Here is a 576,716-nt window from a genome sequence, read left to right as displayed (position 1 = left end):
TGGTACGAACTGAACAGGGGGGTGTTCGGCTCATCCCTAGTGCTCACCTGAAGCTGAGGAGGGTATTGAAGGGCTGTTCGGAGGGTTGCTCTGCCCAGGGGGTTTGGTGATCCTTTTCTCTGAGGGTGGCTTCTCCTCTCTGGATGCCGGCGTCCCTCGTGTTGTATAGCGGGTCGCCATCTTGGATTCCCTGCTTGTAGCCCGGGAAGAGTAGCGGGGGCCGCCCTGGGGCTTATTCCGTGGCTGGTGTGGCATCCTTTGTGCTCCCTGTCCTCACCCCAGGAGGATCGGGTGGTTGGTTAGATGCAGCGGGTGAGGTGTGGGGCCGCTGATTAAAGCTGTATCTGCAGGGGGTGTGTGGAGCAGCTCAGAAACACCGCTGCTCCGGTCGGCCGCGCATGCGCTCTCTAAAACGGTCTCCGTACACTTTTTATGGCAATAAATTGCATATAAGCCTTTAAAATGGCTTATGGATTTTTCATGTTCGTGTCTCATAGACTCTTAACGGTGTTTGCATGTTCACACACATTTTTGCCTGTTCGCATGTTCTGGTGCGAACCGAACCGGGGGTGTTCGGCTCATCCCTAATAAACATACAGGAAGAGCCCTCTAGGCTACATTTTGATCATCAGAAATGTAGCGGCTAAGAGTTTTGTGAAGCTCCAATCTGACCTCTGAATATTCCATCATTGCTGGTATGCTGACCAAAGTCAGTATCACATATTCATTGCTATGTGTCACTATATCCATTCATGTAGATATTATGTGCATAAGTTAAACTAGGTCTTAAAGAGGAGCTCCAGTCGCCCCCCAAAAAAATAAAAGTCAGCAGCTACAAATACTATAGCTGCTGACTTTTAATGTAAGGACACTTACCTGTCCAGAGATCCAGCGATGTTGGCACCCGAGCCGATTCTTCAAAAGGCTTTAGCTGCAGATGTTAGGCATCTTAGGTAAGGGGAACCAGCAGTGAAGCAGCAGCTTTACAGCCTGTTTCCTACTGCGCATGCACGAGTCGCATGCTTTGACCTGTGTCCCAGAAGGTTGTGGGGGGGGAGGAGTGGCTGAACATCATTGACAGACTTACCTAGAATTGGGAATGAGTACCTGTTAAAACCAGGTACCTGTTCCCCTCCAAAAAGTTCCAAATGTGAAGGGTGCAAACAAGCATGGCTTACCCTTTTGGGTGGAGCTCTGCTTTAAGCCAAAATGTAAAGATTTATAGGTGAAAGGGAACACCAGGAAATGTTAAGAATGCCTAAGCAGTATCCTGAAAATGTACCTTTTTATCTGGTATTCCTTCTCCCCCCTCAGGATTAAAGCACCTGTCAGACATGAAACAGACGGAGACAGAAAATGCAGTAAAAATCACACCTTTTAATAAAATGGTAAAAATGATACAACTGGTAAACATAGTCAAAACATAGCCAGGGTTCAGTAGCCAAATCGGATAGTCAGAACAAGCCAGGAAATCAGGAAGCCAGAGATCAGCCTAGTCAGAGGCAGCAGACAGGATCAGGAACCAGAAGGAACATCAGCTAGGCAAGTCTTCAACAAGAACACAGCAGAGAGTCTCTAGATATGTTGGCCAAGGTGAAGGCATTGAAAAAAATGAACCAGGCAGTTTAAATAGCCAGATAGGACTGGCTGTGGGCTTGACTGACGGGCAGGAGATGATCAACAAGTGAGCCACCGTGGAATGATGAGTAATGGCAATTAACGGACAGTTAGGCAACCTGAGCACAGCCCAGCCCTGACAGTACCCTCTCCTCAACGACCCCTTCCCCTTGGAGGACCATCAGGTTTGAGGGAAAAATGTCTATGGAAAGCATGGAGGAGGTAAGGCGCATGTACATCTGAGGATGAGACCCAAGGGCATCCCTCCGGACCATACCCTTTCCAATGAACCAGGTACTGTATGCGCCTACGGAACCTTTGGGAGTCAATGATCGATTGTATCTCATACTCCTCATGGTTCTCGACCTGCACCAGGCGAGGACATGGTACTGAAGTGTTGAAACAGTTGCACACCAAAGGTTTTAATATTTAAAATATGCATGTTAGAAGGAGGGTCTAATGCGTAAGCCAAGGGGTTGATCCTACGGAGAATACGGAAAGGCCCAATAAATCGTGGTGCCAGTTTCAGTGAGGGAACAAGGAGTCGGAGGTTACAAGATGACAGCCAGACCCTCTCCCCAAACTGGTAGGAAAGCGCAGGTAGGCGTTGGAAGTCAGCATTGAGTCTGTACCTCTCACTGGCACGTTGCAAGGACTCTTGGACCTGCACCCAAGTGAAATGAAGATCGCGGAGATGCTCCTCTAACACAGGAATTCTTTGAGGAATAAATGAGTCAGGCAACATGGATGGTTGGAAACCATAATTCACCATAAACTGAGACAATCGGGAAGCGGTATTGACAGCACTATTGTAAGCAAACTCCACCCAACGTAGGAGATCTGACCAGTTGTTATGAAATATAGCAGCGTAAAAACTGCTCCAAGGCTTGTTTGGCTCGTTCTGTGGCCCCATAGAACTATGGATGATATGCAGAGGAGAAGGAAAGTTGAATTCCTAACTGTGCACAAAAGACTCACCAAAAGCTGGAGACAAACTGGGTACACCTGTCAGAGATGATAACCTTGGGTAGCCCATGTAACCGAAAAATCTTCTGAGCAAAAATGGATGCCAGTTCTTTGGATGTGGGCAACTTCTTTAATGGAATACAATGTGACATTTTCGAGAACCGGTCAATCACCATAAGAAAAATTGTGTTGCCGTGGGAGTTGGGAAACTCCACAATAAAATCCATAGACAGGTGGGTCCAAGGCCTCTCTCCATTGGGTATGGGTTGTAGGAGGCCCACGGGAAGGTGTCGTGGTGTCTTCCTCTGTGCACACGCGGAACAAGCGGCTACAACAGGGGTTACATCGGCGCAGAGACTAGGCCACCAGAATTGTTGAGAAATAGCCCAAATGAGTTGGTTCTTCCCTGGGTGGCCAGCCGCCTTGGGAGAATGGTAAGTCTGGAGCAAAGCAGTGGGGAGATTCTCAAGGACAAAGCAGTGGTTGTAATGGTCATGCATACTGGGCTAACGCATAGCTGTGTGGTTAGCAGCCATTGTGCAGCTCATCCCAGCCATTTTGTCCAGTGAAGGGCACACCACCATGACCTTGCCCCCACCTTTTTTCTTTCAGTTATCCAATACACAAACTGTCGACTGAGGCCAGAACCTTATCAGTCCACTAATCAGATTACACAGATTTTTCCACTACCTAATCCACAATTTAAGGCTGGAAACCATAATAAAACTGTCACCCTCTCATTCCAGAGAACCAACACCTGTCATAAATACCTCAAACCACAGGGTGCAGACAGTTTAGTATAGTTCTGAAACTTCAGCATGTTTTATATCTTACAAAATAATAGCACAGCCCTAATATGGACATATTTAGTTTCCTCAGATAATTTGTAGCGTTTCAAGTCCAGACACCCCTATGTCAGAATATATGGAAAACTACTGGTACCCCTTATTCCGCCTAGGTAAACTAGACATTGGAAACCTGCCATGTTTATATTTGTTTTGAAGCAAATGTCACGCTGGACAATAATATGGATGTTTGCACTCTGTAAACAGGAGAGATCCAGAGATATGAATATGTATCACAAAGTGTACCTGGGACATGGTCATGAATGTAGAGACCTCCCAGCAACCAACCCCTAGACAAGATGACCAGATGATTGGTCATTGGTAGCTCTCAACACCCTTTTGATCCCACAGAAAAGAGGAGATGCCAGGACAGTGGTGAGTTCAAAACAGGAACATCTGCCAAGTTTGAGAACCGATTACCCAGCTCATCGATCGAACTCTGATCAACCCTCGGATATTAATTGCAAGTATTCTTCCTCCTCAATTCTACCTTATTTCTTTGTGGCTGTATATTGTCTTTATCACTTTGAAACATATTTTTCTGTAAATATTTTATTTGCACTAATTTTGACCTTTTCATTATTAAAACCTTATTTTGAAAAGTGTTAACCTTGTCTATAAAGCTCTTAACGCAAGCTATAAAAAAACCTGCCTCTTGAAGAGTGCTACTGTATAGGATAAAGCCTCTGAGCTGACCTGTCTGTAGTGACAGTGTGTGTTACAGACGATTATTCTGAAATCCTAATTGGTATTGCTCAAAAAATTACGAGTCTCCCCCTGCTCGGTCTAAAAGAGGGGGTGGTGGCAGTTAAAGGGTTAATTGTGTAATTAGTCCAGTGACAATCACTTTCAGGCTGCTGGCACCTAGATTATGGTCCTGCAAGCTGGGAAATTTTTGTGCCGGGCGCAGCTGAGAGTGGTATTGTTATGTAAGTGGCAGCGTGGTGTGAGATTGACCGGTCCTCCGTATGCAGGGCAGGGGTCTGATATCAGCGTTCATTACAGAGGTCACCAGGTTTCTCGGGAGGAGACTGGATCTGAGCGACAAGAATTCTGTCAAAGGTGAGGTGAGACTGGTGTGTACAGTGGTCAGAATGCGATTGGTAGGTAATAAGGAACAGGCACTGACTCAATCATGGAAGCGGAGCGGAATGCGTCAACCCTTACATTCTTATTACTGGGTAAGAATGAGACTATGTAATTGAAGCTCGACAGAAAAGAGCCCACCGCGCTTTTCTGGGAGATAAGCGTTTAGCCTCAGACAAGAATGTGAGATTCTTATGGTCAGTCAAAATAAGGACCGACACAGCGGTACCTTCAGGGAGATGCCTCCATTCTTTATTTTTTTTTTTTCTTTCCTTTTCCCCCTTTTTTTTTCTACATCAGCAAGCGCTTTTGAGAGACTTAACTCATCCGAGCCATTCATTTTTGTCCCCTCTCGTTTTTGCATCATTGTGGTTCAGATTATTTAATTTTTACACTTTTGTTTCTTCTTATTAATTAAACTTTAATTTTTTTGTCTGCAACACATATAAATATATATTAATCTCCCCACCCCACCCACAAAAAAAAATAAAAAAAGGGGGGAAAACACCCACCCCATTCCCCCTCAGTCCCCCCTCTCTCTCTCCCCCCTCTAAATATCCATAATTATCATACATCTCTCCGTATTCCTGAATTCCAGCCATTTCGCCCAGGTCCTACAGTATTTCTCCCGTAAATCCTCCTTCAAGTGAATTGACTCTTCCATTTCTCTTACCCATTCCACCCTTGTTATCCACTCCCTTAACCTTGGGGCTTGCAGACCTTTCCAGTGGCACGGGATCAGCGCTTTAGCCGCATTTAGAAGGTGTGGGACTAGAGACTTACTATATTGGAGTGCCTCTTTTTCCGTATCATGGAACAGACACATCCATGGATTTTTATTAACCTGCTCCCCCGTTATTTGCCTGATTTCTCCCAAGATTCCCTCCCAGTACAACTGTATTTTAGGGCACTCCCACCAAAGGTGCGCCAAGATTCCCACTGCCCCACACCCCCTCCAACAAGTTGGGGAAGTCTCAGACCCATACTCGTGTAACTGCTGGGGCATCCTGTACCACCTTACTATCACCTTATAGGCCATTTCATACGTCCGAGTGTCCCTTGCCGTTAAATGTACCATTTTTAATATCTTGCACCTGTGTTCCTCGTCTCTCAAATATCCTATTTCTTTTTGCCACTTCTCCAGGAAAGTAGGGAGCCCCTTACTCGCTTCCCCCTTAGTACTCTATAGAGTTTAGATATACTACCTTTCACACTAGTGGGGGTGCTTAATAATTTTTCTATTGCTCTTAGTTGGTCTCTTCCCCTCAGTGGTTGTGGGAGTGATTGTGTAAAATGCTGTATCTGAGCATACCTCCATTTATCCAGTGGTTTATTCCCCCATACCCATGTGATTTCTGTGTAAGTGTATAATCTATTTCCCCTCATCACATCCTGTAATTGTACCACATCTTTTTTCGCCCACCTTGTGAAATATAAGTGCTCCTCCTTCCCAGGCAAAAAATAATTAGTATTCAATAGTGATATCGATGGCGAATTATATTCCCAATGGAATCTCTTACTTAACCCATCCCAAATCTTAAATGTGTTCCTAGTCAAAAAATTAGTACCGTGTCCTAGCTCCCGAAATTGTGGTGGGATACATATTATTTTTTCTATATCAGCTCCACTTTGTGCAATTTCTATATTCACCCAAGTTTTCTCTTGTTTACTATATAACCAATCAGTAACCCTAGAGATAGCAATCGCTTGATATTACTTTTTAAAGTCCGGGGCTCCCAACCCTCCCTGTTTTTTTTCCTTCACTAGAGTATCATAAGGTATCCTAGGACGCCTACATGCCCAAATAAATCTCAGAGTTATAGACTGTAGCTTATTAAAAAAAGTAGGAGGGAGAGCTATTGGGATCATTTGGAAGGTATAGATTAGCATAGGCAGGACAAACATTTTTACCGCATTTATCCTGCCGATCCATGATAGAGCTCTGTACCTCATCCTGCCTAGTAGGTCCTTGATCTTATTGAGTAAGGGAATATAGTTAGCAGCAAACAAGTCCTTCGGAGTCGGTGTCAATTTTATACCCAGGTACACTAACTCCCTCCCACACCAAGTAAAGGGGAACCTAGGTTGGATTGCCTTCTGCTCTCGCATAGGAGTCGATATGTTTAAGAGCTCTGACTTACCCGTATTTATTTTGAAGTTTGTTAATCCTCCATAGTGCTCCAACTCCTTAAGCACCATGGGGATTGTTGTTCTAGGATAAGTGATATAACAGAGTAAGTCATCGGCGAATACCGCCACTTTATACTCCCTTCTTTCCACCTGGATTCCCTTAATATCTACATTCTTATGGATCACAGCTAACAATGGCTCCAGAGGTATTATGAACAGGATCGGGGACAGGGGGCAGCCAAATAACTCAAGGGGAGAAGACAGGGCTCCATTTACTCTAATTCTAGCCTTTGGATATCTGTATAGGGACATAATCCATCTCATAATCCTCTCCCCGATACCTAGGTGCTTCAACATTTCAACCATACATCCCCATTCCACTCTATCGAAGGCCTTTTCAGCATCGATTTTGTATAGGAGACTTCTATTTGTATTTTGTAAATCTCTTAGTTGCTTACTGATACCCTCTAATCTTCGCTCGTGGTCTTCTAATCTATCCTCTGTCTCCTCCACCCTTCTGAGCATTTGTCCAATGTCTGTTCTTACAGCCACAATATCTGCTTTTAGTGAGGTCTCCATTTTTAACAGCATCTCAGTGAGCATTTCTTTAATTTGTGGAGCTTCCTCCTGTGCTGTCTGCTGTGTTGATCTTTTCCCTACTGATTCCTCTTCGCCACCATTCTTCCTCTGTGATCCCTCTTGGGCCTCAGAGCAACTCTGCTGGAGGCTCCCGCTACTTTTTGGCCTTACAATTTTACCCTCCTCTAGTTTCCCTCCTTTGTTCTCCTCTGCTGTCCCCTTCTGTCTGCTAGTTCCTGGCCGTGTTGGGGCCCCTAATCTAGGGCTTCCCTGCGCTTCTTCCAGTATACTGGATTCCGCGGCCATGTAGCATTGAATCCTACCAGGGCTTGTCACAGCCATGGCACCTTTATTAGTTTGAGTTGATTTCCCCCTCATTTCTCCGGTTTATGCCCCACCTAACCTGGCGCGGGCTATTAATTTGGTCCCACGGAGATGTCCAGCTACAGTGCGGTTTTTATTCAAGTTAGTCACTCGTGCATTTCCTAAATACAATTGTTCACAGGGGGACACAGTCCGACACCTACGGGACCACCTCCTTGAGATCGTGTACACTTAATTTATCAGTTCAATTCAGCTTGCACGTGAACCTGCGTAGATGTGCCACACACTCTCCTTCAATCCTGGGATGGTCTGAGGGAAGAAAAAAGCACACCTAAGAGTTTACCCAGTATCAGTCCCTGTGTGTGCAAGTTAATATGAGGGGGGTATCTTGAGTGTTGCATATTTGAGTATATCAGTGGGTGAGCTCTTATATACCAAATGTTACCAGTTCATAGGCACCAGCAAAAAGAGTGGTGCAAACAGTCTCCTCTAGACCAATATTGACAGGATATTCATCATCTACTATCCCCCGCTTTGTCATCTTCACAGCTTTTATATTTCCACCTGTGGTATGTATACAAGGGGGATTTTCTCACCAATAGTCTTTCTTTAACAGGTACATGGAGGTATCACCATCCAAACCCCTTTCTATACTGAACCCGTTTCAGGGGCGCGTACAGGGATACACAGACTCTCTCACCTCCTTCTTTGTCATCCGTCCCAGCTGTCCTATGACGGGGCACCCCCTTCCTGCTGCCGCTTCACTCCAACCAGCTCCACTAACCTGCTCATAAAGGGTCAGCGTTACTTCTCACGCTCCCGCTCCAGCGGTTCCTCGCTCCGGCTGACAACACGATTCGACATGGCCAACCACTCTCCGGGGCCCCGCGGATGCAGAGGGGATGGGGGGTGGACACAGCCACCCGATGCCAACGAGGGAAGAGCGACAGCTTGCCGGGTAGAACAGGCTCTATCACTCACCGCTGCGTTCCCGGCATCTCTTCATTCCAGCAACGAGCCAAACGAGTGTACGGCGAGGCTGAGGCTCCAGGGCACACCCGAAGCACACCTACATGATGACGCTCCGCCCCATCCCGGACCGTTGATGCCTCCATTCTTTAAGAGATAAAATGATAGCTAACAATTCTATGTCCTCAATCTCATAATCTCATTGCATTCTGCAGGAGACAATTTCTTAGAAAAGTAGCCACAAGGATGCATAGCGCTCTTAGAGGTAGGGCGTTGAGACAGAAGGGCGCCCACTCCAATCTCAGCTGCATCAACCTCAGGAATGAAGGGTAGCATAGGATCAGGATGTCCCAGCACAGGAACTGAAACAAAGGCAGTCTTGAGACACTCAAAGACTTTAATGGAATCTGGAGACCAATTCTGTGGGTTACCATCCTTTCTGGTCCTATCAGTCAGGGGTTTGACCAGAGAAGATAAGTTCAGAATAATTTTCCGATAATAATTGGCAAAGCCAAGAGAACATCTGTGTGATAGCTCTCTAGGGATTTAGAATATATGAGAATATTGTCGAGATAAACCACCAAACATTGCTGCAACATATCTCGGAGGGTATCGTTGTTCACTTTTGCACTACTATTCATATGGACTTTATTTAGATTGTTTTGCACATATATTGTTTGATTTATTTATTCATTGCATTTTTTTTTAATTCAGTTTTATCGAGACTCACTGTATACACTACCCTGGGCACATCACTTTTTAGCGCTACACTTTGAGGTTTTTATGTTTATATACCATTTATTTAATGTGGTGTGTTAGCTGCTAACTTTGCGAGCAGCGCAGAATTATTTGGTTATATCTTAAGAGATGCACAAGACCTTACCCACTTTCCAAATACATGTCTTACTGCAGTGTGGTGACCAGGAAAGAACCTCAGCATGAAGCCAATAAAAAGAGGGATCGTGCCTCTGTAACCAAGGATAGCCAATAACCACTGGATAATGAGGAGAGAAAATTACTTGAAATTAGATTATCTTATGTGAAGAGCCCCTAGGGCATTGGTCAATGGAACAGTCTCATGAGTCACATGGGCAGGCTGTAGAGGTCTCCCATCAATAGCCTCAATGGCAAGTAGAGTGGCACAAAGCTGCAGTGGAATTGAGTGCCTAGACCAGGGGTCTTCAAACTACAGCCCTCCAGTTGTTCAGGAACTACAATTCCCATCATGCTCAGTGATGTCTGTGAATGTCAGAGTTTTATAATGCCTAATGGGATGTGTAGTTCTGCAACAGCTGGAGAGCCATAGTTTGAAGATTCCTGGCTTAGACACAAAGGCACTGTCTATGAACAGGCTTGCAGCTCCAGAGTCGATTACAGCCTGTGTATCGATGAACAACTCAGACCATTAATAGGGTAACCGGAACTAGGCTTATCCTTCAAGGTAACTGAGGACGTAACAACACCACCTAAGGTCTGTCCCCTACAGGACCTTAGGTGCAAGCTTTTCTGGACAGGTAGGACAAGACTTCAAGAAGTGACCTGCCTGGCCACAATAAAGGCACAATCTCTCCCTCCTCCTAAAGGCCCTCTCATCTGCAGAGAGACGTGAGAAGCCCAACTGCATGGGTTCTACTGCATTGGCAGACTCGGTACCATGAGTCATGGGAGGTGAGGGAGGCAAGGGTGGGACTGCAAAGCTTGGAGCCAAATGTACAGGAGGCTTCTGCAAGCGCTCCTTAAAGGAAGGTCTCTCTCGGAGTACGGAGTCAATGACAATGGCAATTGTGATCACCTCCAGATCTGTAGGTATGACTCTGGCTGCTATCTCACCCTTGATGTTATCTGAGACAGCATTAGAAAAATCAGCCACAAGGGAATCATTGTTCAAAGAGACCTCTGCTGCCAGAGTACGGAGTTCAATTGCGTAATAGGCAACAGTTCTCGTACTCTGTTTGATGGACTTGAGGCTCTTGGCAGCAGAAGTGGAGCATGCGGAAACATCAAATACCGTTTTAAAGGAACGCCTGGGGCAGTATCTCAAATTATATCCCAACCTGATTGAGAAACCCTCTGCATTGAACTGGATCACCCCCAAATCGCTGGGGAAGTGGAACGGAACCAGACATACCTCTTACAGAGGTAATATTTGAGGTGGGTGCCTGCACAGAGACTGGAGCAGCAGCAGGGATGGCCTGCAGCACAGGTTGTACCGGAACAGCCACAGTGGGAGGATCCAGGCGAGCAGCATGAATTAGGAGCGTATGTAACACTATGGCAAACTGATCCATGCGGTCATCGTGCTCATTCAACCTGAAAAATATATTACCACTAGGTGGATTGCCTGCATCTTCTGAATTCATGGCCTTCGCCTACTGTCAGGAACCATGAAACAGAGGGAGACAGAAAATGCAGTTAAAATCACACCTTTTAATAAAATGGTAAAAATGGTACAACTCGTAAAATTATTAAAAACATAGCCAGGGTTCGGTAGCCAAATCGTGTAGTCAGAACAAGCCAGGAAATCAGGAAGCCAGAGATCAGCCTAGTCAGAGGCAGCAGACAGGATCAGGAACCAGAAGGGAAGTCAGCCAGGCAAGTCTTCAACAGAAAAGAGCAGAGAGTCTCTAGATATGTTGACCAAGGCAAAGGCATTGAAGAAATGAACCAGTTTAAATAGACAGAAGGAACTGGCTGTGGGCTTGACTGATAAGCAGGGGATGATCAACAGGTGAGCCACTGTGGAACAATGAGTACTGGAAATTAACTGACAGCTGAGCAACCTGAGCACAGAGAACGGAGGGCTGAGAGCCCAGCCCTGACAGCACCTTGTTCCCTGGCCAGTGGTTGTGGGGGTCTGTGAGCACAGGGCTCTCTTGAGAAAAAAAAGGGGGCATCCAGAAACCACCTCCCTCTATGTAAGGGGTACATGTTACTACAAAAATTATTTTTAACAAATGAGGAGAAATAGCAAAAAGGCTGTGCACCGACTTTGCTAAAACATGCGTTGTCCAGGTGATCAAACAAAGAACCATATATACAAAGATAAGGGCATAGACACCCCAAAAAAAGTAGTCACCATATACTGGACCATGCAGTATTCAACCAGCCAAACATGGTACCCCTATTCATTCACCAAACAAATGTAGAAATAAAGACACCCAAACATTTGATGTGCCAATAACAGCAATGGTTGCTAGAGACACATGGGGTGCCAGCACCTGAAGCTTCCTTGAGAATTATTGACAGTAGGAAGCTGCATATATAGAATGTGATGAAGTCTATATATGATGGTAAGCTCATACCAGAGAGTAGGCTGAATGGGCAAAAGTTCAGGCATTTGTTTGAAGGCTGTAATAGCCAAAGTTTGGTCCAAACTGTCGGCTTATCCCTACACATGCAGAATGATGCTAGCTAAGCAGGGACAATGGCACAGGGTCACTGTCAACCAAATGTATTTACAATATTCCATCTGTTTTTCAAAGAACAACTACTCAAGAATACGCTGACTGTAAATAGTTACAGATAGCTGTGGCCACTATCAACCACTATCAACCTGTCATTGCATTGTACGGGCTCAGAGGCTGCAGCTCTTCACACACACCTGTCATTCCAGCTGCAGGAATCCACAGACTCTTGCCACTGGAATGTGCAGACTGTACTAATCATCCATGCGAATGCAGAATATGAAAATGAATACACCAAGTTCATTTTCCGTGTTATTTATTTGAGAATATCACCTTTGTCTGTATACACTGTTTAAATGTAGATACTTTCCTCTTCAAATATGTTCAAAAATGAAACAATTTCCATGGAGTGTACCTAATTGTTCACATGGCTGTTTATATTTCTCATGAAGTATTCTCTTTTTTATATCCACATGTCTCTAATTATTATCAAAGCGTTTCAAACATTGCTCATTCTACACCATCTATCTACGTTCATTGGGAATAAAGCACTGTTATTCAAACATCACCATCCCAAATTTGTATATGTCATTACAGCCTAAAAAAGGAATAATATTTTCATATTTGCACCGATGCTAACAAACACAGTGAGCTATTTTAATTATACCTGGCTGATTCACACCAGCCCCTGTGGCAGATAGTCTATCATTAATTTATAGCACATTTCTAATGACTTAACAAAGTTATATAATTAAATAACCTTGCTGTATGGCATTGAGCGTTACATTTCAATGGTATGTTTCTTAGCCATTGCGTTTGCACTGGATGTTACAAAGAGAAACCCACATGCTGCTTAGAAATCACAGACCTTACATTAAGGTGTTGGGATCAGCATCCGTGAGCGCAAACATTGGTCTGAAACAGACCAGATATGATATAACAGTCAATACAAGGTTAAAGCAGAGGAACAATCAAATCAAATTCAATGCATAGTTTAACACACAAACACCCATACACAGAGCAAGGCAGGATGGTAGTTCATAATATAATTAATTTTCAATAATTTTCAATAAGGAAAGAACAAGCAATTGCCAGAAAACTCTGCGGCAGTGAAAACAAGCTAGGGGCTAAATTCATTATCTATTCCTTACAATTAGTTTAGGAGTGTATTAAAATAGAACCAAAGGTGAAGTCCCTCTCTGCTACCAGCATCTTCACTCTTCCACTCCACCCCTGTTGGTGTTCGGCCTATTTTATTGGACAGCGCAAGATTACATCACCCGCAGGTGAGCAGTCATCGTGGCACACTGAGAATGTTCCAGAATTAAAGGGGTTGTAAAGGTAAAAGTTTTTTCACCTTAATGCATTCTATGCATTAAGGTGAAAAAACATCTGACAATCTGGGCCCCCCCGTTTTACTTACCTGACCCCTCAAAAGTCCCACGCTCGCCCCCGACATCCTCTTCGCCACTCAGCCTGGCCGTTGATTGGCTACAGTGGATTGATTGATGTGGTGTGCCGGAGCGGCTATGGCCAGCGGCTTTATCACGGGAGTGCACCCGCAAGCACTCAACAACATGTGAGGGCGCTCGCATGAAGGTGTTGAGTCCTTGTGGGGGGGAGCCGAGACAGCTGCCGAGGGACCCCAGAAGACCAGATTCAGGGCCACTCTGTGCAAAACGAACTGCACAGTGGAGGTAAGTATAAAATGTTTGTTATTTAAAAAAAAAATAAAATATATATATATATATATATATATATATATATATATATATATATATATATATATATATATATATATATATATATATATATATATATATATATATATATATATATATATATATATATATATATATATATATATATATCTACCCGCACTGCTGTGCCGATCACATGTGATGTCTGTGTAATGCGAGTTCAGCCATACAGTTGTCTGTTGGGTACGCTGGGTGCGCTGGGCGCATAATCTCTTACTGTAGCAGGGTATTGAAATCATGCGCTGGAAATGTCTTGTATACAGCAATACGCTTTACTTTCGTGGAGAAATATCAGAACATGTCTTTTCATGGAACAGGAACAAGGAGCATACAACTACACACAGTTAGGAACAAAGGTACTTCCTCTCATTACATTACCATAGAAAACACAAACTATACATTATAATACTACAGAGCCACCTGCTGCATAGATAGGTATAATGCATACAGTATTATCAGTTTATAGGCAACCATGCTGTTGTTCTTTCCAACATCTAGATCAGCTGTAAGTCTGTATTTGAATCCCAAATATTGTTGCCTCATGTGACTGGCTGCCTTAGTTCTCTTGTGTGCTCCTCTTATTCCCCCTGCTCATAGCCAAACTATTTTCTTTTTTGGATGGAGTAGGGAAGAGTTAAAGACTAAGATCACCTTTCAAAAGATCAAAAATAAATAAATGCACATATTTTTGCAGGTAAGAAATGTGAATTTATTATTATTTTTTTTTTTTACTGGAGCCTGCAGAGAGTTGCCACAGTGATCAGGCAATGTCAGGCTCCCTGTATGGGCTTTCTGTTACAAAGTTATTCCAAACTACAAATACATCTGCCACGGTGGAAGACGGTACTTGTATTTTTTTTTTTTATTCCCACAGCCACACTGTTTTCAAAAAGTGACAGTGGGTGCGTGGAGAAGATCTCTTGCCTGCAGTCACAGAGAGGGGAGCTCTGGCTGAAGAAGGCAGATAGGAGCATGCTACATGTTACACCTTAAATATATGTGTAACATGCAACATGCTCCTAAAGGTGAACTTATCATTTAAGTCTTCTTTTTATTACTTCCTGTGTTCTATTGAGAAGACTTCTGTGCTGGAAAAGCAATAGGGAGTGAGTAGAAATATCTACAAAGAAAATGGAACCCCCCACCTACTTTGAACAGAGCTAAAAAAATGGCTTTGGTTGCACACCCTTTTCAAAAGAATTGCATTTATTTATCTTAATGGATGGGTCAGGCAACCAATGCAGTGACCTTTGGATGGCTAAACAAGTCATACAACCTGTCAGTCTCTCTGGCTTTAGAATGAATACATTTTTTCATAATGCTGTCTTTACTGGGATAGAGGATCATAAACACGGAAGTGTGCACACATTCATAATAGGAGCACAGGCACATAATTATCAGAATCTTTTTTTTTTTCTTCTTTATAAAAGTGTTATAGATGAATGTAGATGAACAGCTTTAGGTGGAGGGGTCCATGGCTAGGTGCTTCATTATTAATACATGTCATTTTGTCTGACCACCATTTCATATCCTTCCAACTATCTTCCCACTCCCTTCCTTTTACTTGGTGTTAATGGAGACAGGCAGGAGTTTAAGGTATTTTAGCCCTCTTTTTTTGGGGGGGGGGGGGGTATGATGAGAAATGACCATCCCCAAACAGTATAGTGCGCTAAACTTATAGTGGTAATAGGCCTTGGTGTTAGGGGCCGGTGATACAGGTAATCAATTCCTGCATGTTTCGCCAAGGCATTGGCTTCCTCAGTGAAATGATATAGGCCTGTGCCAGATTTGGAAAGTTCTAAATAGAGAAACAAATAAAGTAAATAAGATAAATAGTACAAAATATACATTAAATACATTTAGGTGAGTTTAATGCTTATGAATGTGTGACATGGTAATACACCCCAAATGGGAGACCCAACCTGGCAACCCGAGTACATACCTCCCAGCTCCCAAAGGGGACCAAAGCAGGAGAAGACACCCCAAATGGAGGTCACAGAAACTGTACCGCATCTATGGCTGTAGGGGGCAGACAAAGACCTAGCAATCAGAAGTAAAAAACATAGATATTAATACAGTGTTTGGTCACAAGACAGTGTTGGGATAGACATTATCCCAAACCAAGAGGATAGGGCTAACATAGCCTCAATAACTTACAATTAAAAAATAAAATCAATATGACCACAGAGGCGCCTGATAAATGTTGAACAACATGGTTTAGTTGAAGGATCGTTTGAAATAGAAATCGTTCCAATGTGTTTGGCTATGAGAAAAGGGGGGGGAGGAAAGACAGAGGACAATTGAATACCCGGTATAAATAACTGATTATCAATGATAGTGAGCATTATTGAAGCATATCTGACCAGAGTGAAAACATGGGGCTTACCTAGATGATTTAAGGAAAAACAAAAAACTAAAAGACCGTCAGATACCCCAAAAGGGGTGTAGGAATCACCGAGGATTGAATAAAAGCGGAGACACTCTGCAACAGGATTCAAAAGCCTGTATTCAGCAAAAGTATAAGGGCAAGGGTAAGTGTCATATCAAGCAATAATTGGCTCACAGAAAGGAAACCAAGCAAGTAGTAAACGAACAAACCTGGAGCATACACAGGAAGAATGACAGGCGCCTCTGATGTCCAACAGAGAAGTGTGTGGATGGGCTGGCTAATATATGCCCGCAAAAACACCTATGGAGCCTACAAGGCCCATAGTGCAATGGAGAGGTTCCAAGTCACGTGACTGGGTGTCACAAAGCTCGGATGGGTTCAATGGCGAGGCTGTAAATCAACACAATGGTGGAAAAGACAGCGAACCAGAACCCGGGCACCTGGTGGTGGAGGGTGGGTGATAGGTTGAAAATACACTGCAGGGGCGAGAGCAGGGGGCGGGCTAGCACTGAAGTGATATGCTGCCCTTGGGTGTCCATACAGCCAATAGCAGCACAGAAAAAGTGACCAAGATGGGGGATCACTGTCCCACCCAGCAACCAAGGGGAGAAGGGAACATGGCAAGGGAATGCGGGGGGGGGCCCACAGAGGGAGGATTAGCGGTGACGCGTGGCAGGACACAGGGGTCCCCCAACACAAACCCAACAAGTGGGAGGGATGAGGGGTGGGTCCCAAGCACGTCCCACCGCCGGTGACCATGACACGCATTCATAGACAAAAATAGCATCAAGAATACACAGGAATAAACGTAAAAAGAAGAGCAAAAAGGATTAATCAACATTATGAATTATACAGCATATTTTTAGTACAATGTAAGTTTTATAGAATACAAAGACAATAAACATAATAATGGCTTATGAACGAAGTTAAAGATGATTGATACAGTGATTTGAAAAAACAGAATCAAGGTCCATGGCATAATAGAGGAAAGGGAATGGAGGGGGGGAGTATATTGTCAATTTTAGTACTAATTGTTAATCCATTGGCAAGGTTATAATCCCCCTCCACCCCTACCTACCATTTTTTACTTATTGGGATGAGGTGCCGTGTCCCTTGAGGCTTTTCCAGCCATACCCCACTTTGCCCCCACAGAAAGCAGCTTGCTATAGGGGCACCCGAGCCGAGCTGCTGCTCTGTCTGTCTATTCAGACATGGAGCCGCTACTTAGTCTCTTACCTCTCACTCATCATTGGCTCACTGACTTTGATTGGCAGCAGTGGGAGCCAATTGCGCCTGCTGTTTTTCTCAGTCAATCAGGGGCAGAGTCCCGGACAGCAGAGTCTCTCGTGCAGCATCGCTGGATTGAGATGAGGCTCAGGTAGATAATGGGGGGGGGGCTGAGGGGGTCTGCTGCACACAGAAGGTTTTTTTTATCTAAGATAAAAAAACCTTCTGCCTTTAGAATGACTAAAATATTACAGAGCTCTAATGTATATTACAGAGCTCTAATGTTATTTTTCACAATAAGTAAGTAGACTTTTGGTTAACACCTGTCTCAATTTAATTGGGAAATCAAGACCACCATCTAAGTTGGGTAAGTAATAAGTAATATAAGTAATGGTGTGCTGACTCTCGAGCATTCCACACAAAACTTGCCATGGTTGTGGTCAGATTGTGTCTGCATTAATGACCTCTTAGATCTATGGGCAGCTTTTGTTCCTTATAGATGCATTCAGTGTTTCTCTTATTTCAGTCTAAATATAAGGAACAATAGGATATTACTAGAAGTGTTTTCAGGGTAGCTTGTTTTTTATGTGGAGCTACATCTCATTCCATCTAGATGTTAAGTTTACACAGCTTTTTCACACTACATTGGCTTGTTAAGCAGGGGGAAAATCTGTTTCAATAACTCAGTTCAATAACGCTTACAGCTCCTTCACCCTACACCTACCCTGTCACAGAACAGTGAAGGGAGAGTGAGAAGTGAGGAGAGATCATCTTCTGTGTTACCCTGCAATCTCCTCCTATCAGCATGTCCATTGTACTAAAGCACAACTAAATGACTCTTTGAAACAAACAAAAAGAAAAGGATGCAAAGACCTTATGTGTTATGTTAGATATATGTGGAATGATAGAAAAAAGCCAATTTTGCATGAGGGTCTAAGTGTCCACCAATAAGGATCCCTCTACCAATTTTTTTTGTTTTCAAAAAGTTTTTATTTTAGAACAAAAATAAAACAAGTATAAGTCAAAGATAGACAGAGCCATAAGTGCAGGGATCAAAAATTATATGCCAAGACTAGATACATACATTTGCTCCTGAGAAAACACATCTATTATAATAGTCGATATAGACTGATAGTCCAGACTAAGTCAAATGGAAAAATATGGCTAGAAATTAAATCGAGAAGAAAATAAAACATCTAAATAAGGAAAAAACATATATATAAAAACAAAAAAACATACAAAGGTAAAATAAAAGGAGAAAAGAAATATAAGAACCGTCAAGTTTGGAGCCTAAATAGAAACCAAGGGTTCCAAATAGCATTATATTGAGGGATAGTGTCGTGCAAGGTGTGATAAATCTTGTCAGCCAACATCATACGATCTATTCTAGCAATAACTTGTGCATAAGGAACAGAAGATGACTTCCAATGCAGAGCAATCACCCATTGCATAGCTACACAGATAGAATGGATCAGTTTTACCAACGGTTTCGGGGAATCTGGAGGAGATTGAAACAACAGGCAATGTTGAAAGGAAATGTTAAGGGGTTTGCCTGCCAGCTTGTCTATCACTTTCAGGATCTCTGTCCATGTGGGGCGTAATATCTCGCATTCCCAAAAGGTATGGAGAAAAGAGCCTTGTTGTGCACAGCCCCTAAAACAGAGATGGGAGGATTGTGGGAAGATCTTGTGAATCCGCACTGGGATGTAGTACCAGCGTGTCAAGAGTTTGATAGAAGTTTCACGCACCATAATGGATTTGGTACACTTGCGTAAATTTTGCCAGCCTTTCACCCAGTCTATATCAATGTCCTCCAGATCTATCTCCGATTCCCATTGCGATCTATATTTTAGGGTTGGTGTCTCAGTGTTAGCCTCCAGATTGATGTAGATTAGCGAAATGAGGCCTTTTTGGCGAGGTGAATCATGGCAAATGTCCTCAAACAAGGTCGTGGAGGGTAAAGAGGGGCCAGCGTAATGCCTTTAAAAGAAGTGACGTATTTGTAGGAAATGATAAAATTCGCTGTTTGGAATGTGGTAATTGGTTTGCAGCTGGGAAAATGAAATAAATTTTGAGTTTAGGTAAAATTTAGTCAATTTTAAATCCATCCAGAGTTGGAAGGAAGAGGGTCTATCATAGGCTAAGGGGAATCTAGAATCTCCTAGAAATGAGGCACCTAGAGGAACAGCAGAAACTAGATTATATTTATTTTTATACGTGTCCCAGAGTTGAAGGCCTGCCTGGGTGATCAAATTTTTAGAACCCACTTCTGATCTAGCTGGATTATTGGACCACATAAGGCCTGGGAGAAACAAAGGGGCGATGGATTCACTTTCAAATTGCACCCAAGGGACCCTAGAGTTATATATGTTCCATTGCGCTTGTTGAGTGTATCTACTGGCTAAGTAGTAAAACCATACCTGAGGGACCCCCAGGCCTCCCCTTTTAGAGGAACGGTACAAGACCTCCCTGGTGAAGCGTGGAGGCTTGTCCTTCCAAATAAATCTATTAAACATCACCTGAATAGTGTGTAGGTAGGTTTTAGAAATTTTAAGTGGAAGGGATCTAAAAAGGTAGAGGAGTTTGGGGAGAATTGTCATCTTAAGTGCCATGATTCTACCAAGAAATGAAATGTGCAGGTGTGACCACTGTTTGAGGATACCTTTAAGTTTAGACACCATGGGAGGGAGGTTAGCTTCAAAGAGTCTGGAAAAATCTTTAGTTAGGTTGATTCCTAGGTAGGGGAGGTGGGAGTCAGCCCAGGTAAAAGCATAGACTGATTTAAGATGGAGTAATTCTGCTGGTGTGTAGCCTATCGGGAGTGCATTTGATTTTGACATGTTTATGGAGAGGCCCGAAACCTCTGCAAACTTTGATAAAGTCTGAAATAGGTTCGGTAGGGATACAAGAGGATTGGTGAGAAACATCAAGACATCATCTGCATACATCCCAAATTTGTATGTCGAGTGGCCCTTCAGATAACCAGAGATATTGGGGTTTTGGAGAATGGCTATGGCCAGGGGTTCGAGGGCTAACGCAAAAATTAAGGGTGACAACGGGCATCCTTGTCTTGTACCTTTGCCTAGGCTAAAAAACATAGAGTTACATCCAGGGAGTCTAATTCTAGTTTTTGGGTTCCGATAGAGGGCCAAGAAGGCTTGTAGGAATTCTCCCTGGAAGCCCATACGTTGTAGGAGTGTAGTGATGTATGTCCAGGAGACACTATCAAATGCCTTCTGTATGTCAAGGTTGAGCATGAGGAGTTTCCGTGAAAACAGGTTGGCATCTTGTATTATATTTGTCGCAAGGCGAATGTTATCGGTAACGAGTCTATGGGGTATAAAGCCGGACTGATAAGGAGAGATAAGAGAGGGGATAACTACTGCTAATCTGTCAGCCATGATCCTGCTAAAGATTTTCAAGTCATTATTAATGACCGAGATAGGTCTATAATTTTGGGGAAGGGTATCGTTCTTTTGGGGTTTCGGAATCAGAGACATGTTGGCTAATAACATCTCTTCGGGGAAACTACCGCCTTGTAATACCCAATTGAATATATGGGCCAATCTAGAAGTAAGGATGGGGGAGAATTTCTTGTAATATAGAGAGGAGAATCCGTTGGGTCCTGGGGCTGAGCCTGATTTTAAAGATTTAATTACATTCAAAACCTCAGTAGGTGTGATAGGGGCGTTCAGATTATCTAATTGGGTGGGGGTGAGATGTGGTAGAGGGATATTCTGAAACCATGTTACATCGGATGGAGAGGGTTTTACTTGGGAGGGAGCTAGCAGAGAGGAGTAGAATTGTTCAAAGATGTGAAGGACCTCTTGGGGATGGGAGGTGACGTGTCCAGAGGGGGTCACTAATCTATAGACATGGGGCAGGCGGGAGGAGCGATTAAGTTTTCTGGCGAAAAGGGTGGAAGCAGAACTCTCGTGAAGGAGACATTTGGCTTTAGACCAACGTAGAGTTCTTTCCACTCTCTTCGACAAGATTCCATCTAATTCTAGTCGCTTTTGGTCTATTAGTTTTCTGGTGGATTCTAAGTGTAGGAGATTAGTATTCTTATAAAGACTATCTAGTTCCTTATTGAAGGTTACAATGTTTTGTTTATCAATTTTATTCTGGGCAGCAGCTAGACTAATCAATTTACCCCTCAAAACTGCCTTATGCACCGACCAAACAGTGGAGGGAGGGGTTTCAGGGATGGCATTGAGATTGAAATATTCTTCAATAGCTTGTGCTATCTCTCCTTCCATGACTGCGTCCGATAGTAAGAAGTGGGTGCAAGCCTAATGTATGTAGTGGTGAAGGCCGTGGCATGATGGTCCGACCAGGAGCAGGGATGGATGCTAGCATCTGTGGTGTTAGCAAGGATAATGGGGGTAGTGTAGATGTAGTCTAATCTCGCATAACTTTTATGGGGATGGGAGTAGAAAGTGTATTCCTTAGCACCAATGTTATGTACTCTCCAGGTGTCTACCAGCTGATGATCCAGCAGACCACTGGAGAGCGAACGGGGAAAAGATTTGGTTGAGGGGGACACCGAGGATCTGTCAAGGGTAGGGTTAGCAACCATATTAAAGTCCCCTCCTATTATCATATGTGGCGATTGAAATTGGGAGAGGCAATCAAAGAAGGAATGAAAAAAAGATGCAGGGGAGTCATTAGGGGCATAAATACTGGCAATAGTAATTTCTCTGGAATGAATCAGACCTTTGATAATAACATATCTACTATCTTTGTCTTTAAAAACTTGTTTGACTTCCATTGGGAAAGAGCTGTGCAAGAGTATGGCGGCACCCCTGCTTTTCATCTGGTGCAATGAGCAAAAAGTCTGAGGATAGTGTCTATGGAGAAACTTGGGATGTGAGGAGTGTGCAAAATGTGTCTCCTGCAAGAGGAGAATTTGCGCTCCAAGCTGTTTATAGAAGGCGAATGCCTTCTTCCTTTTAAGAGGGGAATTAAATCCCTTGACATTGTGTGATATACACTTAATTACCATGATAGTGGTGATAATGATCTATAGTCAGAGGGCAAATAGACCCAAAAAGGGGGTCCAAAGCAAGCCCATTGCATTGCAAGTACCAGAAAGAGGGCCGACATACTCGAGCACTGGAGGGTAGAAAAGTGAAATTTATCCAACATGTAAGCTATACAGGTCAACAGCAGTATGTAGACTACAGAATATTTCAGCCTGAGAGGTTTGATGCAAAAGTAGTGCGACGGCTGACCAAAACTTGAAAAAAAAAAAAAAAAGAAGATGGAAAAAAAAAAAAAAAAAACAACAACAAAAAAAAATCACATAAGTCTGAAGATAATGTGAATGTCTTCATAACTAGAAACTGGATCAGGTAACAATAAAAAACCTGAAAAAAAGAAATCACAACTCTCGAGACTACTAGGTCTCAAACCCAGCCTGGGAAGATTTCTGTGCTATGTTGAGCTAGTAGAAAAAAAAAAAAAAAAAGAAGTCAACAAGAGAACATGCCTGCAGTGAAGACAAAACCAAAAATAAAAGTGACGTCAAAACCTGCTAGGCTGCGGCTGGGTGGGGAAAACATGTCGCGGCTCCAAAGGACTGACATCCGGGTGGTTGTAAATTGGAGTTGGGTGCACGTTGCTGGGAAGCCATGTGGGTTTCATCAGTGGAGAGGAGATCAACGAAAAGGGTCCTCCGGTCTGTCTCCAACGTCGTATCTGATTCTGCGTCTGTTTCTTCTGGTTGGAGGTGTCTGCCAAATAGGTGAAAGTCTTGGTGTAGATGGAGGTCGACGGATGACATCAGGTTCCAGAAGGCCCAGTTTAACCAAAACTTCTTGACCTTCCAGGATCGATGTGGCAGTATAAGTGGTACCATTGTGGGGGATCACAAGCTTGAAAGGAAAGCCCCACCTATAGCGAATGTGAGCAGCTTGAAGGGCAGAAGTAATTTCTTTCATGCCACGTCTCCTGTCTAGAGTGGCAGGGGAGATATCAGGATATATTTGAATGGTACGGTCATCAAGTGTGATGCGTTGTTGATTGCGAGCAGCTCTAAGGATCTCCTCTTTAATTAAGAAGTCCTTCATGCAAAGGACAATGTCCCTGGGAGGTTTATCATCAGGTGGTTTTGGTCTGAGGGCTCTATGTATACGGTCACAGGTGAACGAACCTGCATCTGTGTCTGGGAGTAAAGATTTAAACAGGCGGATCATTGTGGGGATGAGATCCGTAACCGATTCTGGGATACCTCTTATACGCAAATTGTTGCGTCTATTGCGGTTGTCGCGGTCTTCTATTTGGGACTGCATCAAGGAGAAGGCCGTGGCTAGAGATTCATGTTCTCTGGAGAGGTCACTGTAGGCGAGAGCCAGTTCGTCATGTTTAGTTTCCAGTCTTTCCGTCCTGGAGCCTAAGGCCGCAATCTCCCGAGAGAGAGTGTGAGAGGTTTTGTGCAGCTCAGTCTGGAACTTGGTTGCCAGCCTGGTGTACATGGCCTCCAGGCTGCTTTCTAGGTCTGTCTTAGTAAGGGAGGCTGTGTACTCACGGCTGGGATCGGTGACCGGTGTTTGGTCGGGGAGGAATCCCGGGGATGATGCCGGAGACGGAGGCTTGCTTCTTCCTGCCGCGCCATTTTGAGACATGCTGCCGGGCTCACAGGTGCGGAGAAGATAGTGGGTTAGAGTGTGTTGAGATGCTCCTCTGGGTTTCTTCTTTCTCCCAGGCATGCACCACGCTTAAGGGGCTCGAGGGGTGATAGAATCGCCGAGATAAAGCGCTGTTAATAGCCCTACGGCAGCCGTTATCTTCCGGGGCTGGACGGAGCTACACTCTCAGACGTCCATCACGCTCGGCGCCGCGCATGCGCCCCCCCTCTACCAATTTAAAGAAATTGGGGGCAGGTGTGTCATATATGTTTCCCAGAGCCACAAATACCGGAGACAGAAAATATGTGTATGTGCAAGGCCCCAGGATATATTAGTGATGTCACATTAGGTGATGCCAAGTATTCACTAGTGGTAACATGTTGCCTCAAAATAAGTCCAAATGACCAGAAGTGCCTTTCTGGTTAATTATTCTTAGAAAGTGGACATATAGCCACCCTGTATTTTAGTGGGTTCTTTTGGCTTCTGTCCTGCTTTAGAATTGTTATGGTACCCTACTGTCACCACTAGGTGTCACTGACACTTAAGTTTATAGGAATGAGACAAAGCAAATCTTTTGCTATTGAGCCTTTATTTCCCATCTGACTCCCACTAGTAGTCTTATGCCCCGTACACACGGTCAGATTTTCTGATGGAAAATGTCCGATCGGAGCGTGTTGTCGGAAATTCCGACCGTGTGTGGGCTCCATCAGACATTTTCCATCGGATTTTCCGACACAAAGTTGGAGAGCAGGAGATAAAATTTTCCGACAACAAAATCCGATCGTGTCAATTCCGACCGTGTGTGGCCTGTTCCGACGCACAAAGTGCCACGCATGCTCAGAAGAAATTTCGACACGGAACAGCTCGGTCAGGTAAAATTAGTGCTCGCAATGGATACAGCACTTTCGTCACTCTGTAATGTTAAAAATGGTTTAATACAGCGCACTCTTCTTCTTTATAATGTGACAAGAATTAAGTAGTTTTGCTGCTCATAGTCACACACACTTCTCACAAACTTATTTTTGTGTTTTTTTCTTGGGATTCCAGGAATATATTGTTATTTGTCACATCTGACAGAATTTTTTTTTTTTTTTTTTTGTGATTTCAAGCCATTTTTGGTTTAGATTTTATGTTTGTATTTTTTCCAAGGCTGATCTTTGTTTAATGTTATTTTTAGTTTTACTCCAGACTATTTTTGTGTGTGTTTTGTGTGTCAAGTTCCCACAACACCATTGATATCTTTTATTATTTAATCTCAAGGAGATTGTTTGGTGTTGGTGTCCCTTGTTAATTTCACATTGTAGTTTTGAAATGTACCTGCCTCCTCACAAACAAACTGTCCTTTTTGAAGTCAAACACACATAGGCAAGTATAATTCAAACCAAAATTCCTTTATTAAGGGCTCAGAACCAAACAAAGAGGGAGGCAACACTGGATAAACAGGAGAAATTAGCGAAGTCTGGGACCCCCAGGGCAGACATCAATTCTTGAACATCAAAATTGGTGGCCTGAGGAGTCCATATGTAAGGGAGGGCAGTCTGGTCCAGAAGTCGCAGAGATCCGGAAAGCAGCAGATGACATCTGTGTCCCCAGGCTGTGGTACCACAAGAGGCTGCATCTTTTGGCCAACCAGACTGGATCCAGGGTCCTCACTTTTTGGTCTTCCTTCCATGCTTCATTCCGGGCTGTGGCTGTGCTGTTGGAGATGTGGCAGGAGGAGGAGTAGGACCTGGAGGAGGAGGAGGACTGGGAGGACCTGGAGGAGAAGGAGGAGGAGGACCTGCAGGAGGAGGAGGAGGACCATCTGTGAGTTCGCAAAGGTGTGTCTGAGATGTAATTTGGCCCCTCATACTTTTATTAAGAGCCTCCAATATGAGAGACTCACACATGAGTTGTTGTCCCTCCTCCATCCTCTGCATTTTAGAGGCAATGATGGCAGCGAAGTCCTCCTCCATGGTGTGTGGTGCTCCCAGGACCTCTGTAGCCCTCCAAAAGAGTCCTATGGCAGCCTCCTCTAGGGCACTCCTCCTCCTGCCACTTTCTCTTTCCAGGGGGAGTAGAGGGACCGGCATATCAGGCAGGCGGCTCGGTCCGGCCACCTCCTGGCTGTGACTTCTCTGTGTATGAAAAAGGGACATGGTTTTAGTTTTTGCATCATCAATCACAATCATAAATTAGTGCTCCAAACTAACATCTAGTTAACATCATTGATTGGACAACCAGCAATATTTAGAGGAATGCTATACCTGGCTCAAGCTGGGCTCCTCCACATGTTGCTGTCTGGAAGGCCCAGGTTGGGCGTCAGAAGCCTCAGCTGGAGGGCAAGGAAGCGTGGAAGGAAGACTGGAGAGGGATGACCTGGGTTCAGTCTGGCCTGCCAGAAAATGCAGCCTGTCATAGTACCACATCCTGGGGACATAGATGTCATCTGCTGCTCGGGATCTCTGTGAATCCTGGACTTTCTTGTGCTCCCTTACATATGTGCTCCTCAGGCCACCAATTAGGATCTTCAAATATGTGATGTCTGCCGTGGGGATCACCTGCTTCACTATTTCCAACAAATGATCCAGCGCTGCCTTCCTCTTTGTTTGGTTCTTGTAATGTGGGTGGTTGATCTCCCACAGACATGGCAGCTCCCTTAACATATCAATGAATATTGACATGAAGTCATTATCTTTTAATAAGATATCCATGTTCACTGCAAGACACAACACAAGACAAAGCCTAATGTCAGACAAAACTCTCCTAATCTGGTTACAATATAGGCCTCAATATAGAAGCAGTATAGGCACAAGTTTGTCTCTTACCTTCGTTCTTACGATCGGCGCGTCCAATGCTCCTTCGTCCGCTCACAGATCGTACGTACTACGCACGCGTGTTACGTTTTATACACACTGCGCATGCGTGTAACTCCACCCGCCCCTGACATTCTTTCTAGTCTATTCCCCGCCCCTTTTCGTTCGGCGCAGTGGGTGAAGAGCACATGGCGGAGTTAGAGCAGGTGCGTGCTAATTCTAGCAACGAGGAAGAGGAAAGCCCGGATCCGGAAACGTCCCGATCCAGAAGGAGATGATTTAAGGCGACAAATATGTCCTTTGGGGAGATGTTGGAGATGGTGGACATCATGAAGAAGGCCGACTATGACGGCAAGTATGGGCCTTACCCCCACCCCAACATCAGAAAGGCCAAAATCATTGCTAAAGTGATCAAAAGTCTGCACAGAAACTTCGGGGTACGACGATCGAAAGATCAGCTCAGGAAGCGGTGGTCGGACCTAAAATTAAGAGAGCCCGAGCAGTACCGAAAGATCCGGAGAGTGCTGCAAAAAAGAAAGTAGTTGTGCTGTGTTCCTATTATTTTTGTCTTTATTACGTTCGTGCTGCTCCATATGCTTATCTTAATTATACAGTTTAAACTGTCAATTTTAATGTTCATGGGCCCATTATTCGTTCACCTACAAAATTTTTTTTTCACCCTCTAAAACAACATTGTTTCTGCCATATGCATTTGCCCACATTTTTTAGGGCCTACTTGGATGAAAAATATTTTGTGTAGATGGGTTTGTTACTAGAATGAAATGCTAACTAGATTCTGTGTAAGGAGAGGACACTCAGCAGCTGTTTTCACATCTGGACACTGGAGCACTAGTGTGGGACACAAGAACACCCTTTTTATTAGGGGGCCCACACAGGTGCTCCAGTGTATCCTATAGGGGGGTCTCCATCTGTGAAGCTTGTACTAAACAGGTAAAGTATTGCAGGTTGGCAAAGGACAATAAAAAAGCGACATCTTGGAACTCTGCTAAAATAGACAATTGTACCCCACTTCCAAGCAATATTTCCGATTTATAGTTCTGCCATCAAATCACTGTGTTCTAATTATACCATTTTTGTTTTACATAGGGGAGAGAAGACTCGGAGGACACCCCTCATCCGAGGAGAACAGAGACCCTCCACCTCGGGAAGAAGGGGAAATACCCCCAACCCAAGTGGAGCAGGAGGAGGAAGAAGATGTGGTTGAAATTGCCACCACAACAGGTGAGTGTCTGCGACTACAGGCTCAGGTAAGAGATGGATGCTGGCAGATTTTTGATACCTGTTTTTGTTTGGTTTCTCTCTTTTTAGGTGATCGAGATCCTTTCACATCCGAAAGTGCCCAGATGCTGATCGGGGAGATCATGGGGTGTAATTTGGAATTGGAGAACCTAAAGACAAAAATCAATGATGTGATTAAAAGAAATAATAACATCATTGATGTTTTGGGGCGAATTTAATACCCCACAAAATCACTTTTGGTTTTGTGTGGTACAATGTTCTAATTTTTTTGGTAATGTTTAGAAAAGCCAAATTTGGAGGATGCACACAGTGTGCCAACATGTGCTTTCTGCCATCACAGGAGATCAATGGACGCGTTTTGGGGGTGCAACCCCTTTCTCAAAAATAAAGTAGCGGTGAGGAAGGGCTTGCTCCCCCAAAACATGTCCCTTGATCCCCCGTGATGGCAGGTTGCACATGTTGACATTCGTAAATTGGTGTGCATCTTCCAAATTTGGCTTTTCAAGGGGTGATTTGACCCCATCTGAACGCAATATCAAACACAGTTCCTAAATACTCATGTCTGATATTGCCTTCAGGTTTTACCATATGTAAGTTCAAGTTTTTGGTCTTTCTTGTTGGTTTTACACAGGCCTGTTTTATCGTAAATGGACATTTCTATTTTTGATAATGCCACCCCAAAAATTGTTATACAACAAACATGTTGGTTTGTTCTAAAAACCGTTTCTAAATGCACATGTGATTGTGCAGGTATTAAAAAGTTTGTTAATCAAGAATGTGTGGATTATTGTCTCAACGCGACAATATTTTGTGGTGATGTAATTGCTGTTTTCGTAAAAAATGGTGGTTATTTCCTAAGGCCAAATCCTCTTTGCACTACAACAGCATTTTCATTGCAGTTTCAAGAGCACTTGTAGTATAAAAAGTGTATACGCCTTTAGTAAATAACAGCCAACAGTGCTTTGTATAAGGTTACACAATCATGCCATTTTCAGGACTCCACACATTGCTGTCAGGGTCAGCTAAAACAAACACAAGCAGTAAATGTCCACAAAGAATTTCTTTTTTTTTTTATTGGAAAAAGGCTTCACAAATTTGAAGGCATATTGATGGCCCCCCTACCCGCAAAGAACTCCAGGTATCGTAACCGGACATCACGGGCACTCAGGGAGGGCAAGCCAGGACGGCCGCTTTCAAGCGCCTTCAGTGTTTCAGGTATCACTCCGGCCTCAGGCCCAACTGAGCCAGCATAGTTGGCCGAATGTTTCCTTAAAAAGTTATGGAGAATACAGCACGCCAGTATAATATGGTTCAGTTTATACTCCGCCATATGGATAGGTGTCAGAAATAGGTGGAACCGGCTGGCCAGGATTCCAAATGTGTTCTCCACCACTCTTCGGGCTCTGGCCAGCCGGTAATTAAAAACCCTCTGTTCCGGGATGAGGGTCCTCATCGGGAATGGCCACATCAGGTGGTCCCCCAGTGCAAACGCTTCATCAGCAACGAACACGAATGGGAGTCCTTCCACATTGTCCTCTGGAGCTGGCAAGTCCAAGCTGCCATTCTGGAGACGCCTGTAGAACTCCGTCTGGGCAATGACTCCACCATCGGACATCCGGCCATTCTTCCCCACGTCCACATACAAGAAGTCGTAATTAGCCGACACCACCGCCAGCATCACAATACTATTGAACCCCTTATAGTTGAAATAGTATGACCCCGAGTTGGGTGGTGGGATGATGTGGACATGTTTCCCATCAATTGCCCCTCCGCAGTTAGGAAAGTCCCACCGCTGGGCAAAGTGGGAGGCCACAGTCTGCCATTCCTGTGGCGTGGAAGGAAACTGTTGAGGAAAACAAAAATAAATTAATATTTTTGCACAGAAACATGGCAAGCAGATTAGGCACAAACATTCTGGGGCAACCTCCAGATAGCATTTATTAAGGGGAATTTAACAACACCAAAGTCTAAGGTACACCTATCATATTCCCCCCCCCCTCTCAGGGGCCATTTCGAACATTATGGGGGGTGTGGAAATCTTGGACAGGTAACCCTCTTAACTTCATTGAGAGATGAATGCCTAAATACAGGGTATTACTTGGAACAGCCCCTCAGTTACACTATTGGCAGCCCACTGGACAGGTAAGAAGTGTCATAATACAAAGATATAAATACACACTGTACACATTTGAGCACATTTGAACATTCTGCTATTACCTGACTCAAGATAATAATAGTATCTTAAAAATTCAAACAGTACCATTGGAAAGTATACAGGCAGGCCCTTGCACTACATGCTTTGGGGAATTCATCCATAAATCAGAGCACAAAAGAGATGGGTATAGTGTGTATGCGTTTGGCAAAGTCAGCAGATAGATGATTGAGGATAGATAGAGAATTGGGATCAGCTGACTTAGCAGTTGGGGGAGGGAGGGTTACTAAAAATGATTTGGGGACACCACAAAAAATAAGCCTCTGCCACTCTGCCAGAATTTAAAGCTAAAATAACATTTATAAACATTTTAGGGGGTGTTTGGGGTAAAGCACTACTATGGAGCTGAAAAAATACATTGTTAAGTGACTACATGAGGTGAATATAGGGCCAGGAGAGACCATGCTGGGGAGGTTATTGAAGGCCAATCTGTATGAAGGACCTAAAAAAATAATGACATAAAAATCCAGCATGCATGTGGACAAAGGGGACATTCACAGCAGATTCCAATCATGGTAATTAGGGAATGAGGAAAGAAATACAATATATTATCAAACATTAAATACAAAAAAAATGTGATATAAAAGGATAAAAATCTTACCTTCATATACTCCCTCTGCAGGACCTGGATGATGGCAGAACAGGTCTCTGGGATAATGATACCCAGAGCCTGGGCGGAGATGCCTGTCGAGAACTTCAAGTCCTGCAGGCTTCTCCCTGTTGCCAAGTACCGCAGGGTAGCGACTAGCCTCTGCTCCGCAGTGATGGCTTGCCTCATGCAGGTATCCTGCCTGCTAATATAAGGGGTCAGCGAAGCCAACAGACGGTGAACACGGGGTCCGTCATCCTGAGAAAGTTCCTGAAATCATCAGGATTATTCTCACAGATCTCACGGAGCAAAGGCATATGAGAGAACTGGTCACGCTGAAGCAACCAATTCTTGGTCCATGAACTCCTCCCCACCCTGTTCATGGACTGGACTTGTGTCAAGGTCAGGACCCCAACACCAAGCCCCCGCACAGCACGAACTCTACGAGGAGTACGCATACGCAACATGGCTAGAAAACGGTCGGCTGCTCAGAACGAAGTAACAGAACGCACTGAAGAACAGCAAGGCCTGTCAAGAGCGACCTGAAAAACAGCAACGAGTGGACAAGATCGCACAGAGAACTCCAATACGAACTGACTGCACGCACTGAAGAGCAGATACAAACCCACAAGCACAAACTGAACGGCAGAAAACGATCTGAAAGCCACGAGTCTGAAAAAGCACGAATCGTCTCTCAAACTTTTACTAACACGAGATTAGCAAAAGGAGCCCAAAGGGTGCCGCGCTTGGTTCTGAACTGGCCTTTTCTAGTCTCGTCGTATGTGCTTGATGTCACCGCGTTGTTGGCGATCGGAAATTCCGACAACTTTGTGCGACCGTGTGTGCGCAAAACAAGTTTGAGCCAACATCCGTCAGAAAAAATCCTAGGATTTTGTTGTCGGAATGTCCGAACAAAGTCCGACCGTGTGTATGGGGCATTACTGTGTGCTGGGAGAGGCTATAAATGTTTGGGGAGTAGCCTGGTGAATGCAGACTGTTGTGATACGTAGACCAGAGTCCTACAGTGCCTTGAAAAAGTTTTCACACCCCTTGAAATTTTCCATATTTTGTCATGTTACAACCAAAAATGTAAATGTATTTCATTGGGATTTATGTGATAGACCAACACAAAGTGGCACATAATTGTGAAGTGGAAAGAAAATGATTTATTGTTTTCAATTTTTTTTTTACAAACAAATATTTGAAAAGTGTGGCGTGCATTTGTATTCAGCCCCCCTGAGTCAATAATTTTGCAATTACAGCTGCATGTCTTTTTGGTTATGACTCTACCAGCTTTGCACATCTAAAGAGTGACATTTTTGCCCATTTTTTTTACAAAATAGCTCAAGCTCTCTCAAATTGGATGTAGAGCGTCTGTGAACAACAATTTTCAAGTCTTGCCACAGATTCAAAATTTGATTTAGGTCTGGACTTTGACTGGGCCATTCTAACACATGAATATGCTTTGATCTAAACCATTCCATTGTAGCTCTAGCTGTATGTTTAGGGTCATTGTCCTGCTGGAAGGTAAACCTCCACCCCAGTTTCAAGTCTTTAGCAGACTCTAACAGGTTTTCTTCCAAGATTGCCCCGGTTTTGATTTCAACCATTTTCCCATCAACTCTGACCAGCTTCCCTGTCCCTGCTGAAGAAAAGCATCCCCACAACATGATGCTACCACCACCATGGGGATGGTGTGTTCAGGGAGATGTGCGGTGTTAGTTTTACGCCACACATAGCATTTTGCTTTTAGGCCAAAACATTCAATTTTGGTCTCATCTGACCAAAGCACCTTCTTCCACGTGTTGTGTGCCCTACATGGCTTCTCTCAAACTGCAAATAATACTTCTTATTGCTTTCTTTCAACATTGGCTTTCTTCTTGCCACTCTTCCATAAAGACCAGATTTGTGGCGTGCGCAACTAATAGTTGTCCTGTGGACAGATTCTCCCACCTAAGATGTGGATCTCTGCAGCTCCTCCAGAGTTACCATGGGCCTCTTGGCTGCTTCTCTGATTAATGCTCTCCTTGTCTGACCTGTCAGTTTAGGTGGACCACCATGTCTTGGTAGGTTTGCAGTTGTGCCATACTCTTTCCATTTTTGGATGATGGATTGAACAGTGCTCCATGAGATGTTCAAAGCTTGGGATAATTTTTATAACCTAACCCTGCTTTAACTTCTCCACAAATGTATCTCTGACCTGTCTGGTTTGTTCCTTGGCCTTCATGATGCTGTTTGTCCAATAAGGCTGTTTAACACACATCTGAGGACTTAACAGAACAGCTTTATTTATACTGAGATTAAATTACACACAGATGGACTCTATTTACTAATTAGTTAATTATTTTATAATAATTAATTATTAATTAGGTGTCTTCTGAAGGCACTATATCAACAACAGAAAGAGGAGACAAGGGAGTCCCCAGAAAGCAAAAAAGGGGAATGGTCAACTACGGCTTATGGTACAAAAATGCAAAAAGGCTTTATTAAGGGTAGGGGGGGTGGGGGTATTTACATATACAAAAAATTCCAAATATATGTAAGATAAACAATGTATCTAAATAACACAGTCCGTCTCACTACACTAAACCAAAATTAAAAACCATGCTGCAACATTGATGAATAAAACTGCAGAGCGTGCCTGCAGGCCAAAAATGCATGCAGTGTCCATTTGAATCCAAAGAAAAAAGTATTGCACCAAACATTACATGGAGTAAGCTACTGATGGGATATCAAGTCTTATGTGGTCTAGTATTAACTGTGCATCAGATTGAGCAGTATTGAGAAAAAAAAAAAAAAAAAACCAACATATATCCACATAGACAGGACCTTACATAGCTGAATTAGGTGGGGTTTTTTAAAAAAAACCTCTGTTAGAAGGAAATCCTCCACAAGCAGCTTCCAACCTCAGTGCACTAAATGTGTGTTTACACCAGTTGTTTTGGAAATGGAAAGACCAGCGTTCCTGTTACTAGGTATGTCCAGTGCACAAACACTATTTCCTCAATGCAGCATAAAAGGAGCAAAGGACAAACCACTCCAAAGAAAGGGCTTAGTCTCTTTTCCAATCTAGACCAGGATGATATTTTCACAGTTCATCAGTTTCAAGTGTGTCAATCCATGCAGGAGGGTGAATGGCAAACAGATGCAAAGACTATTGATAAGCAGGTAAGGAGGGAAAGAGAAACTGCCCATTGGGCTCTCACCTCTTTCAAGTACTGGGGATGTCCTCAGACTCTGCTGTCTTGCGGTTTGGCATGGAGCGGCTCACAGTCAGTTCAGAGCAACATTCAGTGTGTAGTCACAGCACACCATTCTCCTCAATAGTAGACACTGCAGACTGTGTAATCACATGACCGGTCACATGGTTAGGAAGAGACCAGGAACCAGGAACTTTGCATTCAATTGCTGATGCGGAATTAGCTTGTGAAGTATGGTGCTGTATGCAAATCACAGGGAAACCCTTTTACATTGCTGGAAAAGGAAGCATGTTGAAGGCCTGCTGACAAGCCCTGCAGGGGCTGCGTTGACGTTTCGTACGCCTCCGCGTACTTCTTCAGAACAATTTGGCATTGAATTAGGGTTGATTTAAATAGGGAACACTGTCCAATCAGATCAAACCATGCCAAATAGCTATTTTCTGCCATCTTGTGGTCACATCAGGTAATGCAGTGGAAAAAAGGTGCCAATCAGTTGCTCAAACGAAAAAGTACTTATTTGCAAGGGGGGAGAAAGAAATACAATCTCACATATCACCAGGCATCAAGTAAAGAGCGCAATAGACATTGTAATAAATTTCCTCATAAGGGTGGTAGGTTGATTACTAGTACTTTCCGAAAGGAAACAGCCGCAAATACATTACTACAGGCGGATAGCCACCACCCCAAGTCTCTGATACGTGGGATCCCGGTTGGACAGTTCATGAGAATCCGCAGAAATTGCTCTACTGAGGAGGACTACTTTTCCGAATCTAAACAACTCTACCAGAGATTCAGGGAAAGGGGATACCCCCACCGTACCCTCAAGCGAGCAATGAGCATCGCAGGACATAAGAGGAGAGCTGACCTCCTCTTACCCCAGAAAAAGACACAACAGGAGACTGAGGGACTGGTGAGATTTATCACCCCCTATGGGTCCCAGTGGCACCAGGTTAATACAATCCTCTCAAAACATTGGTACATACTGTTGCGGGCTGTTGGGTCGAGGCAAATTATCGGTGAGAGACCGTCAATGGTTGCTAAACGAGCCCAAAACCTCAATGACATGCTGGTGCAATCTGAGTTTGTACGGCCCTCAAATAGAAGTTGGCTCACTGATATGCCTCGGGTCAACGGCATGTTTCCGTGTGGCCACTGTGGCACATGTAAGTATGTGGACCGCTCAAAAACCTTTAGAAATTCGGATGGTAGTCAACAATTTGAGATTCGGTCTTTCATTAACTGTGCCACAACTAGAATACTCTATGTTCTCGAATGCCCATGTCATAAATTGTATGTAGGCAAAACTAAGAGACAGCTGCGTGTTAGATTCGGGGAACACCTGAAGAGTATCAGGCTAAAGGAAGAAACTTCAGTGGCTCAACACTTTTTGGATTTTCATCAGGGCAAAACCACAGGTCCGCGGGTAAAGGGCTTTTATGCCCTTTCTCTGACAGACCGTAGGGGTGACTTTGACAGGGTACTCCTACGCAAAGAGAAAAAATGGATATTCAGGCTTGGTACTCTTCAACCTAATGGCTTGAACCACGAACTAAGCCTGAGTGTCTTTCTTGAACCATAAACATTAGGTTTGAAGTGTTTTATAAAGGCTCCCCGGCTGATCTCTTGTTTTGGTTGTTTTTGATAGAATTTATTTCTGACCATGAGGGCCATTCCACCTTATGAGGAAATTTATTACAATGTCTATTGCGCTCTTTACTTGATGCCTGGTGATATGTGAGATTGTATTTCTTTCTCCCCCCTTGCAAATAAGTACTTTTTCGTTTGAGCAACTGATTGGCACCTTTTTTCCACTGCATTACCTGATGTGACCACAAGATGGCAGAAAATAGCTATTTGGCATGGTTTGATCTGATTGGACAGTGTTCCCTATTTAAATCAACCCTAATTCAATGCCAAATTGTTCTGAAGAAGTACGCGGAGGCGTACGAAACGTCAACGCAGCCCCTGCAGGGCTTGTCAGCAGGCCTTCAACATGCTTCCTTTTCCAGCAATGTAAAAGGGTTTCCCTGTGATTTGCATACAGCACCATACTTCACAAGCTAATTCCGCATCAGCAATTGAATGCAAAGTTCCTGGTTCCTGGTCTCTTCCTAACCATGTGACCGGTCATGTGATTACACAGTCTGCAGTGTCTACTATTGAGGAGAATGGTGTGCTGTGACTACACACTGAATGTTGCTCTGAACTGACTGTGAGCCGCTCCATGCCAAACAGCAAGACAGCAGAGTCTGAGGACATCCCCAGTACTTGAAAGAGGTGAGAGCCCAATGGGCAGTTTCTCTTTCCCTCCTTACCTGCTTATCAATAGTCTTTGCATCTGTTTGCCATTCACCCTCCTGCATGGATTGACACACTTGAAACTGATGAACTGTGAAAATATCATCCTGGTCTAGATTGGAAAAGAGACTAAGCCCTTTCTTTGGAGTGGTTTGTCCTTTGCTCCTTTTATGCTGCATTGAGGAAATAGTGTTTGTGCACTGGACATACCTAGTAACAGGAACGCTGGTCTTTCCATTTCCAAAACAACTGGTGTAAACACACATTTAGTGCACTGAGGTTGGAAGCTGCTTGTGGAGGATTTCCTTCTAACAGAGGTTTTTTTTAAAAAACCCCACCTAATTCAGCTATGTAAGATCCTGTCTATGTTGATATATGTGGGTTTTTTTTTTTTTTTCTCAGTACTGCTCAATCTGATGCACAGTTAATACTAGACCACATAAGACTTGATATCCCATCAGTAGCTTACTCCATGTAATGTTTGGTGCAATACTTTTTTCTTTGGATTCAAATGGACACTGCATGCATTTTTGGCCTGCAGGCACGCTCTGCAGTTTTATTCATCAATGTTGCAGCATGGTTTTTAATTTTGGTTTAGTGTAGTGAGACGGACTGTGTTATTTAGATACATTGTTTATCTTACATATATTTGGAATTTTTTGTATATGTAAATACCCCCACCCCCCCTACCCTTAATAAAGCCTTTTTGCATTTTTGTACCATAAGCCGTAGTTGACCATTCCCCTTTTTTGCTTTCTGGGGACTCCCTTGTCTCCTCTTTCTGTTGTTGATATAGTGCCATTGCTTTTAGGGCAGGTATCCCGTCACATATTGACGAATCGGCTGGTACTCTATTTGCTGTTTGCTACTTTGGTGAGTGTGGATTCAAGGACCTTTTACCCCCCCATTTTTTGTCTTCTGAAGGCAATTGGTTCCACTAGATTTTAGTTAGGGGTATCAGAGTAAAGGGGGCTGAATACAAATGCACGTCACACTTTTCAGATATTTATTTGTAAAAATTGTTGAAAACCAGTTATCATTTTCCTTCCACTTCACAAATATGTGCCACTTTGTGTTGGTCTATCACATCAAATCCCAATAAAATACATTTATGTTTTTGGTTGTAACATGACAAAATGTGGAAAATATTATCATTTTTCAAGGCACTGCATGTGGCCTAGTACAGGATGAACCAAACGACCCCGTCTGGTCATTGTGGGATAAACTCCTGAGACAGAAGAGCCTGTATCGACTGACTGGCACCCTTCCTTGTCTTGTGATACTCTCCACTGTGGCCATGGATCCACCCTGAGGTAAATGCTAGCCTTCTCCCCGCTGGAGGTGGGCCCACTTTTGTCTTATAAGAAAGCACAAAATTCCCTAGTTCCAGCTGGGAAAGAGAATCCCAGAGAACTTACTAAATTATCCTGTCTGCAAAGATCTTGACCATAGGGTTGTGGCAGTATCCTCATGTGCCGGGTCACTTTTATGAAAGATTGAGGCAAGGAGAGAAGAGTAGTATTCTGAAGTCATCTGGAATTTTCTGGGGGTATCTAAACCTTGCAGGAAACTGGGACTGTCCGCATGTATTGATCATGAGTTCAAGGGATGCATGGTCACTTGGAGTTATGAAAGGCACATTTATGCAGATTGCGTGGTATTTAAGTGTCCTGAAAGTGAAAATGTTTCATACACTGTGAAGACACTGTGAATACACTCTTCCAGATCCCAGATTCTATTTTTGAAGATGGCTGCTGTTGTCATAAGTGTGCACAAGTTGAAAGTTACTGGACTGTAGAAACTGTTTAAGTGAAGACCCTCATTAAATCTTGAGAGACTTTGTATGTTAGTTAGAGACAGTTTAAATTTAGTGATCATCAGCGATCGGCGTAAGCAAGCTTCAGCCACTGCAGCTGCAACGGTGGTATCCACACACCTCAGCTACATTTGGAGCTCTTTTACAGTAGTCATAGGTCTAACAGGGATGTACTCAAGGGTTAAGTCTTATCAGGGATTATGTCCTAAGGGGAACAAAGTGTTACCCCCCCCAGGGAGTAGGGCTTTGGTCACTACCCAAATGTGATGCTCAATTGTGTTTGAATTGTGTTGCTGCACATTTGTTGTTCTTTCTCTGCTGCTGGTGAAATCAAAGGAGAACTTTAATCAAGACCTTTACTAGTAGTCTTTCTGCAGTGGTGCATGCTGGGAGATTCTATAAAATCTCAGAGAGTAGCCTGGTGAGCTCTCTCTTCCCCAGGCTGTGACCTGGGGAAAATGTGCACAGAGTGTTCCGCCATGTGTGCCTGAGTCCTATGGAGCCTAGTACAGGATGGACCAAGCTGCGCTGCCTGGTCAATGGGGGTAAACTTCTGAGACAGAAGAGCCTGTATATGTCAGAGAAATAATCAACCCGGCTGTATGGGCCGAATGGTGTTCTGGAACGAAAGCATGCGCAGTGGAATGATGCAGCGCTTGCGCGCTTGTGGCCCAATGGAGCGACACGCGCGCAATCGTATTAGCGCACGCTCACCATGACGCTCTGGCTGCCTATTTAAAGATACTCAGTTGCTCAGACGGGTTGCTGGTTTGTCTTCAGCTTCCTGTTTGAGTTGTTTCCTGCCTGCTGAATCACTTTCTTGACCCAGATCGTCCCTGACTACTCTGCTCTTCTCCTGGACCCGACCAATGGCTTGTTTAAACAGATTCTGCCTTATCTCCAGTGTTTGACCCCCTTGCTTGTGACCCGGATCTGCCTGCTATCTCCTGTGCCTGAACCTTTGCTTGTGACCCAGATTTGTCCTGCTTTCTCCTGTGCCTGAACTTCTGCTTGTGACCTGGACTTACCAGCTGTCTCCTGTGCTTGACCCTCTGCCTGTGACCAGATCTGCTTGCTAACCTTGTGTTTTATCCTCAGCCTGTTCCAGACCTTCTGAGTTGCCAGTCTCTGCACAACTACCTAGTCCCTTCAAGGAGTACTACACAAGTTCCATCCTACCTGCTGGTAGCCTGTGCCTCTTCGTGCCATCCACTCCCTGTTCCACCTCCAGGGGACGAACTGCACTTAGTCGCAAGGGCGAATCGCTCTCGACATTTTGGCCTTGGTGAGTACATACCTGACAGTATAGATGTCTGCTGGCCCTTCTTTAGCCTGATGGATGTTGACTTGAGGGAGACTGGTGTGTCTGATTTTAGAGAATCCTGGCACTACTTTGGAATATGGAGTCTGGAAACTTGGTTGCTACTGGAGACCTAACCCTAACCCTCTCTTCCTTTAAGAACTAAAACTACAAAATGCTAAAGTGACTAGTGTCCTTCCATGTAATGTAATGCTTTCCACTCTGGCCATGGATCTACCTTGAGATAAATACTAGCCTTCTTGCTGCTTGAGGTGGGCCCACGCTCTCTCCCCCACACAGGAGGGTTGCTAAATACATACAAAGACTAAAAACCATGAGCCCTGTGTGGGTGCTGAAACATTGTCTCTATAGTCCATGCCCGCTTCTTGATTTGTCATATTCCATGGTTAATCCCAAGCAAATTGGACTTATACAAAAAAATACTGTTGCTTTTATGCCTTTGATTTTTACTAACAATACAAAAGAGGAAGAATACTCACTTTCTTCACTGCAATGGACGATTTTTCCTCTTAAGTGGGATTTTAAAGGGTGGAAGTCTCAAAAAAAGGTATAACAAAAAGTATAAAAAATTATCAGAATTTTATTGTATCAAAATTTAAAAGAAAAACATGTGCTAGAATAGAAACAATGGATAAAAGCAACAATGGATGCCAGAATTAACAAATGATGAAAAACACAACCAGGATATATATGACAGGTCGACAGAGCTACACAAAACCCCACAAAGGCTATATCAGCAAGGAGCCAATTGACAGTGCAGGCCCAACGCGTTTCGAGGCTTTATATAAGGATTACGACCTCTTCTTCAGGGGCTAGAGGTAAGGTGTATATCTGTCTGCGAAACATTGTTACAAAAAAAGAGACAAAAAGACACACAATGAAAAACATATTAATGTCAGAAAATCATACATATATACAACTATTTACATAATCAGATTGTGATGTAATTACAAAAAATGTATCCTAACCATGCTATTGCAGGGTCAATACTGTATGGCATCCACCCCAGGCAAGGGGGAAGGGGAGAACGGTAAGCCACCGGGGCCCAGATCCGAATATCAGCGCCGCCGCCACACAACCAGGACCGCCAGCAGATCAGGACCAGACACAGAGGGCGTCACGTCCCTCAGCTGTATTTTAAATTCTCTTTATCAAAATCTCTTTGTCAGCTAAAAACCAAGAAGACAAGGGGAGGGTTTATAAGTGTGGGATACACAGGTCCCAGGACAAGATTTTACTATTTTGCTGTATGGGAAGCTCCCCCTAATGGGTTCAAGACGGGGGACTCTAGTAAGTGTAAAGTTGTACCTACCTATTGACGCAGGCTAGGATTATCTAAGCCTTGACTCCTCGGGCGGGTAAACAGCAACTGACAGCACCACCAGTGTGTAGGATATACTAAGAATCAGCATCAGAAAAAAAAAAAAAAGGGGGGTTACTCAAATAAATATTTTTCTTGTAAACACACATCCACAGGAGTCCTGTGAACATACCTATTGGTGCATAATGAAGGGTTGATCCCTGTGCTGAACAGTGTTGTCTATAGTGGCTGATAGATTTTAGATACCTCGCTCCGGGGGAAACGATGGCAGAAGAGCGTCTATATTCAGCGGCTAGAGTGATATAAACAGGGAAAGTATGTGTCTCAATGGTAAATGAATAAAGGCTCTTAAATGTATCAAAGAGCATAGGTTGTAAAAATATCTTACAACTCCATAAGCCCTATTGGTGCTCAGTGTGTATATGCACACTGCAGCTCCATAATTAGTTTCAAGTAAGCCTTAATTATGGATATAACAAAAAGAGTTAAGTTCTTTACCTTGAGCATATCATAGCAGCTGCACTTTCAGTTCTGTGTCCTCCCAGGGTATGAGCTGACAGTCTTAGTGTGGTTTTAAATAGTGTTCCTAATTAGGAGCATATGTGAGACAGCTGACTCCACAGGGAGCAGCGTCATTGCTGACAGGAGGAGCCGCCCCCCGAGTCCCCGGCGCGCAGACCAGCCCCCCCGCCCCACGCACGAGTCCAATCCAAGAGCGGATTGTATCACACCCTGGAAGGAAAGCATGACCCGTGCTGGGAGGGGACTGACGTCCGCGTCAGGCACCCGCGGCGCACAGATTGCCATGACAAAGGGATAAGCAAATCCCGGTCATGAGCGATCGTCTATACGGAGGCGGAGCATTGCCAGCTAAAAGTGGCAGCTTCGGCCCCTGTGCGCCGAGTGTCAGATCCGAATGCTGACAGGCGAGACCGCACACACATCGGCGCCCCCAGACCCGCATCCCCGACGGCACATACGCCCCCCCAGGCCCCAGGGCAGAGTGGAATAACACAACATTGACCCATGAATAGCCACACATGAAGGACAATAACAGCAAGATGTCAATGCAGACATAACTAGTGGTTGAGAGCATGTATTGCAAAAGGAGGGGAGGAAAAAAAAAAAAAGATTTTCCAGCATGAGTGTGAAAAAAAAAAAAAAAAGGGGGAGAAGGAAAAAATTAATTGAACGCTAATAGTGACATACAAAAAGGATGATGGCTCTTTTCTAACACAGTCCCCATCCGATTGCAAATTATTATTGGCTCACCTTTATCCAATTCCCACTGATTCTAAAGGAAAAGGGGGGTATTTACATCGGGGGGTTCCCACTCAGACCCCCCCAAAGTAAAACCCTCTAGAAAGGGTCTAAAGGACGTGGTATCGTTAAGGCCTGGTGCCCTAGTGGCCTGAAGGCGAAAAATCCACTTTTGTTCGTTTTGCAGAAGGATTTTGTTCCAATCCCCCCCACGTAACCCTGGATGGACGCGGTCAAGAATCAGAAAAGACAGTTTGGGAAATACCCCAGAATGAAAATTACACTTTCTTCACTGTGTTCCATTATTACCTCCAATATGATGTTGAAATTTTGCTAGGAGATACATTGTTCTGTTCTGTTTTTGTACTTAGGTATTTGTGTCTTTAGAAGAGTACTTCAACAGTGTGGCATATATTAGATAACAAAAGTCTTTTCAAATGTGGGTTTGGTTTCAGTTTTTTAGCATAACTTAAGATATTTATTTACATTTTAGCTTATGTTTAGACACGCGTGTTCGCGATTGTTCTATTCGTATTTTCAGTTCTGAATAAAGGCCTGTCTAAACTTTTCCAGAGCCTCCTGGCATTATAAATAAAGGAATAAAATATAAATATTTATTTAAAAAATGCTATTAATGCCAATGTATTAAACGTGCTAACAATTTTACATTTAGTGCTAGTTTACACCAGATGCAGTCCAGTGTGTTTCTGCATTAAAGGGGTTGTAAAGGTAAAAATTTTTTCACCTTAATGCATTCTATGCATTAAGGTGAAAAAAACTTTTGACAATACCGCCGCCCCCAGCCCCCCCGTTTTACTTACCTGACGCCTCGAATCTTCGCTGCTCGTTCTCGTCATCTTCATTGCAGCTCAGCCTGGTCGCTGATTGGCTGCAGTGGATGGATTGAAAGCAGCGCAGCCATTGGCTCGCGCTGCTGTCAATCACATCCGATGACGCGGCGCGCCGGGGGGGCGGGGCCGAGTGATACAGCGAGCGGCTATAGCCGCCGGCTGTATCACGGGAGCGCGCCCGCAAGCACTCACCACCATGCGAGGGAGCTCGCATTAAGGTGGTGAATGCATGCGGGGAGGAGCTGAAACAGCCGCCGAGGGACCCCAGAAGACCAGGTTCGGGGCCACTCTGTGCAGAACGAGCTGCACAGTGAAGGTAAGTATAACATGTTTGTTATTTTTTTTTTTTTTTTAAATTTAACTTTACAACCCCTTTAAAAATGCATGCACGTTGTTTTCCATGTATTCCAATGGCCCTAGTTCACACTGGTGCAGTCAGTTCCAGTCAGTTTCCGGTTCTGAAAAAAAAGTAGAACATGCTGCATTTTTTCTGCACAGAACTGTACTGGAACACAACAAAACGTATCAAAAATGCACTGCAACTGCGTGTGGTGTGAACTGTAAGCAAAAACTCATCCAGAACGTATCTGGAGTGCATTTGCATTGACTACATAAACCTTTGATAAAATATTTTAAGGTAACCAATATTAACCTTGCAATAGAGTAATAACTTTAAGTACAACTGAGCCCATGTTGTTGATTGGAGTGCTGTGCACGTAGCTTGTAGGACCACTGGAAATCTGCACTGTCATGCTCTATGTAGGAGTAATAGTAGCAGTCCAGTTTTCCAGCTAAAAGCAATAAAGCATAAACAAAGTTTGACATATGCTTGACTTTTTTAGGCAGCTTGACAACATTACATTTAAAAAAAAAAAAAAACAATGGTTTAAGTGGGCTTTAAAGTTAAACACACAGCTAAAATATGTGTGACTTATCTAATCTGCCTGCTGTTCAGGCAGTCTTATAATCCAGATGTCACCATGGAGGCGATGGGTAGAGAAATTTAGAGCAGGCACCTTTTACCTGTTTTACAATGGTGTATTTTGCTTAATATTATCTGTGTTATTTGCTTAATATGACCTGGAGTACTTTAAAGTGACAATTTAAAGCAACAGCCTTCTATAAAGGAAGCAGAGACTCAAATCTTCATTGGGCAATATGTTGGAACTCCTCTTTTTGAAGAGCTCCAAGTATCGCTGCAATCCAACACTTCCAGATGTGTTAGATAGCATGTCCCCCACTAGAGATAAAGCGATCGGATGCTTGGTCCCTAACCAAGCCTCCTTAGAGAACAGGGGCAATTGAACTATCTCGGTACAGTATAGGAGGGTAAATTCAGATATATAGACAATTATTTGAAAAAATAATTGATATAAAAGTTTATTAATACAACATTAATACCACATAATGAATAATCAGATACAAATTAAAAGCATGGTAACAATCCATGTGTATCACCAAGATAATGATTCCCAAACGGGGAAGATCACAGTGGGATAGTTGATCACGTATAGTTTTGCGGTCTAATGACGCTTCGTCAGGAGGATATCTGTAATTTGATTGACAAGTGATCAAAAACAATACGCTTGACCAAAATGGTAGCAACATTAAATACAGTAGTATCAATGACAATGTTATATTAACAGGGGGGGGAGAGCAGAGCTGCTTACCCAGAACACTGGCATGCACAAGGCGCAGGATGTCACCAGAAAGGTCCCCTGCGGGCGACTAGGGGGGATTTACAAGACACTGGACTGGTATCTAGAAAGATGGGGTAAAGCAGATGGTATGGGTAAACTGTGTATTAGGGAAAAAGACTAGGGGTGAAAGGTTGTGACTGTAATGGGTGTGTTAGGGAGGGGATAGATTAGTGAGGAGATGTGAGTGAAAAAGTGTGGGCGGGGGGTTGGTGTGGAAGGAGGCGGTGGGCAGAGGGGAAGTGTGTGTAGAGGGGGGTGTGGTTGTGAATAGGTATGGGATGATGAAGGAAGGGAAAGGGAGGGGAAGGAGAAGAAAGGGAAGGAGGGAAAGTAAAAGGGGGAGGGGGGGTTGGCAGCCAGGAGAGGGAAAAAGAAGGGAGAGAAAGGAGGGGGAAAGGAAAATGAGGAAGAAGTAAGGGGGTGGAGATTAAGAGTAAGAAGGAAGGAAAGGAGAAGAGAGGGAAAGGAAGAGGAGGGGGAAAGAGAGGAGGGGAAAAAAAGGGAAAAGAAAAGGGGGAGGGAGAAGGGAAAGGGGAATAGGAACCAGTGAGGGGGAGGGGAGATTGTGGGGGGAAATGAGGAACATAGTATATACCCGAAAAATGGATACAGTAGATATGAGGTTCCCGGGAAGAAGAATCCCACTATGGATAGGAGTATCAATATTCACTAGAGATTTTTGTACCACTTAAGGAAAAAGGTAGGGAGTGGGGATGCGAGAAAACCCACACAATCCTGCCCAATATGAGTGACCTGAAGGAGGAAACAAATAGTGGCCATAGATAAATAAATACCGGCCTCAATGAGGTCAATTCCTTCAAATCATTTCTCTAACCTTGCTCCCTGAAGGCACCTCTCAGGTCTCTTTGATGTCTGGTCCATATATAGACACACAGCTATTCAGCTGTGTATCTACACGTACATCACCTTTTTTCTATGGATATGTAGTGAATTTGGCACGTCCAGCCTTTGCCTGGTCTTGTCCCCCTGTATATCGCTTCATGCCTTAATTTCTCTTTTTGGTACTTACTTCCCTTGCCTTATTATTATTGTGCTTATTTCTTTTTCTTCCAGCCTTAGGCTGCATATTCCCATGAGCCTCCAATATGAATTATTGAGGGCTGCTTTGGCATGGAAGGGTATTTATTCAATCCCTGTATATAATTGTATTTACATTATTTTGTATTGTACTATATTGCTCTATAAAAAACTTTTTTTCACTGTTTATTAACCATTATATATGCCTTTTTGTATATATTGCTGTATCCTCAGAGCGTTGTTGCTTGCTCCCCCCAGTGGCATGCGCTGAATTGCTGGTTTCCCGCCATTTGTCTCTATGCGGTGGTTAGGTGATCTCCCTGGTGGATAGACGACTCTCAGTTATTGGGATCACCTTCTCCTCTTGCGCACATCCTGGCATGGGCTTCCGCCCTTTGGCCTGAGGACAAGCGCACATGCATGCTTGCGATTCCCTCGCGCGTTCGCACTGCGGGAGCACTGGCCCAGTGATGTTGCATGCTGGTGACGACCGTTGCTTGTGTAACACCGCTGGGTAGGGGATTACATAAAGCAGGCTGTTGCCTGCTTGAGAGTGCTCTGGACGCTGGGCCCGGGAACTGTTCCAGTTAACAATTTCAGTGAGTATACCTTACCGATATACTGTCCATTTGCAGCCACTCCGCAGCCTTCTTCAATGGAGCTGGCTGGCAGGCTATTTATTTATCTATAGAAAAGAAACCCACTATTCACAGAAAGCAGCTGTTAACAGTCACCACATCCCGGTTATGTAGAAAGAAGAAAAAAACCCCCTTGGGAATGGGATTTTAAAAGTGACTGGAAACAGTAGAGTATAGAAAAAATATAAAGCTTATTTTGTATAATACAAACATTCATAATGTCAAGTGGAATATACAAATCCATTTTTTTTTAAATTATTTATTTAAATTTTCAAATACAAAAAAATAAATAGATCTCCTCCAACAGAGAGTCTACATAAACACTTCTTACAAAATCATTTCTTTACATACCCACTTTCATTCCCCCCCCTCCGCCCCTACCCCTCCCCAGCCCCCCGTCTGCAGATGGTGATCATAATGCTAATAAGGTACTCCTGTTCTAACTGGACTATCAAAAACCCCCTCCCCATCAGTCCCGCCTTATGATCTCCTCCAGATAGCTCCAAGAGCTTTTATAATTCCGCCATACTGCCCATTTGTCTGCCCGAACCTCCCCCACATCTGGCTCAACTCCCTCACTATCCAAACACTCCATGTTGTATATTTCATTTATACAGAAGAGCCAATCTCGGATGGTTTGGCGCTCTGAATTCAGCCAATTCCTCGCAATCTGCTTCTTGGCCACATCCAGCAAAATGGGTACAATAGATTTTTGATATTGCTTGATGGGCTCTTCCGTGCCGTGAAACAAACAAACCCAAGGATCTTCTACCAATGTTTTGCCCGTAATAACTTTACTTAGTTTTATAATTTTTTCCCAGAAAGTTTTAATGACGGCACACTCCCACCAGATATGTGCCATCGTTCCCACAGCACCACACCCCCTCCAACATTCCTCCGATTTTGCTGGGTCAAACTTTCTTATTTTGTCTGGGGTGGCATACCACCTTGCTAGGCATTTGAAATTTATCTCTGTCCTCTTACTATCTACTGCTGATTTATGTAGCATCTTCAAAATCTTTCCTAATGTGAAATTACTACACCGTGACCCTAACTCCCTTTCCCATATCTTGATATACGGGGGCACCTCCAGCCCCCACCTCTAGCTCAGAATCTTATAGATTTGAGAGACTAGGCCCCTTGGTTGCTCCCTCTCACAGAGCTGCTCAAGGGGTCTGTACTCTTCCTCACTTCTGAGTGGTTTCAGCAATTTCCCGATGAAAAAAGACAGCTGGAGGTACCTCCATGGATCAATAGAGAAATTCTCCGACCTATCTTTTAAATCAGAATACGTGCATATTTTCCCTTCTCTAATTACATCTTTTAATTGTGTACTATCCTTTTTAATCCAATTCACTCCCACCTCCCTCCTCCCTGGTTCAAAAAAATATTCTCTTTCAAATATATCAAAGGTGAATTATAAGTCCACTTATTCTGGGTGTGGATCTGGTCCCAAAACTTTAAAGAATTATGTGTTAGTGCCGCAGTCTCTGTGCTCAGTGCTCTAAACTTGGGAGGGTTCCAAATAATGTGACTTAAATCTGTACTACTCAAACTGTTTTCTATAGTTACCCACCTCCTATCCATGATCCCCTTTGACCACTCTATTACTCATGCAAGTACCACCGATTTATAGTATTTATTAAAGTCTGGAAGTGCGAGCCCCCCTTTTTCTTTCCTCCTACTCAGGACTGATCGAGCAATTCGTGTTTTTTTGCCACCCCAGACAAACCTCGATATCAGGCCCCTTAAGGCCCTAAAATATGACTGGGGGAGCGGGATAGAGAGCATCTGGAACTTGTACAGTATTTTAGGCGTTATAACCATTTTCACTGCATTGATACGACCGATCCATGAAAGGGGAGGTGAGACCAGACCTCTTACTTCTCGTCTGATTTCATCCAACAGTGGGATGTAGTTCTTTAAATACATTTCCTTCAGGTTATTTGATAACTTAATCCCCAAATAGTTGATCGCTTTTCTCCATGGGAAGGGAAACGCCCCTGCGAGGCTCTTTTCCTCTTGTATACCCACATTCACATTGAGCACCTCGGACTTGTCAAGGTTGATTTTGAAATTTGACAACTCCCCAAACCTTTTAAGAACCTGAAGTATATTCGGGATTGTAATCTTGGGGTTTGTGATGAAAAACATCACATCGTCGGCGAAGGCCGCTAGTTTGTGTTCCTCTGATCCTATCCTCACCCCGCTACAGTCTGGATTATTACGAATGGTAGATAGTAAGGGTTCCAATGTAAGGACGAATAGGAGGGGGGGCAATGGGCACCCCTGCCTAGTGCCATTCTCCATCCGGAAAGGATCAGAGGAAACTCCATTCACCTTTACAAATGCCGAGGGACTGGTGTAGAGTATTTTAACCCAAGAGATAAATCTTGGGCCTATCCCCATTGTTTCTAGAGTTTTGATCATACACCCCCAGTCCACCCTGTCAAACGCTTTCTCTGCTTCCATTGACAGGAATAGAACTGGGGGCCCCCCTCGTTTGGTGGACTCCACCAGGAGTACTGATCGCACACCATTGTCCCTACTCTGCCTTCCCGGAACAAAGCCCATCTGATCTGGGTGCACCAGAGTGGTCATTATGTCCCTTAGTCTACCTGCCAGAACTTTGGCATATAGCTTCATGTCAGCATTCAATAATGAAATGGGTCTATAGCTAGAGCAAAGCTCCCTATTTTTGTCTTCTTTAAAGATTAACGTAATGGACGCTGCCAGAGCCTCTCCCTCCATTAAGCAATTAGGACCCAGTTCATTCCAGTAAGGGCTTAATCTGGGTACCAGAGTGTGTTTATATTTTTCCAGATATAACGAAGTAAATCCATCGGGGCCAGGACTTATCCCCTTGGGGACATTCTTTAGAGCAGAAAAAATTTCCTCCTCTTCTATAGGTCTGTCAAGGAGATCTCTCTCCTCTTCAGACAACACGGCCACCCCCGCCTCCTTTAGAAATTCTTCCACCTTCCCCCCCTTTGAGCTTTCTCCTATTCCTTTTTGTCTAATAGAGTATAGGGCTTCAAAATACTTTCTAAACTCTTCCGATATTCCTTTGCTTGTACCTACTGCTTCACCTTTTTTATTTTGTATTTTCTCGATGTAATTCCTGTCCCTTTTCTTCCTCAATATCCTCGCCAGATGTTTGCTAGATTTATTTCCCCACGTATATCTCTCTTTTGTTAATTTATTGAGGGCCCTTTTAGACTCTTGCTCCATACTGTCTCTTAAATCTTCCCTTTTTGCAACTAATTGACGGAAGCTGTCCTGGCTCTGGCCTTTTGATTTTTTGTGATCCTGTTCTAATACAAAAATTTCCACAATGAGCCTTTCCCTCTCCTCTCTTCTCTTTTTTTTACCCCTGCCCCTATAGATATCAGTACTCCTCTTATATACGCTTTGTGTGCCTCCCATAACACCAATGGGGAGATTCCTCCTGTATCGTTGACTCTGAAAAAAAATTCAATTTCCTCTTGAATCCTTTCTAAGACTTTTTATCCTTAAGTAGGTTTTCGTTCAACTTCCACGAATAGGGATGTCTTTGGGGTTCCAAAATCCTGATCCTCAATGTAACGGGCGCATGGTCTGATAAGGAGGTAACCTCAATTCTAGACTCCTGGACAAGATCCAGTAAACTATGCTCTATCAGTATATAATCCAGTCTTGAATACGTCCCGTGCACAGGGGAGAAGAAGGTATAGTCGATAGATTTTACATGTTGCATCCTCCACACATCTATCAGATGGCATTGATGCAGCCGTCGCTTAATCATGCTTAATTGAGCCTTGCTTGTCCTCTGTGCCCAGGACGTACTATCCTGGGCAGGGTCCAGGCAAAAGTTGAAGTCCCCTGCCAACACCACCTCTCCTTCCCTGAACTCCACCAGTTTAGACAACACCCCTTTTAGAAACCCGATCAGGTTTTTATTGGGACAATAGACGTTCACTAAGGTGAGCTTTTTCCTCCCCAGGGTACCCTTAAGAAATAAGAATCGGCCTTTTGGATCTGTCAGCCTTTCCACTACTGAGAATTTAACAGAATTGGAAAACCCGATTGCCACTCCCTTAGACCTCCTAATTGGAGTATCGCTGTAGTACCAGAGGGGCAACCGTGGGGAATATAATCTTATATTTGATTCCAGGGTCAGGTGTGTCTCCTAGAGAAATACCACATCCGCTCTGTAGTGTTGGAGTTCCTTGAGAATGTTATGTCTTTTTGCTGGGGAGTTCAGTCCCTTAACGTTGTAAGACACAAAATTTAGCTCATTCATAAATGTAGATTGACCTTATCTCCCTTTTTCTGACGTCCTCTGAGTACTAATTTCCCTCTCTGCAGATAGGGGCCCTCCTCCCTCCCCCTCCTCCCGGCCTTGCCAGCCTTAACCCCGCACATAAGAATCCAGCTAGATCCCATATCACAAGCCTCTTTTCCAGGGGTGACGCCGCTCCTCTGGTGGCCACCGGTGCCCCCCCCCTGTAACCCAAGATGACAAGGTAGGGGGCTAGAGGGACCAAGGCGAGCAGGCCAGCCAGACATAACCTCTCCTCAAAAACCCTCCCAACCCAGAACCATTTTATATTTCTTATATCACTTATTCCCTTAACCCCCCCCCAACCCAATCCCACGGAACCTTTATTATAAGTCTCAGTCTTCAAACTCCACTTTCCTCGATTAGCAGAAGGCCGACGGAGGGATACTAGAAGGAGGAGAAAAAAAAAAGTCCCCATTCCTTCTCTTCTTCTCCGTTTATCTTATATTTGTCATCCTTATCTTCTCATCTTTCTTTTTCACTGGTGGCTTCTGGTATAGGGATCCCCAGGTTTTCACAAAAGTCCTGCATCTCCTCCGGAAACCTCATCTTATGCGTTCTGCCTTCTTTTGTTACCAGCAGGGATGCTGGAAACCCCCAACTATATTTTAGATTGGCCTTCCTCAATTGGTCTAGCAAGGGTTTTAGTTGCCTTCTTCGTGCCAAGGTTCCCGCTGATAAGTCGGAGAAAATTTTTAAATCTTTGTTATCAAAACTTAATGGGGAGCCCCTCTAAGGTTGATCCAGATCTTCTCCTTGTCTTCATACGAATGGAATTTGACTATTACATCTCTCGGGATATCTTGTCTTATATTTGGGGGTTTTCTAATCCTGTGCACCCTCTCAATCCTCAGGACCTCATCTTCTCTTCTTCCCAGGATTGGATTAAAGATTTTCTGCAGCTTGTTCCTTAAATCCTCATTCTGTTGTTCAGGAAGGGCTCGTATCCGCAGGTTTTGGCGACGGCTTTGGTTTTCTTGTTCTTCCAGTTTGTAAGCCAGCATGCGATTATCATTCTGCATTTTCTTCATTTGCGCTTTTAGGTCTTGTATCTCTTTCGCCTGGGAATCTGAAGCTTCTTCTATTTCTTCCACTCTGCGTAGCAGATGACTCATATCCGTCCGTACGTTTAGTATTTCTGATTTAATAACATTTTCCAATTTAGTGAACATTTCTGTAATTTCTATTTTATTTATGAAAAATGCGGAATTTCTTGACTCCTCCAAATCACTCATGGCACCCGCGCCCTCTTGCTCCATATCTTCTCTGGGCTTCTCCCCCTGTCCCCCCTTTTGTTTCAGCTGGGTTTTTTTATCTTTCGTTCCTGCTTGTTTCATATCAGCACCCGGGCTTTTGGCACTCACTTCTTTGAGGTACTTCTGGATTGTACTAGAGTTGAGCCTCTCCCTGGGAGTCTTGGGTTCCGCTGTTTTGTGATTCCGTCCTTTCATGCTTCGCCTGGCTTACTTCCCGCTTTCCCCTCTTGCCAATATCAGTTGCTTAGATTCCGTCTACCGAATGTCACGTACCCCCCTTCAGCCCGGCCTCCAACCCGTGCTGCCAGTATAGGACTCACTGCTGACACTGTTTGCTGCCAATGGCTTCCGCCTGTCCGGTAGCAGGGTGCTCTGTAGCGCCTCTATGCCTTCTCAGTTCCAAACCCCTTTCTGCTGCCTCCCCACCTCCCAACAATTTGGGGGTTTCTTACAATCAAACAATCAGACCCGGACTCTACGGGCCAACTCTTATGTTGATCTTTCTTTCCTTCCTTTCTTTTCCTCCTCTCTCCTCCTCCTTTAAAATTTATCCAGCCTCTCCAGTCCTTATCACTTGATATTTATCAAATCAAAGTCTTAAGTAATCATACCTGAGGAGTAGGTCTTCTTCAGTGCTGCAAACTCACCCTTCCCTTGTTATGTGTGCTGCACTGATGATCCGGATTGTGCTGATGACCGATTCCAGGGTGGGATGAAGGGGGAGAAGTCCCGCTATAGGGGTTTCCTTGCTGCCTGTGCCATTTGCTTCACTGCTTTACAGGCTCTGGTGGGGACCGCTGCCATCCAGGGTTTCCTGTCCCCGCTGCCTCCGTACTCCCCTGTCACTCCGCCAACTCCGGAGCACCGATTGCGTGACCCTCCCCCCACTGCGTATTCTGTGGGGAGGCGATCTCTCCCGCTGGTACTGGAGTGACAGAGTGGCTCGCCGCATCCTCCGGGTTTCTCCGTGCACGAGGCGGCCGCAGTCTCTCACCCCGCTCCACGCCTCGTACATGGCATCCAGCTCCGTCCTGCCCGCCTCCGCACTACCTTCAGGCCCCTCCCCCGTCGGGCGTCTCACGTCAGCATCACGTCCTCAAACAAATCCAATTTGAATGTAGATTAAATACATATAAAAAACGGCTCTTTGTAAGACCCAACGATCGTTTCTGATTTGATGCCCTTCTTCAGGGATTTACAAATGTATGGAGCCAAAATGTCTAATGAAAGAACATATTGCATTAGAGTACCAAATAAAACAAGAAACAAGAAAAATAACAAACAAAATTGATATAAAGACACACCCTAAAGAGCTAAACTACAAATATTTATTTGCTGAAAAAGAGCAAAGACTATACAAAAAGACACCAACCATAATATCCCTTAATCCCTAAAAAAAAGATCAAAGAGAGGGTCCCAATACTAGGGAAAAATCTCCAATGGTCAAACAATTCCCCAAAAGCTATATGACAGGTGATTCAAAATACTCCTCTCAACATGGTGAAGGGGAGATAGATCATGCAGTGGGTAAATCCCTCCCTCTCCCAATATAGTACACCCCCCTTCAAGCACCTATTAATTCCCCAAGCCCCTTGGGGCGAGATCTAAACTGGATAGTTCCTGAAGGGAACAGTGTGATTCTGTAAAACACAGAGATAATTCACACTATTTCACTTCTGAAACGATACAGTCACAGTGACTATTCATAGGATACACACGTCATTCCCACAGTAGGTCAAACAGTCAGTCAGGAACATGTATAATATCATGAGAAGAGGTCACACTGAAATAATAAATAGTCCAAAAAATGAAAAAAAGGGAGAAAAGAAAAAAAAATTTCCTCACAATGATAAAGTATGTCCTCAGATATACAAACAGTCCTGTTGTGTTATCCTGGTAAATGGCATGTATGTGGTAAGACAATGGCAGACACTGGATTGAACTGGGTGGATCACTGAGCACTCCAATCCCGAACTGGTTAGGTATGTAACACAAATTAAAGCGATCTCACAGACACCGTCAGTGTAACCTTATGCCGGGGTTCCCACAAACATGCAAGTATATCCTCCAAGCGATTTGAAATAATAAAATAGTGGTTACTTACTGATAGTCGATCACACAGAGATCTCTCCAATGTGGGATGAGATTCAATCTGTCCGTCTGTATTCAATTGCCATAAATCTCCAGCTAACGATCGCTCATCTGTGGTTCTTATAATTTCCACATCCAATGTGGGATGTCGATATATGTCAGGCTGTTAGTGATCCATAGCGTAATACAGTCCATGATTTCAGTGTCTGTTCTCCGTGGTTAGTTATCCATTAAAATCCATCTTGGGGTCACTCGTGGTGATCATTTCAAAGTTTGTATATCTTTAGGTCCGTCAGGTTCCAGTTCAGTTTCTCAAGCCTATCATAAGGTGTAGGCTAGGGTAAGGGAACAAAAACGGGTGTGTCTATCCCAGCATAAAGAGCTAAAAGCTTACATGATTCATTCCTTGATATAATAAGAGCCATGTCATGTGTGTATCCATTCCATTGGAACAACATACACACATAACAATGCCGTCCTGAGTGTAGCCAAACAATCATTTATAAGAATATAGGGTTAAGGTATTAGACTAGGTTAGATCGGCAGTTAAATACATCTGTTAATCATTCTCCCAGAGGCTGATTCAACCATATCACAATGACATGTGTTAAATTAATTCCATAGAGCATGAGAAGACATGATTAACCCATATACACATATCAATCGCTACACAATCAGTTATAATATTTCAATCAGAAATGTATCTAAGTCAGCAAGTGTATCTATTTGTTCTAGTGGATTAACATACACCTAGCATATATATCCAAGATATATTTCAATGTAGGAAGTTCTCCTCCGCTAATTCGATAGATTCAGAGGAGAGGGCAGTGCCAGAGGTAGCTGCTCATACATATCTATGTATCCCTTGATACAGAATTCCATACTGCTATCCCAGATAAATGTACTGTAAATACTCATGGGATAATAACTTAGTTTGATACAGTACATGACAGCCCGCCCGCATAATAACATCACAACCAATTTAGATGACTAACAAATTAAATTCATTAAATATGTGACATCACTCATTGCCCACACATAGATGCCGATCCCATCTAGATCGGTTATAATATGTCAAAGCAAAAAAGTTATCCCAACGACTATAGCCATCTCAAAGTCAGCATAAAAATGCAATTAGGATAGTATGGGCTGTCTCGCGCTAGTTATAGCGCGGACGTTGGTATCTCACGTCGATTTTGAGGAAAGTACGCATGTGGATTATACTTAGATTACCGTAATAGACAATTGTCTATTTTGGCAAAAAATAGCCCAAAGGAGGTCAATATAAGTATATACTAGATTGGTAATGTCCAATGAATAGTGTTCCTCCCCTGTGTCAGTATAGAAAAATAGTGAGAGTAGCTATCATGCTGGGTCTGCCAGGTATTTTGACAGCCCACACTATCCTACTTATCTCTTTTGTATGCTCATATTTGGTCCATGATGTGGGTTCTGCTGTGTCTCATATGACATTGTTTTATATTGTAATTCTCTTTATTTTCAGTTTTCAGTGTCTCCCACCCGGCACACCCAGGGATGTGCCTGCCACCTGTTTGGCGGTGGCATCCCGGTTTACTCAAGGCATTGCTGTGGATTTGCGTCCGTGCACGCTTAACGCAGGGCGTCACTCCACCTTTGGGGTAGTGCCATGCGCTTCTCGTGCAGGGGACCCCTGCCTTCTCCGGGATATTAATTTGCCATCTTTTGGATGCCAGTATTCGTGAATTGTTCCGTTATAATGTCGTGCACGCAAGATCTGCTATTTCTGTGTCCCAGATGCTCTAGTGCATTGCTTCATCGTGATTGCTTCACAATGTTTTTATGCTAATGTTGTAGTCTGGGCAACACTACGCCATTACACATTCGTGCGCATCATCCACCTGCGACACCTGCTACTCATCGTTGCGATTATGCCACTCCACCCTTCAGCATCACTGTGCATGCTTGGGCGTCCCGGTCTCCTATTTAAACCATCTTGCAGCAAGTGTATATTAGCTGTGATGGCCCGTACTGCGGAAGTATATCCACATATTCCTGGCTATATAAATAATCAGGTAAATAAGTTGCTTTGCCACCCACCTTCCCCTATGTTGTCACTCTAGTATTTTCTTTTGGGCATTCATGTTAGCTATTTATTTGCATCCATAGGCATACCCCTTGGACTATAGGACGACTTGGATCCTCCTTCCATATTGGGATGCATGTTGTTATATGGCTGGCCTTTTTGGGTTACTAATTATCTTTTTTGATCCCTAAATCTGGGTAGGTTTGTGTTTACTTCAATTAATCCTGAAAGGCACTTTTTTAACATGTTTTTTCGAAAATACATAATTTATTTGCCACTATTTTTAGATCTTTAGTCTGTTCCCTCCTTGGGCGGGGACCATCACTGGGGCTCACTGGCTTTTTGGATCTGGAGAGAACTTTTTTTTTTTAACACTAGCCATACACTTTTTTCTTGTCATGTGGGATACCATGCAGAATCTTCATTGATGTAAGATCTTTTGTCCTCATTTAATTGCCTCTGTGCACTGCATTTGTTGAACAGGATATATGTATGTTTAATTTGGTACACTAATGCAATATGTTCTTTCATTAGACATTTTGGCTATATATTTGTAAACACCCTGAAGAAGGGCATCAAGCCAGAAACAATCATTGGGTCTTACAAAGGGACGTTTTTTATATGTATTTAATCTAATCTCGTAGTAGTCATTCAAAATGACTACTACAAAAGATAACAATAACATGAGTAAATTATATCAAGCCTCAATTATAAAGCATATGGCATTGGCACTCAGAAACAAATCTTTCAAAAAGTGGCCATTTTTTATTAAAGGAACTTGCAATCAGTTCATATAAAGTTATGTAACAGCTGTTGCATAGCAAGCAATGTAAAGCTATACCTTACCTCCAATGCCAACTGCTTTCTTGCCCTAGAAATAATCGAACTTTAGACTATGAAGCACACATGCATGTACCCCTCTACAAATAACAACATTAAGAAAGTTAGTGTTTACATAGAACTTTGGGGTGGCTCTAGGAGTAAATGGGAGAGGTGAGTAAAACTGGGAAAGTGGGTACATGTAATATAGCATATGTGCTGCTTAATACGATCTGGTTACAGGTTAACAGTAATAGCCATTTTTCACATATATTTTGTAATGATTCTTCACTTTGATCTTATTGATCTTGTAATTTCTGCAGTAAAAAGCAATTCCTTGTAGAGTATGTGGACCTAAATGGCCGTACTACTGAATTTCCTTACTATGTTCTGAAGAGATGAGCCCTATATATCTTATAGTTCCAATGACACTGAGATCCAGGATTACAGAAAGTGAATTTCTTTGCAAATGGATAGTTACACTGTATGAGTTCCGATCAAAACATTTGAGGAGTGTAATAGAGCCATCATTGAGGTTTCTCTTTCTTTTACACTGTAATTTCCATCTCCACTTGATGGCTTCTCTTCCATTCCTTAAGAGAAGAAGAAAATAATAATAATTGCATCTTTGATGCTCTGTATATTAATGTTCATTTCAAGTCGTAGCTATAAGCTGCCAAAATACATCTTCGTCTCTTTCTTCTTTATTACAAATATAACCGTATCGTAATAACGAATGCCTGGATAAAAAACCTGAGAAAAATTCAAGTCAGGCTTTGGTGTTGACACTTGGATAAAGTGTTGGTACTAATTTTCAGCTCCAAGTTGGTTATTAACATGCGTGCAGCACCAAGCTAAGTTAAAAGGAAAAGTTTTGAATTTTTTTTTTCAGGAATGATAATCCTTATGGTTTTGGTATAGGAAACTAGACCAACCATTTAGTAACTCATATTTTTATCTCAAACCATAAAGTAAATGTAAATCCTAACTAGATGACCTTTAGTTTGCTGAAGCACTGTGTCTCTCAAACAACTGCCATTTTATGTTTTAAGCCCAACTCCAGCAAATTCATTGCCCTCCACAAATAAAAAAGCAGCTCTTTCTGTATTACTCGCCTTATTTTTAAAGCTGTCCTACACAGAATCACCACTCTGTGACTTACATTTAATATTGTTCTGAGTTGGATGACACCCAGCATAATTTAACGAATTTCCTGTAATTCCATGTGTTATGGATCTACTGAAAGGAAGCCCACTTTGCAAGGGAATTAGCCCTAGAGCTTAGTGAATGAGGAAAAGCTATACTTACCCCCATTATCCAATCGTGCACAAGCAAAAATTCTGTTTCTTTATTTGTGTAGTGCTTCCCCGCAGCTGTGCTACACAGAGTGGACAATACTCGCAAGGGTTAAGGAGTGGATCCAGCCACATGGAACTGTGGGAAATTCAGTCTCTCAGGGAGACTTTGGCCATGAGAGAGATTGAGGCTGTGAATGAAAGGGCCCATAAAACACCATGTAAGAGGAAGAGAGAGAAGCAGATTTTTGGGTTTTTGAGCGAGAGAAAGCTCTCTTGCTGCTGGGGACTGGAGCAGTGCACACCTCTGTACCTTTGTGTGTGCATACAGACTCCAGTAACAGCCTGAGAACCAGAGTGTGGGACTGAGCTACTGAACACTGGAGAACTGGAATGCTGAGTATTGATGTGCCCTGAGAGCAGAGTCAGAGGGAAGGCAGACAGACATGCACTAAAAACAAGGCTCACTGTGTTGCCAGGACTGGTGAGCCACTACTGTGTGTGATTATTACCATTGCTTACAGATCAGGAAAGGGGACTTATCTCTATTAGAAGCCTTAACTACTGCATGCAGAACCATAAGAGAACAGTAATTAACTGCACCACTGTACAGACTGGGCCCCATAATTTAGCTGGCTAAAGTTTGCAGCTTAGGCAGCGGATTCTCTTTTCAAATATTCTTTATTAAACATTTATTTTTTATTATTTATTTTTTACACAACACATACATACAAGTCATTAAACAATAACTAACTGCCTCCCAAGGGTTCCCCTCTCAGAATATATAAAATCTAAATTCATAGGGAAATAAACATAGAGTGCACTCTGGGACAACCATTGATCATTGACTGCGGAGGAGCTACTGTGGATTCTCTTTATTACTGTTGATCTTATTCACTGTATATCCTGCTCCTTGTTTATACCATTTATTATTGATGCTGTTATTGCTAGGTTAATGCTGCCTTATTAGCACAGTGATTTAAACTAAATTACTAGGCTATCACCTAGTCATAAGTCAGTCAGTTTACTGCATGCGGTTTATCTCTTCTCTTTTACCAACTCACTGATATTGATGTATTGCCTTTACTTTGCCTTGTGACAATATACTTGCTTTACTTAAATTTAGGAAGCCTGGTGTTTGTTTCTTGATACACTAACATAGCTGTGACTAGGATACTAATATTTGCACTCACCTACAGTAGAAGTTTGAGGCATTCCATTATCAAATCAGGTGCGTCGAAAGGGGACAAAGAAGTTCACAGAGTCGTGGCAGAGGACAGAGAACTGGCCCCTACATTTTCCTTGTATTTGATTGAGTATTCTTTGCAACATTGTAAAACTTCATCACACTCATTAAAGTGACACTAAAGGATCGTCCATAGAGATTAAATGAAGGACTCGGCCCCGCCCCCGGCGCCTACCTCATTGGATTTGATTGACAGCAGCGGGAGCCAATGGCTGCACTGCTTTCAATCTATCCAGTCAAGAGCCAGGATCCCGTGGAGATAGGGATGGCGGGGACGTGCTGACGGAAATTCGGGGCTCAGGTAAGTAAAACGGGGGGCTAGGGGGCCGGTGACTGCAAGATGTTTTTTCACCTTAATGCATCAGATGCATTAAGGTGAAAAAACACGAGCCTTTACAACCCCTTTAAGCTCTGGGGCAAACTCCCTTGCAAAGTGCAGTTTCTTTTGCAAAGTGTATACTCAATTTTCCTTTAGTAAACCAACCCTGATGGGTGTTAAAACAGACACTCGTTTGACCAAATGACAACACTAGATACACTACTATGAGACGGTGTTGTAACTCTACAGTATAACTGTAAGTGCCTGCCGAAGGACCTTCATGGCAAGGTTACCAGGTACTATTTTAATGAATGCTGCAGATGTAAAAACATTTCAAATGAATTTGATAATTGCAAGAAATTAAACTTCATAAAGTTTACTGTACATGACATTTTAGAAATTGCTTTACATGTACTTTAAGTGGTTAAAAACCTGTCATTTTATTTATGAGCTTATCATTTCTATGTTATCCAGGTGTGAACAATCTTTATTTTTTTATGTTTTCAATTTAGCACTTGCTGTGTGTAATAACTTTACGTCAAAGTGATAGATGGCATTTTGCAATGTTGCTATGCAGTTAACTGTTCGCTCATGCAGTGACCATTGTGAAGGCACATATATGTATTCAAACCCCCCAGAATAGTGAAAGGCTTGTATTACAAGACTATGGGGGTTATTTCCGAAAGGCAAATCCACTTTGCACTACAAGTGCACTGCAAGTGCACTTGAAAGTGCACTTGGAAGTGCAGTCACTGTAAATCTAAGGGGTAGACCTGAAATGAGGGGAAGCTCTGCTGATTTTATCATCCAATCATGTGAAGGCTAAAATGCTGTTTTTTTATTGTCCTTGCATGTCCCCCTCGGATCTACAGTGACTGCACTTTCAAGTGCACTTGCAGTGCACTTGTAGTGCAAAGTGGATTTGCCTTTCGGAAATAACCCCCTATGCTCAAACACTCTGAAATAATGTGTTTTGTGTTTCTTTGCAAAGCTTTTTTCCAATCATTCAGTCCAAACCCCATCTATTCAAAAAAGTTATGTAAGATTTGTTGTCAGAAGAAAGAAGAAATGAAGCCCACATTCTCCTCCCATCCCTCTAAAATATATGTACGGTATTTATTTAAGCCTATGATTTTTAAATATTATATAGAATTCTGTATAGTGGTCAAAGAAGTGATTCGTTTTGTGAATCTGATAATAATATATATGCAGTAGTTATGTATGTTTAAGAAAAAAAGGTGTGTATACTTTGATTTTTTTCCTTTAAAATTAATAAAGATTCAACTGAATCAAAGAATAAGGAAAATATATCCATGCAAAGTGCAACTTACAAGAATCATAAATGACACAATACACCAGTAGCATGATCCCCAGAGAATAATTAAAGTTATCTTTGGAGGGGCGTGGCCAAGACCAGCATGTGAGAGGACACATCTCCCACAGCTCTCACCAGCGATCTGTCAGTGATCCTCCCCCAGCTAACCTGCCATTTCAAAGTCTACTGTGGAACCGCCTTTGGCCCTCTGCACCAGAGGAATGACTCCCAAAGAGCAAACTGATGCACCGGGCCTGGACATCCAAGATGGCGCCACGGTATGCTTGCTGAAGGGGACTCCACAAGGCGCAGATAAAATGAAGGATACAGGACCCAATGCGCTCAAGTTTAGCGCAATCAGGGTAAGGACACCCCAAGAGACATGTTATATTATGCCCAGAAGCTATCAGGGCCACCAGGGACAGAGCAGCTGGACACCTCTGAGAGCTCTCATTACCAGAAATCAGCAGATACAGGCAGCCATCTCATTAGCTCAACGTGGGGCAGAGGAGGCAGAGCACACAGATCAACTAACCTCAATGCAACATGACCCTGAGGCAACTGACCAGGAATAGCCCATGCCTGCTGATATCCTCAGGGCAGTAAATAACCGCGCTGCCTCTGTTAACATATTGCAAGATCAATTTGGGGGTCTGCGGGAGGATGTATCCTTGTTGCGCCAGGATCTACAGAAGATCTATGAGAGAACCACGGCGGTAGAAAACAGAGTCAGTGACATTGAGGACATATAGCCTGGGACACCAAATCAGCATACCAGATAGTGAAAGAAGCAAATGATAGGGCTGAGGACATTGAGAATCATCTCGGATGAAATAACATTCGTATAGTGGGCCACCCCAAATGGGCTGAGGATAGAGACCCCCACAAGCTTTGTGGAGGACTGGCTTTTGGAAACGTTTGGCAAGAACTCGCCCTTCTTTGCCGTGGAGCTGGCCCACAGGATGCCACCTCGCCCACCCCCATCGGGGGGCCCACCTAGATCAGTACTAGCGAGACTACTCCACTATCGAGACAGAGAAGCTGTGCTGCGATAAGCGTGGGAACGCACCAACATTCAATATAATGGCACCCGAGTATCCTTATACCTGGACTTCTCGGTGGAGGTACAGAGACGCAGGGCCAAATTCAATGATGTTAAACGCTGGCTGTGACTTCTACAGCTGCCATATGTCATGCTATACCCGGCAAAACTCCTGATCACTGCGAGAGGCCAAACGGGCTGGGGGACATAATAATACAGATCAAGATGTGAGCTGTTCAACTCTAACAGCGGATTTATCTTTTCAAAGATGATTGTGTTCTGGCGATGTTGCTGTAGTTACTTGGATTGCTCTGTTGGCGGTTCATATAAAACTAGTTTGTTTTGTTTGCAGTTTATGTTCAACCTTTCTTCTTTAGCTGGTGTACTACAAGGGACATTTTATTTGGAGATAATACCATGTTATATGGTTCCCTAGCATTGCCTGCTGCACGCTGCATCCACCAGTGTATCTGTCTGCATGTTGTTGACAGCCTCCCATGCAGCTTAATTGTTGAGCCACAACCCTGGTGGCATGTGAGCCACTTACCTCTATTTACCTTGGTGCTCATGTTCACATTATGGACACTTATTCCTCAATGGCGAAGATCCCAGTAGTGTCCTGGTATGTCAGAGGTATCCACTGCCCTCTTAAACGCACTATGATTTTTATGTGCCCTAACAAATTTAACCCAGCTATTTTTTGTTTTCAAGAGACTCACTTGACTATAGATATTTTGGGTTGTTTGAGATACCCCTGGGTGGGGAAGGCCTGTCAATCAACGGATACTCCCTACTCCCACGGGGTTAGTGTTCTGGTACATAGCGCTCTGGACATCCAGGAATATGATAGCAGAATGCACTCTGAAGACCACTTTATTTTTATCCATTGTCATTTGGGCACCTTGCAATGCATACTGCTTTGTGTATATATACCTCCAACATTTACAGCCGCAGTGCTAAGGCTTTTAATTTCTTACCTGAATGGAAATCCAGATGTACCGTTCTTCATAATCAGTGATTTCAACTGTTTCTTCAATCCTGCCTTGGATAGACATCCAGCTCCTCAGTCCTCTGCCCTTTCCAGGGGTACTCCTTTGGCAAGGTTGTTGCAAGAGGTGGGCTGGGTGGATATCTGGCGACTCCATAATCCAAATGTTAAACAATTTTCATGTTTTTCTAAATTTTTATGGTACTTTATCTAGAATTGACCTTGGGCTGGGAAACTCGTGCATGCTTCTGTTTGTCTCTGATTTGACGAATAGACCACTCGGTCTGTCTTGCCACTCCATTAGTGGTGCACCTCATGGTATCACCGCCAGGTACACTACCTAAAGCCCTCTGGAAGTTTAATGCATTCTAATTAAAGTTATTTTGCTCCTACGATGGGATTGAGTGGGACATGCGCAAGTTTTTTTACATTCCAAGACCCCTCTGCCTTATGTGGGGGGTTTTTAAGGCTTATCTGAGGGGACTGTTGATACCGGAAATGAATAAAGGTAAGCATGCCTCCGCTGGCCTGAAGGATGAGGTGGAATCTCAAGTCCAAGTACTGGAGAAACAGTATATTGTTGATCCTTCTGCCTCTGCTAAGGAGGCTTGGCAGTCTGCCCAATCTGCCTATGGGCCTTTGCTCTCCTCCTCAGCAGAGAAGAGACCTTTCTCCAAGCAGGAGTTCTCTTGAGGAGGAGGAGAAAACCGGTCACCTTTTGGCGAGGATTGCAATCTCTCAGCAATGATCCCCTGCCATAGGAGCAATTAAATCTTGGGCAGGCCCCTTAGTGCGCTTGCCAGATTTGATCATGTGGGAACTAGCCAGTTTCTATGAAACACTTTATCTCCCTTGTACCTCCTATACCCCCAAGGAACTTGAAGCTTACTTACAAGGAATATCCTTTCCTGAACTCACGGCACCCCAGATGCATGGGCTGGATGCTCCACTTAACATAGAGGAACTCCAAGAGGCAGTTAGCTCGTTTTCAAACTGTAAGGCACCTGGGGAGGACGGGATTCCCATGGAAATATACAAACAATATTCTGAAGTATTGCTGCCACTTTTGCTGAGAGTTTTCAATGTGTCCCTGGAACAGGGTGCTATCCCCCCTTCCATGTCTAAAGCAAATATTATCCTACTCCTAAAACCGGGCAAAGACCCAGTTGATTCCCAGATCATATCGGCCGATCTCATTGCTACAGTGAATGGGGTTATTACGTCTATTGTGCATTCCGGCCAAGCTGGCTTTATGCCAAATAAACCTACTGCCATCAACCTAAGACGGCTGTTCCTAAATATACAGTCTCCAGTTGATAATGTAGGATGCTGGACGTTGCTATCATTAGATGTCACAAAGGCTTTTGATAGCATAGACTGGATATATTTAGGGGCAGTATTGGAGAAATTTGGGTTTGGACCAAACTATATAGCTTGGGTACACCTTTACTATAGTCACCTGCAGACTGCTGTTAGGGATTTTGGTAAACTATCACACACTTTTGCGTTAAGGAGGGTACTAGGCAAAGATGTCCATTATCTCCCCTTCTGTTCACTTTGGCGATTGAGCCCCTGGCAATCAAGATTAGGTCCAGTCCAAACATTGTTGGTTTTTGCTATGGTAACATACAGGGGAAGGTGATGTTGTACGCTGACAACACCCTGCTTATGTTGGGAGACACAGATGCCTTCTTAAGGCAAGCTATGACTACTATCACTGACTTCGGTGGATTTTCTGGCCTTCACATAAATTGGTCAAAATCCGCCCTATTGCTGTTGAATGGAAAACCACACAAACCGTTGCCTCTGCGTGGCCTATACCTATTTTACCACCTTTTTTAAATATTTGGGGGTCCAGGTTACCTCCTGTCCTCTGGACTTTTGTCACTTGAACATTTCTCTCCTTCTCCAATGGTTCAGGGATAGGAGTAAAATATGGAATGCCCTCCGTTTATCTGCAGGGAAGGTCAACCTAATCAAGATGATACTTATGCCACAACTCCTTTACTGTTTTCTTAATGCCCCTATGGTAATTCTATTAAAGATTTTCAGAATAGTTAATTCCCTCTTCTGTACCCTAATTTGGAAGACTGAACCCCCTAGAATTAAATTAGAACACCTACTAAGGCCTCAAGACTATGGTGGGCTGGCTCTGCCCAACCCATGTTTGAATTAACTGGCGGCTCAGCTGTAACATCTTATTGGCACTATGCGCACAGAAAGAGAGTCAGATAGCATGGGATGCAGTTCTTTCAAGGCAGTGATGTTACGTACTACTCGTAGGGGTCCTATACCACATGCTCTGGAGGCTCAGGCTTTTGGAAAACCACACAAACGTTATTCCAATGTATAACCTCATTCAGAAGGTGTGGAACAAAACTAAATACCTTCAGAAGGTATTACCGATTTTAGTCTCATTTGGCTCAAAAACACCTATTTGGAGTTAGCTAAATTACAGTCTGGAGCTAAGTGGAAGGAATACGGGGTGATGTATCTTAGGAAATAGTGCATAACGGGGTACTCCTGATGTTTGCTGCCCTACAGAATAAGTACAATTTACCATCATCTATGTATTTTAATTATCTGCAACTCCACCATGCACAGAGTAAATCCTCGGAATGGCATTTGTCCCCTACTCCAATATTCAGTCTCATTAGAGATGCTGACTCATCTAAGGGCTTTATATCACAAAGTTATGCCATGCTCTTACAGTCCTATTTGAAGCAGCATCCCTTGAAAGTGAGGGACAAGTGGGAGCAGGATGTTGGCCACCTAGGAGGGGAACAATGGGAGGACGGCTTTCAAGCAGTGGGTACGTATTCATTTAATGTGACACAAATATTGACTGTACATACTTCCACTGGTATATTATACTCCCCACAGAATGCAGTTGATGAATCTGCAATCAGGGTCTACGTACACACGTTGTAAATGTGATCATGGAGACCTCATTCACTGTTTGTGGAGATGCCCAAAATTGCACACTTATTGGGCGGGGGTGGTGGCTAAAATCAACTCTGTATTTAAATTATATCTTTCTCTGGACCCAAGTGCTTGTCTGTTGGGTGTATTGGAGGAACGTGACTGGGAAGTACAAACTAGAGAGACCATCCATAGAATTTTATTCCAGGCACGGAAATTGATTATGGCTCATTGGAAATAGGAAGACCCCCACGATAGGGGAATGTGTTAAAATGTGGGTGAGGTGCTAAGAACGGAAAAGCCTATTTACCAACATAGAGGTAGTACGCTTAAATATGAGAGACTATGGACACCGTGGTTGGATGTCTCAGGGCTTGCCCCGGCGGATCCGATCATGGATAGACTACTTGGGCTCAATGTTGGATCACGTGATAATTGCAAGGGTTCTTGTACGTACATGGTTAATGTGTTTTGATTTCATGGGTGAATTTATTTTTACTCTGCTTTGCAATATGCTGTAAAACTGGCAATGTATGATGATAATTCTTTAATAAAAAATCTTTTATGGATAAAAAAATATATATATATCTTTGGGCAAAGACTTTTTTTTACTTGTGGATGGAGTGGGGAAAGGTAAGACTCTCTGTGACTACTGTCACTGAGAAAGAAAATGAGAGTGAATCCAAAAGTTTAGAGTTGTCCTTGTAACAAGAGATGAGGGGAAATCATATAAGTGGACACCTTGGGACTTCCACTGGTATATTATACTCCCCATAGAATGCAATTGATGAATCTACAATCAGGGTCTACGTACACACGTTGTAAATGTGATCATGGAGACCTCATTCACTGTTTGTGGAGATGCCCAAATTTGCACACTTATTGGGCGGGGGTGGTGGCTAAAATCAACTCTGTATTTAAAGTATATCTTTCTCTGGACCCAAGTGCTTGTCTGTTGGGTGTATTGGAGGAACGTGACTAGGAAGTACAAACCGGCCTTAGATTATCACCTGAGCGTTTTCCTGGGAGATCTCCCAGGAAAACGCCCAGGTGATAATCTAAGGCTGGCAGGCTAATGCAACATGCTCATCTGATCTCACTAACCTGAGATCCATCTGATCCGATTGATGACAATCTGTGAATATCCACCTAACACTTCCGAACAGGACCTATCCACCTAAGGGACAACATCCAAAGTGGAGGTCGTTTTCATGCCTTTCTTTAAGGGCTGTCTGGTAAGCCTTTAATCTCTCTGTGGTGACAGGTTTAACAGCGGTGGAAGTTATATATATATCCAACAGCGATTCTCACACATGTCTCTATGGACACTATTTTAAATGAATAAGCACGTTTTATTCACATTTCAGTTTGTCTTCACTATATTGGGAATACTCATGGACAATATTTATTTCAAGTGAATCATTGTGCACAGTTCTTTTAATTTTATATATTTTCAGCGTTTGTTTGTATTTAGCACAGTACTTCTTTAATGTTTATTTATATCCAGCGCTGCACTTTTTGTATACATGCTTAGTGGTGCCCCCTATCAGGGTTATAGTGCTCAGCCGCAGGATACCTTTTCACAGGTTTATATTCATAATTTTATTTTATTCACAATTTTATTCACAATATCTGTACACCTAGCGCAAATTTTTCTTTTAAAATGCATTTTAATAGCTGGTCACTGGCCCACTAGTTCAATATCTGGCAGCAATATTATTTTTCCTGTGTCACTAGCAAAGAAAAGTATATAACCTTCTCAGGATGCATCTTGCCACAAACAGCAGAGCCAATATGGCTACCCTGTGCAGCCACTCCTGGTCAGGATGTGCCTTGGTGTTATGTCAGGAACAGGTGTGACCAGAAATGTGTGGACTGCTGCAGGGAATATCAGGCTCAAGTAAAGTGTAGAATAATATAATTTATTTAAAAATAAGTGAACAACATAAATGTAAACGCATCTCCAATATACCAAACTGTGTAAAACAAACCAGAGAACCAAACAAACAGTGACACAACTGCCTAAACCAAATATATACAGCATGCAGGCAATGCAAAGTGTAGTCATAATAGAGCCAGGGTCATAGATGGGAGATCAAGCAGAGGGAACTGGGAGCAAGACAGGACAGGAAGAGGATAACAGGAGGTGGAGAGAGCAAGTGGGAAGGGATCAGGCTGTAGGGTTGGGATCAGGGTCCAGGAACAGGAAACCGGATACAGGATGCAGGTATGTAGGAACACAGCAACACCAGAACGCAGGTCAGGGGCACATGGAAACAGAACTCCAAGCCAGGAATGAGCATAAGCAGGACTTAAATACATAGCAACTTCTCGTTCAGCTATAAGACACTTGCTGGTGGACACCCAAACTGCAGCCAATGGATCTGCGAGCCACAGTGCCACCATCAGGTGAGCCCTTTCCTGACACAGCTTATGATATCCAAAAGGAAGGTACTCAGGAAAAACTTCTACACCGTAGACTCCTTCAGCCCATCGGAAATCACAGAAGGGCTAATAAAAGATGTTCTGAAGAACCTGTCCAAGTTCATGAGCTAAAAATATTGCAACCACTGGAGGTTCAATGGTCCCCTTTGGGACCATCCCCTTCCTTTAAAAGCCTGATTATCCCTTAGATAAAAAATTTTACTTGGGTGTAATGTTTTGCATAAGGAACATCATCTCATCAACACTCTCTTGGTCGGTATGCCTAATATGGTATTGTAGCTTAACAGGCAAGACACTGATGTAATGGTCACAAAACATTCACTCCACTATCTGAACAGCTTTGAGCATTTTCAGTTGCAACCTATTATTTATAGGATAGAGCAAGCCATACTTCTTGGACATTGCAGGCTTCCCAGGGTCATATTCTCATGTAAACACATGCTGTTCTCAGAAAGCCATCACAGCCAATTATAGCCTGGCTAGGATTTGTCCTTTGAGTCTGGGATTCTTTTTGATATACTAAGGTTATAAGTCAAAATAGGCTCCCCATCCCATTAAAAAGTGGAGGTAGAGCATCAGCCTACTGCTCCTCAGGTAGATTCTCAAATTCAGTGACTTTCTCAAAGATGCCAAGGCAGACTTAAACATTCTCTCCTAGGGACAATTTTCTTAAATCACTCTGCATCAGTTGCTAAAGTGTAGATGGCAGCTTATCTACCATCATCTGCCTCTCTAACAGGGCCTGTATGTGCTGCAGAACAAAAGACGTTGGATCTTCCATTCTATGAATAGTGTAGGACCCACTGAAAATGGGGTACTTTGACACAGTAGTGGGCTTAAAGCACAGTATGGCCATATGGTGTGACCAAATCCCCATTTTTTTGCTTATTTGCTTAATATGTTCAGGTGTTTTAAATAGTTTTGCAGGATTTAAATGTCATTTTTGTATGTGTGAACTATAATCTTTTGTTCTGTTTGCATGGTCTTATAGCAGCACCATCTTTAATGTAATGCATTGTTAGGGTGTGCCCCCAAGTATTTGTTTGTCTGCATCTGCTGCAGTTCACTTCTTGCAGTTGTTGATCAGTCTCCCACAGTATAGAATTCCCCTCCAGTTGCAGGGTTTTGGTGTGTGTGGTCCTGTGTTCCTCGTTGGGTCCCCTTCTCAGCTCCCGGGCCGGGCTCCACAGCTGACCCCTGGCTTTTCTTGTCGCACAGTCCCAGTTTTGGCTATCATGTGAGTAACTCTTTGGCATGGCCAATTATGTCCAGTAAATATTCCTCTTTTGTTTTTTTTGTTTTCTCCCTCCCCCCATTTTTTGTTGATATAGTCACCCAATGAAACTACATTGTCCTTTATACATTTTTTATAGAATTCAGATGCATCTGGCTCCTGAAGAGTGGACCAAAGTCCATGAAACGCGTCAGTCCTACTTTGATGCACCAAACATATATTTATCAATTTCCTGATGTTTCTTATTTTACCTGACATTTATCTTGCCTGGGGGACTGTGATGCATAATTTTATCTGCCTATGCCATGTTGTTTTATATACATATATTTATTGTTTATACATCATTATTTCTTATGTCATATGTATGCAGTACCCTTTTTATGCCATGTTGTTCATTGGTCCCCAATAAACATACATATGTTTGTACCTCTGTGAATGTGACTGGGTTCCATCATGTGTGCCTCATTCAAAGTCCCAACCCCCCCCCCTCTTTCTCATGTTATAGGGATGGGGGCGCGAACCTTCCCTCGCGTCCCATTCAAAGTCCCAAGTTCGCTTTCCCCCACCGTTTGCATTGTCTAGGGATGGAGGTGCTCATGATTGTAACCCATCACCTTCTTATGGCAGATTCCTACCGGGTCTGGCCGTAATTCAGCATGCCATGTACATGATGTCATTGCATTATAGACATTATTTGTTTTCCATTTTTATACACCTTTTGCTCTATGAGGCTAGACTGGGTCAGTGTGATGACTTCTGTTGGTGGATCGGCAGGCGTTACGTTTTCCGGGAGCTGCGATACGCGCTGGTGCCCGCCCTCTCACCTCCTCTCCACAGCTGTTGGGGTGAGGGACTGAGCAGACTTCCCCACCGTGAATTGTCGCCACGCCTCCGGCGCTGTGCGTGTGATGTCCTGAGTGGGCGTTGCTCTGCGCAGACGTCCGGCATATCAGCTGGGCTGACATGCGGTGAGCTTCTCTGGCATCTGCCGAGATGTCTCTCCTTTGTTGCCATGTCTGCGTGATGCTGAGGGGGAGCTGACGTTCTGTCCCAGACCTGCATCCCACTCCCCACCTGTTGGCATTCAGTGATTATGCTGTTACTACCCATGCACGCCCTGATTTCCCCTTACCAGTGTGGCTTTCATCGTTTATGCATATTCACTAAGGTAAACTTCTGGTGTTCTAACTGATTATCATGACCTGATGTTCAATTCACAACATTCCGCTCTCCCTTTACTTGTATCATCATAGATACATTTTATATATCTCCCACAGTGTAGAATTCCCCTCCAGTTGCGGGGTTTGGGTGTGTGCGGTCCTGTGTTCCTCGATGGGTCCCCTTCTAAGCTCCTGGGTCGGGCTCCACAGCTGACCCCTGGCCTTTCTTGTCACACGGTCCCAGTTTTGGCTATCATGTGAGTAACTCTTTGGCATGGCCAATTATGTCCAGTAAAAATTCCTCTTTTGTTTTTTTGTTTTAGGGATGGGGGCGCGAACCTTTCCTCGCGTCCCATTCAAAGTCTCAAGTTTGCTTTCCCCCACCATTTGATCAGTCTGTTTTTGGGCAACACTGCACTGTTGCTGGTCACCGATTGCCAATTTAAGCTGTTTTACAAGCTCCTATATTTTGTTCCACAACTGGTGTCTCCTTAAGCTGCTGGCCTACATTTGAGCACCAATTTTAAGGGGCACTTGCTCAATTGGTATTTGCAGTGGTAAACAATGCAAAAGGCAGGCACACACAAGCACAGTCTAAGCAAGTACTGTATGTCCTGCACTTTTATTCAGCAAGGCAGCTGAAAACACACAATTTCAATGCAGAAGGGCCTTGTACAGCAAGTCACAGCATAAAACAAAATATCTGTTCATCTAAGCCATTATCTAAATTCAGGTCAGGTCTTTACTAACTGGGTGCCCCCTAATGGGTTCTCCAGCATAAACAGGCAGCAGCACCTATACTTTTTTAATGTTCTGTCAGCACTCAGCAATTTCAACCAGCAGCAGCCTCCCACAATTGAGAGAGTGGGAGATGGAGTCCTGAGCATCAGTCATATAAAAGCCTGTGGAAAGCTAAGACTGTGGTTACCAGGTAAAATGTGGACCTAGGAATAGACTTCACAAAGCTTCTAGGCTTGAGGGCCCAGATCAGAACTTATCAAAATTCTGAGACAACACAGTCATGTGTATGGATCCCCTCACCAAGTGTATCAAGGCCTACTGGCTATGGTTCAAAGGCCTTGCAGTGTATTATGTTTTTTAACTACTTGCTGCCCGCCCACTGTCAAATGACGGTGGGGCGGTGCAGCTCCCCGGGGGCATGTGAGAGTGGCCGTTCTGGGACTCCGCCATATGACAGCGTCCCAGAACGGCCGCTCTCAAGTGCCCGCGGGGGCATGCGGCGCGGCTATCGCGGCCGCGCTGTGTTTCTAGGCCATTGCGTGACCGCAATCTCTGTAAAGAGCTGTGTCTGCTGACAGAGTGTGAGGAGAGGAGAGCTGATCAGTGGCATCTCCTCACAGGGGGACAATTAGGGATGTAATCAGGGCACTGATCATTAGTGCCCTGATTGCAATAAATAAATACAGTGTCACAAAATAGTGCCCACCATTGCCCACCAATGCCAGCACACAGTGCCCACCACTTCCCCACCAAGTGCCACCAATCAGTGCCCATTAGCGATGCCAGTCAGTGCTGGCAATCAGTGCCGCTTATCAGTGCTGCCCATCAATGCCCATTACTGCTGTTTATCAATGCCCATCAGTGTCGCCCATCAGTGCCACCCATCAATGCCCATCAGTGCAAATCTGTGCCACCTATCCGTGCCGCCTATCTGTGCCCGCCAGTGCCACCTATCAGTGCCCACTAGTGCCACCTATTAGTGCCCATCAGTGCCACCCAACAGTGCCCATCAGTGCTCATCAGTGCCACATATCAGTGCCACATATCCGTGCCCATAAGGGCGGCATATTATTGCCTCCTCATCAGTGCCACCTCCTCAGTGCCCATAAGTGACACCTTATCAATGCCAACCAGTTCAGCCTATCAGTGCCCATCAGTGCCGCCTCATCAGCGCACATCAGTGAAGGTGAAAAATTAATTAGTTAGAAAATTTACTGACAGAAAAAAAGTAAAAAACGTTTTTTTTTCAAAATTTTTGGTCTTTTTTTTGTAAAAAATAAAAAACCAGCAGTAAATAAATACCACCAAAAGAAAGCTCTATTTGTGTGAAGAAAATTATAAAAAAAAATTGTTAGGGTACAGTGTTGCATGACAGCGCAATTGTCATTCAAATTGCAACAGCACTGGAAGCTGAAAAATGGCTTGGGCAGGAAGGGGGTGTAAGTGCCTGGTAGGCAAGTGGTTAAAAAGGTTCAACCCGGTAAAATTGCACTTAAATTTGTCAAATCTGGATCTGGCAGATTCACTGGTAAACTATGGTTGGTGTGAATCCAAGACTCATCCCCAGTTTTGAGAACACAGACAGCAATAAAAAAAGAATAAAGGACCTAATCCTTTCCCATGCTATCCAAACCTGGAAAAAGTATTTTGCCTGGAGCTGTACTTCAAGTGCTATCAAGTATCAGAAGTGGTTGCAAGGTAAATATTTGTTTATAAAATATAACAGCCAATCAAACCCCCTCGCTTTTGATTTTTCTTGCACTGCTTGGAAAATGAATTAAGGAATCTGATTATTATTGTCAGCGACTAAATCATCCTTTCAGACACTGCTACTTGATACATTAAGCTTGTTTTCTAATGGGTAATTACAGGCAACACATTCATATACTGCATCATTATTTCCAATTTTTATAATGCAACCCCAGTATTTCCACCAGCTGAGAAATTCAGAAGTACTCACTTCCCACTTCATCTCCTATAATACGTTTCTGTCCTTTGCTCTAACTGCTCCTGAAGGCTTCACTGCTAACCAGTGTTAGTTAATTGACACAGCCAGGAAAGTGTGCGCCATTCCAAACTTGGCTCACCTTCTTGACACTAATAAAAGAAAAATAAATGGTATAAGGAAAACTCAATAATACATCAAATTATAAGTACATAAAGTACCTGTGTTTGGGTGGTACCCTGTCAGAAACAATATGGGAAGGAACCTCATGGAAGCGGGGGATTTCTCGAACAAAAATATGAACCAAAGGAGGAGCAGAGGGGAGACCCGGAAGAGGAACAAAATGAGCCATCTTGGAGAACCAATAGATGTGGTAATCTAAGGAGCCCTGGTCTCACATTGCCATGGAACTTTATCATTGATCTTCCACCGTCTGGGTGGTACCAAGTGACCTCATTATTTTCAGATGGTGGAAGATCAGTGATGAAGTCCATGGCAATGTGAGACCAGGGCTCCTTAGGAATGGCCAAGGGCATGAGAAGACTAGCAGGACCTTTGGTGGAGGATTTGGGCACAAACATGACAAGCCTTAACGTAGTCTTTGACATCCGAACAGAGATGTCAGAAACCATGAATCAGACTGAGACAGAAGTACAGTTAAATCACAATTGTTTAATAATAAAAAAAGGTAAACAGAGTAAACGTAGTCAAAACATAGACAGGAATCAGAATGTATAGTCAGACAAGGCAAAATGCCAGGGAGCCAGAGAACAGCGTAGTAGAACAGCAAGTAGGATCTGGAGCCAGAAGGAATGTCAGCCAAGCAAGTCTTTAACAGGAACACAGGGGAGCGTCTCTCGAGATGTGACCAAGGCGAAGGCAGAGATCATTTGGACTGGACGGCTTAAGTAGGCAGGACTGACGGGCAGGATCATCAATAGGTGAGTCACTGTGGAGAGATAAGAGCTGGCAATTAGCTAGCAGCTGAGCAGCCAGCTCACAGAAGGAAGGCCTGGGCCCAGCCCTGACAGTACCCCCTCCTCAATGACCCCTCCCTCTCAGAGGACTACCAGGCTTGAGGGGAAAATGTCTATGGAAAACACGGAGGAGGACAAGGGCATGTACATACGAGGATGGGACCCAAGAGCGTTCCTCCGGACCGTACCCTTTCCAATGCACCAGGTACAGTATACGCCCACAGAACCTACAGGAGTCAACAATGGACTGTACTTCATACTCCTCATTGTTCTCAACCTGAACAGGGTGAGGACATGGCACTGAGGTGGTAAAGCGGTTGCAGACCAAAGGTTTTAATAAGGAGACGTGAAATACATTTGAGATATGCATATTAGAAGGAAGGTCTAATGCGTAAGCCACTGGGTTAATCCTGTGAAAAATACAGAAAGGCCTTATAAACTGAAGTGCGAACTTCAGAGAGGGAACATGAAGTCAGAGGTTGCGAGATGACAGCCAGACCCTGTCCCCAACCTGGTAGGAAGGCGCAGGCAGGCGTCTGCGGTCAGCATGAAGTCTGTACCTATCATTAGCATGTCACAAAGCCTCCTGGACTTGTGCCCAAGTGGAACGAAGTCCACGGAGATGCTCCTCTAATGCAGGAATACTCTGCGAAACAAAGGAGTCAGGCAACATGGAAGGTTGGAAACCATAGTTCGCCATAAACGGGGACAATCGGGAAGCAGAATTTAAGGCACTATTGTGAGCAAACTCTGCCCATGGTAAGAGGTCTGACCAGTTGTTATTATGGTCAGAAATATAGCAACATAGGAAATGCTCCATGGGCTGATTGGCTCGTTCTGTGGCCACATTAGACTGCGGGTGATATGCAGAGGACAAAGCAAGCTGAATTCCCAACTGTGCACAAAATGCTCGCCAGAACCGGGACACAAACTGACTACCCCTGTCCGAGACAATCACCTTGGGTAGCCCATGTAAGCAATAGATCTCCCAAGCAAAAATGGAAGCCAGTCCCTTAAAAGTGGGCTTAAGTGGAATACAATGAGACATTTTCGAGAACCGGTCAACCACCATAAGGATAACTGTGTTGCTCTGGGAGTTAGTAACTTCACAATGAAATCCATAGATAGGTGGGTCTAGGGCCTCTCTCTATTGGGTATGGGTTGTAGGAGACCGACTGGAAGGTGTCATGGAGTCTTACTCTAAGCACACACGGACAGGCAGCTGCAAAGACGGTTACATCAGCACCTAGACTAGGCCGCCAGAATTGTTGGGAAATGGCCCAAAAGAGTTGATTATTCCCAGGGTGGCCATCGGCCTTGGGAGAATGGTAAGCCTGGAGCACGACAGTACAGAGACTCTCTGGGACAAAGCAGTGGTCACAAGGTTTCTCAGGAGGAGCATGGACCTGAACAGCAAGAATTTTGTCACACAAAGGAGAAGTGAGACTGGTGCGAACCGTAGCCAGAATACAATCAGGAGGAATAACAGGAACCGGAACCGACTCCATCTTGGAAGTGGAGGAAAATTGTTGTGACAAAGTGTCAGCCCTTACATTATTAGTACCGGGTAAGAATGAGACAATGTAATTAAAACTTGACAAGAAAAAAGCCCATCGCGCCCTTCTGGGAGAGAGGTGTTTAGCCTCAGACAAGAATGCGAGATTCTTATGGTCAGTAAGTATGAGAACTGGCACAGTGGTACCTTCGAGGAGATGTCTCCATTCTTTCAGGGCTAAAATGATTGCTAACAGCTCTCTGTCACCAATCTCGTATTTGCACTCCGCAGGTAACAATTTCTTGGAAAAGTAGCCACAAAGGATGCATAGCGCTATCAGAGGTAGGACATTGAGACAGAAGGGCGCCAACTCCAGTCTCAGAACCATCAACCTCAAGGATTAAAGGTAACATAGGATAAGGATGTGCCAACACAGGAGCAGAAACAAAGGCATCCTTGAGACTGTCAAAGGCCTTAATGGACTCCGGAGACCAACTCTGTGCGTTACCGTCCTTTCTGGTCATATCAGTCAGGGGCTTGACCAGAGACGAGAAGTTACAAATAAACTTCCGATATTAGTTGGTAAAGCCAAGAAAATGCTGCAGAGGACATAAACCCATGGGTCGGGGCCACTGTAGGACTACTGAAAGTTTCTCTGGGTGCATCGAAAAACCAGCAGTGGAAATGATATAACCCAGGAATTTAACCTGTTCGCGATGGAATTTGCACTTTCCCCAATTTACAATAGAGATTGTTCTCTCTTAGTTTCTGAAGCACACAACAGACATCTGTGTGGTGGCTCTCCAGGGACTTGGAAAATATGAGGATATCGTTGAGATAAACCACCACACATAACTGCAACAAATCTTGGAGGACATCGTTAATTCCTGGAAAACTGCCTTGGCGTTACAAAAGCCAAAAGGCATTACGAGGTACTCATAATGGCCTGTCCTGGTATTAAACACAGTTTTCCACTCGTCGCCCTCCTAAATCCTCACGAGATTATATGCCCCTCTCAAATCAAGCTTCATGAAAACCGTTACTCCCTTGAGGCAGTCAAATAACTCCGTAATCAACGGGATAGGATAGGCATTCTTAATCGTGAAACGATAGAGATCCCTATAATCAATACACGGTTTCAGTTCACCACTCTTCTTCACAAAGAAGAAACCAGCACCAGCAGGAGACAAGGATTTGCAGATGAAACCTCGAGAAAGTGTCTCTGCAACATACTCCTCCATGGACTTATCCTCCAAGACCGACAAAGGGTAAACCCGGCCACGAGGTGGTATGACACCAGGTTGAAGGTCAATTGTGCAATCATATGACCGGTGTGGAGGCAAACTAGCGGCTTGACCTTTGTCAAAGATGTTGATAAAATCGCGGTACTCCTCCGGCAGGGAGGAGAGTGAAGAGGTGCACAGGACCTTGGCTACCTTTTGGAAGTATATCTTACTGCATTGTGGCGACCAGGAGAGAACCTTGGCACGGAGCCAATCAAAAGAGGGGTTGTGCCTCTGTAACCAAGGGTATATCTCGGGCTGCTATCTCATTCTTAATGGTATCCGAGAGACCACAAGGGCCTCATTGTTCCAAGCAACCTCTGCTGCCAGAGTACAGAATTCAATGGCGTAATCGGCAACAGTTCTCATACTTTGTTTGATGGACATGAGGCACTTGGCAGCAGAAGTGGAGCATGCAGGAACGCCAAATACCCTTTTAAAAGAAGCCACAAACTCAGGGTAACTCAAGAAAACAGGTTTTTGCATCTCCCATAGAGGGTTTGCCCAGGCCAAAGCTCTCTCAGAAAGCAAAGATACCACAAAACCTACTTTGCTTCTCTCTGTGGGAAACGCCTGGGGCAGCACCTCAAAGTATATCTCAACCCGGTTGAGAAACCCTCTGCATTGGACTGGATGGCCACTGGGGAAGTTGAGTGGAACCAGACATACCTCTTATAGAGGTAATACTCGAGGCGGGAGTCTGCAAAGAGACTGGAGCAGCAGCAATAACGGTCTGCAACACAGGTTGTACCTGAGCAGCCACAGTGGGCGATTCCAGATGAGTTTTGCAACTCAGGAGCGTTTGTAATGCCATGGCAAACTGATCCATGTGGCGATCCTGCTCATCCAATATGGAAAAAATATTACCAAGAAGTGGATTGACTGCATCTTCTGAATTCATGGCCTTCGCCTACTGTCAGAAACCATGAATCAGAAGTCAGACAGAAGTACAGTTAAATCACACTTGTTTAATAATAATAAAAAAGGTAAACCAAATAAACTTAGTCAAAACATAGCCAGAGTTCAGGAACCGGAATGGATAGTTAGACAAGCCAAAATGTCAGGGAGCCAGAGAACAGCATAGTGGAACAGCAAGCAGGATCTGGAGCCAGAAGGAGCTTCTGGAGTTCAATGTCCGCCTGGCAGACGTGGAGCTACAGTTTTTAAGCACAAGCAGAGAGCACTATATATGTTCCACTGATTTTGCATGAACCACGACGATATCTAATGAGGTAGGAATGATCGGCTCAGGTTCAGAGGTGGGCTCCTCATCCAGAGTTTCAAATGACCTAGAGAGTGTATCAGATCAAACTGTTGTAGGAATCAGGTTTGTACTTAATAATGAAATTAAAACGGGAAAAGAAAAGACTCCACCTGGCCTGTCTGGGATTCAGTCATTTGGCATTCTGTACTGCAGATTTTTATGATCAGGGAAAATTGTTATGGAGTGAGAGGAACCCTCCAGGAGATGACAACACTCCTCTAATGCCAATTTAATTACAAAAAGTTTCTGATCGCCAATAGCATAATTTTTCTCTGCCTGAGAAATTTTTTTGGAGAAAAAAGCACATGGTTGACATTTTTTCTCAAAGGATTGAAGAAGCACAGCTCCCATTCCAGTCAAAGAAGCGTCCACTTCAATAAAAAATTGATCCCCCGGATTAAGTCTCCTCCAGAGAGGTCCAGAAACAAAGGCCTGTTTTAACTCCTGAAATGCAGAGACAGCTTCTGAAGGCCACTCTTAGGCATTCGCACCCTTCTTGGTCAAGGTGATAATAGGCACAGCAATGGCAGAGTAATTCCTAATAAACTGCCTGTAGTAATTTGTGAACCCAAGAAAGCGTTGTGTCGCCTTGAGGCTGGCAGGGAGAGGCCAGTTAGTAATGGCTGAGACCTTTCTGGGATCCATACGAAGACCCAAACTAGGGATAAAACAGTCTAAAAACAGGACCTCAGAACATTTAAAAGAACACTTTTTTCCAACTTGGCATACAGATTATTCTCTCTAAGGTGCTGGAGTACAATCCGGATATGGTTTCTGTGAACCACCAGGTCCAGATCCAGATCCAGATAGATGACAACAAATTGAAATAACAGATCACTGAAGATTTTGTTGACAAAGTTTTGGAACACAGCTGGGGCATTACACAGACCAAAGGGCATAACCAAGTATTCATAATGCCCATCTCTAGTATGGATGGGCACACCCCCCAGTTCGGTTCACACCAGAACATACCGAACATTCAAAAAATTCGGCGGGAACACACGAACACCGTTAAAGTTTATGGGACACGAACATGAATAATCAAACGTGCTAATTTTAAAGGCTTATATGCATGGTATTGTTATAAAAAGTGTTTGGGGACCTAGGTCCTGCCCCAGGAGACATGTATCAATGCAAAAAAAAGTTTCAAAAACTGCCCTTTTTTGTCGGGAGCAGTGATTTTAATAATCACTGCTCCCTGTCCCTGTGCGTCAGAGGGGGGCGGGGTCACCCAGGTACGTCACCGTGTGGCCTCGCCCTCAGTTATATAAGAACTGTCACCTGCAAAGATGCATCAGACAGTGGAGCCTCCCATAGAGGCAGATTGGTGGTGGCCTGCGGGTTTTTTTTTTATATTTCGGTCCATCCTGGGAGCGAGAGAAGATGAATGGACTTTGTGGGACATTTTTATTTTTTAATTTTTTAATAAAGGACTTGTCCCAAAGTGTGTCTTGCATTTTTTTTTAACATTTTGACATTTTTTGTGAAATGATACGGGTAGAATGTACCTGTTACCATTTCAAACAGGGGGGGCTGGGATCTGGGGATCCCCTTGTTAAAGGGGGCTTCCAGATTCCGATAAGCCCCCCATTCGCAGACCCCCACAACCACCGGGCAAGGGTTGTGGGGATGAGGCCTTTGTCCCCATCAACATGGGGACAAGGTGCTTTGGGGGGCTACCCCAAAGCACCCTCCCCATGTTGAGGGCATGTGGCCTGGTACGGTTCAGGAGGGGGGGCACTCTCTTGTCCCCCCTTTTTCCCTACGGCCTGCCAGGATGTGTGCTAGGATAAGGGTCTGGTATGGATTTTTGGGGGGACCCCTATGCCATATTTTTTTATTTTGGCATGGGGTTCCCCTTAAAATCCATACCAGACCTCAAGGGTCTGGTATGGATTTTGAGGAGGACCCCTATGCCATTTTTAAAAAAAAATTGGAGCAGGGTTCCCCTTAATATCCATACCAGACCTAAAGAGCCTGGTATGGAATTTGGGGGGACCCCCACACAATTTTTTTTTACATTTTGGTTTGGGGTTCCCCTTAATATTCATACCAGACCCAAAGGGTTTTTTTCAATGACTTTTTTCTGTATTGCAGGGACCGACAATTCATTATAGCCGCAAGTACTTTTAAATTACTTTTTTTCCTTTAGAAATGTCATTTTGTGCAGGGACTGTTCTAAACGAGGGAAAAATGCACCACTTTACAGGCATACTATAGACACCCCCTCAAGTATGAAATTTAAAGGAATATTTCACTTTTATTGTTTCACTTTAAGCATTATTAAAATCACTGCTCCCAAAAAACGTCAGTCTTTAAAACTTTTTTTTGCATTGATACATGTCTCCTGGGGCAGGACCTAGGTCCCCAAACACTTTTTATGACAATACCATTCATATAAGCCTTTAAAATGAACACTTCTGATTTTTCATGTCAATGTCCCATAGACTTTAACGGTGTTCCGGCGGCTTTCGAATTTGCCCCGAACACCACATATTGTTCGGTGTTCGCCCATCCCTAATCTCTACTGTTAAATGCAGTTTTCCATTCATCGCCTTCCCGTATTTGGATCAAATTGTATGCACCCCTGAGATACAATTTAGTAAAAAATAAAGGCACCTTTTAATCTGTCGAACAGTTCAGATATTAAGGGTAAGGGGTATCAATTTTTGATTGTCACCAAGTTTAAGCCTTGATAGACAATGCAGGGTCTTAAAGTACCATCTTTCTTGGTGACAAAAAAGAACCCTGCTCCTGCAGGCGATGAGAATTTCCAGATGGATCCTTTTTCTAGATTTTCAGCAACATATTCTGACATGGCCTGGGTCTCTGGGATGGACAGGGGGGAGGTATGACCCCTGAGAAGAGTTACTCTGGGAACAAGGTTAATAGCACAGTCAAAGGACCTGTGAGGAGGAAGCACTTCAGCTGATTTTTTGCAGGACACATCCTAGAAATCGCTATATGCAGTGGGAAGAGCAGAAGATACTGATGTGGTGACAACAGGAAGTCTCTCCTTTGGGGCAACCTTGATTAGGCAGGACAAGAAACAAGAGGAACCCCAAGCCAGGATCTGCCCAGAAGTCCAGTCAACATGTGGAGAATGGAGCTGTAACCAAGGAAGGCCCAATATGATAGTGGTTGAGGCCTTAGGTAGGATAAGGAAGGATATCCACTCCTGGTGGAGTACCCTTACCTACATCTTAACAGGGAGGGTCTGGAAGCAGATAGGGCCCTTTTGAAGAACAGTGCCATCAATCGCCGAGACCACCAGCGGAGTGGTGAGGGGCAAAAGGGAAAGTTTCATGGAAGATGCAGTTCCCCAGTCCATAAAATTGCCAGTGACTCCGGAACCCAGATAAGCTGAGACTGGATGAAAGGAAGCATCAACATGGAGGGACACAGAAAGAAGGAGACAAGAAGGCGAAGGTGATATTTCTGGGTTAAATACTCCACCTTCTAGATGTATTAGATCCGTGCGTTTCCTGGACAAAGTGAGCAGGTGTCACAAAAATGACCTTTGCCCCACAATAGAGACACAGGCCCAAAGTTCTGCACCTAGCACGTTCCTCGGGAGATAGCCTGGTCCGGCCCAGCTACATAGGTTCCTCAGCTGGCAGCAGATGCTGCATGGGTCGAAGAGAGGGGAGCTCAGGCTGACTATGGACCAAAGGGTGCTGGCGTCTTTTTTTCTAAGGTCCTCTCCTGAAAGCAAATATCTATCTGGTTACACAAGGAGATGACATTGTCATCTCCTTGGTTCTTCCCGCTAATTCATCCTTTACTCTGTCAGAGAGGCCTTGTAAAAAAGTTACTAAGCAACTAAGGCCTCATTATTTCAGTTCAGCAGTTAGTATACGAAAAAGAAAGCATGCTGTCCCACTGAAGCAGACTCTAGGTGGACACGCAGTTCCTGAAAGATATTCTGAAAGAGTTTCAAAAAATGACACAGGCAAGAAACCACTGGATTATTCTTCTCTCACAGAAGGGCAGCCCCGGCTAAAGCCTCACCGGACAGGAGGGAAATAATATACCCTAACTTTGCCCGATCAGACGGGAAGTTTTGGGGCTGGAGTTCAAAATGAATAATGCACTGGCTAATGAAAACCCCTGCAGGCCTTGGAGTCCTGGGAGTAATGGGACGGTGCTGGTAAATGCAAATAATTTGTGGCTGCAGCTCTGACTGGAATAGGTATGGCAGCAGATTGCAATTGAGGTTGTTGAACTGGGGGTCCTAAGGAGGCCTGAAGCTGTTCAAAGTGGGAGGCCAAATCCTGAAGCAATCACCTGGGACTGATTAGATTCCTGGGTCTCTAATCTGCAGGCTATGCCCTGCAGCTGATCATCGGAGGGTAGAGGTACATCAGCAGGGTCCATGGCTGAGCAAACTGTCAGGTCATCTGCGGGACCAAGTGACTGGGAGCAACTGTGGAGGTTGTGGACCCAATGGCTGACTGCTGAGGGTCGATGGTTCTGAGAAGCAGCTACACAGGGTCACAGCAATGGTCCTGGAGCATAAGATTCCCCAGGGTGTGGAGTCTTATGCTGCGTCCACACGATCAAAAATGCCTCCAGCAAAACTCAGATGAGAGCTTTTTGTCGGAAAATGTGGCCGTGTGTATGATCCATCTGTCTTTTGCTGGCAGATTTCCAGCCAGCAAAAGATTGAGAGCATGTTCTCTATTTTTCGGTCGGGAAAAGTTCCTTTCCTAAAATGTGTTCATCTGTATGCCATTCAGACGCGCAAAAAATCACACATGCTCAAACAATTCGAAGCATGCTCGGAAGCATTGAACTTCATTTTCTCGGCTCGTCGTAGTGTTGTACATCACCGCGTTCTTGGCTGTCGAAAGTTCAGAGAACTTTTGTGTGACCGTGTGTATGCAAGGCAAGCTTGAGCGGAATTCCATCGGAAAAACCATCCAAGTTTTTTCTGACGGAAATTCCGATCATGTGTACGTGGCATAAGAGGAAACAGCAGTCCAGGACAACAAGGAATAATCAGGACATGCCAATAGTCGGGGCACAAGCAGACAGGGATGGTCAGAGGAATGAGCTGAAGGTCTGGGCAACAAGCAGACAGGGATGGTCAAGAGAACAAGCCAAAGCCAGTACACTGGAATCAAACATAAAGCACACAGCAAGAAACACCCAGAAGAGCCTTCACACAATTGTTGCTAGGCAAGGCTGACTTGAAGTGCGCGGGGTGAAATAGTGTTTCCTGTTAGAGGCTGGGGTGGAGCCATGCTGAGAGAACATTACTTAAACACACAGGTGTGAGAGCATGGTCCCTCAAGCTGATACACAGACCAGAGAGGTAAGCAGACAGTCAGGACATGAAACATTACTGTAGATTTATGACACACCTATTAGCTATATTATGACCTGGATAAATGAGAATCTTTGCAGATATATGTTGAAATATATGGTCAACAATAGGGATGAGCCGAACACCCCCCTGTTCGGTTCGCACCAGAACATGCGAACAGGAAAAAAGTTCGTTCGAACACACGAACACCGTTAAAGTCTATGGGACACGAACATGAATAATCAAAAGTGCTAATTTTAAAGGCTTATATGCAAGTTATTGTCATAAAAAGTGTTTGGGGACCTGGGTCCTGCCCCAGGGGACATGGATCAATGCAAAAAAAAGTTTTAAAAATGGCCGTTTTTTCAGGAGCAGTGATTTTAATAATGCTTAAAGTCAAACAATAAAAGTGTAATATCCCTTTAAATTTCGTAGCTGGGGGGTGTCTATAGTATGCCTGTAAAGGGGCGCATGTTTCCTGTGTTTAGAACAGTCTGACAACTGTTTTCAGCCGGCGATTCCCTGCATCATAAGAATGAAAGAATGATCATAGCGGCTATTCCGCCGCTTGATTGTTCTTACGGGCGGTGGGAGGGGACGTCCCCCCTCCTGCCACCCTCTGGTGCTTCTACTGACTCACCGCTTCCATCGGTGAGTCAGAGAACAGATCTGCCAGCCCTGGATGGAGACCATAGATATTTCCGGCAGACCAGATGGTCGCTGGAGTCTCTATGATCGGACGTCATAACATCACGCCCGGCCTCTGCAATAAAAAAAACTAAGCCGCCACGGCTGGGAAGCCGTGATTGTTTTTTTTTTAATTATTTTAGGCTTCCCAACCTAGAGGAGAGATGTGGGGTCTTACTGACCCCTTATCTCACTGTAAAAAGAACAGATTGTGCCATATTCCTATTACAAGGGGTGTTTACATTCCTTGTAATAGGAATAAAAATGATCAATTTTTTTTTAACATGTCAAACTAAAAAAAAAAGTAAAATTAACAATAATAAAAAAAAAATTTAAATTGCCCTTGTCCCCTTGAGCTCGAACGCAGAAGCGAATGCATACATAAGTCCCGCCCACATATTAAAACTGTGATCAAACCACACATGTGAGGTATCGCCGCGAACCTTAGAGCGAGAAAAATAATTCTAGCCCTAGACCTCCTCTGTAACTCAAAACATGTAACCAGTAGGGATGAGCCGAACACCCCCCTGTTCGGTTCGCACCAGAACATGCGAACAGGAAAAAAGTTTGTTCGAACACGCGAACACCGTTAAAGTCTATGGGACACGAACATGAATAATCAAAAGTGCTAATTTTAAAGACTTATATGCAAGTTATTGTCATAAAAAGTGTTTGGGGACCTCGGTCCTGCCCCAGGGGACATGGATCAATGCAAAAAAAAGTTTTAAAAATGGCCGTTTTTTCAGGAGCAGTGATTTTAATAATGCTTAAAGTCAAACAATAAAAGTGTAATATTCCTTTAAATTTCGTAGCTGGGGGGTGTCTATAGTATGCCTGTAAAGGGGCACATGTTTCCTGTGTTTAGAACAGTCTGACAGCAAAATAACATTTCGAAGGAAAAAACCCATTTAAAACTACTCGCGGCTATTGCATTGCCGGTCCGACAATACACATAGAAGTTCATTGATAAAAATGGCATGGGACTTCCCCACAGGGGAACCCCGAACCAAAATTAAAAAAAAAAAAAATGACGTGGGGGTCCCCCTAAATTCCATACCAGGCCCTTCAGGTCTGGTATGGGTATTAAGGGGAACCCCGGCCAAAATTTAAAACAAAATGACGTGGGGGTCCCCCTAAATTCCATACCAGACCCTTCAGGTCTGGTATGGATTTTAAGGGGAACCCCGTGCCAAAAAAAAAACAAAACGGTGTGGGGTCCCCCCAAAAATCCATACCAGACCCTTATCCGAGCACACAACCTGGCAGGCTGCAGGAAAAGAGGAGGGGACGAGAGTGCGGCCCCCCCCTCCTGAACCATACCAGGCCACATGCCCTCAACATTGGGAGGGTGCTTTGGGGTAGCCCCCAAAACACCTTGTCCTCATGTTGATGAGGACAAGGGCCTCATCCCCACAACCCTGGCCGGTGGTTGTGGGGGTCTGCGGGCGGGGGGCTTATCGGAATCTGGAAGCCCCCTTTAACAAGGGGACCCCCAGATCCCGCCCCCCCTGTGTGAAATGGTAAGGGGGTACTTACCCCTACCATTTCACTAAAAAACTGTCAAAAATGTTAAAAATGACAAGAGACAGTTTTTGACAATTCCTTTATTTAAATGCTTCTTCTTTCTTCTACTTTCCTTCATCTTCTTCTTCTGGTTCTTCTGGCTCTTCTGGTTCTTACTCCGGCGTTCTCGTCCAGCATCTCCTCCGCGGCATCTTCTATCTTCTTCTCCTCGGGCCGCTCCGCACCCATGGCATGGTTGGATTCTCCCGCTCTTCTCTTCATCTTCTTCATCTTCTTCTCTTCTTCATTTTCTTCTCCAGGCCGCTCCGCATCCATGCTGGCATGGAGGGAGGCTCCCGCTGTGTGACAGCATCTCCTCGTCTGACGGTTCTTAAATAATGGGGGGCAGGGCCACCCGGTGACCCCGCCCCCTCTGACGCACGGTGACTTGACGGGACTTCCCTGTGACGTCACGGGGAATGCCACAGGGAAGTCCCGTCATGTCCTGTGCGTCAGAGGGGGCGGGGTCACCGGGTGGCCCCACCCCCCGTTATTTAAGAACCGTCAGACAAGAAGACGCCATCACACAGCGGGAGCCTCCCTCCATGCCAACATGGATGCGGAGCGGCCCAGAGAAGAAAATGAAGAAGAGAAGAAAAGAAGGGAAGAAGAGAAGAAGGGAAGAAGAGAAGAAGGGAAGAAGAGAAGAAGGGAAGAAGGGAAGAAGGGAAGAAGGGAAGAAGAGAAGAAGGGAAGAAGAGAAGAAGGGAAGAAGGGAAGAAGGGAAGAAGAGAAGAAGGGAAGAAGAGAAGAAGAGAAGAAGGGAAGAAGAGAAGAAGGGAAGAAGAGAAGAAGGGAAGAAGGGAAGAAGAGAAGAAGGGAAGAAGAGAAGAAGGGAAGAAGGGAAGAAGAGAAGAAGGGAAGAAGGGAAGAAGAGAAGAAGATGAAGAAGATGAAGAGAAGAGCGGGAGCCTCCCCCCATGCCATGGGTGTGGAGCGGCCCGAGGAGAAGAAGATAGAAGACGCCGCGGAGGAGATGCTGAACGAGAACGCCGGAGAAAGAACCAGAAGAACCAGAAGAAGAAAAAGATGAAGGAAGATAGAAGAAAGAAGAAGCATTTAAATAAAGGAATTGTCAAAAACTGTCTCTTGTCATTTTTAACATTTTTGACACTTCTTTAGTGAAATGGTAGGGGTAAGTACCCCCTTACCATTTCACACAGGGTGGGGCCGGGATCTGGGGGTCCCCTTGTTAAAGGGGGCTTCCAGATTCCAATAAGCCCCCCACCCGCAGACCCCCACAACCACCGGCCAGGGTTGTGGGGATGAGGCCCTTGTCCTCATCAACATGGGGACAAGGTGTTTTGGGGGGCTACCCCAAAGCACCCTCCCAATGTTGAGGGCATGTGGCCTGGTATGGTTCAGGAGGGGGGGCCGCACTCTCGTCCCCCCCTCTTTTCCTGCAGCCTGCCAGGTTGTGTGCTCGGATAAGGGTCTGGTGTGGATTTTTGGGGGGACCCCACGCCACTTTTTTTTTTTTTGGCGCGGGGTTCCCCTTAAAATCCATACCAGACCTGAAGGGTCTGGTATGGATTTTAAGGGGAAATTTAAAGGGATATTACACTTTTATTGTTTGACTTTAAGCATTATTAAAATCACTGCTCCTGAAAAAACGTCCGTTTTTAAATTTTTTTTGCATTGATCCATGTCCCCTGGGGCAGGACCCAGGTCCCCAAACACTTTTTATGACAATAACTTGCATATAAGCCTTTAAAATTAGCACTTTTGATTTCTCCCATAGACTTTTAAAGGGTGTTCCGCGGCATTCGAATTTGCCGCGAACACCCCATTGTTCGCCGTTTGGCGAACTTGCGAACAGCCAATGTTCGAGTCGAACATGAGTTCGACTTGAACTCGAAGCTCATCCCTAGTAGCCAGTAAAAAAAATTAAAATGTCACTTATGGGGATTTTTAAGTACCAAAGTTTGGCGCCATTGCACGAGCGTGTCCAATTTTGAAGCTTGACATGTTAGGTATCTATTTACTTGGCGTAACTTCATCTTTCACATTATGGAAAAAAAATGGGCTAACTTTAATGTTTTGGGTTTTTTTAAAGCATGAAACTGTTTTTTTCCAAAAAAAAGTGTTTGAAAAATTGCTGCGCAAATACCGTGCGAGATGAAAAGTTGCAATGACTGCCATTGTATTCTCTAGGGTCTTTGCTTAAAAAACATTTATAATATTTGGGGGTTTTATGTAATTTTTGAGTAAAAAAATTATGAATTTTGCATGTAGGAGAGAAATGTCAGAATTGAACTGTGAAGTGGTTAAATAGAGAGAGACTAAAATCCAGCTAAAAATCCATTAACCCCTTATGTTCTGCATAGGAGATACTGATGTCTCCAATATTTCCACCTGGAATCATTAAAAAATGAAAATATGGTTGTATCTACCCAGATAGCAATTATAACTTGTCACAAATTTGTGGCAGTTTTGAATTGTAATGTCACGTACACACGAGCGGACTTTACGGTAGACTTGGTCCGGCGTACTGGATTTTGTCGGACAATTCGATCGTGTGTGGGCTCCAGCGGACTTTGTTTGCTCAAAAGTTGGACGGACTTAGTTTTGAAACATGTTTTAAATCTATCCGACGGACTCTTCTTTCTAGCGGACAAACCGGTCGTCTGTGTGCTAGTCTGACGAACTCAAACTGACACATGCTCTGAAGCAATTACACAACGTCTGTTTTTTTTTTCTTTATAATGCGAGAGGAATGAAGTTGTTTTGGTGCTTTATATTCACACAGAGTTCTCACAAACTACTTTCTTCATGATTTATCCTCATGCCATGACTAATATGATATTTTTAAAAAGCCAGATCTCCATAAATAAAGTATTAAATTAGATTTTGGACTCTTTTTTTTTTTTTTAGATTTAAACACTATCTATTTTACAATGTGTGCTAAACTATACAAACTTTTTTTTTATTTTTTTATTTTTGTAGTTTCAAGTTACCACAATAACCTTAATATTTTGTGTTGTTTTAATGAACCTTAATGAGGTTGGTGTCCCTTGTTAATTAGACATAGGGGGGTTTATTTTCCAAAGGCAAATTCATTTTTCACTACAAGTTCAAATTCTACTTGGAATTGCACAGAAAGAGCATTTTGAAGTGCCTTCGCTGTGGATCTGAGGGGCACATGCAAGGAACCCCAAAAAAAAAACCTTTTTCTTGCACATAATTGTATGATAAAATCAGCAGAGCTTCCCCTCATTTCAGCTCTTCCCCTCAGATTTTCAGCGACTGCACTTCCAACAAGTGCACTTGCAGTGCAATTTCTAAAGTGCACTTTTCCCTAGTACTTTGCACTTGATTTTAGAAATGATTTAGCCTTTTGGAAAAAACACACATAGGGGTTGATTTACTAAAGGGAAAAAGACTGTGCACTTTGCAAAGTGCAGTTGCCCTCTGCAAGAGCAGTTGCTCCAGAGCTTAGTAAATGAGCAGAAGCTCTGCTGACTTCCATCATCCAATCATGTGCAAGCCAAAATGCTGATTTTTGAATTTTCCTTGCACAGGATTGGGTACTCTTTGCAAAGTCAAGCCTTACCTCATTTCCTAAGCTCTGGAGCAATTGCACTTGCAGAGGGCAACTGCCCTCTGCAAAGTGCACAGTCTATTTGCTTTTATTAAATCAACCCCATAGTCTTTTTGACCTGTACCTGCCTACTCCCAAACAAAATGTCGTTTTGGAATCAAAACACATAGTCAATAATGTAAGGTAACTAAAAAATCCATTGATTTGGGTTACCCAAAAATTAGGAAGGCAACACTGGAGACACTTTTAGAATCTGTAAAGCCTTTCATTCCCCAGGACACACATCAAGTTTTAGGACAAGAAAATTGGTATCTTGCGACTAGGGAGCACAGGGAGCACAGTCAGACCAGACAGAAGCCAGGCAATCACTTTCGAGTCTTCCGTGGAGCCTTCCCTGCACGCTTCTCTGCAGCCTTCCCTCCACGCTTCTCTGCAGCCTTCCTCGGAGGCTGGGCCTCTGGTGGTGTACTTGGAGGAGGAGGAAGAGGAGGAGTGGCTTCATCTGCTAGATAGGTTGTAGCAGTAAGCTCTCCTATCAAGCCCTTCTGATAGGCCTGAAAAATCAAACCCGTTGCCCCTTTTCCAATTCCAGCAATCTGGTGGCCATATATGTCCCATACGCCTCCTCTGCATTGGGTGGTGTGCTGAGGATTTGGCTGGCTTCATGAATGAGGGCTAGGGATTCCTCCTCAGTTTGGGTCATTCTTCTGGGCCTTTTGGTGAGAATGCGGAGGGGAGGCACCTGACACTCCCTTCGGCTTCTACTCGGCCCATCCACAGCCTCCTCCTCTCTCCCACTGGGCAAGGCCTCCTCCTCTCTCCCACTGGTCAAGGCCTCCTCTTGGCTGAGGTCATCCTGTGTCAAAAAAAGGGACATAGTTGTAATTTTGTGTTACGCAATCACACACAATTTTCAGCTCATGACTTGCAAATATAATTCTCAAAAAATATTAAAGGCTATCTATTTGACCCCACCATTATTCCAGCTGATCAACAATATCTGAAGTACATAGGCGTGTGCACAGGGTGTGCCCTAATCGCCTTGTGTGGTGCATATTCCCCCCTGTTTAGACCACTGATATTTCATCCACAAAAAAAATGTTACAAAATACAATAATTTATTTAAAAATAAAATAAAAATAATGACACTGTCCACTGCCCTACTGACACCATCAGTACATATACACATGCATATGTATTTGAGCTTTGGGGTGCACACCCTAATGCAAGAGGCTGCACACACCTATGCAGAAGTATATTTTTGGCCACTACTGTCTAGTGATATGTCTACATATTAATATTTGTGATGAAGTCATTTTTTAGGAAGCACTTACAAATTTGACACGTTAACATCATTAATAACATTTACACAATCACAAATTCCACAAAAAAGGATACCCGGCTGAAGCTGGGCGTATCCACTTCATCAAGGATGAAAAGGCCCAGTTCTTCCTGGGACTCCTCAGCTGGAGTGGAGGTGGATGGAAGGCTGGAGGGAAGAGTGGGGGGAGGGCTGGAGGGAAGGGTGGGGGGAAGGGTCAAAAGTGATTGCCTGGCTTCTGTCTGGTCATCCAGGAATTGCATTTTGTGGTAGTACCACAACTTGGGTACATAAACTTGGTCGGCTGCTGCTCCTGATCTGAGCGACTCCTGGATTTTATTGTGTTCCCGCTTATACATGTTTCACAAGATACCAATTTTCTTGTCCACAAACTTGAGGTCTGCCTGGGGGACTCGAGTCTTCACAAATTCTAAAAGTGTGCCCAGTGTTGCCTTCCTTACAGCTCGATTGAAATATAGTGGGTGTTTGACCTCCCACAGGTTTTTGTTTTCCTGATATAAATCGATAAATCTCGACAAAAAATAAGCCTCTTTAAAGGGATTCATTGTTGCTGAAAGACAAGACACAAGATCAAAACTGTAATGTCAGACAGAACTCCCAGGATTATTTTGTGAAGAATCTAGGGGACACATATACACACACACACACCCCCCACGTTTAATCTTACCTTCGTTTCTGACGCTCGCTACTTCCGCACGGACTTACGTAGGCCATCGTAATAGCTTTATATACACTGCGCATGTGTCATGCTCCGCCTGCGTCGCCCACCCCTGACGTTCTTTAGTACAATTTGTCCCTGCCCCTTCACTCTTCATTGCGCAGTGGGAGTAGATAGAGAAAGATGGAGGAGAGAATCAGTGGAAGTAGCGCAGAGGAAAGCCCGGAGCCACAACCATCCACATCCCGGAGGAGATATAAGGCCACCAACATGGCTTATGAAGAGATGGTGGAGATGGTGTCCATATTGAGAAGGGAGGACTACGATGGCAAAAAAGGACCGTACACACGACTGAATATGCGTAAGGACAAAATAATGTCCTCAGTTGTCACCGCTCTAGAAGCTAAATTTGGCACTAAACGTTCGAAAGAACAATTGAGGAAGCGGTGGTCTGACATCAAAAGTAGGGAGCCAGAACAATATTGGCGAATAAAGAAGCTGCTTAAAAAAGTAAGTACTTGTTGTGTTTTCCTATTGAGATACTTAACTTGCATGCTGATCCATATTTTTTTTTTTATATACAGCATCGTTCGTAAAGACCGTTCTTTGTAAAAGACATATGATACCAAAGAAAATGATGGGTTTTTTTTCGCCAAATACGATGGTACAGGGTTGGTATTCCCAAAATTTGTTGATGTGGTGTAGATGTGTTGGAAAATATAATGCTTCTTCAAAAATGATTCAGTGTAACGTAAGGACAGGACACAGCAGCTGGTTCCACATCTGGACTCACGAGCACTAGTGTACTATGTGACCATAATAACATTTTTGAGGGGTAATACACATAGGAGATCAATGAGGTGTCTGCATCTGTGAAACTTGCATGAAAATGTGTATTGTTTATAATTGTTGTTCATAGGTAATGTTCATCCTGTCTTCTAAATTTTTGAGGACAAAAAAAGGCAATTGTCCACAACTCATAACCAACGTTTCAGATTAATTTTAAAAATATAAAATATCACTGTGTTTTAACTATACCTTTTGTTGAATTATCATAGGGGAGAAAAGACTCAGACAACAGTCCAAGGATCCCAGGACCCCCCCAAGTCACCAGCCTGAGGCTGAAGATAGCCCAAGCCCAAGACCACGCCCACCCGACGAGCTGAAGGAAGGAGAGGTGGAGGAAGTGTGCGAGCTTTCAACCCCACCAAGTGAGTGACTGACACCCCAGCTTAAAGTAATGTATTTAGGCATGCATATTTTAACCCATTTTTTTTACACACATTTTAGGTGAGCTTCTGGTTGTGGAAGGCCAAGCGGCAGAGCCATTCAGCACAGACAGTGCCAAAAGACTGATTGGCCAGATAATGTTGTGGAATGGCCAAATTGATCAAATGCGTGACCAAATTAACAGCATGAAACTTCGCCTGGACTCCATGCAACAGAAAATGAAGAACATGATTGATGTTTTGGGCAGAATATAATAAAGTTTTGCCTAAAAACATCAATCATGTTCTTCATTTCCTTGTCAAGTTTGTTTATTCTTCAAATTTCGTTTTATAGTTTTTTCCTTCAAAAATATTTTTTATGATGCACACGATGTGTCATCATGTGCTATCTTCCATCATGGGATATCAATGTACTTGTTTTGTGTTTGCAACCCCTTCATCCTCAAAATTTTTTTGTGGTGAGAGGAACAAAGGGATTGCACACACAAAACACGTAAATTGCTCCCCCATGATGGGAGATAGCACATGTTGACTTGACCCCTTTTTAATGCTCAATTTTGAGCATCTTAAAAATTAACGATTTACAAGGGTGACATCACCAGCACCGTTATTAAAATGTTGAACTTTGTAAGTTCTTTTATTTTTTTGTATGTTTTTCAAAATACTGTTGTGAATTTTAATATTTGAAACAAGGTCTATTTTTGTTTAAATATGCCTTTAATAACCTTAAAAAAAAAAAAAAAATATTTAAAAAAAAAAACCCCAAAAAAACAAAAACAAAAAAAACAAAAAATGTTTCAAAAAATGCACCTTTCAATGTGCACACAGTAAAATGTTTTTACTACTACAATGTGTGTGGCTGATTATTTCTCAATCATATGTTTTGCAAATTTTTGTGTGGTTACAGTGACAAAGGGCCTTATTAACTAAAGGTAAATGCACTTGCCACTACTACAAGTGCACTAGGAGACCGACCAAACTAAATGCAAACAAGAAGAAAAACAAGATATTTTATCCAAAATTTATTTTTTTTATTTTTTGTAAAAATGAAAGCTCTTGTTGAATAGCAATGGCCCCCTGGCCATTAAAATAATTCACATATCGCTCACGCACTTGACGTGCGGTTTGGGGGGCCAAGCCAATACGGCCAATTTCCAGGCCTGTTAGTGTTTGATCTTGTACAAGTCCGGCCTCAGGCCCAACAGAGGTAATATATGTAGCCGAATGTCTTCGTAAAAAGTTATGGAGTATGCAGCAAGCCAGTATGACATGATTAATTTTATAGTCCGCCAGATTTATGGCTGAAAGGAACAAATGGAACCGGCTGGCCAGAATCCCAAAGGCATTCTCCACAACTCTTCTTGCTCTGGCCAGCCGGTAATTAAATACCCTCCTCTTAGGGGTGAGTGTCCTTTGGGGGAACGGCCTCATTAAGTGCTCACCAAGAGCAAATGCTTCATCAGTGATTAAAACTGAGGGGAGTCCATCCACATTCTGGTCATCAGGTGGCAATCCCAGGCCACCAGTCTGGAGACGCTGGCACAGCTCGGTCTGTGCAAACACTCCTCCGTCAGACATCCGGCCGTCCTTCCCCACATCCACAAACAGAAAGTCCAAATGTGCCGAGACCACCGCCATCAAAACTACACTATGGAACCCCTTGTAGTTATAGAAATAAGACCCCAAATGCGGTGGCACAATGCAGACATGCTTCCCGTCAATCGCCCCGACACAGTTGGGAAAGTCCCAACGGTCAGCGAACTGGGAGGCCACAGTCTGCCATTCCTGTGTACTGGAAGGAAACTGTGGAGTGAAAAAATTAAAACATTAAGATAAGTACTTTTAAACATAACTTGGATATCAGATTACACAAAAACATTATTGAACAACAGCAGTCAAACATTATTAATATGTGTGTTTGTAATTTTAATTATAAAAAACATAAGGCCCACTTATAAGATTAATCACTCCTTCTGATGGCCCATTGATCAATTTGAATGTGAGGGGAGGGGTACCACCTGCCAGTTTCAAACATTTGAGGGGGTGGGGGAGGGGTACTAATTAGGTTAATAAACACACCTGACAGTTTCAAACATTTGAGAGGGTGGGGGAGGGGTACTAATTAGGTTAATAAACACACCTGACAGTTTCAAACATTTGAGGGGGTGGGGGAGGGGTTCTAATTAGGTTAATAAACACACCTGACAGTTTCAAACATTTGAGGGGGTGGGGAATGGTACTAATTAGGTTAATAAACACACCTGACAGTTTCAAACATTTGAGGGGGTGGGGGAGGGTCAAACAGTACAATGGAGCTGACAATACACATTGTTCAAGGGACTATAGGCTAGAGATATAAATGGACCCAGAATAGCATGGTGGGAGGTTATTGAAGGTAAATATGCATGTAGGGCAAAAAAATGATTAATGTAAAAAAACAGGCATGCATGAAGATAAAGGGGACATTCACAGCATATTCCAAGCATGGTAATTAGGTAAGGAGGACATTTAGACAATACATTAGCAAACATTTAATACATATCATGTAATGTTAAAGGATAAAACTTACCTTCATATAGTCCTTCTGCAGGACTTGAATGATGGCAGAACAAGGCTCTGGGATTATTATCCCCATAGCCTGGGGGGAGATGCCTGTCGAGAACTTCAAGTCCTGAAGACTTCTCCCAGTCGCCAAGTAACGTAAAGTGGCAACTAGCCTCTGCTCCGCACTGATGGTTTGCCTCATTCAGGTATCCTGCCTGCTAATATAGGGGGTCAGCATAGCCAGCAGGCGCTCAAAAACGGGATCTGTCATCCGGAGATAATTTCGTGATTATTCTCACGGAGCTCACGGAGCAAAGGCATATGCGAGAATTGGTCAGGCTGGCGCAGCCAATTCTTCATCCATGAACTCCTCCTCGCCCTGTTCATGGACTGGACTCGGGTCAAAGTATTAACCCCAACATCAAGTCTCCACACAGCATGAACTCGAGAACGAGTACGTCCACGCGACATGGCTTCAAAACGGTCGGCTGGTCAAACAAACAAACTTATAACAAATGCACTGAAGAACAGCAAGGCCTATGAAGAACAACCTGAAAATCAGGAACGAGCGGACCAGAACGGCCTGCTAGGCAGGTTACGAACTGACCAACACGCACTGAAAAGCAGATACAAACCTCACAAGCACAAACTGAACCACAGAAAATGATCGAAATAAGCTGAAGTGTGAAAAGCGTGAATCGTCTCTAACCAAACTTCTACTAACATGAGATAAACACGAGATTAGCAGAAGGAGCCCAAAGGGGCTTGAACTTCCTTTTTATAGTCCCATCGCACGTGCTGTACGTCACCACGTTCCAAACCAGCGGACTTTTGTAGTGATCGTGTGTGTCCAAGTCCGTCCCTTTTTAAGTCCGGCGCAAGGAGCCGACAAAGTCCGGCGTAAAGTCTGCCGAGCAAAGTCTTCCGTAAAGTCCGCTCGTGTGTACGCGGCATTAATCTGTTAACTTGCTGCACATTTTCACTGGCAAGTTGTACACTTGCCAAGCATGTGAAGCACAAGTTCTAGTTGACAATTTACAATTTGTAGCAAATTTGTGTGGAAAGTAGGGATGAGCCGAACACCCCCCTGGTTCGGTTCGCACCAGAACCTGCGAATGGACCGAAAATTTGCACGAACATTAGAACCCCATTAAAGTCTATGGGACTCGAACGTTCAAAATCAAAAGTTCTAATTTTAAAGGCTAATTTGCATGGTATTGTCCTAAAAAGGGTTTGGGGACCCGGGTCCTGCCCCAGGGGACATGTATCAATGCAAAAAAAAAGTTTTAAAAACGGCCGTTTTTTCGGGAGCAGTGATTTTAATAATGCTTAAAGTGAAAACAAAAAGTGAAATATTCCTTTAAATATTGTACCTGGGGGGTTTCTATAGTACACCTTTAAAGTGGTGCGTGTTTCCCTTGCTTAGAACAGTCCCTGCACAAAATGACATTTTTAAAGTAATAAAAGTCATTTAAAACTGCTTACGGCTTTAATGTAATGTCCGGTCCCGGTAATGGATGGATGAAAATCAGTGAGACAAACGGCATGGGTACCCCCAGTCCATTACCAGGCCCTTTTGGGTCTTTTATGGATATTAATGTTAATTAATGGGAACACCACACCCAAATTAAAAAAGGAAAGGCGTGGGGGCCCCGACCCTCTGAACAGCAGTATACAGGCGGTGCAAACAAGACAGGGACTGTAGGTTTGTTGTTAAGTAGAATCTGTTTGTAATTTTGAACTGGTACATTTTTAAAGTGTAGCTCCAGCCAAAAATCTATTTTTAAGCTTTTTGGAAAACATAGGGAAGCCCTGTGACATTTGTTTTGCTGTCTGTGCACCTCTTCAGAAGATTTTACCTCACTTTCTGTCCCAATGACAAATATTTTTTGACAATTTTTAGTGAAACGAGGATTGGTGATAAAGCATCAGTGGAAAGGAGACACGTTTTTCCCATATTAACTCTTACAGGAGAGAGTTTCCCTTCCTAGGGGTAGATTTCATCTCACTTCCTGTTGTCTCCTTACGTTTGCAAGTAGGAGTCGTTTGTAAGTTGGATGTTTGAAAGTAGGGGCCTGCCCTATATACTCTGCAGAAATTTGGGCCTTAGGTGTTGGTGTTGCCACAACACTGTAAGCACTCACAGTTACTCTTGGTGGGCGCAGGAACGGGCTCTGCTGTGAAATATTAGATCAAGAATTTTAATTACACGCCCCTGTTAAACAGAGGCTGAAAAATTGGGCCTTTGGTGGTGGTGGTGCTGTGACACAACATTGTAAGTCGCTGGACGCTGGCGATGGTTACTGGAACCGATCATACCTTGGGGCTGCGGACTAAAAAAAATTGTCTGAACGCATTGGTCAGACGGCCACCTTCTCCACCGCTCCTTCTTTGACTGACCAAAGCCTCAGCAACACGTTGTCCAGGAACAGGAGTTTGTAACCTCCCAGTCTCTGGGAACGCGTCGCACAGACCTTTCTGCCAGGCCTCCCGAAGATGTTTCATCCTCTGCTCCCTCTGTGATGGCAAGATAAGGTCCACAATAGGGATAATCTTCGAGTTCGAGTCGAACATCGGCTGTTCGCAAGTTCGCCGAACAGCGAACAATTTGGGGTGTTCGCGGCAAATTCGTATGCCGTGGAATACCCTTTAAAAGTCTATGGGAGAAATCAAAAGTGCTAATTTTAAAGGCTTATATGCATGGTACTGTCATAAAAAGTGTATGGGGACCTGGGTCCTGCCCCAGAGGACATGGATCAATGCAAAAATAGTTTTAAAAACAGACGTTTTTTCGGGAGCAGTGATTTTAATAATGCTTAAAGTGAAACAATAAAAGTGTAATATCCTTTTATATTTTGTACCTGGGGGTGTCTATAGTATGCCTGTAAAGGGGCGCATGTTTCCCGTGTTTAGAACAGTCTGACAGCAAAATGACATTTCAAAGGAAAAAAAGTCATTTAAAACTACTCGCGGCTATTAATGCTTAGCCGGTCCGACAATACACATAGAAGTTCATTGATAAAAACAGCATGGGAATTCCCCACAGGGGAACCCCGAACCAAAATAAAAAAAAAAAAATAAAAATGACATGGGGGGTCCCCCTAAATTCCATACCAGGCCCTTCAGGTCCGGTATGGATATTAAGGAGAACCCCGGCCAAAATTTAAAAAAAAAATGGCGTGGGGTCCCCCTCAAAATCTATACCAGACACTTCAGGTCTGGTATGGACTTTAAGGGGAACCCCGCGCCAAAAAAAAAAAAAAAAAAACGCGTGGGGTCCCTCCAAAAATACATACCAGACCCTTATTCAAGCACGCAACCTGGCAGGCCGCAGGAAAAGAGGGGGGACAAGAGAGTGCCCCCCCTCCTGAACCGTACCAGGCCACATGCCCTCAACATTGGGAGGGTGCTTTGAGGTAGCCCCCAAAACACCTTGTCCCCATGTTGATGAGGACAAGGGCCTGGAAACAACAGGGACTTGCTGTAAGGTTCGTACAGGGGCGCGCCGGCACATAGGCGCATGCAAGCGCCCAGGTCTGGCGCCGGTGGTACCCTGACATTACCGCTGACGCCCTGTTCAACGAGGCCAAGACATTGCCTTCCACATGCCGGTATAGAGCTGGAATCGCCTTCTGTGAGAAAAAGTGGTGTTTGGGAACCTGCCACTGAGGAATCGCACATTCCACAAACTCACAGAAGGGGTCAGAGTCTACCAACTGGAAAGGCAGAAGTTGAAGTGCTAGCAATTTAGCCAAGCTAGCATTCTCTGGGCACGTGGATGGCTGGGAGCGAACTTCTTTCGGCGGTTTAGCAACTGGGGCAGGGAAATTTGCCTGGTACAATCTGACACCGATATCAGATCGCCCCCAAGTACTTGGCTGTGATACACCTAATTCTATACCTTCATTCCTCTCAGTGCAGGTCTCAGAGAGGACTGAAGGTACATGTATAGTGGGGTTGGAGATCCCAACTGATTAGGAGCAAGGAGAGGTCCTCTTTGTTATTTGGTGTGGGTCTTTTAGGTACGCTTGCCAATGAACTGCATGGCAGGTAAACATATGTCTGGTCAAGCATATGGTGCCCAAGCGGGAGATGTTTTGGCTGCGAAAGATACGCTTGAGACATATGTTGCAAATAGTAGTGGTGGGATCTGATGCACTCGTCTCAAAAAAGGCCCACACCAAAGAGCTTTTGGAATAACGCGCAGAGACAGTAGCACCCTGCACATGCAGAGCTCTGCGGTGTGATGCAGTCGGTGTGCTGCCCTTAATCTGACCCCTGGAGGGCATCCTGCCTCATTGGTGATGTGCCTCTTCCTCCTCCTCTCTCCTATCAGGCACCCACGTGGAGTCAGTGACCTCATCGTCCCCTCCCTCCTCATCACTGGAGCAAAGCTGGCAGCATCCTGCAGCTGGGGGAACATGACTGCCAGATTGCTGTCCTTCTTGGGCACCCCCTCTCTCTGGGCTCACGTTACTGCCTTCCTCTAGCTGGGTACCATCATCGGAGCCTTCAAAACGCTGGGCATCCTCCTGGAGCATGTACCCAACACTGTGGTCAAACAGTTCGGGGGACTCCTCAGGAGGACATGGTGGGGCTAGGGAAGGAGTGACTGATGCCATTGAGCCAAGGGAAGAGGCCGAATTGGCAGCTGCTTTTGAGCCTGGGTGAGAGAGGATGAGGAGGATGAGTACAGCTTGGTCATCCACTCTACCAAGTCTTCCGCATGTTGCGGCTCAACACCGCCAGCTGCTGAAAAAAAAGACAAGCGTGTCCCACGGCCCTGTGCTGATGAGGATGCACCGTCTCCATGACCAGCACTGTTTTTTTTTTTTTTTTTGGGAAAATGATCTTTATTGAAATTAGGCAGAAATTTATACAGCACGTTTGATGTCTATGTATAGAAACATAAAATATAGTCACATGTGGTACGTTTACATACATTAGCGCCTTGCGAGGCTGGCATTGCATAACAAAGGTATACCAATTGTTAGTGATTCGGTGAGGTTCTGACAGACTGAATTGGGTTACTTATTATATGGTTGTGTGTTTTAGTTGCTAGGTATTGATAAACTTGTTTTCACGCATTACTATACACATGTCTCCCCGTCTCCCAGCCATCCGTCCCAAATCCTTGAGTATTTGTGGCTGTTTCCCCTGTGTTTGTAAATCAGCTGCTTGTATGGGAGGGAATTGTTAACATCTCTCTTCCAGCTTGTTATGGTGGGGGTTACGTTCTGCATCCAAGTCTTAGCAATTACTTTTCTGGCCAAAAACAGGACTTCAGATATAAATATGGCTTGGTATTTATCAATGTCCACGTCTGGAAGAAGACCCAGTATACAAAGTTTTGGATCTAATACTACAGGGGAACCCATTTGGTCGTGTAAGAACTTAATCACTTGACTCCAGTATGTTTGAAGGGTAGTGCATTCCCAGATTAAGTGAAAGAAGCTACCCATCTCTGCCTGACAGTGAGGACACAATATAATACGTGTAGGTTGAAACTTCCTTATTATGTTAGGTGTCAGGTACGCTTGATGAATGATGTATATCTGTGTTAACCTATCAGACAGTTTTGGAGATGTTGCTTTTACATTTTCTAGAATTTCCTCCCAATCTGAGTCACTAACGGCTCCTACATCTCTTTCCCATCTTGTTTTGGCTTTTTGTATCAATTCTCTGATTCTGGGTAACCTTATGGAGTAATAGAGATTAGATATCAATTTTTGCGATTCGGCTCCCATTATTATGTCCAAGATTTGGGGATATTCCAGGGTGCAACTTTCGTTCCTGAATTGAGAACGCAAGGCATGTCTGAGTTGTATGTATTTGAACAATAATTGTTGCGGAATAGAGTATTCTACCTTAAGAGTTTGAAATGTTTTAGGCCTAGCATTCGCCATTACCTGATGCAGGTATATAATTCCATATCTGGCCCATAGGGTAGGGTCTGGTATTTTTTTAAGCTCCGCTAGCTGGTTGTTAGCCCATAAAGGAGTGTGAGAGTGAATGTACCCTATTTTAAGTTTTTTCTGGGCTAATCCCCATATTTGTTGGTGATGATTGAGTATCCCGTCATTAAATTTTGGACCTTTCCTATTCAACTGGCCCCCTCGTAGTATAATTTGAAGTGGGGTAGATAAGGGACTGTCTGGGCTACTAGATACAAGCGTACTATACCGCTGTCTTTCATTATTATGGTAGTGATGCATGTGTGACAGCTGTGCCGCTATGTAATATTCCTGCAGATCTGGCAGAGATGTTCCCCCCATATCTGTAGGGTTTTTAAGGACATGCCAAGCTACCTTATGTCTTTGATGTCCCCACACAAAGGTGTTCAAAATAGATTCCATTTTTTTGAAAATCCCGATAGGTATATATAGTGGGGCGTGCCATACCATGTATAGGATCTTGGGTAAGATAATAATTTTTATGATATTTATCCTCCCCATTACTCCCAGTGGTAGCCTGGACCAGGCTTGCGTTTTGGTTTTTATCATGGCAAACAATGGTTCTATGTTGTTTGTTGTGTATTCGCGTAGGTCTCTTGTAACCAGTACCCCTAAATATTTAATAGTGTTTACCCTTACTAATGGTAGTTCTGGGTGTATATTGGTTGGGGGAAACTGGTCTATGGGGAGTATCTGTGATTTTTCCCAATTTATCCGTAGGCCTGAGAATTTTCCCATTTTCTCTATAGTGTCCAAAGCTGCTTGTAGTGATGGGCCCTGATCGGCTAGATAGAGTATCGTGTCGTCTGCGTATAGTCCGATCTTCTCTATGTAGTTGCCTATTTTAAGTCCCAATATGTCCATGTCAGCTCTTATAGCTATGGCCAATGGCTCGGCTGCCAGGGCATATAGCAGTGGGGAAAGGGGACATCCCTGGCGTGTGCCTCTTTCTAGAGGAAATTGCCCCGACATACACCCATTAACGAAGACCCGTGCTTTTGGTGACTGATAGAGTATTTGTATGAAATTGGGACCAAATCCATATTCTCCTAGACACTCCCATAGAAAAGACCATTCCACTGAATCAAAAGCCTTTGCTGTGTCCAGGGCCACCACTACTCTGGTACCCTGATTGTCGTGCTGTGCTTGAATATTTAAAAAAAGTCTTCTTATATTCATGGCCGTATTTTTTCCGGGCATAAAGCCGGTCTGGTCTGGGTGAATTAATGAAAGAATAACTTTGTTTAGGCGGGATGCTAGGATTTTGGCCAGTATCTTAATATCTACTTGAAGTAGTGAGATTGGACGGTAGGACTCGGGATATCTAGGGTCTTTTCCTGGTTTAGGTAAAACTATTATCTGTGCTTCTTGCATTGATGGAGGGAGTGTTTTATGTTTAAATATTTGTTGATATAATTCTTGCAATTTCGGGACTAGTATATCAGGGAATGCAGTGTAGAATTCTAGTGGCAGGCCGTCTAGTCCGGGGGCCTTAGATTTAGCTAGCTGGGACAGTGCTTCAGATATATCCTCTTGGCTAATGGGGGCGTCCAATAGCTTAACCTGTTCTAATGTGAGTCTAGGGAACTGAATTCTGTGTAAGTGATTTTTAATTTCTTGTGTGGAGTATGTTGTCTGAGTTTTGTATAAATTCCTATAGAAGTTTAGGAAAATGTCTGCAACTTGGTGTGGGTCGGTCACCTCGTCTCCCTGTGGGGTAGCTAGGGTCACCACTACTGGAGGTTTTTCATTTAAATTAGCTAAATATGCCAGTAATTTACCTGCTTGCTCTCCGTGTTCAAAGATTCTTTGTTTTTTGAAAAAAAACTGTTGTTTGGCTTTCTCTATATGCATTTGGGTTACTGCTCTGGATTGCATTTGTACTTTATGGAGATTGTCAGTACTGGGTTCTTGTGTGTATACCTGTTCCAATTCCTGTAGTTTGTCAGTGGTCATCTGTAATAGCAGTTTAGAGGAATTTTTAAATCTGTTTATTCTTAATGAAAGTAGTCTACTAGCTTGATTTTTAAAAGTGTCCCAGACTGCAGTATCTGAATCTGTAATTCTTAAGTTGTTTAGGATATATTTGTAGTTCTTGCCCTATGCTCTCGAGATCAGGCAGGACCGACAACCAGAATGGATTCAGCCTCCAATTAGAAGTTGGCATTGCTTTTAATAGAACTGCTGTTATCCAACAGGGTGAGTGGTCCGATAGAGCTCGTGGAGCCATACCCGACCCTGTAATTTTGGGCAGCAATGCATTTGAGACCAGTATAAAATCAATCCTGGACATCGTGTCACAGCCTACCGAGTGACATGTGTATGCTTTTTTAGTCGGGTTTTGCCATCTCCATACGTCTGTTAGCGCAAATTCTGTGAATAGTCTGCAGAGTCTGGTTTGGTGAGGCACAGTCCTGGATGCATCTCCCAGGCCTGGTCTGTCCAAATTTGGATTCATGGTTTGGTTAAAGTCACCCATCCAAATAGCTGGAACTGATGGGTTCTGTGCCATGAATGCCAATCCCTTCAACACTACCTCAATCGAAAAAGGGGGGGGGGACATAACACGCCAGAATCAATAGAGAGTTGCCTCCTATGTTGGCATGCAGGAAGATATATCTTCCTAATCTATCTGATTCTAGTGCGATTAGTTCAAAGGGCACTCTTTTGGCGATTAATATCGATACCCCCCTTGATTGATTGGTATGCGTGCTGTGGTATAACCATTCTATCCACGTTTTTTTTTAAGGCTACCTGCATCTGGCCTGTGATATGTGTTTCTGTTAAAGCTATGATGTCTGCTTTTTGTGATTTTAGAAATGTTAGTGCTGCGGTTCGCTTTACCTTATTCCGCATACCGCGTACGTTCCACGTCAAAAACTTTACACTGGCCATGTTAGTCTCTGAATATAACTAGTGTAGCTGCCATCTAGTAAGATCACAAGATAGTGAAACCCCTTCAGTCTGCCTTTTCCACAGTGCCAGTCTGCTAATCCATATCTTATTGTTGACTGCATGTTGCCTATCTAGCCGTATTAAGATCACATCAATACTTATATTCCCAAAATAAAGCACAAAACTTATCCTTTTAACTGTTCCCCTCCCTCCCAGCTGCACATCTCCCCAACCTGATGTGAGCATATATACCCAAACTGTCAGCATATAACATATCATCCAGCGGTTACACTCCGCTGGAGGCACAATTCTTAATAGCAATGGATGTGTTTTTCTTTTATGCTGAACCAACTTTGCTAAGGGGGCGACTGTTCCCCTGTCAATCGTGGAGCGATTGTAATCAGGACTACCACACATTTCAGTCAATGAGTTCCTTTTGCACTTTTCCTCCTTGCATCTGGTCAAATTATGTCCCATATTCCAGGATATTGTGGTACAGTTTATCCCTGTCATTTAGGAGTCTTGCAAAGCAGATCACTGTAGTCTGTCCCCACTCTTCTCAAAATGTAAAGGCGCAACCGGTAACCTGCGCAACTTTATTTTATGATCCCGCATGTTCCATATCAAAGTTATACAGGTGCTAGCTCTCTTATCCATATCCACTTCACTTGTACACAAGCTGTGTATGCCCCCATTCTTTATATCCCTAAACTGGATTCTAGTTCCCCACTGAGAGGTCTCTGTGACATTTGTATTGTAGGATTTTGTTCAAAGTCAGAAAGTACTCACTGTGGTTGTGTGAACATAGACAGATTAAGCAGGTCTGTCTCTGCGATCCAGCCATGCTGTCGCTGCCGCCGGGTCATCAAAGAACTGTACTCTTCCGTCTTCTTCCACCTGCAGCCTGGCGGGAAATAGCATCGCATACTTGAGATGGAGGGTCCTCAGTCGGCGCTTCACTTCCTGATATTGTGCTCTTCTCCTTTGCACCTCGCTGGAAAAATCCGGGAATACTGCAATCTGGCTGTTCCCGATCTGTATATTTCCTCTCTCCCGGGTGAGTTTAAGGATTTTGTCTCGGTCCCGAAAATTTAGGAATTTGGCGATGAATGTGCGGGGAGGCGCTCCGGGTGGCGGTGGCCGCGCAGGGATGCGGTGCGCTCTCTCCACCACAACCATTACTGAAAAGGCTTCGCGGCCGTATGTTTTGAGTAGGAGCGTTTCTAGGTAGGTTGCTGGGTCTGCGCCTTCCTCTTTCTCTGGCAGTCCTATGAAGCGGAGATTACAGCGTCTGAGGCGGTTCTCCATGTCATCTTGATGGGCATGGAGTTGCTGTATCTGTCTCTGCATCTCCTCTGTAGTATGTCTCATGGGGTGCAGGGCATCCTCCGCGTTGCTGATTCTGGTTTCTGCCTCTGTGACCCTGTCTTTCAGTTTTGAGAAGTCTTGTCTTATCAGGGATATATCGATTTTCACTTTGTCTATCTTTGCAGTCAGGGTACCTTGTAGGGCGGCTATAGCGTCGAGCACTTTGGTGGTGTCTGACGTCTGAGGAGCGGGGCCCGCACCCGTGTCGGCACCATCTCCCTTCTCCATGTCTTTCTCCTGGTGGCGATATTGAGCGAGCTTATCTGCCGTCCCAGTGTTCCGTTTTGGCGGAGACATAGTCCGCTATGATCCCGGGATAAAATGGAAGCCCGTGGGATGAATTACACCGGTGTATCGTTCCGCAGGATCTCTTTCAGGAGTTTGTGTGCAGGGAGCTCTCTCTTTCTACGTCTCACTCCATTACCTGCCAGGCCATGCCCCAGGTGCTGCACTTTTAGAGGTGATCCGGAGGCCCAGGCACGTGAAGATCAGTCTTTTGGGGAGCCAGGCAGGCCAGGAGGACTAATAGGGTCGTTGCTGGGTGTAGCAAGATGGCCGCCGCTCCGAGGACCAGGCCGGAGCCGGTGCAGCACAAGCTGGTGCAGGGTGCTGAGGCTCAGCGCTGGGGGCCACAGGCAATCCGGGGGCCGTGGCAGGCAAAGATCCGTCTCGGGGGAGCTTGGTGTGTCCGGGAGATGAATAGGAGCCGCCGCCGGGTGGAGCAAAATGGTCGCCGCTCCAAGCACTAGGCCGAAGCTGGGGACTATCCTACAGGCAAGCCCCAGGGCGGAACGATCTGGTCCTTGCGGTCTCGGGCAGCGCTCCAGGCGGCTAGGCAACACCAAGGGCCATGCAGGTGACGGGATAAGCCTGTTGGGGTGTAGTTTTCTGGCAGGATTGGTAAGATTAGGGCAGGATGGTTATTGCAGGAGTTTGGGCAAGCGGAGCTCTCACTACAAGCGTCCTACTCCATAGCTCCTCAGGCCACGCCCCATGACCAGCACTGTTGCCTCTAGACACAGAGCCTGCTTACCCTCTTTTATTGGCTTGTGACTGTCTGCCTCTCCTTGTTGGCCTTCCAGACATACTAATGGCCTGCAGTGAGATGTAACTGCACAAAGCTGGGATGTATATATTTACTGATACTGCAGCTAGCAGAATCAACTGCCTGCCTGTAGTATTATTAGTATGAGAACACCAGCAATTGTCTTCAGGTAGCTTTAGGTGCACACTGTGCAGAGGACGCAGTACACTAACTGTAAATACTGTAGTTGCCTGCCTGTGGTATTAATAGGAGCAGAACAACAGCAATTGTCTCCAGGTAGCTTTAGGTGCACACTGTGCAGAGGACACAGTGCACTAACTGTAAATACTGTAGCTGTCTGCCTGTGGTATTAATAGGAGCAGAACAACAGCAATTGTCTCCAAGTAGCTTTAGGTGCACACTGTGCAGAGGATGCAGTACACTAACTGTAAAAGCTGTAGCTGCCCGCCTGTGGTATTAATAGGATCAGAAGAACACCACTAATTTTCTTCAGGTAGCTTTAGGTGCACACTGTGCAGAGGACACAGTGCACTAACTGTAAATACTGTAGCTGCCTGCCTGTGGTATTAATAGGAGCACAACGACAGTAATTGTCTCCAGGTAGCTTTAGGTGCACACTGTGCAGAGGGCACACTACACTAACTGTAAATGCTGTAGCTGCCTGCTTGTGATATTAATAGGATCAGAAGAACACCACTAATTTTCTTCAGGTAGCTTTAGGTGCACACTGTGCAGAGGACACGGTACACTAACTGTAAATACTGTAGCTGCCTGCCTGTGGCATTAATAGGAGCAAAACAACAGCAATTGTCTCCAGGTAGCTTTAGGTGCACACTGTGCAGAGGACGCAAAACACTAACTGTAAATACTGTAGCTGCCTGCCTGTGGTATTAATAGGATCAGAAGAACACCACAAATTTTCTTCAGGTAGCTTTAGGTGCACACTATGCAGGGGATGCACTACACTAAATTGAAAATACTGCAGCTGCCTGCTGTACTGTGCTAATAGGATCAGAAGAACACCGCTAATTTTCTTCAGGTAGCTTTAGGTGCACACTGTGCAGAGGACACACTACACTAACTTGTAAATACTGCAGCTGCCTGTGGTACTGTACTAATAGGATCAGAAGAACACCGCTAATTTTCTTCAGGTAGCTGTAAATACTGTAAAAACACCTGCCTGCCTGTCAGTAGTAGGAAGAGAATAACAGGAACGGATCTAGCTAAACTGAATACAGTGTATATATATATATATATATATATATATATATATATATATATATATATATATATATATATATACCACACCTAGGATGTATATATATATATATATATATATATATATATATATATATATATATATATATATATATATATATATATATATATATATATACACACATAATACACTGTACGTGCAGCTAACTGACTCGCCTGCCTACTCTATCTAATTTAAATCAAATGACACTGTCTCTCTGTCTATCTATTTCTCTCTCAACGCCAGCACACACTACACAGGGCCGCCGTGCAGGCAGCCTTGTATAGTGTGGGGCGTGTACTAAACACCACCCTGACTTTGGCCAATTATGGCTCTCTGTACAGACGGCACTGTGATTGGCCAAGCATGCGGGTCATAGTGCATGCTTGGCCAATCATCAGCCAGTAATGCATTGCGATGCTGCAGTGAATTATGGGCCGTGACGCGCCACTTGAATTTGGCGCGAACGACCAATATCGTTCGTAATTAGGCGAATGACCGAACAGGCGATGTTCGAGTCGAACATGCGTTCGATTCGAACACAAAGCTCATCTCTAGTGGCAAGTCTCCAGCAAGAACAAAGTTGCAGTAGTGAGTCTACAGCAAGAGCTCTGCAAGTCTACAGCATGAAAATTGAGCCACAGTGACTCCTGTGGTGCGATGACTATTGCACAACATAACTGAACCAAAACTTTCAGCAGACTTGCAGAATGTTTGCAAAGAAAGTTGATCTGGAGTCATGCAATGCAGACCTACTGCAATTGTGCATTAAACTTGTGAAGTCTGACAAGTCTAGCAATAGTTTAATAAGTCATTTTCAAATATGTAGCACAATTGCTTGCTACCTGGGGATACAGCTACTGTATGTAGGTAAGATGTCAATCTGCCTCTTGTTTAGTTAAGCTAAAAACATGTTTTTTTCTCTGCAGATTTAGTTACATTACTTACCTGTAATTAAGTATGCCCCCTTGGCTCAGTTGCTCAGGATCCAAATGGGCCATGCCCCCCCCCCCCCCCGCCTTCTCCTCCTCTGATTTTTTTTTTTTTAACAGATTACAGTACCTGTAACACGATTGCCGAATAGGGGCAAAAATCCTGTCACCGATCAGACTCTCACCCATTCATAACAGCCAGCAAGGGGAGTGATGCATTGAGTTCCTGATACTTGCAAAAATGAAAGAACACAGCCATGGCCACAATTTAGATATGAATTTTCCATGGGAGGGAGCATAGTGTAGACTTTAGCTATGCAGTCTGACCATCAGTTGCATAATTACAGTCTCAAACCTGATTCTGGAACAGTAACTATTCAGCACATCACAGCTCAAGTCCATACCATCCAGTGGTCAATAGGGAGGAATATGCTTCTCTAAAGTGTTGCCAGTAATGTGCTGCTTCAATCAGGCTCATCATTCATCATCACATACACTCTTTGTGCATCTGAATGTGTGATTACAAATGGAGATATTGAAAGAATAAAATGAATTGTAGACACAGGCATAAAGGAATTTCAGATGGGAATCTTAAATATTCTCAGGTATGTATGGATAATAAATACATACAGAATTAAAAAAAATAACAGGGTGAAACAACTGAAAAATGAAACTTGAAGCATGTTTGTAATTTTTGTTTATTTGACTTTAGTTATGTTTTAATTGTACTGTAATGTTTCATATCCAATAAGGTGAAAACTGCAGAAGTATGTTTGATATATGGAAGTTTTCTTCAAATGACATGATATGACTTTCCTGTTGCGCAGTTCATCTATCTTATTTTCCAATTATATACACGATGTGTCAATTGAACTTTTTTACCCGTGCCATATTCTATCATGCTTGCCATCAATATCGGCCAAGCACTTTTTGAATCTGTAATAGTTTCCATCAAGATATCTGACTTATTCAGAGCTGTAGAGGTTTGTCTGAAGAACTCAGCAATACATTCTTCACAAATTGTTTGGCGGTACAATATTTTTCATACTGTTCCTGCTTCTTGTCTTTGTTCCTTGTAAATGGCAAACACAAAATACACTTGTCTCCATGATCACAGCAATAATTGCAGCACTATGACAGAAAGCACTCACAAGTGCAAGTGATGAGCATCCATGGTAATTATCTGAGACAGGGTAACCTACAAAATTAGTAATTAACAGAGAATGAGAAAGGTGTTACAGTGCCATTTATTAGATGGTTGGAAAAGTTCTACTTAAACATTAACTTTGAGCTGTTTTTCTTTTCAATTTACACTGCAAAGTGAACAATAAGGTGCTGTTAGTTATTTATACCTGTACAAATATATAGAGAAATTGATTTCAATTGTTATGAGACAGACTGAGCAAAGACAAACACCCTATGATATATTTTAAAATACTCCTTCAGATTATTTTCTAAGTGTTTTTTTTAGTATTGAATGGTTCAAGGGGATTCTACAAGTGTAGAAGGAAAGGCATTTTAGGTGCATGCCATTTCTCTGTCCATTATGTTATTTACTTTTTTATAAAAAAAAAAAAAAAACGATGGTGAAAATGTATCTGCCAAGCAAGCCAAAATCAGCTTTCTATTACTAATAGTAATACAGAGATGACTTCTGATTCACTTTCATAGGCTCCCAAACTTGTCTTATTCTTTACACAACATATGTACAATACATATAAGCATGTCAGCCCTTTTGCTGTCTGACCAGCTTGTCAACCCTTTTGCTCTTTGGACAATTTAATTCACATTATGGACATGAAAGCTCACTAAAAGCATCCCCAAAGCATTCAATATCTGAAAACGCATGGTCTGGAAATACAAATAAAATATAATGTTTAAAATGTTGGCTTACTTGAAAAAAACCCCACATATTAATAAACTCAAAATCAAGATCCTTTGCAAAATGGTGAAAAACAAAGACATCCAAACCATGCCTGGGCCACCTAAGGGGGCTTCAGGTGGCTTGTAACCCTAAAAACAGAAAGTGGCTGGTAATTACCAAAACACTTAGAGCTGTTTGGAAATGTAAAATTTATGGAAACTTTGAAGCCATGGAAAAAAAAAAAGTCCCTGTATTTTTTCCAGGAAAAAGTGGAAATTTGAGTTTGTCATCTTGGCATCTAACTTGTGAGTTGGAAGGAGCTCTCCTAGCTCTCCTCCTGGCTGTAGAGGGAATGCTGGTGCATTTGGCTGCTGCTCCTCACACCAATTACAATTTTACAAATCTGCAATCTTTTTTTTCTCTATTTTCTGACTACTAGGATTGATTTATCGGATTTGCTGACTACTAAGATTGAGTTATCAGATTTAGATTCCGTGGATTGATTTATCTGATCTCTTGGTTCTCTGGGTTTGTTACTCTATAAGTGACTGCTCCCTATTCTCACAACCTGGCCCAGCTTACTGCTGACTAGGGATGAGCCAAACACCCCCGGTTCGGTTCACAGCAGAACATGCAAACAGGCAAAAAAATTAGTTTGAATGCGCGAACACCATTAAAGTCTATGGGACACGAGCGTGAAAAATCAAAAGTGCTAATTTTAAAGGCTTATATGCAAGTTATTGCCATAAAAAGTGTTTGGGTACCTGGTTCCTGCTCTAGGGGACATGTATCAATGCATAAAAAAAGTTTGAAAAATGGCCATTTTTTCGGGAGCAGTGATTTTAATAATGCTTAAATTGAAACAATAAAAATGAAATATTCCTTTAAATATCGTGCCTGGGGTTGTCCTTATTATGCCTGTAAAGTAGCATATCTTTCCCATGTTTATAACAGTGCCACAGTAAAATTACATTTCTAAAGGAAAAAATGTCATGTAAAACTGCTCGCGGCTGTAATGTATTGTCAGATCCCAGTAATATAGATAAAAATACAAAAAATACCAAAAAAAATGGCGTAGATGTCACCCCTAAAATCCATACCAGGCTCTTCAGGTCTGGTATGGATTTTAACCACTTCAGCCCCGGAAGGATTTACCCCCTTCCTGACCAGAGCACTTTTTACAATTTGGCACTGCGTCGCTTTAACTGCTAATTGCGCGGTCATGCAATGCTGTAACCAAACGAAATTTGCGTCCTTTTCTTCCCACAAATAGAGCTTTCTTTTGATGGTATTTGATCACCTCTGCCGTTTTTATTTTTTGCGCTATACACGGAAAAAGACCGAAAATTTTGAAAAAAAATGATATTTTCTACTTTTTGTTCTAAAAAAAACCCAATAAACTCAATTTTAGTCGTACATTTAGGCCAAAATGTATTTGGCCACATGTCTTTGGTAAAAAAAATGTCAATAAGTGTATATTTATTGGTTTGCGCAAAAGTTATAGCGCCTACAATCTAGGGTACATTTTCTGGAATTTACACAGCCTTTAATTTATGACTGCCTATGTCGTTTCTTGAGGTGCTAAAATGGCAGGGCAGTACAAAACCCCCACAAATGACCCCATTTTGGAAAGTAGACACCCCAAGGAAATTGCTGAGAGGCATGTTGAGCCCATTGAATATTCATTTTTTTTGTCCCAAGTGATTTGAATAATGACAAAAAAAAAAAAAAATTACAAAAAGTTGTCACTAAATGATATATTGCTCACACAGGCCATGGGCATATGTGGAATTGCACCCCAAAATACATTTAGCTGCTTCTCCTGAGTATGGGGATACCACATGTGTGGGACTTTTTGGGAGCCTAGCCGCATACGGGGCCCCGAAAACCAATCACTGCCTTCAGGATTTCTAAGGGCGTACATTTTTGATTTTACTTCTCACTACCTATCACAGTTTTGAAGGCCATAAAATGCCCAGATGGCACAAACCCCCCCCAAATGACCCCATTTTGGAAAGTAGACACCCCAAGCTATTTGCTGAGAGGCATGTTGAGTCCATGGAATATTTTATATTTTGACACAAGTTGCGGGAAAGTGACAATTTATTATTTTTTTTTTTATTTTTTTGCACAAAGTTGTCACTAAATGATATATTGCTCACACAGGTCATGGGCATATGTGGAATTGCACCCCAAAATACATTCTGCTGCTTCTCTTGAGTACGGGGATACCACATGTGTGGGACTTTTTAGGAGCCTAGCCGCGTACGGGACCCCGAAAACCAATCACCGCCTTCAGGATTTCTAAGGGTGTACATTTTTGATTTCACTCTTCACTGCCTATCACAGTTTCGGAGGTCATGGAATGCCCAGGTGGCACAAACCCCCCCCAAATGACCCCATTTTGGAAAGTAGACACCCCAAGCTATTTGCTGAGAGGCATGGTGAGTATTTGCAGCTCTCATTTGTTTTTGAAAATGAAGAAAGACAAAAAAAAAAATTTTTTTTTTCTTTTTTTAATTTTCAAAACTTTGTGACAAAAAGTGAGGTCTGCAAAATACTCACTATACCGCTCAGCAAATAGCTTTGGGTGTCTACTTTCCAAAATGGGGTCATTTGGGGGGGGTTTGTGCCACCTGGGCATTCCATGGCCTCCGAGACTGTGATAGGCAGTGAAGAGTGAAATCAAAAATTTACGCCCTTAGAAAGCCTGAAGGCGGTGATTGGTTTTCGGGGTCCCATACGCGGCTAGGCTCCCAAAAAGTCTCACACATGTGGTATCCCCGTACTCAGGAGAAGCAACAGAATGTATTTTGGGGTGTAATTTCACATATTCCCATGGCATGTTTGAGCAATATATAATTTAGTGACAACTTTGTGCAAAAAAAAAAAAAAAAAAATTTGTCTCTTTCCCGCAACTTGTGTCACAATATAAAATATTCCATGGACTCGACATGCCTCTCAGCAAATAGCTTGGGGTGTCTACTTTCCAAAATGGGGTCATTTGGGGGGGTTTGAACTGTCCTGGCATTTTATGCACAACATTTAGAAGCTTATGTCACACATCACCCACTCTTCTAACCACTTGAAGACAAAGCCCTTTCTGACACTTTTTGATTACATGAAAAAATTATTTTTTTTGCAAGAAAATTACTTTGAACCCCCACACATTATATATTTTTTTAAAGCAAATGCCCTACAGATTAAAATGGTGGGTGTTTAATTTTTTTTTTCACACAGTATTTGCGCAGCGATTTTTCAAACGCATTTTTTGGGGAAAAAACACACTTTTTTACATTTTAATGCACTAAAACACACTATATTGCCCAAATGTTTGATGAAATAAAAAAGATGATCTTAGGCCAAGTACATGGATACCAAACATGACATGCTTTACAATTGCGCACAAACGTGCAGTGGCAACAAAATAAATACATTTTTAAAAGCCTTTAAAAGCCTTTACAGGTTACCACTTTAGATTTACAGAGGAGGTCTACTGCTAAAATTACTGCCCTCGATCTGACCGTCGCGGTGATACCTCACATGTATGGTGCAATTGCTGTTTACATTTGACGCCAGACCGACGCTTGCGTTCGCCTTAGCGCGAGAGCAGGGGGGACAGGGGTGCTTTTTTTTTTTTTTTTTTTTTTTTTTTATTCTTTATTATTTTTTTGCTTTTTTATCTTATTTTAAAACTGTTCCTTTCATTTTTTTTTTTTTTAATCATTTTTACTGTTATCTCAGGGAATGTAAATATCCCCTATGATAGCAATAGGTAGTGACAGGTACTCTTTTTTGAAAAAATTGGGGTCTATTAGACCCTAGATTTCTCCTCTGCCCTCAAAGCATCTGACCACACCAAGATCGGTGTGATAAAATGCTTCCCCAATTTCCCAATGGCGCTATTTACATCCGGCGAAATCTAAGTCATAAAATGCTCGTAGCTTCCGGTTTCTTAGGCCATAGAGATGTTTGGAGCCACTCTGGTCTCTGATCAGCTCTATGGTCAGCTGGCTGAATCACCGGCTGCATTCTCAGGTTCCCTGTTGAGACAGGAGAGCCAGAGAAAAACACGGAAGACGATGGGGGGGGGGCATTCTCTCCCACTGCTTGTAAAAGCAGTCTAGAGGCTAATTAGCCACTAGGATTGCTTTTACATGAAAGCCGACCGCTGGCTGAAAAGAATGATACCAAGATGATACCTAAACCTGCAAGCATCATTCTGGTATAACCACTCAAAGTCGTGAATGCTGTACCTGAAGACAAAAAAATGGTTAACAATAAAGCACAGTAAACGGTAAAGTATAAAAAATTGCATACCTGAAAAGCAAACATGATAAAACATAATAACAATAAAACATTGCAGAATAGAATACAATAAAAAAGAGCAGAACAATAGAGAGAATAGAGAGAGAGAGAATAGAGAGAGAACAATAAAACGACAACTATTATTTTTTATTTTATATTTTTGTTTGTGTTTTTTTTTTTTTTTTTACACTTTTTTTGTAACTGTAACTTTTATAATTGTAACCGGTTCCAGGTTCGGGTCTCTCAAAATGCGATGGCATCTTGGGAGACCCTGTGAAAGTGTGTCCTAGTCTGTGCAATGCTGTACCCTACGCTAACACTCAGCTAGTGAATGGTAGCGTTCAAAACATTCACCAATGCAAAGACCAGGATTGTCAGGACAGGAGGGACAATAATAGCGGGTGTCACGCCTATATCCGCGCTTGCTGCAGACACAACATCTTTTTTGGGGGGTTCGTTGGGTAGGGGTACTCGGGAGGACATAAAGAAAATGCCTCTCATGCAGCCGACTGCATTTGGTTGGGGATGTGAATGGGGGAAGTACGGGCGCTGCAGAAGTGGTGGGTTCCCAATTAGGATTGGCGAATGCAGCAGGAAGGGCATTATGGGCACGACGGGCCTGTGTTTGTCTTCTTGGTGGCAGCGGGACACTATTTGTGCTTGCCACCTCACCAGCTTGAACTGCACTTATGGGACTCGCCACGTCACCAAGTGTTACTGCAGTGCTGGTTTGACTACGACCGGGGTGTACTAGGCCGCTGGCGCTTGCCAGTTCACCAAAGCGCTACCAAAAAAACTGTTAACGATCGCAGGGATCAGGCCTGACTCTGCGAACGCTGCAGTTATGCGTTTAGTGTTTTGTAAGTGACAGTGATCGATCGATACTGCACTTGGGTGGGCTGGGCTGGGCCGGGCGGAGGGGCAAAACGCAGGTGCTAGCAGGTATCTGGGCTGATCCCACTAACACTGCGTTTTTGGGAACCCTAAACTGCTGGGGATGCCAGTATAGATCTGATCGGATCAGATCAGATATTGATCAGTTCAGATACTATACCACTAAGCGAGGTGTACGGTGCGTGCGTGGGTGTTAGCGCTACTGGCACTAACCTGACGCTGCCTGGGGCTGGTGCTTGCCAGTTCACCAAAACGCTACCAAAAAAACTGTTAGCGATCGCAGGGATCAGGCCTGACTCTGCGAACGCTGCAGTTATGCGTTTAGTGTTTTGTAAGTGACAGTGATCGATCGATACTGCACTTGGGTGGGCTGGGCTGGGCCGGGCGGAGGGGCAAAACGCAGGTGCTAGCAGGTATCTGGGCTGATCCCGCTAACACTGCGTTTTTGGGAATCCTAAACTGCTGGGGACGCTAGTATAGATCTGATCGGATCAGATATTGATCCGTACAGATACTATACCACTAAGGGAGGCGTATGCTGCGTGCGTGGGTGTTAGCAGTACTGGCGCTAATCTGACGCTGCCTGGGGCGACGCATATCACCGCTGGGCGATCAGGGGGCTAAATCTTTATTCGGTAATAAACGGCGGGTGCCCTGACACTATAAAAAATAAACAAACTAACCAGCGTCACCCGTAACGGTTATACAGTGATCAGTGGTGAAAGGGTTAACTAGGGGGCAATCAAGGGGTTAAAACATTTATTAGGTAGTATATGGGGGTCCCTGTCGCTATAAAACGCTGACGGCGAACCTAAATATTTACCTCACTAACTAGCGTCACCAGCGACACTAATACAGCGATCAGAAAAATGATCGCTTAGCGACACTGGTGACGGGGGGTGATCAAGGGGTTAAAACTTTATTAGGGGGGGTTAGGGGGGTATCCTAGACCTAAAGGGGGCCTAACACTCACTGCCCTAACACTGTAACTGTCACAAACTGACACCAATACAGTAATCAGAAAAAAAAAAAAAAAAAAAACCTGCTTGGTGTCAGTTTGTGACAGGGGGGGTGATTGGGGGGGGATCGGGGGCGATCGGGGGGGGGGATCGGGGTGTTTTGTGTGCCTGGCATGTTCTACTGTGTGTGTGTGTGTTGTGCACTCACATTGCAGTCTTCTCTCCTCGGCCCGGAACGGAAAATACCGAGCCGAGGAGAGATGACATCATTTCCTCTGCCTCTGTGTACAATACAGAGGCAGGGAAATGATCCCATTGGCTGGGAGCGATCGCGAGGGGGGGGCCACGAATGAATGGCCTCCCCCTCACCACCGATCACCGGGGGAGATTTGCCGACCGCCGCAGGCACCGGGGGGGGTCCGATCGGACCCCCCACCCGCGGGCAGGCAATGACGTACCTGTAAGTCCTTTTGCCTGCCCGTGCCGCTCTGTCGACGTATATAGTCGTGCGGCGGTCGGCAAGTGGTTAAGGGGAACCCCATACTCCAATTTTTTTTTTTTTAAATGGTGTGGGGGTCCCCCAGGTCCCCAGGCATTATATACTATATGGCCTGCCCTATATACTCTGCAGAAAATTGGGCCTTAGGTGTTGGTGGTACCAGAACACTGTAAGCCCTTACAGTTACTATTGTTGGGCACAGGAATGGGCCCTGCTGTGAGACATATCAAAAATTGTAATTACATGCCCCTGTTAAACAGGGACAGAAAAATTGGGCCTTGGGCGGTGGTGGTGGTGGCACAACACTATAAGCCCTCACAGTTACTCTTGTTGAGCACAGAAACGGGCACTGCAATGAAATATTATATCAAAAATTGTAATTACATGCCCCTGTCAAACAGGGGCAGAAAAATTGGGCCTTGGGTGGTGGTGGTGGTGCCACAAGTCTGTAAGCCCCCACAGTTACTATTGTTGGGCACAGGAATGGGCCCTGCAGTGAAATATATCAAAAACTGTAATTACATGCCCCTGTTAAACATTGGGCCTTGGGTGGTGGTGGTGGTGGTGGTGCCACAACACTATAAGCCCTCACGGTTACTCTTGTTGGGTGCAGGAACGGGCCCTGCATTGAAATATTGGGGGTTATTTACTAAAGGAAAATCCACTTTGCACTGCAAGTGCACTTGAAAGTGCACTGAAAGTGCACTTGGAAGTAAAGTCGCTGTAGATCCGAGGGGGCATGCAAGGAAAATAAAAAACAGCATTTTAGCTTGCACATGATTGGATGATAAAATCAGCAGAGCTTCCACTCATTTCAGATGTACCCCTTAGATTTTAAGAGTGACTGCACTTCCAAGTGCACTTTCAGTGCACTTTCAAGTGCACTTGAAGTGCAAAGTGGATTTGCCTTTCGTAAATAACCCCCATTATATCAAAAATTGTAATTACATGCCCATGTTAAACAGGGCAGAAAAATTGAGTCTTGGGTGGTGATTAGGGATGAGCCGAACACCCCCCTGTTCGGTTTGCACCAGAACATGCGAACAGGCAAAAAATTTGTTTGAACACGCGAACACCGTTAAAGTCTATGGGACACGAACATGAATAATCAAAAATGCTAATTTTAAAGGCTTATATGCAAGTTATTGTCATAAAAAAGTGTTTGGGGACATAGGTCCTGCCTCAGGGGACATGGATCAATGCAAAAAAAAGTTTTAAAAACGGACGTTTTTTCGGGAGCAATGATTTTAATAATGTTTAAAGTGAAACAATAAAAGTGTAATATCCCTTTAAATTTCGTAGCTGGGGGGTGTCTATAGTATGCCTGTAAAGGGGCACATGTTTCCCGTGTTTAGAACAGTCTGACAGCAAAATGACATTTCAAAGGAAAAAAAGTCATTTAAAACTACTCGCGGCTATTAATGAATTGCCGGTCCGACAATACACATAGAAGTTCATTGATAAAAACGGCATGGGAATTCCCCACAGGGGAACCCCGAACCAAAATTTTTAAAAAAATGACGTGGGGGGTCCCCCTAAATTCCATACCAGGCCCTTCAGGTCTGGTATGGATATTAAGGGGAACCCCAGCCAAAATTAAAAAAAAAAATGACGTGGAGGGTCCCCCTAAATTCCATACCAGACCCTTCAGGTCTGGTATGGATATTAAGGGGAACCCCTGTCAAAATTAGAAAAAAAAATGGTGTGGGGTCCCCCTCCAAATCTATTCCAGACCCTTCAGGTCTGGTATGGATTTTAAAGGGAACCCGCGCCAAAATAAAAAAAAATGGCAAGGGGTCCCCCCAAAAAGCCATACCAGACCCTTATCCGAGCACGCAACCTGGCAGGCCACAGAAAAAGAGGGGGGACGAGAGAGCGCCCCCCCTCCTGAACCGTACCAGGCCACATGCCCTCAACATTGGGAGGGTGCTTTGGGGAAGCCCCCCAAAACACCTTGTCCCCATGTTGATGAGGACAAGGGCCTCATCCCCACAACCCTGGCCGGTGGTTGTGGGGGTCTGCAGGCGGGGGGCTTATCGGAATCTGGAAGCCCCCTTTAACAAGGGGACCCCCAGATCCTGGCCCTCCCCCCTGTGTGAAATGGTAAGGGGGTACAAAAGTACCCCTACCATTTCACTAAAAAACTGTCAAAAATGTTAAAAATGACAAGAGACAGTTTTTGACAATTCCTTTATTTAAATGCTTCTTTCTTCTTCTTCTGTTTAACAGGGGCATGTAATTACAATTTTTTATATATTTCAATGCAGGGCTTGTTCCTGTGCCCAACAAGAGTATCTGTGAGGGGTTACAGTGTTGTGGCACCACCACCCAAGGCCCAATTTTTCTGCCCCTGTTTAACAGGGGCATGCAATTACAATTTTTTATATACTGTATTTATTGGCGTATAACACTTACTTTTTCACCATGAAAATTGGGTGCAAATAGCATGTGCGTGTTATACGCCAATACTTCAATTTTAGCTGCCTCGGAGGGGACAGGGAGGGGGGGCGGGACGAGCGCCATCAGATCACATACAGTGAGAATCTCCTGTTTACTTGGCGGCCTCTGTAATTGGAAGTCCCGTCTCCTGGGCCGCCGTTAGACCAATGTTCTGTCTATCATAGGATTCTCACTGCATGTAATCTGTCAGCACTCATTCCGCCCCCCTCCCTGTCCCCTCCGAGGCTGCAGATGGGCATCGATCAGGCTGCACTGATGGCAATGGTGAAGCTGCTGCATTGAAGGCAATGGTGAAGCTGCTGCATTGAAGGCAATGGTGAGGCTGCTGCATTGAAGGCAGTGGCAAGGCTGCTGCATTGATGGCAATGGTGAAACTGTACTGATGGCACTTGTGAGGCTGCAGATGGGCATTGATCAGGCTGCATTGATGGCAATGGTGAGGCTGCAGATGGGCACTGACCCTTATTTTGCTTCAAAGTTCCTTATTTAAAATTTAAGTTTTTTTCCTGAAATTTCCCTCTTAAAATGAATGTGCATGTTATACGCCTGTGCGTGTTATACGCCGATAAATACGGTATTTCAATGCAGGACCTCTTCCTGTGCGTGCTCTGATAAGGGTCTGGTATGGATTTTTGGGGGGACCCCACGCCGTTTTTTTTTTTTAATTTTGGCGCGGGGTTCCCCTTAAAATCCATACCAGACCTGAAGGGTCTGGTATACATTTTGAGGGGGACCCCACGCCATTTTTAAAAAAAATTTTGGCCAGGGTTCCCCTTAATATCCATACCAGACCTGAAGGGCCTGGTATGGAATTTAGGGGGACCCCCCACATCATTTTTTTTTTTTTTTAATTTTGGTTCGGGGTTCCCCTGTTCCCCTGTGTGCCGTTTTTATCAATGAACTTCTATGTGTATTGTCGGACCAGCAATGCATTAATAGGCGCGAGTAGTTTGAAATGACTTTTTTTCCTTTGAAATGTTATTTTGCTGTCAGACGGTTCTAAACACGGGAAACATGCGCCCCTTTACAGGCATACTACAGACACCCCCCAGGTACGAAATTTAAAGGGATATTACACTTTTATTGTTTCACTTTAAGCATTATTAAAATCACTGCTCCCGAAAAAACGTCCGTTTTTAAAACTTTTTTTGCATTGATCCATGTCCCCTGGGGCAGGATCCAGGTCCCCAAACACTTTTTATGACAATACCATGAATACAAGCCTTTTTTTTTTTTTTTTTCTTTTTTTTGCCACTTCAGTTAACTTAACCCAGAGACAGCTTTCAGATTGATGGTCATGTATGTCTCTTGCCGAGTCACATCATTGTGGCCTTTCAGACTTTTCTTTTACTTTATGCATTCCATATATGAGTGATTACAATAGTACAAAAGTATAACACGAAAAAACACCCGCTTTATACATCCCAGCCAGCCGGCCACACAATCTCTTATTATTACTATACATGACTGTATATTATTGCTATTCAATCTAATAAACCCCCCACCCCCACCCCCAGTGACCCACCCTAATTGTTCCAAGGCACACCTTATATCAAGCTATTATTCTTTTCATTGTTTTCTCTTGGCTTCAAAATTCGAAACTATGCCTAGTACAACATCTCTGCCTTGGTAGAAAGACGATTGCTCTCGGCACTAAAGTAGCACTGGTAAAGAGCATGGCATTGCTTGGACCCACGGATTCCATAGTTTCATGAACGTGTTGTAGTTACCTAGTCTTGTGTGGAATGTCCTTTCACTCCATATTGTAGAGTTGACGGTTCCGACCCAAGCTTCCGGGGTTGGGGGTGTTCTTGATTGCCAGGCTTGTGCTATTAATGTTCTGGCTTGAAACAAGCATCTTGCTATCGCTACGGCTGTGCTCCTGTCCCTCAGCCCGTTGTTAACGTAGCCCAACACACAGATCTTAGGATCAAGCTCTAGATTAACTCTAAACGTGGTATTTATTTTCTTTAAAATCTTGGTCCAATACCTGGCTAGTTTTGGGCACCTCCAGACCATATGGATTAGGTTGCCTGTTCCTCTGCATCTAGGGCACTCATCATTGGTTCTACGACCGAACATAAACAGCTTTTTTGGTGTATAATAGGATCTGTGCAGCAACATCAGATGGGAGGCTTTTTGTGAGGGAGAAACCGACAACTCTGATCCAAATTCAAGAATCCTCTTCCACTGTTCGTCCGTTATCTCCCCCACATCGGCTGCCCATCTGCCCCTTCCCCCCGATAGGCCTACCTTCATATTTCTTCTCTTTGTTAGTTGGGTATATATCTCTGTAATTAAGCCCTTGGTGGTCTCTGACTTAATTATTGTTTGTAGTAGTGGAATCCTGCACCATGTTGGGGGTTGTCTGCTGAACTGCTTACTTAAGGCATGCCTAATCTGTAGGTAACTATAGAATACTTGGTTTGGTATCCCATACTCGTGTCTCAGATCCTCAAAAGATTTCAGAGTGTCCCCTTCGTATAATTGTATCAGCCGGCTTATCCCACAACTTTCCCACGTCTTATTCCTATCGACTGTTAGTAGTTCATGCAATTGCTTGTTGTTCCACATTGGCGAGTATTCTGAAATTCCTTTATACCCCATTTTTGTCCAAAGACAATATAGCTCTGGATCCCGCATTATCTGTTGGTACCTGAAGATTCAGATAGGCCCTTCTGATGTTTGTACTAGTGGACCAGCCGGGGATAAACCCCAATTGGTCCGGGTGCACAAATTTCACGATACATTTATTTAATCTGGATGCCAACACCCTTGCGATAATCTTGACATCTGTACACAACAGTGATATCGGTCTGTACGAAGAAACTTCCGATTGATCTTTCCCCTCCTTTGGGATCACTACTATATCAGCCTTCGACATTGATAGAGGCAACCTTCCATCCTTGGTCGTCTGCTCCAGCACTTTTAGGAGCTCCGGGACCAGGACCTCCCCGTATTTCCTATAAATCTCCAGTGGCAGCCCATCCGGGCCCGGAGATTTCTGGCCTGACAACTCCGCGACTGCCTTTTGCAGCTCCTCCAAAGCCAGAGGGGAGTCCACCTCTCTCCTATCCCTCTCCGAGAGTACGGGCAGGTCTACCCCTTCTAAGAACCCGTCCATATCACGTCGGTTCGAACCCCGGCGCGACCTGTACAAGTCTCTATAGAATGTAGAGAAAGTTTCTAAGACCTCGGCGGGATCAGATGTAATCTTTCCAGCCGGTGTCTTGATTGAGGAGATGGCCGATGAGAATAAATTGGACTTAGTTAAAAGGGCGAGCATCCGGCCTACTTTCTCCCCCTCACCAAAGTAGTTTTGTTTCTGGAAAAGTCTCTTGTTCTCTGCTCTTCTATTGATTACTTCTTTATACTCTTGTTGTTTGTTGAGCCAAACCTCCTGTTTTTCAGGGGTTGGATCTAACACATATTGTGCTTCTGCTTCCATGGCTTCCCTACTGGCCCTCACCTCCCAATCCCATGATGTTTTCTTTACTATAGCAACCTGCTGGTGTAGTAGTCCCCTAAGGTATGCTTTTAGGGTATCCCACACTACCCCTACTGGTGCTGTACCTGAATTAAATGTTACAAACTCTTTTAGTTTGGAGGCTACTTCTGCTGGGCTGCTTATCAGGTCCAACCATAGTGGGTTTATTGTCCACCTTTTCTGACTAGATCTAATACTTAAATTTAGGGTCAAGGTCAGGGGTGAGTGGTCTGATATTCCCCTCGGTCTATACTCTATATTTCCTGTTAATCGCAGGGCTTCACTGTTACCCACTGCCATATCTATACGCGAGAGAGTAGAATATGACCCTGAGTAGCAGGAATACTGCCGAGTGTTTGGATTATGAGATCTCCACAGATTGCACCATCCAATCTCTTCAAGAAGTTGGCCTAGGCGCCCCTCTGATACCCTTTCCGCGCGGGCCACAGGCGGGAACCGATCCATGCTGTTATCTAGAACTGCGATAAAGTCCCCCACCACTATTATAGGAATATCCACCATACTATCCACAAACTCCAACAGGTCCAACATGGTCTCTGTTTTGAACGGAGGAGGGATGTAAACATTTGCTATCACCAGAGGTTTATTTTCCACAATGCAGCTCAAGAAGACATACCTTCCCAACGTGTCTATCCTGGCTTCCCTGCAGGAAAATGAAATACCTCTCCTCACTAAGATACTCACCCCTCTTGAATAAGAGGTATGAAATGAGTGGTACTGTTCTTGAAATTTGTTGCTCCGAACATGTAACTTAGTTTCGTTAGTGAGGTGAGTTTCCTGCAGACAAGCCAGTCCAATGCCATAATTTTCCATCACCGAAAGCACAGCTGCCTTTTTAGCAGAGTCACCCATACCCCTAATGTTCCAAGAACCTATTTTTAGAGTTTTAAAAGGCATCTAAAAGAAAAGAAAATAAAAATGCAAAAAAAAAAAAAAACACCCAGAAAGAAGGGGCAATTCATTTGTGCAATTGTGTCTACAAAACTTGCCATCATCTCTGTGATTGTGACAAAAAAAATGAAGAGGGGGAAGGGGCGAGGGGCCCCTGCATCCAGGGACCGCTCCACCCCCTCCCCTTGTGTTATTTAACTGCAGATATAAACAACATGTGCAAATATGCTTTATTTTTATGAACCCCCTTCTCCTAAATACGTGTGCCTTTCGTTCACCCCAGTGTCTAGCCCTATATCTCACTAAGAGCCCCCCTCCCCCCCAACCTCTGCTTGGCCTATCCCCCTTCTCCCCACCCTTTTTCGTGACCCCCCTCCTGCCTAACTAGGCTAGCCCTAGGGGCTTTTTTAGTGACCTTTTTCCTTCCTCCCAACCATACAATAAGAAACACCCTGCTCAAATACTGAACAAATACTTTGTGACTCGCTTCCAAACTCCTCACCACCTCCCCCCTCCTACAACCCGATTCCAAAACATCAAAGCAACACCTTCCAAACTCCTCCCCCCCCCTCCCACAACCCAATTCCAAAGCATCGAAACAATGCTCAAAACATACGTAATTAGTGAAACCCCATCCTTAATCTGTGCTTCCATCTGTTACACCCCCCCTTCCCCCCTCCCCCATGCCATCCGCTATATGCTGCAAAATGAAGAAAAAAAAAAGAAAAAGGAAGAAAAAAAAAACAAAAATATTCTCCTTTCCTTTCCAAGCTTAACCAGCCTTATTCAACCCATAACTCTACAGGTCCATTTTATTGTCTTCAAGACATTTTGTTGCCCCTGTTGTTGTATCAAAAAAATGGGTAACCCCTAGGGCAGTGATACGTAGGCGTGCCGGATACAGCAGGGCATATTCAATTTGTAGTTCCGTAGGTTACGCTTAATATCCCTGAATTCAGCCCTTCATTTCTGCAAGTCTGGAGAGTAAACTGGGAAAAATAAGATTTTTAGCTCCGTTGTGCAGGATATCCCCCGGCTCTCTTGCTCTGCGCATCAAGATTGCCTTATCTTTGTAGTTAAAGAATTTCATGATTATTGGCCTAGGATACCCCCCTGATAATGGAGCCCTCATCGGCACTCTGTGGGCTCTTTCAATAGCAAAGAGGTGAGAAAAGGTTTCCGTCCCAAATATTCCCCTAAGCCATTTCTCCAAGAACTCCTCAGGGTGGGGACCCTCACACCGCTCCGGTAAGCCCACCACCCTCACGTTGTTCCTGCGAGCCCTGTTTTCCATTTCCTCTATTTTGGCTTTATGTAGGCCCATCTGCGTTTGCATTGCTTTAAGCTCTAGCTTCATTGGGGCTAAATCATCCTCCACCTGGCTCAACCTCTCCTCCAGTGTAGTTGTTCTAGCAATAGTCCTTTGCAGTTCTTGGCTTACTGTTATTAACTCTTCCTTTAGCCCCTTCAGCTGGTCGCACAGATCACTTAGGGAGGCCTTACATGAATTAGCAGCACATAAAACATCTTTCAATGTAGGCTCAACTGTTACTGATGCGTTTTGTTCAGCGACATTATTAGTTGCTATTCCCAAGGGCTCACCCGCACCGCAGAGCTTTTACTGCTCACAGTTTTTGTAGTATGCATTGCCGTCAGTCCTTTTCCTAGGCTCTTCCTATCCCCAGGACCCCCCGCACAAGACTTCTCCTGCTGTTGCTGGGTGCTTTTAAGTGGTGATGAAGTGGAGGGGTGTGCAAATGTCTCCAATTTGGCCGCTGCTGCTGCTGCCTGGTTCCCCTTCTCTTTAGATGTACGGGTCGTTTGGGAGCTAGTGTTCTCCTGTTGTTGCAACTCCTCGCCCTTTTTTCTAGTCATAGTTTGTTATATGGGCCAGGGTCCTCCCGCAGGTGTCGGAGCCGTTACCCCGGCAACCTTTCCGGGCACGGCGGGCGTCCCAAGTTCCTCCTCACTGCTCCAAGGGGGGAGTCACCAGTTCCGTCCTTCTCTAAGCTCCCGCTGTCCAAGCGGCAGTGTCGATGTTCCGGCGTTGTGCACAGACACAGGCACAGGCAGGGTCTGAGGAAGCCAGGTGGCCGGGGCAGGCACAAAACTTTACGGGGAGAAAGAGTGCATCCAGCTAGGCTAGATCCACCAGGCTGGTTTGGATGGTCACGGAGGCGTTGAGCTGGGGGAAGATCTCTCACACCTCCTCTCACTCCAACATCCGGTCACGCCCCCCATGAATACAAGCCTTTAAAATTAGCACTTTTGATTTCTCCCATAGACTTTTAAAGGGGTGTTCCTCGGCATTCGAATTTGCCGCGAACACCCCAAATTGTTCGCTGTTCTATTATATCAAAAATTGTAATTACATGCCCCTGTTAAGCAGGGGAAGAAAAATTGGGCCTTGGGTGGTGGTGGTGGTGATCTAAACCAAAAATATTGTTGGAAGCTAGCATCAAGATTGAGGAGGAATAGGAGCATAGGCAGTCTTCAAGAGATCTCACATCCATAGCAAATTCAATCAGTTACATCAGCATCAGGTGCTTGATAACTGCTGATCCAAGGACTGATTCATTTTATGTATGTGAGCCTATCAACGGAGTCTGTGGACAGGCGCACTCTTTGATCCATTACAAACCCTCCAGCAGCACTGAATGTGCATTCAGAAAGCATGCTGGATGCAGGACAGGCCACACACGCTTGACACCATCTGAACCAAATAAGTTTATCTTGGTCTTATCAGACCACAGGACATGGTTCCAGTAATCCATGCCCTTAGTCTGCTTGTCTTCAGAAAACTGTTGGCGGGCTTTCTTGTGCATCATCTTTAGAAGAGGCTTCCTTCTGGGACGAGAGCCATGCAGACCAATTTGATGCAGTGCGTGGCGTATGGTCTGAGCACTGACCAGCTGACCCCACACCCTTTCGACCTCTAAAGCAATTCTGGTAGCCCTCATATGTCTATTTCGCAAAGACAACCTCTGGATATGACGCTGAGCACGTGCACTCAACTTCTTTGGTCGACCATGGCAAGACCTGTTGGAACCTGTCCTGTTAAACCTGCTGTATGGTCTTGGCCACTGTGCTGCAGCTCAGTTCCAGGGACTTGGCAATCTTCTTATAGCCTAGGCCATCTTTCTGTAGAGCAACAATTCTTATATTTCAGATTCTCAGAGAGTTCTTTGTCATGAGGTGCCATGTTGAACTTCCAGTGACCAGTATGAAAGAGTGAGGGCGATAACACCACATTGAACACACCTGCTCCCCATTCATACAGTACCTGAGACCTCGTAACACCAACAAGTCACATGACACCGGGGTAAGAAAATGGCTAATTGGGCCCAATTTGGACATTTTCACTTAGGGGTGTACTCACTTTTGTTGCCAGTGGTTTAGACATTATTGGCTGTGTGTTGAGTTATTTTGAGGGGACAGCAAATTTACACTGTTATACAAGCTGTACACTCACTACTTTACATTATAGCAAAGTATAATTTCTTCAGTGTTGTCACATGAAAAGAATAAATTACAAAAATGTGAGGGGTGTACTCACTTTTTGTGAGATACCGTGTATACAGTGGGGACGGAAAGGATTCAGGCCCCCTTAAATTTTTCACTCTTTGTTATATTGCAGCCATTTGCTAAAATCATTTAAGTTCATTTTTTTCCTCATTAATGTACACACAGCACCCCATATTGACAGAAAAACACAGAATTGTTGACATTTTTGCAGATTTATTAAAAAAGAAAAACTGAAATATCACATGGTCCTAAGTATTCAGACCCTTTGTTCAGTATTTAGTAGAAGCATCCTTTTGATCTAATACAGCCATGAGTCTTTTTGGGAAAGATGCAACAAGTTTTGCACACCTGGATTTGGGGATTCTCTGCCATTCCTCCTTGCAGATCCTCTCCAGTTCTGTCAGGTTGGATGGTAAACGTTGGTAGACAGACATTTTTACGTCTCTCCAGGGATGCTCAATTGGGTTTAAGTCAGGGCTTTGGCTGGGCCATTCAAGAACAGTCACGGAGTTGTTGTGAAGCCACTCCTTCATTATTTTAGCTGTGTGCTTAGGGTCATTGTCTTGTTGGAAGGTAAACCTTCGGCCCAGTCTAAGGTCCTGAGCACTCTGGAGAAGGTTTTTGTCCAGGATATACCTGTACTTGGCCGCATTCATCTTTCCCTCGATTGCAACCAGTCATCCTGTCCCTGCAGCTGAAAAAAAACTCCACAGCATGATGCTGTCACCACCATGCTTCACTGTTGGGACTGTATTGGACAGGTGATGAGCAGTACCTGGTTTTGTCCACACATACTGCTTAGAATTAAGGCCAACAAGTTCTATCTTGGTCTCATCAGACCAGAGAATCTTATTTCTCACCTTCTCTGAGTCCTTCAGGTGTTTTTTAGCAAACTCCATGCGGGGTTTCATGTGTCTTGCACGGAGGAGAGGCTTCCGTCGGGCCACTCTGCCATAAGGCCCCGACTGGTAGAGGGCTGCAGTGATGGTTGACTTTCTACAACTTTCTCCCATCTCCCGACTCCATCTCTAGAGCTCAGCCACAGTGATCTTTGGGTTCTTCTTTACTTCTCCCACCAAGGCTCTTCTCCCCCGATAGCTCAGTTTGGCCGGACGGCCAGCTCTAGGAAGGGTTCTGGTCGTCCTAAATGTCTTCTATTTAAGGATTATGGAGGCCACTGTGCTCTTAGGAACCTTAAGTGCAGCAGAATTTTTTTGTAACCTTGGCCAGATCTGTGCCTTGCCACAATTCTGTCTCTGAGCTCTTCAGGCAGTTCCTTTGACCTCATGATTCTCCTTTGCTCTGACATGCACTGTGAGCTGTAAGGTCTTATATAGACAGGTGTGTGTGGCTTTCCTAATCAAGTCCAATCAGTATAATCAAACACAGCTAGACTCAAATGAAGGTGTAGCACCATCTCAAGGATGATCAGAAGAATTGGACAGCACCTTAAATATATGAGTGTCACAGCAAAGGGTCTGAATACTTAGGACCATGTGATATTTCAGTTTTTCTTTTTTAATAAATCTGCAAAAATGTCAACAATTCTGTGTTTTTCTGTCAATATGGGGTGCTGTGTGTACATTAATGAGGAAAAAAATGAACTTAAATAATTTTTGCAAATGGCTGCAATATAACAAAGAGTGAAAAATTTAAGGGGGTCTGAATACTTTCCGTCCCCACTGTACACTGCACATACATACATACACACCTTATCTGGGCCTAAATCTAGGCCTATCCGTTTGTCCACTCAAATGTCAAAACCTCACCAAAAAAAAAAAAGGAGAAAAAGAAAAAAAATATATATAAGGAATAAGGAAAGAGGGAGAGGGGAGAAAGTAAATCCTGATCCCTTCTATCATAAATGGCCCCATACATCCCTTATATACACCCATATTATAATTATTACAATTAATAATCCCCATCGGCAGTAGATGCCGTGTACCGTTTGTCCAGCCACTTTGCCCAGACTTTAACATATTTACTACCCTGTTTCCCCCAAAATAAGACCTAGCGTGATTGTCGGCGATGGCTGTAATATAAGCCCTACCCCCCAAATAAGCCCTACCCTGTTTCCCCAAAAATAAGCCCTACACTGAGATTAAGACCTACAAGGACTTATTTGGGGGGCAGGGCTTATATTGCAGCCATCACCGACAATCACGCTAGGTCTTATTTTCAGGGAAACAGGGTAGGGTAACCCCTATTAATAGAGGTATCTTTATACAATTTGAGGTTATTATTTATCAATTGCTTCCAGTATAATAGTGTAGGAGGACGAGGTTTCTTCCAGTGCATTGCAATGGCTTTTCTTACATAGAATAACATTGTATTAATGAACACTCGTTCAGACACTGTAGGAACAGTTTCCGCTACCAGACCCAGCAGACAAACAGACGTTGAAACCGGTAAAGGAACAGAGGTAATAGCATTCAATAGATCTACCATTTCCCCCCCAGCAAATAGCTATATATTGACAAGTCCAAAAAATGTGTGTGAAATCCCCCCGAAATGCTCCACACCGCCAACAACTTGGGAGAACACACAAGATTTATCTTTTGAAGTCTATAAGGCATAATATATGCTCTATGTACCAATTTAAATTGTATCATGCAATCTCTCAAGGATAGCAGAGATCGCAGAGGGAAACCCCACACACCCCTACAGTCTCCATATCCAAATCTGGTATATCTCGCATCCACCTAGCTCTAAGACCTTCTAATGGCAAAATAGAAATGAAAGTAAAATGAGAGTACAGTCTCAGGTGGGCTTAATAATGGAGAAGTTGGAGATATCTAAATGAATAAAAACTAGGTAAGTTAAAGTTAGAGGTAAGTATAGAAAAGGTAGATAATTTCCGATCAGCAACCGCTTGAGAGAGTAATTTAATTATAAAAATATATTATATATTAAAATATATTTAATAATATATTTAGTCCGTGCAATAGGCTCTGGTACTTAAAAAATTTGAGGAAGAGTAGGATTAAACCATAAAGGGGTGTTTGGAGAGATCATACCCTTTGAATAAAACTCGCATCTAAGACCAGTCTCCCAAGCACGGATAGTATTAAGCATTGAAGCAGTCAACTGATAGGGTCCCCTGCGGCCCCTAAATAGGAGAACAGTGGCTACTGATCAAGGATGAATCCACTGAGGGTTCTTATTCGGTGCATGCATCTTTGATCAGTAGTCACTGGTGTGGTGAAAAGAAGCCAAGCTCCCCTGACCCTGTCCAGGTGCCATACTCGCACAGGTACTCATTGATGGCCCTTTGCTGTGTGTGCAGCCGCTACAGCATTGCCAACATTGAGTTACACCTGGTGGACATTGAAGTCTATGGGACTCGAACGTTCAAAATCAAAAGTGCTAATTTTAAAGGCTAATTTGCATGGTATTGTCCTAAAAATTGTTTGGGGACCCGGGTCCTGCCCCAGGGGACATGTATCAATGCTAAAAAAAAGTTTTAAAAACGTCCGTTTTTTCGGGAGCAGTGATTTTACTGATGCTTAAAGTGAAAAAAAAGTGAAATATTCCTTTAAATATCATACCTGGGGGGTGTCTATAGCATGCCTGTAAAGTGGTGCGTGTATCCCGTGCTTAGAACAGTCCCTGCACAAAATTACATTTTTAAAGTAATAAAAGTCATTTAAAACTGCTTACGGCTTTAATGTAATGTCCGGTCTTGGTAATATGGATGAAAATCAGTGAGACAAACCGCATGGGTACCCCCCCAGTCCATTACCAGGCCCTTTGGGTCTTGTATGGATATTAAGGGGAACCCCGCACCCAAATTAAAAAAAGGAAAGGCGTGGGGCCCCAGGCCCTCTGAACAGCAGTATACAGGCAGTGAAAACAAGAAAGGGACTGTAGGTTTGTTGTTAAGTAGAATCTGTTTGTAATTTTGAACTGGTACATTTTTAAGCTTTTTGGAAAACATAGGGAAGGGTTATCACCCCTGTGACATTTGTTTTGCTGTCTGTGCACCTCTTCAGAAGATTTTGCCTCACTTTCTGTCCCAATGACAAATGTTTTTTGACAATTTGGGGTTTTTAGTGAAACAAGGATTGGTGATAAAGCATCAGTGGAAAGGAGACACATATTTCCCATATTAACTCTTACAGGAGAGAATTTCCCTTCCTAGGGGTAGATTTCATCTCACTTCCTGTTGTCTCCTTCCATTTGCAAGTAGGAGTCGTTTTTAAGTTGGATGTTTAAAAGTAGGGGCCTGCTCTATATACTCTGCAGAAATTGGGGCCTTAGGTGTTGGTGTTTCCACAACACTGTAAGCCCTCACAGTTACTCTTGGTGGGCGCAGAAACGGGCCCTGCTGTGAAATATTAGATCAAGAATTGTAATTGCGTGCACCTGTTGAACAGGGGCAGAAAAATTGGGCCTTTGGTGTTGGTGGTGCTGGTGCCACAACACTAAAAGTCCTCACAGTTACTCTTGGTGGGCGCAGAAACAGGCCCTGCTGTGAAATATTAGGTCAAGAATTGTAATTACATGTCCCTGTTGAACAGGTGCTGAAAAATTGGGCCTTAGGCACTGGTGCTGGTGCCACAACACTGCAACCCCTCACAGATACTCTAGTTGGAGTGCAGGAACAAGCCCTGCTGCAAATTTTTGCACCAAAAATTGTAATTACATGCCCCTGTTAAACAGGGGCTGAAAAATTGGGCCTTAAGCACTGGTGCTGGTGCCACAACACTGCAACCCCTCACAAATACTCTAGTTGAGTGCAGCAATGAACCCTCCTTGCAAAATATTGCATCACAAATTGTAATTACATGCCCCTGTTAAACAGGGGCTGAAAAATTGGGCCTTAGCCACAGGTGGCGGCGCCCAGAACCAAAATATTCTTACAAGCTATCAGCATGATTATTGTGGAGGAAGAGGATAGTCACTCAGCATAACAGGATAGTCACTCAGCATCAGCATAGGCAGTCTTGAAGGGATCTGACATTTCCAAAAAAATTATTCGGTTACATCAGCATCAGGTGCTTGGTAGCTGATGGTGATCCAAAACTGATTCATTTTTACGAAGGTCAGTCGATTGACCGAGTCGGTGGACAGGCACACCCAGCGATCGGTTACAAAACCTCCAGCAGCACTGAATGTGCGTTGTGAAAGAACGCTGGATGCAGGACAGACCAGTAGCTCAATTGCATACTCTGCAAGCTCTGGCCAGTGATCCATCCTCAAGACCTAGTAACCCAGAGGATTTTCGGTGGGAAAGGTGTCCAAGTCAGATCTTGCCCCTAGGTATTCCTGCACCATGTAAAACAGACGCTGGCGATGGTTTCTGGAACCGATCATACCTTGGGCTGCGGACTAAAAAATTGTCTGAACGCATCGGTCAGACGGCCACCTTCTCCACCGCTCCTTCTTTGACTGACCGAAGCCTCAGCAACATGTTGTCCAGGAACAGGAGTTTGTAACCTCCCAGTCTCTGGGAACGCGTTGCACAGACCTTTCTGCAAGGCCTCCCGAAGATATTTCATCCTCTGCTCCCTCTGCGACAGCAAGATAAGGTCACCAACCTTACCCTTGTAAAGTGGATCAAGGAGGGTTGCCAGCCAGTATTGATCCCTCTCTTTGATACCACGAATACGAGGATCCTTCTGCAGGCTTTGCAGGATCAGGGAGGCCATGCAGCGTAGGTTTGCTGAGGCATTTGGTCCGGAGTCCTCTGGGTCACTAAGGATGACATGATCCGCAGCCACCTCCTCCCAGACATGTACAAGTCTAAGGGTTTCTTGGGACTGTAAATGATCCCTTAAAGACTGCTGCTGATGCTGAGTGCCAGGCTCCAACTCCATGCTGACACAATTCTCCTCTTCCTCCTCCTCTTTCTCCTCCTCCTCATGCTCTCCCTGTCTGATCGGCGGGCACGCAGGAACACTGTCTGGATAAAGGGGGCCTTGAGAGCTAAGGAAGTCCTCCTCTTCCTGCCTCTGTTCTGTCTCAAGTGCCCTGTCCATTATTCCACGCAGCGTGTGCTCCAACAGGTGGACAAGGGGGACAGTGTCCCTGATGCATGCACTGTCACTGCTCACCATCCTCGTGGCCTCCTCAAATGGTGACAGGACAGTGCACGCATCCCTGATCATGGTCCACTGGCGTGGGGAAAAAAAAACAAGCTCCCCTGACCCTGTCCTGGTGCCATAGTCGCACAGGTACTCATTGATGGCCCTCTGCTGCATGTGCAGCCACTGCAGCATGGCCAACGTTGAGATCCACCTGGTGGGCATGTCACAGATTAGGCAGTTCTTGGGCAGGTTAAATTCCTTTTGGAGGTCAACCAGCCGAGCACTGGCATTATATGACCTGCAGAAATGCACACAGACTTTCCTGGCCTGCCTCAGTACATCCTGTAAGCCTTGGTACCTCCCCAAGAACCACTGCACCACCAAGTTAAGGACAGGGCACATGGGTCAGTTGTCCCTGTCGGAGGGCAGAGAGGAGGTTGGTGCCATTATCGCAAACCACCATACCTGCCTTAAGCTGGCGTGGTGTCAACCACCTCTGAACCTGCCCCTGCAGAGCTGACATAATCTCTGCCCCAGTGTAGCTCCTGTCCCCCCAAGCACACCAGCTTAAGCACCGCATGGCATCTTTTGGCCTGCGTGCTTTCATAGCCCCTTGAACGTCTATGGAGCACCGCTAGTTCTGAAGTCAAATCAGCACAGGAAGAGGCATGGAGGAAGAAAAAGAGGAGGGGGTGGAGGAGAGAGGTGTGGCAGAATCACCACTAGCAGTATTTTGGAGGCATGGTGGCAGAACAACCTCCAACACTACTGCACCTTGTCCTGCATCCTTCCCAGCTGCCAGAAAAGTCACCCAGTGCGTGTTGAAAGATAGGTAACGTCCCTGTCCATGCCTGCTGGACCATGAGTCAGCGGTAATATGCACCTTACCGCTGACCGCCCTGTCCAGCGAGGCTAAGACATTGCCTTCCACATGCCGGTAGAGAGATGGAATCACCTTCCGTGAGAAAAAGTGGCGTTTGGGAAGCAGCCACTGAGGAACTGCACATTCCACAAACTCACGGAAGGGGGAAGAGTCTACCAACTGAAAAGGCAGCAGTTGAAGTGCTAGCAATTTAGCCAAGCTAGCATTCAACCGCTGGGCATGTGGATGGCTGGGAGCCAACTTCTTTCGGTGGTGCAGCAGCTGGGGCAGGGAAGTTTGCCTGGTACAATCTGACGTTGGTGTACCGATAGCAGATTGCCCCAAGTACTTGGCTGTGACACACCTAATTCTACACCTTCATTCCTCTCAGTGCAGGTCTCAGAGAGGGCTGAAGGTATAGTGGGGTTGGAAATCCCAGCTGATGAGGAAGCAAGGAGAGGTCCTCTTTGTTCTTTGGTGTGGGTCTTTTAGGTACGCTTGCCAACGAACTGCATGGCAGGTCAACATATGTCTGGTCAAGCATGTGGTGCCCAAGCGGGAGATGTTTTGGCCACAAGAGATACACTTGAGACATATGTTGCAAATAGCAAAGGTGGAATCTGATGCACTCGTCTCAAAAAAAGCCCACACCAAAAAACTTTTGGAATAAAGCACAGAGACAGCAGCGCCCTGCACATGCAGAGCTCTGTGGTGTGATGCAGTTGGTGTGCTGCCCTTAAGCTGGTCCCTGGCATCCTGCCTCGTTGGTGATGTGCCTCCTCCTCCTCCTCCTCTCTCTTATCAGGCACCCACATGGAGTCAGTGACCTCATAATCCCTTCCCTCCTCATCACTGGAGCAAAGCTGGCAGTATGCTGTAGCTGGGGGAACATGGCTGCCAGATTGCTGTCCTTCTTGGGCACCCCCTCTCTCTGGGCTCACGTTACGACCTTCCTCTAGCTGGGTACCATCATCGGAGCCTTCAAAAAGCTGGGCATCCTCCTGGAGCATGTACCCAACACTGTGGTCAAACAGTTCGGGGGACTCCTCAGGAGGACATGGTGAGGCTGGGGAAGGAGTGACTGATGCCATTGAGCCAAGGGAAGAGGCCGAGTTGGCAGCTGCTTTGCCAGACAAAGTACCCTGAGCGTGAGAGAGGATGAGGAGGATGAGGACAGCTTGGTCATCCACTCTACCAAGTCTTCCACATGTTGCGGCTCAACACCGCCAGCTGCTGAAGAAAAGGACAAGCGTGTCCCATGGCCACGTGCTGATGAGGATGCACCGTCTCCACAACCAGCACTTTTGCCTCTAGACACAGAGCCTGAGAACACCAGCAATTGTCTTCAGGTAGCTTTAGGTGCACACTGTGCAGAGGACGCAGTACACCAACTGTAAATACTGTAGCAGCCTGTCTCTGATATTAATAGGATCAGATGAACACCACCAATTTTATTCAAGTAATTTAGGTGCACACTGTGCAGAGGACACAGTACACTAACTGTAAATACTGTAGCTGCCTGCCTGTGGTATTAATATAGGATCAGAAGAACACCACCAATTTTATTCAGGTAGCTTTAGGTGCACACTGTGCAGAGGACACAGTACACTAACTGTAAATACTGTAGCTGCCTGCCTGTGGTATTAATAGGAGCAGAACAACAGCAATTGTCTCCAGGTAGCTTTAGGTGCACACTGTGCAGAGGATGCAGTACATTAACTGTAAATACTGTAGCTGCCTGCCTGTGGTATTAATAGGATCAGAAGAACAGCAATTGTCTCCAGGTAGCTTTAGGTGCACACTGTGCAGAGGATGCACTACACTAACTGTAAATACTGTAGCTAATAGGACTAATAGGATCAGAAGAACACCAGCAATTTTCTTCAGGTAGCTGTAAATACTGTAAAAACACCTGCCTGCCTGTCAGTAGTAGGAAGAGAATAACAGGAACGGATCTAGCTAAACTGAATATAGTGTGTATATATATATATATATATATATATATATAACCAACACCTAGGATGTATTTATATACACAAAACACTGTAAGTGCAGCTAACTGACTCACCTGCCTACTCTATCTAACTAGCATTTAGACGCTGAGCATGTGGATGGATGAGACCAAATTTCCTTTTACAGTTCAGCAACTGGGGTAGGGAAATTTGCCTACTAAAATCAGATGGTGGTGTACTACTAGCAAATTGGCTGCAAGTACTTGGGACACCTATTGCTATACCTTCATTCCTCTTAGTGCAGGTTTTTGAGAGGACTGGAGGTATAGTAGGGTTGGAGATCCCAGATGAGGAGCAAGGAGAAGTTTGCCTTTTTCTTTGATGTGGTTCTTTCAAGTGCTGTTGCCAACGGACTTCATGGCAGGTCGTCATATGTCTGAGAACACCAGCAATTGTCTTCAGGTAGCTTTAGGTGCACACTGTGCAGAGGACGCAGTACACCAACTGTAAATACTGTAGCAGCCTGTCTCTGATATTAATAGGATCAGAAGAACACCACCAATTTTATTCAAGTAGCTTTAGGTGCACACTGTGCAGAGGACACAGTACACTAACTGTAAATACTGTAGCTGCCTGCCTGTGGTATTAATATAGGATCAGAAGAACGCCACCAATTTTATTCAGGTAGCTTTAGGTGCACACTGTGCAGAGGACACAGTACACTAACTGTAAATACTGTAGCTGCCTGCCTGTGGTATTAATAGGAGCAGAACAACAGCAATTGTCTCCAGGTAGCTTTAGGTGCACACTGTGCAGAGGATGCACTACACTAACTGTAAATACTGTAGCTAATAGGACTAATAGGATCAGAAGAACACCAGCAATTTTCTTCAGGTAGCTGTAAATACTGTAAAAACACCTGCCTGCCTGTCAGTAGTAGGAAGAGAATAACAGGAACGGATCTAGCTAAACTGAATATAGTGTGTATATATATATATATATATATATATATATATATATACACAACACCTAGGATGTATTTATATACACAAAACACTGTAAGTGCAGCTAACTGACTCACCTGCCTACTCTATATAACTTAAATCAAATGAAACTGTCTCTCTGTCTATCTATCTCTCTCTCAATGCTGGAACACACTACACAGGGCCGCTGTGTAGACGGCCTTATATAGTGTGGGGCATGTACATGCATTCGATTCGAACATGAAGCTCATCCCTAATGACCGGCAGAAATGACCACAGACTTTTCTGGGCTGCCTCAGGAGATCCTGTAAGTCTGAGTACCTGCTCAAAAACCGCTGCACCACCAAATTCAGGATGTGTGCCAAACATGGAACATGGGTCAAGTGCTCCTGTCGGAGAGCGGAGAGAAGGTTGGTGCAATTGTCACATACAACCATTCCTGGCTGAAGCTGGCTTGGCGTTAACCACCTCTGGGCCTGCCCCTGCAGAGCTGTCAGAATCTCTGCCCCAGTGTGGCTTCTGTCCCCCAGGCTGACCAACTCAAGCACCGCATGGCATCTTTAACCTGACTGCTTGCCTAGCCCCTTGAATGCTTACGGAGCACTGCTGGTTCAGAGGACAAATATGCAGAAGTGGCCATAGAGGAAGAAGAAGAGGAGGGAGTGGAGGAGAGAGCTGTGGCAGAATCACCACTAGCATTTTGGGGGCCTGGTGGCAGAACAAGCTCCAACAACACTGAACCCTGTCCGGCATCCTTCCCAGCTGCCAGCAGAGTTACCCAGTGTGCCGTGAACAAAAGGTAACGTCCCTGCCCATGCCTGCTGGACCATGCGTCAGCGTTAATATGAACCTTACTGCTGACCGCCCTGTCCAACGAGGCCAAAACATTGCCTTCCACATGCCGGTAGAGAGCCACAATGGCCTTCCATGAAAAGAAATGGCATTTTGGAACCTGCCACTGAGCTACAGCACATTCCACAAATTCACAAAAGGGGACAGAGTCTACCAGCTGAAAATACAACAGTTGCGGTGCTAGCAATTTGGCCAAGCTAGCATTTAGACGCTGAGCATGTGGATGGATGAGACCAAATTTCCTTTTACAGTTCAGCAACTGGGGTAGGGAAATTTGCCTACTAAAATCAGATGGTGGTGTACTACTAGCAAATTGGCTGCAAGTACTTGGGACACCTATTGCTATACCTTCATTCCTCTTAGTGCAGGTTTTTGAGAGGACTGGAGGTATAGTAGGGTTGGAGATCCCAGATGAGGAGCAAGGAGAAGTTTGCCTTTTTCTTTGATGTGGTTCTTTCAAGTGCTGTTGCCAACGGACTTCATGGCAGGTCGTCATATGTCTGGTCAAGCATGTGGTGCCCAAGCAGCCAGTTTCTTGTCCTTCTTGGGCACTCCCTCACTCCCTCTCTCTAGGCTCACGTTACTCCCTTCCTCAACCTGGGAACCAACATCGGAGCCTTCAAATCTCTGCGCATCCTCCAGCAGCATGTACCTGACACTGTGGTCAAATAATTCTGGTGACTCCTCCGTGCATGATGGTGGGGCTATGGAAGGAGTGACTGTGGATAATCAGCCGGTAGAATAGGCCCTATGGCAGCTGCGTTGGAAGGCAAACTACTCTGAGCCTGGGTGACAGAGGATGAGGAGGATGAGGACGGCTTTGTTATCCACTCTATCAACTCTTCTGCAAGTTCTGACTCAATAACACTGCCAGCAGCAGAAAAAAGGACAAGTGTGCTCCATGGCCACTTGCAGAGGATGCACCATGTCCATGACCACCACTGTTGACTGTAGACACGGAGGCTGCTTGCCCTCTTTTAGTGGCCTATGAGCATCTGCCTTGTTAAGCCGCCCCTATTTCTCCTTTGAACCCGGGTTGGACCTATGGGTGTATGGATAGAACTCTCTGATCGATCGGGTAATCCAGACACACACATGGGATGGTGAATCAAAATTACAATGATTTACTGGGTTTGCATATATCTTATACACTTACAGAGAGAGAGAGAAAAACCTCCCTCTTATTATCAGCCAATGAGATTGAAGCATAGACTTTATGAAAAAATAAGCATAAAACGTCATAAATTGCATATTCTGCCTATAGATATCCCTCAGGCTATATCTAAATATAAGTTTATATATATATATGTGACCACGTATGGTAGGCAATCTGCCAATGTTCCAGACACCCAACTTCTAACATGTTATAACTTTGTTATTCATTGTCTATATTAAAATGTCAGGCTAACCACAGGTACATCCTGTTCAAATACATAGCTCGCAAATAATCTTTGCACTTCTAATTTTCTGCATAAGAAAGAAAAATACATTTCTTCTTGTATAACATATCTTAAAGCAGCACTCTAACATCCTTACAATCCCTCCTTTGATCATAACAGACGAAAAGTCTGTATTGATCACCAATATTATTCATTATACCATCTCTGTTTTGTGTAAAGCATAGAAACAAAAGAACATATTTTACATGTCATTGAAAAAGCTGATAGGCAGATTGATAAGTTTCTTTTAGGGGGGGAAAGGGGGAAAAAGAATCTGGAAAGTCACTTCACCCATTTGGGTAATAGGGGCAGAACCAAAGTCTGTAGGGGGTTCCTGTTATTGAGAAAATTAGAGTTCCATTGTTTCATCTGTGGACATGTATATTTTTCAGTGATCAGGGGCTTTCTTTATCCTTGATTTGTGGATCCATTGTGGGCTCTGGTCAGTCAGGACTGCTGTTCTTGCAACTTTCAATACTTCAAAAGATCCTTGGAAGATCTTCTTGCTGCTAGTTGCTTGACCAACACCCTGTCTCTGGGTATAAAAGGATGTGTTGGTTCTGTGGAGAGAGGCGGAAAGGTGACAGCTACCTTGTCATAATTTTCTGTAAAGCTACTTACCAGGTTTTTCACGTACTCTTCCTGTAAAGAATATAGATTAGGTTCCTCTCCTATTTCTATCTATTTCCTCTGTGTTGGTTTTCCCATTAATATCTCATAAGGGGATAAGCCGTTTCTAGAATGGGGTGAGGTACGGATTTGGAAAAGTATTGCGGGAAGAAAATCTAACCAGTTTCTCAAAGTTCCTCCTGTCGCTTTCTTTAGTTTATCTTTAATATTTCTGTTCATCTTTTCTACTACTCCTCCTGCACTTTGGGGATGATAAGGGATGTGTAGTTTCCATTGAATACCTATCAAATCAACCTATCAGTGAGTGCATTCCCTTTTGCTATTTCTGTTTTATCATATGAATGCCCGCAAATCTTAAATACATTAATGTGGCAAGGAAGAAGGAGCGTTTCAATAAAGTGTCCACATGCTATCTGTGTAAACATTCACATCCTGTCCTTCAAAGAGGAGTTGCGCTGAAGTTACTCGCAGTGGTTTACTTTCTAAGATAATGTCTGGGAGCATGACAACTGAGTAATCAGTCTTGTATGTGTGATCGTCAGGACGTGTACAGCTACCGTCTACAAACACATGTAGGTAATCAGGGTTGGGGGTGTCTTTTAAATCAGAACGTGTAGAAGTAGATTCTAAAAGCTGTTGATTACAGTCATGTTGAGGAATAGGATCAGTTTCTGAAAGATACAAGAGAGAGTGTAGAAACCTGAGTTGTGGTGTGGTCTCTGAACATGATTTGATGTCAAGATGTTGTGTGTTAAAGAGTATAACTTCATAGCCACTTGTACGTTGTGCTGTCATGTGCTGAGTACTCATGTTCTGCATAAGGTGAACTACCGAATGTGTTGTGTATAATGTTGTCTGCCCTCCCAATGTTAATTTGGATGCCTCCTTTACAGCCATTGCACAAGCCACGAGAGCTTGAAGGCAAGAGGGCATCCCCTGAACCTACACGGGTAAGACCCAATGCAGGTGCCCTTGAGAGGGACGCAGTGAGGGTGGTAAATGCTTGTAGCATTTCCTCAGTCCAATTAATCATTTTTGGAGAGCCCAACAACGTAGCTGCTCTAAGGATCGAATCCCAGTGTGAGCAATCAGGTATCCATTGTCTGCAGTAGACAATCGAGCCGAGGAAGGAGAGAAGCGCGTCCTTCTCCTTCGGGGGACTGAGGCATGTAAGTACTTTGACCCGAGCTGGTGACACCAAACGTTTCCCTTGTTTGATTATACACCCCAAATACTCAACCTGCGACCAGCACCACCGGATCTCTTTGCAAGACACCTAGTGACCTTCTGAGGTGAGGCGATGCTCAGAGTTGGACTCACAGCGTCCCTGGCTCTCACTACACAGCAGTAGGTCATCTACATATTGAAGCAGTATGGAACCCTGAGGAGGTGTCCAGTCATCAAGGGATTGTTTCAATACCATAGAGAAGGCTGCTGGGCTGTCAACAAATTCTTGTGGGAGCCGTGTCCAATTGACCCGGCCCCAAACAAAACCAAAGATCCTTTGTGCGTCCTCCCCAACCGGTACAATAAAAAAAAAAAATGTGTTCCATGGACTAATTATTTCCTTTAGTATGCCTTCCTTTTTGTATTCTTCAATCAATGGTGAAATGCCCTGCAGTTTTTTTCTGTAAGGGGATATTGTTTTTGGAAGTGTGATATTGTGTTGGGTTTGAAAGTAGGAGAGTAAGGTGTACAATAAAGATGTCCTACAGAGGTTTTGTCCTTAGCCCAAATTGGCTGATTTTCTAGCGGTCCAGGTAGAAGCATGTAATGTCACCTGAAGTCTTGATATTTAGGATTAGTCAAGTCACATAGTGGAGACTTTGCTGTCAATCCACCTTCTTGGTCAAATCTTATATTGATTCTTAAAGCAGACATTAAGTCTCTTCCCATTAGGGAAAGGTCAGTCAGTCAAAACAGCAAAACACATAGTTGTAAGAAGTTTGTCCTGTAATGTACTAACTTGTAATGTAGGAGTCACTTTATGTTGGACATCAGTTCCATTAATACCCATTGAGCAACCCTCTGTACATTCTGAAGTGATAAACCTACAACCAGTGAGTGATATATTTTATGTAGACAAACCAAAAATGAGTAAAAATCTTCCCCTGGATTTTGTTTGCAAGACAACATAGTGTGTACACTTGTGTCCCCTTTGTATGCTTTCTGCCAAGCTAGTCCTAGTTGGCCCCAAAAAATATCCCACCCTTCAGGTTTGTCATAGGGATCTGCCGTGATAAAAGCTGCCACTACATCAAATTCAACCGTGGTTTCAGGGTCTACTGCTTGAATAATGATTTGGAGATCTTCTGCACCCATCCTAGCTCCTGTACAATACCTTTTTAGAAAAGCTGCAGCAGCTCTGGGATCCTTTCTAGGTTTAGGGCAGGTGTCCATTATATTAGCCGACAGGGAGGGGGATCTGAACCTGAGTATTACCTATCGTGATCAAAGGAAGGGCCTTAAAGGGTTCCTTCTCTTTGTTTGCAGAACGAAGGATTATCTGACCCGCAGACTCTACTTCTTGTAATGCTATAGCTAGTTCTTCTGATTTATTTTTCTCTAGCCTCTTTGCTTCCCTCACTTCTTTCTCCCTGTCTTTCCCTTAGTACATTTTACAACATTTCATCATATATTTACAATCCCAGTCACCCGGGGGGTAATTGTGTAGATTATGCGTCCCACAAATTTTCATTACCTCCTCCCAATCTTCCAGGGAACACGGTCCCAATGACCCCAAGCCTAAAAGATACAACTGATGTGCATGAGTTTGTACATTTCCCCAAAAAGGATCAACACAATTTGCCCCACAAGTGTCTTTTACAAAATCATAGGGGGAAGGTTGGTCACGCTCACCTTCGGGAACTTCCTTCCCTAATTTATTTCCCATAATTATTTCACAATATCCTTAATGTCACAATGATACTTATAATACTTATTACTCCTCTTACTGTTAAACATTATTTTGTATATTGAATCTCAACATTTGAACCTTTCGGGTACCTTCTCTTAATAAAGGTCTCTTTCCCAGTTTAAGATGGTAATACACTCAAAACACCTTTGTGACATTTGTTTAACCGCTTAACAACTGGCCCATAGCCAAATGACGGCTACAGGGCGGTTGTTTAACTCTGGGAGGACGTCCAGGGACGTCCTCCCAGAATTCTGCTCTCGCGCGCCCCCTAGGGCGCGCACTCGAGAGCATCCGTGACCGCCGGGTCCAGAGGACCCGGCGCATCACAGATCCCGGTAAATGGCCGCTGATCGCGGCCGTTTACCATGTGATCGCTCCTTCAAATGATGGAGCGATCACATGTAAACAAACCGGCGTCATCTGATGACGCCGGTTCCTCTCCTCCCCTCTGTGTACCGATCGGTACGCTGTGAGCGGAGAGGGGGATGGATGGATGGCTGCAGCGTTGGGGGCTGCATGTGTAGTGCCCACAGCGCTGCACAGAGACATCCAGCCATCCATCCATCCATGCTCAGCCATCCCCACTACTATGCATGCCCTGCAATGCCCTCTGCAATGCCCCACAGTACTCTGGTATGCCCCACAATACCCCTGCAATACTCTGCCATACCCTGCAATACCCCTGCAATACTCTGCCATACCCTGCAATACTCTGCCATACCCTGCAATACTCTGCCATACCCTGCAATACTCTGCCATACCCTGCAATACCCCGCCATACTCCGCAATACCCCGCCATACTCCGCAATACCCCGCCATACTCCGCAATACCCCGCCATACTCCGCAATACTCTGCCATACCCTGCAATACCCCTGCAATACTCTGCCATACCCTGCAATACTCTGCCATACCCTGCAATACCCCGCCATACTCCGCAATACCCCGCCATACTCCGCAATACTGTGTCATACCCTGGAATACCCCGCAATACTCTGCCATACCCTGGAATACCCCGCAATACTCTGCCATACCCTGGAATACCCTGCAATACTCTGCCATACCCCGCAATACCCCGCAATACTCTGCCATACCCTGCAATACCCTGAAATACCCCGCAATACACTGCCATACCCTGCAATACCCCGCAATATCCCGTAATACTCTGCCATACCCCGCGATACCCAGCCATACTCAGTGATACCCAGCCATACTCTGCAATACTCAGTGATAGGGATAGGTTTGCTCAGGCCTGCAGCACACCACTCAGCGCCAAATGGATAAGTTAATGTTTCTAAACAGAGCTAGAACTACAAATTGGAAGATAAAAAGTATAAAAAGACTTACAGTATCTAAACTGAGTGCTTAAAAAGACAGCAGCCGTTTAAAATTATAACATGAAAATGTCCATAATAGAATACATAAACTATAGGGGTAAACATACACTATAAAACAGCGCTAATGTTGAGCAAAACTATATGAGAAATCATGCGGCCAACTACGCATAAAAAACATCAGACAGAGAAGTAGAGAGTCCGTGAAGTGGTCAGAGGAATGTCCATAAGTGACAATACAGCCGTATCCCAGTGTGCGCCTTCCACCGGTCAATGAAATTTCACCCTGTGTTGACACTCTCCCCCTAGGGGGTCAGACTCACCAGATCTGCAAATCATAAAAGCCTCCAAGAGCAAAAAGATCTCCTCAACACCTCTCTCTCAATCCCACTCCGGGGGGTTTTCAGGGAGTGGACCAACCAGGAAGTGACCTGTTCCCCTGGGCACCGAGCCGGCTGATCTTTTGAATGGTGACACGCAGCCTTTTCTATTTTGCTTGATTGACTGTTTTAAATGTACGTATATAGATTGAAGGGTTTTTTGGAAGATTGTGGGTTTTGACTTCAATAAACAGAATTACGCTATGTGCACACTTTTTTTCTTTTTACTCATCTGTGTGGAGTTGTGACCCCCCCCCCTGAAAACCCCCCGGAGTGGGATTGAGAGAGAGGTGTTGAGGAGATCTTTTTGCTCTTGGAGGCTTTTATGATTTGCAGATCTGGTGAGTCTGACCCCCTAGGGGGAGAGTGTCAACACAGGGTGAAATTTCATTGACCGGTGGAAGGCGCACACTGGGATACGGCTGTATTGTCACTTATGGACATTCCTCTGACCACTTCACGGACTCTCTACTTCTCTGTCTGATGTTTTTTATGCGTAGTTGGCCGCATGATTTCTCATATAGTTTTGCTCAACATTAGCGCTGTTTTATAGTGTATGTTTACCCCTATAGTTTATGTATGCTATTATGGACAATACTCAGTGATACCCAGCCATACTCTGCAATACTCAGTGATACCCAGCCATACTCTGCAATACTCAGTGATACCCAGCCATACTCTGCAATACTCAGTGATACCCAGCCATACTCTGCAATACTCAGTGATACCCAGCCATACTCTGCCATACCCAGCCATGCTCTGCAATACTCTGCCATACCCAGCCATGCTCTGCAATACCCCGCAAAAATCTGCAATACTCTGCCATAACCTGCAATACTCTGCAATACCCCGCAATACCCAGCCATACTCTGCAATACTCGGTGATACCCAGTCATACTCTGCCATACCAAGTCATACTCGGCGATACCCAGTCATACTCGGCGATACACTGCAATACCCAGCCATGCTCAGCCATACTCGGCCATGCTCAGCCATACCCGGCCATGCTCAGCCATGCTCAGCCATACTCTGCCATACCCAGTCATACTCGGCGATACTCTGCAATACCCAGCCATGCTCAGCCATACTCGGCCATGCTCAGCCATACTCGGCCATGCTCAGCCATACCCAGCCATGCTCAGCCATACCCAGCCATGCTCAGCCATACTCTGCCTCTGTATGTGGCCAGGCTGTGGAAGTCTCACACATGTGGTATCGCCATACTCAGGAGGAGCAGGGGAATCTATTTTGGGGTGTCATTTTTGCTATGTACATGCTATGTGTTATAAATATTGTATAAATGGACAACTTTGTGTTAAAAAAAAAAAGCGTTTTAACCACTTCTGGCCTTCCGTCATACGACGTCCTTGACTTTGTGTGGGGATATCTGAATGATGGTTGCAGCTACAGGCATCATTCAGATATCATCTTTTTCAGCCGGCGATTCCCTACACCATAAGAACGATCATAGCGGCTGATACACTGCTTGATCGTTCTTACGGGAGGCGAGAGGGGACGTCCCCCCCTCCCGCCGCCCTCCGGTGCTTCTACCGACTCACCGCTACGATCGATGCCAGGATCTTTTTTTTTTTTTTTTTTTTTATTTCAGGCACAGCCTAGAGGTGAGATTTGGGGTCTTATTGACCCCATATCTCACTGTAAAGAGGACCTGTCATGCCATATTCCTATTACAAGGGATGTTTACATTCCTTGTAATAGGAATAAAAGTGATCAAAAAAATTTTTTTTGGGAAAAAAGTGTCAAACTAAAATAAATAAAGTAAAATGAACAATAAAAAAAAAAAAAAAAAATTTTAAAGCGCCCCTGTCCGTGTGCTCGCATGCAGAAGCAAACGCATACGTAAGTCCCGCCCACATATGAAAACGGTGTTCAAACCACACATGTGAGGTATCGCTGCGATCGGTAGAGCGAGAGCAATAATTTTGGCCCTAGACCTCCTCTGTAACTCAAAATTTGTAATCAGTAAAAAATTTTAAAGCGTCGCCTATGGGGATGTTTAAGTGGCGAAGTTTGGCGTCATTCCACAAGCGTGTGCAATTTTGAAAGGTGACATGTTAGGTATCTATTTACTCAGCATAACTTCATCTTTCATATTATGCAAAAACATTGGGCTAACCTTACTGTTTTGTTTTTTTTTAAAGCAAAAAACATATTTTTTCCAAAAAAAACACGTTCGAAAAATTGCTGCGCAAATATCGTGCGAGATAAAAAGTTGCAATGACCGCTATTGTATTCTCTAGGGTCTTTGCTAAAAAAACATATATAATGTTTTGGGGTTCTATGTAATTTTCTAGCAAATAAATGATGATTTTTACATGTAGGAGAGAAATGTCAGAATTGGCATGGGTGCTCCAGAATGCCTGAAGGTGCTCCCCTGCATGTTGGGCCTCTGTATGCGGCCACGCTGTGTAAAAGTCTCACACATGTGGTATCGCCATACTCAGGAGTAATAGCAGAATGTGTTTTGGGGTGTAATTTGTGGTATGCATATGCTGTGTGTGAGAAATAACCTGCTAATATGACAATTTTGTGAAAAAAAAAAAAAAGAAAAAAAAAAAACTTGATTTTGCAAAGAATTGTGGGAAAAAATGACAACTTCAAAAAACTCACCATGCATCTTTCTAAATACCTTGGAATGTCTTCTTTCCAAAAAGGGGTAATTTGGGGGGTATTTGTACTTTTCTGGCATGTTAGGGTCTCAAGAAATGAGATAGGCCGTCAGTACTTCAGGTGTGATCAATTTTCAGATATTGGCACCATAGCTTGTGGACGCTATAACTTTCACAAAGACCAAATAATATACACTAATTTGGGTTATTTTTACCAAAGATATGTAGCGGTATAAATTTTGGCCAAAATATATGAAGACAAATTACTAATTTTCAAAATTTTATAACAGAAACAAAGAAAAATTAATTTTTTTACAGATTTTTCGGTCTTTTTTCTTTTATAGCGCAAAAAATAAAGAACCCAGCGGTGATTAAATACCACCAAAAGAAAGCTCTATTTGTGTGAAAAAAAGGACAAAAAATTCATATAGATACAGTGTTGCATGGCTGAGTAATTGTCATTCAAAATGTGAGAGCACCAAAAGCTGAAAATTGGTCTGGTTATTAAGGGGGTTTAAGTGCCCAGTGGTCAAGTGGTTAACACACAACAAACACAATAACACTGATATAACTCTATAACTTTATGTATATCACTTATCAAGATCAAACCAAATAGTAAATCAACTCCCTTATGTCGAAGTATATATTCACAGATGCATATGATCACAACAAAATACAGAGCAATATATTCACAAAGAAACCGTTAAATTGTGTGCACACAATTTCCCCCTTTTTTTTTTTTTTTTTTTAGAGCTCCATACACCCGTCCTGTATTTTAAGAAAGCATCAAATTTTCTCTATAATTCTATAAGTCCGGCCAGCCTAGCGGGACATCATTTAACCATTAAAACTATGCGACTTCTTTATCCCAGGAGAGCCAACCTAGCAATCCTCGAGATTATGCTACCTCTTTATCCCAGGAGAGCCAACCTAGCAATCCTCGAGATTATAAAATTAAAAAAAACAATAGGGGTCAATCATGCTAGGATAATTGAAAAGATTTCGTAAAATAAATTTACAAAGTTTCCACTCACCTTGCAGTCGATCGCCACCACTTCTGGTACCATTTCTGTTAAGCCGCCCCTATTTCTCCTTTGAACCTGGGTTGGACCTATGGGTGTATGGATAGAACTCTCTGATCGATCGGGTAATCCAGACACACACATGGGATGGTGAATCGAAATTACAATGATTTACTGGGTTTGCATATATCTTATACACTTACAGAGAGAGAGAGAAAAACCTCCCTCTTATTATCAGCTAATGAGATTTAAGCATAGTTTTATGAAAAAATAAGCATAAAACGTCATAAATTGCATATTCTGCCTATAGATATCCCTCAGGCTATATCTAAATATAAGTTTATATATATATGTGACCACGTATGGTAGGTAATCTGCCAATGTTCCAGACATCCAACTTCTAACATGTTATAACTTTGTTATTCATTGTCTATATTAAAATGTCAGGCTAACCACACGTACATCCTGTTCAAGTACATAGCTCGCAAATAATCTTTGCACTTCTAATTTTCTGCATAAGAAAGCAAAATACATTTCTTCTTGTATAACATATCTTAAAGCAGCACTCTAACATCCTTACATGCCTCTCCTTGGTGGCCTTCTGGACATGATGTATTTTTTGTTTTGCAACACCACACTACACTTTATTAGATACTGTGTACACTGCCTGAAGTGTATTAGAAACTGTACACACTGTATTAGATACTGTGTATACCGCCTGCACTGTATTAGCAACTGTACAATGGCTGCACTCTATTGTATACCGTATGCACCACCAGAAGTGTAGTAGAAACTGAAAACACTGTATTAGATACTGCGTGCACTGCCTGCACTGTATTAGAAACTGTACTACAGCTGCACTGTATTGTGTACTGTGTACACCACCAGAAGTGTAGCAGAAACTGTACACACTGTAATATATACTGTGTACACTGCCAGCACTGTATTAGAAACTGTACTACAGCTGCACTGTATTGTGTACTGTGTACACCACCAGAAGTGTAGTAGAGACTGTACACACTGTATTAGATACTGTGTACACCACCAGAAAAGTAGTAGAAACTGCACTACGGCTGCACTGTATTGTGTACTGTGTACACCACCAGAAGTGTAGTAGAAACTGTGCACACTGTATTAGATACTGTGTACACCGCCTGCACTGAATTAGCAACTGTACAACGGCTGCACTGTATTGTATACTGTGTACACCACCAAAAGTGTAGTAGAAACTGTACACACCGTATTAGATACTGTGTACACTGCCTGCACTGTATTAGAAACTGTACTACAGCTGCACTGTATTATGCACTGTGTACACCACCAGAAGTGTAGTAGAGACTGTACACACTGTATTAGATACTGTGTACACCACCAGAAAAGTAGTAGAAACTGCACTACACCTTCACTGTATTGTGTACTGTGTACACCACCAGAAGTGTAGTAGAAACTGTACACGTGATATTAGATATTGTGTACACCGCCTGCACTGTATTATCAACTGTACAACAGCTGTATTGTATACTATGTACATCACCAGAAGTGTAGTAGAAACTGTACACACTGTATTAGATACTGTGTACACCGCCTGCACTGTATTAGAGACTGTACTACAGCTGCACTGTATTGTGTACTGTTTACACCACCAGAAGTGTAGTAGAGACTGTACACACTGTATTAGATACTGTGTACACCACCAGAAAAGTAGTAGAAATCGCACTATGGCTTCACTGTATTGTATACCTTGTACACCACCAGAAGTGTAGTAGAAACTGTACATGTGGTATTAGATATTGTGTACACCACCTGCATTGTATTAGCAACTGTACAACAGCTGTATTGTATACTGTGTACACCACCAGAAGTGTAGTAGAAACTGTACACACTGTATTAGATACTGTGTGCACCACCAGAAAAGTAGTAGAAACTTTACACACTGTATTACATACTGTGTACACCGCCTGCACTGTATTAGAAACTGTACAATGGCTGCACTGTAGAAAGAGGCTACACTGGATGCAGAGTATGTATATATATATATATATATATATATATATATATATATATATATATATATATACATATATACACACGAGACCATATATATATATATATATATATATATATATATATATATATATATATATATATATATATATATATAAAAAAATACACTGCCTGCACTGACTGAATATCGAGTAAACACTAAATATATAGTCTAGGCTAAATGCCATCAATGCAGCCTCATCAGTGTTCATCTGCAGCCTTGTTAGTGCAGCCTTGCCCCAGTGTCCAGTGTGCAGCCTTGTCAGTGCAGCTTTGCCCCAGTGCATCCTTGTCAGTGCAGATTCGCCCCAGTGCAGCCTTGTCAGTGCAGCTTTGCCCCAGTGCAGCCTTGTCAGTGCAGCTTTGCCCCAGTGCAGTCTTGTCAGTGCAGCCTTGCTCCAGTGCAGCTTTGCCCAGTGCAGCCTTGCTCCAGTGCAGCCTTGTCCCCAGTGGTTAGTGCAGCCTTGCCCCCAGTGGTTAGTGCAGCCTTGTCCCCAGTGGTCAGTGCAGCCTTGTCTCCAGTGGTTAGTGCAGCCTTGTCCCCAGTGGTCAGTGCATCCTTGTCCCCAGTGGTCAGTGCAGCCTTGTCCCCAGTGGTTAGTGCAGCCTTGTCCCCAGTGGTTAGTGCAGCCTTGTCCCCAGTGGTCAGTGCAGCCTTGTCCCCAGTGGTCAGTGCAGCCTTGTCTCCAGTGGTTAGTGCAGCCTTGTCCCCAGTGGTTAGTGCAGCCTTGTCCCCAGTGGTCAGTGCAGCCTTGTCCCCAGTGGTTAGTGCAGCCTTGTCCCCAGTGGTTAGTGCAGCCTTGTCCCCAGTGGTCAGTGCAGCCTTGTCCCCAGTGGTTAGTGCAGCCTTGTCCCCAGTGGTTAGTGCAGCCTTGTCCCCAGTGGTCAGTGCAGCCTTGTCCCCAGTGGTCAGTGCAGCCTTGTCTCCAGTGGTTAGTGCAGCCTTGTCCCCAGTGGTTAGTGCAGCCTTGTCCCCAGTGGTCAGTGCAGCCTTGTCTCCAGTGCCGCCGACATACACAAGTTCTCGGCTCTTCTCGGCGCCGTTCACAGTCACGCCCAGTCCCTATGATGGACATAACAGAGGTCCAATGGCGGGACTGGGCGGGACTGTGAACGGCGCCGAGAAGAACCGAGAACCCTCGGCTATGTGTATCTCAGCTCCGCCCAGTCACTGTGTTCTCAGTGGCGCTCGTTCAGCTGAACGAGCACCGCCGAGTCCCTCCGAACTCCGCGGTGCCATATTTAAAAATACCCGCTATGTGAATGTCGGCGGCGATCGCGGCGATCGCTCTGATAGATCACAAGAATAGCGGGGATCGGCGTATAACACGCACCCACAATTTTCCCCTGATTTTAAGGGGAAAAAAGTGCGTGTTATACGCCGATAAATACGGTATATACTAGACTGACTGTATATATATATATATATATATATATATATATATATATATATATATATATATATATATATCAAATACACTGCCACTAACTGAATAACCTGCCTGCTTAATCTAAATCAAGCTATCTCTCTGTCCACGCCAACAACACTACACACGGCTGTCGTGTAAGCAGCCTTATATAGTGTGGGGCATGGACTTAGTCCCCCTGAGCCATGATTGGCCAAAGGCACCCTGCCTTTGGCCAATTATAGCTCTCTTAGCAAAGCGCACTGTGATTGGCCAAAGCATGCAGGTCAGGTGCATTCTTTGGCCAATCATCATACAGCAATGCACTGCGGTCTCACAGTGCATTATGGAGCTTATGTTTGACCCGAACATCGAGCTTATCCCTACTGCTGACTTACCTCCGAATCTTCCTCAGATCCCTAGATCTTTTTATTTGCCATTCACTGGACCACTGTTTTACAATCTGCCCCAGCTTGCTGCTTACTCACCTCTAAACCTTCCCTAAGACACTGGACCGGTTTCCTGGCACTGCACTGTAAACAACTGGAAATTTTTTTCCCCCACTGTACCCGGATCTCTCAGTCATGTTCCTCAGGTGTACTGCACTGCAACTCTTGCAACTAAAACTGGACTATTTCTTGGCTAAAGGCGCATAAAAACTCTGTCGGATTATTGGGATTTTACGACCAAAGAGATACATGCATTGTGGCACTGAACACCGTCTCCTCCCTTCAAGTACCTGTGCTGTCTCAATCCCCGCTTACCAGCATAATGCCCTGTACACACGATCAGACATTGATCGGACATTCCAACAACAAAATCCATGGATTTTTTCCAACGGATGTGGGCTCAAACTTGTCTTGCATACACATGGTCGCACAAAGTTGACGGAAAATCCGATCGTTCTGAACGCGGTGACGTAAAACACGTACGTCGGGACTATAAACGGGGCAGTAGCCAATAACTTTCTTCTCTTAATTTATTCTGAGCATGCGTGGCACTTTGTGCGTCAGTTTTGTGTACACATGGTCGGAATTTAAACGTTCGGATTTTGTTGTCGGAAAATTTTATATCCTGCTCTCAAACTTTGTGTGTTGGAAAAGTCCAATGGAGAAGAAGAAGGGGAAAAAAAACTCCAGTACCCCTGATGACGTCAGTTGTGACAAAATGGTCGTAGGGTCTGCTGAGTATACTCGCACGGCGCATGCGCGTTCTTGTTTTTAAGATACTAGCAGAGCTTTCTATCTGTATCCTTGCAAAGAACGCTTTTATTGTTTTGGAACTTTGTTGTTTAAATAAACCATCAAAGAAATCTCTGCACTATTGGAGTTTTTTCTCCCCTTCTTCTTTTTTTGGTTAATCAATTTGTATGCTGCGGACGTCGTTATCCATTGGTGTGCAGTTCCTGTCTCAATGGTCTCCCATTGGTGCGCTCTTGCCTCTTTGGTCATCCATTTGGTGCGCCTTACTTATTTCCTGTTAATGAATCATGGAAGTTTCTCCTGACTGATGCCATTTGGTCACCTGGGAATCCCTAACAGTGTTCCTGCGTTTTCTACTAAGCCTGTTTTGACCCCCCTGAGAAGGGCGGTCGTAGGCTTTCTGGTAAGCCGCCATTGTTTACTATAAGGTGACGGACAGCACAAGCAGAGAACATAGACTGATTCCTGATTCCTGTATTGAAGTTTTTCCATGGGGACACCTTCACTTATGAACTTTGTTTTTCACATTATTGCACATAATTTCTTTAACACATAAATGTATGTATGTATTTTTCCCTTTTCATTTATTTTTACCTGATTTTTCACCTTATTTTATTTCACTTGACATTTTTAATTATGATACATATGTCACTTTAATGTAAATTTATATATTATGTTCACTTGGTAAAACCATTGGTTTATTATCCCGCACTGCACTTTTCTATATATTTATGTTTTTGTGTCCCATATCAGGGTTTTAGTGCTTAGCAGCAGGATATCCGTCACGGTTTCTATGTTTAGTTATTTATATGTTTTTCATTTATCACACACCTAGCGCAATTGCTTTTCCTTATTTTTGTAAGTAAGTACTGTTGGTCCCAGCAAGGTGACTCCCCACCCACCCGCCCCTCTCCCCTCCACCCTCTCCCACCCGTTCCTCCCTCTTCCCGCTCTACACCCCCCCATTGGTCACATTCTGGCCCCAAAACCACCAGTGGGGCTACTACCCACTCCCACCTGTGACTTTTTAACCTTGAGGTGTGGCTCCGACCGCACTTTTTCTCCCTACCTACTCCCCAAATGAAGGGGAACAGGGGTGGGCCATGAGCGCACAAGGGATCCATTTAGAATGCCAATCTCAGACCCTCCACTTTCTGATTTTCTAACCCCACCCTGGCCCCCTGCCCCCCCAGAACAGTCCACTATCTTCTCGCTTCTTCTTCATGCTCTACTTTTCCTCGAAATCAGTCAATCACTCATTTCCTATACATCCCTTCGGTCCCAGCTGTCAGTTCTTTTTCCTCCTATCCTGGGATGACTGGGACCCGCAAGTCCAGCTGGCTACAAAATTCTCGCAATTCTTCCGGGAACCTTAATCTCCTTGATCTGCCATCTTTTTGACCTATTAAGCATGCTGGAAATCCCCAATTGTATTTGATGTTCTGTATGTGCATTGGCTCCAAAAGGGGTTTTAGAAGACGTCTCCTAGCGAGTGTTTCTGGGGCCAGATCTGAAAAAATTTGAAGCTCCACTCCAGCATATTTTATGGGGGGTCCTCCCCGCATTTCCCCCATATTTCTGCTTTGTCTTCATACAGTTGGAATCTGACAATAATGTCTCTTGGCCTATCATCTGCAATATTTTTTGGGTTTTCTAAGTCTATGGACTCTCTCGATCCTGAGGCCTTCCTCTAACCCTTTGTTCAACAGGGGATTAAAAATTATGCTCATAGTTTTTCTCAGACTCTCACCTCTCTCTTCAGGTAGCGCACAAATTCGCAGGTTTTGCCTGCAGTTTTGATTTTCTTGGTCTTCCACTTTATATAAGATTTTCCTTTGGTTGAGTTGCATTGTTTTAATTATTTCATTTAATTTTCTTAATTCCTGGGCTTGTTTGTCTATTCGCTCTTCTGTCTCTTCCACGCGTTTGAGCAGATGTCCCATATCAGTGCGTAACGTGGAGATTTCTAATTTTATAACGTTCTCCAGTCTTAAGAACATCTCAGCCATCTCCGCTTTAGATGGAGTTTGATCTGCTGTATTTCGTTCCTCCAATTTACTTGTTTCCATTTTGCTTCCTATACTTGTTTCGTCTCGGATTGGTCCGAAGTCTCACCTAGTTTTTTTCCTAATATCTTTTGCCTTCTCCTGCAACCCGTTTAACTGTTTTCTTTCTCCTGGGCTCTTTGGACTTGCCTCCTTAAACATATATTGTTTAATTGTGGAGGTATTCATTTTCCCTTTTGGGGTTTTTTGTTCACTCCCCTTCGTTGATTTTCCCTTCATACTGGTCTTTTTATTTGTCTTTTTTTTGTTTCCCCAGTTTTATGATCTTTTCACAAGGGATGAGCCGAACACCCCCCTGGTTCGGTTTGCTCCAGAACCTGCGAACGGACCAAAAATTTGCACGACTGTTAGAACCCATCTATGGGACTCGAACGTTCGAAATCAAAAGTGCTAATTTTAAAGGTTACTTTGCATGGTATTGTCCTAAAAAAGGTGTGGGGACCCGGGTCCTACCGCAGGGGACATGTATCAATGCAAACAAAAGTTTTAAAAATGGACGTTTTTTCGGGAGCAGTGATTTTAATGATGCTTAAAGTAAAAAAAAAAAAAGTGAAATATTCCTTTAAATATTGTGCCTGGGGGGTGTCTATAGTATGCCTGTAAAGTGATGCGTGTTTCCCATGCTTAGAACAGTCCCTGCACAAAATGACATTTTTAAAGGAATAAAAGTGATTCAAAACTGTTTGCGGCTTTAATGTAATGTCGGGTCCTGGCAATATGGATGAAAATCAGTGAGACAAATGGAATGGGTACCCCTCAGTCCATTACCAAGTCCTTTGGGTCTTGTATGGATATTAAGGGGAACCCTGCACCCAAATTAAAAAAAGGAAAGGCGTGGGGCCACCAGGTCCTATATACTCTGAACAGCAGTATACAGGCGGTGCAAACAAGACAGGGACTGGAGGTTTGTTGTTAAGTAGAATCTGTTTGTAATTTTGAACTGGTACATTTTTAACGTGTTTAGCTCCAGCCAAAAAATCTATTTTAAGCTTTTCGGAAAACATAGGGAAGAGTTATCACCCCTGTGACATTTGTTTTGCTGTCTGTGCTCCTCTTCAGAAGATTTCACCTCACTTTCTGTCCCAATGACAAATGTTTTTAGAAAATTTGGGGGTTTTAGTGAAACAAGGATTGGTGATAAAGCATCAGTGGAAAGGAGAAAAGTTTTTCCCATATTAACTCTTACAGGAGAGAATTTCCCTTCCTAGGGGTTGATTTCATCTCACTTCCTGTTGTCTCCTTCCGATTGCAAGTAGGAGTCGTTTGTAAGTGGATGTTTGAAAGTAGGGGCCTGCCCTATATACTCTGCAGAAATTTGGGCCTTAGGTGTTGGTGTTGCCACAACACTGTAAGCCCTCACAGGGCCCTGCTGTGAAATATTAGCTCAAGAATTGTAATTACATGCCCCTGTTGAACAGGGGCAGAAAAATTTGTCCTTTGGTGATGGTGGTGGTGCTGGTGCCACAACACTGTAAGTCCTCACAGATCCTCTTGGTGGGCGCAGAAACTGGCCCTGCTGTGAAATATTAGATCAAGAATTGTAATTATATGCACCTGTTGAACAGGGGCAGAAAAATGGGGCCTTTGATAGTGGTGGTGCTGGTGCCACAACACTGCAACCCCTCACAGATACACTAGTTGGAGCGCAGGAACGAGCCCTGCTGCAAAGTATTGCATCAAAAATTGTAATTACATGCCCCTGTTAAACAAGGGCTGAAAAATTGGGCCTTAGGCACTGGTGCTGGATCCACAACACTGCAACCCCTCACAGATACTCTAGTTGGAGCGCAGGAACAAGCCCTGCTGCAAAGTATTGCATCAAAAATTGTAATTACATGCCCCTGTTAAACAAGGGCTGAAAAATTGGGCCTTAGGCACTGGTGCTGGTGCCACAACACTGCAACTCCTCACAGATACTCTAGTTGGAGCGCAGGTACGAGCCCTGCTGCAAAATATTGCATCAAAAATTGTAATTACACGCACCTGTTAAACAGGGGCTGAAAAATTGGGCCTTAGCCACAGGTGACAAGGCCCAAAACCAAAAATGTTCTTACAAGCTATCAGCATGATCATTGAGGAGGAAGAGGATAATCACTCAGCATAACAGGATAGTCACTCAGCATCAGCATAGGCTTGAAGGGATCTGACATTTCAAAAAAAATTATTCGGTTACATCAGCATCAGGTGCTTGGTAGCTGGTGGTGATCCAAGACTGATTCATTTTTATGAAGGTCAGTCAATCGACCGAGTCGGTGGACAGACGCACCCTGTGATCGGTTACAAAGCCTCCAGCAGCACTGAATGTGCGTTGTGAAAGAACGCTGGATGCAGGACAGACCAGTAGCTCAATTGCATAATGTGCAAGCTCTGGCCAGTGATCCTTTCTCAAGACCCAGAGGATTTTCGGTGGGAAAGGTGTCCAAGTCAGATCTTGCCCCTAGGTATTCCTGCACCATGTAAAACAGATGCTGGCGATGGTTGCTGGAACCAATCATACCTTGGGACTGCAGACTAAAATATTCTCTGAACGCATCGGTCAAATGGCCACCTTCTCCACCGATCCTTCTTTGACTGACCGAAGCCTCAGCAACACGTTGTCCAGGAACAGGAGTTTGTAACCTGCCAGTCTCTGGGAATGCATTGCACAGACCTTTATGCAAGGCCTCCCGAAGATGTTTCATCCTCTGCTCCCTCTGCAATGGCAAGATAAGGTCCGCATCCTTACCCTTGTAATGTGGATCAACGAGGGTTGCCAGCCAGTATTGATCCCTCTCCTTGATACCACGAATATGAGGATCCTTCTGCAGGCTTTGCAGGATCAGGGAGGCCATGCAGCATAGGTTTTCTGAGGCATTCGGTCCAGAGTCCTCTGGGTCACTAAGGACGACATGATCCGCAGCCACCTCCTCCCAACCACGTACAAGTTCATGGGTTTCTTGGCACTGTAAATGATCCCTTAAAGACTGCTGCTGATGCTGAGTGCCAGGCTCCACCTCCATGCTGACACAATCCTCCTCCTCTTCCTGTGGCTGCCTCCTTGGCTTTGACCAATTACGGCTCTCTTTACAAACACCGCTGTGATTGGCCAAGCATGCGGGTCATAGTGCATGCTTGGCCAATCATCAGCCAGCAATGCACTGCGATGCCGCAGTGGATTATGGGCAGTGACGCGCCACTCGAATTTGGTGCGAACGGCCCATATCGTTCCTAATTCAGTGAACGACCAAACACACGATGTTCGAGTCGAACATGGGTTTGACTTGAACATGAAGCTCATCCCTACTTTTCACTTGTTCCAAGTGTTTATTCTCTTCTGTAAATTGTAGCTGTTCAACTATACGGCCTGCCTCCTATGTATATGTTAGGGACGTTATAGAACTATTAGGGACGTTGTGAGTAGGGACCTTGACCAGTTGTCCCCCTTTAGTGATCCAGTATAGGAAACAAGCATTTACATGTATACAGTTCCTCTTGTTTTCATCAGACAGTTCATCAAGAGATTGCTTCACAGTTTATGCAGGTAAACTTATAGATGGCTTATCTAATGCGCCAAAGAAGAGAACAACTGATATATAAGCTAACCAGTATGCAGTCTTGAGAGTATGCCAGCAGGCCCGTTGTGAGAAAAAAAAAACTCGATGGGCTGGCTATTTAATCTGGTAGAATTTCCAGTCCGAGGTCTATATTGCTGGCCTCTGTTTAGAAAAGATCAAGTATGCATACCACAAATATTTGATTTGATCAATGTGTATTATGATACAGAAGTTTTCAAATTAAGGTCAGGAAAATATTGTAGGGAATTTTTATAGAGGATGTCAATATAGCAAAACTGTCATCGTACAAGCCCCTGGGAGCCCATAGGCATAGGGGTCAGCAAAGGGAAAGAACAATCCATGGATGCAGCTAGTCTTATTCAGGGCCAAATTCAAATAATACAGTCTAATAATAATAATACAGTATCTCCCCATGACAGGTATGCAGGAGAAAGGGGAGGAAAAAAAAACAGCATGTAAGCAGTTCTTATGGTCAGTAGCGAAATCAGCTGCTAAATACTGTTACAATTGAGCCTATATATGGGGCCGGTAATTATTCAAGCATTTTCCTCATATAGTTCCATAATTTGGTTTTAACCAGCATATTAATGCAGCAGTTTTAAGTTAAGACAGATGGGTTTTATAAGGAATCTTTGCAGAAAATATCAGTGTAGCAGTATAACATACTCTACTTCAGTCCGGCCAGTAGGAATGAGGGTTAGCTGGGAGGGACCATGATGTAATAGGAGCTGCTAGTATCTCGAGCAATACAAGACTCTTTCCCCACAGTTCTATGGGCTGGCAGATATATAAGGATACAACCATAGAGTATAAATGCAGTGAGGAAAAAAAAAAGAAGCGTGTAAGCTGTTCTTATAAGTGGCTGGCAGAGAAGCTGGTAGGAGCAAGTGTGATTCAATCAGTATGAAAGGCCAATATTTATTCTGACATTTTGCACATTTCCTTCATACAGTTCAGTTCAAATACAATGGTACATCCATGTCGTCTTCATCTACCGCTTGTTTACTCTGCTGCGCTAGTTCCTCCTGGTGTCCCCAGTAGGGATGAGCTTCGTGTTCGAGTCGAACCCATGTTCGACTCGAACATCGGCTGTTCGATCGTTCGCCGAATTGCGAACGATATGGGCCGTTCGCGCCAAATTCGTGTGGCGCGTCACGGCCCATAATTCACTGCGGCATTGCAGTGCATTGCTTGCTGATGATTGGCCAAGCATGCACTATGACCCGCATGCTTGGCCAATCACAGCGAATAACAGAGAGCCATAATTGGCCAAAGCCAAGGAGGCTTTGGCCAATTATGGCTCAGGGGATTTAGTACACGCCCCACACTATATAAGGCCGCCTGCACGGCGGCCCTGTGCAGTGTGTTCCGGTGTGCTTAGAGAGAGAGAGAGACAGTGTCATTTCATTTGAGTTAGCTAGATTAGGCAGGACAGTCAGTCAGTTAGCTGCACTTAAAGTGTATTGTGTATATATATGCATCCCAGGTGTTGCATATATATATATATATATATATATATATATATATATATATATATATATATATATATATATATATATATACACTGTATTCAGTTTAGCTAGATCCGTTCCTGTTATCTTCTAGACTATTTACATTTAGTGCAGTGCGTCCTGCTCACAGTGTTCAGCTAGATCCGTTCCTGTTATATTCCTACTGACAGGCAGGCTTGTCTTGTTACAGTATTTTGAAGAAAATTACTGGTGTTCTTTTGATCCTATTAGTACCACAGTCAGGCAGCTAGACTAGTTACATTTAGTGCAGTGCGTCCTGCTCACAGTGTTCAGCTAAACCTACAAGTAAGTGGGGTGCATCCTGCTCACAGTGTTCAGCTAAACCTACAAGTTAGTGGGGTGCGTCCACCTCACAGTGTTCAGCTAAACCTACAAGCTAGTGGGGTGCGTCCTGCTCACAGTGTTCAGCTAGATCCGTTTCTGTTATCTTCTTACTAACAGGCAGGCTTGTCTTGTTACAGTAAATACAGCTACCTGAAGAAAATTGCTGGTGTTCTTTTGATCCTATTAGTACCACAGTCAGGCAGCTAGACTATTTACAGTTAGTGCAGTGCGTCCTGCTCACAGTGTTCTGCTAAACCTACAAGTTAGTGGGGTGCGTCCTGCTCACAGTGTTCAGCTAAACCTACAAGTTAGTGGGGTGCGTCCACCTCACAGTGTTCAGCTAAACCTACAAGCTAGTGGGGTGCGTCCTGCTCACACGCAGCAGAGGGCCATCAATGAGTACCTGTGCGACTTTGGCACCAGGACAGGGTCAGGGGAGCTTGTTTTTTTTTTTCCCCACGCCAGTGGGCCATGATCAGGGATGCATGCACTGTCCTGTCACCATTTGAGGAGGCCACGAGGATGGTGAGCAGTGACAGTGCATGCATCAGTGACACTGTCCCCCTTGTCCACCTGTTGGAGCACACGCTGCGTGGAATAATGGACAGGGCACTTGAGGCAGAACAGAGGCAGGAAGAGGAGGACTTCCTTAGCTCTCAAGGCCCCCTTTATCCAGACAGTGTTCCTGCGTGCCCGCCGATCACACAGGAAGAGGATGAGGAGGAAGAGGAGGAGGAGGAGGAGGAGGAAGATTGTGTCAGTATGGAGGTGGAGCCTGGCACTCAGCATCAGCAGCAGTCTTTAAGGGATCAGTCCCAAGAAACACATGGACTTGTACGTGGCTGGGAGGAGGTGGCTGCGGACCATGTCGTCCTTAGTGACCCAGAGGACTCCGGACCGAATGCCTCAGCAAACCTACGCTGCATGGCCTCCCTGATCCTGCAAAGCCTGCGTAAGGATCCTCGTATTCGTGGTATCAAGGAGAAGGACCAATAGTGGCTGGCAACCCTCCTTGATCCACGTTACAAGGGTAAGGTTGCGGACCTTATCTTGCCATCGCAGAGGGAGCAGAGGATGAAACATCTTCGGGAGGCCTTGCAGAAAGGTCTGTGCAACGCGTTCCCAGAGACTGGGAGGTTATAAACTCCTGTTTCTGGACAACGTGTTGCTGAGGCTTCGGTCAGTCAAAGAAGGAGCGGTGGAGAAGGTGGCCGTCTGACCGATGCGTTCAGACAATTTTTTGGTCCGCAGCCCCAAGGTATGTTCGGTTCCAGCAACCATCGCCAGCGTCTGTTTTACATGGTGCAGGAATACCTAGGGGCAAGATCAGACTTGGACACCTTTCCCACCGAAAATCCTCTGGGTTACTGGGTCTTGAGGATGGATCACTGGCCAGAGCTTGCACAGTATGCAATTGAGCTACTGGCCTGTCCTGCATCCAGCGTTCTTTCAGAACGCACATTCAGTGCTGCTGGAGGCGTGGTAACCGATCACAGGGTGCGTCTGTCCACTGACTCGGTCGATCGACTGACCTTCATAAAAATGAATGAGTCTTGGATCACCACCAGCTACCAAGCACCTGATGCTGATGTAACCGAATAATTTTTTTTGAAATCTCAGATCCCTTCAAAGACTGCCTATGCTGATGCTGAGTGACTATCCCTGAGTAATTATCCTCTTCCTCCTCAATCATCACGCTGATAGCTTGTAAGAACATTTTTGGTTCTGGGTGCCACCACCAGTGCCTAAGGCACAATTTTTCAGCCCCTGTTTAACAGGGGCGTGTAATTACGATTTTTGATGTAATACTTTGCAGCAGGGCTCGTTCCTGCATTCCAACTAGAGTGTCTGTGAGGGGTTGCAGTGTTGTGGCACCAGCACCAGTGCCTAAGGCCCAATTGTTCAGCCCTTGTTTAACAGGGGCGTGTAATTACAATTTTTGATGCAATACTTTGCAGCAGGGCTCGTTCCTGCATTCCAACTAGAGTGTCTGTGAGGGGTTGCAGTGTTGTGGCACCAGCACCAGTGCCTAAGGCCTAATTTTTCAGCTCCTGTTCAACAGGGGCATGTAATTACAATTCTTGATCTAATATTTCACAGCAGAGCCCTGTGAGGGCTTACAGTGTTGTGGCCACAGCAACACCTAAGGCCCAAATTTCTGCTGAGTATATAGGGCAGGACCCTACTTTCAAACAACTAACTTATAAACAACTCCTACTTGCAAACGGAAGGAGACAACAGGAAGTGAAATCTACCCCTAGGAAGGGAAATTCTCTCCTGTAAGAGTTAATATGGGAAAAACATTTCTCCTTTCCACTGATGCTTTCCAATCCATTGGGACAAAAAGTGAGGTGAAATCTTCTGAAGAGGAGGAAAGACAGCAAAACAAATGTCACAGGGGTGATAACCCTTTCCTATGTTTTCCAAAAAGCTTAAAAAAGATTTTTTGGCTGGAGCTAAACACGTTAAAAATGTACCCGTTCAAAATTACAAAGAGATTCTACTTAACAACAAACCTACAGCCTGTATACTGCTGTTCAGAGTATATAGGGCCTGGTGGCCCCACACCTTTCCTTATTTTAATTTGGGTGCGGGGTTCCCCTTAATATCCATACAAGACCCAAAGGGCCTGGTAATGGACTGGGGGGTACCCATGCCGTTTGTCTCACTGATTTTCATCCATATTGCCAGGACCCGACATTACATTAAACCCGCAAGCAGTTTTAAATGAGATTTTTTCCTTTAAAAATGACATTTGGTGCAGGGACTGTTCTAAACACGGGAAACACGCGTCACTTTACAGGCATACTATAGACACCCCTCAGGTACGATATTTAAAGGTTATATTTCACTTTTTTTTTTTTACTTTAAGCATCATTAAAATCACTGCTCCCGAAAAAACGTCCGTTTTTAAAAGTTTTTTTTGCATTGATACATGTCCCCTGGGGTAGGACCCGGGTCCCCAAACCCTTTTTAGGACAATACCATGCAAATTAGCCTTTAAAATGAGCACTTTTGATTTTGAACGTTCGAGTCCCATAGACGTCAATGGGGTTCTAACGTTCGTGCGAACTTTTGGTCCGTTCGCAGGTTCTGGTGCGAACCGAACCGGGGGGTGTTCGGCTCTTTCCTAGTCCCCAGTAGTGCTGGATGTAGATATAGAACTGTCAGCTCACACTTTCTTGGGCCTTATTCAGGGAGATCAGAGCGATCCTTCCCTGCTGCTGCCTGTGCAATTCCTTTACTACTCTCAGCCGTCCGTACACTGAGGGATCCGTGCAGGGAAACCAAGGGGGGGAAGGGGAGGGGGTCACGAGGCTCCATCTTCCAGCGTTTCACTGACCACTGCTCGTCAGTTCCATTCCCACCAGGCTGCCCGACCAGCAAAGTGGGCAAACTCTGACCAGTGCAGGGTCCTCATTTGTGGTGCTCCCACAGCCTCACACACAGCGGGATGGCCACGGCAACTTCTGGTTCCCCTCTCACACACACTCCAAGGGTACAGTCGGGCCCCTCCCTCAGCAAGGAGATGTCACGTCCTCCTTGCCTAAATCTCCTCTTCTGACACCCTTGTTGACAAAATAGATGCCCTTAATCAGGCATTTTCATCTTCCCTTGACATCTTCGCCCCACTAAAAATGTGAACCGTCTCATTCTCCCATCCAGCTCTGTTGTATAATTCTCACCTAAGTTCAATGAAAACAGTCTTGTGGAGACTGGAATGCAAATGGCACTGGTCCAGCCTGACTGTCTATTATCAGGCTTGGAAAGACCATTTATGTGTCTATAAGGGTATTTAAACAACTTTTGCCCAATATCTAACTTGCCCTTCCCTGCCAAGATCCTCAAGCAGGCTATGATATCTCACCTGACTTTAAATAACTTATCTGAACCCCTCCAATCTGGTTGTTGGCAACTGCACAGCACAGAAACCGCCTTGGTCAAAGTTACTAATGAACTTATGTTAGCTTCTGATTCCGGCTCACTAACTATTCTTATTCTACCTGATCTTAGTTCTGCCTTTGATACTGTAGACCACAATCATTTACTCTCTTGCCTTGAAACAATATTTGGAGTGTCAGAATCTGAAATGGATCAAGTCACATCTTACTGATCGTTTTCACTTTGTTTCTCTTGGTGGATTTCAGTCTAAAGTTGGTCCAGTTAAGTATGGTGTTCCTCAGGGCTACATCTTGGGTCCCTTACTTTTTAGCATCTACATGTTTCCACTTGGCCAACTTCTTAGATCACATGGCATCAATTATCACATTATCACATTATCTTTGCAGCTTCTGCTCTGCTGTTTATTTTTGACTTCTAACGTCCACATATCCCATGGTTTCTTCCTTCATCTTCCTGCCTGTACACAGTGATTCCTGTACGGACTTTGCCTCCTGAAATTACTCCTCTTAGCACCTCTATAGTTCAGAAGGCAGGCTCTGTGAATTCTGGGACACAGCAGTGTCTACCCACAGGACATAGTGAATATGTGTCACAGAATTTATTGAAGTAAATGTGGGATTCTTAACTAAGTAAATGTACTATCTTTGCAATCATTCAGGTTAGTAGGAGTAAGTAAGAAATAATTTAAATAGAATGTACAGAAACAATTGAGTATTGTTCGTGATACCTTTTTTTGCACTAACATACAATTTTTCAGGACAAGCTTTCAAGGTGTGTCCCCTTCATCAAGGTCCAAGTAGTACTTGAGTACTGCTTGGACCTTGATGAAAGGGGCAAATCCCCAAAAACTTGTTAGTACAAATAAAAAAAATACCATGGACCATACTCAATTGTTTTTGTCGCAAGTGCACTAATACGGCTACAATCACCACAAATACATTTGAAAAATTTATATATGATTTTACATTTTGACCATAGATGCACATTAACATAGACATAATGACCAGTGGTGTTTGTAATAGGCTTTAATCAGTGTGAAACTTAAACACAGACAGAGCGCAAGGAGGTAAGTAAAATTGGAATGCCCAGCTGCAGTAAGGTAATCACACAGTCATTGCTTTTCATAGAATGTGCAGAACATGAGTGGACCGGACAGGGAATGATACAGACAACTTGTTTCTGGGCTTTTCTGACCCTTTGTCAAGTCTGAAGAAAGGTGTTAATGGAGAATATTCTATCCACTGCACACTGCTAGTGTAGGAGATCTTCCAGCAGTTTTCCAGAGTGGAGTTTATCTTTGCTTGCCGGCTACTGCAAATCACTGGCTTTATGCAGCACAGTACCGAACATTCAATGAAAGGTGATGACTGTGTGATTACCTTACTGAGGCTGGATATTCCAGCTTTATGTCAAAACATAAACAAAAGGGAGAGGAGCACCGAGAAGCCACATAGTGTAAGTTACATTTTTTGACAACACATAAAAACATATATATTGCACTCACAAGGATGGGAGAGTTCAGAGCATATCAGTGGGTGCAGCCTCTGAGCCATGGGTGGATGGATGGACAAGGTCAGCACAACTGCTGTGCAAGGAGAACGGTTCCACCACTACAAGAGACCACCAGAGCCACTAAGGATCCAAGACTGTCCACCACAGAAGGTGAGAATGCCACACCAAGTCACAGCCTGAAGGTCTTCCCTCTCACAAGAATTGCTGGGATACGCATTTTGGGAGTCAGGATGCCCCCTTCATCACTTCATGCACAAAATGGTTTAATGTTTAGAAAATCAATGTACAGTATAGTCACAATAGGCCTTCAGTGGCGTCTTTAGCAGTCTTGGATCCCTGGCGGCTTTGGTGGTCTCCTGTAGCAGTGGAACTGTTCCCCCTGCACAGCAGCGGTGCTAACGTTGTCCATCCATGCACCCACAGCTCAGACGCTGCACCCACTGTTCCCCAAGTTGGAACTGAGGAGACAGCCCCCATACAGCCCATGCCAGTAGTTTATGTATAGTTAATGCTTCGCCTCCAGGATTTTGCTTTGTTTTAATTTGAGTTTTTTATTATCTCTGTTTACACTCAGTGGTGAGTTACTTACAAACATCCGACTTACAAACGACTCCTACTTACAAACGGAGGGAGACAACAGGAAATGAGAGGAAATCTACCCTTAGGAAGGGAAATTCACTCCTGTAAGAGTTAATATGGGAAAAAAGGTGTCTGCACTGATGCTTTATCACCAGTCCATGTTTTCCCAACAACCCAAAATTTTCAAAATCCAATTGTCATTGGGACAGAAAGTGAAGTGAAATCTTCTGAACAGGGGCACAGACAGCAAAACAATTGTTACAGGGGTGATAACCCTTCCCTATGCTATCCAAAAGCTTAAAAATAGATTTTTTGGCTAAAGCTACACTTAAAAAATGTACCTGTTCCGACTTACAAACAGATTCAACTTAAGAACAAACCTACAGTCCCTATCTTGTTGGTAACTCGGGGACTGCCTCTACTGGTTGCTATCACTGTATAACTTGCCACTAATTACTACCGACACTTACTGCCTTATCTATTTTGGTGTACTGTCCCCATTCATCCCTTATTGTGTCATTTATCCCCAGGGGTTAGTTTTTCCTTGTTGGTGAATGTGCTCCACAGACAATTACTTTTTTTCTCCTTGGTTTATAGATTCCAATTCTATGTATAGGTGGATATTATTATTTTTATCAATAAACAGTTTTTTGTTGCTGATACTTTCCTGCTCTCTGTCTATACTTAATTGTTTTAAAGCCAGATCGTATCCCAAGGTTCTTTGATGTCGAAGTTGTGGTTGATGCAGGGGCGGATCCAGAGCCTAGTCTCGGGAGGGGCACTGCCAGAAAATTTTGCGGGCAATTTGTCGGGGCAATGGCTGGTGTTGGCGCTTCAATCATCACAGAGCCATGGTTGATATGGTGTCAGGATGATCGAAGTGCATTATTTCTATTATTACATTGTAATATAGAATTAAATAGTTCAACTCACCATAATGCAGAATCAGTGGGAGCCCCGAGCATGTCACTTGCCACGTCGCCTGCCACCAGATGCAGTGTGTCACATGCCACTGTCGGCTGCCACCAAATGTGGATTGTACCTTGCCATGTCACTTGCCACATCCCCTGCCACCAGATGAGATTTGTCACTTGCCAATGTAGCCTCCCACACGTTGCGGATTGTCACTTGCCAATGTTGCCTGGCACAAGATGAGGATTGTCACTTGCCAATGTCGCCTGCCACAAGATGCGGATTGTCACTTGCCAGTGGCTGTGTCCCAGAGTCAGGGCAGGCAGTGAGAAATAATGTAATCTCTCTGCTGCCCACTTCTGCACAGTGATGGCGGTGTTCTGTCAGAAGCTGAGCTGTGGTGATGGCGATGCAGGGTGAGAGATGATGTCAGAAAGCCACTACTCATCAGAATATGCAACCAAAGTGATGTTGCATTGCGGCCATCTTGGTACACCCCCCACTTGTCAGCAGTAAGCCTAGAGTTAGAAATCTTTATACACCCACTGGAGTCTTGCTTTTCACAGTTATTTTTAACAGTAAACTCAGCTTATTTAGTGAAATATAAGTTAAGTTTACTGTTAAAAATAACTGTCAAAAGCAAGACTCTGGTGGGTGTATAAAGATGTCCGCGTGCCAACTTGTAACACTAGGCTTACTGTGGACGAGTGCGGGAGTACCAAGATGGCCGTGACGCAACATCCCTTCAGTCACATATTCAGAAGGGGAGCGGCTTCCTGACAACACCTGCCTGCTCGCCTCGCTCAGTCACACGCCAGCCCATCAGCATGATTGCTCACTCACCAGCCTGCCCGTCCGCTCGCTTACCCGCTGGCCTGCTCAGTCACCCGCTGGCTCACCCTCTCATTATTTTCTCGGGGGGGAGAAATTGCCCCGTTGCCCCCCCCCGGATCCACCCCTGCATTGATGTACAGCTCTTTTCTGGCTTAAGAACTTGCTCATTTGGCCACTATCCTATCCAGTTTCCAGATGGATGCCTACAGATTCTTGCCTTACTTTTTGGAGGACAGTATGAAGTTTTGCTAGGTTATTAATGTTTTGCCATTGTTTTTATTTAAATTTAATTTTAGCAATTATACCTGATTCATTTCTAGTGCTACACTCCATTTGTCTTTTTTCTCTCTTGTGTGTGATCAGTGTGAATTCACAAAAAGTTTTTTTTTCCCCATCTTTCTATTTGGATGTTCCAGTTTTGGCCACTTTGTTTCACAGCAGGAAAGACTCTGAAATCCTATAGAGAAGTTACATTCAAATGCTCTTTAATGGGTCTGACCCTCTATCCAATTAGCCATGTTGTTGTTATTAGGTCACAGTGTACTATCTGTTGTCATTAACTCATTGGTTAAGTGGTTATTTGTGGGTTACCTTGTAGTCATTAATTAGGTCATTCTACGTCTATGGACACTAACTGTAGAACACTAGACACAAGTTTTCCCTTTTAAAAGCTTACATAAACGAGCATAGTGCTTTTGATATTGATTTCCACTAGTAAACATTATTGGGATTATAAAATCTCATCACCATAAAAATATTGCTACAATAAAAAAGGAGCTATTTATCACAAAAGAATGTTATTCAAAACTTGAACCCTATTGAAATCAATGGGAACTGAATGTTCATTTTAACCACTTCAATACCAGGCACTTTCGCCCCTTCCTGCCCAGGACAATGTTCAGCTTTCAGCGCCGTTGCACTTTGAATGACAATTGTGCGATCATGCAACACTGTACCCAAACTAAATTTTTATAATTTTCCTCCCACAAATAGAGCTTTCTTTTGGTGGTATTTGAGCACCTCTGGGGTTTTTATTTTTTGCTAAACAAACTAAAAAAAACTACATTTTTCTTAGTTTCTGTCATAAAATGTTGTTTTCTCCTTCACTGATGGGCAGTGGGCACTGATGAGTTGGCACTGATAAGGTGGCACTGATGGGGAGGCACTGATATCTAGAATTGATGGGCACTGATATGCAGCACTGATGGGCACTGATAGGCGGCACTGATATGTAGCACTGATGGGCACTGATAGGCGGCACTGATGGGCAGTGATAGGTGGCACTGATAGGCACTGACAAATGGCACTGATGAACACTAATAGATGGCACTGATAGGCAGCACTGATGATGAAGTACTGACAGGTGTTACTGCTGGGCACTGATTGGCACTGTGGTGGGCTCTGATTGGCACTGTGGTGGGCTCTGATTTGCACTTTGATTGGCACTGAGATACTTTATTGAGGGGGCACTGACTAGCAGCTGATAGGCACATCTGATGGGGGCTGTGCTGATAATCAATGTGCTGATTATCAACACAGACCCCCCCTTCTGACAGGGAGAGACGCTGATCGGCTCTCCCTGTCAGCGCAAACTGAGAAATGTCGTTTACCGGAACTTCCTGGTTCACGCGATGATCAGCTGTGATTCGTCACAGCTAATCACGTGGTAAGAAGCCTGTAAGAGGCTCCTTACCATGATCGGAGATGCGGCGTGTCAGAGTGACACACCACACCAGCGATCGCTGCGCTGGGCGCCCCCACGGGCACGCGCTGGCATGTTTTCCTGCTGGACGTCATATGATGCCCAGTCAGGATAACAGAACCACCGGCCGGCCATCAATCTGCTATAGGCCGGGCAGGAAGTGGTTAAGCAATGGCCATTTTCTAAACTAAAGGTCAAGGTATTGACAAAGAAATGGCATGCAGGGGCAAGCACTGACCTGGGGGACATGTACCAAAGGAAAATATTATTTTTAAAGTTATTGTTCAACAGAGGGAAGCCATTTTGAGTGATGTAAAGGGCAAAATATGCAATTCCTTTAAATAACAGGCTTGTGGGATACCTTTAAACTGTATGTTGAATTATAAAACATTATGACTGTCAGGGACATCATCAGCAAAACCATACTCTGGCATCACATAAATTTACTTTACTTTTGCATAGTTGCTTGACTTACATACAGCAGCAGCAGGGCCGTCTTTAATATTGATTGGACCCTTGGCAAAAATTTTCTTGGGCCCCCCATGCAATTTCACTCTCTACTTGCTCTGAGACATACAATGAATAGCAGCTAGACTTAAAATCAGTTTACTGCATGAGATCAGGCAGCAATTGTGAATAGTTGCCAGTGGTTACAGCATATCATTACTGCTTACTGACTGGTTGCTAGAGGTTACAGCACACATTACAGCTCACTGATTAGTTGCTAGAGGTTACTGTACAGCAAATTATTTCTGCTTGTTAATTGGTTGCTAAAGATTACTGTACAGTATTACTGCTCACTTATGGGTGGCTAGAGGTTACAGCACATCATCTCCTCACTTCAGGGGGGCATGATATACATATGAATGCCGCCTTTATTTACATATCGAAGCCACTGGCTGCAGCTATTTACTTATGAATGCCGCAGCTATTTACATATGAATGCCGGTTATTTACTTTTTTTTTTAAAGTATAATTTTATTGGGTTTACACATAGGTTACAGAAATGAAAGCATGTAAGTAAATGTCACATATTGGCCCATAGCCAAGTAAAACAGTACAGCATGTTGTACGACATTATAAGTACAATAACATAGTATGAACAAAAGAGCAAGGGAGCTGCATTCAGAGATTTTGTAGGTGGTTTCCTACGTAGCGGGGGAATAAGCCTAAGTTATGGTAAACTATATCTGTGTGAGATTCCCTTGTCGTTAAAATACATTGCCAGTTTGGTATGGAAAAAAACAAAACAAAAAAAAAAACTAAACCATAAAAAATAAACCATAGTACGCTATCATCCCAGACGCTATAGGTAGTATGCATTTACATCTACATCTAAGGCAAGGTATGAATTATGTCAGTACAATGCAATTATATTTATATCCAAGTAAGGGTGTGACTTAGGTCGTTATAATTGGAATTGAAAGTATCAATTTAAATGAAAATCGTTGTTAAGGCATATTGTTTTGTTTTCAATTAATTCATATCTCCAATTCCTCCTTTCTCTTCTCCTTATCATCCCGTCTGCACCCTTCACTATTCCCCTGCATTCTTTCCTAAAGTCTTTCCTTATCCTTAACCAACCTTGTTTGCTCAGTTCCACCTCTGGGCACCCCTATTGGGAGCAATCTGTGCCCATTGTGGGACATATGCGGACATATGAGACAAAAGCATGTCGGGTCTGCCTAGTTAGCTTGAAAAGAGGTGTTACTGTGAAACCTATCAGGTCTCAGAACGGCAGCGAGGGATCCGTCAGATCATTAGTGATCCCTTGGGTGGTAGAGAGTGTCCTACGAGGGAGGGGGAAGGGGGAGAGAATGATGGATGAACAACGTAAGCCCAAAGATAATTCCATGGATTAAGCAGCCGATTGTGTGTGCACTGTCTCCCCAGTCCTTTGAGGGGTGGGGTCAGTGGAAGTGTGCGGGATGTGGGTCGATTTAAAATGGGTCCAGCAGGCCCATATATGTTCATACTTGGATGGTGTGTCATTGGATTGATGTATAAGGTGTTCCATTTCAGCTATTCTGTCTACTCTCTGGATCCATTCCTGAATAGTAGGGGGGGAGGTGTCTCTCCAGGGAACAGGGATGCATAAGGTAGCTGTGTTGATGAGGTGGAGAACCAGAGATTTCTTGTAGGTGTGTTGTGGAAGTGAGGTGTGATGAAGTAGGTATTGGGCCGGGGTGAAATCAGGCGAGTAAGTCGTAATCTGTGAAATTAGTCGATGTATGTCTATCCAGTAGTTTTGAATGAGGGGACAGTCCCACCATATGTGTAGAAGAGTGCCCCTGGATGCGTGACAACGCCAGCAGAGGGGGGGAAGGTTTGGGTGGAATTTGTGTATCCTATCTGGAGTTCTGTACCATTTTGTAAAGATTTTATATCTGTTTTCCTGTGTGGAGATATTGAGAGAACCCTTGTGTATATGAGTAAGGATGTGTTGCCAGTCTTCTGCAGTGAGGTCTAGATGTAAGTCCCTTTCCCATTGTAAAATCAGGCTATCAGATTTGATTTCTTGTGATGTGAATAAGAGTTTATATATAGACGAGATAAGGTGTCTTTGGGGCTCTGGGTTATTGCAAAAGCTTTCAAAGGGTGTAAGATCTCTGTGTAAGTCTGCAATAGGTTGGATGCTATTAGCGAAGTGGCGTATCTGCAGGTATTTATAAAAGGGAATGTGGTAGTCTGGAAATGTCCGAGTCATGGTCTGGAAAGACATGAATGTACCCTGTTGGAACAGTTGGTGTAGTTTAAGGTTGGGGCGATTCAAATCCGTCGTTGGGGTCTTGGTTTGTATTCCTGGTACGAAGTCAGGGTTGTTTTCCAGAGGTGTCAAGGGTCCCGGTGTGGGTGTCAATTGGAGTAGTTTGCAGGCTGCTTTAAAAGTGTTTAGAGTTGCATTGATGAATTGGTTATGTGTAGCCCCCTCAGGTATTTTATTTTGCTTAATCCATGGTAAAAGATTTAGAGGTATTGCGGTAAAAGCATTTTCTACATGTATCCAGTCTTTGTTAGGCCTGTTATTGTGCCAGTCAACTATCCTAGCGAGGTGACAGACCCAATAATATTTTTGTATATCTGGTATGTGTAAGCCTCCTTTGAGTTTAGGAGACGTCAATCTGTTCCAGTTCAGTCTGGGTTGTTTGGAAGACCATACGAAATTCCTACATGTTCTCTTAAGTATGCCAAAGAAGGAAGGAGGGAGTTGTATAGGGATGGTTTGGAATAAGTAGAGCAATCTTGGAAGTATGTTCATTTTTAGGATCGCCGTCTTTCCGAACCAGGAAAACGGTTCCGAGCTCCATTTTTGTAGATCTGCTTGGACGGTTTGTAAGATGGGTAAAAAGTTTAGTTTATATAGGTCTGTCAATTTAGAGGGTATTTTGATGCCAAGATACGTGAGCGCATGAGGTTCCCATTCAATCGGGAAGTTAAGTTTACATTGTGTGACTATGTCATCAGGTAGACATATATTTAGAGCTTTGGACTTAGAAAAATTTATTTGTAGGTTAGAAAGAAATTTGAAGTGAGTAAATTCTTTAAGTAGGTTAGGGATGGTAGTGAGCGGGTCAGTGAGGAACAGCAGGATATCGTCCGCGTAAGCGGCTATTTTAAAGTGTTTATTGTCAATTTCCAACCCTTTGATGTTCGGGTTATCCCTAAGTTTGCGGAGGAATGGTTCTAGAGTGATAATGAAAATTAGTGGGGATAAGGGGCATCCCTGTCTAGTACCATTGGACACGGAGAAGGCGCTCGACAGGCGACCATTCACCCTCACCTTTGCTGTGGGGGAAGAGTACAGTGTCATGATCATTTGGAGTAAATGTGGAGGTAATCCTATGGAGCGCAGGGTAGCTTCCATGAAGTCCCATGCCACCCTGTCGAACGCCTTCTCCGCATCGAGGGATAAGAGGAAGCCTTTGGAGTTAGAGGTAGTGATCCAATGGTGTACGTTTAGCGCTTTAGTGGTGTTGTCTCGGGCCTCACGACCGGGGACGAAACCTACCTGTTCTGTGGATATTAATTTGGGAAGTAGAGGTAATAGACGATTGGCGATGGCTTTGGCAAACATTTTAATATCTACGTTTAGTAGGGAGATAGGGCGATAGTTGGTGACCATGGTTTCATCTTTACCTGGTTTCGGGATAAGGGAGATGTGTGCTTCTAATGTGTCTCTGGTAGCAATACTGGAAGGTGGGAAGTTGTTATACGCTTTAGCTAGAGGTGGGATTAAAATGTCAGTAAAGGCTTTGTAGTATCCTACCGTAAGTCCGTCTGGACCCGGACTTTTGCCTGGTTTCATCTGTTGTAAAGCTAGTGTAAGCTCCTTTATCGTTAGAGGAGAGTCTAGTGCCTCTGCGTCCTCTGCCGTAAGTGGGGTCGGGGCGTACTGGGCTAGGAATTGGTTGATAGCTTCCTGTCTATCCTCTAGGGAATTTGGCGTATGGGAGGGTCGTAAGTTATATAATTTTGTGAAGTATTGGACAAATTGATGTGCTATGGCTTCAGAGGTAGCATGACGTGTACCAGAAGGGTCTTTGATTGTGTGTATGGTATGTGCTGCTCTCTTGACCTGCAGTGCTCTTGCGAGGAGCTTTCCTGACTTATCACCAAATTCATAAAAACATTTCCGCTGTAAAATGTATTTGCGCTTTAATCGTTTGTGTAGTTCTGCTAGTAAATCATTTCTGGCTTGCGTTAGGCCAGTAAGTGCCTCAGAAGCTAAGGATTGCTTGTGTTTTTGTTCTAAATGCGCGATAAGTTTAGTCAATTCCTCTATTTTTGCTTTTCGAAGTTTGGTGCGTTGTGCAGCTACAGAGATGAGTATGCCTCGCACCACACATTTGTGGGCTGCCCATACCACTTCAGGTGTGGACTCTCCCTCGCCATTTTCCATGAAGTACTTGGTAAGTTGATGGGAAATCGAGTTTGTAACAGCAATGTCAGATAGGAGGGAATTATCTAAACGCCATATTGGGGAGTGCATTCTTTTAGCAGGCAGTTGTAAAGTCAATGATATGGGACTGTGATCTGATAGGACCGTGGGTTCAATGGTGGATTTTTTGACCATTGGTAGGTCGTCTTGGGAAATGAAAAAATAGTCTAACCGTGAGTACTTAGAGTGTGGTGGGGAGTAAAAGGTAAAATCTTTTTCATTAGGGTACAGAGTACGCCAGGTATCGTGCAATAGTAAGCCTCTCAGTTGCTGTTTTATGGCCCGAAGGGCTCTGTATGTGAGGGAAGAGTGACCATTGGATGTATCAAGGTTAGGGTTTAACGGGACGTTAAAGTCACCTCCAAGTATTAACAAGCCTGATCGAAAGGACGTGAGTGTCTGAAGAGTGTCGCGGAAAAAGGAGACTTGTCACGAATTTGGAGCATACAGGTTTGCTATAGTTATCGGTTGCTCATGTAGGGTGCCTTTTAAGAAAATGTATCTCCCAAGGGGGTCTCTATGGGTATCTGAAACAATAAGTGGGCAATTTTTAGATATGAGGATGCACACCCCTTTCGATTTGGCCTCATCATTAGATGCGTGATAAATTGTCGGGAAATGCCGGTCCTGTAATTTGGGAATTGCGTCTGTTCTGAAATGTGTTTCTTGGATCAGAGCAATATGGGTCCGGGACTTGTGTAGAGAAGAAAGTAAGAGGGAACGTTTTTCTGGTGTGTTAAGACCGCGTATGTTGATGGATTGAAGATTTAGAAGAGCGTGAGATAGCTCCTTATCAGCTGGTGTGTGATTAAGATCCATAGCCTTCAATCACAAAAAAATAAAAAAAAATAAAAAAAAACAAAGAAAAAAAAAGGGTTTTTGATTATCCGAAGAGATTACGGAGATAATCAATACCTTGATTATCCCGCCTTCTCGAGTCTAGAAAAGGGATTGGAAAAGTACAGCGTGGGTGCAGCGCCTATCCCGTGGGAAACGTGTTATTATACTGCACCGTTGCTGTGCGGGGGTTGGTGTAGACCTTACACGAATGAGGTGGTGTGTGAGTGAGAGGGGTGTAGGCCCCGCCATCACGTGACCATGAAAGTTAAATGAAGGAGGGGTACACTAATAGTTCACTAGCTATTGACGTTGGGGTTCACCGGGAAGGGCAAAAGAGGTGATGGTTGAATCACCTCAGTGACCCTGAAGAACAACCAGTATGTGCTTTACTCAAGATTGGGTGCCATGTTTTCTTGTTTCGTTAAGAGTCACTCAGACCTCTGGAATCGCAGCATTGTCTGTGGGGATATGCAACAAAGATTCCAGGGTGTGAGATTGAGCATAAGATATAATCTATATAGTATAGTAAATGAGCTTAAGACCTACTCTATGCTTAAGTCTACTAACCGTTACAGTATAAGGCTGAACATACCTTTGAAAAACCTTAGTTGAACTTTAGAATTTAGACAAAATGCAGTCCATACCAGTAGTGGATGCCTCAGGTAAAGTACTCTATGAGGCGTACCTGTAAAGAAAAAAGGGTTAGCGGAATCATCTGAAGTTAGTCAGCGGCTTTGGTAGTAGGCATCTTCGGCTACATTGTGTGTCCTTATTTCCCAGAAAATCACAATAGCTTGAGTATCCGCTGTTATTCTGAGATCAAAGTGTGAAGTGGGATGTCCTTCAGTATTAGGGATCTGCAGTCCATCGGCCGGTCGGTCTGGTGGTATCAGGGTTCCCGGGAGATTAAGCAAGCAAAGCTGTAGGACATGGTGGTCATCTTTTCTTAGCCGTTAGTTTTTAGGTCCGGTACAAACGTGTACCGCGGTGTATGATGCAATTGAGCCGTATATCGGATAAACTCTTCCCGAACTTCTTAGAAAGTGGCGGCTCACAGGGGGAAGCATGACTTCAGTGCATAGTGGGAATCCGGAACTTGAAGACCTATTGCCTGTGTTGAGATAGGGACTGTGAGGTGCGCTGATTAGGGAGCACTTGTTCTTTCCGCTGCCAGCAGGAGGGCAGGTGGTCATTTCCGGAATCAACGCTAAAGGCATTATGGGGGTTGTAGGCAGCTGCTCATACCTCAATCCTTCTAGGCATGGGGTAGGCCGCTAAGGGGGAGCATACAGTCCCATTGGCGGATTCCATACAAGGCCTAACGGTCTGCGCTTACGCAGCAAATCTCGCCCTGTGATGACCGTTTTAGGAAAGTTGTCAGCAGTTGAGCACAAGCACTCACTATTCTGTTTTAATAAAGATAAAGATAACTGTTCGCCTAACATGGCATAACTACGTGGCTGGGCATCTGTGACAATAGGCGCTTCTCTGACCTGTTAACGGTCCCGTCTGGCCCTTCTCGAGGTGGGCGAGGTTGCTGCACCGAATTCCCGACGATGATAGCGGGAGGTGCCATGGTACGTCGGGGCAGAAGGTGACCGTCTCCTCCTGTGTCCTGCATTCAGGGTCTCCATAGGTTCTTCAGGCTGGCGTTCTCTACGGACAGCCGAGCGGCGAAAACCTGCATACCACTCCGGTACCTCCACGACGGGGATGTTCAAGGTTTCACAGAACTGGGGAAGATCCTCAGGTAATCTGAGGAACGCTGAGCGCCCTTGCGTGGATGCCGCGAGGCAGAAGGGGAACTTCCACTTGTACGGTATGCCTCTGGTACGTAAAGTGTCTAGGAGCGGCTTCAGGTCTCTGCGGTGCTGTAGGGTTATGCCAGAAAGATCCTGAAAGATTTGTACCGTCTTTCCTTCATGGACGATTTGCGGGATGCTCCTGGCCTGGCATAAGATGTCTTCCTTAACCTTGTAGTTCACCAGACAGCAAATCACGTCCCTGGGGGGTTCAGTGGCTTTTTCTTTGGGTCTCAGTGCACGGTGGATCCGTTCAAATTCAACCGGTGTCTGCTGCGGCTTATGCATTATGCCATTGAACAGGCTAGTTACTGAGGGCAAGAGTTGATCCCCCTCAATCGTCTCAGGGAGCCCCCGTATCCTTAGGTTCCGTCTTCTGCCCCGGTTATCGAGGTCTTCGAGATGCCTCTGCATATCCCTCATTTGGAGGGTATGTGTGTCTACTTGTCTGGTGGTTTTGCGGATTTGAAGGTCTTGCTGCTCTGCCGTTTGTTCTGTCAGCGCAACCCTGTCAGTCAAGGCACGGATGTCTAAACGGAGTTCAGATACGGCTGCTGCGAGGGCGTCTTTTATATCCGTGGCGATCATCCGTAAGTCGCTTATGTTTAAATGATGCTGGGGGAGCTCTTCTGTGGCATTCTCCCCTATTTGGCTGTTAGGTAGAGCTACTGGTGGTGTGCCCTGTGAGGAAGATGCGGCCTGGGCGCTTCTGTGGCGGGAAGACGCCATGTTTCCTCTGCTCGATCGGAACATGTCAGGGATATTGTGCCCGGGGTTGTCAGGCTGTTCCCTCGGCGATCTGGAACGGGATGCGGATGTGTTCCTGGATGTGGTCCCCATGTTTTAAGAAGGTTGTAGCTCAGTTTAGCCTCTGTTATACTGGTTGTAGGTCGTGTGATGGCGGGGGCTGAGGAGTTAAGCTGCCATCTTGATGGAGGGTCAGGCCACGCCGAAAGATGAAGGTTAATGAAAGTGGCTCACCAAGTTTAGTGGAAGAAAGGTCCACTTGGTATTAGGAAGGGTGGAAGAAAAAGCAGTTAAGGTGTCCCTGAATTAGGAAGATGGCCACCGTCTGCTATAGGTAGGCCAGAGCCTCAGCCTTTCCTAGGTGGTGGTCTGAAGAAAAGGTAGCAGGCTGTGGGTGTCCAAGATCAGCTTTTCCTAATCTTTCCCGGCCTTCAGGGTCTCTACATCATGCATCTATCATCCGGATGTGTCTGAAATAGGAAGGGCCGGGTTGGCTATCGCTTGTACCGCCGATTGCGGAACTCAAGCCCGGGGACGCTGGAGGCTTCACAGGCCTCAAGATGGCGGCAGGCCGCGAGTGGTCAGAGGTATTTTTCACTATGTTTGCCGGCTTGTACTGTGTCTGTACCCCTACCGATCCTCCCCCGGGAGAATATTAGTAGCTTTTGGCGATTCGTTGTCTCTTAATTCGGCCGATCACGGCACTCAAGCCTGGGGACGGTGAAGGCCTGTGGGCCGCAAGATGGCGGCGAGTCTCTGTTATGAGGAGCCGGCCGCGGCCTAATAGCAACTCAATCGGCCAGCCAAACTTAGTAATTTCCCCAGGGGCAGATGTATCAGGTGTCCAGTGACTTATGTGGGAAGTTAGGAGGCTCACCAAGGTATGAGAATCGTAGGATGGTGTTGGATTGCCTAAAGCTCAGCGGAGCTATGGAGCAGTATGTCTAGTCTCCTCAGTGTCCGGACATGCCCCCCTGGGCCGGATTGTTAATCGTGCGTACCGCTGATTGCGGTACTCGAGTCCGGGGATGCTGGAGGCTTCACAGGCCTCAAGATGGCGGCGGGCCGCGGGCACACAGAGCTAATCCTTCCGTGTTTGCAAGCATCCACAGTGACCGCTCACCACCTGACCTTCCCCCGTAACAGCCGCAGCAGATGGGGGCAATTCAGCTGTTCTATGTTCGGCCAATTACTGTATTTAAGCCTGGGGATGATGAGGGTCCGTAGGCCGCAAGATGGCGGCGAGTCTTTGGAGATGAGGAGCCGGTAGCAGCCTAAGATACACTCGATCGGCCAGGTAGCCTCTGAAATTTCCCCAGGGATTGGAGTAGCAGGTGCTCAGCAACAGTTGGGTGAGTTTTGGAGGCTCACCAAACGTTAGAACTCTCAGGATGGCGGTGGATTGCAATAGTCTCTGCGGAGCTATCAGGTAACACGTCCTGTCACTACAGAGTCCGGACACGCCCCCTGGATCTCTGGTTTTAAAAAAACGCCGGTTATTTACATGTACAATTGTTTACACAACAATAAGACAGAGCTGGGCAGAATTAGTACCAGCACTTCACACTGAGACATTGGGACACAGGACAGGACTAAAACTTCAAAGGACAAGGGAATTTAAACTGGGATATTTGGCAAGTATGAGGCAACTGCTTTGGGCCCCACAACAATGACAGGGCCCAGGGCAGCTGCCCCTTTTGCCCTGCTTTAAAGACGACCCTGAGCAGCAGTAACCCAATCTGACTGATGTCCAACCCTAGAAGACTTTTGTAGTAGGCAGCTTTTTCCCCCAAAGCTGACCTTTTTTTGTAGACGTAATAACTGAGCATTGGAAGCAGCAGAGGCAATACAGTCAAAAATGATTGTAACAAATAAGCTAGAGCTATCATCATATACATTGCCAAATAGGGTCAAAACAAGGCACAGAGCATTGTTTGTGACGTTTTATTCACCAACACAGTGGGTGTCATAAACCGGAAATGTGTGGACTGCAATAGGGAAGACCAAAACGCATGTAAAGTAATAATAGTACGATTTATTAAGGATAAGTCATAAACAATAAAGCAAACCAGCAAACAACCACAGTGACACACAATAATTACTCTCTAAACCAAAAGTGAATACAGGAGTAAGATATAATCATAAAACATAATCAAGCCAGGATCATACAGGAGAGATCAATCAGATAGAACAGGGAGCAGGATGGGACAGGGAGAGGACAACAGGAGAAAGGGATAAGTCTGCAAGACAGGGGTCCAGGGATGGATGCAGGGTTCAGGAACACAGGACACAAGGTACAGGATACAGGATACAGGATTCAGGAATACAGGTCACAAGGTACAGGATTCAGGAATACAGGTCAGGGCTCAAGGAAAATACCAAGGCAAATGTGTGAGCATCTGCTGGGTATATATACACACCTCCTGCAATCAGTCTCAGGTGAGCATGATTACAGGATATGATGTTGGCTCCAGACTGCCGGGAGACACCCGCTGGTGGACACCAGTACTGCGGCCTAAAGATCTGACAGCGTCACCAGCAGGTAAAACCTTTCCTGGCAGTATCCCCTTCAAAGGAGCGACCTCTGCACGCTCCAACTAGTCGCAGCTGTAAAAAGTCCATGGCATCAAGCTGGGCATTGAGCAGAGGCACATCGAGCTACGCAGCGGGAAGAGGCACATCATGCTGGGCAGCAGGCAGAAGCACATCACGCTGGGCATCGGGCAGTGGCACATCAAGCTGGGCAGTGCGTAGAGGCACATCAAGCTGGGCAGCAGGTAGCAGCACATCAAGCTGGGCAGTGGGCAGTGGCACATCAAGCTGGGCAGCGGGCAGAGGCACATCAAGCTGGGCAGCAGCAGAGGCACATCAAGCTGGGCAGCGGGCAGCACCACATCAAGCTGGAAAGTGGGCAGAGGCATATCAAGCTGGGCAGCAGGCAGAGGCATATCAAGCTGGGCAGCGGGCAGAGACACATCAGGCTGGGCAGTGGGTAGCTATTCATCAACTGGGCAGCGGGCAGAGGTACATCAAGCTGGGCAGCAGGTAGAGGCATGTCAAGCTGAACATCAGGCACTGTATCATCCAACTGGAAAGCAGGTGCTGGAACATGAGGTCAAACAGCGGGCACTGAAACATCAGGCCGGGCGTCAGGAACTGGATCATCAAGCCGGACATCGAGCATTGGATCATCAGGCCGGACAACAGGCACTGGAACATCAGGCCAACCATCAGGTACTGGATTATTGAGCTGGGCATCAGGCATCAGGTCATCAGACTAGACAGCAGATACTGAAACATCAGGCCAGGCAGTGGGCACTGTAGCGACAGGCTGAACAGTGGGCACTGGAACAAAAGGTTGGGCAGCAGCAAGCTGGGTGTCAGCAAGCACCGTATCAGCAGGCTGGGTAACGGGCGTCGGCTCAACAGGCTTGGTAACGGGCACCGGCCCAGTAGGTTGGGTAACGGGCACGCACCGGCTCAGCAAGCTGGGTGACGGGCACTGGCCCAGCAGGCTGGGTGATGGGCACTGGCTCAACAGCCTGGGTAACAGGCACCGGCTCAGCAGGCCAGATAACGGGCACCGACTCAACAAGCTGGATGACGGGCACTGGCCCAGCAGGCTAGGTAAAGGGCACCGGCCCAGCAGGCTGGGAAACGGGCACCAGCACATTAGGCTGGGAAATGGGCACCGGCACATCAGGCTAGGAAACAGGCACTGGCCCAGCAGGCTGGGTAAAGGGAACCTGCCCAGCAGGCTGGGAAATGGGCACTGGCACATCAGGCTGGGAAATGGGCACTGGCACATCAGGCTGGGAAACGGGCACCGGCTCAGCAGGCTGGTAAAGAGGCACCATAACATCAGGTTGGGCCGTGGGCAACGGAACTTCAGGCTGGACCGTGGCCACTGGAACTTCAGGCTAGACCGTGGGCACCAGAAATTTAGGTTGAACCGTGGGTGCCGGAAATTCAGGCTGGACCATGGGTGCCAGGACTTCAGGCTGGAATGTGAGCACCGGAACTTCAGGCTGGATCGTGAGTGCCGGAGCTTCAGGCTGAACAGCAAATACTAAAGCATCAGGCTGGACAGCAGGCAGAAGGTTGGCAGAGTTTGGTGGGTCATCAGTAGGGATGAGCTTTCTGTTTGGGTTGAACATGAGTTGGACTCGAACATTGGCTGTTTGTCCATTTGTCAAAAACTGAACATTATAGGCCATTCACGCCAAATTCGAACGGTGCGTAACGGCCCATAATGCACTGCGGGAATGCAGTGCATTGCTGTATGATGATTGGCCAAAGCATGCACCATGACCTGCATGCTTTGGCCAATCCCAGTGCCCTCAGCTAAGAGAGCCATAATTGGCCAAAGGCAGGGTGCCTTTTGCCAATCATGGCTCAGGGGGACTAAGTCCACACCCCACACTATATAAGGCTGCCTGCACATCGGCCCCCTGTAGTGTGTTGGTGTGGACGGAGAGAGAGTGTCATTTAGATTGAGCAGGCAGGCAGGTTATTCAGTTAGCTGCAGTGTATTTTATATATATATATATATATATATATATATATATATATATATATATATATATATACACACAGTCTCATATATCATATCCCATTAGGCTGGGAAATGGGCACCGGCACATCAGGCTGGGAAACGGGCACCGGCCCAGCCTGCTGGGTGAAGGGCACCGACCCAGTAGGCTGGGAAATGGGCACTGACCCAGCAGGCTGGGAAATGGACACCGGCACATCAGGATGGGAAATGGGCACTGGCACATCAGGCTGGGAAACGGGCACCGGCTCAGCAGGCTGGTAAAGAGGCACCGTAACATCAGGCTGGGCCGTGGGCACCAGAAATTCAGGCTGAACTGTGGGCACCGGAACTTCAGGCTGGACAATGGGCGCCAGAACTTCAGGCTGGACCATGAGCGCCGAAACTTCAGGCTGGACTGTGAGTGCCGGAACGTCAGGCTGAACAGCAAATACTGAAGCATCAGGCTGGACAGCAGACAGAAGGCTGGCAGAGTTAGGTGGGTCATCAGTAGGGATGAGCTTTCTGTTCGAGTCGAACATGAGTTTGACTTGAGCATTGGCTGTTCGTCCATTTGTCGAAAACCAAACATTATAGGCCGTTCATGCCAAATTCGAACGGCGTGTAATGGCCCATAATGCACTGCGGGAACGCAGTGTATTGCTGTATGATGATTGTCCAAAGCATGCACCATGACCTGCATGCTTTGGCCAATCCCAGTGCCCTCAGCTAAGAGAGCCATAATTGGCCAAAGGCAGGGTGCCTTTTGCCAATCATGACTCAGGCTGACTAAGTCCACGCCCCACACTATATAAGGCTGCCTGCACATCGGACCCGTGTAGTGTGTTGTTGGCGTGGATGGAGAAAGAGTCTCATTTAGATTGAACGGGCAGGCAGGCAGGTTATTCCGTTAGCTGCAGTGTATTTAATATATATATATATATATATACATTCTCCTATATATATATATATATATATATATATATATATATATCCACTGTATCCAGTTTAGCTATATCTGACTGCAGTCCGTTCCTGGTGTACTGTTTCTAAAATACTTCTGGCAGGCAGGTTATTCAATTAGCTGCAGTGTATTTAATATATATATATATATATATATATATATATATATATATATATATATATATATATAAGCAGTCTCTATATACAGTAGGTGACCGCGATATTGTGTCAATCTCGCTGCATTTATCGGTGAGATTTGACACCTGCGAGCCCCCCACCCGGCCCCCACCCTATGTGAATGAGTATGGGGTATATGGTACCCCTACCCATTCACCTAGGGAAAAAGTGTCAATAAAAAAAAACACACTACACTGGTTTTAAAAGTAATTTATTAGGCAGCTCCGGGGGTCTTCTTCCAACTTCGGGGGTCTTCTTCCATCTTCTCCTGGTGTCCAGATTCTTCTCCCGGGCCCCTCCGCTATCTTCTTCCAGCTCTTTTGATAGCGGGGCCCGGTCTGCTGCCGCTGTCCGGTTCTTCTCTGATATCTTCTCCCGGGCCCCTCCGCTATCTTCTTCCAGCTCTCTTGCCAGCGGGGGGGCCCGGTCTGCTGCCGCTGTCTTGTCGCTTCTTCTCCTTTCTTCTTCTGATGTTGACACGACACTCTCTCCTGCTGGAATGCTGTGTGCGAGCTGCGCAGCCATTTATATAAGCAGTGACCCCACCGCCTTGTGATGTCACAGTCCCAGCTTGTGCAGGGACTCTGGAGTCATGCCCCCTTATGGCACCAGAGTCCCGGCGCATGCTGGGACTGTGACGTCACAAGGGGGCGGGGTCAACGCTTATATAAATGGCTGCGCAGCTCGCACAGCATTCCGGCAGGAGAGAACGTCATGTCAACATCGGAAGAAGAAAGGAGAAGAGAAGAAGTGACAAGACAGCGGCAGCAGACCGGGCCCCCCCGCTGGCAAGAGAGCTGGAAGAAGATAGCGGAGGGGCCCGGGAGAAGATATCAGAGAAGAACCGGACAGCGGCAGCAGACCGGGCCCCGCTATCAAAAGAGCTGGAAGAAGATAGTTCACCGTCCTCGTGGCCTCATCAAATGGTGACAGGATAGTGCATGCATCCTTGATCAGTAGCCACTGGTGTGGTGAAAAGAAGTCAGGCTCCCCTGACCCTGTCCTGTTGCCATACTCACACAGGAACTCATTGATGGCCCTCTGCTGCATGTGCAACCGCTGTTGCATTGCCAACATTGAGTTCCACCTGGTGGAAATGTCACAAATGAGGCGGTTGGTGGGCAGGTTGCATTCCCTTTTAATGTCAGCTAGCCGAGGACTGGCATTGTACGACCGTTGGAAATGACCACAGACTTTTCTGGCCTGCCTCAGGAGATCTTGTAAGCCTGAGTACCTGCTCAAGAACCGCTGTACCTCCAAATTCAGGATGTGTGCCAAACATGGAACAAGTGTCCCTGTCAGAGGGCGGAGAGAAGGTTGGTGCCATTGTCGCAAACAACCATTCCTGGCTGAAGCTGGCGTGGCATCAACCACCTCTGAGCTTGCCCCTGCAGAGCTGACAGAATCTCTGCCCCAGTGTGGCTCCTGTCCCCTAAGTAGTGGTTTAACCTTAAACTACATAGAGGGTTCTTTACTGTAAGAGCGGCAAGGATGTGGAATTCCCTTCCACAATTGGTGGTCTCAGCGGGGGGCATCAATAGTTTCAAGAAACTATTAGATAAAAACCTGAACGACCGCAACATATGTACAATGTAATACTGACATATAATCACACACATAGTTTGGACTTGATGGACTTGTGTCTTTTTTCAACCTCACCTAGTATGTAACTATGTAACTCATGCACCGCATGGCATCTTTTTGCTTGCATAGCCCTTTTAACGCTTATGGAGCACCGCTGGTTCAGAGAACAAATCTGCAGAAGAGGCCATAGAGGAAGAAGAAGAGGAGGGGGTGGAGGAGAGAGCTGTGGCAGGATCACCGCTAGCATTTTGGAGGCATGGTGGTGGAACAAGCTCCAGCAATACTGAACCCTGTCCTGCAACCTTCCCAGCTGCCAGTAGAGTTACCCAGTGTGCCGTGAGGGAAAGGTAACATCCCTGCCCATGCCTGCTAGACCATGAGTCAGCGGTAATATGAACCTTACTGCTGACCGCCCTGTCCAACAAGGCCACAACATTGCCTTCCACATGCCGGTAGAGAGCCACAATGGCCTTCCGTGAAAAGAAAGGGCATTTTGGAACCTGCCATTGAGGTACAGCACATTCCACAAATTCACAAAAGGGGACAGAGTCTACCAGCTGAAAAGACAGCAGTTGCAGTGCTAGCAATTTGGCCAAGCTAGCATTTAGACGCTGAGCATGTGGATGGCTGGGACCGAATTTCTTTTTACGGTTTAGATACTGGGGTAGGGAAATATGCCTGCTAAAATCAGATGGTGGTGTACTGCTAGCAGATTGGCTGCAAGTACTTGGGACACCTATTGCTATACCTTCATTCCTCTCAGTGCAGGTTTTCGAGAGGACTGGAAGTATAGTAGGGTTGGAGATCCCAGAAGAGGAGCAAGGAGAAGTTTGCCTTTTTCTTTGATGTGGGTCTTTCAAGTGCTGTTGCCAACGGACTTGTTGCCTTATGAGTTTATATGAAATCTACATTAATAGCTGTAAAATATTGGAATTATGAATATATTTAATTTAGCTTTTATCTATGTATCGATGGTAGACCAGATAAGTCAGTGTCTAGGCTTGTGTATACGAACAATGGCATCCAAACCTCATTGTTTTACACATACTCACTTCAAAGAATCCCATGCTGGGATATGCAATGAAGGGAGGCCAACCCGTAATCAATACTTAACTTCCCGGGAAGATTCAAGTTAAGCTCCTGCTCAGAATAGTCACAAGGATTTGCATTAAAGGGGGCTGACTTATGCAAAGTATAGGGATTGGAGCTGTAGCCAGTCCTTAACCAGGAATAGGGAAGCTCACCAAATAGAGGCACACTATGCCAACCAATAAGGCATCAGCATGTAATGATATACACAGACTAGATGGGAAAAAAACATACACTTTTATGGGAGAGCAACCATCAGAATGAAACCTTGGTGCAAAGGGTAATTATGGCAAAGGTCTGCATTTTACTTGTAACTAAATATGTTTGTAGAGTAATGTTTTCAGGAATTTACTCTCTGTTCCTTCATGTAATTCTCTTATTTTAACCTAATATTTCCTTCCTTGGTGTAGACTAGGGATGAGCCGAACACCCCCCGGTTCGGTTCGCACCAGAACCCGCGAACGGACCGAAAGTTCGCACGAACGTTAGAACCCCATTGACGTCTATGGGACTCGAACGTTCGAAATCAAAAGTGCTCATTTTAAAGGCTAATTTGCATGGTATTGTCCTAAAAAGGGTTTGGGGACCCGGGTCCTACCCCAGGGGACATGTATCAATGCAAAAAAAACTTTTAAAAACGGCCGTTTTTTCGGGAGCAGTGATTTTAATGATGCTTAAAGTAAAAAAAAAAAAGTGAAATATTCCTTTAAATATCGTACCTGGGGGGTGTCTATAGTATGCCTGTAAAGTGACGCGTGTTTCCCATGTTTAGAACAGTCCCTGCACCAAATGTCATTTTTAAAGGAAAAAATCTCATTTAAAACTGCTTGCGGGTTTAATGTCATGTCGGGTCATGGCAATATGGATGAAAATCAGTGAGACAAACGGCATGGGTACCCCCCAGTCCATTACCAGTCCGTTTGGGTCTTGTATGGATATTAAGGGGAACCCCGCACCCAAATTAAAATAAGGAAAGGTGTGGGGCCACCAGGCCCTATATACTCTGAACAGCAGTATACAGGCGGTGCAAACAAGACAGGGACTGTAGGTTTGTTGTTAAGTAGAATCTGTTTGTAATTTTGAACATTTTTAACGTGTTTAGCTCCAGCCAAAAAATCTTTTCTAAGCTTTTTGGAAAACATAGGGAAGGGTTATCACCCCTGTGACATTTGTTTTGCTGTCTTTCCTCCTCTTCAGAAGATTTCACCTCACTTTTTTGTCCCAATGAAAAATGTTTTTTGAAAATTTGGGTTTTTTTGTGGAACAAGGATTGGAAAGCATCAGTGGAAAGGAGAACTTGTTTTCCCATATTAACTCTTACAGGAGAGAATTTCCCTTCCTAGGGGTAGATTTCATCTCACTTCCTGTTGTCTCCTTCCGTTTGCAAGTAGGAGTCGTTTGTAAGTTAGATGTTTGAAAGTAGGGTCCTGCCCTATATACTCAGCAGAAATTTGGGCCTTAGGTGTTGCTGTGGCCACAACACTGTAAGCCCTCACAGGGCCCTGCTGTGAAATATTAGATCAAGAATTGTAATTACATGCCCCTGTTGAACAGGAGCTGAAAAATTAGGCCTTAGGCACTGGTGCTGGTGCCACAACACTGCAACCCCTCACAGACACTCTAGTTGGAACGCAGGAACGAGCCCTGCTGCAAATTATTGCTTCAAAAATTGTAATTACACGCCCCTGTTAGACAGGGGCAGAAAAATTGGGCCTTAGGCACTGGTGCTGGTGCCACAACACTGCAACCCCTCACAGACACTCTAGTTGGAACGCAGGAACGAGCCCTGCTGCAAAGTATTGCATCAAAAATTGTAATTACACGCCCCTGTTAGACAGGGGCAGAAAAATTGGGCCTTAGGCACTGGTGCTGGTGCCACAACACTGCAACCCCTCACAGACACTCTAGTTGGAACGCAGGAATGAGCCCTGCTGCAAAGTATTGCATCAAAAATTGTAATTACACGCCCCTGTTAGACAGGGGCAGAAAAATTGGGCCCTAGGCACTGGTGCTGGTGCCACAACACTGCAACCCCTCACAGACACTCTAGTTGGAATGCAGGAACGAGCCCTGCTGCAAAGTATTACATCAAAAATTGTAATTACACGCCCCTGTTAAACAGGGGCTGAAAAATTGTGCCTTAGGCACTGGTGGTGGCGCCCAGAACCAAAAATGTTCTTACAAGCTATCAGCGTGATGATTGAGGAGGAAGAGGATAATTACTCAGGGATAGTCACTCAGCATCAGCATAGGCAGTCTTTGAAGGGATCTGAGATTTCAAAAAAAATTATTCGGTTACATCAGCATCAGGTGCTTGGTAGCTGGTGGTGATCCAAGACTCATTCATTTTTATGAAGGTCAGCCGATCGACCGAGTCGGTGGACAGACGCACCCTGTGATCGGTTACCACGCCTCCAGCAGCACTGAATGTGCGTTCCGAAAGAACGCTGGATGCAGGACAGGCCAGTAGCTCAATTGCATACTGTGCAAGCTCTGGCCAGTGATCCATCCTCAAGACCCAGTAACCCAGAGGATTTTCGGTGGGAAAGGTGTCCAAGTCTGATCTTGCCCCTAGGTATTCCTGCACCATGTAAAACAGACGCTGGCGATGGTTGCTGGAACCGATCATACCTTGGGGCTGCGGACCAAAAAATTGTCTGAACGCATCGGTCAGACGGCCACCTTCTCCACCGCTCCTTCTTTGACTGACCGAAGCCTCAGCAACACGTTGTCCAGAAACAGGAGTTTGTAACCTCCCAGTCTCTGGGAACGCGTTGCACAGACCTTTCTGCAAGGCCTCCCGAAGATGTTTCATCCTCTGCTCCCTCTGCGATGGCAAGATAAGGTCCGCAACCTTACCCTTGTAACGTGGATCAAGGAGGGTTGCCAGCCAGTATTGGTCCTTCTCCTTGATACCACGAATACGAGGATCCTTACGCAGGCTTTGCAGGATCAGGGAGGCCATGCAGCGTAGGTTTGCTGAGGCATTCGGTCCGGAGTCCTCTGGGTCACTAAGAACGACATGGTCCGCAGCCACCTCCTCCCAGCCACGTACAAGTCCATGTGTTTCTTGGGACTGATCCCTTAAAGACTGCTGCTGATGCTGAGTGCCAGGCTCCACCTCCATACTGACACAATCTTCCTCCTCCTCCTCTTCCTCCTCGTCCTCTTCCTGTGTGATCGGCGGGCACGCAGGAACACTGTCTGGATAAAGGGGGCCTTGAGAGCTAAGGAAGTCCTCCTCTTCCTGCCTCTGTTCTGCCTCAAGTGCCCTGTCCATTATTCCACGCAGCGTGTGCTCCAACAGGTGGACAAGGGGGACAGTGTCACTGATGCATGCACTGTCACTGCTCACCATCCTCGTGGCCTCCTCGAATGGTGACAGGACAGTGCATGCATCCCTGATCATGGCCCACTGGCGTGGGGAAAAAAAACCAAGCTCCCCTGACCCTGTCCTGGTGCCATAGTCGCACAGGTACTCATTGATGGCCCTCTGCTGCGTGTGCAGCCGCTGCAGCATGGCCAACGTTGAGTTCCACCTGGTGGGCATGTCACAGATTAGGCGGTTCTTGGGCAGGTTAAACTCCTTTTGGAGGTCCGTCAGCCGAGCACTGGCATTATATGACCAGCGGAAATGCACACAGACTTTCCTGGCCTGCCTCAGGACATCCTGTAAGCCCGGGTACCTGCCCAAGAACCGCTGCACCACCAAGTTAAGGACGTGAGCCAAACAGGGCACATGGGTCATTTGTCCCTGTCGGAGGGCAGAGAGGAGGTTGGTGCCATTGTCGCAAACCACCATTCCTGCCTTAAGTTGGCGTGGCGTCAACCACCTCTGAACCTGCCCCTGCAGAGCTGACAGAACCTCTGCCCCAGTGTGGCTCCTGTCCCCCAAGCACACCAGCTCAAGCACCGCATGGCATCTTTTGGCCTGCGTACTTGCGTAGCCCCTTGAACGCCTACGGAGCACCGCTGGTTCCGAGGAAGAGGCCATGGAGGAAGAAGAAGAGGAGGGGGTGGAGGAGAGAGGTGTGTCACAATCAGCATTTTGGAGGCGTGGTGGCGGAACAACCTCCAACACTACTGCACCTTGTCCTGCATCCTTCCCAGCTGCCAGCAGAGTCACCCAATGCGCCGTGAAACTTAGGTAACGTCCCTGTCCATGCCTGCTGGACCATGAGTCAGCGGTAATATGCACCTTACCGCTGACCGCCCTGTCCAGCGAGGCATGGACATTGCCTTCCACATGCCGGTAGAGAGCCGGAATCGCCTTCCGTGAGAAAAAGTGGCGTTTGGGTACCTGCCACTGAGGAACCGCACATTCCACAAACTCACGGAAGGGGGCAGAGTCTACCAACTGAAAAGGCAGCAGTTGAAGTGCTAGCAATTTTGCCAAGCTAGCATTCAACCGCTGGGCATGTGGATGGCTGGGAGCAAACTTCTTTCGGCGGTGCAGCAGCTGGGGCAGGGAAATTTGCCTGGTACAATCTGACGTCGGTGTACCAAAAGCAGATTGCCCACAAGTACTTGGCTGTGACACACCTAATTCTACACCTTCATTCCTCTCACTGCAGGTCTCAGAGAGGACTGAAGGTCTAGTGGGGTTGGAAATCTCAGCTGATGAGGAGCAAGGAGAGATCCTCTTTGTTCTTTGGTGTGGGTCTTTTAGATACGCTTGCCAACGAACTGCATGGCAGGTCAACATATGTCTGGTCAAGCATGTGGTACCCAAGCGGGAGATATTTTGGCCACGCGAGATACGCTTGAGACATATGTTGCAAATAGCAGCGGTGCGATCTGATGCACTCGTCTCAAAAAAGGCCCACACCAAAGAACTTTTTGAATAACGCGCAGAGACTGCAGCGCCCTGCACATGTGGAGCTTTGGGGTGTGATGCAGTCAATGTGCTGCCCTTAGGCTGGCCCCTGGAGGGCATCCTGCCTCGTTGGTGATGTGCTGCCGCCTCCTCCTCCTCCTCCTCCTCCTCCTCCTCCTCTCTCCTATCAGGCACCCACGTTGAGTCAGTGACCTCATCATCCCCTCCCTCCTCATCACTGGAGCAAACCTGGCAGTATGCTGCAGCAGGGGGAGCATGACTGCCAGATTGCTGTCCTTCTTGGGCACCCCCTCTGTCCGCGCTCATGTTACTGCCTTCATCGAGCTCAGTATCGTCATCAGAGCCTTCCAAACGCTGGGCATCCTCCTGGAGCATGTACCCAACACTGTGGTCAAACAGTTCGAGGGAATCCTCATGAGGACATGGTGGAGCTAGGGAAGGAGTCACTGATGACATTGAGCTGAGGGAAGAGGCCGCTGCTTTGCCAGACAAAGCACCCTGGGCATGGGTGAGAGAGGATGAGGAGGATGAGGACGGCTTGGTCATCCACTCGACCAAGTCTTCCGCATGTTGCGGCTCAACATGGCCAGCTGCCGAAAAAAAGGCCAAGCGTGTCCCATGGCCACGTGCTGATGAGGATGCACCGTCTCCACGACCAGCACTAGACACAGAGCCTGCTTGCCCTCTCTTATTGGCTTGTGACTGTCTGCCTCTCCTTCTTGGCCTTCCAGACATACTAATGGCCTGTAGCTGCACTAAGCTGGGATAGAACACCTGTAATTTTCTTCAAGTAGCTTTATATACTGTAACCAGACAAGCCTGCCTGTCAGTAGGAAGATAACAGGAACGGATCTAGCTGAACACTGTGAGCAGGACGCACTGTACTAAATGTAAATAGTCTAGCTGCCTGACCGTGGTACTAATAGGATCAAATAGAACACCTGTAATTTTCTTCAGGTAGCTTTATATACTGTAACCAGACAAGCCTGCCTGTCAGTAGGAAGATAACAGGAACGGATCTAGCTGTACACTGTGAGCAGGACGCACTGTACTAAATGTAAATAGTCTAGCTGCCTGACCGTGGTACTAATAGGATCAAATAGAACACCTGTAATTTTCTTCAGGTAGCTTTATATACTGTAACCAGACAAGCCTGCCTGTCAGTAGGAAGATAACAGGAACGGATCTAGCTGAACACTGTGAGCAGGACGCACTGTACTAAATGTAAATAGTCTAGCTGCCTGACCGTGGTACTAATAGGATCAAATAGAACACCTGTAATTTTCTTCAGGTAGCTTTATATACTGTAACCAGACAAGCCTGCCGGTCAGTAGGAATTTAACAGGAACGGATCTAGCTGAACACTGTGAGCAGGACGCACTGCACTAAATGTAAATAGCAGGAACGGATCTAGCTGAACACTGTGAGCAGGACGCACTGCACTAAATGTAAATAGTCTAGAAGATAACAGGAACGGATCTAGCTGAACACTGTGAGCAGGACGCACTGCACTAAATGTAAATAGTCTAGAAGATAACAGGAACGGATCTAGCTGAACACTGTGAGCAGGACGCACTGCACTAAATGTAAATAGCAGGAACGGATCTAGCTGAACACTGTGAGCAGGACGCACTGCACTAAATGTAAATAGCAGGAACGGATCTAGCTGAACACTGTGAGCAGGACGCACTGCACTAAATGTAAATAGCAGGAACGGATCTAGCTGAACACTGTGAGCAGGACGCACTGCACTAAATGTAAATAGTCTAGAAGATAACAGGAACGGATCTAGCTGAACACTGTGAGCAGGACGCACTGCACTAAATGTAAATAGCAGGAACGGATCTAGCTGAACACTGTGAGCAGGACGCACTGCACTAAATGTAAATAGCAGGAACGGATCTAGCTGAACACTGTGAGCAGGACGCACTGCACTAAATGTAAATAGCAGGAACGGATCTAGCTGAACACTGTGAGCAGGACGCACTGCACTAAATGTAAATAGCAGGAACGGATCTAGCTGAACACTGTGAGCAGGACGCACTGCACTAAATGTAAATTGCAGGAACGGATCTAGCTGAACACTGTGAGCAGGACGCACTGCACTAAATGTAAATAGTCTAGAAGATAACAGGAACGGATCTAGCTGAACACTGTGAGCAGGACGCACTGCACTAAATGTAAATAGCAGGAACGGATCTAGCTGAACACTGTGAGCAGGACGCACTGCATTAAATGTAAATAGTCTAGATAGAAGATAACAGGAACGGATCTAGCTAAACTGAATACAGTGTATATATATATATGCAACACCTGGGATGCATATATATACACAATACACTGTAAGTGCAGCTAACTGACTGACTGTTCTGCCTAATCTATCTAACTCAAATCAAATGACACTGTCTCTCTCTCTCTCTATCTCTCAGCACACCGGAACACACACTACACAGGGCCGCCGTGCAGGCGGCCTTATATAGTGTGGGGTGTGTACTAAATCCCCTGAGCCATAATTGGCCAAAGCCACCCTGGCTTTGGCCAATTACAGCTCTCTCTACTGACAGCGCTGTGATTGGCCAAGCATGCGGGTCATAGTGCATGCTTGGCCAATCATCAGCCAGCAATGCACTGCGATGCCGCAGTGAATTATGGGCCGTGACGCGCCACACGAATTTAGCGCGAACGGCCCATAACGTTCGCAATTCGGCGAACGATCGAACAGCCGATGTTCGAGTCGAACATGGGTTCGACTCGAACACGAAGCTCATCCCTAGTGTAGACTATAGTTAGATGGTTGTGTATTAGATAGACTTTCAACTACTCACCAATAAATGTTGTATTGTGTTAAAGCGTTCACTCGTGGTCAAAGAACTCTCATTTAAATATAGTATACGGGAAAAAGACTGCATGGGAGGTTGTCATATGTCTGGTCAAGCATGTGGTGTCCAAGCAGCTGCTGTTGTGGCCATGCTTGATCTGCTTCAGACATAGGTTGCAAACAGCAACAGTGCGATCTGCTGCACACGTGTCCAAAAAGGCCCACACCAAGGAACTTTTCAAAATCAGCAGGGAGCCAGCAGCGCCCTGCACCTGCGGAGCTCTGCGGTGTGATGCAGTAGGGTGGCTGCCCTTAAGCTGCCCCCTAGAGAATACCCTGCCTCGTTGGAATTGTGCCTCCTCCTCTATTCTATCAGGCACCCAAGTAGAGTCAGTGACCTCATCATCCTCTCCCTCCTCGTCACTGGAGCAAACTTGGCACTATGCTTCAGCTGGGGGAACATGACTGCCAGTTTCTTGTTCTTCTTGGGCACCCCCTCTATCTAGGCTCACGTTACTCCCCACATCAACCTGGGAACCAACATCGGAGCCTTGAAATCGCTGCGCATCCTCCAGCAGCATGTACCCAACACTGTGGTCGCATAGTTCAGGGGACTCCTCCGTGCATGATGGTGGGGCTACAGAAGGAGTGACTGTGGACAAGGAGCCGGTGCAATAGGTCGCTTTGGCAGCTGCATAAGAAGGAAAACTACTCTGAGCCTGGGTGACAGAGGATGAGGAGGATGAGGACGGCTTTGTATTCCAGTCCACCAACTCTTCTGCATGTTCTGGCTCAATAACACGGCCAGAATCAGAAAAAAAGGACAAGTGGGCCCCACGGCCACTGGCAGAGGATGCACCATGTCCATGACCAGCACTGTTGACTGTAGACACAGAGCCTGCTTGCCCTCTTTTAGTGGCCTGTGAGTGTCTGCCTCTCCTTGGTGGCCTTCTGGACATGATGTATATTTTGCAACATTGCACTACACTGTATTGTGTACTGTGTACACCACCAGAAATGTAGTAGCAACTACACTACGGCTGCACTGTATTGTGTACTGTGTGCACCACCAAAAAAGTAGTAGCAACTGCACTACGGCTGCACTGTATTGTAATTACAATTTTTTCTCTAAAATTTCACAGCAGGGCCCGTTCCTGCGCTCAACAAGAGTATCTGTGAGGCTTTACAGTGTTGTGCCACCACCACCGCCTAAGGCCCAATTTTCCTTCCCATGTTTAACAGGGCCATGTAATTACAATTTTTGATCTAATATTTCACAGCAGGGCCCGTTCTGTGCCCACCAAGAGTATCTGTGAGGGGTTACAGTGTTCTGGTACCACTAACACCTAAGGCCCAATTTTCCACAGAGTGTATAGGGTAGGCCGTATAGTATATACAGGCGGTCCCCTATTTTCACATCTGACTTACAAACAAATCCTACTTACAAAATGAGGGAGACAACAGGAAGTGAGAGGAAATTTACCCATAGGAAGGGAAATTCTCTCCTGTAAGAGTTAATATGAGAAAAATGTGTCTTCACTGATGCTTTATCACCAATCCTTGTTTCCCTAATAACCCAAAATTTTCAAAATTCAATTGTCATTGGGACAGAAAGTGGGACAACAAACCTACAGTCCCTATCTTGTTTGTAACCCGGGAACCACCTGTATACTGCTGTTCAGAGTATATAGGGCCTGAGGGCCTCAATGCCTTTTTTTTTATTTAGGTGCAGGGTTCCCCTTAATATCCATACCAGACCTAAAGGGTCCAGTAATGGGCTGGGGGGGGGCAACATTACATTACAGCCGAAAGCAGTTTTGAATGACTTTTTTCCTTTAGAAATGTCATTTTGTGCAGGGACTGTTCTAAACATGGGAAAAATGCGTCACTTTACAGGCATACTATAGACACAATAACTTACATATTAGCCTTTAAAATTAGCACTTTTGATTTTTCACGTTCGAGTCCCATAGACTTTAACAGTGTTCGCACAAATTTTTTGTCTGTTCGCATGTTCTGCCGTGAACCGAACCGGGGGGGTGTTCGGCTCATCCCTAGTCATCAGGTTCAGGACCATCAGAGGCTAGTCTGACCCCATTGGCAATCATGGAGGCAGGTTGGAGTTGATCAGCTGGTGTGGAGGCAGACAGAAGCAGATCAACAGGCATGGAGGCAGACTGGAGAGGATTGGCTGGCATTAAGGCGACTGGAGCAGATCGACTGGCATGGAGGCAGACTGGAACAGATCAGCTGGCATGGAGGCAGACTGGAGTAGATCAGTTGGCATGGAGGCAGACTGGAGCAAATCGGCTGGTGTGGAGACAGGATTGGATAATGGCAGGATTGTACGGGTTGAAAAAAACTTTTGTTTCTTTTTGGGTTTAGCCACTGAAGCCTTGTAGGTGACTGCAGGGCTGTAAATAGGGGGTGCAGGTGATGTAAAAGAAGAGTTTGAGAATGATAAGAAAGAGGAAACAGTTACTAAGGGGGATCTTTGTGGAATTGCTACAGGCAGTAGAGAGGAGGCAGATAGGTTAAAGGCAGGATAGGTGCAGCATGTGTAAACAGGATACTGATATTTAGTTGGTAGCAGGTTATATTGGGCTGCGACTGTGGTTGCCATAGGTGATGGAAGAGACCACTGAGCAGGCAAGTCTCTGGCAGCAGGAATGTGCTGTTGCAATCTGACTGAGGCTGAGTGTAATAGATCTGACCATGCCTGTAGTAAAGGTTGAACAAAATTCGGCTTACATACTGCCTGTCTAACCAGGGACTGCACTGAGTTAATACACTCTGATAACACCAGCTGAGAACATGAGGAATAATGCTCAAAGAAAGAAACCGGGTCATGCTCTAATAACCACACCAGAGACTCAACCTGATCAAAACTGAGGGGGGAGAAAAATCATCACTGCCTCTTGGAGTACTGAATCAGGGGCTGAACATCTCCTAACAGCATATGGCCCTGATCAACTAGGGAATGAGGCAGTCGGATACATTCTAGTGGCTGGTCACTGGCCTACTCTTTCAATATCTGGCAGCAGTATTCCCCATCCTCTGTCACCAGCAGAGAATAATAAGTAACTTCCTCTGCATGCTTGATAGCCAAAACAGAACCACAATGGCTTCCTTAACTTCTGTCCAGGATTAGCCTTGGTATTATGTCATAAACTAGTGCAACCAGAAATGTGTGGACTGCAACAGGGAAGACCAAAATGCGTGTAAAGTAATAATAGTAAGATTTATTAACCACTTCAGCCCCGGAAAGATTTACCCCCTTCCTGACCAGAGCACTTTTTACAATGTGGCACTGCGTCGCTTTAACTGCTAATTGCGCGGTCATGCAATGCTGTACCCAAACGAAATTTGCGTCCTTTTCTTCCCACAAATAGAGCTTTCTTTTGATGGTATTTGATCACCTCTGCCGTTTTTATTTTTTGCGCTATAAACGGAAAAAAACCGAAAATTTTGAAAAAAAATGATATTTTCTACTTTTTGTTATAAAAAAAATCCAATAAACTCAATTTTAGTCATACATTTAGGCCAAAATGTATTCGGCCACATGTCTTTGGTAAAAAAAATGTCAATAAGCGTATATTTATTGGTTTGCGCAAAAGTTATAGCGTCTACAAACTAGGGTACATTTTCTGGAGTTTACACAGCTTTTAGTTAATGACTGCCTATGTCATTTCTTGAGGTGCTAAAATGGCAGGGCAGTACAAACCCCCCCAAATGACCCCATTTTGGAAAGTAGACACCCCAAGGAAATTGCTGAGAGGCATGTTGAACCCATTGAATATTTATTTTTTTTGTCCCAAGTGACTGAATAATGACAAAAAAAAAATAAAAAAAAAAAATAAATAAAAAATTTACAAAAAGTTGTCACTAAATGATATATTGCTCACACAGGCCATGGGCATATGTGGAATTGCACCCCAAAATACATTTAGCTGCTTCTCCTGAGTATGAGGATACCACATGTGTGGGACTTTTTGGGAGCCTAGCCGCGTACGGGGCCCCGAAAACCAAGCACCGCCTTCAGGATTTCTAAGGGCATAAATTTTTGATTTCACTCCTCACTACCTATCAAAGTTTTGAAGGCCATAAAATGCCAAGATGGCACAAAACCCCCCCAAATGACCCCATTTTGGAAAGTAGACACCCCAAGCTATTTGCTGAGAGGCATGTTGAGTCCATGGAATATTTTATTTTTTGACACAAGTTGCGGGAATGTGACAATTTTTTTTTTTTTGCACAAAGTTGTCACTAAATAATATATTGCTCACGCAGGCCATGGGCATATGTGGAATTGCACCCCAAAATACATTTAGCTGCTTCTCCTGAGTATGGGGATACCACATGTGTGGGACTTTTTGGGAGCCTAGCCGCGTACGGGGCCCCGAAAACCAAGCACCGCCTTCAGGATTTCTGAGGGCATACATTTTTTATTTCACTCCTCACTACCTATCACAGTTTTGAAGGCCATAAAATGCCAAGATAGCACAAAACCCCCCAAAATGACCCAATTTTGGAAAGTAGACACCCCAAGCTATTTGCTGAGAGGCATGGTGAGTATTTTGCAGCTCCCATTTGTTTTTGAAAATGAAGAAAGACAAGAAAAACATATTTTTTTTTTCAATGTTCAAAAGTTTGTGACAAAAAGTGAGGTCTGCAAAATACTCACTATACCTCTCAGCAAATAGCTTTGGGTGTCTATTTTCCAAAATGGGGTCATTTGGGGGGGGGGTTTGTGCCATCTGGGCATTCCATGGCCTCCGAAACTGTGATAGGCAGTGAAGAGTGAAATCAAAAATTTACGCCCTTAGAAAGCCTGAAGGCGGTGCTTGGTTTTCAGGGTCCCGTACGCGGCTAGGCTCCCAAAAAGTCTCACACATGTGGTATCCGCGTACTCAGGAGAAGCAACAGAATGTATTTTGGGGTGTAATTTCACATATTCCCATGGCATGTTTGAGCAATATATCATTTAGTGACAACTTTGTGCAAAAAAAAAAAAAAAATTTCTTTTTCCCGCAACTTGTGTCACAATATAAAATATTTCATGGACTCGACATGCCTCTCAACAAATAGCTTGGGGTGTCTACTTTCCAAAATGGGGTCATTTGGGGGTGTTTTGAACTGTCCTGGCATTTTATGCACAACATTTAGAAGCTTATGTCACACATCACCCACTCTTCTAACCACTTGAAGACAAAGCCCTTTCTGACACTTTTTGTGTACATGAAAAAATTATTTTTTTTGCAAAAAAATTACTTTGAACCCCCAAACATTATATATTTTTTTAAAGCAAATGCCCTACAGATTAAAATGGTGGGTGTTTCATTTTTTTTTTCACTCAGTATTTGCGCAGCGATTTTTCAAACGCATTTTTTAGGGAAAAAACACACTTTTTAAAATTTTAATACACTAAAACACACTATATTGCCCAAATGTTTGATGAAATAAAAAAGATGATCTTAGGCCGAGTACATGGATACCAAACATGACATGCTTTAAAATTGCGCACAAACGTGCAGTGGCGACAAACTAAATACATTTTTAAAAGCCTTTAAAAGCCTTTACAGGTTACCACTTTAGATTTACAGAGGAGGTCTACTGCTAAAATTACTGCCCTCGATCTGACCTTCGCGGTGATACCTCACATGCATGGTGCAATTGCTGTTTACATTTGACGCCAGACCGACGCTTGCGTTCGCCTTTGTGCGAGAGCAGGGGGGGACAGGGGTGCTTTTTTTTTTTCTTTATTATTTTTTTGCTTTTTTATCTTATTTTTAAACTGTTCCTTTCATTTTTTTTTTTTTTAATCATTTTATTGTTATCTCAGGGAATGTAAATATCCCCTATGATAGCAATAGGTAGTGACAGGTACTCTTTTTAGAAAAATTGGGGTCTATTAGACCCTAGATCTCTCCTCTGCCCTCAAAGCATCTGACCACACCAATATTGGTGTGATAAAATGCTTTCCCAATTTCCCAATGGCGCTGTTTACATCCGGCGAAATCTAAGTCATGAAATGCTCGTAGCTTCCAGTTTCTTAGGCCATAGAGATGTTTGGAGCCATTCTGGTCTCTGATCAGCTCTATGGTCAGCTGGCTGAATCACCGGCTGCATTCTCAGGTTCCCTGTTGAGACAGGAGAGCCAGAGAAAAACATGGAAGACGGTGGGGGGGGGGCATTCCCTCCCACTCCTTGTAAAAGCAGTCTATAGGCTAATTAGCCACTAGGATTGCTTTTACATGAAAGCCGACTGCTGGCTGAAAAGAATGATACCAAGATGATACCTAAACCTGCAGGCATCATTCTGGTATAACCACTCAAAGTCCAGCAACATACCAGTACGTTGCTGGTCCTTGTTAGGCATACATTGTAAACTTTTTTTTCATGCAGCCTGTGGGCTGAACGAAAAAAAGATATTGATCGGTGGGTATGCCCACCATTATAATACCTCCCTTCATCCACCCACTTCTAATGATGGGCATACATGCACCGTATATATATGCCGAAGCATGGGGGCATCCTCCCGCAAAAGGCAGGAGCAAATCACTCCTTCACCCACTGCTGCCCCCACACTTCGGCATATATGCTGAAGTATGTAACTGTGGTGGTGAAACCACCTCCGACAGCGCTGGAGTCACGGCTTTATGTATCGTGGGAGCAAACGCTGTTGCTGTCAAGATAAATAAATCCGTGCTGCAACTGAATGGCGTACCTGCTAAGCAAATGATGGTTAACAAAAAAACAAAGTAACATTACAGTATAACAGTAATACTTACCATACCTGCAAAGCAAAATACAAAAAAAAACATAGTAAAAAATAAAACATTTAACGCAACCTGTGCCTACCTAAAATATATATATGCCGAAGCATGGGGGCATCCTCCCGCAAAAGGCAGGAGCAAATCGCTCCTCCACCCACTGCTGCCCCCACGCTTCGGCATATATGCTGAAGTATGTAACTGTGGTGGTGAAATCACCTCCGACAGCACTGGAGTCACGGCTTTATGTATCGTGGGAGCAAACGCTGTTGCTGTCAAGATACATAAATCCATGCTGCAACTGAATGGCGTACCTGCTAAGCAAATGATGGTTAACAAAAAAACAAAGTAACATTACATTATAACAGTAATACTTACCATACCTGCAAAGCAAAATACAAAAAAAAACATAGTAAAAAATAAAACATTTAACGCAACCTGTGCCTACCTAAAATATATATATGCCGAAGCATGGGGGCATCCTCCCGCAAAAGGCAGGAGCAAATCGCTCCTCCACCCACTGCTGCCCCCATGCTTCGGCATATATGCTGAAGTATGTAACTGTGGTGGTGAAATCACCTCCGACAGCGCTGGAGTCACGGCTTTATGTATCGTGGGAGCAAACGCTGTTGCTGTCAAGATAAATAAATCCACTCTGCAGCTGAATGGCGTACCTGAAAACAAAAAAGTGGTTAACAATAAAAAAACAAAGTATAAAAAAATTGCATACCTATAAAGCAAACATGATAAAAACATAACAATAAAACATTGCAGTATAGAATGCAGAACAATAGAGAGAGAATAGAGAGAGAACAATAAAACAACAACTATTTTTGTTTTTTTTATTTTATATATTGTTTTGTGTTTTTTTCTTTTTTTTTTTTCTTTTTTTTGTTTTTTTTACACTTTTTTTTGTAACTTTAACTTTTTTAACTGATACCAGGTTTGGGTCTCTCAAAATGCAACAGCATCTTGGGAGACCCTGTGAAAGTGTGTCCTAGTCTGTGCAGTGCTGTACCCTACGCTAATACTCCACTAATGTATGGTAGCATTCAAAACATTCACCAATGCAAAGACCAGGATTGCCAGGACAGAGGGGACAATAATACCGGGTGTCACGCCTAAATCCACACTTGCTGCAGACACGACATCTTTTTTGGGGGGTTCGTTGGGGAGGGGTACTCAGGAGGGCATAAAGAAAATGCTTCTCATGCAGCCGGCTTACTGCATTTGGTTGGGGAAGGTGAGGTGGAGCACCGTCTGGAAACAGAAGGGCTCTGACGATCTCTTCCTGGAATTTAAGGAAGGATCCAGTCTGTCCTGAAGCTCTGTATAGCACATGAGCATTCAGCAAAGCCAATTGAAATAAATAAACAGACACTTTTTTGTACCAGCATCTGGCCTTACGGGCAAATAGGTACGGCGCCAACAACTGGTCGTTGAGGTCCACCCCTCCCATATTAAGGTTATATTCGTGGACACAGAGGGGTTTCTCCACAACACCAGTCGCCGTAGGAATTTGGACCGTCGTGTCTGCATGAAGGGAGGTAAGAATGAAAACATTCTTATTGTCCCTCCACTTCATAGCGAGCAAGTTATTACACTGCAAGCAGGCTCTCTCCCCCAGCCTAAGACGGGAATCTACAAGCCGCTGGGGAAAGCCCCGGCGATTAGGTCGCACGGTGCCACATGCTCCAATCTGATGATCAAAAAGGTGGCTAAAAAGTGGCACGCTCGTGTAATAATTGTCCACGTACAAGTGGTACCCCTTTCTGAATAAGGGTGACACCAAGTCCCACACTATCTTGCCAGCGCTTCCTATGTAGTCAGGGCAGTTTGTCGGCTCTATGTGACTATCTTTGCCCTCGTAAACCATAAAACTACATGTATAGCCTGTGGCCCTGTCACAGAACTTATACATCTTGATCCCGTATCTGGCACGTTTGCTGGGAAGGTACTGTTTGAATGACAAGCGGCCAGAAAACTTAACCAGGGACTCATCAACGCAGACAACTTGATGGGGAGTAAACAAGTCTGCAAAACATTGGTTGAAGTGGTTTACGAGGGGCCGAATTTTGTAGAGCCGATCGTATCCAGGGTCTCCACGAGGACGACAGAGTTCATTGTTGTTGAAGTGCATGAACCGCACAATCTACTCGTATCGTGCCCTGGCCATGGAAGCAGAGAACAAGGGCGAATGGTAAATTGGGTCAGTGGACCAATATGACCGCAACTCACTCTTTTTATTCAAGCCCATGAGGAGGGAAAGGCCCAGAAAGATCTTAAATTCGGAAACCGTAATTGGTTTCCAATCTCTGGCAAGGGAGGACTGGGGATTAGTGGCGATGTGTTGACCAGTGTACAAATTACTTTGGTCCACAATAGATCTATAGAGATCTTCAGTGAAAAACAGCGAATAAAAATCCAGTGGCATAAAGTCAACTGTTTCCACCTGAATTCCGGGTTGGCCAGTGAAAGGGGGAAGTACGGGTGCTGCAGAAGTGGTGGGTACCCAATTCGGATTGGCGAATGCAGCAGGAAGGGCACTATGGGCACGATGGGCCTGTGTTTGTCTTCTTGGTGGCAGCGGGACACTACTTGTGCTTGCCACCTCGCCAGCTTGAACTGCACTTATGGGACTCGCCATGTCACCAAGTGTTACTGCAGTGCTGGATGTACGACCAGGGTGTACTAGGCCGCTGGTGCTTGCCAGTTCACCAGAAGGAATAGCGGCACTAGTACTTCTCTGCTCCATACGAGAGCCCTGCGGTTCTTGCACTTCAAGGACAGAAGAAGTTCGGGGTCTGGTACGCCTGACCTTAGCAGGGACCACAACTCCGTCGTCAGAGCTATCTGTCATGGAGCCGCTGTCCTCTACAGGATCGTATTCTGAGCCTGAATCTGACAGATGAGTGACTTCCTCTTCACTATCTGTCATGCTCAGAAACGTGTAGGCCTCTTCACTAGTGTACCTTCGATTTGCCATTTTGGGCTCTAAATTTAGGGGTACACTAGTGAGACTCACAGGCAAAAAAGCTCCTGACTGTTAGCGACTGATTCAAAACGCTACCAAAAAACTGTTAGCAATCGCAGGGATCAGGCCTGACTCTGCGAACGCTGCAGTTATGTGTGCTTAGTGTTTTGTAAGTGACAGTTATCGATCGATACTGCACTTGGGTGGGCTGGGCTGAGGAGCAAAACGCAGGTGCTAGCAGGTATCTGGGCTGATCCCGCTAACACTGCGTTTCAGGGAACCCTAAACTGCTGGGGAGTATAGATCTGATCGGATCAGATATCGATCCGCTCAGATACTATAGCACTAAGGGAGGTATATGCTGCGTGCGTGGGTTTTAGCGGTACTGGCGCTAACCTGACGCTGCCTGGGGCGATGCAGACCTTATCTGACCCTAAAAACGTAACTTATATCACCACCGGGCAATTAGGGGGTTAAACCTTTATAAGGTAATAAATGGTGGGTGCCCTAAAACTATAATAAACTAAAATAAACTATAAAAAAATAAACTAACTAACCAGCATCACCAGTAACAGTTATACGGTGATCGCTGGTGAAAGGGTTAACTAGGGGGCAATCAGGGGGTTTAGCAGGTAGTATATGGGGGTCCCTGTCACTCTAAAACACTGACAGCGAACCTATATACTTACCTCCCTAACTAGCGTCACCTGTGTCACTAATACAGCGATCAGAAAAACGATCGCTTAGCGACACTGGTGACGGGGGGTGATCACGGGGTTAACCTTTATTAGGGGGGTTAGGGGGGTACCCTGGACCTAAAGGGGGGTACCCTAGACCTAAAGGGGGCTAACCTAACTGCCCTAACACTTATAACTGTCACACACTGACACCAATGCAAAAAAAAAAAAAACTGCTATTGGTGTCAGTGTGACAGGGGGTATAGGGGGGTGATCGGGGGGTGAAGGGGGGTGAAAAGTGTGCCTGCGTGTTCTACTGGAAGTGTAGTGTTGGTGCAACTTACTTGGATGTCTTCTCTCCTCGGCGCCGGATCGAAAAGACCGGCTCGAGGAGAGATGACATCACTTCCTCTCCCTCTGTTTACATTACAGAGGGAGAGGAAGCATTTGATTCGCTGGGAGCGATCGGGAGGAGGTGGCCATCAATGGATGGCCTCCCCCTGACCTCTCATTGCCTGCAAACAAGAGCCGACCGCCTATGGCACCGGGGGGTGTCCAATCGGACCCCCCGCCCGCGGGAAGGCATCACGTATCAGGTACGTGATTTTGCCTGCCCGTGCCATTCTGCTCACGTATATAGGCGTGAGGCGGTCGGCAAGTGGTTAAAAGGATAAGTCATAAACAATAACGCAAACCAGCAAACAACCACAGTGACACACAATAATAACTCTCTAAACCAAATGTGAATACAGGAGTAAGATATAATCATAAACATTTTGGGCCCATAAAAAAACAAGAATCAAGGTGAAGGGGGAGGGAGGGACTGACCGGAATGGACGTGTAGTGAGTTTGCTCCTCCTGGCCCAGGTGATCAGCTGTAGCAATTCCCAATGATTTGATGGACTTCTCCTGATCCCCCCTGTAGTGTGTTGCGGATCTCTCTGTATTACCTGGATAGTTATACCTCTGAATGGGATGGGAATGGAATGCTGAGGAATCCCGCCGTGAACCAAGAAGGCCATCAGATGTCCTTTCGGAGCCCTCTGAACCTAGCATGAGGGTTTGAGTGTGTAGAAAGAGAGAGAGATCAACGAGTGTGCATGACGGAAATTCAATCCTACCGAGAGCACGAGAACAGAACTGAGCGCCGCCGAACCCCGTTGAGATCCACGTGTGGAGCAGAATCCTGCCGAGTCCTGCAACTTGAACTCCACCGAACACCTGCGAATGGATCCGAGCAGACCCGTGCCCTGTCGGCTACCGAGGGGAATGGAGGATGCTTGCTCAATTAAGCCCTGACAAGCAGCCTGTGTTCCGTCAAGGACTCACGAGCGGACTAGAGCTCCATTGTTTGCCGTGGGGACCAGCCAGACCTTTCCTTCGCTCAACCAGGTTCAGTATAGATCTGGTGTGAGTGCAGAGCGATACCATCAAAGCTCAAAAGTGGAACCAGACCCAGTGCAATAATAAGGTAATAATTGGCTATGGCTTTTTCTTTTTCCTTTGTGAACGGGACGAGATCTCTGACAGTTGTACAGGTTTGGAGGTTCACCAAATTAGAGACATTATCTAAAATAAGATCCCTGCTGAGCTTGAAAGTCCCAGGATCACACGGGCCCACAAGGATTAGAGCCACCAGACCTATTAGATCTATGTGATGTAGCTGTGAGACCAATAAAAGTCACATGATTACATAATAGACAATAACAAAGGCTATATATGTGCTTTTTATAGAGTAAAGAAAATAGGTGAGAGTTATATTTCTTTATCTCTAAGCAGTCTGAATATAACATGCCCCCAAAAAGCACTCATGTACAGAAAACAAAAAGGGGATCAGTAGGAGGGACAGCCAAGAACCCCCCTAAACCCCTATCTGCACAAAAACCAGACATTCAGGATTTTTTTCAGCACTCGCAGCCAAAAACTCAACAAGAAGGCTCTATAGTAGCTGAATTGAATTTTGCCTCCCCTGTAATGCCCCGTACACACGATCGGACATTGATCGGACATTCCGACAACAAAATCCATGCATTTTTTCCGACAGATGTTGGCTCAAAGTTGTTTTGCATACACACGGTCGCACAAAGTTGTTGGAATTTCCGATCGCCAAGAACACGGTGACATACACCACGTACGACAAGTCTAGAAAAGGCCAGTTCAGAACCAAGCGCGGCACCATTTGGGCTCCTTTTGCTAATCTCGTGTTAGTAAAAGTTTGGTGAGAGACGATTTGCTCTTTTTCAGACTCGTGGTTTTCAGATCGTTTTCTGCTGTTCATTTTGTGCTTGTGGGTTTGTATCTGCTCTTCAGTGCGTGCAGTCAGTTCGTATTGTACTATTTAGTGCGATCTTGTTTGCCCGTTACTGTTTTTCAGGTTGCTCTTCACAGGCCTTGCTGTTCTTCAGTGCATTCTGTTACTTCGTTCTGAGCAGCCGACCGTTTTCTAGCCATGTTGCGTATACATACTCCTTGTAGAGTTTGTGCTGTGTGGGGGCTTGGTGTTGGGGTCCTGACCTTGACACAAGTCCAGTCCATGAACAGGGTGGGGAGGAGTTCATGGACCAAGAATTGGTTGCTTCAGCATGACCAGTTCTGTCATATGCCTTTGCTCCGTGAGATCCGTGAGAATAATCCTGATGATTTCAGGAACTTTCTCCAGATGACGGATCCCGTATTTCACCATTTGTTGGCTTTGCTGACCCCTTATATTAGCAGGCAGGATACCTGCATGAGGCAAGCCATCACTCCGGAGCGGCTCGTCGCCACCCTGCAGTACTTGGCGACGGGGAGAAGCCTGCAGGACTTGAAGTTCTCAACAGGCATCTCCCCCCAGGCTCTGGGGATCATTATCTCAGAGACCTGTTCTGCCATCATCCAGGTCCTGCAGAAGGAGTATATTAAGGTAAGATTTTTATCCTTTAATATCACATGTTATTGTATGGAATGTTTGCTAATGTATTGTATTTCTTTCCTCATTCCCTAATTACCATGATTGTAATATGCTGTGAATGTCCCCTTTGTCCTCATGCATGCTGGAATTTTATGTAATTATTTTTTTGTCCTTCATACATATTTGCCTTCACTTACCTCCCCAGCATGATCTCCTGGCCCTATATTCACCTCATGTAGTCACTTAACAATGTATTTTATCAGCTCCATAGTAGTGCTTTACCCCAAACACCCCCTAAAATGTATTTAAATGTGATTTGTGCTTTAAATTCAGGCAGCGTGCCAGAGGCTTTTTTTGGGGGGTCCCCAAATCATTTTTAACCCTCCCTCCCCCCAACTGCTAAGTCAGCTGATACCAATTCTCTATCTATGAATCAATCATCTATCTGCTGACTTTGCCAACCCCATACACACTATACCCACCTCTTTTGTGGTCAGATTTATGGATGAATTCCCCAAAGCATGTAGTGCAAGGGCCTGCCTGAATACTTTCAAATGGTACTGTTTAAAGTTTCTGTATACTATTCTTATCTTGATAGGTAATAGCAGAATGTCCAAATGTGCTCAAATGTGTACAATGTGTATTTATATCTTTGTATTATGACACTTCTTACCTGTCCAGTGGACTGTCAATAGTGTAACTAAGGAGGGGCTGTTCAAAGTAATACCCATTATTTAGGCATTCATCTCTCAATGAAGTGGAGAGGGTTACCTGTCCAAGAGTTCCTCCCCCCCCTATAATGTTAGAAATGGCCCATGAGGGGGGGGGGGAGGGGGAACCTGATAGGTGTACCTTATACTTTGGTCTTTAAAAACTCCCTCAAATAAATGTTATCTTGATGTTGGCCAAGAATGTTTGTGTCTAATCTGCTTTCCCTGTTTATGTGCAAAATGACTAAAATTTTTTTTTTGTTTGACTCCACAGTTTCCTTCCACGCCACAGGAATGGCAGACTGTGGCCTCCCACTTTGCCCAGCGGTGGGACTTTCCTAACTGCCGAGGGGCAATTGATGGGAAACACGTCCACATCGTCCCACCACCCAACTCGGGGTTGTACTATTATAATTATGAGGGGTTCAATAGTATTGTGATGTTGGCGGTGGTGTCGGCTACTTATGAGTTCCTGTATGTGGATGTGGGGAAGAATGGCCGGATGTCCGATGGTGGAGTCATCACCCAGACGGAGTTCTACAGGTGTCTCCAGAATGGCAACTTGCCACCTCCAGAAGACAATGTGGAAGAACTCCCATTCGTCTTCGTTGCAGATGAAGCGTTTGCGCTGGGGGACCATCTTATGCCGCCATTCCTGATGAGGACCCTCACCCCGGACCAGAGGGTTTTTAATTACCGGCTGGCCAGAGCCAGAAGAGTGGTGGAGAACATGTTTGGAATCATGGCCAGCCGGTTCCGCCTATTTCTTACACCCATACATATGGCAGAGTAAAAACTGAATCATATTATCCTGGCCTGCTGTGTTCTACACAACTTTTTACGGCAACATTCTGCCAACTATGCTGCCTCAGTTGGGCCTGAGGCTGGAATTCAAAATGAAACAACCCTGACGGTACTTGAAAGTGGCCGTCCTGGCTTGCCCCCCCTGAGTGCCCGTGATGTCCGGCTAAGATACCTTGAATTCTTTGCGGGTAGGGGGGCCATCAATATGCCAGACAATGTCTGAAACCTTTTTCAAATAAAAAAAACAAATAACTACTCAAATCTTTGGTGACATTTACTGCTTGTGTTTCTTTTAGCTGACCCTGACAGAAATGTGATGAGTCCTGAAAATGGCGTGATTGTGTAACCTTACAAAGCACTGTTGGGTGTTATTTACTAAAGGCAAAGACACTTTGCACTATAAGTGCACTTGAAACTGCACTTGTAGTGCAAAGTGGATTTGCCCTTAGGAAATAACACCCATTGTCACAGAAAACACCAATTAGAGCACCACAAAAGTGTTGGAGCGTTGAAACAATAATCCACACATTCTTGATTAACAATCTTTTTAATACCAGCACAATCACGTGTGCATTTAGAAAAGGTTTTTAAAACAAACCAACATGTTTGTTGTATAACAATTTTTGTGGTGGCATTAGAAAAAGTAGAAATGTCCATTTAAGATAAAACAGGCATGTTTCAAACCAACAAGAAAGACACAAATCTTGAACTTACAAAGTTCACATTTGGTAGAACTTGAAGGCAATATCAGACATGAGTATTTTCAAGCTGTGTTTGATATTGCGTTCAGATGGGGTGAAGTCACCCCTAGAAAAGCCAAATTTTGAAGATGCACACAAATTGCCGAATGTCAACATGTGCTACCTGCCATCATGGGGGATTAAGGGACGTATTTTTGGGGTGCAACCCCTTCCTCACAGCTACTTTATTATCAGGATCTGTGCACTTTCCGAGGTGAAAGGATCTGGATCCACAACATCATGATCACCTAAAAAGATAGAAAACAAAAAACACCATGTATTATAAATATGTCGGCATCCATCTCTTACCTGAGCCTGTGGTTGCAGACACTCACCTGTTGTGGTGCCAATTTCCACCATGTCTTCCTCCTCTTGCTCTGCTTGGGTGGATTTCCCCTTCTTCCAGAGGTGGGGGGTCTCTGGTCTCCTCGGATGAAGGGTGTCCTCCAAGTCTTTTATCCCCTATGTAAAAAAAAAAAGAGGTATACTTAGCACACAGATATTTGATGGCAGAACTATAAATATGAAACATTGCTTGGAAGTGGCAGAGTTCCAAGATGTTGCATTTTTCTTGTCCTTTGTCAAGCTTCAATACTTACCTGTTTTGTGCAAGCTTCACAGATGGAGACACCCCTATAATATACACTGGAGAACCTGTGTGGGACCCCCTAATAAAAAGGGTGTTCTTGTGTCCCACACTAGTGCTCCAGCATTCAGATGTGTAAACAGCTGCTGAGTGTCCTCTCCTTACACAGAATCTAGTTTGCATTTCATTCTAGTAACAAACCCATCTACACAACCAAATTAGTTTCAGACAAGTAGGCCCTAAAAAATGTGGGCAAATGCATAAGGCCAAAACGATGGTGTTTTATAGGCCGAACAAGCAATTTTTTATATGAACAAATAATGTGCCCATGAACATGAAAGTTGCCTTTTGAAACTGGATAACAGTTAAGAAAAGCACATGGAGCAGCACAAACTTAATAAACATAAACAATAGGAACACAGGACAACTACTTACTTTTTTGCAGCACTCTCCGGATCTTTCGGTACTGCTCATGCTCTCTTAATTTCAGGTCCGACCACTGCTTCCTGAGCTGATCTTTCGATCGTCGTACCCCAAAATTCCGGTGCAGACTCTTGACTACTTTCGCCATTATCTTGGCCTTTCTGACGTTGGGGTTGGGGTAAGGTCCATACTTCCCGTCATAGTCGGCCCTCTTCAGGATGTTGACCATCTCCAACATCTCCCCAAAGGACATATTTGATGCCTTAAATCGTCTCCTTCTGGATCGTGAAGTTTCAGGCTCCAGGCTTTCCTCCTCCTCGTTGCTGTAATTAGCATGCACCTGTTGTGTCTCCGCCATGTGCTCTTCCCCCACTGTGCCGAATGAGAAGGGGCGGGGAATAGACTAGAAAGAATGTCAGGGTCGGGCGGAGTTACACGCATGCGCAGTGTCTATAAAGCGTAACACGCGTGCGTAGTACGTATGATCTGTGAGCGGAGGAAGGAGTATCGGAGGCGCCAATCGTGATAAGGAAGGTAAGAGCAAAACTTGGGCCTATACTGCTTCTAGATTGAGGCCTATATTGTAATAAGATTAGGAGAATTTTGCCTGACATTAGGGTTTGTCTTGTGTTGTGTCTTGCAGATAAAATGGATGGCTTCAATGACCACAACTTCCTCCTCCTGTTCATAGACAAGTACAGGGAGCTGCCCTGTCTGTGGCAGGTGAAACATCCACATTACAATAATAAACAATAGAGGCAGACAGCGCTGGAGAAACTGCTGGAGTTGGTGAAGCCGGTGGTCCCCACGGCAAACATCCCCTATTTAAAAGCCAAAATTGTTGGCCTGAGGAGCACTTATCTTAGGGAGCGCAAGAAGGTCACGGATTCCCAGAGATCAGGAGGTGCAGCAGATGACATTTATGTTCCCAGGCTGTGGTACTATGAGAGACTGCAATTTCTGTCAGACCAGACTGGAGTCAGGGAATCCCTCTCAACCCTTCCTTCTACTCTTCCTTCCACCCCAGCTGAAGCTTCCGATGTCCAACCTGGGACTTCCAGCCAGGAAGAAGTGGAGTAGCCCAGATGGAGTCAGGTATAGCATTCTTCTACAGATTTCTGGTCAATAAATAAATGATGTTTACTAGATGTTATTATTGATCACTAATTGCTGATTTAATACATTTTTTTACATATCAATAGACAGTAGTGGGCAAAAATAATTGGGACAAGAATGAAAAATGCTGGGCTCAGAAGGATAGTCTTTTATATTTGTTAACATTCAATTTGCAACAGTCATGAGATGAAAATTGTGTGTGATTGATGAAGAAAAAACTAAAACTATGTCCCTTTTTCATACACAGGAAGACCTCAGCCAGGACGAGGCTCTGGAATGTGGCATCCAGGAGGAGGCTGTGGAATGTGGCAGCCAGGAGGAGGTGGGGTTAGTGGCAGCCAGGAGGAGGCGGGGCTAAGTGGCAGCCAGGAGAAGCCTGGGACCAGTAGGAGCCTGACCGAATCGCAGGTCCCTCCCCTCCACCTTCCAACCAAAAGACCCAGTAAGGGGAGTCGTGTGCAGGATTCAGCGCTCAGGCTCATTCAGGAGGCTTCTGCGTCCCTCAGAGCCACCCCCACTCCTGAAGAGGCCTTTGTCTGCATGGCTGCCACCAAACTGCAGGGCATGCAGGAGGGTCAACGCCAGCTGTGTGAGAACCTTCTTCATAAAGTCCTAACTAAGGAGGTGAGTGGCGAAATCACACCCAATACCCACCTGAGTGAGTTAGACCATCCTCCTCCTCCTTCTCCTCCTGCCACAACTCCACCACCACAGCCACAGGGTGGAAGGAAGCGTGGAAGGAAGACCAGAGAGTGATGACCTGGATTCAGTCTGGTCTGACAAAAGATGCAGTCTCTTGTATAACCACAGCCTGGGGACATACATGTCATCTGCTGCTTTCATGATCTCTTGGACTTCTGGACCAGATTTTGCTCCCTTATATATGGACTCCTCAGGCCACCAATTTTGCAGTAAAATAATTGATGTGTGCCCTGGGGGCCAAAGGCTTCGCCAATTTCTGCTGTTTCTCCAGCGTTGCCTCCCTCTTTGGTTGTGAGCCCTTTTTTTGGTTGTGAGCCCATTTTTGGTTCAATTATACTGGCCTATGTGTGTTTTCCTTCAAAAAGGACAGTTTGTTTATGAGGAGGAAGGTACATTTCAAAACTACAAAGTGAAATTAACAAGGGACACCAACACCAAACAATCTCCTTGAGATTAAATAATACAAGATATCAATGGTGTTGTGGTACCTTGACACACAAAACACACACAAAAATATTATGGAGTAAAACCCCAAAAAACTAAAAAAAAACCATCAGCCTTGAAAAAAATACAAAACAAAAATAAAACAACAAAAAAAGAAATTTGGTCAGATGTGACACATCAAAATATATTGAGGGAATCACGATAAATAATAAAGAAAGATGTTTGTGAGAAGTCTGTGTGAATATGAGCAGCAAAACTACTTCATTCTTATCACATTATAAAGAAGAAGAGAGTGCGCTGTATTAAACAATTTAAAACATTGCAGCGTGACGAAAGTGCTGTATCCATTCCGAACGCTAATTTTACCAGACCGAGCTGTTCCGTCTCAGAATTTCTTCTGAGCATGCGTGGCACTTTGTGCATCGGAATTGACGCGATCGGATTTTGTTGTCGGAAAATTTTATAGCCTGCTCTCAAACTTTGTGTGTCGGAAAATCTGATGGAAAATGTCCGATGGAGCCCACACACGGTCGGAATTTCCGACAACAAGCTCTGATCGCACATTTTCCATCAGAATATCCGACCGTGTGTACGGAGCATAAGAGACATAGATCCCAGACCCAGTGGTAGCCCTACAAGCAATATGCAATATCTTGGGATAGATTTGGAGAGAACAGAAGGAAGCTCCAATTGGGATATGCAGGCATATGTAAAATCTCTACCAACAAGAGAGGACATGGACAAATATGTATACAGGGCAGCTGGAAACTTCATATAAGGCTGAAATACAGACACTGAAGTCATCTTTGGTTGACACACAAAATAAGATTGACATCATAGACACTAGAATGGCAGTCATTGACCAAAAAATGTTATTATTGGAAGAAAAGAATCAGGAATATGCTTGGCTTCTAAACCATATAATCAAGGCTACCGACAACCTCGAAAATAGAAGCAGACGAAATAACATAAGAATTAGAGGTTTGTCAGAAACAGTGGGAACAGAGGGCTTGAAACCGACACTTCAAGGCATATTTAACTCTTTATTAAAACAGCCAAACACGGCAGAGCTAGAGATCGATCGAGCTCACAGAACACAAAGCCCTAGAGATAATGATGTAAGGAAGCTGAGAGATGTGATATGTAGAATACACTTCTTTCACATCAAAGAAAACATCATGGCAGCTGCGCGGCTACAACAGACTTTTGAGTATGATGGTACTCAACTTATGTTTTTGCAGGACTTGTCTAGATACACACTGATAAGGAGGAAAGCAGTAAAACCACTATTGGATGCAATAAGGGAGAAGGAGATCCTATATAAATGGGGATTTCCCTTTCAGATTATAGTTCACCAATGTGGACCAAAAATTATTTTTCGGGACATGGGGGATCTCCCCGATTTCTTGAATTGCCTTCAACTACCTTTAGTTGATTTGCCGGCATGGTCACAAATATATCATGGTAGTTTAGGAAGGCAGTACAGAGGTAGAAAGACAGATAGAGGAGATGGAGGGAATGGATGGGAGGGGGAGGAATAGGAGAGGGCTGGGGGGGGGGGTCCCTTTTTTTTCTCCCTGACAAACAAACACTATATATATAATATGAGTTTGACTTATTTGAATGTGAACGCTAGATACAATGGGTTACTAATGGTGAAATGGCACAATGTAGCATTTAGGATTTGTTACTTATATTATTTAGTACAATCTTGGTTTAAAGGAGAATGGGATGTCACATGAGGTTGAATGGTGGGGGATGGGGGTAACGGGGATGGGGGTTTGACATGAGTTTGACTTATTTAAAAGTGAAAGCTAGACACAATTTGTACTTAATAGTGTAATGGTGAAACGACACAATGTATCATTTTGGAATTTGTTACTCACATTATTTAGCACAATGTATGAGGTTGACTGGGAGAGATGGGGGTGAGGGTTTTTATTTTTTTATATATTTTTATGGTGAAATGGCACATTGTACCATTTGAGATCTGTTATTTATACCATTCAGCACAAACTAGGTTTTAAGAAGAATCGAATGTCACATCAGCTTGATTGAGTGGGCAGTTGGGGTAAAGGGTTTTTTTTTCTTCATATTTTTTTTATACGTGTGATATGGATATAGTTAACAATAAACTAAATTTAGACACAATAATGGGGGCATACCATGTGAAAAATGCATGAAGTAGTGATGGTCATTAGTTATGCATATAGGACAAAAAGTAACATATCGTTACAAGGGGTGGGGGGTTCCCATGATTAAAATATATATTGTATAAACAAGCATGTTTTTGACTTATTTAGATAAGATATAGTTTGCACGTGGGGGTATAAAGTAAACATATGAAGCAATTTTGGATATTAGCTTTATACAATATATATTATAATTAAGGACATCAAAGGTTTCAGTGCCAACAGGCACACAGGGTTATTTTTTCTTTTTTTCTTTTTTTTGTGTGTAATGTACACTTTGTAAACAAGCATGATATTGATATATTTAAATAAGACACATTATGTACGCAATTTTATACTGTAAAATGTTTGCGGTAATTTTGGATTGTGTTGTATATTTAAGACAGTAAAACTAAAATGTAACTGACAACAGAATATTATATATAGTGGGTGGGGGGGGTTCTTTTTTTTTCTCCCTTTCTCTCCTCTTCCTTCTCCTTCTTTTCGATTTTTCTTTTTCTCTCCCTCTCTATATCATTTGGGAACCATTTTTCTTATTAACAAACAAAGCCTGGGCTAGGCACGTCCTATCTTTGGGGGATCCCCCTGTTATTCCCCAATTTAGGGAATGTATGTAGTAAGGTTAGACTCAAAGGAGTCGAGTAGGTAGTGAGTGTATAGGTTAGTGAGTTTGGGTCAAGTGGGGGTTGAGTGTGGTGTGGTGGGTTGAGTGCAGGTAAATAGTTGATTTTTTTTCCTCTTTTCTTATTCCTTGTTATCCTATGGGCACAATAAAAATATGCTCTTATCATGTTAGAGGTTTAAACTCATGCCCAGGTTCGACTCGAACATCGCCTGTTTGGTTGTTCATCGAATTGCGAATGTTATGGGCCATTCGCGCCATTCAAGTGGCGTGTCACGGCCCATAATTCACTGCGGCATCGCAGTGCATTTCTGGCTGATGATTGGCCAAGCATGCACTATGACCCGCATGCTTGGCCAATCACAGCGCTGTCTGTACAGAGAGCTGTAATTGGCCAAAGCCAGGGTGGCTTTGGCCAATTATGGCTCAGGGGGTTTAGTACACGCCCCACACTATATAAGCCGCCTGCATGGCGATAGACAGAGAGACAGTGTAATTTGATTTAAGTTAGATAGACTAGGCAGGCGAGTCAGTTAGCTGCACTTACAGTGTATTGTGTGTATATATATATATGCATCCTAGGTGTTGTGTATATATATTACATATACACTGTATTCAGTTTAGCTAGATCCGTTCCTGTTATTCTCTGCCTAATATACTGACAGGCAGGCATTTTTTACAGTATTTACAGTAATTACAGTTAGTGTATTGTGTCCTTTGCACAGTGTGCACCTAAAGCTACCTGAAGACAAGTGCTGGTGTTCTTCTGATCTTATTAATACCACAGGCAGGCAGCTGCAGTATTTACAGTTAGTGTACTGTGTCCTCTGCACAGTGTGCACCTAAAGCTACCTGAAGACAATTGCTGGTGTTCTGATCCTATTAATACCACAGGCAGGCAGCTGCATTATTTACAGTTAGTGTACTGTGTCCTCTGCACAGTGTGCACCTAAAGCTACCTGAAGACAATTGCTGGTGTTCTTCTGATCCTATTAATACCACAGGCAGGCAGCTGCAGTATTTACAGTTAGTGTACTGTGTCCTTTGCGCAGTGTGCACCTAAAGCTACCTGAAAACAATTGCTGCTGTTCTGATCCTATTAATACCACAGGCAGGGATCAGCTGGGATCTCCAACTCCACTATACCTTCAGTCCTCTCTGAAACCTGCACTGAGAGGAATGAAGGTGCAGAATTAGGTGTGTCACAGCCAAGTACTTGCGGGCAATCTGCTATCGGTACACCAACATCAGATTGTACCAGGCAAATTTTCCTGCCCCAGCTGCTGCACCACCAAAAGAAGTTCACTCCCAGCCATCCACATGCCCAGCGGTTGAATGCTAGCTTGGCTAAATTGCTAGCCCTTCAACTGCTGCCTTTTCAGTTGGTAGACTCTGCCCCCTTCCGTGAGTTTGTGGAATGTGCGGTTCCTCAGTGGCAGGTTCTCAAATGTCACTTTTTCTCACGGAAGGCAATTCCAGCTCTCTACCGGTATGTGGAAGGCAATGTCTTGGCCTCGCTGGACAGGGCGGTCAGCGGTAAGGTGCATATTACCGCTGACTCATGGTCCAGCAGGCATGGGCAGGGATGTTACCTTTCGTTCTACTAGTGGTGATTCTGCCACATCTCTCTCCTCCACCCCCTCCTCTTCTTCTTCCTCCATGGCCTCTTACTGTGCTGATTTGTCCTCAGAACCAGCGTGCTCCGTAGGCGTTCAAGGGGCTACGCAAGCATGCAGGCAAAAATATGCCATGCAGTGCTTGAGCTGGTGTGCTTGGGGGGCAGGAGCCACACTGGGGCAGAGATTATGTCAGCTCTGCAGGGGCAGGTTCAGAGGTGGTTGATGCCACGCCAGCTTAAGCCAGGAATGGTGGTTTGCGACAATGGCACCAACCTCCTCTCCGCCCTCCGATAGGGACAACTTACCCATGTGCCCTGTTTGGCTCACGTCCTTAACTTGGTGGTGCAGCGATTCTTGGGCAGGTACCCAGGCTTACAGGATGTCCTGAGGCAGGCCAGGAAAGTCTGTGTGCATTCCCGCTGGTCATATAATGCCAGTGCTCAGCTAGCTGATCTCCAAAAGAAATTTTACCTGCCCAAGAATCTCGTAATCTGTGACATGCCCACCAGGTGGAACTCAATGCTGGCCTTGCTGCAGCGGCTGCACATGCAGCAGAGGGCCATCAATGAGTACCTATGCAACTATGGCCCCAGGAAAGGGTCAGGGGAGCTTGTTTTTTTTCCCCACGCCAGTGGGCCATGATCAGGGATGCATGCACTGTCCTGTCACCATTTGAGGAGGCCATGAGGATGGTGAGCAGTGACAGTGCATGCATCACTGACACTGTCCCTCTTGTCCACCTGTTGGAGCACACGCTGCATGGAATAATGGACAGGGCACTTGTGGCAGAACAGAGGCAGGAAGAGGAGGACTTCCTTACCTCTCAAGGCCTCCTTTATCCAGACAGTGTTCCTGCGTGCCTGCTCACAGGAAGAGGAGGAGGAGGATTGTGTCAGCATGGAGGTGGAGCCTGGCACTCAGCATCAGCAGCAGTCTTCAAGGGATCATTTACAGTCCCAAGAAACCCATGGACTTGTACGTGGCTGGGAGGAGGTGGCTGCGGATCATGTCGTCCTTAGTGACCCGGAGGTTAATATAGAGTTCCCTGATAGGGGCTGGGTGGAGCCATGCTTTGAGGAGAGATTATTTAAGTAGCCAGGTGAAAGTGGCTGGCTTCTAAAGGTGAACACATGGAGGAAAGGTAAGCTGACAGACAAAGATTACTGCATAACCATGACAGCTTTGTTCAGTCAGAGGAAGAGCAGTGGAGAAGGTGGCCGGCTGACCGATGCCTTTAGACAATTTTTCAGTCCTCAGCACCAAGGTCTGATCGATTCAAGCAACCATTGCCAGCGTCTGCATTACTTGGTGCAGGAATATCTAGGGGCAAGAACAGACTTGGAGACCTTTCCAGCAGAGCATCCACTGGGTTACTGGGTCTTGAAGATGGACCACTGGCCAGAACTTGCTCAATATGCAATTGATCTACTGGCCTGTCCTGCATCCAGTGTTCTTTCTGTAACAGATCATAGAATGCGCCTGTCCACAGACTCCCTTGATAGGCTCACATTCATAAAAATGAATCAGTCTTGGATCAGCAGCAACTATCAAGCACCTGATGCTGATGTAACTGATTGATTTTTTTATGGATGTGGGATCCCTTGAAGACTGCCTATGCTGGGTGGCTATACTATTCCTCCTCAATCTTGATGATGCTAGCTTCCAACAATATTCTTGGTTTAGGGCACCACCACCACTGCCTAAGGCCTAATTTTTCTGTCCCTGTTCAACAGGGGAATGTAATTACAATTTCTGATCTAATATTTCACAGCAGGGCCCGTTCCTGTGCCCAACAAGAGTATCTGTGAGGGGTTACAGTGTTGTGGCACCACCACCACCAAAGGCCCAATTTTTCTGCCCCTGTCCCAGCAGCAGAAAAAAGGACAAGCATGCTCCTTGGCCACCTGCAGAAGATGCACCATGTCCATGACCAGCACTGTGGACTGTAGACACAGAGCTTGCTTGTCCTCTTTTAGTGGCCTGTGAGTGTCTGCCTCTCCTTGGTGGCCTTCCGGACATGATGGGGATTTTGCTTTGCAACACCACACTACACTGTATTGTGTACACCACCAGAAAAGTAGTAGCAACTGCACTATGGGTGCACGATATTGTGTACACCACCAGAAATCTAATAGCAACTATGGGTGCACTTTACATATTGTGTACTGTGTACACCACCAGAAAAGTAGTAGCAACTGCACTATGGGTGCACGGTATTGTGTACACGACCAGAAGTCTAATAGCAACTATGGGTGCACTGTATGTATTGTGTACTGTGTACACCACCAGAAAAGTAGTGGCAACTGCACTATGGGTGCACGGTACTGTGTACACCAACAGAAGTGTAATAACAACTATGGGTGTACTGTATTGTGTACACCACCAGAAAAGTAGTAGCAACTGCACTATGGGAGCTCAGTATTGTGTTCACCACCAGAAGTCTAATAGCAACTATGGGTGCACTGTATGTATTATGTACCGTGTACACCACCAGAAAAGTAGTAGCAACTGCACTAGGGGTGCACGGTACCGTGTACTGTGTACACTGCCTTAAGTATATTGGAAACAGTACACCAGGAATGGCCTGCAGTGAGATATAGCTAAACTGTATGCAGTGGATATATTATATATATATATATATACACACACACGAGACTATCTGTATATATAAATTAAATACACTGCAGCTGAATCACCTACCTGCCAGAAGTATATTAGAAACAGCACACCAGGAAGTCTGGCCTACAGTGAGATATAGGGGGTGGGGTTTCCGCAGATTCCCTGAATTTTTTTTTCTCTCCCAGTCTGGCCTGTGGGTCTAACTTGGGGTAAGGTTGAGGTGTGCAAGAGGGATACAGGAGCAATTCCAAAGATTAGTGGAGATGGAAGTCAGGTGCTTGTCTTACAATGTGAAGGGGTTAAATTCACCTGGGAAAAGGCGAAAAGTTTTAAAAGAACTACAGATGTATAGCGCAGATATTGTTTTCTTGCAGGAGACGCACCTGGTGCTGGAGGAAGGTATCATGCTGGACTCGAGAAATTTTCCGGCTTGGATATACTGTGATACACCCATCAAAAGGGCAAAGGGAGTGGTTAGCGGGTTCTCGAAATGGATTAAATTTACACTGATAGAGAAAAGGGTGGATACAGAGGGGCGTTTTTTGTTTTTAAAAGTTAAGCTAGGGGATAGGATCTATACATTGGCCAATGTTTACTGCCCGAACAGAGACCCGATAAAATACCTCTCCCAGACCCTGAATAGTTTTGTTGAATTTAAAGAAGGGGAAGTAATTTTAGCAGGAGATTTTAATTTTTGTTTAGACCCAGCCTTGGATAGGTCATCTGGAACCCGGGAGGTAGGTAAAAATTTGTTGTTGGGCTTAGGGAGAAAGCTTCATGATAGCCAATTGATAGACGTTTGGTGGGTGCAACATCCTAAGAAGAGGGACTACACCTTTTTCTCTCCGGTCCACAGGACCTATTCAAGGTTGGATTACCTGATGGTTGACCACAGTCTATTGGACTCGATAGAGGAGTCGAAGATAGAGATTGCGACTCTGTCAGACCACGCCCCCGTAACGATGACAGTAGAGATTAAAGGCCTTCAAAGGGTCCCGTTCACATGGCAATTTAATGAAAAACTGCTCAAGAAAGATAATGTTGTTGAGAAAATCCAGCAGGAAATTGATGAGTTTTTCCTAAATAACGATTCTAGTGAGATTGCGGGGGCAGTCATCTGGGAGACCTTTAAGGCATATATAAGGGGGATCTTAATTTCTATCGGCACGGGTGAGAAGAGAGAAAGAGGAAAAAAGAAAGAAAGTCTTATAGTTGAAATACACCAGCTAGAACAGCTTCATAAAGCCTCCAGGGGAAGTGAAAGATCTGTATTTAAAGAATTGATATTAAAAAGAGAAGAGCTAAGGGAGTTCTTAGAAGAAGAGTCACTTAAAACCAGGAATAAATACCTAAAAGATTTCTATCAGAGGGGAAATAAGGTAGGGAAACATTTGGCATCAATTATAAGGGAAAAAAAAGGACGAGAATTTTATAGAGATTAAAAATAAAAAAGGTGAAATGAGACACACTACTAGAGAGATAGGAGAGGAATTCAGACAGTTTTTTTCATCTCTTTACTCGGTTGGGCAGAGGGAAAAATGTGGTGGAAATAAGGAGGAGAAGATGAGAGAGTTCTTAAAAGGGGCGGGACTTCCTACTCTGTCAGAATTAGATACACTAGAGCTCGAGAGTCCGATAACAGAGGAGGAGGTATTCTCGGCCCTAAAATCTTCCCCCGGGTAAGAGTCCTGGGCCGGATGGTTTCACAACCAGCTTCTACACAAAATTTAAAGACTCCCTGGTCCCCCGGCTTTGCCAGGTTTGGAATGGCCTGGGGAGGCAGGGAGAATTGTGCAGGGATGCCTTATTGGCATCAGTGACACTTATCCCTAAGGAGGGGAAGGACCGCACCTCGTGCTCGAGTTATAGGCCGATTGCGCTTTTAAATGCGGACACCAAATTATATGCCAAGGTGTTGGCACTACGGCTCAGGGAGAAAATGGCCTACCTGGTTCATCCAGACCAGGTGGGATTTGTGCATTCTGTGATGGAGGAATAGTGAGGAGTATTTTGGGGGAGACGCACGGAACGGCAGCAAATATGAAAATGATGGAGAGTAATTACAAGTGCCTGGCCAGGTGGTATATGACCCCTGTCAAAGTTAGTAAGTTCGTACCGGATAGGTCCCCCAATTGTTGGAGAGGATGTGGGTCACCGGGAACTATGGGGCATCTGATGGGACTGCCCCAAAATTAAAATATTCTGGCGGGAAGTGACTAGGTTAATAGAAGTGATAACGGGCAAAGTTTCCAGTCCGACCCCTGGGACTGTTTGTTCCATAGGTCGGAAGGTGGAAAAAGAGGGTATAAAACCTCATTAATTCCAGTGTTGCTAAATTCAGCAAAGAACGTAATCCCAAAGAAACGGCAGGAATTGGAAGCGCCAAGGATTAGGGATTGGATTGCTAGAGTGAATGAAACCTATATTTTGGAGAGAGAAGAGCTAGGAGATTACTTAGAAAGGGACCAAGAGGAACAGAGGGGTAAATGGGGTAGCTGGGTCACCTTTAAAAAACTGAGCGATATGTGGAAGCCATCATGCAGTAATGTAGGAACAGGAGCACTTTTTTTTTTCTCAAACAAAAGGTTTTATTGAAATTGAATAAGTGCATACAGTTCCAGAGCATATACAGCAATTTACAGAATGGAAGTCACATCTTACATATAAAAAAAAAGGTTAGAAAAAGGGCCAGATAACACATTACATCAATAAACTCTCATCAGATAGAGCTAACTGTTGGCAATCCACGCTCCTTCAATGAATATTTCACTTATTATCCCCTACCGTACTAGCTAGTTATATAGTGCTCATCATACATCTTGTGTGTATTGAAGCTAAGAAAAACCATCTTTAGAATAAACGATCAATCACTAAATCCATTGGCGCTAGGCCTGGTACATCCAGCCACTGAGCCCATAATTTCTCATATTTTTTTGAAGCTCCCCTATGCTGGTATATAATTTTTTCCATACGGAGTGTGGTCCCCATTTGTGTAATCCATTCTTGCACCGTGGAAGGATCCGTGGATTTCCAGTGCCTGAGGATAAGCAGGCGGGCCTGAAACAAAGCTCTTCTAATAGCCTGTTTAAGGATATCCTCAGTCAGTAGATCATCCACAATCCCCAGCACACATGGTTTAGGGTCTAAAGGTATCACTATCTGAAAAACTTTATTAATAGTGTTAATGACACCACTCCAATAGAGGTGCAATTTTGGGCATCTCCACAGGAGATGTATGAGATCTCCATGATCTCTGGAGCATCTGGTGCAAGTAGAGTCAGTGCCCAATCCCATATGGGCCAATCTAGCCGGCGTGTAATGCACTCTGGAGACAATATAAAGCTGTGAGTGCTTTTGAGCAGCGTTCAACGAACACATGGGAACTGCCTGCAAGGCTTCCTCCCATTGTTCCTCCCCAAAAGAACCAACATCCTGTTCCCAATGGGATACGACTCTTAGGGGCGCGTCTCCTAGGAAAAGATTCAGAAGCATGGCATAGCAGTCAGATATAAATCCTCTATAAGTAGTTATAGCAAATAGGTGGTTGAAAATGGAAGTGGGCTCCAAGTTCCAAATGTCAGAACCCCTCTGTGCATCTACCGCATGTTTAAGCTGTCTGTAATAAAAAAACATAGATCCCGGCAATTGAAAGGCCTCTCTGAGCTCCGAGAAGGATCTCAATTTGCCATCTCTAAGTATGTGGACCATGTGGGACACCCCGTATTGTTGCCATTTTAGACCATAAGGTATTTTAGCTATCTCTGAATAGTGATTGTTTTCCCAGATGGGGCTATACTTGGTGAAGCCCTCCACCCCCTGCAGCATCCTGACCTTGTTCCAGATTTTCTGCATAAGTGCGTAGGTTGGGAAGAGCCTATTGGATTTGTTGTATTGTAGGGCCTCTAATCCATCCACTACTTCTCTCTTGGAAGTGAATCGGAGTATATGGGCCGAAGGGTCCCTCAGGTTCATTTCCAAGTCCTGTCCGGGACTTATGACTCTAGCAATGTGTTGCAGCTGGGAGGCCAAATAATAAACCCAGGGGTTAGGCAATGCTAAGCCTCCATTGTCTTTAGGACGTTGTAGCTGCTCAAGTTTAATTCTGGGGGGTTTTGAAAGCCATATAAATGAACGGAAAAGGGACTTGATGATTCTAAACTTTTTCAGAGTAATAACCATTGGAGAGTTGTGAAGCACATAAAGTAATTGTGGCATGAGGATCATCTTTATTAGGTTTATTCTGCCTACTAGGGACAGTTTTAATTTACTCCACACTTTGACCCGATCGCGACATCTATTGATCAAAGGGGTTTAGGTTAAGATTAACATAGTCCAGTATGCGGGCTGTAACCTGTATGCCCAGATATTTAAAGGATGTCGAGACTGGGATGTCCTGCATATTTTGTTTGGTTGGGGGCGGGTCACGGTCTAGCAGTAGCAGAGAGGACTTGGTCCAGTTATTAACTAGGCCTGAGTACTTCCCAAACTGTCTAATTACTCTCATTGCTTCCGTCAGTGAGGTAGATGTATCACCAAGTAGCAGCATGGTGTCATCTGCATACATGATAACCTTCTCTTGAATGTCCCCATATCTAAAACCCTGTATCAAGGGATTAGCGCGTACCATAGCCGCTAGGGGCTCAATGGCCATAGCAAACAGGAGGGGAGACAGGGGGCAACCCTGCCTCTTACCTCTGTATAGTTTAAAGGTTGAGGAAACCTTCCTCCTTCCCTAATGGCTGCTATTGGAGACGAGTAGAGTAGTTGCACCCACTTAATAAATCCCTCCCCAATTCCAAATTTGCACATCACTGCTCATAGATAGTCCCACTCGACGCTATCAAACGCCTTGTGGGCATCCAGTGACAGCAACGCTCTATCTCCCCGATTGTCTGCCAGGGATTGGATATTGAGGAAAAGCCTGCGAAGGTTTATCGCAGTCGATTTTTGGAGCATAAACCCGGATTGATCCGAGTGGATTATACTGGATATGACCTTATTCATGCGGATTGCCAATGCTTTAGCTAATATCTTTACATCAGTTTGTAAAAGAGATATAGGGCGGTACGCCCCCAGGTCAAGGGGGTCCTTATTAGGTTTTAATATCAGAACTATATTTGCTCTAGTCATTGATTGAGGGAGGTTACCACTCTGTCTCGCTGCATTAAATACCTTCAACAGGCGTGGAAGTATATGCTCGCCATATTGTTTATATACCTCGATGGGAAGTCCATCGTCTCCCGGGGCCTTGGAATTGGGGAACAGACTGGTCACCATCTGCAACTCCTCAACGGTTAAAGGGGCATCGAGTTCTACCTTAGCTGCCATTTGTAGACTAGGGAGCTGGATATTGTCCAGATATTCAGATAAAGAGTCTAAGGTGTATGTTTGTTTAGATTCATACAGGGAGGAATAGAATCCTACCAATTCTGCTAAGATTTGGTCCGGAGCATTGGTTAGCCCGCCAAGGTGCGTACGTAAGGCCCCAATAGAGGGGGAGGTTTGATGGGAATGGGCAATGGTTGCTAACAGGCGTCCAGTGTGTTCACCCTCTTCATAGAATGCTGCTTTATGAAAAAATCTCTTCCTCTCTGCTGTAGATGTCGTGATTTTATACAGCGCATCTTGCGCCAAAAGCCCCGCCTCTTTGTTAGCTTGGGTTGGATCTGTGATAAATGTATTCTCCAGATCCTCTGCCATGCTTTCAATTCCCTCCCTCTGAGCATGTGTCTTTCTTTTAATAGCTTGAATTTCAGTTATGAAAAGGCCTCTCAGGACAGCCTTAAAGGCTTCCCAGTTCACCGCCCACAGATCGTCGGCCGTATGTAAGCGCCAAAAGTCTGTGATATGAGATTCTATTTGCTCATGGGAAGGGAAGAGATTTAACCAGAAAGCGTTCATTTTCCATGGGGCCTTTGCCACCGTAGAAGGGGGGCGCACCTCCAGAGTTACAATCAATGGGGAGTGATCCGACACACTCCTGAGAGCATAAGTCACCCCAGAGATGTGTTATTTAGCTGCATTGGAGCATAAGCATAAATCTATCCTTGATAGTGATGAATAGCTTTTTGAGAAACAAGAGAACTGTTTTACCCCCGGGTTTTTAGCTCTCCATGGGTCTTTCCATCCTACTTCCTCAATAAATTTCCTAAGAGCAGTTCGGTGTACCCCCTCCCTCCCACCACAGGCGGATGCTTATCTAGCACCGGATCCGTATAGTTGTTGAAGTCCCCGAAGACATAAATTGGTGTCTCCGGATACTTCATTTGGAACGTCACCAGGATTCTCAACACCAAATTGTTATACAGAGCGGGTATATATACAAAAGCTAGTATACATTTAAAGGTAAACAATTTGCAACATAAAAATACATATCTCCCCTCTGCATCAATCTCAGAAGCTAACTCCTCGTAATCTATGGAGCCGTGTATCAGTACACTCACACCCCGAGAATACGAGGCGTGAGTGGAGTGATATGCCCTACCCACCCATCTGAAATTAATGCATGACAGAGAGTCGGCAGTAAGGTGAGTCTCTTGTAAAGCACATATAGCCGGGAGACGTTTCCTTAGTAAAGATGATACCATAGTCCGCTTTAGGGGATCTTGCAGGCCCCGAACGTTCCATGAAAGAACAGTCACTGTCGTCATTTTTGGGTGACTAGTAGGCAATTAACAGGGAAAAACCATGTGTTGCCCCTCTGACTCCCAACCGGGGGGGGGGGGGGTCCGTCATGTCATACCCTGAAAGGGCTAACAAGTGACGAATCTGCCAGCATAAGAAAAAGAAAGTCACGGCTCTATCCAAAAACCATGATACCTCAATCGCTCTGGAACAAACTTCTATGAAGGAGTACCTTAGAACGCACAATGGTGCGTAAACCGAACAGAAGTGCCTCTTCTGACATGAGTTATCCATCAACATGCACTTGTCGCATCGAAGGGCAACCATTTCCTGTAATCCACGACACCGATGTGTCAACAGAGATAACAAAACTGTGTGGGACAACCGGTCCCTCCAACCCCTGACGGGGTTGTGAACAACAATGACATATTTTCTGGTACTTGCTAGGAAGTACATTGCCATGATCCATCTCATCATCGAACTCGCATTTTTGTAAGGAATGAATCGATGTATGTTTCCGGCACTACCCTCAGCCGAGGGGAAAACAAAGAAAGAAAGTCCCCTGGGCCTTTGTTAAAGATGTCAATCTATCTCCGCTTCTGGTCTCCTATCTTGACGGAGCTCATTTTCATTAGTGTCCAGCCAGTCTGCAGCCTCCGCCGGGTGTTCAAAAAAGTGTGCTCTGCCCCTTAGGGTAACTCTGAGTTTCGCAGGATAAAGCATTGCATAGGAAGCTTGTACTCTCTGCCAGCGTTTTTTGATTTCAGAGAACCGCGCACGATTCTTCTGAACTGCAACCGAGAAATCTGGGTAGAATGAAATCCGCGTGCCATTGTACTGGATATTTCTCTTTTCTCTGGCTAATTTCAGGATAATTTCCCTGTCTCTATAATTCAAGAGCCGGGCCAGTATTGGGCGAGGGGGGTTTCCAGGCGGGAGAGGTCTGGTGGGTATTCTGTGAGCTCTTTCCACAGCATACAAATGAGTGAGAGCGTCCTTGCCAAATATCTCAGCCATCCATTGTTCTATGAATTGCGTGGGGTCACGGCCCTCCACCTTCTCCAGTAAGCCCACTATGTGCACGTTGTTGCGTCTGAGACGGTTTTCAAAATCCTCAGCGCGGGTATCTGTGGCTCTCGCTAAACGTGTGGTGGAGTGGGAGTCTCTAATCAGTGTAGGGAGTTTATCTACAAGCTCACTTATTCTGCTTTCTGCTGCAGTGGTACGCTCTCGGATTTTCTGAATATCTTGTCTGATGAGACTAACCTCCTTCTTGAGTCCACCAAAACGTACTTGTAGATTGTTTACAGAGGCTGTACATTTATTAACTGCTTTTAAAATGTCTGCCAGTGTGGGCTGTTCACCCCCCTCCTCCTCCTCATGTTCTTCAAGCTCATCAGCTATAGCATCACCGACCTCTCCCTGTGTCAACATGGCCCCTGCTCCCTGTTCTCTTACACCCTCTTCCTCCTCAGTACCATTAAAGTCAGGGCATTCGCTTAGTGACTGTGCTGCAGCCAGGCCTGATTTCTCAGACAGTTTTTGAGCATAGTACCTCATATCCTTAGGGTGATCAGCGGAGCCATCCTTAGAGCCTTTCTGCTGCTTGTTCTGTCCCTCCTTCAGCTTGTCACGTTTCTGTGTGGACGGCGGAGCGGTGCCATTTTGAGGATCTATCCTGGAGCCTTCTCCTTTCTGTCCTCGGGTCATCATGCCCTCCAAATAAACCGGAGCTGGTGCGGAATGTGAAGGGGGGTCTCCCCGACCGATGAAGCCGAAAACGGGGGTTATAGAGTGCCGGTAACCGGATCAAATCAGGATCGCTGCGGGAGCTCTGTGACTCACATGCCGCGCTGGCCACGCCCCCCGGAACAGGAGCACTTTAACTCGTTATGCTTATATTGGAAGTAAATAGTCTGCGGGGGCCGGGAGGGGGGAAGGGAGGGTAGGGGGGGTTATTTATTTATACCTCTATTTTGTGAAATGGTGTACTCTGTTATATGTTCCACTGTGGCCCCCAATGTATTTAATTTTGTAAAATTAAATAAAGATTTAAAAAAAAGAAACAGTACACCAGGAACGGCCTGCAGTCAGATATAGCTAAACTGATGGCAGTGCATATATATATATATATATATATATATATGAGACTATCTGTGTATATATATATATATATATATATATATATATATATATATATATATATATATATATATATATATATATATATATATATATATATATTAAATACACTGCAGCTAACTGAATCACCTGCCTGCCAGAAGTGTATTAGAAAGAGGACACCAGGAATGGCCTGCAGTGAGATATAGCTAAACTGTATGCAGCGGAGATATATATATATATATATATATATATATATATATATATATATTTATTTAGCTTAAGGGTAGAGCTTACCAGTGAGCTGAGTCCATGCCAGATATGCAGTTTTAAGGGCTTGTAGGCCCACTTTTATTAAAGAAAGAAAATGTCTGATAACAGAAGAGTTGCCCACACAGGGGTTCCAGCTTTCCACAGCAACAATGTAAGTTAAATCAAAAATACCAAGCCACATGGCTCTCTTTAGCAGCACTGCTACTCAGACTTATGCTTCAGCCATCTCAGCTCTATAACAGAGTTCCTGTACACCCAGTACCTCAGCGCTCTTTTTCAGCTTCCTTTTCCAGCCCACAGGCTTGGACCCTCTGTCTGCTCTGACAGACAGACTTGTGCAGACATGCACACTTTTCCCTTGCTTGCCTGGACTTCTCGGGAGGATGGAGCCCAGAACCATGGTCAGGTGCCTACAAATAGCCCAGTACACACCTGACCAGTCAGTATGCTGGTGGATCGCAAAACCCGGACCCCGGACTGGGGATTTCATCCCACCCGGATCGCTATGAAATCCCCGGGCTCCAGATTCTTAAACGGATTTTAGTAAACAATGAGGAAACTGAAAAGCCAGTTTCCTCCCAAATAAGAATATAAACTGGAGCTCCTCAACCTGCCTGGTTGAGAATCCTGCGTGTAAACACTGGTGGGGTACCACACCACCACAAAATATATATATATTATATATTATATAAACTGCAGCTGACTGAATCACCTGCCTGCCTGAAGTGTATTAGAAATAGCAAATCTGTATGCAGTGGATATATATATATATATATATATATATGAAATACACTGCAGCTAACTGAATCAGAGGTATATTAGAAAGAGTACACCAGGAACGGCCTGCAGTGAGATATAGCTAAACTGTATGCAGTGGATATATATACATACGAGACTATCTGTGTGTATATATATATATATATATATATATATATATATATATATATATATATATATATTACACTGCATCTACCTGTCAGATATAGCTGTAAGATATAGCTAAACTGTATGCAGTGGAGTGGATATATATATATATATATATATATATATATATATATATATATATATATATACACAAGACTATCTGTATTATGATTATTATTATTATTATTATTATACAGGATTTACAATCTAGGAGGGAGGGTCAAATTATACAAAAGGGTAATAGCTGTGGGGGATGAGCTAATGGAGAAAAAAGTGCAGTTGTTAGAAGGAGGCAGGATAGGCTTCTCTGAAGAGGAAAGTTTTCGGGGATCGCCTAAAAGTGGATAAATTTGGAGACAGTCTGACAGATTGCGGTAGGGAATTCCAGAGAATGGGCGAGGCTCGGGAGAAGTCCTGGAGGCGGATATGGGAGGAGGTGATGAGGGAGCTAGAGAGCAGGAGGTCTTGGGAGGAATGGAGATGGCGATTAGGTTGGTATTTTGAGACTAGGTTAGAGATGTAGCTGGGGGCAGAGTTGTGGATGGCTTTGTAACTTATTGTTAGTATTTTGAATTTAATTAGTTGGGCGAGTGGTAGCCAATGGAGGGATTGGCAGAGAGGGGTAGCAGACACTGAGCGGTTTGTAAGGTGGATGAGTCTGGCAGCAGCATTCATGATAGACTGAAGGGAGGATAGTCTATTTAAAGGTAAGCCAATGAGGAGGGAGTTGCAGTAGTCAAGGCGAGAGATAACCAGGGAGTGAATTATGAGCTTTGTGGTTTCATTGGTTAGAAAGGGGCGTAGTTTAGAGATGTTGTGGAGGTTGAGGCGGCAAGCTTTGGAAAGTGATTGGATGTGGGGCTGAAAGGAGAGTTCAGAGTCCAGGATAACACCTAGCACCCTGACATGTGGGGACGGGTGGATGGTTTTGCCATTGCTCTTGACAGAGAAGTCAGGGGAAGAGGCACGTGGGGGAGGAAATATAATAAGCTCGGTTTTGGACAAGTTGAGTTTGAGGAAGTGGTGTGACATCCATACAGATATGTCGGTTAGTAAGTTAGTGATGTGTGAGGAGACTGATGGAGTCAGTTGAGGGGTGGAGAGATAGATTTGTATGTCGTCAGCATAGAAATGATATTGAAAGCCGTGAGAGGCTATCAGCTGACCCAGGGAAGAGGTGTAGATTGAAAATAAAAGAGGTCCAAGAACAGAACCTTGGGGGACCCCGACAGAGAAGGCAAGAGGAGTGGAGGAAGTGGAATTGTAAGTGACACTGAAGGTGCGTTGGGATAGGTAGGATGAGAGCCACTGAAGAGCACAGTCACGGAGACCGAGGGAGTAAAGTTTTTGAGGAGGAGGGGGTGGTCTACCGTGTCAAAGGCAGCTGAAATATCCAGAAGTAGGAGTACAGAATAGTGTCCATTGGTTTTTGCAGTTAGTAGGTCGTTTGTGAGTTTTAAAAGAGCAGTTTCTGTGGAGTGTTGAGGGAGAAATCCAGATTGAAGGGGATCAAGAAGGTTGTTTTTAATGAGGTGGTCACTCAGTTGGTTGTAAACCAGGCACTCAAGTAGTTTAGAGGAAAAGGGGAGCAAGGAGATAGGGCATAGGTTGTTAAGATTGGTAGGGTCCAAGGACGGCTTTTTAAGTATAGGGGTGACCAGTGCATGTTTTAGAGCATTGGGGAAGATGCCAGAGGTGAGGGAGAGATTGAAGATATTGGTTAGAGAGTGTAGGATGGGGTCAGAGGGCGACCATAGCATTTGAGAGGGAATAGGGTCCAGGGGACAGGTGGTTAGGCGGGCGATAGAAAGGAGTTTAGCAATTTCATCTGTAGTAGCAGATTTGAAAAAGAGTGTCAGTTGTACCTGTTGACATGGAGTCTTAGCTGGGGGAGTTACCTGTAGAGTGGAGATTTCATCACGGATTGTATCAATCTTATTTTTGAAGTGATTAGCGATCTCCTGGGCAGTGAGTGAGTCAGTGGGTGGAGGCAGTGGAGGACAAAGTAGAGAGTTGAAGGTAGAGAAGAGTTTACGGGGACTGGAAGAGAAGGTGTTAATAAGAGTTGTAAAATAGGTTTGCTTGGCAGTGTGGAGGAAAGAATAGTATTTTTGGAGGGCAGATTTGTATTGGTTGAAGTCTTTGAGAGACTTAGTCTTGTGCCACAGACGCTCAAGAGCGCGACTACGTTTTTTAAGAATTTTAGTGTCATCTGTTTGCCAGGGTTGTAGGGGGTCGAGGCCTGATTCTGCGTGTAGTGAGGGGAGCGAGCTTGTCCAGGGTGGAGGACAGGGATTTATTGTAGATGGATGTGGCTTGGTTGGGGCAGGACAGGGGAGAGATTTTGTCATAGAGGTGGTCAGTAGCAGAATAGAGGAGAGAGGAGTTGCGAAAGTTTCTACGGGTGATGGTTAGGCGATTGGAGGGAAAGGTGGTGGAAGACAGGGGGAGAGAGAAATTAATAAGGTGGTGGTCGGAGAGAGGAAAAGGATTGTTTGAGAAGTTGCACGGAGTGCATAGGTAGGAGAATACAAGGTCAAGGGTGTTGCCATCAGAGTGAGTAGAAGCCTGTACCCATTGCTTCAGGTCAAATGAAGAGGTTAGAACTAAGAAGTTTAGAAGTAGCAGGAGTGTTTGTATCAGCAGGGATGTTGAAATCACCGAGAAGGATTGTGGGAATTTCCGAAGAGAGAAAGTAGGGTAGCCAGGGAGAAAACTAATCAAGGAAAGTCGATAATGGTCCAGGGGCCAGTAGATCACAGCAATTCTTAGGGAAGTAGGAAAGAATAGACGTATACAGTGGGCTTCAAATGATGAGAGGGAAAAAGAGGGAGGAGAGTGAATAACCTGGAAGGTGCTCTGGGGGGATAGGAGGAATCCCACTCCACCTCCCTTGCGTCCATTAGGCCTAGGGGAGTGAGTCCAGTGAAGGCCACCCTGGGAGAGGGAAGCAGGAGAAGGGGTGTCATGTTCGTGGAGTCAGGTTTCGGTGAGAGCAAGTAGATTAAAGGAATTAGTGACAAAGAGGTCATGAACAGCAGTGAGTTTGTTGCAGAGAGAGCGGGCGTTCCAGAGGTCACGGGAGAGAGGGAAGCTGGCATTGGGAAGAAGAGGAATGGAGACTAAATTGCGTAGATTGCCACTACTGTCAGAGGGTGTAGGGTGATAGTGATGGGTGTGTTGGGTACAGTTAAATAAGGGAGACCGAGGGTTTGGGGAAATATCTCCAGCGGTTAGGAGAAGCAGAAGATATATATATATATATATATATATATATATATATATATATATATATATATATATATATATATATATATATATATATGTAGCAATAACTCACGGTGGAGCTGCTGGTTTAAGCGGGTCTGTTACCTTCACTTTGCTTCCCTCTGTTTCACCGACACCGGGTCTAGGAGTTCCGTTGAGCTTACTGCTGGACACACGCACCAACACTGGAGTACATTTTCAATGCTTTATCGAACAGTCAAACTTTAGGAAGTAGCAGGAAAAAGGTGGAAAAGGAAACTTTCAGGAGAAACTCAAATATCTTCTTCTAATATCTTAGCAACAAATGTCCCGATAGATTTAAGATAATTGGATGGAATACACTCCCCTTGTGGGACACACTCTTTGCTCATCTGGATAGGCCTCTCTCACCGGTCTAGCAGCCAGTACGCAGCACGAATCTAAAGTCTCTGCCACAGACTTACTTGGGCAGGTAAATCTGCACGATCCTCTGCCACAGGATGTATCAGATCTTCTGCGGTGAACAGTCAGTCACAGTGCCTGAACCTTTAAGCCGAACCGGCGACATTATGCTGTATAATTACTTCTTTTTGGATACGTCCTGCAACCGAGTCACCAGGCCCCTCTATAGACCAGCACGCTGCATGATCTCTCCAAGATGGGTCCCCCCCCTGGGATCTCCTCGGCTGTCCAGCTTCGTCACACAGGACCGACAGCTCAGGACCATTCCTCAGCCGCGGTGGTAAGCTCCAGACAAGCTTCTGGACCCACCCCTGCGCCGCAGCATCGTGGGCCTCCCGATCGGAGTGAGATATAGCTAAACTGTATGCAGTGGAGATATATATATATATATATATATATATATATATATATATATATATATATATACACGAGACTGTCAGAGAACTCACACAGCAAGCACCCGTCTCCTTGCAGCAGCTGCCAGTCCTGGTTCCGCTAATGCCAATGTGCATGCACGGAACCTGTAGTTAGAGACAAATGAGATCCAGGGTGGGCATGCACAATGGCAACCCTATGTGAACGCAAGCGCGCTTGTGCCAAAGCGCAAAAGCGCTAACGCACATGCGCCAATGCGCTAAAGTGCTAATGCGCATGCGCACACGCACATACGCTGGCGTGAATACTGGCACACAGCACCCTATATAAACAGAGAGTCTGCCTAGCATCAGTGCTGGATTGTCTTCAGCTTGTTCCTGTGTTCCTGTTGTTACTCTGCCTGATTGACCTTGTTCCTGAAAACCCGGCTATCTTCTGACCATTCTCTTGGATCTCCCCTGCCTGCTGAACTCACCTCTACCTGCAATACTGACCTTGGCTTGGACTTATGATTACGGCTCTGGCTTCTGATTCTGTACCCCGCTGCCCTTCTGTTGCCAACCTCTGCCTATTTCTGACTACGGTTTTTCCTTCTAATTTGGTACCCCGCTGCCAGCCTGTTGCCGACTCCTGCCTGTTCCCGATTCTGCAGTTGATCCTGATCTGGCTCCCGCTGAACAGGTCTGGTAATCAGTTTCCATATCTTCTCAGCAGAAGTTCCTGTATCTCTAAGTTCCAGTCTCCTGCCTGCAGGCACCTGCACCCTTTCGTTGCCCTTGCACTCCTTGTACCCACTACCAGGGGTGTTTAGACCAGAACCGTGCAAGAGGCCACCCTTATCATTTTGGGCTCCGCTGTAAGGTACGTGACAGAGACTATCTGTATATATATATATATATATATATATATATATATATATATATATATATATATATATATTAAATACACTGCAGCTAACTGAATCACCTGCCTGCCTGAAGCATATTACAAAGAGCACACCAGGAATGGCCTGTAGTGAGATATAGCTAAACTGTATGCAGTGGATAATGGAAAATTGTTATCACTTACCGTAATTTTCCTTTCCTGGCCCATCCTCACGTCAGCACATAACGGGTTAACACCTCCTTTGGAGCCCTCAATGACCACATGTTCCAAGCTGAATATAAAAGACAGCCCCTCCCCCAACTAAGATGTTCGATAACTTAGCCTGTGACAGGCCACTAGAGAGGGAGTCCTGTGCTGACGTGAGGATGGGCCAGGAAAGGAAAATTACGGTAAGTAAACAATTTTCCATTTTCCTGGCCCATTCTCCTGTCAGCACATAACGGGATATACCAAAGCCAATATAGGGTGTGAGAGAACAAAAGAAAAGATGCTAAAGCCAGAAAGAATTGATCTCTCTTGTCCCAAACTTGCTGGTCGCATATTTAGTTTGTAAGGTTGAATGAAGACCTTCAAGCTAGTCCTTACCTATATCTTCCAAGCAATCCTGGCATAACTGCCCCAAAGGCTGCCACCCCTCTAGTCAAATAGGATTGCAATTGTTTCAGAGCAGAAAAGCGTGCTTCCTGCATGCCAATCTAATCACCCTGGTAAACCAAGAGTGGATGACTCTTGAGGGCCTGATGGCTAAATGAAAAGATTGTACACTTTCCTCTTTTGACCAAGTACACTGTTAGTAACTCGACCATGTGTAAGAAAACTGAAGTCTTCCTGTTGTGCACTCAGTGACTCTCATGTGAAAACTCCAGAAAAACTGAGAAGTAGTCCCTCTGAAATTGGATACCACTTTAAAATTGAACTTTGGAGATCGATGTGGTATCCCTATCTCTGGTAAAAAGGAAAAAGAAAAAGCCACCAAAGGGCCCTTGCTGGAAAGTGTTGCAATCTTCAATATCTGTCTGAAGTAGTTACTGTCAGAACTAGTTTTACCGTGAGGTACTTCAATGGAAATGAAACCTATTGGAGCAAAAGGGTGCTCTCAGATCCAAGCCTAATGCCGCGTACACACGACCGGACTTTACGGCATACTTGGTTCGGCGGACTTTTCAACGGACTTTACGATGGACTTTCCGAATGAAAGGACTTGCCTACACACTATCAACCAAAGTCCGACGGATTCGTACGTGATGACGTACGACCGGACTAAAACAAGGAAGTTCATAGCCAGTAGCCAATATCTGCCCTAGCGTCGGTTTTTGTCCGTCGGACTAGCATACAGACAAGCGGACTTTTTGACCGGAAAAGATTTGAAACATGTTTCATTTCTAGGTCCGTCGAACTTTTGGGGGCAAAAAGTCCGCTGGAGCCCACACACGATCGAATTGTCCGACGGACCCTGGTCCACCGAACCAAGTATGCCGTAAAGTCCGCCCGTGTGTACGCGGCATTAGTCCCACAGAGGGAACCAGGATTTCCCTCAAGGTCATATGGATCGCCATCTGAAAGAAGCATCTGGTCACTGGCTTTTGCACCCATCTGCAGCCTGTGAAAAGATAAAATAGAGATCTGTACCTTAAATGGATTTGTATGCCAGACCAACCTCTAGCGCTGACTGTAAAACGTCAAGGATTTTGGCTAGAGCAGAGAACACTGGAGAGAAAGCTTTTGCTGAGCAGACAAAACAGACTTCTTTCATATCCTCTCATATGTAGCGTTCATGGATGATCTTCTGGTCACCAGGGTCTGAACAACCGCAGATGAGAATTCCTGGACCTCTAGTGTAGCCTATTCCATAGCCAGGCTATTAAAAGTAGTCTTATTGTATTGGGGAGCTGTTACTGACCTTGCCATAAAGCATTTCATTTGGCCAGAGACAAAGATCAAACAGAGAATTCCATGGCACTGTGAACCTCTTGTATGACGGAGTCTTTGCATTGGTATCCTGTTGCAAACATCAGAAAAAGACTTTTGGTGTCCCCTTTTTAGGCAATGTAGGCTACTACTGTCTTGTTGTCAACCCCTTGAAAATCTTGAAAAGCTTGCAATGCTAGAAAAAGGCTTTTTTCCATTCAAGATACTTGGGGAGTCTGCGCTTCACCGCGCTCCAATGACCTTGCACTTGTCGCTTCAGATGTTGGACTCCCCAGCCCCAAAGACTGGCATCAGGCTTCAGAATCATCCTATCGCCTGGGCTGAGAGGCATGTCTCCGAAAGAAGCGCAGTGGCGATGTCCAAAATTTTAGTTCTTGTTTAATTTGTATAGGCACAAAGATTTTCTGATCCATAGATGGCCCAGCTCATAGGCTAAAGAAGGCAAATTGAAACGCCCTCATGTGCCATCTGGCCCAAAGTACCACCACTGCCAACAAGATCTTCAAAAAGATTCCTGGGTCTGTGCCAATTCTGTAAAAGGCAGACAACTGGAAGTGACCTCTGGCCACCGCAAATCTTACACGCCTCTGGTGTTCGGCATTAGGGATGAGCCGAACACCCCCCCTGTTCGGTTCACACCAGAACATACGAACAGGCAAAAAATTTGTTTGAACACGCGAACACCGTTAAAGTCTACGGGACATGAACATGAATAATCAAAAGGCTTATATGCAAGTTATTGTCATAAAAAGTGTTTGGGGACCTGGGTCCTGCCCCAGGGGTGTCTATAGTATGCCTGTAAAGGGGCGCATGTTTCCCGTGTTTAGAACAGTCTGACGGCAAAATGGCATTTCAAAGGAAAAAAAGTCATTTAAAACTACTTGTGGCCATTAATGAATTGTCGGTCTGACAATACACATAAAAGTTCATTGATAAAAACGGCATGGGAATTCCCCACAGGGAAACCCTGAACCAAAATTAAAAAAAAAAAATGGCGTGGGGGGTCCCCCTAAATTCCATACCAGGCCCTTCAGGTCTGGTATGGATTTTAAGGGGAACCCCGCGCCAAAATTTTTTTTAAAAATGGCGTGGGATCCCCCCAAAAATCCATACCAGACCCTTATCCGAGCACGCAACCTGGCAGGCCACAGGAAAAGAGGGGGGACGAGAGAGCGCCCCCCCTCCTGAACCGTACCAGGCCACATGCCCTCAACATTGGGAGGGTGCTTTGGGGTAGCCCCACAACCCAGACCTCATCCCACAACCCCAGACCCCCACAACCACCAGGCAAGGGTTGTGGGATGAGGCCCTTGTCCCCATCAACACGGGAACAAGGTGCTTTGGAGGGGTACCTCAAAGCACCCTCCCAATGTTGAGGGCATGTGGCCTGGTACGGTTCACGGGGGCGCTCTCTCATCCCCCCTCTTTTCCTGTGGCCTGCAAGGTTGCGCGCTCAGATAAGGGTCTGGTATGGATTTTTGAGGGGACCCCACGCCATTTTTTAAAAAAATTTTGGCGCGGGGTTCCCCTTAAAATCCATACCAGACCTGAAGGGTCTGGTATAGATTTTGAGGGGGACCCCATGCCATTTTTAAAAAAATTTTGGCCGGGTTTCCCCTTAATATCCATACCAGACCTGAAGGGCCTAGTATGGAATTTAGGGGGACCCCCCACGTCATTTTTTTTTTAAATTTGGTTCGGGGTTCCCCTGTGGGGAATTCCCATGCCGTTTTTATCAATGAACTTTTATGTGTATTGTCATTAATAGCCGCGAGTAGTTTTAAATTACTTTTTTTCCTTTGAAATGTAATTTTGCTGTCAGACTGTTCTAAACACGGAAACATGCACCCCTTTACAGGCATACTATAGACACCCCCCAGGTACAAAATTTAAAGGAATATTACACTTTTATTGTTTCACTTTAAGCATTATTAAAATCACTGCTCCTGAAAAAACGGCCATTTTTAAAACTTTTTTTTGCATTGATCCATGTCCCCTGCGGCAGGACCCAGGTCCCCAAACACTTTTTATGACAATACCATGCATATAAACCTTTTAAATTAGCACTTTTGATTTCTCACATAGACTTTTAAAAGGTGTTCCGCGGCTTTCGAATTTGCCGCAAACACCCCAAATTGTTCGCTGTTCGGCGAACTGGCAAACTGCCGTTGTTCGAGTCGAACATGAGTTCGATTCGAACTCGAAGCTTATCCCTATTCGGCATTGATCGGTACATGGAAGTATGAGTCGGCCAGTCGAATGATTCCAACTGGTCCTCCTGCTGAACTGTACCTGTGACTGTCTGCATGGATTCCATCTTGAACCTCTTGATGTATATGAACATATTCCATTCCTTCAAACTGAAACAGATCAGGAGGCTCCTGCCTTAGGTACTAGAAAAACTGGGGAAAAAGGCCCCCAGATGATTCTATATTTTGGCATCACTGGCTTGATGGCCTTGTAGCAGTATAAAAATTTTGCAAACATTTTCTCTTCTGAGATCTGTTCTCCATTGTCCACCCACCTGTCTTCTGGACCCACTAGTCTTTGGTGATTGTTGTCCAAACCCTCCAGTAGGAAGCTACAACCATCTACTTTACTTAGGCCCCCTGGCCCCAACTGGAAGAGACTGGTTGGGCGCACCTTTAAAAGAGACTTTCCAGCCATCTTAGCAGCTTGCTCTGGACTTATTTCATGTCAAAAGTAACTTTGAGATACCTCCATTGTGATCTATTAAATCTGCAGCCTGTCTTATAAGATTTGGCCTCCTGCACCCTTTAAATTCTCCCTGAGCAGTGACTGAGTGCGCCAGTGCTTGTACTAGGTTTATTAAAAGCATCAAACAAAAGTCAGTTGCCAGGTTCCACTCTTTCCAGAAACTGTGCCAAATCTTGCAGCTTCCAATGTTGAATGTAATGCCATTTCTGAACTTAATATATATCGAAGTTGCTGGTTGGCAGGCAAAATCTGTCACTGTATAGAGTCTGTGCAAACCTGATGGCCAGATCCCCAAAGTTTCTCCATTCCAGATGTGTTTCTGCATGAGTGTTTTTGATGCATTCTACATGCGTTTTGCCACTTTCCTGATGTGTTCCTATAAAGAAACAATGCAACCTTCTACTCTTGTTGACGGCATTAGAATGCGCTGTACTGGTGTGAATTAAGTAATTGGAACCAAAGTTAAACACTATCCATGCGTTCTTGATGCAGAAATAAAAACGCACTGTACTGCATCTGGTGTGAACAAGTCCATTGAAGGCAACCAAATTATAAAAAGGCAAAGACACTTGCTGCACTGGACACTAGAGGGCAGCAACCACCCCTGGAAGTGCAGTACATAAACATACAGCAGCCATTTAATCTGGATAAAGCTTAGGGAACCTGTTACTGTAAATTGGTCTTCTGATGAGGTCTCTGTCATCCTCCATCAATGAGCGATATACGCTCTATCATTGTTGGGAAAAGACCATCCTCCAACGAGCGATTTACGCTCTGCAATTCTGGGAAAGGGCCATCCTCCATCATGAGCGATTTACGCTCTGCAATTCTGGGAAAAGGCCATCCTCCATCATGAGCGATTTACGCTCTGCCATTATTTAAAAGGCCATCCTCCATCATGAGCGATTTACGCTCTGCCATTATGGGAAAAGGCCATCCTCCATCAGCGATTTATGCTCTGCCATTATGGGAAAAGACCATCCTTCATGAATGAGTGGTTTACGCTCTATCGTTATGGGTGTCACTTGTGACGTGGATATTTGCAGCATACTTTCTGCTATAGCCACCTTAATAGGTCTTAGAATTTTGCACAACCACCATCCTTGTGAGGCATCCTGTGCAATTTCATTGCTCTGCCACTGCAGACTGCATGCAGGCCCAAAATGCACCCTGAGCTTGGCAAGGCATCTTCTATCATGCTGGCATAAACGCATGTGCCAATTTCCTGGTTTCTGTCCCTTCACAGGGTAAGTGGAAACAACTCCCTTAGAGTGTATTGACCAAATGCTTAATGAATGTGACAATCTGTTAGGTGTCGTCATCCTGTGATCGTTGGCATGTCTTATGTTTTTGGAGTGTTTGCGTTCAGGGTTTCTGCTCCCCAAATAATGCAAAACACCTTCATTTGCATATTTTCCTTGGGCACTCTTTTAAGAACCATGTCCCACGTTGCCCCCTCCTACCTTTGCTAATCTTCTGTGCCACTAACAGGTGTGACAAGCTCATATTTGCACAAAATATATGGAGTAAAGCATATTACCTCTCACCAAAAAAACATGGAACCCTGTCTCTTTAAGAGCCATCTGCCTTCATCCACTCACCTCAGAAGTCTCTGCAGGTGAGCTTCAGGCAGCATTTCCAAAGGCAGACAGTCAGAGTCAGAGACAAAAACCAGTCAGACTGTCAAACCCACAGAAGTACACAGCATAGCAGGGGAGCCAGGACAGCACATCCAAAGACAGACGGGAGACTCAGCCAGAATCCAAGGTAAGTCCTTTACCTGGCAGGACTGCAGAGAGAGAGAGAGGGAGAGAAGCCCTCCCAACTGCAGACCTCCAAAATCAGTTACACCATTGCATGGTATCTGGCGGTTCCCATCTTGTGCTACCCATCTCCCTGCACTCTGTGACACCATTCACAGCCGCTCTCAGCCTGACAATAAAGCCAGGGGAGCAGTGCAGTGTGCTGCATATAAAAAGACAGGAAAAAACCAAAGGGAGAGGCAATGATGACATTGCAGAGCTCTTATAATACCACACCTGTACAATATATCAATGCTGTTTAAGCATCATTTCGCCCGCAGCCTTGGCACAAGGCACCTCAGTTTTTAGAAAGATTTACCTTCAGCATTCTGGGTCTTCCAACTCCATGAGAGGCTGAACATGGAGGGTTAGGTTCGGCAGGGGGGGATACAGCAAACAAATTACTTACCAACTGCAATTAGCATGTGGCCTGGAGCATGACCTAAAAAGAACATCTTAGTTGGGGGAGGGGCTGTCTTTTATATTCAGCTTAGAACATGTGGTCATTGGGGGCTCCAAAGGAGGTGTTAACCCGTTATGTGCTGATGAATATAAAGACTATTTGTATATATATATATATATATATATATATATATATATATATATATTAAATACACTGCAGCTAACTGAATCAGCTGCCTGCCAGAAGTTTATTAGAAAGAGTACACCAGGAACAGCCTGCAGTGAGATATAACTAAACTGTATGCAGTGGATATATATATGAGACTATCTGTATATATATATATATTAAATACAATGCAGCTAACTGAATCATCTGCCTGCCTGAAGTATATTAGAAAGAGTACACCAGGCCTGCAGTGAGATATAGCTAAACTGTATGCAGTGGATATATATATATATATATATATATATATATATATATATATATATATATATATATATATATATATATATATATATATATATATATATATATGAGACTATCTGTATATATAATAAATACACTGCAGCTAACTAAATCACCTGCCTGCCTGAAGTATATTAGAAACAGTACACCAGGAACTGACTGCAGTCAGATCTAGCTAAACTGGATACAGTCAATATATATATATATATATATATATATATATATATATATATATACAAGACTGTCTGTATATATATATATATTAAATACACTGCAGCTAACTGAATAATCTGCCTGCATGATCAATCTAAATTCTAAATGACACTCTCTCTCTGTCCACGCCAACGACACACTACACAAGGCCGACGTACAGGCGGCCTTATATAGTGTGGGGCATGGACTTAGTCCCCCTGAGCCATGATTGGCAAAAGGCACCCTGCCTTTAGCCAATTATGGCTCTCTTAGCTGACGGCGCTGGGATTGGCCAAATCATGCAGGTCATGGTGCATGCTCTGGCCAATCATCATACAGCAATGCACTGCGCTCCCACAGTGCATTATGGGCCATCATGCGCCGCTCGAATTTGGCGCGGACAGGCGGACAGCCAATTTTTGAGTTGAACTCATGTTCGACCCGAACAGAAAGCTTATCCCTATATATATATATATATATATATATATATATATATATACATATATATATATATATATAGAGATAGAGATAGATAGATAGATATGTATATCTATATATATATATACACACACACGAGACTATCTGTATATATAATAAATACACTGCAGCTAACTGAATCACCTGCCTGCCTGAAGTATATTAGAAACAGTACACCAGGAACTGACTGCAGTCAGATCTAGCTAAACTGGATACAGTCGATATATATATATATATATATATATATATATATATATATATATATATATACGAGACTGTCTGTATATATATTATGATATAGTAAATTAAATGTATGGCACAATGTTGGAAAAATGTATTAAAATAATTAATTAATTAACCATAAATTAGTAGTTGGTGTTTAGTAATACATGATTAAATTGTGCATTAATAATTACTAATTATGTGCAGAATTTTGCTCCCGTAATCTTTCTACTTTCATAAGGATGCACCCCCTTTTCGTCGACTGACTTTTATTTTCTGCTTTTCTTTTCTTTCTACTTTCCTACATGATTCTGAACTGCATCACTTTTTTTTATATGAAAGTTGAATCACACTAACGTTTTACAATTAAACAAATGTGACAACTGACATAGGCACCAATGTATTGTTTATTGTTAATTCTAGATTCAATATCACAGTGGTTATTATTATAGACATCATTTGACATCCCGATTAGTATTATGTGTTCTAATTGCATACTGATACCCTGTTTTTGGGAAACTTCTGATTTTCATGACAATTCACTCTGAAGTTGCATTTTCCTTTCGTATGCTTTGATTTGTGAAAGTTATACATGCGCTTAATAAACTTTTAATGTTAAAATTAAAAAAATCATCTATAATGACAGCTCACAATAAAAGACTTAATACACAATACACATCAAAATATGTGGTAAAATGTTCATCACAGAAAATATAATTGAAACTTGTGCATGATAAAAGAGTAACCTTCAGAAAAACATATATTAACCACTTGCCGACCAGCCGCCATAGTTATACTGCGGCAAGCTGGCTCAGCTGTGCAAACCGCTGTAGCTGTACGTCGATTCATGCACGGCTTTCTATGGGCGCGCGCCCATTGGTCAGCGGGGGAGCCAGTCAGCGGGTCCAGCAGACTCAATATTCGCCGGGCCACCCATGATCATTCTAAGCAAGGACAGAATGGGGATCTGCCTGTGTAAACAAGGCAGATCTCCGTTCTGACAGGGGATCACACAGAGATCCTGTTTTTCTGCTATGCTGTCCCAGGCAGCCCATCCCACATACAGTTAATAAACACGCCCAGGGAACACAGTTAACCCCTTGATCGCCCCCTAGTGTTAACCCCTTCCCTGCAAGTGTCATTAGTACAATGTCAGTGCATATTTTTAGCACTGATCACTGTAATGCCGTGTACACATGGTGGGATTTTTCATCTACAAAAGTCCAACAGCCTGTCCGACAGACTTTCGACAGACTTTCGACTGACTTTCGACAGAGTTTCAACGGACTTTCTAACGACCGGACTAGTAAAAAAAACTTTTGCACAAACCAATCAATATACACTTATTGTTTTTTTTTTTTTACCAAAATAATGTAACAGAATACATATTGGCCTAGCTTGATGAAGAAATTTGATTTTTAAAATTTTTATATTTGGTATTTTTTATAGCAGAAAATAAAAATATATTGTTTTGCTTTTTTCAAAATTGACGGTCTTTTTTTGTTAACAGCACAAAAAATAAAAACTGCAGAGGTGATCAAATACCAGCAAAAGAAAGCTTTATTTGTGGGAAAAAAGGACATCAATTTTATTTGGGTACAGAGTTGCATGCCCGCGCTATTGTCAGCTAAACTAAGTGCTGTATTGCAAAAAATGGCCTGGTCAGGAAGGGGGTAAATCCTTCGGGTCCTTAAGTGGTTAAAGACTACTTGTGAAATCTTGAAAATCCAAGTGCAATAGGCCCAAACCATCTTGAAATCAAATGTGCACAAACAGAGAAGAGTGGGAAGAAGGGGACAGTGGCTGATGTTGGCCCGGTAATATTCCCACCCTGGAAAAGACTGGACTATATCGGTACAGATAGACAGCAATAATAAATAATAAATAAAAAGTTTATTACAAAAAAGAAAAATACATGTTGTACTTGTTAAAATTGCAATAACAGAGGCTCGGGAATACCCAAGGGACATCTGTAGTTACAGGGTATAGAATGGTCTGGTTCTCGACTAGTTTCGCGGTATTACCGCTTCCTCAGGAGGACCAATCTATGGGACAGATAATAAAAATAATACAACCATAATACATACAAACATTGTAATGCAGCGTGTAAAAACCAACATAACCTAAGAGGTAAATACAGGAATGGCTTACCCTATATTTGGGTGAATATGTGCGGTACCCAGCCGCCCAAACATAACTCCCCCGCGGCGGACAAGGGGGATTGTACGGAATTCCCTGAATGGATAACAAAATAGCAATTTGAGGGGTCTGGTATATCAACTGGTTGGGGGTAGAAAAGATTAGCCATTAGCATAGGAGAGGGAGGTAAATGAGGGCGGAAAGGAAAGAGGGGAATAAGAAAGGAGAAAGGAAAGGGATAGGAATAAGGGAGGGAAAATGGGGAAGGGGATAAAAGGGGGGGGTTGGGGAGGGGAAGGAGAAGGGAGGGGGAAGAAAAGGAGGGAAAGGGGGGAAAAAAAAAAAAAAAAAAAGGGCAGGGAAGGAGGGGGAGGGCAAGGCAGGTGGTGGGGAAGGAGAATGGAGGCTAAAGAGGGGAAGGAAGGGAAGGGGGGACTGGGGGTGGGAGGGGGGGGGGAAGACCGATGGAGAGAGTAGGGAAAAAGGAATGGGGGGGAGGGGAGAGTAGAGGAGGGGGGAAAAACAAGATGGGGCAAGCAAGGCACAGAAACAAAGAAAAGAAAGGGGGATAAAGTGCCCACACCCTCGCTAGTGATATTGAGGCAAATGGTGTGACTTACCATGGTTGTTAGCCCAAGGGATGATATAAAACCAAGTAATATAAAGGCTTGTTGAAAACGCAAAGTCAGATGACTCATAGAAAGCAAGAGCACCTACTGTGTCCACCGAGAAGGGGTTCAAAGGGGGTACATGACTGTGGGGGCCCAGCGGTATGAGGGGATGCCCACAGGGTAACATGGAATCTGTCAATAAAAGTGTATCACATATAACATGAGATACAGGATAGTATCCATAAGGCGGTATCAGTAATAGATAACGTAAGGTAAAGGATAGTATCCAAGGTAAAAATTGAGGATAAACATACCCAAAGATGTCCCCGGTGGAACAACGGAGGCGTCCCCTGCATCAAAGCCCCACGTGTACAAGTCTATGGTAGAGAGAGCCGCACTGCTCACGTCAAAGGGCCCGAGGGCCCATTAAGTGAGCTCCCCAACCCGGAGACGCCCACGACGCCGCCGTCCGGCGGCGTCTGACGTCGCCATCCGGCGGCGCCTGACGTCGCCGGGTCAGTTTCCCCGCACTGCGCAGGTGCGCGACCAGCGCTACTGCGCAAGCGCGTTCAAGGCGAGCCCGTGGGCGGAGAGCCCTGGGCTCGACGAGAGCAAGCAGGGGACAAACAGGGCACGTCTTCCCTGCCAGGGGAAACACAAGTCCGCCGCTAAGGGAGGCAAAGGCAGCCACGAACCGCACCAGGCACCCAGGGATCGCCATAACAATAAAATTAACATTGAACAACAATGAAAGAAGAAATAATAATATGTAAACAATTATAGATAACATAGATATGAGTGGCAGTGTAAATGCCACAATAACAATTACGGTGTTTGGTAAACACAGAGGGAATTGACACTCCATAGACGGCTAAGGTTACAAGGGGAACCCAAGGGGACTACATGAGGCTATACTCAATATTTGTGCATATTCATTGGGTGGATAACACACCCCTTTCTCTTTCCCCTGAGTGCCTCTAACCCTTAAGTTTACTACCATTCATGTGTATCTATTATCAATTACGTTGGTAGTTGCCCCTCCTACACGGTTCAGACACCTGGACACTCCCACCACGGATTAGGCAGATTTACCGTTTCCATACAGCCACTCTTCTAGCCATCTTATTATATCAAGTTTAGACTTTAGGTGCAACTTACTATGCTTCATTAGTTGGGTTATTCAGCTTTAACTCACTGCCTTTACCTAAGAGCATGTGTTTTATAGACCGGAAACTCTCCGGCCTAACTGTGATTATTTTTGTTATCCACATTTATAATCCCCAGTTGATCTTTACCCATGTTAAACCTTATAATCAACCTGATCTTATTGCTATAGTATCGCATCATTTGCAACTACCCTTGTATAATTTTTGAGTACAATATTGTATGGTGATATCTGCCTCCCTGCCATTAGACCCCTAATTGTTTCACTTCTGGGATACCCCTCACTTCTAACTGAATTTATTTGACCTCCCTCCTTTGGGTCATCATCACACTACATCACCCCCTTTACTCCTCATATTCAGTACACCATCTCACTTACAGTGCACTTGTTCCAAGCTCACTGTTCCACATTCTTCATTACCCCCTTCACCTTATCAATTCTTCAATTTTTTCCGCTTACCCACCTCCTATCATCCAGAATGTACCCGCAGTCCAGTGATCATCCCTGGCTACGGTTTCCCACTCTTTACCACCCACTCATAACCTGTCCCTGTGCACTACCCCCTTCACCTTACATAATGGCTTCCGTTAATGGGTTCCCCTTGTAACCTTAGCCGTCTATGGAGTGTCAATTCCCTCTGTGTTTACCAAACACCGTAATTGTTATTGTGGCATTTACACTGCCACTCATATCTATGTTATCTATAATTGTTTACATATTATTATTTCTTCTTTCATTGTTGTTCAATGTTAATTTAATTGTTATGGCGATCCCTGGGTGCCTGGTGCGGTTCGTGGCTGCCTTTGCCTCCCTTAGCGGCGGACTTGTGTTTCCCCTGGCAGGGAAGACGTGCCCTGTTTGTCCCCTGCTTGCTCTCGTTGAGCCCAGGGCTCTCCGCCCACGGGCTCGCCTTGAACGCGCTTGCGCAGTAGCGCTGGTTGCGCACCTGCGCAGTGCGGGGAAACTGACCCGGCGACGTCAGGCGCCGCCGGATGGCGACGTCAGACGCCGCCGGACGGCGGCGTCGTGGGCGTCTCCGGGTTGGGGAGCTCACTTAATGGGCCCTCGGGCCCTTTGACGTGAGCAGTGCGGCTCTCTCTACCATAGACTTGTACACGTGGGGCTTTGATGCAGGGGACGCCTCCGTTGTTCCACCGGGGACATCTTTGGGTATGTTTATCCTCAATTTTTACCTTGGATACTATCCTTTACCTTACGTTATCTATTACTGATACCGCCTTATGGATACTATCCTGTATCTCATGTTATATGTGATACACTTTTATTGACAGATTCCATGTTACCCTGTGGGCATCCCCTCATACCGCTGGGCCCCCACAGTCATGTACCCCCTTTGAACCCCTTCTCGGTGGACACAGTAGGTGCTCTTGCTTTCTATGAGTCATCTGACTTTGCGTTTTCAACAAGCCTTTATATTACTTGGTTTTATATCATCCCTTGGGCTAACAACCATGGTAAGTCACACCATTTGCCTCAATATCACTAGCGAGGGTGTGGGCACTTTATCCCCCTTTTCTTTTCTTTGTTTCTGTGCCTTGCTTGCCCCATCTTGTTTTTCCCCCCTCCTCTACTCTCCCCTCCCCCCCATTCCTTTTTCCCTACTCTCTCCATCGGTCTTCCCCCCCCCTCCCACCCCCAGTCCCCCCTTCCCTTCCTTCCCCTCTTTAGCCTCCATTCTCCTTCCCCACCACCTGCCTTGCCCTCCCCCTCCTTCCCTGCCCTTTTTTTTTTTTTTTTTTCCCCCTTTCCCTCCTTTTCTTCCCCCTCCCTTCTCCTTCCCCTCCCCAACCCCCCCCCCTTTTATCCCCTTCCCCATTTTCCCTCCCTTATTCCTATCCCTTTCCTTTCTCCTTTCTTATTCCCCTCTTTCCTTTCCGCCCTCATTTACCTCCCTCTCCTATGCTAATGGCTAATCTTTTCTACCCCCAACCAGTTGATATACCAGACCCCTCAAATTGCTATTTTGTTATCCATTCAGGGAATTCCGTACAATCCCCCTTGTCCGCCGCGGGGGAGTTATGTTTGGGCGGCTGGGTACCGCACATATTCACCCAAATATAGGGTAAGCCATTCCTGTATTTACCTCTTAGGTTATGTTGGTTTTTACACGCTGCATTACAATGTTTGTATGTATTATGGTTGTATTATTTTTATTATCTGTCCCATAGATTGGTCCTCCTGAGGAAGCGGTAATACCGCGAAACTAGTCGAGAACCAGACCATTCTATACCCTGTAACTACAGATGTCCCTTGGGTATTCCCGAGCCTCTGTTATTGCAATTTTAACAAGTACAACATGTATTTTTCTTTTTTGTAATAAACTTTTTATTTATTATTTATTATTGCTGTCTATCTGTACCGATATAGTCCAGTCTTTTCCAGGGTGGGAATATTACCGGGCCAACATCAGCCACTGTCCCCTTCTTCCCACTCTTCTCTGTTTGTGCATATTAATTTGGATGATGGTACGGTTGTACAAACAAATTTGCTATTTTTGACTACATGAGGCTATACTCAATATTTGTTGAAATCAAATGTGCCAGTCCTTTACCAAATAGTAATGGTCTCAAAATTATTAGAGATCAACAGCCCAGAAACCATCCAATCCAGCACCACCGAAGAGAATATCTCAGACACCAGAGTCTCCAGGGCCCTACACTGGTTACCCAAAGAACAGAGATAAATTGATGAAAAAGAGCAAAGTACCGTAGAGTAGTATTGCTTAAATGCACATAATTTATTGAATGCAAATAAACTCACAAATATAAAAGCATCTCATAGGCAAAAAACACCACATCAGAGAACAACAGCAAGTGTGTAACATCATCAGCCATTGGCCAACACCCTACGCGCCGTTTAGTCTGTACAACGGATGTGTTCAGGGAGTAGAATAAATGAGGCCACTGTCATACCTTATACATTTATATACCTTTTAGTTAATGGTAGTTCAAATTCAGCTGGGATTGTTTAAAAAAAACAATAAAAAAAAACAAGAAGTGATACAGCCGCCATCTTGCTGCAGAAATGATAAAACGGGATGTCATCATACCCATAACCAAGGGACAGAAATTATGACACAGGAAGTCCGGGCGCCATCTTTCCTAGGACTGAGGACAAATATTGATAAATGATCATAACAAACAACTTGCAATGGCCATCATGAAAAAGTAAAAATGTACACAAAAATCATCAGTCCACATAGAAGTAAAAAAAAACAAAAATAATAAGGTAAATAAATGCTAATGAAAATATATGGACTAATATGTAACAGCAGCAATGTTATGGAAGGCCAACCATTAACCATATAGGGAACAATACATCCATTTAAACATCCTACGATATTAGCTGTAGATCAAACAATGGTTTGTTGGACTTAATTACATTCAATATTAAATGGCAACAACCATTTTGTGGAAGTCTAATAAAAAAAAAAAAATAGGATAAAAAAAATAACCTTGGAAACAACCAAAAAATAGGCAGGACAATAAAAAATGCACCCTCTGGCTGTTATGATAAGACAATTATTGTCCCAATTGACACTGAGACTGAATGGACTGTAGGTTTTTAAATTGTATATCCAGTGGGTCGCAAGACTTAAGACCCCCCTTATGCTATTACTGGCCCTCCACTGTGGGGAGAACTGATCAATGCCTATTAATTTTAAAGTGCTAGGGTCATTATTATGTCATTTCAACTAGTGTTTAAAGAGACTGTGACCCCTAAACCCTTTTTGGATATTTCTGATATGTTCGTTAAGCATATCTTGAAGGGAACGAGTTGTACAACCCACATATTTGTACCCACAAGGACACTCTAATAGATACATAACATTTTGGTTGGAACAGGAAATGAACTCCCCAATCTTGTGTTCCCTTCCATTCAACATATATACAAACCCTTTAGAATGAGTGCAGTTGTTACCCTAAGTATGGCACATTTTACAGCACCTACAGTATATGGGTAAAAGCTATGCAAACTGTCAAATAAGTACACCTTAAATGGAGGATTTAGGAAAATGCGAAAAAAATCCTTAAAACGATTGTAAAGTCTATTTTTTTTCTATAAAAATAACAAACATGTTATACTTACCTGCTCTGTTGCAGTGGATTTGCACAGAGCAGCCCAGATCCCCCTCTTCTCAGGTCCCTTTTCTGTGCTTCTGGCCCTTTCCTCTTGCTGAGTACCCCCAAAGCAAGCAGCTTGCTATGGGGACACCCAAGCCAAGCTGGAGCTCCTTGTAACCATTCAGACATGGAGCCCCCTCTCTCTCCCGATTGGCTAACTGACTTTGATTGCCAGCAGCGGGAGTCAATAGCATTGCTGCTGTGTTTCGGCCAATCAGGAGGGAGAGTCCCATACGGCCGACACACTCATGGACATCACTGGACAGAGAGGGGCTCGGGTAAGTATTAGGGGGGCTGAGGGGGGCTGCTGCACACAGAAGGCTTTTTATCTTAATGCATAGAATACATTAAGATAAAAAAAGCCTTCTGACATTACAATCCCTTTAACAGTTCTGCTTTTAATAAAAATAACATTGTAAACAGGAGCACCTTATAGTTTCTGAGAACATTACAGTGATTTTACTTTGCACCTCAGTTTGTAAGGGGGGGTTACAATTCAGCCCCTGGATGACCTGTTGTCAGGTAAGTACTTACCGAGGCCGAGATGCCCAGAGCGATTCGGCCTTGTGACTAAGCGCAGTCCGCCCCCTGGAGGTGGAACAGGGAGCGGATGGCATGAAGAGGCACAGGCTACCAGCAGGTTGGATGGGACTTGCGTAATACTCCTTGAAGGGTCCAGGTAGATGTGCAGAAACTGGCAATTCAGAAGGTCTGAAACAGGCTGAGGATAAAACACAAGGTTAGCAGGCAGATCCAGGACACAGGCAGAGGGTCAAGCACAGGAGAAAGCAGGTAAGTCCAGGTCACAAGCAGAAGTTCAGGCACAGGAGATAGCAGGTAAATCCGGGTCACAAGCAAGGGGGTCAAACACTGAAAACAAGGCAGAATCCATATAAACAAGCTGTTGGTTGGGTCCAGGAGAAGAGCAGAGTAGTCAGGGACGATCCGGGTCAAGCAGTGATTCAGTAGGCAGGAAACAGGAAACAACTCAGACAGAAAGCTGAAGACAAACCAGCAACCTGTCTGAGCACCTAAGTGTCTTTAAATAGGCAGCCAGAGCATCACATTGAGCGTGTGCTAATACGAACGCACGCGCGTCGTGTCATTGGGCCACGAGCGCACGAGCGCCGCATCGTTCTACTGCACATGCGTTCATTCCGGAAACCCATTCGGCCTATACAGCCAGGTTGATTATTTCTCTGACACCTGTGCTTCAAGCTTAGATGGACTCAGGGCTCAACTTAAATTTTAAGGCAAAGGTCTTCCTGGAACAGTCCACTTAAAAGCAGTAAATGGCAGGGAGGGGAAGGGTAGCAGTGGCAGGCATTTCACCCTGCTACGCAGCAAACAGAGACAGGCACTCTGCCTGTCTCTGTACACTGACTTAGAGTTGGTCTTAATTACCATCAGTTTTATTATCTACAAACTGGAGGTAATTCTTTTTTGAATTAGGTGCAGCCATAGTGCCAGTTTGAAAAAAGTTGAGCTATTAAGGACTACTTGAATCTATCTTCCAGTAAATCTATCAAAACTGGCAGCAGGGCTTTTTTGAATCTGAGCATGATCTTTTAAGGGCCCATATTGTTAGAAAAGTGTCACAAATGCTTTATTAAATTTCCCCTCAACAAGCACAGCATCAAATTTTCAGTGTCGTAATCTGACCTTGGACATGAAAGGACAATCTGATCACCTGCAGGCATGCCAATTGGCAACATGTCACATAAATATTTACTGTATGTAGCATTATTGGAGTGAACAAATTTATATGAATGGAGAGACCGTGTAGGAGATGTGGCTTGACAATTTTTCATTCTGGCTAATCCAAATGAAATTAGCAGCACAGTCTCCTGTTGGGGATCGTCCCAGTATTCCTACTCCTACAGGCACAGCTAAGAACTCATTAAAATCAATGGAGGCCCATAACCAGGTATCCAGTCAAAGCCCAATTGAACTTTCAGTTTAAATTATGATGCACGCACACTAGCACTCTGAACAAGTCCCAAGCATGGTTCAGCACGTTGGCCTAGTTTGTTTGTGTAGTGTAAGTGCCCCACACAGTACCTGGGACCGGCTAAGCGTACAGGTCTCTGGAACATTTGCAACAGATGGTCCTAAGTCCGGTTCACTTATGGTCCAGTACAGTTTGCTGTTGAAGCATAGTTCTCTCCATAGAGGACTGTGTAGTGAAAAGGGGATCGCTGGTCTGGTTAGCAGGGAAGTGTGCCAAGACACACTTGTAAGTGTTCCTGGGAACACTTCCTTACAATCTAGTGTGTGAGTGCAGACCAGCGAAAGAGTGGGGAGGGGGGAGAATTTAATTTGTGCTTGGTTCAGTTAAACTAGGATACCATATGCATAAAACAAAACATGTGCAAAGTGTTACAGGTTTTTTTTTCTAATCTGCCAGCCTGCATAAAAAAAAATCTATCACTTGCCAGCACACTGCAGTGCAGGACCCATACTCGCTGTGGGAAAGCAGTTATCTCTTTGTACAGGTTCAGCACACCCCCCTGCTTGGTCAAAGGGAGTGTTAGATCCCTGCAGTGAGCCCACTGCTTTCACAGAGCCAAGGGTCCAATTCTGCAGAATGCTGGCATTGTAATGACTTTTCTACTAAGGCTTTAGCTGCTTTAAAAAGAAAACTAACTGAAAGACATCAAATACTTTTGATTTTAATGCATCTGGAAGGTAGTTTGCTAAATTAGGTTCAGTTAGAAGTAAATGAACTCTGAGCCATGCATGTATGGTAGGGTTGGGCGAATGGTTTGGCCCGAGCATAAGTTCGGGCTGAACTTTCGCTGTTTGGACATTCGACGAACAGCCGAACAAACCCGCCCCACTGTATAAAGGTATTCTTTCAATGGCAACCATTTTCAGTGTGATTTTGGTGTGGAGAGAGATAGAACAGGGCTCTGTTCAGTGTTATTAGTTAATTAGTGTGCTATACTGTCCTATTTTTCTTCAATTGTCAGTGTAGAATATTAGTTTAGTGTCAGTCTAGGGATAGTGTGAGTGTAGTGAGGAGGACCATCATTCAGCTTTGCATAGTGTGCAGCTAGAGTAGGGACAGCTCAGATAGTTTCACTGTAGTAAGACCGTGTCATTCCTACATACATTAGTGTAGAGTAGGGACAGCTCAGATAGTTTCAGTGTAGTGTAGTGAGACCGTGTCAGTAATCTTTACATTAGTGTATAGCTAGAGTAGGGACAGTTTACATAGCGTCAGTGTAGTGACAGTTGAACACCGTCTATTTGATGGCGTTACTGCCAGTTTAACGCCATTTACCTTTGTGTGGGTTACTGCCAGTTTAACGCCATATAGTTCTGTGTGCGTTAATGCCAGTTTAACGCCATATAGTTCTGTGTGTGGTACTGCCAGTTTAATGCCATATAGTTCTGTGTGCGTTACTGCCAGTTTAACGCCATATAGTTCTGTGCGTCACTGTACATTTGGCGCATTATATTGCAGTATATTATAGTGTATCCATGGAGTGTGTCTGTGTAGTACTGAAATTAAAGTATACCAAACACCTTTTTACAATGATTAAAGTGCATCTACGTACAGATTTCAACTTCTTCTTTACATTTGCTTATAAGCACCGCCCCCTCCTTCCCAATAATGTCTGGGAGGACAACAAGGAGAGGCAGACGTTCCCTTGGCACTGTAAGGGGGCCAGCAACAAATGTGTCCACAGGTAAAGGTGGACGTGGGGGTCAGTCCTCAGACAGGGCATCACTTCCTCTGTTTAGTGAGTTTGGTGAGTTTTCCAGCCACAGCATGCAGAGGAGGTGGTGGACTGGCTAACTAAACCTTCCTCATCCTCATCATCCTCTGTCATGCAAGCAGAGGCAAGTGTGCAGTCCCCTGCAGTTGCCAGAGTGGATAAACCTGCCTCCTTGTCCACATCTATTCCTGCCATAGCCCCAACATCAGTCATTGAGTAGTCAGCTCAGTTATATGACCATAGCGTCAGCCACTTGCTCCTTGATGATGCCCAGGCATTACTGGATTCAGATGTTGGTTCTGAGGTTGAGAATGACAGGAACATGAGCCTAAAGAGACAAATGAACACTGATAGACAAATTAGCATTCATGTTACCCAAGCCACAGCATATTGCCAAGTTGTCCCCAGTGATAATGATGAAGATGGAGTAGATGGAGATGATGATGATGATGTTGAGGTCACTGATGCAACTTGGGTGCCAGATAGAGCAGAGGAGGAAACTGAAGGTGAGGCGGCACAACCCCAAGGAGGCTGACATCAAGAAAGCATAGAGAGCAGCCACCCTATTCCATCACATTCTGCAGCTGTTATCTCCTAGCTCACCTGTCTGGGCCTTTTTCAGCACATCTGCAGCAGATCGCACTGTTGCTATCTGCAAACTGTGTCCCAGGCACATCAAACATGGCAAAAACACCAACCATATGCATATCACTGTAATTTTTTTTGCCTTAATCAAGAGCACCTCTATAGGGTTACAGTGGGAAGGCACCCCCGACACCCAAAGAGTAATTTTTCTACACCTGTTTGACAGGTGCATATCATTGAAACTTTTTACAGCAAGGCCAATTCTTGCTTTCATCAAGAGTACCTCTATAGGGTTACGGTGAGAAAGCGCCACCCAAAGACCAATTTTTACGCACCCGTTACTTCTATACAAAGTCAAAGTCTCACCAGAATGTATCCAATGTATCTCTAATATTGTTCCCAGTGCACTACATTGTGGCCCCATCATACACACTGGCTCCCCAGCTGTTGCTGAGCAAGGAAAATGTCATTTTTTTGGGCTTTATTATTGTAATTATTTCTGCAGTAGATTCTAGACACTGTACAGATCTGCCATTTTACAGGTACACTAAGGGGACCCCCCCAGGCACTATATTGGAAGGAATTTTTCATTTTTAGGCTTTCACGTTAAAAATCAAAAAATCACTGCTCATTTAAAAATGACATTTTTCACAAACTTTTTCTTGTATTGATACATGTCCCCCAGGGCAGGACCTGGACCCCTATAGCCATTATATGCCCAATTACTTGCATATACAGTGGTGATGGAAAGTATTCAGACCCCCTTAAATTTTCTCTCTTTGTTATATTGCAGCCATTTGCTAAAATCATCATCATAAGTTCATTTTTTTTCTCATTAACGTACACACAGCACCCCATGTTGACAGAAAAACACAGAATTGTTGACATTTTTGCAGATTTATTAAAAAAGGAAAACTGAAATATCATATGGTCCTAAGTATTCAGACCCTTTGCTCAGTATTTAGTAGAAGCACCCTTTTGATCTAATACAGCCATGAGTCTGTAAGATGCAACAAGTTTTTCACACCTGGATTTGGGGATCCTCTGCCATTCCTCTTTGCAGATCCTCTCCAATTTTGTCAGGTTGGATGGTAAACGTTGGTGGACAGCCATTTTTAGGTCTCTCCAGAGATGCTCAATTGGGTTAAGTCAGAGCTCTGGCTGGACCATTCAAGAACAGTCACGGAGTTGTTGTGAAGCCACTCCTTGGTTATTTTAGCTGTGTGCTTAGGGTAATTGTCTTGTTGGAAGGTAAACCTTTGGCCCAGTCTGAGGTCCTCAGCACTCTGGAGCAGGTTTTCATCCAGGATATCCCTGCACTTGGCCGCATTCATCTTGCCTTGATTGCAACCATTTGTCCTGTCCCTGCAGCTGAAAAACACCCCCAGAGCATGATGCTGCCACCACCATGCTTCACTGTTGGGACTGTATTGGACAGGTGATGAGCAGTGCCTGGTTTTCTCCACACATACCACTTAGAATTAAGGCCAAAAAGTTGTATCTTGGTCTCATCAGACCAGATAATCTTATTTCTCATCATCTTGGAGTCCTTCAGGTGTTTTTTTAGCAAACTCCATGCAGGCTTTCATGTGTCTTGCACTGAGGAGAGGCTTTCGTCAGGCCACTCTGCCATAAAGCCCTGACTGGTGAAGGGCTGCAGTGATGGTTGATTTTCTACAACTTTCTCCCATCTCCCAACTGCATCTCTGGAGCTCAGCCACAGTGATCTTTGGGTTCTTCTTTACCTCTCTCACCAAAGCTCTTCTCCCCCGATAGCTCAGTTTGGACGGATGGCCAGCTCTAGGTAGGGTTCTGGTTGTTCCAAATTTCCCATTTAAGGATTATGGAGACCACTGTGCTCTTAGGAACCTTAAGCGCAGCAGAATTTTTTTGTAACCTTGGCCAGATCTGTGCCTTTCCACAATTCTCTCTCTAAGCTCTTCAGGCAGTTCCTTTGACCTCATGATTCTCATTTGCTCTGACATGCACTGTGAGCGGTAAGGTCTTATATAGACAGGTGTGTGGCTTTCCTAATCAAGTCCAATCAGTATAATCAAACACAGCTGGACTCAAATGAAGGTGATCAGAAGAAATGGACAGCACCTGAGTTAAATATATGAGTGTCACAGCAAAGGGTCTGAATACTTAAGACCATATGATATTTCAGTTTTTCTTTTTTAATAAATCTGCAAAAATTTCAACAATTCTGCATTTTTCTGTCAATATGGGGTGCTGTGTGTACATTAATGAGGAAAAAAATGAACTTAAATGATTTTAGCAAATGGCTGCAATATAACAAAGAGTGAACAATTTAAGGGGGTCTGAATACTTTCCATCCCTAATGTAAGCCTTCAAAATGTGTACTTTTGATTTTTGACGTTTGGGTTTCTTTGACTTTAATGGGGTTCATTATTCGGGTCCGAACTTTCGCAGTGTTTGGAAGTTCTGGTGCTTGCAGCACAGGTAAGATCTGATAGAGTTGCATGACAGAAAAGTACAGCCTATATTAATCTTATACAATGTAAGCAGTGAGGTGCAGTAGTGGATAGAACACTAATAAGTGCACTAAGCCTTTAAGTGACCTGTCACTATTATTGACTGATTAAAACTGTTAATGTTTGAGAGATGTTGCAAAATCACAGACACACCAAGCCGCAGCTGCTGTTCTGAGATACCAGTCTGCAAGCAGAATCATTACAGATAGAACAAAGAACTTTTTTGGAAAGATTAAATAATAACAGTCAGTTGTGATATGGTGCCTTACTCTGGTATTTCTGGAAAGAGAAGGGGGAGTGGGGGGGGTAATGAGACATTTCACGTGTCTTTCTGCATTCCCTGCGGGCCTCCCTTTTGTGAAACGGAAATAAGAAAGCACTGCTGCTGTAACCTCTCAATTCTTCTCCCTTCCCAATTAAAATAATGGGACTGTGTTTTCTTAATAACTGCATGCTGATCACGACAGGGAAGGCTATTAGCTCCCAATGCAGAACACATCTGCCTACCTAGAGCAGCCAATTAGATAAACCTGAACAGTGAAATGGGGCTGGAAGATGCTGTTTTCAGAATCAAAACCTCATGCTAATTCCCTCTCAAATATACAATATAAAAGCAATGCCAATGAAGGGGTTAATGCCTTGTATTCCAAATTCATACATGTATTTATTAAAGAGGATCAAACTGGATGAATAAAGGTATCTTTAACCATGGGCCAGATCAGATTAGACTTCATTAGCTTGTATGTCCCTTTTGAAAAGATTTATCAAATATCAATCTGTTTATGCCTATGCCAAGGGGCAACAAAAAGGTCACTAGAGACACTAATTGCCAAATGATATCTTTCTTTTGTCAACTTCTTTGAAAATCCTTATGTGTTATGTTTTGATTAAAAGAACAAAACTTTCTTTGGGCTGTTTTTGTTTAGGGACAGCTGCAAATTCTGTATTTTTTTTGCAAAACTACATAAAGTCTTAAAAGGAACATGTCAGTAGTACATATATTAACATGACTATTGCTGATGTACTTTGGAAGGTCTAGAGATGTAATTTGTCTTCTTCCTTTACTTGGTAAGTTCCCAACAAAGGACAAACAAGTGACTACTAGGGATATAGGGATGAACACCCAGACTTTGCTTGTTTGTGAGTCAATCCGAATGCTGGACTTTCAATGTATTTGGCAAGAGCAGGTTTTTTTCCTGGTTCTATATATAACGGTTTCCTTCTTCCACTCTCAATGGCTGTTAAGGAAGCTGAGGGTACTGTACCATGTCCTTAGCAACTAGTGACATTACTGGCCTCATATATTTACTGGACAGGAATCACCAGCAATGTAAATAAAGCAGCTGGGATAGTTAAAATAATTAGATAGTTAAAAAAAAAAACATTGTGGGAATCTCCCCATAATTCATACAAGGCACTTCAGGTCTAATATAAGTTTTAAGGGGGGGACCCCATGCAAAAAAAATGTATGGGGTCCACATCTTTTGGGTTTGGTATGGATTTTAAAAGGGAACCTCACGCCAGAAATAAAAAAAAGGGTGGGGTCCCACTCAAAAATCCACACTAGACCCTAATCCGAGTATGCTGCCTGGCAGTCCGGGAAAGGGTGGGGTAAGCTTGTGGCCCACAACATGTGGGTACATTGCAAGGCACCTTGTTCCCATGTTGATGTCCCTGTAGTTGTGGGGGTCTGTGGTTGTGGGGCTTACTGGAATCTGAAATCTTTAACAATAGGGGGCACACCTTACTTTACTCTCCATCTGAATGTTTAAGGGTCACATAGTAAAAAAAACAAAAATAAAAAACATAAATAAAACACTTACATTGCTTTTGACATGAACTTTATTTTAAAAAAGTCGCGCTATGTACATTGTTTGCCAATCACATCATCCAGCAGTATGATTTATGTGGATCTGCATCGCTGGGCATTGTGAATAATGATAGATGTACATTGTTGGACATTTTTGTTTTGTTTTGTTTTGTTTTTTTAATAAAGAACTGTGTGTAGCCAGGTGCTGTCCTGCCATCTACAGGAGTGGGCGTTGACTTCCCCTCTGCTGATTAGCATGGTAGAGAAGGGAAAGGAAGAAATGCAGGCTATGTGTAAAATCCACCACTCGCCCCCCCCTCCTGTCAGCAGCAGTAAGACTGATGGAAAGGAAGAGGACTCAGAAGTGCAGCTGCTCCTTCTTTCCTCCCCCTGATTATGTAAGTGGGCAAAGGACATTGGAACATGTAGTCCCCTTAGGAGTGTTACTCAGTGAAGGCTATGGGTCCTGAACTACAGCTCCCACCGAGCCCTGCTAAAAGAGTAAGGAAAGCACAGAGTGTCCCAAGAAAATTCAGCCGAGGTTAGGGGAGAACAATGCAGGACGACAAAGGGAAACAAAAGAGAGCAAGGAGAGAGAGAGAGAAACAGAGACTGAGCCATTGGAAACCCTTTCCCTTGCTGAGGGACTGAGCCACCACCAGGATTCTGTCCATGCTGTGCTGAGGACTACCCAAGGCAACCCAGAATGAACAGATATCTAACCGTAGAGACCACTGCCGCTGGGTCTTGTGAAAGAGCCTTGCGGACATGACTTGTTGTCACTAGAGACTGAGCCCTTAAGAACTGGGCTCTATTACTGCTCACGGGACTTAAAATTACTGTTCTCACGTGCGCCTAAGGTACCATTGGGCCCCAACGTTAGCCAGCTGAAGAACCAGGACTAAAGACTGCCCATTTACACTTGCCATGTAGAGACCTTTTGCTAGGTCCCTCATTTAGAAGTAACTCTAAGCCAGTTACATTATCCTTATCCATATTACAATTAACGTTATAAGCACTCTTTATTATGGATATTGCTGATTTATGAGTGATTCTAGTCTAGTGGTACAGAGCTCTATTTAAAGTTGCATTTAGAGATGCATTGTTAGCAGACTGAGTTCGGATCTATCTTCCGTGTGCTCATTTATGCTCATACTATCATTTATCCTAACCTATATTAATACATTGAGTTAATTTACCACTAAACGGTCTTTTGTCTATTTCCTGGTATTAGTTCATAACTAAGTTAACCACTTCCGGATCGCCCACCGCACATATACTGTGGCAGGGTAGCCTGGCTTCATGAACCGATTTACCTGTATGTCAGTCCGTGCATTAGATACAGTCCCTAAATCTTTCCCTTGTTTTGTAGACACTATAACTTTTGCGCAAATCAATCAATATATGCTTATTGAAAAAAAGGACTATATTTTTGTTTGGGTGCAATGTTGCATGACCGTGCAATTGTCAGTTAAAACGACGCAATGCGTATCGCAAAAAATGGCCTTGTCATTAGGGGTAAATCCTTCCGGGGGTTGAAGTGGTTAAAGGTTTCTATGCTTATATATTTAACATGAAAATCCTATGCTTTAAGGTGAAAAAACACCTGTCCGTGACCAGCCCCCCCAGCCCCCCGTTTTACTTACCTGAACCCTCAAACTTGTCCCTTGGGGATGCGCTGTACCTCTGTTGGGGGTTCTCGGCTCTTGAGTGGATAGATTGATAGCAGCGCAGCCATTGGCTCCCGATGCTGTCAATCAAATCCAATGATGCAGCCGTCGGGGGACGGGGCCGAGTCCGTCATTCGGTGTCTATGGACTCGGGAGTGCGCCTGCAAGGTAACCCCATGGAGAGCGCTTCTCCCAGGGGGTTATCTGATGCCAGGAGGAGCTGAGAGAGCCGCCGAGGCACCCCAAAAGAGCAGGTTTGGGGCCACTCTGTGCAAAACGAGCTGCCCAGTGGAGGTAAGTACGATCTGTTTGTTATTTAAATTGCGTTACTGCAGGTTTAACGCAATATATTTCATTGCGTTACTGAAAGTTTGACGCCATATAGTTCTGTGCGTTACTGCAAGATTAATGCCATATAACTCTGTGCATTACTGCAAGTTTAACGTCATATACAGTAGTTCTGTGCCTTACTGCAAGTTTAACGTCATATAGTACATTGTGTTACTTGAAGTTTATTGCTGTATATTTCATTGCATTACTGCAAGTTTAATGCCATATAATTCTGTGCGCTACTGCAAGTTTAATGCCATATATTTAATTGCGCTACTGCAAGTTTAACGCCATATATTTTATTGCGTTACTGCAAGTTTAATGCCATATAGTTCTGTGCATTACTGCAAGTTTAACGCCATATATTTCATTGCATTACTGGACGTTTAACGCCATATATTTTATTGCATTACCGGACGTTTAACATCATATATTTCATTGCGTTACTACAAGTTTAACGCCATATAGTTCTGTGCGTTACTGCAAGTTTAATGCCATATATTTCATTGTGTTACTGCAAGTTTAACGCCATATAGTTCTGTGCATTACTGAAAGTTTAATGCCATATTGTTCTGTGCGTTACTGCAAGTTTAACGCCATATATTTCATTGCGTTACTGCAAGTTTAACGTCATATATTTTATTGTGTTACTGCAAGTTTAACGCAATATAGTTCTGTGTGTTACTGCAAGTTTAATGCTGTATATTTCATTGCGTTACTGAAAGTTTAACACCATATACGTTTGTGCATTAGTGCAAGTTTACCACCATATAGTTCTGGGCATTACTGCAAGTTTAACGCTGTATATTTAATTGCGTTACTGCAAGTTTAACGTCATATATTTAATTGCGTTACTGCAAGTATAACGCCATATAGTTCTGTGTGTCACTGCAAGTTTAACACTGTATATTTCATTGCGTTACCGCAAGTTTAACGTCGTATAGTTCTGTGCGTTACTGCAATATTATAGTGTATCCATGGAGTGTGTTTAATGCCATATATTTCATTGCAATGCTGCAAGTTTAATGCCATATAGTTCTGTGCATTACTGCACGTTTAACACCATATATTTCATTGTGTTACTGCAAGTTTAACGCCATATACTGTATTTCATTGCGTTACTGCAAGTTTAACGCCATATACTGTATTTCATTGTGTTACTGCAAGTTTAACGCCATATAGTTCTGTGTGTTACTGCAAGTTTAACACTGTATATTTCATTGCGTTACTGCAAGTTTAACGTCGTATAGTTCTGTGCGTTACTGCAATATTATAGTGTACCCGTGGAGTGTGTTTGTGTTGTGATTAATTTATTAAATTAAAGTGCACCAAACACCACTTTGCATTGATTAAAGTGCATCCACGTACACATTTACACATCTTTATTATGTTTTGTTAATAAGCACCCACCACTCCCCTCATCATGTCGGAGCACAGCAAGGAGAGGCAGACATTCCCATGGCACTGTAAGGGGGCCAGCAGCGTATGTCTCCACAGGGCAAAGGTGATCAGTCCTCAGGCAGGGCATCATTCCCTCTTTTTAGTGATATTGCCCATGCAATCCAGCCACAGCATGCAGAGGAGGTGGTGGACTGGCTTATTAAACCATCCTCATCCTCCGTCACTCAAGCAGAGACTAGTGCGCAGTCCCCTGCAGCTGCGAGAGTGGCAAAACCTGCTTCCTTGTCCACAGCTGTTCCTGCCATAGCCCCAGCATCAGGCATGGAGGAGTCATCTGAGTTATTTGAACACAGCATCAGCCACTTGCTCCTTTTTTTTTTAACCAAAAATAAGATTTTTATTGAAAGTTAAACACATACAGTCCAAAGATCCACAGTCAAGTCCTTTTTAGCAAATATAAACATTTCCATGTACCATGAGAACAGTGTCTCTTTTTTATTTTTTATTTTTTATACCATTCTAATAAAAGCACCATCACCAAATATCATACAACCATATTCAAGTTTCACAGTGCCCCCAGCCCATTTTTCTGTAACAGCTCGACCCACCCATCTAAATTTAAAGGAAGTTCAGAGTGTATAATGCATTAAGCCCATATTGTGTCTCAAGAGTCTATCCATGACTAGGTCATCTTGAGCCAGTCCTGGGGTCCCCAGCCATGGCTCCCACAGTTTTTTCAAATTTATTAGAGCATCCCCTATGCTGGTATATAATTTTCTCCATTTGCAACGTGTTACCTAGTGCAGTAATCCATTCCTTAACCGATGGGGGTGACTCAAACTTCCCATGTAGCATTATCAATTTGCGAGCCATAAAAAGGGCCCTAGTGAGGGCTTCTCTGGTGTGAGGTTCCCACTCCAACTCATCTAGCAAATTCAAAATGCAGTGTTTAGGGTCCAAAGGGACTGACACCTGAAACACTGTGTTTAGAGTGTCTATCACCCCCTTCCAATATACGTGCAATTTGGGGCAATGCCAGAGCATATGTATCAACTCTCCATGGTCCCTTTTGCATCTAGTACGTATAGGTGTGGGTAGCAGCCCCATGGTATGCAATCTATGAGGTGTGTAGTATACTCTCAGGAGTGTATATAGTTGTGTCAAGCTTTGTGTCACGTTCAAGGAGCATATGGCTACTGACTGTAGGGCTTCCTCCCACTGATCCTCGTTTAGGGGTCCTATGTCCGCTTCCCATTTTCTTTTGACTGTAAGGGGGTGTTTTGTGAGGTACTTACGAAGTAATGTACCATAACTCTGGGAGATGAATCCTTTAGATGTCTCCACAGTCTTAAGCTGAACAAGAATGGGTGTAGAGTCCACATGCCACTCAGAGGTCTTTGATTGGGCTATGAAAGCATGTCTGAGTTGCATATAGAAAAACTGCATTTGGAGGCGCATGCGCGGCGCTCTGTGACATGGACGCCTGATCACAGAGCTCCGTCCCGCTCCGAGCATTCGGCACTCCCCGCAACGGATCCTCTCACCCCCCACACCCGTAATCGGGAGCGGAGCACGGCGGCTACCCCCAGGACGGAGATAGGGCATATTGCAGCACCCAAACGGACCCCAGAGGACTGTTTCTCGGCTGAGTCTCTCACAGCACAGACACCTAATATGGCGGCGGAGCGGCACACAGGCGATGCTGCATACACAGGCACAGCTGATTCCTCTCCCTGGCGCACTGCTCTGCTTAAAGAGGTATGTGGAGAGGCTCCTCTGCCCCACATTATCTTAGATCCAGCATCTCCTGCCTCCACATTGTCCTTATTAGATCAGACCCTGGATGGAATTCACATACCACACACAGCCTCATCCCCCCAGAGGCCTGTCATGAAGCAACAAGATGTGAATCAGTTCTCCTCATGTCCCCCTGATATCTCAATGCTCTTTAACAAATTCGCAGAAATGCTTGATAAAGGACTTGCACAAACTGCTGCCAAAATAACTTCAGATATCACCTCTGATATTAAATCAGACCTACATCTCCTGGGATCCCGCATTGAGCATATTGAAACTAAAATGGATGCCACGATCGATCGGGTCAATCAAAATACGGATCGCTTTCAAGAACTCAATGATCAGCTGGAGGGGGCCATCGCCAAAATCGATGACCTTGAAAATAGGTCCAGATGGCTGAACTTTAGGATAAGGGGTCTTCCTGAGACTTTCACAGACATTCCGGAAGCAGTTCCCTCTCTCATCAAACACCTGATACCTGATATCAGAGCCCACAGGTTGGAGCTCGACAGGGCCCACAGAGCTTTAGGTCCCCCTCGCTCGGATGGTCTTCCCAGGGACATTGTGGTAAAACCTCACTACTACAACGTTAAGGAGGAGGTCATGAGGAGGGCTCGCACCATGCCCCAAATCCAACTCCTGGGTCATTCAGTTCAGGTGTACGCTGATATTTCTCCTTATACTATACAAAGGCGGCGAGCACTTAAACCACTTTTGAATGTTCTCACACAGAAAAATGTGAAATATTGGTGGCTTTTCCCGCTGAGCCTCAAATTTGAATTTAACGGCAAGCCTTTCAGATTTTCTACACTAGCGGAAGGAGAACTTTTACTGAAAAAACTGGGACTCTTGAACACTGATCCAACTTCACCGATGCAGTCTTCTCCATCGCTCCTACCCAAACGACCACCTCCGCCCAGCCCTCTGACTCCTACGTGGCAAAAACCCAAGTATAAGAAAGCCAAGGAAAGCCCTGCCACCTGAACCACCGGACTCTCTTTTTTTTTTCTCTCCCTTTTCATCCCTTTTTGGGATGTGGACATGCCTTACCCCTTCACCATACAGGTCTCCCCCCCCCCCCTTTTTTTTTTTTTTTTTTTTTTTAGCACCTGTCTGGTCCTGGGGGGCGTGGAAAGTTTTTGATCCTGTCATTTGGGGTTATACCCTCTTCATGAAAGAAAAAAAAAAGAAAAGAAAGGGAAAAATATTTTTTTTTTTTTCTTTTTCTTTCTTCTTTATTTTATTTTTGTCATGGGGGTCAATTTTAACTTGTGATCCTTTTTGTTCCCTCCCGTTACAGATATAATTCTTAGTTATTAATGGGATAGGAAGTGTATCCTAATATATTGTTGTCATAGTTTTTTTTTTTTACGGGGTGCCGTGCACGGGGCGGTACTTTTGCGCCTCATCCTTCCCTCGAAGTCGGATTGCAGTTACTCCTACTTCAGGTTGGGATTTCCTCCACAAGTTTGGAGGCAACATATTTATATCTCGGGATATGATGAACGTTTTTTTCACATATCCCTGGATCTTCTTCTCTTTTCCTACTATTCCTCTGCTTTTTCTCTCTCTTAATCCCCTTACTAAATTTTTACTCTTTTCAGTGACGTGTGCGGTCTCGCTTGCCCACGGGGCCTGGGATCGTGATCTGAGGATCCTACCATTGATACATGACCACATGCCACCTGTCAATCGGAAGGTAGGTGATTGGGGTTTACTGGCATCTCAACCTATCCTGCTCCATGGCTGACCACACCACCTCCTCACAGGCCTTACGCCTGGCCTCACATAACGTACAGGGGCTTAATTCCCCACTTAAGCGTCGGAAAATCTTTCAGTATTATCATGACCAAAAAATAGACATACTATTTCTTCAGGAAACACACTTTCCAAGATCTTACGCTCCGTCTTTTATACATGCCAAATTCCCCACGTTTTTTCTTGCCAATTCTGATAAAAAAACCAAAGGGGTGGGAATTTTCTTCTCCCGCAAAACGCAATTTTCACTAACTTCTGAATTTAGGGACCCTGATGGCAGGTTCATTCTAGTGAAGGGACTCATTGATGGTCAGATTTACTCACTAATCTCATATTATGCACCTAACCGAGGACAATCCAAATTTTTCCAATCCCTCTTTCTCACCCTTGCTCCAATGCTGGAAGGCATAGTCCTTTACAGCGGAGATTCCAACATAGCATTTGACGCAGGCAAGGATAAGTCTAGACCCCCGGGAAGGGATGGTGTGCGCCCCACCAGACAGAGCCTCAATGTAGCCAGACAGATCTTCCAGCAGGGTCTGGTAGATGCTTGGAGGGAACTAAATCCTGGTACTCGAGATTATACGCATTATTCCAGCCCCCACAATACTTTTGCCAGAATTGATCACTTTTTCATTATGCAAAAACATATCCCGCTGGTGCGTAAAGCAATCATTAAAGACTCTGTCTGGTCGGACCACTCCTTCCTTCTCTTAATCATACACAAATCTGTAACTCATCACCACAGGTTTCATTGGAAATTAAATGCCTCTTTACTCAGCAATCCCTCACATGTCAATGAACTTAGCAAAGATATTCAGGAATATTTCTTACATAATGATGTTGATAATATCTCTCCCATCTCACTGTGGGCAGCTCACAAAGCCTATGTAAGGGGTAAGCTCATCCAAATGTCCGCCAGAATAAACAAAGCCCGCAAACTGGAAATAGCAAGACTTGAAAGTGAATTTTCTCACTTCAGTAAACAACATAAACGCAACCCCACTGTTACATCGACGGCTAGCCTTGAATCCGCGCGCATGGCTCTTAATCTGCCCCTCACGGCCATAGCGGAGAAAAGTCTAAGATGGGATGGAGGGAGATTCTATTATCAAAAGGACAAATTGGGTGCCATGTTGGCACGCAGGCTTACTCCAAGGCTGAGGGTGCGCACTTTACCTAAGATACGTTTAAGCAATGGCTCCCTATCCCAGAATCCTCTGAAAATCATGGAATCCTTTCATGATTTTTACCGATCTTTATATAGTACTCAAGGGTCGGAACCCTCGTCTCACACAATTGATTCCTATCTGAGCTCCCTGCAGCTCCCTAAGCTACGAGAGCATCATAAGGACAGCCTTGAAAATCCTATTTCTGCGGAGGAAGTATCTCAGGTCATTCATGACCTCAAAAATGACTCCGCTCCAGGTCCAGATGGCTTTTCAGCCCCGTATTACAAGCACTTCTCCCAGCAGCTTTCTCCATATCTAGCTCGCTTTTATAATCAGTTACGAGCAGGGGGTCAATTAGACAAGACGCTTAATTCGGCTTTCATTACAGTAATACCAAAGCCAGGTAAAGACACTAGCTGTACATCTAATTACAGACCCATATCATTGATCAACAATGATCTAAAAATCTTAACTAAAATCTTAGCTAATAGAATATCCTCCTTTATAAGCCTGTATATGCATAGGGATCAGGTGGGCTTCATTCCTGGGAGACAGGGTCCAGACCAGATCAGGAGAGCGATAGATATAGTTTCGTTACTAAACTCCGGCTGGGACAAAGGACTTCCTCAGCAGGGATTCGTTTTGTCTCTGGATCTAATGAAAGCTTTTGACTCTGTCTCCTGGGCCTTCCTGTTCCCGATACTAAAAAAGTGGGGTTTTGGTCAAACCTTTATGAATATAATAGGAGCACTATACGATACCCCGGTTGCACAAGTCAAAATGCAGGGTTACTATTCGGACTCTTTTCCGATCCTACGTGGTACTAGACAAGGCTGCCCTTTGTCTCCATTGATCTTTGCCGTAGTCATCGAGACACTAGCTAGCGCCATCCGTCCTAATCCGGACATACAGGGAGTGCGTTGTGGCCAACAAACCCACAAGTGCGCTCTCTTTGCTGATGATGTTTTACTTTTCATCACCTCGCCATTTACTTCTTTACCTAACCTATACAAGGTGCTCGATGACTTCGGCAAGGTATCTGGTCTTAGGGTTAATTACTCTAAATCTATGGCGCTAAACATTAATCTACCGACCTCCGTGCTGGCCTTACTTAAAACCGACTTCCGATTCAGTTGGGGGGAAAAAATGATCCCCTATCTGGGTATCAACCTTACTTCATCAATTGACAATCTCTACAATGCTAATTTCCCCCCACTTTTTCGTAAATTAGGAGAGGACTTATCCAGATGGGACAAAATGGGGCTGTCTTGGTTAGGTAGAATCAATTCCGTAAAACTAACTTTGCTACCACGTGTTCTTTATCTCTTTAGGTCCTTACCGATACCTATCCCCAAAGATCACCTCAGGAAGTTTCAATCGAAAATTATTAAATTTATATGGGGTGGAAAGGGACATAGAATTGCCAAAGAGACTCTGTTCAGGAGCAGGGATCAAGGAGGAGTGGGTTTACCTAATCTTCTTTGGTATCATCAAGCAGCACAACTTTCCCAACTGTCCACTGTATATTCTAGGTTTGCTCACCCAGATTGGGTTCACATGGAGCGACAGGCTATACCTCAATTTACTTTAGATTACATTATCTGGTCCCATCCTAGATCTAGACCTGCCATCATGGTCCCTACACTTTCCCACTCCCTGACACTGTGGGACTCTCTCAAACACAACCCTCGAATAGTATCAAATTGGCATCCGCTGTCCCATATATTCCAAAATCCTCTTTTTCCCCCAGGCATGGAAATACAAGCATTCCAATGGTGGCTAGATAAGGGGATGTATAGAATAGGACACTTTGCTAATCCTACGGGACCCCTCACTCTGACCCACTGCATCAACAAACTTGACATGCCCAACACTGAAAGATTTAGTTTCAGACAGATATTTCACTTTCTGCAGTCTCTTGGGTCCCCCAGTCATGTCCCACTTTCGATCACGGAATACGAGTGGTGGTGTGGTCAAGCTGTGGAGCAGAGGGGAGGGATCTCAGTGATTTACCGATCGCTAGCTATGGCTGAGACTAAATCACTCTTTATGCGAGAATGGGAGAATGATCTCCATCACACATGGAGTGTGGAGGAATGGCATAGAGCTTCCTTTGCAGCATCTAAGGGTATATTGAATATAGCTTTAATTGAAGCAAATATGAAAGTCCTTATGCGATGGTACATGGTCCCTCTCAAACTCTCCAAAATCTACCCCAGTGCTTCCCCTATGTGCTTCCGAAATTGTGGGCATATAGGGTCCATGTTACACATTTGGTGGGACTGCCCTAAAATCCGGGGTTTATGGAATAGGATCTATCATACCATAAGGAAAATAACAGGCTTCCCAATCCAAAAGTCTCCTCAGCTGGCTCTCCTAAATTTTCCCTGCCCTAAAACTCCTAAAGTAGTTCAACGACTTATTATGTTCATTTTCCTGGGGACCAAACTCACGATTGCACGGGCCTGGAAGAGATCCACTGTTTCATTTCTCTTGGTTAAGAGAAAGATTTCATGGATCATGGCCCAGGAGAAGACGGTTAGTATTCTCCTGGACACTACTGCTAAACACGATGCCACCTGGGACCCATGGGTTAAATACATATCTCCGCCACCTTTGTCTACAGCTTGACCTGGACCCCTGTGGTTGAGCGAGTACCGCACCGTCTCAAGATGTATCATTTCTTGTTCTCTATCCTCTCTTTTCTTCTCTCTCTCCTTTCCTATCTTCTTCCATTGTTTACCCTATAGATTTTTGGCATACAGGTTAGACTGCTTTGCTAACACTTACAGAAGTTACTATAATCCATTACTTGATTATAGATGATAGGCTTCTTCAGATACTTAACAAAGCTTATTTACTGCTGACTGAACCTATGATACCACTTTCCTCACTAATTAGATAGTCACATGCAAACCTCACCATAAGCTCTACTAGTTTTTCTGTCTTTCTGGGTATAATACTCATGATAGACACCTCAGGTTTGAATTCACTACCCCATTTAAAGACGTTACTGCATTATTATTTCATCATATATCTCTGGTTTACTGGTATTGCTTCTCCTGAGTGGTGGACCTCCCCTCCTAGCACAGCGAGCTCGCATGTGGGGTGTTGGAGTAGGGGAGTGGCCCCTCTTTTTGGAGTCGATCTTAAGGAATTCAATGTAATGATTACGACATACCTTTCTTTGTCCTACAAGCAGTTTATGATCTGTCAACTACTTTATGTATATGAGTATAAGTTGATCTTGTGGTAAGACCTGTAATATTGATCTTCCTTATTGTTTTGTTAACTTCTCAATAAAAACTATTGAAAGAAAGAAAAACTGCATTTGTATTGGTAACCCATATGTCTCCCTCAGAGTTTTGAAAGGCAGTAATTTCCTGTTACTAATAATTTGTGTCAGGTAGAAAACACCACATCTCTTCTACCTTTCAGCATGTTGCAATTTGGCTAACTCGGGATAGGACTCATTTACCCAGATGGGGCTGAATTCATTAATACCTGACACCCCCTGTAAATAGCTGGTTTTGTTCCTTATCTTCTGTATTAAGCTATATGTGGGAGGTTTATTAAGCTTTTTGGGGGTTTTCCGAAATCTAATGCCTCAAGATCAGTTGGAATGGATTTTCCACCTACAGTATGGAGCATGATGCTTTCAGAGACACTGGGGGTTCTGTCTACTGTGTCTCCCTCTGTGACCATGGTACCTATCAAGTGTTGCAGTTGTGATGCCAGATAATGCAGCCATGGATTCGGTAGTGCAAGGCCACCATCATCTTTAGGACGTTGCAAATGTTCTAACTTTATCCGGGGGGTCTATTTTTCCAAATTAGCTCGTGAAATATAGTATTCACTATCCTAAAGGTCTTTAGTGGGATAACTACTGGGGAGTTGTATAGCTTGTATAGCAGTTGGGGCATAAGAATCATTTTAATTAGATTCACCCCGCCCTCAACTGACATACACAGAGTATTCCAAGTTTTGACTTGTGAACAAAATCTGGCCAATAGGAGGGAAATATTTAACTGACTATATTCCCTGATTCACGGTGTCACATGTATCCCCAGATATTTTAAAGAGGTGGCTACAGGGATATCTCCCACTCGCTCTCCGTATTGTACTTGTACATTGTCTATTGGCATCAGGGCTGACTTAGCCCCATTTATTTTCAGACCTGAGAACTCCCCAAAGCGGACCACCGTTTCCATCGGTTTACTCAAGGATTGCTCCATATCACCCAGCAGAATCACCGTTTTGTCAGCATAGAGCATCACCGTCTCCTGTCTATCTCCATAGCAGAAGCCGGTGATATCCTTATGATCTCTGATCTTGATTGCCAATGGTTCTATTACCAGGGCAAACAGCAGGGGGGACAGAGGGCACCCCTGCCGCATGCCCCGGCCTAATGCAAATGAAAGTGACAATCTACCTGCCTCTCTAATGACCACCTGAGGACAATGATATAGCAAATGCACCCAGGAGATGTATACGTCACTGAAGCCGAATCACTTCAGTACCTCCCAGAGATATGGCCACTCCACACTGTCAAAGGCTTTCATAGCATCTAGTGACAGAAGAGCCCTCTTACCCTTATTATCAGCATGGGATTGCATGTTAAGAAATAGCCTTCTAAGGTTTATTACTGTGGACTTGTTGGGCATAAATCCCGCCTGGTCAGGGTGTATGACTGAAGTAATTACCTTGTTTAGCCTGAGGGCTAGTACTTTTGCCAGTTTTTTAATATCCAATTGTAGTAGCAAGATCGGCCTATACGAGGCCAGGTCCACTGAGTCTTTACCTGGTTTTAAAATTAACACAATATGGGCCTTGGACATGGAAGGTGGAAGGACATTTTGCTCCTTAGCTGCATTAAACACCTCTAGCAACTTGGGTAGTAACACCTCTGAATAGTGTTCGTAGATCTCCATGGGGATATCGTCCCCCCTGGAGCTTTACAATTAGGAAACTCTGCTACCGCTACCTGCAACTCCTCCAGAGTTAATGGAGAGTCTAGATCCTGACTCTGAGAGGTTGAGAGGCCCGGGAAAATAATCTCATCCAAATAACTGTATAATTCCCCAGAGCTATACTCCGAGGCCGGGCGGTATAATGCTTCATAAAAGTCTGCCAATGTTTTTAGTATTAAATCTGGGGAGTGTACAAGCCGCCCCCCAGCAGTTTTTATGGTACCAATAACTGAAGATTTCTGTTCTGAATTTGCAATTCTAGCCAAGAGATGGCCTGTTGTCTCCCCCTCCTCAAAGAAAGCTGTCTTGGAGAAGAACCTCTTTTTTTCCGCCGACAAGACCAGCAGGTGCTCGTAAGCTGATTGAGCTGCATGCCAAGCCCCCCTAGCGGAGTCAGTGGGATCCTGCACATATTTCACCTCCAGGGAGTGGACCTGCATCCCCAGAGCCTCTCTAAGGGCTTCAGAGTTTTTTTTAACCTTGGTAACCTCTTTGCTTAGTAGACGTCTAAGATAGGATTTAAATGCTTCACATTCAGTGATAACAGATGCTGAATCAGGCTGGTGTGTAAAAAACTTTTGAATGCTTCCCTCTAGTTCCTCGGGGGAATTGAATAGCTGGAGCCAAAAGGCATTGAATTTCCAAGGTGCTTTTGGGAGTGTAGATAATTGAGTTACAATAAGGTTTATCACCATATATGAGTGGTCAGATACGCATCGGAGTTTGTAGGAAATGTCTGAAACTGAGGGGAGCATAGCTGAGGTTCCCACTTCTAAGTCTATCCTGGACAATGACCCGTGGGTTTTCGAAAAGCAGGAGAATTGTTTAACTGCAGGGTTTCGGTGTCTCCATATGTCTAGCCAGCCCATCTCCTGTAATAATCTAGCGGGTGGAGTTGCCCTATGGGGAGCCTGTAATCCCAGGGGCTGATGTTTGTCCAAACCTGGGTCCAACCAACTATTGAAGCCCCCCACAAACAGCATAGGGAGGTTCGGCTTCCCCTCCAGAAATTCCAGGAGAAGCCGAAGCACCCAAAATACATTTCAAAATACCAATACGACAGTGTAGAAACACAAATCTCCCCTCTGGATCTATTTTGGAGGCATATTCCTGATAGTCCAGGGACCTGTGTACCACCACACTCATGCCCCAGGAAAAGGAGGTGTGAGTGGAGTGGTACACCCAACCTGTCCATGCATATTTCAGGCTACTTTTGGTTTCGGTTGTCAGATGTGTTTCCTGTAAACATAAAACAGCAGGATAAAACTTTTTCTTTCAATAGATTTTTATTATTAGTAACAAAAATTTTACAGAACCTTTGTAGTAGGCATTACAAAGCAGTAAGATATGAAGAAACATAAGGAACAAATGAAATCGAGGCAAAACCTCTCAATGCAAGGTGTAAAAAGGAAAGCCCAATAAAGTAAAATTCTGTGTTACAATTTAAAGTATATCAAGATTATAATCTAAAATAGACATGTCTCAGAAGCTAGACTAATATATGATGTGTATTCTGCCGGATCAAAAGACTGAAGGAGACAGATATTACACATTTTCCGGGGTGAGGGTGATGTGGTTGTGTAAATAAGGAAGACTTCACTCGTTTATTTGCAAGGGCTCAGGGAGCAGGAGAGGCGACCGCCACCTGCCCCATATGGGAACACACTGCGAGCGTGAGGCCACTCCACCCTCCCGGATCCCCAACCTCGGTCGAGTCCTTCCCAAGCAGGAGAGCCCTATATCATTGTTCTAATCTAGCAGTGAGAAAAGCCCTACCCCGCTAATGACTATAGTCAAGTGATCTAACCAGCTTAGATACATAGACTCTAGCTTAAGGGGAGGTATTCCATCAGAAAAGCCCTAGGTCCGGGGAACCGAGGGATTGTTAAGGTAATACCATGTCCCTCCAAAGAAAAGCAAAAGAAAAATACATAAATAAATAAATATCAGGGTTTACCAACTTACAGAGAAAACAATAAGAGAATCTGTGGTAATAAAAGGAGAGGGGAGGAAGGAAGACCAGGGGGAGGGGAAGGAAGGAGGGGAGGAAAACAATTGCACGTGATAAGGATTATCAATGGAGTCACTCAGAGTGCCTGTTGCCCTGGTGGGCTAATGCCAGGGCATAAGGAAATATGACAAAAATTGGCCCAAGGTTCCCATGTTAACTCAAAATTATGAACTTTGTCTTGTATAATGCTAACTATCTTTTCTTGTGCCATAATCCAGGAAATTTTATGCTTCACCGCTGTGAATGGGACTCTGTGTTTTTTCCAACAAAAGGCTATTGTTATTTTGGTGCCCAGTAGGATGAAAAAGATCAGTTGTTGGGTATATTTATCTACCATATCTACTTTCAGATTCAATAGGGCTATCTCTAGGTTTTGAGAAATCTGAGCGGTGGTTACTTTGCGGATCACTGAGAATACTTTGTTCCATAAGCTCCTTAAACGTGGGCAGGTCCACCATACGTGGTACAGAGTCCCTATATGGTTGCATCCACGGAAGCACAGCGGGGAAGCATCAGGATATATCCTGGAAAGAAGAGAGGGTACCCTGTACCATCTCATGAGCACCTTAATGCTGCCCTCCATGAGGGAAACATTAAGGATTCCCTTAAACGAGCGATGAAAACAGGAGAACCATTGATCACTATCCCAGGAGATATCAAGGTCTTTTTCCCAGGATAAGGCGTATGGAGGTTTGGACACCGCTGAGGCAAGCGAAGCATATATTATGGAGATCCCCCCTCTCTGATCCATTGCACCCGCACACCATGATTCATAGTTAGTTACTGAAGGGGGCTCTGATTTATTTGGCCAAATGGAATGAAGGAAGTGTTGGATTTGCATAAAATGAAAACGTTCAGCAGGGGGCATTTCAAGCTTACTTGTACAGAATGCCAAGGAGAGCGGGCCTGTGGAGGAGAAATAGTTCCCTATTCTAAGTAATCCCTTATTCAGCCACCAACTAAACGCTAAGATGTTCATTCCAGGAGGAAAGTCGGAATTATGAAAAATATGTGTCAGGGGTTTGAGGGGGGAAATCAGGGAGGGATTTTTATAGAGTCGGTCACATAATGCCAGAGAATGTGATAACGTGGGGGCTAGAATGGGTGGTCTCAATTTAGTGGGAGACCAAAGCAAAAAATAAATTGTGTGGTGAAGGACTGCATGACGTTCCAATGATACCCAATCAGGTTTCGGACCCTTTGAATATACAATGGAGATCTGGGCCAACTGAGCTGCCTGATAATACCACCAAATGTTGGGTAGAGCTAGACCACCTTGTGATTTAGGCCTGAATAAGATATGTTGTGCGCAACGACTTCCCCTCGAGCCCCAAATGAATTTTATGATTTTGGATTGGAGTAGGTGAACTTGCGATTTTTGGATAGGGATGGGCAAGGATCTGAATAAATAAAGTATGCGGGGTAGGAGGGTCATTTTGACTGCGTTAATACGGCCTAGCCAAGATAAGTTATGATTATCCCAAAGGGATAGGTCCGAAATCAATTTACGAAAGATGGCCGGGTAGTTGGATGAATAGAGTGAGGCTATATTTGCTGTGAGATTGACCCCTAGGTATGGAAGTGAGACCTCGTTCCAGGAAAATGGGAAGTGGTTTTGAAGGCTACATAGAACATTAGGAGGGACCGTGATGTTCAGGGCAGAAGATTTGGCTACGTTGACTCGCAGACCAGATGCATCACCAAAATTATCAAGCAAAGAGAAGATATTAGGAGTAGAGACTAGAGGGGAAGTCACGAAGAGCAACAAGTCATCAGCAAAAAGGGTGCATTTGTGCTCGCGTTTGCCACACAACACCCCTTTGATGTCAGGATGAGTTCTAATTGCAATAGCCAAGGACTCCATGGCTATGGCAAACAGAAGGGGGGAGAGAGGGCACCCCTGTCTAGTTCACCTCTCTATAGTAAGAGGCTCGGAATAGTAGCCCTGCAATCTGACCTGTGCACTTGGGTCAGAGTACAGGGCTCTAAGGATGCTCATGAAACGTTGACCAAAACCCCAGCGTTCTAGTATATGGAATAGGTAGGGCCAGGTGACAAAAGCTTTTTGCAAGTCGATGGATAACAGATAGCCGTGTTGTGGGGAGCCTCCATCCCATTGAGATTTGAGAAGTGAAATTATGTCAATTGCTCTCCTGATCTGATCAGGTCCTTGTTTCCCCGTGATAAAGCCCACCCGGTCCTTATTGATATAAAAGGCTATGCAGGATGCTAGCCGGTTGGAAAGAACTTTGGTTAAGATTTTTAAATCATTGTTATTTAAGGAGATAGGACGATAATTGGAAACCATAGTTGTGTCTTTGCCAGGTTTTGGAATGACCGATATAAAGGCAAGATTGAGGGCTTTATCCAGGGGAGAGCCACACCTGAGAGAGTTAAAGAATTTGACTAAATACGGTGTTAAAATAGGGCCGAATTTTTTGTAATATCCAACGGAAAAGCCGTCGGGACCCGGGGCCGAGTTTTGTTTCAGGTGCTTAATCACCTTGAGTACTTCTGCTTCTGAGATAGGATCATCTAGTAGGTCCGAATGTTCAGACTATAATCTGGGGAGGGATAGGTTGTTTAGGAAGTCCGATATAGAATGATCAGGTTTTGTTTGTTCCTTTTTATATAGTGAAGTATAAAAGTCGTGGAATGTTTCCATTATGCTTTTTGGGTTTTGAGAATGTTCACCCGAAAGAATGCAAATTTTGGGGAAGGCAGCTGATCGTGGTCTTGGTGACAATTTGGCTGCTAATTTAGCTCCTATTTTGTCAGTTTGGTGGTAAAAGCGAGCGCCTGACCACCGGAGCTGTTTCTCAGCTTTGGAGGTGAGGGCCAGGTTTAAAGATGTCCGTGCATTTTCCAGCACCTCTAGAGAATCCTTGGTGGGATTCCTTTTATGGGCTCCAGACAGAGATTGAAATTTTAACCGAAGATTGTTAGTTTCAGCCGTGCGTTCTTTTTTAAGGGTGGTGGAGATTTGAATAATTTTCCCTCTGAGGACTGCCTTATGGGCTGCCCACAACGTTTCCGGAGAAAGTTCTTCCATGTCGTTTAAACGAAAATATTCCTGTATTTCTTTTGCTAGAATCGAGCATTGTATTGGGTCACTGAGGAGCCCTTCATTAAGGCGCCATATGAATTTGTTACCCGGGTTAAGAGATTGTTGCATATATAAGAAAACCAAGGAGTGGTCTGAAATGGAGGAGTCTTTAATAACTGCTTTAATAGCCCTGGGGATGTTATGTGATTGGATAAAAATGTGATCGATTCTGGTGTAGAGGTGGTGTGGGGCGGAGTAATGGGTAAAGTCTTTGGACCTAGGATTCATTTCTCTCCATATGTCCACCAGGCCTAGAGAATACAGTGTGGAGGCTATTTTAGTACTTTGTTTTGGAGGTTTTCTGGAGCGAGGAGGTCCAGACCCCGATTTGTCTAGAGAAGTATCGAAAGGGAGGTTTGTGTCTCCTCCCATTATTATTTTCCCCTCAAGTTGTGGGCCTAGTGTGGACAACATTGTGGAGAAAAAGGAAGCCTGACCTTTGTTTGGGGCATAGTAAGAAATAAAGGAGTACAATGAACCCTCAATCGTGCCTTTTACCAGTAGAAACCTGCCCGCTTGGTCTTTAATAACTTCAGAGGGGGAAAATTTAAGGTGTTTTGCAAAACAGATGGCTACCCCTTTAGACTTGTTTTCAGCATTAGAAAGAAAAAACTGAGTGTAGTGACCATTTAAGAAGGAGGGGTTGTACGAGGATGGGAAGTGAGTTTCTTGCAATAAAAGAATTGTGATTTTTTGTGACTTGTAATGATTAAATAATTTACGTCTTTTGACAGGAGAGTTCATGCCCTGTACATTATGCGTGGCTATACAGAGTGGGGAAGGAGGGATGTGTGTGTCAGGATGCATGGATCAGAGGGGGGGATGTGCGCATCACACAACAAGTGCCTACCTGAAACATCAAGATTTGTGCTTGTGTCCAAGCCTCCGCAGCCTGAGAGTTTTGGATTCCAGGTTGTAGTTGCATAGTTGGGCTTCTGAGTGATTCTGGGAATAGGTGAGAGGAGGAGGGGAGAAAATGGGGGAAGATCGACCCTGAGAAAGAGAGACAGGACATGTCAAATGCAATGTAAAACAAGTGCCATAAGCAAACAAACATACTTAGTGTAGCTAGATAACAATCAAAGAACCCTCACAGGAGGGAGGGCAAGAAGCCACCCCCTGTAAGGTTTTCCCTAGAACAAAAACCCCTAAAAGAGGGTTATGGAGGTGTCTCTGAGTGGGGGAAAATACCACTCCGAAACTCGCGGAGGCGAAGTGCAGCCACTCCGGCCAAACCGCCATAAAAAAAAAAAACAAAAATAGAACCATAAAAACAAACTTGTAGGAGTCCTGAGAAAAATAAGGCAACAAGAAACAAAAAGAAAACGTCTCAGAATCCAAAAAAGCTGTAGCTAAAATCCAGCCAGAGAAAAACGGGGGCTTGGGAAGTCAGCGTCCCATTGCCGGAAGGTTGCCACAGGAAATCTTGGGGAGAAGAAGGCACTATTGATAGTAGACTTTCCATTAAGGAGGGCGTCCATCTTTGGATCTCTTGGCTTGTTGTTTGTGCCATAAGGGTTGGATGGGGCTTGAGGGTGGTGGTCTCTTCGCGGATTGAGGTGTTCTGGGATCCATAGCAGCAGATGATGCTGGCGAGTGTGATATAAGGCCCAGTTGTAGCAGCAACCGTTCCCCATCTCCAAAATTTGTGAAGCTGTAGGACTTATTTAAGTAGGCAAAGTTGAGGCGAAAGGGGAACGACCATCTGTAGGCGATCGATTTTTGCGATAGGATGATCAAGAGAGGCTTTAAGGATCTCCGTCTCTGTATCGTGAAGGGGGAAAGGTCCGCAAAAATTTGAATCGGGTGTCCTTGGATGGAGAGATTTTCTGATTCTCTTGCTCTGTGCATAACTTCTTCTTTAACTCTGAAGAAGTGGGGTTTAACCACTATATCTCTGGGTAGGCCGTCTTGGCGTGGAGGTTGCAAGGCCCTATGTGCCCGGTCTAATTCCAGCCTGTAGTCTGGTATGTCCGGAATTAAATGTTTGATGAAAGAGCGAACGATTTTATCTGTGTCCTTAAACGATTCTGGAAGGCCTCTTAACCTAAAATTGTATCTACGAGACCTGTTCTCGAGGTCATCGAGTTTTGAGTATGCCATATCCAGTTGGTCATGTAATTCTTGGATCCTGTCAGTGTTCTGGTTGGCAACTGCAGCAATCTAATCAGTCTTAGATTTGATTGCTTCAATTCTTGCACCCAGCTGCTGCAGGTCAGCCTGTATAGTGGTGGTGATTTGTGAGGCATTGTGTGCTAACCCTCTTGAAAGCATATTAGAGAAAGTGTCCATTAGGGCTGCAAAGTCAGTGGGGATGGGAGCAGAGGGATCATTCTGAGGGCTGGATGTGGGGCAGCTCTCCTCCATCTGGGATAGGGGGGGGACTTCCATGAGGCTGCAGCCTAAAGAGTTTGTGGGGGATCCTGGTAATAACCCATCCTGGGAATTACTCACATTTTGCGGATTCATCCTGTCTTTGTGTGAGGGCAGAGGTGGAAAGTCTTCCAGGGATGCCGCTGGATTCCCTGAGGAGCCTCGTGTGGCACCCGCGGCTGCCATTTTCGTGGAGGCCGCGATCCGCGGGCCGGAGTAGAGGAATCGGGATAGGTCCTGTCTGGCTGAGCCCCCGATCATGCGAGGGGGTCCCTCAGGACTCCAGTAGGTGAGGAGGTGGTCCGATGGTCCGGTTCCACCGCTGTTTGTGGCTGTGGTGGGGATTGTAGGCCGGAGTGGAGCGGAGCTCTCAGAACGAGCGACCGTTCATGGAGCTGCCGCGCATGCGCGCTTGGATAAAACTTTTTCAGACACGCAATTATCATTGTGCGTTTAAGGGGGGAGTTCAAGCCCCTAGCATCCTAGGAGATCAATGAAGAAGATCCCGCCATTTTGAGAGCAAAGACAGTATCGGGATGAGGCTTTTAAGTACCCTCTTTATGAAAAATCCACAAGGGCCATGATAGATGGGGCTGTGGTGGACTATTGTAGCATCAAGGTGACAGGTGAGCGAAATAGAGTAGTTCTCTGGACTGTAGGATAATATACACTGTAGACAACAAACTTTAGTGCAATTGCAATTAGGGAGTTCCATGTCAGGCATGGAGTCGGGCATACCCTTGGGAGTAGTGCATGGCTGGGAGGAGGCAGTTCCAGATACTAAAATATCTCAGGAGTCTGCTTCTCATGCCTCCGCAAATTTGCAGTGCATGGGGTCCCTCATGCTTCAAAGCCTGTGAAAGGACCCAAGAATATATGCTATAAAGGAGAAGGATCACTATTGGTTGGCAACCCTCCTTGACCACCGTTATAAGGGGAGCATCTCAGAACTCATCCTGTCCCCACACAGAGTGCACAAGATGAAATCTCTTGAGGACACCTTAAGGAGAAGTTTATGGAAAGCTTTTCCCGACTTTGGTAGGTGTCGTAGAAATCTTAGTTTTGAAACTTCTGTTGGTTGAGAGAGGAGCGGTGGAGAAGGCGGCCGCCTATATGATGCATTTCTCAATTTTTTTAGTCCTCAGCTTCCACATCCCATCGGCAGTGTCTGCATCACATGGTGGATGATTATCTAGGGGCGAAAACAGAGATGGAGACCTTTCCAGCTGACGAGCCACTGGCTTACTGGGTCATGAGAATAGAGCACTTACCAGAACTTGCCCAGTTTGCTATTGAGCTGCTGGGCTGCCCTGCATCCAGCGTGCTTTCTGAATGGGCATGCAGTGCTGCTGGAGGTTTTGTTACTGATCATAGAACGCGTCTTTCCACAGACTCGGTAAAAAAGATGGAAGGACGGCCTCGGGACTTTGAGTGAGGTGGGAGAGATTCGGAACACTTCCAACATCAGTGCAAAAAATTTTTTATTGATCACAAAATGCTAAATACATACATGGGATCAGCAATGAGTGTGCATTACCCGGCATAGTGGCCTAGTTTAAAGCATAAGTAAAAAACAAATACAATTCATTACACTTGATTTGTACATCCATAAGAGGTCTTATACATAGTGAGTCGCTAGAAAGCTCAAAATACACATACATCATCTAAATTAGTAAAATACATAATACACATGCATGGATAGCAGCAGTGTGTGACCATGTGATGACCAACTTCAAATACCCAACAAAATGGGCATGCATGTGGCATCGATAGTGCCCTACGCGTTTCGTGAGTCTCCTCTCGCTCATCAGGGGCTGATGCGTAATTTGTATGTCTAAAACAAAAAATATATTGAGAATAATGAGAATGTAAAAATAACTAATAAGTCAGGGTAAACAAGGTGATTAGCACGGAAAGTCTGTAACAAAATGACCCCGTACTTACCACTTGGCTGGATTAGGTCACCATAAACCGGGTCCCAAGATGGTGGCAATGAGCAATGCCGGTACGGGGGCTGAGGGGAAGTGGTAACCAACAACCGCTGCAGGACAGACCAGGAAGCACAGCAAGGACTGCAGGAGCTAATGTGGTAAGTGGTCTGGAGGTGTCCATAAACATATCTGGAAAAAATATATATAGGGATGCATGAGTCTCAAACAGATGTACCCAGAGTAGATTGAGCATCAGAGGGTCATCTCTAATCCTCAGGAATAACCGAAAAGGATTATATTAAAAGTAAAAAATTAATTAAATATGTAAGGGTTAACGTTGATTCCTAGTATGAAATGGTAAAAAATTAAAAATAAATGAATAGACCGTCATGATGACAAATAATTAAGGGCAAGGGCTGGAGGGAAGTGCACACATACAAATAAATATATGATATAAAATAAATCTAAATTGTATAAAGGTAAATGTGTGAACCAACAAAAAATGTTGAATCAAATTAAATTGGATAATCTTGTGTGTGGTGAGAGGGTATCACCTACACAACAGGTTTTGTTAGGTGGAAAAAAGATTTGAAGGAATAATACCTGAGTGGATGTAAAAAGTCCCAGACATAAATGGTGCTCTCACAGACCCAAAACCATAATAGCAGACCAACTGACCACAGATGCAGGCTGCAGCCGCGCCGAGCCCCCAGATATACCCACAGCGGCCACGGAGGCCACGCCCCCAGCGTCATGTACGGATGGTGATAGGCTGATGCTGGAAAACGCCCACCAGAGAGGCCGGATGGGCGTGACAACAGCCGCTCAACCATCCGGGGTGTTCCACACAGCCCAGGAACGCGAGGTCAGAGGACATTGCACACTGGGCGTGGAAAACATGACGCCGACGTGCAGGTGGCCCCGCCCGCCCGTGAGGACAGGCGAGGGCAGCAGGAGGTCGGGTAAACCTCCCCTTTGCACGTCGCAGCCCCCAATGCCGGAAGTGCAGTGTCACCACCAAACAAACCACAGCAAAAGGGAGCCAAACCAACCCGGAAATAAAACCTGATTCAGGCAGGATGTATTGGTGAAAATGGACCATTGGTTAAAACCGACCACATTTTATGCCTAATGGGTGTCTTCCACCCGGGTACATACAGAAAAGGGAGAATTGTGGTCTGAAGAAACCGCTCTACCACCTCCATCCCTAAATACAGCAAAAAAGAGGGAAGGACGGCCTCGGGACTTTGAGTGAGGTGGGAGAGATTCGGAACACTTCCAACATCAGTGCAAAAAATGTTTTATTGATCACAAAATGCTAAATACATACATGGGATCAGCAATGAGTGTGCGTTACCCGGCATAGTGGCCTAGTTTAAAGCATAAGTAAAAAACAAATACAATTCATTACACTTGATTTGTACATCCATAAGAGGTCTTATACATAGTGAGTCGCTAGAAAGCTCAAAATACACATACATCATCTAAATTAGTAAAATACATAATACACATGCATGGATAGCAGCAGTGTGTGACCATGTGATGACCAACTTCAAATACCCAACAAAATGGGCATGCATGTGGCATTGATAGTGCCCTACGCGTTTCGCGGGTCTCCTCTCGCTCATCAGGGGCTGATGCGTAATTTGTATGTCTAAAACAAAAAATATATTGAGAATAATGAGAATGTAAAAATAACTAATAAGTCGGGGTAAACAAGGTGATTAGCACGGAAAGTCTGTAACAAAACGACCCCGTACTTACCACTTGGCTGGATTAGGTCACCATAAACCGGGTCCCAAGATGGCGGCAATGAGCAATGCCGGTACGGGGGCTGAGGGGAAGTGGTAACCAACAACCGCTGCAGGACAGACCAGGAAGCACAGCAAGGACTGCAGGAGCTAATGTGATAAGTGGTCTGGAGGTGTCCATAAACATATCTGGAAAAAATATATATAGGGATGCATGAGTCTCAAACAGATGTACCCAGAGTAGACTGAGCATCAGAGGGTCATCTCTAATCCTCAGGAATAACCGAAAAGGATTATATTAAAAGTAAAAAATTAATTAAATATGTAAGGGTTAACGTTGATTCCTAGTATGAAATGGTAAAAAATAAAAAATAAAAATAAATGAATAGACCGTCATGATGACAAATAATTAAGGGCAAGGGCTGGAGGGAAGTGCACACATACAAATAAATATATGATATAAAATAAATCTAAATTGTATAAAGGTAAATGTGTGAACCAACAAAAAATGTTGAATTAAATTGGATAATCTTGTGTGTGGTGAGAGGGTATCACCTACACAACAGGTTTTGTTAGGTGGAAAAAAGATTTGAAGGAATAATACCTGAGTGGATGTAAAAAGTCCCAGACATAAATGGTGCTCTCACAGACCCAAAACCATAATAGCAGACCAACCGACCACAGATGCAGGCTGCAGCCACGCCGAGCCCTCAGATATACCCACAGCGGCCACGGAGGCCATGCCCTCAGCGTCATGTACGGATGGTGATAGGCTGATGCTGCAAAACGCCCACCAGAGAGGCCGGATGGGCGTGACAACAGCCGCTCAACCATCTGGGGTGTTCCACACAGCCCAGGAACGCGAGGTCAGAGGACATTGCACACTGGGCGTGGAAAACATGACGCCGACGTGCAGGTGGCCCCGCCCGCCCGTGAGGACAGACTCGGTGGACCAACTGACTTTTATCAAAATTAATCAGTCCTGGATTACCAGTAGGGATGGGCTAATGGTTCGGTCTGAGCATAAGTTCGGGCCAAACAATATGCAGTGTTCGGGGCAAATTCAAAAGCACCGTTAAACTCTATGGGACATTAACATGAAAAATCAAAAGTGTTCATTTTAAAGGCTTATATGCAAGTTATTGTCATAAAAAGTGTTTGGGGACCTGGGTCCTGCCCCAGGGGACATGTATCAATGAAATTTTTTTTTTTTAAAAGGCCGTTTTTTCGGGAGCAGTGATTTTTTTAATGCTTAATGTGAAAAAATGAAATATACCTTTAAATATTGTGCCGGGGGGGTGTCTATAGTATGCCTGTAAAGTGGCGTATTTTTCCCGTGTTTAGAACAGTACCACAGCAAAATGACAATTGTAAAGGAAAAATTGTCATTCAAAACTGATTGCGGCTGCAATGAATTGTCAGGTCTCGGCAATATGGATAAAACTTATTGAAAAAAAGAGCATGGTGTCCCCCCCCAGTCCATTACCAGGCCCTTTGGGTCTGGTATGAATATTAAGGGGAACCCCAAACCAAAATTAAAAAAAAAATTGCGTGGGGGTCCCCCTAAAATCCATACCAGGCCCTTTGGGTCTGATATGGAAATTAAGGGGAACCCTGTGCCAAATTTAAAAAAAATGGTGTAGGGGTCCCCCTCAAAATCCATACCAGATCCTTATCTGAGCACGCAACCTGGCAAGCCGCAGGAAAAGAGGGGGGACGAGAAAGCGCCCCCCTCCTGAACTGTACCAGGCCACATGCCCTCAACATGGGGAGGGTGCTTTGGGGTAGCCCCCCAAAGCACCTTGTCCCCATGTTGATGGGAACAAGGGCCTTATCCCCACAACCCTTGCCCGGTGATTGTGGGGGTCTGTGGGTTGGGGACTTATCAGAATCTGGAAGCCCCCTTTAACAAGGTGACCAGCTGATTCCAGCCTCCCCCTGTGTAAAATGATAATGGGGTACAAGTACCCCTACCATTTCACAAAAAAAGTGTCAATATGTTAAAAACGACAAGACACAGCTTGGGGTAAGTCCTTTATTAAAAAAATGTCCCATGATGTCCATTCATCTTCTTCTTCACGCCGCGATGGACCGAAAAAGAGAAAAAAAGCCGAAACCGAGAACCAATGGGAGGCTTCCGCCGTGTGACGCTTCAGCGCCTTTGACAGTTCTTATATAACTGAGGGTGGGGCCACCCGGTGACATCCCCAGGTGACCCCACCCCCTCTGACGCCATGGGGACTTTCCCACAGCTTCCCCCCGTGGCATCAGAGGGGGGCGAGACCACCCAGTTAAGTAAAAAGGTGACCCAACCCCCCTCTGACGCCATGGGGGAAGCCGTGGGAAAGTCCCAGTGGCGTCAGAGGGGGCGGGGTCACCCAGTCTCGGCTTTTATTTTTTTGTTTTCGGTCCGTCGCGGGGGGATAGAAGAAGATGAATAGACATCATGGGACTTTTTTTTTTAATAAAGGACTTGTCCCCAAGCTGTGTCTTGTCATTTTTAACATTTTGACACTTTTTTTGTGACCTGGTAGGTGTACCCCATTACCATTTCACACAGGGGGGAGGCTGGGATCTGGGGGTTCTCTTGTTAAAGAGGCTTCCAGATTCTGATAAGCTCCCGCCTGCAGACCCCCACAAACACCGGGCAAGGGATGTGGGGATGAGGCCCTTGTCCCCTTCAACATAGGGACAAGGTGTTTTGGGGGGCTACCCCAAAACACCCTCCCCATGTTGAGGGCATGTGGCCTGGTACGGTCCCCCCAAAAATCCATACCAGACCCTTATCCGAGCGCACAACCTGGCAGGCCGCAGGAAAAGAGGAGGGATGAGAGAGCGTCCCCCTGAACCGTACCAGGTCACATGCCCTCAACATTGAGAGGGTGCTTTGGGGTAGCCCTCCAAAGTACCTTGTTCCCATGTTGATGGGGACAAGGGCCTCATCCCACAACCCTTGCCCGGTGGTTGTGGGGGTCTGGGGTTGTGGGATGAGGTCTGGGTTGTGGGGCTACCCCAAAGCACCCTCCCAATGTTGAGGGCATGTGGCCTGGTACGGTTCAGGAGGGGGGGTGCTCTCTCGTCCCCCCTCTTTTCCTGTGGCTTGCCAGGTTGCTTGCTCAGATAAGGGTCTGGTATGGATTTTGGGGGGTACCCCTACGCCATTTAAAAAAAAAAATTCGCACAGCGTTCCCCTTAATTTCCATATCAAACCCAAAGGGGCTGGTATGGATTTTAGTTGGACCCCCATGCAATTTTTTAAAAATTTCGGTTTGGGGTTCCCCTTAATATTCATACCAGACCCAAAGGGCCTGGTAATGGACTGGGGGGGACACCATACTCTTTTTTTCAATGAGTTTTATCCATATTGCCGAGACCCGACAATTCATTACAGCCGCAATCAGTTTTGAATGACAATTTTTCCTTTAGAAATGTCATTTTCCTGTGGAAATGTTCTAAACATGGGAAAATGCGCCACTTTACAGGCATACTATAGACACCCCCCAGGCACGATATTTAAAGAAATATTTCATTTTTATTGTTTCACTTTAAGCATTAAAAAAATCACTGCTCCCGAAAAATGGCCGTTTAAAAAAAAAAATTGCATTGATACATGTCCCCTGGGGCAGGACCCAGGTCCCCAAACACTTTTTATGACAATAACTTGCATATAAGCCATTAAAATGAGCACTTTCGACTATTCATGTTCATGTCCCATAGACTTTAACGGTGTTCGTGTGTGCTGCCAAATTTTTTGCCTGTTCAGTATGTTCTGGTGCGAACCGAACCGGGGGTGTTCGGCTCATCCCTAATTATCAGCACCTATGAAGCCCCTGATGCCGATTTTGCCGATTATGTGTTTTTGGGATGTGGAATCTCTGCAGGTCTTCTAGGCTGCCTAGTTTTGTGGATGTTGATTTCATCTGTAAAAATGTTTTTGGTGTAGGTTTTGTGGGCACAATAACACCCAAAGACCAATTTTCCTGCATTTGTTTGACAGGTGCATATCATTACAAATTTTGACAGCAAGGCCAATTCTTACTTTCATCAAGAGTACTTCTATAGGGTTACGATGTGAAAGGGCCATGACACCCAAAGAACAATTTTTCTGCACCTGTTTGACAGGTGCATATCATTACAATTTTTGACAGCAAGGCCAATTCTTGCTTTCCTCAAGAGTACCTCTATAGGGTTACAGTGTGAAGGCGCCACCAACACCCAAAGAACAATCTTTCCGCACCCGTTACAGAAGTAAAAATCCAAAGTCTGTGGTAGATACATCAGAATTTATCCCAAAAATCTCTAACCTTGTTCCCTGTGCACTACATTGTGGCTTCATTATACAGACCTGCTCCCCAAGCCATTGCTTACAAAATAAAGAAAGCTTGCAGGGAAAATGTAATTTTTTTGGACTTTATAAATACAATTATTGCTGCAGCAGCTTTTATACACAGTACAGATGTGCCACTTTGCAGGTGGACTAAGGGGACCCCCCAGGCACAATATTGAAAGGAATTTTTCATTTTTATACTTTCACTTTAAACATCAATAAATCACTGCTCATTTAAAAATTACATTTTTTAAAAACTTTTTTTCATTGATACATGTCCCCCAGGGCAGTACCTGGACCCCCATAACCATTGTATGCTTAGTTACTTGCAAATAAGCCTTCAAAATGGACACTTTTGATTTTTCACGTTCGTGTCCCATATGCTTATGGGAGTGCAGTTCGCTATTTGGTTCCAAACTTTCTCCATGTTTGAAAAATCTGGTGCGAACCGAACAGGGTGTCCTTCAGCCTACCTCTAGTCAGGAGTTTCTAATCACATAAGATGCTGTATTTCCAGTAACATACTATTGCAGATAATCTACCAACTTCAGTTTAGTAACCTTTTACCTGTACTAGCAGTAGCTGTGAAACTGGGCAACAGGAGAGAGAGGAGAGAAGAAGAAAAAGGAAAGATCAGAATACAGAATGAGAATAGGATGAGAGAGACCGACTGGGAGAGTTCTCTTTTGTGAATGAGAGAGGGGGTACAGCAGTCAAGCAGTCAAGGGGCTAGTGGAACGTGCATAAAAGTTACCCAAGGTTCCCAAATCACTTCAAATTTTCAAGTGGAGTGTAAGAGCATGCTTGCTATCTTCTCTTGTGCCATGATACATTAAATTTTCCTTTTTGCCAACAGGACAGAAACAGCAGGTTTCTTCCAAGACTTGGCTATAGTTAGTTTAGCTCCCAGGAGGATGAACAAGATAAGTTGTTGCATACCCTTGGAGGCAGACTCCACTGGAAAGTTGTGAAGGGTCGATGTGTGGCGATTTCTTTACGGGGAGATTTGAGATCTTTTGAATCAGAGAGAATATTTTGTTCCAGAAACTCCAAATTTTAGGACATTCCCACCACACATGTAACATGTCAGCCCAGAGGTTACAACCCCTGAAGCAGAGTGGAGATGTCGCAGGGTAGATCTTAGCTAGTTTAGATGGGACTCATTACCACCTTAACATAACCTTTATGTTTTCTTCAACTAGAACAGTATTAAGTAAGCACTCTACCTTAAAAAAGTTCCTATTCCATATCTCCAGTTCCTATTGCTGAGAAAGGTTAGTTTCCCAGGCCAGCATAAATGTAGTCTTTGAGTGAGTCGAGGACAGCGCCTTGTAGATTACTGTGATTCCCCCTCTGCTCCATGGCTTGACCACACCACTGTTCGTATGCTGTGATTTTAGGCCCTTCAATTTGAGAATACCAAAGTTTGTGAAGAAAGTTGGAAATTTGGGTAAAACAAAATAGTTCAGAAGATGGCATATCCAATTTGCTAACACAATATGCTTTGGTGAATGGGCCCAGAGGCCAGAGGAAATGTCCAATTGTATATAGCCCCTTGTTCATCCACCAGCGGAAGGCTTTAAATTCTAGCCCAGGCGGAAAGGCTTAGTTCTGAAATAGATGCATTAGAGGCTTAAGGTTGGAGGTCAACTGAGAGTGATGTCACAATTTATCCCAAAGGGCGAACGAGTGGGAAAGCGCCGGGGAAAGTATTGAGGGTCTCAATTTCTGTTGACACCATAGTAGGTAGTCTTAGGTGTGGAGAGGCATTGCCTGTCTTTCAATGAGGCTCCAGTCAGGCAATTCCCAGCGTGAGAAGACTACTGACATCTGGGCTAATTGTGCTTCTTGATAGTAACAGAACAGATTAGGGAGGCCCAGACCACCCTTGTCTCTTGCTCAGAATAGGATGGAATTAGAGAGACGATAGTCCCCCTTTCCCCACACAAATTTGATCATTTTGCCTTGAAAGTGTCTTAAGTGTGCCTTAACTAAAGGAATAGGAAGGGACCTAAAGAAGTAAAGGATTCAAGGGATTATTGTCATTTTTAAAGCATTGATTCTACCTAGCCAGGAAAGAGCATATTGTGACCACCTGGAAAGATATGCCTCCATTTTTTTAAAAAGTTGGGGTAAATTATGGTAATGGAGTTCGATTTTGGCTGTCAAATTAATCCCTGATTCGCTCCAGGAGAATCGTAAGTCCTCTTTAAGTCTGGTAATTAAAGATGGCAGGATAGTTATGTTCAGAGCCTGAGATTTTTCATAGTTTACTAGAAGACCGGAGATTTTCCCATAATCATCCAGGAGCCAGCATATGTTCAGGAGAGAAATCAATGATGAAGAGACAAACAGGAGAATATCATCCACAAATAAAGCACATTTGTGAGAGCGAGGGCCACACTGAGTGCCGTGTATGTCTCGGTGTTCTCTAATTGCTACCACTAGAAGTTCTATTGCTATTGCAAAAATAAGTGGCGAGAGTGGGCACCATTGCCTGGTACCTCTTAATATGTGGAGAGTAAAAATCCCTGCATGCGTACCAGAGCTTCAGGAGTAGAATACAGGGCTTGTAAGACATTGATAAAAGAGTCTCCAAAACCTCATCGTTTAAGGGTGGTGAAAATATAGGGCCAATAGTCAAAAGCTTTCTGGAGATCCAGCGAGAGGAGGAAACCTTCCCGTGGATTACCACCATCCCAATTCGAGTTTAAGAGGGAAATGATGTCAATCGCTTGATGAATTTGGTCCGGCCCTGTCTCCCAGGTATAAATCCCACTTGGTCTTTGTTAATCTATAGGCTTCTAAAAGATGATGAGCGGTCAGCAAGGATTTTAGTCAGAATCTTCAGGTCATTATTTATAAGAGAGATCGGCTTTTAATTACTAACTGAGCTAGGATCCCTACCTGGTTTAGGGATAACTGAAATGTATGCTGCATTTAGCGAGCTTTCTAAGGGAGCTCCCCGTCTTAATGCATTAAAGAAACAAGCCATATAGGGCGCCAATGTTTCGGAAAACATCTTGTAATATGGGACAGAAAACCCGTTGGGACCTGACACCGAGTGGGGTTTTAAGCTTTTAATGACGCCGCATACTTCCTCCGGCATAATTCTAATTTCTGGTGGTGATGATCCTCCAATTTAGGGATCTGAATGTTATTGAGAAACTGATCCAGTTCGGACTGTGTTGGATGTGCCCCTGCACTACATAATTTTTTGTAAAAGTTTTGAAATTCTCCCATAATACATTGAGGATTCTGGGATAACATGCAACCCTCTATCTTAATTTTTGGGAGAGCAAAGGACCTGGACTTTGGAATCAATCTATGTGCTAGCATGGAACCTATTTTGTCTCCTTGGCAATAAAACTGAGCTCTGTTCCAGTGGAACTATTTTTCTACCTTGGATGTGAGGGCTAAGGTAAGGCCTGAGCGGGCCATGTCCAATCTTTCTATAGACACTGACTTTGGATTCGCTTTGTGTTTTTTCGAAAGGTTGGCAAACTCTTTTCAAGTTTATCTATATCCGCTCGCCTAGCCATGCTGATCTGGTCATGCTAATTGGATGAGTTTGCCCCTAATCGTGGCTTTATGGGCTGTCCAGAGGCATGTAGGTTTGGTTTCCGGAATGTCATTAGTTTGAAAATAGTCTTTAATCGCACCCTCGATTTCCTGAGTTCTGATCGGATCACTAAGGATGGACTCATTGAGTCTCCAATGTCCGCAGCTTCTATGTCCCAAGGGATGCTGTAGAGTAAGGAATACCATAGAGTGATCCAACCAGGTAGAGTCCCGAATATAAGACTTAGAAACCAGAGGAATTGTAGCAGTAGCAATGAATATATGATCTATTCTGGCAAAAGAGTTGTGTGGACTAGAATAGTGTGTATAATCTCACATCGTTGGGTTGATTTCTCTCCAGACGTCCACCAGGCCGTATTGAAAAATGATTTTAGCGATACAAAGGTTCTGTTTGGATGGTCAAGTGAGGCGTTTACCCAGTGGATGGGACTTATCTAAGTCCTGGTTGAAAGCAATATTTGTGTCCCCGTAAGATCACTGTACCCTCCAGAAAAAGATGCAAGAGATCGTAACATTGCTTAAAAAAAGAGAAATTGCTTGGGGTGTAATATGAAACAAAAGTATAAGTCTGATCATCAATGGCCCCTTTGATTAATATGTACCCCCCCCCCCGGATCTCTATGTTCTGACAGGAGAGAGAATTTACACTTGTGGGAGAATAGAATGGCGACTACCTTGGTTTTGTCTTCAGGGTTGGCCAAAAAAAAGGTAGAGAATTTGGACTGAACAAATGAGCGGCTATATCGCTTGGGAAAGTGTGTGCCCTGCAAAAGGACCACATCGATTTTATGATTGTGCAGGTGTTGTAGAACTTTCTGCCTTTTAACCGGTGAATTTAGACCTTGAACATCTCTAGTTGATTTTGCAGATCTTAGATGCAATCTGTATTTTGGTTTGTTCTGGAGATTGTGGAGTCCAGCTTGTTTTTCATGACCTCTATGCGGGACCCTAAGGTCTGGAGGTCCGCTTTAATGTCACTGGTTATCATGATAGCTGTATTGTGTAGACCATGGTCAAGTAAGTCTGCAAATTTTGAAAATAATTTTGCTAGAGCCTCTGGATGTTCTAGGCCCAAGTCCCTGCGCTGTAATAGCTGCTGTGTTTGTGGAGGGCCTGCCTCTATTGGAGAAAGTCCCAGCTCCTTCAAGGTGTGAGTGATCAGGGAATCTGTCAGGAAAGGTTCCATCCGCTGGTAATATCTATCATTTGGCGTGCAGTACTGAGGTCCACCAGCAGGTGTTCCCTGGCAGTTTGGAACTCTCAGGAGAGCTTACCCCTGCCCTGCTGGTGTTATGTCATCTTTGGGCTGCAGTACTGGCATCCACCAGCGGATGGATCCTGGCAGTGTGGAGCAGATATTACCTTCTGCAGTCAGGCATCACCTGAGCCTGATAGTAGGTAATGGTATAAATACCTGGAAAGTCCACACATACCTTGCCCTGGTATTGTCCTTGAGCCCTGGCTTGCTTCCTGTTTACCTGTTATCCTGATCCCTGATTCCTGTATCCTGTACCTGTTTGTATCTGTTCCTGTCTGTTCCTGTATCCCTGGATCCTTGCCCTGCAGCCTGATTGTCACAGATCGGCTGCGGTGCTGATCTGTGTCTTACCTGTCACTGCTGTAGGTCGGCTGGTTCCTGTTGTTCCACAGCTTGTGTTCAGCTCTTGCTGCACTCAGCAGTTATGGGTGTCGCCGACTTCACATGTTGTCTTTTATATACTTCCTTCCTGCTACTTCCTGTCCAGCCTCCCATGTGCTTCTCTATTTAAATTCCACTCAGACCAGTTTTTGGTTGCTTGAGCAACACTTGTTTCTGAGCTCCCTTAGTGTAACCTGCTTTAACCTGACCTCTCGTGAACTGATCTCTTGTGTACCGACTCGGCTAATTTACATTGTCTGCTGCCCTCCATGACCTTGGCTTGCTATCTGGCTCTCCTCTGCTTCATCCATCCATCTATCCATGTCTGACAGTGTCTTCTGGTACTCCCCTAGCCTCCACTTAGACTCCACGCCATGGGGGATCCCATGTCACCTGCTCGCCTGTGGGCTCACTGTAGTGGTACCTTGACAATGATCCCTTCCACCTTGTCCCTGTCTGTTTTACTCCTGGCCCCCATCTGCTGATCTCCTGTTTATGGCCTGGCTTGACTATGATTCTGGTATCCCCTTTTTGCTATATATGCTGGTTAGTTTATTATCATTGTTTGGTTGTTTGGTTCTCTCACTCTGTTTTGTATTGGTGGTGTATTCACATTTATATGCATTTACCTTAATAAACTTACTTACTTTTTTCACCTATTTATGTTTGGTTCACTCTGTCACAGTCACACAGTTCTGGTCACATCTGGTTTATGACAGAATCTGTGAAGGCAGGGGGTGCAGGGTCCAAGGGAGGTGCACTCACTTGTGTGCCCGTGGCTTGTGGAGGAACCGGAGAAGCCATTTGCAAGTTGGAGAGGCAGGCTGGTGCTAGCAGTGGTGGAGCGGCTGCCATCTTGGGATCAGAGACCCGTGGCTCGTTCACTCCAAATTGGCTCCTGAGATCTCTCCTGGCGGTCCCTGTGAACATCGGGGAGATCAGTGGGTGTTCCTCTGCTTGTGGGGTGAAGCCGGCTTAGTGGCGTGGGTGCCTGCAGAGTTAGAGGGCTTCAAACAGCTGGAGTGGGATGTAGCTCCCAGACTAGGGGTCCATATCAGGTGCTGCCTCGCATGCACCTCCTTGACACATGTTTTTAATGCATTTTAAGTATTTGTAATGAATTACAGTCTACTCTGCTGACTTTTATCATCCAATCATTTGCAAGCAAAAATGTTTTTTTTATTTTCCTTGCATGTTATTGGGTACTCTTTGCAAAGTGAAGCTTTGCTTTATTTACTAAGCTCTGGACTAGAGATGGGCTGAACATCCCCCTGATCCCCCCCTGATCAGTTCGCAGCAAAAGCAAACTTTTCCCGAACAGGGGAAAAGTTTGACCCTGAACCACAAACTCCATTGAAGTCTATGGGAGCCAAACATGAGAAATATAAAGTCCCCATTTTGAAGGCTTATATAAAAGTATTTGGCCATAAAAAGGATATGGGGGCCTGGGTACTCCCCTGGGGAATATGTATCAAGGCAAATTTTATTTGAAAAACAATTGTTTTTAAAGGAGCAGTGATTTTAATGATGCTTAAAGCGAAACAATCCAAATGAAAAATTCCTTTAAATATAGTGCCTTGGGAGGTTACCTTAGTCTGGCTGTAAAGTGGCACATCTGTAGCATGCATAGAACCTGCTGCAGCAAAAATTACATTTCTAAAGAAAAAAATATCACATTTAAATTGAATCGCGGTTGGAATTTCCGGCACCCAGCAAAAAAAATGGGGTGGGGTGCCACAGGCCAGTAGAAGGAGCTGTGAGCTCCAAACGCTTAGCCTATTCTTCATACTGACAATCCTGATCCCTTCCTCCCACCCCATGATGGTGACATCATTTCCGCTTCCACGGTTCAAGCTGGTCAGCGTGGAGCTTCCGACTTCCTGGCTCTCCTGAAGCACAGCCATCCAGCAAATATCCACCAGATGCCTTCCACCAGCAATCCGGAATGTGTGTGGAGCTAGTGGGAGGCATTAGAACTGCCAAGACTGCACACCTTTTGATGAGCATGACTTCAACTTACATCCTGTAAGTGTTCTTAATCTTGTGCAATAAATTCAAATTCTACACTCAGAGTGGCGTCTCCCCCCGTTTCTTTTACATAACAGGCCCTTTGGGTCTGGTATGGATTTTAAGGTTCCCCCAAAATCCATACCAGACCCTTATCCGAGCACACAGCCTGGTAGGTCAAAAAATCCTGATCCCTTCTTCCCACCCCGTGATGGTGACGTCATTTCTGCTTCCACGATTCAAGCTGGTCAGCGTGAAGCTTCCAACTTCCTGGCTCTCCTGAAGCACAGCCATCCAGCAAATATCCACCAGATGCCTTCCACCAGCAATCCGGAACGTGTGTTGAGCTAGTGGGAGGCATTAGAACTGCCAAGACTGCACACCTTTTGATGAGCATGACTTCAACTTACATCCTGTAAGTGTTCTTAATCTTGTGCAATAAATTCAAATACTACACTCAGAGTGGCGTCTCCCCCCCGTTTCTTTTACATAACAGGCCCTTTGGGTCTGGTATGGATTTTAAGGTTCCCCCAAAATCCATACCAGACCCTTATCCGAGCACACAGCCTGGTAGGTCAAAAAATGAGTGAGCCCCCCCTTCTGAACAAAACCAGGCCACATGCCCTCAACATGGGGGGTGGGTGCTTTGGGGGGTTGGGTGCATTGCCCCTCCACCCCAAAGCACTTTGTTCCCATGTTGATGAGGACAAGGGCCTCTTCCCGACAACCCTGGATGATGGTTGTGGGGGTCTGTGGGCAGGAGGATTATAAGAACCTGGAGATCCTTCCTAGTTGTAAGCAAAGTTACCCAGTGTGCTGTGAACAAAATATATTGTCCCTGACCATGCATGCTTGGACCACTTGGTGAACCTTGCAGCTGACTGCCTTGCCCAACGATGCCACAACATTGCTTCTATGTGATGGTACAGAGCTGGAATGGCCTTACATGGAAAGAGATAGCAACTGGAAACCTTCCATTGTGGTACAGCACATTCTGCAAATTCACAGAAGGGGGCAGAATCCATCAAATGGAAAGGCAAAAGTGGTAAAGCCAACACGTTTGACAAGCTGGAAATTAGATGCTTTGCATGTGGGTGGCAGTGACTGTTTTTTTTCCGCTGCAGCAGCTGGGGCAGATACATTTTCCCACTATACCCTAGAGCTCTTGGTGCACAGCTGGTAGACATGCTGCAAGGACCTTTGACACTCTTCGCTATACCATCATCCCTGTCAATGGAGGCTGCTGAGAGGTCATGAGATATAGCGGGGGTAGACCTGAAAGGTGGGGAGAGAGGTGGAGATGAATTGCATCCCTGTTGTGTGGCTTTCAGGTGCTCTTGCCAATGGACTGGGTGGTGGGAGGTTAAAAGCCTTGTCAAGCATGTGGAATCCAAATGGCTGGCGTTTTTGCCACACTTGATCTGCTTGAGGCAAAGTTTGCAAATTGCAACAGTGAGATTAGCTGCACATGTACTGAAAAAGGCCCAGACAGCTGAGCTGTGGGAAGTGTGTTGGAAGATAACAGCTCCCCAATCTGATGGGATAGGGTGGCTGCTCTCTACTCTTCCATGATGGCTGCCTCTTGAGGACATACTGCCTCATTGGGGTTGTTTCTTCCCCTCACTTTGCTCCTCTGCTCTATCCGGCACCCAAGTCATATCAGTGACCTCATCATCATCACTGGATCCAACTTGGGAATACGCTGCAGCTGTGAGAACATGACTGCCAATTTATTGTTTATCAGTGTTCTCCCCTCACTGTAGGCTCATGTTCCTACCTTCCTCAACCCCAAAGTCAGAACCAACATCTGAATCAAGTAATGCCTGTACATCATCAAGGAGTAAGTGATGCTGTGTTCAAATAACTCAGCTGACTCCTCCATGCATGATGCTGGTGCTATTACAGGAGTAGTTGTGGACAAGGAGGCAGAAAAAACTGCTTTGGCAGCTGCGGTGGACTGAGCACTAGTCTCTGCTTGGGTGATAGAGGATGAGAAGAATGAGTAAGGTTTAGTAAGCAAGGCCACCACCTCCTCTGCATGCTGTGGCTGGATAGCACAGGCAACATGACTAAACAGAGAAATTTTGCCCTGCCTAGTCCACCTTTCCCTGCAGACACAGGCGCTGTTGGCCCACTCAGAGTGGCACGGGAACGTCAGCCTCTCCTTGTTGGCCTCCCAGACATGATGGGGGGACCTATTACCAAAATGTAATAGAGCTGGGGAAATGTGTAATGTTTGTGCACTTTATTCAATGGAAAGTGATGCTTAATGCACTTTAACTTGAGGACTGCCGCTGACAGATACCACGCAGCAACCAAAAAAAGAGGGGAGTGTACAGCACTGTATACAGCACAAAATTTTATGTAATGTGGTGTAAAACACTGCACTACACAGACATACTCCACTGACACACTATAATATACTGCAGTAAAACTGCACTAACACACTTCAATATACTGCAGTAAAACTGCACTGATACACTACAATATACTGCAGTAAAAGTATACTGATACACTATAATGTAAATGTGCATTGACGCACTACAATCTACTGCTGTAAAAGTGCACTGATGCATTACAATATAATCTGGTAAGAGTGTACTGATGCAAAAGCGCTTGAAAAACTCCTCAGTGTGAAAGGGGTCTAATGCCCCGTACACACGGTCGGATTTTCCGACGGCAAATGTTCGATGGTAGCTTTTTGTCTGATTTTCTGACTGTGTGTAGGCTCCATCGGACATCTTCCATTGGAATTTCCATTGTACAAAATTTGAGATCTGGATCACAAATTTTCTAACAACAAAATCCGTTGTCATAAATTCCAATCGTGTTTACACAATTCAGACGCATAAAGTGCCACGCATGCTCAGAATAAATTACGAGATGGAAGAGCTCGGTCTGGTAAAACTAGCGTTCGTAATGGAGATAGCACATTTGTCACGCTGCAATTTTTAAAATATTTTAATGCAGCAAATTCTCTTCTTCTTTATAATGCTAGAAGAATGAAGTTGTTTTGCTGCTCATATTCACACAGAGTTCTCACAAACTGATTTCTTTATTATTTCTTGTGATCTCCTGAATAATATTTTTTTTTTCATCAGATCTCCATAATAATGTTTCTAAATTTTTATTTTTTTTTGTTTTTTATCAAGATCTACTATTTTTTTTATTTTTTTATAGTGATCTCCTTAATATTTTTTCTTGTTTTGTGTGTCAAGTTACCACAACACCATTATTATCTTGTATTTTTAATCTCAAGGAGGTTGGTTTGTGTTGGTGTCCCTTGTTAATTTGACATTGTATTTTTGAAATGTACCTGCCTACTCACAAACAAACTGTCCTTTTTAAAGTAAAACACATAGGCAAGTATTTCAGCAAAAAAAATATCCAATTATTCTGAGTCATAACAAAATAAAGAGGAAGACAACGCTGGAGAAACTGCAGAAATTTGCAAAGCCTTTGTAACCGAGGGCACACATCAATTATTTTACAGTCAAAATTGGTGGCCTGAGGAGTCCTTATAGTGAGCACAATCCGGTCCAGAACTACAAGAGATCAGGAACAGCAGCAGATGACATATATGTCCCCAGGCTGTGGTCATACAACAGCCTGCATCTTTTGTCAGACCAGACTGAACCCAGGCCATCACACTGGTCTTCCTTCCACACTTCCTTCCACACTTCCTTTCAGGCTGTGGCTCTGGTGTTGTAGATGTGGCAGGAGATGGAGGAGGAGGAGGTGGAGGTGGAGGAGGAGGACCATGGTGGAACTCACAAAGGTGGCTTTGTTTTGTGAGTTTGCCCCTCAACCCCTTATTTAGGGCTTGTAAGAAGAGATACTCACATAAGAGGCGTTGGCCCTCCTCCATTTCCTGCATTTTGCAGGCTACCATGTCGGCATATTCCTCTTGATTATTGGGGGGTTCTGAGGGCCGCAGTAGCCTTCATAAATAGGCCAATTTCAGCCTCCTCCAGGTTACTCCTCTTCCTCGTACTTTTTGTTGGAATGCGGAAGGGAGGGACCTAGATTTCGGCCAGGCTATTGGGCCCGGCCACCTCCTGGCTGCCGCTTTCCACTGCCTGGCTGAGGCTTTCCTGTGTATGAAAAAAAGGACATAGTTTTTGTTTTTTGTACAGCAATCACACACAATTTTCAGTTCATGACTGTTGCAAATTGAATATAAATAAATAGAAATGACTATCATTCTGACCCCAGCATTTTTCATTCTTGTCACAATCATTTTGGTCTACTACTGTCTATTGATATGTAAAACACTTTGTGAAATCATAAATTAGTGATAAAAAATAACATCTATTTAACATCATTCATTTGACAACCAGAAATATTTTTAAGAATGCTATACCTGGCTCAAGCTGGGCTCCTCCACATGTTGCTGCCTGGAAGGCCCAGGTTGGTCGTCAGATGCCTCAGCTGGGGGGGGGGAGGAAGCCTTGAAGGAAGATTGGAGAATGCTGGCCTGGGTTCACTCTGGTCTGACAGAAAATGCAGTCTGTCATAGTACCACAGCCTGGGTACATAAATGTCATCTGCTGCTCCTGATCTCAGGGAATCCTGGACCTTCTTGTGCTTCCTAAGATAAGTACTCCTCATGCCCGCAATTTTGGAATTTAAATACTTGATGTCTGCCGTGGGGATCATCTGCTTTACAAATGCAAGCAGTTTCTCCAGCGCTGCCTGCCTCTATGTTTTGTTAGAAAAAAACAGGTGGTTCACCTGCCACAGACAGGGCAGCTCCCTGAACATATCAATGAATATTGATAGAAATTCCATATCAATGAAGAGATCCATTTTCTCTGCAAGACACAACACAAGACAATCCCTAATGTCAGGCTAAACTCTCCTAATCTTGTCCCAATATAGGCCTCAATCTATATAAGCAGTATAGGCCACTGATGCACCAAGTTAAATCTGTACCTTCATTATAACGATCGGCGCTTCCGATACTCCCTCCTCCTCTCACAGATCATACGAATGACGCATAAGTGTTGCGCTTTATATACACTGCGCATGCATGAAACTCTGCCCGCCCCTGATGTTCTTTCTAGTCTATTCCCAGCCCCTTGTCTTTCGACGCAGTGGAAGAGCACATGGCGGAGAAAGAGCAAGTGCATGCAGACAGCAGCAGCAACAACGAAAGCCCGGAGCCATGAATGTCCCGATCCCGGAGGAGATTTAAGGCCTCAAATATGTCCTTTATAGAGATGGTGGAGATGGTGGACATCTTGAAGAGGGACAACTATGATGGGAAATATGGACCTCAGACCTGAAATTAAGGGAGCACGATCAGTACAGAAAGATCAAAAGAGTTCTTCAAAAAAGTAAGTAGTTGTCGTGTGTTCCTATTATTATTACTTGCATGCTGCTCCATGTGCTTTTCTTTACTGTTGTACAGTTTAAAATGGCAACTTTCATGTTCATGGGCACAGTAATCGGTCATAGGAAACATTGTTCGTTCGCTCACTTAAAAATGTTTTGGCAGATACTGGTTAACTACATTTGTTCAGGCCTGTTTTTATTAAAAGAAGTTTGTTGTCTAGATGGGTTTGTAACTAGAATGAAATGGAAACTTGATTTAGTGTAAGGAGAGGACACTCAGCAGCTGTTCTAGACATGTGCACACTGAAATATTTCATTTCGGAATTTCGTTTTCGTCTGAAAAATAAATTTATTTAGTTACTCCCGAAATTCGTTTTTCTTTATTTCTTTTTTCGTTAAAAACTTGCATTCATCTGAAAATCGAAATTAATTAAGGTTGAATCTGTCATTAAAGGCTTATGGTGTCTGTCGAATGTTCAAAGTAGATTTGACAGAGCAGCTAAACTGTACGACGTCGCAATCTTACAGTCCGGTCAAATTTTCCGGGATGCATTTGACCGGAAATGTACGATAGCAGCATTGTACAGTTTGTTTAGCTGTTCCGTCGAATCTTCTAACTTTCGACAGACACCATAAGCCAAAGATTTACTTTTGCATGTTTTCGTTTCTGTGTTGAATCTTCATCGTTCATGCTCGTTGGTCTACTCTGCCCTAGCAGTCAGCCAACCAAACTTTCACATTCGTTTCTCAATCGGAAGTGCAATGGCGGCCGCAAAATCCGACACTGTGTCTGGCTCAGATATGGCAGCACCAGCAACCCATGAAAACATGGAGGAGGACATTCCTGGGCCTTCTATGGAGGCAGCAGCAACATCCCCAACAGCACCAGCATCCAAAAATGGGCGCAGGAGGGGGACACAAGCTGCAACCAGCAGGAAGCGTAACCTTATGTAGACTCACATTGAGTCCCAGGTCCTTGTAAGGGAAACGCTTCCTTGCTGGATGCAGCTGTGTGGCCCCCGCTCCAGGGAAACCACTTCGGAGTGGAAGCGGGAGAAGTGGGAGGAGATCTCCAGGAAGGTCGAGGAGACCTATCGCCATCGGCGTGACCCGACTGCCTGTCGCAAAAAATTCAGCGACATAAAACGGTAAGTAACGTGTCTGATTATTTATTTTTTTTACATTTTAACCACTTCACCCCCGGAAGTATGGCTGCCAAATGACCGTGCCACTTTGTGTGATTCGGCACTGCGACGCTTTAACTGACAATTGCGCGGTGTGACGTTGCTCCCAAACAAAATTGACGTCCTTTTTTTTCCCACAAATAGAGCTTTCTTTTGGTGGTATTTAATCACCTCTGCGGTTTTTATTTACTTTTTGCTATATAAGTATCCCCAACAAATATATAAAAAACACATTTTTTCCTCAGTTTAGGCCGATATGTATTCTTCTACATATTTTTGGTAACAAAAATTGCAATAAGCATTTATTGATTGGTTTGTGCAAAAGTTATAGCGTCTACAAAATAGGGATAGTTTTATGGCATTTTTATTAACAATTTTTTTTACTAGTAATGGCGGTGATCAGCGATATTTATTGTGACTGTGACATTATGGCGGACACATCGGACACTTTTGATGCCATTTTGGGACCATTGTCATTTATACAATGATAAAAGCTCAAAAAATGCACTGATTTTACACACACACATAAACATATATTATTGCTATCACATGTGATGTCAGTAAAGTTAAGTGAAATTTTTTTTTTAAAAAGGAATAAATAATTTTCAATTTATCCTCCCTCCTGTGAAATACCAAATTTGTGCATAGGTGTGCCTAGCCTACACATGAAAGCATAGTTTGCAGTTGGACATGTAAACTATATTATCGCCACGATCATTTTAAGAGGAATATTTCCATGCCGTTATTTGTTCTTAGTTAGTTATCACTAAACTGAGCAGTAAGTGCTTTTAAGTTCCACTTGACCTGACCATCTGTAGGTTATGCCCCCTTTCTGACCAGGCCATATTCTGCTATTTAGCGCATTGCAGCTTTAAACTGCACGCTCCTGCGATGTACTACGCAAATTAAATTTATGCTCTTCTCCCGCCACATATAGAGCTTTTATTGGTGGCATTAGATCACCGCCGGGTTTTACATTTTTTGTTATTGAAAAATAAAAAAGATATATATATATATATATATATATATATATATATATATATATATATATATATATATATATATATATTTTTTTTTAAAAAAGTGTTACGGTGGCTGAACTTAACCAGCTTGCGGACCCGCCATGTGTTTAGTTACTATGGGGGGTCCACATCCGCAAGTGGGTTAATGCTTTGCAAAAGAAACAAGAAAGGAAATTTTACACTATACACAGTTCACACAAGCGCGTAATGGAAAGGTGGACTGGAGTGGACACAATGGACATTTACTCGGCACAATCCCAATCCTGTCTTTTATTATTTATTGTGCACCAAAAAAGCATACGTTTTTCTTACAATAAATTTGGTTAATAAATAAATGTGCAAACCTTGTGCTACATGAAAAAATGTGCCTAATCCAAAAATTCCATTTGCATTGTTTCATTCTACAGGTTCATTCTACATGTGTTTCATGTGTTGATGTCATTTTCAGATTACAATTGTAGTTTAATTGTGGAACCCGTTTCTCTTCTCTTTTTGTTTTGCAGTTCCATAGCGCGTAAGCACAGGCAGTTGGGGGGGGTGCAGAGGGAAGCAGGTGCCTCTCCTCCCCCATGAGGAGGAGCTCTTAGCAGCTGTAGGGGAGGATGAGATAAAAAAGCTGCTGGCTCATCAAGGTTGGTGTCAGCATTGCATTGTGTGCAGGACATTTTTTTTGTCAAGCATGCGACGCGACATAGTCATTTACCATGATGTGTTTGATTTTCTTTAAAGATCGTCTCCAGGCCCAGCGCCACCGAAGGCAGAGGGCGGAGGAGCAGGAGTCCTCCACATCATCAACGTGCAGTAAGTACTTTAGTAGTGACACTAATACAGTGGTTCCTTTTCCATTTGTCCAGCCTTCCATTGCTGATTCCAGTGTCATTGCTTCTCGCTCATGCAGTGACAGGTAGAGCCTCTGGGACGCTCTGTCAGGTAATGCAAGCAATTGCGTAACTTACGTAATCTGACAGAACGTCGCCGCTCTGAACTGAGGCGCCTGATCAGTGGCGGTGCACCTAGCACTCGCCGCTGGAACCAGGACAGGTAATTGCCTCGTATTTGTTTTTTTTTTTAATGATTTTTTCTAAATGGTGAACGCATGTCCCTGCCTTGTAGATAAACGTTAGTGACCTGCCCTGTATTGCCATGCTAATGGATAATTCATTTTATCTATTTACACTACAGTATATTTATTTACGTCTATTAACATTCATCATTTCTCCTTTATAAATAGGTGTCATCCAGTCAGAGGGGGAGACTCAGGAAGAGGAGGCTGAGGCAGCAACACCCACATGTAAGTTAGTATAATCTTGCTGGTATCTGCTGAGTGATCATACATGTTTCAATGTTCTTGTACTAATGTGTGAGATTGTTGTACACTGCAGATTGTAATGTTCTTTTCTATCATTAATCAACAGCTGCTGAGCAGGAGGTGGAGGAGACCTGCCCTGTAGAGGCTGCTGGGGATGCGGCAGAACAGCCAGACACCGCAGATCCAGGGAGTAAGCATAACTTTTTTGTATTTTCCAGGCAAATATAGTATTTTAAATATGAAATGCAGATGGCATACCTTGTCTAGAATAGCTTGTGATTTATTCTGCAAGGCTTTGGTTTAGCTGGAATTATTAATTATATTAGTTCCCCTCTGCAGCTGATTCCAGTCTTTCTGTTAGCGTGACCTGTGCTTGTTATTTCCTCAATGTCCCTGATCACGCCACCTTCTTGCTGCAGTTCAGATTCCCATTCTGAGCCAATCACTGTTAATCATTGTTAATAACACAGCAGGCTGGAGGAGGTGTGTCAGAAAAGAATCTCCAGCTATTGGCTGGCAGTCCCTGGACATGTTTAATCTCTGGCATGCCCCTAATGCATGCATTAACACTTTTCTCATGATGTTATACCTGTTATACCTCCTAGCCTAGACCAGGAGTGAGTAACCTACCTAGCCTAGAACAGAAGTGGGGCTTATTCAACATTCAGTGGCCTTACAAAATTATCAACTTTAAAAAGTAGCCTGCTATATTTTATTAAACAACTTTTTATTAGGTCATCCCAAATGCAATGGCTTGAATGGCTTCTCTTTGCTGAGTGTAATGTTAAAAGCTGGTATAGCTGATATGTTTTTCTGCAAGTGCAACTAATCTTCCATATTTGCCAAAGTCAGTCAGTCTGGATGAGGTAGATTAGTTAGCACTTAGGCGTCCATTACACCTTAAGATTTTCTCCAGCCGCCCGTGCGACCAAGCAGATAAAATCTTTGGGAGATTCCCCTTTACACTGCTCGATGTGTAGAGGGGAATCCCTTTGTACTCTGGCCGGGGAGGACACTCAGCTCTGCCTCGGTCAGAGTACAGTAAAGTAGTACTACACCTTCCTGCACAGCTCTGCAAACTTGGTATGACGCAGCGAATTGACACAGACACCACTATCTCCTACACACAAATTGATTAGGTGCATCTCACTAAATATCAAAAATGGAAAACTGGTATGGAAGTGAAAATATGTTACAGGATTGTCTACAAGGGCTGGGAGATCTTTGCCTTTATATAATGTTAGGGTGAAGAAGCCATGTGTATTGTATTATCTATCTAATGTATTTTCTTTTCTTCACAGGTGAAGTCTTCATCCTTCAACTGCACCCTGTGGACGAAGGCTTGGACCTGCCCGTGTCTGGTTGGACTGACTGTCCTTCCTCCCCAGTGGTTTCTACAGAGCATGTTCTCCTCCACCCTTCATCAACATCCCCCCACCTGGACAGTGACACACCCATTGTTGCCTCCTCCCCAGTGCATCCTTCTCCACCCCCTCCAGAACAAGTACACATCCCCCACCCTCCAGAGCCACATGTGACTGCTTATCTGCAGCGCATTGTGGAGGTCCAAGAGAGACAATATGCCTTAACCCGGAGGCTGTGTCAATCTTTGGCCTCCACAATCGCCGGCAGCTCCATCACTATGTGGCTCTGGAGAGGTACCAACGTAGCCTCAGGAGACACCTGGAGGCTACACGGTACCTTGGTGACCAGTTGGCTGGGATTAATATGTCCCTACAGCGACTGGTCACCAGGTTGGGGGAGAATGTACTTTAATTTTTTTTTTGTTTGTTTGTTTTGTTTTTGTTAAAAATAAAAAAAATTTGTTCAGAAATAATTGTTTTCTTGAGTTTTGCTTTCCTTGTTAGATTTGTGTGATGTTTATCTAAATGAACTAGTCCATATATTGTTACTAACTTACTAGAGGCCTTTTAATTGTAATTTTTCTACATTTAACCATCAGGCTGAACTTAGAAAATTGATGAGATTTCTCTCTACACTATTTCAATGTGCAAAGGGTAATCCCATGTATTGTGTCCACTCACGCCGTTCAGCTTTCCCTCCACCTGAATACACAGCAGATAGTTACAGCAGGAGTTACTATACAGTCCTCAACAGTTCACAGGACATAGGTTGCAGGCTTGCAATCATGAGGGCAACAGTTAACCGGACAGAGGTTCACAGGCTAACGCAATCACAAGGGGCAACAGTTCAAAGGGCAGTGTCATGGTTATGCAATAGAGTTTGTCTGTCAGCATACCTGTCTCCATGTGTTCATCTCTAGAGACCAGCTGACCCTCACCTGACGGCTTTTGTAAGCTCTCCTCTAGCATGGCTCCAGCCCAGCTCCTATCAGGGAACCCTATATTAACATGTGCACTGCAAGCCAGCAGTGCTGATCAACCATTGTGTGTTAGCTTTCGTGTGTACTGGCTGTGTTTCCTACGTCTGATTCCAGTTAACTGACTTTGGCCTGTTCTCTACTATTCCTGTCTGCTCGTGACCCTGACCTTTGGCGTGTCCCTGACATCCCTGTTTGCCTGTGACCCTGAACCTTGGCATGTACTCTGTTGTCCTTGTCTGCTTGTGGCCCCGACCTTGGCTTATCCCTTACTTGCTTGTTGTTCCAGCCTGCTGCCTCTTTCCTCTTCTCCTGTAGTCTACCGTGAGCATGAGCTGTGAGACCCTGGGGGCCACGACCTGGAGCCAGACTGCAACGCAGTCCATCCTCACCACTAGAGGCTCTGGTGAACACCTGCTGGCTCTTAGACTCCATGCCCTGGGGAATCTATGCTCTAGCTCCCAGTGGGATCTGTGTTAGTGATCCAGTAGACCTGCTTCCTGAACCTCCCAGAGTTCAATCCACAGCAGTCAGTCCTAGGGTCCACTACCTAGCGGTGCACTTCCGATTCCTACAGAGTGCATCTGTCACCTAGCCTCAAGGTGACCTGACAGGCAGTCATCATTTCCAGGGCTTGAGTAACATGGCAGCAGGGTAGATTACTCACTCACACTGGTGACTTTGGACAATTGCAGATGGTCATGAAACAGGCGGAGGATCAGAGAGGGCCCTGGTGTCCCCAGGGTCAGAGATGGTAAATGGGAGGGGTCCTGGGCATCTGGATGCAGCTCAGCAGTGACCAACTAATCTATCTTGCATAGAATCACATTTCCAACTGTATGCTTCTTTGTGCTATGTTGTGTTGGTAACATATTCTGATCCTTGAGTTGACAGTCTCTCCATCAAGAGGAACTGTCATGCTGTTGAGGTCATCTTTAATCATTGTCTCTTATTTCCAGATCATCAAACAAAAATGGTTAAATTAGCACATGTTGCTATTTGTATTTACAAAGACAGCAACACTTGAGCAGTAGCGCCACGTCAAGGCTTCAACCCTTGCTACTGTCCATTCACACAACATTCATTCATGCAATCACGCACACTCTAGTCACTCTACACAACATTCATTACAAAAAAGGGTGATGGAAGGAATAAAGGGAAAAATTTGGATTGCTTAAAACAATATAATTCTATTTAAATCTTGGGGTCACACCAAAGTCAAGTAGACAACTGCTATTGTGTCAAGTGGTAAGAAAATAAAAAAAAATGATTTTCCTCAACATTTGGATGGTTCCTCTGAGTCCCATCCATCTTCACTGTCCATTCACACAACATTCATTCGTGCAATCACGCACACTCAAGTCACTCTAGTCCCATCTATCTTCACATGGTAATAATGATTCAGGTCTCACAAGTTAAGGGTAAGGTAACCCAGCTTGGGGAGGTTAAATTTGAGGAAAGTTATTTGTTCCATCAAATGGGGTGTTAGTTGTGAATGGTGTGGATTAAGGATATTCCCAGTAATAGAGAAAACTCTCTCACTTTGCACGGTGGTTGGAGGACAGGATAGTAGTTGCTGGGCAACCAGGCAAAGACCAGGCCACAAACTTTTGTTACCATCCCAGTAGGTCAAAGGGTCCTCTGTAGGAAGCAAAGGTGCTTCATATAGGTAGGCCCTGACCATTTCAGAGGCACTGCTCTCCTCTCGATTACCTGCTGCTTGACCTGCATCCACCAGATTGTCAAGTGCCTCTACCCAACATTCACATGCTCCACTCTGTTGTTTTTGAGTGATGGTGCCAGGCCTTGGAATAGCAGACATGGCAGGGGAATCTTCCAAACCGGCCTCATCCATCGTACATCTCTGTTGCTGCAAATTCCGGACCCTTTCAATCAATTTTTCTTTCCAGTAGGAGAGGCTGTTGTCTTTGAGTGCCAGTTTACCTTTGATCCTGGGATCACACAGGGAAGCCAGCATGAGTTCAGGGCTTTTGCGGACATGGTCATTTAGACAATCTTTTAAGTTAGCTTGTAGCTTTCTGATGAAAGATGCTACATCGGGGCTGAAGTGGGCTGCCACAAACAGGCTCACTGTTTTCTAGGAACGATCCCATCTTATCTATGAGATAGGTAAACAAGGGTATGACCTGTCCTAGGCTAGCATTGCTCTGACTCAAGTTTTCCGTCACATTCCGAAAGGGTTTTAAGACATAAACGAGCTGCCTAATTATACACCAGTCATCACGTCCCAGTGTGGAATCAATTCCGATGCTGTGGCAGGATGATAGATTGTGGATGGCTTTCTTTTGCTCCAAAATGCGTTCCAGCATTTCCAGGGTATAGTTCCACCGGGTGCTGACATCTTGTTTCAGGCGATGTATGGGGAGCCCTGATTGTTCTTGCTCCTCCCTCAACAGTTGACTAGCCCCTACACTGCGGTGGAAATGCCCTGCAATCTTTCTGCAAAGGTCCAAGATTTGAGCAATCTTGTTATTTTTCTCCACTGGGATTGCACCCTTGACCACTAAATGCAGTATGTGTGCAGAACAGCGCACACCAACAAAAGATCCATCTTGGAGAGCTTTAACCATGTTTGAACCTCCGTCTGTCACAATGAACCCAACAGAGACATTGGTGACTGCCCGCTCTCCAAACCAATTGGCCAACATTGATCTAATTGCCCGCAATATGTTGGCAGAGCTGTGTTTGTCATCACGGACTTCTGTGTGGAGCAGGAAAGCTTGATAACCCTGCTGGTCTTGCGCTGCAGACCTGCTTCCTGATGGAGTTTGAACTCTTACACCAGTGCCACCACCAACAGGCACAGTGGCCTGCCACCAGTGTGCAGTCAAAGACAGGAAAGCGTGTTGACCGCTGGGAGCTGTCCACAAATCAGTTGTCAAATGAATTGTCTGACCCTCGGCTTTGGCCATTTTTTCCTTCAATAATCCAACGCACGAGTGGTATAGTGCTGGAATAATCTTTCTGCTGTAAGTTGTTTGTGCAGGAACAACATATCGTGGAGCAAGGGCATGCATGAGCTGTTTAAACGGCTCCCCTTAAATCATGCGAAAAGAGGCTCCTCCAACAGCAATGAATTGGCCAATGAGGCGGGTGATCTTGTTGGCCTGCTGTTTTGACATGCCCTTGGAACTAAAGCCAACAAAACTATCGAGGGTAGGCTGATGATGTCCTTGGGAGAATGAGGAGCCTGATTGGGTCTGCAGTGGAACTACTGCACGTGGACGGGTTGTATTAATTGAACCCTCTCTATTGCCTCCTGTGCTCTGAGTAAGTGGTGTGCTTGAGGAGGTAACACCAGTACAGTCAGAGTCCGTTATGCTGCTTCCTGCGCTACCATCTTCTTTTTATGCCTCTGCCTGCAGTAAAGTAGAGTGGTGGTAATTTTTAAGGTGTAGGTTCATACCAGCATTGGTTAAATGGCCTAACTTTTTACCCCTACTTACTTGGTTCCCACACAATTTACACTTGGCAAAGAACCCACCTTCCAATGTTTGAAAGTATTTCCAAACGTTGCTGCGGCGGGATGCAGCCCTTTGACCCTGTTGATATCTATTTAGGGCTGATATAGCTGCAGCAGGTAGCACACCAGTGGTGGAAGCTGTTGCCACTACAGTTACACTTGGTGAACTAGAACTAGTGCTGCTAATGGCAGGGGTGCTGGGGACTGGGAGGTCAGTGATATCATCACAGGATTCTTCCATAATAACAGAGGGAGAAGGGGAGTTAGCAGCAGATGAAAAAAGTGGACTGCTACCTGTCCTACTCCTCACAGAGGTATCCCTCTTCAACTTTCTCCAGGTCAAGCTGTAAGTCCTGTGGGCTAAGATTGCATAAAACATCTGCAGTGTTTGGGGAAAGAGGAGCATCACATTCTAAATCATCTTCTTGGGTCAATGAAAAAAAGTTTCACACTCTGTCTCTGCTGCTGTCTCCCTCAATTGCTTCTTTGGGGAGCTGGGCAGTGGCACTGGTAGTGTGATTGGTGGTGGTGACTGTAAAGGCAACTTCACTTTACTAGGTTTCTTGCCTATTCCATAAAAATATGCAGCCATGACACCTGTAGAAGTGGAAGGAGGCGCTGCACTGGCAGTGGAAGTGGCAGCAGATGTTGGTGGTCTGGCAGGAAAAGTAATATTAGAAGAACTGGGGGTGGTGGAACTAGCTTTGCTGGTGGTACTGGCGGTGACACCCACTGCTGTGGACAGCATGTTGGTGGCAGCAGAAGTGTCAGAGGCACTAGTAGCAGAGACCTTGCCACTTTTTTTAGCAAGGCGTCCACCGCGACCGTGACCACGACCACTACCTCTACCAGCCTTCACTTTTACATTAGAACGGTACATTTCTGAACTTTACAGCAACTGCAAGTCAGCAAATGGACTGGAGTGGAGATAGGGTATATAGAATCTCAATCTATAAATCACCCCCCACCACAACACGGGCAGCCTCTGAGGCTATCACAACACTAGCAGCAACACTAGTATCACTAGTCTATCTATTAAGTTCACAACACAGATGTAGCTTGCTTCACTACTGTTCTGCTGCTGTGCTTAGCTTATGCTCAAATTAAATAGTTCAGGTTCTCTGACAAAGTGACAATTCAAACGGACCAGCTAAGATTGACTGTTCTGAAATGAATTAGTGTGTCTGTCTCTCTCTGCTAGCAAATCATAAGTGAAACTAAGTTGGCTGTACATGCGGTTCTAGCTATTTTACTGCCAATAACCATCATCATCATTATTTTTATTTTACTTAATTTTTCTCTCTACGTCAAATCTTTTCTCTCTATGTCGAATCTTTTCTCTCTATGTCGAATCTTTTCGAATAATCTTGGACTACTGTGGTGGATAGACTATAGAGTTAAGGTTAGGCACATTCAACCACAGGTTCGATAGACACAAATTGTTATTGTTAGCGTCATGTCGAATCTCCTATCTATATCGAACTGTTGTTGCAACGAAAATGAAAATAAAGCATTTGTTTATGTCGCATCTTTCGTTTTTCGGAATCTGCGCTTTCGTTATCGTTTGTTAAAACGATAATGAAAATACCTGAAATTCGGACGAAAATGCATTTGGACGAAAACAAATGCACATGTCTACTGTTTACGCATCTGGACGCAGGAGCACTAGTGTGGGACACCAGAACAAACTTTTTAGGGTGTCCCACACAGGTGCTCCAGTGGATACAAGGGGTGTCTCCATGTGTAAAAATTGTACAAAAAAGGGAAGTATTCCAGCTTTAGAAAGGAACTAAAAATGTCTTCAGCTTGGACTCTGCCAAAACAGACAATTATACTACACTTCCAAGCAATGTTTCATATTACTATTTCTGACCTCAAATATATGTGTGCTAAGTATACCTTTTTTTTATTCACATAGGGGAGAAAAGAGTCGGGACATCTGAGGACACCAGGGACCCACAACTTCCTAAAAAAGGGGAAATCCCAAAACCACAAGCAGAGGATGAGGAGGGAGAGGTTTCTGAAGTGGCAAAAAAAGGCACCACAACAGGTGAGTGTCTGAGACCACAGCTTCAGGTAATAGATGTATGCCTGCATATTTATAATACATGTTGTGTTTTTTGATTTTAGGTGATGTGGATGTTGTGGAAGAAGAATCTCATTTCACCAGTGAATGTGCCCAGATCCTCATCGGGGAGATAATGGGGTGCAATCGTGATTTAGAAAGGATAAAGGAAAACATCAATGATGTTCAACAAAAAATGAAGAACATCATTGATGTTTTAGGCAGAATATAAAGCACACCAAAATTGTACCATTTTATTGTGTATTTTGCGCGTTTTATGGCTGCAACCCCTTCCTCGCAACTGAAGTAGGTGAGAGAAAGGGGTTGCACCCCCAAAACATATCCATTGATCACCCATGATGGGAGCTAGCACATGTTTGACATTAGGCATGGGATCAGAAGGGAAATCCCCATTTTGATTCTTAATTTGTGTGCATCTTCAAAATTTGGCTTTTACAGGGGGGGGGACATCACCCCATCTAATGAAGGCAATATCAACACAGTTTGGACATACTAATGTCTGATATTGCCTTCACTTTGTCAAAGTTGAACTTTGTAAGTTCCTGAGTTGTGTATGTTCTGTTTGGAAATATGCCTGTTGAACAAAAAAAAGGCTATTTTGGCCTGTGACCAAAAAGAATGTTATACAACAAAGATGTTGGTTTGTTTAAAAACCCTTTTCCAACGCCCATGTGAATGTGCTTTCGAGTAAAATGTTTTCTACTCAACAATGTGTGGCTTCTTATTTCAATGCTCAAAAGCAGTTTTTGTAGTAAATTGGTGTTTACAGTGACAATGGGGGGTTATTTACTAAAGGCAAATCCACTTTGCACTACAAGTGCACTTTCAGTGCAGTTTCAAATGCACTTTTGCAGTGTGCTTGGAGTGCAAAGTGGATTTGCCTTTAGTAAATAACTCCCACAGTGCTTTTTAATTTGCCACAATCACGCCATTTTCGTAACTACCAAAAAATCACAAAAGAAAGAAACACAAGCAGTAAATACAAAGAAATATTATTTCTGTTTAGCCAAAAAAAAAAAAAATATTTTTAAAATGTTTCTTGATTGTGTGGCATATCAATGCCCGCCCACTTGCAAAGTGCTCCAGATATTTTTGTCTCACTTCACGGGCGCTTTGGGGGGGCAAGCCAGGACGGCCAGATTCAAGTGCCATCAGGGTTGAAGGATCAGGAAAGCTGGCCTCAGTCCCAACTTAGGCCACATAGTTTGTAGCATTTTTTCGAAGAAAATTGTGCATAATGCAGCAGGCAAGCACAATATGGTTAAGTTTATATTCATGTGGATTGGTGTCAGAAATAGGCGGAACCGGCTGGCCATTATCCCGAAAGCATTCTCCACCACTCTTCTGGCTCTGGCCAGCCGGTAATTAAAAACCCTCTGGTCCGGGGTAAGGGTCCTCATAGGGAACGGCCTCATAAGATGGTCCCCCAGCCAGCGCAAATGCTTCATCCGTGACGAAGACGAACAGGAGTCCTTCCACGTTGTCTTCTGGAGGTGCCAAGCTGCCATTCTGGAGCCATTGGTAAAACTCCGTCTGGGCGATGACCCTTGTAATTATACATAATATACAGTACCTGACCGCGAGATTGTGTTTCCAGCGCGATACCATCGCGCTGGTTCTCGGCGACAGGGTACTGTGAATGTCGCGCTGGCTCGCTCATCGGGAAAGGAAAACTTTGTTTTCCTTCCGCGATGAGTGACAGGCAGTGCTGACAGCTGTCTGGTATGAATCCTGAGGCGGGAACACCGCGCCAAATTTTAAATGAAAAAACCAGCGTGGGTTCCCCCCTCGGAGGCATACCAGGCCCTTAGGTCTGGCATGGATTATAAGGGGAACCCCCTATGCCGAAAAATCGGCGTGGGGGTCCCCCCCAAATCCATACCAGACCCTTATCTGAGCATGCAGCCCGGCCGGCCAGGAAAGGGGGTGGGGACGAGCGAGCGCCCCCCCCCTCCTGAGCCGTACCAGGCCGCATGCCCTCAACATGGGGGGGTGGGTGCCTTGGGGGAAGGGGGCGCCCTGCGGCCCCCCCACCCCAAAGCACCTTGTCCCCATGTTGATGAGGACAAGGGCCTCTTCCCGACAACCCTGGCCGTTGGTTGTCGGGGTCTGCGGGCGGGGGGCTTATCGGAATCCGGGAGCCCCCCTTAATAAGGGGGCCCCCAGATCCCGGCCCCCCACCCTGTGTGAATGAGTTTGGGGTACATGGTACCCCTACCCATTCACCTAGGGAAAAGTGTCAATATAAAAAACACACAGTACACAGGTTTTAAGAGTAATTTATTAGTCAGCTCCGGGGGTCTTCTTCCGACTTCGGGGGGTCCCCTTCCGACTTCTCCCGGTGTTCGGCCTCTTCTCCCGGGCCCCACCGCTATCTTCTTCCAGCTCTATTGCCAGCGAGGGGCCCGGTCTGCTGCCGCTGTCTTGTCGCCGCTGTCTCGCCGCCGCTGTCTCGCCGCCGCTGTCTCGCCGCCGCTGTCTTGCCACTTCTTCTCTTCTTTTCTTCTTCCCCGATGTTGACACGACGCTCTCTCTGACTCGAATGCTGTGTGCGAGCTGCGGAGCCATTTATATAGGCAGTAACCCCGCCCCCTTACGACGTCATGGTCCCAGCATGCGCAGGGACTCTGGGGTCACGCCCCCTTATGACGCCAGAGTCCCTGCGCATGCTGGGACCATGACGTCGTAAGGGGGCGGGGTTACCGCCTATATAAATGGCTCCGCAGCTCGCACACAGCATTCAAGTCGGAGAGAGCGTCGTGTCAACATCGGGGAAGAAGAAAAGAAGAGAAGAAGCGGCAAGACAGCGGCGGCGAGACAGCGGCGGCGAGACAGCGGCGGCGAGACAGCGGCGGCGAGACAGCGGCGGCGAGATAGCGGCGACAAGACAGCGGCAGCAGACCGGGCTCCTCGCTGGCAATAGAGCTGGAAGAAGATAGCGGTGGGGCCCGGGAGAAGAGGCCGAACACCGGGAGAAGTCGGAAGGGGACCCCCCGAAGTCGGAAGAAGACCCCCGGAGCTGACTAATAAATTACTCTTAAAACCTGTGTACTGTGTGTTTTTTATATTGACACTTTTCCCTAGGTGAATGGGTAGGGGTACCATGTACCCCAAACTCATTCACACAGGGTGGGGGGCCGGGATCTGGGGGCCCCCTTATTAAGGGGGGCTCCCGGATTCCGATAAGCCCCCCGCCCGCAGACCCCGACAACCAACGGCCAGGGTTGTCGGGAAGAGGCCCTTGTCCTCATCAACATGGGGACAAGGTGCTTTGGGGTGGGGGGGCCGCAGGGCACCCCCCTCCCCCAAGGCACCCACCCCCCCATTTTGAGGGCATGCGGCCTGGTACGGCTCAGGAGGGGGGGGGGCGCTCGCTCGTCCCCACCCCCTTTCCTGGCCGGCCGGGCTGCATGCTCGGATAAGGGTCTGGTATGGATTTGGGGGGGACCCCCACGCCGATTTTTCGGCATAGGGGGTTCCCCTTATAATCCATGCCAGACCTAAGGGCCTGGTATGCCTCCGAGGGGGGAACCCACGCCGGTTTTTTCATTTAAAATTTGGCGCGGTGTTCCCGCCTCAGGATTCATACCAGACAGCTGTCAGCACTGCCTGTCACTCATCGCGGAAGGAAAACAAAGTTTTCCTTTCGCGATGAGTGAGCCATCTCGGCGCTGGCCCCTGCGACGGGGCTCGTAGGTGTCAAATCTCGCCGAGAAGTGCGGCGAGATTGACACAATATCGCGGTCACCTACTGTATATAATAAACCCTGAGTTGGGGGGGGGGCTATGTGGACGTGTTTCCCATTTATTGCCCCTCCGCAGTTGGGAAAGTCCCACCACTGGTCAAAGTAGGATGCCACACTCTGCCATTCCTGTGGCGTTGAAGGAAACTGTGCCCATTGTCCCATTGTAAAAATTTTAAGGGGGGGAGATGTTTTGGACAGGTAACCCTCTTCGATTCATTGAGAGCTGAATGCATAAATAATGTGTGTTTCTTTGGCCAGCTCCTCCTTACTTTACACTATTGGCAGCCCACTGGACAGGTAATAAGTGTCATAATACAAAAATATGAATACACACTGTCCTAATTGAAACACATTTTTACATTATGTAATTACCTATCAAGATAATAGGAGAACAAAACTTTAAACAGTACCATTTGAAAGTATTCAGGCAGGCCCTTTCACTACATGTTTTGGTGAATTTATCCATAAATGTGACTACAAAAGAGGTAGGTATAGTGTGTATGGGTTGGGCAAAGTCAGCAGATAGAGGATTGGCATGGGTTGACTTAGCGGTTGGGGGGAGGGAGGGTTCCAAATGTGCCTATGGCACTCTGCATGAATTTAAGCACAACATTTATACACATTTTAGGGTGTGTTTAGGGTAAAGCACTACAATGGAGCTGACAAAATACATTGTTAAGTGACTAGGCTATGTGTGAATGGGCCCAGGATAGCATGCTGGGGAGGTTAGTGCAGGTAAATATGCATGAAGGACAAAAAAGGAAGTTTAAAAGCTTCCAGCATGCATGAGGACAAAGGGGATATTCACAGCATATTACAATCATGGTAATTAGGGAATGATGAATGAAATACAATACATTAGCAGCAAACATGAAATACATAGAATGTGATGTTAAAGGAGAAAACTTACCCTAATATAGTCCTTCTGCAGGACCTGAATGATGGCAGAACGGGTCTCTGGAATAATGATCCCCAGAGCCTGGGGGGAGATGCCTGTCAAGAACTTGATGTCCTGGAGACTTCTCCCGGTCACCAAGTACCGCAACGTGGCTACTAGCTTCTGCTCGGGAGTGATGGCTTGCCACATGCAGGTGTCCTGCCTGCTAATATAAGGGGACAGCAAAGCCAACAAATGGTGAAAAACAGGGTCCGTCATCCAGAGATAATTCCTGAAATCATCAGGATTATTCTCACGGATCGCCCGCAACAAAGGCATATGAGAGAACTGGTCACGCTGGAGCAACCTATTCTTCGTCCATGAACTCCTCCCCACCCTGTTCATGGACTGGGCTTGGGTCAAAGCAAGAACCCCAACACCAAGCCCCCGCATAGCACGAACTCTATGACAAGTATGTAACTGCAACATGGCTTCAAAATGGTTAACTGGTCAGGACGAACTAACAGAAAGCACTGAAAAACAGAAAGGCCTTAGAAGAGCAAGCTGAAATTCAGAAATGAGCAGACAAGAACGCACTGAGAATCAAATACGTATTATAATAATAATAATGGTATGCACTGACAAACAAATGCAAACTGAAGAACAGATACGAACCCACAAGCACACGCACTGAAGAACAGATACGAATCCACAAGCACAAACTGAAGAGCAGTAATAAAGATCTGAAAAGCAAGAGTCTGAAAAGTGCAAATCATCTCTCAAACTTCTACTAACACGAGATTAGCAGAAGGAGTCCAAAGGGTGGCACACTTGGTATTGAACTTCCCTTTTCTGGTGCCATCGTACGTCACCGCATTCTTGACGTTCAGAATTTCCGTCCAACTTTGTGTGACCGTGTGTATGCAAGAAAAGTTTGAGTCAACATGCGTCGGAAAAAGACATGGATTTTGTTGTCGGAATGTGCGATCGTGTGTACGCGGCATAAGAGTGTCGACCGGAGTGTTCTGTCTGGGGGGTGGGAGCATCCCCGGTCATATCACAATTGAACAGCAGGGGAGATCGCTGCACTAATGTCGGATAGTTAGTACAGTGGCTCCCCCACTGAGCTGCCAGTTTTTTTTCATTCAGCTCTGCTGGGTTGAACGAAAAATAAAAAACTACTAGTGTATACTAGGCTTTAGTACGGGAGGAGTATGATCTAGTATTCAATTTCAGGCACTGTGATTAAGAACAGGCCTGGAAAAACCTTGAGAGACAGTGGGAGACAGAAAGGGAGAGAGAAAAAAGGAAAGTGAGAGACAAGCTGCCAGGATAGTCTGACAACCTTCCTGGTCGATTAATTGCACTAAAATAGACCTTATTATTGCTATTGATGTATACCAAGTAAAAATGCACAGATGAAAGGTGTTTTGTAATGGTTACCCTATTGGGAGTCCACATTTACTGTACTGCCTACATTTTTAAAAAAATACAGTTAGTGTTTTTTTTTTATTACATAGTTGCTCTTACAGTTTTTGAATTATGGAGTAGTTACCAGGGTGAAAACACTGGCCAAATGAAATCTCACATATTAAACTTTGACTGGATAAAGAGTAAGATTTAAAACATAGCTCAGGATCACATGATGGTTAACTTCAGAATAATGATCCATATCCTTAAGAAAACAATCAATAGAAACTGTCAAAAGGTGGTCCTATTCATAAGATTGTAATAGATGGCTTATTGGACTTATGCCTTTTGTAGAAAACATGTTTGAGCCCTATGTCTCAATGCACATAAGTTCTAAGTGAAAACTCAGCTTTGCTTTGCATGAATATTGACTACAACGTCTGCTCCTCTCCGACCCTGATTGCAAAACTGGACATGTTTTATTTTTATTTACAGACACTGAATGCACACTTCTGGAAAGACCTCTTTAGTTTGGATGCCAGGCAGTAAATGATTCCCGCTATCCCTGTTGAATTCTTATTTAATTTCAGATTATGTAGCATGCAACTGTAAGATCTGTGGTGGAAAAAGTCAGATCTTGAAGGTGCACATTCAAAAATATAGGCGCTGCCACTCAGTAATCACACCTGAAAAAATATTAATTTGACCTGTATAGAAAAAAAATAAAATAATTCTAGGTCATAAATGCTTTTTTAGGGTTCTAATTGCTTAGTGTTAAGAACATTTGCAAGTGACAGCTCATCTTTAAGCAATACACCAAATACTCAATAGTTTGTTTGGAAATTGGGGATAAATTACTGGTAATTGCCAGTATGCATATGTTACCATGACAAAAATAATAACATACTTTTCTTTAAAGGGCATCTTTCAACTCCCATTCCATCCTTGGAGTCATTTGTTACCTGGCAATCAACCATGTCCTTCATTACACAGTGTATTATTATGCTGATTGCATTTTTCTGAAGTGTTTGTTTGCTACAGAGGGAAGATGATAGATTTAACAGTAATGGCAATGATTGTGAATAAATGAAATAGCGCGGCACATATTTATGGGAAAATTCTTTAATTGGCATGTTTTATATAGACATTTAAAAATGATGATCCTTCAAACTAGACTTAAAATTACCTTTATAATAAAAAAAATGATTTTTTTACAAATCTGTATGTTCATGTTTCCATAGCAGTACAAAACTTCAGATATTTAGCATTGCATATGTACTTGTTTGAAGGTAAAAATATCTATTGTTCTGTCACTAGCCATTTAGAGAGAAAAGAAAATTACCAGAGTCAACTTGTAACACACTTTAATTGGATCTCTGGACAGGAAGTCATCTGTGTAAAGGAAAATGCCTGTGCCAGAAGTTAATCACAATTATCTCCAGGTCTAAAAAGAACCCATAACTTTTCTTTACCTAACCAACTTCTATGTACACAGATTAATGTGGATTTATTTGTCCTTTTGATGAAATTTAGATTTATTTTCTTCCTTTTGTTGAAATGTAGATTGATTTTCTATATAACCCTTTAAGAGTTTTTATGATCTCTATGTGGCCAGCTCTGATCTTAAAGCTGCATGCCCAAACACATATAAAATAATTTAACATTGATCTATTATCTCTCCATGCCAGCCTTTCTCAACATTTTCAACACAGAGAAACCCTTGAAAAAAGTTACTATAACAGCTCATAATACATTTGTGTTATGGTCACTGGGAAGAATGCTCCTTACACTTGTGGTCACTGGGAAGAATTACCCTACAGAAAGCTAAAAAGATCATTGGTGTCAGTGGAAACTTATCTGAGAGGCGGAAATTTCTTATTGCTCAAGGAACCCCTTGCAAACTCTGAAGGAACCCCAGGGTTCCATGGAACCCTGGTTGAGAAACCCTGTTCTATGGTATGGCCATCTGTGAGGATGAATTTACTACTATCCCTACCTCTCTTCTTACAGACCACCCTATCTTTAGAGCTTCTAGGCTTACTCTTAAATCCTCTTCTCCATCTATTTACCGTCAATCATTCCATCAACACTCACACTGTTCAGTCATCCTCTTTTTGTCTCTCCACCCATGCGCTTACCATTCACTAACCATCTTGAACTTCCCCTCAATTTACCCATTTAATTAATGTTTTTTTTTACAGTTTGCACCCCCACCCATGTAACAGAAGTTTGCATTAGGCCATAAATTGAAAGTGATTTTAGCCTTCCCATTGAGGATGCACACAATCACATCTTGTTATACAATAATCATGCATTGTAGAAATCACTAATCACCTAGGAAACTCCAAGAATGAAAAAAAGTTTAATTCCCTCAAAATTTTTATTTTTGGACTGAATGAAGATGATTTTCTTGTGTTATGTCTTTTATAAAAATGCATTCATCATTGTTTTTAGAGAATTTGTGCATTGCCCATGCACAGATCCAGAGCATTGGAGAAAATCACATTTTTATTTTAGGTATGTCACAGGTTAGCTGGTTGAATGCACACTTGTTGGTAAAAATTCAACGTATATACACAGCAGTCTGAGCATGTATCCATGCACATTGTGGGCTCATGCTATGAGTATATAATTAGCTTGTTCATGCACAATCTATGCGCTGGCATATGTACATATCTCTTAATAAATCAGGTTGTCATGTATGATCCACTTTAACTGTCTCTTCTGAGTTATTTTTTCAGTAAGTTCCCAACTCCATTCTATGTCTAACTTCAGTATGAATGGTGTTAAAGTGCACTTTCAGCCAAAAACAAGATACAAATTAATAGTCAATTATAAAAAAAAAGCCAGATTTTGCTGTGCATCATTGACCAAATGTTGCCATGATCATATTCGGTTTATGACATCACCCAGGATCAATGAGGCTGTTGTTTACATTATAGCTGCACCAGGGATTGGGGTAGATTTACTAAAACTGGAGCATGAAAAATCTGGTGCACCTCTTCCTAGAAATCAGTTTCCGGGTTTTATTGTCAAAGCGTAATTGAACAAGTTGACACTAGAAGCTGATTGACTTTCATGCACAGCTGCACCAGATTGTGAGTGCTACATTTTTAATAAATCTCCTCCATTGTGTTATTTGGTGACAGTAGTGCAGCGAGGAAGCATCATCATGTGGCAATTCATCCTGGCAGCAGGAAAACATTGCAATGATGTTATGATAATGGATCTACATCACTGGATGATGTGGTTAACAATGGATTCACATAATTTAATGGGAGACATCATTTATATTTTTTGACAATAAAGAATATTATGATGGTGTGGGTGTCTTTACTTTTAAGTCTTTGTGAGAATGGGTAAGGGGTACTAATGTACTCCTGTACTCATTTACCAGGAGGGGCAGATTTCTATATGCCCCCCACTACATCCTTTTAGAGGCCAGATGCATGAAAGAGTCCTTCAATATTGGAACAAGGTACATTGAAGGGGGGGGGCTTTGCCGCCACCACTTGCAAGCTACCCCCCCATGTTAATAGGCATGTTGCCTGGTATAGGACAAAAGGAAGGAGGGGGGAACAAACATTCACTCTCCTCCTTTTCCAGGCCACTCAGGCTGCAAGCCTGGATAGGGGTATAGGCACATTTTAAATAGAACATTTTCTTAAAGAAAAAATACAGAATATGGTAAATTATGTCACCCAGGATTCCCGGTGGTCTGTTTACAGTCTATCAGCCAGGGATCTGTCAATTAACTATGGTATTGCAGTGGTAAAACATTTTCAAGTGGTGGGAAAACATAATTGTGTAGAAGGGAAACATTATTGGCTATATGCCTAAATTAGGGTCTGTTTGGAATTTTAACAAAGGCATGCCATCATAACTTCAAGTGTACCTTTAGGCATTCCCCAAGCATATTATTTAAAGGATTTGTGTATTTTCTTTTTTTTTCAATCTCTTTATTAATTTTCTGTATATAGTATAAAATTAAAAAAAGTCCAGACACACTTCTCGACATTACATCCTGTATTACAAAAATAGGTTTTGATATTTGTGTGCCTTAACTGGGGTTATGTACCAATGTGTTAAGCTTTTATAACTCATTTCTATTGTGCTGCTGTCTATCGACGTGATGTGTGCCATTCTCAATATTTTCCGGACCTCTAGATCATTCACTTGTGTTCCCAATTCTTCTTCCCACTTGGCGGCCTTTCCAACCCCTTCATACCCATCAGAATTTTGTATATCCTTGAAATCCCCTTCTTTCTTACAGTGGCAGAGCATAACTGCTGAAACGGAAGTAGGTTCTCTGTGGACCGTATTGATTAGGGCAATGTCTCAATGAAGTGTTTCAGCTGGGAATACCGCCATGTGTCTATCACCAACAAGTCTTTTTTTACATTTTAACTCCTGAAACATGCATATTCTACCTTTCACCATTGCATCTTTTAATTGTGTATTATCTATCCAATTTCCAAACAGACTCCCTATCCCAGGTGGAAAATAGTCAGTATCTTTTAGTGGTATAAGTGGTGAATTGTGTAACCTTTTTTTCCTTTTTATGTGTCCAATCCCATATCTCTAGTGCTTTCCATATTATCTTATGTGAATTCTCATCGATTTTCCTCAAACGTGTAGGTATCCATATTATTTTCCCAAGCAGAACTTTACTGATTATACTTTCTATTTCCACCCATCTTTTTTCTTTGTTGTTTTTAGCCCAAACTATCACCCATGAGAGGAGTACAGCATTATAATAATTCTTGAGGTCTGGTACTCCCAGGCCCCCCATCCCTTGTCGCTGGTCAGGACAGACAAACTAACCCGCACCTTCTTTTTCTGCCAGATAAACCTTAGGAGTAGTGTTCGGTAACATTTGCATCTTGTACATAATCTTCATTGGATACTACTAATTCTTACTAACCACGACACGTGTCTTGATGTGATTTTGTTTAGCTCTAATTTAATCTCGTTCAGTAATGGCATAAAATTCGAATGGTAAAGCGTCTCTGAGGATGTTGTTATCTTTACTGCCAAATATTTCAACTCTCTTTCCTGCCAGATAAATGGGAATTCCACTTGATACACCTGTTCCTCCTGTTTTGGCACATTAATGTTTAGGATCTTGGATTTGGCCGGGTTCATTTTAAAATTAGATATTTCTCCATATACTCTTATGCTGCGTACACACGGTCGGACTTTCCGGCGGACTTGGTCCGGCGGACCAGAGTGTGCCGGACAATCCGCCCGTGTGTAGGCGCCAGCGGACTTTTCCGGCGGACTTTTTCCCCAAAGTCCGCCGGACCAAGATTTGAAACCTGTTTTAAATTTATCTGCCGGACTCAGTTTCGGGCGGAAAGTCCGCTCGTCTGTGTGCTGGTCCGACGGAAAGCCAGATCCTGTGTATGCTGGTCCGACGGACCAGATACGACGCGAGGGCAGGGTATTGCATCTCGCGCTCGCTGCAATAGGAAAAACAGATTTTCCTATTGCGGTGAGCGCGGGGCATACCAGGCCCTTAGGTCTGGTATGGATTATGAAGGGGAACCCCCTACGCCGAAAAAACGGCGTGGGGTCCCCCCTAAAATCCATACCAGACCCCAATCCGAGCACGCAGCCCGGCCGGTCAGGAAAAGGGGTGGGGACGAGCGAGCGCCCCCCCCCTCCTAAACCGTACCAGGCCGCATGCCCTCAACATGGGGGGGTGCTTTGGGGGAGGGGGGCGCCCTGCGGGGCCCCCCACCCCAAAGCACCTTGTCCCCATGTTGATGAGGACAAGGGCCTCTTCCCGACAACCCTGGCCGTTGTTTGTCGGGGTCTGCGGGCGGGGGGCTTATCGGAATCCGGGAGCCCCCTTTGATAAGAGGGCCCCCAGATCCCGCCCCCCCACCCTATGTGAATGAGTATGGGGTACATGGTACCCCTACCCATTCACCTAGGGAAAAAGTGTCAATAATAAAACACACTACACAGGTTTTTAAAATAATTTATTAAACAGCTCCGGGGGGGTCTTCCTCCGGCTTCGGGGGTTCCTCCGGTTCCTCTTCTCCTGGCGTCCGGTTGGTTCTTCTTCGCTCTCTTCTCCCGGTGTTCCAGTTCTTCGGCCGGCTCCTCTGCTGTCTTCAGGTAGCTCTCTTGCCAGCAGAGGTCCGGGCTTCTGGGCTTCTTGGCTTCTTCCCTCTTCTCTTCTCCAGATGTTGACACGACGCTCTCTCCGGCTGGACTGCTCTCTGAGGGCTCCGTTGTGACTTATATAGGCGGAGACCCCGCCCCCTAATGATGTCACAGTCCCTGGGCATGCTGGGACTGTGACGTTTTAGGGGGCGTGGTCACCACACGATGTTGACCACGCCCCCTAAAACGTCACAGTCCCAGCATGCCCAGGGACTGTGACATCATTAGGGGGCGGGGTCTCCGCCTATATAAGTCACAACGGAGCCCTCAGAGAGCAGTCCAGCCGGAGAGAGCGTCGTGTCAACATCTGGAGAAGAGAAGAGGGAAGAAGCCAAGAAGCCCAGAAGCCCAGAAGCCCAGACCTCTGCTGGCAAGAGAGCTACCTGAAGACAGCAGAGGAGCCGGCCGAAGAACTGGAACACCGGGAGAAGAGAGCGGAGAAGAACCAACCGGACGCCGGGAGAAGAGGAACCGGAGGAACCCCCGAAGCCGGAGGAAGACCCCCCCGGAGCTGTTTAATAAATTATTTTAAAAACCTGTGTAGTGTGTTTTATTATTGACACTTTTTCCCTAGGTGAATGGGTAGGGGTACCATGTACCCCATACTCATTCACATAGGGTGGGGGGGCGGGATCTGGGGGCCCTCTTATCAAAGGGGGCTCCCGGATTCCGATAAGCCCCCCGCCTGCAGACCCCGACAACCAACGGCCAGGGTTGTCGGGAAGAGGCCCTTGTCCTCATCAACATGGGGACAAGGTAATTTGGGGTGGGGGGCCCAGCAGGGCGCCCCCCTCCCCCAAAGCACCCCCCCATGTTGAGGGCATGTGGCCTGGTACGGTTTAGAAGGGAGGGGCGCTCGCTCGTCCCCACCCCCTTTCCTGACCGGCCGGGCTGCATGCTCGGATCGGGGTCTGGTATGGATCTTTGGGGGAACCCCACGCCGTTTTTTCGGCGTAGGGGGTTCCCCTTTATAATCTATACCAGACCTAAGGGCCTGGTATGCCCCGCGACGGGGCTCGCAAGGTGTCAATCTTGCCGATAAAAGCGGCAAGATTGATTTCCTTTTCTAGTCCCGTCGCAATGAGTCACGTTCAAAATGAACGGACTTGTCCGTGTGTGGGCAAGTCCGTTCATTCTGAAAGTCCGCCGTACCTCCGGCAAAAGTCCGTCGGAAAGACGGGCGGACTTAGCCCGCCGGAAAAGTCTGGTCGTGTGTGGGCAAGTCCGTCCGTTTTAAAGTCCGGCGCACCTGGCGGACAAAGTCCGTCAGAAAGTGTGCCGGACCGTGTCCGCCGGAAAGTCCGACCGTGTGTACGTAGCATTAGAGATTTCATTAAGTTGGGCAAGGTAATTCTGGGGTTAGTCATGAAAAAAAAATATCGTCGGCATAAGCCGCGAGTTTATGTTTCTCCTCACCTATTTTGATCCCCTTGATGTTTACATTCTGTCGAATCCCCGCTAATAGCAGTTCTAATGACAGCCCTGTCTAGTGCCATTATGCATCTCAAACGGTCCTGAAACCGACCCATTTACCTTCACCCTCGCTGTGGGCTGGTTATATAACGCTTTAATCCAGTGTTTAATTCTGGGGCCTACCCCCATCACCTCTAAGGTTTCTTGCATAAAACCCCAATCTACCCTCTTTATCGCTTTTTCGGTGTTGATTGATAACAGCAGACCAGGGGACTTACTTTCTTTTATTTTCTGTACCACCAGAAGTGTTCTAATTTCATTATCCCTACTTTCGCTTCCTGGTATGAATCCCTCCTGGTCCACATGTACCAAATCATTCATTACTCTTTTCATCCTTCCTGCCAGTACCTGCCAGTGCCTAAGCATATAACTTTGTGTCGGCATTCAGTGATATAAGTCTATAGCTACTACACAGTGAAGCATCTTTCCCTTCCTTTGGTATTATAGTAATTGCTGCTTCTAGGGCCTCCTCCGCATTTCCCATTTAGTTCCTATCCCATTCATGAACGAGCACAGTTTGGGGATTAAGATGTCTTTAAACTTTCTATAATAAAGTAACGTCAGCCCTTCTGGGCCTGGGCTTTTCCCTATAGGCGTGTCATTTAGGATTTTTGTTATCTCTTCTGCTGTTACGGGGATCTCTAAGGCTCTAATCTTGTCTTCGGAGGTTTTATTTAGGCCTATTTCATTTAAGAATGTCTTGGATTTTGCCTTCCTTTCCTTGACCTTTTCTGGTGATTCCTTTTGATTGATCGAATACAATTTACTGTAGTATTCCTGGAATGTCCTGGCTATTTCTGATGTGCTATATGCCATTGCCTCGGTACCGGTTTGTATTTTCTCCATGTAGTTTAGTGTTGTTTTCTTTTTTAGCATCTTAGCCAGGGACTTACCTATCTTGTTTCCCCATAGATACCTTTCCCTCTTGATTCTGTTATAGGCCACTCGAGTATCCCGCTCAATCAAATCTTTCAACTTTTCCCTTTTACTGATAACTGCCGTTCTTATTTTGTTATACCCCTTTTTTTATGTTGCTGCTCTAAGTCAAAGATTTCTTTTGATAAAGTGTTCCTTCTCCTCCTTCTTATCTTTTTTTTCCACACCCATCTTTTTTTGCTTAATAAGTTTTTATTGAAGAAAAATAGAGAGAAGATATACATATATCACAAAATAGATACATTCTTGAAGAGAAAACAACATAGTTATCAATGCTCGCAAATTTACAACGTTTGTCTAAAAGCCAATAATTGCCTCTGGAAAAACAAAAGGGGGGATATGTGCAAATGTAATAGACAGAGGCTTCTTTCAATGCGAGCATTTGAGTCAAACCATAAGAAAGAAAAAAAGTTGCTTTAATTTGAAGAGAAAGAGGACAGAGAAAGGATAGAGAAGGGGAAATAGGGAAGAATAGATGACAGGAAAGAAAATAGGTAAAGGAAGTGGGATATTATATAGGGTATGGGATAGGGTGAAAGGGGGGGGTTGTTGGCATGCCTGTCAATATGTTGAAAAATATTGAAATATTGAAATTTAGATGGCAATGCTTAATTAATAGACTTATGGGGTTTGCATTATAATGTCCTTATAGAAGGAAGTGGACTGAAATTTTACCCAGGGTGCCCAAGTTAACGAATGCTTCTGGGAAGTACCTTTAATGTTGTGGGTAATATTCTCCATGAGATGAACTACATCTATCTTTTGTAGCCATAATTTTATAGACGGGGTTGTTGGTTGGCCCCATAGAGTAGGAATTAAAGCTTTGGCGGTGTTCAATAGGTGGGGAATGAGTGAGCGTTTATATGAACCTATGGGGGCTTTTGTGGCATGGAAAAGAATAGTCCAAGGATCATTGGGTAGATTGACATCCGAAATCTGTAGGATCAGATTGCAAATGGCAGCCCAGAAGGGTCGAATGAGTGGGCAAAACCACCAGACATGTGCATGAGTAGCTATGTTCCCACAGTTCCTGCAGCATAATGGGGAACTGGCAGGGAACATTTGGTGTAGTCTAGCTGGGGTGTAATGCCACCTGGTAAGTAATTTATAGTTGACCTCTGCCATTTTTGAGGCAAGGGAAGAGGTATGAGCTAATTTTAGGACCTTATCCTTATGGTTGTCTTTGAGGGAGGAGCCCAGATCCATTTCCCATTTAGCCAGGAAAGGCAGAAAGGCGGGATTTTGAAGAGCAATAAGGGCTATATAGAATAAAGAAATACGATGTAGAGGGGGGTCCTTTGGATGAAATATCTCTTCTATGCTGTTTAAATCTTGTAGACCTCTTAGCGGATGAGGAAGGGAATTTAAGAAGCATTGTAGTTGGTGGAATCTCCATTTATCAAGAAACGTGGCGGGTTTAGGATCAAGGATCACATGTAATGGTTTAAGGGCGTTGCCATGGAGAACGTGATGTAATAGGAGAGGCTCTTCTGATCTCCATGATTTAAAACCGGGGTCTAACAGACCTGGTAAAAAATATTTGTGGTTGAGGAGAGGCATTAAAGGAGAACCATACCCCCATGAGAATTTTTTATGTAGGGCGTCCCATATATCCAATGAGGATATAGTGAGTGCTGAAGTAGTTTGAGCAAGATTCCTGCAAGAACGGGGTATCCAGGGGACTATTGAAAGATCTACGCCGCTCAAAAAATATTCAAGTTGTACCCACAATTTCGAGTTAAAAGCATATTTCCATTCAGCTAATCTGGACAAAACAACCGCTTGATAGTATGCCTTAAAGTTAGGAAGTGCCAGTCCTCCAGAGCATTTGGAGCACAACAGTAGCTCTCTAGATATCCTGGGATGACTGTTCTTCCAAATAAAGTGGGAGATCATGGTTTGCAAAATAGTGAAGAACCCCACGGGCACACCCAGTGGGAGCATTTGAAAAATAAAGAGGATGCGGGGTAGTATGTTCATTTTAATGATATTTACTTTCCCTAACCAGGTGTGTGATAAGCTGGACCATTTTCGCAGGTCAGCCCTAATCCTGTTTAGTAAGGGGATATAATTATGCCAAAAAAGAGAGTGGGGATTAGAAGTGAGATAAATACCTAGGTATTTCATGCATTTCGGTTCCCATTTAAAGGGAAAGAGGGGCTTCAGGGAAAGGGCCTCAGACTTGGGGAGATTAATACTTAAAATTTCGGATTTGGATACATTTATTTTGAAGTTAGAGATTGATTGAAAGATGGAAAATGCCGACATTAAGTTAGGTATTGAGATACGTGGCTGCTGAATAAAAAATAGTATGTCGTCAGCATAAGCTGCGTATTTGTGGGTTGTGGGAGCTGTTGCCTATTTGTATGCCTTGGATATTAACATTATTCCTAATTGTAGCCAGGAAGGGTTCTAAAGTAATAGCAAAGAGGAGGGGGCACAGAGGACAACCCTGCCTGGTACCATTATGTAGGACAAAAGGGTCACTCAACGTCCCATTAATTCTAATTTGTGCTGTGGGGTTAGAATAAAGGGATGAAATACGATGGTACATCTTAGGTCCCAAACCAAAATGTCGCAAGGTCATCTTAAGATAGTCCCAGTCCACCCTATCAATAGCTTTTTCAGCGTCAGTGGAAAGGAGTAGGGTGGGCTGGGCACATCTCTGAACATATTGGATTAGGGAAATCGCTCGAAGGGAGTTATCTTTTGCTTCTCTATTGGGTATGAAACCTGATTGGTCTGCGGAGATCCAACCGGGTAGTAGGGGGAGCAAGTGATTTGCCATTACTTTGGCAAATAATTTAATATCAGTATTTATTAGTGATATTGGCCTAAAACTGTTACAGAGGGTGGGGTCCTTATCGGGTTTAGGGATGACAGTGACGTGAGTTGAGAGGGATTCCGGGCATAAGCCTGAAGAGTGAGAGATTGAATTTGCATTCCACACCCATCTCAATCAGGATACCTCTAATGTAAGCCTTGTGGGCTTCCCATACTGTAGCTTCTGTTATATCTGCTGTGTCATTCATTTTAAAGTACTGATCTAACTCATTCTTAATCCTTTCTACTGCAGCTTTATCCTATAGAAGTTCTTCATTTAATCTCCAAGATATTGTCCTACTTTGAAAGGATTTCTGTATTTTCCATGTTGCTTTTTAAGCCACATAAAAATACCCTCTGCCTGCTAAACAATATTTTTAAAAATTTTTTTTGCATTTGTACATCCCCCAACTACATTCCTTGCTATTTTACTACTTTAAGCACTTTTGGGCCAGCCGCTGCAGTCTTACGTCACGTCGGGCATGCGTGCGCTCCCCCTCGGCAGCCGTGATGATCAGATTTGTTGTAGAGCCGATCAGTCTCCAGGCCCAGGCCAATGATTTATGGCCTGAACCTGCTGATCAGTCCTGACAAATGAAATCCTCCCCTGGCTGTGTAAATGTAAACACAGACAGGGGAAGTGATGCCATCCCTCCTCGTGTAATCCTTTACATTCCAGAGAGAGGAGAGATAACATCTAACCGTGAGTTACACCAACACTACACTGACATCTTCATTTAATCTCCAAGAAACATCACTAACATCAGTACACATAGGCACATATTTCACCCCCCGATCACCCCCGATTGCCCCCCCCCCCAGTTAACCCCTTCACTCCCTGTCACTGTGTCACCGAGTGCAGTGTTCATATTTTTTTTGATCACCCTACTGGTGTCATTAGTGACACTAATCAGTGTTAGGGTACTTAGTGTAGGCCCAGATAGGTCTAGGGACCCACCCTAACCCCCCCAATAAAGGTTTAACCCCTTGATCACCCCCTGTCACCAGTGATCACTGTAGTAGTGTCACGGGTTATGCTGGTTAGCTAGATTTTTTTATAGCATCAGGGCACCCGTCATATATTACCCATTAAAGGTTTAACACCCTGATAACCATCAGTCATGGTCTGCATTGCCCCAGGCAGCGTTAGATTAGTGCCAGTAGCGCTGACACCCACGCAGGCACCATACACCTCCCTTAGTAGTATAGTAGTGTCTGGACGGATTTGATCTGATCAGAACTATTTTAGCGTCCCCAGCACTTTATGGTTCCCAAAAACGCAGCGTTAGCGGGATCAGTCCAGTTACCTGCTAGCACCTGCATTTAGCCCCTCCGCCCAGCCCAGCCCATCCAAGCGTATCAGTCGATCACTGTCACTTAGAAAAACACAACACACATAACTGCAGGGTTCGCAGAGTCAGGCCTGATCCTTGCTAATGCTAACATTTTTTTTGTTTTTTTATGTTAGCGTTTGAATCAGTTGCTGACAGTCAGGTGCTTTTTTTCCTGTTAGTCTCACTACTGTACCAATAAATTTAGAGTCCAAAATGTAAAATCGAAGGTACAGTAGTGAAGAGGCCCACATCTTTCTGAGCATGACAGATAGTGAAGAGGAAGTTACTCATCTGTCAGATTCAGGCTCAGAATACGAACCAGTAGACAGCAGTGGCACCCTGACAGATAGCTCTGACAACAGAGTTGTGGTCCCTGCCAAGGTCAGGCGTACCCGACCCCGTTCTTCTGCTGTCGTTGAGGTGCAAGAACCGCAGGAGCAGAGAGCCAGTACTAGTGCCGCTCATCCTTCTAGTGAACTGGCAAGCACCGGCGGCCTAGTACATCCTGGTCTTACATCCAGCACTGCAGTATCACATGGTGATGCGAGAGTCCCATAAGTGCAATTCAAGCTGGTGAGTCCCATAAGTGCAGTTCAAGCTGGTGAGATGGCTAGCACGAGTCCTGCAGCCACCAAGAAGACAAAGACAAGCCCCTCGAGCCCATAGTGCCCTTCCTGCTGCATTTGTCAATCCTAATTTGGAGCCCACCACTTCTGCAGCACCCGTACTTCCCCCATTCACTGGCCAACCCGGAATTCAAGTGGAAACAGTTGATTTTATGACACATGATTTTTATTCACTGTTTTTCACGGAAGATCTCTATAGATATATTGTGGACCAAAGCAATTTATATGCTGGTCAATTCATCACTGCTAATCCCCAGCTGACTCTTGCCAGAGATTGGAAACCTATTTGGTTTCCAAATTTAAGACCTTCCTGGGCCTATCCCTCCTCATGGACATAACTAAAAAGAGTGAGTTGCGGTCATATTGGTCCACTGACCCAATTCACCATATGCCCATGTTCTCTGCCTCCATGACCAGGACACAATATGAGCAGATCTTGCGGATCATGCACTTCAATGATAATAAACTCTGTCGTCCTCGGGGTGACCCTGAATTTGATCGGCTCTACAAAATTCGGGCCCTCGTAAACCACTTTAACCAACAGTTTAAGCCTTGTTTACTCCCTATAAAGTTGTCTGCATTGATGAGTTCCTGATTAAGTTTTCTGGCCGCTTGTCATTCAAACAGTATCTTCCCAGCAAGTGTGCCAAATATGGGGTCAAGATGTATAAGCTCTGGAACAGGGCCACAGGCTATACATATAGTTTTATGGTTTACGAGGGAAGAGATAGTTACGTAGAGCCGGAGAACTGCCCAGACTACAAACGGAGCGCTGTTAAGATTGTGTGGGACTTGGTGTCACCCTTGTTCAGAAAGGGGTACCACTTATATGTGGACAATTATTACACAAGCGTGCCATTTTTTAGTCACTTGTTTGATGACGGAATTTCCGCATGTGGCACTGTGCGATCTAATCGCCAGGGCTTACCCCAGCAGCTTGTAGATTCCCATCTTAGGCTGGGGGAGAGAGCCTGCTTGAAGTGTAATAATTTGCTCGCTGTGAAGTGGAGGGATAATAAGAATGTTTTTGTTCTGTCCTCCCTTCACACAGACACGACGGTCCAAATTCCTATGGCAACTGGTGTTGTGGAGAAACCCCTATGTGTCCACGAATATAACCTTAATATGGGAGGCTGGACCTCAACGACCAGTTGTTGGCACCGTACCTAATTGCCCATAAGGCCAGATGCTGGTACAAAAAAGTGTCTGTATACTTATTTCAATTGGCTCTGCTGAATGCTTTTGTGCTATACAAAGCTTCAGGACGAACTGGATCCTTCCTTAAATTCCAGGAAGAGATCATCACAGCTCTTCTGTTTCCAGACGGTGCTGTGGCCCAACTTCCCAATCCAAATGCAGTGAGCCGGCAGCATGAAAGGCATTTTCTGCATGTCCTCTCTGGTACCCCTACCCAAAGAAACCCCCAAAGAAGATGTTGTGTCTGTAGAAAGCGCAGATACCCTGTTTCCCCGAAAATAAGACCTAGCGTGATTGTCGGTGATGGCTGCAATATAAGCCCTACCCCCCAAATAAGGCCTACCCTGTTTCCCCGAAAATAAGCCCTACCCTGAAAAGAAGACCTACAAGGACTTTAACTAGGGCTTATTTGGGGGATAGGGCTTATATTGCAGCCATCACTGACAATCACGCTAGGTCTTATTTTCGGGGAAACAGGGTATAGGCGTGACACTCACTTTTATTGTCCCTCCTGTCCTGACCAACCTGGTCCTTGCATTGGTGACTTTTTCTAACGCTACCACACACTAGTGGAGTATTAGCATAGGGTACAGCATTGCACAGTCCTAGGCATACTAACACAGGGTCTTGATAGATGAGATGGCCATCACATTTTGAGAGACCCCAATCTGGAAAGTTCACAGTTTACAGTTTATATAAAAGTGCAATAAGTAAATAAATAAACACAAAAAATAAAAAAGCCAAAAATAGTTGTGGTTTTATTTTTCTTCTCTCTATTGTTCTCTCTCTTATGTTAGCTCTCTATTGTCTGCTCTATTGTTCTCTCTCTTTTGTTACTGTATTTTAGAACTATAATGTTTTATTTTTACTATGTTTAATTGTATTTGCTTTGCAGGTATGGTAAGTCTAATGCCCTGTACACATGGTCGGATTTTCCAACGGAAAATGTTCAATGGGAGCTTGTTGTAGGATATTCCGACCATGTGTAGGCTTCATCAGGCATTTTCCATCGGAATTTCCGTCACAAAAAATTTGAGATCTGGATCTCAAATTTTCCGACAACAAAATCCGTTGTCATAAATTCCGATTGTGTGTACACAATTCCAATGCACAAAGTTCCATGCGTGCTCAAAATCAAGCAGAAGAGCCGCACTGGCTATTGAACTTAATTTTCTCGGCTCGTCATACATGTTGTACGTCACCGCGTTGTTGACGTTCAGAATTTCCGACAAGATTTGTGTGACCATGTGTATGCAAGACAAATTTTGAGCCAACATCCGTCTGAAAAAATCCATGGATTTTGTTGTTGTATTGTCAGATCATGTGTACACGGCATTACTGTTATACTTTTATTGTTAACCATCATTTGCTTAGCAGGTACACCATTCAGCTGCAGCACAGGTTTATTTATTCTGACAGCAACAGTGTTTGCTCCCACGATACATAAAGCCATGACTCCAGCGCTGTAGGAGGTGATTTCACCACCACAGTTAAAAAAAAGAGCATATATGCTGAAGCATGAGGGCAGGGATGGAGGAGCGATTTGCTCCTAACGTTAGGGGCAGATTACCCCCATGCTTCGGCATATATTTTTTGGCACAGATTGCGTTAAAAAATGTTTTATTTTGACTATGTTTTATTGTATTTGCTTTGCGGGTATGGTAAGTCTTAGTGTTATACTGTAATGCTACTTTATTTTATTGTTAACCATCATTTGCTTAGCAGGTACGCCATTCATCTGCAGCACTGATTTATTTATCTTGACAGCAAGTGTTTGCTCCCACAACACGTAAATCAGCGACTCCAGTGCTGTAGGAGGTGATTTCACCACCACAGTTAAAAGAAAATGGTGCATGTATGCCCATCATTAGAAGTGGGTGAATGAAGGGTGGTATTCTAATGGTGGGCATACCCACCAATCTCTTTTTTTCTTTCAGCCCACAGGCTGCATGAAAAAAAGAACATTACAATATATGCCCAACAAGGACCAGCAACGTACTGGTATGTTGCTGGACTTTGAGTGGTTATACCAGAATGATCATCTTGGTATCATTCTTTTCAGCCAGTGGTCAGCTCTCATGTAAAAGCAATCCTAGCAGCTAATTAGTCTCTAGACTGCTTTTACAAGTAGTAAACTTGAAAAAGCAGAACATTCCCCCTCCCACCGCCTTCCATGGTTTTCTTGTGCTCTCCTGTCGCAACAGGGAACCCGAGAATGCAGCCGGTGGTTCCACCAGCTGACCATAGAGCTGATCAGAGACCAGAATGGCTCCAATCATCCCTATGGCCTAAGAAACTGGAAGCTACGAGCATTTCATGACTTAGGTTTCGCCGGATATAAACAGCACCATTGGGAAATTGGGAAAGCATTTAATCACATCGATCTGGTGTGGTCAGATGCTTTGAGGGCAGAGGAGAGATCTAGGATCTAATAGATGCCAATTTTTTTTAAAAAAAAGAGTACCTGTCACTACCTATTGCTATCATAGGAGATATTTGCATTCCCTGAGATAAAAATACAATTGATAAAAAGAAATATTAAAGGAACAGTTTAAAAATAAAACAGAAAAGCAAAATAAATAAATAAAAAAAATACTTTTTTTATATAAAAAAAGGCACCCCTGTCCCCCCGTGCTCACACGCAAAGGCGAACGCAAGCGTCGGTCTGGTGTCATATGTAAACAGCAATTGCACCATGCATGTGAGGTATCACCGCGAAGGTCAGATTGAGGGCAGTAATTTTAACAGTAGACCTCCTCTGTAAATCTAAAGTGGTAACCTGTAAATGTTTTTAAAGGCTTTTAAAAATGTATGTAGTTTGTCGCCGCTGCGCAATTGTGCGCATTTTTAAAGCATGTCATGTTTGGTATCCATGTACTCAGCATAATATCATCTTTTTTATGTCATCAAACATTTGGGCAATATAGTGTGTTTTAGTGCATTACATTTTAAAAAAGTATTTTTTTTTTTAAATGCATTTGAGAAATCGCTGCCCAAATACTGTGAGAAAAAAAAGTTGCAACACCCACCATTTTAGTCTGTAGGGCCTTTGCTTTAAAAAATATATATAATGTTTGGGGGTTCAAAGTAATTTTCTAACAAAAAAAAAATGTTTTCATGTAAACAAAAAGTGTCAGAAAGGGCTTTGTCTTCAAGTGGTTAGAAGAGTGGGTGATGTGTGAAGCTTCTAAGTGTTGTGCATAAAATGCCAGGACATTTCAAAACCCCCCAAATGACCCCTTTTTGGAAAGTAGAGACCCCACGCTATTTGCTTATAGGCATGTCGAGTTCATGGAATATTTTATATTTTGCCACAAGTTTTGGGAAAAGCACAAACTTTTTTTTTCTTTTGTATTTTTTGCACAAAGTTGTCACTAAATGATATATTGTTCAAACATGCCATGGGCATATGTGGAATTACACCCCAAAATACATTCTGCTGCTTCTCCTGAGTAGGGGATACCACATGTGTGAGACTTTTTGGGAGCCCAGCCATGTTCAGGACCCCGAAAACCAATCACCGCCTTCAGGGTTTCTAAGGAAAAAAAATGGTGATTTCACTTCCTCACTACCTATCACAGTTTTGGAGGCCCTGAAATGTCAAGATAGCACAACCCCCCCCCAAATGACCCCATTTTGGAAAGAAGACACTTCAAACTTTTTGCTGAGGGGCATGTTGTGTCCACGGAATATTTGATATTTTGCCAAGTTTCGGGAACATTACAGTGTTTTTTTTTTTTACACAAAGTTGTCACTAAATGATATTTTGTTCAAACATGGTATGGGTATCCCCATACTCAGGATAATCAGCAGAATGTATTTTGGGGTGTAATTCCACATATAACCATGCCATGTTTGAACAATCAATATCATTTAGTGAAAACTTTGTGTAAAAAAATAAAAATTTCTCGAAACTTGTGGCAAAATATAAAATATTCCATGGACTCAACATGCCTCTCAGCAAATAGCTTGAAGTGTCTTCTTTCCAAAATAGGGTCATTGGGGGGGGAGGAAGGTTATGCTATCCTGACATTTCATGGCCTCCGAAACTGTAATAGGTAGTGAGGAAGTGAAATCATACGCCCTTAGAAGAAAGCCTGAAGGCGGTGATTGGTTTTCGGGTCCTGTACACAGCTAGGCTCCCAAAAAGTCTCACACATGTGGTATCTTCGTACTCAGGATAAGCAGCAGAATGTATTTTGGGTTGTAATTTCACATATGCCCATGGCATGTTTGAGGAATATATCATTAAGTAACAACTATGTGCAAAAAAAATTGTAATTTTCCCACAACTTGTGGCAAAATATAAACTATTCCATGGACTCAGCATGCCTATCATCAAATAGCTTGGGGTGTCTACTTTCCAAAATGGGGTCATTTTGGGGGATTTTATGTTATCTTGGCATTTTATGGCCTTCAAAACTGTGAAAGGTAGTGAGGAGTGAAATAAAAAATTTACGCCCTTTGAAATCCTGAAGGCGGTGCTTGGTTTTCGGGGTCCTGTACGCTGCTAGGCTCCCAAAAAGTCTCACACATGAGGTATCCCCATACTCAGGAGAAGCAGCAGAATGTATTTTGGGGTGTAATTCCACATAGAACCATGGCAAATGTGAGCAATATATCATTTAGTGACAACTTTGTGTAATTTTTTTTTTTTCATTTTTTAATCACTTGTAACAAAAAAATAAAATATTCAATGGGCTCAACATGCCCCTAAGCAATTTCCTTGTGGTGTCTACTTTCCAAAATGAGGTCATTTGGGGTGGGGGGTTGTACTGCCCTGTCATTTTAGCACCTCAAGAAATGAGATAGGCAGTCATAAATTAAACGCTGCGTAAATTCTAGAAAATGTGCCCTAGTTTGTAGATGCTATAACTTTTGCGCAAACCAATAGATATATGCTTTTTGACATTTTTTTTATCAAAGACATGTGGCTGAATACATTTTGGCCTAAATGTATGACTAAATTTGAGTTTATTGGATTTTTTTTTTATAACAAAAAGTAGAAAATATAATTTTTTTCAAAATTTTCGGTCCTTTTCTGTTTATATTGCAAAAAAATAAAAATTGCAGAGGCAATCAAATACCATCAAAAGAAAGCTCTAATTGTGGGAAAACAAAAGAACGCAAATTTCGTTTGGGTACAGAATTGCATGACCGTTCTATTACCAGTTAAAGCAGCGCAGTGCCAAATTGTAAAAAGTCCTCTGGTCATTGAGCAGCCAAATCCTCCGGGGCTGAAGTGGTTAACCCAGCTGGACTCCAGGCAAATATAAAAGACACACATTAATGCAGCTCTGTAATCCTTAATACATCATTATACAGTATTGTACAAAAGTTTTAGGCAGGTGTAAAGAAATTCTGTAAAGTAAGAATGCTTTCAATATATATACATTTTAATTGTTTATTTTTTATCAATATACAAAATTAAATCAAAAAACGTCCGTTTTTAAAACTTTTTTTGCATTGATCCATGTCCCCTGGGGCAGGACCCAGGTCCCCAAACACTTTATATGACAATAACATGCATATAAGCCTTTAAAATTAGCACTTTTGATTTCTTCCATAGACTTTTAAAGGGTGTTCCGTGGCTTTCGAATTTGCCACGAACACCCCAAATTGTTTGCTGTTCAGCGAACTGGCGAACAGCCAATGTTCGAGTTGAACATGAGTTTGACTCAAACTCGAAGCTCATCCCTAGTTCCCAGTCACTATGCAATGTTCTGTACCTGAAGTCCAGGATGTGTCATGGGTAACCTACCCATAGTACAAAAGTTTTAGGCAGGTGTAAAGAAATTCTGTAAAGTAAGAATGCTTTCAATATATATAAATTTTATTTGTTTATTTTTTATCAATATACAAAATGAAATCAAAATTTGATGTGACTACCCTTTGGCTTTAAACCTGCATCAGTTCTTACATTTGCACACTTTATACACTTGATCAAAGTCGGGGATTTTGTAGGATTATATTCAGATGCATGATTAATTAATTATACCAAGCAGGTGCTAATGAGTGTTAATTTCATATGTAGAAGGCTAAAAACTGGGTGAGGAACAGCCAAACTCTACCACTAAGATGAGGTTGTAGAATACACTGAGCACAGCAACAAGACATGCAGTAGTTATACTGCATCAGCAAGGTCTCTCTCAGACAAATATTTCAAAGCAGACTGGGGTTTCAAGATGTTCTGTTGTACCTCTTATAAAGAAGCACAAATAAACAGGCAATTTTAAAGGACTGTAGACACAGTGGTCGGCCAAGGAAACTTAATGCAGCTGATGATAGACACATTGTGCTTACGTCCCTTTGACATCAGAGGATGTCCAGCAGTGCCATGAGCACAGAACTGACAGAAACCAGTGTAACCCAAGTACACTCATCTACTGTCCAGAGAAGTCTGGCTAGAAGTGGTTTTCATGGAAGAATTGCGACTAAAAAGCCATGCCTCGACATGGAAATTAGGCTAAGAGACTCAACTATGTATGAAAACAAAGGGATTGGGCTGCAGAAAAATGGCAGCAGGTGCTCTGGACTGATGAGGCAAATTTTGAAATATTTTGTTGTAGCAGGAGGTAGTTTGTTTGCTGAAGGGCTGGAAATCGGTACAATAATGAGTGTCTGCAGGCAACAGTGAAGAATGGTAGAGGTTCCTTGCAAGGTTGAGGCTGCATTTTTTTTGCAAATGGAGTTGGAGATTAGGTCAGGATCAGTGGTTTTCTCAATACTGAGAAATACAGGCAGATAATTATCCATCATGCCATACCATCAGGGAAGTGTTTGATTGGCCCCAAATTTATTCTGCAGCAGGACAAGGACCCCAAAAATGCAGCCAATGTAATTAAGAACTATCTTCAGTATAAAGAAGAACAAGGAGTACTGGTGATGGTTTGGCCCCCACAGAGCCCTGATCTCATCGATCAACATCATCGAAGCTGTCTGAGATTACATGAAAAGACAGAAGGATTTGAGACAACCTACATCCACAGAAGATCTGTGGTTGGTTCTCCAAGATGTTTGGAACAACCTACCTGCCGAGCTCCTTCAAAAACTGTGTTTACGTGTACCTAGAAGAATTGATGCTGTTTCTGTTTACATCGAATATTGATTTGATTTAGATTTCTCTTCTGTTCATTTACTTTCCATTTTGTTAATGGATCAAAATAAACTGTAAAATAAGCATTCTTAACCACTTGAGCCCCGGACCATTATGCTGCCTAAGGACCAGAGGTCTTTTTCCAATTTGGCACTGCGTCGCTTTAACTTTTAATTGCGCGGTCATACAATGCTGTACCCAAACGAAATTTGCGTCCTTTTCTTCCCACAAATAGAGCTTTCTTTTGATGGCATTTGATCACCTCTGCAGTTTTTATTTTTTGCGCTATAAACGGAAAAAGACCGAAAATTTTGAAAAAAAATGATATTTTCTACTTTTTGTTATAAAAAAAATCCAATAAACTCAATTTTAGTCATACATTTAGGCCAAAATTTATTCGGCCACATGTCTTTGGTAAAAAAAATGTCAATAAGCGTATATTTATTGGTTTGCGCAAAAGTTATAGCGTCTACAAACTAGGGTACATTTTCTGGAATTTACACAGCTTTTAGTTTATGACTGCCTATGTCATTTCTTGAGGTGCTAAAATGGCAGGGCAGTACAAAACCCCCCCAAATGACCCCATTTTGGAAAGTAGACACCCCAAGGAAATTGCTGAGAGGCATGTTGAACCCATTGAATATATTTATTTTTTTTGTCCCAAGTGATTGAATAATGACAAAAAAAAAAAATATTTACAAAAAGTTGTCACTAAATGATATATTGCTCCCACAGGCCATGGGTCTATGTGGAATTGCACCCCAAAATACATTCAGCTGCTTCTCCTGAGTATGGGGATACCACATGTGTGGGACTTTTTGGGAGCCTAGCCGCGTACGGGGCCCCGAAAACCAATCACCGCCTTCAGGATTTCTTTTTTTTTTTCAAATATAAAGTTTATTAAACTCCACACAAGGGCGGGGAACCCACCAATACTGACAGTTACATTTGAGAAAAAACCGTGTTACAGTTGAAATGCATATAGAAGAGGTATACAGTGCAAAGCAGTACAGGTTTGAGAACATAAAGTACACAGACATATGCATTGTCTACTATTAAGGTATGTTCTATGTCAATCCTCATCTCGTAGTGGGGATACCTATTAATGGTGGTCCTCGCCCGACTTTCCACTTTACTTTAAAAAAGAAAGAAGAACCAAGGTACCTATCAGGTAGCTAAGAGATAAAAGGAAAAATGGAAAAGGAGAAACAGGGAAAGGACGGGAAAGAGATGTGAAGGAGGGGGTAAAAGGGGGGGTGGGAGGTACAAAAGGAGTGGGGGGGAGAGAAAGAGGGGGGGGAGGAAGACACGGCGGTGGACGGGTGCTCTCACTATTCCCGGCCAAGGGGGCCCAGTCCGTTCAGTTAGATCAAAAGTCGTTGACCCTCATCAGAAAATATAAACATATTCCAAATATCCCAAGTCTGCTTAAACGTCTCTTGCTTATGTTGCGCCGTCAGTATCAAATCCTCCATCTGCTTAATTTCCTCCACTCTTTGAAGCCAGAGTTTTATGGGAGGAGGGAGGGTCCGCTTCCAAAAAATTGAAATGCAACCCTTCGCTGCATTAAGAAGATGTCGAACCAGTGATTTTTTATATGTCTTAATGGGTACCGAGGAGAGGTGGAGAAGGAAAAACGCGGGGTCTTCCGGGACCTCATAATCCGTAAATTTTTGTGTAATTCGCCTAACTTCGCCCCAGAAGGTCTGTATCTTAGGGCATGTCCAAAAGACATGGATCAGAGTTCCCTCCTCCTCTTCGCAACGCCAACATAGCCCGGAGGAGTCCGGGTAACATTTTCTTATTCTGGAAGGTGTCATGTACCACCTCGTGAGCAGTTTAAAGTTAGATTCTTGTATTTTAGCGCAGAGCGAGGATTTGAGGGAGAGGGAAATGATCCGAGCCTTCTATGAGGGAGAGAAGGTGCGCTGCAGATCTTTTTCCCACCTGGCTAGGCAAGTCAAATGAAGTTGCGCGTTGGCGTGTTCAGTAAAAGGTACGTTTGTGACAAGATGTGAGCTAATGGGGTGTCCTCAGAGTAGAGTGTCTCAAATGGCGTTAGTTCTCGAGTGAAATTGTGTGGTTCTGGGAGTGAGTGGATAAAGTGGTGTAGTTGCAATGCTCTCCAGAAGGTTAGTCGATATAGACCCGCTGGATTGCAGAGATCTTCTAAGGTCGGCCATTTCCCCCCACTGATAAATTTAATTGCACAGTCCCTTCTAAGAGACGTTAATTCCGCTGCCTCCGTGCCTGGTTCAAATTTAGGGTTGCCCAAGATGGGGTATAGGGGAGATGTCTTTGAAGTGTAAGTTGAGTGGGAGGTGATTTGGTGACTATTCCTCAGAGTGGTGCTTATAAGAGGGTGCGCCGTCAGGGAGCCCGGGAGATCGCCAACGCACCATAACGCACCCCCCAAAGGCACGCTCGACTGTGATTGCTCCAGTTTTATCCACAATTTGGAAGCACCATTTCTCCTCCAATCAAGTATACGCCCTAGGTGAGAGGCCATGTAGTATAAGCGTATATCGGGCATTGCCAGTCCCCCACAATGTTTGGGTAGGGTCAGCTGTGCGTGGCGCAGTCGCGGCCTTTTGTGTGCCCAGATGAATCTGGTGAAAAGTGCTTGGGTCTGCTTGAAGAAAGAGGGCGGGATATGAATCGGTAAAGCTTGAATCAGGTAGATGAATTTCGGTAGGATACTCATTTTAAGCAGATTACATCTCCCGAACCAGGAATGGAAGCCTGCATGCCATCTGTCTAACAATGTCCGTGTCTTTGTCAACAGTGGGGGGGAAATTTAGTTCAAACGTCTGTGTCACATCTGGGGGGATAAACGTGCCTAGGTATTTAAGTGCTGATGAGGGCCATTTAAATTTAAAGTTTGATTGGAGATCAGTTAAAACATTAGGGGGGACCGATACACCCATTGCTTCAGACTTGGTGAAGTTTATTTTCAGATTCGAGATCTCACCATATGTTTTGAACTCTCGCATTAGATTAGGGAGGGAAATTTTAGGGTTTGTGAGGGAGAAGAGGAGATCGTCAGCATATGCTGAGATTTTGCAGTGCATATTGCCCACTTGAAGACCTGTGATGTCTGGATGTGATCTGATCCTACAAAGAAAGGGCTCAAGAGAAAGAGCGAAAAGCAGGGGGGACAGAGGGCACCCCTGTCGCGTACCATTCCTGATGGGAAAAGGACTTGAGAGTATACCATTGACCTTTACTTGTGCCGATGGAGTCGAGTAGATGCTGCCAATCCATTTCAGCATTCTGTCACCTAGGCCAACATGACGGAGCACTGAGAACATATAATTCCAGTGCACCCTATCGAAGGCCTTCTCCGCGTCAGTGCTAACAAAAATACTGGGGATTTTCTTAGTCTTTGCTAGATGGACAAGGTTAAGGACTTTAATGGTGTTATCCCTGGCTTCTCTGGATGGGATGAACCCCACTTGATCCAGGTGGATCAGGGAATTGAGATGTGTCGCTAATCTAGTTGCTATGATTTTAGAGAATATTTTGAGGTCGACATTTAAAAGAGATATGGGATGATAGCTCCCACACGAGCATGGGTCTTTCCCCTCCTTGTGGATTAAAGAGATATGAGCTTTGAGGGTTTCGTTGGGGAAGGCAGAGTCTACTCCTAGTGTGTTGAAAAATGTCAGAAGTCGTGGGCCCAAAACCGATAGGAAAGTCCTATAGTACTGGATTGTATAACCGTCCGGCCCTGGTGCTTTACCTATTTTCATGGCTTTAACTGCGTTTTGTAGTTCATCCAATGTAATTGGTTCATCTAATAGGCCTTTAGTTTCTTAAGACAGAGAGGGAATTTGGGCTTCCGATACGTATTTGTCAATATGCGCTGAACTAGTGGGGGGGGGGATTGTATAGGACAGAGTAGAAGTCTTCAAAACCCTTTGCAATTTGTTTTGGGATGGTGGCCTTCTTACCATCTGGCAATGTTATCTATGGGATGTACGAGGTTGCTTTAATTTCCTTCACCGACCTAGCCAACAGCTTACCACATTTCTCCCCCGACTCATAAGACAATTTACGGCAGAACTGCAAAGCCGCCTTTGCTTTATAGAGGAGTAGGTCATTAATTTGTGTTCGCAAGTTTCACAGTTTCACCTCTAGGTCTCTAGAGGACAACTGTTTGTGTTGGGATTCAAGGGTAGATAGGTCGGCGAGCAATCCGGCAAGCTGTTTATTCCTCTCTTTTTTAATGGTGGCCCCGTGTTTAATAAGTACCCCCCTTAACGCACATTTGTGGGCTTCCCACAAAATACCGGGGTTGCAGTCTTGGGTATCATTTTCCTGGAAATATGCATCTATGGCTTTGGACACATCCCCCAGCACCTCCGGGTTCTGCAACAAACTCTCATTCAGTCGCCAGAAGAGAGATCTAGGCGAGGGTCTCTCAGTAAGCGTATACGTGAGGTAAATTGGCGCATGGTCCGACCATGTGATCTGACCAATTGTGGACACTTCCACTAGATGTAGTTGGTCATGCGGCACCAGGAAGAGGTCTATTCTGGAGTATACTTTATGAGGGGAAGAGAAGAAGGTATAGTCCCTCTCTCCCGAATGTTGGAGTCTCCATACATCTAGTAAATGAGCATTATGTATGGATTGTTTGATACATTTTTGGTGTGACTGCGATAAAGAGGAGGTGCCTGAGGATGTGTCCACTGAGGGATCCAGGGGCACATTAAAGTCACCCCCCATGATCAGTTGGCCCTCCCTGTATGTCATTAGTTTCCTCATTGTACGCCTGATAAAGTTTGCCTGCTGTTCATTGGGTGCATAAAGGGTGGCCAGCGTGAACTGAGCTTCTCCTAAACGTCCCTTTAGAAACAAATAGCGTCCCTCGGGGTCTGCCATCATTTCCTGGAAACGCCAAGGCAACCTATTGGAGATCAGGATCGACGTGCCCCTAGATTTGGCACTACAGTTTGTGGAGTGGTAAACATGTGGAAAAGATCTATTCTGGAGTGCAGGGGATTTGTTTGTTTTAAAATGGGTCTCTTGTATGAACGCAATGTCTGTGTGTGATTTTTTGAGATCATGCAGTAGCATGCGTCTCTTTTCAGGGGTGTTAAGACCCTTGGCATTAAGGGATGTCACCATAAAAGTGTCTACCGCCATGTCTTCCGAAAGGGTAAGGGGGGAAACTGTCTAAAATCACAGTCAAGTAGGGGGAAAAGGAGGGGGGAAGGAGAAGAGAAAGGAAATGAGGGGGTAGAGAAAAGGAAGGAGCAGAAAGGAGGTAGGACAGCGACTTCTCACACTCTAGCTGTCTCACCTAGTTCAAGTCTAAATTAGTAAGACAATACTTACTTTAAAGTGCATAATACCCTTAAAAACCCCGGGTACATGCAAGGCCTATGTGGGGTGTGGATGGATATCGCCCGTGTGTGAGGTCCCGGAACTCCCACCCATCTTGGTGCACTTAAGAAGCTATATTGTAATTGGTATATAATATAACGAAAATAAAAACAAATACAGAAGAAAACTGGTTACCCCGGCTAATCCCGGTACTCATATACCCAAGGAAACGGATTAGGGGTCTCCTCTCCTCCTTTGCGACCGCTATCTGTTATTGATCGGTGATCCGCGGAGGGGGAATGCACGGGCCTATAGCCAAACGCATACAGGGTGCATTCTCACCTCATTAGTGTAGATTTGGGATATTCCCCTTAGCTAGCCTCCAGCCAAAGCTTATGCTGGCAGGCCCAGCCGGTCACTCCGGCTGCTGTCGTCACCAGGTGGGAGAGGAGAACCGTCATTTTCAGAGAACAAGAGTACAGTGCAGCCTCAACCACTCCTCCTCCCCCACGGCCAAGTATCTCCCTCACTGAACTGCATGTTCTCCTATGTGAACCTGCAGTTCATTGCATAAGAAAAGTCAGCTTAGCCATATAAACCCCAACTAGATATCCCCTCCTGTCAAACAGAAATAAAACATAACATTTCAAAATCAAACCTAAGAGGGGAAGTCCAGCAATTGAGAAGCAATGGTTACCTCACGCCTGACCGGCGAACCACAACCCAGGTTAAACATATAGGGGGGTAGTTCTGATCAAGGCAGGTTGGATCATTCTCTGGTGTGTCCTCAGATCGAAAAAGTTCCTCCGGAAAGACCGATGCAGATGCAGGCAATGAAACAACTTGGCCATCAGAGGACCCTTTGCCCGACGTGTAGAGGGTAAGAGGAAAGTCTCCAGGGGTCTCCTACTGACTGATGTAGGGATAGTATAACCTCTAGCGCTGTGGGTTGAGATAGAGCGGCCCAGTTAGGCAGCAACATTAGGTCGTGGGGTCGTATCTGAACACGAGAGTCTTGCAATATGAGGGGACAAAAGGAGCTCGTTCAGGTCAGGGCCCCCTGAGGGGGGGTAAACGCGCGGAGGCTATGAGGATCTCCAAAAGGGGACGACAAAGGGGACTACTCAGCAACGGTCCGTAAAACTACTAAGTAGCATCACCTGCAGTGTGAAGGAGAGGAGGGAGAACGAAAATGTACTCACACTTCCCGCTGGCTCTCCTGGGAGACAGATCGGGGGCGACGTCTGCTTCTCTGTGTTCTCTGCGGTCTTGGTGCCTGGTGTCGCATTGTGTTAGGGCGACCCGGAGCTCTAGGTAGATAGGCTAGCCAGTTGGGGACGTCAATTGGATCTGTGCCTAGGAAATCAAACACGGCCGGTAGAGAATCCGGAGAGCGTAGCAGGAAGGATCTCTGCTCCTTGATGAAAGTCACTGACAACGGGAAACCCCATCGGTAAGTGGCGTTGCAGCGCCGGGCAAGGTCTAGCAGAGGTTTCAGTATGGCTCGGCGGATGAGGGTCGATCTGGATATATCCGGAAGTAGCTTCACATGTGCGCCATCAAATTCCAGCTCTCCCGCCTCCCAGGCTCCTCGTGCAATGGCCTCCTTATGGGTGTAGTGGTGAAGGCGCCAAATCACATCCCTGGGTCTAGTCGGATCCGACGATCTGGGGCCCAGGGCTCTATGTACCCGGTCGATTTCGACCCGCTCCGGTAAATGGTCTCCCGCCACTCTCCGGAAAATGTCCGTCACTGTGGCCTGGAGATCAGCTTGTCCCGTAGCTTCTGGGAGGCCTCGGAGCCGCAAGTTGTTCCTGCGGCTCCTATCCTCCATTTCCTCCATTCTGAGCTGTAGTTCTACCGCTGAGGCATTGTGATCCACTTGGCTCGTCTCTAGGGAGGCGACTCTCCGCTCCAGGGCCGTGAGCGAGGCCTCGCCTGATGTCAGGCGCGTGTTGAGCGAGTGTACTTCTTGCTTCACCACATTCAGCTCTTTCCTATGTGCTGCCTCCACCCTCCCTACGAGGGCTTCAATGTCCGCTCTGGTCGGCAATGCTCGCAGGAGAGCCTTCAGTTCAGCATCCGCTCCAACCATGAATGACTGGCGGGGAGTCTCATCAAAGTTTGCTTCTGATAGGCCGGGGGAGTTGGAGTAAAGCATCGGACTGCGGGGCCCCTCCAGGAGGGCCGGGGTCGCCATGAGGTCGGGGGTTTGCGAGCACGAGGCACAGGGATCCGCCATCTTAAGGTCTGGGGAGCCGGGAAGAGATCTGGCGAAAAGCCTCTGTAGGTCCGCCAGTGCGGGTGTACCAGGTGCCGGGCCAGGCTTCTTCTTGTTCCTCCTGTATGTGCGCTTCTTAGCTGAGAGCATTTTGCGAGAAAAGAGCTAAAATAGCCAAGATGGGTTAGGAGAGGCCGAGAGCTCCGTGCAAACGCGTCTTCACTCGGCCATGTCCGGACCACGCCCCCCCCTTCAGGATTTCTAAGGGCATAAATTTTTGATTTCACTCCTCACTACCTATCACAGTTTTGAAGCCCATAAAATGCCCAGATGGCACAAAACTCCCCCAAATGACCCCAAGCTATTTGCTGAGAGGCATGTTGAGTCCATGGAATACTTTCTTTTTTGACACAAGTTGCGGGAAAGTGACAATTTTTTTTTTTTTTGCACAAAGTTGTCACTAAATTATATATTTCTCACACAGGCCATGGGCATATGTGGAATTGCACCCCAAAATACATTTAGCTGCTTCTCCTGAGTATGGGGATACCACATGTGTGGGACTTTTTGGGAGCCTAGCCGCGTATGGGGCCCCGAAAACCAAGCACCGCCTTCAGGATTTCTAAGGGCGTAATGTTGTGATTTCACTCCTCACTACCTATCACAGTTTTGAAGGCCATAAAATGCCAAGATGGCACAAAACCCCCCCAAATGACCCCATTTTGGAAAGTAGACACCCCAAACTATTTGCTGAGAGGCATGTTGAGTCCATGGAATATTTTATATTTTGACACAAGTTGCGGGAAAGTAACACTTTTTTTTTTTTTTTTTGCACAAAGTTGTCACTAAATGATATATTGCTCAAACATGCCATGGGCATATGTGGAATTACACCCCAAAATACATTCTGCTGCTTCTCCTGAGTACGGGGATACCACATGTTTAGGACTTTTTGGGAGCCTAGCCGCGTACGGGGCCCCGAAAACCAAGCACCGCCTTCAGGATTTCTAAGGGCATAAATTTTTGATTTCACTCCTCACTTCCTATCACAGTTTTGAAGGCCATAACATGCCAAGATGGCACAAAACCCCCCCATATGACCCCATTTTGGAAAGTAGACACCCCAAGCTATTTGCTGAGAGGCATGTTGAGTCCATGGAATATTTTATTTTTTGACACAAGTTGCGGGAAAGTGACAATTTTTTTTTTTTTTGCACAAAGTTGTCACTAAATGATATATTTCTCACACAGGCCATGGGCATATGTGGAATTGCACCCCAAAATACATTTAGCTGCTTCTCCTGAGTATGGGGATACCACATGTGTGGGACTTTTTGGGAGCCTAGCCGCATACGGGGCCCCGAAAACCAAGCACCGCCTTCAGGATTTCTAAGGGCGTAAAGTTGTGATTTCACTCCTCACTGCCTATCACAGTTTTGAAGGCCATAAAAAGCCCAGATGGAACAAAACCCCCCCAAATGACCCCATTTTGGAAAGTAGACACTCCAAGCTATTTGCTGAGAGGCATGTTGAGTCCATGGAATATTTTATATTTTGACACAAGTTGCGGGAAAGTGACAATTTTTTTTTTTTTTTTTTGCACAAAGTTGTCACTAAATGATATATTGCTCAAACATGCCATGGGCATATGTGGAATTACACCCCAAAATATATTCTGCTGCTTCTCCTGAGTACGGGGATACCACATGTGTGGGACTTTTTGGGAGCCTAGCCGCATACGGGGCCCCGAAAACCAAGCACCGGCTTCAGGATTTCTAAGGGCGTTAAGTTGTGATTCCACTCCTCACTACCTATCACAGTTTTGAAGGCCATAAAATGCCAAGATGGCACAAACCTCCCCCAAATGACCCCATTTTGGAAAGTAGACACCCCAAGCTATTTGCTGAGAGGCATGGTGAGTATTTTGCAGCTCTCATTTGTTTTTGAAAATGAAGAAAGACAAGAAAAATGTATTTTTTTTTCTTTTTTCAATTTTCGAAAGTTTGTGACAAAAAGTGAGGTCTGCAAAATACTCACTATACCTCTCAGCAAATAGCTTGGGGTGTCTATTTTCCAAAATGGGGTCATTTGGGGGGGGGTTGTGCCATCTGGGCATTCCATGGCCTCCGAAACTGTGCTAGGCAGTGAAGAGTGAAATAAAAAATTTACGCCCTTAGAAAGCCTGAAGGCGTATGGTATCCCCATACTTAGGAGAAGCAACAGAATGTATTTTGGGGTGTAATTTCACATATTCCCATGGCATGTTTGAGCAATATATCATTTAGTGACAACTTTGTGCAAAAAAAAAAAAAAAAAAAAAAAAAAGATTTGTCTCTTTCCCGCAACTTGTGTCACAATATAAAATATTCCATGGACTCGACATGCCTCTCAGCAAATAGCTTGGGGTGTCTACTTTCCAAAATGGGGTCATTTGGGGGGGGGTTTGAACTGTCCTGGCATTTTATGCACAACATTTATAAGCTTATGTCACACATCACCCACTCTTCTAACCACTTGAAGACAAAGCCCTTTCTGACACTTTTTGATTACATGAAAAAATAATTTTTTTTTGCAAGAAAATTACTTTGAACCCCCAAACATTATATATTTTTTTAAAGCAAATGCCCTACAGATTGAAATGGTGGGTGTTTCATATTTTTTTTTCACACAGTATTTGCGCAGCGATTTTTCAAACGCATTTTTTGGGGAAAAAACACACTATATTGCCCAAATGTTTGATGAAATAAAAAAGATGATCTTAGGCCGAGTACATGGATACCAAACATGACATGCTTTAAAATTGCGCACAAACGCGCAATTTTATTAATTTTATTGTTATCTCAGGGAATGTAAATATCCCCTATGATAGCAATAGGTAGTGGCAGGTACTCTTTTTTAAAAAAATTGGGCTCTATTAGACCCTAGATCTCTCCTCTGCCCTCAAAGCATCTGACCACACCAAGATCATTGTGATAAAATGCTTTCCCAATTTCCCAATGGCGCTGTTTACATTCGGCGAAATCTAAGTCATGAAATGCTCGTAGCTTCCGGTTTCTTAGGCCATAGAGATGTTTGGAGCCATTCTGGTCTCTGATCAGCTCTATGGTCAGCTGGCTGAATCACCGGCTGCATTTTCAGGTTCCCTGTTGGGACAGGAAAGCCAGAGAAAAACATGGAAGACGGTGGGGGGGTGGCATTCCCTCCCACTGCTTGCAAAAGCAGTCTAGAGGCTAATAAGCCGCTAGGATTGCTTTTACATGAAAGCCGACCGCTGGCTGAAAAGAATGATACCAAGATGATACCTAAACCTGCAGGCATCATTCTGGTATAACCACTCAAAGTCCAGCAACATACCAGTACGTTGCTGGTCCTTGTTAGGCATATATTGTAAACTTTTTTTTCATGCAGCCTGTGGGCTGAACGAAAAAAAGATATTGATCGGTGGGTATGCCCACCATTAGAATACCTCCCTTCATCCACCCACTTCTAATGATGGGCATACATGCACCATTTATATATGCCGAAGCATGGGGGCATCCTCCCGCAAAAGGCAGGAGCAAATTGCTCCTCCACCCACTGCTGCCCCCACGCTTCGGCATATATGCTGAAGTATGTAACTGTGGTGGTGAAATCAACTCCGACAGCGCTGGAGTCACGGCTTTATATATCGTGGGAGCAAACGCTGTTGCTGTCAAGATAAATAAATCCACGCTGCAACTGAATGGCGTACCTTCTAAGCAAATGATGGTTAACAATAAAACAAAGTAACATTACAGTATAACAGTAAGACTTACCATACCTGCAAAGCAAATACAAAAAAAAAACATAGTAAAAAATAAAACATTTAACGCAACATGTGCCTAAAATATATATATGCCGAAGCATGGGGGCATCCTCCCGCAAAAGGCAGGAGCAAATTGCTCCTCCACCCACTGCTGCCCCCACGCTTCGGCATATATGCTGAAGTATGTAACTGTGGTGGTGAAATCACCTCCGACAGCGCTGGAGTCACGGCTTTATATATCGTGGGAGCAAACGCTGTTGCTGTCAAGATAAATAAATCCGCGCTGCAACTGAATGGCGTACCTGAAAACAATAAAATGGTTACCAACAAAACTGTCAGGAAAAGCCCTCTTGCAAATATCCCAGCAAACTAAAGTTTAAAGGAATGCCTGTGCACAGAAGCGCCATCCAGCGCTCGCGCGTGCGCAATAGCGCCAATAGCGCCAATTGCGCTAACGTGCATACGCGCATGCGCAATAGTGCCACTAGCGCGGACGTGCGTACGCGCATGCGCAACAGCGCCAATAGCGGCGCCCTGTGACAGCACTTGGCGCCAAAGGGGCTATTTAAAGAGGACTGTTCCACTGCTGCCTTGCTGTCTGGTCTACAGCGTTCCTGAAGACCCCTTGTGCCCTGTTACTTGCATTTGCTACCTGATACCTGTTGGACTGTTCCTGACTACTCTGTTTGCTGCCTGCCCTGATCCCGGCTTTTGGACTTTGACTACTCTGTTTCTGCCTGCCCTGATTCCGGCTTTGGACTTTGACTATTCTCCCGGATTTACCTTCTGTACCTGATCTGCCCGTCTGTGTTTGACCCGGCTTGCCTGCACCCTGCTGTCTACATCCTGCTGCTGGACTACAAGACACCTCCCTGCTGTCTGCATCCTGCTGCTGGACTACAAGACACCTCCCTGCTGTCTGCATCCTGCTGCTGGACTACAAGACACCTCCCTGCTGTCTGCATCCTGCTGCTGGACTACAAGACACCTCCCAGCTGTCTACATCCTGCTGCTGGACTACAAGACACCTCCCTGCTGTACACATCCTGCTGCCGGACTACAGGACACCTCCCAGCTGACTACCTGATTCAGCTCTCTGCTCCAGCCTTCCAGTCAGGCACTTGTGCCCCTTCGCACTCCCGAGCCCCTGTCATCACTACCAGGGGTTCCCGAGTCGGAGGTATACGAGAGGCCGTTCCCTGCATTCCGGGCTCTACCTACCAGGTACGTGACAAAAACACAGTAAACGGTAAAGTATAAAAAATCTGAAAAGCAAACATGGTAAAACATAATAACAATAAAACATTGCAGAATAGAATAGAGTAAAAAAGAGCAGAACAATAGAGAGAGAATAGAGAGAGAGAGAACAATAAAACAACAACTATTTTTGCTTTTTTTATTTTATATTTTTTTTTGTGTTTTTATTTTTTTTTTATTTTTTTTTTTTTTTTACACTTTTTTTTAGTAACTTTTAACTTTTGTAACTCGTTCCAGGTTTGGGTCTCTCAAAATGCAATGGCATCTTGGGAGACCCTGTGTTAGTGTGCCTAGTCTGTGCAGTGCTGAACCCTACGCTAATACTCAACTAATGTATGGTAGCGTTCAAAGCATTCACCCATGCAAAGACCAGGATTGCCAGGACAGGAGGGACAATAAGACCGGGTGTCACGCCTAAATCCGCGCTTGCTGCAGACACGACATCTTTTTTGGGGGGCTCGTTGGGTAGGGGTACTCGGGATGGCATAAAGAAAATGCCGCTCATGCAGCCGGCTTACTGCATTTGGTTGGGGAAGGTGAGGTAGAGCACCGTCTGGAAACAGAAGGGCTCTGACGATCTCTTCCTGGAATTTAAGGAAGGATCCAGTCTGTCCTGAATCTCTGTATAGCACATGAGCGTTCAGCAAAGCCAATTGAAATAAATAAACAGACACTTTTTTGTACCAGCGTCTGGCCTTACGGGCAACTAGGTACGGCGCCAACAACTGGTCGTTGAGGTCCACCCCTCCCATATTAAGGTTGTATTCGTGGACACAGAGGGGTTTCTCCACAACACCAGTCGCCGTAGGAATTTGGGTCGTCGTGTCTGCATGAAGGGAGGTGAGAACGAAAACATTCTTCTTATCCCTCCACTTCATAGCGAGCAAATTATTATACTTCAAGCAGGCTCTCTCCCCCAGCCTAAGATGGGAATCTACAAGCCGCTGGGGAAAGCCCCGACGATTAGGTCGCACGGTGCCACATGCTCCAATCTGCTGATCAAACAAGTGACTAAAAAGTGGCACGCTCGTATAATAATTGTCCACTTACAAGTGGTACCCCTTTCCGAATAAGGGTGACACCAAGTCCCACACTATCTTGCCAGCGCTTCCTATGTAGTCAGGGCAGTTTGTCAGCTCTACGTGACTATCTTTGCCCTCGTAAACCATAAAACTATATGTATAGCCTGTGGCCCTGTCACAGAGCTTATACATCTTGACCCCATATCTGGCACGCTTGCTGGGAAGGTACTGTTTGAATGACAAGCGGCCAGAAAATTTAATCAGGGACTCATCAATGCAGACAACTTGATGGGGGGTAAACAAGTCTGCAAAACTTTGGTTGAAGTGGTTTACGAGGGGCCGAATTTTGTAGAGCCGATCGTATGCAGGGTCTCCACGAGGACGACAGAGTTCATTGTCGTTGAAGTGCATGAACCGCAAAATCTGCTCGTATCGTGCCCTGGCCATGGAAGCAGAGAACAAGGGTGAATGGTAAATTGGGTCAGTGGACCAATATGACCGCAACTTACTCTTTTTATTCAACCCCATGAGGAGGGAAAGGCCCAGAAAGGTCTTAAATTCAGAGACCGTAATTGGTCTCCAATCTCTGGCAAGGGAGGACTGGGGATTAGCGGCGATGTGTTGACCAGCGTATAAATTGCTTTGGTCCACAATAGATCTATAGAGATCTTCGGTGAAAAACAGTGAATAAAAATCCAGTGGCGTAAAGTCAACTGTTTCCACCTGAATTCCGGGTTGGCCAGTGAAAGGGGGAAGTACGGGTGCTGCAGAAGTGGTGGGTTCCCAATTCGGATTGGCCAATGCATCAGGAAGGGCACTATGGGCACGACAGGCCTGTCTTTGTCTTCTTGGTGGCAGCGGGACACTACTAGTGCTTGCCACCTCGCCAGCTTGAACTGCACTTATGGGACTCGCCACGTCACCACGTGATACTGCAGTGCTGGATGTACGACAAGGGTGTACTAGGCCGCTGGTGCTTGCCAGTTCACCAGAAGGAATAGCGGCGCTAGTACTTCTCTGCTCCATACGAGAGCCCTGCGGTTCTTGCACTTCAAGGACAGAAGAAGATTGGGGTCTGGTACGCCTGACCTTAGCAGGGACCACAACTCTGTCGTCAGAGCTATCTGTCATGGAGCCGCTGTCCTCTACAGGTTCGTATTCTGAGCCTGAACTTGACAGATGAGTGACTTCCTCTTCACTATCTGTCATACTCAGAAACGTGTAGGCCTCTTCACTAGTGTACCTTCGATTTGCCATTTTGGGCTCTAAATTTAGGGGTACACTAGTGAGACTCACAGGCAAAAAAGCTCCTGACTGTCAGCGACTGTATCAAAACGCTACCAAAAAACTGTTAGCGATCGCAGGGATCAGGCCTGACTCTGCGAACGCTGCAGTTATGTGTGCTTAGTGTTTTGTAAGTGTCAGTTATCGATCGATACTGCACTTGGGTGGGCTGGGCAGGGCTGGGCCGAGGAGCAAAACGCAGGTGCTAGCAGGTATCTGGGCTGATCCCGCTAACACTGCGTTTCAGGGAACCCTAAACTGCTGGGGAGTATAGATCTGATCGGATCAGATATCGATCCGCTCAGATACTATAGCACTAAGGGAGGTGTATGCTGCGTGCGTGGGTTTTAGCGGTACTGGCGCTAACCTGACGCTGCCTGGGGCGACGCAGACCTAAGCTGACTCTAAAAATGTAATTTATATCACCGCCGGGCAATTAGGGGGTTAAACCTTTATAGGGTAATAAACGGCGGGTGCCCTAAAACTATAATAAACTGTAATAAACTACAAAAAACAAACTAGCTAACCAGCGTCACCCGTAACACTTATACGGTGATCGCTGGTGAAAGGGTTAACTAGGGGGCAATCAGGGGGTTAAAACCTTTAGCAGGTAGTATATGGGGGTCCCTGTCGCTATAAAACACTGACAGCGAACCTATATACTTACCTCCCTAACTAGCGTCACCTGTGTCACTAATACAGCGATCAGAAAAACGATCGCTTAGCGACACTGGTAATGGGGGGTAATCAAGGGGTTAACTTTTATTAGGGGGGGTTAGGGGGGTACCCTGGACCTAAGGGGGGGTACCCTAGACCTAAAGGGGGCTAACCTAACTGCCCTAACACTTGTAACTGACACAAACTGACACCAATGCAAAAAAAAAAAAAAATGCTATTGGTGTCAGAGTGACAGGGGGTACAGGGGGGTGATCGGGGGGTGATCGGGGGGTGATGGGGGGTGACAAGTGTGCCTGGCGTGTTCTACTGTTAGTGTAGTGTTGTGCAGACTTACTTGATGTCTTCTCTCCTCGGCGCCGGATCAAAAAGACCGACTCGAGGAGGGATGACATCACTTCCTTTCCCTCTGTTTACATTACAGAGGGAAAGGAAGCATTCTCATTCGCCAGGAGCGATCGGGAGGGGGTGGCCAACAATGGATGGCCTCCCCCTCACCTCTCATCGCCCGGGAAGAAATGGCGACCGCCTCGGGCACCGGGGGGGGACCGATCGGACCCCCCCACCCGCGGAAGGCAAATCACGTATATGTACGTGATTTTGCCTGTCCGTGCCACCTTGCCGACGTAAATCGTTGTGAGGCGGTCGTCAAGTGGTTAATTTACAACATTTTAGCACACCTGCCTAAAACTTTTGCACAGTAGTATATGTATTTTTATTTAAATGCTAGTGGTGTACCCAAATTTTACTTGGAATCAGCCTCTTGCAGTCCTCTTACAGCATTGCTCAAATATGGGAGAGAAAAGCAGCACAGGGGGATAATCAGGTGTTCTACAGTGCAAGCAAACAGAGAGAGAAGCTCATCAATATGCTGCTTCTCCTTTCACTTTTCAGTCACAGGACTGTGGGGCAGAACTATGTAAATCCTAGGACTGGATAGATAGAAAGCAGAACTCATATGTATTCATAGGCATGCACACGGGGTGTGCCGGATGTGCCTGGGCAGTGGGCACACACTAATGCACAGGCACACCCCAGGGCTTTTTTGCTGGCAGGATCTCCATTCAACTTTGCTGATGGTCAATGGGAAAGCTGCGACTATGTGAGTGGGACTGTTTTTTATTTGGCTGTATAACTCCTGTGAGTACCACCCTGTGACCCCGCCCCCCTCTGACACACAGGGACTTGACGGGGACTTCCCTGAGGCTTTCCCCGTGACGTCAGAGGGGGGCGGGATCACCCGTTACATAACGGGTGACCCCTGCCCCCCTCTGACATCACAGAGAATGCCACAGGGAAGTCCCCGTCAAGTCCACGTGCATCAGAGGGTGCGGGGTCACATGGTGGCCCCGCCCTCCATTATTTAAGAACTGTCAGAAGACGAGAAGCATCACATAGTGGGAGCCACCCATCATGGATGCGGAGAACGAAGAAGGGAAGAACACGCTGTGGAGGAAGATGCCGGACGAGAACAACAGAGCAAGAAGCAGAGGATCGGAGGAAGAAGAAGATGGAGGAAGAAACCGAAGGAAGATAGAAGAAAGAAGATAAAAGAAAGAAGATGGAAAAGAAGAAGACTTTAAAAAAAGGAATTGTCAAAAACTGTCACTTGTCATTTTTAACATTTTTGACACATTTTTTGTGAAATGGTAGGGGTACTTTTGTACCCACTTACCATTTCACAAAGGGGGGACCGGGATCTGGGGGTCCCCTTGTTAAAGGGGGCTTCCAGATTCCGATAAGCCCCTGCCTGCAGACCCCCACAACCACCGGGCAAGGGTTGTGGGGATGAGGCCCTTGTCCCCATCAACATGGGGACAAGGTGCTTTGGGGGGGACCCCAAAGCACCCTCCCAATGTTGAGGGCATGTGGCCTGGTACAGTTCAGGAGGGGGGGTGCTCTCTCGTCACCCCTCTTTTCCTGCGGCCTGCAAGGTTACGTGCTCAGATAAGGGTCTGGTATGGATGTTTAGGGGGACCCCACGGCATTTTTTTAAATTTTGGCAGGGGGTTCACCTTAAAATCCATACCAGACCTGAAAACTTTTTTTGCATTGATCCATGTCCCCTGGGGCAGGACCCAGGTCCCCAAACACTTTATATGACAATAACATGCATATAAGCCTTTAAAATTAGCACTTTTGATTTCTTCCATAGACTTTTAAAGGGTGTTCCGTGGCTTTCGAATTTGCCACGAACACCCCAAATTGTTTGCTGTTCAGTGAACTGGCGAACAGCCAATGTTCGAGTCGAACATGAGTTTGACTCAAACTCGAAGCTCATCCCTAGTTCCCAGTCACTATGCAATGTTCTGTACCTGAAGTCCAGGATGTGTCATGGGTAACCTACCCATAGTACAACCGTGTTAACTTAATGGCATCCTATTGTAGTAATAGCCTTACAAGGGCCTAATTAGAGGGTATAAGTACATAGCCTGTGTAAATATCATCACATCTCCTGCAGGGTATAAATATTGACCCCCCCCTGTCTCGACGATTAGTAAGTCATTCTATGGTAAATGTGGCCGCTAATTTCACATTCATACTTTCTTGGGTTGAATTACTCAGTTGGCAGACTGCCAAGCACAACTGTACATTAAATAGGATTTGAATATTAACCTGAACTTATATATTTATTTGTATATACACATATATATAGTGTAAAAATAAATATATATATTACATATAGAATTAAAACTATATGAACCCTGGCTTGTCAGCAAAAAAGTATGTAAATATATATATATATATATATATATATATATATATATATAGGGATGAGCCGAACATCCCCCGGGTCGGTTCGCATCCAGAACATGCGAACAGGCAAAAAATTTGTTTGAACACGCGAACACCGTTAAGGTCTATGGGACACGAACATGAATAATCAAAAGTGCTAATTTTTAAGACTTATATGCAAGTTATTGTCATAAAAAGTGTTTGGGGACCTGGGTCCTGCCCCAGGGGACATGTATCAATGCAAAAAAAGTTTTAAAAATGGCAATTTTTTCAGGAGCAGTGATTTTAATAATGCTTAAAGTGAAACAATAAAAGTGTAATATTCCTTTAAATTTCGTACCGGGGGGGGGGGTCTATAGTAAAAGTGGCGCATGTTTCCTGTGTGTAGAACAGTCTGAGAGCAAAATGACATTTCTAAAGGAAAAAAATCATTTAAAAGTACTCGCAGCTATAATGATTTGTCGGTCCCGGCAATACACATAAAAGTCATTGAAAAAAACGGCATGGGATTCTCCCACAGGGGTGGGGGAAAACGGGTGACCCCGTCCCCTCTAACACCAGGGGAAAGCCATATGGAAGTCCCCATGTGTCAGAGTCACTGGGTGGCCCTGCCCTCCGTTATATAAGAGCTGACAGAAGCGTCACACAGCGGGAGACTCCCATTGAGGCGGATCGTCCGGAGAACGAAGCAGAGGAAGATAGAGGAAGAAGCGGGGGGAAGAACAAGATGGAGGAAGAAGAAAAACCCGAAGGAAGACCAGAAGAAGATGGAAGAAGAAGCGGGGAAAGAAGAAGACATTAATAAAGGAATTGTCAAAAACCGTCTATTGTCTTTTTGAACATTTTTGACACCTTTTTTGTGAAATGGTAGGGGTACATTTGTACCCCATTACCAATTCACATGGGGGGGCGGGATCTGGGGGTCTCCTTGTTAAAGGGGGCTTCCATATTCCGATAAGCCCCCCGCCTGCAGACCCCTACAACCACCGGGCAGTGGTTGTGGGGATGAGGCCCTTCTCCCCATCAACATGGGGACAAGGTGCTTTGGGGGGGCTACCCCAAAGCACCCTCCCAATGTTGAGGGCATGTGGCCTGGTACGGTTCAGGAGGGGGGCGCTCTCTTGTCCCCCCTCTTTTCCTGCGGCCTGCCAGGTTGTGTGCTCGGATAAGGGTCTGGTATGGATTTTTGGGGGACCCCCACGCCATTTTTTTTTTAAATTTTAAAACATTTTGCCATTTTGCTCTAAGACTGTTCTAAACACAGGAAACATGCGCCACTTTACAGGCATACTATAGACACCCCTCAGGTACAAAATTTAAAGGAATATTACACTTTTATTATTTTACTTTAAGCATTATTAAAATCAATGCTCCCAAAAAAACATCCATTTTTAAAACTTTTTTTGCATTGATCCATGTCCCCTGGGGCAGGACCCAGGTCCCCAAACACTTTTTATGACAACAACTTGCATATTAACCTTTAAAATTAGCACTTTTGATTTCTCCCATAGACTTTTAAAGGGTGTTCCACGGCTTTTGAATTTGCCACGAACACCCCAAATTGTTCGCTATTCAGTGAATTGGCAAACAGCCAATGTTTGAGTCTAACTCGTGTTTGACCTGAACATAAAGCCCATCTATATATATATATATATATATATATATATATATATATATATATATATATATATGCACTTTTTTGCTGACAAGCCAGGGTTCATATAGTTTTAATTGTATATTGTATATGTAATATACAATGTGTGTTTGAGCGTTGGTTTGAGGTGCACACCCTAATGCAATAGGCTGTGCCTATATATGTATTACATCTATGTATTTAGTTTTGTTCCTGGAGTTCAGCTTATTCCCTGTTTTAAAACTGTCTTTACACCAGTATGATATCAGTATCAAAATCTTCAACCTGAGTTATAAAATCAACCTCTTTCAACTAGCGATATATCACTAACATAGACACGCAATATGACTACCCAACCCATCTCCTAAAAGATAAATGAACAAAGGAACAAAAGAAAAAGAGAAATGCAAGATGTGAAGTGAGGATGAAAGATCATGAAAGAACTTAGAAGGAACATCAGTAGGAGTGCTCTTTTCTGCATCATGACCAAAATCCCCAGACAGATTTCCAATCTGGATCAGGGATGTATGAAGATTTCAATCTGGGCAAGTGTATTTTATGTATAAAAAATAATCAGCTTACAAACAACCCATAGTTTGAATATAAAAGAAGAATTTTGGTTGATTACTATTGAAATTGTCATGCTAGCCCAATTTTCACATATAAGCCCCAACCATCACTAGTCTGGCTGAGCCCTGTGTACATAAATATGTATTTTTTTTTAATATATAAACAATCCAGAGTGTATACTAATTACTTCTGGAGATACCTTTTGCAGATTTCCAAGCTTAATTGGTCCACATGTGTTCAGGATTTTCCTTTAGCCCTTTCACACTGAGCAGCCCCGGGCGTTGGCGGTAAAGCGTGATATTTTTAGCGGCACTTTACTGTCGTTTTTGCGGTGCTATTCGGCTGGTGCTATTCGATGCTTTTAACCCCCACTAGCGGCCGAAAAGGGGTTAAAACCGCCAGCAAACGCCGCTGTAGCGGTTCGGCGACGCTGCCCATTGATTTCGTTGGGCAGAGGTGCTTTAAGAGCGGTGAGTTCACCGCTCCTAATGCGCTCCAAAGAAGCTGCTGGCAGGACTGTTTCTGATGCCCTGCCAGCGCACCGCTCCAGTGTGAAAGCCCTGTTTCAGGGCGCTTTGCAGGCACTATTTTTAACGCTATAGCGCCTGCAAAGCACCTCAGTGTAAAAGGGTTTTACTTTCATCTGATGCTAAAGAGGTTCTTCAAGTGTCTGTCTAGACAAATTTAAAAAACATATTTAGTACATCTCCTCTATACATGTATATTGCTTTGTGTATATCCATTTAATATATTAAATTATATAAATAAAGTATAGTAAAGTACCTTCTAAAGATCCATATGTTCCTAACTTTGTGTGTAAAGATGACCCTGGACACAAAAACTTTAATTGAAATATGTTTCTTAAATGCCACAAATAATATAAAATTACTTTGTGTGCACCAAATGCCATTGCAAAACCTAGATATTGCCTTGTAAAAGAAGCAGTGATGTAATCACTGTGCTGCACGAAGCAAGTGCAAACAGCAAAGCCATGGTAGGGACCCACAGCCTGCAGAAAACTACAGGAGGATCCAAGACTAGACACCCTACACAAGGAGACAGAGCAGCAGTGACTGCTCTTTATTACAGGAAGATTCTGTACAGAGATAAAGTGTCACACTGGGTTAAGGCACAGTTCTGGAAGAAATACACAAAGCACAACCAGTGGCGTCACTAGGGAGGGAAGAGGGGCCAACCTCAACATTATACTGTGACCCACCATTTACCCCCTAATTAAAACACAGTTTGTATATGTAGCGGGTCCCTTGAATCTTGCTGGGGCCACCGCCCCAGAGAGGCAGAGCGTCCCTGACAGCTCCTGCGGGGGATTTATCCCCCTCCCTCTGCTCACTGACATTGTGCATAATGCGTGTGGCGCTCGCATAGCCACAGCCACCCGATCTGCTCCCTTCCCCTGCATCCTCATTGGCAGAGAGGAGAGCAGTTGCAGGAAGGACTCCACCAGCACTGTGGGGGGGGCAAGCCTCCTATTATCTCAGTTTCAGTGAAGAAAACAGACTGATTTCTCCCGCTCGTAGACCACGTAGGACGGGAGAGTCAGCCTGTAAATTCTGAGACTGGTGAGGTGACTGCAGGCTGAGTATCTATGACACTTTTACACAGCCCAGTGGGCACACCCACCCCCTTCACTCCCCTAACAAAAGAGAAAGCAGAGAAGAATACAGCTCCTCCTTCTCCCACTCCTGTTCCTCTTGTGTCTTCCAGTCCCACCCACTCTTCTATCCCCGGCGTGCAGCTGTATCTGAAAGAGAGGGGATGTATGGGTGGAAAATATGAAAATCAGCAGCATCCCTCTGTGTGACAGTGATTTTTGCTTCCAGCCTCGACCTGTGGGTGCGTGTACATTGCAGTACGCTGTGATCACTGAACTGTCCTTATCTCCATCCCTCTCCCTTCTGTTCTTCCAAGACTTTCACAAACTTTCACTTCCAGTTAGGCTGGTAATAGTGCAAATTTCTTTCCTGCAACCACAGATTGCAGAAAAGAAATTTGCATGATTCCCCTATCAACACAGTCAGTGCTGACAGGGGAATCCATTCCACCCAGAAATTGTATTCTCCCAACAAACAGTGATTATCACTACCAGCTATAGCGACCTCTAGCAATAATTATAAAAGTATCCAGCAGGCTGGTTGTCCAAGTTGATCAATCAATTTGGTACATTCTGCCTGCCAATTAATGGTTCAAATCTCAGCCAGTTCCTGCTGAACCAGTCGAGATTTAAACTATGGCTGGCCTTAGCACTTAGGCAACCCAATGATCCAATTCCCCCATCTACAATTCCAGGTGGATGGGGGAATCCTCCCACTGTGGCCAAGTGGCTGAACTATCAGGGTTGCTGTCTTGTCCTGGCTATTGACAGTTCTGGTCTCTGTATCCATGGCAGCAGCACATTAGGACCCAGTGCTGATTACTTTATGGGGCTCATGCACAGGAGGGTCAGCACAATTGGTTGTTAGAGATGGGCTCGGGTGTGTTCAAACTCCCACATGACCAATGCTGCCAGGAAGCTGACACTGCACATGGCTAATCACAGGCAGTGAGACATTTCCCGGTCCGCAGCTGCACAGAAATGTCTCACTGCCTGTGATTAGCCGTGTACAATGTCGGCTTCCTGGCCGGATTGGGCTGGTGGGATTTCAAACACACCCAAGCCCATCAATAAAGGGTTGTAAACAGTTGAGCTTCCTGCAGGTTGCTTAGCAGCAGTGGAGCCTTCTCTGACATGCTGATTGGGATGCAATCCAGATGCTTCTAGTCAAATCTAATGTTAAGTACGGTTTTATTGATCAAAGGCCACACCTTATAGGCATGGAGCCCACAAGGCTGGTAAACATACGGTTGATTTTATATATATATATTATATATATATATACATACATACATACAAACACACTCACACACACTGTAGATATATATGTGATTTTACTCTTGATTCTAATAAGTACTGTGTTTATTAGATCTGACTGGGAGCATCACCTGGATCACATCCCAATGGGCATGTCAACAGAGAAGGTTATGCAGCATTACTGCTGTTAGGTGACCAGCTGGGGGCTCAGCTCTCTACAACCAATAGTGCCAGCCTTACCCTGCATGTACCCATAATGTCACCAGCACTAGGTCCTAATAGACTGCTGCCACTGCCAAGGAGACAAATGCTAGACCAGTGCTGTCAATAGCAGGGGCAGGACAGCAAGAGGAGGCTGGGGAACCCCACAGTGGTAGAACACCAGGGCCTGGTCACAAGTGCAACCTTTGCAATCCTGGTAGTTCTCCCACTGCTTTGGACCCTTATGTTTTCCTGGTGTGCTGGTGACATATCTCTTGTTTTCTGCCACCCTAGGGGCCCCAATACAATAGGAAGGGGGCTCACTGCAGAACATGTGAAAGGGTCCCGTTGCGGGATTGTAAAAAATGGCCCCGCAACAGAAGTAAAGGGCCCCAGGATATATATATATATAATTGCATTATAGTTGCCCCCCTACTTTTGTCCCTGTCCCCCCATGTGCCCCCCTAAATATGAAAGCTGGAGACGCCACTGAGCACAACAATATTCAAGTAAGGGCTCATGTATGCAGGGTGGTTGAAAACCTTTTCCGAACGCTGGAAACTGACGGTGAAAAACGTCAGTTTTACAGCTTTTACACACCGCGTTTATGCGTGTTTAGCAGCAGTCTTGAGCGTTTGAGGTCAGAAGTGTTTTTTAAAGATAACCTCAGGAGACCTTCCCAAATGCCCACAATGCATGAAAAACAATTATTATTAATTATTTCAGATATTCTGTGAGAGAAGAGAGAGCAGTGTGCTTGTAGATAGCTGTGTTATTTTTTTTCTGTTTTCACTATGGATCCCATCATGAGCATGTGTGAGGAAATGGTCCTAATGTTGCTGTTGCTGAGGCTCCGAAGACATAGAAAATTGCATGAGAGGACCAGAGTTCATTGCTACTGGACTCCATTGATGCAGGCAACAGCATGTGGTGAAATTAGTGTTTTTTCAATATTTTTATATGTTCAAAAATGATCAGAAATGTTATTCCCTTTTATACGCAAACGCGCATAAATGCTGCTAAACTAAAGTCCAATTCTTCTGCTTTCAAAAAATGCCTATAACTTCAACTGCCTCTAAACTACTATAAACGACTGAGTGTACATGTACACATAAGATAACATAGAGGAGAGTTCAGGGGCTGTTAAAAAAATGCCCATCTGCTCCTAAACTTTTCCTGGATTTCAGTTTCAGGTTCACAACACAGTGCATCTGCTGCACTGAGACTCAAAGCAATGTTATCAACCCTGCCCAGATATTCATATTTGAACTACTGCCTTCCACTCTCATCTATACAAGGGGAGGTGTAATGCACCCCAAAAGAGGAGAACTCAGGCATGGCTGAAACACTGCTTTCATTGCAACAGATGCATAGTTGTCAGTATAAAAACAGGAACTTAGATCACCATTGGATTTAAGACAGTATCAACAGATATTTTTCTGTACTTGCAGAGTTTTAAAGAGAGTAAACATGTGGAAATGTCTATGTATTGCAGAGATATAGTGACAGACACATGCCAAAACAGTTGAGAGTTGACAGTTGGTTTATTATAGGATGGGAACCTTTTGATGAAAAGTCAGTGTCCAATACATTGTATATTATAAAACTATTGTGTTCTATTGGGTTGAGGTCAGGACTCTGTGCAGGCCAGTCAAGTTCCTCCACCCCAAACTCACTCATCCATGTCTTTTTGGACCTTGCTTTGTGCACTGGTCCAAATCATTTGGTGGGGTTATTTTTCAGGGGTTCAGCTTGGCCCCTTAGTTCCAGTGAAGGGAACTCTTAAGGCGTCAGCATACCAACACTTTTTGAACAATTTCATGCTCTCAACTTTGCGGGAACAGTTTCGGGTTGGCCCTTCCTGTTCCAACATGACCAGTGTACAATGCAAGGTCAATAAAAACATGGATGAATGAATTTGAGGTGCAGGAACTTTACTGGCCTGCACAGAGTCCAGCCAAAACCTGATAGAACATCTTTGGGATGAATTAGAGCACAGACTGCAAGCCAGGCCTTCTCTCCAACAGCAGTGCCTAACCTTACAAATGCGCTTCTGGAAGAATGGTCAAGCATTCCTATAGATCCACTCCTAAACCTTGTGGACAGCCTTCCCAGAAGAGTTGAAGCTGTTATAGCTGCAAAGGGTGGGTCAACGCAATATTGAACCCTACAGGCTGACTGAGATGCTATTAAAGGTTGTGTGCGTGTAAAGGGAGGTGTCCCAATACTTTTGGTAATATAGTGTATACATATATGTACGTGCACAGGTATCTGCAACCATCACCCAGCCATGCAGAGAGAACAGAGCTGTTGGAAGAGTCATGGGCTCACGAACAGAGGACTCAACAAGCATACATATGTAAATTGTGGGTAAAAGTTGTATACATCTTGGTGAAAACATTGATAAATAGACCCCTAAATAAAATAATCCACACCTTCTTAATACAGGAAAATATTTTTTCCAAACAAATTTTGCCTAAAAAGCTCAGTGAATGAATTTGAAAATTGAATTTGTAATTTGAAAATTACCACTACTACAAAATTTAGCTGATGCCAACATCATTAATTTCTCTGCTAAATCAATTTCACCAAAATCACAAAGCTCATCCATACTTATTACAGTTTTTTTTAATTGTTTATTACTGCCTGTTAATCATAAACAAAGAACAAGTACCCAATGCATGTAAATGCAATATGAACATTTTTTTTTTATTGCATTTAAAGAGTAGATTATTGTTACTGGTCTGCACTTTTACTGTTGTGGAATAAACCTCAGAAAGACAGGGCGTTTCAGGTAGGGTAGGCATCAACAATCCATGAAGATATTGATATGCACAGATATGCACAACACTATGAAATCCATTTACATGCAGAGATTGTACATCTGAGCTGTGGCCATATACAGCTAAGTTTCATAGTTTATGTCAAGGCATAGTAGACCAGCTGGATACCATTACTATTATAGTCAGAATCTTTTTATGAAATGTTTGACACTAGCTATACACTCCACATCTGCTTTTTATTCTCGTTTTATTATCAGTGGCAGACTTTTCAGTAAGCATTGTAGACCTGCTTTAAACATATAACATTTACCAATCACAATCAAACTACAAGTGTATTCCTAAGTGTAATCTGCACTATGTCATAACTCTTTTCTATGCGTATATCAAAAAGACAATCTTTGTATGACTTCAGTGGGCAATTTAAACATATTAGTAATCAAATGTATTATTTTATCCATAACATTCAGCCTTTTCTCTCTGGCAAAATCAGAACGCTAAAATATTAAGATAGCAAAGCTCATCCTCAACAAGTAACTTTTCCTATAAAATACAGTATAAGATAAGGGGAAAAACAGCTTGATTCTAACAACTATAATATATTCTTCCAGTTTTGAATTATTGCCAGTAACTTACAAGGAATTCCAAGAGAATATTAACTCAGTTATACAGATCCTTACAGTGATTTTACATAGAAGTAATAATGCAATACAGATTACAGAATATTGCACTTGAAACCATAGTCCCTCGGTATAATAAAGTCATTGAGGGTGTGTATGATTCTATGACATTCTTCCTCTAATAATGTCTTATTGTTCCTGCACTTTGCTAGGCTTCCTATTAAGGACGCTGACGTCACAGCACAAGCCAGGATTGTACTCGCTGCTTGCAGCACAGCTTAGTGGCCAGGGACAGTCGGCAACAATACTGAGTGCTGATCCCCCAGCGTTGGGTTGGACACTTAAACAATGTGAATGTTTTATTCATTTTTAACAAAGTCTTTAAAAAATGTTATCATGCTATAGGAGCCTTCCCTCTTCCATTTTGCATTTATTTGGGACCTGCATGAGATACTTAGAGAGGATAACCTGCAGTGGAGCACTGTCATAGATTGAATCAGATGATTTGTCAGAGGCGCAGTTGCTGGTTTATAATATTACCAGCCATTAACTCTGGTGAGATCATTTATGCCCTGTACACACAATAGGATTTTCCAACAACAAAACCGTGGATTTTTTTCCGACGGATGTTGGCTCAAACTTGTCTTGCATACACAAATGTTGTCAGAAATTCCGTATGTCAAGAACGCGGTGACATACAACACGTACAACGAGCCAAGAAAAATTAAGTTCAATAGCCAGTGCAGCTCTTCTGCTTGATTCCGAGAATGCGTGGAATTTTGTGCTTTGGAATTGTGTACACACAATCGGAATTTCCGACAATGGATTTTGTTGTTGGAAAATTTGAGATCCAGATCTCAAATTTTGTTTGTCGGAAACTCCGATGGAAAATGTCCGATGGAGCCTACACACGGTCGGAATTTCCGACAACAAGCTCCCATCGAACATTTGTTTAATAAGCACAGAATCACCATCAACAAGGAAATTATCCAAATTTACAATTTTACACTTTTGGGATCTTTCCTTTTGATCACTTCATGGACTATTTTTTGGTTTTTGTTTTTCTGGCTGTTTTTCATATCATTGATTAATTTAAGTCATTATGTTATATTTTATTATACAATTTGTATATAGTTTCATAAGCACTTTGCGTTTTATATATGGTATACTTTGCACTATAATTTATGGAGCTATTTGCATTCTATTGATGCACTGTTTGCACATTAGGATTTCATATCTGTCTGTGCACATGGCATATTCATAGACACATAATATTGGGGAGGTACACTTATAAGACACATTGTTAATTAATAGACTTAAGGGTTCATATAGAGGGACTTAGGACCAGCGCAGTTTTTTCCTACATCTTGCCTTCTATAGTGGGAGGTCCCATAATCTCTAATAGTGGCTCAGATGGACAGCGGCTCAGGGCCAGGTAAGTCTTCAGAATTGCATGTACAACTGTTTCATTAGTGTCTGAATATTATTGTTTAAACAAGTATTATATTTTGTGTATATCTGCTTTTTAGAGTAAAGTAAATGGTTTTCTAAATCACTTCGAAACAATTGGCAAATGTTTTTACAATAAATTATTTGTTTCCCCTTTTTCACCCTCTGTTGTATCTCAGTGCTACTGATCTCCTGTGGCCTCTTTGCAGGCATCTTTCGTCTATACACACTCCAGCAATGGCTACTTGGCATTTTTTTCATAATGACAGCAGTGGAGCATGCCTGTATATTGCATGTAAAAATCACCACTTGCAGTCTCCATCTAAAAGGTGAATGGTCCCTTATTACACAGCAGCTCATAGCTGTGAATTATGAGAACAGGCACAGACACAGCATGGTTCCCACAGATCTGAAGCAGGGTGTTCACAGACAATAAATGAATCAATTTTTTTAGTTGGGCATCATCTAATGTGCATATGAACAGCTCCCCCAACTTAAAGTGGTTGTAAAGGCAGAAGGTTTTTTCTATGCATTAAGAAAAAAAAACCTTCTGTGTGCATCAGCCCCCCTTAGCTCCCTAATACTTACCTAAGCCTCCTCTGATCCAGCGTTGTTGCATGAGAGATTTGGCTGGCCAGGACTCTCCATTCTGATTGGCTGAGACAGCAGCGGAGCGCCATTGGCTCCTGGTGCTGTCAATCAAAGTCAGTGAGCCAATAAGGAAAGAGAAGGGGCAGACCACGGCTCTGTGCCTGAATGGACACAGGGAGCTGTGACTCGGGTGCACCCAGAGCAAGCTGCTTGCTCTGGGGGGCACTCGGCGGGGGGAGGGGCCAGAAGCGGCAAAGAGGGACCCAAAAAGAGGAGGATCTGGGTTGCTCTGTGCAAAATCACTGAAACAGAGCAGGTAAGTATGACATGTTTATTATTTAAAAAAAAAGGCTTTAGGATCACTTTAAAGCTGAATTTCAGGTAATCGAGAGTCAACTAAACTCATTTATTGAAATATATACACATTTTTTTTTTAATAACTATATTTTTATTAGAATTTTTTCAAAAAAGAGACAAAGGGTACAAATGAAGAAACACATGAGATAAAAAGCAAAACAAATAGATGAAATGTCCAAGGTAGCACTGAACATAGAGTCTCTGCAGATATTTCAAAAGTAGAATCAACATGTTAATATAGTACAATGAGGATGTCACAATTTCAATCACTTACAAACTGGGCCCATGAAGTCCATAAACTGTTGTGAGCTCATAGTCAAGATAGATTAGGCATAAGGAACGTGTACTTAAAGCATAACAATAGGATATTCCAAGTATTAAGTCATACAACTTGGTAAAGGGGACCTACTGTAAACTCTGACTGATCCCAGTACCCCCATATTTTATTAAATTGCAGAATAGCATAATGTATTGTAGTTGACACTAGCAGGATTGGGTGACCGTGGAATAGTGATGAAAGAAATAGAAATCATAAAAAATAAAACTAACAAGGACCTCTTAAAGGTACAGTGACACAAATATATGATAAACATAAAGTAAACGGGTGAAAGTGAAGATGATGCGTCACAATGACGGCATGAGCTGCTATCAAAACTAGGAGTCCAATCTGGATAAATAAATGGCTAACATAGCTAGAAGTCCAACACAAATGAATAGGTAGGCATCTAGGAATGTAGCTGGAAGGTCAGCAGCAACCGAAACCAATGGTATGAGGCCCTCAGATCCAGGGATGGCATCCACAAGATAAGGTGTCCAACATATGTGAGAAAGGGATAGGCAAGAATACCCTTACCGGCAATGGTGGACTCCACAGCCAGCGGCTTAGGAGTCAGACAAGCTTAAGATGGGGATAAGAGGTGTTTCCACAGCAGCTGGAGATGGTGGAGAAAACTGCGGCACTCACCGACCGAACCTCTCTGGTCCCAGAAACTCCCGATATCGCAGGTGCAGGTGGGAAACTGCTTACAAAGATGTTGCCTCCATGGAGTTGGAAAAGGTCCTCATGAAAAATGGGATCAAAAAAGAAGAAGACAATTCCATCATTAGTCCAGGAATAGTTTAAGATCTCTTCTACATGCAGTGTGTTAGATCCAGGAGCAGTAATGAAATGAAGGAAATACAGTTCCAGGTTAAAGGTTACTGCCTTTACCAAGAGGATTCTCCTCATAGTAAAGGAAGTAGTCAGCTCCATGCTATCCAGCTTGACCTAGAAGAGGAAATTATGTCACCAGCAGGGGGCGGGAGGAAGGGGTCAGGACAGTCTCTGAGGGATGAAAGGCTACATGCTTGGAGCTCACAGCTCCTTCTACTGGCCTGTTGTTCTCTGGAGGAGAGCATCATTAAATACACCCTCCTGAGCATGACGTCCACAGAACTACGGTCAGCGGACCAAAGGCAATGGGAAGAAGGAATTTCGGAAAAATAGTAGATTATAAATAGTTGGGATTACAAAGGTCGACAGCTGATGGAAAACAGCACATATTAAGATAAAAAAGGCCAAAAATCAAACTAAGGCTCGGCTTCCACTAGTGCGACCTATCATGCGACTTGGGACTGCAAAGTCACTTGACAAGTTGTTCCCTATGACTTCAGATGAGCACCATTCACATCTGTGTGACTTCAAGTTGCAGCGACTTCAAAGGAGTCTCTCCACTACTCTGGTCCCACTTTGATGCGACTTGAGGTCCATAGACCCCAAGATTACACAGGCACTGTCCACAGTCACATCAAAATTGCGGCAAAAAATTGTGGCACAATCGTGTGACTTTCAGGTTACAACAGTGGAAACCCAACCCAAGGGTGCACGATTTGAATATTAATATTAAAAAATCAACTAAAAATGTTTTTATATATATATATATATATATATATATATATATATATATATATATATATATATATATATATATGTATATACATATATATATATATATATATATATATATATATATATATATATACACATATACACACACACACACTATATATATATATATATATATATATATATATATATATATATATATATATATATATATATAGATAGATAGATAGATAGACATACACACATATTAAAAAACATGTTTGCAAATTAATAGTTAAGAATGATATTATATACGGAATTCATATATTTGTAAAAGAGACATCATAAAATGTATTCTTGTATCTTTGTGTACTGCATGACCACATATATGCAGATACGTACCAATGTATGCCTGTAAGAGATATGTATTATTGTATACTGTATGGCCACACAAATGCAGATGCACACCTGTAATTCTCGATCTCTGACCAACAATTAGAAGCCATAAAACTGGACCAGGAGTTAACAGCTCGTAGGTGAGAGGCATAGTAATATTTAATAATATCAGGTGCTCCCAGCCCACCCCTTGTCCTTAATGAAAAAAACACTGAATACGTAATACGATGGGCTTTTCCATTCTAAATAAATTTAAGGAAACTTCTCTGGAGGGCCATAAGTTGGGACATTGGAATAGCGACTGGTAAAGTCTCAAAGAAATAAAGTAACCTGGGCAAAATGGACATTTTTAAAAGGTTAATTCTACCTAGGAGAGAGAGGGGATAATTCGCATTGCTGAAGAGATATGGTAATGTCTTCTTGGATCAGGGGAAGATAATTAGTAGAATATAGAGTGGAGAACGAGGAAGTCAAATGTATACCTAAATATTTGAGAGAGTTAGGACACTATCTGTATGGGTATGTTTGTTCAAGCTGAGCCAGAAGTGTTGACGGTATATGTAATGGTAGAGCCTCGGTCTTTGCTGTATTAACCTCATACCCCGATATGGCACTAAAAGAGGATAGAAGGGTATGTAATGAAGGAAGCGATATGAGGGGGTTAGTAAGAGTCAACAAAATGTCATCCGCAAAAAGAAACTTGTATTCCCTCTGTTGCATCACCACCAAACAGATATCTGAATTTAATTGAATGGCCTCAGCTAGGGGTTCCAGGCACAAAATAAAAAGAAAAGGGGAAAGAGGACACCCCTGCCAAGTGCTATTTGTCATGGGGAAGCGGGGCGAGAAGAAAAAGGACATCTGGACCTGAGCTGTCATCTGTGAGTATAATGTTTCTAAAAAAGGCCCCCTAAAACCATATTGCGTTAAAGTGGAGAACATATATGGCCAACTTAGCCTATCAAAGGCCTTTTGGGCATATAGGTCTATGGTGCGGCATGTGTTATCTCCTGCGTGTCTGGTCGGCACAAAACCCACTTGATCTTTATTGATTAGTTGGGGAATAAACTGAGACAATCTAGACGCTAGGATTTTTGTAAATGTTTTATAATCCAAGTTCAGTAAGGCTATGGGCCTATGGTTGTTTGGGAGGGAAGGGTCCTTACCGGGTTTAGGAATGACAGAGATGTATGAATGCATAAACTGTGAATGTGGGGATTTTCCTTGAAATATAGTGCCATACAAGTCCAACATATGTTGGGCCAGGACGTCTAAGAAAGTCTTATAGTAAAAGTAAGGGAGTCCATCAGGGCCAGGGGATTTATGGAGTGGGATGTCCTTAATTGTCTTTGAAAGTTCTTCAATAGATACAGCTGCATTAAGTTTAACTAGGTCAGAGGAGGACAACCTTGGTAATGAGAGATCTTTTAAAAACTTATCAAAGTTTTCTTGTGTAAAATTGTAATGGTTCTCAGGTGTTAGACAGTTATAAAGTTTACAATAAAAAGTTTCAAAGATCTTGGTCATAGTAAGGGGGCAATGAGTCCTAGTCCTATCCGCCTGTATAAGAAAATTAGGAAAGGAGTGGAAAGGACAAGGGCAAAGTTTATTTACCAGCATCCTGTGGGGCTTATTAGAAAATTCATAGAACTTTTGGTTGGCCCGTATAAGGGATTTAGCAGTCTTACTTAGGGCTAGATATCGCAGTTGTTCATGGAGGGTTGTGACTTTACGTAGGCTAGGTACTGTCGGTTTGCACAAAAACTGACGCTTTGCCTCTCGTAGGTCGGCCAGTAAGGATTGCATAAATCTAGCCTTATCTTTCTTCAGGCGAGAGCCTTCGGCGATATAAACGCCACGGAAATAGGCCTTGTGTGCCTCCCATGACGTAGAAGTTTCCTGAACAGAATACTTATTTAATCAAGAAATTTCCTCGAAATCCTTAGATAGTTTAGCTTGAGTGACTTATGATTATAAAGGATGGTCATTAAGACGCCAATGACACGTTTTAGGAGAAGACGGAGACAGAATAACATCTAATGAGATTGGGGCATGGTCAGTCCATGTAATGGGAGAGGTCAGATTCTACAATATGGGGGACCGAAATAAAAAAATGGTCCAACCTAGAGTACATTTTATGGGCCATGGAGTAAAATGTAAATTCCTTAGTGGAAGGATGCTTAATCCTCCACACATCAAACAGGTGGTGAAATCTAATACATTTGCGGAAAGAAGTTGCTAGGGAGGAGACCTTCCGTGAGAAAGTACATCTTGTATCTTGAAATAAAGTCTGTGTCAGGGCTGGGCTCAGCCCTTCCTTCTCTGTGCTGGCCGATCAGCTGTCAGCTAATTGTCAGCTCCCATCTCTCTCCACAGTTACCCAGCTGTTGTTCAGCCTGCTCGTCAGTCCTGCCTACTTAAGCTGTACAGTCGAGAGGAGCTCTGCCTTCCCCTTGGTCACATCACAAGAAACTATCTCCTGCATTCATGTTTAAAGACTGGCTTTGCTGACATCCCTTCAGGCTACAGATCCTGCTTGCTATTCCACTACTTTGATCCCTGACTCCTGGCTTGGCTGAAGATCCGTTCCGGTTACTGAACTTTGGCTATGTTTTGACTACGTATGTTCTTTTTACTTTTATTATTAAACAAGTGTGATTTAACTGTACTTCTGTTTTGGTTTTATTTCATGGTTTCTGACAGTCTATCTCTAGCTGGAGACATAACCAAGTTGAAATCACCCTCATTGATCATAAAAGGTTGGGAATAGTAAGGGGGCGTGTCCGGATGTGAAGCAGGGAGAACATGTGGGTGCTGAGCTCCACACAATCAGCTGGAAATCCACAGTCATCCTTGCCCAATCTCATCTGGGGATACTCCACTCCACCAGGAATAACCTCCATGCTTCCCCGGCTGCTGTCTCAGCTGACTATTTGCGGAGCCTGGCTGGCTCCACCAGTTTTTAGACCTGTAACTAGGCCCGCACCACATAGACCTATTGTCATCTTGAAACCGTTGGATCACTCAGAGCCCTCCGCTCTCCTCTCCCGTGGGTCCGGGAGCCAACAAACTCTATCTGGCATATCAGCTGCTTATCCATCGGAGAGTGTAAGACGGCTGCCTGGTATAGAATTGGTGCCCATGGATCCCTGTTCTGGGCTCCGAGCTCCTGCGGCCCAATGCCATCTTGAGGCCTGTTGCCTAGGCCTTTCACATCTCCCCGACGCAGTGAGTAGTGTGCCTCCCTACTCCAGAGGTGACTGTGCATCGGTGGGGTTCTGCTCCCTGATCCGGTTGGAGAAACTCAGGGCCTACATGGAGTGGTTTTCACTAGGCCAGCCGCCAGTCCCAGGAAAGTCTGTGGCTTCGGCCTACCCTCGGAAGTCGGTGGACATCTTGCTGCTCCCAGTACACCCTACCTCACTATACTTGATGTATAGCTTCCTCCACATCAGGTTTTAGTGCAACTTTACAACTATTAACCCCTCTTACAGTGCTACTACAGGGGTCTTTATTATTATTACTACTTATTGGTGTGCTTAGTAAAGGAATAGCGGCTAATATGAAGATTACCATTTAAATGAGCTCAAGGCCCATCTGCTCTCCGAGACCTCTGAAATGCTACTTTAGCCACATATAGCTTGGGGGGTAAGCCTGAACGTCCATTACACTTCTTGGGCATCCCATAGGCAAAGTTGGCCAGCAGCAGAGATATTACAAGCCTTTGTTAGGGCCGTCTCAGGGACTAAATATGGAATGCTTTGTCACTAGGTCGCTGTCATAAACCAGATGTGGCCAGAACTGTGTGACTGCGACAGAGTGAACCAGACATAAATAGGTGAAAGTAAGTTTATTAAGGAAAATGCATATGTGAACACACCACCAATACAGAGTGAACAACCAAACAATCAGTGATATAAAACCAACCAGCATATTTAGCAAGAGGGAGTACCAGAATCGTAGTCAAGCCAGGCTGGGGTCATAAACAGGGAATCAGTAGCTGGGAAGGGAGATAAACAGGACAAGAGAGGATGGATGGATCACAGGAGGGACGGGTCAGGTACAAGGCTCAGAGTCCAGAGTCCAGGGTTCAGGTAACGGACAGGAAACAGGATCAACAGGTTCCAGGAATCAGGCTTCAGGTTCAGGCTACAGGATCAGGAATCAGAGTAACAGGATACAGGTCAGGGCTCAAGGAACAATACCAGGGCAACATAAGTCTGCAATTGCTGGGTATTTATACTGCAGCTCTGCTAATTAAGGTCAGGTGATACCTGTCTGCAGAGGGGAATACCTGCTCCATACTGCCAGGATTCCTCCGCTGGTGGACGCCAGTACTGCGGCCCAAAGGTGACAGAATACTTGCAGGAAAGAGCAGCTCTGAACTGCCAGGAGACACCTGCTGGTGGACCTCAATACTGCATGCCAAATGATCGATATTACCAGCGGAGAAGACGTTTCCTGACAGTAACCCCACTCAAAGGAGCAACCTCCGGACGCTCCAACTAGCCGTTGCTGGGGAAAGTCCATGGTGTCCAGCCGGGCAGCGGGCAGCTCAAGCTGGGCAGCAAGCAGTGGCACATCAAGCTGGGCAGCGGACAGGAACACTCCAGGCTGGGCAGCGGACAGGAACACTCCAGGCTGGGCAGCGGACAGGAACACTCCAGGCTGGGCAGCAGGCAGGGGCACTCCAAGCTGGGCAGCGGGCACTCCAAGCTGGGCAGTGGGCATGGGCACTCCAAGCTGGGCAGCGGGCACGGGCACTCCAAGCTGGGCAGCGGGCACTCCAAGCTGGGCAGCAGGCACGGGCACCCCAAGCTGGGCAGCAGGCACATCAGGCTTGGCAGCAGGCATGGGCACTTCAAGCTGAGCAGCAGGCACTCCAAGCTGGGCAGCAGGCACATCAAGTGGGGTAGCAGGCTCATCAAGCGGGACAGCAGAAACATGCACATCAAGCTGGGCAACAAGCACGGGCACATTAAACGGAGCAGCAGGTACTTCAAGCTGGGCAGCAGGCACATCAGACTGGGCAGCAGGCACGGGCACTTCAGGCTGGAGAGCGGGCTCATCAGGCTGGAGAGTGGCTCTTCAAGCTGGGCAGCGGGCTCTTCAAGCTGGGCAGCGGGCACTGCAAGCTGGGCAGCGGGCATGTCGGGCTGGAAAGCGGGCCCATCAGGCTGGAGAGTGGGCACATCAGGCTGGAGAGTGGGCACTGGCACCTCCGGCTGGAACAATGGCACCTCCGGCTGGAACACTGGCACCACAGGCTGGAACACTGGCACCACAGGCTGGAACACTGGCACCAAGACTTTGGGCTGGAAGGCAGGCATCAAGACATCAGACTGGAAAGTGGAGACATCAAGCTGGAAGGCAGGCACCGAGACATCCGGCTGGAAGGCAGGCCTAGAGACATCCGGCTGGAAGGCAGGCACCGAGACATCCGGCTGGAAGGCAGGCACTGAGACATCAGGCTGGAAGGCACGCACCGAGACATCAGGCTGGGAGGCGGACAGATCTGACTGGAAGGTAGGCACATCAGGCTGGAAGGCAGGTACATCAGGCTGGAAGGCAGGCACCGAGACATCAGACTGGAAAGTGGAGACATCAAGCTGGAAGGCAGGCACCAAGACATTCGGCTGGAAGGCAGGCACCGAGACATCAGGCCGGAAGGCAGGCACTGAGACATCAGGCTGGAAGGCAGGCACCGAGACATCAGGCTGGAAGGCAGGCACTAGGATGTCAGACTGGGTTGGATTAGCTGGTGCGGAAGCAGGTTGGGTTACTGGCAGGATCGTCTTGGTTGGAAAAAACTTTCGTTTTTTCTTTGGCTTAGCCACTGAAGCTCTGTAGGTGAGGGGTGCAGCAGACTGGAAAGGAGGATTGGGATATGGCAGAGAAGAGGTAACAGTAGCTGGGGGAAGATCTTGTGGGTTTGTAGGCAGCTGAGAAGAGGCAGGTGGGTTGAATGCAGGATAGGTACAGGGAGCAGAGACTGGATATGAGTATTTGATTGGCAGCAGCGTATACTGAGCTGCAACTGTGGTTGACATGGGTGATGGGGAAACATACATTTGGGTAGTCTGGTGTTTGGTGACAGAGGTGGTTTGTTTGGCTGGAGCTGCTTGCATCATGTCAGACCATGCTGAAAGTATAGGTTGTACAAACTGTGCTTTTAAATCTCCCTGTCTAACAAAAGACTGGGCAGACACAATGCACTCGGCAATCACCTGTGGGGAATAGGCTGAATAGTGCTCAAAAAAATTGGCTGGGTCATCTTCAAAAAGCCACACTAAGGATACAACCTGTTTCAAATCAAAAGGAGGAGTGAAATCATCACGGCCCTCTGGAATACAGGGCAGGGCCAGCTCAGTACATAGCTTGATCAAAGGCTGCATCTCCCCAAACAATATATAACCCTGATTGACCAGGGAGTGAGCCAAACGTATAGTGGCAAACAACTGGTCACTAGACCATCCTTTCAAAGCCTGGCAGCAATAATCACCACTTTCAGATGCCAGCAGAAAAAAATAAATAACCTCATCGGCATTCATGTTTGCAACCAAACTGAATCAAAATGGTTCCCCTGTGCAGCCACTTCTGGTCAGGGATGGCCCTGGTATTCTATCATAAACCAGATGTGACCAGAACTGTGTGACTGCGACAGAGTGAACCAGACATAAATAGGTGAAAGTAAGTTTATTAAGGAAAATGCATATGTGAACACACCACCAATACAGAGTGAACAACCAAACAATCAGTGATATAAAACCAACCAGCATATGTAGCAAGAGGGAGTACCAGAATCGTAGTCAAGCAAGGCCGGGGTCATAAACAGGGAATCAGTAGCTGGGAAGGGAGATAAACAGGACAAGAGAGGATGGATGGATCACAGGAGGGATGGGTCAGGTACAAGGCTCAGAGTCCAGAGTCCAGGGTTCAGGTAACGGACAGGAAACAGGATCAACAGGTTCCAGGAATCAGGCTTCAGGTTCAGGCTACAGGATCAGGAATCAGCGTAACAGGATACAGGTCAGGGCTCTAGGAACAATACCAGGGCAACATAAGTCTGCAATTGCTGGGTATTTATACTGCAGCTCTGCTAATTAAGGTCAGGTGATACCTGTCTGCAGAGGGGAATACCTGCTCCATACTGCCAGGATTCCTCCGCTGGTGGACGCCAGTACTGCGGCCCAAAGGTGACAGAATACTTGCAGGAAAGAGCAGCTCTGAACTGCCAGAAGACACCTGCTGGTGGACCTCAATACTGCACGCCAAATGATTGCTATTACCAGCGGAGAAGACCTTTCCTGACAGTCGCAATCTGTGACCTCAAATCATCCCGCAGACCCTTTTGCCTCAATGGATCCAGACCTGGGAACGGAAAATGCTTTAACTAACCTCCCCACTTGCCACTACCCAGGGTCCAGACTCTGAATCACCCTCCCTACATGAGATCCTCACCCCCGATATCCTGGATGCTAAGTTGGATGCTAAGTTGCAGCTCTTACTCCAACGAATCACAAGCAATGTCTCACCGGAGGTGAGTAAATTGGCCGCAGAGCTGAGAGGAGAAATAAACCAAATTGGAGAGCGTACAGACACCCTTGAAAATAAATTTGATGAGATGATTAACTATGTACAGGCTATTGAGGAGGAAAACCATAACCTACGTTTTTCAATTTCCCAACTACAAATACAGCAGGAGGACTTGGAATACAGGGAAAGAAGACAAAATTTGCGCTTCAGGGGTATCCCGGAAACAGTGGGGAACCCTGATCTGCACACCTACCTCTTGGGCCTTTTCAACACTATAGGGATGTTATAGTGAGGTTTCACTATTTTGAAAGCAAAGAGGCACTATTCTTGGCTACACGTAATAAATCTCAAATTATGTACAAGGGGGCAAAACTGCAGATTTTCAGCGACCTCTCCCCCATCACCCTTACCAAACATAGAAACCTGCTTCCAATTACCTTACATCTACAACACCACAAGATACCATATTATTGGGGATTTCCCTTTCACCTTGCTGTTTCCAAAAATGGAGTCCAATATACCTTGCATGAACTACAGGAGGGAGAGGCTTTCCTGAAGAATCTTGGCCTGCCTCCTCTGCTGGAAGAAGATTTGTTTCCCTCTCTGGCCCAGGTCCACCCACCTCCTACCACTCCCAGCCGCATCTGGACCCCCGTGAGGGGTAAATCCAAGAAGCATCTTTCTACACCCCCAACGTCCATGTACCTCCAAGCAACCTCCTTGAACAGTGTATTAGTATCAGTATATTTCTCCTTGGGTCCATACTTTACTGTTTTTTGCATTTCCGTTTTTCTTTTGTTTTTCTTCTTTTTCTTTTTTAAGATTAAGCAAAGGAAACAAAGTTTACTGCTCTGGTCCACGAAAGAGTTATGTATGCCCTGTTTCCTGTTTGGGGTAGAGTTCCTTCCCATCCCAAGGGGTCTTACTATTATTGTTAATGCTTTACAAATTTCAATTGGCAGTTGTTCCTGTTTACCTGCTGACTATCTTTTGCCATTATTAACAGGACTCCTACTGTCTGACTTTCTATGAATGCTATCGAACTCATAAGTTGAGCAGACGACCTATCCCACTTCTTCACCCAGAGTCTCCTGATGGAAATTCATGCACACCCCTACTGGGCCCTGGTCTTTATCCAGGACCTCCTGAGACGCAAACGCCTCACAGGTCTTCAAAAATCTCAGTTAGTTTTTGTTTTCTTTTTTTTTCTTTTTCATGTTTGTTAGTACCACTTTCATGTCCATGTTTATGATTCAGCTTTATGGGTTGACAAAGCATTGTTTTTATGTCCCTAACGCACTGTGGCTCCCTTACAGGGTATACTGGTTAATACTCAGGTGCCGAGGAGATATTGTAACCAGTATTGTTTATAAACAGTTAAGCATTTCTCTTTATGCTGTCTATATTTTGTTTGTTCCTCTCCCTTACTACTCCCACACGAGCTTACCTGAATAGATTTTATACATGGCTTTAAGGGTTTTGTCAAATAATGTCAAGGGCTTGGGCTCCATCCGTAAATGCTGGATGGCCCTGAAGGATTTCAGGGCCTCAGGCGCAGACGTAGTGATGATCCAGGAGACTCACTTCCGGGCAAGAGGGTCATTTAAATTTGCCTTGAAGATTTTCCCCACTTCTTACCTTGCCTCTGACTTCACGGGCAAGGTGGGAGTGGCAATTCTGATCAAAAAATCATGCCCAGTTAAGGTTAAAAACTCCCATGCTGATCCTCATGGGAGATTCCTCATTTTAGATTGCATATATATGTCTGTTTCTTTCACTCTTGTAAATCTCTATGCTCCGAATACAGGCCAGATTGACTTCCTCAACAAACTTTTTGATGCCACTCAATATTGTTTGCAAACTTTCATGATTATTGGTGGGGATTTCAGTCTGCTTATGTCACCCACTAGAGATAGACAAACTCTCCTTAATACTGTCCCCTCTAAAAAGATTATGTCCCAAGCTACGGCATTTCGTAAATGTATTAGATCCCATCAGCTTTTCGACTCATGGAGGATAAAACATCCCTATGCTAAACAGTTTACGTTTTATTCTCCAGCTCATAAAATGTACTCACGCCTCGACCATTTTTTCATCTCAACCCCACTTATCCCATATGTGGTCGAGTCTGACATATCCCACATTACATGGTTGGATCATGCACCCATTATGTTGGATCCTATGCTTTTACAGGCTTACACCAGATCATGTCACTGGCGTCTTAATGACCACCTCTTGCAGTCTGAGGTTTCTCATTCTATCCTAGCCAAAAATTTTGAAGATTTCTTTCAGCTTAACATAGGATCGGTGTCCGAATTTTCTACGCTGTGGGAGGCGCACAAGGCTGTGTTCCGTGGAGCTTGCATAGCTGAGGGCTCCAGGTTGAAGAGAGATAGAGATGGACTTATAAAGTCCTTAACATTCGCTCTGGTAACAGCGGAGCGGAGGCTGTTGTGCGACCCCTCAGTGACAAAACTGAGTAAGGTCTCCTCCCTTAGGGAACAGTTCAAATCAATACAGCTAGGTAGGGCAGCCAGATCTTTACTCTGGATGAAACAGAAGTTTTACGAATATTCTAATAAACCCCATAGAATGTTAGTCAATAAACTACATCCACGCACTTTCAACTCATTTCCTGACTACCTTCAGCAGGCGGACGGATCTAGAGTACATTGCCCCCGTGAGATGTCAAAAATTTTTGGCAAATTCTACAGTGAATTGTATAACTGTTTGACCCCGGAAAATCACTTTAATTTGGCATAAAGAGGGGAGTTTGGGACTTTAAATGAGGCGCACTTGTCGCCTCCATCCCGGAATCAGGTATATACAAAAAGGGGAGTTGGGACTTTAAATGAAGCGGTTGGAATGCGGAGGGTTGAAAAATGGTAATTTAATAGTCATAGTAAATAGAATACAAGGATTTCACATATATCAACACACATATATGTTTTTGCATAAAAATGAAGCATATAGTATGGAAAAATACATACAGTAGATATAAAATCATACTAGGTAGATGGTAATTGAAATACTAATGGTACAATGGTAACTGGAATTATAATCACATAGCCATGATAATAATCATAATCATAATAGGTGCCAGAAGTGGCATGCCCGGAACCTGGTAGCTGGAGTTTAAATCGCATGATAATAATAATGGTCATAGTGGGTGCCCGAAGTGGTGTGCCCGGGACCTGGTATGGAAAGGACATAATACTGGTAATAATATAAAAATATTAAAAATAATGATGACATCAGAGTACAAATAGTTAAGGTTGAAGCATTAAGTGTAGCTCGACGCGTTTCGTGGATGATATTCTCCACTCATCAGGAGCTGATGCAGTGCAAACCTGTAGGATATATACATATAATAAACCTCCATCTTAGTAGAGAGGAATAAAATAGATCTATTCACAAAATGGCTGGTCAGAAGACATACACTTACCAACCCTGGCACTGAGTGCGATGCACGGCAAATGGCACGGAGTGAGCCAGAGGCAACAAACCCCAGCACGGGAGCTGAGGCAGCATAATATGTCTAAATGGCAAAGGGTGATGGAATGGCAGTGTCCGGATAATGGGGTGGTGTCCATGTGACAGAAATGATAATGGAGAGCTTGTCAGAATGAAGGGATATCTGGGAACAAAATGTAAATTTGTAGATGGTAAATATTTGTAATCTGAAATAAAATTAGTAATATTAAATAATGTGTAGACAATGTACCCAAAGACACCCTTGTATATGATGTTGATAAATAATATTATGGAAGTAATCAAATTAGTAATATTGAGTAATGTATAGATAATGTATCACTTTAATTTTACCCAGGAAAAATTTGTGATTTTCTTTCCTAATATAAAGCTTCCTAAAATTATCTTCAGTGAATTTAGCTTGAATTCAGCTGTATCGGCTGAGGAACTTCTTACGGTAATTAAAGGTCTACCATCACATAAATCGCCAGGCCATGATGGCCTACCATATTTTTATTTTTAAATCTTTTTTGACATTTTATCCCCACACATGTTGACCTTGTATGACTCCCTGCATAAAGGCACATCTCCACACCCCAATTTTACTCATTCCTACATTTCAGTAATTCCAAAACCTGGTAGGGATCCCTCTATTCCAGATAACTCTAGGCCCATAGCTCTTTTAAATTCTGATTATAAATTATTTACCAAAATTCTCACATCCAGATTATCCAGGCTTATTCCCAAATTGATCCATAGAGACCAAGTGGGCTTTGTCCCTGGCAGGCATGCAGGGGACAACACCTGGCGTACAATAGACCTGATAGATCTTTTGGATAGGTCTTCTCGCTCGGCATTGATCCTAAGTTTGGATGCACAAAAGGCCTTTGACAGGCTGAGTTGGCCCTACATGTTTGCCACCTTAAAAGCTTATGGTTTTAAAGGTCCTTTTTTAAAAGCCTTAGAGGCCCTTTATTCGACTGTCACAGCCCAGGTACAGATGTCGTCCTTCTTATCGCCTGGCTTCCCCATGACAAACGGAACTAGGCAGGGGTGTCCCCTATCACCTTTACTTTTTATCTTATGCTTAGAACCCTTAGCCGAGTCTATCGGCATTAACCCGGATATTCGTGGGGTGTTAATGAGGTAGGGGGAATATAAATTATCGCTCTTTGCAGATGACATTCTGCTTACCATTGCTAACCCACTGATATCTCTTCCTTCGCTGCATAAATTATTATCTTCCTTTAGTGCCGTTTCTGGTTATAAGGTCAACACCTCCAAAACTGAAGCACCTCCCATACACATTCCGCTATCCCTATTATCCCAGCTTAGAGAATCATACCCCTATAAATGGTGTAATAGTTCCCTCAAATACTTAGGTGTTCTTCTTACACCCTCTTATTCCTCCCTCTATTCTGCTAATTTCCTCCCTCTTATCCTAGATATTAACAATCTAATTTAATCTATACACTGGGGGGAGAACCTCTGGGTGAATCTAGGATGGAAAAGGCCCTGTGGGTCCTAGTAGATGATAGGCTCAGCAATGGCATGCAATGCCAAGCTGCTGCTAACAAAGCAAACAGAATATTGGCATGCATTAAAAAGGGGATCAACTCCAGAGATAAAACGATAATTCTCCCACTCTACAAGACTCTGGTCCGGCCGCACCTAGAGTATGCTGTCCAGTTCTGGGCACCAGTCCTCAGGAAGGATGTACTGGAAATGGAGCGAGTACAAAGAAGGGCAACAAAGCTAATAAAGGGTCTGGAGGATCTTAGTTATGAGGAAAGGTTACGAGCACTGAACTTATTCTCTCTGGAGAAGAGACGCTTGAGAGGGGATATGATTTCAATATACAAATACCGTACTGGTGACCCCACAATAGAAATAAAACTTTTTTGCAGAAGAGAGTTTAACAAGACCTGTGGCCACTCATTAACCACTTCCATACAGGGCATTTTCACCCCCTTCCTGCCCAAGCCAATTTTCAGCTTTCAGCGCTGTCGCACTTTGAATAACAATTGCGCGGTCATACAACACTGTACCCAAATGAAATTTTTATCATTTTTTCCCCACTAATAGAGCTTTCCTTTGGTGGTATTTGATCACCCCTGCAGTTTTCATTTCTTGTGCTATAAACAAACAAGAGTGACACGTTTGAAAAAAAACACAATATTATTTACTTTTTGCTATAACAAATTTATTTTTTTTAAACAAATGTTTTCCTCAGTTTAGGCCGATACATATTTTTCTACATATTTTTGGTAAAAAATATTGCAATAAGCATATATTTATTGGTTTGCGCAAAAGTTATAGCGTCTACAAAATAAGGGGAAAGATTTATAGCATTTTTATTACTTCTTTTTTTTTTTTACTAGTAATGGCGGCGATCTGCGATTTTCATCATGACTGCGATATTGCGGCAGACACATCGGACAATTTTGACACATTTTTGGGACCATTCACATTTATACAGCGATCCGTGCTATAAAAAAGCATTGATTACTGTATAAATGTGACTGGCAATGAAGGGGTTAACCAGGAGGGGGTGCTGTAGGGTTAAATATGTTGCTAGGGAGTGATTCTAACTGTGGGGGAGGGGACTCACAAGGGGAGGAGACCAACCGGTGTTCCTCTGTACAAGGAACACACCATCGGTCTCCTCCCATCTGACAGGACGTGGATCTGTGTGTTTACACACACAGATCCAGGGTCCTGCTCAGTTACCGGACAATTGCGGGTGCCTGGCGGACATCGCGGCCGCCAGGCATGCTCACCGGGACCGGAGAGATGCGGCGCGTGCCCCCCCTGGGCTGCCTGGAAGGCTGCGCCGTCATATGACGGCGGCCAGAAAAACAGCTGCACCGTCCCGCCATCATATGATGGCGGGCGGACAGCAAGTGGTTAAAATCAGAAGAAAAGAGGTTTAACCTTAAACTACGTATTGGGTTCTTTACTGTAAGAGCGGCAAGGATGTGGAATTCCCTTCCACAGGCGGTGGTCTCAGCGGGGAGCATCAATAGCTTCAAGAAACTATTAGATAAGCACCTGAATGACCGCAACATACAGGGATATACAATGTAATACTGACACATAATCACACATAGGTTGGACTTGATGGACTTGTGTCTTTTTTCAACCTCACCTACTATGTAACTATATATGTAACTATGTAACAAATCCCTGTCAACATGGACAAAATATCCCCTGTCCTTGTTAGTTAGAATCAATGTCCTAAAATTGTCTATTTTACCCAGATTACTCTACCACTTTGAAACATTGCCAGTTGCCGTACCTTACTCTCAACTAAAAGCACTGCAGAGGAGTTTTCTAAAGTTCATATGGGGCAGCAGGGACCACCGCATAGCGAGCTCAGTGGTTTTTTCCCTAAGGTCCAGGAGGGGATTGGGAGCCCTGGACATTATTAAGTATTATTACACTTCACACTTGAGGGCTATTGTTTCATGGTCCTCATTACATGCTCCAAACCAGTGGTCTGCCATTGAAAAGGGAGTATTATACCCAGTTCACCCATGCTCTTTAGTTTGGGCTACCCTCCCCTCCCTGGACCTTTTTTTAAACGTCAATGTACTGCTCCAATGACTTTTACTTTATCCATATGGTGTAAATGTCTAAAAAACGTTACTCTTGCCTCGCCTTGCCCTCCCCTTATGAATGTGCTGTTTAACCCAATCATACCAGACAGTATGTCCCTGGGCAGGGTTTTTCCATGGCTTAATCCCTCTCTTTTTCAGCTCCGGAATTTGGTCCATCCAATCACACGGCAACTACATACTTTTGATACCTTATGTGAGAAATTTGATATACCTTCCCATCTTTTCCATTTCTATCTACAGGTTAGACATTTCTTTTTCTCCAAGTCTCCGACCTTGACTCTTGATAAGCCGACCACCTTTAAATATTTATGCGCTCAGGGCCCTCATCACTACATTTAATATCCTCTATCCATGGTATCCTCCATGAGTCGACCCCTCTTACTGAGACCACACACCATTATATGAGGAGATGGTCCCATTTATTGTCTCGACCTGTCACAGTTCAAATGTGGGATAGGATTTGGTCCTCTATTTTTAAGTCCTCTAAATGTGTAACCCAAAGGGAAACGTCCATTAAGTTCCTTATGTTTTGGTACTAGACTCCTGACATCATTCACAAATACAATCCCTCAGTTTCACCGCGCTGTTGGCGCTGCGGAACTGACATAGGTTCTTTGTTCCATATTTTTTGGCACTGCTCCCTGATCCAACCCTTTTGGCATGATGTGATGCTACTTATACAGAAGGTGGTGGATGTGTCCCTCCCGCTAGACCCCTTGAATTGTTTGTTGGGTCTCCCTTTTTCAGGCTTAACCAAAAGGGGCAATCGACTGATCTCTTACATTTTATTAGCAGCCAAAAGGCTTATCCCATTGTGTTGGCTGTCTGTTGCGCCTCCCCCGTGGTCCAGATACCTCCATCTGGTGGTGGAAATTCGGAGGATGGAGTTTTTGACAGCCTCAGTGCATGATTCTATCTCCCAGTTTAATAAAGTTTGGGAACCTTGGTATAGATTGGAATATGGGACCCCTATGACAACTGCCACATGTTGATTTTTAGTGACATTACATCATTTTTGTCCCTATTCCCTCCCCCCTCCCATTCCTACGTAAACTACTTGGTGCCTTTTTAGAAAAAAAGAAATTCTCTACCACATACCATATACTCTCCACAGTACTCCTCATTTTTGTATCTTTTTGAATGCTCTCTGGTTTTATGTTCTATTGTTTACCTATGAGCTGTTTATCTTATAGATTCTTGATAAGATATACAGATTATCCCTGTGTTCTGTATTGTTTGGACATTGTTAATTTGTAACATTATTAATACATTGTACATTATGTAACAATTTCATTTATGTTCTTTTATAACCCAATAAAAATACAATTATAAAAAAAGGTTGGGAATAGTATTGGGAGGACTCAAAAATCCCATTAAGGAAATCAATTTGCCCAGAATTAGGAGCATAAACATTAACCAGGGTAAAGGAGGAGGACATACTCACACACCAGGATGATAAATCTTCCATGGGGTTCAATATGTGTAGTTTTGACCCTAATAGGGCAAGATTTTTTAATAAGAATTGCTACTCCAGCCTTCCCAATTGAATCAGAGACAAGGTAGGAGGAGGGGAAGTATTTGGAGCCAAACTTCATTGAACCCCCAGCATAAAAGTGTGTTTCCTGAAGCATGATCACATCCGTCCCTGATGATCTGAATTCTTTCAAAGCCAACCATCGCTTTTGTATAGAATTCAGACCTTTTTCATTATAGGACAATATACGTAATGCCATGGTGACATATCAGTATTAGCAACAAACATAAGCATATAAAATAAAGGAAAAAGAGAAAAAAATATATAGACATAAGAAAAATACCTGGATGGTTATAAAAGTATATGGACCTCAGCAGCAAAAATATTGTCCATGGTACTGACCTACAGAGATGACATTTGAATGTGGATGAGGTCTTATATGAACCTAAAACAGGTCCTAAAAAAAAAGAAAAAACAACATTAGAGGGCCTGAGAGGCAGCCTCTCTCAGGAGGCTGTGGCAAAAGCCATAGGCTATGTGGGGAAACATGAGAGCCCCCAACAGGAAACTCAGGAGAAGGGACCCGTCTGCTCTCCATTTGGAATATATGAGAGCAACAGAATTAAGAGAAACAAAACCATATGTAACCATTTGAAATTACAGAACCCCACGGATATGGGATAATTTTCCAGACCACAAAGGTAGGTAGCCTAAAAAAAAAAGAAGAGGAAACAAACGGCTTATCAATTCACATCAAGGAGGTTGCTTGGAGAAGCAAGAGCACTGGGGTGTAGAGAAATACTTCTTCGACTGCCCCTTAGCAGGGGTCCAAATCCAAAAGTAAAATGAACAGGACGACTAGATGAGTGCGGAGGAAGCAGGTCCTCCACGGGCAGAGGAGGGAGAGAGAGACTTTTGATAAAGGCTTCCCTTTTCTGAAGATCTCAGGGGCTGTGTTGGACACCTTCCCGGGTAACGGTGAGACAAAAGGGAAATCCCCAGTAGCACATGGTGGTGTTGTAGGTGTGCTGTAATAGGACAAACATTCCTTCGCTTGGCCAAGGTGATGGGAGATAGGTCACTGAATATTTGGATTTTTGCCCCTTTATATGTGGCCTGAGACTTGTTGTGCGTAGCCAAAGTCAAGGCTTTTTCACTGTCATAGTACTGGAACCGCACTAGGTATTGCTCCGGCAGGAGGATTAGGATCTGTGAGCCCAACCCAATCGCCAGCCAATATCCACAACAGTGGGTGCAAGTGTATTAAAGAGATCCAGGAGATAAGGGTGTAGATTATCACCTACAGTTTCTGGTATACTCCAAAAGTGCAAGTTTTGGTGCCTCTCCCTGTTTTCCAGATCTTCTTGCTGCAATTGCAGCTGGGAGACTGAATGTTTTAGGGTAGAATTTTCTTCCTCTAGTACCTGTACATAATTCACCAAGTCATCAAACTTGTTTTCCAGGGCATTTTATTGTTGATCTATTTGAGTGATCCCCCCCCCCCTGTAATTCTTCCTGAAGGAAGTGGATTAGTCCTAGAGATGGCTGCAGTGGCTGGCGTAGTGTTGCCTGCCCCTTCAACCCCCAGCAGAGGATCCATTGATGCAAAGGGATCTGAAGGGGAAATCATGACCGGGGATTGCGGCCTAGTGGGGAAATGATCCATGGTTATCCCTGATTGCGGCCCAAACATCGGTGATTAACAATATTGCTATTGGCCAATTTTTCCCATAGGATGCCTGTGGGATATAGAAGGAACTTAGGCTTACCCCCAATGCTTTTTGAGAGCAATGTAGCTATACGGAGGCCATGAAGAGCAGACAGGAACCAGAGCTCACTCACTACATGTCCGCCATGTCGGAAGCCGTGCATGTGCCCCTTAGATATACTGTTTTATCTGCCAAACTATTTGAATTTAGTCCTGAGATTTGCACAGCCCTTCCAGACAGCACAGCCAGCCTAGTAACCTGAGTTTTAGACTCTGAAGACACATCAGCAGCCTGATAAGGTCCTTTCTCTACTCTCTCCTCATATCAGTATGTTCCTTGTCAGAACATATGCATGCAAGACACCTGACTGGCACAAAGTGTTGCCCCTCTCTCTCCCAGTCTGTGTATCTCATACAGATGATTTCAAGATGCCTATTATTGATTAAATGCAGGCATTTGAACTAGTTGCATTAAAGAATATGTAAATTCAATATTTCATATTCCTGACATGTGCTGTGTACAATGTACTTGTATGAAAAAGTATCCTGTTCTCTTTGAATTGCTTCCTTTGTGTGAAATCCCTGGTGTTCATGCCAGTCTCTCTACTCAAAAAACTTACCACACTAGGCAGGAGAACACGCCAGTCTCAGCATGGTCAGTTTTCTGGCTGTGCTGAAAATTCAGCCTGCTCCCTTCCAATGATCAGACTTCTGCTGATATGCCCCCTCCCCAGCCCAGCCATTCACTGGGAAGTTCAGTGTAATTCTGTTTCACTTTTCCCAGCTCTCTGAGGTCCTTTTGCAGCAGAGGGAATATGATCACTTATAAAAAAAGAAGGAAAAAAGGGTATTTTGAATTTTTTTTATATGTATACACAAATGTTTTGCCTTTCATTCCTATTTTAAACTGAATGAGTTGTTTTACAAAGTGAGGATTTACATATACTTTAAATATATTCTCTCTGGATTTATGAAAAACCATTTGTGTAGACCAGGTTTTTAATATTTCTAAGCTCTAAATTAAAAAAACAAGCCTTAATTAATGTTATCATTAACCCATTGGCACTGATCGCCTCTTGGGCCTTGGCTGTCACAGTGGTCACATGACCGGAAAGTCCCTGATTGCACATATGCACTGGGGGCTTACCGATCCCTGCTGGCTACCATGCTGTGAGCGTGCAGGAAGCACGCTCTCAGCGCGGTAATTTGTTTACACAGGGCCATATATATGCGGCTGCTTGGTGTTAAGGCATATTTAGGTTAGTCTTGTCTGGATGGAGGTTATGAAAAGTATGCAGCTGATGCTTGGCCTTTAATCCGGGTAGCAGGTTCTATGGTCTGTAGAGATGGTATCCCAATAAAATGACAGTGATTCTGAAACTTCCAATACCACCACAGTTCAGAGCATGCAGTGGTGGTGGAGGATTATGTGGCTTGATTTTAGAAGATGTTTATCTGGTACATTACCAATTATTTCTGCAAGTATAGCTTTAAAGGGGTTGTAAACCCTTGCTGTTTTTCACCTTAATGCATTCTATGCATTAAGGTGAAAAACCTTATTTACTGCAGCAGCGCCCCCGAGCCCCCCTTATACTTACCTGAGCTCCGAAATTCACGCGACAGGAACAAGCACACCAGCTCCGGCCGGTGTCTTGTGTCCTGATTGAATAGATTGATAGCAGCGCAGCCATTGGCTCCCGCTGCTGGCAATCAAATCAAATGATGTGGGCGCCGGGGGGCAGAGACAAGTCCTGCTGTCTGTGTCAACAGACGCAGCAGCAGGACACGGGAGCGCGCCCGCAAGGGTGTCCTGTCGGGGAGCACTTCTCCGATGGGACACTCGAGAAAAGGAAGAGCCAGGAGCACCGTGGAGGGACCCCAGAAGAGGAGAATTGGGGCCACTCTGTGCATAACCAACTGCAGAGCGGAGGTAAGTATGAATTTTTTTTTTAAAACTGAACCTTTACAATCACTTTTAAGGCTCAGTTTGCACTGCTGTGATGTGACTTTGGTTGCATTTTTGGATGTGGTTTGCATATTCTATGCAACCAAATCACCCTATAAATTGCACTAAAGTAGCATAGGACCCTATGTCAAAGTATTCTATGTATGTATATATTTTTTTCTTTACACAAATAATTGGTGTCATGGGAGCTGAAATTGAGACAAGTGTAGATCTGAAAATTAATAACGTTATGAATATACTTACTCTTAAGATGCGCTTTGATCCTATCACTTTTAGTTCCATAGACTATCTGAATCCTTATAAAAGCTAACAAAACACCATAAAATGTATCATAAATAAGTAGCTTTAAACCATTCTAGTTTCAAACACATAGGAAAGACCTATTGAATACTTGCAATGTTTTGATGATTCCATTATCAAGCATATCCTTTCATCCAGTATGTGAATGACCATTTAAAATTCCGCCAATCATCTCAGAAAGGATTGTGACATGGGTAAGCTCCTTAGAGGAAAAGGAATTATAGTATAGAAGATAAAAAAACAGTGGGAGAGTTACCTTTTAAACTTCCTGTCAGGTCTGCTTCTGCTGTGGCCCGTGGCCATGGTGGGAAAACCCACAGACCCCGACAACGCCCGGGCAAGGGTTGTGGTGATGAGGCCCTTGTCCCCATCAAGATGGGGACAAGATGCTTTGGGGGGACCCAAAAGCACCCTCCCCATGTTGAGGGGAAGTGGCCTGGTATGGTTCAGGAGGGGGGGTGCTTGCTCATCCCCCGTTTCCTCACCTGCCATGGCTGCTTGCTCGGAAAAGGGTCTGGTATGGATTTTGGGGGGACCCCGACACCATTTTTTTTATTTTGGCACGGGGTTCCCCTTAAAATCCATACTAGACCTAAAGGGCCTGGTATGGATTTGGGGGGGACCCCCACGCCATTTTTTTAAATTATTTTAGCGCAGATTTCCCTTAACCACTTAAATACACTGTGTTATATATACTACACTGGCTGCACTGACTATATACATATACATATGCATATGTATTTTTATTAAATACACTGCCACTAACTAACTAACCTACCTGCCTAATCTAGCTCAATCTATCTCCCTCCACAGTCACACACTATACACGGCCGCTATGTAAGCAGCCTTATATAGTGTGGGGCGTGGACTTGATTGGCCACAGGGTACCCTGCGTTTGGTCAATTATGGCTCTTGCAGCAGAGCACGCTGTGATTGAATGAAGCATGCAAATCAGGTGCATGCTTTGGTCAATCATCAGACATCAATGCACTGCTATCCCACAGTGCATTATGGGGAGTTATGTGGCACTCAAATTTCCTGCGAACGCCCCATAATATTCGCTATTCAACGAACGGGCAAATGCCGATGTTGGAGCTCATCCCTGCTGGTGTCATTTACAGTATGTATGTAAGTACTGGATATTTGAACCACTTGCCGACCAGCCACTGTCATTATTCTGCAGCAGGACGGCACGATCCCGCAAACCATCGTAGCTATACATCGGTCCCTTTAAGCGGGATAGCAGGCACACACTAGCCGCCGGAGGCGCACGCCTGCTGCACAGCGGAAGTGCCAATGCTCGTGACCAGCGGTCGCGATGACCACCTGCCATGAGCGCTTGTGGGCGTGAGAGGCAGAACAGGGACATGTGTGTGCAAACACACACATCCCAGTTCTGTGAGCAGAGGAGAGAGAGATCGTGAGTTCCTACAAGTTGGGAACCATGATCTCTCCTCTCCTATAGTCAGTCCCATCCCCCACACTTAGAACACACACATAGGAAACGCAGTTAACCCCTTGATTGCCCCCTAGTGTTAACCCCTTCCCTGCCAGTGACATTTATACAATAATCAGTGCATTTTTATAGCACTGATCGCTGTATAATTGTCAATCGACCCAAAAATGTGTCAAAAGTGTCCGATGTGTCCGCCATAATGTTGCAGTCACAATAAAAATTGCAGATTGCCGCCATTACTCGTAAAAAAAAAATAATAAAAATGCCATAAATCTATCCCCTATTTTGTAGATGCTATAACTTTTGCGCAAACCAATCAATATATGCTTTTTGGGATTTTTATTACTAAAAATATGTAGAAGAATACATATCGACCTAAACTGAGGAAAAAATTAGCTTTTTTTTAAAAAAAAATTGGGACTATTTATTACAGCAAAAAGTACAAAATATTGTGTATTTTTCAAAATTGTCACAATTTTTTTGTTTATAGCACAAAAAATAAAAACCACAGAGTTGATCAAATACCACCAAAAGAAAGCTCTATTTGTGGGAAAAAAAGGATGTCAATTTTGTTTGGGTACAGCATCGCACGACCGCACAATTGTCAGTTAAAGCAACACAGCAGCCAATTCCAGGGCTTCCGGGGCTGAAGTGGTTAAATAATTTTAAATGATGAGGTTGTTTTTTTATTTTTAAATGGAGGAGTTCCATTTTTCTGGTTACTGAAGATGGCATTAAATCTTGCCTTAAAAATCCTTGTTCATGTATTTCCAGCTATATGGTTACAACACTCTGGGGGTCATTTACTAAGATGAATGCACTGCTCTGGTTCAGACCTTAATTGGTGCGCTGGATAGATCCTTAATTCAGCGTGTGAACTGGCGCATGCACAGCAGTACCTGGCTGAGAATTAAAGCAGCGCAAGAAAAACCAGCATGGGTTCCCTCTCCTGGAGTATACCAGGCCCTTCAGTCTGGTATGGATGGTAAGGGGAACCCCCTACTCAAAAAAAATGGCGTAGGGGTCCCCCCAAAATCCATACTAGACTCTTATCCAAGCATGCAGCCCGGCCGGTCAGGAAAGGGGGTGTGGACGAGCAAGTGGCCCCCTCCTGAACCGTACCAGGCCGCATGCCCTTAACATGGGGGATGGGTACTTTGGGGAAGGGGGCGAGCTGCAGGCCCCCAAAGTCTTCTTCTTCTTCGTGAGGGGGCATCTGCAGTAAAGCGGTGCTATTTTTAGTGCTGCTTCACTGTCCTTTTAGCAGCGTTATTCGGCTGCTAGCAGGGGTTTTAACCCCCCTGCTAGCGGCCAAAAAGGGGTTAAATACACCCGCAAAACTCTGCTGGAGCGGCATTTTGCCAGCAGTATCACAGTGTTGCCCTATTGATTTCAATGGGCAGGAGCGGTGAGTTCACCACTCCAAAGAAGCTGCTGGCAGGACTTTTTGTGACGCCTGAGAGGCGCACCACTCCAGTGTGAAAGCCCTCACTGGAGTGAATGGAGCTGCTTCTTTAGGGCATTTTTCAGATGCTATTTTTAGCACTGTAGCGCCTAAAAATGCCCCAGTGTGAAAGGGGCCCAAAAAAAGGCCTGCTAGCAGCACCTTTGGAGAGGTGTATAAACCGCTCCTGGCCATTGAAATCAATGGGACAGCGCGGCTATACCGCTGGCAAAATGCTGCTGCGGTGGCGTTTTGAGGGTGGATTTATATAAACCCCTTTTCAGCCACTAGCAGGGGTTAAAACCGCTAGCGGCCGAATACCGCCAGTAAAGCGGCGCTAAAAATAGCGTCATTTTACCGCTGCCGCCCGCACCACCCCAGTGTGAAAGGGGCCTAAGGCCCCTTTCACACAGACGGACCTTTTAGGTCCGCCTCGGACCTGCGAACCTAAATGGACACCCCATAGACCTCTATGGAGGGTCGGATGTCAGTGGTGACATGTCCGCTGACATCTGACCCACTCCAATCCAAAAAAGTGTAACGGAGGAAAAACCTATTTTTACATCTGTCTGTGGATCGGATCGGGTGACGACGGACTCTATGGTCCGTGATCATCCAATCCCCCATAGAGGAGAGCGGCACTCTGACAGGTCCATCCCTGCACAGTGTGCAGAGACAGACCTGTCATCTGCCTGCTTAGCGGGGATCCACGGAGCGATCCCCCGCTGAGCAGAGCAGGCTCCGTACACAGACACGTCCGTGTGAAAGAACCCTAAGGCCAACGCCCTTTGTACAAAAATCCACGGGGAAGTTTGTACAAAGTCCCATCGTGTGTATGAGGCTTAAACAACAGAAATTCAAGTTTTTTTATCTTTAAAGGTCACTATACACTGGCCAATCAGTTAGATCTTCCATAAATTAGATTCAGTGCAAGAGCCTGTTTGGTTTTCTACAATTAGAAGTAATTCTTACAGTGCATCTTCCTATTACCGCTTTAGCCTAATGCTCTCTTTCCACTATTTCAACCCCAAATTTGCGTGATTTACAATGTACTTTTTTGGCTTGTTTTCCACTATTGCAACTTGTCATGCCACTAGGGACTGAAAAGTTGCATCACAAGTTCTACAATGAGTACCGTTCATATGTGTGCGACTTGCTTACGCCCATGCCGTATACACAGCGGGCACACATCTTTATTACAGAAATCCATATTTGGCATGGAAATTAACCACTTGCTTACTGAGCACTTAACCTCCCTGCTGTGCAGACCAATTTTCAGCGCTGATCCACTTTGAATGACAATTGCGCGGTCATACTTAGCCAAATGTTTTTTTTTTAAAGTTCCCACAAATAGAGCATTCTTTTGGTGGTATTTGATCACCTCTGTGGTTTTTTTCTTTTGTTCAAAAAAAAAGAAAAACAGATTTTTAAAAATAATTTTGTATATTTTTGTATATTTTGATATTAAATTTTGCAAACAGGTAATTTTTCTCCTTCATTGAATGTACGCTGATGAAGCGGCACTGATGGGCACCGATTGGTTACACTGATAAGCAGCACTGCTTGGGACCACTGGTGGGCATTGATAGGTGGCACTGGCAGGTGGTACTGGTGGGCACAGGTGAGGCAGAATTGCCTCTTCAGGACCAATGTCCCTTGCACCTAAGCCAGTGATCAGATTTTATTTTTATCCTCATGCTGTCAGTGTGAGGAGAAAAAGTAAACAATTACCGAGCTTTAGTTTACATCATGTGATCAGCCATCATTGGCTGACAGCTAATCGCGTGGTAAGGGGCCGGGATCGGCCCTTACTTCGATCTGTGATCACCCGAGTCTCAGTGACTCAGTGCACGCTGCGCGCCCTGCAGGGAGCACACGGGGAGCCCGTTATATGACAACCTCTCAGAAATTCACACTGTGGCCGTCGTTTGGCTATAGCACAGACACCAAGTAGTTAATAGAAAAACAGATGCAGATTTCTAGGACTAGACAAAAATAATGTTTAGAGTCAAAGGCAACTGATGACTTTCTATTAAAGGTCTAAATGGGCCATTAACATGCATCACAATTGAACTTAGGAATGTGTCTTTGCAAAGTTAAACTAATTAAAATCCTTTCTTATTTTTGCTTGGGGATAGACTGCAGAGGGATTAGAAGTTTTGTCAGATGTCTACACCCCTGATAGGGTGAAGACACCTCCCAAATTTTGCCAATTTCTCATTCAAAATTATTCACTTCCTGTTACATAGCCAAACAGGAAGTGAGGGTAAAACCCTACCAATGTATGTCCTTGGGGACACAGGTCACTCTAAAAAGTTTACCCATTCGGGAAATTGCACTCTAGCATTTTGCCATGTACATCCCAAATTATTATGTATCTTGGGGTTTATTTACTAAAAAGTAAATTCACTTTGCACTACAAGTGCAGTTGCTGGAGATCCAAGGGGGACAAGCAAGGAAAAGAAAAAAACAGCATCTTTGCCTCTACATGATTGGATGATAAAATCACCAGTACTACCCCTCAGATTTTCATCAACTACACTTGTATTGCAGAAAGGATTTGCCTTTAATAAACTCCAAAATACCTAATAATTTGGGGTGTACACAACAAAATGCTAGAGTGCAATTTGCATAGTGGGGGCACTAGTTAGATTGACCTGTGTGTCCCCAAGGAAAAATATTGTTAGGGTTTTACTCTCACTTCCTGTTTGGCTATGTGACAGGAAGCAAAGCCAATTTTAAGAAAAGGGACACAAAGCCCAACCTTAAAAAAATTAATAAATAAAAAAATAAAAATCTTGATTTCCCTCAAACATCCACAATTAGAATAGGATTATCTTCAGCTTGATTTTAGTTCAGTGCTCTAAATCAGTGCTTCTCAACCCTGTCCTCAAGTACCCCCCCAACAGGCCATGTTTGCAGGTTTTCCTTCATCTTGCACAGGTGCTTTAAATCAAAGTCAATGGCTTTTGTATTTTGGACAGCTATTTTAGATAAGATAACATTTCCTAAACATGTCCTGTCGGGGGGGGGGGGTACTTGAGGACTGAGGCTGAAAACCACTGCTCAAAAAGAAAATTGAATACTTACCCCTCTGAAATGTTACTTTCCTGGTCACTATCCATGGCAGCATACACACAATCCATGCATGTGCTAGCATGAAGGCATCAAGAAAGTAACTTAAAACTAAAAAAAAAAAAAAAAAAAAAAAAGGGATTTGTCTAAGACATACCAATCAGCCTAGTTAAGCTGCAGCTGGGAAATCCGTTGCATGAAAAGAACACACATAAAAAAATTTGAAACAATTTTATTGGTCAAAAAAACAAAAACAAAACAGGACTTGGAAAAGCAGCAAGGAAAGCAAAATACACACATGTATATTAATTTGAGACACTAACAGAATATGTTTGAGGTTTGACCCTTTTGCAGTGTAAATTAAACAGGAGTTAAAAGGAGTGCACCCACAAATGGACTTTTATTAAGGATTAAAACAACATTAGGCACAACATCTTGAGAAAGAATTTTAAAAATAATGCAGCACAGACAGTTAAATCAAAGTGAACCACGTAAAAACAACAAAAATTGCCAACATAAAAAAGATTTCATGGTAAAATAACCACCACCCAAAACAAAAAAAAAAAAAAAAAAAAACAACAAACCAAAGTAACAAATAAATTGCATAAAAACACACCTGTTTTGCAACAGCATAACAAACAAAATACAAATAGAAAATACATGTGTTAGAAACTCGATAAGGACACCCAAATGTACTCTTTTTTTTTTTTTTTTTTTTTTATTCCACTTCAGAAAACTCTCGAGAGACTATTCAGCTTGACGCTCATTCACTGTCTCCAACAAGGTCTTGCATAGACATGTGCATTCTGTTTCGTTCCGAATCGAAATTCAGACAAATTTTTCATTATTCGAAAATTCGGATGCATCTGAATTTCCGAATGACAAAAGTAATGAATTTAAATGAATCCGAAAAAAAGCGAACTAATTCTAAAACAAATTCAAATCGAATTTGAAAACAATAGAAAATCGATTTTCTAAAAAAATACAATAAAATAGAATATAAAATCATAAAGCAATAGAATACATACATATATTTTTTTTTAATTCTGTTTTATTGTTTTTCTATGCTTTTCTTTTCTATTATTTTCTATTCTATAATAGTCTTTTCTATTCAAATTCATTCTATACAAAATTCTTCTGAAGATCGAATTCCGTATAGAATGAATTTGAATAGAAAAGATTTGAATAGAAATTCGAATATCATATAGAATTTAATTGAATTTGAATAGAAAAGATTAGAATAGAAAATAGAAAAGAATAAACTAAAAAAACATATATTGTATTTTATTCTATTGTTTTTCTATTCAAAATCATTCTATACGAAATGTAAATTTCGGAAAATGGTTATATATAACATTTTCAGAAATTCTAATTTCATATAGAATGAAATCGAATTAGAATAGAAGAAAATAATAGAAAAGAATAGACTAGAAAAACAATAGAAATATATATATTATACTTTTTTTTTTTTTTCCAAAGGTTGCTGCACTTAAAAATTTGTTGCTTTATTCCATCAAATCTTTAGAAAAAGATTACAAAGCAAGTAGAGTCATTCCAAACAAAATCGTTACAATCATCTGTTCAGACAAAGATTACGTTTCAGGCTGATTTGTTCGCACCCTTCCTTAGATCAGTCAGATCACACCTAACTTTATTTTTATATACACAAGGTCGGTGGGAGGACCTGTTTGCTGACAGTAGATTGAAAGCTGTGTGTGGTTCTCCTCCACACATACATACATACATACATACATACAGTAAGGGGGTTAGTTCGGCAGCAGGTGTGTGTGTGACCCCCTGGATGGGTTCACCACACAAAATCAGTCACAGCATACAGCGTTGCAGGTGAAACTAAAACAAAGGTGCGGTTTATTTATGCTATATGCAGTGAAAAATATAACAGCAAAACAAAAAGAAACATGAAAATAAATCCTGATCAGTTTGACCACTTACTATACACGTAGATTCCCTATCTAACAACTGGGTGCAGCCTTGTGCTGCCCCAGTCCCTATCTCTCTTTTAGAAGTTTGCCGTACAGGACAGATACCACACTCCCCATCTGGGCTCATTAACTAAGCTGGGCTCATTAACTCTTCTCCTGCAGGACTCCCAGCACTCCCCCTAGTGGTATAAGTCAGCATAAAGACTGAACCTAGGGCCTACATATTTTCCATCCTGGATGCAACCAGGTGATTTTACCTGCCTGCTGTCACATACCCCCCCCCTCTTGTTTCAACCTTGGGGTTGGAACACACGCAGTCAGGTACACATGTACTCGAGACAAAGCATCCACATTCCCCATTTTAACGCCATAGTGATGCTTTACTGTAAAGTTGAATTCCTGTAGGGCCAGGAACCACCTATTTATCCTTCTATTGGTCCCCTTGTTTTGAGCCATCCACTTTAAAGGAGCGTGATCAGTAACCAGGTCAAAGTGCCTACCTAGCAGATAGTACTGAAGGGAATCTAGAGCCCACTTCACCGCTAAACACTCCTTCTCATTCGTGGTGTAATTTACCTCATGAGACTTCAATTTTCTGCTGAGGTAAATGACTGTGTGCTCTTCCCCATTCCAGACCTGGGACAACACTGCTCCTAACCCAACGTCTGATGCATCAGTTTGTACAACAAAGTCCTTAGAGAAATCTGGTGAGTACAACACTGGCTGGCTACATAAGGCTGTTTTTAAGGACTGGAATGCTGCTTCAGCCTCTGGGGACCATTTAACCATGACAGACACTTTCCCTTTTGTAAGGTTGGTGAGGGGCACAGCCTGAGAAGCAAAATGGGGAATGAATCACCGATAATAGCCAGCGATTCCCAGAAATGCTCGTACCTGCTTCTTGCTGTTGGGACGTGGCCAACTCTGTATGGCCTCGACTTTATTGACTTGGGGCTTTATCACTCCCCTCCCAATAGTGTACCCAAGATATTTGGCCTCCTCCTGTCCAATGGTACACTTCTTTGGATTGGCCGTAAACCCAGCTTCCCAGATAGAGTCTAAGACTGCTTGCACTTTGGCAGATGTGAGACCCAATCTGTGCTATGGATAATCACATCATCCAGGTAAGCTGCAGCATACTTCTGATGGGGCCTCAGAATCTTGTCCATTTTCCGCTGGAATGTTGCCGGTGCATTCTGTAACCCAAACGGCATTCTCTTGTATTGGAATGCCCCATCTGGGCTTACAAACACAGTTTTCTCCTTGGCCGACTCGGCCAGGGGAATTTGCCAATACCCTTTGGTGAGATCGAGAGTTGTCATGTATCAGGCTGTTCCCAGCCGGTCGATCAACTCATCTATACGTGGCATGGGGTAGGTGTCAAATTTTGTAACTTTATTCAATTGTCAAAAACCGTTACAAAACCGCCAGCTCCCATCAGGTTTGGGCACTAGTACTATAGGACTGGACCAGTCACTCTGGGACTCTTCTATCACACCCAATTCCAGCATCCTTTGAACCTCCCCATGTATTACCTCCCGTCAGGCCTCTGGTATTCTATAAGGTTTTAGTTTTACCCTTTCTCCTGGCGGGGTGATAATGTCATGCTCTACGCCAGATGTTTCTCCCGGCAGCTCAGAGAAAATCTCTTTGTTGCGAAGTACAAACTCTTTAACCTCCTGTTGTTGGGGTTTTGATAAGGTGACTGTGACTCCAACCTCAGGAACTAAGCAATCAGACTGGACTGGTGACAAAGTTTCTGCGACTAGGGATTCCCTATCCCTCCAGGCTTTCAGCAGATTGAAGTGATATATCTGTTCGGGCTTTCGCCTTCCTGGCTGTCTGACTCTGTAGTTCACCTCACTCACTTTTTCAATGATTTCGTATGGACCTTGCCATTTGGCCATGAATTTGCTTTCAACGTAGGGACTAACACCAATACCCTATCCCCTGTAGAAAAAGTATGGGTCTTGGCCCCACGGCTGTACACTCTCTGCTGTGCTAACTGCGATTGGGCCAAATGTTCCTTTACGATTGGCATTACCTGTCCAATTCTATCTAGCATCAGGGCGACATGCTCAATCACACTAATAGTCTAATCGATATTCCAATCGCACATGTTCCTGGTCAAATGGCACACAAATAGTGGGTGCTGCATCGATTACCAGTTGGGTTCTGGAAGCATCAAACAAACGTACATCTTCGCCAGAACACCATGGATCAGCAAACAGTTGTCCAGGAAGATTTTTTAATGGAAGGAATTTACATCACAAAAGAGGTGCAACGATTCGGGGCCGCGCAGGACCCCTTCATCAGGCAAGTGATGGGGTGCATAGTGTCAAACACAAAATATTTATACAGTGGTCACCAATCAAAGAAAACATGTGCAGAATTAAAAGAAGTGCCCTCCCCCTTCCCTCTGATGTCAGATTGACGTCAAAATCCCGCCATAAAAAGTTAAAAACTGTTAAATCTAGAGTTAACATAGGTTAATAAGAGTACTGGCATTCAAAAAAATTCCTGGAGTGCGGATCAACACTCCAGCAGATGCATCATAGTACCCGATCGGCTGTAGATGCTGAATGCGCCCGCTCGGGGCACACTGTTTACTAGGAACCTGCTGACTGTCCGTCAGCTGGAGGTCCTGGGAGCCTATCACGCAGCGCCACGTATGCTGCGCATGCGCCCGCCTCCGTGGAGACCGATTTATGGGAAGGACCCTGGCAGCAGGGCTGCCGTCGTCACGGAAACCTGTGATGTATGGTCGACGCTGCATCAGGTATCCAAGGGGGAGGTGTATAGGAGAGATGAAGAGCGATAAAGTGGGGAAAAGAAAAGGGTGAATGAAAATGCTCAATCACACTCCTGTGGGGAGAACTCTTATTTTCCCAAGTTTCCTTGGGCGATATCCAGCAGTCCTCTTGAGTGTCTCCCATAGAGTAACTCGAAGGGTGAGAAACCCATAGAAGATTGGGGTACCTCCCTAATGGCAAACATCAAATAGGGTATTAGACAGTCCCAATTCTTTCCATCTCTATCCACCTCCTTCTTAAACATTTGTTTTAGGGTTTTGTTGAATCTTTCAACCAACCTATCTGTTTGGGGGTGATACACAGACGTATGTAATTGTGTCACTTTGAACAACTTGCATAGTTCTTTCATAACCCGAGACATAAAGGGTGTACCTTGGTCCGTAAGCAGGTACTTACAAATACCCATGTGGCTAAAAACAAGAGATAGCTCTTTGGCTATGGTTTTAGCTGAGGTATTTCAAAGAGGAATCGCTTCTGGATAATGGGTGGCATAGTCCAATATAACCAAAATGTACTGATGCCCCCTAGCGGCATTATCGGACCTACCAAATCCATTGCGATCCTCTCAAAAGGGACCTCAATGATAGGAAGAGGTACCAGCGGGTTATGGAAATGTGGCATAGGTGCCGACTTCTGACACACAGGGCAGGAGGAACAATAATTTTCTGTTTCCTTCATGACCCCAGGCCAATAGAATGTCTGCAATACTCTCTCTCTGGTTTTCTCTGTCCCCAGATGACCTCCAAGAATGTGCCCATGGGCCAATTCTAACACCAACTTCCTGTAAGGTTTGGGCACCACAAGTTGCTCAATGGTTTCTTCTGCCTTTTGAGCCACTCAATATAGCAGGTCCCTTTCCACAGTGAAGTACAGGTAAGTGCAAGTCTTATCTGGGTTCACTAACTCGCCATCTATTTTCACCACATTTTCCCGTGCCTTTATTAAGGTGGGGTCTTTTAACTGTTCTGTGGCAAAATTTTCCCTGTGAACCTCGAGATCCGAAAACTCCACAGATGGCATGTTTTCATCTGAGGATGTTGGCTCCTCCCCAGTTTTTCGAGTTTCCCCCGCCAATACCGACAAGGGAAATTCTGGAGAGTCCTCACCACTCTCAGAGGAATTCTGGTCATCATCTTCCTGGTCTACAGGGAAACCAGTGGGGGCTCAGGACAATCCCAGAGTTCCCAGAACTTTGGAAAATCCCTTCCCACAATGGCATCATGTGGTAAGTGAGACACTAACCCCACCTGATGAGAAAAAAAGAGGATTAAGAGGCGAATGTGAGGAAAACATGTGAGGAAAAGAGGGAACCAACCCCCTCCCTCTCCCCTCCTTTTTTTTTTTCCCACTAGTCAGCCCGTTCCCTCTTTTCCTCACATGTTTTCCTCACATTCGCCCCTTTCCCCACATTTCTACATTCCCACTCTACTTTGCCACTTATCTCACGGCAATTATATAGACACCACCATTTACCGATTACTTACTCTGATATACTGATATCTACATGCAGTCACATCTATTTTTCTTTAATCCTCTTTTTACCATCATTACTATGGGAATATCCACATACTGCTGACCCTAACAAGTACAGACAACATTAAATGAATGATACACGGAGTTATTTTTCAAAAATAAAAAAGTGATAATGATACATATATTTCTATCTGTGCTAAATATAATGCACTGATGGTACTGTTGTCTATTTGATGCTCTGACTGCAGGTCCCGCTCGCTTGCCCCCATGCCCCTCCCTGGTCTTGGGAAATATCCACTTGGTGTGACTCCTTGTAAGACACGCATGGGCGATTAGCCTCCCTCCCCCTGTTGACGTGGTGGACGGCCTGGGACCCCTTCCGGGACCCAGTGGGGGAGACTTCGGAGAATTTTAGGCTCAGGAGAAACTGTTCTAATGCAATGTGATTGGTAATTATACTGTTAAAAACATATATTTATTACATTTTAATTTTTATGGTCATATCCATGAAATTCAATACGCAAATTTTGTTACAGTGCCTGAATCCTCTGAAGATGACCCAACGGGGTCGAAACGCGTCAATATTATTATCCTATTATAGTGCTTGAACATTGTATAATTTTATGCCAGCTTCATTTGTGTTATCTCCTGCAGCACAGCTCTTATTTTAATCATCATGGTCATTTCATGTGATCATGCTGTCATTAAAGTTCTACAAAATAAAAACCTTTTTAAGTTACAGCTTACCATTTTCATTATTTCTTGCTGCCTAGAAAACCCCACGGGGGATAATTCCTTTTTCTTTTTGACAATAATCGGGGTGTGCAGCACTTAGCATAGAAAGATTAGAATAGAAAATAATAGAAAATAATAGAAAATAGACTAGAAAAACAGTAGAACGGAATAGAGTAAAACGTAATATATATATTATGTTTTATTCTATTCTGTTCTACTGTTTTTCTAGTCTCTTCTAATCTTTTCTATTCAAATTCGAATTCATTTTATATGAAATTTGAATTTCGGAAGATATATATATATATATATATATATATATATATATATATATATATATATATAATTTTTTTTCTATGCTGGTCTATGGTTTTTCTATGCTATTCTTTTCCATTAGTTTCTATTTTATGCTGATCTTTTCTATTTGAATGCAAATTCATTCTATATGAAATTTGAATTTTGGAAAATGGTTATATAGAAATAGAATGAAATCGAATTCTAATAGAAAAGACTAGAATAGAAAAAACAATAGAACAGAATAGAAAAAAATATATATAAATATAAAGAGATATATCTATCTATATATCTATATATAGATATCTATCTATATATCTATATATAGATATATATATCTATATATAGATATATATATCTATATATATATAGATATATATATATCTATAGATATATAGATATATATATCTATATATCTATAGATATATATATATATATAGAGAGAGAGAGAGAGAGAGAGAGAGAGAGAGAGAGATCTATCTCTCTCTATATATATATCTATATATATAAAACATCCTCTGGAATTGGAATTTGGTACAGAATGAAATTGAATGCCAATAAAAAAGATTAGAATAGAATAGAAAATAAGAATAGCATAGAAAAACAATAGAACAGAATAGAAAAAAATATAATATATTCTATTCTAATCTTTTCTATTCAAATTCGAATTCATTCTGTACCAAATTCCATTTTTTTCTATCCTGTTCTATTGTTTTTCTATGCTATTCTTATTTTCTATTCTATTCTAATCTTTTCTATTGGAATTCGATTTCATTCTATATGAAATTCGAATTTCGCAAAATGGTTATAGTTTACTTTTTCAAATTCGGTCAATTTTTTTTCGAATGCGGTAGAATTTTTTCGAATTTGATCGTTTTTTTTCGAATGCAGTAGAATTTTTTCGAATTTGATCGTTTTTTTCGAATGCTGTCGAATTTTTTCGAATTCGAAACTAAACGAATCCTGAAAACGTATGTAACGAATGCAACTAATTTAACTAAATGAATTTAGTTAAATAGCGAATCGAAACAAAACGAAACTAACTATTTTTTTCATCCTGCACATGTCTAGTCTTGCATCATCGTGGAAGAGACTTAATTTTTAATCAACATTCTCCATTTTTTAAATTTCCAGATGCCTTCAGCATCCACACTCTTTTTATCCAACATGAAAAAAAAGTATAGCTTGCTTAGCCATACTTTTATACATTGTTTAGACCCCTTTCACACTAGGGCGTTTTTCAGGTGCTTTAGCGTTAAAAAAAGCGCCTGTAAAGCGCCTGAAAGAAGCCTCATCTGCAATCCCAATGTGAAAGCCAGAGTGCTTTCACACCGGGCTTCTTTCACACTGGGGCGTTTTTCAGGCGCTTTAGCGCTAAAAAAGCACCTGTAAAGCGCCTGAAAGAAGCCTCATCTGCAATCCCAATGTGAAAGTGCTTTCACACTGGGGCGCTGCGCTGGCAGGGCATAAAAAAAAAGTCCTGCAAGCAGCTTCTTTGCAGCGCTTTCGTGTTTTTGCCACCGGGCTGGGTGCGCCAATGGCCCGAGCCCTTTCAAACTGCCAGCGCCCGAAAAACGCCTGAAAATTGCCCCAGTGTGAAAAGGGTCTTAAGCGGCGCTTTACCAGCGTTTATAGGGCGTTGGCAGTGTGAAAGGGCTCGGGCTTTCACATTGGGATTGCAGATGAGGCTTCTTTCAGGCGCTTTAGAGGCGCTTTTTTTAACGCTAAAGCGCCTGAAAACACACCAGTGTGAAAGGGGTCTTACTGTCTTTTTTTTTTGAAAAGAGTTTTTATTGCGCACATATCATAATAAACAGACATTACAGTGGTTGGGATTACAATTTCCAACAAGACATAAATAAAAAAATTACATGCCCATCACAGTATTATCACAAATATATGAATCCGTCTTTTAGTTTTATTTCTGCAATGTAACTGTGCATTTTTTTTAAACATAAAAAACACCAAAGAAAGGGGAGAAACCCCCCCCCCCCAAGAGAAAAAAAGGGAGGAGAACCTCCCATAACAGTGAAACAGAACTAATTTCCCCCCTGAGATGTCCGCACCCTAGTGCCTCCTGCATTAGTCAAGAAAAATCTCATGTTCCAAACTCCGCAAGAGAGAAAGGGAACCCACTCCCCCCTCCATTCATGGAATCAAGAACATAAAAACAGCAGCCCTTACTGTCCACCATTCAATGACTCTCCCTCATCCAATGTATTTTTCGAATCCACCCATCTAAACCAAACCTTCCTAAATTTTTTGGGAGCTCCCCTAGCTTCATATGTCATTTTATACATCAGGACGTCCACATTAACTATTTTTATCCACATTCCTAATGTCAGCTGTTCTTCATAAATCCAACGTCTGGCAATAAGTTTCCGCACCCCAAAGTATAAGATCCTAAGGAATAGCTTAGTATATGTATTCATCTCTTCCTGGTCAAAGACCCCCAGGAGACAACGTAAAGGTGAGCAAATGTTAGGTAAGGCGAATTTATTGCAAATAAATTCAGTTACCTGCGACCACAGTGGCCTTACCTTCCTGCATTCCCAGACCATATGTATGAAAGTGCCCTCTGTCTCCTTGCATTTATGACAGAGAGCTGTTTCTTTTCTTTGCATGTTGTATAGTCTAACAGGAGTATAATATTGTTGATGGAGGTACCTAAACTGAATCATTTTGTCTGTGGATGAGATAACAGTCACCACATACGTATCCAGTACCTCCTGCCACTGCTCCTCCGACAACTCCGGGACAACCTCTACCCATCGCTGCTTGGCTCTAACTGTTATTATCTTTATTCCTGGTCCCACCGCCCCATAGTATCTAGAGATTCGCCCAGATGGTTCGGGGTCTATCAAAGCCTTCTCCAACTCCGTATTCTGGACCAAAATTGTGTCCCCCCCAAACTGCACTCTTGCTGCATGTGTCAACTGCATATACCGATACGCCCATGTTTTGGGTACATTAAACTGGGCTCTCAATTGATCAAAGGTGGCCAGCCGATCATTCTGACAGATCTGATGTAGGTACTTTATACCATATTGCGCCCAGGTCTTTTGTCCATCTGGTAATTTCAAAAATTCCCCCAGGGACCCATTGTACCATAGCGGATTATTCGGGGACAGTGCCAATGGCGTATCTTTTCGCCATTGGGAACATATGTGAAATACTTTCCCAGGAAGTGCCAGGACCGATCCCATCTTCTTCCCCGGAATGCCCTTTCTATACAGTATATTCTGGAGGGTTTCCTTAGAAGTAGCCAATGCCGCCTCAAACAAGGTAGTGGCATTGGGTTCCTGTGGGAACAGTCTCCAGTGCAAGAAAACTAATTGGGAAGCCATAAAATATGAGCGCAGATCTGGAAGTGCCAACCCTCCCATTGTAACCGGCAGTTTTAGTATTGCCAGGGACACTCTAGGTGCCCTGGCCCCCCAGAGTAACCCCACAACAATTGAGTCAATATGTTTAAATATCCGTAACGGCACAAAAACAGGGGAGTTCGAGAGAATGTAAAGAAACTTGGGCAGAAAAATCATTTTAAATAGATTTATCCTGCCCAACAAACTGAGCGGCAGGTTCCTCCATCTCTGTACCTTCTCTCGAAAATTTCCCACAATGGGTGACAGGTTGTTCTCCAGATACCTAGAGATGGGAAGCTGGACCTCAACCCCCAAGTACCTGAAAGAGGTGGATAATGGGATAGGACACTCTGAGGGAACAACCACTTCTTTATCTATAGGGAATAGAGAGGATTTCTTCCAATTTATACGGAAACCAGAGTAATCCCCGAAATCCTGTATCAATTGAAAGGCTGTAGAGAGTGAGGGTCCTGGGTCCTGCAAGTATAGCAGCATGTCATCTGCATACAGTGACACTCTTTCCTCAAATTCCCCAATCCTCAAGCCAGTCAGAGCCGTAGTAGATCTTAATTTAACTGCCAGAGGCTCAATCGCCAGGGCAAATAGGAGGGGCGAAAGAGGACACCCCTGCCTAGTGCCCCGGAATATTGGGAAAGGATCCGAGATAATGCCATTGATCCTCAGTCTAATCAAGGGATCCGTATACAGGAGCCGTACCCATGAAATAAAAATAGGGCGAAAGCCAAATGACTCCAGGAGGTGAAACAGATAAGGCCACTCCACGGAGTCAAAGGCCTTCTTTGTGTCTAAAGAAGCCACCATTCTAGTCCCAGAGTTGTCGTGAGTCGCCTGGAGGTTTAAGAAAAGTTTTCTAATATTCATTTGTGCGCAGCGGCCTTGTATAAATCCTGTTTGATCTGCGTCGACCAGTTTCGTGATGACTGTTTGTAATCTACTTGCAAGAACTTTGGCCAGAATTTTTGTGTCAACATTCATCAACGAAATCGGTCGGTAGGAGTCACATTCTCGGGGGTCCTTCCCCCCTTTGGGGATCAGGACCACCAAGGCCTCTCGCATTGACGGAGGTAATCTACCGTCCGATTTCGCCGCATCAAACACCTTTAGTAGCCGAGGGGCTAATCCATACCTAAAGGTGTAATACCACTCAGACGGGAGACCATCCAAACCCGGGGATTTCCTTGGCGGGAAGGAGGCAATTGCCTTCTCCACCTCCTCCACCGTAATATCAGTTTCCAGTGTGTTTCTATCTTCCATGGTCAGCTTAGGGAGATCAATGTCATTTATGTAAGTCAGCAAATCCGCTGTCCCCCGAGGAGTACAAGATTTGTATAATTCAGTATAGAATTGGACAAAGATTTTTAAAATGTCTGCCGAATCGCATATGTCCAGCCTGGAATTATCATAAATCGACTTAATATGTACCGGCACATAATCCGGACGCGCCAAGTATGCCAGAAGCCTGCCATTCTTGTCGCCAAATTCAAATAGACGCCTGCGTTGGGCCAGGCAAAGTTTTGTGGTACGTTCCGTAAGGAGCGTCTTGTACTCCCTGGTTCTCATGCGTGAAGTCAGCAACCTCTCACTAGTGGGGTCCCTAGTATATTCCACCTCTGCAGATGTCACCTCAGTTTCCTTACTCTGTATGGTGGAAGCTAATTGCTTCTTAAACCCGTGGACCTCCGCTATAAACACTCCCCTTAGTGTGGCCTTAAAAGCCTCCCACTGAAGAGGAGGAGTTCCAAAACTACCATTTTCTACCCAGAACTGTTTAATGGCCTCCGAGCACTTAATTATTATATACTCCTCCTGAAGCCAACTCGCTTCCATCCTCCAGAGGCGTATACCCGGTTTCGGTCCTAAATTAAGTTCCAATAACATCGGAGAGTGGTCAGATATTGCTCTGGGTAGATAGGAGACCTTGTTGACCATATTAATTCCCTCGCCCTCCGACAGGATAGTGTCTATTCTGGAAAGAGTCTTGTGGGATTCCGAATAGCAGGAGTACTCCCTCACCTCAGGATGATGGAACCGCCAGACATCTTTCAGCCCATGAGTAGACATCCACCCTGCAAGGGGGGTTGGTGCATCAGCTTTACCCCCCAATCTATCCAAAGTTGGTACAGCCACAGAATTAAAATCCCCTAAAATAAATATTTTCCCTTCTGCCACCTCATAAGTGGCCTGCATCATGTCATCTAGATGAGTTACCGAAAAGGGAGGAGGAACATAAACATTTACAATTGTTAGCAATGTATTCATCACCTTTAGCACCAGAATAACATATCTCCCCTTAATGTCAGTGCGAACAGCTTGTATAGTTATGGGGAGAGCTTTAGTTACTAAAGTGGACACCCCCCTCGCATATGAGGAGTAACTGGCATGATAAGCTCCAGCTATGTGAGCCCTTTTTAGAGAAAGAAGTCTGGAGCCCTGAAGATGTGTTTCCTGGAATAATATTATTTGGGGTTTGTACTTTTTAATATAGTCAAATACTAACGATCGTTTAAATTTTGCATTTAAGCCTCTGACATTCCAGGTCAAAATGTTAAGCTTTACCTCCATAATGTAAGTGAGATAGAAAAAAATTGGGGGTCATTCCCCTTCTGAAATAAAGGACACGGCGAAGACAGCAGGGCTCCAAACCTCCCCTCCCACAAATACAAATCACAGTATGCATGACTAAATACACCAAGTGCAGACCATCCCAGACAAATGTAAACATCACTTCCCCAGTAAACAAAAAACCTCCCCTCCCCCCCTCCCTGCACCCAGCCCCAACCTGCTAGGCACTTTTTTCCCATAACCTGAGTTCAAAAAATAGGCAGCAGAGATGCGACTTAAAACTGTCGCATAGAACCAGTTCCTTTACCGGAGCTCTTGAGCAAAAAAACACAGTTCCCCTTGCAAAAAAAGGAGAGAGAAAAAAATAAAATAAAAAGAAAAACACACTTTCCTGTTATCCGGATAGGAAAACAAACTCTTTCTGTGTCCAATATATCTTCCTTTAGAGCAGTTCACAGACACATCATCAAACCAGAGGCACAAGGCAGCATCAAGTGGTTCAATAGCAAAAGTTCTCCATGGTTGTATCTTCATAGCAATGGCTGCCTGACAGGAGAGCTGGTAGAATAGTTATTCAGACATATGAACTTCCATCAGCCACAGGGCTTTCCCAGAAGGCTCAAACGCTTCAAATGGAAAATAAAGGTAAGATGACCAAAAAAAAAACAGAATCAGTCACTTCAGTGGTAGGGCAATCCAGAAAGGTAAAGGTAAATGTCATCCCTAACACATCTTGCCTGTCACCCCCTAATCTCTCTGGTGGGGGATCACGGTGAGCGAGAGGCAGATTTACCCCTGCGATTTCCACGTGTATCTAGCCATTCTGAAGCTTCAACGGGGTTTGTAAAAAAATATGTTTTTCCATTTTCTACTACGCGCAGTTTAGCAGGATACAGCATACTGTAGATCAGGTTGAGGTCTCTCAATCTCTTCTTTACAGGCTGAAAAGAGGCCCTTTGCTTCTGTGTGGCCGCAGAGAAGTCAGGATAGATCGATATTCGATAGCCATCAAACGATAGTTCAGGGCCAGTCCTGGCCGCACGCAGTATATTCTCACGGTCACGAAAGTGGAGTACCTTCGCTATCATGGACCTGGGAGGGGCTCCCTTCGGTGGCGCCCGGCCTGGAACACGGTGTGCCCTTTCAATGGCGAATAGCTTCGTAAAAGTGCCAGGTTCCATGTGATCAGTCAGCCATTGCTCTAGAAATTCTTCAACTCGTCTCCCCTCCGCACCTTCAGGGAACCCCACCAGTCTTATGTTGTTCCTTCTCATGCGGTCTTCCATGTCAGCCATCTTTAAAGTGTGCTCAGACAGGGTCTTTTTTGTCACCTGCGCAGCTGTATCTAACGGCCTGACAACATCTTCTAGAGAGGCAATGCGACGGTCTGAAACTTGCGCTTTTTCCCTTAGTTTCTGCATATCATGCTTTAGAAAGGAAAACTCCATCTTGAGGCCCTCAAAATGATCAATCAGCTTAGTTTGGCAGCCCTGTATTGCATCCATAATCTGAGCCAGGGAAGGTTCCTTCTCCCTCTCCACTTCCACTGCTGGTCTGCCCCTGACATCCTGCAGCCTGTCTAAGGATCTCCCCCTTCTCAGTGTTCCACCTTTTTGGGGTTTAGGACTCACCCTGACCAGTGTGGAAGGCAGCTGAGGTGATCTCTCCTCAGCCCTCTGCAGCGGCGGCCATTCCTCCTCCTCCTGTGAGCCGGCGCCATTTTGGGATCCCCAGGCATATCGCGCCAGTCTTTCTCCTGCCATTTTGGGCCAGGGGGGGCCGTATTTTACCATCCCCGAAGGTTCCCGAGGGGTCCCCGCACACATCCCCTTAGAGTCTGCACAGAATTGGGGTGCCTCTGTTCCAGGATCAGCACAGGATCGTAGGTCTGTGAACGGAGCTCAGAGCTTTCCCTCCTCACATGCCGCGCGCTGGCTCCGCCCTCTCGGGGTCTTACTGTCTAACGAAACATTTTTATATACATACAAGTTGCGTGCATCCCACAACACTTCCTTTAAGGCACATAGCACTAACCACAATACTCTCTGTTTATCTTTTTCCAGTTTCCCCAAGCCATACATCATCATTTTCCACTCACTCACCTTCACTCCTGTTATTTCTTTCACCAGATCTTGACTCTTATTGATCACATCTTTCGCTACACCACACCCCCAGAACACATGCTCACTGTCTTCTACACCCCCACAATTAATTCATGGACAAATATCAGACACACGCGAATCCCTCCTTTTCATACATAGCCTCGTAGCTAGACAGTCATGCAAACTCATCCATACTATCTGTCTCTGCACATTTGTCACCCCATATATACTCATTTTCTTCCATACTTCCCCAGCCACTGACGCATTAACTCCCCTAAGGTTACACACATACTCCTTCTCTATCAACCACTTTCTCACCTTCACTTTATCCCTCTCCCCTTCTAAATCTGCCAACTTAAACTCTACCCTAAACTTTTCCAATACCCAGTAGTCGTGTGCCACCAAGTAAGCCACCGGTATCCTTGAATCCCTTCCCAACCACCCCATCTCCTAAACAACCACCCACCTGAAAAAGCTATCATTATCATCCTAGCACACACTCCACCATTCCTCAAAACTTTCACCACACAGAACACAATAATGAATTAACAAAAACACTCTCACATTCGGAAAACTCAACCCACCATTACATTCACGTCTACACACATATTCTCTTTTAACTCTTTCCATTTTCGACCCCCATAAAAAGGTAAACAATAACCTATTAATTTTCCTCAATCTTATCTCCCCAGGAGGGAAGATATTACTTGTATACAAAATTAATGGTAAGATAGTAGTATTCAAGGTACTGCCTTGACTACTAAAACTTTCCCATAAATCGACAATTTTCTTAGACACCAAAACCTCAACTTCTTGACTATCTTTTCTCCCACTTCATTTCAGCACACTTCCCCTTTCATTCCATAGTCAAACACAATACCCAAAATCCTCACTCCATCCTCAACCTTCCCAATCTGATCATCCACACATTCCACTTGTCTTCCATACACACCCAAACTACACTTATTCCAATTCACACTCATTCCCACACATACACAAAAAATTGACAAAAGTAACTTCACCCTTCTTACGCCCACCACCAACTGACACACTACCACCATGTCATCCATATAACCTAAACATTTCACAATCCCCGCCCCCACTCCCAGGCACCAAAATGCCCCTCACCACCGTATCCTTCTGTATCATCCTTAACAGTGGATCAATAAAGCAAATAAAGAGAATAGGGGACGGGGCACCCCTGTCTCACCCTAGATTTAACCAAGAAAGCCCGCCCCAAACTCCCATTAACCAGAACCTGACTACTCATCCCCCAATACAACCCTTTTATTACATTAATGAGCAGCTGTGGTATACCCATCCACTTCAAAACCTCTCACAAAAACCCATGATTTGCTTTATCGTATGCCTTCTCAGGGTCAAATGATGTCAGGATAATAGAACTATTCCTATCTTTACAAAATTAATTATATCCTTAACTAAAATTAAATTCTCCAAGATCATTCGACCCGGTGCTACAAAGGCCTGCGTCTCCCTAACCATCCTAATAATGACCTTAGATAATCTCTTCACTACCATCTTTGCAAAGACCTTGTAGTCTGAATTTAGTAAGGAGATAGGCCTCCAATTTTGAATATCCATCTTATCCCCCTTCTTATAAATTAAAAATTAATACCACTACCCCCTCTCTCATAGATTCAGATATAATGCCTTCCCTCATCATGTAACTAAATACCTCAACCACATTCCGCTTAATAATATCCCAAAACAATTTAAAAACTCACTTGGTAAGCCATCCCCTCCCGGGGTTTTATTAGCCCCATGCTTGCCACAGCTTCCCACACCTCCTCCTCATTCACTGATTTCTGCAAAAAACCTTATCATCCTCACCTAAATTATCCTCTACCATATCAAACATTTTAGTATCTGACTCATCAACACACACTCCCTCATACAATCATTCATAAAATTTAGTCACGCATTCCAGCACATTCTCTCCTTTACATTCCCTACCTTCTTCATCATACACACCCTCAAACACTCCTTTTTCCTTACAAACCTTCTTGAAACAAAATCTAGAACATTTTTCATCCTGCTCCAGGTGTTTAACTCTCGCTTGAAAAATAATTTGTTTTCCTCTTTCAGTTAATACCTCTTTAATCCTCTTCCTAACATGGTCTATTTCATCGGCCATGTCATAGCCCATATTTCTAAATGAATATAATGTAGCCAAACTGACTTGTAACTGAGAATATCTCCTTTTCTCACTGCTACTTTTATCCCTACTCTTTTTTTGAAAAAAAGATTTTAATTTTCCTTTTGACCCAATCCCACCACCCCAAAATATTACTAAAATCTTTTTTCCTATTAACCTGTCTACTATATACCTTACTAAAATGGGCTTTGACATGCTCGTCCTGCAACAATAAACTATTTAACCTCCATACCCCTAAACCAAACTTAATATTATCTCCCATACTCAAATCAACATGCACTGCCACATGGTCTGAAAAAATTACTGACCTGTGTTTAACATTAGCACATTTGAACGCATCAGAAAACAAACCTAAATCAATTCTGGATTTGGTGCGCCCACACTCCCAAAAAAAGTGAAATATGGATCCACCAAACCTATAACAGTATGAGCATCATTGAGATGCAAGTCCTGAATTACCCCATTTACATAGTGCTACCTATATCTAACTTAGTCTCTGCTACTCCTGTCCGATCTTTCACAAATCGGATCATATTAAAATCACCCATGATCACACTAGGTCTCCTTCCCACTGCATGTAACTTCAAAACTTCAAAAAACTCAAGACATTTCTGGCTATTCACAGGAGCATATCAATTAAAAAGCCTAAACTTCTGGTTAAACAAAATTAAATCTGCCATAATTAATCTTCCTGGCACTAACACAATATGAGACATAATGCGAATATTTCTATTTGTAATGATAATGCCTACCCCAGCATTCCTATTTTCCCCAACTGCCGACCATATGTAATCCACCACCCACTCCGGAGGCTTGGGCGGTCGATTAAAAAAACACTCCTGTAGACAGATGATGTCTCCTCCATTGACCTTCAAGTCCTCAAAAACAGCACACTGTCTAGCAGGAGACCCAAAACCCTCACATTGACGGACACCAGCTTGATGCTCATTCACATGAAGATGTGCATCATTCACCCCCAGACCTATCACTTAAGCCACAAAACTGACATACATTCCTCAAGGCCATAACGCTTTCATCATCCAAAAACTCCTGACTAGGCGACAATGTGGCCGGCTGAAACATTTCTGGAGTCCCTGGACTTAGTGCTGGTGATTCTACCTCCACTCCAACATCCCCTAGGACCTCAAAGGGGTTAGGTGTTTCAATCCCAGCTGTCTCTACTTTCAATTTCTTAGCCCTTCTCTTCTTAGGGCTCCCCAAAGCGTCCACCTTGGTCTTGGCACCCAGTGTCTCCATCTTTTCCACCTCCTATTCTTGGTCTTCCTGCACTTCTGGCTCCCACTGTAAGGCTGCTGCCAACTCCTCCATAGCCTCCTCCACTGCCCTCTCCACCTTTGCTCCACTCCCCACTGTTAATGGCTCCACACTAGTGGGTGGCACTAGGATACAATAGATGTGACGTGGTTCCACTGCAACTGATTTCTCCAGCAAATCCTGAACAAGGAACTCCAAACTCACTTTATGCAGATGACCAGGCATAACCTGAAACTGCAGGGTGTTCTGAATCCCCTTTCGCTCCATTGAGCTCAGCAAAGAAAAATTCAGACCATCACACAATCTTGGCTCTTTTCAGGGCAAAGTAAAGAATGCTATCTGCAAGCTTTATATAACATAGGTTTGTGTGCTAATGAGGCAATTGCAAACACATGGACAGTCCATGAAACACACAAAATGCAAGTTCACCCAATGTAGAGAGAACTTAAAAGTGAGTATACCTGTTAAGGATGTCCTTAAATTTCTAACCCAAAAAACACACTCTGAGCATGCCCAGAAACATCCAAGTAATGTTCACACACAAAAAGCACCACCAAAAAAAAACAAAGTCCCTGAGCATGCCCAGAACAACCCAAATGCATTTCACACACCAAAAGGCACAGGAAAAAAACAAAGTCCCTGGGCATGCCCAGAACAACCCAAATGCAGCTAGCACAAAATAAGCCACCCACCTGTCCAAAATTAAGCACATCATCCAGCATGCACCAAAATTACAGATGGGACAAAACACCCCCCAGTTCAGGGGGGCAACCAAAGAGCCTAACATGTGCAATAGTTATACAACAAATACCATTCCAGTCTAAGGGAACTGACTTGGCAATTTTACTAGTCCCCGCTTGGCTGGCTTATCTTCTAGTTATTGGCCTTAAAATGGGTATGGGGGCCCAGGTCCCACCCTAAGGGACATATATCAATGTCACCAATTGGACAACCCCAAAAACTAAACAAGGAGAAATGCCTTTAAATATGCCAAATTGCTTAAGGGCCAGTTCACACCAACGCAGTCCAATGCATATTTTATGCATCAAAAATGCATGGAAATTTGGTTATATGGTTTTCTATGGCATAGTTCACACCAGTGCTTGCAGTTCCAGTGCGTTCCAGTTCCAGAAAAAAAGTAGACGATGCTGCATTTTTTCTGCACTGGACTGTACTGGAAAGCTGTAAAACGCATCAAAAACGCACTGGAATGCACTTGTCCTTATTTAAGGTTAAGAAAAAAGAGGGGGGGGGAGTACTGGACTACATCAAAAATGCACCAAAAACGCCCTGGAACGCATAAAAAACCTGCATGCAGAAAAGCACCTGGAACGCGTCCGGACTGCGTTTCTATGGTGTGAACTGGCCCTAAGGACCCTAAGGGCCAGATCACACCATAGAAACGCAGTCCGGATGCGTTCCAGGTGCTTTTCTGCATGCACGTTTTTGATGCGTTCCAGTGCATTTTTGGTGCATTTTGATGCAGTCCAGTGCTTGTTTCCCCCCTCTTTTTTCTTACGCTTAACTAAGGACAAGTGTGTTGCAGTGCGTTTTTGGTGCATTTAGGTGTGTTCCAGTGCATTCTTGATGCATTTTACAGCATTCCAGTACAGTCCTGTGCATAAAAAGCGCAGCATGTTCTACATTTTTTTTTTCTGGAACTGGTAACGCACCGGAACTGCAAGCACTGGTGTGAACTATGCCATTGAAAACCATATAACCTACTTTCCGTGCGTTTTTGATGCAGAAAAAAATGCACTGGACTGCATGTGGTGTGAACTGGCCCTTAAGGAATAAAAGTTATTTAAAAATACTCGTGGCTATAATGAAATGTCGGTCCGGCAATACATATAAAGGTCCATTGATAAAAACAGCATTAAGAAAAAAAACAAAATTAAGAAAAAAAAAATACGTGGGGTTCCCTCGAAATTCAATACCAGGCCCTTCAGGTCTGGTATGAATATTAAGGGGAACCCCACACCAAAAAAAAAAAAAATGGCGTGGGGGTGCCCCTCAAAATCCATACCAGGCCCTTCAGGTCTGGATTTTAGGGGGAACCCCACGCCAAAATTAAAAAAAAATGGTGTGGGGTCCCCCTAAAAATCCATACCAAACCCTTATCTGAGCACACAACCTGGCAGGCCGCAGGAAAAGAGGGGGGACAAGAGAGTGTTTAAATAAAGGAATTGTTAAAAACTGTCTTTTGTCATTTTTAACATTTTTGACACTTTTTTTGTGAAATAGTAGGGGTACTTTTGTTTCACCATTTCACACAGGGAGGGCGGGATCTGGGGGTCCCCTTGTTAAAGGGGGCTTCCAGATTCTGATAAGCCCCCCCGCCTGCAGACCCCCACAACCACCGGGCAAGGGTTATGGGGATGAGGCCCTTGTCCTCATCAACATGGGAACAAGGTGCTTTGGGGGGCTAACCCAAAGCACCCTCCCAATATTGAGGGCATGTGGCCTGGTATGGTTCAGGAGGGGGGCGCTCTCTCGTCCCCCCCCCTCTTTTCCTGCGGCCTGCCAGGTTGTGTGCTCGGATAAGGGTCTGGTATGGATTTTTGGGGGGACCCCACACCATTTTTTTTTTAATTTTGGCCGGGGTTCCCCTTAATATCCATACCAGACCTGAAGGGCCTGGTATGGAATTTAGGGGGACCCCCACGTCATTTTTTTTTTTTAAATTTGGTTCGCCGGGATGAGGACGTGATGCTGTTGTCCGTGCAGGGGGAGGGGCCTGATGGTGGCGCCGATGTGAGGGCTTGAGACGGGCTGCTCCGAGAGGGAGAGAGATGCTGAAGCGGGGTGAGAGCCCGCAGCGTTCCCAGGAAAAAGATTCCTTACTGGGACTCATGACCTTCCATGGAGCGGATTGACTCCCCGTGCCCCGTAGCCACAAGCAGAAGGACAACACAGAGGGGGACCCTCTCTGCCGGCAATATCGGCCAGGTTAGAGTAGGGTCTCCAACAGACCCAGTAGGACAAGTAGCAAGGAGCCAGAGAAGGAGCGGACCCGGCGGGATGAGCAGTTCCGGTGTTTGAGTAGAAGGAAGGATATAGAGCGGATAGCACTATCAAGGTGCCTGTCTTGGACGTCCTTCTGACCTGTCATTTCCCATCCTCCCCCTTCACCCCTTATTACCAGTACTAAGAAACTGTTATCCTCCATGTAGCGGAAGCAACAAGGGAACAGAGGCTGTGCAGCGCTGCTGGTGGGCTACAGGAATTGGAAGACAAAGGTATGAAAACCTCTCTTATTATTATGATAATTTACTATGAAGAATATTGAGCAAGAATAGGGGGGAGCCTAAAGTCTTATCAAAACCTGGGAGAGCAGTGAATATGGACATATGTGTTATGGACTGTGTGGGCGTCTCTCCAGATTGCTGTTAAATATTGGTTTTGTGTGTGCCGTGTGCCCCCAGGTGCCTCTTCTACCCTGCCCCGTTCCAGGGGTGCGGTATGCGAGGGGGTCGAAGAGTTAAATAAGCGATACCCCAGGAACTGGGTATGAGAGATGCAATCCACAACCATACCTGCATTGGCATTAGAATGAAATAAAGGAGTAAAAGGAAAGGAGGAAGGGAAGTGAAGAAGACAGAGAGGGGACTTCCCATTGGACTTTTCATGTCACAATAATAGACGCAGTGCGGACGCACCGGTGGGAGGGTGCGAGTAACACTGCGAGGTAACGGGGCCGGAGTTGGTGGGTGGAGGCCTGGGAGTCGCAAGCACAATATAAAAATCAATCTGTGGGTGTTAAGAGCCGGCAGTTAGCTGAAATATGAGAGGGCGGTCCCAAAGGTCAACAGAGCCAAAAAATTCTAGGGAGAGCCTCAATTCTAGCTCTATACAAAAATATCTTAAAGAAGTATTTCAAAAGAGCACTGGATTGGACATGAAACAATCAGGAACAAAAGACAAGAAAAAAGACCAGCAGAAACAGAAGGGGGACAGGACCAAGGAGGACCTCGAGTTAGAAGGTGCATATGCTAACAGCGTAATGGAAGAACAAAGAAGTATGGAGCTTGGCACAAATAAAACAGAAATGCTGGAAATGTTCGCCAAACTTGAAAGCGTTATAAAAGCTGAAATTTTGAATGTACACACAGATATGGAGGAAGTGTGGAAGAGTGGAGGAAGCAGAAGAGGTATCAGGAAAGCAAGCAAAAAGAGATCATGGAACTAAAAGAGCAAGTCAGGAAAATGCAGAATGAAAATCGCATGATGTCATAAAAAATAGAAGAGCAGGAGAACCAGAACAGGCGTCAAAATCTGCGTATCAGATCCATACCGGAACAACTAAATGAGGACTTGGGGGAGAAGCTGAGAAAAATATTCAACCCTATCCTGGGTAGAAGGGATGAGGAGGTTCTAAGGATTGATAGGGTTCATAGGGTGAGGAAACCCCCGAATATAAAACAAGACATTCCTAGAGACATAATTGTGAAGTTCCACGCTTATGAGGACAAAGAAAAAATATGGAAGAATCTTGGGGGGGCCCCCCAATATGTTTCGAAAATAAAAATTTACAGATATTTGCAGACCTATCAGCTGGAACTCTGGCGTGGAGAAGACAGATGAGACCACTCTTAGAACAACTCAGGAGGGCCAATCTGAAGTACAGCTGGGGGTTCCCAACATCCCTGATAGTTGTTAAGGAAGGGAGATCTTACAGGATGAGATTCCTAGAAGAGATACAGGATTTTTGTGACTGTGACAGCCTGAGTATACCGATACCTGAAGTCCCAAGAAGGGAGAGTCGATGAATACAAAGTCCAGCTGCCTTAGAGTGAATGGCAAACTGTGGGTCACCCAGGAGGTGGGGGGGTGAGGGGTCTGGGGTGAGGTGTGTTTTTTTTTTTTTTTCTTTTTTTTTTTCTCTTCGCCCCTTCCTACCAGGTGTTCCGGGGAGCCCATAGGATGCGGCTCTGGACTTGAGTTACTTGTATACATGGACAATGGGTAGAGCTGCTTGTGGTGGGGGGCATGGGGAGGTTTGGTGCCCGGTCGGTGTGTTGGTTTTTTGCCCTCCCTTCCATCCTCCCCCTCATATTGGGATGGAGGAGGTATCGGGAGCCGTCATTGGAGCACTACCCCTGGGAAAGGAAGTGTGCAGTAGGGGAATGAGAGTATTCCTTAAGTGCGGGCTTGGGGCTGGGTGGCAGCCTGGGGGGGGGGTTGAGGTGGAAGCAAGGGTGGGAGAGGTGGGGGAGGGGAGGGCATTCCTGTGTGGTGTGTTACAGTGGAGCAGTCGGAAGGTGAAAAGGGATAGATGGTGAAAAATGCCTGATCTTAAGTTTTTATCATACAATGTAAAAGGTCTAAACTTGCCTATAAAAAGGCACAAATTACTGAAGGAACTCCTACACTATGGAGCCGGCATAGTTTTTCTTCAGGAGACTCATTTAACTTTAGACTCTAGAATTAGGCTTTTTTCCCCAGACCTGCCTCAATGGTTCTATAGCGACTCCCCTATTAGGAGATCGAAGGGAGTTGCAATAGGGCTTTCGAAGGCCTCTAACTTTTCCCTGGTGGATAGGGTGACGGATCCGGATGGGCGCTATATTTTTTTTGAAGGGCAATATTGGTAATAAAATGTTTACTTTAGCGAACATATATTGTCCCAACAAAAACCCAACTGTATTCCTGGGACAGGTGCTGACGAGGTTGGTGAAGTTTAGGGAGGGGGAGGTAGTGTTGGCGGGGGACCTTAACTTCTGCCTTGATCCTGGCCTCGATAGTACGTCCCGGGCCCAGGGGATAAGGAAGGCTTTAATGAGCGCAATTGGGCGGCGGCTGTACAGCTGCCAACTAATGAATGCATGGCGGCTGCAACATGCCAAGGATAGAGATTACACCTTCTTTTCCCCTGTGCACGGGACGTATTCGAGATTAGATTATATATTAGTGGACCACAGTCTCCTGGAATGGGTAAAGGAAACTAGAATAGAAATTTTATCCCTCTCAGACCATTCACCAGTCACGATGAGGATGAGGCTCCCAGATAGGGAGAGGCAGCCCTTCTCATGGAAGTTGAATGAATTTCTGTTAAAGGAACCAAAAATATTTGAAAAGGTACAGGAAGAAGTTGATTTTTTCTTCAAATCAAATGGCACAGGAGAGGTTTCCTCCTCCATTTTATGGGAAGCGCATAAGGCGTATTCTAGAGGGGTCCTCATCTCCTTAGGAGCTGGGATTAAAAAAAAGAGAAGGGAAGAAAGGGAAAGGATGATTGAGGGAATTTTTATATTAGAACAGGCCCATAAAAAGTCTAGGGGGCAGGACCAGGATGTCTTCCGTCAACTAGCCGCTAAAAGGGAGGAGTTGAGGGACGTTATGGAACAGGACTCTAAGAGAGCACTCAATAGGATAACAAAGGATAACTATCTTTGGGCGAATAAGTCGAGCAAGCATCTGGCCAGATTAGTGAGAAAGAAAAGGGATAGGAACTTTATTGAAAAAGTACAAAATAAAAAAGGGGAGTTAATAGTGACTAGTAAAGGCATAGCAAATGAGTTCAAAAAGTTTTATGAGGCCCTATATTCTATCGGGCAAGATAGAGTAGATAACCCAACACACATGGAGTTGGCCGAGGAATTTGTGAGGGGGGCAGGAGTTGCGGAGCTCACCGAGGAAGAGAGAACTACCCTAGATAGACCGATAGGAGAGGAGGAAATCTTGGCAGCCTTGAAAACTTCCCCAAAGGGCAAGAGCCCAGGTCCTGATGGTTTTACTACTTTATACCTGGAAAAATTGAAACACATCCTTGTTCCTAGGCTCTGCCATTTCTGGAACGAGTTGGGTACCAAATGTGTAATGGGGAGAGAGGCTTTAACAGCTTCGATCACCCTGATATTAAAAGAAGGAAAAAATGCTAAGCTTTGTTCTAGTTATAGACCCTTCACGTTGCTGAATGCAGACGTCAAACTCTATGCGAAAGTACTGGCAAGTAGACTGAAGGATAAAATGACCTCCCTCGTTCATGCTGATCAAGCCGGCTTTGTGCCCGGGAGACAGAGCAGGGATAATGGGGTACGAGCAGCGCTCCTGTTGGAATCAAGTAAACGGGAGGGGCCCCCAGTTCTATTCCTGTCAGTGGACGCGGAAAAAGCGTTTGACAGGGTAGACTGGGGGTTCATGATGAAAACTTTGGAAGTAATGGGGATGGGCCCGAGGTATATTTCGTGGGTTAAGGCCCTATACAATTACCCTTCGGCTTCCGTTAGGGTTAATGGTGTTCTTTCAAAACCCTTCAAAATGGAGAACGGCACTAGGCAGGGGTGCCCATTGTCCCCTCTCTTGTTTGTCCTGTCTCTTGAGCCCCTATTAGCCACTATTCGTAATAACCCAGACTGTAGTTGGGTGAAGACAGGAGCAGAGGAACACAAACTCGCGGCATATGCCGATGATGTAATGTTTTTTATCACAAACTCCAGAATTCCCCTCCCAAATGTGTTACAGATCCTTAGAAGATACGGGGAAATCTCTAATTTTAAAATAAATTTGAAGAAGTCGGAGATCCTGAATATTAGTGTAGGAAAACAAGAAGAAGCCCACCTTACTCAGGTGTTCCCTTTCCCTTGCAAAAAGGAAATTAAGTATTTAGGGGTAAAATTATCTAATACACTTAAAAAATTGTACTTAAAAAACTATATTCCGTTGCTGGATGAGATTAGGCATGAAGCTAGAAGATTAGCATCAAGGCCTCTTTCATGGCTTGGGCGCGTGAATGTGGCTAAAATGATATTGGCTCCCAAAATACTGTTTAAATTTCAGATGTTGCCTATTCCACTCCCTCAGTATTACTTTAGAGCCCTACGGAGTTCGATAGCAAGATTTGTCTGGGGTGGCAAAAAAACACGTATCTCCTACGCAGTTTTGAGCAGGGGAAAAAAAAAAGGGGGACTTGCCCTACCCGACTTCAATAAGTATTATTTAGCAGTTATATTATCACGCGTCATAGAATGGTCAAAAAAGGATTCGGAGAAGAGATGGGTCAACATAGAATATTATTTAAGTAACACGGATTTAGGACATAGCATTTGGAACCCACCAAAATATAGAGCACTGAGCACAAACACAGCGGAATTGACTCGAAACACTCTCAAATATTGGGATTTGTTACACATTCAGAATAAGTGGACACATAACTCACCTTTGATTTATATGAAAGACAATTTATTTTTTGAACCAGGGATGAGGGAGGTGGGAGGGAATTGGATAAAAGAGGATGGAATTCAACTTAAAAAATTTTTAAACAAGGGGAGATTACACACGTTTGCAGAATTAAGGTCCGAATCGGGTTTGTGGGCTATGGATGTGTGGAGGTATCTCCAGCTTTCACATTTTATAGAAAAACTACCGAAACCACTCAGAAGTGAGGAGGAGTACAGACCATTCGAGCGGCTCTGTGTGAGGGAGCAAGCGGGTGGATCTATTGCACAGATTTATAGGATTCTGTGTGAGGGGTCAGAGCTGGAGGTGCCTCCATACATCAAAAAGTGGGAGCAGGAATTAGGGTCACAATGTAGCAGATTCACATTGGAGAAGATATTGAAGTTGGTACACTATGCAGCACTCGATACCAAGAGAATTGAAATTCATTACAAATGTCTTGCAAGATGGTATGCCACTCCAGACAAGTTAAGCAAAATCGATAGTACTAAATCTGATAAATGTTGGAGGGGATGTGCTTGTGTGGGAACAATGGCCCACATATGGTGGGAGTGTCCTCTTGTTAAATTTTTTTGGGAAAAAATTATAATACTGAGCAAGGAAATAACAGGGGAAGTCATTGCAGAGGATCCGTGGGTGTGCTTATTCCACGGGACGGAAAAGTCGTTGAAGGCATACCAATCTTCTATTATTCCTATATTGCTAGATGCAGCTAAGATGCAGATAGCAACAAAATGGTTGGATCCGGCTAGCCCAAACATTCGTGATTGGCTCCTATGTATTAATGAGGTATACAATGTCGAAGGTTTGAATAATAAGGGAGTGGCACCTGATGAGGATGAGGAACGGAAGGGTAAATGGGCAGGATGGCAAAAGTTTAAAAAGACCTGGAGTTATTTGGAGGAGATTATATAGGGTGTATAAAGGGTGGGAGATCTAGAGGAGATTGGGCGGAACAGTTACAGGATGTTTCCTCTGTAACCTTCTGCAGGAATGGGGAGGGGGGGTTAGGGGGGGGGTTAGGGATGAATGATAGCAATATTATGTATGATGGTATGAAATTTGTAATTGTTACCCGAGGGATTCGGTTTTGTATGGATAAAATATTAAATAAAGTATTAAAAAAAAAAAAAAAAATAGTGGTTCGGGGTTCCCCTGTGGGGAATTCCCATGCCATTTTTATCAATGAACTTTTATGTGTATTGTCGGATCGGCAATTCATTAATAGCCGCTAGTAGTTTTAAATGACTTTTTTTCCTTTGAAATGTCATTTTGCTGTCAGACTGTTCTAAACATGGGAAACATGCGCCCCTTTCTGGTGCAGGGGGGTGTTCGGCTCATCCCTAAACAGTACTAAGATAAAGCAAAGGATTAAAAAAAAGGTGAAAACAAGTATTTTATTTTAGAAAATGATACATGGTGTTTACACCTAATGTATTGTGGGTCTTGATGTTACAGGTGTTGCAGAGGCCCATGAACGTTACAATGAAAGCCTACATAGCAGCAAGATGATACCAATCATGGTGATCACTCATTACCCGCAAGTATTTTCAAATAAGAATGTACCCCGAGCCAGCACAAACTCTCACGCACAAAAAAAAAAAAAAAAATCAGCCATTACATGATTAACAAATTCTGTGAGCAAGTAGTCATACAATACCTTATAGTACAGTGTCAGAAAACAATTAATTTAAAGCTTACCACAAAAGAAACAAAAACAGAGAAAATATGCAAACATTGCCATAACAGCAAATATAAAAATAACATAATGGCTGCTGAAATACATCAGTTTTTTAGTAGTGATGGCATTCCCATTTTCTACAAAATGCAATTTCCATTAGCTGTACACTGTCTTCTCTAGCCCTGTTTTTTCCTCCTTTAATTTGCAGTACAATACTATCCCAGCTTGTTAATAACCCACAATTATAACTAACAGCTCGAGAGCACCAGAAATGCATTTCTGTAATACATTAAGGCAACCACTTTGACCAAAGAAATAAAACAATGACTATTAGTAAACATTTAAAAATGTGTCATTACTTGTCCAAGTTTACTGAAAATACGTAATCACTATAGGGATAATTCACAAAGCTCAGCGTTATGAGAGTAGAAGTTAATTTATCTGGTCTTATCTCACTACTCTTTATTTTGCAAGCTGTGAAAAATGCATCACAAAAGCTAGAATTATCATTGCATGCTATTGTTTAACAGAGGAGATCAGCTGGCATCTGCCTAGGTAAACTTCCTTCTGGTGTCTCTGAAGTCTTTACACCTGAAAACATTAGTGATGGTGGATTATTGATGAATTCTAAAAACAAATCAGGATTTGATTGACTTAAAGCGTTTGTTACCCTAAAAAAAAAAAAAAAAAAATGGATCCTGTTTCCTTAACCACTTCAATACAGGTCAAGTATACCCCCCTCCTGCCCAGACCAGTTTTCAGGATTCAGCACTCTCGCACTTTGAATGCCAATTACTCAGTCATGCAACACTGTACCCAAACACAATTTTTTTCACACAAATAGAGCTTTCTTTTGGTGGTATTTAATCACCACTGGGTTTTTTATTTTTTGCGATATAAGTGAAAAAAAGCGAAAATTTCGAAAAAAAAAACTTTTTTTAGTTTTATATTAAAATTTTGCAAATAATTAATTTTAGTTCATAAATTTGGGCCAACATTTATACTACTACATATCTTGGTAAAAAAATAATCTAAATATGTGTATAATTTTCAGTCTGTGTGAAAATTATAGAGTCTTCAAGCTATGGTCCAAATTATTGAAAATTGATCACACCTGAAGCACTGACGGCCAATCTTATTTCTTGAGGCCCTGAAATGTCAGGACAGCACAAATACCCCCCAAATGACCCCCTTTTGGAAAATAGACATTTCAAGGTATTTAGTAAGAAGCATAGTGAGTTTTTTGAAGTTGTAATTTTTTCCCACAAATCTTGGGAAAATTAAGAAATGTTTTTGCTTTTTGTTTTTACACAAAATTGTCACAAAACAAGTTATTTCCCACACACAGCATATGCATACTTTCAATTACACCCCAAAATACATTCAGCTACTCCTCCCGAGTACAGCGATACCACATGTGTGTGACTTTTTCACAGCCTGGCTACATAGAAAGGTTCAACAGGCAGGGAGCACCATCAGGTGTTCTAGGAGCATAAACTGCACATGAAATTTCCTAACGACTTATCACAATGACCCCATTTTGGAAAGCAAACACCCCAAGGTATATTCTAGGAGGCATAATGAGTCTTTTGAATGGTTCATTTTTTTCCACAAGCCTTCGGAAAACGTGGAAAGAAAATGAAAATGTATTATTTCTTTTTTACAGAAAGTGGTCAATTTATAAGATATTTCTAACACACAGCATGTACATAGCAAAAATTTTACACCCCAAAATACATTCTGTTATTCCTCCTGAGTATGGCGATATCACACGTGTGAGACTTTTACACAGCCTGGCCACATAGAGAGGCCCAACACGCAGGGAGCACCATCAGGCATTCTAGGAGCATAAATTACACATAAAATTTTCTAACAACCTATTACATTTTTGAAGGCCCTGGAGCACCATGACAATTGAATTACCCTCAAAATGACCCCATTTTGAAAACAAACCCCCCAACATATAATCTATGAGGCATAATGAGTCTTTTAAACAGTTCATTTTTTCCACAAGTCTTCGGGAAACGTTGGGAAGAAAATGAAAACATTTTTTTTTTTCTACACAAAGTTTTCCATTTATAAGATATTTCTAACACATAGCATGTACATAGTAAAAATTACACCTCAAAATACATTGTACTACTCATACTACTCCTCCTGAGCATGGCGATACTACATGAGAGACTTTTACACAGCTTGGCCACATAGAGAAGTCCACCATTGAAGAAGTATCTTTAGGCATTCTAGGAGCATAAATTACACATATAATTTAATTCCTTCCTATCACACTTTTGAAGGTGCTGGAGAACCAGGACAGTGGTATTACCCACAAAATGAATACATTTTGGAAATCAAACACCCCAAGGTATATTCTATGAGGCATGGGCTTCAGATAGGTACTCAGGTGCTCAGATGGGCTGGTGACAGGTACTTGGGTACACTGATGGGCTGGTGGCAGGTAGTCGGGTACTCAGATGGGCTGGTGACAGGTACTTGAGTACTCTGATGGGCTGGTGGCAGGTACTAGGGTACTCTGATGGGCTGGTGACAGGTACTCGAGTACTCTGATGGACTGTGACAGGTACTCGGGTACTCTAAAGGGCTGGTGACAGGTACTCAGGTACTCTGATGGGCTGGTGACAGGTACTCGGGTACTCAGATGGTCTGGTGACAGGTACTCGGGTACTCAGATGGGCTTATGACAGGTACTCGGGTACTCTGATGGGCTGGTGACAGGTACTCGGGTACTCTGATGGGCCGGTGGCAGGTACTCAGGTATTCAGATTGGCTGGGGAGAGGTACTCGGGTACTCTGATGGGCTGGTGACAGGTACTCGGGTACTCTGATGGGCTGGTGACAGGTACTCGGATACTCTGATGGGCTGGTGGCAAGGTACTCGGGTATTTAGATGGGCTGGTGACAGGTACTCGGGTACTTAGATGGGTTGGTGCAGGTACTTGGACACTCTGATGAGCTGGTGACTGGTACTCGGGTACTCTGATGGGCTAGTGACAGGTGCTGGGGTACTCTGATGGGCTGGTGACAGGTACTCAGGTACTCTGATGGGCTGGTGACGGTTACTCAGATGGGCTGGTGACAGGTGCTTTGATGGGTGGTGACAGATCCTCTTTATTAGGGGGGCAATCAGTGTGCTTTGGTGTATATTATAGGCGGTAACAAGCTGTTACCACAATCTCCTCCTCATACAGGATCAGTGTGTGAGGAGGAGAGCCCGGTAACATCTTGTTACCGCTGTTTGTTGACATTCTGTGAACGGCTCTGTGGTAAAGAGCCAATTTCATTGAGAGCCAATTTAATTGGCTCTTTACCGTGATTGGGGATAGGCTGTGTCAGTATGATAAGCCTCGTCCCCGATCGCTGCTCTGCGTGCACGAGCGCCATGCACGAGGACAATGCATGTGACCAGCTGTTATTGGACACAGCCAGTCACATGGTAAAGAGACAATTTTTATTGGCTCTTTACACTGATCTGCGATGGGCTGTGTCCCGTGGGACACACCTCATCCCGATAGCCATACTGCGGGCCCCTGGGGGCCTGCAGGAGCGGGAGAAGCAGAGGACGTCATATGACCCCCGCTCGGAGGGACAGTGTTCTTGTCATATGACAATAGCCCGGTTAAAGCATGTTATACAGCACAGTGCTTGTGCTGTGTAATTTGGCCCCCATATCACCTGAAATACCTGGCTGATCCTGCCTAGCTATGCCCTCACCCTGTAAACTGAACATGGTTCATCATGGCTGCTGAGAGCTGACACCGTGGTCAGTTTACGTGCCTCCGTCATCTGCTGTCTCCTGTCTGCTCTCCTCTCTGCTCTCCTCCCTCCCCTCCCCTTCCCACTTGACAGATCGTGACAGTGCCCACCCCTGCCCCTCCTGCTGCTGAAATAACAGTGTTATTTTCATATGATCCACTCTGTGCCCTAATCCTGTGTCCCTCTGTGTTTGTGATTTATAAAATAAATGCTGATGCCTAATTTCTGAACGGCGCTCCATGCTCACGTGTCCCGGCTGGCTTTCTCCTCCTCTCCTCCCGATTGATGTCAGTGGGGGAATCTCTTCTCTGCCTGCTGCAGCTGTTAGATGGGGAGAGGAGAGAGCTGGCCGGTCATGTGAGCACCGAGGGTCGCTCTGAAATGAGGTATAATCTGCATTTTTTTTATTAATCAGACACGCAGGGAGATACAGGATTAGGGCACAGAGGGGGAGGTATAAAGAAGTCAGAGTGGCTTAACAATCACTTTAAAGCCCAACTGTTGTCAACTAAAAAAAATATTCCTTTTAGTGCCCACGGTGCAAGGGTTAAAGTGCCTGTAAACCACTGAAATGAGAAATTAACAAAGCATATCCTTCTATAGTGTGTACTTGCCTCAATCCAAACCACTTAGTGTGATTTCTGTCTGCTCTCTCCTTCCTCTGCTATCTGCATGAGTCTTTTCTGACAGATTATGTTGACTTCATGGGATACAGGGGGATGGGATGAGGCCTGTGATTAGGGATGAGCCAAACACCCCCTGGTTCGGTTCACACCAGAACTTGCAAACAAGCAAAAAATTTGTGCGTACACGCGAATACCATTAAAATCTATGGGACACGAACATGAAAACTCAAAAGTGCTCATTTTAAAGGCTTATATGCAAGATATTACCATTAAAAGTGTTTGGGGACCCGGGTCCTGCCCCAGGGGACATATATCAATGCAAAAAAAAGTTTTAAAAATGGACGTTTTTTCAGGAGCAGTGATTTTAAAATGCTTAAAGTGAAACAATAAAAATTAAATATTCCTTTAAATATTGTGCCTGTGGGGTGTCCTTAGTATGCCAGTAAAGTAGCACATCTTTCCCATTTTTAGAACAGTACCACAGCAAAATGACATTTCTAAAGGAAAAAAATTAATTTAAACTGCTCGCGGCTGTAATGTATTGCCGGACTCTGGCAATATAGATAAAAATCATTGAAAAAAAACGGCTTGAGTCCCCACCAGTCCATTACCAAGCCCTTCTGGCCTGGTATGGATTTTAAGGGGAACCCGGAGGCCAAAATTAACAAAAAAAATGGTGTAGGGGTCCCCCCAAAATTCATACCAGATCCTTATCTGAGCACGCAACCTGGAAGGCCACAGGAAAAGGGGGGATGAGAGAGCGCTCTCCCTCCTGAACCATACCAGGCCACATGCCCTCAACGTGAGGACATTTTTTAAAATTTTGGCTCAGGGTTCCCCTTAATATCCATACCAGACCTGAAGGGCCTAGTATGGATTTTGGGGGGACCCCCACGCAATTTTTTTTTAATTTCGGTGCGGGGTTCTCCTTAATATCCATACCAGACCCAAAGGGCCTGATAATGGACGGGGGGGGCATGACGTTTTTTTTTTCAGTCACACGCTCGAAGGACCCGAAAAATAGAAAAAAAATGAAAATACTCCGCTGACTGCTGTCTTTTCACTGTGACAGCTGTTATATAGGCAAGAGCGGGGCAACCCGCTGACGTTACCGGATAACCCTGCCCCCTCTGACGGCACATGATGTCAGAAGGGGCAGTGTCACTCGATTACGTCACTGGATGGCCCTGCCCTTGCCTATATAACAGCTGTCACAGCCAAGAGACAGCAGTCCCATCGAGGCGGAGATTTTTTTTAATATTTTTCGGGTCCATCAGGCAGCGTGTTTGAAAATGGATGGAAATCGTGGGACACTTTTTTTTCTCTTGTTTAACCTCCCTGGCGGTATGATTCTGTCTGGAATTTTGTGCTGAAAGCGGTACAATTATTTTGCATGGAAATTTGATGCTATGTATTATAGGCCTGCAATTCTTAGTAATTACTTACTTAAACCTGACCAAACAAGACTCTAGTAGACATCCCAGATGTGATAAAGTTTGAAACACAAAATCATGATTTTAAATTTTTAAATAATATAATTTTATTCAATAATGTAATACAAACTAAAGAAATTTGTCAGACAAAGAAAATTCAATAAACATCCTGAGTGTGATAAATTTTGAAGCAAGGTACAGCACACAGTCTCACGTCACAATCCGGACAATAGAACCTGCTTTCTTTTCGTATTTTTTTTTCCTTGTCATCTCTGTTTGAACAGCAAACCATGCACATCCTGGTAGGTGCTGCCTTTTTTGCGGTTGGTGGTATATAGTCCATAAAGTGCCGACCTGTTAGGCGTTCTGGGTTGGCAACACCAACAGCACATCATCCAGGTCTGTTGACATCTACTAGTGGCAACTGGTGTTTCACAAAAATCTGCTCAGCCACCTTTCAGATAAAATCTGAATGAACAAGAGGCCTGTCACTCCCTGCTCGGTACAAGATGTATGCATTCCAAAGGCATTGTTCCAGAAGATGCCTGAAAATCTTTTTGTAATATTTTTTCTGCTGTTTCCGCATAGTCGGATAAAAGGTCATTGCCTGATCGGCTCGGTCGACACCTCCCATAGTGCAATTATAGTCTATCACGACTTGCGGCTTCAGCACATCTTTTGTGTGGACCGTGGTAGTGGAGGTATTGTGCACAGTGCTGATGAGACACACGTCCTTCTTGTCTCGCCAACGTATTGCCATCATCTTACCCTTCTGCCAGGCAACCATTTCTCCAGTTTTTAGTTTTTTTTTGCCAAACATAGATGGCATGTCACGTCTGTTAGGCCTAACTGTACCATAGGCATCTGTCTTGTTTTGGATCAAAACCTCAAACAGTTCCGGCGACGTATAGAAATTGTCCATGGTCACACAATATCCCTGATTCAGTAATGGCTCCAGCAGTGTAAGGACAGATGATGTGGCCATCCCATAGTTGCTGTGCCTGGGGTTGAACTTCATGCCTTTACCGGTGTAAATGACCGAGTTCCATATGTGCCCAGTGGATGACTCGCAGAGCATGTATGATTTGATGCCAAACCGCACTCTTTTGGATGCAATATACTGGATCCAGCTTAGGCGTCCTTTGTAGGCCATCAAACTCTCATCCACGCTGACGTCCCTTTCTGGCACGTAGGCCCGCTGGAAATTGTTCCCAATAATTTGGCATACTCCCAGATTTTTTTTAGCTTGGGCGCAGGATGCGTGGCCTCATCAAACTCTTCATTGTTAGTGAAGTGGAAATATTTCATGATGAAGGAAAAACGGTATTCGGACATCACAGTACCAAAAAACGGAGTGACCAGTAATTTGTTGGTGGTCCAGTACCATTTCTGGTGTGGTTTCCCCACCACCCCCTGAAGAATAATGAGTCCGAGAAACAGCCCAGATGTCCTCTTTAGTCACCGCTTCCCACCTTCTGCTTCGGGAAAACCTGGCATGCAGCGTAGCGGATTGCTGCTCTTGGTAGCGATTTGTCTCTGTGACAATTTTTTCAATTACCTCCTCTGTGAGAAATAATTGCAGGTATGCCAGAGGGTTGTCACGCTCAACTTCGACCTTCATCCCAGGTGATCCAGTGAAGGGAAATCTTGGGGGTGCTACCTGGTCCGTATCGCACTCAATAGGGCACCAAGTGCGCACATCGCTGATGTCAGGTGCAGGATCATCACTGCTGTCACCGCTGTCACTTGTCAGATCAGTGTCAGATGACAAATCTCCCCACGACTCACTATCGCTGAGTTCTGGGAGCAACTCCGTGTCGCTGTCGCTGTCATTCAACTGCTCCAAAGGTGATTTTGTAGCAAAATGGCGCTTTTTGGATTCCATCTTCTCAATATTTTATTGGAGGCAAGGGGCACTGGGGCAAGGGGCACTGTATCAGTGAGATCTGAGATGATACAATGTAATCCTCTCAGATTACACTGTATCACCTCTTTTTATATGTGTGTTATTGTGTTTGAACTTTTGAACTTTTTGAATTTCCCGCCCAGTTCCGCTCCCGTGCGCCGCTGCTGCTCGCAGGGAACGGAACTAGGAAGTGAGATGCGGTGATCGCGCTGGCGATCACAGTGGAGCACAGCTGAGGACAGTGGAGGGCACCGCTGGAACCCAGGAGAAGGTAAGGGCTCCGCTGGATGCTCTGCAATGTTCCCCCGATCGTGACTCGGGGTTACCGCTCCTGGCAGAAAAGGTCAGACCCGAGTCGTGCTCGGGATTACCGCCAAGGAGGTTAATAAAGGAATTGTCAAAAACTGTGTATTGGGGTTTTTACTTTTTAACACTTTTTTGGTGAAGGGGTAGAGGTACAATGTACCCGATACCCATTCACATTGTTGGGGGCCGGGATCTGGGTGCCCCCTTGTTAAAGGGGGCTTCCAGATTTTCATAAGCCCCCCGTCCGCAGACCCCCACAACCAATGGCCAGGTTTATATATACTACACTGACTGCACTATAAACTCTGAACTGCAGTATATATACTATACGGACTGCACTATATACTCTATAAAAAAATTGGGCCTTAGGTCTTGGTGCTGTCAGAAGACTGTAAACCCTCACAGTTACTCTTGTTGGGCGCAGGAACGGCCCTGCTGTTAAATATTATTTCAAAAATTGTAACTACATGCCCCAGTCAAACAGGTGCAGAAAAATTGGGCCTTGGGTGTTATTGGTGCCAGAACATTGTAACACCTCACAGTTACTCTTGTTGGGTGCAGGAACGGGCCCTGCTGTACACAATTATTCTAAAAATTGAAATTACATGCCCCAGTCAAACAGGTGCAGAAAAATTAGGCCTTGGGTGTTGGTGGTGCCAGAACACTGTAACCCCTTACAGTTACTCTTTTTGGGCGCAGGAACGGGCCCTGCTGTAAACAATTATTTTAAAAATGTAAATTACATGCCCCAATCAAACAGGTGCAGAAAAATTGGGTCTTGGGTGTTGGTGGTGCCAGAACACTGTAACCCCTCACAGTTATGCCCGGACATTGAACGGACATTCCGACAACAAAATCCATCAGATTTTTTCCGACGGATGTTGGCTCAAACTTGTGTTGCCTACACACGGTCACACAAAGTTGTCGGAAAATCCGATCGTCCTGAACGTGGTGACATAAAACACGTACACTGGGTCTATAAACAGGGCAATAGTCAATAGCTTTCATCTCTTAATTTATACTGAGCATGCGTGGAACTTTGTGATTTGTCTACACACGATAGGAATTTAAAGGATCATATTTTGTTGTCGGAAAATTTTATAGCTTGCTCTCAAACTTTGTGTGTCGGAAATTCCGATGGAAAAAGTCCGATGGAGCCCACACACGATTGGAATTCCTGACAACACAATCCGATCGCACTTTCTCCGTTGTAAAATCGGACCATGTGTACAGGGCATTACTCTTGTTGGGCACTAGGATTAGGAACGGGCCCTGCTGTACACAATTATTTTAACCACTTCTGGACCGCCGCACGCCAATATATGTCCTTACTTTGAAGGGGGATAAAAGTCGCCTCTGTGGCAGATTCAAGATCACTATTATCGTAGGCGGGAGAGGGCCCCCCCTCTCGCTGCGCTCCGGTGGCCTCCGCCGCTTACCGGAGCCGTCGGCAGTGGTGGAGGCAATCGGATGCTGTCACTAGCTGGGCATGGAGACAAGTGAGGGGAAGATGGCCCCCACCTGTCTCCATGAGATTGCAGAGCGGAAGCAATGTCAAAACGTCACTTACGCCCATAGCTCTTAAAGGGCTATTTTTTTTATTCTTTTTTTAAATGAAATTTTTTTTTATTGCTTTTTAGTGTAAATATGAGATCTGAGGTCTTTTTGACCCCAGATCTCATATTTAAGAGGTTCTGTCATGCTTTTTTCTATTACAAGGGATGTTTTTTCTAAAAAAAAAAACCAGTGTAAAAATAAAAGGTAAAATAAATAAGAAAAAAAAAAAATTTAAACATCCCCATCCCGCAAAGCTCGCATGCAGAAGCGAACGCATACGTGAGTAGCGTCCGCGTATGAAAATGGTGTTCAAACCACACATGTGAGGTATGGCCACGATCGGTAGAGCGAGAGCAATAATTCTAGCCCTAGACCTCCTCTATAACTCAAAACATGCAACCTTTAGAATTTTTTAAACATCGCCTATGGACATTTTTAAGGGTAAAAGTTTGTCTCTGTGACAGACCTAGCCAGAACAGAGGCTGTTGGAGAGGACTGTATGCAAGCCTGTTGCCTTTTGATTATGGGCCCTGGATTTTCAATGGAACAATACTCTTTGTGAGGTGAATGTGAAATCCAGTCTGAATGGTATTAATCGGACTCAGTCGTGTATATATTGTATGGGGACTCCTTACTGTAGATTTGTGTCCCTGAAGAGGGAGGGGGGATTCCTCCAGCAGCCCCCTGCTGATAAGACTGATTCATTCTGTTGGGACACATCCTGTGAGGAGATGCTGGTGTTATCAACCTGTGTTTATGTTAATTGAGAGAGCTGATCACATTAGCCACCAGCACTGGCTAATAGACGAATGGTCTAGGCTGAGGAGGGGGGAGATTGTTGTTTGTATTGTTAATTGTAATTAGCTCCAGCTATTGTGTTTATATTAATGTGTGAAGCTCGGTGCCCACAAGACTGTCATCTGGTCTGGGTACATATTGTAGTAAATTAGCTCATGTTAATTAGGTTAGCTTTGAGTCATCCCTGCTGTATAAAGGTCTGTGAGATCTCAAATAAAAAGTTAGTTCTGATGTACTCCAAGACTGGTGTCTAGTTCTTGGGGTTCCTATGGCCAGATCCATTGGACTCGTGTTCCAGAACTTAGGAAGCGGTATATGACGGAAGCACTCAAGTGGAGTGTGGGGCGTTCCGTGACATTGGTGGCAAGCAGCGGGAAAGCTTCCTGAAGTCTGGGACATCCAAACCTCCAACTGGATCCAAGATCAGCATAGCAGACTTCAGTCACCCCAGCAGAGATATGGACCTGGCATCAGAGTTCCCGGGGCTGCTGCGGATCATCCTTTCAACATACACCAGGACTGTGTCTGAGGATGAATACCTGGAGCTCAGGCAGCTGATTCGGGTGGAGCTCTGGATTGCAGCCCTCCGTCTCGCTGGTATAAAACAGGGCAAGTGCTTTCCAACCCAAGAGCAATGGGCCAGTGACCAACGGGCATTGCGGATGGCATTCCTGGGAGAGCAGCCCCAGGAGCAATGGGTGACTGAGTTGGACAGGTTGGTCCAGCAGGAGATAGAGCTGGACAATCGTTATCGGGCTCTGCAATGGCACGCAGAGGAGGGATATTTAGGGGAGACAACAGAATGCTCTCCGGAGGGATATGACTTTGGCGGCCCTGGATTGCTGTGGGAGAACCTTACAGATCTTTTTATGTTTGGCGATGAGGGGGAACCTGACCTTGAGGACATGAGAGACTATAGAGAGTCTATGCTCGGTCTTGCAGGGGTCTCAGAGCTCAAACCTGATCTGGACCATTTGCTAAGGAAGGAACAGCATCTGGAAAGGGCATACAGGAAACTGCTAGAACAAGTTCAGCAGCATGCCAGAGAATCGGCAGTGGAAAATCCGGAGATTGCCGTCCCCAAACCTGAAGTGCTGACAACAGGGCAGAGATCTGCTAACCTCTGCCCAGAAATGATAGCATCTTCTGGGTTCCATGGACAGGAGATGGTGAACCTCTATCCCTGGACATCAGTTGCAGAGACATGGGATTTGATAGACTTTTCTGCTGAGAAAGAACAACCTGATGAGCCTCCAGCAGAAGAGCTGCTATCAGGGCCAAAGTTCACTGTGTTCTGCCCAGCACCAACAGTGGCTTCAGCCTTCCTGAGAGAAGAGGTAGTCGGCCTTTCTCCCACAACACTGACAGGGACATGTGATTTTCTGCCAGCAGCATCTATGGAGTTAAAACAAACTTCTCCAACTGAAGATCTGGTAACTGAACAGAGGGTCCAAGACCTCTTTTCCACACTTTTACCAATTCCAGAGACTGGGGATTTAATAGACGTTTCTGTAGAGGAGGAACCACCTGGCAAACCCCCAGCAGAAGTGCTGGCAACCGGACAGAGGGTCCAAGACCTCTGCCCCACACCTGCAGCAATTGTGGAGGCCCAAGGTGAGGAGGTGGCAGTCTATCGTGAGCTGCAGATCAGGATCCAAGGAGAGAATGCAGTCATCACCTCACAACTGCAGCTTGATCTGGTGTCGGTTGATGGGGCTTCAGTCTCCACCTGTATACCCCAGGGATGCTGGGCAGTCGGCCCAGATCCCCAACAGCAGGATGGAGTGAGCCCAGTACCCCTGTCTTCTCTCCAGCGGCAGAAAGGATTCCAGGGAGAAGGGCCAGTCCGGGCCTCTCCCCAGCGGCAGATATGTTCTCTGAGAGAGGCAGAGGATGGCTGGGTGAGTAATACACTGTTTGGAATAATTTGTTTGGGGTACTGTGTGAGTACAGGCAGTAGAGGACTGGAAATATGGACTAACTTCGGAGTCAACCCGTCTGGGGTCTCCTCCTGTGTTAGTCTCCTGCTGAAAGGGGAGAAATGTGACAGACCTAGCCAGAACAGAGGCTGTTGGAGAGGACTGTATGCAAGCCTGTTGCCTTTTGATTATGGGCCCTGGATTTTCAATGGAACAATACTCTTTGTGAGGTGAATGTGAAATCCAGTCTGAACTGTATTAATCGGACTCAGTCGTGTATATATTGTATGGGGACTCCTTACTGTAGATTTGTGTCCCTGAAGAGGGAGGGGGGATTCCTCCAGCAGCCCCCTGCTGATAAGACTGATTCATTCTGTTGGGACACATCCTGTGAGGAGATGCTGGTGTTATCAACCTGTGTTAATGTTAATTGAGAGAGCTGATCACATTAGCCACCAGCACTGGCTAATAAACGAATGGTCTAGGCTGAGGAGGGGGGAGATTGTTGTTTGTATTGTTAATTGTAATTAGCTCCAGCTATTGTGTTTATATTAATGTGTGAAGCTCGGTGCCCACAAGACTGTCATCTGGTCTGGGTACATATTGTAGTAAATTAGCTCATGTTAATTAGGTTAGCTTTGAGTCATCCCTGCTGTATAAAGGTCTGTGAGATCTCAAATAAAAAGTTAGTTCTGATGTACTCCAAGACTGGTGTTGTCTAGTTCTTGGGGTTCCTATGGCCAGATCCATTGGACTCGTGTTCCAGAACTTAGGAAGCGGTATATGACGGAAGCACTCAAGCGGAGTGTGGGGCGTTCCGTGACAGTCGCCATTCCACAAGCGGGCGCAATTTTGAAGCGTGACATGTTGGGTATCAGTTTACTCGGTGTAACATTATCTTTCACAATATAAAAAAAATGTGCTAACTTTACTGTTGTCTTATTTTTTAATTCAAAAAAGTGTATTTTTTCCCCAAAAAAGTGCACTTGTACGAACGCTATGCAAATACGGTGTGACAGAAAGTATTGCAATGACAGCCATTTTATTCTCTAGGGTGTTAGAAAAAAATGTATAATGTTTGGGGGTTCTAAGTAATTTTCTAGCAAGAAAAACTGTTTTTAACTTGTAAACAACACATCTAAAAAAGAGGCTCGGTCCTTAAGTGGTTACCAATTGAAATGACATGCCCCAGTCAAACAGGTGCAGAAAAATTGGGCTTTGGGTGTTGGTGGTGCTTGAACAATGTAACTCCTCACAGTTACTCTTGTTGGGTGCAGGAACGAGCCCTGCTGTAAACTATTATTTTAAAAATTGAAATTACATGCCCCAGTCAAACAGGTGCAGAAAAATTGGGCCTTGGGTGTTGGTGGTGCCAGAACACTGTAATCCTTCACAGTTACTCTTGTTGAGCACAGGAATGGACCCTGCTGTTAAAAATTAGTTAAAGAATTGAAATTACATGCCCCTGTTAAACAGGGGCAGAAAAATTGAGCCTTGAGTGTTAGTGGTGCCCTAAACCAAAAATATTATTGGAAGCTAGCTTATTGAGATTCTTGAGGAATAGAATAGCCAGCATAGGCAGTCTTCAAGGGATCCACGATCCCTAACAAATTCAATCAGTTACACCAGCATCAGGGGCTTGATAGCTGCTGATCCAGGACTGATTCATTTTTATAAATGTGAGCCTATCAATGTAGTCTGTGGACATGCACACTCTTTGATCTGTTACAAACCCTCCAGCAGCACTGAATGTTCATTCAGAAAGCACGCTGGATGCAGGACAGGCCAGTAGCTCAACTGCATATTGAGCAAGTTCTGGCCATTGGTCCATCCTCAAAACCCAGTAACCCAGTGGATGCTCTGTTGGAAAGGTCTCCAAGTCTGCTCTTGCCCCTAGATATTCCTACACCATATAATAGAGACGCTGGCGATAGTTGCTTGAACCTATCAGCCCTTGGTGCTGAGGACTGAATAATTGTTTAAAGGCATTGGTCAGCCAGCCACCTTCTCCACCGCTCTTCCTCTGACTGAACAAAGTCATAGAAATATGTTGTCCAGCACCAGGAAATGGTAACCTCCCAAGGTCTGGAAAGGCATTACACAAACTTTTCTTCAAGGACTCCTGAAGATGTTTCATCCTCTGCTCCCTCTGTGAAGGCAGTATGAGTTCTGCAACTTTACCCTTGTAACGTGGATCAAGAAGGGTTACCAGCTAGTATTGATCCCTCTCCTTCATACCACAAATCCTAGGGTCCTTTCGCAGGCTTTGGAGAATCAGGGAGCCCATGCAGCGTAAGATTGTGGAGGCATGAGATTCTGAGTCCTCTGGGACACTGAGGATGACATTGTCAGGCACTACCTCCTCCCAGCCATGTACAACTCCTTGGGTTTCTGGGGACTAAAAACCACCCATTGAAGACTGCTGTGTGTTATCCTCCACATCCATGCTGACACAATCCTCCTCCTCCTCTTCTTCCTGTGTGTTTGGGGACCCCGCAGGAATGCTATCTGCATAAAGGGGGCCTTGGAAGGAAAGGAATTCCTCCTCTTCCTCCCGCTGTTCTGCCTCAAGTGCCCTTTTTATGATTCCACGAAGTGTGTGCTCCAGCAGGAAGAGGGACAGTGTCACTGATGCATGCATTGTCACTGCTCACCATCCTTGTGGCCTCCTCAAATGGTTACAGGACAATGCATGCATCCTTAATCAGTAGCCACTGGCGTGGCGAAAAAAAGAAGCCAGGCTCCCCTGAGCCTGTCCTAGTGCCATACTCACACATGTACTCATTTATGGCTCTCTTCTGTGTGTGCAGCTGCTGCAGCATTGCCAATGTTGAGTTCCACCTGGTGGGAATGTCACAAATGGGGCGGTTGATGGGCAGGTTGAATTCCCGTTGAATGTCAGCCAGCCAAGCACTGGCATTGTATGACCGCCGGAAACGGCCACAGACTTTTCTGGCCTGCCTCAGAAATTCATGTAAGCTTGGGTACCTGGTCAAGAAATGCTGCAACACCAAATTCAGGATGTGTGCCAGGCATGGAACATGGGTCAAGTGTCCCTGTCGGAGGGTAGAGAGAAGGTTGGTGTCGTTGCATACAACCATTCCTGGCTCAAGCTGCACTGGCATCAACCACCTCTGAGCCTGACCCTGCAGAGGACAATTTAGCAGAAGAGGACATAGAGGAAGAAGAAGAGGAGGAGGGCAGATAGATGTGGCAGAATCACCACCAGCTTTTTGGAAGCATGGTGGCGGAGCAAGCTCCAGCACTGAACCCTGTCCTGCATCCTTCCCAGCTGCAAGCAGAGTTACCCAGTGCCTAGTGAAGGAAAGGTAACGTCCCTGACCATGCCTGCTGGACCACGAGTCAGTGGTAATAGGAACCTTGCTGCTGGCCATCCTGTCCAACGAGGCCAAAACATTGCCATGGTGGTAGAGAGCTGGAATGGCCTTATGTGAAAAAAAAAATTGTTTTGGAACCTGCCACTGTGGTACAGCACATTCCACAAATTCATGAAAGGAGTCTTCCAGCTGAAAAGGCAGCAGTTGCAGTGCTAGCAATTTGGCCAAGCTAGCATTTAGATGCTGAGCATGTGGATGGCTGGGACAGTATTTTTTTTTTACGGTTCAGCAACTGGGGTAGCGAAACAAGGGGACCCCAGATCTGGCCCCCCGCAGGTGAATGGGTATCGGGTACATTATACCCCTATCCATTCACCAAAAAAAGTGTCAAAATAGTAAAAATGACAGTAGACAGTTTGAGACAGTTCCTTTATTAAAAAAAATGGCCCACAATGTCCATTCATCTTCGATCACAGTGTCCCATGGTCCCGAGGACTTGCCCCAAACCATTTACTGTCATTTTTACTTTTTTTACACTTTTTTGGGTGAATGTGTACCCCATACTCATTCACATGGGGGGCCGGGATCTGGGGGTCCCCTTGTTAAAGGGGGCTTCCAGATTCTGATAAGCCCCCCACCCGCAGACCCCTACAACCACTAGGCAAGGGTTGTGGGGAAGAGGCCCTTGTTCCCATCAATATGGGGACAAAGTGTTTTTGGGAACCCCAAAACACCCTCTCCATGTTGAGGGCATGTGGCCTGGTATGGTTCAGGAGGGAGGGTGCTCTCTCGCCCCCCCTTTTCCTGTGGCCTGCCAAGTTGCGTTCTCTGATAAGGGTCTGTTATGGATTTGGGGGGCCCCCCACACCATTTTCTTTTTAATTTTGGTGCGGGGTTCCCCTTAATATCCATACCAGACCAGAAGGGCCTGGTAATGGACTGGGGGGGACCCATACCATTTTTTAATGATATTTATCTATGTTACAGCCGCAAGCAGTTTTAAATGACATTTTTTTCTTTACAAATGTAATTTTGCTGCTCTCATTCATAAAACTGTACGGCCACTATGTAAGCAGCCTAACATAGTGTGGGGTGTGGACTTAGCCCCCTGGGCCATGATTGGCTAAGGGCACCCTGCCTTTGGCCAACCATGGCTCTCGCAGAAGAGTGCATTGTGATTGACCAAAGCATGCAGGTCAGGTACATGCTTTGGCCAATCATCAGACATCAATGCACTACGATCTCGCAGTGCATTATGGGACGTTCCGTGATGCTCAAATTTGCCGCGGACACCCCATAATGTTCGGTATTTGCTGAACGGGCAAAAACCCAAAGTTCGACGCGAACATCGGGCCCATCCCTAGACACCACATGTGTGAGACTTTTTCACAGCCTGGCCACATAGAGAAGCCCAACATGCAGGCATTCTAGGAGCATAAATTACAAAACAAATTGAAATTCCATGCACCTGTAAAAACAGGTGCTGAAAAATTGCACCCTAGGCTCCATTCACACTAATGCATTTTTTGATGCCTTTTGCATGTTACAGAAATGCAGGGACATTTTTTAACATGGGTTCCTGTGGAACATGTTCACATCAATGCATTTTTGTGCCTCTGCATTTTTGGAAAAGGTCGGTGATTTTTTTTCCCGCAAAATGAAGCACTTTGCATGTAATAGACTTCAATGGACTCACATCCAAAACGCAATTTTGCCGTGATTAGCGTTTTGCGATTTGTGTGGTTTTTTTTTAGCTGTACATTCACTGTATATAACTGGTTGCTAAGGAGGGGGCCAGGAAGCCAGCTACCGTGTCCTTAACTGATGAGTCAAAATGTCAAAAAAAATGGTGTGGGTTCCCCCAAAATCCATACAAGACCCTTATTCAAGCATGCAGGTCAGGAAAGGGAGGGGACGAAAGAGCACCCTCCCTCCTGAACCATACCAGACCACATGCCCTTAACATGGGGGTGGGTGCTTTGGGGCAGGGGGATCTGTACCCTCCACCCCAAAGCACCTTGCTCCCATGTTGATGGGGACAAGGGCCTCTTCCCGACAACACTAGGTGGTGTTGTTGGTTAGAGGCTGGTGGTTGTCAGGGTCTGTGGGCAGGGGGCTTATTGAAATCTGGAATTCCCCTTTAACAAGGAGGCCCCCAGATCCCAGCCTCCCCCCAATGTGAATGAGTATGGGGTACATTGTACCCCTACCCATTCACCAATAAAAAGTAGTGTAGTGCGAAAAAATACAGTAGACAGTTTTTGACAAGTCTTTTATTAAAAATATCTTCTTCCTCTGGTCTTTCTGCATCTTCTCCCGCATCTTTCTCCTTCGGGCTTCTCCTTCTCCTGCTTCTTCTTCCGCTCTTCTTCTTTCTCCAGTCTTCTTTGCCCAGTGTGCTTCTTCCTCTGCCGCTGCTCCTGCCAATGACCCTCCTCCAAGGCTGCGTCCCACTGATCTGTCCGCTCCGATGTCAAGCATTTCTTAGATAATGATTGGGGATGTTGCCATCGAATGATGTCATCCAGAGGCCCCACCCCCTTGTGACGTCACGGGCCCATCATGCCCCGGGCGATGATGCCACAAGAGGGTGGGGCCTCTGGATGATGGCATCCGATGGCCATGCCCCCATCATTATCTAAGAAATGCTTGACATCGGCAGATCAGTGGGACACAGCATTGAAGGAGGGTCGGTGGTGGGAGCGGCGGCAGAGGAATAGCACACCAGACAAAGAAGACATGAGAATGTGGAAGAGCGGAAGAAGAAGCGGGAGAAGGAGAAGCCTGGAGGTGGAAGATGCGAAGAAGGTGCAGGAAGACCGGAGGAAGAAGAAGAAATTTTTAATGAAAGACTTGTCAAAAACTGTCTACTGTATTTTTTTCACACTACACTACTTTTTTTTGATGAATGGGTAGGGGTACAATGTACCCCATAATCATTCACATAGGGGGAGGCCAGGATCTGGGGACCCCCTTGTTAAAGGGGGCTTCCAGATTCTGATGGGGGCAAGGTGCTTTGGGTTGGGGAAGCAGAGCCCCCCTGCCCCAAAGCACCCACCTTCCCATGTTGAGGGCATGCGGTCTGGTATGGTTCAGGAGGGGGGGCGCTCGCTTGTCCCCTCCCTTTCCTGACCTGCCGGGCTGCATGTTCAGATAAGGGTCTGGTATGGATTTTGGGGAGACCCCACGCAATTTTTTTTACATTTTGGCGTGGGGGGTCCCCTCTGAATCCATACTAGACCCAAGGGCCTGGTATGGACCTGGGGGGGACCCCACGCTGTTTTTTTCACAATTTTTAGTCAGCAATTTTTTTTTTTTATATTCAGCTGTCAGCTGATGACTCATCAGTTGTTCCCGGCGCTCTCCTCAGCAACAAGCTATATACAGTGTAAAAAAAAACACAAATTGCGCAAATCACAGTAAAAACACAGTAAAAACGCATGTCACATACAACCATTCCTGGCTCAAGCTGCTGTGGCGTCAACAACCTCTGAGCCTGCCCCTGCAGAGCTGACAGAATCTCTGCCCCAGTGCAGCTCCTGTCCCCTAGACAGACAAACTGAAGCACCACATTCCACCTTTTAGCCTGACTGCTTACGTAGCCCCTTGAACACTTAGGGAGCACTGCTGGTTCAGAGGACAATTTAGCAGAAGAGGCCATAGAGGAAGAAGAACAGGAGGGGGGAGCAGATAGATGTGGCAGAATCACCACCAGATTTTTGGAGGCATGGTGGCAGAACAAGCTCCAGCACTGAACCCTGTCCTGCATCCTTCCCAGCTGCCAGCAGAGTTACCCAGTTACCATGCCTGCTGGACCATGACTCAGCAGTAATGTGAACCTTGCTGCTGACCGCCATGTCCAACAAGGCCAAAACATTGCCTTCCACATGATGGTACAGAGCTGGAATGGCCTTATGTGAAAAAAAAAAAATTGGAACCTGCCACTGTGGTATAGCACATTCTGCAAATTCATGAAAGGGGGCAGAGTCTCTACCAGATGAAAAGGCAGCAGTTGTAGTTCTAGCAATTTGGCCAAGCTAGCTTTTAGATGCTGAGCATGTAAATTGTTGGGACAGTATTTTTTTATGGTTCAGCAACTGTGGTAGCAAAATTTGCCTGGTGAAATCAACAGGTGGTGTACTGCTAGCAGATTGGGTGCAAGTGCCTGTGGCACCCACTGCTATTTTATCATTCCTCTCAGTGCAGATTTTTGAGAAGACTTGAGGTATAGTAGGGGTAGAGATCCGAGATGAGGAGCAAGGAGAAGTCTGCATTTTTTTATGATGTGAGTCTTTCAGGTGCTGTTGCAAATGGACTGCATGGCAGGTCGTCATATGACTTGTCAAGCATGTGGTGCCCACGTGGCTGATGTTCTGGCCATGCTTGATCCGCTTCAGACAAAGATTTCAAAACAGCAATGGTGAGGTCTGCTGCACATGTGTTGAAAAAGGCCTAGGTGACAGAGGATGAAGAGGATGAGGATGGCTTAGTTATCCATTCCACCAACTTTTCTGTATGTTGTGGCTCAATAACACGGCCAGCAGCGGAAAAAAAGGACACGCGTGCCCTGCGTGCAGATGTTGCACCATGTCTGCGACCACTACTTTTCATTGTAGACACAGAGGCTGCTTGCCCTTGTTGGCCTTTCCTTGTTGGCCTTTTGGACATGATAGGAGTTTTTTGGGGGGATTTTTATAACTTTTTATTATAGAGTGTGGAGGTGGAAATATGGTGCTTGAGTGCAATACTTTTGTGATTGGTGCACTATAAATGGTTTTATTATTTTTTTTTATTTTTTGGAGGGACTTGTATAACTCTTTATTATAGAGTGTGGGAAATGGAATATGGTGCTTGGGTGCAATACTTTTGTGCTTGGTGCACTATAAACTGTTTTATTATATTTTCTTTTAAAAAGAAAATAAGGATTCAGCAATTGTGGAGATTTTTTTTTCACTGCTGCTGCTGCTGCAAAACATAAAAATAAAATAAATGTAAAAAAAATTAAGAAACGCCAAAAAAAACAAAAAAACAGTGGTGACTCAGAAGGAAGACCACCTGCAACTCAGAAGTAGGAACAGCAATTATGAAAAATGTATTCTTTTTGCTGCTAAAAAAAAAAAAATCAAAAAGCCCCCCCCCCAAAAAAAAAATACAGAAAGAGAAACACCTGCAACACAGAAGGGGGAGTACTAAAAATGCAGCAACAGAACCTGATACTGCAAAAAAAAAAAGATTAATGAAAAAAAAATGGGATCAGTGGTGACACAGAAGTGTTGTACACACCAACACTTCAGTAGCACCACAACACTGTGTTATTCACACTACACTACACTGTATTATATACACTGCACTACGCTGTGTTATTCACACCGCACTACACTGTATTATATACTTTGCACTGCACTATATTACATAAACTGCACTACACTGTGTTATTCACACCGTACTATACTTATTATATACTCTGCAGGAAGGAAAATGTGCGATCGGAGCTTGTTGTTGGAAATTCCGACCGAGTGTAGGCTCCATCGGACTTTTTCCATCAGAATTTCCGATACACAAAGTTTGAGAGCTGGATCTAAAATTTTCCGACAATAAAATCCGTTCGCGTAAATTCCGACCGTGTGTAGCCAATTCCGACACACAAAGTGCCATGCATGCTCAGAAGAAACTACGAGACGAAAGTGCTTGGTCTGGTAAAACTAGCGTTTGTAATGGATATAGCACTTTTGTCATGCTGCAATATTTTAAATTGTTTAATACAGCGCACTCTCTTCTTCTTTATAATGCTAGAAGAATGAAGTTGTTTTGCTGCTCATATTCACACAAACTTCTTTCTTTAATATTTCTCATGATTTCATGAATATAATATTTTTATTCATCAGATCTACCGAATATTTTTTTTAGTTTTATGTTTTTTGTTTTTTTTTATTATTTGTTGTTTGTTTTTTTAATCAAGATCTCCTGTTTTTTTATTGAAATTTTTTTTTGGTGAACTCCATAATTTTTTTGGTGGGTTTTGTGTGTCAAGTTACCACAACACCATTATTATCTTGTCTTTTTTCCTTGTCAAAAGAAGTTTATTGAGTATACAATGTTATAAAGATACATAAAGTAAGTTTACAAGGATCTATAAAGTAAGCTCATTGTTTTACAGTAGGGTTTATATAGGTAAATATCATGAAATTTCAAATATTAAACATTGGGTTCACGTAAACCTAAATTAAAGATATATACCATTTCCTTAGTTACTTTTGTAGGTATTTAAATGATTTATACCTACTATACATATTGTTTACAAGTAGAGTGTATATAGGTCAAATAAATTCTGATAATGAGCTTTAATCATAAGGTGGAGAAAAGGAAAGAGAAAGAGGAAAAAGGGTTGAAAGGTAGAGGTATGGTCCACAAGGTTGTCCCGCTCGTCAGTTTATTATTCTTTTTAGTTCTCTTTGAAGCCTTAGAATGGGTGTCTCTGTAAGTCATTTAATCTGTTACCATGGCAACAGGACAGAGTCATTGAAGTTTGACAGGAACTGTTGTTTTATCCAAGGATGCCAAAGTTTATCAAATTTTGGAATTTGATTTTGATCGATGGCTACCATCTTAGCATGGGACATTATTATGTATTATTCATTCTGTGAATTGTTTCTGCTAGTACCAATGTAGGAGATTTCCATGCCTTGGCCACTGTTTGTTTTGCAGCCGTTATTAGTTGGATCATAAGTTTGAATTGAGAGAGTGTTAACCATTCCGGTTTTAGATTAAGTAAAGTTAAATATGGATCTGGTTGTATTATTTTTTTAAATATTTTAGATGCAATCAGGAAGACTTCCTTCCAGAAGGTTTGGATTACTGGGCACGTCCACCATATGTGTAAATATGTGCCTATTTCTGGGCATCCTCGAAAACAAAGAGCTGAGGTATTAGGTGAATATTTTGCCACTCTAGCGGGTACAAGGTACCAGCGAGTTAGGACTTTATAATTTGTCTCCAGTGCTAAGATGTTGGGTGAAGATGACTTAGATGTGAGCCATATGTTAGACCAGTCCGTGTCTTCTAAAGTTCGTCCCAGGTCCTCCTCCCACCTCTGAACGTAAGAGGGTCTATTAAGATTTGCTACTCCATATAATTGATTATAAAGTGATGAAATTGTACCTTTAGCAAATGGATCTTTTGTACAGATTGATTCAAAAATGGATAATTGGGATAATGGTGTATCCCCCTTTAGGAATGGTGTATAGAAATTTTTTGATTTGGAGATATCTAAATATCTCAGAGTTTGGTAGATCATATTTTTCTCTAAGCGATGGGAATGAAAGGAATGATTTAGATGCTATGAAGTCATTTAGTGTCTGAATGCCTGATGTTGTCCAAGCTTTAAAAGAATTTGGGTAGATCCATGCTGGATAAAAGGCCGGATTTCTGATAAAAGAAAGGAGAGGATTGTGTGGCGATTGTAACTGATATTTGGTTTTTAGTTTATCCCAGAGAGATAAGAAGTGTTTAGTTATGGGATTATGAATTTTAAAGCGGTCTTTAGGATCAAGCCATAATAAATTTGATATTAATAGAGGGTCATTTTCTGAAGCCTCTATAAATACCCATAATGGGATTTCCTGTTTTGCATGGTATTTGGACAGACTGGCCAAATGTGCTGCTCTGTAGTAGTTAGTAAAATTAGGGTATCCCAGGCCTCCTTTATTTTTGGGAAGATGTAGTGTGTGTATAGGTATACGTGGTTTAGAAGAGCCCCATATAAACGAAGTTGCTCTTTTTTGTATTATTCTCAAAAAATAGGAAGGAATTGGAATAGGGAGGACTCTGAATAGATAAAGCAATTTGGGTAGAATAGTCATTTTGATTGCATTAATCTTCCCTATCCAGGATAAAGGAAGTTGCGACCATTGTTTTATTAGATTTGTGATCTGTCTTAATACAGGAGGATAATTGGTTGAGAATAAGTCAGAATGAGATGCTGTTAAATGAATTCCAAGATATGGGATTGATTTTTCTGCCCATGTGAATGGGAGTGCAGCCCTAGCCGGGATCAATTCCATGTTTGTGAGTGAAATATTAAGCACTAGGCATTTCTTAGGATTATTCATAAGGCCGGATAGGGCTGCAAATCCATCAAGAGCTGGTATTAAGTTAGGACCAGAGACCTGTGGTGATGATAGAAAAAGTAATATATCGTCTGCAAATATACATAATTTGTGTGTAATACCTCCTACTTCAATGCCAATTATAGTTTGGTTTGTTCTGATGTATTGGGCCATGGGTTCGAGTATAAGGGCAAATAATAAGGGAGATAATGGGCAACCCTGTCGGGTACCTCTTTCGATATTAAAGGCTTCAGATTTGTATCCAGCATATTTTATATAGGCTTTGGGTTTATTATATAATGCTTTGATCCATGTTAAAAAGTGGGGTCCAAAACCCCATTTTTGTAATGAATATTGCATATATTGCCAGGATACTGTGTCAAATGCCCTCTTAATATCGAGAGATAGAAAACATAAAGGGATTTTCCGTTTTTTAGCAATATGTGCCAATAACACTGCCCTGCGTATATTATCGCCTGCCTGTCTATTTGGCATGAAGCCTACTTGATCTCTATGTATTAATTTTCCTATAATGCTATTGAGGCGTTTTGCTATTATTTTTGCTAATAATTTAATATCGAGGTTTAACAGAGAGATAGGCCGATAATTCACACAGGAAGTATCATCAGAAAGGGGTTTTGGGATCATACAAACAATTGCCATTAGTGTTTCTTGCCGAAAAGAATGTCCATCTAGAAGTTTGTTAAAAGTTTCAGTGAGAATGGGAGAGAGTATTTCTGAGAATGTTTTATAGTATAAAGCCGAGTAGCCGTCTGGGCCTGGTCTTTTGTTAAGTTTTAGGTCTTTTATGGCGTTAGCAACTTCATCTATAGTTATAGGCTCATCCAAACTGCTTTTTTGATTCTGAGATAACTCAGGTAAGGTTATTTTTGAGAAGAAGGATTCAGCCTCTGTAGGATTAAATTCATTGTTTGTCTTGTATAAAGTTGCGAGATGTGAGTGAAATTTATGGACTATTTTAACTGGATTACAAGTGTAAACATTTTTTGATAATTTCAAACGTATTGGTTTGAAAGATTTGTTAGTTGAATTTAATGCCCGAGCCAAATATGTACCTGGTTTGTTTGTATTCATGTAGAAATTGTGTTTGGAGCGTTTGAGGGATTTATCAACTGACTCATAGATCGTATTCCAATCTAGATTTTTCCAGATGAGATTTTGTACTCTGAGATGGATTATCTTGAAATGATATGTAGGCTGCATTAAAATTGAGTTCTAGTTTTTTTGCTAGATTTTTGCGTTCCCGTTTAAATAGTGCCATTTGTCTTTGTATTGTACCACGCAAGACAGGCTTATGAGCTTCCCACAGTGTTATTGGGGAGATGTCTGTTGTATTATTAATTGATATGTATTCCTTTAAAGCTTGTTCAATGGCCATCTGATGTAGTGGGTGTTTGAGCATTATGTCCGGTAAGTACCACGTTGGGTCATGCGCTTTTGGTATGGCTGAGGCTATAGTAGTGTATACTGCATTATGGTCAGACCACGGAATCGGAATTATATCTGATGCAATAATTTCTGGTATCATTCCTATTGTTAGAAAAATATGATCTATTCTGGTGAAGGTTTGATGAGGGTGCGAGAAATAAGTGAATTTCTTTTTCATTGGGTTACTTTCTCTCCATGAATCTACCAGATTGTATTTGGAAAGAAGTTGAGAAAAAGGTAATCTAGAGGTTATTTTGGATGGTGTAAAAGGTGATTTATCTAGAAATGGGAGGAGGACCTGGTTCGAATCCCCACACATTATCACTGTTCCTATTTTGTGTGTATTAATCACTTGTAATATATGTGAGAGGAATGGTGTAGGTTGTTTGTTAGGAGCGTAGTAGGAAATCACCGTGATTGCTGTATCCATTATATAACCCATGAGTATCAGGTATCTACCTTCTGGGTCTTTAATTTCTGATGATAAGGTGAATGGTGTGGATCGGTGAAATGCAATTAGAGTTCCCCTTTGCTTGGTACAGGCAGAAGCCGTGTAAATTTGTTGATAAAAAGGAGAAATATATTTTGGAGTAGAATCTTTGGTGAAGTGTGTTTCTTGGAGGCATACTATGTGAGCCTTCTTGTTATGGAAAGTACGGAAGGCTTTGGTCCTTTTTTGAGGGACATTTATTCCCTGAACATTCAGGGAGAGTATATTCAGTGGTGCCATGGCAACAGATCAAATAGTTTTGACTTACTTTTTGTTATGCAGAGCTGACTGCGCAGATCAACCTGTGTGGAGAGATGAAAAGATATATCTTGTCTTTTTTAATCTCAAGGAGATTGGTTGGTGTTGGTGTCCCTTGTTAATTTCACATTGTATTTTGGAAATGTACCTGCCTACTCACAAATAGGAACATTTTTGTAGGAAAACACATAGGCAAGTATTATTTAAAAAAAAAAAACCTTTATTATGGGTCATAACCAAACGAAGATGGAAGACAACGCTGGAGAAACAGCTGAAATTGGTGAAGCCTTTGGCCCCCAGGGCAGACATCAACTATTTTAAGGCAAAATTGGTGGCCTGAGGAGTCCATATATAAGGGAGTACAATCTGGTCCAGAAGTCTAAGAGATCAGGAACAGCAGCAAATGACATATATGTCCCCAGGCTGTGGTCATACAAGAGCCTGCATCTTTTGTCAGACCAGACTGAACCCAGGCCATCACTTTCTTGTCTTCCTTCCACTCTTCCTTCCAGGCTGTGGCTGTGGTGTTGGAGGTATGGCAGGAGGAGGAGGATGCAACTCACACAGGTGGGTATTGGGTGTGATTTGGCCCCTCAACCCCTTATTTATTGTGATATAAATGATTTCTTCACACATGAGGCATTGGCCCTCCTCCGTGTCCTGCATTTTAGTGGCAGCCATGGAGGCAAAGGCCTCTTGACAAGTGGGGGTGGTTCTGAGGGCCGCAGAAGCCTCCTCAATCAGCCTGAGCGCTGACTCCTCCACGTTACTCCCCTTCCTGGGTCTTTTGGTTGGAAGGTGGAGGGGAGGGACCTGGGATTCTGTGAGGCTCCTACTGGGCCTGGCCACCTCCTGGCTGACACTAACCCCTGCCTCCTCCTGGCTGCCACATTCCACGGCCTCCTCCTGTGTGACACATTCCACAGCCTCCACCTGGCTGAGGTTTTCCTGTGTATGAAAAAGGAACATAGTTTTAGTTTTTGGTTCATCAATCACACACAATTTTCATCTCATGACTGTTGCAAATTGAATGTTAATAATAGAAAAGACTATCATTCTGAGCCCAGCATTTTTTATTCTTGTCCCAATCATTTGTGGACAGTACTGTCTATTGATATGTAAAACACTTTATTATTAAATCAGCAATTAGTGATCAATAATAACATCTAGTAAACATCATTTCTTTTTTCACAAGAAATCCGTAGAACAATGCTATACCTGGCTCAAGCTGGGCTCCTACACTTCTACCTGGCTGGAAGTCCCAGGTTGGACATCGGAAGCCTCCGCTGGGGTGGAAGCAACAGTGGAAGGTAGGGTGGAAAGTAGGATTGAGAGGGATTCCCTGACTTCAGTCTGGTCTGACAGAAAATGTAGTCTCTCATAGTACCACAGCCTGGGGATATAAACGCCATCTGCTGCAGCTCTGGATCTCTGGGAATCCGTGACCTTCTTGCGCTCCCTTAGATAAGTGCTTCTCAGGCCACCAATTTTGGCTTTTAAATAGGGGATGTTTGCCGTGGGGACCTGCGGCTTCACCAACTCCAGAAGTTTTTCCAGCACTGCCTGCCTCTTTAATTTGTTATTATATTGTGGATGTTTCACCTGCCACAGACAGGGCAGCTCCCTGTATTTATCAATGAATATTGGGAGGAAACCATGGTCTTTGAAGCCATCCATTTTATCTGCATGACACAACACAAGACAAACCCTAATATCAGGCTAAACTCTCCTAATCTTGTCCCATCCATTTTATCTGCATGACACAACACAAGACAAACCCTAATATCAAGCTAAACTCTCCTAATCTTGTCCCAATATAGGCCTCAATCTATAAGCAGTATAGGCCCAAGTAAAAATTGTACCTTCGTTATCATGATCGGCGCTTCTGTGACTCCTTCCTCCGCTCACAGATCGCACGTGTGACGCATGCGTGTTACTCTTTATATACACTGCACATTCGTGAAACTCCGCTCGCCCCTGGCGTTATTTCTGGTCTATTCCCCTCCCCTTCTCTTTCAGCGCAGTGGGAGAGCACATGGTGGAGACACAGCAGGTGCGTGATAATAGCAGCAACGAGGAGGAGGAAAGCCCAGAGCCAGAAAGTCCTGATTCCACAGGAGATTTAAGGCATCAAATATGGCCTTGGTAGAGATGGTGGAGATGGTGGACATCTTGAAGGGGGTTGACTATGATGGAAAGCATGGACCTTACCCAAACCCAAATGTGAGAAAGGCCAAGATCATGGCTAAAGTTGTAAAGAGTCTGCACAGGAATTTTGGGGTATGGCAATCCAAGGATCAACTGAGGAAACGCTGGACGGACCTTAAATTGAGGGAGCACGATCAGTATAAAAGGATCAGGAGAGTGCTGAAAAAAAGTAAGTAGTTGTCCTGTGTTCCTATTCTTAATCTTATTATTATTACGTTTGTGCTGCTCCATGTGCTTTTCTTTACTGTTGCACAGTTTAAAATGGCAACTTTCATGTTCATGGGCACATCAATCGTTCGTAGGAAACATTGTTCGTTCAGCCACTAAAATATAATGTTTTGGTCAGATGCAGTTCAATACATTTTTTCAGGCCTAGTTCTATTAAAAAAAGTTTGTTGTCTAGATGGGTTTGTAACTAGAATGAAATGCAAACTTGAGTCAGTGTAAGGAGAGGACACATTACACTAAAGCAGCTGTTTACACATCTGGACACAGGAGCACTAGTGTGGGACACCAGAACACCCTTTTATTAGGGTGTCCCACACAGGTGCTCCAGTGGATACTATAGGGGTGTCTCCATCTGTGAAACTTGCACAAAACAGGTAAGTATTCCAGCTTTAGAAAGGCAAAAAAATAATGTTTTCACCTTGGAACTTTGCTAAAACAGACAATTGTACCCCACTTCCAAACAATGTTTCATATTCCTATTTCTGCCATCAAATATCTGTGTGCTAAGTATGCCTTTTTTTCACATAGGGGAGAAAAGACTTGGGAAATCAGAGGAGACCAGGGACTCCGCACCTTCGGAAGAAGGTGAAATCCCTCAAACCCAAGCAGAGGAGGAGGGAGACATTGTTGAAATTGGCGAAATTGTCACCACAACAGGTGAGTGTCTTCGACCACAGCTTCAGGTAATAGATGGATGCCTGCTTTCCTCTAAAGGAAAACATCAATGATGTTCAAAAAAAAATGAAGAACATCATTGATACAAATAATTTTTAATGTATTTTAAAAGCCAAATTTTTAAGATGCACACAGTGTGTCAACATGTGCTATCTGCCATCAATGAGGATCAATGTGCACGTTTTGTGGGCCCAGCCCCTTCCTCGCTAATAAAGTAGCTGAGAGGAAGGGGTTGCACACCCAAAACATATCCATTGATCCCCCATGATGGGAGATAGCACATGTTGACATTAGGCATGGGATCAGGAGGGAAATCCCCATTTTGAATCCCAATTTGTGTGCATCTTCAAAATTTGGCTTTTACAGGGGTAACTTCACCCCATCTGATGAAGGCAATATCAACACAGTTTGGACATACTAATGTCTGATATTGCCTTCACTTTATCAAAGTTGAACTTTGTAAGTTCCTGAGTTGTGTATTGTTTTATGGTTTTAAACATGCCTGTTTTACCAACAAAAGGCCATTTCTAATTAATGTGACCAAAAAAAATGTTATACACTAAAAATGTTGGTTTGTTAAAAAGACCTTTTATAAACACACATGTGATAGTGCTTTGAGTAAAAAGTTTGATAATGAACAATGTGTGGCTTCTTCTTTCAATGCTCAAATCAGTTTTTGGAGTAAAGTTGGTGTTTACAATGACTATTTACTAAAGGCAAATCCACTTTGCACTACAACTGCAGTTTCAGTGCAGTCTCAAGTGTACTTTTGCAGTGCACTTGTAGTGCAAAGTGGATTTGCCTTTAATAAATAACACCCACAGTGCTTTATAATTTGCCACAATCATGCCATTTTCATGACTCCCCAAATTTCTGTCATGGTGCAGAAAAAGATGAATATTTTTGTCAGTAATGCATTACATACATTAACTACAAAAACAAGGTGTGTGTGTGTGTGTGTAGCAGACCCACAACATAATAATAATAGTTAGCCAAAGAAGAGATTGTCACCTCATGTCTTAAAGAAATTTAGTTTGCACTGTTGAAGAAAAAGGCCAATAAAAATATACCATTAAAAGATAACCAAGGAGACAGCTAAAAGAAAGCCAAGCAGTAAATCCAAGCAAATATTTGTTCAGTTTAAAAAATATTTTTATTTTAAAAATGTCTCAGACATTGTCTGGCATATCGATGGCCCCACTACCCGCAAAGTATTCAAGGTATCTTATACAGACCTCGTGGGCGCTCTGGGGGGGCAAGCCAGGATGTCCAGTTTCAAGCGCCGTCAGGGTTTGTTCATGAAGAATTCCAGCCTCAGGCCCAACTGATGCAACATAGTTCAAAGAATTTCTCCTTAAAAAGTTGTGGAGAACACAGCAAGAAACGATAATGTGATTAAGTTTATATTCAGCCATGTGTATGGGTGTAAGAAATAGGCGGAACCGGCTGGCCATTATTCCAAACATATTCTCCACCACTCTTCTGGCTCTGGCCAGCCGGTAATTAAAAACCCTCTGGTCTGGGGTGAGGGTCTTCATAGGGAATGGCCGCATAAGATGGTCCCCCAGAGCAAACGCTTCATCTGCAATGAAGACGAATGGGAGTCCTTCCACATTGTCTTCTGGAGGTGGCAAGCCCAAGCTGCCATTCTGGAGATGCCTGTAGAACTCAGTCTGGGTGATGACTCTACCATCCGACATCCGGCCATTCTTCCCCACGTCCACATAGAGGAACTCGTAAGTAGCTGACACCACCTCCAACATCACAATACTATTAAACCCCTTGTAATTATAATAGTATGACCCCGAGTTGGGGGTGGGACTTTGTGGACATGTTTCCCATCAATTGCCCCTCTGCAATTGGGAAAGTCCCAATGGGTGGCAAAGTGGGAGGCCACAGTCTGCCATTCCTGTTGCATTGAAGGAAACTGCGGAGTCAAACAAGAAAAAAAAAATAGTAATTTTGCATGTAACATTGCAAGCAGACTAGAAACAAACATTCTTGGCCAACATCAGTATAAATTTATTTTAAGGAGTATTTAAAGACAAAAATATAAGGTCCACCTATCAGATTCCTCCCCCTCTGATGGCCCATTGTAAAAATTTTAGGGGGGGAGATGTTTTGGACAGGTAACCCTCTCCACTTCATTGAGAGCTGAATGCATAAATAATGTATGTTACTTTGGCCAGCCCCTCCTTACTTACACTACTGGCAGTCCACTGGACAGGTAAGAAGTGTCAGAATACAAATATATAAATACACACTGTACACATTGAAGCACATTTTTCCATTCAGCAATTACCTATCAAGATAATAATAGGAGAACAAAACATTAAACAGTACCATTTGAAAGTATTCAGGCAGGCCCTTGCACTAGATGCTTTGGGGAATTCATCCATAAATATGACAACAAAAGAGGTAGGTATAGTGTGTATGGGTTTGGCAAAGTCAGCAGATAGAGTATTGGTATCAGCTGACTTAGCGGTTGGGGGGAGAGAGGGTTCCAAATGATTTTGGGACCCCCCAAAAAAGCCTCTGGCAATCTGCATGAATTTAAGGACACAAATAGCATTTGTACACATTTTAGGGGGTGTTTAGGCTAAAGCACTACAATGGAGCTGACAAAATACATTGTTAAGTGACTAGACAAGGTGGATATGGGCCCAGCATAGCATGCTGGGGAGGTTAGTGAAGGAAAATATGCATGAAGGACAAAAAGAGAACTTTTAAAGCTTCCAGCATGCATGAGGATAACAGGGACATTCACAGCACATTACAATCATGGTAATTAGGGAATGCTGAAAGAAATACAATACATTAGCAAACATTAAATACATTGAATGTGATGTTAAAGGATAAATTTTACCTTAATATAGTCCTTCTGCAGGACCTGAATGATGGCAGAACAGGTCTCTGGGATAATGATCTCCAGAGCCTGGGGGGAGATGTCTGTCGAGAACTTGAGGTCCTGCAGTCTTTTCCCAGTTGCCAAGTACCACAACGTGGTAACTATCCTCTGGTCCGGAGTGATGGCTTGCCACATGCAGGTGTACTGCCTGATGATATAAGGGGACAGCAAAACCAACAAATGGTGAAAAACGGGGTCCGTCATCCTGAGAAAGTTCCTGAAATCGTCAGGATTAGTCTCACGGATCTCACAAAGCAAAGGCATGTGAGAGAATTGGTCACGCTGGAGCAACCAATTCTTCGTCCATGAACTCCTCCTTGCCCTGTTCATGGACTGGGCTTATGTCAAAGCTAAAAGCACAACACCAAGCCCCTGCACAGCACAAAGTCTACGACGAGTACGTACACACAACATGGCTACAAAACAGTCGGCTGGTCAGAACGAAGTAACAGAACGCACTGAAGAACAGCAAGGCCTGTGAAGAGCGAGCTGAAAATCAGCAACGAGTGGACAAGAACGCACTGATAATCAAATATGAACTCACTGCATGCACTAAAGAACAGATACAAACCCACAAGCACAAACTGAACACCAGAAAAACGATCTGAAAACCACGAGTCTGAAAAGCATGAATCGTCTCTCACCAAACTTTTACTAACACGAGATTAGCAAAAGGAGCCCAAAGGGTGGTGCGCTTGGTATTGAACTGCCCTTTTATAGTCCCATTGTACGTGTTGTACGTCACCGCGTTCTTGACATTAGGAAATTCTGACAACTTTGTGCGACCGTGTGTATGCAAGACAAGTTTGAGCCAACATCTGTCGGAAAAAATGCGATGGATTTTGTTGTCGGAATGTGCGATTGTGTGTACAGGACATAAGTGCGGTATTTGCATTTGGAATCTATTGCTGTGAACCTACATCATGCGTTCAAAGGAGCTGTCCATGCAAGTGAAACAGGCCATTGTAAGGCTTAAACAAATCCATCAGGGAGATAGCAGCAACATTAGAAGTAGCCAAATCAACAGTTTGTTACATTCTGAGGAAAGGAGAATGCACTGGTGAGCTCAGCAACATAAAAAGGCCAGGATATCCATGGAAGACAACAGTGGTGGATGATCGTAGGATTCTCTCTATAGTAAAGAAAAAACAATTCACAACATTCAGACAAGTGAAGGACACACTCCAGGAGGTTGATGTATCATTGTCAAAGTCTACAATCAAGAGAAGACTTCACGAGAGCAAATACAGAGGGTTCACCACAAGGTGCAAACCATTCATAAGCTTAAAGAATAAAAAAGCTAGATTTGCCAAAAAAGATCTAAATAAACAAGACCAGATCTGGAAAAGCATTCTTTGGATGGATGAAACTAATATTATTCTGTACCAGAATGACAGGAAGAAAAAAGCCCAGAGAAGGCTTTGAACAGATCATGATCCAAAGCACACAACATCATCTGTAAAACATGGTGGAGGCAGTGCGATGGCATGGGCATGCATGGCTTCCAGTGGCACTGGGTCATTGGTGATTATTGATGATGTGACAGAAGACAGAAGCAGCTGGATGAATTCTGCAGTGTTTAGAAATTAACTGTCAGCCCAGATCCAGCCAAGTGCAGCAAAGTTGATTGGATGTCGCTTCACAGTACATATGAACAATGATCCAAAACACACTGCAAAAGCAACCCAGGAGCTTTTGAAGGAAGAGAAGTGGAATATTCTGCAATGGCCAAGTCAATCACCTGACTTCAACCCAATTGAGAATGCATTTCACTTGTTGAAGGCAAAACTAAAGTCAGAAAGACCCACAAACAAAGAACAACTGAAGACAACTGCAGTTAGAGCCTGGCAAAGCATCAGAAAGGAGAATCCCAGTCTTTGGTAATGTCCATGGGTTCCAGACTTCAGGCAGTCATTGCCAGTAAAGGATTCTCAACAAAATATTAAAAATGAACATTTTATTTATGATTATATTCATTTGTCCAATTACATTTAAGCCCCTAAAATGGGGGACTATGTATAAAAATGTTTGCAGTTTATGTTCAACCCGTTGAATTAAAGCTGAAAGTCTGAACTTCAAATTCATTTGGATTGTTTCATTTTAATTTTATTCTGGTGGCATACAGAGCCAAAAGTATGAAAATTGAGCCTGTGTCCAAATACTATGGACCTAACTGTATATTCTACACTGCGTTGTATTATATACTCTGCACTGCACTGTATTATATACACTGTACTACACTGTGCTATTCACACTGCACTACACTGTGTTATATACTCTGCACTGTACTATATGCTTTGCACTGCACTGTATTATATACTCTGCACTGCATTATATATTCTGCACTGCACTGCATTATATACTCAGCACTGTATTATATACGCTACACTAACTGAACTGTATTGTATACACTATACTGACTACACTTTATTATATACACTACACTGACTGCACTGTATTATATACACTACACTGACTGCACTGTATTATATATTCTACACTGACTGCACTGTATTATATACACTACACTGACTGCACTGTATTATATACTCTATACTGACTGCACTGTATTATATACACTACACTGACTGCATTGTATTATACACTCTACACTGACTGCACTGTATTATATATTCTACGCAGACTGCAATCTATTATATATTCTATGTGGACTGTACTGTATTATATATTCTACATTGACTGCACTGTATTATGTACACTCCACTGACTGCACTGTATGATGTACTCTACACTGACTGCACTGTATAGAGGAGGCTCTAGGATTTGTGAGGCCTTAGGCAAAACTAAGACATGTGGCCCCACTCACGCCCATAATGTGAAAAATAATGAAAGCGATCACTAAAAAATAAACTGTATTAGTAGGGTACGGTATAGGGGGATTGTAGGTGGACAGTACATGGGTCAGGAGGGTACAGTACAGGAGGGTAATTTGACACAGTACAGGGGGGCAGGATGATAGAGTACAGGGGGGAGCATGAGGGCACAGTACAGGGGGTAGGTAAGTGGGGACAGTACAGGGGGTAGGTAAGTGGGAACAGCACAGGGGGTAGGTAAGTGGACACAGTACAGGGGCAGTAATGAATGTTACAGATATGGTCTCCTCAAGCAGAGCTGCACAGGGAAGCTGCTCTCACAGATCCCACCTATTTTGGCAGGCTGTCACTGGGCTAAATCTAAACTGGAATGACAACTCCCCCTCTACCTTCCCCTCCAGAGTTTTTTGCTCTCTTGTGGCACTTTGCAGAGGTTAAGGGAGGACCCTGAGGTGGAACATCTCAGCTCTTTAATAAAATTCCACTTTTTCATCTAAATAATTTATTTGCTGTCCGGTACTTCACTCAAAGTCCCACCCTCGGTGTTTCTACACGTTCCTTTCCAGATAGATAGATAGATAAAAGGGAGAGGGAAAGAAAGAAAGAAAGAAAGAAAGAAAGAAAGAAAGAAAGAAAGAAAGAAAGAAAGAAAGAAAGAAAGAAAGAAAGAAAGAAAGAAAGAAAGAAAGAAAGAAAGAAAGAAAGAAAGAAAGAAAGATGAAGTGAGAAAGAGAGGGAGAGAAGGCAAGGAAGGGCACCCCTACATCAGTGTACAGTGTACTCACTCGGAGGCAGGAGGGACTGGATGGATAGATGGATGGATGGATCAGACTCCATCTTTCCTTTACGTTTGCTGGGCTTTAGTTTGAATCTTCCCGCCCACATCCCTTAGACAGCAGAACAGTGTCTGTTGGGGAGAGTGGGCGGGGCATACACAGGAGGAGAGGATGGGAGGAGGGGGAGGAGTAGAAGCAGCTACTCTCCTCGCTCTGGCTGTGCGGGCAACAGGGGGAGGGGAGAAGTGTCAGAGCTGGCTGTGATACGCCCAGCTCATCTCTCTCGATCTGGAGCTCTCAGTGAGCTCCGATTACCCTGCTAATCTGTCCCGTTCACGGACGGTTTTCTCTGTGTCACTGGGAGAAATCGGCGCTGTGCTGGTGGCGGGGATCTCTGCTATAAGGTAAACTAGGCAGCCACGCGAGGCCCCTCTGATCGAGGGGCCTAAGGCGACCACCTAATTTGCCTAATTGGAGAGCCGCCTCTGATTATATACACTACACTGACAGCACTGTATCATATACTCTACACTGGCTACATGCTGAATCCACTAACTAACCTGCCTAATCTATCTCCACTATAACACACTACATACGGATGCCACCTAGGCAGCCTTGTATAGTGTGGGTCGTGGACCATGATTGTCTGCTAGACTGATCCCCATATTGTCTTCTTTCCCAAGTTCCAGCAGTCTAGATTTCTGATAGAAAGACCAAGTAGGGTCAATAATCCGAAGGATGGAGGAGCAGAGTATTAGGTAAGTAAAAGTGTTTCGGCACTCCCTTAGACAAAATGCCTAGTCAAACCCTGCAGTGTGTTGTGGAAAATTTTATATTAATGTATTGTCATAAGTCTCCCATTGTGTGTTCAATCACAGCCCGCTCTAATAGCTGACTGGGGCAGACCACCACTGGTTGAGATCCGTTTGGTAGTGAAAAGCTCTTTGGGGATGTAGAGAAATGTTTGCAGAGTGGGGACATGTCCGCCAGCTAAGGGCCCCTGTGCGATGCACAGAACGATCATCTGGTGGGGGTGTGTTCGCTCTGCAAAGACATTGTCGGTTTAACGAGTGTGCTCTCGTGTTGCCCCTGTGTGCCTGATCAACACATTTGTGGCCCAATGAGTGTACGCCTGCCGATAATCTCTCGTCCACAAAGACAGTAGAATAATCCAGGTATACATTGTTCTCTGGAACAATGTATAAGAGGGATTTCTATCAACGGAAATACGGGAGTCTTTTGGGTTCTGGTTGGAGACAGGGTTAATGTTTGAAAGCCATGTGGCTTCTAAAAACATACAGGCACCCTGTCTCTGCTCAGACACACCCATAAGACTCCTGTAGTCATTGTTCATTGGTGGTTGCATTTTCCTGTGTTAAATCCTTATATGGTCATTTACATCCTGTGAGGTCATATCCTGTGTCCATTTTTTTGTGAGGTCACAAGCTTTGTAAGAGGTGTTTGGCTGTTGGAGGCCCAACCCTCAAGCTTTGGGACTTGCTATTGATATGCTAATAAAGTGGCTCACGCAGACAGCTGAGAGAGGCTGGCGGCAGTGGGTTTTTGGAACCGGAAGCAGGAGGATGTGATTATTTGTCTAGTTGGATGGCTGGGGCACACACCAGAGGATGGATACGATCAAAAGGTGAGATGCATTTATATCATTAGACAAAATTGTTATTATGATTAGAAACAGGAGATTTGGCTGTGTGCTCTGTGTGCAGCCAAATTTCAGTAACAAGTGTGGGTGTAGAGCCCCACTGCAATAATTTTACAATTTTCCAGAGTTGGCTGAACTCTGGGCAAACCCCAAATATTTTTCCATAAATTCCTCCCCCTGTGCTGAGCTTAATCCTACAAATTTTCTTTTCTTACCTGTTTCTATTAAGAAGACATGTTTTCTGTTTTGTCGTTGTGATCTCATTGGATTTGATTTACTAAATCTGAGTGCAAAATTTGGTGCAGCTGTGCATGGAAGCCAATCAGTTTCTAACTTAAAGGAGTCTTAAAGGCAGAAGGTTTTTTTTAATCTGAATACATTCTATGCATTAAGATAAAAAGCCTTCTGTGTGCAGCAGCCCCCCAGAACCCCTTAATGCTTACCTGAGCCCTATCTCTGTCCAGCGATATCCACGAGTCCCTTGGCCATCCGCGACTCTCCACCTGACACAGCAGCAGCGCCATTGGCTCACATGGCTGTCAATCAAAGTCAGTTAGCCAATCAGGAGAGGGAGGGGGCAGGGCCAAATGGCAGTTCTGTGCCTGAATGGACACAGCTGCAGCTCGGCTCGGGTGCCCCCATAGCAAGCTGCTCAACAGGAGGAAGGGGCCAGGAGCAGCGAAGAGGGACCCGAGAAGAGGTGGATCTGGGCTGCTCTGTGCAAATCCACTGCACATAGAAAGTAAGTATAACATGTTTGTTATTTTTTTATTTTTTTTTTTAAACAAGACTTTAGTATCACTTTAAGCTTGTTCAATTAAGCTTTGACAAAAAAGCCTCAAAACCAATTGGTTTCTATTCAAAGCTAAAGTATATTTTGCACTCTCCAGTTTTAGTAAATCAACCCCATTATCTTTCCTAAGCAGCAGTCAGAAGGAGTTATTTGCTGGGCTTCACATTACACTATGCACATTACAAAACTATAACTCCTGTGTAGGGATGGGCCGAACACCCCCCTGTTCGGTTCGCAGCAGAACATGCGAACAGGCAAAAAATTTGTTCGAACATGCAAACACTGTTAAAGTCTATGGGACACGAATGTGAAAAATCAAAAGTGCTAATTTTAAGGGTTAATATGCAAGTTATTGTCATAAAAAGTGTTTGGGGACCTGGGTCCTGCCGCAGGGGACATGTATCAATGCAAAAAAAAAGTTACAAAAAAAACGGACGTTTTTTCGGCAGTGATTTTAATAATAATAATAATGCTTAAAGTGAAACAATAAAAATGTAATGTTCCTTTTCATTTTGTATATGGGAGGTGTCTATAGTATGCCTTTAAAGTGCCGCATGTTTCCAGTGTTTACAACAGTCCGAGAGCAAAATGACATTTCTAAAGGAAAAAAAAGTCATTCAAAAGTACTAGCGGTAGCGCCAGCAGCTAAAATGAATTGTCGGGTCTCTGCAATACTCATAAAAGTCAATGAAAAAAATGGCCTGGGGTTCCCCCACAGTGCATTACCAGGCCCTTTGGATCTGGTATAAATATTAAGAGGGACCCCGAACCAAAATATAAAAAAAATGCGTGGGGGTCCCCCCAAATTCCATACCAGGCCCTTCAGGTCTGGTATGAATATTAAGGTGAACCCCGCACCAAAATAAAAAAAATGACGTGGGGGTCCCCCTCAAAATCCATACCAGACCCTTCAGGTCTGGTATAGATTTTAAGGGGAACCCCATGCCAAATTTTTTTAAAAAATGGCTTGGGGGCCCCCTAAAAATCCATACCAGACCCTTATCCGAGTACGCAACCTGGCAGGCCACAGGAAAAGTGGGGAGGGCAAGAGAGAGCCCCCTCCTGAACCATAAAAGGCCACATGCCCTCAACATGGGGAGATGTCCCCATGTTGATGGGGACAAGGGCTTCATCTGCGGGCGGGGGGCTTATTGGAATCCGGAATGCCCCCTTTAACAAGGGGACACCCAGATCCTGGCCCACCCTGTGTGAAATGGTAATGGGGTACAAATGTACCCCTACCATTTCACAATAAAGTGTTAAAAATGTTAAAAAAGACAAGAGACGGTTTTTGACAATTCCTTTATTAATGTCTTCTTCTTTCCCCGCTTCTTCTTCCATCTTCTTCTGGTCTTCATTTGGTTTTCTTCCTCCATCTTGTTCTTCCCCACTTCTTCCTCTTCTTTCTCCGATCCTCTACTTCTTCCTTCGGTCTTCTCATCCACCTTCCTCCGGCGTCTTCTTCCCCACTTTGTTCTCCGGATGATACGCTTCCATGGGAGGTTCCAGCTGTGTGATGCTTCTGTTCTTCTGACAGTTCACGGACACACGGGGACTTCCCTATGGCTTTCCCCATGATGTCAGAGGGGGCGGGGTCACCCGGTTATGTAACTGGTATGGATTTTTAGGGGGACCCCCACTCCACTTTTTTTTTAATTTTGGCAGTTACCTAATGCACAGACAGCCATGGGAAATGACAAGTCACCTGAACCACAGCATTGGGGTAGGGATAAGGTGAGGTATATGTGAAAATAAGGTTGATCTACAAGAAGGTGTGTTGGCTGCTACAAATAAGTCATTTTATTAAAGAAAAAGAAGACTGGGGGGGTGACAATGTGAGAAATATAATAAATGTTCCTCACGTGCATTTAAGTCTCCTATTTTAAGGGTTGCAAGTGAACCACTACAGCTTCTGGGTCCTCCCTATACACACTTATGCCCAAATTTTCAACCCCTGCAGAGTCAAAAACTTGTCTTTGAAGTAGATTGCTGCAAAATTTGCTTTCCATTGTTTCGGGAGCGGGTACTTGCAGATAAGCAATATTCATTGTAGTGTAACCTCCACCAGCTGCTGGATCCTGCATTTTTATTCAATGAGAGTCTTCCCAAATGGTTTGTGAAAATACTAGACATAAGCTATGCAGAAAAGATTTCTTCTACTGACAATTTAAATCCATTCATAACAATTTTTCTTCTAAATCTTGGATCTTTTCTGACTTAACCCTCCCACGACCTCCGTAATTCAGCAAATAGTGCTAAGTATGAAGGCACAGTTGTCTTTGACTTGATACACAGAGCCCATAATGTGTTCCTTGCCACCATTCAGACTTATGTATTATTCACACATTTGTTGATATTATAAAACTGCTCACATAATTGCATTTGATGATCCGTTCTGCATTCCTTGTATACATAATGTAGAATTGGATTTAGTGAGCTGAATGTTTAGATGGTACTTGACTACAAATGGAATGTGAGGCCTCAACTACAGAATTTCATAAAACCAATTGCTTTTTACATGCAGCTCGTGCAAATATACAACACATTTGACAATTTCACTGTGCAAGTGCAAACTACATTTCATGCTTTATGTCAAAAGTTGCAGCCATACTAGAAATGTGCCCTCATGCTGCAGGTGTCATAAAAAAAACTTTTTTAAAGTGGTATGATTTTCTATGGAACCTGCTTTTCCAAAATGCCAAAAAGTATAAAACAGAGTCCATCAATCAGCAAAATAATTACATATAACATCCTGTTAATTAATACATTTCTTTAATATGAACCAGACACAGGTATTGCAATATAATTGAAGAGCAGATACTTAAAGTGTTAGTAACCCTAAAAAAAATGGATCCTGTTCCTTTAAAGCATGGTATATAGCACATTATTTGTGATGTGTCACTTGTCCCCTGATCCTGCCTGGTTCTGACCTCCCCTCTGTAAACTGATCAAAGTTTATTATGTCTGCTGAACCCTGACACCATGGTCAGTTTACATGCCTCTGTCATCCGCAGCTCTCCTCTGTCCTCTTTCACCCCTCATTCCCTGCCTGTCAGCTCCGTCCACTCCCCGGCCCTCCCCTCCTGCTGCTATCATTACCCAGTGTTCTTTCTACCATCCCCTTTGTTATAGTAAATGATGTGCTCTGGTGTATGTGTTTTTTTTTAATAAGCCGCTTGGCGCTCACGTGACTGGCCACCTCTCTCCTCCTCTCCTTTCCTCCTCCTGGCTGACGTCAGTGGGGGATTCTCAGCCCCTCTCACTTTGCTGTTAGATCGAGAGAGGATGCCAGTCACGTGAGTGCCGAGTGGTGCTATAAAATAAGATGGCTTATTATAAAAAAAAACACATACACTGAAGCACATCATTTACTATAACAGAGGTGATGGTAGAAAGAACACTCAGTGGCTTAACAACCACTTTAAAGGTAACCTTTAGTACCTATTACACCCTCTTATGCCTTTCAATACTCATGGGAATTTCCCTTATCTAGAGATCACTGCCCTCCTCATGATTCAAAAGTTCAGTGGCAGAGTCTCTTTTGGAGGTTTGGCTTATGCCGCGTACACACGAGCGGACTTTCCGACATACTTGGTCCAGTGGACCAGAGTCCGCCGGACAATCCGATCGTGTGTAGGCTTCGGCTGACTTTTTTCCCCAAAAGTCCGCTGGACCTAGATTTGAAACATGTTTTAAATCTTTCTGTCGGACTCAGTTCCTGACGGAAAGTCTGTTCGTCTGTATGCTAGTCCGACGGAAAGCCCGCTCGTCTGTATGCTGGTCCGACGGACCAGATACGACGCAAGGGCAGGGTATTGCATCTCACGCTCGCTGCAATAGGAAAAACAAATTTTCCTATTTCGGCGAGCGCGGGGCATACCACCCCCCATGTTGAGGGCATGCGGCCTGGTACGGTTCAAGAGGGGGGGACGCTCGCTCGTCCCCACCCCCTTTCCTGACCAGCCAGGCTGCGTGCTAGGATTGGGGTCTGGTATGGATTTTAGGGGGGCCCCACGCCGTTTTTTCGGCATAGGGGGTTCCCTTTATAATCCATACCAGACTTAAGGGCCTGGTATGCCCCACGACGGGGCTCGCAAGGTGTCAATCTCGCCGATAAAAGCGGCGAGATAGACTTCATTTTCTAGTCCCGTCGTACCCGAGCCACGTTCAAAATGAACGGACTTGTCCGTGTGTGGACAAGTCCGTTCATTCTGAAAGTCCGCCATAACTCCGGCGAAAGTCCATCGGAAAGACGGGCGGACTTAGCCTGCCGGAAAGTCCGGTCATGTGTAGGCAAGTCCGTCCATTCAGGTAGTCCACCGGAAAGTCCGGCGGAAAGACTGGCGGACCAAGTCTGCTGGAAAGTCCACTTGTGTGTACGAGGCATTAGAGTTTACCTCCTGAAGAGGACAAAGCTGAGCTATAAGATGGGAAGTGAATGGACATGACATGACTTTGAACTTTAAATTTTATAATATAATTTATTCACTTATAATATAAATTGTATCATTTAAATTTTAACTCCAGCCAAAATGTTTTTTTGTTTAGCTATGGGTAGAGTGGAGAAGGGTTATAACCTCTGTCTGCTTTTTGATCCTTTCTGAGGCCTCATTGAGAAGATCTTTTTACTTTTCAGTGATGACTATCATTTAGAGTTTTTATAACTGCCTGCATATCACTCTAAGCATGACATACATGACTTTAATGTCAGCTGATTCCTCCTGAATTGGCCAAAATTCAAGCTGTGGGTGTCAGATCATCTGAGTCCAGGTGACAGATGCACCCCATTGGGGTCTGGAGTGCACCGCAAGGTAGTGGACCCTACGGCTGACTGCTGCGGTTAGTGGTGATACAGGAGAGCAGGTACCCTGTAGTACCAACACGGATGACACTGGGAGCTAGAGCATGAGATTTCCCAGGGTGTAGAATCTAAGAGCCAGTGGGTGTTCACCAGAGGCCCTCAGTGGTGGGGATGCATTTAGCTGCAGTCTGGCTCCAGGTCGCGACCCCTAGGGCCTCCCAGCTCACGCTTACGGTACACTACAGGGAGGTAGAGAGGAAGCAGCAGACTGCGACAACAAAGGATAGTCAGGAGATAGCCAAAGTTCGGGGCAAGAAGCAGATAAGGATAGTCAGCAGATAGCCAAAGGTCGGGGTAACAAGCAGGTAGGGATAGTCAGGAACAAGCCAAGATCGGTAACTGTAATCAGACGTAGAAGACTCAGCAAGTCGCACACAAAAGCCAAACACACAATATTGATCAGCAGAGCTGGCTTGCAATGCACAGGTTAATCTAGAGTTCCCTGATAGGGGCTGGGGTGGAGCCATGCTTTGAGGAGAGATTACTTAAGCAGCCAGGTGAGAGTGGCTGGCCTCTTAAGCAGAACACACGAAGAGGTAAGCTGACAGACAAACATTACTGCATATCCATGACAGTGGGTTCTGCTGTTGGCACCACCCGTCGTGACAATAGACGATTGTTGAATTTACTTTTTTCAAAGGAGCCAGTTGGAAAATTGTTGACCCAACAGTGCCTGCATCTAATCAGATAATCAGATGTAAGCACTGTTCAGGTTTTCTGACAACTGTGGGTATTGGCTGTCAAAATACAATATCTGGAAGCGGAAATTCGTCCATTCGAACGATTTAGCATGAATGGAGGAACCTGAAAGAAAAGTATGAGTGTATGCATTATCACCGGGACATGAAGTGAGGGGAAATCTTCCCAGCACAGCCACAGTATATATATATATATATATATATATATATATATATATATATATATATATATATATATATATATATATATATATAAGCAGTAATAAGGGACGGAAGTTCTAACCCTTCTCCACTCTATATAAAACTGTCATAAAAAATATTGGATGGACATACACAAATGCATAAAATCATGCCAAATGATGATGGCAGAACTATCTAACATTGGTGAAGGAGGTGTATTATCCTGTGTCCCACTAGAATGTTCCTCTGTGGTATTCAATTGCAGCACCTGCAATTCAGAGTGTGAGAATAATTATAATTACTGTGGCTTCAGATATTAGCAGTTAGGAGGCACGCAGGGATACCTGTACATGCTGGTGTTACTATAATAAGAAGAATATTATTTACAATACAAAAAGGCACTCATTTTTCACTATCCCGTGCACAAATTTGTATTCACTTTTGTCATAGGTTCATTATGTTGCCAGCATGAAGTGTGGAAAATAAATATACCTAGAAATAAACACAGGTTCTGTTAAAGTTGAAAGGTCCCAAGTAACCGTACAGAGAAAATTCCACCTTTCAACATACCCTCATTTTACAGTGATCGATATCCACAAAGTATTAGTCAAAGCAGAAGGTCTAAATTGGCATCCATTTTGTTTTTCTCTGAAATAAAATCTCATGTCAAATATATCAAAAAAATTGATTAAATTTGAGGCTAAAGCTTGAGAACAGAGTATTGAATAACTGTCAGCTTCCACAGCAAAGCTATACTTTAAAACAAAGTGGATTGGAATGACATACAGTAAAGGAATAAGAATAAGTAGTGGGCTGCATACCTGCAATCTTCTCCGTCATCTTTAACCTCAGCGGGGTGAACAGACAATTCCAGCAGCTTCTGTGAACAATACGTCAGCCTTGCTTACTGCACACTTATCACCACCTGTCTGCCATTATAGCTTTATGGAAATATGCCTTTATACATTCAAACTGCTATTTATATCAAATGCATATGTTCACAGGCAGATATGTTTAGCTTAACATATGTAAACACAGGAAAGATTTGCAAAGTTCAGAACCATCTGAGTATTTGTGTAAATGGTAATAGACTAGAACAAAATTGGAAAAAAAATCAGGTGTATGTGTTGGATATGGCAGCCAACCAGATGGTAAACGGTAGTATATAAATTAAGGTGAAATCAGATTGGTTGGTACAGACAAGCTAGGAACTTCTCTCTATATGTTTGTTTTTTATAGAATGTCCCTCCAGCCTTAGGATTCCAAACCAAAAGCAAAATCAAAGCAATAGGGCAGGATATACAGGTCTCTGAAGCCTTATGCCGCTTACACACGAGCGGACTTTACGGCAGACTTTGATCGGCGGACTTTTCGTCGGACTTTGTCCGCTAGGTGCACCAGACTTAAAAACGGACGGACACACAATCACTCCAAAAGTCTGATGGTTTTGAACGCAGTGACGTACAGCACGTACGATGGGACTAGAAAAAGGAAGTTCAAGCCCCACTATGGCACCCTTTGGACTCCTTCTGCTAATTTCGTGTTTATCTCATGTTAGTAGAAGTTTGGTTAGAGATGATTCGCGCTTTTCACACTTCAGCTTATTTCGATCATTTGCTGCGGTTCAGTTTGTGCTTGTGAGGTTTGTATCTGTTTTTCAGTGCATGTTGGTCAGTTCCTAACCTGCCTAGCAGGCCATTCTGGTCCGCTTATTCTTGATTTTCAGGTCGTTCTTAATAGGCCTTGCTGTTCTTCAGTGCGTTTGTTATAAGTTTGTTTGTTTGTTTGTTTGACCAGCGACCGTTTTGAAGCCATGTCGCGTGGACGTACTCGTTCTCGAGTTCATGCTGCGTGGGGACTTGGTGTTGGGGTTAATACTTAATGTCTTGTTTGTATATTGTATGGATTCTGACCAAATCCCTTTGGGTGCGGAGCACCTCACTACATAACATAAGTACCTTTAATTAGTGTCCACTTGTGTCATGGGTGGAGACCTTATGATTCTCCCATTTAGAAGAGTGTAATGCTCTCATGGTTCAGAGATGCAGGTTCTCCCACTCCATGGATAGTGTAGGACCCACTGATTATGGGGTACTTTGTCACAGTAAGTGGGCTTAGCACCATATAGCAATATGGTATGACCAAATCCCCATATTTTTTGATAATGTTTTTTAGAAATGTTTAGGTGTTTTAAACTAGCCTTGCTTGAGGTAAATGTCTTTTTTGCATGTGTGCGCTGTAATATTTTCTTCTACTGTATGGTCTTATGGCTGCACCATCTTTAATGCATTTTTTGGAGTGTGCCCCCCAAATGTCTTGTTTGGGGTTAATACTTTGACCCGAGTCCAGTCCATGAACAGGGCGAGGAGGAGTTCATGGATGAAGAATTGGTTGCGCCAGCGTGACCAATTTTCGCATATGCCTTTGCTCCGTGAGATCCGTGAGAATAATCCTGAGGATTTCAGGAATTATCCCCCAGATGACGGACGCCATTTTTGAACGTCTGCTGGCTATGCTGACCCCCTATATCAGCAGGCAGGATACCTGCATGATGCAAGCCATCAGTCCAGAGCAGAGGCTAGTTACCACTTTACGTTACTTGGCGACTGGGAGAAGTCTTCAGGACTTGAAGTTCTCGACAGGCATCTTCCCCCAGGCTCTGGGGATCATAATCCCAGAGACCTGTTCTGCCATCATTCAGGTCCTGCAGAAGGACTATATGAAGGTAAGTTTTATCCTTTAACATTACATGATATGTATTAAATGTTTGCTAATGTATTGTCTAAATGTCCTCGTTACCTAATTACCATGCTTGGAATATGCTCTGAATGTCCCCTTTATCTTCATGCATACCTGTTTTTTTACATTAATCCTTTTTTGCCCTACATGCATATTTACCTTCACTAACCTCCCCACCATGCAATCCTGGGTCCATTTATATCTCTAGCCTATAGTCCCTTGAACAATGTATATTGTCAGCTCCACCCTCTCAAATGTTTGAAACTGTCAGGTGTGTTATTCACCCTAATTAGAACCCCTCCCCCACCCCCTCAAATCTTTGAAACTGTCAGGTGTGATTTTGACCCTAATTAGAACCCCTCCCCCACCCCCTCAAATGTTTGAAACTGTCAGGTGTGTTTTTGACCCTAATTAGTACCCCTCCCCCACCCCCTCAAATGTTTGAAACTGTCAGGTGTGTTTTTTACCCTAATTAGTACCCTCCCCCACCCCCTCAAATGTTTGAAACTGTCAGGTGTGTTTATTAACCAAATTAGAACCCCTCCCCCACCCCCTCAAATGTTGGAAACTGTCAGGTGTGTTTTTGACCCTAATTAGAACCCCTCCCCATCTTTCCCAACTGTGTCGGGGCGATTGATGGGAAGCATGTCCGCATTGTTCCACCACCCCATTCGGGGTCTTATTTCTATAACTATAAGGGGTTCCATAGTGTAGTTTTGATGGTGGTGGTCTCGGCACATTTGGACTTTCTGTTTGTGGACGTGGGGAAGAACGGCTGGATGTCTGACAGAGGAGTCTTTTTCCAGTGTCTCCAGACTGGTGGCCTGGGATTGCCACCTGATGACCAGAATGTGGATGGACTACCCTCAGTTTTTATCGCTGATGAAGCGTTTGCTCTCGGCAAGCACTTGATGAGGCCGTTCCCCCCCAAAGGACACTTACCCCTGAGAGGAGGGTATTTAATTACCGGCTGGCCAGAGCAAGAAGAGTTGTGGAGAATGCCTTTGGGATTCTGGCCAGTCGGTTCCGTTTGTTCCTCTCGGCCATAAATCTGGTGGACTATAAAATAAATTATGTCATACTGGCTTGCTGCATACTCCATCATTTTTTAAGAAGACATTTCCGCTACATATCTGACCTCCGTTGGGCCTGAGGCAGGACTTGGAGTTGACCAAACTCTCACAGGCCTGGAAATTGGCCATATTGGCTTGGCCCCCCAATCTGCACATCAAGTGTGTGACCGATATGTAAATTATTTTAATGGTCGGGGGGCCATTGCTATTCAGGAAGAGCTCTAATTTCTTTAAAAAATAAAGATAAAAAATTTTGGCGAAAATATCTTGTTTGGATTCTTGTTTGCATTTAGTTTTGTCTGTCTCCTAGTGCACTTGTAGTAGTGGCAAGTGCATTTCCCTTTATTTAATAAGGCCCTTTGTCACTGTAACCACACAAAAATTAGCAAAACAGCCTATTGATAAATAATCAGCCACACACATTGTAGTAGCTAAAATATTTTACTGTGTGCACATTGAAAGGTGCATTTTTTTGGAAATTTTTTTTTTTTTTTTTTTTTAAAACTTTTTTTTTCGTTATTTAAGGCATATTAAAAAAAATAGACCTTGTTTACTAAATTAAAATTAACAACAGTTTTTTTCAAAACATGCATAAAAAAAAGAACTTACAAAGTTCAACATGTGTGAATAACAGTGTTGGTGATGTCACCCTTGTAAAGGCTAAAATTTGCAGATGCTCAAAATTTGGTATTAAAAAAGGTTCACGTCAACATGTGCTATCTCCCATCATGGGGGAGCAATGTACGTGTTTTGTGTGTGCAATCCCTTTGTTCCGCTCACAAAATAACATTTTTAGGATGAAGGGGTTGCAAACACAAACCAAGTACATTGATATCCCCTGATGGAAGATAGCACATGATGACACACCGTGTGCATCTGCAAATTGTTTTTTTTAATGCTAAAAATTCAAAATTTTAACAAAAAACAAACTTGACAATGAAATGAAGAACATGATTGATGTTTTTAGGTAAAACGTTATTATATTCTGCCCAAAACATCAATCATGTTGCTGCTGACTTTTAATACATGGCCACTTACCTGTCCCAGGGTCCAGCGATGTCGGCAGGCGATGCCGAGAACCCGCTCGGTTCTCGGCAGCTGCCGCCGCCATCCTAGGTGAGGGAATCAGGAATTGAAGCATTGCGGCTTCACTTCCCGGTCCCCTACTGCGCATGCGCGAGTCGCGCTGAGCATCGTAACTGGTCCCCGCTATCTCCTGGGAGCTGTGTATTTCCCAGGAGACAGCGCGGACTGACAGGAAGAGGCATAGACTCCCATGGGAGTCTATGCCGGAAGTGGGTGCAAATACCTGTTCTAGACAGGTATCAGCACCCCCTCCCCCCTGAAAGGTGCCAAATGTGACACCGGAGGGGGGGAGGGTTCCAAAAAGCGGAAGTTCCATTTTTGTGTGGAACTCCACTTTAAGCTGGGGTGTCAGTCACTCACTTGGTGGGGTTGAAAGCTCGCACACTTCCTCCACCTCTCCTTCCTCCAGCTCGTCGGGTGGGCGTGGTCTTGGGCTGGGGCTTGGGGTATCTTCAGCTTCAGGCTGGTGACTTGGGGGGGTCCTGGGATCCTTGGACTGTTGTCTGAGTCTTTTCTCCCCTATGATAATTAAACAAAAGGTATAGTTAAAACACAGTGATATTTTTTATTTTAAAAATTAATATGAACGTTGGCTATGCGTTGTGGACAATTGCCTTTTTTGGTCCACAAAAATTTAGAAGACAGGATCTAAATTCCCTCTGAACAACAATTAAAAACAAGACACATTTTCATGCAAATTTCACAGATGCAGACACCTCAATGATCTCCTATGTGTATTACCCCTCAAAAATGTATTTATGGTCACATAGTACACTAGTGCTCGTGAGTCTAGATGTGGAAACAGCTGCTGTGTCCTGTCCTTACATTACACTGAATCATTTTTGAAGAAGCATTATATTTTCAAACACATCTACACCACATCACCAAATTTTGGGAATACGACAAATTATCAAGACCTAAATGTATGACCAACCCTGTAACATCGTATTTGGCGAAAAAATAACGGCATTTTCTTAGTATCATATGTATTTTACAAAGAACGGTCTTTACGAACGATGCTGTGTTAACGAAAAAAATATGGATCAGCATGCAAGTTAAGTATCTCACTAGGAACACACAACAAGTACTTACTTTTTTTTAAGCAGCTTCTTTATTCGCCAATATTGTTCTGGCTCCCTACTTTTGATGTCAGACCACCGCTTCCTCAATTGTTCTTTTGACCGTTTAGTGCCAAATTTAGCTTCTAGAGCGGTTACAACTGAGGACATTATTTTGTCCTTACGCATATTCGGTCGTGTGTACGGTCCTTTTTTCCCATGGTAGTCCTCCCTTCTCAATATGGACACCATCTCCACCATCTCTTCAAAAGCCATGTTGGTGGCCTTATATCACCTCCTGGATGTGGATGGTTGTGGCTCCGGGCTTTCCTCCGCGCTACTTCCACTTAATCTCTCCGCCATCTTTCTCGATATACTCCCAGGCAGACCTCAAGTTTGTGGACAAGAAAATTGGTATCTTGCGAAACATGTATAAGAGGGAACACAATAAAATCCAGGAGTCGCTCAGATCCAGAGGAGCAGCCGACCAGGTTTATGTACCCAAGCTGTGGTACTACCACAAAATGCGATTCCTGGATGACCAGATAGAAGCCAGGCAATCACTTTCGAACCTTCTCCCCACCCTTCCCTCCAGCCTTCCCCCCAATTTTCCCTCCAGCCTTCCATCCACCTCCACCCCAGCTGAGGAGTCCCAGGAAGAACTGGGCCTTTTCAGCCTTGATGAAGTGGATGCACCAAGCTTCAGCCAAGTATCCTTTTGCGGAATTTGTGATTGTGTAAATCTTAATGATGTTAACGTCTCAAATTTTTAAGTGCTTCATAAAAAATGACTTCATCACAAATACTTATATGTAGACAATATAACTAGACAGTAGTGGCCAAAAATATACTTCTGCATAGGTGTGCGCAGCCTCTTGCATTAGGGTGTGCACCCCAAAGCTCAAATACATATGCATGTGTATATGTACTGATGGTGTCAGTAGGGCCATGGACAGTGTCAGTAGTTTTATTAGATTTTTTTTTAATTATTTTATTTTGTAACATTTTTTTTGTGATGAAATATCAGTGGTCTAAACAAGGGGGAATATGCACCACACAAGGTGATTAGTGTGTGCCCAGGCACACCTGGCACACCCTGTGCGCACGCCTATGTACTTCAGATATTGTTGATCAGCTGGAATAATGGTGGGGTCAAATAGATAGCCTTTACTATTTGTTTAGAATTAGATTTGAAAGTCATGAGCTGAAAATCGTGTGTGATTGCGTAACACAAAATTACAACTATGTTCCTTTTTTTGACACAGGATGACCTCAGCCAGGAGGAGGCCTTGCCCAGTAGGAGAGAGGAGGAGGCTGTGGCTGGGCCCAGTAGAAGCCGCACGGAGTGTCAGGTGCCTCCCCTCCACATTACCACCAAAAGGCCCAGAAAAATTACGCAAACTGAGGAGGAATCCCTAGCCCTCATTCGTGAAGTGAGCCACATAATAAGCACACCACCCAATGCAGAGGAGGTGTATGGGACATATATGGCCAGCAGATTGCTGGAACTGGAAAAGGGGCAACGCCTCCTCTGTGAGGGTCTGATTTTGCAGGCCTATCAGAAGGGCTTGAGAGGGCAGCTTACTGCTACAACCTATCTAGCAGATGAAGCCACTCCTCCTCCTCCTCCTACTACTGCCCCAAGTACACCACCAGAGGCACAGCCTCCAAGGAAGGCTGCAGAGAAGCATGGAGGGATGGCTGCAGAGAAGCGTGCAGAGAAGGCTCCACGGAAGAGTCGAAAGTGATTGCCTGGCTTCTGTCTGGTCTGACTGTGCTCCCTGTGCTCCCTAGTCGCAAGAGACCAATTTTCTTGTCTTAAAACTTGATGTGTGTCCTGGGGGACGAAAGGCTTCACAGATTCCCAAAGTGTCTCCAGTGTTGCCTTCCTAATTTTTTTTTTTACATTAAAAAATTGATTTTTTAGTTACCTTACATTATTGACTATGTGTTTTGATTCCAAAACGACATTTTGTTTGGGAGTAGGCAGGTACAGGTCAAAAAGACTATGGGATTGATTTACTAAAAGCAAATAGACTGTGCACTTTGCAGAGGGCAGTTGCCCTCTGCAAGTGCAATTGCTCCAGAGCTTAGTAAATGAGGTAAGGCTTGACTTTGCAAAGAGTACCCAATCCTGTGCAAGGAAAATTCAAAAAACAGCATTTTTGCTTGCACATGATTGGATGATGTAAGTCAGCAGAGCTTCTGCTCATTTACTAAGCTCTGGAGCAACTGCTCTTGCAGAGGGCAACTGCACTTTGCAAAGTGCACAGTCTTTTTCCCTTTAGTAAATCAACCCCTATGTGTGTTTGTTCCTAAAGGCTAAATCATTTAGAAAATCAAGTGCAAAGTACTAGTGAAAAGTGCACTTTAGAAATTGCACTGCAAGTGCACTTGTTGGAAGTGCAGTCTCTGTAAATCTGAGGGGAAGAGCTGAAATGAGGGGAAGCTCTGCTGATTTTATCATACAATTATGTGCAAGAAAAAGTTTTTTTTTTTGTGGTTCCTTGCATGTGCCCTTTGGATCCACAGCGAATGCACTTCCAAATGCTCTTTCTGTGCAATTCCAAGTACAATTTGCACTTGTAGTGAAAAATGAATTTGCCTTTGGAAAATAAACCTCCCTATGTCTAATTAACAAGGGACACCAACCTCATTAAGGTTCATTAAAACAACACAAAATATTAAGGTTATTGTGGTAACTTGAAACTACAAAAATAAAATAAAAAAAAAAAAAATGTATAAATTAGCACACATTGTAAAATAGATAGTGTTTAAATCTAAAAAAAAAAAAAAAAAAAAAAAGATGAGTCCAAAATCTAATTTAATACTTTATTTATGGAGATCTGGCTTTTTAAAAATATCATATTAGTCATGGCATGAGGATAAATCATGAAGAAAGTAGTTTGTGAGAACTCTGTGTGAATATAAAGCACCAAAACAACTTCATTCCTCTTGCATTATAAAGAAAAAAAAATATGTATTAAAAGATCACAGAAGAGGAATGTGCTAGCTTCAATACGAAGGCTAGTTTTACCAGACCGAGCGCTTCCGTCTTGTAATTGCTTCAGCGCATGCGTCAGTTTGAGTCCGTCGGACTAGCACACACACGACCGGTTTGTCCGCTAGAAAGAAGAGTCCGTCGGATAGATTTAAAACATGTTTCAAATCTAAGTCCGTCCAACTTTTGAGCAAACAAAGTCCGCTGGAGCCCCCACACGATCGAATTGTCCGACGAAATCCCGTCCGCCGGGCAAAGTCTGCCGTAAAGTCCCCTTATAGTATGAGTGATACCCCAGCAAACACAAAATATGTTTACTAATCATATAACACACGTCAAATGTCGCACAGCTTAGATAGTTCTACAGCATCTAGAGAAAAAGCCAGAGGCTATATTCCATTATGTGCATTTGCTGAAAGCCATATACCAATGCGGTGATGTGCGTATAGGTTATATGTATTAAATTAATACCCTATGCGTTTTGGGTATAACTTAAAATCGCATACAAACAAAACAGCTAATAAAAAACATCCAGCAACTAGATTTCCAACATAAATTATGACAGTCCATATACTGATGTTCCTATGGCAATTTCAGATTCCCAATGGTGACTTTGGTGATGAATCAATTTGTCAGGTGACTCTCGTGCTCCCCCTTTTGGTTGCCTACTCACCAGCTTCCAGAACCCCACCAGGGGTATACCGCATATGGTGTAATAAGTTGGATCACTTCACTGGCTGTTTCATCTGGTAAATCTTGCTGTAATCAGCTCCACAGACCCCACGATGGGGAAATGCTCCTGTATCTTCTAGCTGTTATATGTTGTGCTGGATTCCACTCATATATTCAAAAAGAAAGGAAAAGCTTCCATGGCGTAATAAAGTATAAACACTTTATTTAAAATATATATAAAAGCCCACACAGCGAAAAAAACTGGGCTGAAAAATAGTGAATTCAAACAGGCAGGACTAAGTCACAAAAATAATTTGCAGAGTAAAAATTAAAAAATAAAAAATAAAAAGAAAAATAAAAAAGAAAGAAAAAATCAGGCGCTATTGTATGCCTCTGTCCAGATGGATTAGGGTAGCAATAGACCTGAGCAGTACAAACATTTGTTAAAAAGTCCCTCCTAACAGGCATAGGCAGCGAGGTGGGGGTATGTAACCACCAGCCGCTCACAGCGTCCTCCTCTCTCGTATGCCCTGGAGCTGACTGACAGAGCGTGATGCCGTTGTGCGCGCTTCGTCACATGACGTCCTCAGCAACGGTATCACACTCATGCATCTGTTGGATTTTATAAGGAGAGGGTGTGTATACACAACCTGCGCTTTAGACTGCAAAGCTATGGAGATAGATACATCCACTCCAAAGCCAATACCTATAATACAACAAATTGATCTCCCATTTACTTTATGTTAGACCTTTTATGCAATCTGTATATCTATATTAATATTTTATTATCTATACATGGGTTTTGAAAGCGCTCTCCATTGACCAGAATCAGTTATAATATACAATACTCCCCCTGCTGGTTCGAAAGCAGAAGCCAGCACTACAAGTCAATTCAGTATAACACTAGTACAAGGGAAATTCCTGAGTGATATCTCATATAAGAATTAATATCATACTCAAACATGGACATAAGGGTACAGCCACATTCCCAACATATATTATTTGCATGCTAACCCCCATTTTTCTATCATAAAAACTTATATATTCCAAATTAATAAAGACATAAGATTATATGTTATATCAGATGGTCTGATCTCTCACAGGTTGAATAGTGTAAATTCCATAATACTTAAATCTAAAAAATCTAAAAATAACTAAAATTAATTATATATATAAATGTGATTATTAGTGTCATGTGTTAATAACACACACGTGCTAATGAGTAATTGTGTTGGTAAGTATCATCACCAAATTTTGACACTATATCATACGTGATCTATTTAAAAATTCTACCTAGTAGAAATTGTATCCTAGTTGTATAAATATATAATATAGACTATAAAGTGTATGTGCCTTATTCAAACTAAACCACCCATAGTATTAGGCGTGTAAGTGACCTTAACTACATGTGAATAGTATGCCCCTATAGGTAGATTAGAGGACAAATCATAAATAACTAATTAATATGTGTACAACCAGTGCCTATGGAGTTATATTTACATATATCTATATATGAGTTACGTTAATTTATAGAGGAAGGAGAACCAGGCATATAGGGTCCTTACTGTAATTCCTACATGTCAACTTATGTGGGGATTAGCTATACCCCACATTCACGTAAAGGTAGAGAGGACCTAAGCATATCAAGAATCAGCTATGAAACAGTTCAAATCTATATCCAGGTTGAGGCCCCTAGGCGCCGGGGACCTCAACCTGTATATCCAAGCCGTTTCATTCTGTGAAATGAGGGTGGTCTTATTCCCTCCTCTCCAGTGATCTTTAATGGAATCGATACCATAAAAGATTAACCCTGATGGGTCCCTTTTGTGCACTTGATCAAAGTGACGTGACAAATTGTGTTTAGGGAAACCTTTCCTTATGTTCTGGATATGTTCTCGAATACGTACATATAAGGGCCGAGTAGTTCTACCCACATATTGGAGGTGGCAAGGGCATTCGATAACGTACGTTACGTGGGTACTATGACACGTAATCAAGTTTCTGATTTTATATTCTTTCTGATCGACCTGTGATCTAAAGGTTTCTCTCCTCCTGGGTACCTTCTTACTAACCCTGCAGGGTAAGCATCTTTGGCATTTATAAAAGCCTTTTAGGTTAGGGAAAATCTCTATTTGCTTGGGGGGATCGGTAACATAATGGACCAGATGGTCACGAAGGTTGGGGGCTCTTCTGTAGACGAAATTAGGTTTGTTTCGGTAGTATCTTGGCCAACACTCTATCCTCCTTGAGGATAGGCCAATACTTCCTGATGATTTGTTCTAAACTTTTATATTGACTATTAAATCCCGTTATGAACGCTGTGTCCATTACTTTGTTTTTTCTTATGTTTTTCGTGAACAGTTGTCTTCTATTCATACCTGCTACAATCGCTTTCAGTTTTACCAGTTCATCCTTTCTATAGCCTTTTTCACAGAATTGCTCAATCAGCCCATCTGCTTGGGCCAGAAAGTCCTCGATGTTGTCGCAGTTTCTGCGTAATCTCAATAGCTGTCCTTTAGGGATATTTCTCTTCCATTGTGGATGATGACAGCTCGTGGTGGGTATATACCCATTTTTATCAGTGGCCTTAAAGTACGTTTTGGTATACAATCTGTCTTCATTCTTGAAGATCACTAGATCTAAATATTCAATATGTTGATGGTTCCATTTCCCGGTAAAGGTAAGGCCATATCTATTATTATTGAGATTATTTAGACTGTTCAAACTCTTCTGGTGTTCCTTCCCAGATTATAAATAGGTCGTCAATGTACCTCCGATAGAACTTGAGATGGGGGTTGTTTCCTGTATATAGATACTCCTCCTCCCACATAATCATCAGGTCCTCTCTACCTTTACGTGAATGTGGGGTATAGCTAATCCCCACATAAGTTGACATGTAGGAATTACAGTAAGGACCCTATATGCCTGGTTCTCCTTCCTCTATAAATTAACGTAACTCATATATAGATATATGTAAATATAACTCCATAGGCACTGGTTGTACACATATTAATTAGTTATTTATGATTTGTCCTCTAATCTACCTATAGGGGCATACTATTCACATGTAGTTAAGGTCACTTACACGCCTAATACTATGGGTGGTTTAGTTTGAATAAGGCACATACACTTTATAGTCTATATTATATATTTATACAACTAGGATACAATTTCTACTAGGTAGAATTTTTAAATAGATCACGTATGATATAGTGTCAAAATTTGGTGATGATACTTACCAACACACTTACTCATTAGCACGTGTGTGTTATTAACACATGACACTAATAATCACATTTATATATATAATTAATTTTAGTTATTTTTAGATTTTTTAGATTTAAGTATTATGGAATTTACACTATTCAACCTGTGAGAGATCAGACCATCTGATATAACATATAATCTTATGTCATTATTAATTTGGAATATATAAGTTTTTATGATAGAAAAATGGGGGTTAGCATGCAAATAATATATGTTGGGAATGTGGCTGTACCCTTATGTCCATGTTTGAGTATGATATTAATTCTTATATGAGATATCACTCAGGAATTTCCCTTGTACTAGTGTTATACTGAATTGACTTGTAGTGCTGGCTTCTGCTTTCGAACCAGCAGGGGGAGTATTGTATATTATAACTGATTCTGGTCAATGGAGAGCGCTTTCAAAACCCATGTATAGATAATAAAATATTAATATAGATATACAGATTGCATAAAAGGTCTAACATAAAGTAAATGGGAGATCAATTTGTTGTATTATAGGTATTGGCTTTGGAGTGGATGTATCTATCTCCATAGCTTTGCAGTCTAAAGCGCAGGTTGTGTATACACACCCTCTCCTTATAAAATCCAACAGATGCATGAGTGTGATACCGTTGCTGAGGACGTCATGTGACGAAGCGCGCACAACGGCATCACGCTCTGTCAGTCAGCTCCAGGGCATACGAGAGAGGAGGACGCTGTGAGCGGCTGGTGGTTACATACCCCCACCTCGCTGCCTATGCCTGTTAGGAGGGACTTTTTAACAAATGTTTGTACTGCTCAGGTCTATTGCTACCCTAATCCATCTGGACAGAGGCATACAATAGCGCCTGATTTTTTCTTTCTTTTTTATTTTTATTTTTATTTTTTATTTTTTAATTTTTACTCTGCAAATTATTTTTGTGACTTAGTCCTGCCTGTTTGAATTCACTATTTTTCAGCCCAGTTTTTTTCGCTGTGTGGGCTTTTATATATATTTTAAATAAAGTGTTTATACTTTATTACGCCATGGAAGCTTTTCCTTTCTTTTTGAATATATGAGTGGAATCCAGCACAACATATAACAGCTAGAAGATACAGGAGCATTTCCCCGTCGTGGGGTCTGTGGAGCTGATTACAGCAAGATTTACCAGATGAAACAGCCAGTGAAGTGATCCAACTTATTACACCATATGCGGTATACCCCTGGTGGGGTTCTGGAAGCTGGTGAGTAGGCAACCAAAAGGGGGAGCACGAGAGTCACCTGACAAATTGATTCATCACCAAAGTCACCATTGGGAATCTGAATTTGCCATAGGAACATCAGTATATGGACTGTCATAATTTATGTTGGAAATCTAGTTGCTGGATGTTTTTTATTAGCTGTTTTGTTTGTATGAGATTTTAAGTTATACCCAAAACGCATAGGGTATTCATTTAATACATATAACCTATATGCACATCACCGCATTGGTATATGGCTTTCAGCAAATGCACATAATGGAATATAGCCTCTGGTTTTTTCTCTAGGTGCTGTAGAACTATCTAAGCTGTGCGACATTTGACGTGTGTTATATGATTAGTAGACATATTTTGTGTTTGCTGGGGTATCACTCATACTATAAGGGGAATTTAGATAATTCATATACCCCATAGATCTATCACTACAAGTTTAAAACAAAAAAAAGGGGGGATATATGTATAGGCTATCCCAGTATTTAATGTCTATAGGTAGCGCCAATATACCCTAACTTTTTACTTTCACATACTGTACAAGGTACCTTACTAGGGACTTTGTGGAAAGGGAGGCAGCAACCTGTGCTTTCTGATCCTATAGCCAGGCCCTAAAGCGCAGTTTTTTTCCATTTATACTGCCGTAAAGTCCGCTCGTGTGTACGCGGCATTACTATTGCTGACGTCCTAATGCAAGGCACATTTTTTGCGTTTTGACTTAGTTTGTGTATTCACAGACTATTCTATCAAATATAACTTAGCAAATATGCCAACCCATTGTTACATGTGTATGTTGTGTCTAAAAGTCTTATGCCCCGTACACACGGTCGGATTTTCTGATGGAAAATGTCCGATCGGAGCGTGTTGTTGGAAATTCCGACCGTGTGTGGGCTCCATCGGACATTTTCCATCGGATTTTCCGACACACAAAGTTGGAGAGCAGGAGATAAAATTTTCCGACAACAAAATCCGTTGTCGGAAATTCCGATCGTGTGTACACAAATCCGACGGACAAAGTGCCACGCATGCTCAGAATAAATAAAGAGATGAAAGCTATTGGCCACTGCCCCGTTTATAGTCCCAACGTTCATGTTTTACGTCACCGCGTTTAAAACGATCGGATTTTCCGACGACTTTGTGTGACCGTGTGTATGCAAGACAAGTTTGAGTCAACATCCGTCGGAAAAAATCCTAGGATTTTGTTGTCGGAATGTCCGAACAAAGTCCGACCGTGTGTACGGGGCATTAGTATTAAAATATAAAATATAAAGCAGATTTTGCTACAATACTCACCTTCAGTCAGTGCTGTCCCCTACAATACTTCTGCTCCACCATTAGATAGCCTTAGTCTCCTGGATTGAACGGATGCAGTCAACCCATATTCTACCTCCTAATCATGCAAAGTGTTGTCATATGAGTTGTCCTCTTTGTGTAGCTTCCACATAAAGATTTGGATCTTACGCACAGGCTTCTCTATTTGCTCCCAGTGGCCAAATAGAGTAGCAGCTGCTCAGACCACTGTTAAAGTGAACCTCTCGCTTTTCTATGCAGGACCAAAACAAAGATTAATCTTATGTATAGCTCTTGATCAGTTGCAAACTAGCAATACAAACTAGTCAGTATGAAGAAGCAACATGGCAGGCCTAAATACAATTAGCATAGAGTAATATATATTCAGCACACTACTTTGCATTAACTGGCTACTTATTTCAGCTGCATGAAGCTTCACCAAAAACTTGATCCATAACTGGAGTCGGGCCAGGAAAAATGCCCTGTGTTCTTGGATCATTTCCACAATTACTGGTCACACTATTACAATTTAGATAGCATTTCTGCTTTAACCTCCTTGAGCACTGATAAATAGAAGATTGCAACAGGATCAAGAGTGCCCCTTTGTAGGGGACAATGCAGAATGGATTGAAATGTGCTGGCTGTATTTAGAAGCATCATCAGCAGGGTGTTGATTAAAGGAGCAGTCACCAATCAGGAGACTGATGGATGTTCAGAGAGCAGGTAACATTTGCAAAAAGCTTTGGCATTAGTCAGTAACCACCTGATGTTTACAACCTCATGAAGGTAACTAGAAGACTAGTTAACCGGACACTCTGTATAAGCGTGCCACTTATAATGAGCACAAAACACAGTGATAGAGAACTTCATGGGAAACTTGATTTGTCATTTCAGAGATGGGTTAAGGTTACTTTGTACAAACTAGGTAATTGAAAATAAATTGTTTTTTTTGTATAAAACAGCAATCATGTTTAACTTTCCTGCCATGGGTGCTAAGTTAGTGTTAGCACTTTGGTTGAGTGCTGTAGAACTTTGTGTTCTTCTGCTGAAAAATCTGATTGATGACCTCCTATACCTACTATGAAGTTCTAAATTATTTATAGCAACACTGACATGTACCTTGCCAAACATTTGGAAAGATATTTTTTAATGGAGAGTTTAAAAAAATTCCACAAATTTAAAATACACTTTTTCTATGGTTTACAGAACAAAGAACTGTTTTCCTTTCTTTGAATATTAAGACACCTTGACATTGTCAGTCTGGCCTTCAGTAAGAACATAGAAGGACAGAGCTTTGATCATTATGATCGAGTCTTGCCTGCACTGGTTTTTAAATTACTTAACTGTGCAAGAAAATGCCATTATTTAGAGCTGAACTCAATGCACACAACTAGTTGCATATCTGACTACATATACAATATGTAAACTATAGTCAAACAACAGAGATAAAAGTGCTCCACCTCTTCCACCCATATATCATGTTTCATCCACAAAGGATTGAGCATCCTGTCAGTCTCTCAATCATCCAAGCAAAAGGAAAAAATGGAACCCCGGCCTTTGTTCTTCTATAAGTCTTTAGTTAGTCTCCGGCTTATATACAAGGTATAACAGAGATGCTCCTTTAGACATTTAGAAGAGACAGAGACTGGTTATAATTGTTTTCCTTTTGTTTGGACAATATGTGAACTGTCTTAGGTGGGGGAGCTGTAGTTGTTCTTTAAGAACTAATACATTTTTATACCCAATCTTTTTTAATTTTGGGGGTCACTGAGTCGGTAGAGAAAGCAATTTGTAGAGGGCAACTACTCACTCATGAATGTCACTGTTTGATTAAGGACAGTTAATCAAATGGGGACACAGACATAATTGGGGACCCAGCAGTTGAACTGAACTGGCTTATGTTACAATTTGTTACATGTCTGTTATCGAAATTTGGTTGTACGCAAAGCACACAGCCAAATCTCCTGTTTCTAATCATAATAGCAATTTCGTCTAATGAAATAAATGCAATGCATCTCACCTTTTGATCGTATCCATCCTCTGGTGTGTGCCCCAGCCATCCAACAAAACAAAACACATGGTTCTTACATTCTCATCTCAGCAAGACTGGCCTTTACAGCTCTGTCTGCCTCCTTTATTCAAAAGACCACAAAAGCAATCACAAACAGGAAGCCCTGGCCCCAACAGCCAATCGTTTCCTTCACAGGGTGTGACCTCACAGGATGTAAGTGACCATATAAGGATTTAACAACAGAATACAAAACAACCAATGAACAATGACTACAGGACATGATACAATATACTAAATGACGATGACTAAAGTTCCTCGTGCATGGATGAGAGATTATCTGCAGGTGTAGGTCATGGCACCCCAAACATGTTGATCAGGCACACCAGGGGTGACAAGAGCAAAACACCTCTAAACCGATAATGTCTTTGCAGAGCGAACGCATCCCCACCAGACGATCGTTCTGTGCATTGCACAGGGGCCCTTTGCTGGCGGACATGTCCTCTCTCCGCAAACACTTCTCTCCAAACACCAGGAAGTTTTCCATTACCTAACAGGTCTCAGCCAGCATCGATCTGCCCCAGCCAGTTCTTTAGAACGGGCTGTGGTTGATCAGACACACTGGGAGATTTATGACAACACATTAATATAACATTTTCCACAACAGTCCCTCCTCTTGTCATATGATCCCATGTGTCCCTCGATGAATCCTGATCTTCTTCATAGTCCATAAAAAGTAAAACACGGCTTGACATGTAGACTCTGTTGGAGATGACGTGATGAGCTGTAGTAGTCTCTGGTCGGTCTGGGATCCTCTGTCTTGTACGTGGGTCGGGCTTCGGGGCGTCTCATCAGGGAAGATGTGGTCATCTGCTCAGGCTCTGGTCACGCGTCCAATCAGGCAACAGGAGCACCTCATCATGGCATATAGAAGGAATAGAAACAAAAACAACATAAGTATATATACACCTACTTCCTTCACTATGATCCGCTGCAAGATAAAAATTAAATCTCCAACAATTCCCAAACCCTTAAAAAGGATTCCAACCTTCACTATCTATAGCTCTGGCTTTGCCTTGTAGGGATCTAAACCTTATCCATATGGGCCTGAACTTTGTCACTACTATCCCAGATCCAGATATAACAATCTTTACTTATGAATTCCCAGAAACCCTTGGAATGTGGGAACTTCCTTGTAGCTTCAACCGTTACATGAAACATCCCATCCTCAATGGATGAGAAATTGTTCAAGCGTTTCATAAGCTCAAGCCCCCACCGTGTACAAGCAATTCCTTTCCAGCTGTCCCTGCCATTCTTACCTTCTCTCGCGCCATCAGATCCTCACGATCGGCCGCGACATAAGATGCTGGGACGAGTTTCACCAGCACACATGAACCTCTTGCCTTACGGGGAATTACCTTATAAAGCTGTAGATCCGCATTAATACCAAACTTCAGTTGTAGCACACTTGTGGGCTACCTAGTTATCCCAATACCAAAGCTGGCAAGAACCAGAGCTATTGTTAAAATTATAATTAATTTTACCCTCTATGAATGTTCTGTTAAGTTCTTTTGACAGGTGTCTGTTTGGATTTTACTAGTCTGTCAAAACTCTTCACACTAATATGAACGTCACATATAGCATGTACCGCCGTCATCACTGGGGCACTAATACCCGACCATGTGTCCTGTTATCTTTCTTAGCTAGTTGGGATGCTTTTCATCGTTACCCTTGCCAAAATTTATTAAACAAAAAAATATAAATGAACAAAGATACTCCTCTACTCTTTGTGGTTGATCCGCTTCTTGCAGTGGCTGGTGTGGTCTCATCCCTCAAGCTTCTTTATAATGACCCAGTCACCTGGTTGGAAAGAATGTAAACTGGTTATTGTGTCAGGGTCCGGGATGGACTCGTGAACCCTGTGGTGGACCTTTTGAAGTTCATGTTACAGTGATTGCACCCACCCCATCAGCTGAGAATGTAGGTGACAGCTAATGAGGAAAGTACAATTCTGTTTTTGGTTGACCTTCAAACAAACCTCATATGACAATAACCCAGACATCGGGACTGTGGTCACTGCATAACCTGTGCGTGGCTTACCATCCGGGGTGTAATACCTGGAACCAGTGACAAAAAGGTTCTTAGCATCTGGGATGGGAGCCTACTTCACCAGACTGCTGCTTGCAGATTCAAATTCTATCAAAGAAAGACAGTCTTGGCACAAACTTGGTTAGAATTAGAGCGGTTAGTATTATTGGTTTGAAAATGTGTTATTCTCACCACTCTCATCCCCCCTTTTCTTCCCTCCTCATTACAAACTGGAGGAAGACATGCAGGGTTTAGAATGGTGCAGAATAAAACAGTGAAATAGCCTATGATACTTTTACCTTCTTATACACCTGTACACACACTTCCAGAAACTGGACCTGAAAAGATACTTATAAACAAAAGTTATTACTCTATCCTTCAAAGAATGGTAAACAATACAACATTCGTGTACATTGGTAAATTGTCACTGACATTCCACAAAACCGATAATAAGTAAACCTTCTGTAAATCTTACTTTCACGTTTTTTTTTTTTTTTTTTTTTCTTTTTCCTAAAATACAACAGCCGCGACACGCAAGAGGGCTGTCATGGGAGGTTCAAACATCTTGTTACCACATACAAACAATGAGACAAAGAAAAACATTTAGATACAAATGTGGGGGAGATATTTCATAGTTCCCGAAAACGAAAATGAAAAATAAAAACAAAAATGACCAGATGGAATGCTGCCTTCGCTCTTTTAGCGATAAAAAAAGAATACAATTTGAAAGGCACGAGAGCAGCTCAAAATCTTTGCATGGACCAGCCACACAAAGTTCAAAAACAGGCCTGTGTATTTTTAATCACACAAATGTGTACTACGCATCCATCAACTCACTCAACATTACAGATTTCTGAAGCCACAGTCGCGCTACATCAACTCCAGAGGGATACCCAAAATAGTATCCTTGGACCACCTATGTCAATCTTTCTGGGGTTTAATGGCCTTTTCCTCAGAACTCAGATTTCATGTATTATGTAGCTGTCTGACTGGGGTGCATGGACGACCTATTGCCCATGACGATTCAAATCGCTTTTTTTGGCGAACTCTGCGTCCAGAGAACCCTGCGCTTTATTTTCGGAGCGATTATGGTTTGCGTCTTTATCACCATAATCGACCCCCGCATTCCGATTATTCTACACGGCCTGAGCGGGGCTGTTAGCGTACTACTCCTCACGTTTATGCTAATACAATCGCGAACTGGAATTCCGACTATTATACACGGCCCGACCAGTCTCACAATATACAGCCCTCTAAACGTGTTCGTCCGACGACTACAAAAACACCATGAAATCCTCCGCTATTCAAAACAAAAACAAACTTATGGCTTCTATCTGTACCCAGATATTACAACAATAACTTGGATGCCTCCTGTTTGCTCTCTACCCAAAACTGTATTACAGTATAAACCTTCATTTAATTTAAAAATAAAAATGATTTCGTCCTTCCAAACACAAGTCAAAAGACCCCAAGCTCCTCCCACCAACTTCCTGTTGCACACCTGAGTAGGAAGAGGGAGGGGGAGGGGAAGCCTCAAATAGCTTCATATTTTGTCTATCAAAACATTAGAAAAATCTATGGCTAACATCAACAGATAAAAACTCTTTGTCCCGGAGTGGTTGGAATAAGCCCCCATATTGCAAATGGGAGGGAATCCCCCTTGACTCACATATCCCCTAGGAAAACCACAAGTTTTGACAGAAATACCACACAACAGTGTAACAAAAGCCAAAAACTGAAACTCCTGCAAAAAGATGGCTGAAGGAGTTCTTTTTCCTTCCACGGCAGCCACAAACAAAATGGTGCCATTAACACATGAAATTTAGTTGTTGATCCCGCCAAAATCGAGATTTCTTCACTAGAAACATAAACTTCTTTAAAACAACTGGAATAAAAATCTAAATGATTCTATTGGAAATGGAATTCAGTACAAAACCAGAGATATTTCGCTCGATACTAAAATCAGCAGAAACAAGAAGGCAGTTGCAGCAATCGAAAATCGGTCCATGGCAAAATGGTGAATGAAACCAGGACTACAGAAAAATGGCCGACATTAACAAATGACAAGACAAACCAGGATTTCTTAAACACTACACTCTATTTGACTCTGAGAGGTAGAACTCCCCCCATGTTATTACCTAGAAACCTGAGACCCCCACAGTGTGTAAACAGCTCCTATTGTGATGTCCCAACAATGCATGGGCACTTGGATATGCGACAGGCATTTCAACTTAAAACCAATATTCAATACAGAAAACGCAATAGTTTCCTTGAAAAGTATGTAAACAGTACAAACATAGAATTCACAAAATGGTGCCTAAAAGCCAGATTGTAGCTTAAAGCACATGGCTTTGCACACACAAATGAATACACAATGGAGCAGCTCCAGGAGGAGCTCACAGGTCTTCAAAATGGCCACCGATGCACATGGTGACCACAACAAAGGCCAGGCCACAACAAAATGGCGCATTTTCCCGCCAAAACTGACCAAGATGGATAAACATTTTAAAGTTCACACACAAAGGAAAAGAAAATGGCCAACCGTAGTCACATGGTAGACAACAACAACAAGAGAACAAAAGGAAGTAGCAGACAAAAACCAATTTCCTGCCAAAACCAAAAATTTCTCCCCAAAAACGTACACATTTGAGATACTAAATGAACGCTTAGACAAACATTTAAAAGTGTTAAAGTTACAAAAAGCACAACTTCGGAACACATGCTATCCAACGAAACAACCAAGCCACATAACCCACAATTACACGGCTGTAACATACACTCAAACTCAGTTCACATCAGCTTTCACATTGAAAGATACAGACAGTGAATGCTTGCAATGTCTATTCAGAACATTAGAGTTCCCTTCCCCCAGGGCGTAGCCCCTTTCAATACAAAAACAACAATGCCTGCCCCTTCACTAAACTCATCCTTACAAACAGGTTCAGCTACTTACAAAACTACTCCACACACACATTGCAGGCTGCAAATAATATCAATTCATACATTTCTATTTCAAACATCTGCATTATTACACAGCATCACACACACACACAGGCACAGTCTCCTTACACAAAGATTCGAAATACAAATCACACACACACACACACACACACACACACAGAGACACAGACACACACAAGCAGGCACACACACACACACACAGAGACACAGACACACACAAGCAGGCACACACACACACACACAGAGACACAGACACACACAAGCAGGCACACACACACACACACAGAGACACAGACACACACAAGCAGGCACACACACACACACACACAGAGACACAGACACACACAAGCAGGCACACACACACACAGAGACACAGACACACACAAGCAGGCACACACACAGAGACACAGACACACACAAGCAGGCACACACACACACAGAGACACAGACACACACACACACCAGACATACGATCAAACTTCCAGCATTATTTCAAAAGACGAAAAATTTGTTCTTTTTGCGAAGCAGACCCTCCCCAGCACATCTTAATGATCCGATTCTGAAGGAGGTTCTGTTCACTCCTACGTTCTGGCTCGCCATGCTGTTATCGAAATTTGGTTGTACGCAAAGCACACAGCCAAATCTCCTGTTTCTAATCATAATAGCAATTTCGTCTAATGAAATAAATGCAATGCATCTCACCTTTTGATCGTATCCATCCTCTGGTGTGTGCCCCAGCCATCCAACAAAACAAAACACATGGTTCTTACATTCTCATCTCAGCAAGACTGGCCTTTACAGCTCTGTCTGCCTCCTTTATTCAAAAGACCACAAAAGCAATCACAAACAGGAAGCCCTGGCCCCAACAGCCAATCGTTTCCTTCACAGGGTGTGACCTCACAGGATGTAAGTGACCATATAAGGATTTAACAACAGAATACAAAACAACCAATGAACAATGACTACAGGACATGATACAATATACTAAATGACGATGACTAAAGTTCCTCGTGCATGGATGAGAGATTATCTGCAGGTGTAGGTCATGGCACCCCAAACATGTTGATCAGGCACACCAGGGGTGACAAGAGCAAAACACCTCTAAACCGATAATGTCTTTGCAGAGCGAACGCATCCCCACCAGACGATCGTTCTGTGCATTGCACAGGGGCCCTTTGCTGGCGGACATGTCCTCTCTCCGCAAACACTTCTCTCCAAACACCAGGAAGTTTTCCATTACCTAACAGGTCTCAGCCAGCATCGATCTGCCCCAGCCAGTTCTTTAGAACGGGCTGTGGTTGATCAGACACACTGGGAGATTTATGACAACACATTAATATAACATTTTCCACAACAATGTCACAAGTTAAAAAAAAAAAAAAAAGATTTGGGTATTGTTCCACTTTAACAGCCACACAACTCACTGTAAAGTGCATATTTTTAATCCCAAGGTCTAGACTAATTTATGTCTTCCTAAAAATATCTGCTGGGGTGTGCTTTTCCCCAAAGACTTGTGGGAATCTGTGTTTTAAATTCAAAAGCCATAATGGTTTTCCTGGAATTGAATTCTTGTTTACTTCTCTCCAGGCAATGCCGTTATGTAAAAATGAAACAATTTAGAACATGGTTTAACATTGCATTAGCCAAGATTAAATGGTTTGAGTCAAATGGGATGAATTGTTAGGCTTGAATGCAAGATGAGGAATGAAGGGAGAAGGTTGGGTGATGGTAGGAGATCAAAATGTGATCAGTTATTTTAAGCTTTGCCCATGATTCCTGCAACAGAAGTGCAAAGGACATTATGTCTGGATCTAACCAGTAAAGATGATCAGCTTGTTATTGGGCTAGGTCCTGAATAAACCTGACACTAATGTTAATGCTTTCCAGTTTAATTTTAACATTTTTAGATGCACAGATATTATTTCTATGTATGATTTTAATAGTTAGCTGGGAGAAAAAAATGTTATTGATAACTAATAGTGTTTGACTGCCTAGTAACCCATGATAGTTTGTATAAGTAAATGTAATGATCTTTTAAAGGCATACTAACCTACAAAATGACTTTGCTTATGGTGTCTACAAACGGTTTATATTTACCCATTGTAAAGATTATACACAAATTTAGTGCTTATAATTATTTATTTCCTGTTACCCCTTTTTTTTGTTTACTAAATTTTCAAACCTTACACATTAATGGCACGCATAATTACACAATTTGCTATGTTGCTCATGGTAGAACTGTAGCACAGGGTTGAGTACACACCAAAGGTTAAATGGGATTTTTGTCAGGCATTTGTGACCCCTTTTTCAAATATCTCCCTAGGAAGGTTCAAGATGAGTGAAAACAGCACACTACAAGTTGCATTCAGTAGCTGGGAACATGTAGAGTGGTGGACTAATGCTGTATGGATTTTTAAAAAGTAAGTTCAATGTTAATTACACTTGCAAAAAAATCCCTATGCACCGCAGCTTTCTCAGTAAATTATTATGCAGTCTTCAGTTTGGAAAATGATGCATACTTTTCAAGCTGATTTTTCCATTGGGCTCTCCTCTGTCCTGCCTAGATGGTAGGACATATGAACTCTTCAATGTGTGGCCCCAGCACTTTCATGAGCATGCACCCGGTTTTGTTCCTTACTCACACATGTGTAGTCCACTCTCTTTTGCAGAAGCTGAGCTTAGCACCCTGTGAGAGTAAAAGACAGTTGGCTGAGCATACATGGATAGGCAATGAAGCCAAGTGCTCATTCATGAGGTGCTGGGGCAACGCATCCAACAGTCAGTATGTCCCACCATCTAAGGAGGACATAGAGGGGAGCCCAATGGAAAAATAAGCTTGAAAAGTTAGCATTTTTTTACAAAACTGAAGACTGTATATTAATTTAGACAATTAGTAAGACCACAAGAACAAGACTTTGAATATGCCTCTGAGAACTTAGACTACTTCAAATTGGGAGTACTCGGAATGGTCAGGGGTGGGTAGTGGGGTTCCCCAGGGTTCTGTGCTGGGACCAATCCTATTTAATTTGTTCATAAACGATCTGGAGGATGGGATAAACAGTTCAATCTCTGTATTTGCAGACAATACTAAGCTAAGCAGGGCAATAACTTCTCCGCAGGACGTGGAAACCTTGCAAAAAGACCTGAACAAATTAATGGGGTGGGCGACTACATGGCAAATGAGGTTCAATGTAGAAAAATGTAAAATAATGCATTTGGGTGGCAAGAATATGAATGTAATCTATACACTGGGGGGAGAACCTCTGGGGGAATCTAGGATGGAAAAGGACCTGGGGGTCCTAGTGGATGATAGGCTCAGCAATGGCAGGCAATGCCAAGCTGCTGCTAACAAAGCAAACAGAATATTGGCATGCATTAAAAGGGGGATCAACTCCAGAGATAAAACGATAATTCTCCCGCTCTACAAGACTCTGGTCCGGCCGCACCTAGAGTATGCTGTCCAGTTCTAGGCACCAGTCCTCAGGAAGGATGTACTGGAAATGGAGCGAGTACAAAGAAGGGCAACAAAGCTAATAAAGGGTCTGGAGGATCTTAGTTATGAGGAAAGGTTGCGAGCATTGAACTTATTCTCTCTGGAGAAGAGACGCTTGAGAGGGGATATGATTTCAATTTACAAATACCGGACTGGTGACCCCACAATAGGGATAAAACTTTTTCGCAGAGGAGAGTTTAACAAGACTCGTGGCCACTCATTAAAATTAGAAGAAAAGAGGTTTAACCTTAAACTACGTAGAGGGTTCTTTACTGTAAGAGCGGCAAGGATGTGGAATTCCCTTCCACAGGCGGTGGTCTCAGCGGGGAGCATTGATAGCTTCAAGAAACTATTAGATAAGCACCTGAATTACCACAACATACAGGGATATACAATGCAATACTGACACATAATCACACACATAGGTTGGACTTGATGGACTTGTGTCTTTTTTCATCCTCACCTACTATGTAACTATGTAACTATGTAACTATGTAACTAAGAGCTGCATGGTAGCCAATTAAAATCATAGAAAAACATTTATTTGTTTAATTAGTAAGAATCATATGTTTAATATTATAGATGGCACCAGAGGAAGTATGCATTCCGAAAAGGATTTAAATATTGATCAATCAATTTGCTAAACTTCTTAAAATATTAGGTTAGGCACAAACGAATCCAGATAGGATCCCAGTTGATTTAGGTGATATAGATAATGATCAATCTATATGTGTAATTTTACAGGTGCTACTATAGGACAATTGCCCTCTCCTCTTTTTTGGAACAGACGTTCCCCATTAAATTCCTTGATGGGTCTAAGGGATCAATTGGAACCAAGATAACTTTGAATGGGTGAGAGTGTATCCATCAGATAATCTAAATTTGATGTTTATAATGTAAATGTACTATTAGGTACCCCCATCGGGTCCCCATATGGATGTATTGTTAATTATTAAAGATGCCAAATTGATTTATGTTTTCTGTTTTAGTGCTAAATATTAAATAACAAGGTCCTACAAAAGCTCCAGAAGAAGCCACGTTTGTGGTGAAACATGTAGAGGCAATCACACTTTTGTACCTTGACCATTGGGTTGATATGGCCCAAATTTTATAAATTGTTTTAGATTATCTATGTAATAAAACTTCTATATTTTTTGTAAATTTGATTTTGATTGATTTTACTGCACCTTAAAACTCCAATCCTTTGCTCTCTGGGTATACACTACTTTGTCATATATAAAGGAGGTGGTACATTTATTGGAGTCTCCCAGCTCCAATATTAATTTGAAAAACTGAAAAACGTTATTTAATTTATTTTTAATAATCCAAGATGTCCATGTCGCCATGCTTCATTTTGTTGAGAAAAACACCCCTTAGCATTTCTGTCTGTAGCCATCTTGAGTAAGGGCAAATGATTTATGTACTGTAATATTTACTTCCTGTAATCCATCTGCCCTTAGCTCAGGCATGTAGGCAGAAGGGTGTGCTTAGCTGAGAAAGCCCCTTCTCCTCTCTTGAAGACTCCTGGGATGTATGACATCATTTGTCTAGGCCTGGAAACCAGGAAGTTACTCAAGAAATTAAAAACGTTTTAAAACAAGTAAATATAATATGCCTTCCTATCTATTTAATAATGCTAGCAGATTATATAAGGATTAAAAATAGTCCGTGTTGATTGAGAGTGTGAAATTTCGCTTTGAGGAGACCTCCCAGTTCTTATCTTAAGCCGGCCATTCATGGATCAAAATTCAGCAGGTTCAGCAGGAACCAGCCAAATTTGGATCTATGTATGGGCAGGCTGGTTGTACTGAAGTCAATCTATCGATTGACTCCAATACAACCAGCATGTCAGGTTTTTTTTCAGTGGCTATAGCTGCCAGCAGTGATCATTTTATTCTGATGGCTGAGAAACCTCCCGCTGTCAGAATACAGTAGCTCAGTGGAAGGGATTCCTCTATCAAAAATAACTGTGTTGATGGGGAAAGTGAGCAATTTTCCTTCCTTCAACCCCTGGTTAGACCCTTTAGGCCTCATTCACAAGAGGCGGACTCCGTTTCCATGGAGCCCGCCTCAGACCGCCGGCTCAGTGGGAGATCTCTCCGTTGATCTCCGCTAAACCGGCGGATGACAGGTCCCTCTCTGCTCACTGAGCGGGGAGGGGCTTGTCAGGCGCCGCTGCTGCCTATGGAGGGTTTGGATGAAAACGGATGTCCGTTTTTATCAGATCTCACACGATCCGCCAGCGACAGATCTGGACGTAGGGCCATCCGTCTGCTTTTTGCGGATCGGACCGGGTCGGATGTCAGCGGACATGTCTCCGCTGACATCCGTCGCTCCATAGGCTAACATGGAGCGCCCGTTCAGGTCCGCCGTCAAAACTGACAGGCGGACCTGAACGGTCCGATCGTCTGAAAGGGGCCTTAGTCTTTTTATTGTAGAGATCTGAGAGTGGAAGTAGTTGAGTGATTTAGCAAAAACAAAACAAAAGGGCAAGGCTAATAACACACAACACAGGTATTTTTCTATACATGTAGGGTCTTTAATAGGATTAAGCCAAGAAAGCCTGAAACAAACCTTGAATTGGACTAATTGATTTGCTTGTCTCTAATTATTGTTAATGTTATTTGTTTACAACTCAAAGTTGCCATATTACTAAAATGCTAAAAGCAGTCTTTTCATTTTGTGCAAGCTGAATTCTCCCGCTAGGGGTTAATCAAAAATTTTCTGTGCAGATCACAAATATTTGTTTTGCTTTGCACATTCACATGAAAAACAGATAATAAAATTGCAGTGTAAAGTTATAGTACCAATCATGGTATATTATGTTCAATTCCACCCACCCACTGCCTACCCACAGCATGAATAAATCTTTGTTTTACCCACATTCTAACACATTCTAATGTGTTAACATTAGAATATTCTTCACAAAAACCCTGCTTCATATTTTTTCGTTGGAATAGATGCAAATTTTAAAGTTAAATGGTCAATAAAGGTGCAAGAAATTAAATAAGCTGACGGCCACAATGAAATCACTGCGTCTGTAAAAACCTACAGGCTAATCAAGCCTCTTAAATCAGTCCACTATCACCCTAACTTTTTGTCGAATTCTAGGGAAACCACTAAATACAACACTGAAATAAATATACCATATGAAAATGGTTTCGCCTGGACACTGGTATTTCCACAGCAAACCCAATAAAATTAGTAAAGTAACTGGGGCTGGTAAAAGTTATTTCTCAGCCCCTTAAAACCCAGTCTAGTCATCATCTTACTTTCTGCCCATAAATCAATGCTAATCAACTTAGTAAATTTAGAGGTCCTCAAGTGTACCGCCATCATGTTTGAAGGTCTACACCATTACTTTGCTTCTGTAAATGTTCAAATGCCTTCCCAGGGGTTGGAACCATGGCAGCCTAGTTATGCTTGCTATCAGTCAACCTGAAAGATGAGCAGTGCTGGACCTTGGAGTGGTACATCTGTGGGAAACAGCACAAGGGAAAAGACAAGTTTTGCAGCAAAAGCTACAAGGCAGCATAAAAAAAACACTTCACCTGCCACAGCTGTATACCCCTTATAATTGTGCAAAAATGTTCTTTTCCTTGTGTTAGTTTTGAGTATTAATTGGTAGTTTTAATAACTTTTTTTTTTTTAATTACTTAAAAAGGTATTTTTATTACTAGGCACGAGATTGTGTTGCTGTCTCTTTACAGTTTTAAAGTTGGACTTAATTTTTTTATGTTTCAAATATTAAAATACACCAATTTTAGAATTATATTATCTATTTTTTCATTTTTAAAAATTATTTTATTTTTATAAATTGTGTTTTTATAAATTTTTTTAATGAACATTGATAGATACATTTAGTTTGTAAACAAATCCATCCTTAGTGATATTTCACCTGCTGACATTCATATACATGGCTTTGTTTACCTTCAAACCCATTCATAAATTATAAGTGGGTTTAAAGATAAACAAACCCAATCCATACCAGCAATCCCCAGAAGCAGCTGCTATGTGTCTTAGGAAAAGGTAGAGGAGCAGTCTGACAGAAATATGGATGGCCAGTTGTTATCTGGCTGGGGGAAACATAGGAAGGAAAACAAAACTTTGATGGGGGGGGGGGGTGAAGGCTAGGAAAGGAGGTGTCTGAGAGATAGGTGCTTGGGGTTGCGTTACTGGCAGGGGACACTGACAGGATGAGTTGGTGGAAGAGAGATGGCCAGGAATACTGTCATCAGAAAGGTCTGTGCCATAGGAAACCTGCAAACAATTTATTTTCAGGGCTTGCTTATACTGGTGCAATTGCCAATCTGCTAGTGCTCCTGAACTAACAAGTCAATAGATGTGTTTACACACTGCATACTGAGGACTGGTGGGCATCACCTTCCAAAAAAATGCCATTAATATGGAGATAACCCCTTTGTGGCTACAACAGCTTCCACTCTTCTTGGAAGGATTTTCATCAGAGTGTACCTGTAAAAATGTGTGCCTATTCCACCAAAGAGCATTTCTGATGTTTTTGAATATTACACTGTCGGATCCTACCCTGCAGACATTTTTCTGCTCTTGGACAACAATCTAAGCACTAGCAGAGCAAGAGTGATCATCACCGGGGCAGGTTAATTACGCAGTAAACATTTAGCTACATCCATGTGTTTTAATAATAACAGTAATAGATTACAGCATCTGCTAGGACAATTCTGACTTTTTAAAAGAAATGTCTGTATCACTTGCTGCCATGACCAGACAATCTAACATAAATTACAATATAACTTCCCTCAAATAGAAAAAAAGTTCTTTAAATTCCATAAAAAACATTTAGAGATTTATCTTAAAGTGTTACTAAACCCAGGACCCTGCATTCACTATATCTGGTCTCCCACAGTACACAGAACATGGAAATGCAATTATTTTAGTAAATACTAAAAAAAAAATGCTAAATACTTTTTCTCTCATCAGCAGTATATAGCTGTCTTGTGACTTCTACCAGTGTTTGGTTAAAGTTTGTAGGAGAAGTTTTAATACTCATCTGACTGTCCTATGAGGCTGCATGACCCCTGACCCTCTGTCTGGACAGTGCTGATTGGCCCTGTGCTGATCACATGCACCCTCCCAAGAAAATAAAAAAAAAACTTTCTAGCAATATACACCAAACTGAGCATGTGCAGCATGCCCCTAAGACTCTGTAATATTAGGAGATGGATTGGGGACTGTGGAAAAAGGGGAGGATCAGAGGATAAAACTGTCAGGGACCATGAAACAGACTGAGACAGAAGCGCAGTAAAATCACACTGTTTATTAATAATAAAGGTAAAAGGTAAATAGAGCAAACGTATTCAAAACATAGCCAGAGTTCGGAAACAGGAACGGATAGTCAGACAAGCCAGGATGTCAGGGAGCCAGGGATTCAGCGTGCTTCAGAACAGGCCAGGAGATCAGGAAACTGGAGAATCAGCGTAGTGGAACAGTAAGCAGGATCTGGAACCAGAAGGGATGTCAGCCAAGCAAGTCTTAACAGGAAGACAAGAGAGAGACTCTCGATATGTTTTACCAAGGCGAAGGTAGAAATTATCTGGACTGAACGGCTTAAGTATCCAGCAGGACTGATGAACAGGATATCATCACCAGGTGTGTCACTGTGGAAAGATTGGAGCTGGCAATTAACCCACAGCCGATCGGCCTGCTCAGAGAAGGAAGGGCTGAGCCCAGCCCGGACACAAACAGCCTTTTTCCACAATGCAGAGGATTACCCATTACGTTCCACAGAGAGTATAACAAGCATGCTTTACTGAATACACAGACTGATTTTAGTGTTGTGGGTTTAGAAACACTTTAATGAATTTTAAATGAAAAACGGTGCAAGAAAATATTTTCATAAAAATATTACAAAACACACAATATCAACAGTAAAATAAAAGGAAATAAAACTGAAAAATACTTACTAAAAGTAAAGTTCTCTTAATTTTCATTACATATAGAGTCCTTTTCTCCGGCAGAATAAATGCAATCCAGTATACCAGAGTCATTTGCTCTCATAAATCACTCTTAGCATCCCTTCATAGTTTGGATGGTGGACAAGAACCAAAAGCTGCAAAAGCAACCATGTTTTCTGGCCCCTGGGGAGGGAGTTTGCAGCATTACCACAACAAATCAAAGGATCTACTGGTGTGGTGAAGGGGCTGAAGTGTTTTATTATTGCCACAGGCAGACACACCATTAATGCCAATTATTTGAAATGCATCTATATTTCAATCTGAAAATGTTTCACAATTCAACATTCCACATATTATTGAACAGAATAGAATTATGATTAGATAGAGACTATATGGAGTGAGGTCGGGGCTTTATATGAAGCATGCAGTTGGGAAGCAAAAAATACATTATATTTCTTTAATGATGTTATATTTATTTTGACATGTTTATTACACATGTATACACATAAAGGCACAAATATACATACAAGGCACAGTGATTAATGATACATTGTCATTATCAGTTTCTTCATTCATGTTAGCATATTACATATTTTGAAATTGAGCCAAATATATTTAAATTAGACATGTGGCATAGAATAAATAGATCTATGTAGCATCTGAAGCGCAACGTGTTTTGTGGCTATGCCGCCACTCATCAGGAGCAGATGTATAATGGATGTCTAAGAAAGATATATTAAAACAAACAACAAAAAAATCGGACTTAGATAAGAGAGGAGGGAGGGAAAGGAAAGACCATCCACCCATACTTACAGGCAGATTATGGATGAAATCTGTGATATTGTTTCTGTTGCACCGGCCGATATTCAGCCCTTCTGTACCAGCCTTTACTGATGTGTATTGGGAAAGATTTGGTGTCACAGTGCTAGAATAAGAAGGCATAGGACGTAGTTAACACAGTGCAGCCCCCCGCCAGTGATGTTAGCATACCTTAACTCTGATTTCATGGAACCTGTAGCAAAGGCAAGATTAAAGCAATGGACATTGGTCATCTATAGATATGGCTTATAGGAGGAATGATATATCTTCAGTGGCACCAGTCCAGAAATACTTTGGATGAGGCTTTTCTGACTTTCCTTAGGAGGTCCACATCAAGGGGTAAGAGGCAGTGTGAAAGGGTGTTAGTGACTATTCTTAGTTACACCTAGTCTCTTTTTGGTGTGGAATATGGTTTGAACCACTTCTTATGCTGAGTCCAGAATTATTTTTAGAGGACTGTCTCACTTGATTGGACTCTTTTTTAGTGCTAAACCTAATTTAAAAAAAGTCTATGATGTGTATTGCTTACATTGCTCTTCTAGACTATTTACTTGATCATACATCACGGGACACAGAGTATTCATTACATAGTGGGTTAGATAGGCACCATCGGTGATTGGACACTGGTTAACTCCAATTAAGGAGAATTCCTCCCCTATATAACCCCTCCCATATGGGGAGGACCTCAGATTTTTCACCAGTGTCTAAGGTGGTTGGTCACGTAAAACATGTGCTGTGAAGAAAGCTCCAGTTTGGTCCCTGTGGGGGCTTAAAGGGCTATGCTGACTGGATCCATATCTTGAGCCGATATTTTGACTCCCAAGATGGTATGGTACCCGGGCCTCGTCATCCGAAGAAGCGAGGTTTTGCCTGTAAGTCTCTCTTTGAAGGACTGGGCTCTGAGAAAACCAGGCTTGGTGTACTATTGAAACAGTGGCACTAAAGTTTCTGGCAGAGTCTTTTACAGGTCCAGGTAAGAGGTTTCTCTGAGTAGGAACCCAAAAACCCTGAAGGTTGGCACACCACTACCCGCCGTGATGGGCGAAGGCTGGAAACTGTCTGTTCTCAGCAGTTCCTGCAGCGGGGACAGGTAAGAGAAGTTAATCATATATATATATATATATATATATATATATATATATATATATATATATATATATATATATATATATATATATATTTATATTAAAAATGGATTTTATTCAATGAGTTCATGTATTACCTGATTTCCACCACTGGAGGGAGTAAAGAGCAAACTTACGTGCTTTTCCGACACACTCAGTGAAGCTGGTGTCCAATCATTCCCTTCCTCCACTGCAGGTGTGCAGACGCCAGGTGGCTAATTTAAAAGCCCAGAGCGTTCAGAGCTCTGTAAACAGATGGACACAGAGTCTGGGCAGTGAGCATCTTAAAGTGGTCGGATCCAGGCTAACCTAAGACACCTACTCGGCATCAGGTTTGTGCAGTATTAAGCATATATATATATTGTGAGACTTTTAGCACAACAGCGATTGCATATGTACTAGTACCTCTGCTTTGTAGCTTGGAACTATGTCTCCTCGTAAGAGGGTCTCAGGGGGAGGTAACAAAGGCACAAGAAAGTCACCGCCTGTGTCTAGGGGTCCTAAAGATGCCTGCAGATTACCATCCCCCCTGCAAGACTGGAGCCAGCCTCACAGGATGAGTCAGTGCCCCTGTCAGGTTTTGCAGCCTCTCCTAATGTTACAGCCCCAGCGTATGTCACAGAGGATTCCCTTAGGGCTACATTGGAGGGTTTTGAGGGAAGAATTATGAATTTTATTTCAGCTTCCTTAAAAGATAGCAGAAAAAGGGGTAGATCCCCTCCCTCTGCTGCACTTTCTCTTTCAGATGATTCTTCTGACAATGAGGAGAGATCCCTATCCAGAGATAGGGATCAAGAGCAGTCTGAGGATTCAGAGGAAGAGGAGAGAGCTTATTCCTCTCAGGCACTCAAGAAGCAGGTTCAGTATTATACTGAACTAGTGCGTTCCACATTTAAAATGCCCTTTGCTGGGGGGCGTGGCCTGGACAGCAATGTGAGAGGACGTGAGTGACCGGAGCTCCGCTTGTGGCAGATCCTTATACCCCCATCCTGCACCATTTAAAACGGTCTAAACTACCTCTAAATCGTGGGAATAAGCAGCACACACAAGCCGGACCATGTCCCCTGAAAAGAAGCACTGCAGCCTCCTTGTCTTTGGACAGATATCGGAGGACGGAGCGGGACACAGAGGAGCAAGATGGTGCCGCACCAGCAGCACACGCGGCCCCTCACGCAGAGCCAGAAGCAGATGGAACGGCTAAGGTACTTGAAGCTATCTCATTATGCCAGTCCACTCTAACGACCAAAATAGAGGAGGTGAAAGTGGACATTTTATTAATCAGACATGATATAACTAAATTGAGGGAACGGGTCACCGAGGCTGAAACCAGAATTGGGCGGGTGGAAGACACACTATACCCCCTGCAACACTCTCATGAGGATCTACAGCGCCAACTGCAACAACTTGCACAGAAGCACGATGACCTCGAGAACTGGTCCCGCAGGTCCAATCTGTGCTTTATTGGGTTACCAGAGGGCTCAGAAGGTACAGACCCTGCCACCTTCCTTGAGCAGCTTCTGATTGCTACATATGGCAGGGATGCCTTCTCTGCTACATTTGTGGTGGAGAGGGCTCACCGCATGCCGGTACACAGCCCACCTGAAGGAGCACCACCTCGCACCTTTATAGCGAAACTACTGAACTTTAAAGACCGTGATGCGGTACTTCGCATGGCCAGGGTCAAAGGCAACATCCCTTTCCAATCCGGCATTCCCGGACTTCTCTGCAGAGGTGCAGAGGCAGCGCGCTCGGTTCACAGAAGTTAAACGCCGCCTAAGAGCACATCACATCAAGTATGCAATGCTATTCCCGGCTCGCCTCCGTATAGTTGGAGAGGACCGGGTGCACTTCTTTGAGGACCCGACCCTGGCATTGGAATGGGTAGATCAACGTGATGCTGCAAGAAATCATCTGACCGACTCCTTGACTTGTTAACAACATAAGTGCCTGATCTTAGTTCCCTAGACACTATTCTACCCGTGGCCGCCATGTTCACCGCTTTTCGCTGCACACGGTCCGTGCATACAATATCGGTACTTGGACAACCGGATACCATGTCAGTAAATGACTAAGGCTCCTGTCCCGCATGATATATGGCCCCTATGTTTGTTTATGCTGTAACTTGAGAACCACCATTCTCCTCCCTCAATTCATAGCGTGCTCTGAAACTTTCACACATGGATTATATAATAATATCTGAGAGCGGTTCTTAAGGCGGTCATATTCTTAGTGGAGAATACACATAACCTTAAACAAGGAGCCAATCTTCCTCCCCCCCACTTACGCAAGCAGAGAAAGACACGCTCTCCTACGGCCACATTAACATCACGGACTCTAACTTTGTTGGTGCCCAAATATTAGGGCCTGTTGCCACAGTGGAGCGTAGGCTCAGGTTTACGTGACTTACCCACGTTCACAAGTCGCAAAGGTCAAACGTACTCTGTTGCTGGACTCATTTCCAGAACTTGTTCGCACCCAAACGGTACTGGTTGAACCGTCAAATAGGCTTCCGCCGGTGGCGCTATGTTTAAAGTGCACTACTTCGCCTTGATTGATCAATGTTGTTAACATGTTGTAGTAGCACAAGTTTTGGGATGTATGCCCCAGTTGGGTTCGAGAGACTGAGGGCAGGGAGGGGGGCAAGGGGAAATGTTCAGGTTAAGTTAAAGAACATGTCTAATGATATACTAAGTTTTAATGTGAAAATACACGATTGTTGTCTTGCGGAAAATGAGACAGAACTGTCTCTATCTCAATGCGGAGTGTGGCGGTATGTACCCCTACGAAACGATCCATGTTTACCCTCACATTACCAGTCACTAAATCAGTATGACTAACATAAAATTTCTTTCCTGGAACATCCGGGGGATTCGAGATAAACTTAAGCGCACATCGATTTTCAATAATCTTAAATTATATAGAGCGGATATCATAGTTCTCGTGGAGACACATGCTACAGGTCAACTTCAACTTGCATTGAAGCGCCCCTGGATAGGATGGGCATTTCATGCCACCCACTCTCCGTATTCCCGGGGGATTTCGATCCTAATAGCCAAAACTACCCCTTTTGCAATTATTTCTGTACGCACCGACCCCCAGGGTAGGTACATTTTTCTGCATTGCACATTAAACGGATTGCAATATTTAATTATGGCATATTATATCCCCCCTCCATACAAGTCCACCCTAATCACTGAGGGATTGTTATATATGGCACAATACCCTAACGTCCCGGGTATTTGGCTGGGTGACTTCAATATGGTTCTTAACCCTCATAAGGACAGATTACAATTAAACCAGAGCACCCACCACACGAGATCTCTCTCTGACCATGCCCCATGCTGGGCCACTTTACAACTAGCCCCAAGCATAGGACCCCGCACCTGATGACTGCACCCCTTTTGGTTATCAACATTAAAAGACCAAGAGGATATCCACAGGGAGTGGCAATTCTACTTTAACACTAATAGGGGCACAGCCCCAGTAGGCATGATATGGGAAGCATTCAAACTTCACGTACGCACAATCTTATCTTCCCGAATAAACAGAATTAAAATTGCAAAAGGGGTAGTTTTGGCTATTAGGATCGAATTCCCCCGATACAATCCGATCCTAATAGCCAAAACTACCCCTTTTGCAATTATTTCTGTACGCACCGACCCCCAGGGTAGGTACATTTTTCTGCATTGCACATTAAACGGATTGCAATATTTAATTATGGCATATTATATCCCCCCTTCATACAAGTCCACCCTAATCACTGAGGGATTGTTATATATGGCACAACACCCTAACGTCCCGGGTATTTGGCTGGGTGACTTCAATATGGTTCTTAACCCTCATAAGGACAGATTACAATTAAACCAGAGCACCCACCACCCCGACACTACCAGAGAGTGGCAATTCTACTTTAACACTAATAGGGGCACATTAAAGCATTCAAACTTCACGTATGCGCCATCTTATCTTCCCAAATAAACAGAATTAAAATTTCCTCCAAAGCAATTCTGCGGCAGGCCTCTGGCAAACTGGACTTAATAACTAGGGAATTCCAGAATGACCCCACACAGGACAAAGCATCTCCACTCGAACGTCAAACCCGTCTAGTAGACCAGTTACAGTTTGAAAAAGCTAAACAGCAACTTTTCTTTGTGCGACAACGGGTTTTTGAGCAAGGGGAACGTGCGGGTAAATTACTAGCGTATCTGGCTCGACAAGACGCGAGCCCTCCAGTAGTTGTCACACTCTCGGCCCCAACAATGACACATACTCAGACCCTTCATCGGTCGCAAAAGCATTCCAAATGTACTATGCTGATCTACAGTACCTGACCGCGAGATTGTGTTTCCAGCGCGATACCATCGCGCTGGTTCTCGGCGACAGGGTACTGTGAATGTCGCGCTGGCTCGCTCATCGGGAAAGGAAAACTTTGTTTTCCTTCCGCGATGAGTGACAGGCAGTGCTGACAGCTGTCTGGTATGAATCCTGAGGCGGGAACACCGCGCCAAATTTTAAATGAAAAAACCGGCGTGGGTTCCCCCCTCGGAGGCATACCAGGCCCTTAGGTCTGGCATGGATTATAAGGGGAACCCCCTATGCCGAAAAATCGGCGTGGGGGTCCCCCCCAAATCCATACCAGACCCTTATCCGAGCATGCAGCCCGGCCGGCCAGGAAAGGGGGTGGGGACGAGCGAGCGCCCCCCCCCTCCTGAGCCGTACCAGGCCGCATGCCCTCAACATGGGGGGGTGGGTGCCTTGGGGGAGGGGGGCGCCCTGCGGCCCCCCCACCCCAAAGCACCTTGTCCCCATGTTGATGAGGACAAGGGCCTCTTCCCGACAACCCTGGCCGTTGGTTGTCGGGGTCTGCGGGCGGGGGGCTTATCGGAATCCGGGAGCCCCCCTTAATAAGGGGGCCCCCAGATCCCGGCCCCCCACCCTGTGTGAATGAGTTTGGGGTACATGGTACCCCTACCCATTCACCTAGGGAAAAGTGTCAATATAAAAAACACACAGTACACAGGTTTTAAGAGTAATTTATTAGTCAGCTCCGGGGGTCTTCTTCCGACTTCGGGGGGTCCCCTTCCGACTTCTCCCGGTGTTCGGCCTCTTCTCCCGGGCCCCACCGCTATCTTCTTCCAGCTCTATTGCCAGCGAGGGGCCCGGTCTGCTGCCGCTGTCTCGCCGCCGCTGTCTCGCCGCCGCTGTCTCGCCGCCGCTGTCTTGCCGCTTCTTCTCTTCTTTTCTTCTTCCCCGATGTTGACACGACGCTCTCTCCGACTCGAATGCTGTGTGCGAGCTGCGGAGCCATTTATATAGGCGGTAACCCCGCCCCCTTACGACGTCATGGTCCCAGCATGCGCAGGGACTCTGGGGTCACGCCCCCTTATGACGCCTGCGACGGGGCTCGTAGGTGTCAAATCTCGCCGAGAAGTGCGGTGAGATTGACACAATATCGCGGTCACCTACTGTATACTCCTCTAAGACGAGGGTCACTGAACAAGAAACCCAGGCCTTTCTCCAAGACATCCCTTTTCCCCGACTATCAGAATCCCAGCTCAAAGACTTAGAGGCCCCCCTTACGACAGATGAGGTAGCACTGGCTATAGCATCCCTAGCATCAGCCAAAGCACCTGGTGGGGATGATCTACCACTCAACTTCTATGCAGCATATTCGGAAATACTGATCCCTGAACTATTGACACTCTACAATCACATCTTTGAATTCGGGTCCCTTCCTGAATCCCTTCGTCAGGCAATAATTATTGTTATTCCAAAACCAGGCAAGGACCCTCACCATCTGGAATCCTATCGCCCAATCTCGCTCCTCTAGGCGGACATAAAAATACTCACTAAAATATTGGCTATGCGCCTTAATCATAGTATTCTTTCCCTAATCCACCCTGATCAGACCGGGTTCATGCCTGGTAAGAACACAGCCATGAACCTACGGCGCCTATACATGAATATCCAGGCGGATCACGAGAATACGGGAGACAGGGCAGTTGTGGCGCTGGACGCCGCAAAAGTGTTCGATTCGGTGGAGTGGGGATATTTGTGGAAATGCCTGAGGGGATTTGGGTTCGGACCCAACTTCATAAAATGGGTGAAAATGCTCTATTACTCCCCCTCAGCTAGAGTGGTAGTGAATGGTTGGACATCTGACCCTTTTCCTCTGAGACTGGGAACGTGTCCGTTGTCCCCCCTTCTATATGCCCTAGCAGTAGAGCCCCTTGCTATTTCTCTTAGGCTGAATCCAAATGTACGAGGGCTAAACATGGGATCCCTGACAGAAAAACTGAGCCCGTACACAGATGATAGGCTCCTATATCTAGAGGACACTGATCCGTCCCTCCAAACAGTCCTTGGGATCATCGGGGAATTCGGAAAACACTCGGGATTGAGCATGAATTGGTCCAAATCTCAAATCCTTCCTCTCGACCTGTCGTCCCCTTCCTCCAGTGCAGCCTCCCTCCCTCTGCAAAGAGTCGCCTCTATTAAATACCTGGGTGTGAAAATCACAAGAGACCCCCTTGAATATATAATCAACAACATTGAACCACTTTTCCCCTACTTAAAACCTCGCATACAATCTTGGGCAAGGCTTCCCTTGGGAGTAATGGGGAGAATTTACCTATTTAAAATGATACTCCTGCCAAAATTTCTTTATATGTTTTGGAACTCCCCTGTACTCATTCCTTTAAAAATCTTTAAAATGTTGGACAAAATCATCAACTCTTTTATATGGGGATCCAATAGACATAAACTAGCCTGGAACACGATCAAAAACCCTACCTCGTTGGGAGGAGTGGCTATACCAGACTTATACACTTACTACATAGCTGCATAGCTCTCACACTTTTACTATATCCATAAAACGGATGAAACTAAATACCAAACATTAGTATGCAAGAAGTCAAACAATGACATGTACTCCCCGTTACAAGTCCTATTTAGGAATGGGAGCAGAAAGCAGAAAAGAGAAGGACAAAACTTACTATTGTTTCAACATAGATACATATGGGAGAGGGTGATCAAAATGACTGGAGCCGATTTCTTTCATTCACACACACCCCATGTGGCACAATCCCCTCTTGGGGGAATTGTTATCCCTACCCGGGGCCACTAGATGGGCTGCCAGGGGGATAGTGTTCCTGTTTCAGATTACCACTTTATTTGGAGTGAGAAACTTCCAAACACTCTGTGAGGAATTTGACCTCCCCTCCCATATGCAATTTAGCTATATGCAGCTGAGACACGCGCTCCAAACCCAATTTGCAAATGGCTTTCCTAACCCACAAATGCTCCCATTGATAGACGTAATTACAGGATCAAACCCAGAAAAACTTATATCCACTCTCTACACCACACTACGCAATAGAGCGATAGCTAGAATAGTAGACACAGCGAGGGTCAAATGGGAGACAGACGTAGGCCCAATAGATGACTCTGACTGGGAAGAAATATTAGAAAATGTAAAAAAAACCTCACCTAAAATATCTGAACGTCTGACTCAGTTGTACATAATACATAAATCTTACCTTAAACCTGCCAGAATAGCCAAATTTTCTCAGAACCAGAACCCAAACTGTCCAAGATGCTCAGGTAACCCATGCTCCTTCTTTCATTGAATATGGTCATGCCCAGTGATACAAGATTACTGGGCACAGATCATTAAGTTCCTCCATGATCATATGGGCTCGCCAATACAACTAGACCCAAAACCATGCCTACTGGGCTTACTCCCAGACACCATGGATAGGCCTATGGCTACATTTCTCAGTGAAACTTTATTTAGCGCTAGAAAGTTAGTTGCCAAATACTGGATGAGAACCACCTCTCCTACTATTCAGGCTTGGTTGGGGGATGTAAATGCGTCGTTGCCATATAAAAAGGTACTATATAGACATAGGGGGTGCCCAACAAAGTACCACAAGATATGGGGTAGATGGTTAGACAACACTAACACTTGCTCTGAATGATAGCTGCAAGACTGAGGAGGGAAACGGACTCAGTTCACGGCATATATCCCCAAGGAACCAAACCAGAGGGAATATCTAGTTTGGCCAAATACTTTAATGCAAACAGCCAATCCAGATACGGTAATTCAGTTTTATGTGTAACAATACCCACTTATATATATAGTCATATTGTCAGTAATGTATGCTTGTATACAAACGCTGTTCGCTACCTCCTCACATCATTATATGATTTGTATCTCACTTGTATGATGTTTTTGACAATAATAAACATGTTCTTTGGTTAAAAAAATGCCCTCTGCTGAGGCCGCTACATCCTCTGTTTCTTCCCTGGGGGTCAGAAGGATCCCACAGACTGCGTTTTCCTTTCCAATTCATCCTTTAATGGATAAATTATTGTGTGAGGACTGGGGACATCCTGATAAACTGTTTACTCCTCCTAAAAGGTTTTCTATGCTTTTTCCTCTGGAGGAAAGCTTCACCAAGAAGTGGTAGGTCCCATCCGTGGATGCGGCTGTCTCTTGTGTGAATAAAAACCTGACCTGTCCCTTGGACAATGCTCAGGTGTTAAAGATCCAACTGATAAAAAGCTGGAAACTTTATTAAAAGCCTCCTTCTCCATGGCTGGTGCTGTAGTCCAACCTACAGTCGCAACTGTGGGTTTGTGTCAAATCCTCAAGAAACAGGTTAAGCAGATGCTTGGCCTCCTTCCCAGTGAGGAAGTGGAGAACTATGCAGACCTTCCACAGGTGCTGTGTTTTATGATTGATGCCATTCTGGATTCTGCCCAGCAAGCATCTCGTTTGTCTCTCCTGTTGGTACACATGCACAGGTCCCTTTGGCTTAAAAGTTGGGCAGCAGAGCTTTCATGCAAAAGATATTTATCTGGCTTCCCATTCAAAGGGGAACGCCTATTTGGGGATAACCTAGATAATTTTATCCAAAAAATTACAGGTGGTAAATCTACACTCCTACCAGTTAAGAGAAGTAAACGTCCACCATTCAAACGGTCTCTTTCCCCTTTCCCTGGAACATCAGGCTCTAAGCAGTGGCGACGGCCTTTCCAATCTACTTTCAGAGGAAAGGCCCAGGGTCAAACCCAAGGGCAGAAAAAGGCTTGGGGACGAAAGCCTGCCAAGCAGAGCCCCAAAACATCCCTGTGAAGGGGCGCCCCCACTCTGCCGAGTGGGGGGAAGGCTCCTACAGTTTTCAGGAGCCTGGCGGGAAGAGGTTCAAGACAAGTGGGTGGTCTCTTCAGTATCTCTAAGTTACAAAATAGAGTTTCTAGAGCTTCCACCAGCTCGTTTCCTAAGGCCAAGAGTTCCCAAAGATCCAGTAAAGCGAGAACCGCTACTACTGGCCTTAGATCGCTTACTATCCCAGGGAGTGATAGTAGAAATGAATCCAAAAGATCAGGGTTCAGGGTTCTACTCGAATCTTTTCACCGTTCCAAAGCCAAATGGAGATGTCAGACCCATCCTAGATCTAAAGGATCTGAATCAGTTTCTACACATTTGATCCTTCCGAATGCAGTCAATTCATTCAGTGGTCTCCACCCTGCAGGGGGGAGAATTTATGGCATCAATAGATATCAAGGATGCATATCTTCATGTGCCAATTTTTCCCGCTCACCAAAGATATCTAAGGTTCGTGGTAAACCAGCGCCATTTCCAGTTTGTGGCCCTTCCTTTCGGTCTCGCTACAGCTCCTCGAATTTTTACAAAAATTCTAGACCCTCTTTTAGCAAATCTAAGAGCTCGGGGCATAACTGTGGTAGCTTATCTAGATGATTTGCTACTCATAGAGCAATCGGTGGCACACCTGAACCGCGCTGTCTTCAAGATAGTAAGACATTTGGAAAGACTAGGCTGGATAATCAACCTAGAAAAGTCTTCTCTGCAACCTTCAACAAGGTTGCAATATCTAGGCATGATCATAGACACCGCTCAAGGCAGGGTGTTTCTACCAGAGCCAAAGGTCAAGGCCGTAAGAGCTCTAGTCCGCTTAGTATTAAGCAAAAAGAGTCCATCCATTCGGCTATGTATGAGACTGTTAGGAAAGATGGTTGCCACTTTCAAGGCTGTTCCATTTGCCCAGTTTCACTCAAGGCCCCTGCAGAGAAGCATTCTCACAGCTTGGAACAAAAAGACTTATCCCTTGGATCTTCCCATGTGCCTATCCCCAAGGATACGCAAAAGCCTCAATTGGTGGTTACGAACCAAAAATTTTTTGAAAGGCAAAGCCTTTCTTCCACTACAATGGAAAATCGTAACCACAGATGCCAGTTTGACAGGCTGGGGAGCAGTTCTGGAAGAAACATGCACGCAGGGAAGATGGTCTGGAACCGATAGACACTTGCCCGTCAATATTCTAGAAATTCGGGCAATTTACTTGGCCCTCACGGACTGGTCTTACAGGCTACAGGGTCATTCTATTCAGATACAATCCGACAATGCCACGGCTGTGGCTTACATCAATCATCAAGGAGGCACCAGAAGTCTGGATGCCCAAAGGGAGGTGAATCGCATTCTTGCATGGGCAGAAAGCCATGTTCCCTGCCTGTCTGCGGTATTCATCCCAGGAGTGGAAAATTGGCAAGCGGATTTCTTAAGCCGCCGGTTCCTGGGAAGGGTCAAAAGGGAAGCAAAGTCAGTCCTTTTAGTAGCCCCGGCTTGGCCCAGATGACCTTGGTATGCAGAGATCATAAAGATGGCAGTGGGCAGGCCTTGGGTCCTCCCATTCCGGCCAGATCTGCTCACACAGGGTCTGATTTGCCACCCTGCCTAAAGTCTAAATTTAACGGCTTGGCTGCTGAGACCCACATTTTAAAATACCGTGCGCTCTCAAAGTCAGTCCTTTCCACTCTGGTCAATGCCAGAAAGCCGGCCTCCAGGCTTATTTACTACAAATCTGGAAGGCATATGTTTCCTGATGTGAACCCAGGGGATGGCATCCTAGAAGGTATATGATTAGCAGCATCTTGACCTTTCTTCAGTCAGGCCTAGAAATGAGATTGGCTTTGAGCACTATCAAAGTCCAAATTTCGGCTTTGTCTGTATTTTTTCAGAAGCCAATTGCTTCACATTCCCTTGTCCGGGCCTTAGTTCAGGGGGCACTGCGGTTGAATCCACCAGTCAAACCTCCAGTATGCCCATGGAATTTGAATTTTGTGTTGTCGGCTTTACAGGGACAACCCTTTGAGCCACTGCACCTGGCTCCTTTAGCGCTTTTGACTAAAAAATTAGTCTTCTTGATAACCATATCCTCTGCTAGGAGAGTATCAAAATTGGCAGCTTTTTCTTGTAAAAAGCCATATTTAATTGTTCACAAGGACAGGATTGTTATGTGTCCTAATCGTTCCTTCTTACCTAAGATGGTTTCAGGATTCCATTTGAATCAAGATGTAATCCTACCATTCTTTTTTCCAGATCCGCAGTCCGCGGAGGAAGAATTTTTGCACACTCTTGATGTGGATAGAGCAGTCAGTGTCTATCTGCTCAGATACGGAAAACGTATTGTTTGTTTATTCTGCCGGGTGGCCATAAGAAAGGCCAAGCAGCGTCGAAATCCACTCTTTCTAGATGGATTAGACAGGTTATTTTTCAGGCTTATGATATAAAGAGGAAGACTCCTCCTTTTCATGTGAAAGCGCACTCAACTAGGGCTGTTAGTGCTTCTTGGGCAGTGCATCACCAGGCCTCCATGGCTCAGATCTGTAAGGCTGCGACTTGGTCTTCAGTCCATACATTCACCAGATTCTATCAGTTGAATGTAAGAGGGCAAGAGGATACCGCCTTCGGGCGCAGTGTACTGCAGGCTGCAGTTTAGTTCCTCTGGTCCGTTTGCGGTCTATTTTCTGATGTGTCCCCCTCCCCTCAAATGAGCATTGCTTTGGGACATCCCACTATGTAATGAATACTCTGTGTCCCATGATGTATGATCAAGAAAATAGGATTTTTAAATACAGCTTACCTGTAAAATTCTTTTCTTGAGAGTACATCACGGGACACAGAGCTCCCGCCCTTCTATGGGTTTTACGTGGTTACCTATTGATTTGCTACAAAACTGAGGTCCTCCCCTTATGGGAGGGGTTATATAGGGGAGGAATTCTCCTTAATTGGGGTTAACCAGTGTCCAATCACCGATGGTGCCTATCTAACCAACTATGTATTGAATACTCTGTGTCCCGTGATGTACTCTCAAGAAAAGGATTTTACAGGTAAGCTGTATTTAAAAAATCCTATTTTACAGCCTGGCTTTTTAGCACGGGGCGCATTAAGAGTTTTTTGCACACTCTGCTAAAGGACATTTTATGACACCTTTGCGACCCATCTAATTTTCTCTGCTTTGTGCAAAATTGTGTCTTCAACTGGCTGTGTTTGTCACCCTGTTTGGCTGCCCACCACAGACTTGAAATTTAAATCTGACCATTGCAAATTTAGAGAAATGAGTGTGGCACTGTGTTCAGTATGAATTTACTCTTCTCTCCACACAGTTTTGGAGTAGTCAGACCTCTTTATCATTACAAGGTCAGGTACTAATGTTGAAATAGAAGACCTGCCTCGTAAAGTGGTTCAGCAGGTTTGAGGTCAGAGATCTTTTCAGGACACACAAATTCCTTCAGATCAAACATGTCAAAACATGTCTTTGTGGAGCTGTTTTTTTTTTTGTACAAGGGGTTGTAACAGAAAAGGGCCTACCCAAATGTTTGCCATGAGCTTGGAAGTGGACAAAAGTCTAAAATGTCCTTGTACTGTGTACTGTAGTATTAACAGTACCTTTTGCTGGAAGCACTTGTCTTCAATGATTTGGAGGTTTGTCCACATAATTTTGGACATAGATTGAAGTTGTTACCTTCCCACACAGGCTTCCAGTGTTGTGAGAGAGGAGGCTGCACCGTTCAAGCTAAGTAGGACAGCAAGTTTCTTAATACCCTTTTAGTCCCAAGCTGCCTCAGATTTATGCAGCCACCATATGAAACCATGTTTCTGCATTGTCTCCTTCACAGAATGATATGTAGAGGTTTTGTGTCAAGATAGGAGGTGGCACCTGAAGGGCTTCATAAAGGCTTCTACAGCATGCAATCACTTTAAATGCAGTGATGCATAGTTATTAAAGACAGGCAAAATAATAATACATCAGTACACAAAGTGAAGCAATACACAGCAATCGGATTTTGGTTTTAATATGATCATATCACCTAAATTCAGTCACAGCCCTTTTTTTGTTACTTCATTATACCATAATAGTTAAAACACAGAATAGGTATTGTGATGTTGGTCATTGTTTAGCTCAAGTGTAGATGCGTTTTTTGTTCAGTGAGTCCACGTCAGACAGGCATTATAGTTAAGGGCCTGGTAGCCCACATTTATAAAATGGAAAAACAAAAGCAAAAGGTCCATTCTGGGTTCCCACGCAGGGGTTCAAACTTAACATACAGAGCCACCTGGCTCTCTCTCTTGTCAGCAGTTCCTCCGCTTGTTCTCAACAGAGTTGATTCTTTCCAGCCCCCTGGACTCACTGGCTTCTGTAGTCTTCCCGACTCTCAAGGCTGGCCAGCCTTTCCCAATCCCTTGTCAAAGAATCCCCCTTAAACAGGCTGCAGTCTCCCACAGGGCAGACCACTTTCCAGAAACAGGTCTGTCTTCACACAGCAGTAGCAAGCTTCTCACACTCCACCTTCCTTCCCTTACTGCTCTCACCAGTCATTTGTTATATGGGCTGTGTGCACCTGGGCACACAACCTGCTGGCTATCCACAAGACCCGGACACAGGGTTGAAGATCCCATCCCACCCAAAACTCTTAGTGATCTCCAAACTACAGAGTCCCATCCGGAACTAGCAAAACCCGGAGAAGAAAGCTGCTGGAGCAGATTTCTCTTCTCAAAATAACTGCTCTGTAGCCTTGCAGTACCTTACGTGCAAACTCTGTGTCCTTATTCCATCCCTTTCCATAGTGACAGAGCCTCGTTCTGTCACAGTAAGCATTACTATGCCTAGTCTAATGCATCATGTCACCTCTGCACCACCTTTGTATTTTCTTTGTTAAATCATGTGGGCGAATTTAATTTGATGGCACCTGTGGATTTAACTATATAAAGAACATAGTGAGGGATATCTGAGATGCTGGACTATTGTTTCCTTTGGTCACAGGATTACAATTAGGGTATATCTACAGTTAACCATGCCTTTCTCCAAACGTCAATTGCTCTGCCTTTTGAAAGGGAGTGATGAGGAGTTATCCAAGCAAAGTTTTAATGATATGAATGTCAGAAGGTGAGATGAGGACAATGGTAACTCACCAAAGTACTGAATTTCAACAGAGTATTATTACTGAATTTATTTACAAACACAAATCCATTAAACAAAATATATAAATTATAATAATTTATAAAAATAAAACACAATTTAAAAAATAAAACAGAACTTTTAAATATATTTTATCATCTCCCTTCCAGTTTGTTTTTAAATATTTTAGTGTGTTTTACTATTTGAGGCATTAAAAAGAAGAAGTCCAAATAGCAACTATCAACACAATCTTGTTCCAAATGTCACATTAAAAAAAATAATAACTACCTCTAATAACAGAAAAATAAACCAATTAACACACAAAAACTTCACAAGGAAAAGGATATATTTTTCACAACTTTATGGGGTATACAGCTGTGACAGCTAAGGAGATTTTTTTTGTATTTTTTTTTTGTTGTTCTTTTTTTTGCTAATATACTGTTTGCACTTTTAAAAGTAAAAAAAAACATGTCTTTCACCTAAATGCTCACCTTATCCCTGGTGCTGTTCTCCACAGACTAAGGGCTCCAAGGTCCAATGCTGCCTCATCATTCCTTTGAGCCCAACCCCTGGGACTACATTAGCAAATTTGTGTGTAGCCAAGTGTCAGCAGCTACCTGTGTTCACACCTCCCCCCACTCGTCCCTCTGCAGCCACTGCACGAAGAGACAGAGTGCAGCAGCAGGTGGCACGTGTCTGTGTACCACACACCTCTCACTCCCTGCTTGCTCCTGGCAGCCTCTACACAACCAAACAGTGGTAGAATGAGGACACACTAGCTGCCACTTTGCACATTGCGGAATGTAGTTCATAAGCTGGATGACACTCTGCGCAGGGATACTGCAGAAAACTACAGATCCCAGGAGGTGGAAGGATGCAAGGAGAAGGCAAAAGGATTTTCTTTGCTGTCTTCCCAGGAGAAGTTAAGAACTAGGTGCCAGACTGGGGAAGGAGGCTCAGGGCACTTACCCACAAGTGTGGCCTTCATTACCGCCTCAAACAAGCAAGTTAACCAGTCATCAACTGCATCCACAGCCATACAGATCGAGTTCACTGGTCATCATCTGTGGCTACAGCCATATACTGTAGAGTGAGTTTGCCAGAGCTCATGTCATCATTTCACAAGGAGCCCCTCCACCATTGGAACCCGCCACTGAAGCAAACCCACCAAACAACCTGCACCACAAAATCAACTGAGACTCCAGTTACACAGTTTGCCATCAAGCTCCTTAGACGCTGTAATAGTTATACAACATACCACTGAGCAGCACTATATTACCTTATTAACATATTAGGTCGGATCTACCTAACTCCTTCCCGCACTTGTTGCTTGCCAATTTTATTACTGTTTTGTCTTGTTTAACCTATTCCTGCCAGAAATCTCCCTTAAGTTCCCACCTTCTTGAGCTGGGAGTATCTGGAAGCCACTCAGCATCATCATTAGTGCACCACCAACAGGGCTCCATCCACACCCTGTTTTCCTAATTTTTGGAGACTTTTTCCCCCCTCTGTTTTAATTTATTTACACAGACTTTAGCAATTCTTCACCTTCCTGAACACTGAGGCCCTGCAGGCAGACTTGTACCTAGCAAGGTTACATCAAACACTAAGGTAGCGTAGCCCCTAGGGATTATACTATCTATTTCTGGCTGCCCTTATGATACACTAGGTGACTCTGTTACAGTTGGTAAAACCTGGGCCCAGTTACTCGTAATTATCTTGTATTTTAAGTGTATCACTACCATTGTTGCTCGTTTCATCTTTTATCCTTGCCTGCCTTTACCCACTTTATTCCATGACAATATATTAGGATTTAATAGCAGATAAACACACTGAATGTATAGATCAGTGCTAACCCTGTTGGCTACATGAACAATTCACAGTCCTAATGGTTAGGGATGTATAATATCAGAGGGTCAGAAAGTTCATAAATTAATGAGAGTTCATAAAAAGTCTTTTTTTTCCCTCCAAATCTGTGCTAGGGGTGGTTAGGCTGCTTCAAGGGTGGGTTGGGAACTTGGTGTCTGTGAATGCAAAGAAAGGGGGGGGAGAGAGAAGTGCAAAGCCACCTATAGCGCAGTATGGTTTATTAAAAAAAAAAAATCAAAGTTTAAAAAGCAACTAATGCACTCACAAATTATCCGGTGGAATAGGCATGTATAATGGACAGCGTATCAGCATGAGGAAGCACAGGAGTGGACAGCTGGCACTGCTAGTCCGTATCAGCTGAGGCAGTAGAGGCCGGGAGTTGGGGCGATGACAGCTCATATGCCAGGTCACCAAGCATACAGGTTGCTGTCTTTCCAACTCCTGGCCTCTACTGCCGCAGCTGATATGGACTAGCAGCGCCTGCTATCCACTCCTGGGCTCCCTCGTGCTTACACGCTGTCCATTATACATGCCTATTGCACTGGATAATTTGTGAGTGCAATACTTGCTTTTTAAACTTTGATTTTATCTAATAAACCATACTGTACTCTAGGTGGCCTAGCGCTTCTCTCTCCCTCCCCTTGCTTTGTATTCAATATATTACGTTCGTCTTATTATTTGGTCTGGTGCTTGCATCCTTTAAAATAGCATATTAGCCGGGTACTAATGTCACTGTCAGTGATTTTGCCATAAAGGACCCATCTTAACTAGCAGCACCTTCAGGGACAGCTATACACATGCAACCTTTCAGACATTTCAAGGGCCACACTTGATGCTCTCTGTATATTTAAAGGTGACCACCACTGTATTAGCATGTTCAGTGTCATCACATGTGCACTATAGCAGGGTCTACTAGTGGTTCTTCATTTCCTAATTTGAATCTGCTTACACAAGGAACTACAGGAGGCTGATATTAGAACAGATTCAGATATTTATAATAGTGAAATTTATAAAAAATATTTTTCAAAAACAGAAGAGAATATGATAAAGATATAATAATGTTTTAATAATGATCAATAAAGATCATTGATTACACACCAAACTACTGTACATAATTTTATTTAGGAAATGTGTAACTGCATTCTGTAGTATTTCTTTATATTTATCTAGAGTTTAGTAGAAAAAAAAACTACTGCTTCCATTCCTCTCAATATATTGCTTAAAATCTTTCTGGCACTGGGAAGTTGCTTTCTATAGAAACCAACTTCTGTGTTCTTATAGGAAAACTGAATATGAATATTTGTTGTGGTCTCATGTTTTGCTTTAATGTCATACTCATTTTCATAAATTAACACCTCTGTGTCTGTATATTCCATAAACGTTAAAAGAACTGGATGTAGTATCTTTTTAATCTTTTCATTTGTATAGAAACCTCCACAATGGATCTACTAATATGTCAGATTACCATACTGAATTTGCAGATCATTTGTAGAATATTATGCTGAAAACAACATCCTAAAACAACACTGTTGATGCTAATGAGCTCCTCTGTTCAGCTCTAGTCATTTCAAAGCTTCATAGTCACCCTGAGCATAAAATATTTTATGGTCAACAAGATACATTTTAGGACACTATTGATTCATTATTAAACATTACATATTCTGAATCCTTATGATTTCCAGACAGTGCAATACGATTTCATGTAACTTTGACCAAGTTCAGTACAGCTTTTACTTGAAGGCAAAATTCATGCCAAACTGTTTTGCATGGCTTCTGACAAATTTTAGAGCATCAAACTAATCACAATCAGGATTCATATAGGATAGCCCCATAATCATTTCCAGTTCTATCCAAGTATCATGGCTATTACTGAGTTGGCATCGCTTTGGTCCAATGTATTCTGCAAATAACTACCTACCATGCTATCACCCTTGTCCAAACATCAGCATTTTTCTCCAGAACCATGTCAATATTGTTACCCACTATTATTTTTTTTTTTTTGAAAAATATTTATTGGGTTTTATGACATATATAAGTACAGGACTTAGTGTTACAAAAGTCACAGAGTAATAAGCGTACATTCTATAAGTAGCATAACTTCCCATGGTAGTAAAAGTAAACTCTTGTCATATCAATTGGATCAGATGAGAAGTAGCAGAGAGACAAAAATAACATAAATATAATAATAAGAAAAAAGAAAGAAAAGAAAAATTAAGGGAAAGGGAAAATGGGGGGGTTCATGTTTGCCATCCCTTCAACATTACGGGTAGAATTTTTCTCGAGATACAAAATCTTAACATCTAAGTACCTTCAGGAGTGGAGGCAGCGTCTGACTAAACTCAAGAGGGTGGATGTCAAGGGGTACAATAAATTTATGGATAACCTACGGTGGGTTAAAAATAAAAGAATCTGGGGTGGGAGGTATTTTGAGTCGACCTAGGGAATTGGTGACATCATTTGTTAAGTACCATTTCGAGTATCGAAATGGGTTCATTATTTCGACCATAGCCTGCGGAGCGAATGTAGCTTCAATGTATTTCCTCCATCTTTTGAAGAAACGGGAAGTTGATCGGAAATTAAGGGTGATGGTGTCTAGCCTTTCTAGATTAAAAAGTGATGTTAAGGCTGTTTTGAACGTTGTTAGGGAAGGAGGAGTAGCTGATATCCAGTGAGACATGATAGTCCTGCGGGCCACTAGAAGACACAGGTGAGCCCAGTGTGAAATATTTTGTGAGACCCTCGTTGGTGATGAGGGTGAAGGGGGTATGTTGAACAGGCATAGTAGGCGGTCCTTTGTGCACTGAAGTTTGTGGACCTCGTTGATATAGTTGATCACCTTAGTCCAGTAAGCATCGATCTTGTTGCAGTCCCAGAGTCTATGTAGTAACGTGGGTCGAGGCATGTTGCACCAGGGACATTGAGCTTGGGTGGGGTCTACCTTGTTGTAGCGGAAGGGGAAATAAGCTCTGTGAATGATCTTGAATTGCGTTTCCCTCCAAGATTCAGAAGAAGTAAGGTTGCGGATTGTCTTGTATCCCTCAAGGATTTTTTCTGGCAGAGATTCGTCACCCAAGACTTGTGTCCACTTTTGAAAGGGTTTGAGGGCATACTTCCGTGTTTGATGTTGTATAAGATAGGAGTAAATATTGGAGATGGAGTAGTTATTACTTTTGATGAGAGTATCAATGCAGGATGTTTCAAGTGGGTTGGTATGAGGACCAGAACATGATTTGAGGTAATTGATGAGTTGGTGATAAAAGAAAGCATGTGTTGGTGGTAGGGAATATTCCCGCATTAGGGTATGAAATGGTTTGAATTTGCCTGGCTTGTTGAGGTAGCAGGAGGAGACATCTGTGAGGCCTTTAAGTTTCCATTGGCCAAAAGCTTTATGAATGAGAGATGGAAGGAACATAGGATTGCCTTGTATTTTGAGGTATTTGGAGATGCTGGATGGAACTTTAAGCAATTTTCTGACTTCTCTCCATGCAATAACCGTATCTTTAATTATTACACTTGTTTTGAGGTGGGGGGGTAGTGTATTGGGATTAGAATGAAGGATGGCCGAGAGGGTATATGGGTGTACCATAGCCTCCTCCAAGCATAGGTTAGAGTATCTAGAACCACCGGTTAGCCAGTCTAAGCCCTGTCTAAGTAAACATGCCAGGTTGTAAAAACGCATATTGGGCAGTCCCGCCCCACCCTCGCCCTTCGGGAGACATAATTTCTGTAGCGCTATGCGAGGTTTTTTGTGAGACCATATAAAGGTAGTTAGGGCCCTCTGGATTTTTTGGATGTCTGAATGTTTAATCAGAAGAGGTATGGTCTGCATTGGGTAGAGCAGGCGCGCAAAGGACACCATTTTGAATAAATGGCATCTCCCAAAGAGCGAGAGAGGTAGGGATCCCCAAGCCTCCAACTCCTTTACAATTTTGGTTATCAAAGGGGGGTAGTTCAAAGAATATAAGGAGGATGGCTCACGTCCTATTTTAATGCCCAGGTATGTAATGTGTTGGTTGGCTATGGTCAAGGGGGATAGGTGTTTCCATTTACTGGAGAGATGGGGGTGTAATGGTAGGATCTCACTTTTGTCAAAATTTATTCTGAATCCCGAGCAGAGTCTAAAGTCTGAAAAAAGTCGTTTGAGTCTGTCAAAGTCTGTGATAGGGTCGGTGGAAAATAGCAGTATGTCGTCCGCGAATAGCGCCGAACGAAGAGTGTGGTTCTCTAGAGTGATGCCACTGATTCCATCAGCCGAATTTAGTATTCTGGACAGGGGTTCGATTGCTAGATTGAACAGGAGTGGAGACAGGGGGCATCCCTGTCTCGTTCCTTTTGTTAATGGAATCGTGTCCGAAATGAAATCAGGGGTGACTAGACGTGCGGTGGGGGATGCATACATTTGAAGCAAGAATCTCATAATCGGTCCTGAGAATCCAAATTGTGTCATCACTCTAAAGAGCCAGGAGAAACTGATGTTGTCGAAGGCCTTTTCCGCGTCTAATGACATGATGGCAATGTCTTGGTTGGGGTGAGTTTTGGCGTATTCTAGAGCCATTAAAACCTTACGGATGTTTAGGGTGGCCGATCTGCCCGAGACAAAGCCAGATTGAGCTGGGTGCAATAGAGATGGAAGTAAGGGAGCTAGCCGTGACGCAATTATTTTGGACAAGATTTTGACATCAACATTTATTAATGAAATTGGTCGGTATGAGCCCGGTAATAGAGGGTCTTTCCCTTTTTTAGAGATTAATTTGATGTGAGCCTGTGTTCCCGTAGGAAGATAGGGCCCTCCGTCCCACATAGCTGCGTAGACATGTTTTAAAGTATCAGGGATGAATTCTCTAGTCATTTTATAAAATTCAGCGGTATAACCGTCGGGTCCCGGGGCTTTGGCCGAGGCCATGTTTTTGATCGTGAACCGAATGTCATCGACGGTGATGGGGGCATTAATCGTCTCTAATTGTGTGTGGTGGAGTTTGGGTAAGCGTATTTTGTCGAGTAGTAAGTCAGTGGTAGGTAAGTCAGTCGGGTCAGCTTTGTATAGATTGGTATAGTATTCCACGAGTAGGTTGCTTATTTCAGCTGGGGAGGTGGTCAAAGACCCTGTCTTAGCTCTAAGAGCTGAGATACGGGTGGGATGTCTGGGGCCTGAGCACATCTTGGCCAGAAGCCTACCAGCCTTGTTTCCAAATCTATGAAAATGCAATTGGGAGTAAGATGTTTTGGCCGCTTCGTGTTGTTCTGCCCACAGGTCAAAGGTGCTTTTGGCCTGTCTCCATTTTTGTATGTTTTCTATGGTGCGATTTAACGTGAGCTGCTCATGAGCCTGTCGTAGGGCTTCGCTTGATTTACTATACTGTTGCTTGGCTTTCTTTTTAAACTGGGCTGTGTACGAAATTATTTTACCTCTTAAGAAGGCCTTGCCTGCTTCCCAGAACAGGTTAGGGTCCGTAATGTGTGCTCCATTAGTGGAGATGTATTCCTCCCAGGCGTAGTATAATGTATGTTTAAAGTCTTCATTGTCACTTAAATAGGAGGGGAAACGCCAAGTAAAGGAGGGAGATGAGCGAGCTGTTTGGGTGAGATGAATCACGATTGGGCTGTGATCTGAGATCACTGCGTCTTGTATGTCTGGTGCACTGATTATGGAGCTCAGGGATGGGGAGGCAAAAAAATAGTCTATACGTGAAAACGTGTTGTGCGGGGGCGAGAAAAAGGAGTATTCCCGTTCCGTTGGGTGCATTAGGCGCCATACATCCTCAAATTGTATGGAGGCAATGGTTTGTGCCAATAGGGTGGTTGTACATGATGGGGAAGTACGGGTTTGTGTTCTGTGTGTAGGGGGGCCCGAACGATCAGCCAGGGGGGACATGACTGAGTTAAAGTCCCCGCCCAATAGGTGTAACGTCTCTGGTGTAGTCAGCACCCATTTCACTAAGTCCTGGAAGAAGGAGGTGTCAGGAGAGTTGGGAGCATAAATGTTAGTAAGTGCTATGTATTTGTCATCTATGGTCAGATGTAGAGTCATTTTTCTTCCCTCTGAGTCAACCTTGATATCTCTGACTTTGTGTTGTAGATTTTTATGCAGGAGGATAGCAACTCCTGCTTTATGTCCCACTGCTGGTGAGCCATATACAGAGCCCACCCACAATTTACGTAGACGTTGCAAATCGTCTGCAGCCAGATGCGTCTCCTGAAGTAGAGCCACATCTGCCCGGAGACGCCGCAGATGTCTGAGAATGGACATACGTTTGTTAGGGGAACGCAGCCCCTTAACATTCCATGAGACAAACTTTAGGTGACTCCCTGGTGTAGACTGTGACATAGTTGGCATTTGAAAGTGTTTTGGTTTAGGGGTTTGTATAGAAGCCCCTGAGTGGATGTACTATCTACCTCCTGGGAGCCGCCAAAGCGCCTCGGAACCCCTGAAGACATAGGAATTAGGCTGGCAAACATGAACTTAAACTTCTCTAAGCAACAATAATATGTAAACATTAGTAAGGCAGTATATCGTGTAAGGAAATACAAATCTCGAGTTGTGGACTTCTCTTTTTTCCACATGAGGTCTCACCTATCTAGCCAGCGTAGCTCCCATTGATTGCCAGCTCCTCAGCTAGGGGCAGGGCGGTGGCAACGGGGGGGTGGGGATAGGGAAGGTGAGGGAGAGGAAGGGGGAATAGGGAGAGGGGGGAGTAGGATAGGAAGGGGGGGTGGTCCGGGGGGGGATCTTCTGAGGAGGTAGTGCAGGCGTAAAGTAATCAATGGCGAGGTATACTGAGCATAGGGGAGAGCCCTCCTCTTAAAATTAGGCTTAAGTAGCCGAAAATTAGAAAATACATACAAACATAACATTTCAAGTGTCTTTGTAAGGGAAGGTTTCCCAGGTAATGGGGGGTTATGGCAGTCATTGATTAACATGACTATAACAATATAACGTTATAATTCTTAACTGTGTAACTTTAGCCACAGGCTGGAAGGGGTAGTGCTCTATAGGGAGCATGCACGGGAGTTTATAAAACCCTCAGGAAGAGAAGAGAAAAAAAAAACATCTTCATCTTAATGATAAAGATTTTTATAGGAAAAAAAAGAAAAATATGAAAGATAGGTTGATACTTCCCGTCCTAAGGTGACGATGCCAAAAAGGTGGTGATGTGGAGTCCACCATCAGTTCCTTCAAAGATTCCCAGAACGGTCTTCCTGGTTGGTGAAGCGGCTGCGCTTATATGGAGGCTTGGTTGGGCTTCGGGGGTGTTTAGGGGGTCCATAGGGATGTTGTGAAGATGACGATGGTGACCCCTCTGCTGCGGCACTGTGTTCCATTTCGGAGCTTCTGTTAGTTAGGTAGGTCTCCGCCTCTTCTGGTGTATGGAAGGTGAGTTGCTCCCCTTCAGATGTTTGAATGCGGAGGACAGCTGGATAGGCTAGGGAGAATCGGATCTGATTGTGGTGCAGAGTGGAGCATACCGAGGAGAATGCCTTGCGTTGTTTCATTACCTCTATGGAATAGTCCGCGAAGAGTAGCAGTTTCGCGCCATCCACCACCAGGGAGCGTGTGCGACGGAATTTTTGCATTATGGCGTTTTTGTCGGCGTAGTTTAAGTATTTCACTATCACATGCCGGGGTTTAGCACGTGTGTCAGAGTATTGGCCCATGCGGTGTGCTCGTTCAACCGTACACGGTATGCGGAGGCCAAGTTGTTCTGGGATGGTTTTTGCACAAATGTTTGTAAGGTGGGAAGCTGGGATCGACTCTGGCAGACCAATGATGCGCAGATTATTTCTTCTTGAGCGATTTTCCAAATCGTCCAATTTGTCCCATATGTCTCTGTGGGAAGCATTTATGCGTGCAAGTGCTGCAGATGAGGCAGTGCAGTCATCTTCCAATATTGAAATTCTTTCCTCCGTCTGGGAGATGCGCTGGGCCTGGGCCTGGAGTTCTATGTGCAGCTGTTCAAGCCCCCTGTGTACCGCTGCGTCCACAGTGGCTGTAAGGGATGGCCCCAGAAGTTGAACTACTGCCTGGGCAATGTTGGCAGGGGATGCGGGGTCGGATTCTGTCACAGCTGGGGCAGGGGGAGGCTGTGGCTGCTGCTGAGGCCGCTCTGTTAAGTCCGGAGCGGCCGCCATCTTGGCTGATTCGTCCGCTGTGTCTCCCGCCGGCGGAGCTGTGGAGGGGGGCGAGGACAGCGCCCGAGCGTATGATCGCTCCACAAAGCGATCCATGCCTGCCTGGGATGAAGCGGAGGCGATGGGGGTTTCCCCGGTGCTGTGGCTGGCTTATATGCCGGTTTTGTGAGGAGCTGTGCGGGAGCTGGAGCCGCTTACCTCCTCCTCATGTGGCGCCGGAACCGGAAGTCCCCACTATTATTTTTGACTGACTTTCTAGCTCAAGGATACAGCAATGATAAAAACCTGGTACCTCTGCATTTATTGGCTGTAAGAACAAATACATGACACAGTTGCAGTCTTGCATTCTGATCATCATGGGAGACAAGGCTGAGGAAGTGCTTCCTTCTGCTTGCATCAGACTGATTGCATCATCCTATCCTACACAAAAGGGGAGATTTACTAAAACTGGTGCACACGGAATCTGGTGCAGCTATGCATAATAACCAATCGGATTCTAACTTCAGCTTGCTCAATTGAGCTTTGACAACAAAACCTAGTAGCTGATTGGTTACTTAGCACAGCTGCACCAAGTTCTGTGTGCACCAGTTTTAGTAAATCTCCCCTACAGTCTCTTCATTGCAGCTTAAGTAAAATGCCTTGCTTAGGGATGAGCCAAACAACCCCCTGTTTGGTTCGCACCAGAACTTGCGAACAGGCAAAACATTTGTTCGAACACGCGAACACCCTTACAGTCTATGGGACACGAACATGAATAATCAAAAGTGCTAATTTTAAAGGCTTATATGCAAGTTATTGTCATAAAAAGTGTTTGGGGACCTGGGTCCTGCCCCAGGGGACATGGATCAATGCAAAAAAAAGTTTTAAAAACGGCCGTTTTTTCAGGAGCAGTGATTTTAATAATGCTTAAAGTGAAACAATAAAAGTGTAATATTCCTTTAAATTTCATACCTGGGGGGTGTCTATAGTATGCCTGTAAAGGGGCGCATGTTTCCCTTGTTTAGAAAGTCTAACAGCAAAATGACATTTCAAAGGAAAAAAGTAATTTAAAACTACTCGCAGCTAGGGATGAGCTTCGTGTTCGAGTCGAACCCATGTTCGACTCGAACATCGTCTGTTCGCCCGTTCGCCGAATTGCAAACGACATGGGCTGTTCGCGCCAAATTTGTGTGACGCGTCATGGCCCATAATTCACTGCGGCATCGCAGTGCATTGCTGGCTGATGATTGGCCAAGCATGCACTATGACCCGCATGCTTGGCCAATCACAGCTCCATCTGTAGAGAGAGCTGTAATTTGCCAAAGCCAGGGTGGCTTTGGCCAATTATGGCTCAGGAGGTATAGTACACACCCCACACTATATAAGGCCGCCTACATGGCGGCCCTGTGTAGTGTGTGTGTTCCGGCGTTGAGAGACAGAGACAGAGAGACAGTGTCATTTGATTTAAGTTAGATAGATTAGGCAGGACAGTCAGTCAGTTAGCTGCACTTACAGTGTATTGTGTATATATATGCATCCCAGGTGTTGTATATATATATATATATATATATATATATATATATATATATATATATACCGTATTTATCGGTGTATAACACGCACCGGCGTATAACACGCACCCCAATTTAGGAGGGAGTTTTAAGGAAAAAAAAACTTTTAGGAGGGAAGTTGAAGGGGAAAAAAAACTTACATTTAAACGCCCATCATTGCAGCCTTGTCAGTGCAGCCTTGTCAGTGCAGCCTTGTCAGTGCAGACTTCCCCAGTGCAGCCTTCCCCAGTGCAGCCTTGTCAGTGCAGACTTCCCCAGTCTTTCCGGCGGCTGTCGTTCACTTTCGGCTCCACTCGTAGTCCCGAGCGGAGCTATCCGAACCTAGCCGAGTAGGTTCGGATAACTCCGCTCGGGACTACGAGTGGAGCCGAAAATGAACGAGAGCCGCCGGGAAGAGCCGAGGACCGGCTCTGTGTATTTCGGCACCGGCGGCGCCATTTTCAAATCGCGGTCAGCGATTTTGAAAATGTGACAGGTCGGGATCACAGGGGATCGGCGTATAACACGCACCTGCGATTTTCCCCTGGTTTTAAGGGGAAAAAAGTGCGTGTTATACGCCGATAAATACAGTATATATATACACACTGTATTCAGTTTAGCTAGATCCGTTCCTGTTATTATCTTCCTACTGACAGGCAGGCTTGTGTTGTTACAGTATTTACAGCTACCTGAAGAAAATTGCTGGTGTTCTTCTGATCCTATTAGTACCACAGTCAGGCAGCTAGACTATTTACAGTTAGTGTAGTGCATCCTCCTCACAGTGTTCAGCTAAAGCTAGAAGTTAGTTTAGTGTGACCTCTGCACAGTGTTCAGCTAAAGCTACAAGTTAGTGTAGTGCGACCTCCTCACAGTGTTCAGCTAAAGCTACAAGTTAGTGTAGTGCGTCCTCCTCACAGTGTTCAGCTAAAGCTACAAGCTAGTGTAGTGCGTCCTCCTCACAGTGTTCAGATAAAGCAACAAGTTAGTGTAGTGCGTCCTCTGAACAGTGTTCAGCTAAAGCTACAAGTTAGTGTAGTGCGACCTCTGAACAGTGTTCAGCTAAAGCTACAAGTTAGTGCAGTGCGTCCTCCTCACAGTGTTCAGCTAAAGCTATAAGTTAGTGTAGTGCGTCCTCCTCACAGTGTTCAGCTAAAGCTACAAGTTAGTGTAGTGCATCCTCTGAACAGTGTTCAGCTAAAGCTACACGTTAGTGTAATGTGTCCTCCTCACAGTGTTCAGCTAAAGCTACAAGTTAGTATAGTGCAACCACTGCACTGTGTTCAGCTAAAGCTACAAGTTAGTGTAGTGCGTCCTCCTCACAGTGTTCAGCTAAAGCTACAAGTTAGTGTAGTGCAACCTCCTCACAGTGTTCAGCTAAAGCTACAAGTTAGTGTAGTGCGACCTCTGCACAGTGTTCAGCTAAAGCTACAAGTTAGTGTAGTGTGACCTCTGCACAGTGTTCAGCTAAAGCTACAAGTTAGTGTAGTGCGTCCTCCTCACAGTGTTCAGCTAAAGCTACAAGTTAGTGTAGTGCATCCTCTGAACAGTGTTCCGCTAAAGTTACAAGTTAGTGTAGTGAACAGTGTTCAGCTAAAGCTACAAGTTAGTGTAGTGCGTCCTCCTCACAGTGTTCAGCTAAAGCTACAAGTTAGTGTAGTGCGTCCTCCTCACAGTGTTCAGCTAAAGCTACAAGTTAGCGTAGTGTGACCTCTGCACAGTGCTCAGCTAAAGCTACACGTTAGTTTAGTGCATCCTCCTCACAGTGTTCAGCTAAAGCTACAAGTTAGTGTAGTGCGTCCTCCTCACAGTGTTCAGCTAAAGCTACAAGTTAGTGTAGTGCGACCTCTGCACAGTGTTCAGTTAAAGCTACAAGTTAGTGTAGTGCGTCCTATGAACAGTGTTCAGCTAAAGCTACAAGTTAGTGTAGTGCACAGTGTTCAGCTAAAGCTACAAGTTAGTGTAGTGCGTCCTCCTCACAGTGTTCAGCTAAAGCTACAAGTTAGTGTAGTGCGACCTCTGGACAGTATTCAGCTAAAGCTACAAGTTAGTGTAGTGCGTCCTCTGAACAGTGTTCAGCTAAAGCTACAAGTTAGTGTAGTGCAACCTCTGCACAGTGTTCAGCTAAAGCTACAAGTTAGTGTAGTGCGTCCTCCTCACAGTGTTCAGCTAAAGCTACACATTAGTGTAATGTGTCCTCCTCACAGTGTTCAGCTAAAGCTACAAGTTAGTATAGTGCAACCACTGCACTGTGTTCAGCTAAAGCTACAAGTTAGTGTAGTGCGTCCTCCTCACAGTGTTCAGCTAAAGCTACAAGTTAGTGTAGTGCGACCTCCTCACAGTGTTCAGCTAAAGCTACAAGTTAGTGTAGTGCGACCTCTGCACAGTGTTCAGCTAAAGCTACAAGTTAGTGTAGTGTGACCTCTGCACAGTGTTCAGCTAAAGCTACAAGTTAGTGTAGTGCGTCCTCCTCACAGTGTTCAGCTAAAGCTACAAGTTAGTGTAGTGCGTCCTCCTCACAGTGTTCAGCTAAAGCTACAAGTTAGTGTAGTGCATCCTCTGAACAGTGTTCCGCTAAAGCTACAAGTTAGTGTAGTGAACAGTGTTCAGCTAAAGCTACAAGTTAGTGTAGTGCGTCCTCCTCACAGTGTTCAGCTAAAGCTACAAGTTAGTGTAGTGCGTCCTCCTCACAGTGTTCAGCTAAAGCTACAAGTTAGCGTAGTGTGACCTCTGCACAGTGTTCAGCTAAAGCTACACGTTAGTTTAGTGCATCCTCCTCACAGTGTTCAGCTAAAGCTACAAGTTAGTGTAGTGCGTCCTCCTCACAGTGTTCAGCTAAAGCTACAAGTTAGTGTAGTGCGACCTCTGCACAGTGTTCAGTTAAAGCTACAAGTTAGTGTAGTGCGTCCTATGAACAGTGTTCAGCTAAAGCTACAAGTTAGTGTAGTGCACAGTGTTCAGCTAAAGCTACAAGTTAGTGTAGTGCGTCCTTCTCACAGTGTTCAGCTAAAGCTAAAAGTTAGTGTAGTGCGACCTCTGGACAGTATTCAGCTAAAGCTACAAGTTAGTGTAGTGCATCCTCTGAACAGTGTTCAGCTAAAGCTACAAGTTAGTGTAGTGCAACCTCTGCACAGTGTTCTGCTAAAGCTACCTGTAGAAGGTTGGTAAGGTTATCCTGATCCTATCACTACCGCAGGCAGCTACATTATTTTAACGTTAGTGTAGTGGGTCCTCTGCACAGTGTTCAGCTAAAGCTATCTGTAGAAGGTTGGTGGTGTTTTCCTGATCCCATCACTACCGCAGGTAGCTACATTATTTTAACGTTGGTGTAGTGCGTCCTCTGCACAGTGGTCAGCTAAAGCTACAAGTTAGTGTAGTGCATCCTCTGAACAGTGTTCAGCTAAAGCTACAAGTTAGTGTAGTGCGACCTCTGCACAGTGTTCAGCTAAAGCTACAAGTTAGTGTAGTGCGACCTCTGCACAGTGTTCCACTAAAGCTACCTGTAGAAGGTTGGTAAGGTTTTCCTGATCCTATCACTACCGCAGGCAGCTACATTATTTTAACGTTAGTGTAGTGCGTCCTCTGCACAGTGTTCAGTTAAAGCTATCTGTAGAAGGTTGGTGGTGTTTTCTTGATCCTATCACTACCGCAGGCAGCTACATTATTTCAGCGTTGGTGTAGTGCGTCCTCTGCACAGTGGTCAGCTAAAGCTACAAGTTAGTGCAAACTCTTCACAGTGTTCATCTAAAGCTACCTGTAGAAGATTGGTGGTGTTCTCATACTACAGACAGGCAGTTGATTTTGCTAGCTGCAGTATCAGTATATATATATATATATATATATATATATATACTTGACCTAATTCTACACCTTCATTTCTCTCAGTGCATGTCTCAGAGAGGACTGAAGGTATAGTGGGGTTGGAGATCTCAGCTGATGAGGAGCAAGGAGAGGTCCTCTTTGTTCTTTGGTGTGGGTTTTTTAGATATGCTTGCCAATTAACTGCATGGCAGGTCAACATATGTCTGGTCAAGCATGTGGTGCCCAAACGGGAGATGTTTTGGCCTCGCAAGATACGCTTGAGACATTTGTTGCAAATAGCAGCGGTGCGATCTGATGCACTCGTCTCAAAAAAGGCCCACACCAAAGAACTTTTGAAAAAACGCACAGAGTCAGCAGCGCCCTGCACATGCGGATCTTTGGGGTGTGATGCAGTCAGTGTGCTGCCCTTAGGCTGGCCCCTGGAGGGCATCCTGCCTCATTGGTGATGTGCTTCTCCTCCTCTCTCCTATCAGGCACCCACATTGAGTCAGTGACCTCATCATCCTCTCCCTCCTCATCACTGGAGCAAACCTGGCAGAATGCTGCAGCAGGGGGAGCATGACTGTCAGTTTGCTGTCCTTCTTGGGCACCCCCTCTGTCCGTGCTCACGTTACTGCCATCATCTAGCTCAGTATCATCATCAGAGCCTTCTAAACACTGGACATCCTCCTGGAGCATGTACCCAAAACTGTGGTCACACAGTTCGAGGGACTCCTCTGGAGGAAATGGTGGGGCTATGGAAGGAGTCACTGATGCCATTGAGCCGAGGGAAGAGGCCACGTTGGCAGCTGCTTTGCCAGACAAAGTACCCTGAGCATTGTTGAGAGAGGATGAGGAGGATGAGGATGGCTTGGTCATCCACTCGACCAAATCTTCCATATGTTGCGGCTCAGCATGGCCAGCTGCCGAAAAAAAGGCCAATCATGTCCCACGGCCACGTGCTGATGAGGATGCACAGTCTCCAGGACCAGCACTGTTGTCTCTAGACACAGAGCCTGCTTGCCCTCTTTTATTGGCTTGTGACTGTCTGCCTCTCCTTGTTGGCCTTCCAGACATACTAATGGCCTGCAGTGAGATGTAGCTGCTCTAAGCTGGAATATAGGAGGAGGAGGAGGAGGAGGCACATCACCAACAAGGCAGGATGCCCTCCAGGGACCAGCCTAAGGGCAGCACACTGACTGCATCACACCGCAAAGCTCCGCATGTGTAGGGCGCTGCTGACTCTGCGCATTTTTTCAAAAGATCTTTGGTGTGGGCCTTTTTTGAGATGAGTGCATCGCACCGCTGCTATTTGCAACAAATGTCTCAAGCGTATCTTGCGTGGCCAAAACATCTCCCGCTTGGGCACCACATGCTTGACCAGACACATGTTGACCTAAAATGCAGTTCGTTGGCAAGCGTATCTAAAAGACCCACACCAAAGAACAAAGAGGACCTCTCCTTGCTCCTCATCAGCTGAGATCTCCAACCCCACTATACCTTCAGTCCTCTCTGAGACCTGCACTGAGAGGAATGAAGGTGTAGAATTAGGTGTGTCACAGCCAAGTACTTGTGGGCAATCTGCTTTCGGTACACCGACGTCAGATTGTACCAGGCAAATTTCCCTGCCCCAGCTGCTGCACCGCCGGACGAAGTCCGCTCCCAGCCATCCACATGCCCAGCGGTTGAATGCTAGCTTGGCAAAATTGCTAGCACTTCAACTGCTACCTTTTCAATTGGTAGACTCTGCCCCCTTCTGTGAGTTCGTGGAATGTGCGGTTCCTCAGTGGCAGGTACCCAAACGCCACTTTTTCTCACGGAAGGCGATTCCAGCTCTCTACTGGCATGTGGAAGGCAATGTCCATGCCTCGCTGGACAGGGTGGTCAGCAGTAAGGTGCATATTACTGCTGACTCATGGTCCAGCAGGCATGGACAGGGACGTTTCCTAAGTTTCACGGCGCATTGGGTGACTCTGCTGGCAGCTGGGAAGGATGCAGGACAAGGTGCAGTAGTGTTGGAGGTTGTTCCGCCACCACGCCTCCAAAATGCCACTACTAATGATTCTGACACACCTCTCTCCTCCACCCCCTCCTCTTCTTCTTCCTCCATGGCCTCTTCCTGTGCTTTGTCCTCAGAACCAGCGGTGCTCCGTAGGCGTTCAAGGGGCTACTCAAGTATGCAGGCCAAAAGATGCCATGCTGTGCTTGAGCTGGTATGCTTGGGGGACAGGAGCCACACTGGGGCAGAGGTTCTGTCAGCTCTGCAGGGGCAGGTTCAGAGGTGGTTGACGCCACGCCAACTTAAGGCAGGAATGGTGGTTTGCGACAATGGCACCAACCTCCTCTCCGCCCTCCGATGGGGACAAATGACCCATGTGCCCTGTTTGGCTCACGTCCTTAACTTGGTGGTGCAGCAGTTCTTGGGCAGGTACCCGGGCTTACAGGATGTCCTGAGGCAGGCCAGGAAAATCTGTGTGCATTTCCGCCAGTCATCTAATGCCAGTGCTCGGCTGGCAGACCTCCAAAAGGAATTTAACCTGCCTAAGAACTGCCTAATCTGTGACATGCCCACCAGGTGGAACTCAACGTTGGCCATGCTACAGCGGCTGCACATGCATCAGAGGGCCATCAATGAGTACCTGTGCGACTATGGCACCAGGACAGAGTCAGGGGAGCTTGTTTTTTTTTTCCCCAAGCCAGCGGGCCATGATCAGGGATGCATGCACTGTCCTGTCACCATTTGAGGAGGCCACAAGGATGGTGAGCAGTGACAGTGCATGCATCAGTGACACTGTCCCCCTTGTCCACCTGTTGGAGCACACGCTGCGTGGAATAATGGACAGGGCACTTGAGGCAGAACAGAGGCAAGAAGAGGAGGACTTCCTTAGCTCTCAAGGCCCCCTTTATCCAGACAGCGTTCCTGCGTGTCCGCCGATCACACAGGAAGAGGATGAGGAGGAGGAGGATTGTGTCAGTATAGAGGTGGAACTTGGCAGTCAGCATCAGCAGCAGTCTTTAAGGGATCATTTACAGTGCCAAGAAACACATGGACTTGTACGTGGCTGGGAGGAGGTGGCTGCGGATCATGTCATCATTAGTGACCCAGAGGACTCCGGACCGAATGCCTCAGCAAACCTACACTGCATGGCTTCCCTGATCCTGCAAAGCCTGCGGAAGGATCCTCGTATTCGTGGTATCAAGGAGGGGGATTGTTACTGGCTGGCAACCCTCCTTGATCCACATTACAAGGGTAAGGTTGTGGACCTTATCTTGCCATCGCAGAGGGAGCAGAGGATGAAACATCTTCAGGAGGCCTTGCAGAAAGGTCTGTGCAACGCGTTCCCAGAGACTGGGAGGTTACAAACTCCTGTTTCTGGACAACGTGTTGCTGAGGCTTCGGTCAGTCAAAGAAGGAGCGGTGGAGAAGGTGGCCGTCTGACCGATGCGTTGAGACAATTTTTTGGTCCGCAGCCCCAAGGTATGATCGGTTCCAGCAACTATCGCCAGCGTCTGTTTTACATGGTACAGGAATACCTAGGGGCAAGATCTGACTTGGACACCTTTCCCACCAAAAATCCTCTGGGTTACTGGGTCTTGAGGATGGATCACTGGCCAGAGCTTGCACAGTATGCAATTGAGCTACTGGCCTGTCCTGCATCCAGCCTTCTTTCGGAACGCACATTCAGGGCTGCTGGAGGCTTTGTAACCGATCACAGGGTGCGTCTGTCCACCGACTCGGTCGATCGACTGACCTTCATAAAAATGAATCAGTCTTGGATCACCACCAGCTACCAAGCACCTGATGCTGATGTAACCGAATACATTTTTTTTGAAATGTCAGATCCCTTCAAAGACTGCCTATGCTGATGCTGAGTGACTATCCTGTTATACTGAATAATTATCCTCTTCCTCCTCAATGATCATGATGATAGCTTGTAAGAACATTTTTGGTTCTGGGCGCCGCCAGTCCCAACACCAGTGTCTAAGGCCCAATTTTTCAGCCCCTGTTTAACAGGGGCATGTAATTACAATTTTTGATGCAATTCTTTGCAGCAGGGCTAGTTCCTGCGGTCCAACTAGAGTATCTGTGAGGGGTTGCAGTGTTGTGGCACCAGTACCAGTGCCTAAGGCTCAATTTTTCAGCCCCTGTTTAACAGGGGCGTGTCATTACAATTTTTGATGCAATTCTTTGCAGCAGGGCTAGTTCCTGTTCTCCAACTAGAGTATCTGTGAGGGGTTGCAGTGTTGTGGCACCAGCACCAGTGCCTAAGGCCCAATTTTTCAGCCCCTGTTTAACAGGGGCGTGTCATTACAATTTTTGATGCAATTCTTTGCAGCAGGGCTAGTTCCTGCACTCCAGCTAGAGTATCTGTGAGGGGTTCCGGTGTTGTGGCACCAGCACCAGTGCCTAAGGCCCAATTTTTCAGCCCCTGTTCAACAGGGACATGTAATTAGAATTCTTGATCTAATATTTCACAGCAGGGCCCATTTCTGCGCCCACCAAGAGTATCTGTGAGGACTTATAGTGTTGCGGAACCAGCACCACCACCACCACCAAAGGCCCAATTTTTCTGCCCCTGTTCAACAGGGGCATGTAATTACAATTCTTGATCTAATATTTCATAGCAGGGCCCTGTGAGGGCTTACAGTGTTGTGACCACAACAACACCTAAGGCCCAAATTTCTGCTGAGTATATAGGGCAGGCCTCTACTTTCAAACATCCAACTTACAAACGACTCCTACTTGCAAACAGAAGGAGAAAACAGGAAGTGAGATGAAATCTACCCCTAGGAAGGGAAATTCTCTCCTGTAAGAGTTAATATGGGAAAAACTTTTCTCCTTTCCACTGATGCTTTATCACCAATCCTTGTTTCACAAAAAACCCCAAATTTTCAAAAAACATTTGTCATTGGGACAAATAGTGAGGTGAAATCTTCTGAAGAGGAGCACAGACAGCAAAACAAATGTCACAGGGGTGATAACCCTTCCCTAGGTAAAAGCTTAAAATAGATTTTTTGGCTGGAGCTAAACACGTTAAAAATGTACCAGTTCAAAATTACAAACAGATTCTACTTAACAACAAACCTACAGTCCCTGTCTTGTTTGCACCGCCTGTATACTGCTGTTCAGAGTATATAGGGCCTGGGGGCCCCACACCTTTCCTTTTTTTAATTTGGGTGCGGGGTTCCCCTTAATATCCATACAAGACCCAAAGGGCCTGGTAATGGACTTGGGGTACCCATGCCGTTTGTCTCACTGATTTTCATACATATTGCCAGGACCCGACATTAAATTAAAGCCGCAAGCAGTTTTAAATGACTTTTTTTCCTTTAAAAATGACATTTTGTGCAGGGACTGTTCTAAGCACGGTAAACACACACCACTTTACAGGCATACTATAGACACCCCCCAGGTATGATATTTAAAGGAATATTTCACTTTTTTTTTTACTTTAAGCATCATTAAAATCACTGCTCCCGAAAAAAGGGACGTTTTTAAAAGTTTTTTTGCATTGATACATGGTCCCTGGGGAAGGACCCGGGTCCCCAAACCATTTTTAGGACAATACCAAATTCAATACCAACAATATTCAGCGCATTTTTTCAAACGTTCTTTGGTGTGGGCCTTTTTTGAGATGAGTGCATCGCACCGCTGCTATTTGCAACAAATGTCTCAAGCGTATCTTGCGTGGCCAAAACATCTCCCGCTTGGGCACCACATGCTTGACCAGACACATGTTGACCTGAAATGCAGTTCGTTGGCAAGCGTATCTAAAAGACCCACACCAAAGAACAAAGAGGACCTCTCCTTGCTCCTCATCAGCTGAGATCTCCAACCCCACTATACCTTCAGTCCTCTCCGAGACCTGCACTGAGAGGAATGAAGGTGTAGAATTAGGTGTGTCACAGCCAAGTACTTGTGGGCAATCTGCTTTCGGTACACCGACGTCAGATTGTACCAGGCAAATTTCCCTGCCCCAGCTGCTGCACCGCCGGAAGAAGTTCGCTCCCAGCCATCCACATGCCCAGCGGTTGAATGCTAGCTTGGCAAAATTGCTAGCACTTCAACTGCTACCTTTTCAATTGGTAGACTCTGCCCCCTTCTGTGAGTTTGTGGAATGTGCGGTTCCTCATTGGCAGGTACCCAAACGCCACTTTTTCTCATGGAAGGCGATTCCAGCTCTCTACCGGCATGTGGAAGGCAATGTCCATGCTTTGCTGGACAGGGCGGTCAGCAGTAAGGTGCATATTACTGCTGACTCATGGTCCAGCAGACATGGACAGGGACGTTTCCTAAGTTTCACGGCACATTGGGTGACTCTGCTGGCAGCTGGGAAGGATGCAGGACAAGGTGCAGTAGTATTGGAGGTTGTTCCGCCACCACGCCTCCAAAATGCCACTACTAATGATTCTGACACACCTCTCTCCTCCACCCCCTCCTCTTCTTCTTCCTCCATGGCCTCTTCCTGTGCTTTGTCCTCAGAACCAGCGGTGCTCCGTAGGCGTTCAAGGGGCTACTCAAGTATGCAGGCCAAAAGATGCCATGCTGTGCTTGAGCTGGTGTGCTTGGGGGACAGGAGCCACACTGGGGAAGAGGTTCTGTCAGCTCTGCAGGGGCAGGTTCAGAGGTGGTTGACGCCACGCCAACTTAAGGCAGGAATGGTGGTTTGCGACAATGGCACCAACCTCCTCTCCGCCCTCCGACAGGGACAAATGACCCATGTGCCCTGTTTGGCTCACGTCCTTAACTTGGTGGTGCAGCGGTTCTTGGGCAGGTACCCGGGCTTACAGGATGTCCTGAGGCAGGTCAGGAAAGTCTGTGTGCATTTCCGCCAGTCATATAATGCCAGTGCTCGGCTGGCAGACCTCCAAAAGGAATTTAACCTGCCCAAGAACTGCCTAATCTGTGACATGCCCACCAGGTGGAACTCAACGTTGGCCATGCTGCAGCGGCTGCACATGCAGCAGAGGGCCATCAATGAGTACCTGTGCGACTATGGCACCAGGACAGGGTCAGGGGAGCTTGTTTTTTTTCCCCACGCCAGCGGGCCATGATCAGGGATGCATGCACTGTCCTGTCACCATTTGAGGAGGCCACAAGGATGGTGAGCAGTGACAGTGCATGCATCAGTGACACTGTCCCCCTTGTCCACCTGTTGGAGCACACGCTGCGTGGAATAATGGACAGGGCACTTGAGGCAGAACAGAGGCAGGAAGAGGAGGACTTCCTTAGCTCTCAAGGCCCCCTTTATCCAGACAGCGTTCCTGCGTGTCCGCCGATCACACAGGAAGAGGACGAGGAGGAGGAGGATTGTGTCAGTATAGAGGTGGAACTTGGCAGTCAGCATCAGCAGCAGTCTTTAAGGGATCATTTACAGTCCCAAGAAACACATGGACTTGTACGTGGCTGGGAGGAGGTGGCTGCGGATCATGTCATCCTTAGTGACCCAGAGGACTCCGGACCGAATGCCTCAGCAAACCTACACTGCATGGCTTCCCTGATCCTGCAAAGCCTGCGGAAGGATCCTCGTATTCGTGGTATCAAGGAGGGGGATTGTTACTGGCTGGCAACCCTCCTTGATCCACATTACAAGGGTAAGGTTGCGGACCTTATCTTGCCATCACAGAGGGAGCAGAGGATGAAACATCTTCGGGAGGCCTTGCAGAAAGGTCTGTGCAACGCGTTCTCAGAGACTGGGAGGTTACAAACTCCTGTTTCTGGACAACGTGATGCTGAGGCTTCGGTCAGTCAAAGAAGGAGCGGTGGTGAAGGTGGCTATCTGACCAATGCGTTCAGACAGTTTTTTGGTCCGCAGCCCCAAGGTATGATCGGTTCCAGCAACTATCGTCAGCGTCTGTTTTACATGGTACAGGAATACCTAGGGACAAGATCTGACTTGGACACCTTTCCCACCAAAAATCCTCTGGGTTACTGGGTCTTGAGGATGGATCACTGGCCAGAGCTTGCACAGTATGCAATTGAGCTACTGGCCTGTCCTGCATCCAGCGTTCTTTCGGAACGCACATTCAGGGCTGCTGGAGGCTTTGTAACCGATCACAGGGTGCGTCTGTCCACCGACTCGGTCGATGGACTGACCTTCATAAAAATCAATCAGTCTTGGATCACCACCAGCTACCAAGCACCTGATGCTGATGTAACCGAATACATTTTTTTGAAATGTCAGATCCCTTCAAAGACTGCCTTTGCTGATGCTGAGTGACTATCCTGTTATACTGAATAATTATCCTCTTCCTCCTCAATGATCATGATGATAGCTTGTAAGAACATTTTTGGTTCTGGGCGCCGCCAGTCCCGCCACCAGTGTCTAAGGCCCAATTTTTCAGCCCCTGTTTAACAGGGGCATGTAATTACAATTGTTGATGCAATTCTTTGCCGCAGGGCTAGTTCCTGCGGTCCAACTAGAGTATCTGTGAGGGGCTGCACTGTTGTGGCACCAGTACCAGTGCCTAAGGCTCAATTTTTCAGCCCCTGTTTAACAGGGGCGTGTCATTACAATTTTTGATGCAATTCTTTGCAGCAGGGCTAGTTCCTGCGCTCCAACTAGAGTATCTGTGAGGGGTTCCGGTGTTGTGGCACCAGCACCAGTGCCTAAGGCCCAATTTTTCAGCCCCTGTTCAACAGGGACATGTAATTAGAATTCTTGATCTAATATTTCACAGCAGGCCCATTTCTGCACCCACCAAGAGTATCTGTGAGGACTTATAGTGTTGTGGCACCAGCACCACCACCACCACCACCACCAAAGGCCCAATTTTTCTGCCCCTGTTCAACAGGGGCATGTAATTACAATTCTTGATCTAATATTTTACAGCAGGGCCCTGTGAGGGCTTACAGTGTTGTGACCACAACAACACCTAAGGCCCAAATTTCTGCTGAGTATATAGGGCAGGCCCCTACTTTCAAACATCCAACTTACAAACGACTCCTACTTGCAAACAGAAGGAGAAAACAGGAAGTGAGATGAAATCTACCCCTAGGAAGGGAAATTCTCTCCTGTAAGAGTTAATATGGGAAAAACTTTTCTCCTTTCCACTGATGCTTTGTCACCAATCCTTGTTTCACAAAAAACCCCAAATTTTCAAAAAACATTTGTCATTGGGACAAAAGGGGAGGTGAAATCTTCTGAAGAGGAGCACAGACAGCAAAACAAATGTCACAGGGGTGATAACCCTTCCCTAGGTAAAAGCTTAAAATAGATTTTTTTGGCTGGAGTTAAACACGTTAAAAATGTACCAGTTCAAAATTACAAACAGATTCTACTTAACAACAAACCTACAGTCCCTGTCTTGTTTGCACCGCCTGTATACTGCTGTTCAGAGTATATAGGGCCTGGGGGCCCCACACCTTTACTTTTTTTAATTTGGGTGCGGGGTTCCCCTTAATATCCATACAAGACCCAAAGGGCCTGGTAATGGACTTGGGGGTACCCATGCCCTTTGTCTCACTGATTTTCATACATATTGCCAGGACCAGACATTAAATTAAAGCCGCAAGCAGTTTTAAATGACTTTTTTTCCTTTAAAAATGACATTTTGTGCAGGGACTGTTCTAAGCACGGGAAACACACGCCACTTTACAGGCATACTATAGACACCCCCCAGGTATGATATTTAAAGGAATATTTCACTTTTTTTTTACTTTAAGCATCATTAAAATCACTGCTCCCGAAAAAAGGGACGTTTTTAAAAGTTTTTTTGCATTGATACATGTTCCCTGGGGCAGAACCCGGCCCCCAAACCATTTTTAGGACAATACCAATATCAATACCAACCATATTCAGTGCATTTTTTTAAAAGTTCTTTGGTGTGGGCCTTTTTTGAGATGAGTGCATCGCACCGCTGCTATTTGCAACAAATGTCTCAAGCGTATCTTGCGTGGCCAAAACATCTCCTGCTTGGGCACCACATGCTTGACCAGAAATATGTTGACCTGAAATGCAGTTCGTTGGCAAGCGTATCTAAAAGACCCACACCAAAGAACAAAGAGGACCTCTCCTTGCTCCTCATCAGCTGAGATCTCCAACCCCACTATACCTTCAGTCCTCTCCGAGACCTGCACTGAGAGGAATGAAGGTGTAGAATTAGGTGTGTCACAGCCAAGTACTTGTGGGCAATCTGCTTTCGGTACACCGACGTCAGATTGTACCAGGCAAATTTCCCTGCCCCAGCTGCTGCACCGCCGGAAGAAGTTCGCTCCCAGCCATCCACATGCCCAGCGGTTGAATGCTAGCTTGGCAAAATTGCTAGCACTTCAACTGCTACCTTTTCAATTGGTAGACTCTGCCCCCTTCTGTGAGTTTGTGGAATGTGCGGTTCCTCATTGGCAGGTACCCAAACGCCACTTTTTCTCACGGAAGGCGATTCCAGCTCTCTACCGGCATGTGGAAGGCAATGTCCATGCTTTGCTGGACAGGGCGGTCAGCAGTAAGGTGCATATTACTGCTGACTCATGGTCCAGCAGACATGGACAGGGACGTTTCCTAAGTTTCACGGCACATTGGGTGACTCTGCTGGCAGCTGGGAAGGATGCAGGACAAGGTGCAGTAGTATTGGAGGTTGTTCCGCCACCACGCCTCCAAAATGCCACTACTAATGATTCTGACACACCTCTCTCCTCCACCCCCTCCTCTTCTTCTTCCTCCATGGCCTCTTCCTGTGCTTTGTCCTCAGAACCAGAGGTGCTCCGTAGGCGTTCAAGGGGCTACTCAAGTATGCAGGCCAAAAGATGCCATGCTGTGCTTGAGCTGGTGTGCTTGGGGGACAGGAGCCACACTGGGGAAGAGGTTCTGTCAGCTCTGCAGGGGCAGGTTCAGAGGTGGTTGACGCCATGCCAACTTAAGGCAGGAATGGTGGTTTGCGACAATGGCACCAACCTCCTCTCCGCCCTCCGACAGGGACAAATGACCCATGTGCCCTGTTTGGCTCACGTCCTTAACTTGGTGGTGCAGCGGTTCTTGGGCAGGTACCCGGGCTTACAGGATGTCCTGAGGCAGGTCAGGAAAGTCTGTGTGCATTTCTGCCAGTCATATAATGCCAGTGCTCGGCTGGCAGACCTCCAAAAGGAATTTAACCTGCCCAAGAACCGCCTAATCTGTGACATGCCCACCAGGTGGAACTCAACGTTGGCCATGCTGCAGCGGCTGCACATGCAGCAGAGGGCCATCAATGAGTACCTGTGCGACTATGGCACCAGGACAGGGTCAGGGGAGCTTGTTTTTTTTTCCCCACGCCAGCGGGCCATGATCAGGGATGCATGCACTGTCCTGTCACCATTTGAGGAGGCCACAAGGATGGTGAGCAGTGACAGTGCATGCATCAGTGACACTGTCCCCCTTGTCCACCTGTTGGAGCACACGCTGCGTGGAATAATGGACAGGGCACTTGAGGCAGAACAGAGGCAGGAAGAGGAGGACCTCCTTAGCTCTCAAGGCCCCCTTTATCCAGACAGCGTTCCTGCGTGTCCGCCGATCACACAGGAAGAGGATGAGGAGGAGGAGGATTGTGTCAGTATAGAGGTGGAACTTGGCAGTCAGCATCAGCAGCAGTCTTTAAGGGATCATTTACAGTCCCAAGAAACGCATGGACTTGTACGTGGCTGGGAGGAGGTGGCTGCGGATCATGTCATCCTTAGTGACCCAGAGGACTCCAGACCGAATGCCTCAGCAAACCTACACTGCACGGCTTCCCTGATCCTGCAAAGCCTGCGGAAGGATCCTTGTATTCGTGGTATCAAGGAGGGGGATTGTTACTGGCTGGCAATCCTCCTTGATCCACATTACAAGGGTAAGGTTGCGGACCTTATCTTGCCATCGCAGAGGGAGCAGAGGATGAAACATCTTCGGGAGGTCTTGCAGAAAGGTCTGTGCAACGCGTTCTCAGAGACTGGGAGGTTACAAACTCCTGTTTCTGGACAACGTGATGCTGAGGCTTCGGTCAGTCAAAGAAAGAGCGGTGGAGAAGGTGGCTATCTGACCGATGCGTTCAGACAGTTTTTTGGTCCGCAGCCCCAAGGTATGATCGGTTCCAGCAACTATCGCCAGCGTCTGTTTTACATGGTACAGGAATACCTAGGGGCAAGATCTGACTTGGACACCTTTCCCACCAAAAATCCTCTGGGTTACTGGGTCTTGAGGATGGATCACTGGCCAGAGCTTGCACAGTATGCAATTGAGCTACTGGCCTGTCTTTCGGAACGCACATTCAGGGCTGCTGGAGGCTTTGTAACCGATCACAGGGTGCGTCTGTCCACCGACTCGGTCGATAGACTGACCTTCATAAAAATGAATCAGTCTTGGATCACCACCAGCTACCAAGCACCTGATGCTGATGTAACCGAATAAATTTTTTTGAAATGTCAGATCCCTTTAAAGACTGCCTATGCTGATGCTGAGTGACTATCCTGTTATACTGAATAATTATCCTCTTCCTCCTCAATGATCATGATGATAGCTTGTAAAAACATTTTTGGTTCTGGGCGCCGCCAGTCCCGCCACCAGTGTCTAAGGCCCAATTTTTCAGCCCCTGTTTAACAGGGGCATGTAATTACAATTTTTGATGCAATTCTTTGCAGCAGGGCTAGTTCCTGCGGTCCAACTAGAGTATCTGTGAGGGGTTGCAGTGTTGTGGCACCAGTACCAGTGCCTAAGGCTCAATTTTTCAGCCCCTGTTTAACAGGGGCGTGTCATTACAATTTTTGATGCAATTCTTTGCAGCAGGGCTAGTTCTTGTTCTCCAACTAGAGTATCTGTGAGGGGTTGCAGTGTTGTGGCACCAGCACCAGTGCCTAAGGCCCAATTTTTCAGCCCCTGTTTAACAGGGGCGTGTCATTACAATTTTTGATGCAATTCTTTGCAGCAGGGCTAGTTCCTGCACTCCAGCTAGAGTATCTGTGAGGGGTTCTGGTGTTGTGGCACCAGCACCAGTGCCTAAGGCCCAATTTTTCAGCCCCTGTTCAACAGGGACATGTAATTAGAATTCTTGATCTAATATTTCACAGCAGGGCCCATTTCTGCGCCCACCAAGAGTATCTGTGAGGACTTATAGTGTTGTGGCACCAGCACCACCACCAAAGGCCCAATTTTTCTGCCCCTGTTCAACAGGGGCATGTAATTACAATTCTTGATCTAATATTTCACAGCAGGGCCCAGTGAGGGCTTACAGTGTTGTGACCACAACAACACCTAAGGCCCAAATTTCTGCTGAGTATATAGGGCAGGCCCCTACTTTCAAACATCCAACTTACAAACGACTCCTACTTGCAAACAGAAGGAGACAACAGGAAGTGAGATGAAATCTACCCCTAGGAAGGGAAATTCTCTCCTGTAAGAGTTAATATGGGAAAAACTTTTCTCCTTTCCACTGATGCTTTATCACCAATCCTTGTTTCACAAAAAACCCCAAATTTTCAAAAAACATTTGTCATTGGGACAAAAAGTGAGGTGAAATCTTCTGAAGAGGAGCACAGACAGCAAAACAAATGTCACAGGGGTGATAACACTTCCCTAGGTAAAAGCTTAAAATAGATTTTTTGGCTGGAGCTAAACACGTTAAAAATGTACCAGTTCAAAATTACAAACAGATTCTACTTAACAACAAACCTACAGTCCCTGTCTTGTTTGTACCACCTGTATACTGCTGTTCAGAGTATATAGGGCCTGGGGGCCCCACACCTTTACTTTTTTTAATTTGGGTGCGGGGTTCCCCTTAATATCCATACAAGACCCAAAGGGCCTGGTAATTGACTTGGGGGTACCCATGCCGTTTGTCTCACTGATTTTCATACATATTGCCAGGACCCGACATTAAATTAAAGCCGCAAGCAGTTTTAAATGACTTTTTTTCCTTTAAAAATGACATTTTGTGCAGGGACTGTTCTAAGCACGGGAAACACACGCCACTTTAAAGGCATACTATAGACACCCCCCAGGTACGATATTTAAAGGAATATTTCACTTTTTTTTTACTTTAAGCATCATTAAAATCACTGCTCCCGAAAAAAGGGACGTTTTTAAAAGTTTTTTTGCATTGATACATGTTCCCTGGGGAAGGACCCGGGTCCCCAAACCATTGTTAGGACAATACCATGCAAATTAGCCTTTAACCACTTCAGCCCCGGAAGGATTTACCCCCTTCCTGACCAGAGCACTTTTTACAATTTGGCACTGCGTCGCTTTAACTGCTAATTGCGCGGTCATGCAATGCTGTACCCAAACGAAATTTGCGTCCTTTTCTTCCCACAAATAGAGCTTTCTTTTGATGGTATTTGATCACCTCTGCCGTTTTTATTTTTTGCGCTATACACGGAAAAAGACCAAAAATTTTGAAAAAAAATGATATTTTCTACTTTTTGTTCTAAAAAAAATCCAATAAACTCAATTTTAGTCATACATTTAGGCCAAAATGTATTCGGCCACATGTCTTTGGTAAAAAAAAATGTCAATAAGTGTATATTTATTGGTTTGCGCAAAAGTTATAGCGCCTACAAACTAGGGTACATTTTCTGGAATTTACACAGCCTTTAATTTATGACTGCCTATGTCGTTTCTTGAGGTGCTAAAATGGCAGGGCAGTACAAAACCCCCACAAGTGACCCCATTTTGGAAAGTAGACACCCCAAGGAAATTGCTGAGAGGCATGTTGAGCCCATTGAATATTATTTTTTTTTGTCCCAAGTGATTGAATAATGACAAAAAAAAATTACAAAAAGTTGTCACTAAATGATATATTGCTCACACAGGCCATGGGCATATGTGGAATTGCACCCCAAAATTCATTTAGCTGCTTCTCCTGAGTATGGGGATACCACATGTGTGGGACTTTTTGGGAGCCTAGCCGCGTACGGGGCCCCGAAAACCAATCACTGCCTTCAGGATTTCTAAGGGCGTAAATTTTTGATTTTACTCCTCACTACCTATCACAGTTTTGAAGGTCATAAAATGCCCAGATGGTATAAAACCCCCCCAAATGACCCCATTTTGGAAAGTAGACACCCCAAGCTATTTGCTTTGAGGCATGTTGAGTCCATGGAATATTTTATATTTTGACACAAGTTGCGGGAAAGTGACAATTTTTTTTTTTTTTTGCACAAAGTTGTCACTAAATGATATATTGCTCACACAGGCCATGGGCATATGTGGAATTGCACCCCAAAATACATTTAGCTGCTTCTCCTGAGTATGGGGATACCACATGTGTGGGACTTTTTAGGAGCCTAGCCGCGTACGGGGCCCCGAAAACCAATCACTGCCTTCAGGATTTCTAAGGGTGTAAATTTTTGATTTCACTCTTCACTGCCTATCACAGTTTCGAAGGCCATGGAATTCCCAGGTGGCACAAACCCCCCCAAATGACCCCATTTTGGAAAGTAGACACACCAAGCTATTTGCTGAGAGGCATGGTGAGTATTTTGCAGCTCTCATTTGTTTTTGAAAATGAAGAAAGACAAGAAAAAAAAATCTTTTTTCTTTTTTCAATTTTCAAAACTTTGTGACAAAAAGTGAGGTCTGCAAAATACTCACTATACCACTCAGCAAATAGCTTGGGGTGTCTACTTTCCAAAATGGGGTCATTTGGGGTTTTTTTTTTGCCACCTGGGCATTCCAATGGCCTCCGAAACTGTGATAGGCAGTGAAGAGTGAAATCAAAAATTTACGCCCTTAGAAAGCCTGAAGGCGGTGCTTGGTTTTCGGGGGTCCCGTACGCGGCTTGGCTCCCAAAAAGTCACACACATGTGGTATCCCCGAACTCAGGAGAAGCAACAGAATGTATTTTGGGGTGTAATTTCACATATTCCCATGGCATGTTTGAGCAATATATCATTTAGTGACAACTTTGTGCAAAAAAAAAAAAAGTGTCTCTTTTCGCAACTTGTGTCACAATATAAAATATTCCATGGACTCGACATGCCTCTCAGCAAATAGCTTGGGGTGTCTACTTTCCAAAATGGGGTCATTTGGGGGGTTTTGAACTGTCCTGGCATTTTATGCACAACATTTAGAAGCTTATGTCACACATCACCCACTCTTCTAACCACTTGAAGACAAAGCCCTTTCTGACACTTTTTGATTACATGAAAAAAATATTTTTTTTGCAAGAAAATTACTTTGAACCCCCACACATTATATATTTTTTAAAGCAAATGCCCTACAGATTAAAATGGTGGGTGTTTCATTTTTTTTTCACAATCTATTTGCGCAGCGATTTTTCAAACGCATTTTTTGGGGAAAAAACACACTTTTTTAATTTTAATGCACTAAAACACACTATATTGCCCAAATGTTTGATGGAATAAAAAAGATCATCTTAGGCCGAGTACATGGATACCAAACATGACATGCTTTAAAATTGCGCACAAACGTGCAGTGGTGACAAACTAAATACATTTTTAAAAGCCTTTAAAAGCCTTTACAGGTTACCACTTTAGATTTACAGAGGAGGTCTACTGCTAAAATTACTGCCCTCGATCTGACCTTCGTGGTGATACCTCACATGCATGGTGCAATTGCTGTTTACATTTGACGCCAGACCGACGCTTGCATTCGCCTTAGCGCAAGAGCAGGGGGGACAGGGGTGCTTTTTTTTTTTTTTTCTTTATTATTTTTTCGCTTTTTTATCTTATTTTTAAACTGTTCCTTTCATTTTTTTTTAAAATCATTTTTATTGTTATCTCAGGGAATGTATATATCCCGTATGATAGCAATAGGTAGTGACAGGTACTCTTTTTTGAAAAAATTGGGGTCTATTAGACCCTAGATTTCTCCTCTGCCCTCAAAGCATCTGACCACACCAAGATCGGTGTGATAAAATGCTTTCCCAATTTCCCAATGGCGCTGTTTACATCCGGCGAAATCTAAGTCATAAAATGCTCGTAGCTTCCGGTTTCTTAGGCCATAGAGATGTTTGGAGCCACTCTGGTCTCTGATCAGCTCTATGGTCAGCTGGCTGAATCACTGGCTGCATTCTCAGGTTCCCTGTTGAGACAGAAGAGCCGGAGACAAACACGGAAGACGGTGGCGGGGGGGATTCCCTCCCACTGCTTGTAAAAGCAGTCTAGAGGCTAATTAGCCGCTAGGATTGCTTTTACATGAAAGCCGACCGCTGGCTGAAAAGAATGATACCAAGATGATACCTAAACCTGCAGGCATCATTCTGGTATAACCACTCAAAGTCGTGAATGGCGTACCTGAAGACAAAAAAATGGTTAACAATAAAGCACAGTAAAAGGTAAAGTATAAAAAATTGCATACCTGAAAAGCAAACATGATAAAACATAATAACAATAAAACATTGCAGAATAGAATACAATAAAAAAGAGCAGAACAATAGAGAGAGAATAGAGAGAGAGAGAACAATAAAACGACAACTATTTTTTTTTATCTTATATTTTTGTTTGTGTTTTTTTTTTTTTTTTTTACACTTTTTTTTGTAACTGTAACTTTTATAACTGTAAGCGGTTCCAGGTTCGGGTCTCTCAAAATGCGATGGCATCTTGGGAGACCCTGTGAAAGTGTGCCTAATGTGTGCAATGCTGTACCCTACGCTAATACTCAACTAGTGAATGGTAGCATTCAAAACATTCACCAATGCAAAGACCAGGATTGTCAGGACAGGAGGGACAATAATAGCGGGTGTCACGCCTATATCCGCGCTTGCTGCAGACATGACATGTTTTTTGAGGGGGTTCGTTGGATAGGGGTACTCGGGAGGACATAAAGAAAATGCCTCTCATGCAGCTGACTGCATTTGGTTGGGGATGTGAATGGGGGAAGTACGGGCGCTGCAGAAGTGGTGGGTTTCCAATTAGGATTGGCGAATGCAGCAGGATGGGCACGACAGGCCTGTTTGTCTTTTTGGTGGCAGCGGGACACTACTTGTGCTTGCCACCTCACCAGCTTGAACTGCACTTATGGGACTCGCAACGTCACCAAGTGTTACTGCAGTGCTGGTTTGACTACTACCGGGGTGTACTAGGCCGCTGGTGCTTGCCAGTTCACCAAAACGCTACCAAAAAAACTGTTAGCGATCGCAGGGATTAGGCCTGACTCTGCGAACGCTGCAGTTATGCATTTAGTGTTTTGTAAGTGACAGTGATCGATCAATACTGCACTTGGGTGGGCTGGGCTGGGCCGGGCGGAGGGGCAAAACGCAGGTGCTAGCAGGTATCTGGGCTGATCCCGCTAACACTGCGTTTTTGGGAACCCTAAACTGCTGGGGACGCCAGTATAGATCTGCTCAGATATTGATCCGTTCAGATACTATACCACTAAGGGAGGTGTACGGTGCGTGCATTGGTGTTAGCAGTACTGGCACTAACCTGACGCTGCCTGGGGCTGGTGCTTGCCAGTTCAACAAAACGCTACCAAAAAAACTGTTAGCGATTGCAGGGATCAGGCCTGACTCTGCGAACGCTGCAGTTATGTGTTTAGTGTTTTGTAAGTGACAGTGATCGATCGATACTGCACCACTTGGCTGGGCTGGGCCGGGCCGGGCGGAGGGGCAAAACACATGTGCTAGCAGGTATCTGGGCTGATCCCGCTAACACTGCATTTTTGGGAACTCTAAACTGCTGGGGACGCCAGTATAGATCTGATCGGATCAGATATTGATCCGTTCAGATACTATACCACTAAGGGAGGTGTACGGTGCGTGCGTGGGTGTTAGCGGTACTGGCGCTAATCTGACGCTGCCTGGGGCTGGTACTTGCCAGTTCACCAAAATGCTACCAAAAAAACTGTTAGCGATCGCAGGGATCAGGCCTGACTCTGCGAACGCTGCAGTTATGCATTTAGTGTTTTGTAAGTGACAGTGATCGATTGATACTGCACTTGAGTGGGCTGGGCTGGGCCAGGCGGAGGGGCAAAACGCAGGTGCTAGCAGGTATCTGGGCTGATCCCGCTAACACTGCGTTTTTGGGAACCCTAAACTGCTGGAGACGCTAGTATAGATCTAATCGGATCAGATATTGATGCGTTCAGATACTATACCACTAAGGGAGGCGTATGCTGCGTGCCTGGGTGTTAGCGGTACTGGCGCTAATCTGACGCTGCCTGAGGCGATGCATATCAAAGCCGGGTGATCAGGGGGCTAAACCTTTATTCGGTAATAAACGGCGGGTGCCCTGACACTATAAAAAATAAACTAACTAACCAGCGTCACCCGTAACGGTTATATGTGATCAGTGGTGAAAGGGTTAACTAGGGGGCAATCAAGGGGTTAAAACATTTATTAGATAGTATATGGGGGTCCCTGACGCTATAAAACACCGACGGCGAACCTAAATATTTACGTCCCTAACTAGCGGAACCAGTGACACTAATACAGCGATCAGAAAAATGATCGCTTAGTGACACTGGCGACAGGGGGTGATCAAGGGGTTAAAAATTTATTAGGGGGGGTTAGGGGGGTACCCTAGACCTACAGGGGGCTAACACTAACTGCCCTAACACTTCTAACTGTCACAAACTGACACCATGCAGTAATCAGAAAAAAAAAAAAAAAAAAAAAACACTGCTTGGTGTCAGTGTGACAGGGAGGGGGAGGGGTGATTGGGGGGGATCGGGGGGCGATCGGGGGGGGATCGGGGGTGTAAAGTATGCCTGGCATGTTCTACTGTGTGTGTGTGTGTATGTGTTGTGCACTTACATGTCTTCTCTCCTCGGCGCCGGAACGGAAACTGCCGAGCCGAGGAGAGATGACATCACATCCTCTGCCTCTGTGTACTATACAGAGGCAGGGGATGTTTCTTATTGGCTGGGAGCGATCGTGAGGGGGGGCCACAATCGGATGGCCTCCCCCTCATCTCTAAACGCTCCCAGACAAATGCCGACCGCCCCCAAAGCACCTTGTCCCCATGTTGATGGGGACAAGGGCCTCATCCCCACAACCCTTGCTCCGGTGTTCTCGTCCTGCATCTTCATCCGCGGCATCGTCTTCCCTTCTTCACCTCGGGCCGCTCCACATCCATGATGGCATGGAGGGAGGCTCCCGCTGTGTGACGCTTCTCCTCTTCTGACGGTTCTTAATTAATGGGGGGCGGAGCCACCCAGTGACCCCGCCCCCCTCTGACGCACGGGGACTTGACGGTACTTCCCTGTGGCATTCCCCGTGACGTCAGAAGGGGGTGGGGTTATGGAACGGGTGACCCTGCCCCCTCTGATGTCACGGGGAATGCCACATGGAAGTCCTCATCAAGTCCCTGTGAATCAGAGGGGGCGGGGTCACTGGGTGGCCCCGCCCCCCCATTATTTAAGAACCGTCAGAAGAGGAGAAGCGTCACACAGCGGGAGCCTCCCTCCATGCCATCATGGATGCGGAGCTGCCCGAGGAGAAGAAGGGAAGAAGACATCGCGGATGAAGATGCAGGTCGAGAACACCGGAGGAAGAACCAGAAGAACCAGAAGAAGAAGAAGATGGAGGAAGAAACCGAAGGAAGATAGAAGATAGAAGAAAGAAGAAGCATTTAAATAAAGGAATTGTCAAAAACCGCCTCTTGTCATTTTTAACATTTTTGACAGTTTTTTTGTGAAATGGTAGGGGTACTTTTGTACCCCCTTACCATTTCACACAGGGGGGAGGGCTGGGATCTGGGGGTCCCCTTGTTAAAGGGGGCTTCCAGATTCCGATAAGCCCCCCACCCGCAGACCCCCACAACCGCCGGGCAAGGGTTGTGGGGATGAGGTCCTTGTCCCCATCAACATGGGGACAAGGTGTTTTGGGGGGCTAACCCAAAGCACCCTCCCAATGTTGAGGGTCTCTCGTCCCCCCCTCTTTTCCTGCGCCCTGCCAGGTTGCATGCATCTGGTATGGATTTTTGGGGGGGACCCCACGCCATTTTTTTTTTATTTTGGCGCGGGGTTCCCCTTAAAATTCATACCTGAATGGTATTAAAATCCAGACCTGAAGGGTCTGGTATAGATTTTGAGGGGGACCCCATGCCATTTTTTTTTATTTTGGCCGGAGTTCCCCTTAATATCCATACCAGACCTGAAGGACCTGGTATGCAATTTAGGGGGGACCCCCCACGTCATTTTTTTTTTTAATTTTGGTTTGGGGTTCCCCTGTGGGGAATTCCCATGCCGTTTTTATCAATGAACTGTTATGTGTATTGTCGGACCGGCAATTCATTAATAGCTGCGAGTAGTTTTAAATGACTTTTTTTCCTTTGAAATGTCATTTTGCTGTCAGACTGTTCTAAACACGGGAAACATGTGCCCCTTTACAGGCATACTGTAGACACCCTCCAGGTACGAAATTTAAAGGAATATTACACTTTTATTCTTTCACTTTAAGCATTATTAAAATCACTGCTCCCGAAAAAGCCGCCGTTTTTTAAACTTTTTTTGCATTGATCCTTGTCCCCTGGGGCAGGACCCAGGTTCCCAAACACTTTTTATGACAATAACTTGCATATAAGCCTTTACAATTAGCACTTTTGATTTCTCCCATAGACTTTTAAAGGGTGTTCCGCGGCTTTCGAATTTGCCACGAACACCCCAAATTGTTCGCTGTTCGGCGAACAGGCGAACAGCCAATGTTCGAGTCGAACATGAGTTTGACTCGAACTCGAAGCTCATCCCTAGCCTTGCTACTTACTGTACATACACTATATGCATTATAATTTTAGTCAGCAAGCAGCCTTGATTATGTCAGCATAATGACAGGCATGTTGTTGAAGATGCAAAGAACCAATGCAAAGAATAATTGCACCTAGAAGTTAATTATAAGTGCAAATAAAATTATCATCCTACTGCCAACCCAAATGTGACTTTATCCAGCAAGCAATCCAATTTTCTTGAAATACAAATGGGGACTAGCCAAACAATGCACATATGCAGTGCACGATTACCAGTCCCTCACACCTTGAAAGGGTGTCAACGAGGGAGCCCAATGGTAGACTTAGGTGAATATAAAATGTATTTAAAAATAGGTATTAAAAAACATAAAGAATGGGTACGAATTTTGGCCGGGGATAGGCTTTTTCAGGGACTGCACCTACACCTCTGTCATATAAATAAGGCTTAAAGCAGAGCTTAAAGTGACTGTGAAGTCTATTTTTTTCAATAAAAATAACAAACATGTTATACTTACCTGTTCTGTTGCAATGGATTTGCACAGAACAGCCTTGATCCTCCTCTTCCGTCTTCTGTGTCCCTGGCCCCTCCCTCCTGTCAAGTGCCCCCACAGCAAGCAGCTTGCTATGGGGCACCTGAGCTGAGTCACAGCTCCATGTGTCCCTTCAGACACAGAGCTATGGCCCGGTCCCATCCCCTCTCTCTCCTGATTGGCTGAGAAACTTTGATTGAAAGCAGTGGGAGCCAATGGCATTGCTGCTGTGTCTCAGTCAATCAGGAGGGAGAGTCTCGGATGGCCGAGTCTTTTGTGGACATCGCAGGACAGAGATGGGGCTCAGGTAAGTATTAGGGGTTGCTGGGGCGTCTGCTGCACATGAAAGTCTTTTTATCTTAATGCATAGAATGCATTAGGATAAAAAAATCTGACTTGTACAACTCCTTTAACTGTATCTGTAAATGTTATTTAATGATTTTTTATTAATCAAAGCAAACTCTCCTATCCATCCATGTTGCCATACTTTATTTCATTGAGAAATCACACTGAACCCCCACCCCTTTCCCCAGCATTTCTAGTTGTGGCCATATTGAGTAAGGGCAGACAATTCGTGTAGCATTTACTTCCTGTAATCCATCTGCCATTAGTTCAGGCATGCAGGCAGGAGGCAGGAGTACTTAGCTTCAGATGAAAGAAAATAAAATGCCCATGAAGACTCCTGGAATGTGGGACATCATTTTGGCCTAGGCCAAAAACCAGGAAGCAACTAAAGAAATGCCAAAAAAGTTTAAAACAAGTAAATACAACACATCTTCCTTTCTATTTACTAATGCTAGCATCATAAAAATTGAAAATAGTTCATGATTGAGTGAGTAAAGTTCTGCTTTAAGTGCAAGCAAGAAAAACATATTTTTCTTCTAACTTAAATATCAGCAAGCTGATTTGTTTTTGCCAAAGGAGCAGCCTGCTTGCAACATATACAAAATGAATATTTGCAGAGAGGAACAAAGATCACTCTTCTGCAGCATCTAATTAGGAATTTGTTTAATATTCATTGCAATAGCGCTGAGCATAATGTTTGCGTCTGATATTCATGTGTCTGTCACATTTGCTTGTGCAGGTATTCCATTTCTGGAGGAAAGGGAAGTTCAGACTCTCCACTCTGTACAGCATTTATGATAAGAGAGGGGATGAGGGTAGAAAAGGCCATGCTAAATTGTTTGACTGAAGGGCTCAGTTGAAGCAATTGCTGATCAGCTCCTCTCTTAGAATTCCAAGATTTTTTAAGTAAAAAGGCTTATTAGAGGTATCTACAGTACATTATGCATTTAAAATAAAAGTATATGGTGGCAGTATATTCTCTAAGCTCACAGAGGAATAGCTTTCAAAGATAACATCATAATACTCATTTTATCTTTACCCACATCTGGAGCTTACATTAAAGTGGCCCTGCCAATGATAAATCTCTCAATAGACACCAGGATATAAAAATATTTATAGAATAGATAGATCTGTTATTTTGAGTAGATTTGCAGATTTGCAAAGCAAATCAACAGCATTTTGCACATTGAGAATGACACTTTGTGAATGACCGGACAGGTTATTACCCATTTGTGCAAGTTGCTAAAAACCAAAACTTTTGTGGTTAGTAAATTAAGCATTTTCCTGATTGTTTGCATGTAGCAAATATGCCAGTTCATGCTTAGCATATTTGCAAATTCTTAGGAGGAACATTTTCAATTTCAGTAATAATTATTCAGGGCAATAACACACTGGAAATTTAAAAAATATTTCTACATACCTAGGAGAATACTGTAAGGTAGGAGGGTTGAAAAGGAAGAGTGTCTTAAAAAGCTTTTCCTCACTTTATCGAATGTCAAACATTACAAAAACGATAGTGAAGGCAATTGTGGTCAACCATTTACTCATATCAACTAATTTAACCACTTGCCTACCAGGCACTTACACCCCCTTCCTGCCCAAGCCATTTTTTAGTTATCAGCGCTGCCGCACTTTGAATGGCAATTGCGCGATTATGCAACACTGTACCCAAACAATTTTTTTATCATTTTCTTCACACAAATAGAGCTTTCTTTTGGTGGTATTTAATCACTGTTGGGTTTTTAATTTTTTACAAAAAAAGACCAAAAATTTTGAAAAAAAATATTTTTTACTTTTTTTTTTCTGTCAGTAAATTTTGTAACTAAGTAATTTTTTGTCTTCACTGATGTGCACTGATGGGGCGGCACCAATTGGCACTGATAGGCTGAACTGGTGGGCATTGATGAGGTGGCACTTATGGGCACTGATGAGGCAGCGCTTATGGGCCCTGATAGGTGGCACTGATATGTGGCACTGATGAGCACTGATAAGCGGCACTGATAGGCACTGTTGGGTGGCACTGATAGGCGGCACTGATAGGCGGCACTGGTGGGCACTGATAGGCAGCACTGGTGAGCACGGATAGGCAGCATGGATAGGAGGCACGGATAGGCAGGACAGATGGGCACTGATGGGCATTGATGGGTGGCACTGATGGGTGACACTGATGGGCATTGATCGACAGCAGTGATGGGCATTGATGGGCAGCACTGATAGGTGGACCTGATTGCCAGCACTGACTGGCATCACTAATGGGCAAAATTGGTGGCAAAACCTTCCTCTTCTAAGAAGCTGTTCAACACTAAACGCATTTAGCGCCTTGAGGCGATTCAGTTCGCATTTGCAGCACTTTACAAATCCTTCATTCATTCATTCATTCATTCATTCCCTTGTGGGCAGTGGTAGGCACTGATTGCTGCCACTGGTGGGCACTGTATGCTGGCATTGGTTGGCAATGGTGGGCACTGTTTTGTGACACTCTATTTATTTATTGTATTCAGGGCATTGATGATCAGTGCCCTGATTACATCCCTAGATGTCCCCCTGTGAGGAGATGCCACTGATTGGTTCTACTCTCCTCACACCCTGTCAGTGTGAGGTGAGGAGAGCCGATTACCGGCATCTCCTTGTTTACATGTGACCAGCTGTGATTGGACACAGCCCATCACATAGTTAAAGAGCCATGGGCGCAGTGCGAGTGCGGCCGATCTGGGATACTGTCATATGACGTCGTCCCAGAACGAGAGCTGCACCGCAGTTAAAGCAGTTGTACATTTTTTTTCCTAAAATAAAAAGATATTATATTTACCTTCTCTTTGCAATAGTTTTGTACAGAGGGACCCCTTACCCTCTCTTCTGGGGTCCCCCACTGGCACTCTCTGTTCTCCCTTGTACCCCCATTGCTTTGATCCCAAACTAGATTGTGCGCATTTATAGGCACACACAGTGCAGCTTGGCTCCACCCCCTGCTCCCTCCTCACAAGATTTGATTGACAGCAGCTGCTGTCAGAGTCTTCTATGAATACAGAAAGAGGGGAGAAGAGCTGTTGTAGTTGGGACAGAGCTGGATTAAGAATAGACTCAGGAAAGTGTTTTGGGGGGCTACTATTTGGGGGGGGCTACTATTGAAAGTTTTTTTTCTATTGTAATGCAGAGAATGCATTAAGGTAAAAAAAAACTTTTGCCTTTAGAACCACTTTAATTTTTGTTTTCACTTGTAAAAGTAATCTGATAGCTATTAACAATCTAGATTAGAGTAAGGGTTTGTGTCAATTGAAAATACACCTTAGCTTCAGGTGCATTTTAGGCTGAATTTCAAGGGGACAAAATGTACCCTTGCAATGCCAACCCTCCCCCTTCTCCCACACCCACACTCAAGAGGGTAAATACTTATTTTGTTTACAAGGGCAGGAATAAACGCTATTACTTATCTTATCCCTGGCTCCAGCAGGCTCGAGCGCTGTCCTCAAACTCTAGCTTTGGGCAGTCCTTCTGTGTCATCACACACAGTGCCTGCATTTTAGGCAAGAAGGCAGACATGCATCCGTGTCCCAAAGTTGCTTAGAGAACACAGTGGGTACCCATCGCATGGATTGAGGAAGCCTGCTGGAACGCTAGACTAAACAAGTATTTAACATTTGCAGGGTGGGGGGGGGTGCATTGGAAGGATACATTTTGTCTCCTTCCCAGAGTTCAACTTTAACTTTATTTTGAAATCAGTTTGAGATGATTTTCAGGTTATTCAGAGTTTCCTCACAGGTGCACTTGACCTGCTATTGATCATCTGCTAATCTCCATTAATCATGCATTTAAATTGTATGGAGAGAAACAGTTCTAAAGTGAGCATAAGCTAATTTATATGGACCTTTGTGTTGCTATGGCTATTAATCCCTTTAAGAATAATATAGAGTTAGATTTTTAGGAGCATATGTTTACCTAGGCTCTTCCCCTCCATTGATATGTAAATAAACCAGTTGGATAGGTTTTGGAGCTGAGACAAGAAGTTACTATACGGGAAGTTGGTGAGAGGGGCTTGGGGTCTTTTGAAAGAAATGTGTTTGGACAACCGATTTGTTTGGAAAGACAATGAGGAAAGACATGGCTACCAGAAGCTGGAGAGTTTTGGAGAACTTTTGAGTTGGACTGAGCAAGGAACCATGAACAACATTACATCTTAAACCCTAAGTTGAGTAACGGTTTAGTTTACTTATTGCTTATATTTGTAGGTATATTTTTGCAAGCTATGAGTTGTGTAGTATTGTGCATCCTACAGTTTGTATGTGCAGCTTTCCTGTTTAGTAAAGCATTGATACACTACAGAAGTCTAAGCTTCCTTGTGCTAAAGTTCAACTGAAGCAGACTTGTTTTCTGTCGTGTGTTTTGCTGCTTGTACTGGGGGGGGAAATGCTGCGTACACTGTTTAGGAAGAGTAAGGCTGCAGAGGTTTCTGGTGTCCAGGAGGACTTGAAGGCGTGCACCCTTCCTACCTGATAGATAGTCAGTGGATGTCTATTGTAAAGGAGCTGGCTGGATATGCTTCTACTTTGAACAGAGCTTGGGGTGATGGAATCTCTAATCTTTCCTTGGATTTTAGTCTCAAAACTTTGGGGTTCGGTAAGGGAGAGATGCAGGCAGTTGCTGTGTTTGGTTTGCATTTCCTGCATGCTCTACATAATGAATCTGAAAAGAGGGAAAAGGCAGAATTAGAAAGAAATTTACTGAAGGAGCAGCTTGCAGTAGCATCCAAGTGTTTGGAAGAAACTGTAAGCAAGGCAAAAGATTTAGAAAGTAGGGTAATCAAAGTTAAACCTGCAATGGCTTTTAAGTGTGTTCAAACGGCCGTAGACCGAGCTGAAGATTTCAATGAGCGGTGTGCAACCCGCATGAAGAAGTATAACGATGCCCTAACAAAGGACAAAGGCCCGAAGCATGTAAGCAGAAGTAGGACATGTGCCACTGTTACTTCCCATAAGCGGGAAGCTGAGGATTTGATAAGCTGAAATGGCCTAGTTGAGTCAGATACAAGGAAGGTAAGGCCTACGATCTCCAGGAGACACATTAGGATTGATTTACTTGGTGGGAGTGGGAGTCTCTAGAGAGAAAATAGATGGCATTCCTACACCAGCAGTGCTTAAGAAGTGGAAGCAAGTGGTTGGGAATGGTAGATTCAGTCACATTAAGTGTTTCTGTTGCCATAAAATGGGGCATTTTGCAAAAATGTGCCATGCTGTGAAGACTGGACAACAGCAGGCCTGTGTTCTTCTCAGGACTGCACGGAGAGACATGCAAGTTTAATTTTTATGTTGGAAGTCAATGCCTTTCCGTGAAAGTGTTTCAAGGCAACAGCGGGCACCCTACAATAGCTTTGCAATTAGAAATGGGCAGATAGAGAAATGTGAGCAGTGAGCTATGTTTTTGGCACAGTTGGAAGGAATTTATAATCTGCTTTGTCTCTTTTCAGATACTGAGCATAGAGAGGTGGAGCAGGCAGAGCAGATGATCATGCTAGATGGGAGGAGGCAGACCATAAGAGATCCTGAGGAAGATGCAGATGATTTTCTTGATGGTGGCTTGTCCACCAATGCTTGGACCATACACTTTGCAGCCTCTTGCTGCTCTGGCTCCCACCTCTGTCCTTGGTGGAGCCTCCCTAACTCTTGGTCAATGACCTCCTGTCTGCTGGAGTGGAGCACAGACCCATGGTCAGGTCTCTACAAAAAGACCTGCACACACCTGTGCAATCAGTGTGCTGGCTGTTCACAAAATCTGGACCCGGATCTCTTATAAATCTCCAGGCTTCAGGTACCAAAATGGACTTTAGAAAACATGTCTTCTTCTTTTTCAGCATTGACAATGGCAAATGCTAGACAGGTTTTTTTTGTGCATGGGTTTTAGGAGAGGCTTCCTTCATAGATGACATGCATTCCATTTCTCTGCAGCGTATGCTGTATTGTGTCACGATAAACAATCACCCCAATTTGGCGTTCTACTTCCTTAGTTAAATGCAGTGAGCAGACCATGCTCCCTTGCTCCCCCCAAAACAGGCAGAGATGTCTGAGATGACTGACTGAGTAAGCTTTGGCATCGGATTATTTTGAACTTTACCCTGATGAAATACACATTGGCTACTCAGAGCCGAACATGGAGGAGGTTACATGCTCCCCTATACCTGAAAGCTCTGCTGTGGTAAAAGTTGAACTCCAGGCACAAAAACATTCAATGAAATGTATTCCTCGATGCCACAAAGGATATAAATCAGCTTTGTGCACACTAAATGCCTTTGAAAACCCAGATATTACCTTGTTAAGAAGTGGTGACATCATCAATGTGCTACACATAGCCTGAACAGAGAACAGAGAAGTGGGAGGAACTCAGCAGGCCCTCCCACTAGTTGCTGCCAGGTACAAGGAGGTGGGCAGATACAAGACCAGTCATCCTGCATAAGGAGAGAGAGCATCAGTGACCGATCTTCATTACAGGAAAAATCATACAAAGGCCAAATGCTGGAACTGTTTGCTGGATTTCTGAACTCATTTGGGGGGAGTATACAATGCAAACCAAGTTTCAAGTAAAAATAAACAGGGCTTTTGTATTTAGACAATATTTGTTCTGTCTGGATTTTGAGCTTTAAGAGTCTTTTCAGAATGTGTATGTTTATAGTATATCTCAGTTGGGGAAAGATGAGATTTGTCAGCGGTCATAACGTTTGATAACACAATGTGTTATCAAATCTGCTTTCAAAGTAGTCACAGATGTGATAAAATGATACCAGCTTCTCAATGTTACTCAATGTTACTCAACTGCATTATGCCTTCTAAGCCATGTGCTTCCTTTCATAAGAGTACTTGAGATTTGTTCACAGGTTGTTCAAAAATAGGATTTTTTTCACTATCAAATATTTACCGTAGGGCTGACATTCTTTGTATACAGCTAATACATATAGCCTAATAGAGCATATGAGCACAAACTGTACAAATTATGCAATTCCCTTAGCTTTGGCTTATTCTTGCAAAGTACTATAATTATTTCACACTGATTTTGTTTAAACAATATGGAGCTACAACCATTAGCTCTCTCAAATGAACTAACTTTCCAGTCAGGCAATGGCTTACTTTAAGGCTTTCTATTCATTCCTTAAAGCTACTGCGCAAATGGACATGCTGTAGTTTCCTTTTTGTCTATGACACATAATTTCTTTCCATCACACAGCTGGGGTATGAAAAATAACCAATATTTATGCCTTTATTTAGCACTGACTCAGGTGGTATGAGAACCATTACATCCAAACCACCCATCAGGAGGTAAATGTAACAGAGTGTATTAATGCGGAGTTCTCTGCTCAGTTGGTAAGAAAAAAATCTATTAAAATCAAGATCTTTTGTGGCATGCTATAGGGATGAAAAGCTCTCAAGTGAAATTAACGAGCAGCCCAAAATGGTATCCCCCATCACAAACTTGTTAAAGGCATTGAATGATGTTGTGTGACATGTTTATGGCAAGAACATGAAGAGACTGAGAGAAACTATCAGCAATGAATTAACAGAAAAGTCAAACATATGCAATTTTCTGTAGGCAAGCTCACTCCGATTTATTCAATGTTGTTTGTTATTCTTCATTTCTGTGGCTCAGTTACACTAGAACAATTGCAGTCCAGATACTAATTAACAAGCATCAATTCAGGGCTACTCACCCATATCCGTATGCCTTTTAAACTAGTATAAACTCTAGTGAAGTAAAAAGCCTCCACGAGGTGTTGGAACGTTGATGTGAGTTCATTCAAAGTAGTAAGAGGGCTAAAACATTCGGAGAGCTCACTGGCTCAGGTTAGGCTCCTCAGGACAGATGAGGCTACCCTTCAGTTGGTACCCCAGCAGGTTACCAAAAAAAAAAAACATGCATTATTGGAAGGAGCACCAGACCATAGGATAAAAGAGTCCAAATTAATTTATTAACTAAAAGAACAGCAAATGTGTTTTTGGGGTCTGAAAAATGTCCTCCTTCATTAGGGTTTCAGTTAAAATAAGAACATTGAATAAACTCAAAATAAAGCTTTAATGTGTGATTCTGTGTAGGGAAGCTAATTGCTGGATCGGGGGATTAGCAATCAGGATCTTGATTTTTTTTTGGGACCTATTTTATTTATTTTTTAATATATGGGCTCCACTCCATAGAAACCATGGTCACCATGCACTGCACTGATTATGCCCAAAAAGTCTGAGACAGCTATATGCAGTTTGGAATAAATGGCTCCAAAATATTAGGTCATGCACTATACACCAGTGGCGATTGGGGTGTAAAGGAATGATCTTCATGGCTCTACTGTCCTAAAATGAGGAGTAATACTCCTATTGTTGGAATATGTGATGGAATTAGACACCTAAAAACCTTCTGTTCAAAGAAGGTTCCACTGTGAAATAATGTTTTTGCATATATACAATTTATGGTTGAATCCCCATGGCCGATACGGATATGAACAACATAGACTTACCATAAGACTTACAACATGAAATGGACCTGAAGTGTGCCCTGGTCTGATGGACGGTATACCAAAATAAAGGGGCATACCCAAGATTAGAAATTAATATTTTGTGAAGAGAAATAAATTTGAGAAGTGCCCTGAAAAGGGGATGGGAGGGTGGGTATCGCGCACAGGAAACCGACAAAGACCACAGGCGAGCGGGCTGGTTAAATACCCCCCAGGCTCCTCCCATAAATTCAGGCCACCATACTGGCCTTCTTACTTATGGTTGAAGCCCTATGGCCGATACGGATATGAACAACATAGACTTACCATAAGATTTACAACATGAAATGGACCTGAAGTGTGCCCTGGTCTGATGGATAGTATACCAAAATAAGGTGGCAAAAACATTCAGGTAGGGGTGTAGTTTTTTATTAGTTTTAGTTTTATTCATTGAGCAAGTTTGGTGAATGCCTGTGCCATCTCCACCTGAGGATTGGGGATGTACCGGGCGAAGCAGGCAGACTTCCAGTTGCCTAGTCTCTTAATGACATGATCTGGGGCCCCATGGCATGATGCGGCCGAGGCTGCTCCAATACGGAAAGAGTGACCGGAGTACTGGCTGGGGTTGAGGTGTAGGTTGCGAAGAAGAATCCTCACATGTTTGACGAACTGCTAAGCACTCAAGGGTTTGATCGGAAAAGGTAGTAGGGGACTAGAGTTTGACTGTTCGGGTAGGAGTGACCATAGACGATCGAGTGTGGTAAATGGGCACCAGACATTGTTTGTTCTATAGAGGTGGATGTCTACCCGGCAGTTTGACTGCTGGGTTTTAGATACTACAAGGTGGAGGATGAAAGGGTCTTGGTAGCGAGCTAGGTGACGTTTACACAGAGTAAAAGAATGTAAAATGAATTTTGCGCAGTGGGTATAAGTACAGATAGAATATAGAACTGCTGCCTCTACAGGTACAATTCCACCTGAGTGGAGTGTACTGAAATGGATATAAAACAAATATAGGTATGGCGCTGTTCTGGTGAAATGAGTATTTAATAATAGAACCACTGTGTTACATCCTATATAGTCTCCCAAACTAGATGTAGAAAGTTGGAGAGTGTAGAAAGTGTATATTATAAATTAGCAGCAGATGCCTTGAACCTTGTGTATATACACATTTAGCAGAGTGTGGTGCTATGAATTAATGGTGTCCATTAGTGGTTAAACTAAATCAAAAGGAGAAGTGTGTGAATAGATAAAGAAACAATGTGTGTTACAACCTCTGGCAGCTAGTTAACAGTGGATATTAAAAGTGTATCTGAATTGTGTTACAGCTTCTGGCGGCTGCATAGCAGTGTAGTTTCAGTAGCCAGAAGGAGTGCTCCAGCATACTTTATTATCAATAATATAGCTGATTACAAAATAGCGTCCTATATGTGTATTACACCCTGTGAATATAAACCAAAAGATTAAATGTATGCTATCGCCCAAATTTGTGATTGGGTTATAGTGGATAAATTTGTTCAATTTAATGTCACATACTATCAAATTAATATAAATGAATAAACCTTAATAAAAGTGCGTTTGAAAAAAGTGCTTAGTGTTCAGGATATATACTTAGCAACACAATAAGCTAATTAACAATGTGACTTGTGCTCAATAGAAAAAAATAGTGCTTGCTGAAAAATCAATATTGTTTTTGAAAGTCTTCTTATCTAACAAAGTGACTTGTGCTTCAGAAAAAAACAGTCCTTCTTAAAAGACAATATTGTTTAAAAGGTCTTCTTATTCAAGTGCTGGCTTGGTGATAGTGCTTCCTAATCGTGCTCCTAATGTGCATACACTCACTGAATAGCCTCACCCCTGCAGGGGTATTGTGCGGTCACAGTATCTGCCACTGTGTAGCAACCCTTGGCAGCTCTGGTCTGTGCTTTTAGTGTTGTTTAGCAACTTTGAAATGCAATTTTTGCAATAACCAGTCTTGATGGAGCACCAGGTGGATGTGCCCTAAGCGTAATATGATAAGCCGGTATATACACAAGGTTCAAGGCATCTGCTGCTAATTTATAATATGCACTTTCTACACTCTCCAACTTTCTACATCTAGTTTGGGAGACTATATAGGATGTAACACAGTGGTTCTATTATTAAATACTCGTTTCACCAGAACGACGTCTACACAGAACTTTGCCGGCGGGGTTGCTGCAGGTAAACTCGCTAGGCCGCAAGAACCCATAGTAGGCTAGGTAGATGGCCACTTGTATGACCAGGCTGGGGAGAAGACCAAATGGAGAACTAGCACGGATAGTAGATATATCCCTGAAGATGGCACTTGTTATAGGCAGGCGTTTGGCACTAATTATAGGTTTTCATTTCTGGATGCCGCGTAGGATGGCTCGGATCGCATGGAATACGAATAAAGATGGTTTTGTGGGATCTCGTAAAGCCAGAAAGTGTTGGATGCTGGCTAAGTATAGTCAGATAGTGTTATGGGATAGGGCCAACTGATTATGGCAATATGAGATAAAAGCCAGTATGTGCTTGGCGTCTGTTGTCGTTTCCACGGAGCAGGATGCTAGGAATTTGTTGAATACGTTCCAATCTGTATGGTAAGCTTTGAGCGTGTTGTGGGACAGAGACTGGCTGATGAGCTGGGTCACTCCGTGCAGATGCTGTTCTAGTCCAGAGTCAGCTGAGACCAAGCAGGGATAAGGGCTGACACTGGATCGGCTCCGGGAATCTGCTTAAAAAACGAAAGTGTAATTAAAGCGGAACAGTGCATCTGCTGTGAGGTTACATTTGCCCGGAATGAATGTACAGTGGACATTAAACTGGTGCTGTAGAGATAGTTGTACCAGCCTGCATAGGAAGAACATAACCGAGAGGGACTTGGACCTGCCTTTATTAATAATATCGGCCGTGGCCTGGTTGTCGGTGGTGAAGGCCACGGTTTGTCCTGTCCAGATATGACCCCAGAGCTGGGCGGTTGCCACGATCGGGTAAAGCTTGAACAGGGAGGAAGTCTGGGTAAACCCGGGGATTAAGAGTATCTCTGGAGGCCAGGGTCCTGCAAACCAATGGTGGCCAAAAATTGCAGCGAAGCCTGTGGAGGCCGCGGCATTTGTCACTACCTGTGGTGATAGGGGCGATATTAATGGTATAAACATCGATATACCGTTCCACTTAGTAAGGAACTCCTCCCACATTGATAGGTCCACTACTGCCGCGGTGTCCAAGTTAAGGATCTGATCAGGGTTCAGTGCCTGGGAGAGGAAGGTCAGGAGGCGTGACACAAAAAATCAACCCTGTGGAATGATCCGCATTGCGAAATTGAGCATTCCCAAGAGAGATTGAAGCTGCTTCTTAGTACATCCCCTTGTATGGGTGAAGTCTTGGAGGACTGACCTGATGCGGGTCAGTTTTTCGAGGGGGAGGCTGGCCTGCATGAAGCAAGTGTCTAGGTTGACTCCGAGGAAAGTGAAGGAGTGTGCTCGTCCGTCTACCTTGTGTTCCGCAATGAGGACATTGAGATTCCCAAAGATGACTCTCAATTTATCAAGGTCTCCTGGGGGCACATCGGGCTGTTCAATTAACAAGAAGTTGTCCAGGTAATGGATGACTTATTGACACTGAGCTTGATGCAACAGTATCCAGGTGAGGGACTGTGCAAAAGTGTCAAAGAGCTAGGGGCTATTCTTAGAGCCAAAGGTCAGTTTGGTAGCAAAATAGTACACCTCATTCCACTTAATGCCATGCCAGCACCAGAGGGACGGGTGGATAGGCAGAAGCTTAAAAGCATCCGAAATGTCAGCCTTGGAGAGCCAGGCACCTGTGCCTGCTTTGATAATGGTCTGAATTGCCATGTCTATGGAAGCATACTTCAGGGAGAACTCATCCAAGGGAATTAGGGAATTCAGGCTGGGAATATGGGAAGAATGAGGCTCAGACAGGTTGTACACCAAACAGACTTTATTCAAGAACTTGCCCTTGACAAGCCCAATAGGGCTAACTCTCCAGGTGTTGAAAGGGGGCTGAGTGAAGGGGTATATGATGAAGCCTCACTCCAGTTCAGCCTGTAACAGCTGGTGTATGGCCTGCTCGTCGGTGGCCACTGAGCGGAGGTTCCTGCATTCATAAGTTGAGTGAGGCAGAGAGATGAGGCCGGTAGGAAACCCTGCTGTAAATCCTTGGATAAGGAGGGTGGCCAGAGAGGGAGTGGGGTGTGAGGTGAAGTAGAGCCCCAGGCATAGAACATTTACTCGGCCTAGTTATGACTTTTTCTGCTGCTCCTCCCATAAATTCAGGCCACCATACTGGCCTTCTTACATATACAGTATCTCACAAAAGCGAATACACCCCTCATATTTTTGTAAATGTTTTATTATATCTTTTCATGTGACAGCACTGAAGAAATGTCACTTTGCTATAATGTAAAGTAGGGAGTGTACAGCTTGTATAACAGTGTAAATTTGCTGTCCCCTCAAAATAACTCAACACACAGCCAATAATGTCTAAACCGCTGGCAACAAAAGCGAGTACACCCCTAAGTGAAAAGGTCCAGATTGGGCCCAATTAGTCAATTTCCCTCTGCGATGTTATGTGACTTGTTAGTGTTACAAGGTCCCAGGTGTGAATGGGGAGCAGGTTTGTTGCACAATTGCAGCAAGTCTGCATTGCATGACTCCAGATCAACTTTCTTGGCACATCTGCTGAAAGTTCTGGTTCAGTTCTGTTGTGCAATAGTCATCCCACCACAGGGGTCACTGTGGCTAAATTTTCATGCTGTAGACTTGTAGAGCTCTTGCTGTAGACTCACCACTGCAACTTTGCTCTTGCTAGATGCTTGCCACGCAAATTTGCTACAAATTGGAAAAGTATCAACTAGAACTTGTGCTTCAAGTGCTCTGCAAGTTTACAACTTCCCAGTGAAAATGTGCAGGAATTTAACAGACTTACAATTTAACACGGCCACAAATTTGTGGCAAGTTAACCTTGCTATCTGGGATGTCAGAAATGTATTCTTGCAGGCTTGTGAAGATACTGAAAGGTCCATTTTAACAATGACAGGCACCCATGTCTCTCATATCAAAGTTTACGTTAACCACTTGCCGACCACTGCGCGCCGATATACATCAGCACAATGGCAGCAGTGGGAAAATGGGCATACCTGTACATCCCCTTTAATCGGCAGGGCTAGCGGGTGCACGCGGACTCGATGTCCGCTGGTGTCCTGGCAATTGTGTCTCGGAGCTGCAGAATGGGGAAGTGCCCTATGTAAACAAAGCATTTCCTCATTCTGACTTGTGACATGACAGAGATCACTGCTCCCTATCATCCCTATCAGTGTGACCATGCCCGTGGGACCCGCGGACTTGATGTCCGCCGGTGTCCTGGCAATTGTGTCTCGGAGCTGCAGAATGGGGAAGTGCCCTATGTAAACAAAGCATTTCCTCATTCTGACTTGTGACATGACAGAGATCACTGCTCCCTATCATCCGGAGCAGTATTCGCTGTCATGTGAGTGGAAGCCCATCCCCCCACAGTTATACTCACTCCCTAGGACACACTTAACCCTTTCATCGCCCCCTAGTGTTTAACCCCTTCCCTGCCAGTGTCATTTACACAGTAATCAGTGCACTTTTAGAGCACTGGCTTCGCTGATGGGGACACAGATGTAAGGAGGGGCTCTGCTGATGGGGACACAGATGTAAGAAGGACTCTGCTGATGGGGACACAGATGTAAGGAGGACTCTGCTGATGGGGACACAGATGTAAGGAGGGGCTCCGCTGATGGGGACACAGATGTAAGGAGGACTCTGCTGATGGGGACGCAGATATAAGGAGGGACTCTGCTGACGGGAACACAGATGTAAGGAGGGGCTCCGCTGATGGGGACACAGATGTAAGGAGGGGCTTCGCTGATGGGGACACAGATGTAAGGTGGAATCTGCTGATGGGGACACAGATGTAAAGAGGGGCTTCGCAGATGGGAAAACAGATATAGGAGGACTCCGCTGATAGGGACACAGATGTAAGGAGGGGCTCCACTGATGGGGAGACAGATGTAAGGAGGACTCTGCTGATGGGGACACAGATGTAAGGAGGGGCTCCACTAATGGGGACATAGATGTAAGGAGGGGTTTTGCTGATGGGGACACAGATGTAAGGAAGACTCTGCTGATGAAGACACAAATGTAAGGAGGGGCTCCACTGATGGGGACACATATATAAAGGGGACTCTGCTAATGGGGACACAGATGTAAAGAGGGGTTCTACTGATGGGGACATAGTTGTGAGGAGGGGCTCCGCTGATGGGGACACAGATGTAAAGAGGACTCAGCTGATGGGGACACAGATGTAAGGAGGACTCTGCTGATGGGGACACAGATGTAAGGAGGACTCTGCTGATGAGGACACAAATGTAAGCAGGGGCTCCGCTGATGGGGACACATATATAAGGGGGACTCTGCTAATGGGGACACAGATGTAAAGAGGGGCTCTGCTGATGGGGACATAGATGTGAGGAGGGGCTCCGCTGATGGGGACACAGATGTAAGCAGGGGCTTCGCTGATGGGGACACAGATGTAAGGTGGACTCTGCTGATGGGGACACAGATGTAAGGAGGGGCTTTGCTGATGGAGAAACAGATATAGGGAGGACTCCGCTGATAGGGACACAGATGTAAGGAGGACTCTGCTGATGGGGACACAGATGTAAGGAGGACTCCGCTGATGGGGACACAGATGTAAGGAGGGGCTTCGCTGATGGGGAGACAGATGTAAAGAGGACTCTGCTGATGGGACACAGATGTAAGGAGGACTCTGCTGATGGGGACACAGATATAAAGAGGGGCTTCGCAGATGGGAAAACAGATATAGGGAGGACTCCGCTGATAGGGATACAGATGTAAGGAGGGGCTCCACTGATGGGGAGACAGATGTAAGGAGGACTCTGCTGATGGGGACACAGATGTAAGGAGGGGCTCCACTAATGGGGATATAGATGTAAGGAGGGGTTTTGCTGATGGGGACACAGATGTAAGGAGGATTCTGCTGATGAGGACACAAATGTAAAGAGGGGCTCCACTGATGGGGACACATATATAAGGGGGACTCTGCTAATGGGGACACAGATCTAAAGAGGGGTTCTGCTGATGGGGACATAGATGTGAGGAGGGGCTCTGCTGATGGGAACACAGATGTAAAGAGGACTCAGCTGATGGGGACACAGATGTAAGGAGGACTCTACTGATGGGAACACAGATGTAAGGAGGGGCTCCGCTGATGGGGACATAGATGTAAGGAGGGGCTTCACTGATGGGGATACAGATGTAAGGAGGACTCTGCTGATGGGGACACAAATGTAAGAAGCACTCTGCTGATGGGGACACAGATGGTAGGAGGGGCTCCACTGATGGGGACACAGATGTAAGGAGGGGCTCTGCTGATGGGGACACAGGTGTAAGAAGGGGCTTTGCTGATGGGACACAGATGTAAGGAGGACTCCGCTGATGGGGACACAGATGTAGGGAGGGCTCCGCTGATGGGGACATAGATGTAAGGAGGGGCTCCGCTGATGGGGACACAGATGTAAGGAGGACTCAGTTGATGGGGACACAGATGTAAGGAGTGGCTTCGCTGATGGGGAGACAGATGTAAGGAGGACTCTGCTGATGGGGACACAGATGTAAGGAGGGGCTCTGCTGATGGGGACACAGATGTAAGAAGGACTCTGCTGATGGGGACACAGATGTAAGGAGGACTCTGCTGATGGGGACACATATGTAAGGAGGGGCTCCGCTGATGGGGACACAGATGTAAGGAGGACTCTGCTGATGGGGATGCAGATATAAGGAGGGACTCTGCTGATGGGAACACAGATGTAAGGAGGGGCTCCGCCGATGGGGACACAGATGTAAGGAGGGGCTTCGTTTATGGGGACACAGATGTAAGGTGGACTCTGCTGATGGGGACACAGATGTAAAGAGGGGCTTCGCAGATGGGAAAACAGATATAGGGAGGACTCCACTGATAGGGACACAGATGTAAGGAGGGGCTCCACTGATGGGGAGACAGATGTAAGGAGGACTCTGCTGATGGAGACACAGATGTAAGGAGGGGTTCCACTAATGGGGACATAGATGTAAGGAGGGGTTTTGCTGATGGGGACACAGATGTAAGGAGGACTCTGCTGATGAGGACACAAATGTAAAGAGGGGCTCCACTGATGGGGACACATATATAAGGGGGACTCTGCTAATGGGGAAACAGATGTAAAGAGGGGTTCTGCTGATGGGGACATAGATGTGAGGAGGGGCTCTGCTGATGGGGACACAGATGTAAGGAGGACTCTGCTGATGGGGACACAGATGTAAGGAGGGGCTCCGCTGATGGGGACATAGATTTAAGGAGGGGCTTCGCTGATGGGGATACAGATGTAAGGAGGACTCTGCTGATGGGGACACAAATGTAAGGAGGGGCTCCGCTGATGGGGACACATATATAAGGGGGACTCTGCTAATGGGGACACAGATGTAAAGAGGGGCTCTGCTGATGGGGACATAGATGTGAGGAGGGGCTCCGCTGATGGGGACACAGATGTAAGCAGGGGCTTCGCTGATGGGGACACAGATGTAAGGTGGACTCTGCTGATGGGGACACAGATGTAAGGAGGGGCTTTGCTGATGGAGAAACAGATATAGGGAGGACTCCGCTGATAGGGACACAGATATAAGGAGGACTCTGCTGATGGGGACACAGATGTAAGGAGGACTCCGCTGATGGGGACACAGATGTAAGGAGGGGCTTCGCTGATGGGGAGACAGATGTAAAGAGGACTCTGCTGATGGGACACAGATGTAAGGAGGACTCTGCTGATGGGGACACAGATGTAGGGAGGGCTCCGCTGATGGGGACATAGATGTAAGAAGGGGCTCCGCTGATGGGGACACAGATGTAAGGAGGACTCAGTTGATGGGGACACAGATGTAAGGAGTGGCTTCGCTGATGGGGAGACAGATGTAAGGAGGACTCTGCTGATGGGGACACAGATGTAAGGAGGAGCTCTGCTGATGGGGACACAGATGTAAGAAGGACTCTGCTGATGGGGACACAGATGTAAGGAGGGGCTCCGCTGATGGGGACACAGATGTAAGGAGGACTCTGCTGATGGGGACGCAGATATAAGGCGGGACTCTGCTGATGGGAACACAGATGTAAGGAGGGGCTCTGCTGATGGGGACACAGATGTAAGGAGGGGCTTCGTTGATTGGGACACAGATGTAAGGTGGACTCTGCTGATGGAGACACAGATGTAAAGAGGGGCTTCGCAGATGGGAAAACAGATATAGGGAGGACTCCGCTGATAGGGACACAGATGTAAGGAGGGGCTCCACTGATGGGGAGACAGATGTAAGGAGGACTCTGCTGATGGGGACACAGATGTAAGGAGGGGCTCCACTAATGGGGACATAGATGTAAGGAGGGGTTTTGCTGATGGGGACACAGATGTAAGGAGGACTCTGCTGATGAGGACACAAATGTAAAGAGGGGCTCCACTGATGGGGACACATATATAAGGGGGACTCTGCTAATGGGGACACAGATGTAAAGAGGGGTTCTGCTGATGGGGACATAGATGTGAGGAGGGGCTCTGCTGATGGGGACACAGATGTAAAGAGGACTCAGCTGATGGGGACACAGATGTAAGGAGGACTCTGCTGATGGGGACACAGATGTAAGGAGGGGCTCCACTGATGGGGACATAGATGTAAGGAGGGGCTTCGCTGATGGGGATACAGATGTAAAGAGGACTCTGCTGATGGGGACACAAATGTAAGAAGCACTCTACTGATGGGGACACAGATGGTAGGAGAGGCTCCGCTGATGGGGACACAGATGTAAGAAGGACTCTGCTGATGGGGACACAGATGTAAGGAGGGGCTCCACTGATGGGGACACAGATGTAAGGAGGAGCTCTGCTGATGGGGACACAGATGGAAGAAGGACTCTGCTGATGGGGACACAGATGTAAGGAGGACTCTGCTGATGGGGACACAGATGTAAGGAGGGGCTCCGCTGATGGGGACACAGATGTAAGGAGGACTCTGCTGATGGGGACGCAGATATAAGGCGGGACTCTGCTGATGGGAACACAGATGTAAGGAGGGGCTCCGCTGATGGGGACACAGATGTAAGGAGGGGCTTCGTTGATGGGGACACAGATGTAAGGTGGACTCTGCTGATGGGGACACAGATGTAAAGAGGGGCTTCGCAGATAGGAAAACAGATATAGGGAGGACTCCGCTGATAGGGACACAGATGTAAGGAGGGGCTCCACTGATGGGGAGACAGATGTAAGGAGGACTCTGCTGATGGGGACACAGATGTAAGGAGGGGCTCTGCTGATGGGGACACAGATGTAAAGAGGACTCAGCTGATGGGGACACAGATGTAAGGAGGACTCTGCTGATGGGGACACAGATGTAAGGAGGGGCTCAGCTGATGGGGACATAGATGTAAGGAGGGGCTTCGCTGATGGGGATACAGATGTAAGGAGGACTCTGCTGATGGGGACACAAATGTAAGAAGCACTCTGCTGATGGGGACACAGATGGTAGGAGAGGCTCCGCTGATGGGGACACAGATGTAAGAAGGACTCTGCTGATGGGGACACAGATGTAAGGAGGGGCTCCACTGATGGGGACACAGATGTAAGGAGGGGCTCTGCTGATGGGGACACAGGTGTAAGAAGGGGCTTTACTGATGGGAACACAGATGTAAGGGGGGCTTCGCTGATGGGGACACAGATGTAAGTAGGACTCTGCTGATGGGGACACAGATTTAAGGAGGACTCTGCTGATGGGGACACAGATGTAAGGAGGGGCTCTGCTGATGGGGACACAGTTGTAAGAAGGACTCTGTTGATGGGGACACAGATGTAAGGAGGACTCTGCTGATGGGGACACAGATGTAAGGAGGGTCTCCGCTGATGGGGACACAGATGTAAGGAGGACTCTGCTGATGCGGACGCAGATATAAGGCGGGACTCTGCTGATGGGAACACAGATGTAAGGAGGGGCTCCGCTGATGGGGACACAGATATAAGGAGGACTCAGCTGATGGGGACACAGATGTAAAGAGGGGCTTCGCAGATGGGAAAACAGATATAGGGAGGACTCCGCTGATAGGGACACAGATGTAAGGAGGGGCTCCACTGATGGGGAGACAGATGTAAGGAGGACTTTGCTGATGGGGACACAGATGTAAAGAGGGGCTCCACTAATAGGGACATAAATGTAAGGAGGGGTTTTGCTGATGGGGACACAGATGTAAGGAGGACTCTGCTGATAAGGACACAAATGTAAGGAGGGGCTCCGCTGATGGGGACACATATATGAGGGGGACTCTGCTAATGGGGACACAGATGTAAAGAGGGGTTCTGCTGATGGGGACATAGATGTGAGGAGGGGCTCTGCTGATGGGGACACAGATGTAAAGAGGACTCAGCGGATGGGGACACAGATGTAAGGAGGACTCTGCTGATGGGGACACAGACATAAGGAGGGGCTCCGCTGATGGGGACATAGATGTAAGGAGGGGCTTCGCTGATGGGGACACAGATGTAAGAAGGACTCTGCTGATGGGGACACAAATGTAAGAAGCACTCTTCTGATGGGGACACAGATGGTAGGAGGGGCTCCGCTGATGGGGACACAGATGTAAGAAGG

Source organism: Aquarana catesbeiana, linkage group LG03 (assembly GCF_042186555.1).
Source record: "Aquarana catesbeiana isolate 2022-GZ linkage group LG03, ASM4218655v1, whole genome shotgun sequence".
NCBI lineage: Eukaryota > Metazoa > Chordata > Amphibia > Anura > Ranidae > Aquarana > Aquarana catesbeiana.
The sequence above is the reverse complement of the archived record's forward strand: the minus strand, read 5'-3'. Positions refer to the sequence as shown.